The following is a 540,033-nucleotide window of genomic DNA, read 5'->3' as shown; positions in this document are numbered from 1 at the left end:
AGCTCGTTCCACTAGGTGGGGGCCAGGACCGAGAAGGCTCCAGCCCTTGTTGAGGTGCAATGTGCTTCTTTGGGGCAAGGGATCCGCAGCCAGTTGGAGGTGTTGGAGCATAAGGCTCTCTTGGGGATATAGGCAGGGAGGTGGTCTCTCAGATACACTGGGCCCAGTCTGAGTATGGCCTTGAAGGTGATTACCAAAATCTTAAACTTAATCCGGAATTCAACTGGGAGACAGCCAAGTTGTTGGAGTAACGGCTGCATATGGGATGTCTTAGGGAAAATCCTGGCCGCAGCATTCTGTACCAATTGTAGTTTCCGGATCAAGGATAAGGGTAGGCCTGCATAGAGCAAGTTGCAGAAGTCCAGTCTAGAGGTAACCGTCGCATGGATCACTGTGGCTAAGTATTCTGGGGCTGGGCAGGGCACTAGTAGCTTGGCTTGGCGGAGGTGGTAAAATGCCAGCCGCACTACCTTTGTGACCTGGGCTTCCATTGTAAGGAAAGCATCCTGGATCACGCCCAAATTCCTGGCGGAGTGAGCCGCTGAGAGCTGCACACTGTCCAGGATGGGCAGATGTGCTTCTTTCCATGGTCCCTTCCTACCCAACCACAGGACCTCCATCTTTGCAGGGTTGAGCTTCAGACGACTCTGCTTGATCTATTTCATCATTGCTTCCAGGCGTCTGTCTAAGGATTCTGGAGGAGAGTCAAGGCGGTCATCCATCAGGAGGAAGAGCTGGGTGTCATCCTCATATTGGTGGCAACCCAGTCCAAACCTCTACACCAGCTGAGCCAGAGAGGGTGTAAAGATGTTAAATAAGATAGGAGAAAGGACTGCTCCTTGTGGGACTCCACATGTGAGCCATTTAAGGGCTGTTCCCTGTATCCAGGCATCAGCTAGGGGGTGAGCTAGAAGCTCATGATTTGACTGCGTCAAATGCTGCTGAGAGATCTAATAGTACAAGCAGTGCTGACCTGCCTCGATCTAGCTGGCGTCGGAGGACCGTATGACCCACTTCAGTCAACACCAGGCTGCATTGTGTTGTGCCAACTGCATGTTCCAGGCAGTTTTCAAGGGCAACCCCACATAAGGTGCATTGCAGTAATCTAATCCAGATGTTACCAGGTCATGTACCACATTGGGAAGTCCTTTACTTCCCAGGAGGGGAAAAGCAGCTCCATCTAGAACAGGGAATTATCCATTTCCAGCGTTAATCCTCCCCCCACCCAACAGCAACATGGTTTTGTCATAATTGAGTAGTGTTATAGGCAATTAAGTATTATGGGTCATCTGAAGCATTTTAGTAGAAATTGCTTGTAATGACTTTGGATGTAATCATCCAGTGTTTTAGTTACTGCATATTTTCCTACAAACCCAGAGCTTCAAAACTATCCTTTATCTGCCCCTCTCCCTATGGTGTGGAGTTTTTGATCCGTATGCTGTAACTTGGTTCAGGAATATGTGTACCTACATGTGAGGGATGGACAAGGACTTGCAGGGGCATATTATTCTCCCCTCACTCACTATTTATTTTTTCCTTCCCCCAAAGCCCCCATAGTATCTCTCTCTTCCTGCTTCCTCTCTTCTTCCCACCCACTAGCCAACCAACCTTTATCAGTTCCCACCATCAACTTTCTTGCCTTCCCTCTCCCTGGGAACACTATTACCTCTTTCTATCCTCCTGGAAGCCCAGTATCCTAACATTTTCATTTCTGCTTCCTCTTAGCCCTCACCCTCACACCCACCCACCAACCTGCCTTTTATTTCCCGTTCTTCATCTTCAGCTAATTACTTTACTTACTTCATTTATATGTATCTTTCCTTTATCTAAAATGGGGAATCAATGCTGCTTTCATTAGTCTCTTTTCCATTTTATCCTCAAAATAATCTTGTGATCCAAAGTCATGCACTTCCACAGCACAGTACAAATTATATCCAATGTTAAGCGATCCTATTCTCACTCATTCTGCTTCTTTAGTAACTAGCTAACATTTACATGTAATATAAACATTTGTAATCTGTTTTGGGTAGCTTCCTATTTTTCCTCACCCTGGGGAAGGGCAGGGGTGGCAGCAACTTCTTTCTCCTCTTTCATGGTGGTCGTGCGGAGCCAGCGAGAGAGCGAGTCAGGTCACAGAATCCAAGAGCTGTCGGAGTTTTTGCATGGTCTCCTGTGGCAATTAGCTGGAGGTTCTGAAGAAGAATTCTATGGCAAGTTGCTGCTTGTAGATTTGCAGCTCCCTGCGACAAACTTCAATCCTGCCAGATGCTTCTCAGGGACTGTGCACCGGAATTAGACTGAATAGGTGACTGAATTAAATGGAATAGGTGATTTCTTTTTTAATGTTTCTAGACACCAATTTGAGTGGGTAAAAGACCCAGGGTATTCACCAGCCCTACATGACTTGTAGAGAGGGAAGCAGCTGAGCCTTGTTCTGGCCAGACAGATGCACCAGGGATTGGAGAAAGGCTCCTCACAGTGACACAGAACAGCCTGGCAAACCGGGGGATCGGTCCGCCTTTCTCATCATGCCCTGTCCCAGTGACATGGGGCCCCTGCTCTAGAAATCACACACGCGCGCACACACTCCTTTCCCTCCACTGCCAGGCGAGCGTTGGAATCCAACCGGGCTGAAATGACCGTCGGCCCTTGCCTGCATGCTGCGTGACGCGCGTAGCCAGGCAAAAAGTAAATACAATCTCAGCCGTCATTGCGGTCGCCCTCGCCCGCCCCGGTTCGGGGCCGTCGCGAGCGCGGGAAAGACCGTTGCAGGCGCTGCGCTGTAGGAGGCGAGAGCGAGTCCGCTCCGGGGACAACAGAGACAGGAGGAGATACTTTTACCTTTCTCCCTCCCCCCCCCCCCTTTACCCACCATGCTCCGAGACCGGACTCTTCGCCTCCGTCGCCCCTGGAGCGCCGGCGTTGGAGCCCGCTCCGCTCCGAGTGGCCGAGAGCCCGTGTTTCTTCGAGTCAGATGAGGAAGGCGGGCGGGAGGACGACGACGACGAGGAGGAGGAGGAGGCGGTGAGCGGCTCCCCTCGCTCACTCGCTGGCTCCGCGCGACCACCATGGAGGAGGGGAAAGAAGTTGCCGCCACCCTTCCCCAGGGGCCCAGCAAACTTGCCTGCCCGCCTCCTCCGGACGGCAGCCGGCGGAACGGTTACGTGAAGGGCTGCGCGACCCCTCTGCCTCGGAGCCCCCCGCGGGGTCTCGTCTGGCTTCTGCCGGCGGCTTTCCGGCGGGCGCTGCTCGCCCTGGGCGCCGCGGCTGCCGTCGCGCTGCTCTGGTGGCTCCGCTGGGGGAAGAGCCCGGGGCAGGCGGGGGAGGCGGCGGGGCTGCTGCTGGTGGTGGTGGCGGGGCTGTGGCGCAGCCTCAGCCCGCTCTTCAGCCTCGCCTGCGCCTTCTTCTTCCTCACCTGCTACCTGGCCCGGGACGAGCCCGACGGCCTCTGGTGGCTCCTGGCGCTGCCGCTGTGCTGCTACTCGGGGGACTGGGTGGCGCTGCAGTGGCTGCCGCTGCTGCCCCGCCGGGGGCGAGTGGAAGACGAGGGCGCCTCCCAGGCTCCGCTGCCGGCCGAACTTCAGATGGTGGCGGGGCGGCTGCTGGGCGCGCTGGGCGCCGTGGCGGCGCTCACTCTGTTGCAGCGCAGCCTTAAACTGCGCCGGAGCCTCCTGGTCTTGGTCTTCTCCAGCCTCGTGTGGCTGGTGTCGCTCACGAGCCTGGGTGCTCTGCCCCCGGCCCTTCGGCCGCTGCTCTCGGGTTTGGTCGGGCTGACAGGCTGCCTGCTGGCGTTGCTGGGCGCAGAGCGGGGCATCTTCTGCCCGTGTGACTCTTCGGGCCGGAGGCCGCTGCGACGTCCCCACCATTGTCACCGGAGACTGCCCGGCAACGCAGAGGAGAGAATACCTGTGATTCGACCCAGGAGGAGATCCAGCTGCGTGTCTTTGGGCGAGACTTACTCCAGCTCCTATGGCAGCTGCAAAATCTCCAGGAGACCATCTTTGCCTTGCATTTCCAAAGAGCAGGTAAGACTTCCTCCACCAGGGTCACAAAAACTCCCCAACAAGTGATGCTCTTGCATGTACCCCTCTAGAGCTTCAAGCAACTCTGAAAAACACTGCATGGGACTGCGCCTGGTGTGGTATTAGATGCATTCTACAATTTTGTGGGAGTTTGTATCTAGCCAGCAAATGCTCATATCTATATATGTTTTTTATTCATACAGTTATTGGGGATCTTCTCTGAATACAGCAGGTGTATACATTTGTGTTTTCTAAATGCAGGCTATATCTTTAACCACTCCCTGGTAAAAATAAAAGAGTAAGGGCTCCCTGGGAGGAGTCGGTCCGGGATGGGGAAGGGAGACGATTCGCCTCCTGCCCCCGAACTGACCAGTAGAACTGACCAATTCGCGCCAGCCAATTGGGCCCTCCGCTGGTCAGCCCGCCTCCTGAACCGCCCACCTCCCGACGTAGCCTGCCTTCGACTGCTGCCAGCCATTTCGAGCTGGCCAGCCGCTGAGGCAGGTAGCCAGCCGCCCGTCCTACCCTCCCATACGGCCCAGGGAGTGCCGCAGCTGCTGCATGCCTACAAAGCCACCCCTCGCCTCCCCCCAACTCCTTGCCACCCCTCCCTGACACACTCTCCCCCCGCCGCTGCCCTACCCCCCTCCGCCGCTGCTTTCCCGCCCCGCCTTCTCTCCTGCGCACCCTCCCCAGATGCTCCCCCATTCCCGCTGCCCTCCGCCGATCCTGCACCGGCACACCTTATCCACCCTCCGCGCTCTTCAAAGCTACCACCCATCTCCGCTTTCCTCCGCTGCTGCTTGCCCGCCATGCCTTCTCCGCCACCTGCCTGTCTCCCACGTCCTCCCCATCCCCGCTCACCTCCGCCACCACTTGCTCGCCACGCATGGTCGAACCCCCGCCCGCTCTTCCAATCCCCACCCATCCATACTCAGCTCCGCTGCCCTGTCCCGGCTTATCCCCCCCATCCCCCCCGCACCTCGCCTGCTTTCCTCGATCCGCTTCTATCGCTTTGCAGGCCGTCCCGTCCGACTGCGGCCAAGGCCGCACCGTGAGGAGAACGCGACCCCGAACCCCTAGGCCGCCACAAGCGCCTAGGTCGTCGCACCCACCATCATACCGCCGCCCACCCTGCCCTCGCCCCCTCCCCCTCCCCACCCCAGTGTCACTGGCTGCGCCCGGAAGCACGCCAGCCAAACTGGACGATGCGTGCAGCCCACAGCGGGGTAGGTACTCGCAGATGGGTCACCGGTGCGCCGAGCAGGTGGGGGTGGCTGACTCCTTCCCCCACCCACATTTTCCACCCCCCCGACACGCTGCCGCTTGCCCACCCACACCCACCCACCCATCGCTACTGCTCCCTCCTCCTCCTGAGCCTTCCCCCTCGCACCCCCTCCCTTCCTGCCTTCCTTTCTCCCGCTGTTCCCTTGGTCCTCCCTTCCTTCCTACCTCCTTTGTTCCTTCCTTACTCTTTTTCTCTCACTCTTCCTTCATCTCGTTCTCTCTTTCTCCCTTTCTTCCTTTCTATCTTTCTCTCTGGCTCTATTTCTCCCTTCCTTCTACCCCTCCACCCACCCACCTTCCTAGCGCCTGCTGTATTTTGACTACAGTGAGCTTAATATCTAGTTTATATAATAACAGCATCCTGGAACCACAGAGATGAATCTATCAGAAATATAAAATATCAATCAAATATTAACTTTGTAGTAATAACAGTACATTAATATTAGAGTTCCCATTTACATAACACAAATAATTTAAAAGTAGTGGAAGAATCCAATTTTAGTTTGTGCATGTGGACTTTGAGTTACATAGGGGCTGTTGGAAGTTTTAATCTTATCATTCAGTGTATTTCCAGAAGCTGAACTGATAATATCCACATAGAATGCACAGTAGATTGCCCCTTTTTTGAAGCATGCTGCATTCTGTTATATTAGTAATTCTAGTAGATGGGGGTGGGGGAAGAGAAGTTGTGTGAATATTGTAAGCAGCTGTTAGCTAATAACAGAAGGCTGGTTGTTCATGGATTCTTCTCAGAGCATTTTTATAGCTGAGTTGCTCAATAAAAACCAGCAGGAAAACCTGCACTATAATCATGATAAAGGAACAGTTAATCAGAATATTAACTAGTTTGTCAGGCAGCCATTCACATATTGTTCACAGCAAAGGGCTAATATCTTTAATTTTTAAGAAGGATTTTTTGTTTGTTTGTTTCATATCTTTTGGAATAGCAATATGCACAGTTTTGGAGTCAGTTTATTTTCTTCTACATGTTCCTTCAGTAATGAGGGTTTTCAGGGAAGAGTGATGATGATGTCAGTGGCACAAAACTATTGATGTATTGATATATCATTGGAGCATTGCAACAATATACATGTGAAATTCTCTGAATTCACAGCTTTCATTTATATGAAAAAGTCTAGATGTTTCCCTCATGGAAGTAGACTTTTTTCCCTTGTATCTCTGCAATGGAGAATTCAGAAAACTTGTTAGCCTATTGTTACAATGCTCCAGTGATAGTTTGAAGTTTAGTATCTTAAAGATCAAAAAAGGTAAGGAGTCCCTTATCTTGTAAAGTGGATGGGACAAACAAAAACTGACAGAAATATTATGCACAAGGAAAAAGCCAAAGGTTGACTCAAAACTGTCTCAGAAAAACATCTGGGTAAACGTGGTCTTAAATGAATTAGGGGCAGGTAACGGGGAACCAAAAACCTCAAAGTAAAAACTAAAGACACAAAGGTATATGTGGAAATCAGGGGATAAATCAAAGCAGTGTACGGCCAGAACTGCCCCCCCTAAAAAAAAAAAGGGGAAAAGCCACGAGTCAAGCTCTCTTTGTCAGCAGTACTTGGAAAGATTATTACTAAATTGATTGAAGTCAATGATTTATCTTGTCTTCATCTTGATCATTTAGAAAAATGTTATCAGCAAAATGATTGTTTTGGATTCAATGGAGTTACAACTAATTGAAACATATACTTGGAAAGCTTCTTGATAGTAACCGGGTGAATTTGGGAAAATGGATTCTTTAAAATAATTGGTCAAAATAATCTATCAAGATTTGACTCTCTTATTCAACCTTGAAAATTCCTTTTTACTTTATCCTGAACATGTGCAGTAATCCTAAGACAGTAATCCTATGTATACATACTTGGGATTCCATTGAATTGATTATGAATTATTTTTGAGTGAACTTGCACATGTTCAGGTTAGTCGCTTCTTGGATATCAATTGTTATATACTGAACCTTCTGACTTAAGTTGTAAAATAAATAAATTTGATGACATCTTTACCCTGGTTTTAAATAGATGAAAATAGTGTAATGTATCTGTAATTTTTTGGGATATATAAGGAAATTCTCTAGAACTTCCATTGCTCATAATTATACTAATATAGGAAACACTCCTTTTATTTAGAATGGATTAGAAATTCTGAGTATTACATTTGTTTCACAGCAGAGAAGTATTAATTTAAAAAGTTCAAATGCTGCAGCTCTGTAAAGATAGAACAAATTATATTGAAATTCAAGTGCATTTATTAGTAACAATTTCTGTAACTTATATTGTAGGTCTCTTAATAGTATGGAATGCACTGTAGACAATGTTATCAAGACCCTTCTTGTATCAGTTAATGTAAACTGTAAAATAAGAGTCCAGTGGCATCTTTTGGAGGGAGACACAGTGAAGTGTGGCAACAAAGGTTCTCATTACCAGTCTGTCATGGAAGCTTGTCTATTACTGGATAAGAGTTCATCTAACACCATCCAGTTTAATCCCCATTATGTTTGCTGCTCCTTACCCACAGTGCTCCCTGAGTTGTAGATAAATTAAGATCATTAGTGCTAGATCTGGAACAGCTGTTAGAAGGAAAAATAAAGTGAAAAGTTTGGTATTTTAATGATTACTGGACATCATACTGGACAAGTACAAAAGGAGTATGCTGTTTTACCTCCTTTTTATAAGAACTTGAAATTTGGGTCGGGTATGGCTACAGTGACATACTTTGCTAATATTCTAAATCTGAATCATAGATGGGCGTTCTCAAGGGCAAGATTTGACACCCTTCCTTCTCCGGTACTTCCCAGCAGATTTTCTCGAACCCTTATTCATCTGAGACACTGTCTCTGTTCTGACGATGCAGTAGAGACAATTTCTCATATTATACTGTGCTTTATATGAGGATGAGAGAAAATGATTAATTATGCCTCTCATTACGTGCTTTAATCCTCTAGAACAGTGGTCCCCAACTTTTTTATCACCGGGGACTGGTCGATGCTTGACAATTTTACTGAGGCCCGGGGGGGGGGGTTGTCTTTTGTCAAGAGATGTTGTCACCACCACCTGAGCCCCTGCTCTGCTTGCTTTCCCGCTGGCACCCCTGACTTCCTGCCGCCTACTAGGGGGTGCTGCCAGCAGCAGCTATGCGGTCCCACACCGCGGGGAAGCCCCAGCCATGGCGGCCGCTGGAGAACACCAAGGGTGAGCCAGTGGCAGAGTGGCAGGGCAGCCCCCAAGGCAGCAGCCGGGAAGGAGGATGAAGAGGAGCCGCGGCCCGGTACCGACTGATCCACGGACCGGTACCGGTCCACGGACCGGGGGTTGGGGACCACTGCTCTAGAAAGTTCCCTGAAGTATGCAGAGGATTTATTGTTGAAATACTTACTGGACAAAAGGTGTAATACAGACTAACATGTGGTGTCAAAGTATTGCTACATAGTGATAGTGACTTGCAACTGGAAATGCCTTTTAAACAAGCTGAGCAGTAGCCAATGATATATTTTACATAATTATGATCTAAATTTTATAGTTAAGTCGCACTGGGTATTTTGTATCTGTTGTTGGACATTTTTAATTCTCTGTGCATGACAATTTCTTTAGGCCAATTTTGTCTGAATTAATTTAACATTTGTCTGGAATTTATTTAGAAGTGGAATGGGGTCATTCTCAATTGTTAATCAAATTTTAACTTGTTCATCTTGATTATGATATGGTCCATGACTGTATCAATAAAAGTGTATTGTCTAACTCACCATACAGTTGTTGTAAGGATAAACTTTACAATTAATTCAAATTAATCACCTAAATTACCTCAAACCGAGACCTCCACCTAAGACAAATTGATTACCCTGAATTAACTCATACAAATAAATTACTGATCAAACTAATCACTCCAAAAATTATTTCCCCTAACTAAATTACACTGCTCTTGCCAATTAATTTATTTGACTCCATTCTGATTAATTCTTCCTGACTTGCCCACCCTAATCTTACCAAACTGATTGTTCCTACCTAGATCAAAGTGAGCCCACAAATGAAGCCAAAAATACCCCAAGCAACCCTAGAGACACCCTACACCCACACTCAATGTAGGTTCAAAATACAATCAAAACACAAAAACACACAACCAAACAACTGGACTGGGCACTCCCTGAGAGGCCAAGCTGGTGATCAGGGCCACTACTCCAGACACAAAACGTCACATAACAGGTGCATCCTACACCTAACAAATATCCAGACTGAGCAGCCTTGAGATGCTTACTAGCGATCGGGGCCACCCCTCCAAAAAACACTAAAACCATCAAAACAAACCAGAAACCAATCAACACCCAAGCAAGAACCAGGGCACAGAAGAGCCCTAAATAAACAAAAAATAGCACCTACTGAGACCCTTATGAAAACAGAGTAATAAAATCTCAAAACTACCAACAACCATCATACATGGACACCTTACATACATCAATCACAATGGATGGGGTGGTAACAATGGATGAGCCAAGGGGATCAGTGATCCCGATTCTGAGGGGAAGAGGCAGAGAAAGTGATGGGAGACGGTGGGACCTGAGATACAGACATACTTTGACCCCTTCAAACCTCCATCCCGTCCCTCAGGACACTAGGGTGAAAGCAAAGATGGTCAACCCACCTCTGACACTGATGCTGTGCAATGTTAGGTCATTGAAGAATAAGATCCACACTCTGCATGATTTCTTTGCAAATAACAACATAGACCTGGCTTTCATGACGGAGACCTGGGTCAGAAAGGGTGAGACTGTCGCCCTTAAATAAATAGCCCCTGCTGAGTTCTCTGTCCTCCACCAGTCTCGGGCTGCAAGGCAGGGAGGAGGGGTGGCAATCCTAATCCGAGAGGATTTCTCCTTCAGGGCTCTCCCTGCGCTATCAATTCCAGGAATTGAATGTGTAGGCCTCAGGTGGGACTCAACCGAGTGTGTGGCTGTCTGGCTGGTGTACCACATGTCCAATACAACTCTAGACTCCCTGCCAGCCCTGCTAAAGGAGGTAGCGGCCTAGATGTCATAGTTACCTAGACTTCTGATTCTGGGAAATCTGATTCTAGGAAATCAAACGTCTATGCCAAATTGCCACCCTCTAGAAATGGGCTGGATCTAGTGTCAGTCATGGCGAAGCTAGGGCTTTCGTAATTTGTTGTTTGTCTTACCTATCAAGCAGGCCACACCCTGGATCTCATTTTCGGCACAGGGTTGAACGTGGTCTCAGCTAAGATCTCAGCTAAGGCCGTACCATCGTCCGATCACTATGCCCTGAAGGCTTTGCTAGGGTGGCCACCTCCACCGCAGTTGGGTGTTGAGCAGATTTCAGACAATTGGATTCCTGAATGCTCTGTGGGACCCAATGCCTCCCAGCACGTCTCTAAATAATTTGGTCAGCAACTGGCATGACAGAATTATGGCTGCCATCAATGAAATAGCTTCCCATCATCTCTCTGCCCCTGTCTCAAGCAGGCCCCATAGTATACCATGGAGTTTCATGAGAAGAAACAGGTACTGAGAGCGAGTTTGGAGCGAGGCTTGTGATGAAGCCTCAGGAACATCATATAGAATGCCGTTAAGAGCCTATGAGATGGCAGTAAAGTCGGTAAAACACATATTTTACTCGAATGAAATTGTGTCTGCTAACTCACACCCAGTGCAATTATTTAGGATAGTTCGATCTTTTACTTTCCTGGATGAAGGGTGCTAAAATAATAACCAATTGGACATCAGCTGTGAGGCATTTGCAAGTCATTTTGCAGACAAAATCTTTACATTCCTCCACGACCTCCCCCCAACCTTAGACACAGAAAGCGAACTAGAGGCCCCTTGGCCTCTAGTTGGAGAGTACATTGAGTAACTTCAGACAACTCACGCTGACTGAAGTGGGCAAGATGCAAAAAGCAGCAAAGCCAACCACATGCCCTTTAGATCCATATACATCATAGCTACTAAAAACATCTGATACAAGGATAGTGGCCTCCCTCCAGGAAATAATAAACCTCTTCCTCTCAGCAGGAGAATTCCCGGAAAGACTAAAAGAGGCTGTAGTTTGCCCGCTCCTAAAATACATTTGGGCCTGCGACAGCCTATCAACTATTGTCCTATCTTGCACCTACCGTTTCTGGGGAAGATGCTTGAGAGGGCTGTCGTGGTCCAACTGTTTTTGGTAGAAGCTTCAGTCCTAGATGCATCTCAGTCAGGTTTCTGGCCTGGTCATGGGGTAGAGACAGCACTAATTGCCCTGACGGATGACCCCCATTGCCAGTTAGATTAGGGCAGATCAGTACTGCTCATACTGTTAGACCTCACAGCAGCGTTTGACACAGTCAACCATGAGCTTTTAGCTCACCGCCTTGACAATGCCGGGATCAGAGGGACCGCCCTTCAGTGGCTGATCTTTCTCTGGGATCGCGGACAGAGCTTAACAATAAGAGACAGCTCCTCAAGCTGTCACCAGCTTGCATGTGGAGACCCTCAGGGAGCAATTCTCTCTCCAATCCTATTCTATATCTTTCTGCCCTCTCACTCAACTGGTGTGGAGGTTCAGGCTGGGTTGTCAACAATATGCTGATGACGCTCATCTCTTCCTCCTGATGGACAGCCGCCCTGATTATCCCTAAGCGGCATCAGCCAGCTGCCTGGAAGTAGTAACAAGATGGCTCAAGCAGAGTCATTTGAAGCACAAGCCTTCAAAGATGGAGGTCCTGACGCTGAGCAGGAAGGGCCCAAGTGAGGAAATGTGCCTACCTAACCTGGATGGAGTATAGCTATCAGTGGCTCACTCTGCCAGGAACCTGGGTGTAGTTTTAGATGCCTCCCTGTCTATGGAGGCTCAGGTCACCCAAGTAGCATGGCTTGCATTCTACCACCTTCGCCAAGGCAAACTACTAGCTCCCTACTTGGTCCTAGAACACCTAACCACAGTGATCCATGTGATGGTCACCTATAAACTAGACTTCTGTAATCCACTGTATATCGGCTGGCGTTTATCTTTGATCCGGAAACTGCAACTGGTCCAAAACGCTGCAGCCAAGGTCCTCACAGCAACACCATGGAGGTCCCACATTCGGCCCATCCCTCAACAACTGCTCTGGCTTCCATTTGAATGCGGGATCAGGCTTAAGGTTCTGGTAATCACCTTTAAAGCCATCTGTAGTATAGGCCCAGTGTACCTAAGGGATCACCTATCTGCCTATACCCCTCAAAGAGCCTTACATTCTGATACTACCAGCTTCCTGGTGATCCCTGCCCCCAAGGAAGCTTGCTTGACCTCAACCAGGGCCAGAGCTTTTTCCATTCTGGACCCCACCTAGTGGAACAATCTCCCAGAGGAGATCAGAGCCCAAGCAGAGCTTAAACAGTTCCACAGGGCCTGAAAAAAGGAGCCGCCAGGTATTTGGTTGAGATTGACCTGAATTCAATCACCTTCCATTGGCCCCTGAGCCCCCTCCCATGAAAACCACCACTGATATGTCCATCTAACAGTGTGTCAGTATGTTACAGTTAAATGGATATTCTTACCATGTTTGTTCCATTATTAGATTGTTCTACTATTATGACTGTATTGTTATTGTTCAATTTATCATGTTATGTGTACTGTTTTTCTCCAGTTCCATTTAAACCATCCTGAACCTCAGGGGAGGGCAGTATATAAATATAAAAACTAAATAAAATAAGGCTCCTTAAAAGTTCATGATTTAATAGCTCACAGTATTTTACTCTTGCTGGTATTTTGTAGTGAGTGGTAATTGATTCATTTATATATGGCCATAGGCATCTACAAAATAACAACAATATAAATATTTTTATTATATATATATTCGATAAAATAAAAGGCTCCTTAAAATAGTTTACTATATAAAATAAAATCGTAAAACATTAAAAAGCATACAAACATTCTTGCTCACATTTAGGCACCTACATTGATCATTTTTGGTTTGCAAAACATGAACAAATGTTAACTTAAAACAGAGAGTAAACCTCAAGTTAAAAGTATTACTAATATTAATGAAAATTCTGCATTGCATATCAGTTTTTGAAATCATGTGCACAGTTGATGACAGACAGTATGCCTTTTATGTGAAGAAAGGCATATTGTATAGGCATTGCAATTCCTATTGGCTATGGTGCCACTTGCATTTTTGAAATCATTATGTTTGATGATGGAAATCACATCACATTCTACACCTCTCTTGTGTTCTGCATATTATGAATACTATGGTATTCTATAGAATTATTTAGATAGGGAATTATGATCAGTGTTTTTGACCATTTATTTTTCAGAAATATTTAAAATATTTTTTCTCTGTCTCAAAAAAAATCTTGTTCTCTCATATTGTTACATTATCATATGCTTTTCAAATAAATTGTATTCATTCTATTTAACCATAATAAGAAAATAATATGAATAACCAAGGCATTGATAAAGTATTTTAATAAGTATTTAAATAATTGCGAGTTTAAATTTTGTAATTACTTTTGAGTGAAACATGATTCAGGTAACTATACTGTCAGACTGTTAGTGGGAGTGCAATCAGATGAGGAAATGCTAGGGCAAGCAATTCAGAACTAGGGATGTTGCCTTGGAAACTGTTTTGCGTCATACTACCCAGCAATTAGCTTATTGAGCTTTTATTTTTGATAGTATAGTAAACTGAAGTTGACTGTAACAAAGAAAAGGCCAGCTTCAGTTGTTACAGTCTGATTCTGAAGACATTACTCTTGTGGGAAATATTCACAAAATGAACATTTTAAACATCTTAAAACGTCCCGCGGCGCAGGGCCCCGCGGACTAAATAATACAGTAAGGGCTCCTGGGGAGGAGATAGGACGGGACCAGTCTGGGATAAAACTCGGAGGGGACCAATCAGGAGCCGCGAAGTGGCTCCTGATTGGGCCCCTCTGAGTGCCACTCGGGGGCCAATTGGCTACTTCGCCGGCCCTGGACTGCTCGCCCAGATGCTTCGCTGCCGGGAAAGGAGCAGGGCCGCTGCGTTGAAGACGCGGCGGCCCTGCTCCTTTCCCACCAGTGAAGCATCGCCCTTCCCTTCAGAGCCCCCAACCGACAAACCAACGCCGACGCCGCAGACCCTCCCACTATGGCCGCCACCACCGACGATGGCCGCCTGCCGGCCACTGCCACGCCACCACTTCGCCCCACGCTGCCCCGCACCGCCACGACACTCCCGGTAACCTTCCCCACCCCAACCCCCCCAGCCCTCCCCCACCACCCCACTCCCTTGCGCTTACCCCCAGCCTTCCAACCGCATGCGTTGCCAATCCCCCCACCCACCCTTCCCTCGCCCTGCCCGGACACTCCCTAGGCCGATTGCAGCCGCTGCCCCATGCTGCCCCTGGTCCCTTCCGCCGTGCACTACCCCGCTACAAACACCCACCCCACCCGGCCGAACGCTCCAACAGCTCTGCTTACCCTTGCCGCTCTCCACCCCTTCGCGCCCCGGCCCGCCTCCTGCCTAACGCCGCCACGCGCAGCCACAGCGCGACCTGCCCAGCCACCACCAAAAACATTCACTAAACCAGGCATGCGCCGAGGCCCGCGCATGCCTGCTTCATGTCCGACGTAGCCGCCCCCCTTCCCCGCCCCACGGCTCTACCACCCCAGCGCCGATTCCACTGCATACCTGTCCCCATCCCCCTCGCCCTTTCAACCCCCCCACCCAACAACGCCCAGCCTTCCTTCACCCCTCCCGGGGACCACTGGCCAGCCTCGCCCCCATGGATGGATGGCCGCCGCCAGGGGGGAGCCACTGCCGCCGCCCGGCCCCACCGAGACAAGCCTCAAACGTCGTTGTCTTTCTACGCCGCCCCACGAACGTCCTCCGCTCCGCTTCAGGAGCCTGCCCTGCCGGTAAGCTCTCCCTTTACACCTGAGTGCCCCACCTAGCGCCCGCTGTATTTGCATAACAGCGGGCTTAATTTCTAGTACTCCAATAAAATCCTCATTAATAATGAAAGTTATTCTGAGGAGGTGCTTACTGCTGTATATTTAAATATTATCTTTGACAGTTTTCAAATCTATAAAAAGTTATTTTAAAATGCTTTATAACTGGTATATAAGTGGCACATACAATGCTGTGCATTTTGTTACTGAAGAGTTCTATATTTCTGTCAGTTTAGATATGGAATTTTTAAGGTTCATTCATGTTGTTTTTAAATACTTGCCCACTGGATGACTCTCATCATGTCTCTGAGTTTAAGTGCACCCTATGAAAATCTAACATACATTTCTAACTACAAACTTCCTTGGAGAACATGGTCATACCCTATCAGGGTCTCCTCATCCTTCACTCCATCCACCAGCTCTCCCCTGTTGGTCAGCATTAAGTCAATTTTGGCTGAGTCTCTATTAGGTTCTTCTACCATTTGATAAATAAAATTGTTGTCCAGGCAGGTCAGAAAGTTGGACAACTCTAGATGCTTAGCCAAGTTTGTTTCCCAGCACTGTTACGTATGGCAGGACCCTGCCCCACAGAATGACACACTGTCTTCCAAACCAGTACCACTGTTCATAGTTTAGGCTTATGCCAAATCCAGACACTGTTAAAAACCTGACAAGACAATGCTGGGCCTGACTCCATCTTGGAAACCCCCTTCTTCAGCTTGTCCTTCATTACAGGTTAGGAATGAAAGAAACCGCCTGAAACATGTATTGCTCTCCACCTTCTCCCCCACTCAATTGTATTGCTGATTCAGTAGCCTGGCAGAAAGCTGTTTGTCCAGGTTCTCCTGGGCAAACTCCTTTGTCTCACACCTATGACTCATGCTTGGCCCCTCTGCTAGAAGGAAATCTCTTCCCCAACCTTAGCAGCTAGACCTATTGAGACATGATGGTTCAATTTCTTAGACTCATAAACTTAAATTAAATAATAAAAATAACAACAACCACAACAACAACAATATTTGTCTAAGCCCATCAACACCCATCTCCGGACCTGGCCAGGGTGTATGAGGAAAGGTTGGGGGAGCTTGGTCTGTTTAGCCTGGAGAGGAGATAGCTGAAAGAGCATCTCATAGCCATCTTCAGGTACTTAAAAGGCTGCCATATACAGGTTGGAGCCGAATTGTTCTTTCTTGCCCCGGTGGGACAGACCAGATCCAATGGGATGAAATTAATTCAAAAGAAATTCCATCAACTTTCGGAAGAAGTTCCTGACAGAGGAGTTTCTCAGTGGAACAGGCTTCTTTGGGAAGTGGTGGGTTCTCCTCTTTGGAAATTTTTAAACAGAGGCTGGATAGCTATCTGACGGAAATGCTGATTCTGTGAAGATTCAGGGGAGTGGCAGGTTACTGTGGATGAGCAGGTTGTGCATAATGCAGAGGGTTGGACTAGATGAGCCAGGAGGTCCCTTCCAACTCTATGATTCTAGGACATTGCCCAACATCGTGCTCCATGGAAAATTCCATCATGTGCTCACCTGGGTGGCCCCCTCCCCCAAAACTTATATCAATTGTGGCTTCACAAAGCCACCTTGGGACTGCTGATTTAGTTCAATTCAGAAACCCTGCACGCTGGTTGTGTTGCTGCTTTATCTGCCTCTCTGCTCCTCAAGACTGGTAATTATATTGAAACTTCTTTTCTCACTCTATTATTCTCTATCTGCCTGATTGCTAGTGTGCTAGATATATTTTTGCCTATTTTGTTATTTTCCCCCAAATAAATATACTATAGTTACTATAGTTACTATAACTATTTGTGTCTGCCTTGAATTCTTAAGCGTATAATCATTTGTAATCATTTTGCTACGTTACTACCTCTTGCTAAGCAAATTCCCCTCTATCACAGGACACATGCATAAGTGTATTTTTGGCAACAGCACACATCAGGGAAATTGAAGTCACCCATAATTACAATGTCCTGATACCTGGATATTCTATCAAACTGCTCAAGGTAGGCAGCATCCATATCTTCACCCTGGTCAGGCAATCTGCAGCAGATGCCAACCACTATACTCTTTGTTTTTTTCCTCCCTTATCTCCATCCAGATACAAAGTGTCAGTCTTTTGTTGACAGGTAAGCCCTCTCCTTGCATATAGTGCTACTCTCCCTCCTCTTCAGAGCCTCTTGTGGCACAGAGTGGTAAGGCAGCAGACATGCTGTCTGAAGCTCTGCCCATGAAGCTGGTTCAATCCCAGCAGCCTTCCATCCTTCCGAGGTTGGTAAAATGAGTACCCAGCTCGCTGGGGGGGGGGGTAAACGGTAATGACTAGGGAAGGCACTGGCAAACCACTCTGTATTGAGTCTACCATGAAAAGGCTAGAGGGTGTCACCCCAAGAGTCAGACATGACCCAGTGCTTGCACAGAGGATACTTTTACCTTTACCATTTATCTCCTCTTCAGCATTTTCTGGGTTTTTTGAATAAATCATATCCATCCACTACTGCATTCCATTCATGGGAATCATTCCACCAAGTCTCTGTAATGCCTACTAAATCATATATCTCTGTCTGCATGATAAGCTTGAGCTCTTCCATTTTATTGCCCATGCTTCGGGTGTTGGCATATAGGCCTCTGAAGCCTCTTACCCTCCTATTTAACTCGTTCTCCATTGCTATTTGCTCTCCTACATTAGAATCCATTTGTTCAGTACATTCTTCTTCTTGTGGCTTCAGTTTAAAGCTCACCTGATGAATCTCCCCACGTTCTTCCCCAGCTTGGATAAGTGAAACCCATTCTGTGTTAGCAGGCCTTCTAGAAAGCCTATCCCGGGGTCTCAGAATCCAAATCCTACCAGCTCGTACCACCAACATAGCCAGCAATTTACTTCTATTACTTTCAGCTCCCAAGTCGCTCCTCTTCCCCTGACAGACAGGATTGAAAAGAAAACCACTTGTGCCAACGTTCACTTCAGCTGCCTCCCCAGATCTACAGAGTCAGCCTTATAATACACATAATTGTGTTCATGGCCATGTTGTTTGTTCCACGTGGGGGATCAGGTTCTCCAGATTAGAGGCTGAGGCCTTCCCCTGATGTTACCTGCTGGCTCTAGGATGTGTAGATGCCCCTCAGCCACCAAGGCTAGTGGCCTTGATAGACTTATCCTCCATGAAACTGTTTAATCGCCTTTTAAAGCTGGTTATTCCTGTGGCTGTCACTGCATCCTCTGACTGCAAATTCTAAATTTTAATCACTCTCTATAAAGTACTGTTTCCTTTTGTCCATCTTGAATGTACTACCCATCAGTTTCATTAGATGCCTTCTAGTATTTTGGAAAGAAAATGTTTGTTGTCAATTCTCTCCACCCCATACAGAAATTTATATACCTTTATCATGTTCTCCCTATGTTGTGTTTTTTTGAAACTGAAAAGTCCAAAACTATTTAGCCTTCCCTTATAGGAAAGGTGCTCTAACTCCTAATCATCGTTGTTGCCCTCCTCTGCCCTTTTTCCATCTCTGCAATATCCTTTCTGAGATACAATAGCCAGAACTGTACACAGTGTTCCAAGTGAAGCCCCATCATAGATCTATACAGGGTCATTACAATATCAACTATTTTATTCTGAATCTCTTTCCTAATAGTCCCTGACACAGAGTTTGCCTTTTTCACTGCTGCAGCACACTGGGTTGATACTTTCATTGAGTTATCCTCTACTACCCCAAAATCTTTTTCCTTCTCAGTCTCAGCAAGTTCAGACCAGATTTCTACCTGTCTGGAAAAAATGTATTTTAAAACCAGCAGGATCACAGAAAGCCTGGAATGGGATGCTTTTAAGCCTTCCACCATTCAATGCTTATTCATTGCTGTTCACATTCCAAGCTGCTTTCTCCACAACAAGGGACAGACATAAGTTTTCCATATTTAGTGGAATTGTTGTTCGATGTGCATGTGGAAAGGGAAATCATACAAGTCAGTGAGGGAGGGAGGGAACCCAGTATTATACATTTGTAACTCGGAACAATTAAAAAACTACAGATGCCAAACTTTTCGTTTGTAGAAAAGTACCAGCTTTCAGATTTGTGCTAATGAGAAAACAGTTCTTGTTGGACAAAAAAAGGTTCTCCCTCAAATCAATGATGTTACAAAAGAATATTTATTTCTGAATTATGTTGTTATGGTATTAGTATCTTTGTTTGGTCATTTCTGTGCTGGGTTGCCATAGAAATACTTATTTAGTGAGATAGTGCTTAACCAGTATCTAACATATGCTGTGAGGGAGTACAAATCATTTTTTTAAAATCAATAATATAAAGTATTGATAGTTTTTAAAGCTGGAAAATATTGAAGTAAAGTAACTTTAAATGTGTTTTGTATAAATGTATTTTGCATTATCTCTGAGATTATTACTAGGTTTCTACATGTTAATATTATTTCTTAAAGTTTTATTCTTTGTAATTGTTTTCTTTTGGAAAATCCATCTGATTCCAGGTAGCTGCATGACCATAACTAGGAAATTTGAGTATCTGATTTCAACCAATTAAAATATCCTTTAGCAAACAACACTATTTCTAGGCATAATTTGTAGACCAGTTTATAAAATGTCTTCCATGAATGAGTGTGATTTATACTAGGTAACAAAAGTTCATGCCATCTCTGAGTAGCTGTATATAGGACAACTTAAGCGAGCATCTAAGACCCGGATGTGGGATGGCAACTAAGTGCTGGTACACCACAGTATCTAGAGCTATGCCAACTTTGTGTTCATCTTCATGGCATCTGTGCAGCCCCACTTAGGACTCTGCTTTCACAGGCCAGCCATGGAGAGGAACTAGCAACATGTATAACAAATTTTCTAGGTTCGGTTGGAGAAAAGAGATTGAGAGCCCTATCGGTAAGCTCAGCACTGATCTCTTTAACGTCACAGACAACCAAAAAATTGGCCACCATTCACTTGACCTGAGAACTGCCGACAAAAAAATCAAAGAAAAAAACGAAACATACACCTCACTGGACTGATCAGTACTGCCTCAGGGTATTTGTCAACAGAAAGACAGTCTATAGACCAGTGGTTCTCAACCTGTGGGTTGGGACCCCATTTGGGGTCACCTGGCTCCTTCTGGGGCCAGGTTGGTTGCTGCCGCGGTGGGAGGTGGCGGCGGCCGCTAGCAAAATAGCCAGGGCGATGGCTGCCTCCGTGCCACCCAACTGTTGTGTGCCTGCACGTGCGCATTCACGCACACACTCGAACACGCACATGTACACTACCCGTGTGCATGCACATACTGACCCCGCTGCCGCAGTTGGGGTCACCAACTCAGAGCGGTTGAGATCCGCTGCTGAAGACCCATTAATAAGGTCCCTATACAGTGCTGGATCAGGACCAGTAATTTTGCCATTCTATCAATGAATAAAGAGTGTAGTGATGAATGGCTGGTCCAAACTAACTTCCAATGCTGCTTCAGCAAAGAAGCTTCAGAATTTATATAAAATGAAAGAGAAAGGTTGTATCTATGTATTTAAGCACCCAAGAGCCAATTCCATTTCATAATTTCTGAGATCCTACTATCTAGGGCAGTGGTCCGCAACTTTTTTTAGGCTGTGGACTGGTGGGGGGAGGGCGATCCGGGTGCCGCTGTGTGTTGTTTCGTGCTTGGTGACTTAAAACAGCTCTGGGGAGGGACTGCAGCCAGGGAAGCCTTGTTGAGTAAACGGAGGCTCGCCGGTGCGTTGATCTCTGCTTGCTCCAAGAAAAAAAAAAAAAGCAACTGCTTCGCCAGAAGATCAGAGGAGTGAGCTAGGGGGAGGGACTTTGCAGAAACCGCAACAATGGTAACGCACAGAACTTTCCCGCTAGTGTTGCAGATTGGTTGCAAGAGTGTAGCGCTTTCCAGAGGGTGAATCCACTTTTTGGGATTTCCCTGAAAACGCTACAACGAAGCGCTTTTTGCGAATTGGTTTCAGGAGTGTTGCAGATTGTCAACGACGTTGTGCATAACAGCAAAACAGTAGCGATTTCAATTTGTAACCATTGTGCTATTTTGAACGAGTGCGGAATGGCCCTTGGCTAAAGCCCTTATAGCGGAGAGTTAAAAGCTCAGAAAGTAACAATTCAATGCACTTTTTCATTATGCCGATTACTATAGTAGGTCAATGGCATTAGAAGCGATAGTGATGTGATATGCTTTATTTTAAATTAAAATTCAGTTGGTATGCAATTTTAGATACTGAATTTAGTATTTTGGGTTGTATCAAATAGAATATCGTGTCCAGATCATGGGAGGTGATGGTACCATTTTATTCTGCTCCGATTTGGCCTCACTTGGAGTACTGTGTTCAGTTTTGGGCACTACAGTTGAAGAGGGATGTAGACAAACTGGAGCGTGTCCAGAGGAGGGCAACAAAGATGGTGAGGGGTTTGGAGACCAAGACATATGAGGAAAGGTTGGGTAAGCTTTGTCTGTATAACCTGGAGAGGAGACAACTGAGAGGGGATCTGATAGACATCTTCAAGTATTTTAAAAGGTGCCATATAGAGCAATGATCCCCAACCCCGGGTCCAAAGACCAGTACCGGGTCACGGCTCTGTATAAGAAGTTAGGTGCTTCAGGTCACCAACGTCGACCCAACTTTGCAGAAGTCCAAGTCACAAAGCTGCTTTTCCCATTCCTGCTCTGACTAGGACTCCCTCATCTCATGTCCAGGAGCGCCTTATTCCCAGGGCAGCCCACACAACTCCACGGCAACGAGGTTTCTGCCTGCTGCCTTCAGCGACCACAGTGAAAAGAAACAGAGGCCATCTTGCTCCCCCGTCCTACTAGTCCATTTGCCCAATCAGAGGAGCCATGTCATATTGGCTGCCAGCTAAGCCCGCCCCTCTTGCGCCATCCAATGATGGGTCCTCTAGTATAACGATCCCCAACCTGTGGGCTGCGGACCACATGTGGTCCATTGACTGATTGGAGGTGGGCCGGGAAGGACGCCTTCCCCCCCCCCCGGCCCTTTACAACACACTTCGGGTGTTATTATCTTCCATCACTCCCAGATGGGACTATCTCGTTGCAGAGAAACAAGCTCAGGGTTCCCATTGATTTGTCATTGTCATGAGTTAAAATTTCCATGAAAATAAAATGTTCCTTATGTTCATTGTTGTGGCGTGTCTGTATCTTATTTTGAAGGGATGTTTAAACATTACCATAGCGATCAGAGAGCATTAGGGCAGTGGTTGAGAGTAGAGGAGTAAACTACTCCCTCCCACCGAGCCTCAGTAAAATTGTCAAGGGTTGAGTGGTCCCCGGTGATAAAAAGGTTGGGGACCACTGCTCTAGTACAGTGATCCCCAACCTTTTTATCATCGGGGACCGGTCAATGCTTGATAATTTTACTGAGGCCTGAGGGGGGGTAGTCTTTTGCCAAGGGACTTCGCTGCCGCCACCTGAGCCCCTGCTCCACTTGCTTTTCCGCCAGCGCCCCTGACTTCCGGCCACCCGTTGGGGGGTGCTGCCAGCAGCAGCTGCGTAGTGCCACGCCGAGGGGGAGCCCCAGCAATGGCAGCTGCTGAAGAGCACCAAAGGTGAGACAGTGGCAGAGTGGCAGGGCAGCCCCTGAGGCAGCAGCCGGGGAGGAGGAGGTGCCGCGGCCCGGTACCGACTGATCCACGGACCGGTACCGGTCCCCGGACCGGGGATTGGGGACCACTGCTCTAGTAGACCACTCCCCCCCCAGGCCTCAGTAAAATTGTCAAGCGTTGACCAGTCCCTGGTGATAAAAAGGTTGGGGACTACTGATATAGAGGATGGAGCAGAGTTGTTCTCTCTTGCCCCAGAGGGATGGACCATAACCAATGGGATGAAATTAATTCAAAAGTAATTCCGTCTAATAATGTGGAAAAAGTTTCTGATAGAGCGGTTTATCAGTGGAACAGGCTTCCTCGGGAGGTGGTGGGTTCTCCATCTTTGGGAATTTTTAAACAGAGGCTGGATAGCCATCTGACGGAGTGGTTGATTCTGTGAAGATTCAAGAAGGTGACAGGTAACAGTGGATGAGCAATAGGATTGTGAAAGTGCAGGGGGTTGTTGTTGTTGTTGTTGTTGTTGTTATTGTTATTGTTATTATTATTATTATTATTATTATTATTATTATTATTATTATTATTATTATTATTATTATTCGATTTATTGCCCGCCACTCCCTTGCGGCTCGTGGCGGGTGACAACATTATAAAACCCCCATAAAATCCATCAAAATCCATTAACAACAATTACAATCCAACAATTATTAGTTAGCAAGCTAACATGGCAAGATTGGCTAATCAACTTCTCCCTCCCCCTACTAGCAGGCGGAGAGGGGATACTGATGGTACCCATCCCCAATCCGAGGTCCCGGGGGGGGGGGCGTAGATGTTAGCCTTGGTCTCAACCATAAACCTGGCGGAAGAGCTCCGTCTTGCAGGCCCTGCGGAACGATGGAAGATCCCGCAGGGCCCGCAGCTCTCCCGGGAGCTCATTCCACCAGGCAGGGGCCAGGACTGAAAAGGCCCTGGCCCAGGTCGAGGCCAGGCGTGCCTCCCTAGGACCGGGAATGACCAACAGATTTTCTCCCGCAGAACTGCGGGGGGCATAGGGCGATAGGCAGTCCCTCAGGTATGTGGGTCCCAACTCGCCTTGAAGGTTAAAACCAAAACCTTGAACCGGATCCGGGCAGCAATTGGCAACCAGTGCAGCTGCCTCAGCACTGGCTGGATGTGGTTGGACTACATGTCCTATGAGGTCCCTTCCAACTCTATGATTCTATGATTCTACTGCAGTAGAAAATTTTCATCTTTATTGTAAGTGAAATTAGAAGAATAATATCGATCCAATGTATGTCTATTTAATAATACTTCAGAAAAAGTCCATATTCTGTTTGCAGAATCATTCAGTATTTGCTTATTGTCTTTATTTTGTTGTGTTACAGATGATTCTTTGGGACTGGGACTTAAAACAATGGTATAAACCTCATTATCAGGTCAGTATACCTCTTCCTATGGGGTCCCCCATTTTATTATGCTTGAGCTCCACTTTATACATGTGTATGTCTCAGTGTTGATTTAGAAATGATTGATAGAGTCTGTTTAAAATTAAATGGAAATGAATCATGTTCACGGCTACCTATTTGAATTTGTTAGGGGCATAAAGGAACACAGGGCTGCTCCTTCATAAATCATGCAAAAGCCCACCATAAGATTCAAATGAAAGTGAGGCTGTGCTCATTGTTCAGTTCTTGCTTAACCACTATTGCAGCAGCTACCAGTAAAAGGACATTCTCATTCTCAGTTTCTTCAAACTGTGTGTAAACGCTATGAAAAAAAAAATACATGGCAGCTGCATGTTTATGGCACATTTGCACAACTTTTAAGAATTTTTGCTTGCATGGGAAGAATTCCATCTACAAGCAGACATAGCCTTTTTTGTTGGAAGGAGGAGCTTAAATTTGGCTCATGCGAGAATTGCCTTAAGTTTACAAAACAAGCTAGGCACGGTCATGATAACCAAGTAAAGGTACTGGGGGGAGAAAAGAGCCTTAATGCAGATCTAATGGCTGCATCCATGTCTACAGTCAGCACTATGCCAGCAATGAGGGCTTCGGTGTCAAGCAATTCAGTCTTAAAACTCCCACTGATATCAGCAGAAACAGAGTTCTAGTGCATAGAAATCTGCTAAACGTCATGGTTTGGAGCAGTGGTCCCCAACCTTTTTATCACCGGGGACCAGTCAACACTTGACAATTTTACTGAGGCCCAGCGGGGGGGGGGGGTAGTCTTTTGCCGAGGGATGTCGCCGTCACCTGAACCCCTGCTCCACATGCTTTCCCACTGGTGCCCCTGACTTCTCACCGCCCGCTGGTGGGTGCTGCCAGCAGCAGCTGCACAGTGCCACGCCAAGGGTGAGCCCCAGCCATGGCGGCTGCTGAAGAGCACCAGAGGTGAGCCGACGGCAGAATAGCAGGGCAGCCCCCGAGGCAGCAGCCAGGGAGGAGGACGAGGAGGAGCTGCGGCCCGGTACTGACTGATTCATGGACTGGTACCGGTCCCCAGACCAGGCGTTGGGGACCACTGGTTTGGAGGAGTTAGTACATGACTACAAAACAAACAAACAAAAAAAACAAAGTAAAACATGGAGAGCCATCTGCACCCACCAACACTTCAGTGGCACCTCTAAAATAAATGTTTAATAGAAGTTATCACACCAGCCCTCAAGTCTTTCAAAAGGATTGGAAAGTGAACAGCCAGTTGTCAGAGAAGGTGGTAAGGTCACCGGAGGCATCACTTTCAGAGCAGATTGAGGATACATCAGTAGAAATGCCTGCAGATTGGAATGCAAAACATCAGTCTTGGGCAAGAGAAAGCTGACTACCGGCATCAGAAAAGTGATCAATATTGAGACATGCAGCAAGGCAGAAGTCATGCCTCTTCTCAGTACTGGGAATACTCTCTAGTGAGGTTGTTAATTCCACGGTCTGTCATCTGCAATCGTTGTGGCTTTGATGCACCAGTTCTTGCAAAGAGATATACAGCAGATAATCTAATCTAGAAGTTGTTCTCCTTTTTATTGTTGCCATGCTCAGTACCAGGAATATTATTCTTCACAGAGAAGTTACAAAGGCCACAGCCTAGCCTGTTCTCTTCAGTGCTTTTGAGATAAAGAGAAGAATTCTGCTGGAGCACAGTAGACCGAAACAATAACATCTACTGGGCCTTACCCATGTACTGAATACCAAACTGATCTACCTATGGAATCATAGTTAGCAAGTTAATGCTGTCATTGGAAATTGTTATATGGAAATGTTATAGAAACTGTTATCAACAATTGAAGCCACTGTTACTATTGTTTTTATTCAATGTCATGAATTATGCTGTACTTTCTCTATGTTCCATGTAAATTTAAGAGAGGATAAATGTCTACTTCACCAACAGAAAGATCTTCAAGTAAGAAATCATATACCTCATCTACAAAGAAGACCCATTTAAAGGCTTGAAGTTCACAGCTTACCAAGACCATGTGGTGGTGGACAGCGGCCGGCGGTGGGCAGCGGCGGTGGGCGGTGGCTCTTGGCGGAAGAGCCCTGACAATGGCTGCCTCCAAGCCGCCTGACTGTTGTGCACCTGCCCACCCGTCCCCTCTGTGCCACTGCTGCTGCCACAGCAGCAGCAGAGTCTCTCCACCGGGGGATGAGGGGGAGGGGAGGAAAGGGAGGGGGCTCCTGAGGGGGAGTTTATGGAGGCAGCCACTCATCGCGGTGGGGGGGTCGGGATCCATGCGCGTCTCTCTCCGGCTCTTTCTCCCTTGTCAAACCTCCCTCCGCTTTGCCTTCCCACCCACCCCTCCGCGCTCTCTGTTCTTTCATCTCTCTCTCTCTCTCTCTCTGCTTCCACCCCCCCCCCTGCCGAATTTCACTGCACTCAGGTGACGCAATGTGCAGGCCCATTAGGCACTCATGCATCATGGCCGTTTCCTTTTCCTCCCCCCTCCCTTTCATAGCCTATCGATAGTACGGGGAGCGGCACCATGGGGGAGCCGGGCCAGTGTGAAGTGGCAGGACAAGCTGGGAGTGCTGCTTCAGACTGACTCAGCTGCCCGCTTCATGTAGCTGATTCTTTTGGAGCAAACTTTGGCTGAGCTTTAAGGTGCCCCTGGACTCTGAATTGGGTCCTGCTGACTTTTGGACGCTGAAAGTTCAGTCAAGGGGGGTGGGAGAGCAGGGCAGTTTGTGGCCCCTTCGCAGTTGCAAAAAATAAATCAATAAAATAAATCTTCTTCTAACCCCTTTTGACCTCCCTTTTTTAATAGTTTATTTATTTTTAGATTTATATCCCGCCTCTCCCTATAATGTTGACTCCCTAAGTTGTGCTTTTATATTAATCACTTCACTTTGTTTCTCTCCTTGAGGCGGTTACAGAAAGCAACACGTCTTTTATTTTTAAATAGCTTTCCTTTTCCTTTTTTTTTTACCATTGTATATGTGTGTGTGTGTTTTAACTGCCTTACTACCATATTACCTGTATTTCTCACTGAGATGTCAGGCAGATTTTATTTGTTTTCTGTAACAAATAAAATATTAATTGACAGTATTTTCCTCCATTTTAGAATGCATGCAGTGGAACTGGAATTGATCTTTCTGTGCTAAATGAAGCCGGCAACATGGTGTCTGACCTCCTGGATGAGCCAAGCCTCCCTGCTCATGTGATTGCTTCCCTTCGGAGCATTAATAGCTTGATGAGCTCTTTCTCAGGATCATGCAGACAAAAAGTTAATCTGTTTACACCATTTCCAGGCTTTCATCCCTGTCCAGAAATGGAGGACTCATCTGACAAAGGAGATTGTAAGCCACACAAGGTAAAAATATTATAATTATAAATAGTGCAGCATATATTAAGACTAGAATTTAAGCCCGCTGTAAGAAAAATACAGCGGCCGCTAGCTACCTGACCGCGTCTATGATGCGGCGAGACTGTTCCTGGGGCCGGGAAAAGGCAGCTGGCCACCCACCCACCCAGCCATGACCTGGGGCCTTCTCCCGGCCCCAGGAGCAGGCTCGCCACATCACAGACGCAGCCAGGCTGTCCCCGGGGCCGGGAGAAGGCTACCGCCCACCCGGCTACCTGGACGTGACCTGGGGCCTTCTGGCCCCAGGAACAGCCTCGCCGAGTCTACGAGGTGGCGAGGCCGTTCCTGGGCCCGGGAGAAGGCCCCCACCTACCGCGGGTCCCCCCCTGCAGGGTAAAGGCACCCGGGGCGGGAAAGGAGCAGGGAGGCCGCGTCTTCTATGGCCCGTCCCTGCTCCTTTCCCGAGGGGAAGCTGGCTGGCGGACTTAGTCGGGTAAGGCTTCTTCCTCTGAGCGGTGACTCCCCGGTCGGCCCAGGCAAGGCCGGGCCAAGCTATTTCATGCTATTCAGTACCAGTGACTGTTACAAGGTGCTAACAATTAGGCAGAAGCATGAGAAAGTTGGCCCATCTACCACACTCTAACATCTTACAGACTGAAGGCAGTGGGATGAGGAGTTCCTAGACTGCCTCCAAGCTTCCTTCTCATGTGTACATACCTTAATGTCTTTTGTAGTTCCCTGAATGAGAGGATAGAATTAAAAACTGTATACATAAAAATCACCATTACTCACTAGTATGTTACAGAAATATGTTTTAAAAGATGGCTATCTCACTGTGTCAAGGAGTTCAGACCTTTATTATTATTATTATTATTATTATTATTATTATTATTATTATTATTATTATTATTATTATTATTATTATTATTATTATTATTATTATTATTATTTCGATTTATTTCTCGCCACTCCCAAATGGCTCGCGGCGGGTTACAATGTCTTAAAAAACCCATTAAAACTCCCATTAAAAGACTTTAAAATGTCACAACATGGCAGCACAATAATAAGATCCCCTTCCTACCCCCATTCCTAAAAAAGGGGGGGTGGAGGAGAAGGAGGTCAATGGTGTCAAGAAGCCCGGGGGAGAGCAGTCGATGTACCCCAGCAGCCCCAGCCTCAGCCATAGACCTGGCGGAAGAGCTCCGTCTTGCAGGCCCTGCGGAACGTTGAAGGGTCCCGCAGGGCCCGCAGCTCACCCGGGAGCTCATTCCACCAGGTGGGGGCCAGGACCGAAAAGGCCCTGGCCCTGGTTGAGGCTAGGCGTGCTTCCCTAGGGTCGGGAACGACCAGAAGATTCTCACTCGCAGAGCGCAGAGCGCTGCGGGGGGCATAGGGCACTAGGCGGTCCCTCAGGTATGTGGGTCCCAGCCCGCGTAAAGCCTTAAAGGTTAGAACCAGAACCTTGAACCGGATCCGGACAGCAATTGGTAACCAGTGCAGCTGCCTCAGCACAGGCTGGATGTGGGCCCTCCAAGGTGTGCCGGTGAGGACCCTAGCGGCTGCATTTTGTACTAGCTGGAGTTTCCGGATCAGAGACAGGGATAGACCCGCATAGAGCGAGTTACAGAAATCTAATCTGGAGGTGACCGTTGCATGGATCACAGTGGCCAGGTGTTCGGGGGACAGGTAGGGCGCTAGTAGCCGAGCTTGGCGAAGATGGAAAAATGCCTGGCCGGCTACTTTCCTGACCTGCGCCTCCATAGTCAGGGAGGCATCAATGGTCACACCCAAGTTTCTGGCCTGGGACGCGATGGTAAGATGCGCCCCTGACAGGGTGGGTAAATGCGCTTCCTGTTCCCGCCCCCTACTTCCCGGCCACAGGACCTCCGTCTTGGAGGGGTTGAGTTTCAGGCGACTCTGCTCAAACCATTCTGTCACCGCTTCCAAACATCTGGCGAATGGTTCCGGGGGGGAGTCTGGGTGGCCGTCCATGAGGAGATAGAGCTGGGTGTTGTCAGCGTACTGATGGCAGCCCAACCCAAAACTCCGTACCAGCTGGGCCAGAGGGCGCATGAAGATGTTAAATAGTGTGGGGGAGAGAACCACGCCCTGTGGGACCGCACAAGCAAAGCTGTACCCCGAATCCCCGTACCGGCGAGGCGGTGGCCCAATATCTCATAGTCCACGGTGTCGAAAGCAGCCGAGAGATCCAGAAGGACCAGCACGGCTGACCCGCCTCTATCCAGCTGGCGACGGAGATCATCCAGCAGGGCGACCAACACCGTCTCCACCCCGTGGCCAGGGCGGAAGCCAGACTGATATGGATCGAGTGCCGAAGTTTCATCCAAGAAAGCTAGGAGCTGGTCCGCCGCAGCCCTTTCCACCACCTTGCCCAGGAACGCTAGGTGCGACACCGGGCGGTAGTTGGCAGGGTCCTGCGGGTCCAGCGTTGTTTTTTTCAGGAGACGGCGAACCCCTTGGGTTCCCAGAGCAAGGGTGCATAAGCAACAGACTTTTGTAAAAATATATATGTATTAAAATAAATTTTAGGTAGACTTCTTTCTCTTGATTGGTCATTCAACTAGCCCTCTTTAGCAAATCGTAAACAGGCATCCCCTTCTCTCTGGAGAAGTGAAGAGATCTCTCTGCTCTGTGGTGTGATTTCAGTGGGCGGCATATGCATGTTAGAGATCTCCCTCTTCCCTCCTTGTTTTTTTAAAGTTCCCATTTCCATCTTCTCAGTGGCCGGAGGTGGGGGTGGGGGGGTCAGTTAGAGGCTCCAAAATTTCAATATAGTTTGAAGACCCTCTTTTGTAAAGACCCCCACCCCAAGTTTCAAGAACCCATCCAACCTTCATTGTCTCCAATGTAGTGAGACTAGATTAGGGAGTCTGAATTCCCACCATAGGATACTGTGGAGCCAGATAGGGGCCCCTATTTTGGGTGCCCCTTGAATTGTACCCCCTGGTCCAATCTTCTTGAAACTTGGGGGGTCACTAGAGAAGAGAGTCTTCAAGCTAAATTGAACCCCCCCCCCAGGTCCTTGGAGAAGACGAAAATGGGAAAAATTACATTGATTTTAATGGTTCCATTGACTTTAATGACCAAATAGCTTTGAAAACATCCGTATCATGATTCAGATTATTCAGATGGCTGTGATTCGGCCATACAAATCTATGGCATTTCCTGATTTGGGCTGTATATGGCTGATTTGTGTCTGAAGCAGCCTTGATTTGGATATTTTTGGGCCGAAACAGTCCAAAGTACATATGGCTAGATAGGTAGAAGAAGATAGCCAAGGTACATAATTTGATTTGGTGTTATTTTAGATATTAAATATCTAGGATAATCATTGCTTACATCCAATAAATGCATGTTTGCTTGCACACCTGTCTTTTTGGCACAAAATAGTACTGAATAGTGTGATAAGGGAGTCTAATTTTCATTTGGAATATAAAGACTGTGAGAAGGACACGGGGAAACAGAGCTACCAGGTAGAAGGAAAGAGGAAATAGTGTATGTGTGTGGGTGGATACAGGGGAAAGTGAAGTGTCTGCTGCTAGTGAATTCATGTTTCCAGCCTAACACCTGGGCCAGTCTCAGCTGCTATTGTTCAACTTGACTGGTAGGGGAGGTTGTCAGGGGGAGGGAAAGTTGGGAAAGGTGAAGAAAGAGGGGCAGTTAAATGTAAATTGACTGAGGGGGAAGGAGAGAAAGGCAGGAAAAGGGGAGAGCCTTTGGGGATTTCAAGGAAGAGAGAGAGGAAATAACGGAGGGGGAAATGAGATGCCCTCCACAAGTCCTTGTGGGTCCTCTGGTTGTCAAACCTAAACTTACTTTAGCAGTGTAAGATATGTAAATATCATGCAATATTTATAATTTGCTCTATCTCTCATAGTATTTAATTGAAAAAAATAACAATTCAGTAAATCAGAAGCATTCTACTCTGTATTTCTAATATTAGCTTCTGAATTTCTAGTTTCAGTTTTATAAACATCAAAATATGAAAAGTTTCACAAGCTGGAACAATCCTCATGTTATGTTAGTTATTGCTTAATTGTGTGCATGTTTTCAAAGCTTAAGACAGAATTTGAGAACAGAGGAACAAAAGGATACAGAAGTTTTGTTTGAGGAGCAGTATGCAGGAGATAATCGACCATAAATATCTGAAGACTAGTTTCAAAGCCCCTTTATAAAAAGGGGTTTTGAAAGGGGAGAAGGCGCGTGAGTCCAGCAGGGAGGGAACCCCCAGCAGCCGCGCTTCGCGCGACTGCTGGGGGTTCCCTCGGGCGGCTGTCTGACGCTGCGAGAGGCGCTTCGCGCCTCTCGCCGCATCAGTCCGGGAGCAACTGCGCCTGCCGATTGGTCCCTCTGATTGTCTGTCGTGAGGAAGGGTCCAACCCGGACCCTTCCTCATCACGGATAAAGCCCACCTCTAGGGGGCTTAACGAATTATTTAGTCCATGGCGCCACGGGCTGTTTAAAGATGTTCTGGCGCCACGGGCTGTTTAAAGATGTTCTGTATTTGGCCAGTATTTAAAAGTTGACCTTACAGAATACAGCACATTTTCTAACTATTTAATTCCTTGGTAAACTGAACAATCTGCCCACACAGTCACAGGCATAATACAATGTAGATTTGTTATTACCTTTATGCCATGCTCCTAAGCTGCTTTGTGCATCATTATAAAGAGTTGAGAGGTACAGATGTTTATTTGTATAGCTACTTAATGTTAACAAGGTTAGGCAGTTTTAATACAGGTCAGTGAATATAATGTGAACTAAATAATACAAATATCGAGGAAGACCGTGCCTTTAATAGAGATCTAGGAAAACCATATAACTGCTATTCATTTGTTCAACAGGGGCTAAATAGCCGAAATAGCTTACCAACTCCACAGTTCAGGCGGAATTCAGGCACCTCAGGCTTTCCTCCCATTGAACAGTCTTCCACTAGATGGGAACGCAATAATGGCAAGAGACCACATCATGAATATAATTCTTTAAGGTAAATATCTTAACAGAATAGAATTCCACCTAAATTAGTCACTGAATTATAGTCTGGGTTGAAGAAGTGAAATTATTTTAGCTGAAGTGTTTTGAGATCAGTTGGTAACTAATGTTTATATAGCTTTCTATATCTAAAATGTGTAACTTAGATATATGATGCATACTGATGGAAAATCTTAATTGTGTCTGACATTAATAATTAATCACAAATCTTAAAGGAAATTGTTATTAGGATTGTAAATTGTTCCCGATATAGCCAATACTTATGAGATGAGAAGTGGAGTGTGTTCCTCTGGCAGATTATACCATGTAATCCACAGAGTGTCAGTGAAAAAGGCAGGCTATTAATGAAACCAGTAAATAAATAAATAAAAATATTTATGTTTGGCTCATGATAAGACATTGGTCTTGCAAGAGTGGAAGCAGTGCTGATGGAGCACAGTGTGGAGCAGAGGACCACCCCACAATAGAATGTACAGTTCAAGCAGAAACAAAGCTTAAGATTCAAATGTTTATTTTTACTGACACATATAGAAAACCTTTAGATATATATACACTGTAATGCAAATTCTTCTGTACGCTATCAAAGTATGTTTTATTGATGAACAGGGCCAATGTAAGGAGGCTTTGAAGAATCTCAACAGATGTTCCAAAGCAATATGCCCTTAGCCCTGTAATTAGCCATGAGCCTCTTGTGGCGCAGAGTGGTAAGGCAGCAGACATGCAGTCTGAAAGCTCTGCCCATGAGGCTGGGAGTTCAACCCCAGCAGCTGGCTCAAGGTTGACTCAGCCTTCCATCCTTCCAAGGTCGGTAAAATGAGTACCCAGCTTGCTGGGGGGTAAATGGTAATGAATGGGGAAGGCACTGGCAAAGCACCCCTTATTGAGTCTGCCATGAAAATGCTAGAAAGCGTCACCGCAAGGGTCAGACATCATGACCCAGTGCTTGCACAGGGGATACCTTTACCTGAGAGCCAGTTTGGTGTAGTGGTTAGGAGTGCAGACTTCTAATCTGGCATGCCGGGTTCAATTCTGCACTCCCCCACATGCAGCCAGCTGGGTGACCTTGGGCTCACCACGGCACTGGTAAAACTGTTCTGACCGAGCAGTGATATCAGGGTTCTCTCAGCTTCACCCACCCCACAGGGTGTCTGTTGTGGGGAGAGGAATGGGAAGGCGACTGTAAGCCACTTTGAGCCTCCTTCGGGTAGGGAAAAGCGGCATATAAGAACCAACTCTTCTTCTTCTTCTAACTAAAAAGGGAAGGAAAGGCAGCCCAGTTTATCAAAACAACCAGTCCAATGCAGGAGAGCGGCAAACTAGTCAAAATGACAGACAAGTAGATAAGGTATGAAACATTCTTCCGGCTTCAAGAAACCCTGATGTCAGTTGGCCACATCTTCTTGCCATACCATTGGAAGTCACATGTCACCAGAAGTTACATGACTCAGATAATCCCACCAGGTGTGACATCACCAGGTAACTGCCATATTTTCAGATGATTTATGAACAGATATGCATTCTAGGCTGTCTACCAATTTGTTCTTCTTCACCAAAGGGAGCCTGCTAAAACAGGGCCGGGGCAGGCCTATTCTGCTCCCTTTCTCCCATGCCCATCCCAACACCTGAAACAGGGCCAGAGCAGGCCTAAGATACTCTGTTGTTCCCCCACCCCACCTTGTTACTTACTCTTGGGACTCCAGTTGCTACCACGTGCAACAAGCCTCAGGTAGCCTCAGCTAGCAAGGATTTGTATGGCTGCCCTACTTCCCACCCCCTCCAGGCTCATCATTGTCCATTCTGGGAGGGGTGGGTGGTTCAACATGGTCATATCACCTGATATTTTTTAAAAAAAAACATTAAAGGGTATATTAAAAATTAATTAAATTCTACCCAATCAGTAAATCACTTCTGGGGCCATCACAAAACTCAAGTTGAGAAAGCCTAACACACACATTCACACACCCACACACAAGACAGATTTCTACAACATACGACCAAAAGAAGCATGTGTGTTCATTTTTTTAATGCATTAATTCAAGCACACACAAATGGATTATGTTATTTCTTTTTCATTCCCTTGATGAAGGTCAAACTTCCTAGTGATTAATGATGTCATACATGATAAAAAAGATATTCCATCAGTTCAGTTACCAGGACCCCCATAAACCCTTTGAGCTCGCCTTCTCACATTTTTCGGTCTGTGGCCCCCTTCAAATATGCCAGAGCCCCCCAGGGGTCCACATGGTCCCTGTTGAGAATGGCTGCTCTAACAAAAGTGCAGCCCCCCAAAAAAGCTGAAAAGTGAACAGTCTGTAGATGGAAGTACAACACACAGAGAGAACATGAATTCTAAATCTTACAAAACAAAATGACCTTTTTTTGTAACCCAGATGATTTTTCTAAATGTATTTTTATTACGAATGTAGTTAATAGGTGCATGTTTTGTTGCTCTTGAAGGAGCAACATCACACAAGATCACATAAGATCACATAAGATCTTGAAGGAGCAACATCACATAAGATGTACACTGGACTTTTAAATCTTAGTGCATTTGCCCAGTAATTCAGTAGTAAAATACTGACTGAGTTAATAGGAGTAATGTACAACAAAATCAGAGTCCAGTGGCACCTTTAAGACCAACAAAGATTCATTCAAGGTGTGAGCTTTCAAGTGCAAACACTCTTCCTCAGATTCAGGAGTAATGCAGTAAACATATGTTTTGATGCTGACTGCAAATTCCAGGACAAATAATAATTTGCCTCTAGCCAAAAGAAATGCTAACAAAAGTAGTTTTCTGAAGCTGTGGTGTTTAATAAGAAAACCTCCCCATCTCCTATCAAGCTGCACATATAACAGTTATCTCATATATCACTTGATTAAGTGTAAAAGCTTATCAACTGTTTTGTTTACATTGTTTTTTAATCCCCGACTAAGACAATAAAAAAAAAGTATGAACTAATTTCATAAGGGTTACTTTTCTTACTTTTGCAGCTTGCCTGAATCTCTGGCTAGGGCCTGATGTAGCGGGGACAATGTTCAGCCCCAGTGTGATGCTGCTTTTGCAAAATGGATTCTTTTGTAGTACCTTTGAGGTGAACCAACTGTTCATGTTAGTATAGTTGTAAATTTATTGTATTACAGGTTGACACTTAAAGCAAAGGGATAACTAGTAGTGTTTTTAAAGAAGGCACAGGATATAAATTTAGACAATTTAAATAGTAGTTTGTCTATTATATATATTAACATTTATTTTCTTAATCCAGAAAATAAAGTACCTGATTTTTAAAAATCACCTGGGATGCTTTAACATGTATATTAAAATTTGAGCTGTGTATATATTTTAAAACTTATAACCAGCAGATGGCACAGTTTAGCAATATAGCTGCCTGTTTATTGTTACAAAAAATGAAAAGTAGAATTAGATTTAGGTACAAATTAGGTAAATTACAGTTTAGAGCTTCACAAGAAACTTTTTTTACAGTCTTTCCCTTTTAAATATGCAAATGAATATTTAATAGGTGGGGTTCCTCCTGCCTCTGGTCCACAGCTTGCCTTCTGTTGCAACTGCTGTTACAGCTAGAGGACCCACTAAGTGAAGAGAAGGGATAGGCTTTTAACATCAGGCTCTTCCTTTTCTCCACTAAACTGTGCTTGGGCTTTCCTTAAATATCCTTGGCTTTCTTTAAATAACCATTTGGATGTCATGCCCTCTTTGCCACTGCCACTCCAAGCTTGGAATGGATGAAAGCTATCAATAGCGTGGGAAGGTTCCACCTTACCTCCATAAATCAGGTCTTATGCTAGATGCCTTCACCACCACCTGCCTGCAAGGCTGCTGCTTACTTTAGAGGCCCAGCCCTGGTTCCCCAGAAAGTGCAAGGTTGCCTCTTAGGAACTATTCCTATAGCTTGTCTGCCGCTCATCCCCTTTGGGTCCACCCTACCTGTACTGTGGTGGTGGGGGGATGGGATGGTGCAAGTCCAGCCTTGCTCCTGATCAAGCAAACAATGCTAATGCAATACCATGCAGTCCTCTACAACAGGGGTAGTCAACCTGTGGTCCTCCAGATGTCCATGGACTACAATTCCCATGAGCCCCTGCCAGCAAATGCTGGTAGGGGCTCATGGGAATTGTAGTCCATGGACATTTGGAGGACCACAGGTTGACTACCCCTGCTCTACATTAATATAGTTTAGGGCTTCATTCTACGATAACATGACCTTCCTTCAAAGCGATATAGAACATGAAGCTATAAAAAGTGTCTCTTTTAACTGTAAACTGCACATTTCAATAAAGTACCAAGATATAGGATAAGGAGAGGTTAGCGGTGAATGACATTAGGTTCAGTCACACAGATGGAGTAAACTAAAGACTGCTAAAGTTTACTTTAATCTTGGGTCATACCTTAAGGCCGCATAATGCTACAAAGAACCAAGACTATATTGAACTGTACTTTTAGTGTTAAATATGTGTTCTTTAATTCTGTGGAGTGGGGGGGATGAGTAAGTATGAGGGATTACATTTGTACTTATATGTTTCATGGAATGAGAGAAGAGTTGTATACTTAGTTTAGTAAATAGGGCTGTCAACCGCTAGGTGAGGGCTGGAGATCACCTGGGATTACAGCTGATCTCCAAGTGACCAAGATCAGTTCCCCTGAAAATAATGGCTGCTTTGGAAAGTAGATGCTAGGGCATTATACCCCATTGAAAACCCTCGTCCCCGCAGATTCTACCCTCCTCAGGCTGCATTCCCAAAATCTCCAGGTATTTCCGAACCTGGAGCTGGCAATTCTTGTAGTGGAAGAAAAGGGAAATAAAATTAGTACACAGGAAATAGTGAAAGTGGAGGAACCCAGAAGAGCAGTCTTTTATGGCATGACTTGCAAGTAGAAATGTCCTGCAATAAATATATCTGTCGATCCACAGTCCCAAAAGAGGCAAGTTAAGGTTTTATTTTTATTATATTATTTATTTGATTTTTATACCTCCGTTCCCATAACTGGCTCGTGGTGGTTAACAAAATAGAAACATCCTTACAATTTAAAATTCCCATAAAACAATTAAAACACTTTACAACATGTGGCAAATGGCGGCGACCTAATATAAACATCCCCCCTATTTCGGGCATCAGTCAGTATAGATGAAAAAGTAACTGAAAGCATAACATCCTTATCCATGGTTCCTCTTAATATTTGTAAAACCAGCCTGGGGGTGGAGCGAGTCTGGGGTGTCCGAGTTGGAATAGGGTCAATCTGGGCGTGGCCAGCAAAGCTGGCCGTGCATTAATTAGCCCGCCCCTACAACTTATGCCCTCCCTCCCAGGCTGCTCGCACCTCGACTCACACGCTGCTATTTGGAAGTGTTTTAAGGTAACAGTGTATAACAGTTTCTCAGACCTGTGAAATCCAGATATAAAACCCCACTCTGCCGTAGAAGCTTGCTGCGTAACCTTGGGCTGGTCACACAGCCTAACCTACCTTACCAGTTGCTGTGAGGATAAAACAGAGGAAAGGAAAATGATGTAAGCCACCTTGGGTCCCTCCTGGGGAGAAAGGCAGAATATATATAAATGTCATTTAAGTGTAGTGATCAAAGAAGACTTGGTATCTATTTGAGCAGTGGCCATTATGTTTGATCTAAATAAAATTCTACAAATGTTTTGTGGAGTGGTGCCTGTCTTCCATTTAAATACTGCAATGAGTATTTACTGATACAGAATGAAGTTCAAAACATAGTGTTTAATATATCACCTCATACACGAAACAAGGGAAAATAAGTTTGGTCTGTGACCAGTAGGCATATTACAATGTTGATTTGAAAAGTGAAACTGTGTGGAAGCTACTTGAGGGGGGGCAATACGTAATGCTTTTTTTTTTGTGCTTTATTTTCGTACTGAAAATTGCAACCTTATTATCCCTAGCACATATGAACAGTCATCTCCTTCTGTGACTATGTCTTCCTTCACATTATAGTGCCAGCAGCTGTATTGTGAAAAAAATTGAAAGAGCTGATAAAAGAACTATAGAATTACGTGTCATTTTATGAATAATTTTTCTTTCTATTACTTATATAATTGTGCCAAGATACCTTTACGAATAGGACACACTTTTAACAGTTCTTTCATTTTGATTGTTTAACTGTTATTCATAAGAATAAAGTGATCTTATCTGTATCATATTCTGTTTAGTAGAATAACACAAGAGCAACCCTTTTTCTTTCCTTACATTTAGTCAAGGATCCTATGCAAATGGGCCTCTCAACACAAACCTGTTGACGATACCAAAACAAAGATCATCTTCCGTGACCTTGACTCATAATATAGGCCCCAGACGAGCTGGTAGGATATACATCGCTTTTTAATAACTTGGTTGTAGCAATATTTCTGCAGTGGTATTTCTATACAAGCATAGCATATAGGACATTACATTTTTTTGTAATTATTAAGATTTCCACATAAGACTCTGGTTTTTTCTTGTCTGAAGAAATACAAAGTTGTAGAATTCTTAGAAAACTGAAAAACTTTCTGCTGCAATGTGAAATCAAAAATGCAACAGGGCCAGACAAACTTCCCTGGGGCCAGGGAACACCAGCTTGTTGGTGTTTACAGAGCATAGTGCTCTCTGGGGGACATAGGCAGAGAGGAAGTACCTCAAGTATTCAGGGCCCAGATCATGTATAACCTTGAAGGTAATTACCAAAACCTTAAGCCTGATCCGGTATTCAACTGGTAACCAGTGCAGCTTTTGGAGTACGGGCCAGATGTGTGCCCTCCAAAGTGTTCCCATGAGAACTCTGGCTGCTGCATTCTTCACTAGTTGTAGTTTCCCAGATCAGGGATAAGGATAGGCCTGCGAAGAGGGAGTTGGAGAAATCCAGCCTGGGGTGACCGTCACCTGGATGAAAGCATGATCCTTGTAAGATTCCAATATTTTTCCTCTTTTATATTGCTGAAAATCAAGTCTTTTTACTATATATCCAACTCAAAGTTGTAGCATAAATTCTACTCATATAACGCCAGCCTTCAGCTCGCAGGTATGAGAGAGTTTACAAGGATTATTTTGACAATTATAGGAGGAAACAACCACTGATGAAAATTCAACATTTAAAACAGCATAAATCCACAGTCCGTTTTGGTTGCATCATTAATTATTAAAATAGAGATAAGACACATTTTAATGTTTCATTTAATATTATATTGATTATATTGATGTGTATTGTATAAATATCACATTGCATACGGATGTTGATAGCCTGGGATAGGTTCTTTTTTCTGTTGGTATATACATTCAGAACCGCCTGTATTTTGTGTTGTAAATGTTTTTCCTTTTAGGCATATCCTTGAGTTTATAATCTCTCATATGCACTTTATTTTATTTGTGAATGTACATGAGCAAGGGTGCTTTATATGATGAGCTTCTAAAGTTTTATTGCTTTGACTTTTTTCCTTTAGGAACTTCCTCAAATTTAAGTCATGTGAGTTCACTTACTAATGGATTCATATCCAGTGGGCTCCACCGGTCACCTGTAGAATTTCCTGATACTGCAGACTTCCTTACTAGGCCAAGTGTTACTTTACATAAACCTCTGGGATGCACATTTAGTTCTTCAGATGTTCAGCGACCGTTTAGAATATCTTCATATTATACATGTAGTAGGTAATGTTCTCTTTGTATAATCAATTATTAATGTGTTTAAATGTAACATTTCAATAATGTTTTGATATTTATTCTCCCAGAGGCTGGAAGTAGACAGATTCTTCCACTGTCCAGTTCTTCAATGCTCATCTTATTTTGAATCTTGCTTTGCATAGTGATTGATGGCTTTTGCTTTTGCTCCATCTTATGGATCCTGTGTTCTAGCAGTTGATTATACCATCAGAAAATATTTGTTTACTAGTGGGAAGGCCCATTTTGAAAAAATGGCCATTCGAAAACGGGCATCTGCGGAGGCGCGGGTTGGCGCAAGCGGGTAGCAAACGCCGTCTCCCGGCGGTGGGGCTCCTGGGGCGGTGTGGCTTCGGTGGCAAACGGGTGATGGCGTGGCTGGGAGGGCGAGGACTGCAGCCGGAGGGAGGGGGCTTCCCTTCCCTGCAGGAGCTGCGAGGGGCTGTCGCTGCCTCATAGAGGAGGCGCAAGCCCTTCGCGGGGCAACCTGGGCTGGGCAAGGAGTGCAGTGGGTGGCAGAGGGCTTTTCCCTCCCAGCCTCGGCTGCGAGGAGCTAAGTGCACTCCCCCAACAAAGCGAGAGCCCGTCACGGGGCCAGCAGAGAGAGAAAGCCCCCTCTCATCGACCGTGCTCCTCAGGCAGTGCAGCTTCGTGGGAGAAGGGCCAACAGCGGTGCTGGGAGTCCAAGGGTCACAGCTGGCAGGAGGGGGCTTTCTCTCCATGCCGGGGGCGCGAGGGGCTGACGGCACGTCGTGGAGGCAGTGTAAGCTCCTGGTGAGGCATCCCAAGGCAGGCGAGGAGGGCGGCTGGTGGGAGGGGGCTTCCCCTCCCTGTCTGGGCCGCGAGTGGCTGAGTCCGCATCCACAATGGGGCGAGAGCCCCTCACAGGCCAAACAGGGAGGGAAAGCCCCGTTGCAGCAGCCGTGTTCCTCAGGCGCGGCAAGTTCGGGTGCGAAGGGGTGTAGCCGCATCTGTGATGCAGGGAGAGGCCTCATCAGGGCGAGCGGCACCTAAAAGTCCCCCGCCGCCAGGCACTGACCTACGGAGGCGTCAGTTGGGTGGCGTTGGCAGTTGGCAGGCGTGCAAACCAGCGGGGAGTGGGGTGAGGCGGTGAAGCGCCCTCCTTGCTGGCCAGGAACATTCTGGCTGGGAGAGTGGGTGAGCAGCTTGTGCTCGGCTCCTGGAGGCGGGCGCTGCAGGGGCCAGCCCGATCCGGACACGTCCAGCTTTTCTCGATACGACCGGATTGGCCCAGTGGCGCAGAAGAGCTGGATATACCGAGTGTTCCGGTATCCAAGTCAGGGCCTGGACACCTCCTGGACAGGGCCGCCCTGATGGGCCTTTCAGAAATATATAGAGCAAATTATGGTAAAGATTATTGGAAATCCCTGCAAATAGTGTGTGACTCTTACCACGTAAAAATTGGATGTGGTACAGTGGAAACAGGAGTTAACAGAGTGGGTTTTTCTTGCGCTTTTCCAAGCAGTGTACTGTTTTTCATAAAAATTCTCACTGAGCGTTAGAGATGTTTCACATAATATAATGCACCAGTGTGTAATATGGTGCAGTTACAACACAGAAATTGCCTCATCCTCCCCTCTCTTCTGGTGGCTTGCATCAGCAGCAGAAGACGAAAGAAGTAATTTTACCTAATATGCCGTTAGTGCTGAAATTAGGGTTACCAAATATCCTTTTTAAGAGGGCATATCTTTTTTTCTGGGGGAGGGGGCTGTCCATCCTCTTTTGGGCTGTTTAAAAAAAACTGATGAGAATGTCCTCTTTTGGGGTTGAAAGGTTAGGAATATTCCTCGCTAGTAGCAATTATCATAGCTTACATAGCAGGGTTTATTTAAAATGAGATTTGTCATAGTGATCACTTGTTCAAAGTAGTGTCTTCCTTTTTGCTTTTCAAAATATGGTAATCCTAGCTGAAATACACTATCCTGTGGTGCATGTTGTTGGTAGAGTCTCCTTAGAGGGGATTTTGGAACAAACAGAAGATGTTTCAGGGAACATTTCTCCTAGGGTTGTCAGCTTTGAAACTCTTGCTGTCTCCTTAATATCCGTTAAATTTTCAGCAAGTACCAAATGACATTTTTAACCTCCATGTCATGAAGATTGTTAGCTGGTCATCTCCACACATTAAACCTCTATTAAAGGGAGAGGATTTTTTTTCCAGGCAAACTTGTTTGAACCAGCTCCATGGTATTAAGCCAATTTCTCTCCAACCTTGCTTGTAGACACTTCCTTGGGTGCAACTAAAATTGTATAATCATGGGAAAAGTAAGTAGGAGTTATATATTGATATTCCGATGTTATTAATGATGTAATCTTTAAGACATAGGAAGGATAATTTTGATCATTATTTTTAAATAATGTGAAATAAGATAAATGTCTATTGTATTTTGTTTCATTTTCAATAAGTTGTGGACGTCAGATGTTCAAGCCTGTTACAGCCTCATTATCTGAATCTGCTTCAGAATATCAAAGCAGAAAATCAGGTAGGATTTTGAACTCCATAAATACTTGAAATTCTTTTCTTTGGTGAGACCCACCAGATTCCCCCCCTCCCCAGCCCTCACCTAAACCAAACATCATCATAACAAAACATAATCAGAGAATGAAGCTAGGAGATGCAAAACTGGGAGACAGAAATAAATGAGAAAAGTGTGGAAAAGAAGGAGAGAAATTTAAAAAAAGAGAGGAACTAGTGCTTTGCAAGTTGTGGCTGAAATGATAGACACTGTTCATATTAGCAGGCTGTTAATGTAACAGCCGTCAGCTGTGCTGGCTTGTCTTAATCCAATGCTGGCTTGGTTGATGAGCTTGGCATGATCTGTTAGGCAAGTTTGCTTCAATATAATGGAACGGTGAATCTGGCCAATAGTGCCTTTTACTCTGCTCAGATTTCCCTGCACCGCTGTGGTTGCATCCAAAACAGTTTGAAAAGAAAATAATTGGAAAGGCATTCAACTGGATACAACATGGTGATGGCTTCAGGGGCCCTTCTGCTGAATTGGGCCTTCTAAATTTTGTCCTCCAGGCTCCCCTCTTTGCAGCTCTGACCAGATACTCTTTCCCAAATATAATGTAAGAAGGAAAAGCAGCTTAATGAAAATCAGTGAACCTTTCTCTTAACTTCAGTGAAACATACTGATCTATTTTCACAGAACTTTCACATGGAAAATGCCAAAATTTCCCCAGGTTTTATCATTCTTTCTTTTGATCTCTAACTATAATTGTAAAAAGTTATAGGAAAGTTGTATGTTGTAAACTGGACCTAGCTTACCCAAGTATTGGGAACTGAGACCACACAACTTTTTAAAGGAACCAAGCTTAATAATGTTTTAACCATGCCTTCCAATGGTCCCCAACCTTTTTAGTACCGGGGACCGGTCAACGCTTGACAATTTTACTGAGGCCCGGGGGGGGTGTGTGTGTACTCTTTTGCCAAGGGAAGTTGCCACCGCCGCCTGAGCCCCTGCTCCACTTGCTTTCCTGCCGGTGCCCCTGACTTCCCGCCGCCCACTGGGGGCGCTGCCAGCAGCAGCTGCTCAGCGTCACACCGAGGGGGAGCCCCAGCCATGGCAGCTGCTGGAGAACACCAAAGGTGAGCCAGCGGCAGAGTGGCAGGGCAGCCCCTGAGGCAGCAGCCAGGAAGGAGGAGAAGGAGGAGCTGTGGCCCGGTACCGACTGATTCATGGGCCGGTACTGGTCACCGGACCGGGGGTTGGGGAACACTGGTCTAGTATATCTCTCTTATGTTACTAGATCCCTCCTCTGAAAGTCTGAGAGCCTGATGGTTTAGTGGTTAAGAGTGGCGGACTCTAACCTAGGGAATTGGGTTTGTTTCCTGACTCCCCCCCACGAATCCTGCAGAGTAACCTGGGGCAGTCACAATGCTTTCAGAGCTCTCTCAGCCCCACTTAGCACATTAGATGACTGTTGTGGGGACAGGGAAGGAATGTGGCTGTAAATTGTTTTGAGAGTCCTTAGGGTAGAGAAAAGGAACTTATAAAAACATTGCTGCTACTATCAGTAAGTCAAATGATTTGAAGAAGAAAATGAACAACTAACTAGAGGTATGAGGTAGACTGTCTGAAATCAGTGTTCAGTAAGTAATGAGATTATTCTGCCTAGGCTTTTCAGACCACTACTATCTACAGGTCTATTCTCACAAGCTGTTTCCCGAGTATTGTTGATCTGCATGAAAGCAGCACTGCTATAGCTGCCAGGTTTAGATAGTACTAGATCTGTTGCAGGGTGAGGAAATTGGGGGCCATCACACAGTGAATTCATAACCTATCATGGGTCTTTGATATAGTTTCAGTTATGCTGGCTGTGGAAGAATCCATGGTATATCTTTTTCCACACTAGTCTTTCTGCATTCAGGAACTTAGTTTGAACTAGCAATGCTGTAGAAGCATCTAGGGCAGGGGTCCTCAACCCCCGGTCTGCGGCCCGGCACCGGGCCGCAAAGGCCATGGTGCAGGGCCGCAGCGAAGCGCCTGCCGATTGGTCCCTCCAATTGTCTGTCCAGAGGAAGGGTCCAATCCGGACCCTTCCTCATCCCGGGTTGATTTGCTATTTAGGGTTGATTTGCTCAAGGAAAGGCATAGCTGCAGCATCACAATCCCTTTCTGTATTGGAAGGTAGTGGACTCTCCTTTGTTGGAAGTTTTTTGGAGGAGATTGTATGTCAAGAGTGTGTGCTTTTTAAGTCCCCGAGAAGGTGGGGGGGCTGGACTGGATGACCCATTGTGGTCTCTTCCAGCTCTGTGTGTAATTCTTGATTCTGATTCTTTCAAGATGGGCTGTCACTGCAATAAGTCTTGCTATGAAGCTGTGGGCAAATCCTGCCATTGGACACTCCATTAGCACTCAAGATTTTTCAGCTGCATTCTGCTGTAGATTGCCACTTGTTGACATCTGTAAGGCTAGTCGACTGAGTATACATTTGTGAATAATTATATGTTGGACCTGCAAGCGAGAAAGGACTCAAAAGTTGCGAAAGTGGTCTTTCAGTCATTCTTTCAGTTAGAACATCTCTCTACCTTCTTGTGGTTAGTAGCTTGCTAAAACACTAATGTGGGGGTACACCAAAGGTGGAAGATGTAAACCAGATTGCATTTAACTGTAACTGTTGTTCATCAGTGTCTTCAGTGTACATGCATATTCCTTACTTCATGTCCTTCTATGAGCTATCCTATATTCTTCATATCAATATTATTTCCTCCTATAAGAATTCATGGCAGCAAGCAGGAACTGAGGGAAAGGGGCACCACACCACCACCATTTAGGCAGGAAAAACAGTTGTACTCACTCTGGAGGGGAGACAACCACCCCCACCCCCCACCCCCAATCTGCAAAAGCTAGAAACTCCTGTTCAGTGGCTAGCCTGCATGTACACAGTCCCAATGTGTGTGTGTACAGAAAACTTGTTGAACAACAGTTACATTTAGGTGCAACCTTGTTTTCATCAAATGGTTTTCTGTGCAGGCCATAGTATGAACTGCTGTAGTATGAACTCTCTGGAACCTTAGTTTCATAGATCTCTAGTGATGGCATTAAGAGAATTGAGGAAGTAGTGACAGTCTTCTCAGTAATGTCACAGATCATCAGGAAAGTGCCAAGGGGAGAGGTCATACTCCTAATTTTCTAGAAAACTCTGGGCATCTTTTTCACGGCTGGCCAGCGTATGCATAGTCCCAGTTTGTGCTTGACAGGCCACTTGATGAGCAACAATTATAGGTAAGTACAGTGCTGTTTAACAAGTAGGAAACCTGTATTTTCCAAATAATCATAGATTTTGTTTGTTCATTTACTGGCATGACTATAAATATCATAGTCAAGAGCTTTCGTGAACAGATGTTAGAAAATATGAACTCCCCAGAGGCATTTGTATGCTGCACAATAAGTATGCAGGGTCTCAGCAGAGAATATATAGATTGCCTAGCTGGTTATCTGATTGATGTTGTCCAGTTGCTCATTCTACTATTTTAACTGGAGACCATGCATATGGGTCAGAGTTTCTGAAATCCCTTGTTCATCCTGTCAATTTGTCCATATTTTCAGTTTGTCCATACATTCTGTTTTGCATAGGAATACATAAAATCATTCATATTTGTTTATATTCTCCATTTAATTTATTTTAACCATAACAAGCTTGGTACTGACTGTCCTACTTTGTCACTAATCCAGGTAATCATTAAAATGTTATTACACGTTCACAAGACTTAGAACATGATATTCTGGAATTTGGTGTTAAATTGTTCACGTATGGAAAAATCTGAACACTCAACATTAGGGTTGTGTGTGGTGGCTTCCAAATCGGCCGTTCCAGGCTGACGCAGCCAGCATCGCACCACGGTGGGGAGGAGGCACGGGCACCGGTGCATAACTTGGTGCGCACACACAGGTGCCCTGCGGTGCAGTGCTGGCTATATCGGCCTGGAACAGCCAATTCGGATGCTGCCGCTCACAACCCTACTCAACATTGATATTCTTAACCTATGAAAGGAGACAATGAAGTGTCTCCCAAAATAGTATTGATAGATCCTGCCCCCCAGCAAGCTGAAATTCAGTGTAAGATCAAGATTTTGCAAAATTTGAAAGGAAAATGTTTTGTTTTTATACCTAATCTTTTTTCTACCCTGGAGCTCAAGGCGACTTACACTGTAGTTCCAGATCTCCTGTACAGATCCATATCTTCTTAGCTTTCGCAAGGTTGTACTACTATGGCCTGGCTCAGGAGGAAGATGGGATAAACGTATTTAAAATAAAGAAACACATGAAGCTTGCTGTATATATCTTTCCTTGAAATGAGTGTAGAGGGCTGATGTGTACCACCAATTAGTCAAGGTACTTCAGCATTAAGTACAATTAGTTACATTGCTCAGACACTCTGTTTACTGGGAAAGCTTAAAAATAAGATATTTGTACATATTATCTTTGTCATCAAATCCAGCATTCTGATACAAAACCAGGAAAGCTGCGTACAGTATTCCATGTCTCTTTTTAAGCCTATTTGGAGGAGTACGATCTTGTAGGATATGGATATGGATGGTTATGGATATTTAGTTCATGCATATGTTCACTGTCTATAGACTTTATATAGCAAAAACAGTGCTGAACAGTGCTGAAGACAGGACCTCTCCAGACTTACACTAGAAATTAGTAAGCACCTATAATTAGCTGAATTGTGTAATGACGTTGAGAGCATGTGAATTTGAAGATTGTGTTAAATTTGAAAAAGTGGCTAGTTGAGAATCATTAACTATATATCTGTGTGAAAAACTGCCTGTTACTGTGTTGAGTATTATATAGCAGTGGTCCCCAACCTTTTTATCACCGGGGACCAGTCAACGCTTGACAATTTTACTGAGGCCCTTTAATTAAGAAGTGTGCCCTTCTTACAAAATTTGTTGTGACCCATTTTATAAATTTTTGCCTTGAGGGTGTATTTCTGTTTTGGCAAAATTTCAAACTATTAGTACTGAAAATATAATATTTGGGACCATGAAGTTATTTTCCCAGACAGCCCGTCCATTGTTGTATTGTTTTCTGAAATGCAGTTGTACACGCATGATGAGATACTGTTATTTTTAGATGTGGTTTGTGGGAACAGTCAAATATTTTTTGTCATGAGTAGACAATATACCTTCACAATATATTGAAGGGAAATTCGCAACTCCTGAGCTGATTTTAAGATTCTGTATTAAAATAATGATTAAATGTTTGGAAAATAGGTTTTGTTTTAAAATGTTAACTTTATTTGAACTTTTAAGGTAAAGATGGAAATAATGACATTCCAAAAGATCTTACTAATCATACCGAGAAACAACAGGGTGGAACAGGAGAATTAGAAACTCACAATCATCAAATAGATCAGACTGAAAATAAGCAACTTAATGTAAGCATATTGCAATAATTAGTATGATGTGATTCATATTTTGTTGTAAATAACTTGCATGCATGTTGAGTGAGTTGCATATGTTTCACTGACTTTTGCTAATATATTTTTGATACATCAACAAGAGTATCAAATATATGGAATTTTATATTTAATTTAGAATCATAAACTTGGAAGGGACCTCCAGGACCTTCTAGTCCAGGGTTAGTCAAACTGCGGCCCTCCAGATGTCCACGGACTACAATTCCCACGAGCCCCTGCCAGCGAATGCTGGTAGGGGCTTGTGGGAATTGTAGTCCGTGGACATCTGGAGGGCCGCAGTTTGACTACCCCTGTTCTAGTCCAACCCCGTACAGAATGCAAGAAACTCACAACTACCTGCCTACCCACAGTGACCCCAATTCCATGCCCAGATGATGCCTCTCCCCACAAACCAGAATCACTGGCCAGTCTGGCTTGGAAGAAATTTGCCTCCTGATTCCAAACTTGAAAAACAAGCACTAATTTAGTGATTGCTGGATTCACCTCTGGCCACACACAAGCTTTATAAGATATCTGAACAATCCTAAGCAAAGATGTTATGTGACTGGCAAATATGTTCATCCTCTTACCCCTCTACTTCTTTTCTACTCAACATTATTAACTGCCAAGTCATTCTCAATTTGTTACTATAATTCTGTGATATACTAAGAACCCAAGAACCATTCGGCAGCAAGAATGATTTCTTGAGTGCGAGAGGGAGTGCAGGGTTCTGAAATCCTTTAGGCTTCCTTCAGGGAAAGAAGGATATAGGGTGATCCAGTGGAAGGAAACTTACAGAGACTTGTATTTGAAGAAGAAGAAGAGTTGGTTCTTATAGGGGGCTTTTCTCTAACCGAAGGAGTCTCAAAGTGGCTTACATTTGCCATCTCTTTCCTCTCCCCACAACAGACACCCTGTGAGGTGGGTGAGGCTGAGAGAGCCCTGATTTTACTCCTCATCAGAACAGCTTTATCAGTACTGTGGGGAGCCCAAGGTCACCCAGCTGGTTGCATGGGGGGGGGGGAACAGAATCAAACCTGGCTCACCAGATTAGAAGTCCACACTCCTAATCACTACACCAAGCTGGCTCTGGTGAAAATATGGCCACAGCTTTTATTGAACACTGTCACAGTATAATTAGCACAGTTTGGGGGAGAGATCCAGCCCTGGGCAACCTGCCTGCTACCCAATAACTACACCCTCAGCCTAGCTGCTGAGTATACAACTGTGGAGTGGTGTGTCGAGAAAGGCTTTGAAAATGGGAAAACATAGGAACTTCTGCAAAATATGCAAAGTGATAGGCTTGCAGCAGTCAGGCTCCCTGAAGAGGGGACCTTCTCTAGCTTTTGGTGGTGTGTCGAGCAAGGAAAGAACTGCAGGATCATGGAACCCACAAACTTTACTGTATAAAGAACTGACCATCAAGTAATGTCCATGAACCTTGGAGTGAGCCCCCTTATCTTAAGATGGGCCAAGTACTGCAATAACTATGCCTTGGAGACAAGCCCTGGGTCTCCCACCCCCTAGAGCGCTGCAAAGGACAAGGGATGTGCTCATTGGCCTCACCCAAAGACTTGGTGGAAAAGTTCCATCTTACAGGCCCTGTGGAACTGTGAAAACTCTGAAAGGGCCCTCAGCTCTTCCAGGAACTCATTCCACCAGGTGGGGGCCAAGACCATAAAGGCCCTGGTGCGAGTCAAGGCCAGGCAAACTGCCTTGGGGCCAGGCACCTTTAGCAGTTTAGAACCTGCAGAGCAAAGAACTTTGAGGGAGGGGCATAAGGAGACAAGCGGTCCCTAAGATAGATAGCTGTGAATGGCCTTAAAGGTTAGGATCAAAACCTTGAACTTGATCTGTGCTAGAACTGGCAACCAATGCAGCTGCCTCAGCACAGGCTGGATATGGGCCCTCCATGGTGTCCCAGTTAGGATCCAGCAGCTGCATTCTGTAGCATCAGATCCTGCTGATGCAAGTGCCTCAAGCACTGTAGTCCCACAGATGAAAGGACAGATCATCCCCGAAACTGGAGTCTGAATGATAAGGCTTCATATCTAAACACCAATGGACTTTAGTGCAGGTAAGAGTGGCAAGCTCTGTTAGATTTAAAATGCTAGCCAGCTGACCACTGAACAGCTGGTGCACACAAGCACATGGCCTACCAGCTCTTTAAATTCCAGTTGGGGTCAAAGATAGCATGCCTGCAGCTATAAAGTTCCAAAAAAAGAAGATTACTTGCTGTTCTTTTCAGTGGATTGGAGCATGTGGTCACACTTTGTGTTCATTTGAGTGTGCGCCAATTCAAGCCGATGAGGATGAGTTGGCATCCCAACACTGCCCTGCTCCAGGCCATTTTGGCTGACAGTGCTCACCAGCCCTCAACTGGATATGGCCACAAAACCTGCATGCAGCATGAGGCTGTTTACCATGCTTTGTCTTCCTCACCCTCTCCCAATCCACAACTGATGGCAGTTGGTAAGGTGGTGCCATATTTGTCAGATCTGGATATATTGGGGCCAAAAATATTGGTATTCCCAGGTTCAGTGGTTCCAAATACTAATATGGTATTCAGATCTGTGTTTTGAGTTTCTGGTATTTTTCAATTCCATTATTCCTTATGGGGAAAGTTTTTGGGGAGGATTAGAGGTGTTTTTAAAGATAATATCACCAAAGTTGCAGAGGAGCTGCTCTTGCCTGTCCTTTGAAATAATCCTCAAATTTCAAATTAATTGGACCAAGGATTCCAATTTTATGGGCTCCTGAACAAGATGCATTTAGCCATCATTGTGCCCTATGGGAGGGGAAACCTGCAAAAATGTAAAACCTGGGACTCTTCCCCATTGGAACACTATTGAAGCGGTTGTTGTTATGCTAAGTCCAACCAATGTAACAGCAAGAATGTTATGTAACACCCAAGAGCAGCTTTTCTCAACCTTTGGTTATAGGGCACACTTGAAATTTTTTTCAAGCTTGGAGACGTATGGGAAGTAATTTTAGTTGGCCACATCCCCAGAAGTGACATGTCACTGAAAAGTTAAAGCAACCTCTTATTAAAAGCTCTCCCTTGTTTACAGTAGTTATGGCATCACTAATAAAATGAAATGGTGACGTTTGATGGCTTCAGACGGCTCTCTTTATCCGAAGTGGACAAGTTGCTAGGCTCAGTTAGGGCGACCACTTGCCCCCTTGACCCCTGTCCATCATGGCTCCTCAAAGGAGGCGGCCAGAAGATAGGAGGCCAGCTCAGGGACATTATCAACCTCTCCCTGGAGTCCGGGGAGTTCCCCGAGCAGCTGAAGGGGGCAGTGGTTCACCCTCTCCTGAAGAAATCTACGCTGGATCCGCGGGACCCTGCCAGCTATCGCCCAGTGTCGCACTTGGCGTTCCTGGGCAAGATGGTTGAAAGGGCCGCGGCAGACCAGCTCCTGGCATTCTTGGAAGAAACTTCGGCATTCGATCCATATCAGTCTGGCTTTCGACCTGGCCACGGGGTGGAGACGGTGCTGGTCGCCCTGTTGGATGACCTCCGTCGCCAGCTGGATAAGGGCGGGTCGGCAGTGCTGGTTCTTCTGGACCTGTCGGCCGCTTTTGACATCGTGGACCACGAGCTGTTGGTCCACCGCCTTGCCGGCACGGGGATACGGGGCACAGCGTTACGCTGGATACGCTCCTTTCTCCAGGACCGGACCCAGAGGGTTGCAGTGGGAGATGAGTTCTCGCATTCCTATAGACTCCCTTGTGGGGTCCCTCAGGGTGCGGTCCTCTCCCCCACATTATTCAACATCTTTATGCGCCCTCTGGCCCAGCTGGTACGGAGTTTTGGACTGGGTTGCCACCAGTACGCTGATGACACCCAGCTCTATCTCCTCATGGACGGCCGCCCGGACTCCCCCCCGGAACCATTCGCCAGATGTTTGGAAGCAGTGACAGAATGGTTCGAGCAGAGTCGCCTGAAACTCAACCCCTCCAAGACGGAGGTCCTGTGGCTGGGACGTAGGGGGCAGGACCAGGAAGCACGCTTACCCACCCTGGCAGGGACGCAACTCACCATCACGTCCCAGGCCAGGAACTTGGGTGTGGCCATTGATGCCTCCCTGACTTTGGAGGCGCAGGTCAAAAAAGTAGCGGGCCAGGCGTTTTTCCACCTTCGCCAGGCCCGACTATTAGCGCCCTATCTGTCCCCCGAACACTTAGCCACAGTGATCCATGCAACGGTCACCTCCAGAATAGATTTCTGTAACTCGCTCTACGCGGGCCTTCCCTTGTCCTTGATCCGGAAACTTCAGCTAGTGCAAAACGCAGCTGCTAGGGTCCTTACTGGCACATCTTGGAGGGCCCACATCCAGCCAGTGCTGAGGCAGCTGCACTGGTTGCCAATTGCTGCCCGGATCCGGTTCAAGGTTCTGGTTCTATCCCTTCAAGGCTTTACGCGAGTTGGGACCCACATACCTGAGGGACCGCCTATCGCCCTATGCCCCTTGCAGGGCCTTGCGCTCTGCGGGTGAAAACCTGTTGGTCGTTCCCGGCCCTAGGGAAGCACGCCTGGCCTCGACCAGGGCCAGGGCCTTTTCGGTCCTGGCCCCTACCTGGTGGAATGAGCTCCCGGGAGAGCTGCGGGCCCTGCGGGATCTTTCAACATTCCGCAGGGCCTGCAAGACGGAGCTCTTCCGCCAGGTTTATGGTTGAGGCCGGGGCTGATAATAGATCTATGCCTCCCCCGGGGACTCGGGTTCTGGACCCGAAGCAAAACATCACCAGGACCTCCTCTCCACCCGCTAGTAGTGGGAGGGAGGGGGGGGGAGTTGAGCTGCCATTCTTGCCATGCCGGCAATATTGGCAATGTTATTATTGTTTATGGGGTTTTAATGGGGAATTGCGATATTGTTACCCGCCACGAGCCGCAAGGGAGTGGCGGGCTATAAATCTAATAATAATAATAATAATAATAATAAATGCTTGTTAAATGAGAAGTTCGTTTCATTTCTGTGTGCACAGTAAGCTGAATAGCAAACCTTGCCTGAGCTGAACAAGGAAGCATTGCCCACAATGCAAAGTAGCAATTCTCCTCATGAAAGCTGATCTGATTTGGAGATCACTTGTAATTTTGGAAGGAAGAGTATTTTTATACTCTGCTTTTCACTACCAAATGGATTCTTAAAGCTCCTTACAATCTCCTTCCTTTCCTCTCCCCACAAAAGATACCCTGTGAGGTAGGTAGGGCTGAGAGAGCTCTGACAGTACTGCTCTGTGAGAACAGCACTAACAGGTCTGTAACTAATCCAAGGTTACCCAGGTGGCTGCATGTGGAGGAGTCAGGAATTGCCAGGTACCACCAGAAAGATATCAGGGTCAGAAGTGGCTGCCAGAGCAAGGTAGATAGTAATCCTTGTGCAGGCTAAGCACGGTCTTTGCCCTGAATCCAGGCTTTTATCTGTAGTAGCTCTCTAGGGATGCCAGCCTCTGGGTGGGACCTGGGAATCTCCAGACTCTACAGAGCTGCCCAGGGCCCTGTCTAGCCTCACACTTCTGCTGGCTGCATGGCTTGAAATCTATGCCCAGGCAGGGCTATCTCCCTTCTACCACCCACACCCTCCACTCACACTCAAGTTAAAACAAATAAAACAAACCCCAAAACAGCTTCCAACCCACCACCTCCAAGGAAGAACTCATCTTGCTTCACCAACGACATAGGTTGACAAAGTGTTAGGAGTCCATCATTGTCCATTTTGGAAGGGAGCAGGTTGACCTGCTCACATAAGGGGGTACACCAATGGCTCACTAGAGTCCTGTGGCACACTGGTTGAGAAACTCTGCCCAAGAGACTTGAGACTGTGTAAAATGTGCAAATCCCAACTTTTGTGAAAATCAAGAATCTCAAAATAAATCACAGATATCTAGACACAAATGTGACCAATTCCAGTAAAGAACAAACTTTTAAAAAATAACTAAACCTCTTAAAAGTGACAGAACCTTCCTTAAGGAGCCTGGCAAGTCAATACCATGCCCTACAAACATAGAAACATGGGAAGAAAAAGGGAATAGAGTGATGAAAAGCATTGTGGGAGCTTGAAATGCTGGCTCCCAATGCTCCTGGTTAATCCCAAATATTTCCAGGCCTTTTTAGGGCCTATAGTTTGATATCCCATCCCAAAAAAACATAATTATATACGAGCTGTAAGGTAAAGGTAAAGGTGTCTGACCCTTGGGGTGATGCCCTCTAGCGTTTTCATGGCAGACTCAGTACGGGGTGGTTTGCCAGTGCCTTCCCCAGTCATTACCATTTACCCCCCAGCAAGCTGGGTACTCATTTTACCGACCTCGGAAGGATGGAAGGCTGAGTCAACCCTGAGCCGGCTGCTGGGATTGAACTCCCAGCCTCATGGGCAGAGCTTCAGACAACATTTCTGCTGCCTTACCACTCTGTGCCACAAGAGGCTCAAGAGCTGTATATACCCCATATTATTTCTGGTACTTTTTGGGTATGTTTTTGGATCAGTTATACCGAAATGCACATCAGTAAAGCCTACCTTAAAAAAATGATTATACCAAAGATACAAAATATTGTATTTATTTTTACATATGCATTATACTTTCTCTCATACAGTTGGAGGAAGATCCTACATTAGACCTGATGGTAATTGAAGACTATGATTCATTAATGGAAAAAATGGAGAACTGGAATTTCCAAATATTTGATCTTGTTCAAAAAATGGGAGATAAATCTGGAAGAATCCTTAGTCAGGTTTGTTCCTCCAGTGCATATATTATGTTCGCTATATATATTCCTCACATATAAGCTTGTGCTGACCAGTTTAGAGATACAATACAGTAGTGGTTTGAAAAGTAACATAATTATGTCTCCGTTTATAAACAAAAAGGCAGTGGGCCATACTCTGAGCTGTATGAAAGAACACAGACACAAATTGTTTGGCGTGGAATAGGCCACAGCTTTTATTGCTATGCATATGAGTGTTGGCAAACCCTGGGTGGATCCTGCCCCCTTGCGGCCAGCTGACCACAAAGGAGCCCATCATACCAGCAGGCCATTCCACAGGGACCTTTTAAATGCTCATTGAGTAAACTTAGTTAGCATGAATCATGTTAGTACTGAAACAGATGTAAATTATCCTATAAAGACCAACAAGCAAAGGAAGTGGGAGACTTGCATTATTTAAGGGAGCAGCGAGTACATCTCTCCAAGCTCACTTCCATTTTGCTAATAGCTAGTGGCTGCTTTCTGTCAGCAGAGAGGGGATAATTTTCAGTTATTTCCCTGTCCTGCTGCAGAAGTCCACTTTGCCCCTCATGCTGCATTTCTATGGTTCTTCGAACCACTGAAGGAGCGCAGAGTTGTCAGAGGAGTGCAGTTGTGAAATGTAGGGATGTAATTTTATAGAAAGGTTTAATGTTTGCTTATTTAGGAATTCTGATTTTATTTAGATTATATATGAGAATCACTTAACATTCTACTTAGTTGACATTTAAAACTGCTTTTAAAAAGTTGGCATGGTAAATAAAACAAATGGCTTTCTATGGAATTCTTGAATAAATATTTAACTATATTGATGACATTTTTGAATAAATTGATAATCAGGTCTTTATGGTTAGAGAAAAATCACAAAACCTCATTAATAACATATTAATAGTAAATATACATTAGATTTGAATTGCTCAAGTATGTGTTTTGAAATATGAATTCTGAAGCAATTAGAATATAAATAATTATGTTTTAATATCCCTGAAGTTGAAAAAAATAAATTGTTTGTTTAGGTTGCATATGCATTGTTTCAAGACACTGGATTATTTGAAATATTCAAAATTCCAACTTGGCAATTCATGAAGTACTTTCAGGCCCTAGAAAATGGATACCGAGACATTCCCTGTGAGTAAGATTTTACAATATTAGGCCCCTTTTTTTTCTCCTGAGCTAGAATATGTTATTAGATTGTTAGTAATGTATCTACAACACACCATTATGACCAGTATTGTATGAGTAGAGATTGGATTTCTTTTAATAAATGCGTTTCTTATGCATTATGGAATAATAATAAAGTTAAAATGCTAATAGTAATCCTAGTAAATTTGGTTAAAATGAATAAATAAAATTTGTGCCAAGCACTGCCAAGCATTGAAAAATAGATTGTGAATAAATGTTAATGAGATCTGAAGAATTCATAGGAGGTTTTATGCTGATTTTAATTTGAATCTAATTCTAATTTTGACTTTTCTTTCTTTTACATACATGCATGCATGCATACATAGCCCTTCCCCGGAGACTCAGGGCATCTATATACATCACATGTTTAATGTGTTTTATAGTAATTCTTTTTTACCAGGTAGTTCTTCGAACTGTAGTTCTAAGACAGTGGTTCTCAAACTTTTCACGCTGCCACTCCCTTGGCTACTAGGCCACATCACTAGTGCCCTCTCCTCACACATACAAACACTCACCTTTAGGGTTGGGCACTTCCCTTCCCCCCACCCCGTGCCATGGCGCTGGCTGCTTCAGGTGTGAACGGCAGCTTTGGATGTCGAAGCGCCCAACCCTACTTTCCTGGTGTTAGGTCTATTGTAGGCGCCTGGAACCTGTGGCTGATTAGTTAAAGCAGAGTCGCCTGTAGCTGAACCCTTCAAAGACAGAGGTCCTGCAGGTGGGTAGGAAGGGACCAGTGGAGGAAGGTCACTTACCCAGCCTGGATGGTGTGCAGTTTACTGCTGCATCATCAGCCAGGAATCTGGGGGTGATATTTGATGTCTACCTATCTATGGAGGCTTAAATCACCAGAGTAGCTTGGCAGGCATTTTTTCACCTTTGCCAGGCGAGGCTTCTAGTGCCCTTCCTGGCCTCAGATCTCTTAGCCACAGTTACCCAGTCACCTCTAGATTAGATTTCTGTAACTCACTCTGTGAGGGTCTTCCCTTGTCCCTACTTCAGAAGCTACAGTTGGTCCAAAATGCAGCTTCCAGAGTCCTCACCAGAACTCCATGGAGGGCTTGCATATGCTCTGTGCTTAGGCAGGCGAATCCCGGAGTAGGTTCAAGGCCATTTGTGGGCCAGGCTCAGCATACAGGGACCACCTCTCTAAATTTAATCCCCGGAGAGCATTACACTCTGGTATTTCCAACAGACTGGTGATCCCAGTCCCAAGACAGATTCTCCTAGCCTCAACCAGGGCCAGGGCCTTTTAGGTTCTGGCCCCCACCTGGTGGAATATGCTCCCAGAGGAGACACGGGCTCTCTTGGAGTTCATTGAATTCCGCAGAGCCTGCAAAATGGAGCTCTTCCACCAGGCATTGGGAATTTACAGTTCCCTAATTCTCTACTGAAAAACTTCTTTTGAATTAGGGAAGCCAGTAACTTTCTGTACCTTACGATGGCCTCACCCCACTTTCTGAAAAGCTCAGCGGGTGCTAAGGAAGGTACCGGCAAGCATCATGACACCCACAGCCACCATGCTGGGGAGCCCTTCTCTAAGCCCTGTGTCCAAATCAACACATCCTATCACTTCATAGAAGCCAATTTTTTTGTAAACATGAGTGTGACCAGCCCTTCTGCCACAGTAGAAAGAATGTTCAGGGACATTCTGAGATACAAAAGCTTCTCAGCCAGTGACTTACATGGAACAACAGGCAAATAGGTAACAGATGCTAGCCAGTTTTATTTAAATTAATATATATATATACAATATTTAAATATAATAATTCTTATTTTTAGATCACAATCGAATACATGCAACTGATGTTCTTCATGCTGTGTGGTATCTTACAACACGACCAATTCCTGGATTTCAGCAAATGCATTCTGATCTTACAGCAGGAAGTGACATTGGTATGAGACTTTTCCCCCTATAAAAAAAGTTTACCAAGTGAAATGAAAGAGAAGTCTTCTGGAATTTATCTTCCTATTTGAAGGTGGGCTAACAAGCCAGTGACCTTATCAGAGTCCACTTTTTTCTCTAAAACTAAGATGAGATAATTGCCCTGTTTAGACAAAACCTGCTGTCACTAGTATGTCAGAGGTAGATATTACATTCCAGAAGGACTACCATAAATCTCCAAAAGTCTGATAGTGCTAGTATCCTGCCCATCTAACAGAACAACCTATGAAGAGCTTTTCTCATGCCTTTTGAGTGACACCTAAAGAGGTAAAGTGGACGAGCCTCATTTCTACTTTAAATTTAGCCAATGGGATGCCATTGTTCATACAAAATAATATATAATAGAAGACACCAAAGGTGTTGTCCTTTCTCATGTTTCCAAATGCTGCTGGAAGATTGATGTGCGGATCCATAAAATATCTTAAATGATTAGATACTGTAAACTGGTTTGTTGATGTATTTCACGCATTCTCTCTGTTTGCTTTTGTAGATTCTGCCTGATTTGAGGTTGATTTTCTAATGTGATCTGTGTATATTCCACTTCTTTCCCATTTGATAGGCTGTAAACTTTTTTTGTTTTATTTGGAATAAATGTGATATTTTTAGTTTAAACTCAGCAGTAGGTCACAGACTTCTCTGCCCAAATACCATAAAATGTAAATAAAGATTTAGCCCTCTTTTTAAAGAGAATTTCCCCCCTTTTCTCAGAGTTTTTGCAAACTACTGTCCAAGGTCTTGGAGGACTAGACTGATGGTTTAATTCAAAGCAATTTCCCAACTGGTGGCAAGAACATCCCCCCCACCTCAGTTTCTGAGAGTTTGCAGTTCTTTTTACCCCAGGTAATCATAGAAGGTTTCAGAGCTGAAAGATAAAATATATAGTTGATGTCATTTACAAGCAATGTGTATCTGGTTTTACCATAATTGATTGAATCATTGCTGACATGCTTAGCTTCCTAGCTCAGGAAACTTTCACTTAGATCTCTTCTCCTGAATGAGACTTGTATCTTCCTGCAGCCATCAGCATATTTCTAGCAACTAAAATACATTAGGCTAATATTTCTTTATTTAATTAGGAAATGAAGCATCTTAGACTAAAAATACCTATGGTTAAACTATTTAACTTAATTAGAAATTTTCTTAATTATTCCAGTGTAAAAGTTAGCCCTGAACATTCTAGGTCTTCTTAATTAATATATGCACATCTTAAAATGTTAAATAAAGCTCACTATAACTTGATTGAAATTACTTAGGTTTATACCGAAGGCAATCTTAAAAGGATTTGCAATGTCGTCCTAAACAGAGTAAAACCCTTGTAATTCCATTGAAATGCTTAGAAGAATGTAATGCTGCTTAGAGTGGCACAGTAAAGTCTGAGAAGATGTAAGGCTGAGTATTCCTTTATGATTGTTATCATTTATATTTTAAAAAGAATAAAATCATCAATCTGCCTTTGTGAGAAATCCCTATGCATTTGTTGTTGTTGTTATGTGCGAAGTCGTGTCCGACCCATCGCGACCCCATGGACAATGATCCTCCAGGCCTTCCTGTCCTCTACCATTCCCCGGAGTCCATTTAAGTTTGCACCTACTGCTTCAGTGACTCCATCCAGCCACCTCATTCTCTGTAGTCCCCTTCTTCTTTTGCCCTCGATCGCTCCCAGCATTAGGCTCTTCTCCAGGGAGTCCTTCCTTCTCATGAGGTGGCCAAAATATTTGAGTTTCATCTTCAGGATCTGGCCTTCTAAAGAGCAGTCAGGGCTGATCTCCTCTATGACTGACCGGTTTGTTCGCCTTGCAGTCCAAGGGACTCGCAAGAGTCTTCTCCAGCACCAGAGTTCAAAAGCCTCAATTCTTTGACGCTCGGCCTTCCTTATGGTCCAACTTTCGCAGCCATACATTGCAACTGGGAAGACCATAGCCTTGACTAAACGCACTTTTGTTGGCAGGGTGATGTCTCTGCTTTTTAGGATGCTGTCTAGATTTGCCATAGCTTTCCTCCCCAGGAGCAAGCGTCTTTTAATTTCTTTGCTGCAGTCCCCATCTGCAGTGATCTTGGAGCCCAGGAAAATAAAATCTGTCACTATCTCCATTTCTTCCCCTTCTATTTGCCAGGAATTGAGAGGGCCGGATGCCATGATCTTTGTTTTCTTGATGTTGAGTTTCAAGCCAACTTTTGCACTCTCCTCCTTCACCCGCATCAACAGGCTCTTTAGTTCCTCTTCACTTTCTGCCATTAGAGTGGTATCATCTGCATATCTGAGGTTGTTGATATTTCTCCCTGCAATCTTGATCCCAATTTGTGACTCCTCTAATCCCGCATTTCTCATGATGTGCTCCGCATACAAGTTAAATAGGCAAGGCGACAGTATACAGCCTTGCCGAACTCCTTTCTCAATTTTGAACCAGTCAGTGATTCCATGTTCAGTTCTCACTGTTGCTTCTTGACCTGCATATAAATTTCTCAAGAGACAAATAAGATGCTCTGGTATTCCCATCTCTTTAAGAACTTGCCACAATTTGTTGTGCTCCACACAATCAAAGGCTTTAGCATAGTCAATGAAGCAGAAGTAGACGTTCTTCTGGTACTCCCTAGCTTTCTCCATGATCCAGCGTATGTTGGCAATTTGATCTCTAGTTCCTCTGCCTCTTCGAAATCCTGCCTGTACTTCTGGAAGTTCTCGGTCCACATATTGCTGGAGCCTAGCTTGTAGGATTTTGAGCATAACTTTGCTAGCATGAGAAATTAGTGCAATGGTGCGGTAGTTTGAACATTCTTTGGCATTGCCCTTCTTTGGGATTGGAATGTAAACTGACCTTTTCCAATCCTGTGGCCATTGTTGAGTTTTCCAAATTTGCTGGCATATTGAGTGTAGCACTTTTACTGCATCGTCCTTTAAGATTTTGAATAGTTCAACTGGAATGCTGTCACTACCACTAGCTTTATTGTTGCTCAGACTTTCTAAGGCCCATTTGACTTCACATTCCAGGATGTCTGGCTCCAGGTCAGTAACTACCCCATTGTGGTCATCAGGGATGTTAAGCTCGCTCTTGTATAGTTCTTCTGTATAATTTTGCCACCTTTGTTTAATCTCTTCTGCTTCTGTGAGGTCCCTACCATTTTGGTCCCTTATCATACCCATCTTTGCATGAAACGTTCTCTTCATATCTCCAATTTTCTTGAAAAGATCTCTGGTCCTCCCCATTCTATTGTTTTCTTCTATTTGTTTGCACTGTTCATTTAAGAAGGCATTCTTATCTCTTCTAGCTTTTCTCTGGAATTCTGCATTCAATTGGGTGTATCTTTCTCTTTCTCCCTTGCCTTTCACTTCCCTTCTCTCCTTAGCTATTTGTAAAGCTTCCTCAGACAGCCATTTTGATTTCTTGCATTTCTTTTTCTTTGGGATGGTTTTAGTTGCTACCTCTTGTACAATGTTGCGAACCTCCATCCATAGTTCTTCAGGCACTCTGTCTATCAGATCTAATTCCTTAAATCTATTTGTCACCTCCACTGTGTATTCGTCGGGGATATGATTTAGTTCATACCTGAGTGGCCTAGTGCTTTTCCCTACTTTCTTCAATTTAAGCCTAAATTTTGCAACAAGAAGCTCATGATCTGAACCACAATCAGCTCCTGGTCTTGTTTTTATTGACTGGATAGAACTTTTCCATCTTTGGCTGCAGAGCACATAGTCAATCTGATTTCTGTGTTGACCGTCTGGTGATGTCCATGTGTAGAGTCGTCTCTTGGGTTGCTGGAAAAGAGTGTTTGCTATGACCATTGTATTCTCTTGACAAAATTCTACCAGCCTGTGCCCTGCTTCATTTTGTACTCCAAGGCCAAACTTGCCTGTTATCCCGGTTATCTTTTGGCTTCCTACTTTAGCATTCCAATCCCCCATGATGATAAGCACATCATTTTTGGGCGTTGCTTCTAGAAGGTGTTGTAGGGCTTCATAGAACTGATCAACTTCATCCTCTTCATCAGCAGTGGTTGGGGCGTAGACCTGGATCACTGTGATGTTGAATGGTTTGCCTTGGATTCGAACTGAGATCATTCTGTCATTTTGGGGATTGTATCCCAAGACTGCTTTTCCTACTCTCTTATTGATTATGAAGGCTACTCCATTTCTTCTGCGAGATTCTTGTCCACAGTAGTATACCTGATGGTCATCTGAATTAAATTCACCCATTCCTGTCCATTTTAGTTCACTGATTCCTAAAATGTCGATGTTCAGTCTTCTCATTTCTTGTTTAACCACGTCCAGCTTGCCTTGATTCATGGATCTGACGTTCCAGGTTCCTATGGAATAAAAATCTTTACAGCATCGGACTGTCTTTTCGCCAGTTACTTCCACAACTGAGCGTCCTTTCGGCTTTGGCCCAGCCGCTTCATTCATTCTGGCGCTACTCGTACTAGCCGTCTGCTCATCCCCAGTAGCATATTGGACACCTTCCGACCTGAGGGGCTCATCTTCCAGCGTCATATCGTTATGCCTATTGGAACTGTCCATAGAGTTTTCATGGCAAAGATACTGGAGTGGTTTGCCATTTCCTTCTCCAGTGGATCACCTTTTGTCAGAGCTCTCAGCTATGACCTGTCCGTCTTGGGTGGCCCTGCACGGCATAGCTCATAGCTTCACTGAACTACGCAAGCCCCCTTGCCACAACAAGGCAGCGATCCTTGAAGGGGGAATCCCTATGCATACTTGTTTCTAATACAACAAAACTGCACTAAATCTAACACAACAAAATTGCTGGTCTCCCTTCCAAGTACTGAATTGTTTGAGATATTGGAGGTAATGCCAATGCAAAAGCTTGCTTTAAATGTTCACATTTCCTACCTAGAATTTCTATAAATGTCGGCAAAACAGGATGGGAAATGAACAACTATCCTGTTTGTTACCTGGAAATGAAGAATATTTATCTATTGAATGTGAATAACCTTGCTGTTGAAAGATACATGTGAAGAGAGTTACAAGAGAGCAATTTAATAATTGTGTGTGTAAGTCACAGCTAACTTATGGTGATCCCACCAAGGAGCTTTCAAGGTAAGTGAGAAGCAGAGGTGGTTTGCCATTGCTTTCCTCTGCAGAGTGTTCCTTGCTGGTTTCCTTTCCAAGTACTGATCCTGATTAGCTTCTGAAATCTGATGAGACTGGACTATATTGTGCTGCCTTCCTTTCCAGGAATTCAATAGTTACAGTGCCAAAAATAAAATAATTCTATTAAAAGATAAACTTTCAGTTAAATTATAGCAATGGAGTAAAAATGATGGCTCAGTTCAGATGTAATATATGGTTTAAGTTCACTAATCTAGTTGTCTAAATGCCAACCATTAAACTTACTGTAACTAGTTAAATCATAATCTGCAGTTGGTTCATTAACCAACCAAGACAATAAAACAAGGCAATAAAAACAAATCTTACCTATAAAGACAAGGTAATATAACTGTTCAATCCAATAAACAAAACCATAAAACAACAGTCTAAAATGATATTGAAATACCGCATATTGGAGAGAGAATAAATTTTAAATAAGCAGATATGGGGAAGGGCCTGTGGTAATGTGATGCATAAATATAAGATTTGGGGGGGGGGGGGCTAGCTTGATAGCAGTACACGTGAAGGGAACTTAGGAGTTCTGGTGGACAATAAGTTGAATATGAATCAACAGTGCAATATGGCAGCTAAGAAGGCTAATGTGATAGCATATAATCTAGAATAAGGAAAGTTATAATACCACTCTATTCAACATTGGTTAGGCCTCATTTGGAATACTGTATTCAGTTCAAGAAGGATATTGAAAATGGCTTCAGATGGCTCTCTCAATCCGAAGTGGACGGTTGTTAGGGAGGATGAGGGTGACCACTTGCCCCCTCAACCTGCGTGACCCTGCAAGCTACCGCCCAGTAGCGCATTTAGCGTTCCTAGGTAAGGTGGTAGAAAGGGCTGCGGTGGACCAGATCCTAGCGTTCCTGGAAGATACTTCGGCGCTCGATCCATACCAGTCTGGCTTCCATCCTGGCCATGGGGTCGAGATGGTGTTGGTCTCCTTGTTGGATTACCTCCGTCGCCAGCTTGACAGAGGCGGCTCCGCTGTGCTAGTTCTTCTAGATCTGTCAGCCACGTTTGACGTGGTCGATCACGAGCTGCTAGTGAGCCGACTCGCCGGTATGGGGATAAGGGGTATGGCGTTACGCTGGATACACTCCTTCCTCCAAAACCGGATTCAGTGGGTAGCAGTGAGAGAGGAGTTATCGGGCCCTTACTAGCTCCCTTGTTGGGTCCCACAGGGCTCGGTGCTCTCTCCCACATTATTTAACATCTTTATGCACCCTCTGGCTCAACTGGGACGGAGTTACGGGCTGGGTTGTCATCAGTATGCTGATGACACCCAGCTCTTCCTCATCATGGATGGCCACCCGGACTCCCCCCCAGATCCATTTGCCAGATGTTTGGAAGACGTAGCTGGATGGCTCGAGCAGAGTCGCCTGAAACTCAACCCCTCCAAGATGGAGGTCCTGTGGTTGGGCCGTAAGGGAGCAGATCAGGAAGCGCACTTACCCTCTCTGTCCGGGACGCAACTTAATATCGCGTCTCAGGTCAGGAACTTGGGGGTAACCATTGATGCCTCACTAACACTTGAGGTTAAGCAGGTAGCTGGCCAGGCATTTTTCCACCTTCGCCAGGCCCGGCTACTAGCGTCCTATCTGTCCTCTGAACATCTAGCCACAGTGATCCATGCGACGGTCACCTCCAGATTAGATTTCTGTAAGCTCTACACTGGCTTGCCTCTGGGCTTGATCCGGAAACTGCAACTAGTCCAAAACGCGGCTGCTAGGATCCTCACAGCTACACCATGGAGGACCCATATCCAGCCAGTCCTGCGGCAGCTGCATTGGTTACCGGTTATATTCCGGATCGGCTTCAAGGTTTTGTTTTTTACCTTTAAGGCCATCCGTGGTCTGGGCCCAGCATATATGAGGGACTGCCTTTCGCCCTATATCCCCCGCAGGGCTTTACGCTCAGCGGGGGCCAATTTGTTGGTTATCCCCGGCCCCAAGGAAGCCCGCCTGGCCTCTACTTTGGCCAGGGCCTTTTCAGTCCTGGCCCCGACCTGGTGGAATGAGCTCCCGGAAGAGCTGAGGGCCATGTGGGAATTACCAGTATTCCGCAGGGTCTGTAAAACGGAGCTCTTACGCCAGGCCTACGGTGAGGCTGGGCGGTGAGATCAGGCCCCCCCTCATGAAATCTGGCGGTAGTGAGTGAGTGCTAGCTCCCTTCACCTCCCTGTAGCTGAGGCAGTGGAGACTCGATGATTAGTATTGCCATCTATTATTGTTATTGTTGATTAATTGGTTGTTATTTACTGTAATTTTATGTTATTGTTATGGATTTTAAGAGAGGGGTTTTTATGTGAGCCGCCTCGAGCCTTCGGGGGGAGGCGGGATATAAATAAAATAATAATAATGATGATGATGATAATAATGATAATGATAATAATAATAATAAAAAGTTGTACCGGGTTCAGAGAAGGATGATGGCTGATGGGTTGGAACCCGTGTCTTATGAGGAAAAGTTGAAAGAGCTGAGTATGTGTAGTTTGGATAAAAGGAGGGCAGGAAGATAGCTGTGACTAACCATGTAAATGGTAGACATGTTGAAGAGGGGGCCAGCTTCTTTACTGCAGCTGTAGAGACAAGGACTAGAAGCAGTGGGTTCAAATTATGATAAAGAAGGTTCCACTTAAATATTAGAAAGCATTTTCTGATGATGAGGGCTGTTCGTAGATGGAATATGCAGCCTTGGAGGGCAGTGGAGTCTCCTTTGTTGGAAGTTTTTAGGAGGACATTGGATGAGAGCTCTTTTCAGGAGTGTGTGATTTTTAACTCCCCCAAAATGTAGGGGGCTAGACTGGATGACCCTTTGGGGTCTTTTTCAGCATTGTATGTTTCTGACAAAACAGCTCTCAGGTTAAAAGCAAACAATAAAACCACTAAAAAGATGGAACCCCTTATATAAAAGCTTGGGGTAATGAGAAATATTTTGGCCTGGTATCTAAAGGAGATACTTTAGATACCTCAGCTGATCTCATCAGGTCTCAGAAACTGAGCAGGGTTGGCCCTGGTTAGTATTTGGATGGGAGACCACCCAGGAAATACAGGGTCTCAGTACAATGGCAGGAAATGGCAAACAGCTTCTGAATGCCTTTTGTCTTAAAAACCCTATGGGGTCACCATAAGTGGCTTGTGACACCACCAGGTGAACCTTAAAAGGCATACCAAAGGTAAGGCTACATTACCAAAACAAAGCCCTCTCTCTCCACCCCTGCAGTCAGTACAGATTGAGAAAAAAATCTTCACGGGTAGACTAGGCAATATAAAATGAGGCAGTCCTTCAAGAAATATTTATCTTCCTTTTTCAATGCAACCCTATATTTTGATTGCACCTGCACAGGTCAGCCACAGAACAGTTTTTTCTCGCATAGAAATTTTTAAAGGGGGTTCCTCCACCCCTTCCTAAGATGATGCACACGGATTTTCCAATCCAAAGTGTCCTGCGTTCCAGCAACAGGTATCCATTTCTCTCAGTTCTTTTTCTGCCCCTACCAGGATAGGAAGGTTTTCTAGCATGCTCCTCTTATCAGTTGGTTTTTGTTGGCATTGGCAAGATTTCTCATATCATGTTTTTGAGTGGCTTCAGCTGACCTTTCTTGCAGAGTGAGGGGATACCCCCAGGCTTACTCTGAATTGTTTCCCTTTGATGTGATCAATTGTGATGCCTAAGATATGGTGAAAAAAAGTGTTCTAAATGAGGAACCAGGATGATGCACAATGATAAGCATGAACTTTTTCTCTGTGTCTTGGGGAGTCCCAGGTGTGCCATTTGCCAGGATTTTACACCCAAGACTTGATCTGATAAAGGCATCCCTTATAGGACCTTTTATGTAGGGCCCAGTGTGCCTTAGGGACCACTTGGCTGACTATGCACCAATGCAAGTTCATCCAATTCAAACAAACTGGTGATACCTGGCTCAAAAGAAGTACATCTAGCCTCAACCAAATGCCTGTCAGAAGAGCTCCATCTTACATGCCCTGCAGAACTTACCCAGCTCTATCAGGGCCTCTTCTCAACTGGGTGGAATGAGCTCCCAGAAGAGCTAAGGGCCCATGAACAGCAGACAACTCCAATTAAGCATCATTTGTGCTCCCTCTATCCAAATATCTTCCCACAAAAAAAACAGTTGGTGTGATTGGCACGATTGTTTTTATTGCATGGTTTTAAAGTTTTAATATATTTAATTAGTATTTATTATGTATATTTTATAAATTAATGTTGGAAGTCATTACGAGCCAACATGCTGGGAAGGGTGGGAAATAAATACACAGGTATATAAATAAATGGTGTTATGTGGCTGACCTGTGCAGGAGCAGTCCCAGCGTGTGAGACACCAGTCAACAACAGTTACAGACAAGTGCAACCCTGTTTTACAGCTTATCTTTAAAACGTAATGAAAGAGGAAATACAATTTCTTGTTTTGGTTCTCAGTATAAGGTGTGGCTCTAGAAAAATCCAGAAATGGTAATATATTTTTTTGTTCAAAAACTAGTTCCTGTCTTAAATTCAGGCACAAAAATGTGGTTATTAGATATAATTTGAAAATACTGCCCCAGTATATATTATATGTTTACTTTTTCCTAGATGTGGAGAGGCAACCCAGTCAAGTTGCTTATGTTTCCTCTAAGAGCTGTATTATTGATGATGAAAATTATGGATGCTTAGCCTCAAATATTCCAGCTTTAGAATTAATGGCTCTGTATGTAGCAGCAACTATGCATGATTATGATCATCCTGGTCGTACAAATGCTTTTCTGGTAGCTACAAATGCTCCCCAGGTAGGATTTTTGTCCTCTGCAAAGTTTACAGTTTACAGTATGCCTAGCATAATTCATTATATGAGGGCCAGTTTGGTGTAGTGGTTAGGAGTGCGGACTTGTAATCTGGCATGCCAGGTTCGATTCTGCGCTCCCCCACATGCAACCAGCTGGGTGACCTTGGGCTCGCCACGGCACTGATAAAACTGTTCTGACCGGGCAGTGATATCAGGGCTCTCTCAGCCTCACCTACCCCACAGGGTGTCTGTTGTGGGGGGAGGAATGGGAAGGCGACTGTAAGCCGCTTTGAGCCTCCTTCGGGTAGGGAAAAGCGGCATATAAGAACCAACTCTTCTTCTTCTTCTTCTTCTTCATATGTATGTATGTATATATATATATATGTGTGTGTGTGTGTGTGTGTGTGTAGGTATAGGTAAAGGTAAAGGTAAAGGTATCCCCTGTGCAAGCACTAGGTCATGTCTGACCCTTGGGGTGACGCCCTCTAGCGTTTTCATGGCAGACTCAATACGGGGTGGTTTGCCAGTGCCTTCCCCAGTCATTACCGTTTACCATAATCTCTCATAGTCATAGACGAGGGAAGGGCTTTGCATCATAGCTACAATTGAGATTTCAAATATTTTAATCATCATCAATTGGATTCTGAAACATTAAGCCAAGCTTTCTCTACAGGGTTTCATGAAACCCTGGGGTTTCTTGATTGCCCTGGAAGGGTTTCCAAAATGAGTGGGAGTTAATTTTATATATATTTTAAAAATTCATTAACAATTTATCAGTGATAGGACCATATATGGCCATGTTGACTGCCCCCCCCACCAAATGGCCAATGATGGGCCTGGAGGGGATGAGAAGGGGAGGAGCCCCAGGTGGGCATGTACACAGCTGTGCTTCCCAACCATATTCTGCATGATTGCTCCACTTCTGGAGTTTCTCGAAGCCTGAAGAATGTTTCAGGGGTTTCTCAATGGTAAAAAAGTTGAGAAAGGCTGCATTGAGCTATAATTTTACAGTGGCTTAATTATTACTCATTTTTTTGGTCTCTGGTATATGGTGGAAACATAGGAATGGAAATTATTTGTGGTTTGTTTTGTATGTTTGCTGCTTGCTCAGAATGTGGGGAGGGGACGATGTGGCAGGGAGAGTGTAATGTGTGGAGGGGGGGAATCGTGTGATTAACTATCATACTATTGCAGGTGGGAGGCATCCCACCATTTTGGCCACTGTGCGGAAATCCCCTTTTATATTTGGCTCAAAGTAAAGCTTTTTTATTTAGTCGTATTTTTATATGATGTCTTAATACTTTCGCGTTTCATTGTCTTGTAGGCTGTGCTGTACAACGACAGATCTGTTCTAGAAAACCATCATGCTGCTTCTGCATGGAGTCTTTTCTTATCTCTTCCAGAATACAACTTTCTGCCTTGTCTGGATCATGTACAATTCAAACGATTTCGATTTTTAGTGATTGAAACAATCCTTGCCACAGATCTAAAAAAGCATTTTGACTTCCTTGCTGAATTTAATACTAAGGTTTGTTGCATAAATTTATCCCTGAACCCAAATCCATTAAATTGTAATATGAGCATTATCTGTTAATGATAACAAGTATCATTTTCTTTTCTAAGAATAATCTTAGCCCCTACACATATTAAAAGAGCACATTGATAAGGTTAGGATGGACTCCTTGATATTCTAAATATATTACCTTTCATCAGAAATTACTTAACATTTTATGGTTTCATGCCTGTTATATGCAGAAAGCAGCTTTTAAAACCGTGCTAAGAACATCACCAGCTCTCATTTAATTTAGTTTCCAGACGCATTGTAAAAAACCTGCTTTTTACTTTGTTTATAATTGTATTTATATACTGCCACTCCCAGGAATACTGGCTCATGGCAGTTTACATATAAGAATAAAAAACCCATACATATAAAACCAAGTAAAACCGCCCAGAGCTGCAAAGAATGGGTGGTATAAAAATCCAAATAAATAAATACGTAAATAAAATATGCTAATAATGTTTACAGTCCCAAATAGTTTGGATCCTAAGCAGCTTAAGATATTCACTATCCCATTTCAACCTTTATGTTCTTTGAAATCATCTCTAGTTAACAATTTGCCTGTGATTAGGGTGGCTAACACACAAGGTGACTGGCAGATGATATCTATAGTGAATTGTTACTGTGATATTGTTGCTTGCAGTTTTATAGTTCCTTGCTTTATTATTTTGGGTTCTGTAAACTACCTTGAGAGCTTTTAAAGGCACAAAGTTGCAAGAGGCTCTCGTGTTCCCTTGCTTCACTATTCCTTTTTTGATGTTCTTAAAAGTCCCCGTAGCCTCTCCCCTTTTCTTGTTTCCTTCTCTCTTGCCCATCTATTTCTCTCATTCATACCCACTGAAAAACCTATCTTTATCTGTCCTGTAAGGATATCAAATAATACAAAGTGCCAGCTAGTCAATGCGTCGTCTTCCCCATAACAACCTATGGATGTGAAAGCTGGATGCTGAAGAAGGAAGACAGAAGGAGAATAGATGCTTTCGGATTATGGTGTTAGAGACGAATGCTGTGAATACTATAGACAGCCAAAGTTACCAACAAGATAGTTTTAGAAATGAGCAAACCAAATATGTCATTAGAAGGGAAGATATTATGGCTAAAGCTCACTTACTTTGGACACATCATGTGATCAAACTCGCTAGAGAAATCATTAATGCTCAGCATGGTCAGCAGCAAAAGGAAACATCGCCAAAGGATCCGCTGGCTCAACACGATCAAAGCGGATACAGGGATGACCACGAACCAACTAAAAGAAGCAGTCAGAGATAGGGGTGCATGGCGAAAACTTTCCTATAGAATCACCGAGGGTCAGACACGACTGAACGGATAACATCATCATCATCATCATCATCATCATCATCATCTATCCTGTTGTCTTTAGCTTTCCATCTTCCTGGCAGACTCTCCCCAGAAAAAGTTTGTCCAGTTGCACAGTGCCAACCCAGTGGCTGGGCTGTGGTGGGCTGGGATGAGTAGCATGGTGGAGAGCCAGAACTTGTGGGGAGCACCTTTTTTTCTCCTGTATCCCTCTCTCCACACTATTTCTCTCTGCCTGTCAGTGCCTATCTCATCTACTTGCCATGTTTTCATTTCTCTTTTCCACCGAATAACCAAGCTTTTGATCTTCTCCGCCTTCAACTATAATTTAATTTGCTTCATTTATATCCCACTTTTTCAATAATAAGGACACAAACCAGCTTGCATCATTCTTTTCTGCTACATTCTAACTCAAATTCACATAGACCGTTGACCCACTGGAGGTTTTGTGCTGGGCTGCAGACTAGAGTTTTATTCATGGCAAGTTGCCCCACCTCTTCCTGCACCCACATGCAGGAGCATTTGGCCCAGTGCACCTCATCCGCCCCCGATTTGTGCTCCTGCATGGGAGCTGGGGCAGTGACTATAGTGAAGTTCCCAAATGACTATGGTGAGCTTCCATGGCACACTGAAGATTCAAATCTGGGTCTCCCAGATCATCATCTGGGTAACTGTGTAACCACTGCACAGATTAGCTTTCAAAGGATGATTGCTATTGAACAGCAGTAAGCAGCCAGCCCTGGCTAAGCCATGCAAATCACATGGTAGGAAGTTGCTTGGGGTTGATACCAGGCCTGGCCTGGACAAGTCTTCCCTCATAAGGCCAAAGTAGCCCTGAAAGTTATTTGCCCCCTCCCCCCACTTTCTACTGAGAGAAACTAAGGTTTGAAGGCTGGCAGTACTGTTGCTGTTGTCTAGCGAGTACTTCCAGGAGTATTAGTTTTGTAAGGCTCCAGGTGCTGATTTTTTTTTATTGGGGGAGATATCCCTAGGGCTTTTCTCAAGCTTGTAGAAAGATCTGTTTCTGGCCAAGGGTCAGCTGTTTGGATTTAAGTATCTATAGATGAGCCAAGTGGAGAATCAGGTATGTTGTGATGCTGGCATAGAACAAATTTTAAAACTAAGTAAAAATTGAATAACAAGACATTCTTTTCAACAGAATGTGCTTAGGTTTAAATGCTCTTGCAGAGAGGTGGGCTAACAATATGTATTTCTAGAATGTTTCATTGCTCCCAACAGAACAGAACCCCCAAGACCTTTATTATATGAAAAAGGAAACAAACATCTTTTAAATACATTTTCATTTTACTAAATAGGGATTAAAATGTTTTATAATCTGTTTATTAATGTTAAGAAGCAGGTAATGACAATAGGGTAAAGGTGTTAGTCTGTTAAAGCAAAGTAAAAGAAAAGTCCAGTGACACCTTATAAACTTAACATTTATTTAAATGTGAGCTTTTGTGTCACATCCCACTTCCCCACTTAAACATTTCTGCACATCAGTAAAAATAGCGTTATGCCAGCTAAATGGTGTAGCGCTAAATCATATTGCACCTCCCAGCCCCTCTTCATCTTTTTGCTGTCTCGCCTTTGTCTGCCTTCTTTTTGTGCGCCTTACCCTTCACATCTGTTGCTGGAAATGGCAGAAGAGAGCAACTCTTCTGCCTGTCTTCTGCCTACGCAACTCGCTTCTGCCTGTCAATCAATCCAATAAGATTACAACACAACAAAAGGAAGGTTCACAATAGAATATCAATGGAAAAACAAGGAACCTTTCCAAGGCAATATTCTTGTAATAATATATACGATTCCAATACAATTTTTTTTTTTACATGAAGAATCAAGCAATAATGGTTTCTAGATAATTTCCGTTTTCAATATCTTCCTCAGTAGTTTAATCCTCCAATATAAGATTGTTGTGACAATAGTGGAAAATCCTACAGCATTTCCTTATATTAGTGTTTTAATATCAATAGGCCATTGGCCTATTGGACAAGCAACTGGGCAAGCAGTCAAATAGAATCATACAATCATAGAATCATAGAGTTGGAAGGGGCCATACAGGCCATCTAGTCCAACCCCCTGCTCAACGCAGGATCAGCCCAAAGCATCCTAAAGCATCCAAGAAAAGTGTGTATCCAACCATTGCTTGAAGACTGATAGTGAGGGGGAGCTCACCACCTCCTTAGGCAGCCTATTCCACTGCTGAACTACTCTGACTGTGAATTTTTTTTCCTGATATCTAGCCTATATTGTTGTACTTGTAGTTTAAGCCCATTACTATGTGTCCTTTCCTCTGCAGCCAACGGAAACAGCATCCTGCCCTCCTCCAAGTGACAACCTTTCAAATACTTAAAGAGGGCTATCATGTCCCCTCTCAACCTCCTTTTCTCCAGGCTGAACATTCCCAAGTCCCTCAACCTATCCTCATAGGGCTTGGTCCCTTGGCCCCAAGATCATCTTCGTCGCCCTCCTCTGTACCGTTTCAATTTTATCTACGTCCTTCTTGAAGTGAGGCCTCCAGAACTGCACACAGTACTCCAGGTGTGGTCTGACCAGTGCCGTATACAATGGGACTATGACATCTTGGGATTTTGATGTGATGCCCCTATTGATACAGCTCAAAATGGCATTCGCCTTTTTTACCGCTGCATCACACTGCCTTCTCATGTTTAGTTTACAATCCACAAGTACCCCAAGGTCTCGTTCACACACAGAGTTACCTAGAAGCATATCCCCCATCCAGTAGGCATGCTTTTCATTTTTCTGACCCAGATGCAGAACTTTACACTTATCTTTATTAAATTGCATCTTGTTCTCATTTGCCCATTTTTCCATTGTGTTCATATCTCATTGAACTCTGTCTCTATCTTCCGGAGTATTTGCTAGTCCTCCCAATTTGGTGTCATCTGCAAACTTGATGAGTAGTCCCTCCACCCCCTCATCTAGATCATTAATAAATACGTTAAAAAGTACCGGGCCGAGCACCGAGCCCTGAGGTACCCCGCTACTCACCTCCCTCCAGTCTGATGAAACACCATTGACAACAACTCTTTGAGTGCGGTTCTCTAACCAATTCCCTATCCACCTAACTATCTGAAAATCAAGATTGCAGTCCTTCAATTTATCCATCAGAACATCATGGAGAACCTTATCAAAAACTTTACTAAAATACTAATATTTCCCAGTACTTTTGAGCCAATGCCCTATTTATATTAAAACACTAATATAAGGAAATGCCGTGGGATTTTTCCACTATTGTTATAACAATCTTATATTGGAGGACTCAGCCACTGAAGAAGATATTGAAAACGGAAATTATCTAGAAGCCATTATGGTTGATTCTTCATGTATATTTAAAAATTGTATTGGAATTGAATATATATATTATTACAAGAATATTGCCTTGGGAAGGTTCCTTGTTTTTAAGTTTATATGTCAATCAATCCAGGCAACCAATCCCCATTCTCCGTGTTTTAAAGGTCCCAGAATGCCCGCTAACTTTTTTTTAAATGCATACTTCTTAAAACACCAGTGCATAGTGCTTGTTGAATGCCACCCTTTATGGGATCATGAGTCCTTTGATACTTTTAAAAATTAATCTCATTCCTGATTTGGGGGGGAAGAAACAATTTTAGAGAGGCACAGTTTGTGTTACAAGTTTGAAAAAAAATTATTTTATTTCTGGTATTGCCTGCACACTTGTCCACCTATTTGTTACTCCAGTAAGTTAGCCATTTTTTTAAAAAAAATTCCGTCCCTGGGAACAAGGGAGAGGGAGGCAGGTGTGAGGGTGGGACGAGGCAGGGGACTAGTGTGTTTGAGCCTCCATATCTTCCCTCTGCTGGTTGCCTGCCGGTTGCTCTCTGATAGCTAGTGCTAAATAGGTTGGTGAATTCTTTTTTTGTGATTCCCGAACTCATGCTTTAAAATGGAGGATGTAGCCAGCTGATTACTGCCCAGATTCTGGATGTGGACTATGTAAAATGGAGGGGCCGGAATATAACAACCACACTAGATAAGCATTTCACTACATTAACACTTCTGGAAATGCCCTCATATTGAAATAAATGTTGTTAATCTTTAAGATAATAGGTAATACTTCCAAGGAATACTATTTGAAAAATAAATAATGCAATGAGCCCCAATTCTGCTATATGTAGAATGCACCAGAATATTCTAAACTGTTTTTCCCATCAATCAGGTCAATGATGTAAACAGTCATGGTATTGAGTGGAACAATGAAAGTGATCGCCTGTTAGTGTGTCAGATGTGCATCAAATTGGCAGATATCAATGGCCCAGCAAAAGCAAGAGATTTGCACTTGAAATGGACAGAAGGCATTGTTAATGAGTTTTATGAACAGGTAGGCTTGGGAAACCAGCTTTTAAAAGAGTCTGTATTTATCCTTATTTATAAAGAAACGAGTAATTTCTTGAGACAAGAAAAAGAAGAGCACTTTTTTTGTACCCTGCTTTTTATTACCTGAAGGAGTCTCTAAGTGATGTGAGGTAGGTGAGGCTGAGAGAGCTCTGAGAGAACTGTGACTAGACCAAGGTCACCCATCTGGCTGCATGTGGAGGAATAGGGAATCATGCCTGGTTTTCCAGATTAGAGGCTTCTGTTCTTAGCCACTACATCTCACACTGAGCTGAAAAACAAAAAGGAATAAAAAACAAACCTGAGAAAACAAGACAACCCTTTTTATGATCCAGTAAATTGTCCAGAATTTTCTTAATGTTAATGAATCAATGTATATTATTAAATTGGCTAAATGGACTCCCTCATTTTCGGTCTCACTGAGTGTCTTGCTGTGGCTTGATGCTTGACCTGATACAGTGATTTGTTAGAAGAATATGAAAAAATCATGATACTTCTAATCCACACAGAGCAAGAAGCAAACCTTCATTGGTATGTCATGGTTTTGGAATACTAATAGGTACTAGTCCTATCTGGAACATGCAGCACTATTGTAACCATAGCATTCAATCTGAAGTAGTACTAGGCCTGTCTTAAACTTTTCTCTTATTTATACTTGTTCTGTTTACTAAATTGTTAGCAGATATATCACACATAACCTGAGAAAGGATTATCTATAAAAGATACTTCGATGAGTTTGTCATAACCATTTAATGGGCAGTGACTCAATATATGCCTACTTCAGACCAAGATAAGCAGCCCATATCAAGAGAGATGACACATGATGAATGTAGCACAGATCAGTTTTTTGTACTTCATCTCCGTAAAGTACTGAGTCACAATGAAGATTTGAAACAAAATCTCTGACCTGTGCTGACATTAGGCCATATGGAACTAATGATAATTTTAGTTACGTTAAAGACTTTTCTATGTGTTCTACAGGGAGATGAAGAAGCAAGTTTAGGATTACCTGTTAGCCCTTTTATGGATCGCCATTCTCCTCAGCTGGCAAAATTGCAAGAATCTTTTATTACTCACATTGTTGGTCCCTTATGTAATTCTTATGATGCAGCTGGCTTGCTCCCAGGCCAGTGGATTGACAAAAAAGAAGATAATGTGGAAAACCCTGATGATTATGATGTAGAAGAAATAGATAGTGAATGTGATGAAATGGAAGATATTGGCACAAGTAAGACTAAATATTTTAACTTGATTTGGATTCAGCTTTTTGTATATTTACTTCATTTGTATCCCAACTTTCTCCCTAATAGGGACCTAAAACAGCTTGTGTGATTCTCCTCTCCTCCATTTTATTCTTATCCTTATAATAACCCTGTGAGCTAAGGTAGCATGAGAAAGTAGCATTGGTCCAAGATGACCTAGCAAGCTTCTATGGCACAAATGGGTTTCCCATATCTCCCAGATACTAACACTCTTAGAACAGCAATACATTGGCCTCTATCAGTATTATAAGTTTGGGGGTTGCTTATTGTACCAAATATTTATGTGGAAAATTTTTAATCCCCCTCCTCTACAATCATTGGTTGTTTCAATATCTGTTCATCATTGACCCACCAAGTGGGTCAGTCCAAGATTGCAAGCCTGCTGTGGAGAAGAGCTTCCAAGCTTATAAAGAAGTTTCCAGGCTCTAGGAGTGCTCCCCATCCCCTCTGTAGAGATACCTTCCCCACTCAAAGGGTCACATGACAGAGATAGGGCAAGCATTCTTCCTTCAACTCTCTTCTTGCTACTGTGAGGAGGCATCAAAAACAAGTTCCAGAGAGGTTTTCCACAAAGAAATTCAAATATTCTTATCTACAAAATTGGTAAAATGGTTATTTTCAAGAAGTATAAGGATTGTGGAATGAAAATCATAGAATCATAGAATCATAGAGTTGGAAGGGGCCATACAGGCCATCTAGTCCAACCCCCTGCTCAATGCAGGATCAGCCCTAAGCATCCAAGAAAAGTGTGTATCCAACCTTTGCTTGAAGACTGCCAGTGAGGGGGAGCTCACCACCTCCTAGAGGCAGCCTATTCCACTGCTGAACTACTCTGACTGTGAAAAATGTTTTCCTGATATCTAGCCTATATCGTTGTACTTGAAGTTTAAACTCATTACTGCATGTCCTCTCCTCTGCAGCCAACAGAAACAGCATCCTGCCCTCCTTTCAAATACTTAAAGAGGGCTATCATGTCCCCTCTCAACCTCCTTTTCTCCAGGCTGAACATTCCCCTCAACCTATCTTCATAGGACTTGGTCCCTTGGCCCCAGATCATCTTCGTCGCTCTCCTCTGTACCCTTTCAATTTTATCTACGTCCATCTTGAAGTGAGGCCTCCAGAACTGCACACAGTACTCCAGGTGTGGTCTGACCAGTGCCGTATACAATGGGACTATGACACCTTGGGATTTTGATGTGATGCCCCTGTTGATACAGCCCAAAATGGCATCTGCCTTTTTTACCACTGCATCACACTTCCTGCTCATGTTTAGTTTTACAATCTTCCGGTGTTCTTCCTGTCTGACATCACACTTGGAACAAACATTACACACTTTAGATGTGAGGAGGGCACTCTTTTTTATTTAAAAAGGACCCAGGAATTCAGGAAAGACAGGAACTTCGTTATATGTTTCAGAGGGTCAAATAACGGGAGAGCTTCATTAGTACAGTCTCTCTCTATGTGGGTGGTTTTGGCATTATGCTGAACCTAAGGTGTCTTGCCCCATTCCTCTGAAAGCTCATTCCATGAGGGCACAGGCCTCTTCAATAATGTTTTGAGCCAAACATGCTGTGGAGGACATTTACAAAGCAGTAACATGGCCTACTCCTTCAACATTTGTCAAGCACTATTTGACAGATTTGGATTAAAGAAACTAAGCTGCATGGGAAAGGCAATGTTACAGGTGATGTTTCATTAATCAGTCCTCACCTTCCTCTGGTAAGTTAGCTTGCTATTTTCTCATGTGGGAATGCACAGAAGCCATGATAATGAAAACAAGGTTGCAATTACCTGAAACCATTGATCATCAAGTGGCCTTCTGTGCAGGAACACATTCCTCCTTTCCTCACTGTAGGCTGCTGACTGAGCAGTTTTCTCCTCACAGTGGTGAAGGGAACTGAAGGAGAAGTGCCTGCCTTCTGCAAACAGTGGGGAGGGAAGCACTTGGAAACTTCTCTTGTGGCAGGCCTGTAATCTTGCAGCCCCCCATGTGGCACAGAAAGCCACTCAATGAACAACAATGACAAGTAATTTTTTTCTCACTCCAGCTTTACCAGAAGGCTCATTTTGCAGTTCAAACTCATTGGGTATTCCTCCCTTTTCTTAGCATAACCTTTTCCCCACTTAAACAACTAAAATAACAACTGAAAGCATATTTATAGTCTCATTTAGGTAGATTTAGTAGTAGTGCAATCATAGGTGTTTGAATAGAAATAAAAACTAATCATTTTATGGAGAACATTGTTTTACTACACTATTAAACAGAAAAATTGCATATTTGGGAATAGATTTTAAAAGTTGATATTCCACTCCCCTTTTTTCAGAACCACAAAGAAAAAATAGACAGCGGATATTTTGTCAGCTAATGTATCATTTGAATGAAAATCACAAAGTATGGAAGAATATGATGGAAGAAGAGCTAAGTAAATCTGAAGAGAGTAAACAGTCAGAGAACACATCATTATGCAATGCAGATGAAATTCAAGTTATTGAGGAAGCAGATGAAGAAGAGGAGCGACATCAAGAAGGGAAAACAGTCTGAGACCTTTTCAGGATGGTATATAGCAGTGGTCCCCAACCTTTTTCCGGCTGGGGACCGGCGGGGCAACTGCCCTGCCCGCGCAGCACGCACATGTGTGATGCGCAGCCGAAATCGTGCATGCATGGCACTTCGCGCATGCGCGCAAGTGCCACGCATGCGCGATTTCGGCCACGCATGTGCGCGTGTGCGGCCCTGATTCCCTCTCCCCCCTCCCACAGTAAGAAGCTTGCGGACCGGGGAAGTTTTTTACTGCGGGGAGAGGGAACCGTGGCCCGGCGCCCTGGCCTTCACGGCCCGGCACCGGGCCACGGACCGCAGGTTGGGGACCACTGGTATAAAGGCTCCAGTAAGAATATATTTTCATCATATTGACTGAAGACTGACACAGTTGATAAAACCAAGAAAGATCTGATTACTGTGAGCAGACATTTATTTCTCTGGCAGTATTCCATTCCTATGCACTTTCATCACGTGGAATTCAAAAACTTTACAGAAATTTACTTAACATTGTGTTCCACATTGCAGAAATTTTATATGCAACCTGGTGTTTAAAAACTGTTTAATTGCCTTGTTGAAAACAGCTGTTTATGACTGAAGTGGTATTAACAATTTTTTTTGGAGAAAAATCAACAATCTCAGTTCCCAAAGTTGCCAGAATGTTTTGCTTATAAGACCTGTGTGGCTAACCACCTTTAATGTTCTGGAATTTGTATTTTATTTTTAAAATGTGAATTTAAAAATCACTGTGCCTTTCTATTAGTATGAATGTTGCAGTTTACACTTGCTTGGTATGAAGAAGTTTTCTTAATATTGTCACCTTTGATTAAGTTAACCATTGATGACTGTAACCAGAATAACTGGGCTTTGTGGTTAAAACTGAACCCCATCTGTTAGATGCTTTTAACTTGGTGCATAACCTGCCATTTAATTTTTTTCTGAAAACATTCAGGGTTGCAGTGAGCATAAAAGCTAGTTGACTAAATATACACCTATTGCCTTTTTTCTGTTCTGTAATAGAACAGTAAAGCCGTTTCACTATTTTTGATAATGAAGAAATTCTGTTACTTGTCAATAATGCTATATGTACTGTTATGTTCTACTCAGGATTCATGTTTAGAAGCATGACAACAGATTTTGTATTTCCGGTACTGTGCTAATATTAGATGGTTCATTTTTTAAAAAAAGATAACCAACTTATTCTTTGTACATAAAATTTAGAAAAATTAAAAGATTATTTTCTGTAAATGACTATTCTTTCTAAAAATGAAGCACACATTTTCCCAATCATCTCAAAATATTCAATACATAAAAATTCTTATAGTGGTAACATCCCAGGCATTTGTTTACATGCCTTATTTATACCCTAATTTTCTCTTCTTATCTATATTATCCTCCTAATAACACTGCAGAGCAGGTTAGGCTGAAAGTATGTGACTGGCGCAAGGCCTGTCAGCAAGCTTCAGTCGCAGAGTGGAGATTCAGACCTGGGTTTCCCATGCCGTAGTCCAATGCTCTAACCCAAGCTTTCTCAACCAGGCTTTTGTGAAACACTGGGGGTTCTTGACAGTCCATGAAGGGTTTCCTGAATGGGTGGGAGTTAATTAATTGTTTTTTAATGTGTTAAACATTTATCAGGTGATATGACCATATAAAGCCTCTTGTGGCGCAAAGTGGTAAGGCAGCAGTCATGCTGTCTGAAGCTGTCTGCCCATGAGGCTGGGAGTTCAATCCCAGCAGCCGGCTCAAGGTTGACTCAGCCTTCCATCCTTCCGAGGTCGGTAAAATGAGTACCCAGCTTGTGGGGGGGGTAAAACGGTAATGACTGGGGAAGGCACTGGCAAACCACCCCATATTGAGTCTGCCATGAAAACGCTGGGGGGCGTCACCCCAAGGGTCAGACATGACCCAGTGCTTGCACAGGGGATACCTTTACCTTTACCTTTTTATGACCATATATAGTCATCATGTCAGTGCACCTTCCCAAAATGGGGTGGGAAGGGGAGGGGCCACAGATGGGCATGTGCCCAGCTCTGCTTCCCAACCATATTTTGCATGATCCCCACTTCTGGGGTTTCTCAAAGTCTGAAGAATGTTTCTGGGATTTCTCAACAGGAAAACAGTTGAGAAAGTCTGCTCTAATCACTACATCATGCTGGTTCTCACACTGCACTTGCCATTATTTTTGGACAGATGCAGACACATGTCCCACACTGTGTTTTGCCTATTCCAGTTTCATTTTATAGAAAATGTATATTGTAGTGATGAGTAGCAAGTGATAAGGTTTTCCTTGTCCCTTAAATGTGTCTCTGATTTCACTTACAGTTTGTCTCACCTGAGTTAATAGATATCATTAAATTATATGACACAAATTTAATGAGCTCTAGTCAGCAATATGGAGAAACAGTAGTAAAATCTCCCTACATCCAGACTAGATTATTATGGGACAAACTGTGTTAAGCACTGTTTTAATTGAGTCTATATGAAAGTACATATTTACTTTATCCCTCATAATTCAATGACTGCTTTTTATACTAAAAAAGCCATAAAGTGCTAAACTTTGGGGGGGCATAGTGGCAAGGCCAAAATTAGTTCTTGCCTTGAAACTTGGATAGTGGGATGTTGCTCATCCAATAAAACGGCAAATCTTCACGAACTGGATAGGAAATATCCAATATCATGAATCCGCTGTCCTGTCCCATTATTCCCTAGTTCAGGTATTAAGTAGGGTTGAAGACCTTAACTCTGTAGGCAAGTCTACAATCTATAGAAAATAATGGCTTTTTAAAGTGCCCTCCTCTCAAGCAGCAGGACAGGATCACCTATTATAATTTGAAGGAGCCAGTTAAGTGGTGTCCCACTGGGATTGTAGCTGAACCAGCTTCAGTGCTACCATCAGTCTGTAAAATTCAGAATGTAGAAAACGCAGCAGGATGGCTGTTCTTTTCGCTCACTTCTCATCCACTTTCATAGTGGTGGAAACCGTGCAAGGGAAACAAGAATATAGTTCATTCCACTCCAGGTGATGAAAGGAGAAAATTAGCTAACAGAGAAGGAAAGCATATTCTTCCTCAGCACTAACGTTATCAAACAACCAAGCTATTATGGGCAGGTACCAGTTATCTCTGTGGGAATATATACTAGATTTGATTTCAGAAGATAAGAAAAATAAGCAAGAGCCCTGTAATATAAGACCATTAACTTGTCAAAACAACAGATACAGGGAACACACTGCAGATTGTGCAGTAAGCAGGCTACAGCAGTTTCTCTGAAGAGTCATCTGGCTAAAGTCCACAGCTTCACCCAGTGACGTGAAAGCTAAGGATAAACATTTCTATCTTGAAGGCACTTTCTTCAGTTTTCTAACTGATCATGCACTATAGAAAACCTATATAAAAAAAAAAACCCAAACCCCCAAACAGTTTGATTATTAAACATCACAGCAGAGTGGGCCCTATCCATAGCTTCAATATGTTACATCCAGGAATTCCACGGTTCGCCTCCTGTTCTAATGGTTCAGTCCCCACAGCACCTCTGGACCCTAGATTTAAAAGATGTGTATTTCCATATTTCAGTAAAATGTGTTTGCAGTAAAAAGGTAAAGGTAAAGGTATCCCCTGTGCAAGCACCGGGTCATGTCTGACCCTTAGGGTGATGCCCTCTAGCGTTTTCATGGCAGACTCAATACAGGGTGGTTTGCCAGTCCCTTCCCCAGTCATGACCGTTTACCCCCCAGCCTCATGGGCAGACCTTCAGACAGCATATCTACTGCCTTACCACTCTGCGCCACAAGAGGCTCTCTGTCAATACCTCCAGTATATGGTTTCAGTTTGAATTATCTACAATCAATTATCATCCCTTACTAATGAGAAAAAGAGCTTTTACCTAAGGAATTCTCATAGCAGGTCTATTGTGTGCTCTGAAGACAGTCATAATCGTCAATTGCCAACTTGCATCCATGCAGTTTCCATGCATAACAACCATAAATGTTCAATTGTTCAGACGATTTGGACCTCCAAAGTATCTAACTAATCAATTTAAGCCAATGATGCCAGGTGGTCAGGGCCAGCTTAGTGGTCGCAGCCTCTTTTCCCCAAATTGCCCAATTATATTCAGTGTCACTGAATTTCTTGGCACAAGGGTACAGAGGCCCTTCCCCATGCTTCTAGAGTAGCACCACTCCATGGCCATGTTCCTCAAAATGACTCGAACAATAAACTCTGCAGGGTTGGCATGTTGCAAAAAGGGATTGGTAGTGAAACACCATTTCAGTTCTTTGAAAGCCTGCTGGCACTCAGTGCTCCTTTACAGCTTAGCGAAATATGTTTCTACTTGATACCATGGATTTAGCAGTTTAGTGTTACCATTCAGGTATCCCAGTGTCCTCTGGTTTGCTTATTGTTCTGTGTATTTCACTGGGTCCCACCCTTCTTTCCCTGTATTTGCTTAGGCTATTTATGTGAGCACTTGAAAATGGATTTGTTCAGAGATTACGACTAATGTGTGAGCCTCACTGGAGGATACTTTCTGCTCCTAGGGCTCTCCTAGTGGTCTGAGTTGGCACATTTATGGAAAGGGTTGCAGTCTGGTATGCAGTCTGCCCCTGACATGATGCTGTTCTCCAATGCTTCCCTATCTGGGTACGGGGCAAACAGTATGGGTTGAATTTTACCAGGTACAACCTTTTAGATATGAGAGCTAAAAAAGGCCCTAAATTCTATTTCAGATTTTCTACAAGGAAGAGAATCTGACTATACCTCAACAGTTTTCTATGAAAACAAACTGGGGCACAGGGTTCCTGAGGTTATGCAAGGATGCCACCAAAAATTGGGTGTTAGAAAACAAAGCTAATCTTATGGCCGTTCACATAGCTAGGATCCATGATACCCTAAGCAAAAGTCTCATACTATTGAATGGGAAATAAATAATCAGTACCTGGAACCTGTTTTCCACTTTTGGTTGTCCATATTAAAGACCTATTAATGACAAGGATCAACACTAAATGCAACCTCTTCTGCTCCAGGGTGGGAGCAGAAAGAAGTTTAGTAGGGGATACCAGCTCCGATGGACTGGTTGCCTGGTTTATGCATTCCCTCCACTGGGTCTTTTAAACCGACTCATTGCAAAGATCCAAGCAGAAAGCACGCAGTGCATCCTTCTAGCACCCAGTTCTAGGAAAGCGGACAAGGGGACAAGTGATTCCTCTGCCTTTGACCTCAGATCTCTTACAGGCAGGCAGACAACATCATCCCAACATACATTAGTTGCATCTCATGGCTTGGCTAATAGAGAAATCATAGGGTTTCAGAAATACTTATAGGGTCTAGAAAGCCCTTTTATATCTTTAAGAAGGAGTGATTTGTGGAGTGGGCTAGAGGTCAAAGTCAGGATCCTTTATCTTGTGAGGTCCAAGACATCATCTGTTACCTTTGAAGGATAAGCACCTACAGAACGAATCAATTAAAATTCAATGTGCTTGTTAATAGTTTGCCTGTTTTTATCTTGGATGAAGCTAAATGCTTCCTGAAGGCTCCAATGAACCTATGTCATTTGGTTCCACGATGGCACTTGCATTAAGTAGTGATGCTCTTCTTAACACATCAACCCTTTGAACCAATGGCTCTGTATAATTTTATCATTGTTTTATAAAACTGTGATAATGCCTTTAGGGTTGTGTGCAGCGGCATCTGAATCGACCATTCCAGGCTGGCGCAGCCAGCACCGCACTGTGGAGTGGGAGGAGAGGCGCTACCGCCAGTGCATAACTCGGCACACAAACGCGGCGTGGCACTGGCTGAGTCCGCCTGGAACGGCCAATTTGGATACTGCCACGCACAACCCTAAATGACTTCTGCCTGTAGGGTGGGGAGATCATTATTTCAATCCATTTTCCTCTAAGTAAGCCTACACCCTTCTCTATGGTGTGTGATCTTGCTATTCTCCCATGTAGGACTGCACAGAAGCCACAAAGATGAAAACAGGAATGCACTTACCTGTAAATGCTGCACATCCCTCCCTCCGCCCGTGCTGTGAGGCCATGTCAATTAATATTTCTGTATATGGATGGTACAGCAGCGGATGGAGATCTGAGGAAAGAGTACTAGACTCTCCCATATCACATGACTTTTGAGTGGTAAAGTCAGCCTCTGTGAGAGGAGAGGGTAGTACTCTTGGGGGCTATAAAACACTTTATAAAAGCTTGCTCACTCCACTCTGTGGCTGGCCTTTGAAAACACAGTCCCACATGGGCCTCCACAGAAAACCACTCAATGAACAGCAGTTACAGGTATGTATATCTCTGGGGTTTTTGGAACTGCTGGACATCTTTTAGTTAGAAAAACAAAACTGTTAATGCCATTTGCAGGAAAAAGTGTAAATTTTTAATGTCTGCAAATAGTCAAAGAAGTACTTCACATATATTGTGCTGATATAATTTTTAAAAAGAAAAAAAGGTGAACTAATCTGAATTTGTTTGGGTATTACAAGTAACCGAAACATTCCTATTTTGATTAAAGCTTTTGCTGACTTCCAAGCTCTTCCTCACTAGCACCCACAAATGGACAGTGTCTTTTTGAAGTACACATGGCAAGCCATTCATTCTGCTCGGCTGTATCCTCCAAACAAAAGCGACCACCATCCAAGCTACATTTTAACCACAGTATGAACTGATTGCAATGCCTATGTGTGGCCTGCAGGGACAGAGCTGAGTGGCTAGTTGGTTCATACAAGGTGCTGACTCAACCTCATCCCTTGATTGGAAGGAACTTTGTGCCAGAGATATCAAGAAACATTCCTTAGATAGCCAGCAAAACAGGGAACAGAAGGGGTTCAAAGTATCTGAAATTATTTGCAGAATTATAAGACCAGCATTGCACAAAGCCTGATCCTCTAGCATTCCATTGAAAACATCTTTGGCTATTATTGCCTTATTATTGACACATAATAGAAAATAGTTGAAACTTATACCATTTTTATGACCCTTATTATGCCTATCTCCTTAGAAAACCACACTCCCAATGAAACATCCCCAACAATAACAACAGTTCCAATGCAATGCCCTGCAAGAGAGGGCTAGTATTCCTCAATGGCTGCCCTATATCCTTGAACAGACGGCACTCACCATTTTGAATTTCCCAAAGGTAAAGAGCGCTGTAAAAGCACCTTGTGTAGAGAGAAAGAAAGCATTTTATACTGACTTTCAAGTGTTTGCACCTGCTTGCTGTTTCTGCTAAACATTCATTTCCACTTTGGTGTCTCAATTGATGCCTTTAAAGCCATCCATCCAATAGGAGTAGAGGCCAGAATGGATTCAATTTGCAGTGAAGTGCCAACCATCTGCTGACATTACATGTCCAACAGCGGCAGTGATCAGTGTGCATCTAGCTGTTCTGCTGTGGGGTCATCGCCTCTCTTGTTCTAGCCAAGCTCCTGCACCACAGCAAGCTGCTTACCAGACAATTGTTCATAGAACACTTTTTCTTCTTTCAAGGGCGTTTGAACAGAATCTGAGATTCTGCTGTTTGTTAGTGCAGCTTCAGGGCACAGGAGCAATCCCATTAAATATTCTTGATCAATCTATGTGAGAATTGCCAATAATATAACTGGATTAATTTGAATATCTTTCTTTTTGTGTAACAGTTCTGTTCAGATTTTAGTTGAGGTAGTGTCCTCAACACAATGCCATATAATTTCTGATTTAATTTTACAAATATGAATATAACTATGTGATGTTCTTTATTTTAAATGTTAAGGGCCTCAGTAATCAGATCCAAATTTGCAAGGTGAGCCAAATTCTGAAAAGAGAAAGATATATTTCAAGTAATTTGCCATTGGGGCAAATTACTAAATATATGAAGAAAGATCTGTAATGTCCTCAGTTTGTTTAAATTCAATTTCATCTAGAGACACTTCACAATTTGAAAATATTCATTTGATTCAAATTTTAAGACATCTACTAATTGATTAGCTAGCCACATATTTTTATTACATATAATAGAAACTGATATTGTGCAACAAGATTTGAGAACACGTATGTATGCCTTAGGTTCAATATTGTAAATAATTCAATCAATTGTTGCTAAGAGATGTAGACTTTCAGTCAGTAGTTGTTGTTAGATGCGAAGTCATGTCTGACCCATCGCGACCCCATGGACAATGATCCTACAAGCCTTCCTGTCCTCTACCATTCCTCGAAGTCCATTTAAGTTTGCACCAACTGCAGTCAGTACAGATACCAAATAGAAAGATTCTTTCTTTCTTTCCTCTTCAAATTAACTGACTGAGGTGAAACCACTCAGAGAAAACTAATATTGGAAAAGATTTCTATTAAATAAGGGCCTAGGAAATTAATGCCATGTGTAAGGTTTAAAGTGAAATGGGACACAGCCCCCATATAAAGGATTCATTGATAGTCCAGCAAATAAATTAGCAATGAACCTCAAAATATGCATCATTCTTATACTAAAAACCAAAGAAGGTACTTTCTGTATTAACTTCAGTTTTGGATATAGTTATCATGAACTCTAGAATTGTCAGCTGATTATACTTTAGAAAATGAAGGGGCATTTCTGCACATTGAAAAAAATAGTGTCACGCCAGCACAATGGCACAATACTATTAAGTAACGAGCCTCCCGCCATTCCTCACCTCCTGGGTCTCTGCCTTCCCTCTGCCAACTTCTTGTGCTTCTTAGCACTCCACACGCCCACTTGAAATGGCGGAAGAGAGGAACGCACTATACTTGTGACTCTCCTCTGTCAATCAAGCCAGACAGCCAATCACCTTTCTCCCTGTTTTAAAGGGCCTGCTATGCAAGCTATTTTTTTTTAAAGTAAAACATCTCCATTGAGAAGCATATGCATCTAATCATAGATGCATAGTGCTTATTTTAATGCCGCCCCTTTTGGAATCATTAGCCTTGGAGCTTTAAAAAATTAATATTGTTCCTGATTTTGGAGGGGGGTTATAGAGGCATGCTTTGTGTGTTTAACTGGTGGGGAGTTTTTTTTTTTTTTGCTTTGCCTTGGTGATTTAATGCATATTTGCTGCTCCGGGCAGTTAGCTTTAAAAAAAAGAGGGGGGGGGAAATGGAAGGAGGGAGAGACTTTAAAGCAGAGGCCATCAGAGACAGGAAGTAGAGGGGCAATATGCAGAAGTGATGAGAATGGGGTTCCATGCAGCTTTCCAAGGGCAAACTAGCCCTTGGAAAGCTGCATGGAGCCAGCATCACATGCAGAGAGAGGAGACTGCATAACAGCCTCCTCAGGAGCAGGGAGCTAGAACAGAGAGGGTGGGGTGCAGCCGCAGACAGGGACCAGGAAAGACATATCAATCTGAAAAGACATGTCAAACTGGAGAGCCAGTTTGGTGTAGTGGTTAGGAGTGTGGACTTCTAATCTGGCAAGCTGGGTTTGATTCCCTGCTCCCCCACATGCAGCCAGCTGGGCTCACCACGGCACTGATAAAGCTGTTTTGACTGAGCAGTGATATCAGGGCTCTCTCAGCCTCACCCACCTCACAGGGTGTCTATTGTGGGGAAAGGAAAGGGAAGGTGACTGTAAGCCGCTTTGAGACTCCTTTGGGTAAAGAAAAGCGGCATATAAGAACCAACTCTTCTTCTTCTTCTTCCCCAGGTGGTCAGGGAAGTGACAGTTAACTTTGGCAGGATGCTAATGAATCCGGCCAAGCTGTCTCCCTTGCCAGCAGCAAGCTTAGAATGCCCTGCCATCCCCTCCACGCAAACACAATCAGTCCTCCCACCATTCACCTGGAGCTAGGGCCAGCAAGCAGGGAGAATTAATCAGTGCCTGTGATTCAGCATGGCTGCAATCAGAGTCCCCTTCAAGCCGCAGCACCGCTTCCTCTCACTCCTTCCTAAAGCAACAGCAGTGGCTTAACATAGCAGCAGCAGTAGCATGCTCGCTCCCCGCAGCCACTCTTGCTCCAACCTCAGCAGCCCACTCCTTACCCTTGCTCACTCTCCTCCTCCTCCTCTCACTCCAAGCTTGCTACTCGGTCTCCTGGCAACAGCAGCTGTGGGCATAGGTACATTGCACTGCCCCAGCTGCTGTGTTTGCACCTGCATCCTTCTCCTGGCTGTCTAAAAAACATGCACCCCAATAGGGATTTAGCAAACAACCACAAGGCATGGGGAAGAGCTTCAAAAAAGAAAAAAGAAAATCTCCATCCCCAGGAGAAGGGAGAGGGCGGGCACTGGAGGCAGAGATAGTGCTACTTCAGCTTCGCACATTTCCTAGTGGTGTGGCTTGCTGGGTGCTATCCTCTCGCTCACGCTACATAGTTGAGGGGATTTTGGGGATTCTCCAACTTTCACTTTTAAATGGAAGATGTGGCTGGTGGTTTGCTGCTGGGATGCTGGATGTTGGCGACATCGTGCAAAACGCCAGAAATATGGCATCTGCAAAAGGTTAGCATTACACGTTATTTTCCGGGTGCAGAAAGACCCAAGATTTTGTTGCTTATCTTTTCACAATTGACTAAAAAAACATTTTCTAATACCCTTTCCCCTACTTCAGTTAGCTGCATTCTTTACTGGACAATAGTTCTAGCATACTGTGTCAATAGGTATCTGAGACCCATATCTAATTTCAGTATTTAGTGTATAACTTTGGCTAATCATGAAAATTTAGCAGGGAAAAAATTGCTTGCAGTTGCCTTTGGAAAAGTAGGGTTTAAAAAACAAACACACTCCAATGGCATAGCATATAATACTTGAGAAAGTCCCCCTACTTCTCACCTTGTGATTTCCCTGTGTTCCAAGGATTCTGCCAAGAGACACAGTGACTCAGACTTTTGACTCATCCCTTCTGATCAGTGTGTTAGATGAGATCAGGAAGTACAATTGCTCTGCTTTGTTGTCATCAGAAAGGCTCATGAAGCCCAAAATTATGACAGAATCAATGTGTGTTGTACAAGAATTTCACACTGGAATCACCAAATTCATTTTCCTTCTTAGGACTCGGAAAGGATGTGTTTAAACGGGAGAAATGTAGCCATCTCGTGATTAACTGAGGGGACCTATTCTTCCACTAAGGAGTTTCCACTGTTGAGCTTCCCAATATTTTATTAAATGTCATGCATAGTGTTTTTGGGTTACCTTAACTTTTAACAGCAATCAGTGGTTCACAACTAGAAAATATTTGCTGTCTGATGTAAATACCCAGTGGGGAAAAGAAATCTGGCTTTGATTTTATGAGGCTTTTTTCTTGTTGAAGTTTACTTATGATTTCTCTCTCTGGCCCTTTCTGCACCCACTGCTTACTGCTGATTATCTCTGAATTTAAGTCAACATTCCTTTAATGCAGAGCAAAAGGCGGAGCCATGGCACTTGGATAGCTCGAATACTTCGAGCTCCTGTTCCACTGAGGGTCAATCGCTGCTGTGATTGACAGAATCGGGTTTTGGGTACGATAACCCACCCTTAAATCTTCTCAGGAATTCCTTGTGAATCTCTGGGGCCTCTCTGTTCCGCAGGGAAATTAATCTCCCACTGGAACGTAAGCTCAGTGTGCACAGGGTCCAGCAAGCGCCGTCCGCCATCTTAAAATCTTTTTTCCTTTTCTTCCTTTTTCAACTCTGCAATCTACAAAGCTTATTTTAATCTACAAAGCTAATTGGATACCTCCCAGCAAGACCTTCGACTCACCACAACTCCGGAGTGAAAACATCTGGCAGACATCAGATCGAGCCTGCAAACAGTGAGTGGGGTTTCCCTCGGCACCTTCTTCCCTGGAATGAACTCTCGGCGTGGAGAGTTGCTCTCGCTAATCCAAACAAGCCAGACTGACAGGACTGTCTGATAATACTGAGGGGGTGAAGCTGCCAGATTACAAGATACTGAATCATTAATCAACGCAGAGATGCAAGTGCTTTTCCGCTTCTCCGTCTTTACTTTTCCCCCGTTTCTGGCTCTGCTTGATGCCACCTCATTTTGAGGCAGGCTAATTTTCTTTTCTAATCAGAAGAATGACTCAAATCAACTCAATCTAATAAGTAACAGCTCTTAATATATCTGTTTTATTATATCTGTTTTTCGTCTTTGAAGATAAGAGAGATTAGAGCCATGGAATCTCGCGAGAACTAAGCCTTAGAGACATTCCTTTAATTAAAAACAGACTGTTGCTTTCGTTAGGACTCTGTAGGACCTCTACTGGCTATTTGCAAAATTGCAAATATTAAGTCTAACAAAATTCCAAACCTGGAACATGTTTTCGTTTAAAAAATTTGCATATCTTCTAGACAAACAAACACAAGACTTGAAAGAATCTTTAAATGGTTCACTTAAAAATATGCTCATGGAGTTTAAAGGCATTAAGGAAGAAGTCTTTAACAGGAATGATGAACCAATAGTAGTGGCTGACGATAGCTCTAAACAAGATGGAAAATTACCAGCAGAAGAGGAATCTGAAATTATGGAGATAGAAAAGGGGATGTCAGAGTCTTGCAGCTCAGATAAGGACACCCTGCCTGAGAAGATATACAGCCACTCCAAAGCAACAATACTCAAGAAAGACATATGGATCTGCGGTGAAAGCAATCGATTGAAAGGAGCATCATGGAAAAACATCTGTACTGATATTGGAGTCCAGGAGGTACAACTGCTTCAAGATTTATCGATGTATACTCCGAGGGAAAGACTACAACTATACTTTCCCAGCCAAAGACCAATGGGACAGAACATCAGTCAACGGGAGTCACAAGACGTAATAAGCCTCGAAATGAGACCTCCCTAAGAAGCTTGGGGAATGGAAATGCAACACAGTGGTCGAAATTCCTTTCCTCCTTTACCTCCTTTATGTAGCAATATAGGCAATATAACTAGTTAAGAAGTTAATCTGGGGTCTAAGATCTTTTAAGTAAGCTGAATTTGTATTATTAAACCTAATTTCGCAGCGGCTACCAGCCCAAAATCAAAGCATAACTAAAAGGAGACACCTAATGGAATGGGCTTACATTATAGTGTGGGGTTTTAGATTTCCTATGATAGCTGAATTTGAATTATCTAGCATATCTATGTAGTGACTTTCAGCCTAAATTTAAAGCATAACTAAAAGAAGGTTTCTAGCTGAGGAGGTGTATATATAACTAACGAAAAATATTTTCTATTAATTAATGAAGACTCCATTTTATTATTTCTGGTATCAACAATGTATACTTATATATATTTGTTTCCCTTCTTTCCGTACAACTAAGTATTTTTTTTCTCTTTTTTCCCTTTTTCTAGTGAAAATGTGGAGGGCTCTAGGACTATGTTAAGTATAAACTGTTTATGATTGTTAAAACTATCAGAAACTATGCAAACAAATGTTGAAATGATGGTAACAAAGTAGACTTCTCTTTTTAAATGAGGTGCAAACGTGAAAAAGTCTATAAAAAGTCTATAAGCTTTGGGTAAAAGTCCATAATATTGTAGCCAGTCTATAATCTTAAATGGAGAGAAGAGGGTTTGTAAGATTGAAACAGGGAACCAAAATGTTTTTCCACAGCGCTTCCTAACCCACACACAGAGCTTCTTCTACTATGCGACGACGGCAACAAAACTAGAATTGGCCAAGAAATGGAAAACGTAAGAACTACCCTCGACAGAAGACTGGGTGAATAAACTAGCTGATCTTACCAAGATAGCCAAATTGACACTAAGAGGCCTTTCAAGAATAATGGGGCCCTTACCTGAACTATTTACAAAAGGGATTAAAAATGGGGAACCAAGTGTATCAAATGAAGAGTATAGCTCTCCTTTTTTGTATTAACAATGTAGATTGCATGTATCTCACTGTTTTCAACTCTGGAAAATAAAATAAAAACTTTCTATAAAAAAAAAAAAAAAAACATTCCTTTAATGCAAATCCTGTGCCTGCACTTTGCACCTGTTTTTTTTTTTAATTTATCACACAGTATATATTCTGTATCCAAATGAGGAAAATGGGATAGTGTTGCAACATTGATTTATTTTTTCTTTGTGCCCGATGGCTGGCCTCTTTTTATTGGTCATATTCATGCTGGCCCCCTTCAAGGATTGCTGCCTTGCCGTAGCAAGGGGGTTTGCGTAGCTCAGTGAAGCTATGAGCTATGCCGTGCAGGACCACCCAAGATGGACAGATCATAGCAGAGAGCTCTGACAAAAGGTGATCCACTGGAGAAAAAAATGGCAAACCACTCCAGTATCTTTGCCATGAAAATCCAATAGACAAGTTCAAAAGGCAAAATGATATAACGCTGGAAGATGAGCCCCTCAGGTCAGAAGGTGTCCAATATGTTACTGGGGATTAGCAGACGGCTAGTACGAGTAGCGCCAGAATGAATGAAGCGACTGGGCCAAAGCCGAAAGGACGCTCAGTTGTGGAAGTAACTGGTGGCGAGAAGACAGTCCGATGCTGTAAAGATTTTTATTCCATAGGAACCTGGAATGTCAGATCCATGAATCAAGGCAAGCTGGACGTGGTTAAACAAGAAATGACAAGACTGAACATCGACATCAGGTATACTACTGTGGACAAGAATCTCGCAGAAGAAATGGAGTAGCCTTCATAATCAATAAGAGAATAGGAAAAGCAGTCTTGGGATATAATCCCCAAAATGACAGAATCATCTCAGTTTGAATCCAAGGAAAACCATTCAACAACACAGTAATCCAGGTCTATGCCCCAACCACTGCTGCTGAAGAAGATGAAGTTGATCAGTTCTATGAAGCCCTACAACACCTTCTAGAAGCAATGCCAAAAATGATGTGCTTATCATCATGGGGGATTGGAATGCAAAAGTAGGAAGCCAAAAGATAACCGGGATAACAGGCAAGTTTGGCCTTCGAGTACAAAATGAAGCAGGGCATAGGCTGGTAGAATTTTGTCAAGAGAATATAATGATCATAGCAAACACTCTTTCCCAAAAACCCAAGAGATTACTCTATACATGGACATCATCAGACGGTTAACACAGAAATCAGATTGACTATGTGCTCTGCAGCCAAAGATGGAGAAGTTCTATACAGTCAATAAAAACTAGACCAGGAGCTGATTGTGGTCCAGATCATCAGCTTCTTGTTACAAAATTTAGGCTTAAATTGAAGAAAGTAGGGAAAAGCACTAGGCCACTCAGGTATGAACTAAATCATATCCCCGACGACTATACAGTAGAGATGACAAATAGATCTAAGGAATTAGATCTGATAGACAGAGTGCCTGAAGAACTATGGATGGAGGTTCGCGACATTGTACAAGAGGTAGCAACTAAAACCATCCCAAAGAAAAAGAAATGCAAGAAATCAAAATGGCTGTCTGAGGAAGCTTTACAAATAACTAAGGAGAAAAGGGAAGTGAAAGGCAAGGGAGAAAGAAAAAGATATACCCAATTGAATGTAGAATTCCAGAGAAAAGCTAGAAGAGATAAGAATGCCTTCTTAAATGAACAGTGCAAACAAATAGAAGAAAATAATAGAATGGAGAGGACCAGAGATCTTTTCAAGAAAATTGGAGATATGAAGAGAACGTTTCATGTGAAGGGTATAATAAGGGACCAAAATGGTAGGGATCTCACAGAAGCAGAAGATATTTTAAAAAGGTGGCAAAATTATACAGAAGAACTATACAAGAGCGAGCTTAACATCCCTGATAACCACAATGGGGTAGTTACTGACCTGGAGCCAGACATCCTGGAATGTGAAGTCAAATGGGCCTTAGGAAGTCTGAGCAACAACAAAGCTAGTGGTGGTGACAGCATTCCAGTTGAACTATTCAAAATCTTAAAAGACGATGCAGTAAAAGTGCTACACTCAATATGCCAGAAAATTTGGAAAACTTAACAATGGCCACAGGATTGGAAAAGGTCAGTTTACATTCCAATCCCAAAGAAGGGCAATGCCAATGATTGTTCTAACTACCACACCATTGCACTCATTTCTCATACTAGCCAAGTTATGCTCAAAATCCTACAAGCTAGGCTCCAGCAATATGTGGACTGAGAACTTCCAGAAGTACAGGCAGGATTTCAGAGAGGCAGAGGATCTAGAGATCAAATTGCCAACATGCGTTGGATCATGGAGAAAGCTAGGGAGTTCTAGAAGAACATCTACTTCTGCTTCATTGAAGCTAGGGAGTTCTAGAAGAACATCTACTTCTGCTTCATTAAAGCCTTTGATTGTGTGGAGAACAACAAATTGTGGCAAGTTCTTAAAGAGATGGGAATACCAGAGTATCTTATTTGTCTCTTGAGAAATTTATATGCAGGTCAAGAAGCAATAGTGAGAATTGAACATGGAATAACTGATTGGTTCAAAATTGAGAAAGGAGTTTGGCAAGGCTGTATACTGTCGCCTTGCCTATTTAACTTGTATGCGGAGCACATCATGAGAAAGGCAGGATTAGAGGAGTCACAAATTGGGATCAAGATTGTAGGGAGAAATATCAACAACCTCAGATATGCAGATGATACCATTCTAATGGCAGAAAGTGAAGAGGAACTAAAGAGCCTGTTGATGCGGGTGAAGGAGGAGAGTGCAAATGTTGGCTTGAAACTCAACATAAAGAAAACAAAGATCATGGCATCCGGCCCTCTCAATTCCTGGCAAATAGATGGGGAAGAAATGGAGATAGTAACAGATTTTATTTTCCTGGGTTCCAATATCACTGCAGATGGGGACTGCAGCAAAGAAATTAAAAGACGCTTGCTCCTGGGGTGGAAAGCTATGGCAAATCTAGACAGCATCCTAAAAAGCAGAGACATCACCCTGCCAACAAAAGTGCGTTTAGTCAAGGCTATGGTCTTCCCAGTTGCAATGTATGGCTGCGAAAGTTGGACCATAAGGAAGGCCGAGCGTCACAGAATTGAGGCTTTTGAACTCTGGTGCTGGAGAAGACTCTTGCCAGTCCCTTGGCCTGCAAGGCAAACAAACCGGTCAGTCCTAGAGGAGATCAGCCCTGCCTGCTACTTAGAAGGCCAGATCCTGAAGATGAAACTCAAATACTTTGGTCACCTCATGAGAAGGAAGGACTCCCTGGAGAAGAGCCTAATGCTGGGAGCGATCGAGGGCAAAAGAAGAAGGGGACGACAGAGAATGAGGTGGCTGGATGGAGTCACTGAAGCAGTAGGTGCAAACTTAAATGGACTCCAGGGAATGGTAGAGGACAGGAAGGCCTGGAGGATCATTGTCCATGGGGTCGTGGTGGGTCGGACACGACTTCGCGCCTAACAACAACAAATTCATGCTGGATGTGTTTTTTAAAATTGCAAGGAAAGATTCTTCCAGCTGCATTTACCGTTGGGTAGCAATCTTTGCTGAACATTTAGTAGCCCTCCACCCTTTCTGTACTGCTAGGCATCTAAACAAAATCATTCAAGTGTGTGTTAAATCTAGCAATCTATGACTTTCATTGTTAACGAACTTCCCCCCACTAAAAAAAAAAAGTACAGGAGAGAGCTAGACACAGCTGAACCTTCACAGAAGACATAGAATAATACAGTTGGAAGGGACTATCTGTGTCATCTAGTCCAACCCCGTGCACTATTCAGGACACCCACAACCCTATCGGTCCTTCATTGTTTCCTCATGCATTGTAATCAGCCCCTTGAACTTTCACAGAATCAGCGTCAGCATCAGATGGCTATCCAGCCTCTGTTTTAAAATTTCCAACGATGGAGAACCCACCACCTCCCGAGGAAGCCTGCTCCACTGAGAAACTAGACTTGTCACTCTTCTCCAACTATTCTTTTACCAAATTGTCAACATCTGCTGACATCTGTAGCTGGCAAAATTTTGGAACAAATCATCAAACAAATCATCCTTGAGCAGCTGGAACACTGTGATTTCTAAGACTCAGCACGGGTTTCTCAAGAACAAGTCATGTCAGACCAACCTTATCTCTCTTTTCGAGAAAGTGACTACCTTGCTGGATCAGGGGAATGCCGTGGACGTAGTTTATCTGGATTTCAGTAAGGCTTTTGATAAGGTTCCACATGATATTCTTGTTGACAAGTTGGTAAAATAAGGACAAATATAAAGTTCTCCATTTAGGTAGGAAAAACCATTTACACCAATATAAGATGGGGGAGACTTGTCTTGGCAGTAGCATGTGCTAAAAGGATCAAGGAGTCTTAGTAGACAGTACATTGACTGTGATTCAGCAGTGTGACTCAGTGACTAAAAAGGCAAATGGGATTTTGGTCTGTATCAAACGGAGTATCATGTCCAGATCACGGGAGTTGATGGTACCACTATACTCTGCTCTGGTTCAGCCTCATTTGGAGTACTGTGTTCAGTTTTGGGTACCATAGTTGTAGAGGGATATAGATTAATTGGTACATGTCCAGAGGAGGGCAACAAAGACAGTGAGGGATTTGGAGGCCAAGACGTAGGAGGAAAGGTTGGGGAGCTTGGATTTTTTAGCCTGGAGAGGAGACAACTGAGGGGGGGGGGGACCTGATAACTATCTTCAAGTATTTAAAAGGTTGCCATATCAAGGATGGAGCAGAGTTGTTCTCTCTTGACCCGGAGGGATGGACCAGAACCAATGGGATGAAATTAATGCAAAAGAAATTCTGTCTAAACATCTAGAAGAAGTTTGCTTCTTCATGAGGTGGTGGGTTCTCCATCTTTGGAAATTTTTAAACAGAGGCTGGATAGCCATCTGACAGAGAGGCTGATTCTGTGAAGGTTCAAGGGGGTGGCAGGTTACAGTGCATGAGTAATAGGGTTGTGGGTGTCCTGCACAGTGCAGGGGGTTGGACTAGATAACTCAGGAGGTCCCTTCCAACTGGCTTAGTTGGAGGTTTGGTGTATTGGTTAGGAGCGCGGACTTCTAATCTGGCATGCCAGGTTCTATTCTGCACTCCCCCACATGCAGCCAGCTGTGTGACCTTGGGCTCACCATGGAACTGATAGAACTGTTCTGACCAAGAAGTGATATCAGGGCTCTTCCTCTTCCTCCTCTTCTTCTTCCTCCTCCTCCTCCCCTTCCTCTTCCTCTTCATTTCCCCAAATATACTCAACTGAACTTTCAGGCTCAGGTACCTGTATTTCTTCAAAAGTATACAGATTCTTCACAAAACTTGCTACCCCACCCCCATCTTTACTTGTGTGTCCTGTTTGAATAGATTGCACCCCTCAATTATACTATTAAAATTGTATTATCCCACCAAATTTCTGTCATTCCTATTAGGTAATAGTCCCCTTCCTCTATTAGGACTGCTAGTTCCTCCTGCTTGTTTTCCATACTCTGTGCATTAGTGCAGACACATCATAATCCATCCTTTGTGTGCCCCATAGCTTTGGTTTTTGAACTTCCTTGTAAGTTCATGTGCCATTCCCTGTAAATTTGCAATCTTCTCATCTTCAGTTCTTGCCATCGCACCAGGTTCTGAATTTGAGTCTCGTCCCCCCTTTGGATATAGTTTATATCACCTGGTAAAGAGGGCTTTAATTAGTTTCTGCTGTGATGTTTTCTTGCATTGTGTTCTGGTTTAAGAACAGTGGGTTTAAAAATTGTCTTGAACTTTAATTCCTGGCTCTAGCTAATGACTTGTATTCACTAGATTTCTACACACACAAGGATTTCTGCCTGAGCAGCATGATTTACCCCTCCTTAACAAAGCAGTAGGCATGGGTGATTTAGTTTGGATAAGCAGAAAAAAATCTGAATCAATGCTGATTTAGGTACTTTTGGGGCATATCGGAACTGAATCACCCTTCATCACACTGAATCAGCCATCTGAATTATGATTCTGTGATTCAGATAATTATTTGGGGCCATTGTAACCTATGGTGCTATTGAAATCAAAGAAAATGTGTTGCCTTTTTGTCTATTTTGTATTCTCATTGGGTGGGAAGTCTGATGTAGAAGCACCAAATTTGTAGCATAGCTACAGGAGCCTCTCCTCAAAAGAACCCCCAAGTTTCAAAAATATTGGACAAGGGTTAAATTCTACTGGCACCTAAAGAGTGTGCCCCCATCCAACCTCCATTGTTTCCAATGGTGAGGGGGGAAAAAAGATAAGACCAGAGAATCTCTTTTCCCATCATAGGGAACAGTGGAGGTCAGATGAGGGCACTTTCTTTGGGTACCCATAGAATTGAACCCTCTGGTACAATCTTTTTGAAACTTGGGTTTTTTTTAGAGGAGAGGTCCCCACAGCTATGCTGCAATCTTGGTGCCTTTACCTCAACCTTCCCCCCTCATACCACTGAATAGACATAAAGTAACATTTCCCATAAACTATAATGGGGCTGAACTGATTTGGATGATTCTGATTTGGCCGCATCTGAACCAGTGAATGGTGATTTGAATGGTTCAGATTCAGCCTGAATCAACTTGGGTGAAATCCAAAAAGTATCTAATTTTTATTTGGTGCATATAGCTACCTACCAGCCCCAAGTGCAATGTCATTCTTGGGTGGCCCCTATCCCCGAGGAACAGATTTCAGTGGACATTTAGAACTACCACATGAGGAAGGAAGTAAGAAGTCACACTATCACATGGGTGGATGTTCTTGTACCTGCAGGAACTCTAGTTTGCATCCAAGTGAAAGCTTGGGCACAGTATTGCCATTTACTTGAGGCTGCTGGAAGTGACTTGAACTAGGGCTTGCTGCCATTTTGCTTCAGATTTGTACTGATACTAGGGTCCATTCTGCACGACTTTAATGTAGCAGAAAGCTAGCAAATTGTAAACGCTACTAATTTGCAGTTCCGCAAGACGTCGCAGACAATCTGCAACACTCCTAAAACTGTTCTGCGAAAAGGGAAATCGAGAAAAGTGGATTCACCCTCCGAAAAGTGCTACAGTCTTGTGAACAATTTGCAACGCTAGCGAAAAAGACCTGTGCATTCCCATTGTTGCGGTTCCAACAAAGTCCCTCCCCCTGGCTCTCTCCTCTGAACTTCCGGCAAAGCGATCGCCATTTTTTTTTATCGGAGCAAGCGGAAAGCAACGAAGCAGTGAGGCTTCATTCACCCAGCGAGGCTTCTCCGGCTACAGTCCCTCCACAGAAGTGCTTTAAAGCTCCCCTAAGTCCCCAAGCACAACACAGCCCTGTTTGCAAGTTCCCTTTATTTTCGGCCGAAAATCACGCCAGTGTTTGTGGGGGGTTTCACTCAGGGGAGCGGGGGTAACGATGAATCGCCAGCTAACACGCCAGCTAGATGGGTCTCTTCGTTGGAACGAATCAATGCAGATTCGTTGCAACGTGTGTTTTTCTTTTTTTTTAAATACTGTTCTTAAAGGGAAAGGAACTTTTCCGGAGCATGATAACAACCGCCCATTGGCTGTTCACTTGATTGACGGCCAGGGGCAGGACAAAGCACAGAAAAAATCGCTTCCTTTCTAGCGATTTTTGCGAGACCGGGAACCTGTGGGAAACGAATGAAACGCTACTGGATTCCACTACAAAGGCAGGTATGCGTAACGCCGAGATTGCACTTTTAAAAATAGCATTTCCACTTTGTGGGACCAATTGGCAACATTGGTCCTTGTGCGGAAACACCCAAGGATTTTGCAAGGTCTACATGACTAGCAGGTGAGAATCTTATGCTGGTCCTAAACTCTCCCACCAATCAACGGTACACACCTTATTTGGCAGCTGAGAGCACTATGTCATTTAGATTTCATGAAATGTACAAATGTGATGAACATATAGTGATTGTCATTTTCACTAAATAATGACATTAATACTGTAAGCATTTTTGTATCTATATTAACAGGTGAATCTACTATTGACCTCTTATACATGGTGATATTTTATTTCTGTTTGGTCATAAAGTTTCCAGCAACTCAGATTCTCTTGAAATTTTATTCTTGAATTAGTTCAGAACAGCAAGCTTATTTAGAACTATCTACATCACTCTAGCAATATAAAGTTTAGGAAATATTATTTAAGGATACCTTTTACAGGATTTTTTAAAAATTGTGTAACAGTTGTTTTGAACTTGGACATTCATAACCTGATATGCTAATTACGGCATGTAGCTATACTACATATCTACTCTCAGTATGTTCATAACTTAGTCTCATATATTAATAGATATGCATATGATTTAAAATTATTATATACCACCTCAGAGCTGTAAAAGTTTGACTTATATAACAATGCAAAGTTACTGAAATATCATTATCAGTTTAAAAAACTCAAACAGGCATCTGGAAAATGTACAAGACCTTGGCAATTGCAATTTTAAAACAGCAATAGAAAAATAAATTTCTTGAAACACATATGATAAAATGACAGGATTTATGAGCATAAAATTTAACTTAATTTTAGGCAAAACCAATCTCAAGTAAATGGGAAATAAACTGTTTAACCCTTAAAAGTAAGCACCAGGACTTTGAATTATTCTCAGTAGCAAACCAGAAATGGTATGGTTTGTTCAAGGTCAGGGAGATAAATTCTTATGCAGATATTTTAACAGGCAACCTTGATTTAATGGAATTATACAGCCTTCAAAAGCAACCCAGTATAAGGCATAGACTTATCTAAGGGGGCCATTGCTGCTGCGGGGGAGGAACGCCGACAGGGACCTGGCTGGTTGGAGAGATTGCCCAGCCCTGGCATTCTCTGGGCAGGGTGTGTGTTGGCATGGCAACAGGGGGTGTGGCTGAACTGGGCGTCAGTTAAACGGATGGCCTGATATTCTTTGGCCTCTTTCCCCCCTTCAGGGCACCCAAAGACGCAAAACCCACCCTCCCTCCCTGTTTATGAATTGTTTGACTTTTTGTTAGAAGTTGGGTTATATTATTGATTAATTGTCAGAGCCTGCGGAAGTGGAGCATGGGAAGGATCAATTTTGGGGAGGCCAAGCTTGCGCGCTGTCCTCCCCTAGATTTGGGCTGTGTGGATGCAGAGCCTGATTGAAGGCTAGCATTTCCGGGGGGCAGGAGAACCCAACAGAGGCTGGTGCCCAGAGGGGTCACTCCATGGTGCCTCCCCCCCTGTTTCAGCCTGCCATTATGTCCGGGTTTTGGGGCTGGATAGCCAAGGCAACCCGTTGAGGGGCAGGCTGTGGTGGGCTTCCTTGTGGTAGGGTAACCACAAGATGGCATGATTCTCTTCCCATGCTTGCCACGCTCAATGTTGAATAAAGGCTGTGGCCAAATATTTTATGCCAAAATTATGGTTGTCAGTGTCCTCATTAGGTGGTCAATATCCCCCTGCAAGGCAATGACCATGATCAATGCAAACTTAGTAATGCAGCTGGCAAACTGACTTAATGGGTCAATGGACATTACAAGCTGTAAGTCTGCTTAGGACTGCACTCTAAAGGAACTGCACTGCATGTTTAGTTGCAGCAATGGATCAAGGTGTGAACTTGACGGTTTGAGAAAGTACAGTCCCATCCAATGCAGCTTGGTTAGTACAAGCACATCTGAGTCTTGTCTGGACTGAGTTCAGCTTATTGGTGCCTATGCAGATAATATTTAGCACCTCCAGATCACTTTTATAAAATGTCCGTTCACCTGATTTTGCTGAAAAGCAGATGCAGAACTACATCCTAGAAGGCCTGGAATGCAAGGCATGATCACGGACACAATCCAGGACATTATTAAAGAGTAGTGTCATGGGAGAATATATAAGTATTCAGATATAGCAAAGGTCTAAGCTGCTTCAAATGCTGTTATCTGCAACCTCAACCCAATTTGAAAGTTGATTCATGTGGTCAGCCATGTTGGTCTGAAACAACAGAACAAAGTTTGGGTCCACTGGCACTTTTAAGACCAATGAAGTTTAATTCTGGATATAAGATTTTTGTGTGCTTGCACACTTCTGAAGATACTTGCATGCACACAAAAGCTTATATACCCAGAATTAAACCTAATGGGAAAGTGGTACATTCAGTCTTGGTTAATTGTTTAAACTGGAAGGGGAAAGCAGCAATCAGCCTGATCACTGCTGAGGCATTCAGTTTCTGTCCAGGAAAATGAAGTACAAATAAGTCAAAAGCTGAGTAATTTTTTTTCAAGCTGAGCAAATGTTGATCAGTAGTACAAAGCAGCTGGAATTTTCCAGAGGTTTTGAACTTTCTAAAGATGTTTAGATTAAAGTGACCAGAAATCTGTGGTCACAAGGCGGGATGCGCCGCTGTTGCTGCGGCGGTGGCAGTGGCAGGCGGGCCCCCGTCCCCCCTCCCTGACCCTTAGAAGGACAGTGGCAGCAGCAGACCTGGCCGGGAAGCCCTGCCCCAGAACCCGAAGCCCAGGCACCTGCACGGGGGCGTCCTGAGCCTGGACTGCCTACTCAGCTGCCTGCTGTACGGCAAAAAAATGTTTTAAATTGTTTTTAATTAAATAAAAAATATATATGAGACCGCCGCGGGACAGGCGGGAAATGCCATGGGACACGGGGCAAATGGCCCCAAAGTGGGACAGTCCTGCCAAAGGCAGGACAGATGGTCACCTTAGTTTAGATAGTTGTTTACTACAACACATCATAATCACCACAGCTGAGAATGGTATGGAGCATCTTTTGGCCCACTTAAATCCTTCACCTTTTGGGAAAATTTGAATATTTTCCTGAAAGAAATTTGAATGTTATGGACTTGGCTACATATAACACCTCAACACGCTCCTGAACAACTGAAGCTCGTCTGCAATTTTTCAGCATATATACGAGCTGCTCAGATGGTAGAGATTATCACAGTGTGAATAAACAAACAACACTTCTGTTTTGAACTTGTTTTGTAAATAGTTTGTATTACCTCATTCATTTCATAGTGCCTAACTTTCAATGTACTTTATAAAAAACATTAATAAATAATATTAACAGGCTGTTTGTATCTATGCATACACGTCCTGAAGTACAGGATATATTTTATGTTCAGCATCGTCTCTCTGCACAGATAAGATATGGATGAGGTTGTAAAGTCATGCCTAATTTTGGCTTAAGGTCTGGAATCAAAGCACTAGGAAAGTGCAAATGGAATCGCTGAAGTAATGAAGTAAAAAATAAAAACATTTCCATTCTGGCCAGCTGTTCTCCTAAACAGTGTCTTTTCCCTAAAGAATAAAGAGAAAGAAAAATGGAAAACAATATTTAACTATGTGTGCCTCATCAAAAATTCTTGCATGATAGGGATGTAACTGTGACACATTTTTAAAACTAAGTACATTTCTGATAAACCACCAGTTGCCTACGATTTCTCTCAAGTTTATATAACATTCTATAATGGAAAACACTGTAATGAGAACAAAAAGAACTGCTTTTTAATTTTTTACATTATAAATAGAATACCTGCAGATGTTACCATTCTTAGCTGAGGTTAAGGATATATTCATTTGGAGTAATTTAGGGAGGAATTTAAGAAAAACTTTCCATATACAATATTGAGACATTAAGTAACAAAATTATTGGGATGATTAGAGCTTCCTTCTAGGTACACACTATGCTAACCTACACTTGTAGGTTTATATGTTTATAAATAAATATTTTTAAATAGGCAGGGGAAACATTGGGCAAGCAGTGAGAAGGACTGAGATTTTGTGGTGAGGGGGGAAGTTAGCTATCTCATAAGAATAGCCTCCTTTCTAGGGGTTTCAAGTGCTAGCAATCAGTATGAAAATGCCATCAGATTGGCATTTATACCACAGTGGTACTTGCAGCATGAACCCAGAAGTGACCTCACTGTGTTGGGGCAACACTCTGTAAGTCAGAGAGTACTGCCCCAATACAAGTGGCATCATCACTCTAGGTTTGTGTCAGAAGTGCCACTGCAGCATCTGTACACCACTGATTTTCCCCATTTTGGTCCTACAGCTGTATAAAGCATCTGTGGGATTTCGAGGGGTGCTAAGCAAGCCTCCCACTAAAGCAGGAGACCTGCCACCCCCTTCTCTTTCTAAGTTCACCATGCCTCTCTAGAGAAAGATACATAATAATGAGAACATTAAAACTATCGTACTTAGGGGTAATTTGTTAAATAATTACTATTACAAAAAAATTAAATACAGTAATTGATGTAAACAGGATATTTAGAATATTTGGTGTTAGATATATCATGGTGACCAGATGTTATTTGTTTGTTCTAGCATAATGGATATGTACACACGCTTACCTAATGAAAAAGGAACAAATGCTTCCCTCTTGACAAACTGTCCCGAACTGTCCAGAAACCTCTCAGGGCAAAAAACTTCTGGGTTACTCCAGTACTTTTCATCAACATGTACAGAATAGAGATTAGTAATTACTGTAGTTCCTTCGGGGATAGAATAACCATGCACAACTGTGTCCTTAGAAGTTGCATGGAAAATACCAAGTGGAACTATATTACAGAATCTTAAAATTTCATGGATGACTGCCTCTGTGTATGGCATTTTGAACTTTTCTTCTAGGCAAGGAGTTTTGTTTGGCCCCACGACTAAATCAATTTCTTTATGCACTTGCCCTGTTAGACAAAAAAGCTTTCAGTTTATTGAAAAAACATTATACAAAAGTATTGTAATATAATTGATTCTAAACAATTTAGATCTGAAATCTCAGTATACAATATCACCAAAACTGTTCCTAACATCTTGTTTTAATTTGTCTTCTACTTAGATATGTCACAAACATGTTACTATTTCTTGTACATTAGTATACTTTTGGCTGTACTTTGTATAACAGTTTTTTTCTCTCAATACACACTAATGTGTATTTATAGCTAGCAAATTAGAAGGCTATTTCACACATCAGGTAAATTGAGTTTCACCCCACAAAGTTTAAGGATGTGCTATATATTTTCATTTTGGAGGCATTACTGAACTCATTCTAGTTTCTCCTGCAGGAGACACACAAATGTCTACTCCTTTGGGATTAATCTAATCAATCCACAAAGAGATCTTTTAATACCAAGCCATGTGGGAGGTCAGGCCACCTCAATGCCATCTTTTGCATTGTTGTCAGCCCAAACTTTAGGTGTATATGCTCTCACCCCTGCAGTTGGAGAGAGCTGGGCACGTTAAACAGCCAATAGTGAATACAGCATATAAAATGAAAAACTAACACTTAAAATGGCATTTATGGCATACACAGTTCTTAGATCCTTTCCCCACTGAAGAATCTCATTCAGAGGATTACTGCACAACTGTTTCTTTTCTTCTCAGAAAAGGCAAAATAATAATGCTGTGACATTTCTCTTTGTATTACTGAATCAATAAGCCTTGAGCTAGATCAGATTATCTAATATGGTAACGGTCATAATATAATTCCACAGCAAAGTTTTGTGGGTTCACTTATTTCACCTATTATTCTTGTTTCTGCAGCCTTTGATTTTTTCCTTAAAATTGCACATCACAACATTTCACTGTTGTTGTTGTTAGGTGCAAAGTCATGTCCGACACATCGCCACCCCATGGACAATGATCCTCCAGGCCTTCCTGTCCTCTACCATTCCTCAGAGTCCATTTAACATTTCACTGATATCCCTCAAATATCAGGCAGCATTGTCAAACTTACTGAATTTACTTTTTGGATCAGTTCCTCAACTATATACATACATGACTTGCCTCCCCAGCCTACCTGTTTATTTCCAACTGTGGACACTGTACATAGTCTTGGCTGACTGTCAATACCCCCTGCTCCCCCACCCTGTTTTTGGACAAACACAATAACAAAACCTCTCAGTTTAAAAGTTTAAAAGAAATCTTAATATCTGAAAGAAAAGTCTATGAACAAAGAACTTAAACTGTAAAATACATGTGGCATCTCAGCATTAAATTATATTCAGAATATTACCACCATATCTGATATGTTTTAGAAAACATTGCTTGACAACCACATCCTTCATCAAACAGACAAAAATGTCATGGAGAATATATAAAATCTTACCTTGAATGTTAGGATAAAGAGCCATGAATAACACTGCCCATCTTAGAACATTGGTTGTAGTTTCTGTTCCAGCTATCATAATTTCTCCAACAGAGAAAATTAAATTTTCTGTTGAAAATGTGGATTCTGGGTCATTTTTATTTCTACTCATCTCATCTAAATATGCATCTATAAAATGTCGAGGTGACTGAGGCTTCCTGTTCTGTGAAGCTCGTTGAATAAGATGAAGAAGAAATTTATAGACTTCAGCTGCATTTTTAAAAAGCTGTTGGTGTTTTCCAAAAGGGAAAATACCAATCCATGGAAAAGCATTATACAAAAAAGCTGCAGCACTAGCAGCCAATTCAATGTTTTCACTAAATATTTCAATCATATGTTGAAATTCAGTATCTTCATATGGAAATCGTTCTCCAAAAATAATCAAATTGGTTATATTTGAAACTGCACTTGTTATCAAGTGTTTCATATCAAAAGGTTTGCCTTTATAGGTATCAATCGCCTCAAGAAAAATAATTGATTCTTCCGATATTTTGCATTCAAAGGATTTTTGACCATATCCAAAGACCCTAAAGCTGGTAACAGCTAATTTGCGATGCTCTGTCCAACCTCTGCCATATCTTGAGTTTAATAAACCTGAAACAAACAAACATCAACATGCTTAATTAAGAATTTCATTTAGTTTTCCTTTATAATATTTCTATTTTTGCTGCTATATTTATTTGCAAAGACAAGTACCTGAATGTATCAGAAAAATCACAGTAAAATTAAATTAGATTTAGATATAATGCCTTTAGAATTATATATAAGGATAATAGTGATACTACACCTCAACATTTATTCAAACTGAATTAAGAAAACAATCATGTGACACTTCAAAAATACCATGTAGATAAATCTGTTATTTGTAGGACAGTCTTTCAGTGGCTCAGATCCTTATGAGAACAAAGTACTTATTCTTGTTTACTGTTGTCACAACCAGAGTCATAAACAGCAAACCCTCACCCAGATAAAAGGAGAGCCTAAAAATTACTACAAAAGTTATCATATAGCTTAACATCTGCCAGAAATTTACCACAGAGGTTTATCTCTGAATAGCCAAGATGATTTAGCTTCTGAAGAGATGAAGCCTTGATTAACTAATGGAGAGATCAATTCAGCTGTTACATCTGAAAATTTGGGGCAGGGAAGAACAATGCGATCCACAGAATTGTGTTGTTGCCACAATTGCAGAGTCTATCTGAAAATGGAGTTTCATTGAATCTTCCTACCATTACCAATGAAGATAGGGCATTCAGGTGCACCAGCAAGAATGCCCTTCTATATTTTGGAAGAGTTAGCTTAGATGAGATAGTCTGGCATTTTTTTGGAGGGAAAATGCCTACTGAGAAAAACACACTCTATGAGCTCTAATTAACATACTCTCATAATCAGTCCCTCAGATGTCTTCTAATGAATTAGATCAATTCTTATTTACTCAGTGATTTGGTCACATCATGAGCAATGCCTAAACTTGATAACAACCATTATTCTTACCTGTGTGATGTCCTTTTCCACAGAGGTATAAGAAGACAACTTTGAGTATTATCCATTCTTCACTTCAAAGAGGCAAGTACTATTTTCCCCTCCTGTGTCTTGTAGAGGATGTGACACAGAGCTCCAGTTCAAGGCTTCCAGTGCCAGGTTACTGTAAACACCCTCTAAAAATATACTGTAAAAGCCAAACTGCAAGATAACTTGAACTAAACCATAGAAAGGGTGTTAATAACACAAAAGGAAGGAGCGTGAAAAAACAAACTTATAGTAATAACACTATCAGGAACAAACGTATATAGAAAGATGAGCAACTTCTGGGGGGGGGGGGAACGAAGATATCTTTCTAAATCTCTAGGGAGAAGGGCTTCTCACAGGTAAGACTAATTGTAGATCTCCCCCAGAGACAGAAGACATCATTGGGATCTCCCTAAGCAGTATTTCCTGTGGGTGGGTAGTTGTTCGGATTTTAATAATGTTGCAGGACTGACCTGCCAAAGGCTGCATCCATGGAGCTGAAAACATCTATCTTGCAATGTCAATTAAAAGTTGACACTGACAATCACGTTGTTGCCTTAAAAATCTGCTCCACAGAAACCTGGTTGCACAGGGCAGCTGTTGTTGCCAAACTTCTAATTAAATGAGCTACAATCCCTTCAGGAACTTGTATTTCTGATGATTTATAAGTCTGAATGATGCATCCTTTGAGACATCTACTAATTGATGACCATGACAGCTTTGCACCCTTATTCAGAAGTGCAACAGAGATGAAGATGTGTTCTGTCCTCCTGAAGTCAGCAGTCCTGAGGAGAAAAACCTTCATGGCCCTGTGAACATCGAGAGTATGCCAAACCTTCTCTAGATGATGCTTAGGGTTCAAACATTAAGTAGGTAAATCTATTTCCTGACTCCTGTAAAAGGTGAAGATCTTTGGGATGAAGGTTGGATCCATTCTCAAAGTGACCTGATGAAAAATGAAGAATTTTGGATTAGCTGAAAGAACCCCCAACTCTGAGACTCTCCTAGCAGATGTCATTGCCACCAATAACAGTGTCTTGACCCTCAAGAATTTTAAGTTGACGTCTGTGATTAATTTGTCAATGAATCAAGGAGCCTCCATATCGGAAACTGATGCTGCACTGGGGGACATAGCAAAGAAGTGCCCTTTAAGAACTGGACAACATGCGGGTGTCTGGACACATGACATTTTTGTATCCTGGGAATGACTGTGAAAATTGCTGCCACTTGCCTCCTCAAGGTTGCAGCCTTGAGACGTTGGTCCAGTCCATCTTGTAGGAAGGCTAGTACCCCCCCCCTACTCCAGGCGAAGTAGGTGAAATGCTCTTGTGCCTGCACCACCTCCTGAATACTTTCCAATTATACTCATAAATGCTATTAGTTTATTTCCTCCCAGCTAACAGGAGGGTGTTGGTAGCCCTGAGGCTATATTCTCTCATTAAGCTGCCATGCTCAGTCTCCAAGCGGCTAGATGAAACCATGTTGGATCCAGATGCCAAATGGGTCTTGACATGACATGCCTGGTCTTATCAGAAGATGGAGTGGATCCTCTATGGCTAACTGGAGAAGCATGGGGAACCAAGGCCTCCTGGGCAGTGTAGTGCCACTAGAACCACTTCTGCCTTCAGGAGCCTTATCCTCCTCAGGAGCCTGGACAAAACAGGGATCAAGGAAAAGACATACAATAGGCCTTCTAATCATGGTGAGAGAAGTGCATATGTCACCTTTGCTTCCTCCTGAAGGTACTGGGAGAAGAACCATGGAACTTGGTGGTTCTGTTCGGATGTGAAGAGGTCCACAAATAGGGTGCCGAAGGTCTTGATAATCAGCTATAAGTCTTCCTAGTGTAGCACCCACTCTCCTTCTGATATCCTCTGTCTGCTGAGCCAATCCACATGGCGATTCTCTATGCCCTTGATATGGTCTGCATGCAATGAACAATGAAACTCTGCCCAATTAAGAACTTTCAGGGCTTCTCAGTGGAGAGCTAGAGAGTGAGATGGTGGTTTATATAAGCTCTGGCAGAAATATTGTCTGTCCTGACCAGTATTGCCTTCCCTTTCAGGTCCTTGTGTAACTGTGTCAGGACTAGAAAGATAGATCTCATCTCCAAAAGATTTATAGGAAGCTGGCTTTCTCTGTAGGACCACGTCCCCTATGCCAGTAAACCGTGAGTTGTGGCCCCCCATCCCAATAAGCTGACGTTGGTGAACAACTAATCTTCCAGTAGAAGAAGAAATTATTTTCCAGCCTTGAGGCTGGACATCCTTGTCCACCATAGGCTCATCTTGAACTTTGCAGAGACCTCCAGGGGCTTGTCCTCTCTGTTTATGATACGGCCAGAAGCATCAGCGAGAAGGTCTTTTGCTTGAGCACCTGAGGCGCCATTTCTCGTCTTCTGGGCCTTCTTGCCTGTGGTGAAGAGCATCCTGCTCCTAATGTTGATTAAGACCCCTAGGTGTTCAATCTATTAAGAGGGACTCAAGGTGCTCTTCTAGTAATTGATGAAGAAGCCAAAGGTTTGTAGGACTGTCACTGTTGGTGTCTGCTATGGCTTGCGAAAGGCTTGGTGACCTGATTAACAAGTAATCCAAAAAAGGGTGGACATTAATCTGTTGGTTTCTGAGAAAGACCACCAGGTTGACCAGAATTAAAAAAAACAAAGCTGTGGAGCTGAACAGATGCCAAATGGAAGGGCCCTGAACTGAAAGTGTTGATGTTCTCCACAGAACTGTCAGTATTTATGATGGATTTGTTGCATGGGGATGTGTAGATAGGCCTCCTGCAGATCCAAGAAAGAAAGGAACTCTCCCTCCTGAATAGTTTCTGTAATTGATTTTAGCATTTCCATGCAGAACTTCTTTGGCTGGATTGATTTGTTGAGACATTTGAGGTCCAAGACTGCATGCCATTTCCCATTCATTTTTGGCATGGTGAAGAATATAGAATAGACCCTTCCCATGTTCGCTGGCTGCCACCTCTTTTATTGCTTGGATCTGTAGGAAATTATCTATAGCTAGCATGGTTCTTTGCTTTTTGCCTGGTTGTTTGCTGAAAGGTGACCTTATGAACTTGTCTGGTGGAGGGTATTTGAACTCTAGGGTACCGACTTTTATTGCCCACTAGACTGAGATGTTGTCTGTCTCCTGAAACTGAAATAGTCTGCCCCCATTGGTGGAGTGTCGCAGTCAATCTTTTGACTGCTTGTTGTCCTGATCTTGTTTGACTGAGTGATTTTGCCTGGCGAATTTTCAGGAAAAACTTCCCCTCCAGTTGGACTGCCAGGACAGGGACCAGGTTGACCTATGGTCTGGTTGGTTCTGGGAGAATCCACCTGCTCAAAAGGAATAATTTGAAAAGGGTAGTTTCCTACTTTTTTGTCCTTTCAGTCCACTAAGACATCTAAGTGTCTAAGGCAGGGGTCCTCAAACTATGGCCTGGGGGCCACATATGGCCCGCCAAGGACATTTATCCAGGCCGGGTGTTTTTGCTGCCGCTGCCTGTCCTGCTTTGCAGTGGATGACTTTTGCAGCATGCACGGCATCAGGGTGAGCCAGACCCATCAGGGTGAGCCAGGAGCCTATATAAGGCACCATGTGTGCGGGTCCCAGACCTCTTGCCTAGGACGCCATGGAGAGCAACTTGCTCTCTGTGGTGGCAGAGGGCAGGTAGGAGGCCATTCCCCCCCCCCCCCCGGACCTGGCTGTTGGTAGGGATTGATGGCCCACGGGGGGGGGGGGGGGGGCTGGAGCCGGAGGCTCCTCAGAGCAGAGCAGCAGCCTCAGAGATGGTGGGGCTCACAGGGCTTGGGCCCCACTCCTCCCTCTTTCAGGCAGTGCCCGTGTGTTGCACCCAGCCACGTTAGCGCCGGCAGAATGCACGTGCGACGATGTTGCTAGCCCACAGTGCAGAGCTCTTTAAGAGATGTGGGCTCATGGCAGTGGGTAGTAGGTGAGTGTTGGTGCAGCCCAGCCAGGGCCAGCCACCAGGAGAGTGGCTGGCTTGGCTCCGCAGAGCTGAGACTCACGGTTTCTCCCCCCACCCCACCCGACAGGCTCAATTGACATAAAGGGTTAAGTGCAGAAGTGGGCCTGCTGCCCTCCCCTTTTCTTTCATCTGTGCAGAGACGGGGGAAGGGATTTAAGGCTGAGGTGGTCCTCTCAGGGGAAGAGCAGAGTATTGCCCTTTCAGCCAGTCAGCTTACGGGGTTTTTGTCACCCCACCCTAATTCATACAACAGGCTATCAAGCACAATGGGTGCTGGTTCAGGAGCACGGAAGAACTCAGGACAGGCAGGCTTGGCAGCCAGGAGAGGGTGAGTTGGGAAGTGGCTCTTCTTGGGCAGCAGTTGGGAGGGCAGCTGGCTTGGATCCATGAAAATTAGGCTCATGGAAATCTCCCCCCCCCCCCGCTTCTGGGGACATTGAGGGGCTGCTCCATAGGGGTGACTGTAGAGGTGGGCTGGATTCCCCCCCCCCCCACTTTGTAGCCGCAAGGGAAGGGGGATTGGAAGTTTGGCACAACTGCTAAGAGCAGGATCCAGCAGCCACTGGGCACCCCCTCCCTTTTTATTTTTATTTTTATTTCTGTTTTTCTTTCTTCTTTTTTTTGCTGGATCCTTTTGGGCAATTGTTGGATGCAGGGGAGCTGGACTCCCCCAACCCCCCAGGTTCTCAAGAGCCTGGACATTCAATATGGGGAGCAGGAAGAAACATTTTGGGAGGGCAGCTGCATGAGCTTTTGCAGGCATGCTTTCCAAGGGCTCCTCTTGAGCCAGGATTTTGGGGTGATCAGGTGGCCCGACAGCTACATGGTGAGCTGGGGATCCCTCCCTACTCTTCTACACCTGCAGCCGGCTGGGTCACCTTTGCTTTCCATAGCACTGCAAGCTGTTCCTCTGCAGCACCATCGGGGCTCTCTCAGCCTCACCTATCTGACAGGGTGGTTGCTGTGGGGAGAGGAAAGGGAAGGCAATTGGAAGTTGCTTTGAGACCCCTTCTGCAACAGCTTTTTGCATTCAGGGCAGTTTGCAAGTCCATGACAGGACTAATCATTGCAGGCAGATCTCCCAAATTTAGCTCACTGCCTGACAGCGTAGCAGCCAGTGCATTGGGGGGTGGAGGAGCTCACATTTTGTCAGAGTGGGCAAGTTGAGGAGGTCTTGTCATTAGCTGGCACTGGGATAGTAGACACATAGCTCCTCTGGAGCACAGAGTTGGAATTTGTTCATAGTTTCTTTTTAAACTATACTCCGGCCCTCCAATGGTCTGAGGGACAATGAACTGGCCCCCTGTTTTAAAAGTTTGAGGATCCCTGGTCTAAGGCATCACCAAAGAGTCTTTCTCCTTGAAATGGATAAGCTGTAACCAGTGCTTTCGTAATAATGTCTGCCTGCCAAGCGCAGAGCTACAGAACCCTGCAAGCTGCCAAAGCAAAAATTAGGGCATTAAAAATGGCCATGTCCAAAGTGGCATCTGCCACAAAAGTCACCACCTGTAGCATCCTATTTGCCTCTTCTGCCAATCTCTTATCCTTGTCCCCCAATAACTGAATAATTTTTCGGGCCCACACAATGTTAGTTCTAGAAATGATAGAAGCAGTAGAGGAGGCATGTACATAAGTCATGGGACTTATGTAAAGCATAGTCTGCCTGCCTCCAGAGTGTCTTTTCCCAAACCTTCCTCATCGTCAGATAGAAGTCCAAGAGCCTGTAGAGCTACCAAAGTAGTATCAACAATGGGAACCGGCAAAAACCTTTTGGCATAGTATGGTAAAGTGTAAAGTTTTTTGGCATAGGAGGGGAACTGTTTGTTTGTCATAGACTTTGCCTACTTCTTCCTAAATTGATGCTCAAAATAATCTGGAAGGGGAGGTATTTTTGAGGATGAGTCCTCTGGAGGAAAGAACTCTCAATTTCCCTTTGGGCATTTTGCTTTGCTGGTGTGCCTGCCGACCCTGGGAGTTGAATGTTGCCCTCAACAACTGGATCTGTCACATCCTCCTCTGATAGAAATTTATTGACTCTTCTTGTCATGTTTGAGGGCTCTCGTCTAGCTTTAATATTAACAAGGGAGTCCAAGTCACTGCACGTTACTGCTGACTCACTCACCCAGAAGATGAGTCTGAGATTAAAATTTCCCCCTAGAAGTACCAAACAGAAGGTAAAGGTAGGAGGAGGATGGATAGAGGATGGAGAATGTAAGTTTTAAGAAAAAAAATCATAAAGGTTTAAGGTGAAAAAATATAGTTAGAAAATCAGAAAAGTCTCCCTGGCAGAAGCAGGAAAGAACTAGAGCTCTGTGGCATGCCCTCTACAGGACACAGGAGAGAAAAAACAGTGTTTTCCCGCTCTGGGGAAGAATTTATGATTCCATAATCTGTCACAGTTAATAGTATACTGGTCTAACTTGACTAGTCCAAGGAGGTTTTATTTGGGATTGTACTTTAGGATCCTGAACTTCAGCCTGAAAGCTCTGCCCCAGGCCTTTGGTTCAAATGAAAATTCCCCAACTTTGGCTTTAAGAGCTATTCCAGACACACACTGAGGGACTCCCAAAATATTATATAGGATAATGATTTATCAATGTTGTCTGTTACTACTCTGATCCAAACTCCAGCGACATGTAACATCTGTTTGGGGACTTTATAATTAACTATTTTAACTGCTGCAATATTGGCCACCAGAGGAGTTATAAAGTCTTGAGATGGCCTTCCCAGTACTCATAGAAAATCTTACAACAGAGTTTTAGTGAATCTTCCAAGACAGGTTTGCAACAAAAATAAATCCTTGATATTTAACATTTTCTACTTAGTCCATGTATTGACCTGCTACTGACTACTTGTGCTTCTTTATCCCTTGGTTTTTACTGACAAGGTTCAACTTAGCAACATTAATAACTAAGCCCTCATTGGAACAATACTCCCAAAAGAACCTATATGCTTGCATAAGCCAATCGCATATTTTGATAGAGGAGTGGCATCATCTAAATATAAAAGACAGGGTAATTTATCATGAGCCAGGCAAGATGAGTGAAATTAACCTCTAGCAATAAGAGAACTTGAATAAATTAAATAACAATGCAGGAAAGATACATCCTTGCTTGACTCCTCTACTCAGTGGTATAGCCCTAGTCAGTTCACCAGATGGGCCACATCTCACCTGGGCAGTAGGCTGATCATATAACTGTTGGATCAGAAAAAGGAGACAATGATCAATAGATGATTTATTCAATTTGTCTCATAATCTTTGTCTATACACAGAGTCAAAAGCTGCTCTATAAAGGCAACAGCTAACATGCCGTTTTTGAGCTGGTAAAATTGTCTACAATAAATTGAAAAGTACGGAAATGGTCAACTGCACTAACTCCTCTATGGAATCCGGCTTCCTCTCACCCCCATATGGCTTCATCCTCAATTCAGCAAAGTAAGTTCTTATAGAGCAGAGAAGCATATTGTTTGTCCACTACTGATAACAAACTTATGGCCTGATAATTATTTGGGTCTGCTGGATCACCTTTTTAATGAATAGGGATTATTACTGCATATTGCTAAGAGATGGGAATAATTTCTGTTTCAATTATTCAAGTAAATATTAATGCCAAAATCTCCGGCCACTTGTCAGCATTGGCTTTAAGCAACTCTGGAGGTATCAGGTCAGCTCCTGGTGCCATGTAAGATTTCATTTGAAAGAATAAAAATTTAATATCAAATGCTATAATAGGGGACCATTTCTCAAGCTTTAGAGTAAGGAATACTTTTGTCCGGGCCCGCCTGATCTCCCGGATGGGAGCCCAGACGTGTTGTTCCCCGGGAGCACCCACCCAACCCCAGCAGCATAGAGGCCAGCTCCCATACTCTCCTCAACGGCCGAAGGACGAACAACAAAGCCTCGAACACCTGCAGCTCCTGCAGCCAGTATGAGAGAAGCCTGCCAGGCCAGTCTGGAGTGCATAGGAGGGACAGATGGCGTGCTCGGCAGTCGCAGGAGCCTATGGGACCGCCCTTGTGAGCGGAGCACCGGCTGCACTTCCGCAAAGTTCGGGAAGGGCTCATGAGAAGCCGTACGGGAGCCAATGGCAGAATGCACAGAGAGCAGCTGCCGTGGGGACGCTGAGAGGCGGGACAGATGGAAATGCTGGGGTGGAGGCTGGGGAGAGGGAAAGGATAAAAGGGGAAGGAAAAGATGCGGAAGGGGGAGAGAAAGATCAAAGGTGGAGGGAGAGACACTAATGGGAAGAGGGGGAAACGAGTGTGAAAGAATAAAAGGAGTTGCACTTTGGAGAAGAGTAAGTGTGCTTGTTTAGGAATGGTATAAGGTTTAGGAACGGTGAACGGACAGCTCGGGAAGGAGCCCTGAGACGCTATGGCGGAACCGGAGGCAGCAAGTGAGTCCAGCTCAGATAGCTCGAGCCCCGAGTGGGACGCACCATCCCCCCCCCTCACCAATTTGGCAGCCAATAACCAGTCCTTTAGGCGGCGGAGACACTGCGACCCAGAAGGGGGGTGGGCTACCCAGGATGCTCAAGCACCGACCCCCCCACAACTTTCAGCAGATGATATTGCAAATAAGGCCTTGAAATATGCCTCCACACAATTAGCAGAGAAATAACAAGGGAGCAAAGATCTAATATTTAGTTTATTTGCAATTATATCCCAAAATATTTTTAGGTTTTTTTTTGTTTGGCAGCCCAAATTAAACATTGCCACAAGGTAACTAAAGCAGCTTTTTGGTTTTTAAGAAACATTTTAAATTCATGTTTCAACAACAATATCCATTTCAGTATATCTTTGTCTTTGCTTAATTTGAATTACCAATTATGTATGTAGTGAATTGACTACAATCATTATAAAACCAATTATCCTGCCTGCTTAGGCCATGCAGATCGTTGACCAGAGGTAAATGGTGTACATCTTGAAGCAGCCCAGTGCTGGAGGAACAGGTAAGCTGCAAGTTGCTATGCAGTGCTGATGACAATTGTGAATGTGGCTTTTCAGAGCTGCACATTTGAGTACCATTGTTTTAGGAAGAGCAAAGGATTTGAGAAGCCCTTTGTCAAATGCCAAGTTGCAGGGACATCTGAACCCAGACACTTTGACAAACTGGATATTATTTCCCATTAACTAGGATTTTGAAATATGTTAAAGCCATTTTCCCAGCCATCTGCATTCAGACCTCATGGACAACTGGGGCTTGATTTCCAAACAACAAGGCTTACATTCAAACACTGCAAGTGAAGAGTGAGGGTGAATGTAAGCACAGCAACCAAGGACATTTGTGGCAGTCATGAACGCACAGGTTTACTGTGGCATGTGAACACAGCTAGTCTTCTCAACTCTCCTCATCAATATGGAGAAACAGCTTCATCTCTGATTTATTACCTCTGCATTCTGCAATAGTAGTTTGGAAGGTCAAGTTAGGAAGCACAGATAATGGGAGGGGGGAGTTATTTCAAAGTTAGTCCCTTAACAGAGAGATTTAGAGGCAGATATTTAACAGCAAAGGTCTAATGCAATAATAACCCAGTATAAAATCACATCTGTGAAAACTGCACTTACCTCCCATTTTTGTTAGCTTCTTGAACAAAGGGAGAGGTGGTCTGTCTGCAAAAATGTCACTTTGCTGAACAAGGCATTCTTTTACTGCATCATAGCCATTCAGGACAATAGCTGATATACCTCCAAGATCCAGACTAAAGATCTTTAAAAAGAATGAATTATAGTATGTCAGTTACAAGAATAAAGCTGAATACACACACACATACACACACATGCACACACTCTGAATTTTACTGTTTCTTCTTCAGCTCATGAGTATGCCCATTGTGACACAACACATTGCACAGTGTTTACAAGTTTCTTGGATTGAGAATTATAACCGACTCTAGAAGCCACCATTATTAACCACAACACCAAGCTGGTATATATAATATTGCTTTTTGTACTGCTGTACTGTATTTATCCTAAATAAAATGTAAACCACATGAAATCATGGATGTAAAAAGATTATTATCTGGTAATAACATTTGTATTCATTCACAAATATAATGCTATGTTAATACACAATCCTATATTCTCAGAGTGGGTCATGACAAAAGCAGCCATTTTGGGACTATGACAATGGAAGACAGTATTTAGTTTGCTTCGCTTCTCCCCCTCTTGATTGTCTAACTTTCTTCCTGTTTCTAAGCAGACTTTCTCCAGTGTCTTCAGCAATTGTCACCCCAACATCTGGGAACAACTATCCTTGTGGAAGAAAGTAAAGTCCTGCCACTTGACATTAGAAAGATAATGGCTCAAGCAGCCTAGGAATGTCTTCTTTCTTAACCTTCCTTGGACCCTTCTCACCTTTTGCAGCTATATTTTGAACTTGGATCTCTTCTGTAAGGGCAGCCTTGTCCCAGTTAGTAGTGATGATGCTTGCTGAAGACATCAGAGGCAGACCCTTCTAAAATTAGACCTGAATAAAGGAAGAGGAAAACCTGTGCCACCGCTGCCTGGGTTCTAAACAGACTACCGAGGTGCTGCAGCTTGTCTTGGATCTGGCAAGAGTGATAAGACAGGAGGCATGTCTCCCTCACCGCTGCTGCCACTGCATGGCTCCAAGAGGACCTTGGAGCCCATGCAAACCTAGAAAGAGACATATGCCTCCTAACTCCATGGAGAGGGGTGGGACAATCACTTGGTACAATGGAACAGGTTGAACTGGCCCTGTAGGGAGCTACATCTTATACTAAAGTGGTTGACTCTCATAAGAAAAGTCTCTAAATACTCAGAAGCTAACTAGGTGTGCTGAAGATGTGATTCTATAAATAAACCAAAATATAAGGTCCAGAAGACACTGAAAGCAGTTGCGAGTCATATCAAGGAACAGAGCAGAAGGTTGGTTTACTGACCCTAATATCTCACAGAATCCTAGGAGGATAATTGGGGAATGGGAGGGTTTCCAAATGGTTCCTACTTCCTGTAATTTTTTCACAAGCCCCCAGCTCTTCATACTATAGTCTCTTTCAGCTCTCTGTATTTTCTTACAATATACAATGTCCATATAGGAAATTGTGTAATCAGCAACATGCTTCTGCAACTTGAAGGAAATTATTCACGGAAGATGCAAGAAATCTAGTAATTCGAAATAAACTTCTTCTCTGTTGTGTGAAGATCTCCCTTTCTTTACTGGGCAGAAAATAAAAATTGCTATAAAGCAGACCGCAACCATGATCATCTACAACTTCATCAATCAAAGTAGAATACAATACAAAATACAGAGTACCTTTACTAGCATAATGAAAGATAAAACAGTAGAACAAGAATAATATGATAAAATAATATATACAATCCTTCAATAATGTATAAAGAAGTAGATGCTAAATTATGTGGTAGGAATATTGTGATGTGTGGTTTTCAATGTGGTACACAGAAATTTGTCATTTAGCTGATATAAATGATTTGCCCTCAGTATAGTGGATAATACCTTGGCCACTTTTTGGATGATCTCTGGATCCCTTTCATCTAAAATTCTATGTATTATTTGATTCTCATCTACACTAGTAAATTTCAGGGTTTTTTCCCCAGTATCTGGAATCTAATAGGGTTGTTCTGAGAATTAAAAGGAAGAGAAGATAATGACGTAAACAACTTTGGATCCCCTTGAGGGGAAGGGAGTGTACATAAAGAAAATTGTTTTTTTTAATTATTTCAGGGACCTCTTAAACATTTATTGTTTCAATGACTTACTACAATTATTACACAATCATATTTGCCATGCTGACAACTTTTAAGAATTTGACAGATGGAATGTGTCCCATAAGTATCCAGGACAGCTCTAACTAGCTGCAGCCCCCTAGTGTTCATTTTCCAATCTAGACTGCCTAGGCTGAGGAATACACACTCACTTGGTTCAGAGATCAAAAAAGGTCAGTGCTAACCCAACACCTTAGATAAAGCCTCCCCTCCCCTATTTCCCAGATTGCTGAGGTACTCCAGAAAGGGAGATCTTCACACTGTGAGAGGGAAGCTGGAATCTTACTGATTACAAGCTTGCATTGTATTGTATCGACTGTAGGTAGCTACTATGTATTTTAAGAATTATATACCCAAACAGCAAGGCTCATGCAGAAACAGCGAAAACAACCCACATTCATGCTCGAAATAGTAATCGGTTTCAATCCTAAAACGATTTAATGGGAAATCCTAGTCACTTCAGAGGAAGTACATTCTTAACTAGGGCTGCCTAGGGTGGCATCCTGACCGCTTGTTTGCTGAGAAACGTTGGGAAATACAACAAAAATACGATGCGGTTTATGTCCCAGTTTGCCCTGACATCAACACTACGAGCAGCTGAACCATTTCCGTTTTACAAACATTAGGCAGAGAGACAGAGAATCTTGCCAGAAACCACTAAGGAAGCCGTCGGACAGGGGAACTTGAACCGAGAGAAGTCAAACGGCCGGAAACATCCCGCTCCGAGGCTTGAGCGGTTCCCACCACCACTAGTCACGAAGCCCTGGCCGTTGTCAAGCCGCCCCAGGGCTCAGCGTCCCGAAGCAGCAAAGCTTGAGCGTGGATCCCGCAAGGACGGGGCCGCCTGCCTTTTTCGCTGCTGGGCGGCGCTAGCTGTTTCTCGCCCCCGGCGCTGAAATACCTGCCCGTGGACCTCGCTCTGTCTCTTCATGTAAACATGAGGCTGCTCCGACGCCAAGGAATGGATGTTCCCGATGAGCGGCAGCCTCGCTGGGCCAGGAGGGAAACCCGGCGGCCGCCTCTGCTTCAGCAGCTGCCTCACCACCAGCAACAGCAACAACAGCAATAGGAAAGCGACGGCGCCTGCCCCTAGGGCCGGCGCTGTTCCCGCTCCCGCCTGGCTTCGGAGCCACATTCCTGGCGCCCCTTGAGCGCCCGCTCCCGGCACCACCTCTGCCCTCGCCTTTGCTCCGCCACATCACCCAGCACCTCCTGATAGGGCACCGGCAGGCCTCGTCATTTGGCGACGGGGAGGATTGGTCAAGCGTGCTCGCGGTCCGCCACTTTCCCCCGCCTCCTCCTCTGGCGCCGCAGTTCCAATTTATTAATGGTGGTTCTGGGGAAACTCGCCTCGGGAACTTGTCTCGCGCGGGACAGTCCATCCTAGCGTCGTGAAATGCTTGCAGTTGGCCCCACCCCGAGTCAAACTTATCGACTTGCTCAATAAACAACATCGCGAGTCGTTGACACTTGCATAACATCTCAGTAGGGTGGAGGAGACTAACTTGGAAACAAATACAGATCCCAAAGTGAGATGGTCCTTTGAAAACCTGAGACCTTTCTTGAGTGTAGAAGTCTAGAAAATTCCCTATATATTTTAAAAAATAGTGCATTTCAAGTTTTCTGATGTCCCTAACAGTTTCAGCTGCACAATAAAGCTTATGCAAAAGTTTTAAATTAAACTTTTAAATGCAACAAAAATATTAATAAACTTCTAAAATGTGGACAGAGTTCCTGATTTTAGAATATTTCTTATTATGAACCTTGATATTCCTTCCTGTTGTGAACTTGTGAAATTGTAAACCGTGTCCAAGGTAATGTAATATGTCAGTGGAGTTAGTTAAGCAACTGATGCTGCAGCCGTGTGTGAATCACGTGTACGAACACTTATTTGAATCACCTCCTGAACTGGGACAGGTGGATCACATAGTTGCTTCCTCTAATGCAGAGTTTAGCCCATGCATAGGGGAACATCAATGTAGAGGACACAAGAAACAGCATTTTCGTCATAATGTATTTGGGTATCAGTTCTGGGCAATCATAGAGCCTCTTGTGGAGCAGAGTGGTAAGGCAGCAGAAATGTTGTCTGAAAGAGATATCACACAAAAAAAAAAAGAAAAAAGAAAAATATTAAACAGACTAAAATATACTAACTTTTAAGCTGTTCTTCAGCAGTTTCCTAAAGTTGTATCAAACTCTAGTTCAATTCCAGGAATGCCACTTTGGTAGAGAATGTCTTTCAAACATAGTTTTGTTCCTATAAGAGCAATGGTCAGAAGGCAGGAGATCAGACCCTTTCTGGATCATGTCTGCATCATCCTGCGGGAGAGGGGGCAACAGTGAATTTGTTTTAATACAAGGTACAAAGATCCCCATTTAAGCTCACTGTTAACAGTGCTGGTCTAAAAAATTAATGGAAGACTGCCCTCAGAGGGTACAGGAAGTTAGCAAAACAAGACGCCATGAGGAAAAGAATATATGCCTTAGAGAAAGATAATAAAACATGGTGGGAAGACATGAAGAGTGGTCCTTCATGTGCATAACCTGTGCTGGGCAATATAAGTAGCTGGCTGGAGTCTTTGTTTAGATGTGTTTGCTGTGTGGGCCAATTGTGTTAATGTCTTAGCTTGTGTAGTGGTTAAGAGGCTACTAATCTGGCTAGCCAGTTTTGATTCCGCACTCCCCCACATGCAGCCAGCTGGGTGACCTTGGGCTCACCACGGCACTGATAAAGCTGTTCTGACCGAGCAGTAACATCAGGGCTCTCTCAGCCTCACCTACCTCACAAAGTCGCTTTGAGACTCTTTCTGATACAGAAAAGTGGCAGATAAGAACCAACTCTTCTTCTTGTTTTATAAATGCATATATTTAAATGAACATCTTTTTCTGGAAAGACTAACCTGTCATCTTTGAAGTGAGCCAATGGTTATCATGTCAGAAAGGCAGAACAGACCGATGTAAGGCGTGTATTTGAAAACCGGATAAGCACAAGCAATTGAACTGTACAAAAGAAATGTTCATAGTGCCTATTGGGAAAAGTGCCCCCCTTTTATGCCCCACATGGAATGTTTACATGCAATAGCTCTAGCAACTTTTTCTGGGTGGCACTATGATTCCCTGAGATGACCAAGTACTGTTCATAGTTGAAGTACTGCTCTCAATTTGATGACAAAGCTCATCACTCCAAGGAACACTGTCACCAAGATATTGGGCATGGAGTTTACTTATCTTGGCCATCACAAAGTGAAAAGGCTCAAGAGTGGTAAGATTAACCTTTTGCAGCATCTTACTAAGTTCAGCCAGATGACCTACAGCCACAAGCGATGCAACACGATACTGTGGGGCTATCCATTTCCATTAGGGCATACATGTAGACTTAATCTTTGTATTTTTCCACAACAGAATCTTTGTGTTTTTCTTTGTAACAGAAGACAAAACCCTCAATGCTTCTAATCACTGCACACAAGACAAAGTGTCAAGAGGTCTTTGGCTTCATTCAAGGGCTTGAAAGCCACTGTTTTGCATGAAAGGGCTTCAGCACCTTCATGGATCTCTGCCTGCCTTACAGAAGACCTGCTGAATATGGTACACACAGTTCCGATAAATGTTTCTGAAACTCCTATTGAGAATATATGCTTGCAGGCATCCTCTTTCTCCAACTCTTCTCTGTGGGCCCACAGTGCAGCTCCAGAAGATGGGGAATGTCAGGATAAAGGTGTGCAGTCACAGATTGTGCTTTCCTAACATAACAGAAGTTCCATCAGATGTAAACATGGCTGTTTATTTCCATGTCTTGGCCATTATCACTGTAAAAGTTTTTAACAGCTTCTGTGATACAAGCACTGCCACATGTAGCCAAGGCCATAATCCCAGCAGATTTAGGTTTATAAACTTGACTGTGGGGAGGCTGATATTTACCATATATAATCAACATTTTTCTGATAGATCTCTGCTCTCTTTACAAGTATGTGATACATGTCACTGTTTTGCTATCATTTCAGGTACAGGATTGCAGAGTGTAATAATGCTGGCTGGAGGAGGGGCCCCAGTTGTCTCTGAAACCCAGCCTCAACCAAAGACCCGGCAGAAGAGCTCCTAGCAGCTTCATTTTGTACCAGCTGTTATTTCCAGGTCAAAGACAAGGGTAGGCACACGAAGAGCAAGTTGCAGAAATCTAATCTGGAGGTGACCGCTGCATGGATCACTGTGGCCAGACAGTCCGATGGCAGGTAGGGTGCTAGTAGAGTAGTAGAGGGTGCTACCAGAGCCCTCTTGCAAGTGTTTGGCCCCTGGATGGCTCCAATAGATGTCACCAAGCAGAAGGGCCTTTTAAATTGTGGTCCCTTATGCTGTGGAATGCCCTAAATTAATTTAATTTCTATAGGTCATGCAAGACCAAATTGTTTGGGACAGCATTTGGAAGGCAACCTCCAATATTTGGGCTAGTTTTATTAGTGATATAGCTACATAGTTTAATATTTTAGCGTTAATATTTTATATTTGTTTTTGTGTTGTTTTTACCTTATTTGTTTTATGGTTGTAAATTGCTGCATGACCCCTTGAGAGTGCGGTTAATAAAAAATCTAATAAAAAGCACAAATCTACAAATGAAAAAGAAACGGTCCTATCTAACTGGCAAAGCTGTTTTTAAAAGCAATATTACATTTTAAAAACATGCTAATTTTTCATTCAATGTAAGAGAAACTGTTTAATAATGTATCTTACCAAATGAGATTACAGCTAGATTTTATCTGGAAGATTAAATAACTCACATTGATACTATCAGAAATATTTATCTTAATTAAAAATTCTTGACAGTCATTGGCAGAACTCCTGAATAGTAGATGCCAAAACACTAGTGTCATATTTTCTTTCTTTTAATTGCCTTTCTACTTTTGGAATGTGTGGAAACAGAGTCTGGATGCAAGATTTATAAGCCTAAGGGTTTCTTTGCTGACAGCTTTTTCATGAGATCATTAGCTTTTAGCACGCAATTGCTTTGAATTGTTTTTAATATAAATGGAAGAAAACAATTTCCAGGGAGCATTCAAGTGGTTTTCAGTGTATGAATAGAGTAAGAATAGCATGGACTTACACATTTCACATAGCTAAATGCTGTTTTCCAAAGATCTTTAGCATAAACATGGAGAAGAAAAAGGCATAAAATGAGGGACTGGGTAAAAGAAAGGACAGGCGCGGGCTCCAACAAGTACATGTACTTGTTGCTTATTTTAGATTGCATAATACTAATACTTTTTAGGATGGTATTTTGTACTATGGCCCAAGTCTTGCCATGGTAGCAAACTGCCCTGAGGCTCAGGGAAGGGTGGTATATAAATACAATAATAAATAATCTAATGAACATGTCAAGCATTCTTGTTTAAGTTAACACTGCAATGTGGAGGGCAAAAGCACTCGGGAGCCATTCAGCCACTACACTATCATATCCCAGAACATAAATTGAGTATATGCTGGTGCAGCACCCCAGTGCCACTACATCAGGGCTGGCTGCCAGCATGGTAATACTGTGACCCCTTGCCAAAGCACCACTGGTACAACTCCCTGTGCCAGCAGAGGGAGGAGAAAACCCTAAGGTGTGGTTGGAGTTAGTTGGTTCCCCAAAGTGCTCCAGCCTGGGAATGACCCTTAGACCCAGTGGAAAGTTACACCAGCAAAACACATGGCTTAGCCTATAGGAACCCATAGAGTAAAAGAAAGTATTCCCCCAGGAGCCACCATATGCATACCCTCGGCTTATATGCAGGTCGGCTTATATCTGAGGATATAGGTAGTTTTCTGCTCTCCCAAGAAAGTCCCTTCCAGATTCCTAGGGTAGCCATAAATGCCTTGAACTACTTGAACTCTGAGTGGCACTGCTCTGGGGTTTACTTGAAACCTCATTGAGAGAGCCAGTAAGACATGTTTTGGTGTATTGAATGGTTTTCAAGATGGATACTAGCTATCAGGTCTTCTACATGGCCCATCTCCAAAATAATTTCTAATAAAAGTGCTACTTCTTTGTGTTGCCAAAAAAGTACTACTTCTCCTTCTTGCTGACTTTTTAAGTGCTATATTAGCCTAAAGCATGAGCCCAGAATCCTATGTGACCAGCCAACTGCTCTTGAATACTTACTTCAGTTTAGCCCACCTTGGCCCTTTACTAGATTATGATTCCAACCCCCCCCCCCCAAAAAAAAAACAACGTTCTTTCTATCTCCATCAAATGCCAAGTTGCTAGTTTAATTTTTCTATACAGATTATGGTTGCTATGAACAAATGCAAACTCATGTATTTCAATTTCCCATACATATCCCAAACCCTACCTGAAATGCCCTTTAGCTGTTTTCTCAAAAATTACAGGAACTACACAATTCCCAGAATATTTAACAATTACTTTGCTCATTTATTGAGTTCATAAATGTTACCTGAACTGTTCTTTTTCATCACTTGAAAATCAATGGCTGGCAAATGGGGGCTGGCTGGCACTCAGCCCCTCACTGGTATTATTAGAAAATCAAAGTCTAACACTGGTGGACAGTGAAAATTATTTTTTTTTCTTTTGTAATGGTGGTTATCTTTTCCTTGAAACCAGTAAAGCATGTTGAAATACACCCCAACAAGCCTTAAGCCTGCCAAAGTGACACTCCATGACATTGTAGGCCTTTCACAATGCATAACAACTTTCTGGTGACTTGTAGGCCTTTCACAATGCATAACAACTTTCTGGTGACTGTCCCTGGTTTCACAAAGACTTCATCAGCCACTGCCTTGTGGAGTATGCACTATCTGAAACTATCATTGCTGATAGTGACACACCTCCCTAATACACCTGTTGCTGATAGTGATATACCTGATAGGGTTGCCTGGAACAAAGACCTCTGTGTATATTGCAGTGCAGCTTGTAGAACTGTAGAGCACAAATGCATTATGGTTTCTCCCACTCTATCCCACCTCTGCATCAATTGGTCTCCTTGTGTCATCAATGGTTCCCTGTAGCCAGATGGAGCAAAGTCACTTGTGGTTTCCATACTGTTCTGTCCTTTCTACTAGTACTTATAAAAGGAGGCATGTGTTTTGCCAAAGGTTTTCTGGCAATGTTCTTTATTGGATCTGGACACAATAAGACACTCAATGGAAAAGGGAAAACCAAGTGAGCATAAATGAATACATATTCACCTCAGTTAGAAGTCAAATATCAATCATTGGCATATCATAGCTAGCAAAATTGCTATCTGCCCTTATTAGAAGTCCCATTATGATAGAAAAAAAGCAGACTAAGCCTGTTACGTCTCCTCTGGATAGCTTAACATGAGTTTTCTCCTTTCTCTTGGCAGGATTCCTAGGCTGATTCTGCACTTTATTCCATTGTGGATCCTGTTGAATTCAGATTGATTTGAACTTGGGTTTTCCTCTATCCCTCCCCCTCCCCATTGAAACAGAAAAGTGTTCTGCATGTGATTAGGGAAGCTCAGAAAGGGGGAGCCATGCACAGCAGGAGCCTCTTTCTTTTCTTGAAGGGGGGGGAGAGGATTGGAGACAGCAGGGGAGGGGGAAAAACAAGAGGCAAATCTCTGCTGAGAGAAGTTAGGGCTTCCCCTTTAAGAGAAACCGTGCAGCTTGGGAACAAGGAATCCTTTGAACTGATGCCCTGGCCAATCAGGGCTTTTCTACAGAATTGAAGGCTCGAGGCAACTAGTTAGTTCAGGACAAGAGGCAGCACCTTTAGTCATGCTGATTTTTCAAATACTAAGGGTTATATCCACTCCTGGATATTGCGGGGGAAAGGTAATGCCACTCTGGATCAATCCTGCTTATTGCAGAGGGAAAATTTAAATTGCCCAAATTCAAAATGGAAATCGCATTCAGTGTAGATGGCAAGAACTGAATCGACCTGAGATTGGAATAAAAGCTCAATGCAGATTCAACCCTAGATGTAGTGCCATCCCCAGTTAGCAGGCTCTCCGTCTTTCTCTGACTCCCCCAGTTCCCCTCAGGCAGCTGCTTATATACAGCTGTGCAGCCCTACCCTGAATTACATCATCTCTACAACTCTTCACATAGATCCTTATCAGGTTTGATTATCTCTGTCCTATCATATCCATCTAGATTAGATTTCAACAATTAGCATATTTTGCCCTTGCCTTCATGGGGGTTGGGTTTCAAAACTGGGCATGATTTTTTAGCATTTAAATGATGTTGAATGAACTGAGGCCACTGCCTGGCAGTTAATGCTGGCATTCTGCTATTATCTACCCTACATCTCTTTCCTGCACTAGTTCTACAGCTGTAGGAGGTTTGGCCATACCAGGGCCCTGACACAAACACCATAGGTGTCCCATATCCGTCCCACTCTCCAACAACTGTACTGAATACTAGTTAAATTCTGGATCAGACTTAAGGTTTTGGTAATCACCTTTAAGGTCATATGTGGTCTGGGCCTGGTATATTTGAGGGACTGCCTTGCTATCTATACCCTACAAAGAGCATTACAATCCACACTTCCAACTGGCTGGTGATTCCTGGCCCCAAGGAAGCATGTCTGACCTCAACCAGGGCCAGAGGTTTCTCTGTCCTGGCCTCTACCTAATGGAATGAGCTCCCAGGAGGGATCAGGGCCCTACTGAAGCTAGAACAGTTTCACAGGGCCTGCAAAAGGGATCTCTTCCACCAGGCATTTAGTAGAGGTTGACCGAACCAACACCATCTACTGGGCCCCCCAGAACCACTCCCCATGAACTGAATTCTGAACTGATCAACCATGGGATAGTTAACATGTTAATGTTGTTCAACCGGTTCCTGAAATGCTATCATAACCACTGTTATTATTGTTGATTTATTCGATGTTGCTACTGAGTTATACTGTACTTGCTCCTATTGCTCCTGTGTCCTCCCATGTTCTATGTAAACTGCTATAAGACACAAGGAGGGGGGGGCAGCAAACAAATAAACAAACAAACAGTCATGGACAACTGCCAACCTCCCTGCTCAGTGTAGTCACCTACAAATATCTTTACCCTGAAGCAAACTTAATTTCTCTAAGTAGGCAAAAAAGGCACTTTACAGACTCAATGGTCACTCCTTATTGCCATACAATCGTACTACAATGAATTTATTTCTCACTTAACATGATACATATCACTGTGATTCAACAAGATAGAATGGGAGGAAAGTTAGGCATGTCACTGACTTTTTAAAAATCACAATTTCTCTTCTGCATGTTTCCCCTACAGTATGTTCTGTCAATGGCACCAATTCAGGGAGAGAAGCCTATATGTCCAAAGCCATCTATTATCAGCCAGGAAAATAAGAATATTACATTGAGCATAATAAAAGAACCCCACCAGTGAAAGCAGTCTGCCACACAGTTATCCCATTGGAGTTCTCAGAATGCCATACTAAAAAAAACACAAAAAAACAGGAAGATGGAATATTTCTAGATTGATATATAAGCATAATTTGGTTTTGTGATACGTGGGGTTACCTTTCCAGTGTTATTGCCCAGGCATACATATAGCCTGAAAACAGGAATCTCTCACCAAAGCCAGGCACAAGTTCCATGTTGTGGACAAGTAGCCACTTGAAACACAAAATTTTAGGAAATGTGATCTTCAGGTAGTCAGTCAATACAGTAAAGATGAATCTTATAAATGGTTTATGTTTGTTTTGGGATGCTACCCACATTCCCAGTATTACACTATATATATTTTCTGCCACCCTGAATCTGCCTACAGTGGAGAGAGAGGCTTATAAATTTAAATAAACAAAAGGCTGAAGATATCAGTGACTGGAGAGTAGTTAATGGACTTAGAAGGGTTTAACACTAAGGATTTCACTTTAAGCTCACTTAGCACATAGAATGTATATATATGAATGAGCAGGGCCCATTAATATTGTCTTGTTATCAACCATTTGGAAAGAATGAAATTATCTCACCAGTCTTGAGCTGAATATCACAAAGCACATATTCTTTTCCTACCAGTATTTATAGGCTTGTTTATCATTCAGGGTCCATTAGTGCATAGCAATTTATTATGGGAAGGGAAGAACACTTATTATAACAATTTTCTGCCCTAGAAAATAGTTTTATACTATTAGAAAGCTTTCTATCATCAGCCCAGTTGTTCTAGCAAAAGAAAAATACCTTGTGTACTCATAACCAGCAAATAGGCACAGATTTGCATCATGATAATGGGTAAATGGCCACAAACAAGCTTGGGAGATGTTGGAAAAGTGAAAAAGATGCCGGAAGACATATTTCAAATTGACATATAGCCATTCATATGACTTAAAATATACAGGATATCTATCAGTTTTTTATTCAGCCCTTCTTCCAGAGGGCTCAAGGCAGTGTACATGGTTTCCTCTACTTGCCTTCTTCTTCCCAAGAGTTGGGTTAGGCTTACAAAAAGTGTTTGGGTCAGGATTATCCAGTGAGTTTTCAGAATTTGAACCTAGGGCGTAAACTGCATGGAGCTTTTATTCCAATCCCAGGTTGATTCAGTCCTGCCGTCTACACAGAATGTGATTTCTGTTTTGATTTTGGGTGATTTAAATTTTCCTTCTGCAACAAGAAGGATTGATCCAGAATGACCCTACCTTTATTGTGCGATATCTTAGAGTGCTTTTAAACCTTAATATTTTAAGATTCAGATTGAGAAAGTAGGCTGTTTTGAACCGTTGTATTTTTGACAAAGAAATAAACAAAGTAAGTGCAGACTCTGCCTAGGTCTCCCCACTTTGTGAAAGCACAAATCTGCTCAGAATTCTGTTCAAGTCTTTTCAAGGTGGCTTTGTTAGGTCCATATTTTTGATTCCCATATTACTAACCACGCATTAAAAATGAGCCCATGTTTGTCTTACATTTTCTTTGGTATCAATTTTCTAAACTAAGGAAATGCAGTGTTGTCAGTGGCTTGAACATATCTCAGTACTCATGAACCCCTAGGTAGTTAACCCCACTTCCATAATTCCATGTGTCGCCTAGAGTAGCGATCCCCAACCTGTGGGCCACGGACCACATGTGGTACTTCGACTAATTGGAGGTGGGCCCCGAAGGACGCCTCCCCCCCCCCGGCCCTTTACTTCATCCCCCCAGCCCTTTACAACACACTTCATTGTTGTGGCGTGTCTGTATCGTATTTTGAAGGGATGTTTAAACATTACCATAGTGATCAGAGAGTAAACTACCCCCCCCCACTGGGCCTCAGTAAAAGGCATTGAGTGGTCCCCGGTGAGTGGTCCCTGGCGTTGAGTGGTCCTCGGTGATAAAAAGGTTGGGGACCACTGGCCTAGAGAAAGGAAGGCAGTGGGCATTTAAACAGAAAGGGCATTTGACCATCCAAAAGGAACCAGATTCTGTGATATGAAAACAAAAATCTGAATTGCTTAGTTGTAGATGTCTGGGATATATAACGTTTCTCTGGCCTGCTCATATATTCCTTAATATTAAAAGCAGAACTTGTTAACACCTTTTTCTTTCTTTCCCCCCTCATTTTTTTTTGCTGCAGCTTAAATTTAATGCACTGCTTTGCAGAATTGGCATCATCTTTGTGCTATTGTGTTTTATACTGATCACAAATAAACAGTAAACACAGTGTTTTTATATCCTGAAAAAGGGTGGTTTTGAAAATGTTTTTCCCCCTTCCTTCTGTGGTGCTTCTACTCTGTGGCACATAAATGGGGCTGTGGATAGTTCAAGCCAGCTGTGGATTCCAGCAGTGGGCCTTGGCAAAAGCCACTAAAGAAAGAAGGCAAGTGGCCTCCAGGAATTCTAGCATTTATTTCCCCACCACCCCCAGGAAGGGCAAGCTTTCTTGCCTCCCCCCTCCCTTATTCAACAATGATAATATCCCCTGTGACTTGCTCAGACACTTTTAAATAGTGGTCCACTTTAAATCTGGTCTTCATTTAATATGGTTTTAACTAACCTTCCTTCTTTGTGCAGAAATATGATGAGCCTGATTGTGTTCTTCAACTTCCTCTTAAGTAACATTCTCATTTCTGAGAAATTCCCACTTATGGAATTAAATATGGACTGCGTTGGATTACCCAGACAGTTTTTTTCTAGGCTATTTTTCACTCACATCTATCTTTGACGGTGCTGAGGTCAGTGTTTGAGGTTTGGCAACAATTACAACTCTAATAATCTCCTGGGTCAATTAGCATTAAATCAAGGGAAGATTTTCCACTTCAGGGGAGATGCAATATGCATGTGGTTCAGCACACACAGATTACTTATGAGATGTATATCCCACTTTTCAACTGTCAGGTCCTCAAGCAGGTCAACAGTGCTATATTAACTGCTTCATTTCCTCACTGCATGCTTTTTGTATGACCCCCTGCTGCTCTGCACCAGATAGTTTAGTGGTTGCTTGAGAATGGCAGTTCCTGCAGTGTGGTATGTTCCAGCTTCTTCCTCCCAGAGCCAATATCCTGGGAGCCAAACAGATGCTGCTGTGCCTAGATTTTAAAGATGTATGGTTTGTTTCCCAACCCATCTATCCCTGAGACTGTTTTACACACTGGAGGTTTCATGCCGGGCTGCAGGCTGGAGTTTTAGTTTTAGTCATGGCAGGTTGCCCCACCTCTTCCTGCACCCACACAGGGGAGCATTTGGCCTGGTGTGCCTCGTCCACCTCTGATTTGTGCTCCTGCATGGAAGCGGGGCAGTGAAGTTCCCAGTGCGTAAACGGTCTGAGGTAGCTTACAACACAGTAAACACACACTCCTCCTAGTTTGCCTCTCAGTGGTGGTGTGGCTAAGAGAGATATGATATTAATGGCTCTTGCATCATGGCTGCTGTTGTGACTTTCTTACAGGGCCAATAGGGGGAAAACAGTTCCCACCTCCTTCCTGACAGTTGCCACCACTGCTAGAATATCAGGATTATTGAACACCATGCAAGTCAATTCCTAGAAAAATCTGAGGTAAATACAGGATTGTATCCCTTTCCTTCTATATTCTAGAAGATGAAGATGAGTTTTTACACCCTGCTTTTCACTATCCCAAGGAGTCTCAAAGCAGTTTACAATCACCTTTCCTTCCTCTTCCCACAAAAGGAACCTTGTGAGGTAGGTGAGGCTGAGGCCAATTCTGCACGGGTGGAAAAGGCTGAGAGGGTGCTCATATGGAAGTGGGGCTAGTCCCTGTTTCCACAGGATGCAGCTGCCGGCCCGGCCCCTTCCCAGACCTGCTGCAGATTGTGCCCTCATTTGTCCTGGGCTAAGGGAATGCAGGAGAATCCATGTTCCCATAGTCCACTGTGGGACCCAATGGGGCCTGCCCCATGGCCCCCCATCTCATGGTGGCCCAGAGGAGGCAAAAAATACCCCTGTCACTCACCTTCATGGTGCTTCACTGCACCGTGAGTTGGACTGGGGCATTAAAAAAAAATGCAGGAAGGTGGGATTGTGTACCATGCAATCCCACCTTCCTGCAGAATACCCCCACATACAGTGATAGAACCTATCTGCTACTGTTGTGTTTCCAGGGGGGGGGCACACATTTCAGCCCCAGAGCAGATCCAGCACTGAAATGTATCCCCAGTGGGGACACAGAAAGCTGCAGGGCATAAAACTCTGTAGCACTGCACTGCCATGTGGAACTGAGAGCTTCTGACAGAACTACTCAGTTAGAACAGTGCTATCAAGACTTTGACAAGATGACCCAGCTGGCTGTATGTGGAGGAGAGGGGATTTGCCAGATTAGAAGCTATCACGCTTAACCATGTCACCAATTGGCTCTGTAGTTATGTAATAGAGTTTGTTTTGTAACAGAGCTACCAAGGCATCAATGGGATAATGCGTGAGAGTTCCTGTGAAACATGAGGCAATCTCCTAATACAGGGTGGGAGTCATTCAGCACTTACCCTTCCTTCCACCTTTTCTCTCTTTCATAAATATAGTATGATACTTTCAACCAACTAGAGAAAAATATCCCCCTCTTTAGAAGAGGTTTAATTTGCAGAAATTGGAGATGAGGCTTTTCATGGTATGGAAGCAAATAACATCACAGTAAGCTTTTATTCAGAGAATGAGGTGGCTGGATGGAGTCACTGAAGCAGTAGGTGCAAACTTAAATGGACTCCGGGGAATGGCAGAGGACAGGAAGGCCTGGAGGATCATTGTCCATGTGGTCGCGATGGGTCAGACACGACTTCGCACCTAACAACAACAACACAAGCTTTTATTAAAGGGACATGACATTTCCCCCCTTTTAGGCTGGTTGGCAGCTCTAGTTGCCCACAGATAGATGCAGCTTCTTGCTTCCAGAGCTCCACAGACATGAGAATGCAGGCCTTTCCTTGAAAGTAAGGATGAGCACATTACAGTGCATTCTGGCAAGAGGGAAGTAAAGAAAATGACACCTTATCTCCTTCTGGGTGTTTGCCTGCACCCCAAAGGGGTGTGCGTGACTTTGGCACGTGTTTTCATTATAGAGGGTCAGTTTGTGTTGGGACAGGTCAGATTGTCCTATTCCTCATTTTTATTTTATTTTCCCCTTTTCTCTTGCACCATTCTAAGAAAAGTCACATCAGTATAATTTTTAAAATGTAATCATCATTAGAGTCCATATATCATCCTAAGGGGAAAAAATTGATCCACTGGGAAGAACCAAGTGTACTTATAGGCTCATTGACTCATTTTGCAATGCAAAGCAGCCAGTGGCAAGGTAATTGGGCTGCCTGGACTCAGATTCTGCTTTTAGGAGAGATGTAGCTGCTGAATGGACAATTCACTTCCCCCACAGGTATTAAACGAGACTGGTTCCATAGAGAAATTAATTTTCTTAGTGGCTGTGAATCATGGGGAGACTTCTGATTGTTTTTGCACTTTTCGTGAGACGTCATTTTGAACTAATTTTGAACATAATGCCACTTCCTTAACTTGAGTCAATTGTAAGAGGAGGAGGAGAACAGCTGGGTTTTTTTGTACCCTGCTTTTTACTACCCAAAGTCATCTCAAAGTGGCTTACAATCCTCTATCCACAACAGACACCCTGTGTGGTAGGTGGGGCTGAGGGAGCTCTGAAAGAACTGTGACTGGCCACAAGCTGGCTGCCTGTGGCAGAGTGGGGAATCAAACCCATTTATCCAGATTAGAGGCTGCCACTCTTAACCACTACACCAAGTCGGCTCTTTATTTCAAAGATAAAATAAATGTGGTTCTCCAGCTGAACATGAAGACTCGTGGTATGTCACATTATCATGAGCAGAACATTGTATGTTGCTCAATATTGAACAATGGATGGACACAATTTGTGGGGACTAGTTGGCCTAGGGATTTTCCAACATTGTAAACGTGAGCTTCCCCAAAGCAACCCCCCCCCAAACACTGCAGAAAGAAGCCCAAACCAACCCATCTGCCCCCAAAATCACAAATATAAAAACCCTAATTTTGTTTGCATCATTGCAACTCTGACGGAGTAAGAGCAAAGGAAAGTGATATCCTAGCATTCTTTACACATATTATGCACAAGAGTAACAAATAGTGGCCCTAATGCATAACTGAAGGCGTTAGTGAGAAGCATGTTAAAGAAGCAAAACATCTGTAAAAATGGTAGGTTACTCTTTGACTCTCTGATACAGACAAGAAGATCATAAGAAGAAAGACATATACCCATGACCTATGGCCAATGCCCAAAGTTACTGATGCTAGGCTGGTAACAATCTGTTATGTGGCCTGTGCATTGAAAGTTAAAAAGGTAAAGGTATCCCCTGTGCAAGCACCAAGTCATGTCTGACCCTTGGGGTGACGCCCTCCAGCGTTTTCATGGCAGACTCAATACGGGGTGGTTTGCCAGTGCCTTCCCCAGTCATTACCGTTTACCCCCCAGCAGCAAGCTGGGTACTCATTTTACCGACCTCGGAAGGATGGAAGGCTGAGTCAACCTTGAGCCGGCTGCTGGGATTGAACTCCCAGCCTCATGGGCAGAGCTTTCAGACGGCTGCCTTACCACTCTGCGCCACAAGAGGCTCTGCATTGAAAGTTAGTTCTGCCCTATTATGCAATGCAAGACCCAGCTCACAACCCCACTCATATGATAATTCAAGGGCTCATAGACCCAGTGGATTGGATTGTCTGATTGTATTAATATTCTGTCTTCTCATTATTGTACATGTTAGAAAATCAGAAAGAACCATCCACTCTTAAGGCTTTCTGAAGCAGGCCTAGATCACTTTCTAAGAAATGTTAGTCAGCCTGCTAGACTGACAGATCTAAGTCCAACTTCATAGGTAAATAAGCTATGAGGCTCATTTGTTTAGCCCCCAGCTTTGGCTAAATACCCATTGCCTGACAGACTCACCATTTTCATTTAGCACCACGTTATTGGAATATGCACATTTTTTTCTGTTTGTTTTTAATTTTTCTCAAATTCTACATCAGATAGGCAGGTAGCAGAATAATGAACAGATCACAGCATTTTCAAAGATTACCAACCACTGTTACTTTTGGGATTAATTAGAAGAAGTACTAGGGACCAAGCCCATTGCATTCAGGAATACAACTGTGCTAGATTGGGTGCGTGTGTGGAAGAATTCTGCAGATGGCCTCTCCCTCCCCCCAGGACCTGGAAAGGCTGCAGGCAGCTGCTAGGGAACTCACCAGCAGGGGCAGCTCTCATGCAGCAGGGATCTGCAGTTTCCGAGCCTTGGAGGGAAGTGGAAAGAGGAGGGGGTAGTCAGGGGTGGGGACAGTAGATGACTGGCTGGCTACTGGACAGACAGGCAAGCTGCTTGGAGGAGGAGACACTCAGGGGTGGGACAGCCGCCCTGAGTGGGTGTTAAGCATTGAGTGGTATGTAAGCCATGAGACCAGTTCCTCATCCAAGCCCTTACCAGAAATATATTATGTGGAACAGATATTAACTAATAAAGGTTTCAGGTTTTGATTGGTTGCCATCCTCATGCACATCCCTGCAAAGAGACAGAATAAAGATATTCTCAAATTTCATCCTTTGTTTCTTTTTTGTTCTGCTTCTGACCAACATGGCTACCCACCTGAGTCTATCTTCCAGCTCCAGTTACTTATGAGTACAAAAGATATTCTAATAAAATCTACTTATTTAAAGCATATCTGATTGTTCCACAATTTTTAAAAGGGAGCTTATAATATAGAGCAGTCTTTCTCAACTGTTTTACCATTGAGAAACCCCTGAAACATTCTCCAGGCTTCGGTAAACTCCGGAAGTGGCACAATCATGCAGAATATGGTTATGTAAACATCTACCCAAGGCCCCTCTCCTTCCCCCCTCCAGGCTCATCATTGGTTTTTTGGAAGCAGAGTAGGTCAACATGACCATGTATGGACATATTACCCAATACATGTTTAAAAGATATATAAAATTCATTAACTTTCCAGGGCCATCAAGAAACCCCAGGATTTCATAAAACCCTGGTTGAGAAAGCCTGATACAGAGGTTTCAAGAATGATGTGGATTCATGGCATTTGACAGGGGGGTGCTTTTAAAAAAGTTTATGAACTATATTTATCTTATTGTGGTTGGAGTGGAACAAAGAAAAATTATACAGAATGACTATTGTGAATGATTTGAACTTCCAGTCTTACCTGAGGTTCTTATTGTTGTATGGACTGGGGTACTCCACACATTAAGATTTTAAGTTTATATCTAAATACATAAAATACGGATATGCCAAAGGTGTGTTTGGAAACATATGTGTCATACAGGTGCACTCATCACATAGCCATGAATTGCTGAAGACTCCTGCTGAATGTTCGTGTACTGACAAAAACCCTTAGGCTCTCCGATCCGGATGAAACCAGTGGAAGAACTAGAAGAGACCAATATTTAACAGAACGTTCAGCCCTAGGGGAAGGTGTGTGCCCCTGCATGTCAAGTGCTATCCATCCAGTCACAGCCAGCAAGTGGTTCCTTCAACAGTGCTCCACTCTGAGGGCTGACAGAGCAGGTCAGTCAGGCTTTCCATCAAAGCCCTGCCCTGGCACAAGTGCATCTTGGTTCAACCAGTGTTCTGCAGATGCTTTCAAATCACTCTTTCAACAGCAGATAACCCGATCTCTTTTCCTCCCCCCCTTCCTTAAAGGTAAAGGTATCCCCTGTGCAAGCACCAGGTCATGTCTGACCCTTGGGGTGACACCCTCTAGCGTTTTCATGGCAGACTCAATAGGGGTGGTTTGCCAGTGCCTTCCCCAGTCATTACCCCCCAGCAAGCTGGGTACTCATTTTACCGACCTCGGAAGGATGGAAGGCTGAGTCAACCTTGAGCCGGCTGCTGGGATTGAACTCCCAGCCTCATGGGCAGAGCTTTCAGACTGCATGTCTGCTGCCTTACCACCCTGCACCACCAGAGGCTCTCCCTCCTTCCTTATGAAATGACGAATAAAACACAGCCAACTGTCCCCCAGAGATTGCTTAATCTTTCTGTAATGTACCCCCACCCCTGATTTCTCCAGAGCCTCATCATTGTTGCCTTGACCACAGTCCCAAGAGCTCAAGAGACTCCCTGATTTCTCTAAATGCTCACAGCTCCCCTTGAGATTAGTATACCGGATATACAAGAGCTCTCTCTCTCTCTCTCTCTCTCTGTTTGTGTGTGAGTGAAAATCAAACAGAAAATTCTGGAAGATAAAGGTTTCACTCCTTTGTCACTGGACTAGAATTTTGCCTGCTGGAATTCCTTTCTAGACCTGCTTCGCTGGTGTGCATGTGTCTGCTAAAGGTGTTGTCCAGTTTGCTGGCTGTGGCTTCCCCTCTGACAGGATTTCTTTTATATGCTTTGTAAGTCACCTTTAGAGCCTCTTGTGGCGCAGAGTGGTAAGGCAGCTGTCTGAAAGCTTTGCCCATGAGGCTGGGAGTTCAATCCCAGCAGCCGGCTCAAGGCTGACTCAGCCTTCCATCCTTCTGAAGTCGGTAAAATGAGTACCCAGCTTGCTGGGGGGTAATGACTGGGGAAGGCACTGGCAAACCACCCCTACTGAGTCTGCCATGAAAACGCTAGAGGGTAGGGTGCCTGTGCCTTTAAGAACAGCAGAGACTCGGCAGACAAAATGCTGTCCAAGCTTCACCCACTGACTATTTTTTCATAGCGCCTTTCAGTGTAGGTAAAGGGGTGGAGACGCAGGCTACGCTGGCCTGAGCTTTTAAAGTGCCGCCCCCTAGCTTTGCCTCCTGCAAATACAAAGCGGGGCATCAGCTGCGCCTTTAGAGTCAATGTGGATCACTGGCACCTATGCCGGATCGGTTGCCTTCAGGCGACTTCAGACTCTTGGCGCTCATCTGTTGCCACAGGGAAGAGTTTGTATGTTAATGTTTAAGAAGTTTAGGGAGCAGCCCTAATCTGGGGACAGTTTACTGGGAGGAAGTCCCAAAAAACAGTCCATTAAGCTATCAATGGAGGCCAGGAAGGACTACGGGCTCCTTGACCCAGAAGTCGCTCGAACGGAATCAATGGGACCTGCTATTCTGGCAGCCGGGCAAGAGGCGTTCAAAGGTGGTTTCGCCGTTGCCTACCTCCGCATCAGGACCCCTCGCCTTCCTTGGAGGTCTCCCATCCAAAGAGCAGAGGCTTCAAGCCTTAGGCGGCCGAAGTCCCTAATGCGGGAGCCGGCCACCTGCATCTGCGGCCCCTCGGCTTCGACTGGTCCCTCCTGCAGCTGCTGCCGTGTCTCGCCGCGCCTCGTGCAGCGCAGGCTGCCCCCCTCCCCCGCCCCCGCCCCGCGGGGTTTCCACCGGCCCGGGAAGGCCCGCCTGCTTTGGGACAGCTGCCCGCGCCCTGCCCTGCGCGCCCCGCCCGAGAAGCGCCAGTCGCTCGCGGCCGCCACTCCGCCGTTCCATTTGGCCTGGGAGCCTCCCGCCCCCCGCCCCCCCCCCCGGTCGGCCCGGCCCGGCCCGGCCCAGGCCAGCCCAGCCAAGGCACCGCGCTTTTCGGGGGGAGGGGGGCCCGGCTGGGAGCGAAGGCGGCTGCGGCGGTCTCGCTTGGCTTGGCTTGGCTTGGCTGCCGGCCGCGGGGGAAGGGACCCTGGTGCCGCGTGGCGCGCCGAGGCTCGGCTCTGCTGCCTGCAGAGGTTGCGGGCGGGCGGGCGGGCGGCCGCCCTGCTCACAAACGGAGGGGCTGCGGGAGAGCGGCGGCGGCGGCGGCGTCCCTGCTGGCGCACCCCAAGGTGCCTCTCCTCCCAGGCCCACCCCGACCCCCGCTCAGGCGGGCCGCGTCCTCTGGAGCCCCTCTCGCCCGTCCTCGGGGGCGGCGGCCAACGCCTCTGCCTCGTCCTCTTCGCCGGGCTCCGCTCCTGGCAACGCGTGGCGCGGGAGCTTGCGAACTGGGAGCGGCGCTCGAGCCGGGCGCTCCTTGTGCCCCCTCCCCGCCCACGCGTGGCCGGCTGGCGCTGGCCTCCCCCCCCCCCGGCGCGCACGAGCAAACACTCGAGGCCAGGCGGGCGCCAGTGGCACCGGATGGAGGGCGCCTCCCGGTCCCCGGCGGCGGCGGAGGCAGCACCTGTCGCGCGTCCGCCCCCGCAGCCCGCCCGCCCGCCCGCCTCGGCCTCGGCCGGCCGGCGCCCCCCGCCCCGCAGCCTGGCCAGCCCGGCAGGTGTCCCCGGGCCAGGCACGACTCGCCAGCTGCGCGCCCATGACTAAGAGCCCTCGGCCGGGTGATGGATCGGCCCTCGCCGCCCGGCCCGGCCCGGCCCGCCTCCGCTGCCGACGTCGCGCTTCTCGCTCCCGGCCGCTGGAGGAAGGAAGGCGGCGGGCGGGCGGAACGTGACCACTTCAGCCCAGAACAGCCGCGGGGGGAGGCGGGCCCAGACGCGGCCGGCGGGGAGAAGTCCTGCAGCAGAGGCTCCGCGCGGGGCACGGCGCCAACGCAATCCCCCATTAAGGCGATCGATCCCGCCGGGCGGGGGGAGGGAGAGGACAGAGCCGCGCTGGGAGCGGGGACGCCCCCGGCACCCTCGGCCACGGAGCCAGGCCCCGCCGAAGGCAGCCCCCCCCCCCCGCTCCGCTGCTCAGTTTTCCCCGCACGTCCCCAGCTGCACGAAGCCCAGGCAGACTGGGGCGGCGGCGGCGGCGCTCCAAGGACACAGGGCGGATTTGGAATCCCCTTCGGCCGGCGGGCCAGCGGCTGGCTTGCAATTCGTCGGGTTGGCCGGCTCCGTCCCTCAGGTGACCCCACGCGCCAGACCCTCCGGGCCACGCGAAGACCCTGCAAGCCATACCGTGCCGAAGACAGGCCGGGTGCCCTGTTTCGCAGCCCGGCCTCGGCCTCGGGCCTTTGGCTGCCCGCCAAGGGCATCGGAAGGCTGCGCCCCCCTCCCCCCTTTCCATCCTCGCAACAATCTGGCGAAGTCGCCCGCGGGAGGGCGTCCCGGTCCCTGGGTGGCCCCGCCCCTGCCCACTTCAGGGGGCTTCCAACCCCAGCGCCCACCGCCAGACCCGCGAAGCCCGAGCGAGCCTTTCCTTCCCTGGTCTCTCCGCCCACTTTCCAGATGTTCTCCAAGCAGGGAAGGGGCGCGCGGGACAGCCTGCACACATCGAACTATTTCGAAATCTGAACCAGTTTAGTTCCCATGTGATCCCATGAGAGGAGCATGGATCGGGCGGCACCTTCCTTACCATAAGCAGCCTAAGCCACTAAGCGAAATCGAATTAAATAATGATGATTTGGATGCCGAATGACTTCGCAAGACGTCTTTGGCATGATTCTTAGGCTTTGAATAGCAGAGAAGGACTTCGCTTTGATGTGTAATTCTGAGCGATCCTAAACAATAGGTGATCAGACTCCTACTCCGCTCTGTTCTCCGGAGAAAGTGTATTTAGGATGCTACTACAAAGGTTAGTTGCGCAGCTGCCTTAGACTACGAAGTCTCGGGGGTTAGTTGGCTTTTTAGCTCACACCCTCTTTAGCAAACTTCGCTCTTAGTCAATTGCGGTCCCTAAATCCATATTAAAATCTGCAGCCTTAGGAAGCATTCCATCCCTCGCAGGGAACTCAGATCTGGCGCACTTCGTATCGCTTACCCACACCATACTTCCTCGAGAGTAAGCCCTCGTTCAGTTCATTTGGGTTTCATTCCCAAGAAAGTGTGCATGGAATCTAGATTTTCAGTGATTATTTGTAACGTGAAAGATCTTTAGGGATTAAATGGCTTATAAATCCAGTGTGAAGTTTTCCCTAAACTCACACTCCATAGTTCCACTCAACGCACTGTGTAGAGTTGCAACGAACAGCTGGTTTATTCAGTAATATGGATATGGATTGTGATGTGTTTCCACGGCGAAACTCTAGGCTGGGTGGGTAGGAAGGTGGGGAGAGGGAATCCTGACCTCACTCTCTGAAGCGCATTTGTAAGAACATGCTAATAGCGGAATTCTCCACACATCCGCGAGCATCGCCCTGGTCCCTGTTGCATGCAACAAAGTTTTAAAAGGAGACCTGCCAAAGTCCTTTTCTGCAATGCAGCATTTTTTGCAGTAGATGTCGCCTCTAATAAGTAAATAACCTGCCCTCTGAGTTTGTTCATTTAAAAGATACGGTAGCCCTTGTGAGGATGAGGATGTGGGATGGCCTAGATGTTATTAATGACTCGAGACAATTTCCCTTACATTTCATTAATCGTCTGATGCGTCCCCCTCCCTTCTGGCCATGGGGGGGGGGTGTTCAATGACCTCAATGCAAATAAGCCTATCAGATGTGGCCAAATGACTGGCAATTTTTGTGAATGGAATACTCAGTGACTGGAGGATGACGTAATTCGGGAGCCTGAATTTCGTGGTCAGTCGTTGATTGGTCGTATAGTGACAACGGAGAACGCGATTGGCTGGCGAGTGTTCGTAGGACGCCTACACACTTTTACCCTGGCGGTAGATATAAAGGGGGTAGTTGGGCACTGAAGAACATCACGATTTAGAATCGCACAGCGAAGAACCTTCTTTATTCTTCCCGAAGACGCTTTGCATCCCAAGGTAAGCCTTTTCTTGATTCATACAAAGCAGCTGGTGCCGAGTCCTGCTCACCGGCGGCCAGCTTGCAAGATTACCTTTTAAGGATGCCATGTCGATGCTAGTTCTTGGGATGTGGATTTTGGGGCAGAGTGAACATTTCTGGACCCTTGGGGGAGAGTACAGTTTGACATTTCACTTGATAAGAAAAGGCAATAGGTTCCAAATAACGCAAAAGAAGCGTCTATGCTTCGTATATTACATTTTTAAAAAGTTGGTATGGGAAATGGCTCGCTCATTTTTACAAAGCATTTCTGTTTGGCATACTCCCGCTTTTCTTTATCGGATCTGGACAATGCAATGCTTTAAATCAACACTCACACAGTCACCACGCTGGAGCATGTTTCATGGGGCAGCCTGTGTAAATTGGTAGCGGCAGAGGCAACGAAGAGTCTGGTGGTGACCCCTCAAAGGCTACTGCAGCAGGGGGCTTCAGCCTTCTTCAGCAGGCTCGTGCGGGGAACGTAAAAGGTGTTTCACTCCCTCCTTCACCCATTACTGCACATAGATGTGTGTGTGTGTGTGCTTGCGCACGCGCTTGTAGGGAAGCACAGTTTTATAAAACGCGTTTAAGACAAAAGAACAGATCCTGATAGATAAAGGGGGTTCGATCACAGCGGCTTGAGACAATAAGCAAGCTCACAGTTCTATGATGGGGCGCCTATGAGATGCCCCAGGCCATTTTTCTTTTTAAACGTAGGTTTAATTACTTGGCCTGAGAAAACCTTTAACTCTCTTGCTGTGTGGGAGAACTCCGAAAAGTGACCATGTTTATATGTATGGTGCACTCCAGAAAGGTACAGCCCAGAAAGGTTATTATGGATATACATGGTGACTATGTAAAGCATCGATATTTTATCGAAATAAAAATTATTCCCACCTGGTGCCACAGGTTTGCTTGGTAAGCTCTAAAGTGTGCCCAATTGACGATCATTCCCTTGGAAATAATGCTCGGAAGGCATATGGTTCCCTCTCATGACGACCTTCTTTCCCATTGAAAACGAAATAGACACATTTTCTATGTATTCAGATTTTACGTTTAGAAGAGAAACATCTCCGGTCACCTTTCACCATTTTCCTTGAGATCTATTGTCCTCGACGTGCTCTCTCTTTCCCAGAGGGAATGGGATGGCTGATTCTCATCTGTTGATTCACTTCATTGAATATTTTCAGTCTCACCGTCATACATTAAACTCGGGGACACCTCCAAATCTAGAAGCTGGCGGTGGGACTCTTTCGGTAACAAGACCACTGGCCAACGAAAGGGAGAGTTTCCTGTACACATCTTGCGCCATTTTTTGCGCCTAGGGAAAGAGAACCCCCTTCCGCAGCCGGATGTTTACTCTAAAGTAAGCTTCACGGTGTCCCGGAGGGCTTCTTCCCTAGGGTTGGGCAGCCTTAGTTGCGGCTCATGTATTGCTGTGCGGGCTACAGCCTGGCAAAAATGGCCCCTCCTTAACGCGAGCCTTTTTTGCAGAGACAACACTATGGTCATGCTGAAGATTTCCTCTTTCCTCGCCGTCTATGCCTTAGTGGCTTGCCAGATGGAGAACTACCAGGCAGTCCCACTCAGGTAAGAGGTCGGAGGGTTGTAGGTGGAGGAGACTGTGGGATACGAATCGGCGGCAAAGTGGTTCCAAAAAACGAGCGAAGGGGGAGCCCGGCCCTTGGATCGGAACCTGGGTTGTGTTTTGGCTTAGAAGGGGCCCCGCTGAGTGCTTGTTCTCCCACAAGAGGGACCTGCACAAATGCCTAAGCAAGATAATATGCAATGGAGCATATGATACGGACTTGTTAACTCCATTTAGCTACTTGTGTCGAGCGCAGAGACGGGTAGTTAAGATGCGACTGGGGGGGGGGGCGGGGACTGGAGTTCCTCCCCTCCCCCGACTTTCCAGTGGAGGGCAAAAACCGGGGGATCTCGTGCGTTTTAATGGAATGAATGCAGAAGCCGGGCTCCTCTTTTCTCCGGATTAACTCACGCATGTGGGCGGGTGGGGGGCCCGGCAGAGCGAGGCGCCCCTCCCTCCCTCCACGCCCCCAGCGCTCCCGCCCTTTCAGCGGCGACGTTTCCTTCCTGCTGTTCCCCGCCTAGACCCGGCTTCGAGTCGGTGACGGACCGAGGGACGCTGGGCGATTACGAAGCCCGGCGGTTACTGAACGCGCTGGTGAAAGAGTACGTCCAGATGACGGCGGAAGAGCTGGAGCAGGCGAGCGAAGGGAACAGGTAAGGACGACCCGCGCCGCGCTGTGCCGCCCGGGGGACACAGGCAGGCAGGCTGGCAGGCTGGCAGGCTGGCAAGCAGGCAGGGCGGGCGCGGGCACGGATCGCCCGGCGGACGGGGGATTTCTCAGCGGAGCTGGCCGGAGGGGCGTGCGGGGGAACCCTCGCTCTCCTTGGCCGGCCTTCGGGTTCCTCGCCGTCCTTGATTCCCGTTAGTCACTTACTCGTGAGTTACTGTTCTTCTTAAAAACCAACAAGGCTGGGGAGGTGAGATTGAGAAGGGGGGGGGGAGAGAGATAGGAAGTTGGGGCAGCAAGAGGTACGTTCCCGCTTTCTCCCTTCCAGCGATGGCGAAGTCCAGCTAGCTGCATGCCGCTGGGAGGCGAGAGGGAGGCCCTCGGGCGACTCAGGGCCGGCCTCCCCCGCCCCCATGCACGCAGCGCCCCCTTCCCCGCCGAGGCCGAGGCCGGCCATTGCACCCGCGCCACGACTTCGCCTCCTCCGCAAAGCATGATGATGAATGAGGCTCAGCAGCATGCCAGAGGACATGAACCGCCCCTCCCCTTTCTCCCGCCGGGATTGCGAATGACCAGGCAGCATCCAACCACACATCCCCCCCCCCCCCAAAAAAAAACCTCTCCCAACTAACCCGCCTGCTTGAGCGACTGGAAGCAATTCATGTCTTTCTCCCCATTTCCCTTCTGGTCGACCCACTGCATGGTAACGCGCGGAACCGCAGAGAGATCGTTTGATTTTGTCTACTTATAAATTGTTGTCTCTGGTTGTGGTTTCATGAAACGCTGGAGGGCTGGGGTAAGGCATGACCATGCATGTTTTTCTGTTACTGGTTTGGCATGTTTTTCCCCTTTGCAGCTTGGATAGACCTATTTCCAAACGCTGTGCCAACCTGAGTACTTGTGTTTTGGGCAAACTGTCTCAAGAATTGCACAAATTGCAAACTTACCCTCGTACTGACGTCGGGGCTGGAACTCCTGGCAAGAAAAGGAATGTGCTGAATGACCTGGAGAGTGAACGCTATGCAAACTATGAGGAAACCCTCGGAAGCAACTAGATGTGCTGATGTCCTCTCCTCTTACTTTTGTTTCCCTTCTTTTAAAAACTTGATGCATGTGGATCTAACCTTGATTGCTAACTTTGCTATGTTCTTTTGAGTCTGTTTTGGAGAGAGAATGCTGGAGTGGAACCTCAAGTTAGGAAGTTAAGGAACAGGACACACATATACCATGTTGGGGCTGGGGGCGGGGTCAGGGGAGGGGGCTAGGGGAGAAATATATACCATTTTGCCTTGATATTTCAACTGATTTTCCTAGATGTTTATTTTACAACTAATAACCTGATTTCTGGCTACTCATTGTAAGAATAAATAAATATCTCTTTCATGCCTGCCCATACAGCTGTTTAATAAACCTATTTTTCTATAAGGATCAGGTCTAGTTTCTAATTTTGAATGATTTCTTAATCATTTGTCTCTTTATTATAGAAGTTCTAGGCATAGCTTTAACCTTTTCTCTGCACAGGAGAAAAGTAATGCAATGTGAAAGTTCGCTTAAACTGAGTGTTTTAAAACAATAAATATCTGCTCAGTGCAGCATGCCTATGAAGGCAACCACCTCTGCTCCAAGGAAGTCCACGAGAAAGGTCTCGATTTTAATGCCTTTTCACATCTATTCAGTCTCTGTACATATCATGACACACAATACCAAATTTGCCAGTAATAGAACTTATACCTAGTAACAAATGTGTTATTATTTTGGAGTGTATCCAGGTAAGAATTTCAATATTTTATTCCTATTTCGTTTGTCTTTAATTGCTTGAATCTGTGTAGTATACTGGATAAATTTAGAATGGGAACAATACATATTTTTAGGATTGCTCTGTGAGGCAGCACTTCAGGGAAATTCCAGTCTCTGGCCTCTCCAGTTGAAAGGACCAGGTAGTAGGTGATGTGAAGGACTCTGCCTGAGACCTTGGAATGGTACTGCCAGTCTGGGTAGACAAGTACTGACTCTGATGGATCCATGGTCTGATCCAGTATAAGGCAGCTTCATGTGTAAGAAGCAAGATTTCAATATTTATTTATTGCAGTTTAAACAAAACCTCAATGAAGTCTTTTTCTTCTCGATTGCATCATTAAACATAGAAATTAAATGGTTATCAATCAATGACAAGTCACAGGCTTTTAATTCTAGGTCGATCAAATCAATGCCTGATCTCAAGGACTGAGTTAGATTGAAGGTTGCAATCTGAAGTATCAGTGATTTACTTCTGAATAAATACAGGAATCAGACTGCAGTCAGAATTCCTTTTCCATTGCTAGATTACTGTTGATACTTATTTGGCTCACAAAATGTTCATTGTTGTAAAAATAGAAGAATGAGACTTCAACATATTTTGGAACAGAACTGCTTCTTTGAGTGGTTAATAGACACTTGCAAGAAAGCATAAAGCAAATGTCACCACAGTTAAAGCAATGGAAGTTGGCTATGCTTTTGAAACCAAGAGAAGGGAACTTAGAAATTTTATAGGCTTATCAGTGTTTAGAATAATATATAAGATAGATGCTTTTGAAAATAAAAATTAGTAATATGAATTTTCATTGTTTATTTGGAAAAGCAGTAAAACAGCACAGAAGAGAGCATGCAACACAGCAACCTGTGTGACCCATCGCTTGGCAGACTTCCTGAGCAGGTCAGGAGGAGTGGGCAAGAGCAACTTTGTACCCACCAACGTGGGGGCAAAAGCTTTCGGCAGGCGAAGAAGAAACGTTCAGATGTAATCTGCTGAATGACCCCTGGAAAATATGGTAAACACATCATAGGCCACAGCTGGCAGCATCAGTGCTACTGATTTCTATATATCTCAGTTCCTAGCAGGATGATCTTGTAGTGTGAAATCTGTATCATTTAAGTGGAGAACCAAGCCTCCAATGCAGTCGGGAGCTTCAGGATTTTACTTCCCTTTCAATCAGTAAACTACTTTTCTTTTCTTTTTTTTGTAAACTGGATGGCTAATTTCTGATGAAGTGGAAGACAGTGCAATTTTGGATATTTCAGCTTTAATATTTTCTGGCATTGAATGGCAGAATTCAATATCTTTATATCTTGATGTGCAGACTTAAAGGTCTACAAATTGAGAACTGAAATTTATAGATTTGGGGAATGCCTTGAATGTTATAGAGGGAAATTTTACTTGTTGATATACAGATTTGGGATTTGTACCTCTTCACAAGTAATGTGGGCAGTTTTATTTTCTAATGGTGGTATAGTGGTATTCCTTGTAATAAACATGGCTTGTTCACATATTTACTGCCATTTCATGACTAGCAAAGGGTGTGTGAAATTTCATGGGATGGTCAGGATGAGGTTTTTTTTGATGGCGTCTGTACATGAAGGCAGGACTGTCCCTTTGCATTGGAATCTAAGATTGGTTTGGAAGGAGGAAGATAAAGTACTTCCTTCACTTTTGCATAGTTCTCTACTCCCTCTGTCTCATATAGCACTGATGGCACAGATGTAAAGAAATGTTGGTTATTGTTGGGTGCTTCTGTTTTTTTAAAAAATTATTCTACCAGAGGGGAAACATTTTAGGAAAATGATAAAAACAGAGTCCAGTAGCACCTTTAAGTGAGCCCTGAATAAATCTTTGTTGGTCGTAAAGGTACTACTGGACTCTGTTTTTATTGTGCTACTTCAGACCAACACGGCTGCCCATTTGAAGCTATCGTTAGGAAAATGATGTAATCTTGAATACTCTCCTGTAGATGTTGGCTTTTGAAGATGTTGTACTTGGTGAGCCTGTAGCAGTGACTGAGAGCTGGTAGGAAGGAGCTCTACACCCCAACCGGATCATCCTAAGCCTCCCCCACACCACTCTTTCGAAGACATGTTGATTCACTTTTGTTCAGCTGGATCTTATCAGCAGGACAATATGCTCGAACACAAGAAAAGCAAATTATCTTGCTACATACATAATAAGCTGCCTGACTTTCTAATTTCCTGCTACTCCGGATTGCTAGGAGGAAAAATGCATTTGGAAATGATATTATTCATTTAAGTGCACAACAAAGAATCTAAATTAAACAGACATTGCAATTTCCCATTTACAGTGGTACTAATAAAGGCATTTAAAACAGATTTATGTATAAAAAATTAATGTTCATCATCTGAAGATTAACACTTGGAGTGTAATCCTGAACAGTGTAACATCCTTCTAAATCCAGTAGGTCTAGAAGGCTATAACTCAGTTTAGGGTTTATCTAGAGTCACATTTTAGCCCCTGTTGTATATTTATTTATTTGATTTCTATGCCACCCTTCCATATGGCTCAGGGCGGTTTATATACAACATCATAGGGGGATACATGGAACGAGTCAACATACAACATAGTCAATATACAACAAGAACAATCCAACGGTGGTTCTAAACAAAACAACTTCAGTGATCCCAACAATAACAACATAACAAGCTAAACCCCCTAGAGAGGTCAGGCTGATTCAGGGGATGTCTGAGGGGGGACCTATGGTCGGTCTTGGGCAAATGCCTGGTGGAGGAGCTCCCTTTTGCAGGCCCTGCGGAACTGTGGGATTATAATCTCTGTTATTCTCATTCCCACCAGTATGTTAATGGGCCACACGTAATGATCTTGCACTGTCTTTCAATATTTATATTTAATAACCAAGTAATAAAGAGTTTCCAGTGAGAAATACTGAAACCTCTGATTTGGTTTCTTTCAGGTTGCCATGAAACTGAGCAGTGAACTCCTTTTAATTTCTCTTGAAAGCAACTTTCTTCCATAAATCAAGTTGGCTGAATAGAAGATTCGTTTTTGCATCCTTCTAATATTGAAGAATTGTTTAATTTAAGTTTAAAACAAAACGTTTCTGTTAAATATAATATATATATTCCAAGATAATTATTCAAATTAAATTATTGTATATTCTTTTTATATGCAGTTCTATTTCAAATAAAATGTGACAGCATCTATTTATTTATTTATCTTCTAGCGTATCTGTGAAATATGACCCATGCTATTTATCTTGGCAATACTGCCAAATCTCGGGGATTACACTAAATTGCTGCCTATCAAGGCATATCTGTAAGATATGGTGTGCTGTGCCTTGATGTAAAACATTTAACTGACAATTGTATAGTATGTTTAAAAGATACTTAAATATTGTATCATTTGTGAATTTATGCAAGATTAAAAAAGTATTTTAGATACACATGGATTGAGAAACTGATCTTTCATTTAAACCTTTTTACTGTTATATGGTTTTGTGAAGCAGCTGGCAAGGAACCGCTGTTGGATCCATATACCTATGGCTTTCATCCATTCCAATCGGGCACTTCGGTGATCCATCTAATCACTGATGCAGTAGCATTTTTAAATTGTAGAACCAAGAAATTATTATTTTGAAGAAAATTATATATGGAATGACAGCTTTTTGTTTTGAGGGTGCTGGTAGATCAGTGCACTCACAATCATGACGAGGGCCACCATGTGATACAGTCATAAAAACTAATTTTCACAATAACATTAGCCTGCAGAAACCCATGATTTGATCCAGAGTAATGTTTTCATGGATGCAAGGACTTCCACTGATTTCCCCTCTTTCTGAGGCAACCTGAAATGCTCCTGAAAATCTTTTTGTGTGTGTGTGTGTGGGGGGGGGTCTTCTCTCAAAGGGCATAGCACTTCTTTGCAAGGATTGAGGTAGGAAAATCATGCTGCACAGGCTGAAGTGCTCATGGAAACGTTAGTGTGAATCCAAGCCCAAATTTCCAATTTGGCATTGATAGCAAGGGTGGCATATGAGGATGGAGAAAATGCATGCTTTCCAAGCATCACAGAGAAATTGCAACTTTACCAGTTTTGCATTAAGATTACAGTCCTAAACAAACTTAGAGTTAAATTATATTGAACTAAGCATAGTTATCAACAAACATACTTAGAAATATAGAGCAAATAAGAAATTAACCTGATGAAATAAAAGGACAATCAAGAACTGAGATGAAAGATACAACTTTCAGACTGTAGGATGCACTCTTTATGTGACGTTTGTCTCTTGGATATGAATTTAATCAGGGTCTCTTCCTAAGTATTTTTTAATAGGTTCTGGGCTTTCTTGTTTGAAAGCTGAGAACAAAGCTGGAAAAAGTCTAAAGAATTGCAATTGTTAAAGTGAATTGCAAAAATAGACCAAAACTTTGCCTTTTAAGAAGTGCATGTTAGATGTTCAGGTCAGTTGTCTACAGCTGATTCTATGTAATCCTGAGGTTAGCTCCATCTGCAGAATGTTGAATGCTCTGTCCTTGGTGAAAAGATAACTGCTTGAATTGGATCACTTAGCACTGGGTATTGCCCTTGGACTAAACTGATCCATCTCTCTAAGTGACTCTAGTAGTATACAGAATACTATTGTATGCTGTCTTGGGTTTATTAACACAAAAGAGCTGGTATACCAAGTTTTTTTTTCCTTGAAAGAAGCCAGATTTCTTCAGTCAGTGGATGGAGTTCATTGCCAATGTACTCAAGGCAGTTAGTAGCTTTTACAAAGTAAAAGACAATCAAGGAGGTAAACTGAGTGGGGGGGGGGGAGAGAAGAAAATAAACAAACTGAGGCATCAGTTCTTGCATAAGGATTAAATAGGTAATGTAGAATAATCTTTGTTCCTGCCTGAGCCAATATGTTCACTCCAGACATTAACACTTTTAACACATTATTTTTATGTTTACTGAACGTATGTCTTCTTCCCACTCTCCCCCACCCCATTTGCAATTTTTTCCCTTCAAATAGGGCTGTTTTGTTGGCACAACCTACCCGAATTGTTGATTACATCTAATCTTTATAAACCCAGATGGTTATCCTTTGTAATTATGGAAGATCGTTTAAGTATCAGACAGTATCTTCCTCTGTCCAAAACTAATCCCCAGACAAAGTTTACTAACTGGACAGAAGGAAGTCTACAAACAAGGTCTCAAGTCCAAAATTGTGTGGATTTATAGATGAGAGAATTTCCCCACGCAGGAAAAGCAATCTGTCTTGGCCATCAGAATATCTGGAAATTAAATTGGTAGAAGACAGCAAAGCTGTCATGAGGTTAGGGTCTTAACTATTTGCAGGTGTTCCAGATACTTCCAATAGCAAGTGTTTTGCTCCTTTAAGTTAATGAACACCTTGTTATCTGCTATCCCATAGCTGCTTTCAACATGCAGAAAAGAGTAATAGGGGAATGAAAGATCTTGGAACTTCTGCGTCAAGATAATAGTCACCGGAACCCTGTTCTGGAATAAGTCAAAGTTCATCAGATCAGCAATTCCTCCATCATAAGGGGATCTGCAACTAGGTTATTACCTTGGAATTCATAGAGAGTGAAATCATAGCCTTCATTGTTCTTCTGTAGTATGGTCTACCTCAGTATGCTAGGTTCTCATTCACTGGTGGGACTTCAGTGTGTAGCTGTATATAAAGCCCTGCATGTTCCTCCATTCTCTGAGAATGGCAATCACACAACCAGACATCAATCTGTATCCACTTAAGTCATCCAGGAACATTATATGATCCCATTCATCTTTTTGTTACACAGGCCAAGGCAGAATGGATACAGGAGTTCCAAGAGGTATCCAGAGCCAAATTTTGGGAGCATGTACTACATGTCAGATTACAGGCAAGCTCTGTCTACATGAGATTAACTTTTCTCCCTCTCTTACCTCTCCTGCTGTGTGTTGTATGCCAGCAGCTTTTCTGCTTCTCTTTTTCCCTCTCTTCCTGCCACAGGAAGAGAGAACCAGTTGAATGTTAATAGGGAGAAGTGTCAAGTATTACATTTGGATTCTGTTTGGACAATAAGATGAATATGAGCGAACAGTGCAATATGGCAGCTAAGAAGGCTGATGTGATGTTAGGCTCATGTGCTGGGAGCATAGAATCTAGAATAAGGGAAGCTATAATTCTACTCTTCCACATTGGTTAGACCTCAATTGGAATACTGTGTCCAGTTCTGGGTGCTGTAGTTCAAGAAAGAGTTGATAAGTTGAAACATGTTCAGGGAAGGATGACTAGTATGGTTGAGGAGGTGGAATCTATGCTTTATGATGAGAGATTAAGAGAACTGGGTATATCTAGCTTGGAGAAGGGAAGGGCAAGGGGTGATAATTGTGTTTATGCAAAAGGCAAACATGTTGAAGAGGGTGGCAACTTGTTTACTGCAGTTTTAGAGACAAGGACAAGGAGCAATGGATTCAAATTATGGGAAAGGAGGTTGCACTTCAGTAGTAGAAAGCATTTTCTGATGGTGAGGCTATAGATGGAATATGCTTCCTTGGAGGGTGGTAGAGTCTCCTTCACTGGAAGTTTTTAGGAGGAGATTGGATGAGAGCACTTTTCAGGAGTGTGTGATTTTTAAGATCAAGGTTAAGGGCAAGCCTGCACAGAGCAAGTTGCAGAAGTCCAGTTTAGAGCTGACTGTCACATGGGTCACTGTGGCTAGGTGTTCCAGGGCAAAGTAAGGCACTAGTAGTTTGGCTTGGTGAATCAAGTAGAATGCTAGCCATGCTACTCTCGTGACAGACCCATTGAGAGGGAAGTATCCAGGATCATGCCCAGGTTCCTGGTGGAGTGAGCCTCTGATAGCTGCACACCATCCAGGGTGGGTAGTCATGCTTCCTCACATGGTCTCTTCCTACCCAGCCACTGGACTTCCGCATTTGAAGGACTGAGCTTCAGAGGACTCTGCCTGAGCCACCTCATCACTGCTTCCATGCTGTAAAGAGTAAGCTCATCAAGTGGAACAATACTTTGGCTAGCTGTAAGGTGTTGCTAATGGCCCTGTAATAATGTTTAATAATGAAGGACTCTGGGTAGAGTACAATGGGAGACATTTAGGGGTAATAGATGTGCTAGGCAGAAATTGCACTGGACAAAAGAAGTTGCAGTTAGTACCTGGGGGCATATACCTTTCCTACTGATAGTCCAAAGGTTTTTGGATGGGAAGGGGTGATTTCCATAATGTGCTCAATCAGTTGAGCAAGCAGGAAGCAGAAGAAAAGGTTCTAGTCAGGTTCAGACCAGATGGAAATCAGGCCTGGCTTTTTTAGGCAAGAGGAAGAAATCTAGTAAAGCCAAAACATGATGGAGACCTGGCCTGGCTTTTCTAGGTTTGTTAAGGGGCTCTACTGACTCCATAGTCAGTCTCTGCCAGGCTGGTTTCTGCATGTACCAAACTACTCAGAGTCCAATCATGGGTGTCTCTATATGAGGCACCCTTTCATTATGTTCTACCTTTATGTTAAGAGTACTGGATGCAATATTTTCAGGTGGCACATTATGCAACTGTGATTTCAGGGAAGTGGTTTTCAAATGATAATTCCTAACCAGGAATTTCTTGATGATCGGCGATAGTGGACGTCTTGTCCTGAAAGACAATTACAACAGATTCCTCCATCTGCAGTTGCTAGACAGTACCGGTGTGTTCTCAGTACACTCTCAGTTGATATGGGATGATGGCAAAACTCCATTTGAGCTAATTGTTAGCTTTGAACATGCTCCAGAACAGTCTGTAATATTCAGAGGCTCAGAAGCAAAAATGTTCCTAATTAGTCAATGTAGGAATGATATTCTAACAGAAAAAATGGAAACTGCCTGGCACTGAGTGCTATGTTACACACTTTTGGGGAAAACTGCAGAACCTTTAGTGGCTGGTGTAAGGGGGCTGAGAAGACGTATTGCATCTCAGTCCTCCAAGTGCCTTCATGGAAGTTAATAGTGGAGAAAAAAAGTCTTGTCTTCACTGATGCCATATTTCTTCTTTCAGAATTTAAGCTGACATGGCAAAGGTGGCATATAAATTCTTCATAGAAATTAATATATACTATAGCTGATAAAATATGAGAAAAATTCTCTGCAAGTTGGTTGGTACTCTCCAGGGGGAATATCCTTCTTCATAACTAATTTAGCACTACAGTGCAGTTATCAGTGGTCGTGAACCTGGAATCTGACACTACTGAGTCAACCTTCCTCCCACACCTTTATCTAGTATGTACAATAATTCTGTTTTTGAAGAAATTCATTTTTGTGAAAGCTTCCTGAGCCTTTTGTGAAAGAAACAAGCAGGGCTAATGCTATCACTTCTGTCACTTGCCAGCTGCAGACCATAGTAAAATTTGGTCTTAGTTATCATATTCAACACTGACATGCTGATGCAGTATCTGCATGAAGTGGGTAATTTTGAAAATCAGATAATGTAAGGCGATGTATACTTGTTCTTTCCTAGACATGAATGAATAATTATGGTGGTCAAAAGGTGAAAATCTCAGCTCGCTGAAATCAATGTGAATGTGGCCATTTTCTTAATGGGGTCAGGATTTCACTCACAGCATGGTAATTTTGTGGAGGAGATATTAGTAGTTGGTGTTTCAGAAAAGCAGCTATCCCACGGTTCAGTTTGAACTATTAGTATTAGTGCTTTTGAAAACATTTCTTTTTCACTTGATGATTTTCAGAGACCCTAGTTTCCATTTCACCAACGGTGAAGCCCCTTTCCAATCTAAGGAGTCTCTCACAAAGGCGTGAACTTGCTACAGTGAAAGAGGCATAATTCACTGAATGGAAGTTCCTTTTGCTGGGAGGAGAATGCGCTGCTAGCAGAACAGAAACTTTAAATCCAATCTAATCTACATTAGCATCAATCACATGTTTGATATGTTTCAAAATGGTAGCATACAAAAAGTATGTGTCATGCCTATGCACATTGTGGCCTATGGTTATAAACTCCCAAGTTAGAAAATTAAACTCAGTGTTATACACAAGGAAAGGAGCAGGGATCTGGTCCCCCTCGTTGTGTGAACAGTGAATGCTTGCACAAAAATATATGTCTGTCTTATGTGTCCGTGTTCTCAAGACAAACCTGATGTATGGTGACTCCAGCAAGGGGCTTTCAAGCCAAGTTTTGCTTGATGGTCCCACTTTCAACTACCAGTCCAGCTTCGCTTCCAAGATCTGACATGATCGTGTTATACCACATCATCTCTTAGGGGCCATTCTGTACCCAATAAATATAGTGAAATGCCTACCTTATGAAGATGCCATAATTTTGGCATTTTGCATGATGTCGCCAGCCTCCCGTGTCCATCCAGCAAACCTCAAGCGATAGTTGGGAAATTGCATAAAGTGGATTCCCCAACCTATGTAGCACGAGCTTCAGGAGACCAACCAGCAAGCCACATGCTAAAGAAATGTATGGAGGGGAAGAAGCACTATCTCCACCTCCAATGTCCCACCATTGCACCCGCCTCCCTCTCCCTTCTGCCTAAAGCATTGAAAAGGCATTCAGTCATGCAGGCAAAGCTCAAAAGAATTATCCCTCAAAGTTGTCACACAAAGCATGCCTCTCTAAAGTCCCCCTCCCCAAATCAGGAACAAGATTAATATTTTAAACTCATCCTTCTATTATTCCAGACTCATTATTCCATAAAGGGTGGCATTATAAAAAGCACTATGCATCTATGATTAGATACATAGGCATTTCAATGTAGAAGTTTTACTTAAAAAAAATTATCGGGCATCGCGGGCCCTTTAAAACATTGTGAAAGGGGATAGGCTGCCTGGCTTGATTGACAGGCGGAAGAGGGTCGTCTGTAAAGTGCGTTGCTCTCTTCTGCCATTTCAAGCAGTATTTGTGGAGTGGAAGAAGTGCAAGAAGGCGGCAGATGAAAGCGAGAGAGCCAGAAGGTGAGGAATGACTGGAGGCACAAAGTTGTTTAGCAATATGCCATTTCACTAGCATAACACTATTTTTTTTAATGTGAGGAAATACCCTTAGTCTTATAAAGCAGTGGTCCCCAACCGGTGGGCTGCGGCCCAGTGCCGGGCTGCGAAGGCCTTGGCGCTGGGCCGCAGCTCCCTCTTCCCGCCCCCCCCAAAGCGAGAAGCTTGCCAGGCTGCGAGCAAATCAGTCGCCGAAGCGGCCGATTAGCTCGCGGCCTGGCAAGCTTCTTGTTTCGGGAGGGGGGGGAAGAGAAGCTTGCCGAGCCGCAAGATAATCGGCCGCTTTGGCAGCCGATTTGCTGGCGGCCCGGAGGGGCCGGGAGAGGGAGCCGCGGCCGCCGGCATGGCGGCGGCACAAACGTGCATGTGCGGACTGCCGCACATGCGCGTTTGTGCTGGGGCTGCCCCGGGCCGCCCTCTCCCGCCACTCCGGAGCAGCGGTCCGCGGCAACCTGAAGGTTGCAGACCACTGTTATAAAGGTCATATATTTTAGGCAAGTATTCTGCAAATGAAGAAATCTTCGCTTGAGTTTCAGTTTTTTAGTATATTGCCTGCCCTGCCGTTTTTCATCACCCTTAGGTAAGGGCTCCTTATACCTTAACTTGTACTCAGCCTCTGCTTTTTAGGTCTGTCTGAGTTTTAATAACAGTCAAATGAAAATTTTATGTGCTTACATACACACTGACTTTTCGTTCCTTGGACCCCTGGACCCTCCTAATGGATGTCCCGCCAACTCTCCCCAGGAAACATTTGCCAGTTGCTTGGAAGCAGTGGCTGGATAGTTCAGGCAGAGTCATCTGAAACTCAACCCCTCCAAGACAGAGGTCCTGTGGCTGGGTGGGAAGGGGCATGGAAGTGAAAGGCAAGGGAGAGAGAGAAAGATACACCCAACTGAATGCTGAATTCCAGAGAATAGCTAGAAGAGATAAGAATGCCTTCTTAAATGAACAGTACAAACAAATAGAAGAAAACAATAGAATAGGACCAGATATTACTTCAAAAAATTGGACATATGAAGAGAACATTTCATGCAAAGATGGGTATGATAAAGGACCAAAATGGTAGGGACCAAACAGAAGAAAAAAGGTGGCAAAATTATACAGAAAAACTATACAAGAGTAAGCTTAACATCCCTGATAACCACGAGGGGGTAGTCACTGACTTGGAGCCAGACATCCTGGAATGTGAAGTCAAATGGGCCTTAGAAAGTCTGAGCAACAATAAAGCTAGTGGAAGTGACAGCATTCCAGTTGAACTATTCAAAATCTTAAAAGACGATGCAGTAAAAGTGCTATACTCAATATGCCAGCAAATTTGGAAAACTCAGCAGTGGCCACAGGATTGGAAAAGGTCAGTTTACATTCCAATCCCAAAGAAGGGCAATGCCAAAGAATGTTCAAACTACCACACCATTGCACTCATTTCTCATGCTAGCAAAGTTATGCTCAAAATCCTACAAGCTAGGCTCCAGCAATATGTGGACTGAGAACTTCCAGAAGTACAGGCAGGATTTCGGAGAGGCAGAGGATCTAGAGATCAAATTGCCAACATACGCTGGATCATGGAGAAAGCTAGGGAGTTCCAGAAGTACATCTACTTCTGCTTCATTGACTGTGCTAAAGCCTTTGATTGTGTAGAGCACAACAGTTCTTAAAGAGATGGGAATACCAGAGCATCTTATTTGTCTCTTGAGAAATTTATATGCAGGTCAAGAAGCAACAGTGAGAACTGAACATAGCATTTTAAAAATGCTATGTGGAGCACATCATGAGAAAGGCAGGGTTAGATGAGTCACAAATTGGGATCAAGATTGCAGGGAGAAATATCAACAATCTCAGATATGCAGATGATACCACTCTAATGGCAGAAAGTGAAGAGGGACTAAAGAGCCTTTTGATATGGGTGAAGGAGGAGAGTGCAAAAGTTGGCTTGAAACTCAACATCAAGAAAACAAAGATCATGGCATCTGGCCCTCTCAATTCCTGGCAAATAGATGGGGAAGAAATGTAGGTAGTGACAGATTTTATTTTCCTGGGCTCCAAGATCACTGCAGATGGGGACTGCAGCAAAGAAATTAAAAGACGCTTGCTCCTGGGGAGGAAAGCTATGGCAAATCTAGACAGCATCCTAAAAAGCAGAGACATTTATTTATTTATTTATTTATTTATTTATTTATTTATTTATTTATTTATTTATTTATTTATTTATACTGCACTTCCCTACGGCTCTGGGCAGTTTACATAAAACATTTTTGAACATTCACATAGAACAATATCAAAATCAATATAACAGTATAACAATAATAACAACACATCAACTGGTACAATTAGAACGGCACTTCAACAATAACTTAACAATTCCTCAGTAGGTTTGGTCCCTCAGTCTGGGGGGGCACCTGTAGCTGTTATGGCTCAGTCGGCCCCACCAAATGCCTGGTGGAAGAGCTCCTTTTTGCAGGCCCTGCGGAATTGTGGAAGTTCCGGCAGGGCCCTGATCTCTTCAGGGAGCTCATTCCACCAGGTGGGGGCCAGGACTGAAAAGGCCCTGGCCCTTGTTGAGGCCCGATGTACCTCTTTAGGGCCAGGGATCCATAGCCTGTTGGAGGTGGTAGAGCATAGAGCTCTTCTGGGGGTATAGGCAGGGAGGCGGTCTTTCAGATACACTGGGCCCAGACCGCGTATGGCTTTAAAGGTGATTACCAAAACCTTAAGCTTAATCCGGAATTCAACTGGGAGCCAACCGAGTTCTTGGAGTACCAGCCAACGAAAGTGCATCTCATCAAGGCTATGGCCTTCCCAGTTGCAATGTATGGCTGTTATAGTTGGACCATAAGGAAGGCTGAGCGTCAAAGAATTGAAGCTTTTGAACTCTGGCGCTGGAAAAGACTCTTACGAGTCCCTTGGACTGCAAGGCGAACAAACTGGTCAGTCCTAGAGGAGATCAGCCCTGACTGCTCCTTAGAAGGCTAGATCCTGAAAATGAAAATCAAATACTTTGGCCATCTTATGAGAAGGAAGGACTCCCTGGAGAAGAGCCTAATGCAGGGAGCGATTGAGGGCAAAACAAGAAGGGGATGACAGAGAATGAGGTGGCTGGATGGAGTCACTGAAGCAGTTAGTGCAAACTTAAATGGACTTTGAGGAATGGTAGAGGACAGGAAGGCCTGGAGGATCATTGTCCATGGGGTCGTGATGGGTCGGGTATAAATTAAAGCATAAATAAATTATATATATATATATATATATATATATATATATATATATATATATATATATATATATATATATATATATATATATATATATATAATATTTTTTTATTTTATGTACATATTTCCTGCTGCCACATCTGCTCACCCAGTTGGTATTAGAATTAATGGAAATGCTCTATTGAACAATATACACTAAATATCTATGCTTTTCTACATGTTTTGTTATGTATTCCTGTAAACAATTGTTCAATAAATTGGTTTTTTCCCCCAGTGCCTTCCCAGTCATTGCATCTGTTGATTATATTTTTAACCATTAAGTACTTGCCATTTTGCACCAAGGATACTTCTAATAATGCTACCTATGGTTACTTTGTTGGAGGCATGTTCAGCCAGCATACAACAGTTGCCTGTATTTTAATCAAACTGATAGAATGGACAAATTCTGCTGCTTATCTTTTTACAGATTGATTTAATGAACATTTAATTGTTGTTTTTTTAAAATGTCAAAGTGGTGTTGATCTTTTATCTATCTTCAAATAGTTTGGAGTCTTTGGAACTCTTAGAGGCATTTAACAGAATGGTCTAATGTTGCTATCTTCCAAAAATTATGAAATACAGATCCTTTATAAAATATATACAAATATTTTAATTTAAAACATGGAAATGCAGTAGAGTTCTTATAGTATGCTTCTTTTCGATACTGCAAACTGAATTAAAAACCCAATACAAGTTCAAAGAGAATTTAGTAATGGACTGAATAGGGGGGGGAAGTATAGAAATAATGTAGAATGAATAATTTTAGACCCAGTTAGTGCTATTACATAACAGCATAGCATACGTATTTAGCATAGCATACGTATATCAAATATACTAGATGCTCATGGAAATAACCACAAGACAACTAAGATCATTAGGATGTTACAGATCTGATTCATACACTTAGTTGTCATAGATCTCTCAAAATAATAGCTTGTGTATAGATTGCACGAGTTCTTCTCAGAAGTAACAATTCATCTTCACTCTGTGACAAGCTGATCCATTCAGCCATTGTGGAATTACACTTTAATAATGAATCACTGATATATGACCCACCCTGGATACTGAGAGCCAGTTTGGTGTAGTGGTTAGGAGTGCGGACTTCTAATCTGGCATGCCAGGTTCGATTCTGTGCTTCCCCACATGTAACCATCTGGGTGACCTTGGGCTCGCCACGGCACTGATAAAACTGTTCTGACCGGGCAGTGATATCAGGGCTCTCTCAGCCTCACCCACCCCACAGGGCGTCTTTTGTGGGGAGAGGAATGGGAAGGCGACTGTAAGCCGCTTTGAGCCTCCTTCGGGTAGGGAAAAGTGGCATATAAGAACCAACTCTTCTTCTTCTTCTATTTGTGAAAGCATAGCAAAATGAAAGAAAATGTATTTAAATCAATATCTAATCTATTTTGCTGTTGTAACCCTCACCAATATCTTAAATAAGTTTTCTTATGACATAGGTAATATCTGTTTAATCTATTTTTGTAAATACATATAATCATAGAGTTGGAAGGGACCTCATGGGTCATCTTGTCGAACCCCCTGCACTGTGCAGGACATGATCCAACATTTTCTGTAATACAGGTGGTGATTCCTGGGCTACAGCAGACATAATGCTGGAAGTGCTATGAATGAATTCTCAATCTTTTTTTCTTTAAAAAAGAAAAAAAGTAGAGCCTTGTTTGGATTGGGATTGCAGTGGGGTGTGTGTATGTGTCCATGTGTCAAGCATTTCCCCTGCACCATTTTCCCAATGAGAAATGACCCTAGGGAGTTATATTTTACTCAACTGAGAAAAAACAGAAGTCCCTATACAGTTTCCCAATAGTCCACTAAGCAACACTATGGGTTCTTTTCAGGTTAAGTGAGCGTCACTCCTTTCCCTACATAATAGTCTCAATAGAAATCGGCCCCAGTGACTAGCCTTTGCACTCATAAAACTTCCAGTGTCATGTAGTATGGTCTCTACATTGCAGTAAGCATACCTGGTATACAGTAAGCATACCTATTTATGCCTTAATAGAATGTCACTTGCATTGATTTCATTATTTGTGTATGATTTTACATACTTAGATTACTAAAGCTTTATTCTTCCCCTTTTCAATGAATTATTGAGCTTTATTTTTATCTGCATTTTTCATGTATGCAGTATCATTTTCAGCTTTGTTTAGCATAAAAACTGAAATCAAGCTTTTCTAGGGTTGAAAATGATAAAAATATTATCCATGACAAGATTCATTATTAAACTTCAGTAATTCCTTCCACATACATGGAGAGTTTACATATAGACAAAAGATTCAGACTGGTATCTAAGCTTTCTACAGGGATGGAGAGGTTTACTAATGCATATTAAAATGTGTCTCTTATACAGGGGAGCAGTGTAGGCATATTATGCAACATCTAATCATCTAATTAGAAAGTAATAACTGAGAACTGAAAAATATTTAGCAAAGTGAATTGTTTCGGCTAAGGAATAAGAAATGCAGCTTCTAGAAGCTAGAGGGCATAGGAGATAGAATGTTGGAGTACAACAGCGTTTAGTTCAAATGATGGGAAAGTCATGTTCTGATCTTACACAATTTGTCATTCATGCAGTAACACAATAGTATCATGGTCATACTTGTTACTTACCTTTCTTAAACAGCAGGTACAAGAATATAGCCAGAAATTGTAATTAAGTTTTCGTATGCAATAGATAATTTTAAAAATGCTTTGTTGCACTTGGATCCAAAATGATAAGTGAATACATGCCCTTGATAATGTGTGTATGTTGAGGAGTGAGGTTGAGTGTGCCATGCCTGCTTCTCTCATACACACCCAACGGACTTGAGCCCATCCCTACCAGGCATGCTTTATTTCATTGGGATTAACTCACCTTGTGATCCAGTGGCTGCCTATGCTGCCAACTGTATTATTATTTATTTAGAAAATGCATACATACTATATCTAGTGATCTGTTTGAGGTGGCTGATAAGGTAACACAATACAACAATAAAAACAATAAAGCATAAAGTTTATCAGTATTAAAACTACTCCTGAAAAAAATCCTGTTTCTGTTTACCACCCATCTCACCTCTGTGGGAGAGAGGACAAGCAATAGAGACTGAGAGGATCTTAACCAGCAGGCTAGAGAGTATGAAAAGAGGTTGTCCTTCAGGTAATCTGGCCGCACTGAATACTCTAGCAAGAACTATCCTGGAAACAAACAGGCAACCAGCATAGACTTTTCAGGACAGGGACAATGTCATACCTGCATTCAGTCCTGCTAAATAACCACATTTGGTAATAAAATTTCTGGGCAGTTGTCAAATCAGCCTCATGCAAACTGCTTGCAATACTCTAATACGGAATGATCAGAGAGTATGGGTCTCTATGGCCATATCCTGGATCTCACAGAAAAAATAGGTTGAAGTTGTGCCATGGAAGAGTCTTTACTTCAGCTTCCAACCACAGGGCAGATCCAGCAACACTTCTAAACTAAAACTGTTCTTCATTAGTCAGAGTATACCTCCTGGCTTCTCAGTCATTAAGCAGCTTTATCATTTACCTCAGTCTTCTTTGGACTAGGCTCTGGTTTACTACTCTGGTTTACATGCACTAGCCATGAAAATTCTCCAGAATGATCAAAAGGAGCTTTCCAGCATGTCCAAAGCAGTAGCCCACCATGATGCTCCTTTTCTCTCACACAGAGTGACCACAACCCTCCACAACCTCTCTCCCATAGGTTCAGAGTTGCAGGTAGGTCAGGCCATCACATGTTACTACCCATCTTGCTTCTTTTACCATATGGAGGGAACCATGACTGACTCAGTTCTCAGGACCACTCTCTCACAGAGACATCAGCAGATAGAGTAGCCCAGCCCTCTTTAATAAATTCTCCTCATTCAAACACTTTACGGAATTATTGGAAACACTCTTCCATTCACATGGTCCCAACATTTAGTTAAATACAAATCTTTATCTTCAACCATTATAAAGATCAAGTTGTGTGCAGAACAACTCACTCCCTACATGATTGGCCCTCCCTGGGGGTGTGCCACCAATAGGGAGAAAACACTCTCCCAATGGCCAGTTGGCAGTGAAATCACTCCCTACCTGATTGGCCCTCCCCAGGGGTGTGCCACCAATAGGGAGAGAGCACTCTCCCAATGAGGGCCAACTGTGGGGCTTAAATCTTCTCCTCCTGCTGCTTGCCAGGTAGAAGAGGAGGCATCTACTCTGAAAGGTTCTGCTGCTGGTAAATTGCCCCATCCTCAGCCTCTTCCCACTCTTAATTTCCTCCTGGCAAGGGAGGAAAGCCAGCTAATTTGTTTACCTCCTGTGTTAGTCTCAGGTTTCAGCTCAAGGACCGAAGAGCTGACAGGAAGGCAGAGAGAATCAGTATTTAAAAAAAACAATAAGGTAAAGAGATAATGCAATGAATGTCTTGACTCAGTCCCGTGAGTCAAGGGTTCATTCAGGCAGTCCAAGGACATCAGCAGAAGGAGCGGATCATAGATTATGTCCACAACTTGGCCTCCCAACCCCAAGTTAATATAGGCTGCCTCTCAGTCTTCACTCAATGATGACTCACATGTTTCTTTAGTCAGGCTTCTTGCTAACGTGATGTAGTGCCTTTTAGACTGGAGCTCTCTTCTAGCACATAGCTGGCATTACTTAACTGGCTCAGGTGAGGCAGGTAGGCTGACAAGGCAAGGAGCTGTAGCTGGAGGCTGAGCAGAGCAGTGAAGAGCTCCTGCAACAACTTTGGAATCTATGTCATAGTTTGTCTGCAGCTCCGTTCCCTTTTCTTTCTTTCATCCTTTCATCCTACCTCCCTTCTTTATCCTTTCTTCCTCCATTCCTCCTTTTTTCCTTCCTTTCTTCTTTCTCCCTTTTTCCTTTCTTTCCTCCTTCCTCCCTCCCTTCCGTCCAGATTTATTTATTTAAACATACACTGATTTGCCTCTAGTGAGTGTGTGTGTGCATGTATATATTCCCCAGATCCCAGAATCTTAGCTTGTGTATGTTTTTCTTTCCCTGAAGCAACCAGTACACAGGGTTAAACAAACAAGGACTTTACTTTTATATATGGTTTGAACATAATATTGAAGAAAAACAGGTAGAGATTACACACTTCTTTTCCGTTGACTTTTTGAACTATTCTGTATTCCAGTATTTGTTACACATTGCCTCTTTCAGTCAGCTTTAAGCTGCTCTTTGCTACAGCTTTATTCAACCAGACTAAGGCCCCTTTCAGACAGCCTTTGTAATCCATTTTGGTAGTCCCTTACTAACAGATTTTTTAGTGCCATTTCAGACACAACCATTTTACCAACTGGCTACTAACAGATCTTTTTTACCTTTTCATACAAAACTGTTTACACTTACTTAGCAAAGGATGTGTGAGCCATTCTTGGGGTAAATGACTTTCTTCCATTTTCATCTCTTCTTTGTACTTCTGAATCGTTGTAGTGTGCTGTATAAGATGTCTGCATTGTCTTTCATATTACTAGTGGTTGCTCAAGGCCAACACTGGTATCATCAACGGATACTCTAGATTTGCAATGCAATCCTAAACAGAGTTACATCATTCTAAGCACTCTGATTCAGTGGACTTAGTGGGGTGCTTAGGACTGCACTATGTAGACGTTTAAGAGCAATCTGGCATAACTGTTAACTGAGGCTGCGGACTCAGTAATGAAGTTTCTGGGAAACAAATCTCATAAACAAGAAGTCTGCTTTACACAGAATAATGATAAAATACTGACATACTCCGATTGAAATGCATATTCAACATCTGATTAGATTATGTTTTTCTTTCCTGAAACAAACCATGGGTTTTTGTACCTAAAGGGTATTTTCACTGAGAAGGTCTTGTTTGGCATTGCTATTTTGCATCGGGCCTTCGTGTTTTTCAAAGTTGCAGGACAGGGGAAAGTGCAACAGGTTAATTTATTCTTAACTTGAGGATATAATGACTGGGAATCTCCCGGTGTTAAACTTCTGTGTATCGCACATTGTTCAATATAAGCACAGGAACTCTACAAGATAAATGAAAATTGGAACTTGATCTTGATGCCACTGTCCATACAGCCATCTCAGGTATTATGCTGGGATTTCCCCAACCATGCTCCCAGGCATTTTTATCATATAAAAAGCTGCAACATAGGGAACCAGTTTGGATTGGGACTATTGTACAAGGGTTATATTCCCATCTTATGTCCTTTAAAAATGTTGGTATGTTGCCAGCTTTTATTGATTTTTATATAGAATAGGTGAAAAGGAAAGAAAAAAAGATGATACACATCAAGTTACTCGTATGGAATTATTGTCTTCCTGTTCAACTAATACATCTATATAATACGTCTATATAATACATCTATAAAGGTAAAGGTAAAGGTATCCCCTGTGCAAGCACCGAGTCATGTCTGACCCTTGGGGTGACGCCCTCTAGCGTTTTCATGGCAGACTCAATACGGGGTGGTTTGCCAGTGCCTTCCCCAGTCATGACCGTTTACCCCCCAGCAAGCTGGGTACTCATTTTACCGACCTCGGAAGGATGGAAGGCTGAGTCAACCTTGAGCCGGCTGCTGGGATTGAACTCCCAGCCTCATGGGCAAAGCTTTCAGACGGCTGCCTTACCACTCTGCGCCACAAGAGGCTCTTTATACATCTATATAATACATCTATAGAAATGCCATAGTTCTTTGAACTTCTCTATAGGTCTATAGCCTCTTGTGGCGCAGAGTGGTAAGTTGCAGAAATGCTGTCTGAAGCTGTCTGCTCATGAGGTTGGGAGTTCGATCCCAGCAGCTGGCTCAAGGTTGACTCAGCCTTCCATCCTTCCGAGGTCGGTAAAATGAGTACCCAGCTTGCTTGCTGGGAGGTAAAATGGTGATGACTGGGGAAGGCACTGGCAAGGCCACCCCGTATTGAGTCTGCCATGAAAATGCTGGAGGGCGTCACCCCAAGGGTCAGACATGACTCAGTGCTTGCACAGGGGTCAATTTAGCCATTTTGGCTAACTCCCCATGTTTGTCCAGCCAGTCTGTTACTTTTGGTATTTCCTGTTGTTTCCAGGGTTTTGCTGCAAGTATTCTTGCCACTGTTGTTGGGTGAAAGAAGAAATCTCCAGCATTTTGAGGAATGTTATGTGGCATTACACTTAACATATAATCAGGATACAGATACAGAAATTTAATATTCAACATTGCTTCTAAAATATTATGAATTTTTATACAGAATTTCTGGATTTTTTTACAGGTCTACCACATAGGTCTGTAAGCTCCTTGCGGGACCTTACAGTATTCCGCAGGGCCTGTAAAACGGAGCTCTTCTGTCAGGTCGCTGCATGAGGCTGGGCCGCAAGGAAGATCTGGCCCCCCTTATAGCAGCATGGCAGCAGTAGCAAAATGTAATCAGCACCCTCTGTTTTCCATCACCCATCACCCCTCTAGAATGGGTTATCTGGGTAACTTATATAGATATTATTGGAGTTTTTGCCGCATCTGTTTTATTATTTCATTTTGTGTATTACTATGTATTGGGATTTTATGGATTTTATTGTATGGTTTTATTTGGGGTTTTATGCTGTAACTCACCTCGAGCCTCCGAGGAGAGGTGAGTAACAAGTCTAATAAATAATAATAACAACAACAACAGTAATAGTAATAGTAATAGTAATAATAATATGATAACATGATAAAAAGAAGCCAACCATATCATTACATTTCCAACAATTAACATAATATTCTTTGGACATTTTATTTTTTAAAAAGCTTATATATTTTTCCATATGGATGAAACTTTGCTTAAAGTAATATATTTTCAAATTCAGTTAAAACCAGTCTGGAATCAATCTGGCCTTGAAACTCAGTCAAACCTAGTTGGGACTGGCTCCTATCTTATGTCATGACATGTGGCTGGGAAGGGCAGATAGCTGCACCATTAGAGTAAATGTACAGGTACGTATGCTGGTCCTGATCAAGACTAATATGTTTGCATATTTCCTCTGCAGGATTGTTTCCAGTTGAGAAAACTGTGTGGGTACCCTCCCCCCATGTAGCCATCACAGTTCCACTTGGGGTTTTACAAGCTGCCTTTTAAAAGTAAGAAAAAACATCCAGGAGCTCCTTCACAAAGTTCCCAGTGTCCCATACATTTTAGCCCTAGTTACAGCAATGAGAAGATTTCTAAGTATTTGTTTATGCGTGAAAAAGTGCTGGAGACTTGAACCATCAGCTGAGTTTAATGGTTTGATGTTGACAGTAAATAACATTGTACTAAGCAGTGTATCATTTTAGTGAATAATTCATTTGCTTCTAAATTATGCAGTAATAGGCTATGAAGGACATTCTGGTGAATACACTTGATGGCAAAAGCAACACAACACACAATATTCTTTATATGCATTTAGATAATCTGTAGTTTTCCTTCTAGCACACTTCAATGTAGCAATTGTAAACTCGAGGATGGCTGCTTTTAGTTTTGTTGATTGTTCTGTGCTTTATTTTGAATGTACTTTAGCAACAATATATGGGGGTAAGTCAAAAAGTATTGTTACAAGATGATAAACAAAAATATTAAAATGTGAAGCTATTGTCTCTCAATATATCCATGGTCAATACACTTCTGAAGTCAGTTTCCATCTTCCTAACTCTTCTCTGAAGAATTCTGTGCTCTTCGATTTACACCATGCCAAACAGCCATTTTGGCATCATCGAGAGACTCAAATCATGACAAAAACTGACTCCAATAGCACTCTAAAGACCAACAAAGATTATTCAAGGTGTGAGCTTTCGAGTGCATGCACACTTCCCCAGACAATGGATCATAAGAGTACAGATATAAGGCAAAAGTTAATTAGTGGCAAATTAGTAAACTGTGTCATAACTTACCAAATTACGCAGTATGATAATTATTTGCTTAAAAAGGTAATAGTTCAGTTGTAGTTCACAAAAACATTGGAGAAAATAAAATGTCAAGGTTAGTAATTCATGACAGATGCTTTCCCGGTTGTGAAAAGAAATAATTAAAAAGACTAGTTGCTTGCTGCATCAGTCTCCTCCCAAGCATGGAAGAATCCCCACAAGTGAAAAGCTTTGCTGGCAAGTTATCTAGTCCTGAGACCAGAGAGTTAGATTTTAAATTATATTACATATTACTTACATTACATATCACATTAGGGTCACATTGTCCCAAATAAAATAAAAAGAAGAGGGGATTGTAAGGAATGTGGATGTAAGATTTGACTGAGGTTAGCATATGACATGAGATAAGAAACCTATGTCGTTGAATCCTGGGTATTCCAGCACTTGCATTTCTGCAATCTCCCTTTCTAGTCTGTTCTTGAAGTTGCTTTGCACTAAAATAGCTACTCTGAGGTCCCTTATTGAATGTCCTGGAAGGCTGAAGTGTTCTCTTACAGGTTTTTCAGTCCTGTGATTTTTTAAATATCAGACTTGTGTCCATTAATTCTTTGGTGGAGGGTTTTGACTTGTTTGCCCTATGTAGGGAGCAGAGGGGCAGTGTTGGCATTTAATGGCATATACAATGGTAGAAGATGAGCATGTGAATTAAACCTTTAATGGTGTAGGTGATGTGGTTAGGTCAAGTGATTGTGTTATTGGAATGTATATGGCAGCAAAGTTGGCATCTGGGTTTGTTGCAAGCTCTAGTACCAGTGTCCATGTTCAAATTAGATGTTGCGTTATTGTGGGTGAGAAGATGTTTAAGATTGGGGGTTGTTTGTGTGCAAAAAAATGTTTGCCCTAGGGAAAGAGAACTGTCATTCTCCAGCAGAGGTTGAAAGTCACTGATGATGCGCTGAACTGTTTTCAGTTGAGAGCTATATATTACCACTAGTTCTGTTATTGTTTCTTTTGGGCCCGTCTTCCAACAGGTTTTCTCTTGATATCTTTCTGGCTTTGTTAATCTGTTTCTTGATCTCATTGGGTGGGTCCTTTAGTTCCAAGAAGGTTTGTTGTAGATCCTTCTGGTGAAAATCTTTGTCTGTGGTTGTAACGCAAAGCCTAGCGGTATACAATGGATTGTTTGGTATGTTTAGGATGATAGCTAGAACATGCAGGTATGTTTTTTGGTCAGTAGGTTTTTGGTATAAGGTGGTTTCTAGGCATCCATTGTTGATTTTTACAGTAGTTTCCATAAAATATACTTCTTGCGTAGATTGGCTCATTGTCAGGTTGATGGTGGGGTGAAAGTCATTGTATCCCTGGTGAAAAGTATCCAGGGCTTCTTTACTATGTGTCCAAATGATAAAAAATGTCATCAATGAATCGAAGGTATAAGAGAGGTATGAGCTGGTGGGTATTTAGGAAACATTGCTCCAAGTCTGCCATGAAGATGTTGACATATCGAAGGGCCATGCAGGTGCCCATGGCTATGCCATTGATCTGAAGGAACAAGTTGAGGTCAAGAAACAGGTTGCCAAAGCCAGAATAAATAAATTGAATAAATCTTTGTTGGTCTTAAAGGTCCTATTGGACTCAATTTTTGTTGTGCTACTTCAGACCAACACAGCTACCCACGTGGACTCAAATCATATTCCTTTTAAATATCCTTTGAGTTTTGGGAACAGAAAGAATTCTAAAGGTGCAGAGTCAGGGCTGTACAGTGAATAGGGGGTAAGGTTTCCCAATGAAATTCTCATTGTACAGCCCTTTCTACCCTTGAAGAATGAGCAAGTGTAGTAAAGGTAAAGGTAAAGGTATCCCCTGTGCAAGCACCGAGTCATGTCTGACCCTTGGGGTGACGCCCTCCAGCGTTTTCATGGCAGACTCAATACGGGGTGGTTTGCCAGTGCCTTCCCCAGTCATTACCGTTTACCCCCCAGCAAGCTGGGTACTCATTTTACCGACCTCGGAAGGATGGAAGGCTGAGTCGACCTTGAGCCGGCTGCTGGGATTGAACTCCCAACCTCATGGGCAGACAGATTCAGACAGCATGTCACTGCCTTACCACTCTGCGCCACAAGAGGCTCTTCAACGCAAGTGTAGTATTGTGGTTGAAAAAAACTTTCCTGGCCTTTTTCTCACCAATGAAGTTTTCAAGTTTTTTTTAAGGTACTATAACACGACTAAGACAAATGTATTACTGAAAGAATTGGTCCACAGCCATCCATGGATCACAGAGACATGTTTAAACATGTTTTGTTAGGAATAAACGTGTGTATGTATGAATTGGAACACTAAAAGCAATACTTTTTGACTTTGGTCAGCTAGAGACACATATATGTGTCAATTGGGTTATGTATGGCTTTTTGTTGCTTTGTGGGTCAATTATCTCTAACAACACACACTTGGGTAGCAGACTATGTTTTTTGATTTTCCTAAAATTAGGGATTCAGAAGTAGTGATGAACACAAGGCTGGCTGCATGTCTCTGGGCTGGGTCCACCCTCCCTCTGTGGATGAGGCTTGCATAGACAATTAGGTTCCACTTCCTGCCTTGCTTTTCTTTACAGGCAGCAGCAACTGACCATCTTTGAGAAAACAGGTATAACTGTAAGGGGGGCTCTGGCTCAAACCTGCTGCTAACAGTATCCTGTTTTGGGGAAGGATTGACAGTGCATGCATCACTTGACTGAATAAGATTATCTCACTGGCAAAATATTTGTGGATCCAAGTTGACTGTGGGAGGATAATGGTGATGCAAGGCCAGTCACCTTGATGTGCGCCAATACTGCCCAGAAAATTGAAGCCATGAATGGTTCTGGAATGTAGCCTGACCTCCAAACACCCAAGCAGGATTTGGTCATGTCCAGTAATCACCTAGCCAGCAGGCAGATTGAAAAGCCATAGTGGTTCCAGATAGGAGCCCCCTGCTATGTTGATGATGACCACTGACCAGAAACATACATTGATGTGCTGCTGTGAAGATGTAGTGCATGTGAAGACTAGGAGGCCACAGCATTCCATACCTGAGGGTGCTGCGGTTGCCCACATGCACTGCATGTTTTTTACAGCGGCCTGATAGTCTAGGCCTGGTAAATGACCTGTCTATGACCAATGGAGGTGGCTGGGAGTCTCTTGTTATACAAGGGGATGTGGCTGAGATTCAGGCCCCAAAGGGAGCAAAAAGAGGGGAAGAAAATGAAATGGAAAGACCATCCGGACATGTGGACAAGGCAACCACCATAATGAGGGGAGGCAGTGATCACAGTCAGACCCTGTGCCTTAGTGTACTACCTATGCTCAGTGTGAGAGAGGAATGGGTAATGGACCATGCAACCAGTCACCATGCAAGTGGTGTGAGTGAAAGGAGATAGACATGAGAGGACTGTATGGCCTGGGTAGGGAAAGCAGATATGGGAAGAACTGGGAATTAGGACTTGATTGGTTTGCCTTGGGGAGTTGGCCTTGGCCTCATACTGGACTCTCCTTGCTGACGGTGCTAGTAGAAGGGGGTGGCTGGTGGGTAATGAGTGTTGAGGGAACAGTCCCACTCCCTTCCCAAGCACAAGTTTTCTCTGGCAACAAGCCCTGATCTGGCCAGAATTCAGCACAATTTTTGGCTTGTCAGTCAGTTTGTGACTTATTCAAAAGGACTCCAAAAGAGATCCTGATTTCAACCAGCTCAAAGAGTCCCCTCCCCTCGTCAGCTTAAACTTTTCCTAGAAGCAAAGGAGGACAGGGTTCCTGTATTTTTAATTGTTGCATAAAAGACAATCAGGAGGTTCAGATTTTCTTACCCTGAACTCAAATTGAAATTCCTTCTTGTCCTTTTAATAGATTAGTAGAAGTGCTATGCTGTCTTGGCATCTGGCCACTTGGCTGTGAAACAGAATTACTATGCCTTGATCTCTCTTGCAGAATAAGCCATGAGATACTACATTTAAATTAGGCCAAGTCTGTGTTTTCATACTGAAAAAAATACAATGAATGTATTTGGATCTAAAGGTGCCTTTTCACATAAAGATGTGTTGTTTTATATCTCAGGCTACTAGATAGTTGTGTGGGAAAAGTTAAGATAAATCCAACCATATGCTTCTTGTGCAACTGGCTAGATGAAAGCTGCGCTGAGTCTTCACCCACATGTTTTTTGGGGGCTCAGTCCTGCTAATTTCTGCTTGAATCAGACTTGAATGTTGTCAGAGATCTACAACAATCATTTCCCCCAGCTGGAAAGAGCATTAAGCCACTTAATATCAGAAGTAAAGGCGAGCTGTTTATTCCTTGACTAGAAATTAAGCCCTTTGTAAAAAAAATACAGCGGGCGCTAGCGGACAGTGGGTGGGTGTGGGAGGGCCCCCCTGGGAAGGAGGGAGGGAGGAGGGAAGGTAGGCAGCCAGGCAGATGTAGAGAAAGGGAGAGGGAGAGAAAGCGAGAGAGAAGGGGAGCAAGGAGAGCAGCAAGGGGAGAAAGAATGGGAGAAAGAAAGGCAGAAGAGAAATGGATGGGAGGGAGGGAGAAAGAAAGCCAGAAAGACCAAAAGAGAGCAAGCGAGAGGGAGAGCAAGAGGCAGAGAACGGCAGAAAGGAGAGAGAGTAATGGAGGGAGGAAGGAAGGAAGGGAGGGAGGGAGGGAGGGAGGGAGGGAGGTGGGTGTCATGAAAGGGGATGGGGCAGGGGGGGAAGGAGGGGGGAAGGGACCACAGTGCAGGTGTGAGGTGGGGGGAGCTGGGATAGCTCCCCCCCGGGTTGCAGCCATTCCCAGCCGCCCGGGCAGTGCGGTCGCCGGCTCTTTCCTTGTACACTAACCTGCTTCATAATATAGAAATGTAATAAATAAATAAACAACTTTTTAAAAGCAGGAGAGAGTTATAAGTGGTGACAATAGTCTCCCCATAAATTGAAAAACTTTTCCTGCTGATTTTTATGATGAAGCTGTTGTTTCATTAGAGCAATCCTGGCTGCAATATTCCAGTCAGATGGCAACTGTAGAAAAAAGTAATTTTGGAACAGATTGCTCCCAGGGTCTATAAACAATATGAAAGTGTTCCTTAGAACTTGTTCTTTAAATGATCCTATTCACAAACTAAGGAGGTAATTAAATGTTTCCTTACTGCGATACATGCTGGATGCTCTCAGAGTTATCCCCAGTATAAGAGTTCATTATTCCTTCAAGAATAATCCTTGGAACGTTAATAATCTGTACAGTGTTACTGAGAGCCATGTCTAGACTTATGAATAGGCTTTGGGCCATCATGATAGTCTCTGAGCACGATCACCAGCAACAATGACTTCTTTTTACAAACCATTCTTTTCTAGCAAAGAGGCAGGAAGAAAGCTCAGTTATGTTATAGCTACTTCCAGTTCCTCTCAAATTATTGCAGTATAATTCCTCAAACTAGAATAGATATAAGAGCAGCTGGACAAAGTAATTGGGTAGCTGAATCCGTGTTCGAGTTCTTCAAGGCTGTTATTGGTTCCCAGCAATCAATTGGTGTGTTTTCTGGCTAGTGCTTTGAGGTGATATGGAAATGGAAGCTAGGTTGTTGCAGGTAGTGACAATCCTATGAACCCCTGACCCTCAAAGGGGGAAAAACCTGGCTTTGTCTGCTTCCCCTAAGGTAAAGGTACCCTGCACCCATTCCTAGAAAGCTGAGAGGGTTCCATTTCTGCAGTAGCTAACTATGTGTAAGGGGCCTGGAGTTCTTCCAAAACTGCAAATAATGACAACTGCCACATTAGCTGGCTGTTATTACCATGCACCAGTTGCTCAGTGAGTGAGTATCTGTGGAGCCCTGGAATTGGAGGATCTCCCTCATTATATCCTGTTTTGTGACCTTTATTCAGTTCCCAGTTCCTCTTGGCCATTTTAGCCAGGCTAGCCTCGCATCCAGTGGCAGATGGAATCATCCACCTCTTATCTGATGATGATCACTGTGTCACCTATGTGACGTCACTGTATGCATTGGCTGCCAAGAAGATTCATGCAAAACTTGCTCCCTGATGTTCAGCATGCTGTATTCCACATTATGTCCTAGTCTTGACAATTTAACATTGTTTTTAACCTTGTGTTTTTATTGTGGCATTTATTACTGCTTGGGCTATTGTTATATTATTATGGGCTTTGTCCTCATGCAATAAAATTCTACCTAACTGCCTACATATCATTGTTATGACAACATTCAACTGCAATTCGAAAACAACAACCAAAAAGCTCCCTGATAATGGGGTGGGAGAGAAATGGCCTCTGGAGTCAGGAATAATGTCTTAAGTGAGCAGGACTGGGAAAAACTAGCCTTTTTCAAACACACAACAGATATTCAGACTTTGTTACATTCTTTTCAAAAACTATGTAGCAAAATTTCAGAATAATCAGAGAAAAGCTAGGGAAAACCATGGAGGTGTACAAGTATAACATGATGTTATGGGGAGGCAAAAAAAAAAAAGCTATACTGAACAAAAGCATGGATTTTGGGACAAATACTGGTACAGAAAAGGCCTGACTTGGCAATACATTCCATGAAACACTGGGATGCTTCAGAGCAACCAGGCAGAAGTTCAGAATGTACAGATTCAAAAGTTTTTATTACTACTCAATATTGCTGTACATATTTCATTTTATCCATGCCCTATGTAGCATTTCACTGGTCCCCAATCCCCGGTCCGGGGACCAGCATCGGTCTGTGGATCAGTCGGTACCGGGCCGCGGCTCCTCCTCCTCCCTGGCTGCAGCCTTGGGGGCTGCCCTGCCACTCTGCCGCCAGCTCATCTTTGGTGCTCTCCAGAGGCCACCATGGCTGGGTCTCTCCCTCGGCGGGAAGTCAGGGGCGCCGGCAGAAAAGCAAGTGGAGCAAGGGCTCGGGCAGCAGCGGCAACATCCCTCAACAAAAGACTATGCCCCCCCCCGGGCCTCAGTAAAATTGTCAAGCGTTGACTGGTACCCAGTGATAAAAAGGTTGGGGACCACTGTAGTATTTGACTTATATCAATCTTGTTTTCGCTCTACATGGGCCTACCCTTGTCTTTGACCTGGAAATTGCAACTGGTACAAAATGCAGCTGCATGGGTCCTCACGTCCAGCCGCTGCTGAGACAGCTCCACTGCTGGTTTGCTTCTGGATCAAGTTCAATGTATTGTTTTTGACCTTTAAGGTTATACGTAGCTTGGGTCCTACCTAATTGTGGGACTTCTTACCTGCTTATGCCGCCTGCTAGCATCAGGAAAAGTTGACTACTAAATATTATTCACAGCACACACTAAGAATAATGTAAATCTATGTACCTGTTCTTTCTTTCTCTTCATGTCTTTACTGTTAACCATTGTATAGTTATTTATATCTATTTGTTTTCATGCTATGTGTCACTCATTCTACAACATTTATTCTGCACACAACTTTTTTTCTGAAACACAGACTGGGATTCAGTTGTGCAGATCCTTTCATGGTTATCTGTGCTGAGGGCAGAGCTAGTATCAAATTAACCTGTAATGGACAGAAATAATTACACATATTCACTGTATACTAGCCAGAAGCGATTCTTTCAGTTCCTCGTGTATTCTTATGATAGGCATGTTATAAACATTTCCAGAAAATCTTATTAGCTTTTCCAGAATGGCATACTTTTTTATTATTTGCCATAAATTCTATTTCCAGATGTCAGGAAAGGATTCCTTGAAATCAGTTTAATTCATGTAAAAACTGTTTTCTTCCATTTACACCTTCATTTTCTTTGTCAAAACAGTTCCTTTCCAATTAGAATAATTCCTATATAATTCCCTAAAGGCCACCCCACATATTAATGGTGGAATAAGCTCCTGTAGGAGCTAAGGGCCCTGCCGGATTTGTCAACTTTGCACAGGGCCTGCAAGACAGAGCTCTTCCACCAGGCATACGGTTGAGGCCAGATCTAGGATCCCCCCATGTCCATTTGACTGATCTGATACCTCACTCCCACCAGCAGAATAGTAGGAAGATTGGCCCCTGGCTGGACGAGGGGAGGAGATAGCGAGTGGATTTTTCTTCTGCCGCCATAGTTGTAATAATATTAAGGGAAATGATGGGGTTTTGTTGTGTTTTTATTCTTTATTGTTTGTAAACCATTGTGAGCCCAATTGGGAATGGTGGTATATAAATCCAAATATAAAACAAATAAATAAATAAGAACTACCCAGCCGATGGCCTACACTGGTTTCCAGAAGGAGAAGGGACATGCTTCCTGTCCCAAAGCAGATAACTGCTGTTTCAAGGAACATTTCCACTGATTCACCATTGTGTTATGGAAATAAGCACCAAAATGTCATTTTGTTGTTGTGTTATCTATGTGAAACTAGTAAATTATAATGTTCCAGCAAAAATTTAGTTTTTAAATACAAATTGTTAAAAACTTCTCCTGCCAATCACAGAACTGCAAAACAAAAGCAAGGAAAATAGACTAAGAAAATGCTTTTTGTTTAGCATTCATACATAAGGTTGCTATCTCTGGCCAGGGAATTTCCAAGATAATTTTTTTTGGGGGGGGGCTGTGGAGGGAAGGTATTTGGAGAGGGATTCTATTGGAGCATCTGTGGTATACAATAGCGCAGGAGTTCCCCATGGATACAATGACACCTGCCAGCACTGGTCCTGGATGACTTTAACATCCACGGCAAAACTAAACTGTGACACAGGATTTCAGGAACTCCATAAATATCCATGGGCCTGTCCCCACTGGCTCCACATGGCTGCTGGATTTGGCCTATTATGCTACTGAAGAGGGTGATTTGGAGGTGGGGGAATTAAAGCTGATCCCCTTGTCATGGACAGATGTTCTACCACATCACAATCCTCACAAATAATTCATTTGGCTCCTAAAGGTTTGTAACAGTTCGTAGCTTTCAAATTGAAACAAATTGCATTTTCCTGCTTTGTAACCATCCCTAATCAATACACACCAAGAATAATGGTTGCTATAAAATGCCTTCTGTAGTAGCCATTTTGTGCTTGCAGCCACTAATCTGTGTCAGAAGGTTTAAAAATGTTGGGGACCCTTTCATATAGAAAGCCATATAGTCAGCCATCCAAAGCTGCCATGCTCTCCTGGGGAACTGGTTTCTATAATCTGGAGACCATCTGTAGTTCTGGGAGAACTTTAGGCCACCTGGGTTGGCAACCCTAAGCATAAAATTCAGAGCTAATGCTTTTCTATGCCTAGCCTCAATTTATGGCTGTTTTGACCGTTAAAAAACGTATGAATTTTGCCTAGTAGCAGCTTTAGATTGAGTATAGCATTTTAGTAAGGAAATAAGATGGTTATTTGAGCAGAAAGAAAAGATGGAGAAGTAGAGCAGAAAAGTTAAGAAGATAAGGGAAAAATGAGATATTGGAAATACAGCTTCCAATTATTTTAAATGTATTTATTTAAATATTTATGTTCCCCTTTTCCTTATGGCTCAAGGCAGCCTACAAATCATAATGAAAAATCATAATGAAAAATATCACAATTTTAAACTGAAAATTCAAACAAGATTATTAGAATGGCATTGTAGCACCTTCTAAGCATTTCTAAAGATGGTTTCATTCATTCCTCTAGCAACCGTTTTCACAAAATGGGAGCTGAAAAATGGAATGGGACTTGGTTGATGCCAGGTGGGCTACATTAAGTGAGTGGCAGCCTTAATATTAGGCTGATCAGGCTTCCTGCTACAGCAGGAAGTCTCCTGCCAGGAATCCTTGCTGCCTGCAGCTGTGCTGAGTGGTTTTACCATAGTTTCTGGTGATTCTTAAAGCAACATGATGTAACTTCCTGTTTTCCCCAGAAGTGACATCATGGCACATGTGATATTGGTTCCCTTCCATGTACCTGTCCTTGAGCTCTCATGGATTGATAGGAACAGTTTGGTAACCCAACGAAGAATTATAGCTGGCACGTGGAAACCGAGGGGAAGATATAGGCCTTTATGTAGGTTGATTCTGAAGGATTTCACAGGCACTTTGAATTGGACTTGGAAACAAAATGGCAGCCTGTTTAGGTATTTTAAGATGAATGAGATATGTTTTCATTGGCTAGACCTGTCAGTAATTGGGCTGCTGTATTCTGAAGCTGCTGTACTTTCCCAGCTGTCTTTGTAATTAATTTGTATATTTCCTTTGTCTTCTTTTTTTGTCTTAAAAGGTAAAGGTAAAGGTATCCCCTGTGCAAGCACTGAGTCATGTCTGACCCTTGGGGTGACACCCTCTAGCGTTTTCATGGCAGATTCAATATGGGGTAGTTTGCCAGTGCCTTCCCCAGTCATTACCATTTTACCCCCCAGCAAGCTGGGTACTCATTTTACCAGCCTCAGAAGGAATGAAGGAAGGCTGAGTCAACCTTGAGCCGGCTGCTGGGACTGAACTCCCAGCCTCATGGGCAGACAGCTTCAGACAGCATTACTGCCGCTTACCACTCTGCACCACAAGAGGCTCTTTTTGTCTTACTATTCCTTTAAATAAATTAATGGTAAACACTTTTCCCCCAGAGTTTCTCTGAAAGCCAGATAAAGTGGCTGCAAAAGGAATTGAGGTGGTGTCTTTCTCAAACAAGTTATTTGGAGAAAATTCACCTGGGTGGTTTGCTTTTCAAGAATATAAAGAAGTGAAGGACTGAAAATACATAGAGTTTAAGACAGGAAAGGAAGCATTAAACAACAAGGTTCAGTTGTTCAATAGCCTCAGTTGCTGCTAGAATCTTGCTCTGAATTTTTGTGTTTCTGAGAAATAAAGAGATTTTAGTCAAGACCTGTAATTTGCTAGACTAACATCCTGGAGAGAGAGAGAGAGAGAGAGTTTGGTTTTAAGGAAGGGTTACTAAGCTAAGAAAAGAAAATGCTGTTTGATGCATTTCTCTTGGCTTTTCTAATTATATGTAGCATTCATTTTTTTGTGACTAGCCTTCTTCTAAAAAAATAGCATTGGGTGTGTCCCTGTCTGTGTTTAAAGTTGGAAGCATAGCATTGCCACATGTGTTACCATTTACTTTGTTTAAAAAGAAACAAGAACCAATACATTTTTGAATGCGTTTGAAATCCTCTTCCAGATAAAGACAGAAATATATCTTTGCCGATCTCTCTATCTATATACAGTGTAATCAGAAATAACTTGTGATATTTTCTACATGGATTCTCCCTTGCAATTTTCTTGACTGTCAGGCAGTATAAGAGGAAATCTGGAGCAAGATTTGATTGAGAAAAATGTTAGCTGGTGTTCCTGTAAGTGTCCACTATAGGATATTTTATTTACAGAAAACCTGCCTACCAAATTCCATTTCTCCCAGAACACTGGCTTCAATTGATATTGGCTGGGGGTGGGGTATGGAAGTAGCGAGGTTCATACAGTGCAAGTGAGGATAGTAGTCCAGCCAAGTTCTGTCAGTGTACTGCATAGAAGAAGAGTGAGCAACTGAGCTCCATTTATTTATATATTTGTGGGATTTATTCCATCAGTAAGCCACAGAAGTAGTTGTGTTGCAGGTTGTTTGTTTAATTAAAATATTTATCTTTCCCTTTGTGACTTAAGGTAGCTTTGTCCAGTTAAACTTTGAGTAGTTATTAAAAAAACACTCTATTCTGAACCCCATGCCTGGAGCTCAGATCCTATTAGGAGATCTAGTAAACAGCACAGCTTTGTATCACTTCCAAAAAGTTTCATGGAGGCTCTAGTTGGTGTCAGATGAACAATCTTTAGTGGAGTTGCATTTGGAAGGCAATGATCTGCAGAGTGTGATTGTTGTATGCTCATGGGAACCAATGGAAAGAGAGAGTCCTTCAAATATGAGAGTCCCTGGTCAGAAAGGTTAAAGGTTATACATCATCTGCATCCCAAGGCTGCCCAAGGGCTGGCTTGAGTTTTGGCCAGATTTGCCTTGAGATAAGGGAAAATTGCCAAAACTGGACATGGCTGATGGATTCTTGTTTTCAGGAAAAGATGAGCAATGGAAAACATTTTAGGTTGGGTCCTGGTATAATTAAAATGGCTGAAAATGAAAATCCATTAAATTTATTTTCAGTCCCTGTACCTGAAGGGATATAGGAATATTTTACTTTTCACTGTGTTCCATTTTTAGTAAATAAACCCTTTGATTAATTTAAGTTTTTCAAATGTCCATATGAGTGCAAACTATGGCTCAGAGAATGCCAAACTGGCAAGCATTCCCTGCTACCCTTTTGCAGTTTATTCAAAAGCAAGCTCAACCCACCCAGTATTCAGTAGGGTTTTCTCCCAAGCAAGAGTGCATGGGGTGAAGACTTAATTAGATCTAATGTACAGTCATAGACCTTTATAACCACATTGCTTTATTTCACAGATGCCCTTTTAATTCATGTTCAAAATTATTCCCAAATTGTTTCCAATGCTGCCCTACCTCTGAATTTTACCAGACCCTGGATTATAACCATTAAGCATTTTGCTTAACAGATTGTAAATAAATGTAAGAGGAAATTTCTGTCTCCATAAATTTGTTGATAGATACTAATTTTCTGAAGACAGGTTTAAAAAGACATGATGAGTTATCATTAAGCAAACTTTTGCAGAAAACCTCTTTTGGTGGTAGAATACATTTGTACTTCTGCACATGTCCTCTCTCTCACCTTATGCCCTTGGAAAGTTATTTGGATCATGCAGAGGGGCATTTTTACTGGGAGACAGGATTAAGTCAATTTCAAGTGATGTAGCAAAATACTGCTTTTTAATTTCTAGGAGAAGGAAAGTTTTAGCTAATCAAATTTGCCAGTTTTAATAGCATGTTGTACTAATTTATGTCATCACCATTTGTTTTGTATGTGGGGATCAATTGTGTGTGTGTGTGTACATACATACATACATACATACATACATACATACATACATATGTACATACATACATACATGCATACATACATACAATACAATCAGTGTCCAGTAGCACCTTTAAGACCAACAAAGATTTATTCAAGGCATGAGCTTTTGAGTGCCTTGAATAAATCTTTGTTGGTCTTAAAGGTGCTACTGGACTCTGATTTTATTGTGCTACTTCAGACCAACACGGCTGCCCATTTGAATACATACATACATACATACATACATACATACATACATACATACATACATACATACATACATACATACATACATACATTTTTGCTGGCCATTGGCTGTATTAAGAAACTACTACTACTTCTGCATGTGTCTTAATAACATACAGCAAAATGCTATCAGTAAAAATAATTGAAGCCCACAATATATTTCCCTGAGTAACTTAACAGAAATGTTGAAGGGCTGTTATGAAATTGCATTTACAGATTTCTTCTAATATATCTATCATATCTGGCATTTTTGCTGGGGTGTTTGTTCATTTTATTATTTTGGCCTATCAAAATCATTGCATCATTCTTTGTCATCAAAAATGCACTCAGTTCCTTTTTCTGTTTTGGATAGTTTAACCTTAACTGAGCCTTTAATTACACTTCTCTTCTAACTGACCACCGTACAAATACAAGACCTTGCCACAAATCTATAAAAATGTTTCCACTGCAATGGGAGACAAAAATAGAATAATTCCATGTCTTTTTGGATGAATGCCTAGCTGAAACTATGTAGTGTTTGACTGACAGGAGGATGTACTTTCTGTGCTGAAAGTGACTTTTTGTGTTGTGCATTTACTGTTCAAGAATATTCAAGCCAGGGCATGAAGACGGGTTTTACAGTAGCTAGCTGCTGGTTTTGACCGGTTGCTTTCGCCTGAAGTCTTCTGTGATTTATCATTTAGTTGTCATCTTCTCAGCTTCCCCATAGTCCCAGAGCATACCATAATTTAATTGGGTGAGTATTGACTTGTTTGGTTTTGAGTGGAGGGGTTCCTTCAGCTTAAAGCCTTCCTAAAAAAACATATACGATGATTCTCTGCAGTAAAATAGTAATTCCAAGGGATTATAGTTCTCCTTACGCTGGCTTTCTTGATTGTTCTTTCACTATTTCTGCAAAATGTTTTTATATAGCTAAGCAGCAGAAATCTTCTGTAGACATAATTATAAAAGTTTGAAGTGTTTGTGCTCCAGAGCCACCTACTGTACAGCTTCTTTCTGAATCTTCAGCGCAGGATGTATGCATTTGTAGCATAACAAAATGAATGGGCTAACTAAGTGAAATCGACAGTAACAAAACCTCTGCCTTTGCTGATGAGTTGCAGCCAAATAATGCAATGATCTGTAGAGTATCGATGTCATGTATTTGTACCCTGCCTGTGATAACAACAGTAGTTTTTGCAAGGATTTGAATAGGAATAATCAGGGTGAACTGATTTTACTTTACCAATGTTTAAAAATGCTGTGCAGGATTTTATCTCAGCTTTTCTGTAAGAATAGATCCAAATATGTATTCTTAACCACAAGGGCTGTTATAAGACTTCTTCATGCTATAAAAGGTTAATTTCCCCAAATGCATTAGGTTATCTGTTCTGTCAGATACTTAAGAACTGTATTGTGTCTATAAAATGTGTTGAAAGAGAAAGCCCCAAGAGTCATTTTTTCCTTAATAGTTTATAAGGCATATTTTATGAGTGGATAAAAAACGTTTTCTTTTGCTAATATAGGAAAATGAGAATATGAACTCATTGTTGTTGAATAAGAAAAAAATAGTGATGGTGCTAATTTTTAATGCTAAAAATTAGCATTATGAATTTTATATTTTCCTCATATTTTGTATTGTCCTAATCCATTCAAATCTGAACATGGTAAAATCCCATTCAATTAAACTGAGGAGTTGAAGCACATTCTTAACTTTCTTTCATTGGGATCAATGGGATCGGTTTTGCTTTAATTGTGTCCTATATTTTAATGTGACACGTTATAACATCAAAAGGTGCCAAAATGCATTTTATTTTAAATGTGAAGCAATTAAATTGATTTTAAGGCTGTTACAATATGAGCAACTTGTCATACTCTTGTATTTTTTCTTTCGTTATGTCATGTATGGGCATAATGTCATGCAAGTTTTCTCTAGAAATTGGGAAATAAATGGAAACTTGTGTAAAAGTTCTTGTGACAGGGATGTGTTGCAAGTCATAGTCTTAGCTCAATGGAAGACACTGCATATGTGTTCAAGCCCAACTATGGTTGCCATCTTCCTGGGGGCAGTAGGTGAGTTCCCATCCCCAGGCTTCAGACATCACTGGGGCTGTTCACTCTGATGGTAGCAAGGGGAGGGAGCAGGGAACAGTCTTACACTATGATGTGCAACAGCATTTCTGGTTTGTACCCAGAAATGACTTGATGCTCAAGAATTCACACATCTCTATGGTAAAACCACACATAAAGAGAAGAGTAAATTCAGGGCACAAACTGGAAATTACATGAAATTGGATGATATTCTTCCCTACTCACCAAAGGTTCTTGGTTGCCAGCACTCATCTAAACTTTGCAGATGCATTATGGAAGGCTGGAGACTTCAGAGGAAAAGGCTGGAATCAACAAATAGGAAAGAGAGAGGTCTATTGCATCTGGACAACGCTTCTAGTACAAAATATGAATATTAATGACTTAATGTCTTAGGCAGAGAGTAGATGGATACAAAAATGAAAATGTTATGCTATATATAAGTAAGCAAGCAATATAGTTCTGATCTATCACTTTAATTTGAGCACTCCAGCCTTTCATATTAGGAGGGTAGCTACCTGAGATCCTCTTAATGCACACAGTCGACTTATTGAACAAGACAATATGCATGTTTTCCCATCTTTGGTACACCCAAGTGCATTTTCTTAGATCTGGGTTTTTGATAATAAGTACTATAGCTGGAAAACATAAATGTTGCTTTGTTCATACAAAATAGTGACCATATATATCAAGTGTACTGTGATCTCCACTTAGGCCCAGTTGGTTGGCTGATCTGACCATTTGGTCACTTTATGTTACTTACAGATATATCATCATCATCATCATCATCAACATACCATATATATCAGAGGTCCCCAGCCTTTTTATCACTGGGGACCGGTCAACATTTGACAATTTTACTGAGGCTCGGGAGGGGTAGTCTTTTGCCGAGGGATGCCGCCACTGCTGCCACCTGAGCCCCTGCTTCACTTGCTTTCCCGCCGGCACCTCTGACTTCCCACCGCCTGCTGGGGGGTGCTGCCAGCAGCAGCTGTGCAGTGCCACGCTGAAGGGGAGCCCCAGCCATGAAGGGCTGATGAGGTTAAAACAAAGCAAAAAAGCCTTTAAAATTAAAAGAAAGATTGTTAACAAGACAGAACCTTGAATAGGTGGGTTGAGGGAAGTAAAGTAAAAACTTTAAAAGAACTTAAGCAACTGATAGGCTTACAACAGTTCTACAGGCAAGCTTTCTCACAATTTACATGGTTCCTGAGGGATAAAAACCCAAAACAGTTGATGAAGCTGCCATTGTATTAGATGAGATTGAAGGGGACTTGGGTGGATCTCTTTTCTCACCTCCCACCCCAAAAAAAAGTTTGTGGCACCTCTGAGAGAATCAAGTCTTCAAAAACCAACTCTGCTAGGCTGGACACCCTTATACAAAATAGACGAGGGATAGTGTGTTATCATTGACAGCAAGAGGGACAAATGGAAGCTTATTGTCCAAAATTAGAGAAGGGAAAAACCCAATCATCACCCAAAATCGTCAAAAAAGTAAAAAGGGCAGATACAGCTATTGACATGTCACTGACAAATTCTCAGCCTTCAGAAGCACACATAGACTGACCAGGGCTGATTCTGTACTCCCCCCCCCCGCTGTCAATCCTGCTGATTTCAGATTGATTTGAACCTGAGACTTTCTGCTTTGTCCTCCCCCCCAAATTGAAACAGAAACACTTCTGCCCTTGAGCACGAGGCTGCTCATCTCTTTCCTAAAAGAGTGGGTGGGCAGGCAAGCAAGTGGGAGGGTGGAGAGCCAAGCCAAGCCAAGCCAGCAGCAGCCTCTCACAGAATGAGGCAAATCTCTGCTGAGAGAAGTGTGGGATTCTGGAGCACAGTCACTTTAAAATCTTGCAACCGGGAACTAGGAGGCCTTTGAACTGGCATCTAGCCAATCAGGGACAGACTGCTTCTCTACCTTAGTGGGGAGGACATTAATCTGGAGGAATGCAGATCTACACTTTAATACTGGGAGCCCTCAAAGCGGCTTGATCAATTATATTGAGTTATCTCTGCTCCGAATGTTCAAACTACCGCACCATTGCACTAATTTCTCATGCTAGCAAAGTTATGCTCAAAATCCTACAAGCTAGGCTCCAGCAATATGTGGACCGAGAACTTCCAGAAGTACAGGCAGGATTTCGAAGAGGCAGAGCAACTAGAGATCAAATTGCCAACATACGCTGGATCATGGAGAAAGCTAGGGAGTACCAGAAGAACGTCTACTTCTGCTTCATCGACTATGCTAAAGCCTTTGATTGTGTGGAGCACAACAAATTGTGGCAAGTTCTTAAAGAGATGGGAATACCAGAGCATCTTATCTGTCTCTTGAGAAATTTATATGCAGATCAAGAAGCAACAGTGAGAACTGAACATGGAATCACTAACTGGTTCAAAATTGAGGAAGGAGTATACTGTCACCTTGCCTATTTAACTTGTATGCAGAGCACATCATGAGAAATGCGGGATTAGAGGAGTCACAAATTGGGTCAAGATTGCAGGGAGAAATATCAACAACCTCAGATATGCAGATGATACCACTCTAATGGCAGAAAGTGAAGAGGCTTTTGAACTCTGGTGCTGGAGAAGACTCTTGCGAGTCCCTTGAACTGCAAGGCGAACAAACCGGTCAGTCCTAGATGAGATCAGCCCTGACTGCTCTTTAGAAGGCCAGATCCTGAAGATGAAACTCAAATACTTTGGCCACCTCATGAGAAGGAAGGACTCCCTGGAGAAGAGCCTAATGCTGGGAGCGATCGAGGGCAAAAGAAGAAGGGGGCAACAGAGAATGAGGTGGCTGGATGGAGTCACTGAAGCAGTAGGTGCAAACTTAAATGGACTCCGGGGAATGGTAGAGGACAGGAAGGCCTGGAGGATCATTGTCCATGGGGTCGCGATGGGTCGGACACGACTTCGCACGTAACAACAACAATCTCTGCTCCTGGATATCACAGGGGAAAGGTAGGGTCACTGTGGCTCAATCAGATTGGTTGCATAAGGAAAATTTAAAGTGCCCAAAATCTAAATGGAGATTGAATTCAATGCAGACAGAAGTGATTTGGACTGAGGTGGATAAAAAGCCCCGTGCAGATTCCACCCAGGAATGGTTCTGCAAGCCTGGAGAGTATAGGAGGATCTAAATAAGAAATATTTATAGCCTATACATGTAAATGGTGAATAAGCTGACAAAAAACCATCAATAGGGCCCTCCTCTGTAATTCTCTCCCACCCTAGACTAAGAAGGGAGCTGCTCAATGGGTAATCTGGTAACTATAGTCAGCTGAAACTTTTTGTGGTTTTAATGTTATTAAATGGTACTATTAATTATTGTTATTATATTTTTGTTGTAAATTGGCTTGGAGAGACACAGGGGCTGAGTTACTTTGTTAAAACCTGGCCTGATAAATAAAAATCAATATTTTCCTGGAGGGTCCTATGAAATCAAAGTCATACGTGGCCCAGAATTTCAAGTGGAGAATACCTGAACTCCCAATCAAATACAAAGGCTTTATAGGGAAGTGGACAATGGTAGTTTTGGGGAACTAGATTTTCCATTTTTAAAAAGGTAAAGGTATCCCCTGTGCAAGCACTGGGTCATGTCTGACCCTTGGGGTGACGCCCTCTAGCGTTTTCATGGCAATACAGGGTGGTTTGCCAGTGACTTCCCCAGTCATTACCGTTTACCCCCCAGCAAGCTTGGAAGGATGGAAGGCTGAGTCAACCTTGAGCCGGCTGCTGGGATTGAACTCCCAGCCTCTTGGGCAGAGCTTCAGACTGCTTGTCTGTTGCCTTACCACTCTGTGCCACAAGAGGCTAATTTTGGAGAGCCAGTTTGGTGTATGGTTAGGACTGCATACTTCTAATCTGGCATGCCAGGTTCGATTCTGCGCTCCCCCACATGCAACCAGCTGGGTGACCTTGGGCTCGCCACGGTACTGATAAAACTGTTCTGATCGAGCAGGAATATCAGGGCTCTCTCAGCCTCACCCACCCCACAGGGTGTCTGTTGTGGGAAGAGGAATGGGAAGGCGACTGTAAGCCGCTTTGAGCCTCCTTCGGGTAGGGAAAAGCGGCATATAAGAACCAACTCTTATTATTATTAGGCAACAATTTGGCCTTGCAGACAAGAACAGTAACTGTAGTTGCCATCAGTTGGCCTCAGGCTTCAGAAGGATAGACACCACCAGCCAAGCAACAGAAGGTGCTAGCTGAGCCCAGTGAAAATGAGGCAGAGTGTTTGCTACAAAAAGGGCCTGCTGCAGAATGCCTAGCTGATCAGAGGCCAAAAGATTCTTTGGAGAAGCTTTCTCTGCAACTTTGGAGTGTGTGTCTGTTTAGGAATGGATCTTCAAAAGGGTTCAATACTCCAGAGTCCACTTTCCAAAGTAGCCTTTTCTCCAAGGGAACTGATCTCTGTTGCCTGGAGATGAGCAGTAATTATGGGTGATCCCCAGATCTCACCTGGAGGCTGACATCCCTAAACCTCAGTGCGTGCAATACCACAGAGTTCCCCCTCCGAAGCGGCCATTTTTTCTCAGGGAGCTGATCTTTATAGTATAAAGATGATTGGTAATTCTAGGAGCTGTAATTCCTGGAGGTTGGCTACCCTTGGGTTGGAAATATCCCTTGACATTTAGAGGTAGGACCTCACAAGGGTACAATGCCTCAGAGTCTACCCTCCAAAGCAGCGTTTCTCTCTGGGCTGTTGATTTTTATAATCTGGAGATGATGGCAGAAATGAAGGGTGGCCTGCCGGCTGAAGTGGGGCGGAGTGACATGGGTGTGTCCCACCTGGATAATGGGCTCCGGACAACCCCTACCAACAACTGTTTTTTATAGCCTGTTGTATTTTTTTTTTGCACAATTTATGGCTAGTTTGTAATAAACCAGTGAACTTAAATTTTATCTTTTTTGGATAGGTGGGGTGATGGTTACTGAGGGTATGATTTGCAGCTAAAATTAATGCATTTTCTTTATATTTTAACTTACCAATATTTAAAAACAATCATGTTAAAAGACTGTGTGGTATTAAATTATGACATTTTTATTCAGGTTTTTTTCCAATTAAAAATAGGTGGCATACTTGGGTAACTGGAAACCTGGTAATACAAAACACTGAGATTCTTAGGGTAGTGGTTGATTAAATAATGGGGGAGGACAACATTGAACAGTAGTATTAATTTTTGTGTCTATGGAACCTTTAAGACTAATAAAGTTTTATTCAAGTTGTAAGCTTTCTTCAGAATAGCACACTTCATCAGTACCTCTACATGCCACTAAGAACTGTACCTTAAGGCAGTGGTCCCCAACTCCCAGTCTGTGGCACGGTGCTGGGCCACAAGAGCCTCAGCAGCAGGCCACAGCTCCCTCTCCCCACCCCCCTTGCAGCGAAATCGCCAGGCCACGAGCAAATCAGCGGCCGAAGTGGCCAATTAGCTTGCGGCCCTGTAAGCTTTTTGCTGTGGGAGGGGGGGATAGGGAAATGTGGCTGCCGGCATGCCGCCGGTGCAAACGTGCATGCGCTGACCTGCTGCACATATGCATTTGTGCCTGATGGTGGCACAAATGCGCACATGTGGCAGTTTTGCACATGCGCGCATGCACAGAACTGCCACGCATGTATGTTTGCACCCCTGAGACCACAAATGTGCATGCGCAGCAAGTCCATGCATGTGCAAAACTGCCATGCATGCGCATTTGCGGCTCTACCAGATGCAAACGCACATGCGCGGCAAGTCAGCGCATGTGCGTTTGCGCAGGCCCCGGGTTGCCCTCTCCCCCCACTCTTTGGCAGCAGTCTGCAACCGAAAAAAGGTTGCGGACCGCTGCCTTAAGTTACCTGTGAATGTGTACTGTCATGGTTGAGCTGGGGCCATAGGGGGGTGCATATGAGGTCAGCGGCGTTGCTATAGTATACCAGTAGTAAAACCTGTAAATGACAAAAGCTGGCTCTAGGAATTGCTGAAATCTTTATGGTAAAATTATAGAGTTTCTGGCATTTCCTAGAGCAACAGATATAACCACTGTTTTTATTTTCTCTCACTGATGCTTGTAGAAGTGGTGGACAATGAGGTTTGCCAGCAGGAGATTTCCGACCATAGTGAGATCACTGGCAAGCCTACTCGTGTGGCTTTCATATATTATTCACTTCACAAGAATAAAAATTGCTTCTACCCTGTCCCTAAGACCCAGAGGTCAGCATCCAGTATAAACCAATATAAAAACAACACTGTATATATTTTTAAAAAATCCATGTCTAAACCAACAAATCAATCAAGGAAACAAATATGTTTTCACATTGTTTCAGAAATACAAAAGGCACAGATCAGTGGCTAGGGGACGGTATTCCACATCTGTGGTGCCACAACTAAGAAGATACTGCTTCTTATAGAGGTCTAAGCAGTAGGAGATCAAGGCCCTTTCAAGAACTCAACAAGTATTCAATAACATTTCAACCACCTATTCCAAGAATCAGCTCTGAACCCTGAATTTTATGGTCTAAGCCTGTAAACTGATACCTCTATACCCAATTAAGTATGTCTGTTGGATCCTGAAATGTTCCTGCATCTCATTTATAAGGCATCATAGGTCTTGTCTGTAACTACTGTTAGCAAATGTAATTTGGTGCTAAATGATCACATTTTAAAGAGAAACAATTACTGTATTGTTTCAGGGTGTCTAGAAAGCAGACTGTTAAATTACAGGAATTAATTACATTATAAAAATCCAAGCATGGCACTCATTTAAAAAAAAAGAATTTGGCATTGAATTATGGATAGAGGTTTTGTTTTTTAAAACAAAAGCAGAATTGAGATTTGAGCATGTTTGAGATTCTGTTTGAAAACATTCCATTGTGTGTTGCTATGGTGACATTTGGTAACCTGTACAATGGTGGGTTATGTTCATGGATACAGTGTACCCTCTGTTCAGAGTCTTTTTCTTTCACACATACACATAATTACAGAGAGAAATAAAGGGCCTCAACATGATCATGTGATCATAGCTCATCTATCTGTGTGCTAGTTGCAGGGGCACACTGCTCCTCTGCCATGTAAAAGTCCTGCTAACATAGGAATGAAAGCATCTGTTGGTTGGTGCTCATTTCTCCAGAAATGTGGCCATGTGGTTTTAAAAAAAATTAATGGCATGTTGTGTTATAGCATCTTCACATAACAACACACACAACAAATATTTAATAGCATTTTCTGCAGATCACAAATAGCATTTCCTAATCCTCATTCCTGCCCCCCCACAAGATGAAACATAGTACAAGTAAGGGAAGATAAGGGTTTTTTTCTTTTTTGTTAGTTATTTCTTAATTCATTTATTTATCTTTCTTAGGGCATTTAGAGAATGAAAACAGATCACAGAAATTTCCCAAAAAATTCTAACAAAATAATTTAAATGAAATACAGCCCCCCCCCTCCCCAAATAGCTTTATATTCACTGAGCTGGCTATCATAGGCCACAGTCTATTGATTAAGAATGAAGGTGTCACAGACTAGCTAGGTTCCACTTCTCTTTAAGTGCAACCAAGAACAGTTGACAGAATGTTGAGAAATGGGGAGTTAAGAAAACAATTTACAAGTTGGGAATTAGTAGTAGAGAAGTTGGCAGCTTGAGATCTAAGGTGAAGTGGGTGTGTTGGGGGGAAGGATTTCTATTGAGTGGAAATGTGCAAAAGATCCGTTTAGAACTGTCTGAAATAGGAGGCTAAGGCAACTAACTGGCAGCGGGGCATGCTCTGAGGCTGCCTCCTCTTCCACCCAGCAAACTGCTGAAACCAGCAAGAAGTTGGAAGTTGAGAGCTGACCTTTCTTATTAGCCCTTCCTGGCTGAGGGCTCCCTCCTGATTGGGGCTAAACTACTAGGGCAGGCTATTCCTTACTGGAGGCTATATCCTACTGGGGGAATCAGGTGGGAGTAATTTGTCTGCATGCAATATGAGCTGATTGGCCCTCATTGGCAGAGTGCTCTCTCTCTCTATTAATGTCATTCCCCCAGGGAGGTCCAATCAGGTAGGGAGTGATCTGTCTGCATGCAAATTGAACTGATAGGCCCTCATTGGCAGAGTGTTCTCTCTATATTGGCAGCACACCCCCAGGGAGGGCCAATCAGGTAGTGAGTGAGCTGTCAATTTGGTCTTTATTATGTTTACTGATGATTTTTCTCAGCATTATGTTCATACCAAAAATAAAAATTAACTTCTTGGATTTTTAAAAAACTCTGTGGGCTATGTGCCTAAGGGAAAGAAGCATTGAAATGCACACAGACATATTTTAATATTTTGGTATATACATATAGGATATGAATTAATGACAGCAGCTGTGATAGACAGCACCTGGAAAAGAAGGTTCAGAGTGCTGTAACAACAGTTATGGGCAGTGAGAGGTTGACAAAGCTTCACTAGGCAGATAAAAGCCAGTGCTATAAACAGGCTCTGGGCCCAGTGATTGGGTAGCCACAGCTGAGTGGGAGTTGTTATAAGAAAAGTCTGTGAACAACTGAAAAGCCTGTAATCAAGACTCCGATGGTGTGAAACTACTGATTTGTAAAAAGTTATTCAGTCATTCATTCCAATAACCCTTTCCCTTGCACAAACAAAACCTTTAATACATTTGTTTGGAAAAACACCTCATTGCCATTCTGACTCCTTCCCAGACACTCCCAGAACTGAACAAAACCAAAGAGATTGAACCATGACAGCATGGGAAAAATTATGTCATTGTGGGGAAGGGTATACTGAGGTATCCATCATAGCAGCATGTGAAGGGAACAGTGTTTAAGTTCTAACCTCAATATCGCTATATGAGTGAGGCTTTGTTATTAAAGGGGGCTGGGCTAACCTGTCTGTAGATGACTCTAGGAGGACCATTCCGCATGGTGGCAGCTGCACAAGGCTGCCAACAGAAAAGTGCTGCAGTTTATTGTGTCCCTATGGGGGACATATTTCGGCAGGATACCTAGTATACCTGCATTTTTTAAAAGCATTCACAGAAGGGTGGGATTGCATGCCACACAATCCCACCTTCCTACAAAATAAAAATGAATGCCTTGGTTCATCCTGTGGTGTGGCAAAGTGCTGCACAGTTGACCAGGGCCACTGTAGTGCAGGGAGGAGCCGGGCCTGGAAGGCCCGGCTATTCCCTGTCCATATGAGCCTGCTGCAGGAGAGGCCCTGTTGGATCCCACAGTGACTAAGGGAATGTGGATTCTCCCTAAGGGAATGCGGATTCTCCCGCAGTCCCTTAGCCCAGGACAACTGAGGGCCTGATCCACGGCCTTCCCAGTGGCTGCATCATGTGGAAGTGGGGATTTGACCTGCTTCCATATGACCACCCTCTTGGCCTTTTTTGCCTGTGTGGAATTGAACTAGGCTCTTTGCGTGAGCAGAAAGGGGTGTCACACAAGGGTTACCAGTTCTCAGGCTTTGACCATGAACTCAGACTACTACTTATAGCAGAGGAGAAATAAACTCAGTCCACTCCAGATTAAGATTGTGCAGCCGATTAAGGAAGCAGCCATTCCAGCCTGAAGCGGCTAGCGCTGTGGCATGTGGGGGGGGGGGGGGAGGAAGGGTATTTACAAGGGTTCTTTGGCATTCTTTGGCATTCATACCTCTTGAATGAGAAGGATTACCATTTTTTCTCATGGTTTCTAGCCTTTTTTCCATGGGCCCCCCATTTCTAGCCCTTATTCCATGGGTCCCATGGGTAGGAAGTGGTTCATCTATCCAGAATCTGAAAAGTAAGAGAGTACATTTCTTTACCTCCCCAAAAGGTCTAGACCAGTGAATCAGATCTAACTAGGAGTGGAGTGCACAAAACAAAGGGACGGGGATTGCAAAAACCTATTGGGTCATGTGCATCAGAGCTGAGGGGAGATGACAGTGAAAAGGACAGTCCAAAGAATACATATTTCCATTGTCTTGCCCAGGACAGAGAGATACTTATTTTGACATCTTCTAGGCTTGCAGCTTGAATAACCTGCCCATTTCGTGAAATAATGTTTAAGTCATCTAGAATGTGTACAGTATTAAAACGTCTTTCCATTAACAGCATTGTATTCATTACATTTTTTTATCAGCAAACCGACAACTCTTTAAATATATATCTTCTGTGGAACTAGAATAGGGATAAGAGGGAATAACAGGGACAATAGGAATAAGATGGGTTCTGGTACGGAGGGATGGACCAGAACCAATGGGATGAAATTTAGTTCAAAAGAAATTCCATCTGGAAGAAGTTCCTGACAGTTAGAGTGGTTTCTCAGTGGAACAGGCTTCTTTGGGAGGTGGTGGGTTCTCCATCTTTGGAAATTTTTAAACAGAGGCTGGATAGCCATCTGACAGAGAGGCTGATTCTGTGAAGGCTCAAGGGGGTGGCAGGTTACAGTGGATGAGCTATAGGGTTGTGAGTGTCTTGCATACTGCAGGGGGTTGGACAAGATGACCCATGAGGTCCCTTCCAACTCTATGATTCTATGATTCTGTGATTCTATAATACAAATCCTGCTAGAAATTTAGAATTAATATGTAGAGGAAGATAAAGCTGGTTAAAGAACGGTCTCAAGTTCCTTTTTAGAAGAAAAATGGGATAGAGCTGAATAAGAGGTTCAGTGTGGACATTGCCTAGCCTTTTGATAATTATATAATGTTTTGGTGGTAAAACAAGAAGTAGGCCCACTACTTCTGTGGACTAGGGTTTACCTAGTTGATCTACTAAGTCACCTGTGAATAAATATTTTCTTGTGGCTTACATTATGGTTATTGTTGATGATACCTCATTGTTGGTGATACAGTAACTAATCTTATATTATTCAGTTACACAATTCAGATTCTCTGTAAACTTCTCTGAGCTTCAAGGGAGGGTGGTATATAAATGCAAATAAATGAATCATTTACTTGAGTCCTTTTCCATTTGTTGCAGAGGAGATCTTCCACTCTGTGCATTTCATTTTTCTGAACTAGGCTGAGGCTGATGAAAATGACACAGTCCCCCTGAGATGTCAAGACAAATTTCTGTTTCTTCATGAAGGCAGGAACACAGCTTGCTTGACCTCTCGCCTTGTCCTCCCAGCATTCTCCTCAGACATGAAATGCAATCAAAAGCTTTCCGGTAAATTTAGATGCCACAATGTCTGAAAAACTGGTACAGCTTTCCCACCCAACAACTTGGATCTGGACAAAACTCTAGTTTGTTCAGGCTCCTGCACTTGGATGTAACAGAAAATTAATATTTGACGGAATGCTCCCTATACCAGGAATTTTTCCATTGTAATCCATATGAGAAGGTGGGGTGAGACGAGCAAGGATCATGGTAAACTAGTTTGTGTCCACCCTAACATCTCACTATTGTGTCATTTAGGAAAAACTATCCTCAAATAAGCTTTGCAGGGATTTCATATTAAGCATTTGCAAGTCACATGACTTCTACATGCCACCTACAATAATACAAATATGTGCAACCGGAAAAGCATGTCTTCTTCTATTGAAGCCGTTTTCTGTTTGACTACTATAGCGTTGAGAAAGAGGAAAGCAGGGTAGATCTTTTCACCTGGCCAGCTTTTCCTTTAGTGACTTTCCCTTCCAACCTTTTAGCTCTCATTTGATCAAGAAAATGATAACATATATTAAACATTAACATATCCCCTATTGTGTCCCTATATCACTTGCACAAATAAGGAAATAACAAACCCACAGAGTACGTACTTATAGAAACTCTGCTGTCAGAAGAGCACATAGTGAGCCTGAATATGTTTTAAACAGCTGCTAAAGCACTAGGAAAGGAATCAATAAGAAACAGATATATTTTCCCCGTGTTTTTTTTAAAAAATGCCTATTTTATCTCTTCTTCCTGCCTGTCTTCATTTAGTTCCTTAGTTCTTTTGACCTGTACCTCTGTGACACGCTCACTGGAATCCTCTAGGGAGGATCAGTATCAGGTCTAATAAGCTGGCTGTTACTTTACACCAAGCAGAAAGTAAATGTTTCATCTGTTAAACTGGCAAATAGAAAATGTTTCTTCCATTGTCCTCATTATTCTTCCAAGAGGAAAATGTTTTTGCTTTGGTGTGACTGATAGCAGATGAAATGGAATCAAAAACACAGACGTAAGTATTTTGTAAGGACACTGTCTTATGTAAGACTTTTCTTGTTCTTTATTTAGTTATTTATGCTGAAATATGATCAGTTGATGCATGGTCTGATTACAATGCGGGTTGTAGGCTGTGAATCTCGTAACATGGTAAAATGGAGTATGTTATGATCAATGAAAGAATACTGTGTTTGAGATGGTTTGCTTAGGATTAATTTCCACTTTCCTTTGTTGACAGTAGTAGTAGCAGTGGTGGGTCTGTAGTTCTGTAGTTTCTGGTTAAGTTAGTTTGTACATGCTCTTAACTTCGTACAATGGAATGTGTATCAATGATTTTCATTTGCTAGTGAATTTACATACAGGGAGAAAGAATCTCCCTACCCATTAATCACTAGTACTACTGGAGTTGAAATGATGGAGAGGCAAAGGGTTTTCAGTGGGGGCAACATTAAATTTCCAAAAATGTAGTGTGTGTGAACTTTCATTGTGGTCTACAGTTGTATACCTTTACTAGGGGCCAAAGCCATTGTGCCCAGGAATACAAGGGCTGCTAGGATGCATGCCTGCACGGTCCCTTTCCTGCGTGCTGACCGTCCCCCCACTTCCTCACTTGACCTTGAGACGCAGCTGTGTGGTGAAGTGACTAAAGAGTAGCAGACTCTAAACTCAATAGCTGGGTTTGATCCCCCCTCCCCCTCCATATGCTGCCAGCTGGGTTGCCAACCTCCAGGTGCGGACCTGGAGACCTTCAGGAATAACAAATGATCTCCACACACCAGTTCCTCTGAGAAAACAACTGGGAGGGAGGAAAGGGGAGAAGAGCAGAGGCTGTGCTGGGTCCCATGGGGCTGGTGGGCAGCCTTTATTCCTTCTCCCACCCTCCCTTGAACATTTGAGGACCCATCTCCAAACCTCCAGGAACATTCCTAACCCAGGGGTTTCCAATCTCCACGTGTGGCCTGGAGATCTCCTGGAATAGGAGATCAATTGCAAACTTTAGAGATCAGCTCCTCAGGGGAAAATGGCTGTTTTGGAAGGGGGAATTTTGCTATAGCAGTCCATATCCAGGCCAAAGAGATCAGCCCCCTTGTATGAAAGGACTGCTCAGGAGGGGGGATTCTGTGGCATTGTGCCCCATGGAGGTTCAGGGATGCCAGCCTCCAGGCGGGGCTTGGGGAATCCGTTCAAATGACAGCTCCTCTCCAGACCACAGAGCTCAGTTCCCTGAAAGAAAGAAAAAACAGCCACTTTGGAGGGCTACTGACCCTCATACCCAACCCCCCTCCACTATCTGCATAGGTCACCACTGGTCTATCTCCCTCCCTCCCCCCACCTCCACCATTAAGCCTCCTCTTCCCTCCACCTATCCTACACACCACTTCCCCCTTCCTGGTAGAAAGTTAGCAGCATCTTTAGGGGTGCCCATCTTCCCTCGCTCTGCATTCCCACCCCCAAATGCCATGCCTACTGTATTTTTACATCTGTAAGGAAAGGTTCTAGCCTGTCCTAATGACATCCTCTCTATTGCTTTCTGACCACCCCTCAGACATAAAAAAGTGAAATCCTCAGAAGGTCACTGTGGGAGGGTTACTGAATCCCCAGCACAAAGGGGGAAAAGACTTTTCCCCTTTGTGGCAGAGGGGAGGGGAGGAGGAGAGGAAAAGGGAGAACTTCAAGTCTTACGCTCTGCGGGGACAAATTTACTGGTCATTCCCGGCCCCAGGGAAGTGCGCTTGGCCTTGACTAGGGCCCCTGGTCCTGGCCCCTACCTGATGGAATGAGCTCCCGGAAGAGCTAAGGGTCCTGCAGGATCTTTTGGGGTTCCGCAGGGCCTGCAAGACGGAGCTCTTCCTCCAGGTTTACAGTTGAGGCCAATGCACCAGGAAGATCTGGATCCTCCTCCTGGACTATTCTACGGGCAGTTGAGATCGTTTTTCATGCCACAGATCCTGTGATGTCTGCTAGAGGAAGGCACTTCCACCAGTGGAATGGGGCTTCCTTGCCTCCCCATATCTGCTGCAGCCCAAATATCCCTTGAAATATTGGTCCTGTAGGCCAGGATATCAGGGCCAGTTTTAGTGATTATGGGGTCCTGGGTAAAAGTCTAGGATGGGGATGCAGAATCATTGCAACACCCATCTCCCTTTTGCCTGGGCCAACTAAGCAGAGGCCCTCATCTTGTGTGAAATGAATGAGAGTTGTCATCTGAATTTGGCTGCTAATGAGCTGGCAGCCCAAGCTCTGGATGAGTCTGTCATTGTGAGCAGGTGGACTGAGCTCTGGAAGGGTTGGGTGCAAGTGGCTGTGATGGGAGCAAGCTCTTTTTTGTCTCTTCCCTCCATTTTGGGCCACAGGGCACTCTAGGTACTTCCAAAAAGGGACTAGGTTAGCTGTCCCTGCTGCCAAAGGGAGCAAGAGGAGTAGCAAGGAGTAGCAAGAAGAATCATTCTAATAGGTTTTGAAACATCAAAAGAAGAGGAAAACTGCCTTATACTTTCAAAATTGTTTCTCTGGGTTTAATAGAAGATTTTAAATATACTTTAGGAATATGAATCCAGAATTTACTGTGAATCAAATTAGAAGGTATAAAATTTTGAATTCTCTAAATATTAAATGGTAGGAAGTAATGGCACTATAGGAGTTGAATACTGTGTGGGCATTCTTCTCTTAACACCTTCAGTAAATGACAATTTCGGAGCCTTATTCTTCAGGTTTTCAAGGAAGCTGGATTCCTTAGTCAAAATATTTGTATGTGTTGTTACTTAAGTTCCATAACAACTCAAAACTGAACAAACAAATTAGTGTTGACTTTGCAGTTTCTCCTGTGATCAGAAGTACAACAGCTTTAAAGGACCACTTAATAGGTAATAGAACATATTATATTTATCAGTGGGCAAAACAATGTTTTCTATAGGAACACTAGCAGCCATTAACTACTTCTTTGCATGTCACCTCCTTAAAAAGTGTATGTTTTTAAAAATGTTTCCAATTATAGCAAAAGATTGTAGCAAAAGATTGTAGCGTGTTATTCCAGACAATATCTTTAAAAAAAAACTTCCCATCTTGTCCTATTCAAGGATCATCCAGCCAAACCTCTGAAAGGAAATTCTCTTTATGGCCCAAATCCCATTCCCCCCAATCTTTGTCTCCCAATTTACCTGGAAGTAAGTTCTACTAATTTCAATGTAAGATATTTATATAATATTGGCTATTAGACAAATAGGTTTCATTATCTCCATTATAATAGAAAGGGAACTTCCTTAGTAGAAAAGGAACTTCTTGGGATGCATGTGAGTTTCATATAGGTTTTTTGCTCCATTTTGAGCTACCAACTGCAGTGAATTATTACTAAGCAACCACACAACATCATTGCATTTCCATTGTCTTTTGATGGCTTCCCCGTACTTTTGCTACACTTTCTCAAACTACCTTTGATGCAATATTTCCTGCCACTGTACAGCTGTATTTGTCTTCCATGACCGATTATGCACGGGGCTGAAAGGCCAGGCTGGTGGTGGCAGGGCAGCGGGGCTAATCCCCGTGTACACACAATATTGCTGCCATCTCAGCCCACTCCTGGCGATGGCCTCACTCAGTGCCTCAGATTGCCTGTGGCAAGGGAACGCGTTTCCTTTGTTGCCATGGCCACAATAGGAGGATAGACCGGGACAGGCCCGTACACATAGGCCCCGTGCTATGGTGGCCTGGGGGTGGATGAGATCAGCCCTACTATGCTCTGCAGTGTTGCATGGTGCCATGGAGTCAACTGGGGCAGTGTGTGCTAGTGTGCAGGAAGATGGGACTGCGACCTCCTGCTTTCCTGTACACTGGATACCTTCCTGCAGCAAAACCATAGCCAAAATGTGTCCCCTGTAGGAACATGGAAAGTGGTGTGCCAGCTCGTGCCACTTTACAGCATCCCTCATGCATCTGCCATCAATGGCAGAGCATGCTGCTCTGCCGCAATGATCCGGCAGTAGCCTAGCACGGCTGCTGCCATGCATAATCAGTCCATGTGGAAGGTATGATGAGCTACAAATGATGCTACCTACTTTAAGATGTTCTCTATGGCATCCTCCCATGGTATGTAGTGGTTTGAGTGTCAGACTAGGATCTAGGAGGCCCAAGTGTGAATCCTCACACTGCCTTGGAAGCTTCCTGGGGATCTTGTGCCAGTCTTGGCCAAACATACCTCACAGGGTTGTTGCGAGGATAAAAAGGAAGAGGGAGGAGACTCATGTAAACTGCTTTGGTTTCCAATTTGGCTTGAGAAGGATGTGGATCCTGTCAGCTTAATCTGTGGGACTGTATGCTGTTATGGCTTGGCAGCAGAGCAATGCCTCCCATCTGTGCTGCATCCACTGCACCTTTCCTAGCCTGCTCTCTGGCGAGGCTTCCACTAGGGAATTGCTCTGGCAGTTGATAGGACTTGTGTCCTCTAGCTGGGACTTTTCACTGGCTCAGGTATTATTATTATTATTATTATTATTATTATTATTATTATTATTATTATTATTATTATTATTATTGCATTTATATCCTGCCTCCCCCCCGAAGGCTCGAGGCGGCTTACATAACCCCATCCCCTAAAAACCATAAGATAACAATAAGTTTCAATAAATTTACAATAGTTGGTAACCAATTGGTCACAGTGGCAACAATGATGGCTTAGTCTTACTCATTTAGTCTCCGCATCCTCAACTACGGGAGGGGAGTTGACACTCTCTACCACCAGTTTGTGAGGGGGGGCTGATCTTCTTTACCGCCCGGCCTCAACTATAAGCCTGGTGGAAGAGCTCCATCTTACAGAATGCTAGTAATTCCTGCAGGGCCCTCAGCTCTTCCGGGAGCTCATTCCACCAGGTTGGGGCCAGGACCGAGAAGGCCCTGGCCCTGGTCGAGGCCAGGTGGGCTTCCTTGGGGCCGGGAACAACCAATAGGTTACCCCCTGCAGAGCGTAAAAGGTAAATTTGAAGGTGGGGCTCTTGCCCCTGGGCAGTGACAAGAGATCACAATAACTTTGTAATGCCATTGTCATCCATCTAGTGCTGGTTTTTGCATAAGAAAAGTGTCCTTGTGGTGTGTGGGAGGGGAAATTGCAGTTCTGGAGAAGCAGGGGAGAGAAAGTGTAGGTTAACCCACCTTTGTAAATCATTTTGCCTTTGCTCTGAATTGGCAACCACAGCAGTAACAGGAGGTCACTGCTATATAGAAGTTCCCAATAACTTTAGTCTAAATGATTATGTACTGGTACATCAACACAAATGCTGAGAACTTCCTCTGTTATGAAGTTAATTGATTATGGCATTTTCAAAAGCCTGTATGTCAACAATAGTATTTGTTATTAATTCTATATGATAATATAAGATGACATTGTAGGTTAAATTTAGCATTAACTAGAACCATTTAATCTTGGCTATTTAAGAACTCAGCACATTCGTGGGATACTTTAGTAAATTTGATTCGATTATAGTCTATTGGTTTGACAGTTAACTGTATCTAGATCCAAGGATGCTTACCAATGACTGACTTCAGATCAAATGAGTCGGCATCACTCCAGTCCTGATGGACTCTGGGGTATCTGCCAGTGAAGAAAGTGGATCATTTTATAACCTGCATTTATGCCTCTGCAAGATAATTTATTAAAGACTCTTCATATTGTTCCAATAAATATTTGCTTTTCAGTCTAAGTATAAATAGCAACTCTTTTTAAATATGTTAGGCAATAGATTTCCTTTGCATTTATCACCATAGTGTCAGGGTGTTTAAGTGTTTTTATATAAAAATCATTATAAATATATCTTGAAAGATCAAATTCAGCCCAAATAGCTGTGATTGAGCTTTCTAGATACTAGAGACTAAAGGATGGAAAAGAAAGATCAATATCAATAGATGGATTTAAAGAACCTACAGTATGGAGGTCTAAACCCTTCCTAATGAGTTACCCGCTTTAGCGACCTGGCCAGGCGATTCTAGTCTCCTTTTGCTGCTATGCAGCTGACCTCAAGCTACAGCTGTTGAACTGAGATACCTACAACTACGTCAATCAAACTATGACTTCACTGTATAGAAACAGTCCCATATTTTAGCAGCTCCAGTTATCTCAGTCCTTGTGGAGCTTCATTTGTTGTCTAAGGCATAATTGGAATCTTTCTTTCTTTCTTTCTTTCTTTCTTTCTTTCTTTCTTTCTTTCTTTCTTTCTTTCTTTCTTTCTTTCTTTCTTTCTTTCTTTCTTTCTTTCTTTCTTTCTTCTTCAGCAGTTCTTATTGCAGGTTTTGCCACGAAGGCAGAGGAAACTTCTATCAATGTTGTTGTCACTGCTTTAAATGAGAAACAGCACTGTCAGCTAGGTTTGGTAATGTAAGTAAAGAACCAGATGTTTATGGCGTGCAAGGAAAGGCTTGGTTTGAAAAAGTGAAGAGTTATTTAATACAGGGAGCCTCTATAACAACACGTTGGTGGGTGATGCTGCTTCCTGATCAGAGTATCCATGCTTGACATGATAAGACTCTGCCAACTGATAACTGGAGATTGTCTTGCCTGTCTGTTTTTGTTGTGTCAGGAACTAGTATGGATTGTTTACTCAAGCAGATAGTTATATAGTAAGTCAAATATGACTAGATGAAATAAATGAGTGAAAAAGATTAATATTTTTATGACTACAATTTCTAAAGTACCTCAATATATATATTGTGCACTTCCTATAAACTTAGTGAAGAACTGGTGTGGCCTGGTGATTAACTCAATTTAGATGTTGCAGTAGTACAGTGTGCACAGTGATATATTACGTCTAGAAGTAGAGAAATACATGACTATGGCCCATTGAGATATATTTTTGAAATTCTTTCATGGTTAGTTGTTACCAGTATTACTGCATAATATAGCACTGGTGATTAAACAGTACAAGAAATCTCATGGTTGTCCCCTAGGTTTGCTACACATGAAAGCATTATAATGCTAAGCAGTATGGAAAACTAACTTAAATTGTATTTCACAAACTGTCTGATAATATTTCCTTGGGTTAAGTGCCGGCAAGTGGCTTCTGACTCATGGTGACCCTGTGAATTAATGTCCTCCAAAACATTCTATCATTAACTGTCTTGCAAACTGAGGGCTGGGGCTTCCTTGATTAAGTCAATCTATCATGCTAGATCTTTCTTTTTTCCTGCTGCCATCAAGGCTATGGTTTCCCAGTTGCAATGTATGGTTGCAAAAGTTGGACCATAAGGAAGGCCGAGTGTCAAAGAATTGAGGCTTTTGAACTCTGGTGCTGGAGAAGACTCTTGCGAATCTCTTGGACTGCAAAGCGAACAAACCGGGCAGTCCTAGAGGAGATCAGCCCTGACTGCTCCTTAGAAGGCCAGATCCTGAAGATGAAACTCAAATACTTTGGCCACCTCATTAGAAGGAAGGACTCCCTAGAGAAGAGCCTAATGCTGGGAGCGATCGAGGGCAAAAGAATAAAGGGACGACAGAGAATGAGGTGGCTGGATGGAGTCACTGAAGCAGTAGGTGGAAACTTAAATGGACTCCGGGGAATGGTAGAGGACAGGAAGGCCTGGAGGATCATTGTCCATGGGGTCGCGATGGGTCAGACATGACTTCGCACCTAACAACAACATATGGTCCTATTGGGATGCAAGCCCCCCAGGTGGCACCTGGGGACCACCCAGAATTACAGGCCTTCTCCAGACTACCAGTTACCCTGGAGAAAATGGATGATTTGGCAGGCAGACTGTATGACATTGTACCTCAGTGAGACCCTTGTCCTCCTCAGTCTTATTACCAAATCCCCAGGAGTTTCCCATCCTGGATCTGGCAACCCTACACCCCAATTCCTAACCGGTGGCCAGGGGGAGGGGATATGAAAACTCTATGTATATGGGATGCTCATCCTTATAACTTTCTTCATATGAAAGTATAGTGAAAATCATGAAGACGCATCTGTCCAAATGCTGAACAGTTTCTAATAGAGTTATGTGTGACCCCTCTTTCTGACATTTTATGGCTGACTTTCTCTCTTGACTAATCCATTCTATGGTGAGCTACAACTCCAGTAACAACCATTTCATAATTGTGCCCATCACCTTGTGTCAGAAATTCAAAGGTGCTCACAGGCTCTAAAATGTTGTTTTATATAATATACAGAGCAATCCTAAAAATACTTTGTTGGGACTAAGTACTATTAATAGACTTGAGCAGGAGTCTAACTAAACATGCTTAGAATTGCTTAGGAGAATCAATTGGCTGCCTTTTTTTGGGTAGAATTCGTGACCACCTACCATGCACAATGACATTGCGTCCATTTGCGTGCTTTGGGTACTTTTTCTCTGGAGTTCTTGTCTTTAATCTTATTATTTTTTATTGGAAACACCCATTATAATTTTGTTGTTCCCTTGAGTATGATTTTGAAGGGGCATCTAAAAGCCATAAATTGAATAGCAACATAACTTGGTATAGAGTAAAACAATGTAAAATTAGCCCATCAATTCAAATTAGCCCATCAATGGAAAATAAATGAAACAAAGATTGCTGCATTAATAAAATAGCTTCCTTTGAACATTTGGCATGATAGTAGATTCAACCAGCTATTTATATAAGCATATAGTGAAAAAGGTTGTAAGCACTTGGAGTCTAGTTTTAGAATGCCACAAAACTACAGACTTATCAGTTCTCCCCTGGTAGTTGTATAGCACTAAAGGGAGCATTGCTGTAAGTGAGAATAAGAAATAGGGATCCCTTATTAAAAACTAATGTGAATTTAGAAAAGCATATAGAAAGAACATTTCATTCAGCTCTTTCAAATTGATCCATTCTTAACAGTGTAAAATAGGAATAGTGAAATTCAATATCTAGAAAAGCTTATTAAAAAGCAAGTGCTTAAGGTGGATTAATCCCACCCCTTCCTTGTTAGACATGTGCCTGAGCTAGTTTTGGGAGGGCAGTATAGAAATTTAATAATTAATAATAACACTTAATTCAACATGTGTTTTGTGCTTTATCCCTATAAACAGGGATGTTCAGTGGGACTCAGGTTCTCATTAACAGAGAGCTTAAACAGAAGTATTAGGAACAATCCAGAACAGTATTATTTAGGAAGCACAGTACATAATTGCATACCCTTATTAGTTAGGACCATCTCAGATTATGGGTGGATGGATGGGGGCAGGAATCACCTTGAGTTGGCCCTGCTGGAGAATCATATTGGAACTCATACTCGGTCTCCTCATCCTCATCATACAGTATAACTTAATAGAATTTGCTAGAAATAAAATTTCAGCTGCTGCAAACTGAAAGCAAAGCCAGAATAATCCCTGTCTTTCTGAAAGTCACGAATTTGCTCTTTAATTTCTTAGAGCGTACAAAATCCTCATCCAGTGCTTAGAATTCCAAGCAAGGTATTCTGTTATCCTCTGAGTTGCATATGCTGTTTTCTTACTAATTTTGTTACATAAGGAAACCTAGGACATTTACAGATGGCTTTGGATGTGGGAGAGTTTGAACAAAATATTTATATCATGTAAAATGTGCAAGGCATTGCAGATCCCTGTGCCTTTTGGCAGCAGATTTTGGCCATAACCTTTCTAGTGATATAATGAATACATATTTAAAAAAAAAACATTAATGTCAAATAGTTCCTTGTTTCTGAATCGGCATCTCTTTCTCACTTGTGGATATTAAGTGTGCTGAAACCCTTTTCAATCATTGCAGTTTTGGAGTATGCATTTATTTATTTAAAACATTTATTAGTCACCTTTCTACCTTACATGAACTCATGATGGTATACAATATAAAGAGACATAAAACACAATAAAATACATAAAATATATGAAACCACTAATTTAAAACCAATACTTTCAACCTGATGGTAGGTAGCAGAACTAAAATTAGTCATATGCTGTCATGGATCAAACCACCTTCATCTGTCTCATACAAGTCGAAAGTGATGGGGCCAGGTGCACCTCCCTGGGGAGGCTATTCAATAGTCATGGAGCTGCCACTGAAAAATGTGGTCTCTCATGTACCCACAATGTGTCGTCCCCCCCTGCCATAGTCACTGATCAGAGGTAGACTGCAACTGTGCGTAATTACTTGTGTGCTATAGTTCTACAGAGAAGCTACCATTCTGTAGTCTCAGGAGCATCTGCAGAAGGCAGTAGCAGGAAATGTCGTACATACGAGAAGGAATCCTCATTTACATGGCAATACAGTTGGCTCGGTTGCCAGGGAGGCCCAGAAGCAAAATGCATGTTCACGTGATCGCTGAAACTGTGGAGACAGAGAATCAGTAGCAGGCGCCTCAACCTCCCAGTGGTAGATGAGGAACTGTGAGCAGAAAAGGGATTGTCACAGGGGCTCAGGGAAGGAGACCAGGTATCAGGCACTCCTGGAATTGCCCCCAAGGCACTGGACCATCATAGGGTCTGTTATATTGGGGGGGTAGGGTGCTGCCTGAGGCGTGGATTTTTATAGGGATTTTATAATTGTTTTAGGAGGATTTTAATGAATATTTATTATTGTAACCAACCATAAGCCATGTTATTGGAGTGGTGGGATATAAAGAAAATAATAAATAAATAAAGACACATTAAAGTTTATGCATGAAAAATGGGCATCCTAGATACCATCGTAAAAGAAAAGTTGCTGCAAAGCTAGTTTTAGATACTGCACTGAAAAAGTACAGTAAAAGCTATGGGAGGCCATGCAGAATAAAAGAAATACTATGGTGGGTTTTGCACAGGGAAAATGGTGCCATGTACAGAAATAAAATCAATGTCTTTTGGGGCAGACTTTTTGCGAGGTTTCCTGCCATGCATAATACACCCTGACTATATTGCAAGTTTATGCAGGATAAGTTGACAGTTTTATTTTTAACAGTATCTAAGGTCATCTGTACTTGTAATTTAACCTAATGTTCAATCCTTCCATATCTTCGCTCTAATTGCTCCTATATGTCTTCTAAGAAAAAAGAATCATTTGAATTTGTCCATCAGTGTCCATGCTTTGGTTTTTGACAGGATCTTGTTCTGGGATGCAACTGGGTGTTTTCTGATACAATGGTGTTTTGCATTTTTACAGCAGACAATTTTAAATGATGTACATGTCAATTCATAACTATTTTTAGAGTTGCTCTAATTTTTACAGTTCTTTATGTGCATCTCCTAATTAACCTTATGTTAATGTGGTATAGTAAGTCATGTAGATTCTATTTATGCTTGCACATTTTTGCAGACTTGACCATTTTATAATAAGAGGCCATACTCTCCACTGGTGCATGCATGCTGCCTTATCCAATCTATAATACAAGCCAGGTTATCTCACTCATCCAAAATCAAATCTAGATACCAATTATTTTTCTAGTTGATGTGCATCTTTAAACTAGCCATGGACTGCATCAAAACTGGCATCTTTAAGCAACTACCACAGATTACAGAAGCATATAAATTCTTTTCCTTTATTCTGATCTATTCTCTTCTCATCGTTCTTTCTGTCCCATGGCATCCTCCTTTTTTATTTTGGGTTTCTTTCTGGTTTGTAACAGAGGGATGGAGAAAATTTGCTTCATCTTCAGAACAGGACTAAAACACACGGACAAGATGATGAGCTGAGTTGCTTTAGGGAATTTCAACCTCTTTTTTGTGTAGTAAAGATTTCATGACAAGCATGTGAGTGTCTCAAGTACACCAGGTTCTCTACATGTGGTTCAAGTTATATCCCCATCATTCCCATTGTACATCTGGAGAACACTGAAGCTAAGAGATTAGACACACAGTTCACTTTGTAATTTCATAGAATTTTAGCTCTTGCTTTTCCAGTACAAAAAGTTATTCAGCTGTACAAAATTTAAAACCAAGAATCTATGTAATAATTTCATTAAGACCAACCAAACTGACAAAAAATATTGTTTAAATTTTTGAGGTCATCAGGATGGATGTTACTAATTTTACTAAAATAGAAGCATAACAGCAGATTACTCTTGATATTAAAGTCTGGTAATCTATGCTGAAGTTGGATATTTGCTTAATTTTACTGCTGGCATAGATTGTCCATTTTCTTTTGTGGCTGGCTTCATGTGAGCATTTACTGAATACCAGCAACACACACATTCACGTACCCATATATTGTTTTTATTGCTGTAAGCACCTTATAGCCCTTATGGATAAAATAAATAAAAATGTCAGTTTTTTGTTTAAGTGGGCGATGGAAAACAGATGACAAAAAAATGACAGCAGACTCTGTATAACCTTTAACATTTTCAATATGCATGAAAAGGAATGAAGAGAAGAGCCAGGGCAAGCAAACATAAGATCTTGTACCTGTCTATCCACTATCTTCAGGACTTCTGTTTATTATTGGAACTGATGAGCAACCATCTAGAAATCTCTTTGTGTTTATCTGTGATGCTTTAGCAAGTACATGGAACTACTACCGTCCTGATCAGAATCAAGAATCTTTGCTTACCAATAGCTATAAAAATGGGTACACAAAAATTATCGCTTGATCCAAGATATTTTTCAGTTCTTAATTGAAAAAGGTGTCCTCAGCAGCTTGAAAAGAACCCACTACTAAGCCCATTGTTTAATTATTCCTTTTCTTTTCTTTTCTTCTTCTTCTTTTTGGCTTTTATTACATCTTAATGCTACCAAAGTCTGATAATGAAAGACCTAATTACTTCTGCCCTTCTCAAAAAAAAAATAATAAAACTAATTGCAGAGTGCCATTTGAAAGGCTTCCTGCCTTTTTGTTTTGAGGGAGGATACAGCAGAATATAGCAAACATTTCATTTTAAGAAAAAGAGCAGAAGAGCCTCCGAAAATGTCTTGCAATGCCTGACTTATTTCAGTGGTCCATGTAATGGTAGGAGCTTGTTTTCCCCAGTTCCTCCAAATTCCATCAAGAATTAATGTGAAGCTACCTATTTCGTGATATAACATGCAGGTTCTTTTGTGACTATCACAGATCGAAAAAGAACAACATTTTAGTCTAGTGGCACCTTTAAGACCAACAAAGTTTTATTCAAGGGTTAAAGATGAGTTTTTTGCCAGAAACAGGAAGTTCAGTGCAAAGTTCCACCAATTGTTCATTACATCAATTGATATGCCCAGTTTTCTGGTGGTATACCAAAAGATTAATTCAGGTTTGGTCCAATCCATGGCAGCACATCATAAAATAAGCTAAGACTATTAATCATATACTGATGATGATAAGATTATCCTAACATTCTGAAATACTATGTTGTCCCTGGACAACCTTGTTGCAGTAATCTACCATACCCTCTTGTGCTCCAGACCTAGAATAATTTTATTTTAGGAATGACATTTTAATTGGGAAAATGGCCAGAGTAAAAAAAAAAAATGTGTGTATGCATGCACAGTGAAATGCTGTTCGGTCTCTTTCAAGGCTGTCAGACTCTCAACTTCCTTTGAACTACCTCCTAAATATAGTCCCTGTCTCTGATGTTGGGTTTACCATTATACTCCCTAAGAATTTGACTCCCTAAGAACTTGAATTCTTAATTTATAGATAGGAAATTTTGAAGCTGCTATAACAATTTACTCTAGGAATCTATCACATGATCATGACAAAATGTCCCCTGTTGTATTGCTCCCCTCCAAATATTTCTACAATAGATATTAAGCCCGCTATGGCCAAAATACAGCGGGCCCTAGCATGATGGGTGGGTGGAGGGATGGGGTGAAGGAAGGAGGAAAAGGAGAGAGACAGAAAGACAGAAAGAAAGGGAGGAAGATAGAGACAGAAGAAGAGGGAGAGAAACAGGTAGCCAGAAAGAGGCAGATGGAAGAGAGGGAGGAAGGGAGAAAGGGAAAAACAAAGGGAATGCTGGGAGGAAGGGAAGGAGAAAGTGAATGCTTGGAGGAAGGGAGGAACAGAGTAAGGTAGGTGGCCTTGGGACCTTCTGCTGGGCCCAGGGGCAGGCTCGGCTGCCCCAGGGCCTGGCAGAAGGCTCCGGATGGGGGCGGTAGGCTCTGCGGCCTACTGCCGGGCCCAGGAGCAGTCTCAGCTGTCCCAGGGCCCAGCAGAAGGCTCCGGACAGGGGTGGTGGGCTCTGCGGCCTACTGCTGGGCCCAGGAGCAGTCTGGGCTGCCCTCTGAGCGGCGACTCTCTTCCTCTGAGCGGTGACTCTCTGGCCAGGCCAGGCGAGGCTGGGCCAACCAGCCAACGTGGAGCCGTGCTTTGCGCGGCTCCCCATTGGCTGCTTGGCCCCCGAGTGACACTTGGAGGGCCCAATCAGGAGCCGCTTCACGGCTCCTGATTGGGCCCTCCGAGATTTTATCACAGACAGGGCCCACCCTAACTCCTCCCCACTTGCCCTTACTTCTTTATTCCTCCCGCTCCTCTGGAGCGGGGGGAGGTTTAAAGATAATGGGCAAACTGTGAGCTTTCTATGCAGATATGCTCTAGCATCTGAACATACAATTAATATATTCCTTTATCTTTCTTTACTGCATCTTCTTAGTGCTCAAGGAGGTGAATAACAATTTAAGGTGGGGGAGATTTATTGATCAATTAATTGAATTCATTTGTACCTCACCTTTCTCCCCAGTGGGACCCAAAGTGGCTTACACCATTCTCCTTTCCTCCATTTTATCCACACAAACAGCCTTGTGAAGTAGGTGAGGCTGAGAATAATATGATTAACTGATGGTTACCTAGCAAGCTTCCATGGCACCAGCGGGAATTCAAATCCTGGTCTCCCAGACACTGACACACTTAACCGCTATACCATCATTCATATATCCCTTTGTCTTTTTATCCTGCATCTTCTCAGTGCTCAAGGAGGTGAATAATAGTTTAAGAAAAAAGACAAGGTATGCGCAGTAAAGATAATTAAACTCTTTTTCTATACACAGGAATATTTCAAAAAATGTGTAATGCTCCATACTATATACTGAGCGTAATGTACAAGTAGGCATTGATCAGTTACAGTGTCAGTTTTCGTATAGGTATGACTTTTAAAAACATATATTTAGCCCATTCCCTACAGGTAAGCCCATTGCAGAAGCTCTTTGCTGCTGTCATCTGTTTTTCATTAACAAAAAGCCATAAGAATCTGTGGTTGTCTTATGCACCATGATAAAACATTAGAAAAACAAAGTAAATCTGCTTCAATTTGTCATTCCAGGATTATGTTTTGTTTTCTCTACTATGTTGTTTGATTTTGTTGAGATACTGAACATTCCTTGCAAAATGTCAGGTATCGTCAAATCCTAATTAGTTGACTGCCGCAGGCATTATGTATCTCCTTCCTCTTGTTTTGTCAGTTTCCTTGGCCATGATGCTCCACATTCTATTTCTTTCTTTTTAAACTTTTTAAAAAACACATCATTTTATATCACCCTATATGTTACCACAGCTATGGAGAAATTCAGGATTGGGGTACCAGCTGTCTTAAGCACAGATATCTGGCTCAAGTGGTCTGAGGATTGAGCCAAGAAAATTTCAATAAAATGAATGTGTTTTTTTCCAGCATTTATGACTAGTGTTGAAAGTGTTGAAGATCATGGGATACTTAAGATTATGGACAATTAGAAAGAAAAAAGAGTCAAGCTACTAACCTTTCTGTAAAACTCATTCTTCACACTCTAGGAAATGGAGAAAAGGGCAATTAATGTGGCTGGGTGTGTGTGTGTTTTTAATCCTCTTTCTTTGGAACAATAGTCTTGTGACAAACCACAGACCTTAATAAATGATGCATAAATCATGCCTTGAAAAGTCTGTGGATGTGCTTTATCATGACAATTATAATTACCTAATCAGTTTTCCTATACTTTATGGGTACTGTAATTTACTTTCTCTCTGCATGTATTATTGAAGAAGGTAGAGTGCCAGATACCTTATGAAATGAATATTTCAGAAGGCTTTTGTTAGCCTAAACTGTATGAAGAAAAGTGTTAATTGCCTATGAATAACTCTGTAACATAGAATACCATATGTTTGCCTTTGCACTGCTGAGAAAGAAAAGTCACCAACATAAATTAACAGAGCAGGAGGTCTGTTTGTGTTGTCTGCTGTTTTCATTGTGGTTTCTGAATTCTTCCCTTTTTCTTATAACCCGTTTATGCACTGGGAACTTCACTGCCTCAGCTCCCATGCAGGAGCACAAATCGGGGGTGGATGAGAAGCACCGGGCCAAATGCTCCCCCGTGTGGGTGCAGGAAGAGTGGGGGCAACCTGCCATGACTAAAATTGCAGCCTGCAGCCTGGCATGAAACCTCCAGTCTGTAAACAGTCATAATGAAGAGTTGGTTATTATATGCTGCTTTTCTCTACCCAAAGGAGTTTCAAAGCGTCTTACATTTGCCTTCCCTTTCCTCTCCCCACAACAGACACCCTGTGAAGTAGATGAGGCTGAGAGAGCCCTGATATTACTGCTCATCAGAAAAGCTTTATCAGTGCTGTGGCGAGCCCAAGGTCACCCAGCTGGCTGCATGTGGGGGAGCGTGGAATTAAACCTGGCTCGCCAGGTTAGAAGTCTGCACTCCTAACCACCACACCAAGTTGAACAGAAAGTTTTGGAGGCAAGAAGATAAAAAGAATGGCTTCAGATTATACTTTTTCTATGCATCCAATATTTCTGTATAAGGAAAAAATTGCAGATCCCTTGTTTGTTGCTATGCATAAAACACATATAGTATCTTCGGTATTTACATGATGCAGCAAAGATAGATTTGTATGTGTCTTTTAGCTGATCCATAATAAATCCCTAAATACAGAAAGGATAGCAGTATGTCTTTTAGAATTAACTATACTGCTCAGGGCCAGGTGTATATCCATCCTGTTTTACCTCATGCTACAAATTAAATCATGAGCCTCTTGTGGCGCAGAGTTGTAAGGCAGCCATCTGAAAGCTTTGCCCATGAGGCTGGGAGTTCGATCCCAGCAGCCGGCTCAAGGTTGACTCAGCCTTCCATCCTTCCTTCCGAGGTCGGTAAAATGAGTACCCAGCTTGCTTGCTGGGGGGTAAACGGTAATGACTGGGGAAGGCACTGGCAAACCACCCCGTATTGAGTCTGCCATGAAAACGCTAGAGGGCGTCACCCCAAGGGTCAGACATGACCCAGTGCTTGATCAGGGAACAAATTAAATCAGTGAGTCTGATGAGACTTGTCTTAATCAGAAATATCTTAATCAGAAATATCTTTTAAGGGAAGGAGTGGGGAGGGAGAGATATTGTGTTTGTAATTTTATTTTGGTTTTAACTTGAAATGTTTTAAAACTATTATTGTAAGCCACATTGAACCACAAGGAAAGATAAATATTTTTATAAATAAAAATGTACCAGAATTTAAAGGTCCTTCTTAAAAGGATATTTTTGGTGTTCTTCCCTAAAGATATGTGTGGCTTTTAGCTAAGAATTTTAGGACTGTGGACAATGGAGATGTCATTTATTACAAGCAATTAATCATTTCTACCTTGGTACAATTTGTGATTTAGTTAGGATTTCAAAAGATAAGGTATCAGATTGCTGTGTCAGATGAGAATGAAATTGCTGGATCTTCAGTACAGAACAGAAATCTTGTTCTTTAGATCCCAAAGAGGGCTTCTTAATAGTGACATTTTTTTGTGCTTTGGCTTTAAAACATCTTTTAACAATGCTTGAATTCTTAATCTGATAAAAAATTTAAAGTTACTTCATATGATAAAGGGAAATATAACCTAATTTAAACACATGCTGGGACAGATTGTCAAGAGTTAATGCCTAGCAGAATCAGAAAACCTTTGAATGGCTGATTCTGCACCAGTGGCACCACTCTGGACTGTTGCTGGGGTGTTGCTGCGAAGCTGTATGCTCCGCAGTGTGCTGTGTCCCCATGGGGACACATTCTAGTGCTGGATTGTCTCCGGCACTGAAATTTGTTCCCCAGGGAAACAGAGTGGTGGCAGGATGGTTCCACTGTATGTGTGTAGGGGCAACAGTTTTTTTTTTAAATTTTGTTATCCTACCATCCTGAAAAATAAAAAAGGCCTAATCTTCACCATAGTGCCATGAAGTACTGCAAAGCTGTCCAGTGAATTTTTTGCCCCCTACAGGGCCCCTTAGGACAGGGAGGAACCAGGGCTAGAATGCCTGTCTGCCCTAGGCAGAGTCTGCACTTACTTTCTTTATTCCATTGTCAATCCTGTTGAATTCAGATTGCTTTGAACTCGATTCTTCCCCCCCCCCCCATTGAAACAGGAAAGTCTTCTGCACGTGGTTAGGGAGGCTCAGAAGGTGGGGGGGGGCTCTTTCTTTCTTTTCTTGAAGCCTCTTTCTTTCTTTTCTTGAAGGGGGGGGGAGGAGCCAGGCAGGGAGCCTCTTTCTTTTCTTGGAAGGGAGGGAGAGAGGATCGAAAAAGGCAGAGGAGGGAGGAAAAATCCAGGACCGACAGAAGTTGAGAGAAGTTAGGGGCTTCTTCTTTAAGGCAAGCGTGTCACATGACCAGGTGTAGCCTATCAGAGGTTCTCTACCACGGAGCTTTCTTTATTCAGGATTTTCAGCACTCCAAGATATTTCTCAATAAAGGTAGGGTCACTCCGGATCAATCCTTCTTACTGCAGAAGGAAAATTAAAATCACCCAAAATCCAAATGGAAATTGCATTCTGTGTAGAGGGCAGGGACTGAACCGATCTGGGGTTGGAATAAAAGCTCCGTGCAGTTTACATCCTGGTGTCCTGTCGTGAGACAGGTCCTGTTGGCCCCTGCTGTGCTGAAAGGGAACACGGATTCTGGGACATGATCCATTCCAGGACCGGGAAGGTGGTGGCCTGGCAGTGATGTCGTATGGACCCAGGGATTAGCCCTGGGTCCATACCATCACTGCAGTGGCCTTTTCTGCCCATGTGGACTCAGACAATGACAGGCTTAAATGGAATTCTGTGGAGAGCATTGGTGAAGAAATAACATTGGGCATTGACAGTTGAACAAGAAAAAGTGTAAGCCCTAACTGAGGACTGGGAAGGTGACAAGGAGGAGCTGGAAGACCTGCAAACTTATCTTGCAGAGCACAGAGTGGACCTGATGTGCATGACAGAAACCTGGACTGTGTGTGTGTATGTGAAACAGTTGCCCTTAAAGAACTAGCCTGTGCCATGTTCTCTGTCCTCCAGCAATCTTGGACTGTGGGGGGGGGGGGGTGGAGAGGTAATCCTAATCCAAGAGGATTTCTCCTTCAGGGCCCTTCCATGGCCTGGCCATCAATCCCAGGTATTGAATGTGTTGGCCTTGGATGGGATCAATTGAGAGCATGGCCATCTGGTTGGTATACCGCACACTCAATGCAACTCCAGATGCCCTGCGAGCCCTGTTGGAAGTGGTGGCAGCCTAGATGCTACAGTTTCCCAGTCTGTTAGTTCTGGGGGATTTTAGCATCCATACTGAGCTCCCATCCTTTAGAAATGAAAGAAAGACAACTTGTCAGCCAAAGATACCTAGAATGAAAGAAGTAGTTTCAAGCCAGCAAAGGTAAACAAAACTTTATTCAAACAATATAAGCAAAACGAGTTCCTAGGTACAGTCTCATTTTCATATTACTTCATCAGTAATACTTTATCAATATCATGCTCTTCAGTGGCTGATCTCCTTCCTATGGGGTCATGGACAGAGGATAGCAATAGGAGAGAGATCAAGCCGCTGACAACTTACTTATGGAGTTCCACAAGGAGTACTCCTCTCTCAAATTTTATTCAACATCATCATGCGCTCTTTTGCCCAACTGCTACGGAAGTTCAGGATGGGTTGTGATCATTATGCAGATGATACCCAGCTCTTCCTCCTGATGGATGGCTGTTCTGACTCTGCCCAGAAGCATTAGCCAGCTGCCTGGAAGCAGAGATGAGGTGACTCAAGCATTGTTGTCTAAAGCTCAGTCCTTCAAAGTCCTATGGCTGGGTAGGAAGGGACCATGTGAGGAAGCATGTCTGCCCACCCTGGATGGTGTGCAGCTTTCAGTGGCTCACTCCACCAGGAACCTGGATGTGATCCTGGATGCCTCCCTCTCAATGGAAACTCAGGTCATGTGGGAAGTGCAGCTGGCATTTTACCACCCTTGTCAAACCAAGCTACTCGCACCCTACTTGGCCCTGGAACACCTAGCCACAGTGATCCATGTGACCGACACCTTTAGACTGGACTTCTGTAACTCGCTCTATGCAGGCCTGTCCTTAACCTTGATCCAGAAACTACAGCTGGTCCAAAATGAAGCGGATAGGGTCCTCAAAGCAACACCATGGAGGTCCCACATCCTTCCTCAACTGCAGTGGCTACCAGTTGAATTCCAGATCAGGCTAAAGGTTCTGGTAAACATCTTCAAGACCATAAGTGGTCAGGGCCCAGTATACCTGAGGGACTGCCTTTCTGCCTATGCCTCTCAAAGAGTTTTGCACTGTGCCACTGCCAACTGCCAACTAGCTAGTGATCCTATCAACCACAGGGTCTTGACTAGGCCCAGTGCTCCCTGAATTGACCATTGGAATTCCTGACATGTGACAAATCAGAACAGACGCTGGAGTTCAGGTTAGAAACTGCTGTATAGGGAAGCCTTCCAAAGGGTGGGCAGGTCTCTAGATGTTGTTCTGCTGGGAGCTCCTCAATCTAATATCTGGACTGTAATTTGGCTGAAAAAAGGAAGTATATCAGATTGACTATGTGCTCTGCAGCCAAAGATGGAAAAGTTCTATCCAGTCAATAAAAACAAGACCAGGAGCTGATTGTGGTTCAGATCATGAGCTTCTTGTTGCAAAATTTAGGCTTAAATTGAAGAAAGTAGGGAAAAGCACTAGGCCACTCAGGTATGAACTAAATCATATCCCCGATGAATACACAGTAGAGGTGACAAATAGATTTAAGGAATTAGATCTGATAGACAGAGTGCCTGAAGAACTATGGACGGAGGTTCGCAACATTGTACAAGAGGTAGCAACTAAAACCATCCCAAAGAAAAAGAAATGCAAGAAATCAAAATGGCTGTCTGAGGAAGCTTTACAAATAGCTAAGGAGAGAAGGGAAGTGAAAGTCAAGGGAGAAAGAGAAAGATACACCCAATTGAAAGCAGAATTCCAGAGAAAAGCTAGAAGAGATAAGAATGCCTTCTTAAATGAACAGTGCAAACAAATAGAAGAAAACAATAGAATGGGGAGGACCAGAGATCTTTTCAAGAAAATTGGAGATATGAAGAGAACGTTTCATGCAAAGTTGGGTATGATAAGGGACCAAAATGGTAGGGACCTCACAGAAGCAGAAGAGATTAAACAAAGGTGGCAAAATTATACAGAACAACTATACAAGAGCGAGCTTAACATCCCTGATGACCACAGTGGGGTAGTTACTGACCTGGAGCCAGACATCCTGGAATGTGAAGTCAAATGGGCCTTAGGAAGTGTGAGCAACAATAAAGCTAGTGGTGGTGACAGCATTCCAGTTGAACTATTCAAAATCTTAAAGGACGATGCAGTAAAAGTGCTACACTCAATATGCCAGCAAATTTGGAAAACTCAACAATGGCCACAGGATTGGAAAAGGTCAATTTACATTCCAATCCCAAAGAAGGGCAATGCCAAAGAATGTTCAAACTACCGCACCATTGCACTAATTTCTCATGCTAGCAAAGTTATGCTCAAAATCCTACAAGCTAGGCTCCAGCAATATGTGGACCAAGAACTTCCAGAAGTACAGGCAGGATTTCGAAGAGACAGAGGAACTAGAGATCAAATTGCCAACATACGCTGGATCATGGAGAAAGCTAGGGAGTATCAGAAGAACGTCTACTTCTGCTTCATTGACTATGCTAAAGCCTTTAATTGTGTGGAACACAACAAATTGTGGCAAGTTCTTAAAGAGATGGGAATACCAGAGCATCTTATTTGTCTCTTGAGAAATTTATATGCAGGTCAAGAAGCAACAGTGAGAACTGAACATGGAATCACTGACTGGTTCAAAATTGAGAAAGGAGTTTGGCAAGGCTGTATACTGTCGCCTTGCCTATTTAACTTGTATGCAGAGCACATCATGAGAAATGCGGGATTAGAGGAGTCACAAATTGGGATCAAGATTGCAGGGAGAAATATCAACAACCTCAGATATGCAGATTGATACCACTCTAATGGCAGAAAGTGAAGAGGAACTAAAGAGCCTGTTGATGCGGGTGAAGGAGGAGAGTGCAAAAGTTGGCTTGAAACTCAACATCAAGAAAACAAAGATCATGGCATCCGGCCCTCTCAATTCCTGGCAAATAGATGGGGAAGAAATGGAGATAGTGACAGATTTTATTTTCCTGGGCTCCAAGATCACTGCAGATGGGGACTGCAGCAAAGAAATTAAAAGACGCTTGCTCCTGGGGAGGAAAGCTATGGCAAATCTAGACAGCATCCTAAAAAGCAGAGACATCACCCTGCCAACAAAAGTGCGTTTAGTCAAGGCTATGGTTTCCCAGTTGCAATGTATGGTTGCAAAAGTTGGACCATAAGGAAGGCCGAGTGTCAAAGAATTGAGGCTTTTGAACTCTGGTGCTGGAGAAGACTCTTGCGAATCTCTTGGACTGCAAAGCGAACAAACCGGGCAGTCCTAGAGGAGATCAGCCCTGACTGCTCCTTAGAAGGCCAGATCCTGAAGATGAAACTCAAATACTTTGGCCACCTCATTAGAAGGAAGGACTCCCTAGAGAAGAGCCTAATGCTGGGAGCGATCGAGGGCAAAAGAATAAAGTGCTTCTTATGGTAACTATACTAATGATCAGACAGCTGTTCTCTCTTTAATAATATAGTATAGTTCCAGTGTCCTAATTTCAAGATGCATCTTGCAAATTGAAAATGAGAGGTGGTTATTTGGCACCCTTGTCCTTTAATAAGGATACTACATTACATTTGTCATTTCTTTTTCTGAATCCGGGGCAACTTGCTAAAGAAAGGGACAAGATCCCCCCCCCCACTGGGAATAAGTTCTTTCATTTTTTTCTAAGAAAGCTATTCAGGCACACAGTATCAAAACAAAACATTTGAAGCCACAGCAAAGTTGAGCTGGAATATGTCTCTGCAATCTAGTCCTTACTGAACACATTATCTGCTCTTTGCTGCCCAGTGACCTTGCCTTGCCCCACTCATTTTAACTATGTACCTGGTGTCAGTGTGAACTGCCCATCTATTTAACTTTGTGTACAAAATCTATCATTTACCCTAAGTTGTAACTTGTGATACTTGCACTAAGCATGTGCATGTCATACATACATGCACACTCTATCTATGGGATAAAGGTGAGTGATTCCTAAAGAGGCACTTTGGAGTTCCCATAGAAATGATATCATGCTACTCATGATGGGTAACCCTTACATGTCCCTGCTCCACTCTGCCTCACACAGGGACAAGCATCTATAAAGTCTGGAGTCTACTGTACAAGAGCAAGATGAGGATATACATCTGCTTTCATGCATACAGTGCCAGGAAGTACTTCATGTAGCTATTTAGCATTGCAAGTTGACTATGAGAGAGTATAACAACTTAGGATCCTAATAATAGACATCCATCCTAGATACGTAAAGATTTCTTAAACTGCTAAATGAGCTGTAGATCTCTGCCACCCCTCTCAGTCCATCCATCTTTTGCGTGCAGGATAACACTGGATTCTGATCAATCGCTTTTTAAATCTCTTAAGATGCATATATTACAGGCTTAGATATGTATTCAGTCAGAAGAATGGTTTCAGCAGGATACTGTATAGACTGTGCGCTATCTGGCAGAGTCAGTTTATGGTGGTTTACATAAAATATAAAATCCCATAAAATAGTAAAAATACCCATACAATACCCCAGTTGGCAGTAAAACCACAGCAACAGGAAAGACCATTACATGCCCATCCCACCCCCATATCCAACAGTCTCCAATCCTCCAGCGGGCAGCTTCAAGGTATGACCTGACAGACTTTTACAGGCCTGCACAGGGAGGGAGTGGTTCTTCCTAACCCAGGCCTCTACCAAACACTTGGTGGAAGAGCTCTGTCTTGCAGGCCCTGCAGGACATTGAAAGCTCCGTCCTACCACAAATTTTGTGAACCACAAACCGGCCAAAATTCATCATGAACTTTAGGTTGTGGTAACAACTGCAAGGATTCTATATCAAGATTGAAAGAAGAAACCCACACCAGATTTTATGAACTGGTCAAACAAAAAGGCCAAATGTTTGGCAATGGCAAAATTTAAATATGTGATGTACAACATTAGTCTGTTGTACTGTATTGGACTCCATTTTCTTCTAAAGTCTGATATTAATCAGACTTTAGAAGAAAATGGAGTCCAATTATAGAGCTATTCATCAGTCAAATGAGATGGAAAGAAATAACTGAGTTATAAACTCTAAACTGTAATTTTATATATTGGAAAACATGTAGAATGCAGTATATGGTATAAGATGGAATAATATGAGGATGTAAAATTATGGGTATTTTCCTTCCTTTTCTTTTTTCTTATAAGTTGTCTTCTAGATTTTTTCTTTTTTGTATTAGTAGCTCAATGCTTTTAAAAATAGTAGTTCTGTAATTCATAGTATAATATATTTTAATATAAAAGCTATTTTTTAAATAATTTTTAGTTTGTGAACTAGTTTGTGAATATTCCTAGTCTATAGGGTACATTTCTTCTTCAGGTGCACACCTGCAGATGATAGCATTGTTGGTACATTATCTAGGTTCCACAAATGTTCAACCTCAGATTCTCCTGTGATTAGGATGTCATTAAGAAATACACAAGCATGCCAAATCCCTTGAGATAGGTTGTGCATTGCTCTTTGAAAATCTCAGGAGTCACTGAAACCCCCAAAGAGAGCTAATGGTAATGGTATGGTTATTTTGAAGTATTTGTCACAGTTTTGAACTATCCACAAGGGACATTAGGAGGAATGTACACCCCCTCTTAAGCCACACCCCTCTTAAGCCACACCCCCACATCATGTTTGACTTTAGACATAGTCTCAGCATATTTGACTTTTAATACTGGTACTATTGGAGCATCCTATGCTGTTTCTACACTAGCAATATCGTTTGGATTTGCATTTTTAAAGGGCTTGGCATTTCTGTATTAAAATTCATCTGTCCAGGTGCAGTCCCAAATTGCCATCTGACTTACTGTGTGTTTAGTGAATTTCCAGTTACAGTGATTTCATCAGGCAAGGCAGAGTCTAATTCAGGGCGGTCCAATGTGGAAATGCATGCAATTGAGTTTTCCCCCAAATGCATGCAATTGGGTTTTCCTACACCTGCCATTTGGGCACACCCCTTTCCTTATCGCCATCTTCCCTCCCCCTCCCCCTTCCCTCCATTCTGAAAAATTTGCTTTTTTTAAAAAAAGGAGTGATCACATTACAATGCTGTTTCTAGGTTAAAAACAAGCCGTCTTGTACAGCAGGATTATAACGTTATAACCCAGTTTTTTGTGTTTTTTTTAAAATTACATTCAGGACACTTTGGGGGGAAAGAGGGGGAGGCAATCAAGGGTGCAGGATGGTGGGATTAAAGGGTGCAATGAAAGCAAAGGTGCAAGCAGGCAATGTTTTGTAAAAAACACATTTTTTGAAAAAAGAAAGGGAGCAAAACTTGATGGGAGGCTGCCTCTGTTGGACTTAGTGTAGGAAGCATTTCATGAATTTCAACCTGGGAAATGAGGGAAGGAAAGCCGAAATGTGGAAAGGCTAGCATTGACTCGCAGCATCCAAAGGAAATCCAAAGCGAGGCTAAAACAAGATATATATCCTGATGCAGAAATGGTCCCAGTCAGAGAATAGGACAAGTTTGATAATTCCTTGAACCTGTAATTGATCAAGTTCTCTATCTGCTTAAAAAGGAGCTTGGCATTTGCTGTCTTAACTAATCCTGTCAGCTATCCCATGTAAGGTGCCAAGTCCCACAGGATGTTTTTCAAACAACTACTTCTGCCTCAAGTGATCTGAAGTAATTAAAAGTTATCCAGTACAGGTTTAGCATTCTCATCCTTTACCACTACTAAAGGCAAGAATAATTTCTGGTTTCCATTTATCACCTCTGCATTGAGAGCACCTCTCACTGGGACTTGTTGCCCTGTGCTTGTTCACAAACCATTTTCACTGCTCCAGATTTTGTCTGTGTACTCTTTGACCATACGCAGTTATAAGTGGCTTCAGTGATTAGAGACAAGGAAGCTTCTGTATCCACTTTCATGGTTATGCTTTGTCCCTTAAGGTTAAATTTCACTTGTCTTGGCTGTTCATTGTTGCTTTTAACAATGTTATAGTGTACATTTCGTACCATGACCATCAGAATCATCCTTTGACTGGCATTGTTATATACTATTCTATCCGTTTTTAAATATATTTATTTATTTAGATTTATATACCGCCCTCCCCGAAGGTGATCATTAGCTGATCATAGCTGATCATTAGGGTTGCCAGGCCACCGGCAAAGGGTGGGAAGGTAGAGTTGCCTTATCCAGGTTGGGAAACTCTTGGTGACTTGGAATGGGGGGATTGTCCCTTCAAAACATCATAAAACCTGGAGCAAATAACCTGTGTAGAAATTGCATTCTGCATTGATGCTGTTTTGCCTTACATTTTTTCTGGCACTGAAGTACAACAATAACCAGTCATTTAGCAAATTAGAGCAATGACCTCAGAGGAGACCGTCACTATGATGTGCTCAGAGACTTCTCACTATGCAGAAATAGGAGCCTTGCCATTTTTAAAATAACTGCCAAGGAACAATCTGTTAACATTTATAAAAGCAAAACTTCAAACAGAGCTACTGCAGAGATGTGCAAAGTGGTCAATATAGGGCTCCCCTCCACTTGTGTTATCTTTTCAAACAGAAATTTACTTTAATTTTTTAAAACAGATTTTACTCTCTAACAACCACGCATGAACAAGACACTATCAATTATATGGATGACAAGGAAAATAGTCAGGCTTAGTGAACATGAATGAGCTTTTTATCGGTTCATATAACCAGATTCTTTATTGTTTTTATAAACAATTTTTCCCTAACTTTTAATTTGGCTTAGTGGAATAGACTGTATTTGGTGTGCAGGAAGTTCCAGGTTCAAACCCCCAACATGTCTAGTTAAGGATGAGGTAGTAGGTAATGTGAAAGACCTCTACTTGAGATTCTGGAGAGGTGCTGTCAGTCAGGGGCATTTCCCACGGCTTAAAAATAGCACAATGGTTGCTGATTGAAAACGCTACTAATTTGCCATAACGCACGACGTCGTTAACGATCTGCAACAATCCTGAAACCGACCCGCCAAAAGCGCTTCGTTGTAGCGCTTTTAGGGGAATCCAGAAAACTGGATTCACCCTCCGGATAGCGATACACTCCTGCAACCAATCTGCAACAGTAGCGCTAAAGACCTGTGCGTTACCATTGTTGCGGGTTCTTCAAAGTCCCTCCTCCCGAGCCTGTCCTCCAAACTTCCGGCGAACTGTTCGCCATTTTTTTTTTCTCCGAGCGAGCGGGGATCTACGAGGCAACGGGACAGCGACTGGCTTTCAAGCACGATTACTTTCGGAAATTCTGCCCGGACACCACAAGAGTTTTTCACAAGCACAGTGGCACACACCGTCACGTTCCCAAAATTTGCCCAAAGCTTAAAACCCCGTCTACCATCGGCCAGTCCTAGCGGAGTCAACGTACAGGGAGCATTTTAAAAAATTTTCCTCTGAGCGTGCCAACGAACATTCGCCGCTCGCAGTCTCCTGCTTAGCTTAGAGGGGTTCAATAGACATGATTCGTGGTGATATCATGAGGGGCGGCTTATGTGTAGTGGGTCTTTGTGTGGTTCCCGGTGCGTGCTTGTGCTTGGGTGCGGACAACCCCTTCCATTGGCGGCTAGACCTCCGGCAAGCGGAGTTGCCGTCCCCCGTTCATTTTAAAAAATTTTCCTCTGAGCGTGCCAACGAACGGTCGCCGCTCGCAGTCTCCTGCTTAGCTTACAGGGGTTCAATAGACATGATTCGAGGTGATATCATGAGGGGCGGCTTATGTGTAGTGGGTCTTTGTGTGGTTCCCGGTGCGTGCTTGTGCTTGGGTGCGGACAACCCCTTCCATTGGCAGCTATACCTCCGGCAAGCGGAGTCGCCGTCCCCCGTTCATTTTAAAAAACATTCCTCTGAGCGTGCCAACGAACGTACGCCAGTAACATGTCATGTTTGGTTGATTTATGCTGTGGCTGGTGAATATTATTGGGGAACTGCCGAGTACTGCCGCACTTGCTCTCGGTTGAACACCGGCATGCGTTTGTGTAATGGCGGACATTTTCCTAAAATGGCTCCCGCTGCATGTTCAAACTGCTCTTCTCTCGTGTAAACGAATCAGCGCATGCGTTAAGTCAAACAACAAGGGCGCCAATCTGGCCATTAGGAGCAGATCCTGTTCCCGCGCGAGGAGTTTTGAACGTGACATGTGACCTAATGTGGCCAATGCGCGTGTCCCCTACTGCCCTCTACCAATCAGGAGCCGGCTAGTCCCTTTGTCTTTGTGTGCGGGAAGGTATATGATCCGTTGCACCCTGCACCTTCCACCACCATTTTGCTCAGCTACTAGCGAAAGCAACATGGAATCGTCTTCTCAAGCCTCGTCCGTCCCTGCAACCGGCCGTGGCCCAACTTGGAGGGACGCGGAGATCAGGGACCTGATCGGGATTTTCTCGGAGGAGAAAATCCAGGACGCGTTCCAGTCCTCCCACAGGAATAGGGAGGTATTCGAACAAGTGGCCATTAAGATGCGCGCCCTGGGCCACAACAGGACCGGCCTTGAATGCCGGTCGAAGACCAAGACAATGAGGGCAGAGTATATGCGTGCCGTGAACCATAATAAGGGTTCCGGCAACGAGAAGGTTACCTGCCCCTACTTCGAGGAGCAGCGCCAGCTGTACGGAGACGGGGAAGGATCCGGCAGGCCGAAGCGCGTCGGCCGGAGCCTTAAGGTGGTTCGGAAGCCGGCTGCCCCGGTCGAGGAACCACCCGCTGAGGAGGATCCCGGCGAGGGCACCTCGTCCAGCTTTCGCCCTCCACCCCCCGTCCAGCAACGAGCCGCGGAATCGGTAACGCTGGACCTCATCGCCATCGTTCCTGGGGAGCCAGAGGAGGCTCCTGAGCAAACGCCCCTTGCCTCCGGTAAGTGATTTTCTTTTTATTTTATATTTCCTTTTGAGCAAATGTGTGTTCTGACGTTTGGGCATCGTTTTCTCGTCAGTTCGTTGCAACGCATAAGATGGTAGGCTGCTTGCTGTGTTTACTATTTGAAACGGTTTTAATTTTATAATTTAATTTTAATTTTTAAAAGATTTTAAAAGATGGTAGGCTGTGGAGTGCTTGCTGTGTTTACTATTTGAAACGGTTTTAATTTTATAATTTAATTTTAATTTTTAAAAGATTTTAAAAGATGGTAGGCTGTGGAGTGCTTGCTGTGTTTACTATTTGAAACGGTTTTGATTTCATCATTTAATTTTAATTTTTAAAAGATTTTAAAAGATGGTTGGCTGTGGAGTGCTTGATGTGGTTAGTATTTGAAACGGTCATGTTTAACCAACAGCCCCAAAATATTTGCTGCATGCCTCGCCCATAGGCCTTCTGCAGTACTTTGGCTCACTACTTTGGGAGCTTGCTTTGTGGTTCATGGTGTATGCTTGCTCATTTTTCACTATTTTCTGCTCTTGTCCACAGAGACACAGTTGCCAGGGACGGGGCCCCTCGAGTCTCCAGCAGCACCTGACGTGGATAGTGATTCGGGGGCATCAACTAACATTGGTAAGTATTAGTTAAAATAGGGGGGGGGGCTGTTTTAACTGCTTTGTGCTTTTCTGTTTGTGCAGGGCAGCAGCACTGCTAAGAGAAAGAAGAGAGTCCCTCTGCGTTGCTGGTGTAGGCTTTGAAGCTGGCTTTGCCACCCTTTGGTCCTAGATCTGTTTTTTTTCCTTTTTTTGCAGATTTCATACCCGGAACACAGGAGGAGGAACAGCCTGGGGTGCTTGGACCTCCTGCCCGGCGCAGGCGGATACAGATTCAAGATGGTGAGCGTGCATGACCTGTTCCTTTCGAGCCATAGCTGCAGGACAATGTCGCTAGGCACTAACCATGTGCTCCCTTTTAATTGTTGAGAGTCCTGCTGTGAAAGTAGGCAAAAGTAAAAGCACACCATGGGCAAACAAACAATAGCCATGTGCTCGCCGGGGATTGTTTAAATTCTTGGCAGGAAAACACGGGGACAAAAAAGAACACCATGTCCACCATGGTGTGTTTTGACTTTATTGATGTTACTAACAGTTTTGTTTCTCATTTTTTGCCAACAGAGGTTCTTTCAGATGAGGAGGAGGAACCACCCCTGGCTCCAGGCAGCCCACCACCTAGAGGTGCGCTCCCAGCAGAGGAGAGGCTTACGAGGGAACGCGGCAGGCTGAGGCGCGTCTCCGTCTTGACAAGCGTGGGAGAGAGGCTCCTTGAGCACTGCTATGAGGAGTCACGGCGTGCCGCTGCCGCTGACCAAGCCATGCTCACACTCATTGCCCAGGAGGGGAGAAAATTGAGGGCAGTCCTTAGAGAGACAAACCAAATCCTACGCGAAGGCGTGGAGGAGGTGCGACTGATAAGGAGACTCATGGAGAGGGCTGTAGTGGTCATGGAAAGGGCCTACCCTCCACAAATCGCCCCCGCCCCCCCACCACCACCCCCACCACCACCCACACCACCACCCACACCAACACCACCACTTCCAGCACCCACCCCACCGACTCCCTCTCAGAATGCCTCCACCCAAACACGAAGGAGGACTATTCTCGGAAAGAGAAAAATAAAACCAGCAGACAAGTACTCCCCCTCCTAGTTTTGCCCACTTTTTTTATTTCATGTTATCTGTGTTTTGTTGTTTGTTGAATAAAGTTTATATTTTTGACTCTGTCTCTGTGTACCCTACTGTAGAATCTGCAAGGCCGAAAGCGGCCTCTCTAGTGATTGTCTATATTGTGGTACTGCTGTGTGGGTTGGAGGTTGGAGGGGTGTTAGTTCAAGGAGTTTTAGGAGTGTGGTGTGGGGTTAAATATGTGCGAGTTTAAGAAGTCACACTGGAGTCTTGTTATAAAATTTGCAATAACATTTTATTTTAAAAAACATTTTAACAGGGGAAAAACATTAGGGAATGAAACTTGGAGCCCCACCAGCACCACCACCCCCCACCCCCCTGGAAAACCTATTTTTTTTAACAAAAGTATACATTTAACAGGGGAAAAACATTAGGGAATGAAACTTGGAGCCCCCCCCCCCAACCCCTACCCCAAAACACAAACAGGAAACAAAACTCAGGTCCCACTGCTCCCCTGCCCAGCCCCTTCCATCTCCCTCACTCTCCTGCTCAACCTTCCCACGGACCCCCGGACTTTGCGGCGGAAGAGGTCCTCATCCTCCTTCTTCTTAACTGTGTGGGGAGGGAGAAAAAGTACACATTAGTGCCACACATATTTTCAAATTTCTTTAGTTTACATGCATACACTTTTAAGTGGCCTTAGCCACAGTGTGAGAAGAGTTGGGCAGTGGGGAACATAACCTACGTTCTTCCGCCTCCCTCTGTTGCCTTTGCTGCTCAATCTCCCCTTTCAGCTCTGCCACTTGAGCCTCCAGGGAAGTAACTCTGGCCTCCATCGCACGCAGCCTTGCCTCCACAGTTTCAGCTATAGGAATCAAACAAAGAATTTGATCACACTCCAAAAGGAAGCATCACATCAGGTTCCCATATGGCTCCATGGGGGTACACACACATGGGTCTCCCTCACAGACATAAAACTCTCACCTGCAGCCTGTCCCGAGGTGGAAGGTCCCTCTTCCTCCCCCTCCTCACGCTCAGGTGCTGTTGCCAGCTTGGATGGTGATTGTGTGGCTGGGCAAAGAAAAAGACAAATCATAATTAAAAGCACACAAAACAGAGATGAAACACAGCTGGTGGACACACCACAGTTAGAGTCTAAGCGCATAACCAAAGTGGTTCTACAGTACTGGCTGGCTAAGTCTGAGGGGGTTGACAGCATCTAAATACTTTCTCGAATTTCATTGGGGACAGTAGGGGAAAGAGGCAGCTAGTCATTCCATGCATGTTTAAGGGTAAAACACCAAAGTGGTTCTACAGTACTGGAGGGCTAAGTCAGAGGGGGTTGACAGCATCTAAATACTTTCTCGAATTTCATTGGGGACAGTAGGGGAAAGAGGCAGCTAGTCATTCCATGCATGTTTAAGGGCAAAACACAACGAGGGCAGCACTCACCCATATGCCTCCTCATGTCCAGGGGGGGCTTCCCAGCCTTCTCCCATATTTTTACCATCTGGTCGTGGAAGACCGTCCTCCCAATTGGCTGCGGGATCCCCCCCCACTGTTCCAGACTGTTTAGGAAGTCCAGCTTAAGGCGCTTGAATTTTGTCCGGACCTGCTCCCAGGTCCGGACGTAGCCCCTCTCCCTCAGCTTTGAAGCCAACACCAGGTAAGCACCCTTGGTGTGGCAGTGGGTGCTGGCCATAAGGCGGCCAACACTTTTCGATTGGAGCACAAGCTCCAGAAGTGCCTCAGCCTCGGCGCGCTGCCAGAAGGAGCCCTTCCGTGGCTTCGGCATCTTCGGAATGACGGTTAGGGAACGAACGTGCGTTGCTCCGATAGACCACCCCGTTTTTTAAATGTATCAAAGCTGCCCACCAATAAAATTATTCATTGGAACATAAGTGGATTGATCCTCCGGTTTGACAGGGGTCGCCAATACTTCCTGGCTACCCGCCTCCCCGAACTTTCCCCATTCAGCGCTTCCGTATTGTGTTTGTCAATTTCAGTTGGGAGTTAGCATTTAGGGCTGTCAAAGTGCTTTTGGACCAGAGAATCCCCGTTTTTTTGCTGGCAAAGTACACAAACCGCACAAGACAAGGTTAAACAAATAACACAAAACTTTATTCACCAACAAGAGAGTGGGAAAAACAATTAAACACGCCTCCTGTTTCTGTAGATGTGGGTGGCTATGGCGTCCCGAACCTTGCACCCCTCTGCATAGATTCTTCTTCTCCTTGCTTCAGGGATGTCTTGTGTGTCCTCAAGGACAACAGGATCAGGTTCATCCACAGGGAAGGGGATGTTATGTCCCTTGTCCTCGCATATGTTGTGCAAAATGACACACGCGATGATCAGCGGAGTCACATTGTCTATATGCACGTGTAGTCGGGACATCAGGCAACGGAACCGGGACTTCAAACGTCCAAAGGCACGCTCCACTACATTCCTTGCCCGGGAGTGAGTGAGGTTGTAGTGGCTATGCACGTCTGTCCTTGGCCGCTTGTAGGGAGTCATGAGCCAGCGTCGTATTGGGTAGGCTCCGTCCCCGAGCACCAACGGCGGCACACGCACGCCCTCAATGGTGGCGGTGGGGTTTCCTGGAACAAAGACCCCTTCGTCCATGGCTTTCCTGAGGTTGGATTCCCTGAAAACAAGGGCATCATGCCTCCTGCCACTCCACCCCACCTCGGCATCGATAAACCGGCCGGAGAAGTCCACTGTTCCTTGCAGGAGAACAGAGCAAAAGTCCTTCCTGTTCCCGTACTCTTTTATGCTTCCCCCGGGGGCACGGATAGGGATGTGGCTTCCATCGACGGCCGCAAAACAATGCGGGAATCCAAGCCTGGCAAACCCGTCCATACTCTGGAATAAGGGAAAGAAAAGAATATAAGCCATTGCATGTCAGCGTGGGGTGTATCGCGTCTTCGTTGCTGACCTGTCAAACAAGAAAAAAAATTTAAAGGGCAAAGGGGATAGAATGACACTCACCGCTCCAAGCCGGTCTCCGAGGCACACGACTTTGCTGAACAATTCCGCCTCCATGGCGAGGCAGAACTCCTTAAGGATATCGCCAACCGTAGTGACTCCGAGTCCGAATTGCTGGGCTACTGTCCGGAAGTACTGAGGGGTGGCCAAGTACCACAATGCGGCAGCCACCCTTTTTTCAACTGGAACGGGGCGCCGCATGCCAGTGACTTGCCTCTCCATGCGTCCACGTAGAGCCTCCACGAGTTCAAAAAATGTCCCCCTAGACATCCTGAAGTTGGCAATCCAGTGGTCATCATCCCAGCGAGTCCACACAAAATTCTCCCACCAGTCAGAGGATCGTTCGTCCACCCAGAACTGTCTGGGGAACCGGACCTCTGCCAGAGCTTGCCAGCGTTTCTTGGCCGCCATGGTTACCCTTACAGAACGTCTTCTGCTGCTGGTCAGCGTTCTGGGCACCCGTTCTCGGTACTCCGCGATAGCAGACGTCCGACGCGACAAGGCGGTATTCATGCGCTGGAGCACCGCGAGCATGTGAGCCAGCAATTGAAAAATAAGCCTCTCCATTGCAACGTTGACCTGTGCTGCGGGCAGTAGGCTACGCAAACAAAAGAGTGAGGCCGACCGCGTGTCTGCCCAGGTGCATATAAGCAGGTAACCTGTGGGCGTGTACTGTGGGCGGGGATTAACCAATCAAACATGTCAATGCATCTGGTTCCTAGAAAACAATAGAAAACACGTTCCAAGGGCGCCAATGATCGGACGATAACGCGTTGCTACGGGGTTTCCTGGGTTTTTTTAAAAAAAAGGGAACCCCGACAAGTTCGGCTTTAGGGTCGAGGTCAAAGGTGTGCCTGCAGTTTGATTGACGGGCACGGGAGGCCAGAAGCGCTAAAAAGGGACCTCCTTTGTAGCGATAAGACGGAGAACCGGAAGCCTGTGGGTTACGAAAGTGGCGAGAAGTGAAAGTGCCAAATTCCGCAAAAACCGCAGCTGTGCGTTACGGGCACGGCTAGTTACATTTCGCTACTTGAAGTAGCGCTTTCACAAACGGCAACCAAATAGCAACTTTGAGCTCTGTGCGAAATGGCCCTCAGTGTAAACCAGCCTTTCTCAACTTTTTAACTCTTGAGACCCCCCCCCCCCCGAAACATTCCTCAGGCTTTGAGAAACCCCAGAAGTGGCACAACTGTGCAGAATATGGTTGGGAAACATTGCTATGTACATGCCCACCTGGGGCCATTCCCCTTTCCCCTCCCTCCAGGCCCATCACTGGCCATTTTGGGAAGGGCTCAGCATGATCATATGTGGTCCTATAACTCAATAAATATTTAACAAATTAAAAATACATTACAATTATTTTACTCCAACCCATTTGGGAAACTCTTCCAGGGCCATCAAGAAACCCCAGGGTTTCACAAAACCCAGGTTGAGAAAGCCTTTTATAGATAATTGTGACCTTAATGGACCAGAGATTTCAGGTAAATTTATTTTTTATACCCAAGCTATTTTTCAGAAAAGTCCTCTTGGAAGTGTACTGTTTCAGAATGTAGGCAACAGAAACACACTGTGGAAAAGTTCCCTTATATCAAACAAACATGATACAGTAGAAGCACATGTAGCTTTAAGAAACAGAAGTCCTCTGCCACTGTTTCTAGGCAATCACAGGCTTCCAGGCTGGATATCTGTGAGTAAAAATGCAGGGGAGAGAAGGCAGTTTCCTTTCCAAAGCCAATCGCATGTTTTCAGCTTAACCTGCTTCACAAGGATGTTGTGTGGATAAAAAAAGAGAGTAGAATAATGTCAGCTGCTTTGGTCCCCACTGTGGAGAAAGGTGGGCTCAAATGAAGTAAATAAATAATAAACATGGCTGAAGAAGGGAGGGAGATAAAAGGTAAATTAATGAATGGTTGAGAAAGAGGGCAGATGATATGGAGGTTACCATGAGAGAGTGACATGCTTCCCAAGCCCCCAAAGGCTCCCTCCCTTGCAAGTAGGCTTGGTCCAGTGGCTGGTACCACATGACTGGCATGTAGTTTTCCTGGGTAGAAGCTGCTGGAGATTAGAGGGAAAGCTGAAGACAGAGGACAGATAAAGGTATGTTGTCTGTTGGATTGGAAGGAGAGAAAGAAGCAGGAAAGGGGGCTTTCAGAGGAAATAGTGGGGAAGGGGGAAATGGCATGCCTTCCTTCCTTGCTGTTGGAGCAAATGGTTGTTTCTTTTTGGAAGCATATCTCTAACACTTCTGCACATTTTATGATCCTTTTTCCTGGGCAAGAGTTATGTTCCTGGAACAACTGGAACACCCTTGGTATGCTTCAAAGAAAGCCCCCAATTCAGCATTTCTATTGAGCAAGACCTCAGGCCACAAATCTCTGTCTGGGATTATGGAAAACTGCTGCCAAAACAGAGCAGCATTAGATGGACCAATGGTCTGACTCTGCATAAAAGAACTACATATATATTCATATAATGCAACAGTCCTATATATTTATTTGGTGATTTGTTGACTCATGAATTGTAGGCTGAGTGTTTTATTAAGCTAATGACACATTGCTCATTACCTTAATATTCACCGTTTGAGAAATGGACTTGTAAGATAGAAAAGTCAATTGAATTGAGGCAAAGCCAATGAGAGATGTGACCATCAGATAAAGACTGACTGCAACAGCACACGTTTGCCATCATGAGTTAGACAGTATTCTCGCTCTCCTCCCTCTTTTCTTTCTGTATAAGGTTTTTGAATCTGCAGCATCTCTTAAGCCAAAGAGGTCTGCAGTGCCCTTTAGGGTATTTCACCTGAAACCCAGCAGAGCCCATGATCTGAAGCTTCCATTGTTTATCCTGAGAAAGAAACAAACAGCTCAAGAATTTTTTCTGCCTCCTAAATGAAAATAGCAGCCGGGTTATTGCATAAATATTGTAAGATGATTCTTGCATGATACTTAGACAAATGGAAATAAGCAAATGATGTGCACAAGGGTCACAACAGGTTGCAGAGGAGGACAAAAGGCTGTGAGCAGAATGAATTAACTTTTGCTCAATTTGGAATGTTTGTTTGTTTATTTTTTTAAAACAACAGCATGTCTGCCCAATCAAGGCATTGTAAAATATGTACAACGTGTTCCCTGACAAAAATATCAGTTAGGAATATGTAGAACAGGGGTAGTCAAACTGCGGCCCTCCAGATGTCCATGGACTACAATTCCCATGAGCAAACAATGGCAGGGGCTCGTGGGAATCGTAGTCCATGGACATCTGGAGGGCCGCAGTTTGACTACCCCTGATGTAGAATATTGAAATGGGCAAGGTGACTTTGTGGTGCAGGAAGTGATATTGTAGTTTCCAGAAACCACTCACCCACTCCACTATACACCCAGTACTTTCCCCTATGAAATCCTGTAACTCTTGTGGATCAAAAAGTGAGGGTTCTGTGCTTATTAGAGACATAAAATTGCCCCAAAGTACCCTAGCTAATGAAGCATTCGGTGCGAACTTAAATGGACTCCGGGGAATGGTAGAGGACAGGAAGGCCTGGAGGGTCGTGATGGATCGGACACGACTTCGCACCTAACAACAACAACAACCTTAGCTATACCTTGGCAAATGTAGAAGCTGTAGTTTATGCAAAACTTTTTCTTTTCATTTGGAGCACTGATTTCTTCTTTATCTTGAATGTTCTCTCAGAAGTTCAGGAATCTCCCTGTGTTATGTTTCTCTCTCTTTTTACTTTTGACTCTCCCCTTCCATGCATTCAAGTTGTTGATAGCACTTAATACATTGTGTGGTATTAAAATCTATTAATTATGGCTTTAGCATGACCCCCCCCACCTGTATCTGTCAACTTTATGGGATGCTCTGAGTTCTAATAATCTGGGGAAAAGAAATCTCCTCTGCACTATAAAATTCTCTTTCATTCATCTTTTTTTCAAAATAGAAAAGTCTCAAAATAGAGACGAAGAGGAGCTGTTTTTTCATACCCCACCTTTAATCACTTGATGGAGTCCTAAAGCAGTTTACAAACACCTTTTCCTTCTTCTCCCCAGAAAAAAACACCCTGTAGGTAGGTGGGGCTGAGAGAGCTCCAAGAAAATGGCTATGTAAGAACAGACCTAAGAGAACTGTGCCTGTTTCACTACAGCATGCAATGGGCTTTACTGCTAGTCTTATATAAATGCCAACACAAGTGCCCATTATTTCCCCATTTGTCTGAAGCCCCATGAGGCAGCTTCAGTTCAGTTGTGTGGTCATTTACTTCAGATGGAGTTTCATTGAACTTGGTAGAATTTGATTCTGAGTAAGTTTACATTGGATCATGGAGAGAGAACAATAAAGTATTTGTTTAATTGTATCTTGTTCATCCTTTGCGATGCTGAGTGGCTTACAGGAAACTTCCATGCATTGGCCATCTATAACAGTGACCTCGGACCAGGATTGGGAACACAGATATAACCCTCCCCCCCATCTGGTTTACTAAATTATGAATTATTAAAGTATCGGTTAAGAATGGATTCAAATCAGTGAGGTTTAAAAGACTGCTTTATTGATAAATCAGATTATGGACATAGTATAATGATAAAACATCATTATAATATAATTTAAATCAGGCCTGTACTACACATGGCCTGCAGACTGTATATAGATGCCAGAAATGTAATCAGGCCCATCAGGTGCTTGGTGAACCATCTGCTTAAAGGGGTAAAGAAGTGTGTTTAAAAATCAGAGAAAGAGGATTCAAGTATTGGATAGGTCAAAAATGGATGGCTGATATGTTATCTATGGCCAAGATACTGCATAATGTACACTGCGGAGTGTGGTGAGTATAGAAGTGTAGCAACAGCTGCTTATTTAAAATGCACTGCAGGAGTATGGTCATGAAAATCTAGTCTGTGGTGCTCATATGTAGCCCATATGTTGGAGGATAGTACACCTTTAAGAAGAGCAGGAGGGAGAGTACACTGTGCCCCACAGAATACTATTTTTGAAGGCAGACCAGAAACTATATGAATAGATAATGTTGCTCACAAGCAGTCAAGATAACTGATGGCATTCCACAAACCAGACTCTGAAAAGGTAGGGAAAATATATGTTTTTCAATGTCATGAATGATTGTGAGAGAAGGGTATTACTCTATATGTGTGTGTCCATTGTTGCATTGTATTGCTTGATTTTTGTAACAGTTAATACCTCCTACTTTACACAGAAGAACATAGGGATATTTTTGTCTATGAGGGGGTGGCGCTAAGTGCACTAGGTGGCAATCCAGTGGTGTTGCCTAGTGGATAGTGGTGTGGTCCAGATGCAAATGTACAGCGGGAAAATTTTATGGAATTTGATGAAATTGTCTGATGACAAAAGCAGAAGGCCATACAGAGTTGTAAACAAAGTTTACACTTACAAGTTCACTGAAGTCAAATTGAATCCATTGAATATGCATGCTGCTTTCCCCTAGTTAGTGAGTAACTACAACTTTCTGCTTGATACACATTTGGAATTGCAGATTGAAGCATGTCTCCTACAAAGATTAACCCCTACATGTTGCTATTCGGAAATTAAGAACATATCCTCTGTGTTGCCCCAAAAATCTAGCAAGTAAACACACATATCATCTCCCTTCCATAGAACAATGCATACCTGGTAATCTTCTCTTTTTCCTTCTGTCATTTAATCATGAAAACAAGTGTTTTCTTCTAATTTCCCTCCCTTTCTTCTTTACAATTCTCTGCTTCCCTTCACTGAGCTTATTTTGACATCTGAGTTTAACCTAGGAGTTTGTTATCAGTACTAGAAAAATATCTAAATAAGGACAGAGTGGTTTTCTTCACCACCATACAGGTGGAGACTTCAGGTCAAGAAGGTATCTAGCCAGACATTTTTTCATCTTCACCAGGCTCAGCTCCTAGTGTCCTACCTTTCACCTGAACACCTAGCCATGGTGATCCATGCAAAGGTCACTTCCAGAATTGATTTCTGTAACTCGCTCTACGTGGGCTTGCCCTTGATCCTGACCCAGAAATTACAGCTGGTGCAGAATGTGGCTGCTTGGGTCCTCACTGGAACATCTTGGAGGGCCCATATTCAGCCAGTGCTGAGGCAGCTGCATTGGCTACCAGTTGTGGCCCAGATCAGGTTCAAGGTCTTGGTGTTGACCTTTAAGGCCCTTCATGGTGTGGGACCCACATATTTGAGAGACCGCCTTGTGTCCTATGTCCCTGGCAGGGCTTTGCGCTCAGCAGCTTACAATCTATTAACATTCCTGGCCCTACGGGGGCTTACGTGGCCTCGACCAGAACCAGGGCCTTTCTGGTGGAATGAGCTCCCAGAAGAGCTGCGGCCCCTCGGAGAGCTTTCTGCATTCAGGAAGACCTGCAAAATGGAGCTCTTCCACCAGGTTTACGGTTGGGGCCAGTGCTAGATTCCCTCTCCGGTTGGAGCAATTACATCTTGGCTCTAAGCATCTGGCCTCCCATGCTGCCTCTGAAAGTTTCAGGTTAAGAATAAGGTTTTCACCATCTGGAACTATTGTAACATTATGGGGTTTTTATTGTATTATTTAATTTTTTGTAACCAGAGAGCGGCGGGCCAGAAATTGGTTGGATGGATGGATGGATGGATAGATTGATAAATAAATAAATAAATATGTGCCTATGCTCTTCCAATTTGGGAGTAGGCTGCTCCTGAGTACATGCCCAGACCTGAATCTTCAGTCCATCACCAAATACTCACTACTAGCTTCCGCCCATTTAGCAGGCCTATTCACAAAATAAAGATGTCCATCTTGTTTTTTAAATTATCATGATTTTCTGTTATTAAAAAAATGTTCATCATTTCCTGATTCAGCTAGCCACAAAATTAAAGTGTATATTAAGTAAGGGCTAATTAAGCATTTCCCTTGCCCAAGTTCCTTCTGCTCTCTATTCAATGCAGATTTCAGTCAAAATTTCACTTCACTTTTTCATAATCTCATTGTATTGGTGGAAGCAAGGAAAACTACCCAGTAGTTGAATTTGCTTGAATTTGCATTTAGCTTGAAGCTTTTTGAAAGGAAGGGAACATGTATGCCTAGCAAGAGGAGGTAAGCAGCTGCACTTTAAAGGATACATTACCTTGCAGTTTCTTTGCTTCTCTTAAAATGTAAGATATTTGATCCTGAGTTATAATTGTTATCACTGCCAGGGGAAGTTACACTTTTGTGTATTTTAATTTGAAGTCTGAAAGGCAGTCTTTTCCTGATGCTTATTGCCTATAGTAACTGCAGCCAAAGCCCAGTGATGCCAGAGAGAGAATGAGAACAGAAGCAGCTGGAAGAATTGATGGGTAGGTTTTCCCACAACTTGGGCCTTTGAAAATTGTAGCTAACTTGGCTAAACTGGTATGATTGTAGAATGAGCAATTCAAATAACATCTCTAAAAGCTAACCAAAATTGCCTGGGGAGATATGCTTCTTTTGATTTCCCTTCTCCCTCATTTCTTTCCCCTTCCTTATCCTGTCCCAGCTCCTTATGGCAGACCTCTGGCTGTTGCACCTCTGAACTTCTCCCTAGGTTCAGTGTAGGAGAATAGAAAGGCTGTTGTAGTCTGTAATCTAGAGAAGTGGCCAAACAACAGAGAAGTCCATAGAAAGTAGTAATATACCTCCTGTATGTGCTCAGTGTACTAGACCTTATTGGTGCATATTTTAAATTAGATTTGAGCTGAAATTAGTCCACGGATTTTCTCTTATTCTCTTGCATAGGCAAGAAGAGATCTACTGTTTTGGCAATCCCCTCCACTCCTGTGTATGTTAATTTGTACAGCTGGTTTAGAGAGAAGACAATATAGTGATCCAGTTAGTCAGGGATTATCCAAGAAATGGATACCCAGGAACTGTTGTCCTTGCCCATAGTCAGTTTTATTTGCTCTTGATGATCTCACATACCTAAATCTAATTGTCTGCATAGTATTGCAATGTCAATACATTCGCCATGATTTTTGATAGACAGAAATTGCTTGAGAAAGGATGAGGGGGGTAGGGCTTGGGCAAACAGTGGGATACAATGACTGTGAACAGTTATGAAAAACAAGGATTTTTATTTTATTAAAAATAAGATATTCTAGCAGTTTCCCTATTCCAAGTTAGATGCAAAACATTGTAACAATATAGCAGAATAGGCAAGGAGGAGACAAAAGGGTGCTGGATTTTCAGTTCCTGTGTGTGTATATTTGGCTTCATTTGAACTGTATAATGAAACTTCTAAACATTTTGAGTTCTGTGTCATAAAACATTTTGAGGTTTCCATTGTTAATCATCAATACATCTACTTCTTAACACAGCCAGAGGTGGGATTTTCAATCCAAAGACTGGAGTAATGAAAAGATGAAACAGATCTAAAATCATCTTAGGTTTACAGAAAAAATTCATTCAATCAATAATGGGTTGTTAAACCCGCCCCCCACCCCCCATAGTAGAAGCAGCAACTGCAGCTTTAATAAATTAATGTTCTCAGTGGATATTGCTGGGCAACCACAACAATATTGCCGGCCTCCAGGCTTTGGTTTCTGTCAGTAAAAGGTAATTTATGAAATAAATACATAAATATTATAGCTGAGGGTAGGGGGCAGATAAGACGTTGGCTGGTTTGTAAGTGGAAAGATGAGACAGAGAAAGGAGATGATATAGAAGTTGACAGAAGGAGCGAAAGATGAAATGGTGTGGGAAAGGGGACGCAGGGGGAAATTAGGTGCTCCCTACCATACAGCTGGCCCTGGTCTTGGAGGCTCCCATCAGGCAATTGTCAGGGAAGAAGAAAGAAGCAAAAACACAGGAGAGCAGGTAAAGATAGGTTGATTGGTAGGTGGGAAAGAGTGATGGAAGCAGGAGAAAGGGAGAAGTTATGGAGGCTCTCAGAGATGGGAAAGAAGAAATAATAAGGGAGGAAAAATGAAATGCCCCTTTCAAATTCTTGTGGATCTTTATAAACACTAAACCATACAAGATCACACAAAAATGGCAATCATACAGATACTGTAGATGTGACATTTTAAGGTTTATTTACACTCATTAAACAGCAAAACTAAATCAAAATAAAAAAAACAACCCTCCTAAGCAGACTTACACATTCACAAATACACGGGAAAGTTTTCAAAGAAGCCTGCAATAATAAAACCGGTACATGCTCCAGGGACCGAAACACTGTCTCCCCATATGACCATTAGGTGTTTGCATGTGGCACATTTAAAACTGCCCTTCTTTTTTTTTTTGGTACAAGCAAAGGTTGTAAAATAAGTTAACTTTCATCTCATAGGGCCATTCCGCACATCGACCAATGTTGCCAATTGCTTTCACAAAGCGGAAACGCTATTTTAAATAGTGGAATCTCGGTGTTCCGCATACCTTCATTTATAGTGGAATCCAGTAGCATTTCATTTGTTCCCCACAGGTTTACGGTCTCGCAGAAATCGCTAGAAAGGAAGCGATTTTTTTCTGTGATTGTTCCCGTCCCTGGCTGTCAATCAAATGGAACAGCCAATGGGCAGTTGTTATCATGCTCCCGAAAAGCCCCTTTCCCTTTAAGCACAGTTTAAAACACACACACACACACGTTGCAACGAATATGCATTGATTTGTTGCAACGGAGAGACACATCTAGCTGGTGTGTGAGCTGGCGATTCATCATTACCACGCTCCCCTGAATGGAAAAAAAAATCCCCCCCCGACGGGCACAATTTTTGGCCAAAATTAAAGGGAACTGATGAACAGTGGGCTGTGTTGTGCTTGGCGACTTAGGGGAGCTTTAAAGCACTTCTGTGGAGGGACTGTAGCCGGAGAAGCCTTGCTGGGTGAATGAAGTCTCGCTGGTTCGTTGCTTTCCCCGCTCCGAGGGAAAAAAAATGGCGATCGCTTCGCCAGAAGTTCGGAGGAGAGAGCCAGGGGGAGGAACTTTATTGCAACCACTACATTGAGAATGCACAGGTCTTTTTCACAAGTGTTGCAGGTTGTTGGCAAGAGTGTAGCAATTTTCTGAGGGTGAATCCACTTTTCCCGATTCCCCGGAAATTGCTACAACAAAGGGATTTTGGCACTAATGTTGCAGGAGTGTTGTAGATTGCTCACGACGTCATGCGGAATGCAGTTTTAGTGGCGAAAACAAAATGTACGACTAGTGCTATATTAAAGTCGTGCGGAATGGCCCATAGTTATGCCCTTCCTTGCTTCACTAACAGAAGCTAAATAGTCACAAATTGTTTAGAACTTTAAAGTAATGAAATACAAGAGACTGCGTGGGTCTGAATTTAATTTTGCCATCCTTTTCAGTTAGCTTTTCCTATACAGCACTCCAAAGACACTCATTGATGGGAAAATGCTACTAGATGAAGAGTGGTTTTCTAATTTGGCCCAAAGCCAACACCATTTTCTGGCAGGTACCTGGATGTAAAATGTAAGCTGAGGGGAGTTTTAGAAGATCATCAAATATCACAACGCTAACAGTGAGCTGCTTCCTGGTGAGCTAAAGAAAGGTCAGCAGATATTGGATATGTTTAGTCTGATTAGGGCGAGGAGAACAAGGAATATATTGTATGAAGAGTGAGGCCTAGAGGAAAAGGTATTTTGTGGTAGCTTAAGGAAAACAGTCCATTTTGCAAAGGGTCTAAAAAGTAGCTCTTCACACAGAAAGTTTGCTTTTTAAATAAGAGCACCTAGCCTTGTGGGACAAAAGGAGTGGAACATGGGTACTGTCCTAAACTGGGGTTCAGGATGGCAGGATCAGATAGGAGGAAAGTTAAGAAAGGCCAGTTCCTGAGGGAGAAAAGACTTACTGGAGGGCAAAGGTCTCTTCCAGAGAAATCTGCTCAGAAATAGGCACAGGGCAGCAGGAACTGGGCTGGACCAGGAGGAGGAGAAGAAGAATAAATGTTAAAGGCTCAGCTAATAGAGGTAGGGGGAAAGTTCCTGGCTGGGACCAGGGAGTAAGTGTGCCAACTTCTAGGTGGCAGGTGGAGATCTCCCGCTCTTACAGTTGATCAGGCAACCAATATTTGCGATTTTAAATAGTTGCTTTTATGTTTTAATATATTTTATTTTATATATTTTATTTTTGTTGTAAACCATCTTGAGCTCCATAAGGAAAACAGGTAGCTAATAAATGGAGACATCAACCCCACCACCAATGTAAGGCACAGTGTATATGTGTTAAGTGTCATTAATTCACTTATGGGGACCTTATGAATTTCCTCCTAATATTGTTAACAGCCTTGTTCAGGTCTTACAGACTTAGAGCCATGGCTTCCTTGGTTGAGTCAATCCATCTCATATCCAGCTCCCTTCAATTTTTCCTAACATTATTTGATGCCTCCCTGTCATTGGTGGCTCAGATCATGAAAGTAGCCTGGACAGCACTTTTTCACCTACGCCAAGTGCAGCTACTAGCATCCTACCTGTCCTCAGAACACTTGGCCGCAGTGATCCATGCAATGGTCAATTCCAGATTAGATTTCTGTAACTTGCTTTATGTAGGCCGACCCTTGTCCCTGACCCAGAAGCTGCAGCTAGTACAAAATGCAGCTGCAAGGGTCTTCACCAGATCATCTTGGAGGGCTTGTATCCAGCTGGTGCTGTGGGAGCTGCATTGGTTGCTAGTTTGCTTCCGGATCATGTTCAAGGTTTTGGTTTTGACATTTAAGTCTATATGCAGACTGAGGGACCAGTTATCTGCGTATACCCCCTGCAGGACTCTCCACTCTGAGAATATGAATCTGCTGGTTGTCCCGGGCCCCCGGGAAATTTGCCTGGCTTTGACCAGGGCCTTTTCAGTCCTGGCCCCAACCTGGTGGAATGAGATCCTGGAAGAGCTAAGGGCCCTGACAATGCTTTTTGGGTTCTGCAGGGCCTGTATGATGGAGCTCTTTCACCAGGTGATTGGTTGAGGCCAGGGTGGAGACTGGAGTTACCAATCTGAGGATTCCGCCTTACCTCCTTACGATCAGGGCCTCCTAGGTTAACATCACCCAGGGTCATCTATGTGAGAAACAAGACTGAGAACACCGTGGTGGTGGATCCAGGAGATAACAAGAATTTGGTTATGCCGCCATCATTTGTAATTGTAATGAGGGTTTTTATGTGTTTTATTCTGTAATTTTTATTGTAAACCACCATGAGATGGCTCATGCTGGGAGTCGTGATCTGAAAATCAAATAAACTAAATTATATTATTTTTTCCCAGTGACTCTCATAATATGATCAGAGTACAATAGCCTTAGCTTAATCATTTTAATTTCTAGGTGAGGTTCAGGCTTCATTTGCTCAAGAACACACTTATTAGTCTTTTAGGTGATCAATGGATCTGCAAAACTCTCCTCCACATTTTGAAAGAACCAACTTTGTCTCGTCATTAACATTGCCAACCTCTAGGTGCTGCCTGGAGATCTCCTGCTATTACAACCGAAGTCCCCGGAAAAAAATGGCTACTTTGGTGGGTAGACTTGATGACATTATATAACAATGAGGTCCATCTGCCCCTGAAGCCTCACTTTCCTCAAGCTTCACTTACCAATCTCCAGGTATTTTCCAACCCAGAGTTGGCAACTTTACCAGATGGCTTTCTTTAGTATCAGTTTTCACACCCCTATGTAGAAAGTTGTAAGAGTTGAGCTGAGGCTCCTTTGCAGTTCTATCTTATTATTAATGCTGTTATCATGTTGGGGTTATTATTGCTGTATTGTTATTGCTGTTGTCACATGTGTTTCCTTATGTTATCTGTACCTGTTTCCTGTTCCCTGTAAACCGCCCAGAGCCTTCAGGGGAGGGCGGTATATAAATATAAATATAAATATAAATATAAATATAAATATAAATATAAATATAAATATAAATATAAATATAAATATAAATATAAATATAAATATAAATATAAATATAAATATAAATATAAATATAAATATAAATATAAATATAAATATAAATATAAATATAAATTAGTTATTAGTTTTGGCTTCTTGATGTTCAGCCATAATCCTAACTCTACTTTCATAATTATCTTGTATCTGCTTTATGAATTGATTGAGGGCTATTCAGGAAAAGTTGATTTACGACTGCATTTCAGACTTCCTGTACTTTACTGTTTAAATGGGATTTCAGTTAGACTTATAACTGACATTTAAACTAGTTCTGCTCAAATTCCTTCTCAGAGCGCACTGAGAATTATAGTTCTATGAGTAAGGAGAGGAGCTAACAGTAAGACAATGTTCCATCTCCTTCCTGTATTTCATTTCTGAGATACTTGGAGGTAACATGTACATTTAAATGATGGAAGCTTGTAGTGTAGATAAGCCATAAGTACAGGGGTGTGCATTGGAGAATTTACACATCCAGAGCTAATCTGTTCCCATATCTAAATGTAGCAAATGCCTCAACTCTAAATACAATTTGAAGTGGTCATATACCTTCCAGTTTTACCATTTTCCATTGTTCAGACACCAGAGATGGAAAGGGTAATCAGGTGTAAGAGTGACTTTGCACATGTGCCTGAGAAGGCCACTGCTCAATAAGAAACATTGCCAGACCTACCCACTGTGTCAGACAGGAGATTGTCCTGCCTTTGAAGGGAAAAACAGCCACTCAGAAGTGCCAATGGAAGTACAGCTTCAGTACCTAATCACCTTTCAAAAGGGGGATAGGGTGGTGGACGGAAGCTAAGCAGAGTTCAGATCTGCCTCTAGCAAAGTGCAGTGATAGTTTTGGGCCTGCCTCAGCAAATGATCAGACAATTCAAAGCGGCCTGGTTGTCTGGCAGTGATTTAACTCAGGCTGGTGGTCTGAGTGGTATCTTGAGTGTGTGAAAGTCTCCAAAATAACAGCTAGTCAGTGAAAGCTTATCTGAGAGCCAGCTTGGTGTAGCTGGGTTTGATTCCTTGCTCCTCTTCCACATGTAGCTGGCTGGGTGGCCATAGCATTGATAAAGCTTTTCTGACTGAGCAGTAATATCAGGGCATTCTCAGCCTCACCCACACCACAGGGTGTCTTTTGTGGGGAGAGAAAAGGGAAGGCGACTGTAAGCCACTTTGAGACTCCTAGTAGAGAAAAGCAACATATAAGAACCAACTCTTCCTCTTCTTGTATCTGTAAGCATTAAACAGATCAAATCACATTCTGCAGCCATACTTATGTAGATCAACCAGGTTTTTCTTTCAACTACCTGGAGATCTGTGCTGCTGCTGTTCTTTAAAACCAACCAGCAAATAAATAAAACCATAGTTATTTACATGCAACTCCTGCATCAGTGATCTCAAAGTTTTTCTTGCCACAAAATTTATCTCATGGCAGTGAACATTTGCTAGCCTAATAAGATCTTGCAGGCAAAAGTTTACAGTTTATAACAAACCTGTTTCTCAAGGCTGTGTGGGTCCCTTTAGTTGTTAGAAAAGGCCTATCGCACCCACCAGACATCTATTCTGTTCTGTGGATCTGTGCCTGCTAAGCAAGGGGGGGGGGAACCGAACTTTATATATCTCCTGTTGCTGGCTCACAGAAGATTGATAAGGGGGGACACAAAGGCAGTGGTTATAGTTTGGCTCCACTCTGTGATGGACAGTCTCCCTATCTGCCATATAGTTGATGCAGTCAAAACCTTTGCTTGAACACAAGGTGAGGAATAGAGGTCCTGGATTTGTTGTCCTGTGGGCATCAGCTTACATGTCCTACATACTGTTGGAATATGCAAAATATGCAGTATGTATAACTGAGCAGGATATAAAGGGTGTCCTGTTGGGCGGTGGTCCCCAACCACCGGGCCGTGAAGGCCCCGGCACGGGGCCGAGGTTCCCTCTCCACGCCCCCTCGCAGTAAGAAACTTCCCAGGCTTGTGGCCCGGCAAGCTTCGTTTTGTGGGATGGTGGGAGAGGGAAGCAGGTCCGCGCACGCACGTCTGCGCCATGCATGGCCACAAACACGCATGCATGCATGCACAGAAGTGCCGTGCATGCCCCGTTTGCGGCCGGGCATGCGCGGTCACGTGATCGCCCTCCCCACCACCACCAGTCCGCAGCCTTAGAAAGGTTGTGGACCACTGCTGTTGGGGGCATAGGTAGATATATATATTTAGTATAGATAGGAGAATGACTTCCTGATGATTTTCAAATTATGTCCTCCAGTTTCCTGATTGGGTCAATAGAAGACATCCTTCTTTTTGAGCACACTTCCTTCTTGCTTGTCTCCAAAACAGACAGAATGACTACAGACAACAGCCAGAACTGTTAGTTAGGTCTCTCTTTCTGTGTCTCTTTCTCTACATAGTTGTTTCTCTTCTGAATGAAAACTATTTTATTCTTTAAACAGCTTCGCGCTTCGCTCTCTGTGCATATTGAAACTCTGCCAACACAGACTCAGTAGAGAAAAATAATTTAGAAGCTGAAAATTCACCCCCTAAAATTAAGGTGACCAGATTGTCCCACTTTTGGAGGGACATCTGGGGGCACCTGGCAAATTGTACATATGCTGAAAAAATATATATTACAATACTATTTTTGCGTTCTATGCATTTTACGAAAAATGTTGTTGCTCCATATAGACCAAATTTTTAATCAAGAACCCCCCCCCCCCCGCAGGTCAATGGTGTCCCGCTTTACCAATGTTAAAATCTGGTCACCTTACCTAAAATGCAAACATTGTTATTGTATGGGAACCCAATGTGCATAAGCTAAGGGATCCCCAAACTGAGGTGTGCAGGCCACATGCGGCTCCTGACCTCTTTCTGTGTGGCACTCCAACCTGCTTGTCTGCTGCTATCACCCTCAGGGCTTTTCCCCTCAGACCCATAATGTTCTTCCTGTCTCAAGAGGCACCATCTACTGCTGTTCATCCTGTCCCTTTCCTGCAAAAAAGACAATAGCAACATTGTTTGTTTTGGTCTCCATGGTTCCTTCAGTCAACCCCTTCTTGTTCTCTTCCATAATACCATTTTGGCCATTCTAGGTGTTTTGCTAGCCAGCAAAGCTCAGGCACCCATACCACTCAGCTTTTTAACTCCCCCTCTCCATGAATTACCATGTTGAAGCTATGTATGTGTATAAGGAAGGTAAAGTCACTGTGTCAGGAGAAGTCAGGTCTACTTTTGCAAAAAAAAGGTGGGTAAAAGACAGTTAAAGTAGAGCAGGCTATTTGCCTTGCCCCCCCCTCAAACAAAAGACAACAATATTGGGTTTAACTAGTTTATTCAATTATGTATGTAGATCTGCATCATATCATTAAATATGCTAACATATTTAAATAGGAGAGCTGTGCTAGGCAGTCTGACAATGGTGGCCTTTGTTGGGCAGACTCACCCAAACTCTAAACTCAGCCTTCATATTTCACTATTCCCATTTATCATTGCATGCATACAATATGCCAAGAGGGACCCAGTGCCATCCCCTTTTCCCAATGAACCTTGTGACCACTACCATTTTCAGCTCTGATGGTACTCCTTCCTGTCACATCCCACCGCACAGACAGTGATGTACTGATCGGGACCCACACTCTATCATTGCTGATGCTTCAGTATGCTTGACGATCATCCCTACCTATTGTGATTAGCCCATCCTATCCCTGCCAAACTAGTTACAGCCTAAATAACCCACAGACCAGACCTATTTAAACCCCATCACTGCAGCATCAAGAAGCAGGTGAAAAAGGCCTCCTTAATAGTCAACAGAGGACACTCCAACATTTCCTGCTTGACCCCAAAGACAACTGGCTAATTCCATGATGCTAGAAGAAAGATAAGTGAGTCAGCAGAAAAGATTATTTGGTGGAGGTTTGGTCAGAAATTACTCCTCCTGATTAGCTGCTTCTGCAATCCAGTATGATCTTGTACATTCAAGTCTCTAGGACAGGGGTAGTCAAACTGCGGCCCTCCAGATGTCTATGGACTACAATTCCCAGAAGCCCCTGCCAGCATTTGCTGGCAGGGGCTCCTGGGAATTGTAGTTCATGGACATCTGGAAGGCTGCAGTTTGACTACCCGTGCTCTAGGAGGTCAAGACAAACCAATCCCTGGCTTTTGAACAACAATTGAGTGTGGATTGGGAAAGTACTCCTTGCTTATATTGATACAATCTGCCATTTTGAAGAATATTTTATTTGGAATAGGTTCAGATATTGAGACATCAACTGTGTTGGGAGGATAGTTCCAAATGAAATAGCAAAACGTGAATTTGGGCACAAAAGTAGCGAGGTTTTATTTTTCTTCATTTAAAAGCACTGACTTACAAGAAAGTAAAGCTCTTTTATGTGCCATTCACCACTCCTTCTGCCCCTTTATGGGGACAGGAGAGTGTCACTAAAGTAAGTTTTGAAAGAAACATAACAACCATTTTTTTTTTGTGCATCCATAGGACTGAACATTTATTTAAACAAGCAGAACTACAGATTTCTCCTGACACATTAGCTTTTCAAGAATGATCTCTAATTTATAAGCAGAAGATTTATAAGCAGAAGTGTTAAGTTTCTGCAGCAACTAGACTTTTCGTTTGAGATGTGTGTTTATCATTTTTCAATGTATTTGTAATTTGCCACTTTGGTTGTGTGCTCAAAGACCCTTGGGTTTAGTTTTGCATGTGGAGCTGTGCAGTTGGAATGGAATTACAAAAGAAGCGGAAACCGTAACACTTCAGCATCTTACACAGCATTTGCTATGTCAATTAGTTGCTGACGACGACATGTGGGAATATACTTATTTACTCTCCAGCTGTAGATGAAACAGTTGGTTCGGTAAGATTAAAATGCCCCACCTGCATACTTGCACACTTCTATTTTTGCCGTGTCAAACAATATAAAATGAACACAGCACTTCTCTCTCTATCTAATTGAATAATTTACTGTAAATAGCTGTCATTTACTCTCAGAGGAGTAGGGTATCATTAGCCAAATGGATGTGAGTAAGTCATGGCTTTAATGCGTTCGAGGGTCTAAAATGGAATCATCTTAATGGTACCATCAATACAGCAAGCTGCATAAAGCCCATGAGCACTTAAGGCTTCAAGTCCCCTTTCTTGTAAATTACATATTCAGTCTGCAGGGGGAAAAAGAATCAAGAATTCACATAAAATATGGCATATTTTGCCAAGGCTTTGTTTTCGCTGCATATAATAATAGAATTTATAGGTGTAGCTGCATTTTGGATCCTCCTCATTTAATTATCTGCCCTGCCCCTGAGTGCTTGCAAGCAATGCTTTTGCTGACTAATATTGGCTAAATTCTCCTGGGGGAAATGTAGAGATGAGCAGGTAATAAAATGGCTTGGACATCTGGCCTTGCTAATTAACCAATTTCAGCCTACATTTGTATATGACAGAGATGCTGCCTTGTATTAGCTAGGCACTAGCCTATTTACTTACTTTTCAAAATTGTAATGAAAATTCAGCTTGAAAGTTCTGCTTAAGCTTTAAAAAAAATCCCCATTTGCTTCTTCTAAAGGTGGATAGGTCCATTAAAGGAAAATACAATGTTGAATGGTCTTTCAAAATGCAATTCCTGCTAAAATCAATTGAAGGTCTTCCCATAGGTTCCTTGTAGTGCTGCTTCATGCGGAGGTGATGTTCTAAAGGAAGTCCTAAGAAGAATCCTTTTGTACCTGCTTGAATTCAGTACCCTACCCTGTCAACCATAGATAGAAATAATCATGTCTACAGCTGTCTCTTATGAGAAAAGTTCACAGTCCTGTCTTCCACATGCATAAAGAAAGCCCTGTATGTACAATGCTTAAATTTAAAGAGGGAGATGAGAGTACTGAGCAGTTTCCTGCCCATTCTCCTTGCAGTTCACAGACTGATTACAGATGTTAACCCGAGCATCTGAAGGTTCAATTGTAAAATCATAGAATCATAGAATCATAGAGTTGGAAGGGGTCCTACAGGTCATCTAGTCCAACCCCCTGCTCAACGTAGGATCAGCCCAAATATAGTCCCAAATGTAGGGACTATATATGCAGCCAAATGAGGGGACACTTCCCACCTGGGGTCTGAACTGATAGAACTCATTCTGCTGCATATATATATGCAGGTAGGGTAGCCAACTCCAGGCTAAGACATTCCTAGAGATTTTGGAGGTGGAGTCTAGAGGATGGTGGGGTTTGAGGAGATAGCTCAGTAAGGTAGAATGCCATAGAATCTACTCTTCACAGCAGCTGTTTTTTCTAGCTGAATTGATATCTGTCATCTGGACATCAAGTGATAATTCTGGGAAGTTAGTAATCCTAAAACTAGCCCTTGCTTGCCCCTTAAACTTGCCCCTTAAAGTAATCATCAATAAGTGTCCTGATGCATTTTACACTAGTCATTTGTGCACATCTCAACTGTCTTGGGGGGGGACACCTCTCATTTAAAAAATGCCTACATTTATGATTGCATAGATTGAATTTTTGTGTTTCATTGGTTCCCAGAGAGGTAGCTTTCTGGAAGCAACATGTAGTAAAGTCTCCTCTAAATATCTGAGCAAGAGCCTCTGAGAAATTGTAGCTAAACTATTTCTTCCATATTTTAGAGAGGAGTTAATAAATGGATCTTATTCAAATAATTTGACATAAATCTTTTTAAAACTTTTTTCCAGCCATGAAGTTAGCTGACAGGTGGATAGAAAATATGCCTCTGTTGCTTTTAGAATGTTTAGGTGGATTCCCGTTTTCAAGAGCCCAATTCATTTCAATAGGCTTTGCACAGGATAAATTGCTGGTTGATTTTGTGCATCCAGACAGGAAGTGGGGCAGGTAACCAAAGACTGGTTGGAACGGGAAATGAAATGTGCAATTGATCCATCTTGAGTACTAGAGAAGATCATGAGGAAACAAGCCCATGGGTAAAGCCTGCACCATACAGTATTCATACATTCTAATATTTCCAGCAGCATTGCAGAGGATTCTGGAGTTAACCTGTTGTGATCCCAGACTTTTCTCACTCTAGCCTCTATATCATTGCAAGAAACTCTGGGACCCAGCTCTTGGATCTTTCACTACTTAACTGGCTCCTACAAAAACTACTGTTACTGTTCTCTGATGATAATGTTAGACAGAATGGGGGATTGTGCCTTCATTCAGGAGATTAGCCTACTGCCCTTTCTAATATTGCATGTGACACTATAACCCAGTTTTTCTTTATTTATACACTGACCAAATGTTCATGCTATTTCTGTAGCATAATATGCACCTGAAAGAGACTTCCCCTGACGTCAGGCTCCCAAGTAATATCAGTGCATCAGTCATCTGTATGGGCTATTTGGATAATGATCCTGTTTCCTATACCAGCAGTGTGCCTGGATTGGAGCTGCTGATACTGGCATGGGCTAGAAGTATATCCTCCCAAAGAACTATATCCTTGTAACTATTTGCTGTTATAAATGCCATGTGGGAACTCAATCAATGGGATTTGGGGTTAGTTAACAGAAGTAACACGTAAATTGAGCCTTTGATTGTCCTTCAAAAACATCCAGGCTTCCGTTGTTGAGGGATGGCGTATGGGGAGAAGGAAAGGAGTACTAAGCATCTGCTTTCCAGCTTTCTATGTAGGTGTTTCATATTGTCAAAAGTAATGATAGTAATAGCATCATTTAACAGCAGGACTTGAACAATAAAGCACCACTATCTTCCCTAAAGGTTAGGTGTAGGTTTCCTTTCCTACGGTGTTGCGTACTTGGATCACATCAAGAAAGGCAATGTGCATGTGGAGAAGGCCACTTTTGCAAGAATGGAAATACAGAAGTTGCTAGGGACCGAGGACTACAATAAGAGAAAGAAAAAACCTATCCCAAGGCTACTATAAATGTTACTAAAATTATTACAGAATAAATGAAGTAAAGGGTTCTTCGTTCTTGTTTGTTTATTCTCGTATAGGATCCAACTAGAACAGTTTCTATATATGTACCGTTTTCAGATGGAAATTTTCCTCTATGGTTGTCCTTTGAACGTAAATGTCATGAATATCCAAACTGTGAAATTCAACCTCTATTGAATAATATAGCATATAAATCGGCCTTTGGCTCTTCGACATGGGGGTGCTAGTAATACCAACTGCTGAGGACTGAGGACTGTTAAATACTGGTGTTAAGTACGTGGTAGCTTATGACTGTCACCTGTTGCTTCATTCATTTTTAAAAGCCCAGTTCCACCAATGAATTTAATTTGTCCTTTAAATTCCGCTTATGAACTACTCCTGCATTCATGGGATGAGTCATGAAACAAAACCTTCTATTCTGAAGTTTTACCATGAGTGATGCTTACTATTTACCCACATTCTTTGGGCATTTTAATTAAAGGAAGAATCTTTTTCTTTTCTGCCACCTAATTGGACAGTTAGGTGGCTAAACATTTCAGCTGATTCATATTTATCATTGCAGAAAAGACTCAGTATGCTTTCCTATCTGATTTCATTGAATAAAAGTACCAATGATTGACCTCATCCCAATATTAAAACATAGAAATGCATTCCTAGGGCCATTTCGCACGGGGATCTTTGTTGCAAATTGGTCACTGAATGAAAAATCGCCATTTAAAATAGTGGAATTCGTCGTTTTGCACACCTGGCTTTGTAGTGGAATCAGTTGCGTTTTTTAGCGTTTCCCACAAGCTTCCGGTCTCGGCAGAAATCGCTAGAAAGGAAGCGCTATTGCCAAGCTCGTCCCGCCCCTGGCCGTCAAGCAGCCAATGGGCAGCCGTTAGCATGCTCCCAAACAGCCCCTTTCCCTTTAAGAAAGGTTTTTTTTTTAAAAAAACACACCCATTGTAACGAATCTGAGTAGATTCGTTGCAATTGAGAGACCCATCCAGCTGCCTGGGGTGTTTGAGCTGTCGTTTGTTTGATCGTTAACACGCTGGCTCCGTTTGATTGTTTGATCGTTAACACGCTGGCTCCGAGTGAAAAAAAAAAATCCCCCCCCTCTCACGGCCCGATTTTCGGCTGAATGGAATGTGTGAAACTGAAGGTCACTTAGTGACTGAAGGGGAGGGACTGAAGCCGGGGAAGCCTCTGTTTGAGCTGTCATTTGATCGTGGCCATGCTGCCTCCGAGTGGAAAAAAAAAATCCCCCCTCCCCCCCCCCACGGGCGCCATTTTCAACCGAAACAGTGTGAAAAATAAAGGGAAAATACATCAGCAAACGGGCTTCTGCGGGCTTCTTGTGCTTAGTGACTAAACTGCTCTGAGGAGGGACTGCAGCCTGGGAAGCCTCACTGGCTAAACGGAGGCTCGCCGGTGAGTTGATCTCCACTCGCTCAGGGGAAAAAAAATGGCGATCGCTTCGCCGGAAGTTTGGAGGACAGGCTCAGGAGGAGGGACTTTGAAGAACCCACAACAATGGTAACGCACAGGTCTTTATCGCTATTGTTGCAGATTGGTTGCAGGAGTGTATCGCTATCCGGAGGGTGAATCCACTTTTCTGGATTCCCCTGAAAGCGCCACAACGAAGCGCTTTTTGCTGATTGGTTTCAGGATTGTTGCAGATTGTCTACGACATCGTGGGTTATGGCAAATTAGTAGCGTTTCCAATTAGCAACCATTGTGCTATTTTGAAGCCGTGCGAAATGGCCCCTAGATTTAGCCATCTGCAGCGGTTTGTTCCTGAAGAGCAGCTCTATAGTTTGGTTGTACTGCTGGCTGACAGTTGGAGGCTCAGGACTGCCTCACGGCATTTAGCTCCTTTTGTCAGTTTCAGCTGATGGGCCAGCTAGAGTCATTCCTTGAAAAGTGTGATGTGGTCACAGTGATCTATGTTCTGATCATATCCAGGTTAGATTACTGCAATGTGATCAACATAGAGCTGCCTTTGAAAAACTGTCCAGAAACTTGAGTTGGTCCAAAATACAGCCAGGCTATTGTTGGTCGCTAGACAACAAGGATTATGTTACTGGGTGGAAAATCTGCACTGGCTGCCATCTGTTTCCAAGACAAACTAAGTTCCTAAATGGTTTGGAGCTGGGATGCCTGAATAACTGCCTTTTCCTGCATTGTCCAATCACAAAGACCCTTTTCTTGAATCCAGTGGATGGCACCCACAGATGGGGCTCTTCCAGACTGTTTCCACACTAATGATGTCATTTGGATTTGCATTTTTAAAGGGCCAACTTTTCTGTCCATTTCTGCATCAAAATCCACCTTTCTGGGTGCCATCTGACTTACTGACTTACTGACTTACAAATTGCCATCTGACTTACTGTATGTTTTGGAAATCCCAGTTACAGCAAATTTATCAGTTGAAACAGAATTTGTAGTTATTTAAATTATATTTTATGTATGAGGTGTGTCTAAAAAGTTTGGTGAATGGTATCAAAAACAATCAAAACAGAATTTTTGAACAAAACAATTTACCTTTATTGACACAAACCGGAAACAGATCTTCACAGATCATGGTGCATACTGTGCCCTTGCTAGTCCCCAGTTCCTCCTCCACAAAGAATCAGTCACTGATCTTGTGCCTGCATCTGTTGCGCTCACTCAGTCTTGTCTGGAGTTCTGTTTGTCAACGTCCAATCCTCCGTCATTTCTTTCCCACTGCAAAAGCGTTTGACTCTGTTGTAAACACATTTTTTCCTCATGGCTTCAACCCTTACACTTGTGCCAACATTTCATGTACCTCCATCACTGTTTTCCCCAATTTGTAGCAGAACTTGATGTTCATTCATTGCTCCATTGCACTGTGACCTTACCTCTCACACTGACTATGTTCAACTATCTGCAACAGGTTTACCCTGATGGTCACATGTACTCTATGCTAGGGGGTGCTTCTCAATATGTCTCTGGATAGCAATGGGCATGAGCGTGCATCTGGCCCATGTTGCCATCGAGATATCGGACCAATCAACAAATTTTGTATATGTAATATTTTCCCTCTTTGTAGCCCTTTCCCTCCTCTAACAGATCTAAAGTAGCAGAAAACAACATAAAAACAAGCAAATAAGCTCTACAACGTTGTTGTAGTTCAGTCCTAGATTCCCCGACTGGCTTATCTCAAGGCCTATAACTGCAGGTTCCAGGTGAAGAATCAAAGGCATTATAACTGCCACAGGAAGGGACCAGACAGACACTCAGCAACGATGGTCCTCATAGTCTTTCCCTCTCTCTGTTTTTAACTGTGAACTCTTATATTATTATGTATTTTAGGCTACTCGTTGTATTACTTTTATATCCTGGTTGGTTTTTACATCTTGTTTTTCATATTGTATAGTTTTATCCTAAGCCTTGCCTGAAGCAGGTCTCTAGACAGGTCAAATTTGTTTTCTCAACAAATAAAAGGATTACAAGTCTGAAGTACCAAGATAGTTACATATAGATAAAATTATTTTTATGAATTTAAGAAGATAGAAGCATGCTTACCTGGAAGCAAATTACCTGGAAGCAAATTTTAGTGAAGTCAAAGCTCAGTCCTTATAAATATGTTTATTGAGAATTTGAATTTACTCTAAATAATTCAGTTCAGTTGGGAGAGACCTATTTTGGGGGGACTGTAGGTGTCCTTGTAGTTGTTCAACATCCAGTTGAGGCCAGACAAGATTGTGGATTCTTGTGGATTCTTTGGTTATTTTCCTTCTAACAGCTTTCTATTTGGATTTCTTGAGTACACCCTCCCTGTGAGTGAGCTTGCTGGTTTACAATACTTAACACCAGCAGTCAATACAATATAATAAAACACAGTAAAATGTCACAAATTTTTATATCTAAAATGCTCTGACTTTTCACTATTCTGAGGTGACCATTTCATGGATCCCCGTAGCTAGGTCTTCTGAGGCCAGGTAGGGTGCTAGTAACTTTGCATGGCGGAGATGATAGAAAACATGGCAAGCTACATTTGTGTTCTGTGCCTCCATTATAAGGGAGGCATTAAAGATCATGCCCAAATTTCTGATGGAACACTAAGTTGTTAACTGTACTCCATTCAGATAGGATAGACATGCTTCCTTATCTGGCACTGTCTTACTCAGCCACAGTTTTAGCTTCAGGCGAGTCTGTTGGAGCCATCCCATAACAGTCTACATACATCTGGCCAGTGACTCTGGTGATTAACTTAGCTAGCTGCTCAGTAATGGGTAGAGCTGGGTGTCATAGGCATACTGATGGCACTCAAGCCTGTAATGATAACGATAACATTTATTGTATGTAGCCAAAGGCCATTACAAAACATAACTAAAACAGTAGAATACAAAGATAAATAAAACAATATTTCTCCATTATTACGTACATAAAACTGTAAACATGGGCTACTGAGTCACAGTAAAATAAAAAATTGATATGTCAATGTGGAGACTTGTGTACAAATACTTTGGCTTGAATCTTCCTGGCAGCCTAAGCAAAAAGTGCCACCCTGTATGAAACATAGGGGTCAACATCTGATAACACGTAGGTGAGCTTATCAGAATTGGAAATAGGGTGTGAGTTGAGTAATAACTTGGCAAGGAATTTGCCCCTGGGTCTGGAGTACAGGGGGCAAGCCAAAACATAATGGGGCAATTCAAGCCTGTATACCTAGACCAGCTGTGCAAGACTGCTCAGGAAGGTGTTGAGAGTTTTGTTCTCTCTTTTTTTGTGATCCACAAAATCAAGTTGGTTCTCTGAGCCTCAGGGATGTCTTTTATATATTTGGGGGGGCTGCAGCAGAAATGGAGAGACAGGAAAGTGCTGTTTGCAGTTTATAGGCACATTTTACAGCATATTTTATGTTGAGCATATTAAAAAAATCAAAAGGTTTTTGAACTTGGCATTAAATCTTGTGTTTTCTCGCTGAAGCTCCTTCATTCACAGCCCTATACCTATAATGGCATCTCCATCTATGAACAAGGTAGAGTCTTAATTGATTGGAGTCAGTTTTAATTGGAAAACTATGAGCTAAGGGCACATTTGTTTGTAATTTGAGATGATTTGTTACTGAAGTGTTATTGTCATAGGGAATGAAAAAGAAAATATGAAGGATGATCTGGTTTCCCAGCAACAGCTTTGGTTGAATTATAGAAACTGTGTAAATAACTATACCTCAGAATGCATTCATATTTAAGTTTAAAGTCACTTAAATTGGATAAGTAGATTAAAAGATAGACAGTTAATCAGCTTGTCAGCCTCCTTCAAAGTGTAAGAAGCACCATTTTTACTTCTTAGGAAATAGAATAGTTAACTGAAATTGTGATGTTCTTAGTACTTTCACCCAGGCTCCTGATTCCCTGGATGAAGTTCTTCTATATTCAACATATTTAACATCTGTGACTTTTTTTTTCTTACTAATGTGCAGCTACAGTCTTTGGGCTTATCTTTTATTACCTCCTTCTTCCCTCCTTTACGCTGAGGGTAGAGAGAAAATAAAAACAAAAGATTTTTTAAGATCTTTGTTGGATACAAACATCCTGTTTACTTGTTTGTGAGAGATAATTGCTCTAAGCACTGGTTCTTTTTTTTTTTTTTTTTGCATCAATGGATGTCTTTATATCAGCCCAAAACTATCTTTGAGATTTTCGGGTTAATGTCAAAAGCACTAATCTGGTTTAATAAACTCTGAAATGAGAAATAGTAGTGTCAGCTTGCAAATAATGTGAAATGCCATCATTGTTTACCAAGCAATGCTTTGAGATACTACCAGTATATGCAAGCTGTCAGAAAAAATCCATGAACAATCCATGAACAAACTAAACTAACAATTAGTTTTATAAAGTGTAAATACTTCATAAAGATTCTAGTAGCAGCATGCTATAGATTTTTAAAATAGCTCATTTGCTTATGAGATGAACAAAAGAACATAAGAAGAGCCCTGCTAGATCAGACCAGTGGTCCAGCACCCTATCTCACACAGTGGCTAACCAGTTCCTCTGGAAGTCCTACAACAGGACATAGAGGCCAAAGCCATCCCCTAATGCTAATTTTTGGTACAGGGATTTAGAGCAGTGGTCCCCAACCTTTTTATCACTGGGGACCGGTCAATGCTTGACAATTTTACTGAGGCCCGGGGGGGGGGTAGTCTTTTGCCGAGGGATGTCGCCGCTGCTGTTTGAGCCCCTGCTCCGCTTGCTTTTCCGCTGGCGCCCCTGACTTCCCACTGCCTGCTGGGGGGCGCTGCCAGCAGCAGCTGCACACTGTCATGCCAAGGGGGAGCCCCAGCCATGGCGGCCACTGGAGAGCACCAAAGGTGAGCCGGCGGCAGAGTGGCAGGGCAGCCCCCAAGTCAGCAGCCAGGGAGGAGGACAAGGAGGAGCTGCGGCCCCGTACCGACTGATCCACGGACTGATACTGGTCCCCAGACCGGGGATTGGGGACCAGTGATTTAGAGGCTTTAGTCACCAGATTCATGTTAGCCGCCATGACTAGTATCTGTTGATAGACCATGAATCTGCCGAATCCGGTTTCAAAGTGGTCTGTGCCTGTGGCCATCACTACATCCTCTGGCAACAAACTCTGCATATGAATCTCTCACTGTATAAAGAAGTATTTCCTTTTGACCAGCTTGAATCTTGTGCCTATCATCATCACTGGATGCCCATGGATGGCTTAAATGCACAAAATACAAGAAACAATTGGTACAGTAGGAGGATTCATTTTAGTCCACTCAGAGGCCCCTACACAGATTGTGCAACTGTGTTTTTTAAGCTTAAAAAATCCTGGTGACTCAGTATATGTAGAATGAACAAGGCCAACTGCCTCAGATTCCGGTATAGCGTGCCGCTACTAGAATCTTTATTAAGTATTTCTACAATCTTGTTTGATAAAGTGAAAAAAAAATTAGGATTTGACCATTGTGTTAGTCAATGAATCAGATGATTGCATCACAGCCTGTCTGATAATTATGTGCTCTCTAGGGTTGCCTTTTGTGGCGCAGAGTGGTAAGGCAGCCGTCTGAAAGCTTTGCCCATGAGGCTGGGAGTTCAATCCCAGCAGCCGGCTCAAGGTTGACTCAGCCTTCCATCCTTCCGAGGTCGGTAAAATGAGTACCCAGCTTGCTGGGGGGTAAACGGTAATGACTGGGGAAGGCACTGGCAAACCACCCCGTATTGAGTCTGCCATGAAAACGCTGGAGGGCGTCACCCCAAGGGTCAGACATGACTCGGTGCTTGCACAGGGGATATCTTTACCTTTACCTTTAGGGTTGCCAGGTTCCTCATGGTCACTGACAGGGGATGGGGGTGGGGGGGACACTTGTCAAACTGTTGGGAGACTCCTGGAGATTTGGCAGTGGAGCTTGGGGAGGACAAGGTACAATGCCATAGTCCTCCTTCCAAAGCATCCATTTTCTCCAAAGGAAACCAATCTCTGTAGTCTAGAGATGTGGTGTAATTCCAAGGGGTCCCCAGGTCCCACCTGGAGGCTGGCATCCCTAATGCTGCTGACCAAGAAAGTCCTTGGATTAAAAAAAGAAATTTAGGGAGGGCTTACACTAATCGACCTAAACAATAAGGGCAGCTGACCCTTTAAAACTGGGAAATCCAGCCATGTTACAGTATAATCCTGAACAGAGTTGTTCCAGTTTATTTAGAAATTACTGCTGTTGTTATATTTATAACTCAATTAAAATACTAGTTTGTATATCGCTGGAGCAGAATTGAAGTTTTTTTTTTTTACCAAAGTCAGTGCCAAAGTTGTTTTTGGAGAAAAGAACAATAGGAATTGGCTGAATAATGTGGGGCCTTCAGAGGTGAAATGAAAAACAACACTATCCCCTCTGTTTTATGGGGGAAATGTAATTAAATTTAAGAGATTTACAAATATTGTATAAACTGTCCTAAATTTATTTAGGGTCTGTTGAAGATCAAAAATGTCAGAGTTAGTAAGATTTTTTCAATATTTTTAATTTAATATTTAAACAGTTATACATCTGGGTTATGAGCCTCTTGTGGCGCAGAGTGGTAAGGCAGCTGTCTGAAAGCTTTGCCCATGAGGCTGGGGGTTCAATCCCAGCAGCCGGCTCAAGGTTGACTCAGGCTTCCATCCTTCCGAGGTCGGTAAAATGAGTACCCAGCTTGTGTGTGTGGGGGGGGGTAAAACGGTAATGACTGGGGAAGGCACTGGCAAACCACCCCGTATTGAGTCTGCCATGAAAACGCTGGAGGGCGTCACCCCAAGGGTCAGACATGACTCGGTGCTTGCACAGGGGATACCTTTACCTTTACATCTGGGTTAAATGTATGACACATACTTAAAATCAGTCTGAATTTTTAATGTCATCTATGTGATCTAGCCACCTCATGAGTAGGAAGGACTTCCTGGAGAAGAGCCTAATGCTGGGAGCGATTGAGGGCAAAAGAAGAAGGGGACGACAGAGAATGAGGTGGCTGGATGGAGTCACTGAAGCAGTCGGTGCAAACTTAAATGGACTCAGGGAAATGGTAGAGGACAGGAAGGCCTGGAGGATCATTGTCCATGGGGGCGCGATGGGTCGGACACGACTTCACACCTAACAACAACATGTGATCTAGCACTAAATATTTCTTAATTTCTGACCACCTGTGTTGAAGCTGATGAAAGCACTATTAAAGTATTAATATAACAGAATGTTTGCAGTAAAAAAGATAAATGTGTACTCAGTGCAGAACAGAAGCCTATTTTTAAAATAGTTTATTATTTCGGAAAAGCTGCTCTTAGTCCAAGGCATCATGTTATTGAGATACAGTGTGTGAATCTCTTAGAAGAAAAGTCATTAAAAGGCAAGCTGAGGAATCAATATCTAGGCAGAAAAGTATCGTACTGCAGCATTTCCTTATAACAGACTGTGTTAGCTCTTGATAGTAATTATTGAATATCCAATAAAACGCTAAAATGCACCAAGATATTTTCTTTTTTGGTTTCTGGCCCTTAAAAGCAAGGTGTTGCTACTCATTCAATCTGCCACTTCAGGTTAATAACTGATACTAATAACTGATACTAATACTTAAATGCCTGTTAGCAATTTAAAAACATTCTCTAGTGGTAAGCAAATCTAGTGTCAGAGGTTTGCATGACTGGGCATCTGCCAATGGCCACCCCATGCTCACCGCCCTGATTCCAGCTGGCAGCTGTCTCTTAAAGGGTCAGGGAGGGTGGCTCTCTCCCTCAGACTTTTCCTAGGCAGTCATGATTGAGCCTCTACCACCTGAGGGGTGGGAGGGGAGGCATTTAATGATCCCAACAAACAGCTGATCATCAGGATCACCTGTTTAGTGGGGTCCTTGTCAATGCTGAATCAGCCGAATCAAGCCTGAATCGATTCAAGCATCTGTGATGTGGCTGCTTTAAACTGATGGGGTTTTTGATTTGTCTCGGATATGCCCAAAAAGTACCGAAATCTCTATTGGGTCAAGGTACCTTTTGGCTTATGCAAAACATCAACTTCCCAGTTTCTAGGAATTAGATGGTGGCAGCCATCACTTTACTTTCATAGGCCAAAAGTATGTCTAGATGATGGTTTGAACTTTGGGGTGCAATCAGCACTGAAGACTAGTGGGTTCTGTGTGCTGTACTAACTTCCACAGTTAGAAGGCGCACTAATATCTTTGCTTATGAATAGCCGACATGCCTCTCTCCTGGTATTCCTGAAATGACTATGTTTTCAGGACAGGACAGTACCCCTCGACGAACACTAGAGATTGTCATCACCACAGTTCTATGCCAAGTCGCTACAGGTGCAGTATTACAACAATGCCCTTGTGAGTGTGGGAAGCAGCTCTTCTAGATGTAAAATTTTAAAAAAGAAACTTAAATTCTGAATGTAGATATTTATTGGGTGGGGTAAGCATGACATTTTTGTGTGTTTTTGTCTTCAGTGTTGGCCATTTTCTTTTTGCATTGGGGACAGTGCAAGGTGGTCATGGCTGTTCCTAAAGAACATGCCTGCCTTCTGGATAACAAATCAGGGAACTACTGACTACCAAGTTCACATGGCCTCATGATGATGAAACATAAATGGCCAACGCAACTGGAAAAAAAAGTCCTCAAGTGATATGGAGATGCAATTACTCAGTGGATCACAATGGGAATCCTGGAAAAAAATTATAAGGCAGCCAGCATTCCCTGATAAGGATGTGTTCCCCAGGTCTTCTGATGAACTAAAAGCTATATCCACTTGATATATGTGTGAATATGTATTGCAGTCTTGAAGTACATGGAGTTCTTTCCTCCAATCACCTGCCATGCTAGGCCAAAATTTCCCTTGTGGTTTGTGCTTCCCTGAGTGCCAGCTGTTCTTGAAACCTTATCCTTCATGAAGCAAATCTTCCTCAAGGTCTTCCTGCTGCTGTACGCCTGCCCAGATGCCATGCTGTCCTTGTGCCACCAAATGTTCTTACCTTGTCAGCATGCTTGATCCTTGTACTACTACTCATCAAGTTAAGTGACTCAGGTCCACATTTCCTCACACCACTATGTGACTGCATGATTGGAATCCCTCCTATCCATTTCCCTTTAAGCTTTCATGTTAAATGATGGTGCCCATCATTGTTTCAGAAAGGCAATCGATCTATTTGTCTGAAATTCAGGAGACTGGATGTCCTTGGGGAGTACTGCATCCATCTAAGTTTTGTCCAATTTGGATGAAAAAACCATGAAGGCATAAACCTGGGGTAGAAAAGGAAGTTTGATTAAAATAAATGTTAAATAATTATGATGTAGAATCATGAAAATGAAACAACAATGGTGAAGGAACCAATAACAAAATAAAACTATATAAAACAGTAATAATACAGAGCCTTCTGAAAGTAATAACAATGAAATAAATCAAACACACATGCACAAGTCCAGAAGGCAAATCTTTGAAAGTATGAAAAAATAAACACTCTACATCTCAGCATAACGATGTGGTTGTAGTTATTGCTGCTTTTTAAAAAAAACAGAGCCACATACTTACTCCTTGGTTTGGATTGGAAGCTCTAATTCCAGTCTAACTGGAAATGCAAAGCGTATACATTACTGCACACCTATACCCTTTTGGGTAAGAATGGCATTTATGCTTTCTGCCAAGAAGTATGAAGCAGAAGCAATTAACAGTAATCTTAAACAGTTACATCCTTATAAACCCATTGACTCTGTTTAGGATTGCACTGTAAATCTAATCCATGTGCTCCTATAATAATTTGAGTAGAGTGCTTTTTTTTTTTTTACTGGGACTTATATTTATGTAGTATCAGTGTGTATGATCCAGACTAATTTGGCAATGATTTTCCCTTCCTGCTGCAGACTGTCCTTATGCCATTCCTATTCCCCAGAAACAGCACACTTTCAAGAGTTTTCTGAGCTTCAGTGGGTGGGGGGAGGCAGGAAATTTTCATTCTGACACTGGAAATTCAAATTGGGTTCCTGGATCAGGGCAAGAGCTGCACACGTAGCACTCATTTTCAGAGAAGGTTCCTCATCCAGGAGCACATGGGGGTCATAAATCTTGGGATTATGAAATGAAATTGTGTAGCTAGAATTTGGATTAGTGGAATGTGATAAGCGAGAATCCAGTCAGAAGACCATAAAGTTAACCAGTGAACCAATAACAAATGAGTCTGGTTCCAAACTGGGTTGAGTTGAAGAGGGGTGAGGGCACAATAGGGTCAGGAATCCCAGTAATCAGACAATATGGCAGATATGGCAGTGGGAGGAAATGTGATAACTGAAGAGAAAGGAGATGCAATTTGCTGAATGGCACCTGCCCCCTTTTTTTGGGGGGGGGGGCAGGCTCTATATGGCTGTACTCATACCCCTTCTAATATCTGATCCATCCCTAGTGATGCAGGGGTGAAGGCTAAGGTGATTAACCAATGTCCAACACTGATGCTGTGCTATCTCAGGTTGATTAACAACTAGTCCTAGACTCTTCAAGCATATTTTGTGGCGTATGAGGCAGACTTGGCATGCATGACCAGAATCTGGGTGAGGGAGGGCGAAACGGTCACCTTAAAAAATTAGCCCCCCCCCCCCGGTTTTCAGTCCTCCATCAGTCTTGGACTTTGGATCAGGGAGGGTGGCAATATTGGTCTGGGTGGCTTTCAAACTTGGCTCTGGATCTCCCACAATCTTTCTGAAGCTGGTGCCAATTTTGAGTCTCTTAGCTTTATTTTCTGCTGAGGTTTGCCTGTCATAAATGGACAGATGGATGGAAAGGCTGATTCTTTTATAAGTATAAATTCATAGAATCATAGAGAAGGGATCTCCAGGGCCATTTAGTCCAACTCCCTGCACATTGCAGGACACTCACACAGTTATAGAATTGATTCATTGTAACAGCAAGCAAAAGTGATATATTTTATTATATTTGGTTTTGATCTGGGTCATATGGGGGCCCCCAGGTGGAATCTTTGTCTCAGGGCCTATAGTGCCCCTTGGCAACACTGATCTTAGATTACAGGCAGAAACAAAAAGCAGCCACAAGAGTCATTTCTGAGAATGACACTGGGGGCATGTTTGGAGCCATATTCTAACTTCATCTAAATATGAACAGAAACTCTAATGAAATTTGAGGCATGTTATTGTCTACAGCAGTGGTCCCCAACCTTTTTCGGGCTGGTGACCGGGGGGGGGAGAGGGAGGCCCGGGGACCAAGAGGGGAGAGGGAGGCATGGGCACCAATATGCCAGTGCCCGCAAGCCAGCAGGCATGCCTCCCTCTCCCCCACGGTTCAGTGCAAGCTGGCGACCCCAGGGAAGGTGCCGGGCAACCCCAAATGGGGTCCCGACCCCAAGGTTGAGAGCCACTGTTCTAAGTATATTGCCTTCAGTGAATGTCACTGCAAGTCTCTTACAGCAGCGGTCCCCAACCTTTTTATGGTTGAGGACCAGCTCCGGGGGTGGGGAAGAGCCGGCGGCCCAGGTGCCACACATGCACATTTTCACCACAAGGGGGCGCTAACGTGCATGCGCGGTAGCTCCGCACATGGCTTTTGTGTCCGCTGGCATGCCGGTGGCCATGCCTGCCTCTTCCCCCTCCTCAGAGCAAGAAGCTAGTCAGGCCGCGAGCGAAGCGGCCGCTTTGGTGACCGCTTCTTTCGCGGCCTGGTGAGCTTCTTGCTGCGGGGGGGGGGGGGGAGAGGCAGGCGTGGCCGCCGCCGGCCTATTACCGAGGCCTTTGTGGCCTGGTACCGGGCCACAGACCGGGGGTTGATGACCCCTGTCTTACAGAGTCCCATGGAAGTGCAAGACAAAGAAGAGTTGGTTCTTACATGCTGCTTTTCTCTTCCTGAAGGAGTCTCAAAGCGGCTTACATACGTCTTCCCTTTCTTCTCTCTACAACAGACACCCTGTGAGGTAGGTGAGGCTGGGAGAGCCCTGATTTCACTGCTCGGTCAGAACAGCTTTACCAGTGCTGTGGCGAGCACAAAGTCACCCAGCTGGTTGCATTTGGGGGAGCAGGGAATCAAACCCGGCTCATCAGATTAGAAGTCAGTGTTCCTAACCATTACACCAAGCTGGATCACCTAGCAAGAACGTTAAAAGGGACTATGCAGTTATATGTTTAAATCCACTATGTTAAATTCACTGTGGCTCATATCTGTATCTTCAGCTGTGAGAAAAAAGTGTTCTGTTGTATAATATATTATCTCATTTATTCCCCTTCCATTTTAGATATTGGTCTCTGGGGGCATACGCTAACAAGCTGACATAGGCATGGCTTTTCTAGCTTTCCCAATTCAACGGTAAGTCATTAAGTTAAAAAAAAAAACAATAATTGGCACTGACTGTTACTTGTTAGTATGGTTCCTGGGATTCACCTCAAAATGGTTATTTAGAGAAGCAAGAACTTCACTATCCATGGAACTAATCTGTGAATATATTTTTCTACACATAGTTTAGAGTTCTGTTGACATGAGTGGAGTCTCCTGCACATGTAGGAGTTCACTTGTTTGTTTGTTTGTTTATTTATTCATTCATTCATTCATATTTATATACCGCCCTCCCCGAAGGCTCAGAGCGGTTTACATATAACTGTGCATTGTGCATTGAAGTGTATTCATTGTTCATGAAAGTCTATAAAGTGAAGGATTTATTTGCAGAAGTAATATGATAACACCAATTGTAATGGAACAATGTTTTCACAATAATTAAATGCATCATAGAAGTTATCAGTCAGTTTTTTAAAAGTCATAGAATTGATTTGATATCCCATCTAACACTAGTAAAAAGACCATATTTCTCCTTTTAAAAGCATCTTTGGAAATTCCAAAGTGGAATTGTAAACTGATAAGCAGAGCAATTACTGCTCTAGTACAGTCCAGGTAATGTCTATGGAATCTTTGGGAACCAGTACTTCAGATTAAAAAAATCTAAGGAAAATAGTAATGTTGCACAGAGAACTGCTGTTACATGGATGCATAAATAATTTGCATTTTGGATGTAGGTACACATTGAAATGAGTGTGTGCAGTTGTGGTAAAGCCATTTTGGAGAAATAATAGTCTGCTATCATCATAATGACTGACTCTGCTAAACCAACATGTATAAAATTCATGGTTAAACATCAAATAAGTTTTTAGTAAAGCTTTTGATAAGGTTCTGCATGATGTTCTGATGGATAAATTGAAGGACTACAATCTGGATTTTCAGATAGTTAGGTGGATAGGGAATTGGTTAGAGCAGTGGTCCCCAACCTTTCCGAGGCTGGGGACCGGCAGGGCATCGGGCCGCGCCCCCGCGGACCGCGCCCGCGGATCGGGCCGCGCCCGCGGACCGCGCCCACGCCGCGCCCGCGGATCGGGCCGCACCCGAGCCGCGCCCGCGGATCGGGCCGCACCCGAGCCGCGCCCGCGAGCCGCGCCCGGGCCGCGCCCGCGAATCGGGCCGCGCCCACGGGCCGCGCCCGCGGATCGGGCCGAGCGGGCGTGGCCCGCACCGGCGCGGCCCGGCTCTGATTCCCTCTCCCCGCCTCCCGCAGTAAGTAGCTTCCCGGGCCGCAAGCTTGCGGCCTGGGAAGTTTTTTACTGCGGGGGCGGGGCGGGGAGAGGGAGCCGCGGCCCGGCGCCATGGCCTTTGCGGCCCGGCGCCGGGCCGCGGCCCGCAGGTTGGGGACCACAGGGTTAGAGAACCGCACTCAAAGAGTTGTTGTCAATGGTGTTTCATCAGACTGGAGAGAGGTGAGTAGCGGGGTACCTCAGGGCTCAGGGCTCGGTCTGGTACTTTTTAACATATTTATTAATGATCTAGATGAGGGGGTGGAAGAACTACTCATCAAGTTTGCAGATGACGCCAAATTGGGAGGACTGGCAAATACTCCGGAAGGTAGAGACAGAGTTCAACGAGATCTGAACACAATGGAAAAATGGGCAAATGAGAACAAGATGCAATTTAATAAAGATAAGTGTAAAGTTCTGCATCTGGGTCAGAAAAATGAAAAGCATGCCTACTGGATGGGGGATACACTTCTAGGTAACACTGTGTGTGAACGAGACCTTGGGGTACTTGTGGATTGTAAACTAAACATGAGCAGGCAGTGTGATGCAGCGGTAAAAAAGGCGAACGCCATTTTGGGCTGTATCAACAGGGGCATCACATCAAAATCACAAGATGTCATAGTCCCATTGTATACGGCACTGGTCAGACCACACCTGGAGTACTGTGTGCAGTTCTGGAGGCCTCACTTCAAGAAGGACGTAGATAAAATTGAAAGGGTACAGGGGAGAGCAATGAGGATGATCTGGGGCCAAGGGACCAAGTCCTATGAAGATAGGTTGAGGGGCTTGGGAATGTTCAGCCTGGAGAAAAGGAGGTTGAGAGGGGACATGATAGCCCTCTTTAAGTATTTGAAAGGTTGTCATTTGGAGGAGGGCAGGATGCTGTTTCTGTTGGCTGCAGAGGAGAGGACACGCAGTAATGGGTTTAAACTACAAGTACAACAATATAGGCTAGATATCAGGAAAAACTTTTTCACAGTCAGAGTAGTTCAACAGTGGAATAGGCTGCCTAAGGAGGTGGTGAGCTCCCCCTCACTGGCAGTCTTCAAGCAAAGGTTGGATACTCACTTTTCTTGGATGCTTTAGGATGCTTTATGCTGATCCTGCATTGAGCAGGGGGTTGGACTAGATGCCTTGTATGGTCCCTTCCAACTCTATGATTCTATGATTCTAAGTCTACATTTAGTGCTTGGGTGGTTGGCAGGAAACTGCAATTGTATTTTATGTAATAATTCATCCTACAGATCCTTGAGGAGATGCAGCAATTGAGTGCTAGACATAATTAATTCTACTGAGTTGGATTCTTGAGAGCTGGCACAACTTATTCAGTGTATAGATGTTTGTTGATGATGGTAACAAGAGCAAGTTTTCCACATTGGCTTTAGGATAGCTGATGACTCAGGTATTAACAAAGTGATCCTCTTCTCTGTCCTACCAATTTAGGCTTTGGAACTTTTGAGGTAGTAAAGTTGTCATTAGGGACTTGCTCTGAAATTGGTGGCCTTTCACAATTCTATCTCTGGTGCTGTAAACTAAAGGCGCAGTGAAAAATAAGTCATGATTATTTTACTATGCTTAATTGTTTTCTTCTGTAGGCGGGAATAGAGAAGGAAAAGTTGTTTTGAAGACTTACAGAAAAATCTAGAAAAATACTTCTTTTGAAGTATTGTTGATATTTTTTCATGTTTGAGTGTTTTTAAGCTAGTGAAGGGCACAGTGTTTGGTCTAATGACTGACCTCATGATCCAGCCTCTCCTTGCCCTGCCAGTTTAATTGAGTCATGCATTAGGCCCATTATGCACGGCCGCCGAAACGGCGATTTCGGGTCACATGGAAAACGCGGAGGGGGAAGACGCGACGCATACCGGTTATGTACGGGGTGGGGCGCGACGGCGGCAAAACCCAGAGTAACCGATTATGCACGCGGCGATCCGGGCGCCGCTTCTGGTTGCGCCCCGCTCACCCGGAAGCTGCGCTTTCTTCCGCGTTTCACTGACGCGGCTTTTTCGGCGGCATGCACCGAAGCTGCGGCCGGTTGCAGCCGGCTCCGTGCGTTATCGGTGATTTTAGTCGCCGCCATTCCACCCCGAATGTGCGCTAAAACCCCCGTGCATAATGTGTCTTACTGGCACAAGAACAACCATGATGCATTTTCCATTATTCTTTTTTGCCCAGATATTGTGCTATTACAACACCATCCCAAGGGTTCTGAGGAGAATGTGGACAGCCACTGGTGAAACAGTGGTACCGTTGGTCCATTTTTAAATAGAAAGCTAGTCTGGGGATTAGGTAAAAGACCCTGCAACTGGGCTGTATGGACCATGACATTCCCAGCAACACCCAGCAACCATGCCATCATGCCCATGAGATGTCATAGGGATACAGCAGTGTGGCCATGATGGGTAGGGAGAAAACAAATGACCACATGATATTAGCCAAAGTGCCTAACCTTAAAAATATGGGAGAAGAGGGTCAGAGCCATGCACTGCCTGAATATACTCCAAAATATTTTTATTTAGTTACATTTATATCCCTCCACTCTCAGCCAACGATTTTGAGGCAGTTAAACACCCTTACATACACCTCCACTAAATAGAACAGTGGGAGCAGGAAAAAAAAGGGGTGGGGGTGGGGAGTGAGTCTCACCAACTGAGAAACCAGGAACAATCTGATATGGGTCCACCCAGAAGTAAGCAGTGGGGTTGATCCCCAGGAAAAGTGGTACAAGAAGAACATGGAGCCAGACTGTGGATTCACTGTGGATCCACAGTTCCGCACATGACTATACTGGCTGCAACATTAGCCCCCCCCCCCCCCCCGACAATGCCTGGCCAGGCAATTTTCCACCTTCACCAGGTATGGCTACTAGTGCCCTACCTGTCCTCAGAACACCTGGCCATGGTGATCCATGTGACAGTTACCTCCAGAATAGATTTCTGTAACTCACTCTACATGGGCCTGCCCTTGTCCCTAATCTGGAAATTGCAGCTGGTACAAAATGCGGCTTCTAGGGTCCTCACAGGAACATCTTGGAGGGCCCATATCCAGCCTGTGCTGAGGCAGCTGCATTGGTTGCCAGTTGTAGTTTATGTACTTATAATAAAATACAAAGGTATCCCCTGTAAAGGTATCCCCTGTGCAAACACCGAGCCATGTCTGACCCTCTAGCGTTTTCATGGCAGACTCAATACAGGGTGGTTTGCCAGTGCCTTCCCCAGTCATTACCGTTTACCCCCCAGCAAGCTGGGTACTCATTTTACCAACCTCGGAAGGATGGAAGGCTGAGTCAACCTTGAGCCGGCTGCTGGGATTGAACTCCGAGCCTCATGGTCAGAGCTTCAGATAGCATTTCACTGCCTTACCACTCTGCGCCACAAGAGGCTCATTTGCAATCTGTACCAGAAATAAATGCAGGTATGAATATCATTTACATTGGACTATGCAGAGGAATGAAATTAATGCTGAAAATTAGAAATTCTTGTTTGAGTAATAGAAAATCCATAATGTATGCTGCTCACTTATGCCGATGTAATTTCATCATGTTTCCAGGGTCTTGCAGTACAACCTGCTTGTAAGGAACAAAGAGATCCCAAAGCTCTCTTGTAAAATCTGATTTATTTTTTGGTGTATCTTTTAAGGGAATGAGGAAAAATGGCTAGATGCCATCTCCAGTCTGATTATCTTGGTATTATAGTGAAATTATTTTGATATAACATTTTACAAATGAATGATTTAATTAACAATTGGAGACGAGGAGAATGTAAGCTGCTCGGGGTTCCCACGGGGTGGGAAGTAGGCTATAATATCTAAATAAATAAAACTTTGGGAAAATAGTTCCTTATTGTGGGAATGCTGCTGTTTGAAGTCCTTGCAACCTCTTAACTGCTAGTCATTCCATGTTTCTAGAAAACATTGCCAATTCTCAGTTATTAAAAGGTATATGGTATATTGTATAGCCAATATTACAGGCAAGTAGTTTTTGGCATACCTTGGTTCAGGTTGCAATTGTGTGTATCACTTAGCAGCTTGAGAAAATAAATCTTGGCATGGTCACCAATGGTTCTTTGTGTAATTTGTTTCTGAGATTAATGGCAAATTAATGATTCATTGACAAATTCTGAAGGAAACACTGTGTGAATACTTATTATTATGAAAAACATCTCAAATACTTTCTTTGCATTCTTCTGCCTCTTCTGTTTCTGCAGTCTCTTACTAAGTCTCTTACTTAGTAACATTAATATAGACATTACTGCAACTGAGATGTGTCTGAAAATGGTTACAATCTGCAAAACTGAAATGGATATAGAATTTCTGAAGCTTCTTCGCCTGGCTAAGCACAGCAGAGTCAGATTCCTCATTGCCCCTTCAACTGGCACCTGGGGGAGCCAGTTTGGTATTGTGGTTAGGAGTGCAGACTTCTAATCTGGTGAGCCGGGTTTGAATCTGCGCTCCCCCACATGCAACCAGCTGGGTGACCCTGGGCTTGCCACAGCACTGATAAAGCTGTTCTGACCAAGCAGTAATATCAGGGCTCTCTCAGTCTCACCCACCTCACAGGGTGTCTGTTTTGGGGAGAGGAAAGGAAGGCGACTGTAAGCCGCTTTGAGCCTCCTTCAGGTAGAGAAAGCGGTATATAAGAACCAATTCTTCTTCTTCTTCTTCTTCTTCTTCTTCTTCTTCTTCTTCTTCTTCTTCTTCTTCTTCTTCTTCTTCTTCTTCTTCTTCTTCTTCTTCTTCTTCTATTGTGCCTTATTCAGCTAAAAACAATTCATCAATTTATGTAAAATATTATTATGTCATACTTCTGCATTATAAGTTTGTATAATCAGAAATTCAGACTTGGATCCTGTGGAAGTGTTCAGTGTGCACGAGGTGGGAATTCCCCCCCCCCCCCCCGATTCCCCTCTTTCCCAGTAGCCCTCTGGCTTCTACCTCAAGCTGCTCCTGGCGTCTCCCGTCCCCCATTTGGGGCTGAAGCAAGAGTAGGAAAGGTGGCACTTCTCTGCACAGATGTTTTTGATTGGGTCAAAACCTCAATTTTCACAATCATAGGGCAGCACCAATACATGTGGGTGTGAAACCTCTAGACTGAATGTATATGATTTCTTCACAATTCCTTGGAGATTTGTTTTCTATCACTAATTTAATGGATGCAAATGTGTACCCCTGTACACTGTCTAAAGACCATGTTCATGGTTTTCTGCCTCCTTACACAGCAATGCCTTTTAGCTTGTGATATTTCTGGATTGCTGCCAGTTGGTCTATTCAAGGGCACAACTGTGTGAGTTGCAGCTCATTTTTTGTGTGGGCTGACACCTGGAAGAATGAAGATGTGGCAGGTCATTCTTAAGCTCCAACATTGTGGTCAAAGGAGCCCATCTCTGCTTTCTCTCTAGTGATGCAAAAGTTTTGCTCAATTGAGACACAAGCCTGTGTAGATCAAATCTGGGCCTCATAAGCCTGGCAGAGTCAGATATCTAATCTCCATTCTACTTTTGGCAAAGAAATTTGTTAAATGAAAGCTTGAACTGTGAACCACAAAGATCAATTAGAAGAGTGTTTATTTGGAAGTAAAACCTGTTTCAAACAAGGACACCCCCACAGGGACCTCTATATTTACACCCCCCCAAAGACCCTCTGGCAGCTAGGCCTGGATAAAATAATCCACTTTGATATCAAGGTAGGAGCTCCCGAACTAAAAGTAATTTCCCTAGATCCTCTTATATAGGAGTAGCCCAGCTTATATAGGAGTAGCCCATCTGGAATGTTCCAGAGAACACATTGATTAAACGCTTTCTCCCTGTAAAGCTTCCATGGCCAGAAGTAATTGGCTCAAGTCTGCTGGACAACTTGAAACTATAGAATACTCCTCAATATACAGCCCATGCTAGAAATTCAATCTCCAAACTAGAATTCATCATCAAGCTGCTGTTTGGCTTTATACAGCCAGAGCCATTTCACCTTTCTGGTAAGTCTTGTCACACCAAATGAGGTTCCCTGGTATACCCTGTTTTCTGCCATTTTTTGGTTTCTACTTCCCCCTAGGTGTGCATCTTCTTTCCCCTCATTCTTCTAAACCTATAAATAGAAAATGTTAAGACTTTCAGCTTTGTAATTAGTCCTATAGTTGCATTCCTGAGCCTCCTTCCCCAGCTTCTGTTTCCCTTAGACTTCTTTGGTGAATCACTGTGGAATCAGCTGCTAGGTTTAAATGGTCAGCAGCCATATCAGGGATCCATTCCACTTCCCCTCCTTCCCAACAGCGGGATGTGAGAAGGACTGCTGAAATGGCTTGCAGCCTAACAGTAGGGTCATCACCTCACATCAGGAATGTTTGTTATATGTCTCATAAAGGGAAAGTTTAAAAATAATGTTCTTCCAAGAATGCAGCTCTACATTCAGGATGTTACATTTTAAAAAAATCTTATTCTCTTTCTATTTCATTACCATATACTTGTTTATAAAATTTTAGATTGCTGCTTATTAAAAATTTGTCTTCTGCTTGCATAGTACATGTAGGACACACTCCATCTCTCCTCGAATTTTCTAATTGGCCTGTTTCTTAAATAAGTTATTAATTTTGCTATTAATACATATTCAGCAAGGTTATTTTCCCCTTCCTCTAAACATAGACAGATGTCTAGTTTTGATTTTGTCGTGTAAGTATTCTAGCTGTTTACCACTTGTATCTGAATATCTGTTATAAAAAATTTGGTTCTTTGTTTGACAGTACCCCTAGAAGCATGTTCTTAGCTTCCACGGAGCATTTAAACTTTAATACTTTCTACATTTTCCCATGCATTTCCTTTCAATAATTGTTGCTTTTTTACAAGACCATTTCATATGAACAAAGTTCTATTCATGTCTTGACATTTACAGTATATTCCATTGTAGTTTTTATTTGCTTTCTCAATATCCTTTGGAGTTATATGCCATCTAAAAACATTTTGCACCAATTTTCTCTTAATGTTTGTCTGACTGTAAATGTTATATCTTTTCCCTATTAGCTTTCCCACAGTTGCATAAATACCTTTAAAAATTAGATCCATTTAATCATACGTTTTAAAACTTGTTCTTCTGTTTCTAGCTGGAGTAGAATCATATATATCCATCATAATAAATCTGGGGTTTTTTTGGTTTTATAATCCATCATACACTAGGTTGATTGGTCCCAAATGGTTGCCTGGTGATAAGGTTTGTAATACATATAGAGAATACTTCGCATGATATCGGCATGTTATACATGTATCAATATGGTTTAGTTGGATGTATATTTTAGGAAGCATGTTCAGGTATGCGGACTATGAAAAGCACATCCCTCAACATAGATTGTTGGTATTCAGTGTAATGTGTCCCTTAAAAAAAAAATCCTAGGACTTGGATTAATAGGCAACTTTTTCAAAATCAGCTCTTATTTAAATGACTGAGTTTGGTTACCTGTTGTTTTTTTTTAAAGACTGGTCTGTGAGATCCATCCATGATCTCACGAGTTGAAAATCTGTGTGGCTTTACAAAAAACAGTCCATGAATAAAGACAAGTTTCTTTCTCCCTTGAGCAATGTATTAACCCAGGCTTTCACAACCTGGGGTTTGTTGATGGCCCTGAAGGGATTTCCTGAATGGGTGAGAGTAAATTACACACACACACATGCACACATTTTTTTATTTTAATTATTTTACTTTATTTATTTATATATCACCCTCCCTGAAGGTTCAGGGTGGTTCACATGAAACAGAAACGATACAGATAACTCAAGTAATATGACCATACTAGAAATAAAGCCCGCTGTGAGGGGAAATACAGCGGGCGCTAGTGCGTGGGGAGGAAGAATGTCGCGAAGGAAGGTAGAAGAGGGGAGGAGACGTGGGAGGGAGAAAGGAGGGGAAGAGGATTTTGCAGGGATGGATAGAAGGGAGAAGAACAGGAAGGGATCAAGGAAGTAAGAGAGGAAGTAAGTGAGAGGGAGAGACAGAGAGAGAAGAAGGAGATGGAGAAAGAGAGGAAGGAAAGAAGGAAGGAAGGGAAGAAGGCAGGCAGGGAGGTAGATAGAATGGGATGGGAGAGGGGTATGTGTGAAGGGGAGGGTGGGTGCAGAGGCAAGTGGGAGGGAGATGCCAGTGTGTGTGTGTGTGTGCGCGCATTTGTGTGGGTAGAAGGTGTGTGTGTGTGTGTGTGCATGTGTTTGTGTGGGTCCGGAGGGGAGGGTTAAGGGAGAGGCGAGGTGGGGTGGGCAGGGGGAAGAGCAGTGTGTTTGTGTGTGTGTGTGTTGGGTAGATTTCTGCCGGGCCCAGGGGCATCTGGGGCCCAGCAGAAGCATAAGAAGAAGCATAAGAAAGACGGCGGTGAAAGAAGCATAAGAAAGACGGCGGTGGACAGCGGAGGCTTGTTCCGGGGCCAGGCGCTCCCTCGCGGCCGCGAGGGAATGCCTGAGCCCAGCAGAAGCCTGAAAACGACGGCAGTGGGTAGCGGAGGATTCTGCCAGAGCCAGGTGCTCCTTTGCGGTGGCGAGGGAGCGCCTGGCCTGGCAGAAGCCCGGAAACGACAGAGGCGGGCAGTGGAGGCTTCTGCGGGGCCCAGGCACTCCTTCGCACTCCTTCGCAGTGGCGAGGGAGCACCTGGGCCCAGCAGAAGCCAGGAACCGGTGGCGGTGGGCGGGCGAAGCTTCTGCGGGGCCCAGGCTCTCCTTCACGGCCGCGAGGGAGCGCCTGGGCCTGGCAGAAACCAGCAAGCGGCGGCGGGGGCGGGCAAGGCTTCTGCTGTGTCCAGGCGCTCCCTTTCGGCTGCGAGGGAGCGCCTGGGCCTGGCAGAAGCTGGCAAGTGGGGGGCCGAGGCTTCTGCTGGGCCAAGGTGCTCCCTTGCGGCTGTGAGGGAGCAGCTGGGCCCGGGAGAACGCTTGTGAGGAAGGGACCTGGGGGGGAGGAATGGGAGGAGAAGGCGTCTGGAGGACTCGCCGGGCAGGTAGCATCCTCTGTCTGTGTGGCGACTCCCCAGCAAGGCCAAGCGAGGCTTGGGCAAGTGGCCAATGGGGATGGACACTCGGGGGGGGGGGGGCTAGGACCAAAAAGGCCCAGGTTGAGGCCAAGCATATCTCTCATGGGCCAGGGATAATCAATAAGTTTCCACCTACAGAGCAAAGAGCTCCTGATTGGGCCCCCTGAGTTTTTATCCCGGATAGAGCCCACTCTATCTCCTCCCACATTGCCCTTACTCTTTTATTTCTTCCGCTCCGCCGGAGCGGTCAAATATATGGTCATGTTAGGTGTGAAGAGGAGGGCCCTGAGTGGTGTATACACAGCTATGCTTTCCGACAACATTCTGCATGATCACACCGCTTCTGGGGTTTCTCAAAGCCTGAAGAAAGTTTGGGGGGTTTCTCAATGGTAAAAAAGTTCTCTTTCTTTCCCATTGTTTTCTAGCATAAAAATTTGGACAGGCTATAAGGAGGAATGTTTCAGATAAGGTCACCATATGTATATTTATAGCTTAGTGCAGCTTTCCAGAATACTGCTTGAAATAGAGTAATAATTTATCTATCCAAAGAACCTCTTTAAATCGATCTTATAAATTAAAAGTGCTTGACCTGTGATGCTAAGAAAATCCTACTTAAGAGAACTTCCATCCCACTAATTTAATATCAAAAGTGTATGTAATGATTGAAATTATGGGATTTATTATTTTAAGCTAGGAAAAAAGGGAAAAGAAAAAAAATGTATGGCAATTCCTGTGTCTTCCAAGAACTTCTCATGTTTTCTCAGTGATCTCTGCAATAGTCCTGTTATAGGGAATGGGTTTGTTGTTCCTGTATTGCCAGTGGAGATAAGGCCGTCAGAAAGTGGCTTGCCTAAGGACGCCTAGTAAATTTATGATTTAGATCAGATTCAATACCCTAGATAAGAGTTTACATTCTTAGTGCTATTATCTGCTTACATTTTAGTGGGACTTCCTGATAAGATAAATAGGGAAGTTTTCATCCTTTGATTTTTCCTAGAAAGTAGGAAAGCCAACATGTTTCTATTGATTAAAGATCATTTATGAGCTTCATGCTTGTAGGACAAATGTACTACCTAGGGAAAAAAAGAATTTGCAGCGATGCTTCACTACAGTGAAATAGTTGACTGGTATGCATGCTGCATTTTAAATCAATGGTTTTGTCAGACGAAATTTGTAAAAGTCCAGTTTATTTTGTCATTTTTGTATAGAAATGAACATGTTCATGTGGTGTTTGTATATGGAACCCATATTTCAGGGTTTCTTTTTTCCAGAGTTCAAATTGTACATATGTCCCTTTACATATATCATGGTGATTATGCTGAGTTGGAAGCCTGAGCCACTCTAAAATCTGCTGAAGTGTGATACTCGTTTACAGCACATCTCATTTGTGGCAATAGACAACTGCTTAAAAGAAGAAAGAGGGTTATTAATCCTCATAAATCAAGAGATATCTAATTCTCAACATGGTTCAATCTGTGGAAACTTAAATTTGGTTACTGGGGCCATAGACAGACAAGACAGACATTTCTATAGCCCTAATGAAACCCCCAGGTTTGCAGAAAAATCTGAAATTTGGAAGGGGGAAATGGGGAAGGAAGGAAGAAAGATATGGGGACTGCCTAGAGGAGGAAAAGAGGAAGTAGTGTGGGGAGAGGAAATGAGTTACCCCTTACAAGTTTTTTTTTCAGGTTTCCCATTACATAATGGGTCTAGCCCAGAAGCTGGTGCCATGCAACTGAGTCCAACCAAGCAGACAGGTGGAACTGTTCAGTTTTCCCAGGGAGCGGCTGTCAGGGGGAGGGAAGGAGGAAAAGCGGAACTTGGCAGGGGAGGAGTTTGGCATGTTGGCTGGTGGATGGGAAGGAGAGAAGAAAGCAGGAAAAGGGGAAAGTTTATGAGGACTTTCGGGGAAAGAGTAGACAGGGGGAAAAGAGATTCCCTGTGTAAGTCCTTGTGGGTCTCCACTTGCGCATGTATATATTTCAAATTATAAAAATGATTATCAAAACAGTCCCAGCCACCAGTACAAAATATTACTAACCAAAGCCACACAGGCAATTTTTTAAAAAATTAAAAATCCTCAAAATCTTGCAGCATTTCTAATTGTCGTTTGAAACTATTGTTATACTTCACTTTCATTTTGTTGTAAATTATTTATGTGTTTGAAATTTCTTTCAAGTTTGTTCTTGCTCAGGAATATCTTACCGGAAGTTTTTTGATCAAGTATCTAAATATGAGCCAATGGTGCTGTTTCCCCCCCAATCTGTATGCTATTTTAAGAACATTGTTTTGATATAAGGTTATTAACCTATGCACATGGGGTTGTGCCATGAGTGGGATTTTTCATTATTGCTTTTGTGTCTAATATTGAAGATGACGCATTATCTGACACAGATACTTCTGGCTTTGTTGTCTATTAAATAATTTTGGGGACTCTCATAGTTATGAAATATATGAAGGTTTTCTTTGCAGCTTCCCCCAAATTATACGGTTTAAAATTCTATGTGAAAATACTGCAGCATTGTTCATTGCAGCTTATAACTTTGGATAATTCAGAGACCTAAGCATTGTTGGATCTTGTTCACATTTTAATTGTTCTTGATAAAATTAGAAAAATCACATTAAAATTCAACGAATTAATGCATAGGAGCTACTCTTCATGGTTGATGTGATCATTCCTGGTTGTACACGAGCAGCTGAGCCCTAATAATATAGCCATATTAATACAAAATATGTTTGAAAGATGAACCCTTTGCTTGCAAGCATTTGGCAGTCTGTGGAATATTATAGAATCATAGAATCACAGAGTTGAAAGGGGCCATACAGGCCATCTAGTCGAACCCCCTGCTCAACGCAGGATCAGCCCTAAGCATCCTAAAGCATCCGAGAAAAGTATGTATCCAACATTTGCTTGAAGACTGTGGAAGATGCTTTTCTGATGAAGTTGAGTTTTTTTTTATACCCCATTTTTCACTACCCGGAATCTCAAAGCAGTTTACAACCACCTTCCCTTCCTCTCCCCACAACCTACACCCTGTGAAGTAGGTGGGGCTGAAAGAGTTATGAAAGTCCTGCTCTAACAGGACTGTGATTGGCCCAAGCTCACCCAGCTGGCTGCTTGTGGAGGACTAGGAATCAAACCTGGCTCACCAGATTAGAAGCTACTGGTCTTAACTACTACACCAAGTTGGTTTTCAAATAGGGTAGGAGACTATTCTGTACACATTAGATGATGCACTTTCAGTGTACTTTAGAAATAGATTTTCCTGTTCCAGGAAAATTCAGATGCAAAAGTGTATTGAAAGTGCATTATCCAGTGTGTGCAGAATGGGCCTAGGAAATGCTAGTGATTTTGATCCTGTTTACACCACTGGTTAGCCTAGGCAAGCCATTTTACCGCTTGGAGCATTCACTATGTGATATATCAAATCAGCTTCTAGGTGTGATGCAACGCTATACTGAAATGTTGCCAATACTCTTGAAATAATGAATCCAACCAGAACCTGAGATAAATGTGTGAAAAATCTAGTGTGTAATTATTTTTTGTCCATGATCTGAGCCTTCTTATTGGCCGTACCTGTCTCCTTTACTACATAACAAGCTTTCTGAGCTTAACACCCCCCTCCACTGAACCTGACAAATTAGTTGAATAGCTGTTCACACTCTAATTTTTATATGTCTACTCTTGGTTTGTAAAAAATAATTTCCTCTTTTCAAGTTAGAAATGAAAGCCACTTGTTATGAATTGAAAGTTACTTGTCATCGTGCCTACACACACATAAATGGTCTCCAGATTTGGCAATACTTTCTTGATTTAATTACCTTAATTTGGATTTCTGCAGATGAGTAATTGCAGAAGTCTTAAATTGGTTCAGTCACATTTAACAAGCAAAACCAAAAGAGAACAGACAGAACACTTCACAGCCTCGTCAATGGTTTTACTTTTAGCTTCAACCAAATAGGCTGGTGCTCTTATATGTTTGACCTCATCTCTTCATTCATTAACTTATTGGTATCTGTGAAATGTTGCAGTTCCTCAGTTCAAATCAATTTGTGAGGAACTGGATTCAGCTCGATATCTCCTAGAACTTTTAACATTACAAAGAAATATATGGGTAAAAGCATGTTCTTCCCACTGTTTCTCAATGCATATTCTCATAGACATGGAACATAACACATCTACAAAATGGACGAAAAGTACAGATGTACTTTTATTTACAAAGCTTCAATAAATAGTCTGTTCTCTTGAAGTGGAACCCTGTTACTGGCAACCTTGAATGTCTATGAACTTTGTGGCATGCTGACAGTCTACCTGTATCCTTAACTGCCAGGCTTGTGATTCACTGTATTCATGCGAAATCCATATGTACATGTCAAGGTAGTATATCAGTAGCTGATATGATTTTATAATTTCACAGGAGCTCTTTTGACTTGCCATGACCAATAAAACAGCAGTAGACTGAGTGCAAACTTCACATGGCAATGTCTGGTAAATGTGCCTGGCAAACACAGCCTACAAATGGTCCTTGGGCTTGTTTGGAGGTTCCAGCAGGGGAGTGCAGCTAGTGCATACCCATGACTGAAGAAAAGTACATTGCTTCTATCTGGGATGGTCAGTCTTCTACCGAGTGCACAGTTTTGGGAAGGATGCACATAGAGTGATGAGGGAGATAGGGGATGGTTGCCTAGTCAGCCAGATCAGCCAAATCAATCAACAGGGTGAAGGTATCACCTCACTAATCACCAGGTTTTATTTATTTATTTATTTGGATTTTTATACTGCCCATTCTTTATAGCTCTGGGCAGTTCACATGGTGGAACATTATAACTCTTTGGCTGACGAGGCAGGTGTCCCCTACCTTCATGCTCATATCTTCTGAAGCTGCACACTTAGTGAAAGGGGATGACCATCCCAGATGGAGTATACTGTTCTTCATCTGAAAGCCTGCCTGTGGTCATGCATATTCCATAGGGCCTAACTTAGGACTGTTTTCATGGGTTCAGTCTAGCTGGAAGAACTGGAGATAATTATACAGATTTCCTTGAGAAAGCTTTGTGAACTATACTCACTAGGCAACTTTTACTTTACACTGGATTTTGTACAGATGTTTGATTGTTCTTTGTTTTGGAAAGTACTTTCCCTTAGCACATACAATTGTAATACTACTATATTATACTACTATAATGCAAAACAATATGTTGAGTCTGAAAATGAATGGTCGTAAGTCAGAGGCAAACTAGATATTATATGCAATTTTAATTCGTAAACCTATTATGTGGCCTCAGGATATAAAGTTTTAAGAAGAGTGGGGAGAAGAAACTTTTTCTTTATCAACTGGGTCTTTCTTTCTTTCTTTCTTTCTTTCTTTCTTTCTTTCTTTCTTTCTTTCTTTCTTTCTTTCTTTCTTTCTTTCTTTCTTTCTTTCTTTCTTTCTTTCTTTCTTTCTTTCTTTCTTTCTTTCATAGCCCACCACTCCCAGCCAAGCTGGCTCCTGGCAGGTTACACATATAAAACCACATAATAAAACTGCAGTAAAATAATCTATCCCATCCTGGCAATGAAAATAATCTTCCTCCCCCACTCTGCAACTTCCCAACCCCCTGTCTCAGGAATAGATGGTAATCAGAAAGTTGCAGCTGTTCTAGCCAATCTGGGGGGGGTTAGGTCTAATTGGCCTGACCTCACCCAAAGACCTGGAGGAAGAGCTCTGTCTTGCAGGCCCTGCAGAACTGAGAAAGCTCTGACAGAGCTCTCAGCTCTCCAGGGAGCTCATTCCACCAGGTGGGGGCTAGGACCAAAAAGGCCCGGGTTGAGGCCAAGCAAATCTCTCATTGGCCAGGGATAATCAATAAGTTTCCACCTACAGAGCAAAGAGCCCTGCAGGGGGCATAGGATTAGGTGGTCCCGCAGATATGTGAGGCCCAGACTACAGATGGCCTTAAAGGTCAATATCAAAACCTTGAACCTGATCTGGGCTGCAACTGGCAACCAATGCAGCTGCCTCAGCACTGGCTGGATATGAACCCTCCATGTACCTGTAATGACAGTTGCAATTTCCAGGTCAAGGCTAAGGGAAGGGCAGCACAGAACAAGTTACAGAAGTCAGTCTGGAGGTGACAGTTGCATGGATCATTGCTTTTCCCCTGTGGAGATGCAAATATATGTTTTTCGGGGCTTTCTATTTATAATTGTAGCATTTCAGCTACTTTGTTGCACAAATTTGCGCATAGTACTTAAAAGCAAGGCTTAAAAAATAGTCAAGTAGCTTAGAAATCAACAGGACTTTTTCAGATTAAATTGTTTTGAGCTTTGAAAATACTGTGGTTTCCATCAAGAATTCTGAAATGTTATTCTGAGTGTTTGGTGGGAAAGGGATAGACAAGAAAAGAAGGGGGGAGGTGTATCAATATATGTTAAGAATCTTTATACTTGTGAAGAAATACCGGTACCTGAGCATGAAAGTTCAGTTGAGTGTATTTGGATAAATATAAAAGGAATAGGAAATGAGAGTGGTATTATTGTGGGGGTCTGCTATAGACCACCAAGCCAGTCAGAGGACTTGAATGAAATACTGCTAGACCAAATTATAAAATTTTCAAAAAGGGGGGAACCAGTGGTCATGGGTGACTTCAATTACCCAGATATCTGTTGGAGGACCAACTCTGCTAAATATACAAACTCCATTAAATTCTTAACTTGTCTTGCTGACAGCTTCATTTCCCAGAAAGTAGAGAGGGGAACCAGTGGCTCTGTTATTTTAGACTTGATTCTCATCAACAGAGAAGAACTGGTAGACGAGGTAGAAGTAGTGGTCACACTTGGTAGCAGTGACCACAATTTTCAATTGTGGGAAAAAGAAAAAGATTCAGCACAGATTTTGCAAGAACAAGTAATGTCAGACCAACCTTATCTCTTTTTTCGAGAAAGTGACTACCTTGATGGATCAGGGGAATGCCATGGACATAGTTTATCTGGATTTCAGTAAAGCTTTTGATAAGGTTCCACATAATAATCTTGTTGACAAGTCAGTAAAATGCGGTATGGATCCTAATTCTGTCAGGTGGATCAATAACTGGTTGACAGACTGTACCCAGAGGATATTTGTTAATAGTTCAGCATTTTCTTGGAAAAGAGTGATAAGTGGAGTACCCCAAAGATCTGTCCTGGGGCCTGTGTTGTTCAACATATTTATAAATGATTTGGATGAGGAATTAGAGGGGATACTTATTAAATTTGTAGACAATACTAAACTGGGAGGGTTAGCAAACACAACAGAAGATAGAATCAGAATACAGGATGATCTTGATAGGCTCGAGAAGTGGGCTAAACTGAATAAAATGAAGTTAAATAGGGGCAAATGTAAAGTCCTGCATTTAGGTAGGAAAAACCTAATACACCAATATGAGATGGGGGAGACTTGTCTTGGCAGTACCATGTGCAAAAGGGATCTACGAGTCTTAGTAGACCAAACATTGAACATGAGTCAACAGGCAAATGGTATTTTGGGCTGTATCAAACGGAGTATCATGTCCAGATCACGGGAGGCGATGGTACCGCTGTACTCTGCTCTGGTTCGGCCTCACTTGGAGTAAACTAAACATGAGCAGGCAGTGTGATGCAGCGGTAAAAAAGTCGAATGCCATTTTGGGCTGTATCAACAGGGGCATGACATCAAAATCACAAGATGTCATAGTCCCATTGTATACGGCACTGGTCAGACCACACCTGGAGTACTGTGTGCAGTTCTGGAGGCCTCACTTCAAGAAGGACGTAGATAAAATTGAAAGGGTACAGAGAAGGGCAACGAGGATGATCTGGGGCCAAGGGACCAAGCCCTATGAAGATAGGTTGAGGGACTTGGGAATGTTCAGCCTGAAGAAAAGGAGGTTGAGAGGGGACATGATAGCCCTCTTTAAGTATTTGAAAGGTTGTCACTTGGAGGAGGGCAGGATGCTGTTTCCGTTGGCTGCAGAGGAGAGGACGCGCAGTAATGGGTTTAAACTACTAGTACAACGATATAGGCTAGATATCAGGAAAAACTTTTTCACAGTCAGAGTAGTTCAGCAGTGGAATAGGCTGCCTAAGGAGGTGGTGAAGCTCCCCCCCCCGGCAGTCTTCAAGCAAAGGTTGGATACACACTTTTCTTGGATGCTTTAGGATGCTTAGGGCTGATCCTGCGTTGAGCAGGGGGTTGGACTAGATGGCCTGTATGGCCCCTTCCAACTCTATGATTCTATGATTCTATGAAATGACACCTGGCCAAAGTCTCGGGTGGTGTATTTGGCTGGCTGCTCATTAACAGATAGAATTGAGTATCATCCATATAGTGGTGGCACACAAGCCCATATCACTGGACCAAGTGTGCTAGGGGGTGCATGAAGGCATTTCCAGTTCACTTATTATATTAACCACTGGGGGAAGGTCATGGTGGAGCATTAAGGTTTTCCTTCTTGGGAACTACATTTTTTGTCTGTGCTGTTAAGGATTTGGAATGTATTAAATGCATGCAGAGTTCTTCTTCTGGATATTATGAGGATTCTGCTTTTTGTATTTTTTGCATTTTGTATCTTTTAAGATAAAATATGCTGTGACAAAGCTGAGGTGAAACAAGTTATTCAATGCCAGAACCTTGTCCCATATTAATATAGAAAAACACATGCAACTTGGAATAGAAAAGACAACTTTTATATGAACGTTTGAATTTTTTGGCTGTTGTATGGTTGTGTTTGTTAGCTATGCCATGTTGTTTTTTTCTTATATTGATATTGTAACCAGTACCTATGACTGCCTATACTTATTTGCTTCTACATAGAATATACATCACTGTGAAGTAGGCTTCGGAATATTCAATTTCCAAAGTTTTTTCTTTTGCCAGCAATTTGCTGTGAATTTGAGGTTGTCAAAGAATGACAGTTTTTAGTTCTTTTGGAGTCTAGGCATTGTTGTCTTCAAAAGCTGTTCACATTTCGACAGCAACCTCCTATTCTTATTAAAAATACCCTTGCATGCCAGAAGGCTGTCAGGGGCATGAAATCCAGGCAAGAGTGTTCTGATATTTTATGTATTATATCCTGACATCTGGAAGTGGTCACTGAATGAGTGTATACTTCTAGTTTTTGAGATTTAACATTTGAACACACCATCAGTTCTTACCCTGGTATAAGACAAATTGGAAACAAGTTTTATGTAACATGTCACTCTGTCAGGGAATACTGGTTCACTTAAGGGACAGAAAATAGAACAATTGTTGAGGAATATTTCACCAGGAAGCTGACTGGACTAGCTTACTTTTCATCTTTGATTTTAAATTGTTATATGTATAAACCAACTCTCCCAAGTTCTATAAATGGCTAGAACTCTCATTAATTTGTTTTATTACTTTTAGATCCTGCTTCTCAATATGGTTTACATGGAAAACTGAGACCTACTAAACACATGAGTCTTGTGAAGCTCTTTATACTCTCCTGATTAAGCTTCTACGGTTTTAGCCAGAACTCGGAGTTTGCCTTTTTCTGGGAGATTTGCCATGGAACAAGGTTGACAGATAGGCATTTTATTTATAGATATCAACACAAGAAATTGTGTTCCTATGCAGCACAAAAGAAGGCTACTCTCCTGTTTACCATCCTGTGATCCTTGAAAAAACCAAAACCAAGGACTGGGGAAATCCCATCTTTGGAAATGTATGTGTCATGACAAACATACATTTCAAAATGCAGAGGCTACTTCAGGGCCTCTTCAGTTTGTGAAAATGGTTCAGAGAAGAAAGCCAAAGGCATGTGATTTTTATACAGTCCCCATTAGGATTGTGCACTTCGGCGCTGGTGGTGGTGCACAACACAGTGCCGGCACCACTTTATGGCAGCCATGAGAAGTTTCCATATTTTTCATACGGCTTTTAGGACTCCTTCCACAATAAGTAGTGTCTTCTTTTAATCATAAGGAAGCAGTTTGGAACCTTTTAAAATATGCAAATTTTCTTTATGCTCGATTTTCAGACATAATCAGCCACCCCCCCCCCGCAATTAACCACACTATTTAGGCAATCATATCTGTATTTAAATAGCTTCTTGTGTTGCAGTGTGGTAAGGCAGCGGACATGCTGTCTGAAGCTCTGATCATGAGGCTGGGAGTTCGATCCCAGCAGCCGGCTCAAAGTTGACTCAGCCTTCCATCCTTCCGAGGTCGGTAAAGCTTGCTGGGGAGTAAAATGGTAATGATTGGGGAAGGGAATGTCAAACCACCCTGTATTGAGTCTGCCAAGAAAACGCTAGAGGGTGTCACCCCAAGGGTCAGACATGACTCGGTGCTTGCACAGGGGATACCTTTACCTTTTATCTGTATTTAAATTAATGCTGTCAAACTTTCCTGATTACTTATTTTCTAGTAGCTTTGTATTAGATGGTTAAAGAATACACAAATGTGTGGTTGATTGGAATACTTGTCTAACCTAGTTTTCTCTCTCCAAAGCTGGTATATAATGAATACACTAGAGCAGTGGTCCCCAACCTTTTTATCACCGGGGACCACTCAACGCTTGACAATTTTACTGAGGCCTGGTGTGTGTGTGGGGGTAGTTTACTCCTCTACTTTCAACCCTGCCCTAACGCTCTCTGGTCGCTATGGTGATGTTTAAACATCCCTTCAAAATAAGATACAGATACACCACAACAATGAACTTAAGGAACATTTTATTTTCATGGAAATTTTAACTCATGACAATGACAATTACCTAGATTCCTAAGGATATTTTACAATGATGCAATGTCATTTCCACTTTTTCAGTGTGAACAACCTCCTACCTGGTTTCTCCCAGTGCAGCATTACAGCACTTGCATGGGGTGAGGGGGAAAGAGTGGGAGGCTGTTTGTCAATGTGAATAAACTGGCAGCCCTAGTTGTGGGGATTCAGTGGCTAGATGTTGGAATTTGCTGAAATAATAAATGATAGGTAGTAATATTCTTGCAAACTTAAATGGACTCCGGGGAATGGTAGAGGACAGGAAGGCCTGGAGGATTATTGTCCATGGGGTCGCGATGGGTCGGACACGACTTCGCACTTAACAACAACAAGTAATATTCTTAGGCCTCTTATATGCACAAAATGGTATAAAAGCCTTTTCCCATGGAACCATCCCACACTACTGAAATCATATAAGAATTACCTTAATGCCCTTGGTGCATGTTGTACATCAGTCCCTGACTCAAGGGGATCATCTGGAGATTTGGGCTAGGCTGTCACCAATATATGGATTCCTCAAGCAGAAATGCTGGAACCGGTGCCTAGAGCCAGTATTGGGTGGGTGTTGGCTAATAAACTTTAATCCTTACAAGACAGAAATGCTACTGGTAGGTGGAATTTCAGACCCAGGATTTTAAGCTGTTACATGTTTTGGATGGGGTTGCACTTTCCTTGAAGGAACAGGTCTGTAGTCTAGGGATGCTCTTAGACCTTCTGCTGGATAACCTTTGTACTCTGGGGTGCAACTTACCATCTCACCCTGTGCCAGGAATTTGGGAGTGATCCTTGATGTTTCCCCTACCATGAAGGGGCAGGTCACAAGAGTGCAGCTGGCATTTTTCCATTTCCACCAGGACGCCTGGCCATGGTGATCCACGTGATGGTCACCTCCAGAATTGACTTCTGTAACTTGCTCTTTGTTGGTCTATCCTTGTCCTTGATCCAGAAATTGCAGCTGGTACAAAATGTAGCTGCTAGGGTGCTCACAGGAATACCTGGGAGAACCCATGTCCAGCTAGTGCTGGGTCAGCTGCATTGGCTGCTGGTTGCAGCCTGGATCAGGTTCAAGGTTTTGGTATTAACCTTTAAGGCCCTTTGCAGTCTGGGACCTACATATCTGAAGGTCTGCCTATCACCTTATCCCCCCCCCCCCAGGGCTTTGCACTCTTTGGATACAAATTTGATAGTGTTTCCTGGCCCATGGGAAGTTTGCCTGCTTCCCAATTTTTGGTTTTCGGTCCTGTCCCTGACCTGGTGGAATTAGTTCGCAAAAGAGCAGAGGACCTGCAGGAGTTTTTGCAGTTCTGCAGGGCCTGCAAGACAGAGCTCTTCTGTCAGGTCTTTAGTTGAGGCCAGGATACAGAAGATCTTGGGGCCCCTCTACATCTGAGAATATACTTAGGAACAATTATCTTGTAATAATCAACATCCTGGGAGTCTGACCCTGAGGAGAGGAGGGATGAGGTTGGGATTTTTTATATATTAACTTATTATCACCATCAGATTATATTGTGGTTTTAATCTATTATCTTGTGGGGATCTAGTTTATGCTGTCCAACTCTCCTGCGGCACGGCACTTGAATCACTAAAGCCTAGGGGAGAGGGAGGCCCAGGGACCAGGGGGGAAGAGGGAGAGTTCCGCACCTGTGTGTTTGCGCCTGCCAGTGAGTGCGACGCTGCAGGGGGCAGGCACGGGTGCAAACCGCAGGCGCGGTAGCTCCACACCTGCGCGTTTATGCCCACCAGCGAGCACCGTATAGCGAGCGCTGCTCTCCCTCTTCCCACCGGTCCTTGGGCCTCCCTCTCCCCCCGGTCCCGGTCCCTGGTCTGAAAAAGGTTGGGGATCACTGGTGCACAGGCTGCCACTGCCTCTAGCAGGGCTGACAGTACATTGGGTGGATGGTACATCACTCAAATGGCCAAGCTCTTGGCTACATTCTACCTGAGACCAATGAATTCAAGGTGTGGAATCGATGACTCAGTGAGTGCTCTGAAGGACTAAGCCTCCTGGATCAATATTGTCACCCCTCACCCCAACCTAAAGTCCATGCCTGATAAAAGATGGAGAATCTGGGTGGGACCAATTATTTTAGAGTGACTGTTTCACCTTCTCATACCCACGTCTCCATCATGCACACCAGGTCTATCCCATGCTCTGCAAAATATGCATGTAGGGTAGAAGCTTTGTTATTAATCAACTTGGTGTTACAAAGCATTGGTGCTGGAGTTGGATTCATATCCCTGGCCTTGTCCCCTGTGTCATGGGGTATGGTATGGAGATTAGAAAGGGTTCAAGCAGAACTGTGCTGGTCTCAGGTTTCAGTTCTCTGGTGGAAGGAAGCACAGATGAGCTGACAGGGAGGCAGGAAGAATTAGTATTCAAAAACAGAATTCATAGAGACAGACAGAATGCAAAGTCAGACAGTCCAGTGAGTCAAGGGTTCATTCAGGCAGTATATGGGCATCAGTAGAAGGAGTAGGTCACAGATAGCTAAAGTTGCATCCACAACCCTGACCTCCTAGCCTCAGGTTAATATAGGTTGTCAGGAGCCTCTCCATCCTCACTCTGCAGTCAGCAACTGTCTTGCTAAAATGGTGTGGCACCTTTTAGACTGGAGCTCTCTTGAGCATAAGCCAATATTGCTTAATTGGCTCCAATGAGCTAGGTGGACTGACAAGAAAGGGAGCTGCAGTTGGAAACTGGACAGAGGAATAAGGAGCTTCTGTGGGACAACTTTGGAGTCTAAGTACTGGTTTGTCTGCAGCTCCATTCCCTTTTGCTGGTCAAAGCTCTTCACCTGTTGAACATCTGGCTGGGCTAAGCTCTCATCTTGCTGAGACTTAGATGAAATTAGGAAGCTCCTTGCAAGGCTTTTCCTTTGAGAAGTCCTTATTAGAAGGACCTTGGCTCACAACAATAACCATATCTCATGCCTCTTCTCTTGTCCAGTCTCCTCCCACCGCCATATCTGTTCCTTCCTCTGATTATTGGGATCCCTGGCCCCCTTAGGCTCTCCCTTTGCATACTGCCCAATTCTTGTGAGACAACCTGATCTATACTTACTGTTACTGTCTTACCTTCAATTCATTAAACTTATCCTATTTCATGTGCACTTTTCTTCAAAGTACATGTAGAGGAATATTGGCTAGATATCAGGAAAGGTTTTTCACAATCAGAGCAGTCCAGCAGTGAAATTGACTGCCTAAAGAGGTGGTGAACTTCCCCTCACTGACAGTCTTCAAGCAGTGGCTGGACAGATACTTATCCTGGATTCTTTAGGCTGATCCTGCTTAGAGCATGGGGTTGGACTAGATGGCCCGTATGGCCTCTTCCAGTTCTATGATTCTATAAACCCTTCATTTATCTCTTTCCTATATCCTTTCATTCTCTAATCTTATATTCCTTCTTTATCCTCCTACTCCTACTCCTACACCGTTCCCCACTTCTCTTCCTATTGTTATTAACCTGCCCTTTCCCCTCCACTCCTTTAGTACATACAAGCAACATTCTCTTGACATACAATTACGTACCTATCTCTTCCCACCTTAATTTTCACACTCATACTCCTGCCCCTCTGTTGTTAATAGCTTGTCCACCTGTAATATACAATTACTATCAAATAAAGTCCCCTGCTCTCACCTTTATGCCACATATATCTTTTTAATTTTAATATCTTCCATACCCTTTTCTTCCATTGCTCTTAGATGGTAGCTTATGGCAAGGTGAAACTACAAGATGGACTCAGCAATTTAGAAAGGTTGCATTTGAATTCTTTCTACATTCTTGGGTGAATGCCATCTAGACCTGGTGATTAATTGCTCTTTAATCTATCAGCTACTTTGAAAAATTTCTTCAGTGAAAATTTTAATATGTGACAGTCTTTCAGATATATTGCCACAAAAGAATAATGCAGGTGTGGACATTTCAGCATCCTTTGTAAAAAAAAAAGATGAGAGATGGATGCAGAAGTTATTACCCTTTCCACAGTATTTCTATAATTTGAGAGTTTGCCACTAACCTATGCCCCAGTTACCTTTCTTAAACCCTGCTTGGCTTCTTTGTTCTGATGTAGCTTAACCTATATAAATATTTTACAAAGGAAATTTGGGGCTAGCACATTCACCCGCATGAGAGAAAACTTCAGAAGACACTGAAAACATTTGTATTTCCAGAGACATGCTTTAGGGAGTTTATAAAATATAATAAGTAATCAATATAAAAATAAAACAAGCCAGACCCATAGTAGCTTAACTGTATTCATAAAAAGACTAAAAGATAGCTAGAAAGGTAAAATCCCATATTGAAAAGCCTGGTTAAAATGAAATATTTAGGCCAAGCACTTAAAAGACATTATGGTAGACATCAGGGTACTGTCTGCACTCATGTCCCCCGCTGTTGATCCTGCCAAATTCTGATTGATGTGAACCTGGATCTTGCAACAGATCTGCAACATTCATTTTCCCTATGGGAAACAGCTTTTACTAAGATGCTGAATTCTACACTTGAATTGTTCCATTTGTCAGTCTCCTCTATCCTTCCTGCTTGATCAGGAGGTGGGCTGGCCACACTTTCATCTCCCATCCCAGACAGCTAGAGTTCAGGGGCAGGGGGAGCTCCAGCCAGTATTGAAGGAGCACAAGGTTGGAGAAGGCTTTATTGCCAATCTTTTGTCCCCTGACTCTATAGCAAACTGGAGGAGGGAAAGTCTCCTACAGTCTTTGAATTGACACCCTGACCAATCAGCGACAGACTACCATGCTACATAAGTGGTAAAGGCACAGAGAAGAGGGTCAAAGATAAACAAAAAAGATGTATATATCTATACTTGCAATACTGGGCTTTTAGAGCACATTTAGCAGATTTAGTGGATAATATCTGCTCTCAGATAGCCCAGGGAAAATGTGCTGTCACTGCAGATTCAATCACAGACATTGCAGATGGAAAATTTAAAGGAATCAAAATGGAAATTGGAAAAGGTGCAGAATGCTTTTTCAAATCCGGGCTGATAAGAGGATAAAAATCTCAGTTCAGATAAGACCCAGGTGATCCTTGAGGCTCCAAAGATGAGGTGTCACAACTGAAAACACCCTCATTTGAGGTGCAAGGTGCAACCTGCTTCACTACAAAAGGTGAGGACACAGAGCGGGGCTCAAGAGGCAGAACTTGACTGCCAGTGTTGTACAGAAGGAGACAACCCTTCAGGTACCCTTCTGCCAAACCATTTGGGGCTTTAAATGTTGGAACCAGCACTTTAAATTGTGCTTAGAGACAGAAGGATAGCTGTGATAGGTCCTTTCTTCAAACCAAGAGGACACAGACAGCTTCTTATCATTTGTAGGAACCAGGTTTGTTTTAAACTTTCATCTCAGTTACAAGATATTATAAGTACAGCCAATGTAAAACCTTTGGGTTCCCTGCCATGATTAGTGAGAAGAACATGAAAATCACTGAGGAAGGAGTTATATATAAATAGTAGAAGACTGATTTACTTAGGGGCTGGTTTTATAGAACTGATCAGCAGCACATGCCTCCAAATAATCAAAGGAGAAACCTGACTGAGGCACATCAATTTAAGTTGTGGCTTCAGAGGGTGGTTTGAATTCTCTTGGATGCTTATGGCTCCAAAACAGATTTCACTGACTAGCCACTATGCTGGATACTTTCACACATGCAGGATTCTGCCTATGCCAGACTAAATAGAACAAGGTCTAGTAGCACCTTTAAGACCAACAAAGAATTATTTTATTCATTTATTTTATGAATCTTTGTTGGTCTTAAAGGTGCTACTGGACTTTCATTTTGTTGTGCTACTTCAGACCAACACGGCTGCCCACTTGAATCTAGTAAAAGGTCTGTTCATCACCAGAGATCCAAGCCTAACAACTGGATATTCCCTCCCAGAGATAGAGTTAAAACCACTGTGCCATGCTACCAGGCAGAGCTACCCTTAAAACCTCAATTGCAGATTTATTTATTATTTGATTTATATTCTGCCCCTCACTTGCATTCTGGGCAACTAGCAACATTTAAAAATCACATTATAATAATCACTGTAATTAATAAAACAGTCCATTAAAATTATAGGCAGTGAACAATAAACATCCAGCAGCTGATAGAAGCTCTCCACCCTCCTTGGTCCTGAGTGTAAGAACACCTGTTTTCTTGGGAGCAGTTTATGATGTTGCCATGAAGTGTGTGCGTACAGGAGATCCAAACTATGCCTTTTCTCTACCTGAGGTAGATTGAGCTAATTCTTGCTGTGGTTCCCTCCAGTACTCCATCCCCCCTTCTGAAAGGTTATTGGATACTGGAGATGTACTCCTGTATTGGGTGGTAATTATTCTAGAATCAACAGATAGTTCCCTTGGAGAAGATGGTTGCTTTGGAAGGCATCATACTACTGTAGCATTATATCATACTGAGGTCCTGCCCCGCCCTCCCCAGACCCTTTCCTCCTGAGGCTCCACTTTCAAAATCTCCAGATATTTTCCAAAAAAAGGTCTGATTTAGCAGGACTGCTCCATGATCTCTAAAATCTCTAAAATGTATTATATGATTTCTAAAATCCAACTTCACAAACTGATTCTAGGAAATGCAAAAATATTTGGCATGAATCTGTCTTACCTCTCTTGCCTTTATGGGAGTATGAACTCTTATTTCCCATTAGAACTGTCAGATGAATGCTCCATATTCTGAAAATTCTATTTCCCTACTTAAGTAAACAGCTTTGTTCTTTTTAAAGAAGACCCTGTTCTTTTAGTTCTGACTCAAAAATGAAGAATGACATAGCTCTTACCGTACTACAATGAAAAGGATGTAATGTGTCTAATTGTGAGAATTTAAAAAAAAATCCATTGATTTCCCTCAAACTAGTCATAGTTTATTATTTCTAATATTCACACTTGTAAAAAGGAAAGCAGATATGCATGGTGACCAATCCAACCAATATTTTCCTGCACAGTGTAATAGGAATACTGTGTGTTAGGCAAATATATCTATCTGGATCTAGAATCAATACAGAGAAAACATAGGTTTCCAAATCCCTTGGTTTCCCCTATAACCCAGATATACAAGCTGGAGGGCATTTGCAGAAAACAATCAGCAGGTAAGGTACATAGTCCTTCCCTAACCAGCGGTTCTCCACTGTGAAGCCAGATGTGGGCCTGTTTATAAAAAACGGTGGGCATGTCAAAAGCATTTGTTTTGTGGCATCAGCAGGCACTCTGTGTCTTCCAGTTGCTGATTCCCTTTGGCAAGTCTGTCCTCATACCTGCATTTTCTTTACCACATTAAATGTAGGGCAATATATCATGTGGCTAGACTAAGGTGACCAGATTTTAACATTGGTAAAGCGGGACACCATTGACCGGGGGGGGGGGGGGGGGTTCTTGATTAAAAAATTGGTCTATATGGAGCAGCAACAAAGTTTCATAGAAAGCATAGAATGCAAAAATAGTATTGTAATATATATATATTAATTTCAACATAAGTACAATTTGCCAGGTACCCCCAGATGTCCCTCCAAAAATGGGACAGTCTGGTCACCTTAGGCTAGACTGGTACTATGGCCCATTCCGCACAAGAACAAATGTTGCCAATTGGTTCCTGAAAGCGGAAACACTATTTTTAAAAGTGCTATTTGGCGTTATGCATACCTGCCTTTGTAGTGGAATCCAGTAGCGTTTCAATAGTTTCCCACAGGTTTCTGGTCTCACCAAAAATCGCTAGAAAGGAAACGATTTTTTCTGTGCTTTGTCCCGCCCCTGGCCATCAATCAAACGAACAGCCAATGGGTGGCCATTATCATGCTCCTAAAAAGCCCCTTTCCCTTTAAGCACATTTTTTTAAAAAAGAGAAAAACACACGTTGCAACGAATATGCCTTGATTCCTTGATTCCTCCTAACGTAGAGACCCATCTAGCTGGCAGCTGGGGTGTAAGCTGCTGATTCATCGTTACCACACTCCCCTGAGTGAAAAAAAAATCCCCCCCCCCCGTGCATGGGTGTGATTTTTGGCCGAAAATAAAGGGAACTTGCAAACGGGGCTGTGTTGTGCTTGGTGACTTGCGGGGAGCTTTAAAGCCGCTCTGTGGAGGGGCTGTAGCCGGAGAAGCCTCACTGGGTAAATGAAGGCTCGCCGATTCGTTGCTTTCTGTTCGCTCCGAGAAAAAAAAAATGGCGATCGCTTCGCCGGAAGTTCGGAGGAGAGAGCCAGGGGGAGGGACTTGGCTGGAACCACAACAATGGGAACGCACAGGTCTTTTTCGCTACTGTTGCAGATTGTTTGCAAGAGTGTAGTGCTTTTCGGAGGGTAAATCCACTTTTCTGGATTCCCCTTTAAGTGCTACAACGAATCGCTTTTTGCAGATCGGTTTCAGGAGTGTGGCAGATTGTGTGTGACGTCGTGCATAACTGCAAATTAGTAGCGTTTACAATTTGGAAGCCTTTTGCAACATTGAAGTCGTGCGGAATGGACCTATGTCTTCTAATTTTTCTCTTATGTGTAAATTTAAAAGAATGCAGTTATTGTAGTTATTTGTGCATTACATTTTCATTCATGTTATTAGAATTGTAGTTATTACTATGTTATCATATATTTAATTCTGGGCTTTAAAATGTGTATAAAGCCCCCCCCCCCCTATAAACTGGAAACAGGCATAGCTGTGGAAGATGTTTCCAGAAACCTGAAGGAACCCCCAGGTTTACATTAAAAACTGAACTCTAAACTAGAAAACTAAATACAATGGAGGCTTACTAGTAGCTAAATTATTAGAAAAATTATTTGTACCTTTAAGAAAAGAATGCCCACCAAGACTACTCTCTGAGTTATCAGTGCCATCTTGGGGATTGCTAGGGAACTACAACAATATTGCCCAGGCTTCTAGGTTGGGTGGCCAAGTCTTCTGTTACAGTCAGAGATTTCTCAACCTGTAGCCTCGGGGCTAAGAAGAGTAGCTGAGAGGAAATGGGAGGGAAAATAAGAGTTCCAGTGATACTGCACCACTGCAATGACATTACTTCTGGGTTTACACCAGAAAAAGAACATTATAGAATTGCCACAATGCCTCTGTGCTTGTTTCTATCACCTGAACCTCCGACCAGTTGCTAGTGCTCAGCTGAAATCCCCACTTTTAAGCCTTGAAAACTTGGAAGCCAAAACAACACTGGAAGAGTTCTTCCCCCCACCTCCCATGCCATGTTCATTGATGAAATAGGACTTACTGGGAACAGGTCCAGGGGCAACCACCCATGTAACTTGGTCAGGTCCAGCCTGATGCCAGCAGGTGCTGCATAACTTAGCCAGAATTTTACTGGGGAGAAGCTACCAGGGAAGGGGAAAGAGGGAGAGCTAAACATGGGAGGGCAGGTAAAGTTGGGTGGATGATGGTTGGGAAGGAGAGAAGGAAGCAGAAAAAGCAAGAGGAGGAAATCAGGAAATAGTGGGGGAGGGGCATTCAAAGAAAATGAGACTCCCTCACTAGCCATTATACAACTCATGTTATAACTCATTATACAACTACATGTACATAACCAACCTAACTAGCTACTCAGTCCTCTTAATTCAGTTCAGTTTCTCAAACATAACATCATCCTTTCCTTTTACTAAGGTCACAAGCATGTGACCATTTCTTCTCTTGAAGGATTTCTCACAATGAAAAACAAAATCTTTAAAACATTTCTGTGCTGCCTTTCTACCTAATTAGAGTTTGTAAGGTAGCAAACATCAAACCATCAACATAAAGGTAAAGGTATCCCCTGTGCAAGCACCGAGTCATGTCTGACCCTTGGGGTGACGCCCTCCAGCGTTTTCATGGCAGACTCAATACGGGGTGGTTTGCCAGTGCCTTCCCCAGTCATTACTGTTTACCCCCCAGCAAGCTGGGTACTCATTTTACCGACCTCGGAAGGATGGAAGGCTGAGTCAACCTTGAGCCGGCTGCTGGGATTGAACTCCCAACCTCATGGGCAGACAGCTTCAGACAGCATATCGCTGCCTTACCACTCTGCGCCACAAGAGGCTCATAACCATCAACATATTTCAGTGTTTAATATTTAAACATAAATTGAAATATTTAATTTAAAGCACATTTAAACAATTAAATGAAACATGGATATACATATAACAATACAGTTAGTGGGGAACAACAATCCGAATTTTTAAAAAGTCTTCACCCACCATCAGCAGACAAAGAGGGAGAGAGACAAATCTTCCTGGGAAGGGAGTTCTGGAGTTCCAGTGCCATGCCTGAGAAGGCCTTTTCTTGTGTTGCCACCCATCTAACCTCAGGTGGTGGGGCCACCCAAAACAGTACCCTTGAAGATTCTTGTAGTAGATGGGCAGGTCCTTAAGATATGCTGGCCCCAAGGTTTTTAGGGATTTAAATGTCAACACCAGCAACTAGAATTGGGTTCAGAAGCAAATTTGTCGTCAATTTAGATTGAACAAGACCAGAATTTTATTTATTTTTAGACTTATTTTATGTATTTATTTAGATTTTTATTTCCTGCTACTCTCGGAACCAGCTCGTGGCAGGTGACAAATAATCCATAAACTAAAACCCCCAATAAAAGCCCATTAAAATATCAATATAAGGACATAAAAATTACAGCATCAAGTAAAAACATGGTGGTGTAACTCAACTACCCTTCCCCCCAACAACAACATCCAACAGAGGAAGGGACAGAGGGAGCCATAACCCAACATCATAAGATGATACATGGAGTAACTGCTTCTTAGCACAGGGAGGGCCCAAACTGATCTTTCTCTCTCCGTCCCAGCCTCAATCATAAACCTGGCGGAAGAGTTGTGTCTTGCAGGCCCTATGTTCTGTACCACCTGTAGTTTCTGAACAGTATTCAAAGGCTGTATAGAGCACTACAGTAATCCAAAGGCAACTAGGGCATGCACCACAGTGGCAAGATTTTTCCTACCCAGAAAGGATGACAGCTGGCTTACACACCAAAGTGGTAAAAGGTACAACAACTGCCATGTGCTTATTCAATAGGAGGCCAGGGTCTAGCACTTTCCCCAAGCTATGAACCTGCTCCTTTAGACAGAGTTCAACCACATCTGGAACAGAAAATATCCCAGTTCCTAGGTCATACCTTCCCACCACACATAGCACTAATATCCATCCATCCCAAACCAGCTTCCAGGCACCTGATCACAATCTCCACAGCCTCACTGGGATCTGCTGGAAGCATGAGAGAGTTGAGTATTGTCAGGATATTTAATGCAGTTCAGTCCAGATTCCCAGATTATCTTTCCCAAAGACTTATGTAGATAGTAAAAATCGTGGGGGACAAGATGGAACATCGTAGGATTCCATAGGATAGAGACCAAGGAGCAGAGGTAGCAGCAAACTTTGAAACCTATCTGTTTCAGTCACATAAATAGGTCTGAAATGTAATTGAAATGGATCCAAACAATCCATTCAGGAAATCATGAAGTTGGCCAGCCATTACTTGTTCAGGCAACTTGTTTGAGATGATACATTTGAGACTGGATGGTGGTTATTCACCTCTTTGTTGTCTGGAGTCAGTTCTTTTAGGGGTGGAAACATTACTGCCCAATTATAGGCAGTGTCATCTTGCAAGGAGGCATCAATATCGGGAATCTCTCAGCCTCACCTGCCTCACAGGGTGTCTGTTGTGGGGAGATGAAAGGGAAGGCCGCTTTCAGACTCCTTCGGGGAGAGAAAAGCGGCATATAAGAACCAACTCTTCTTCTTCATTTACTGTTTCCCTGACCCAGTCTCCTAGCCTGGCAAATTTAAGCTGCTGGGGGGGGGATAAAACTTCTAAGCATTTTGTCACCATCCTTAAACTAAACAAGCTGAAAGGTATCCCTTTAAGTCAGCACCCTGGGACCATCTGATCCTGTCACTGCTAATGTGGAGCCCTAGCCAGAATGGATGCAAGAAATTTTATCCACAAAGTATTTAACAAAATAATTGTAGCAGGCTGCAGCATGATGTACCTCTTACTGTGGGCCAGAACTCAATGACCCCTAACCATATAGAAAAGTTCTGTTTGTCTACATGAAGAAAATGGTGGCAGGGAAATATTTTGTGCAGCCCTCATCACCCCAGATTAGACTTTAAAAAGACTGGACTGTAACTTCTACCTTGTTGGATTAATTACCAGTTTTTCTCCACTGTTGCTCTTCTCTTTTAATCTTCTGCAGCCCCTCGGTAAACCATGGGGCTGCCTAGGAGAGCCAGTTTGGTGTAGTGGTTAGGAATGCGGACTTCTAATCTGGCATGCCAGTTTCGATTCTGCGCTCCCCCACATGCATCCAGCTGGGTGACCTTGGGCTTGCCACGGCACTGATAAAACTGTTCTGACCGAGCAGTGATATCAGGGCTCTCTCAGCCTCACCCACCTCACAGGGTGTCTGTTGTGGGGAGAGGAACGGGAAGGCGACTGTAAGCCGCTTTGAGCCTCCTTCGGGTAGGGAAAAGCGGCATATAAGAACCAACTCTTCTTCTTCTTCTTCTTCTTCTTCTTCTTCTTCTTCTTCTTCTTCTTCTTCTTCTTCTTCTTCTTCTTCTTCTTCTTCTTCTTCTAGGCTCTTAGGGCTAATATAGGGCACCTAGGAGCTATCATGACTAGTGATGGGCACATTGGTTCAGATAAGTTGACAAGTACCCAAATCAATACTGATTCAGGTGCTTTTTGGCTGTGCCCAATCAAAAAACTCACCAGTTTTAATCAGCCACATCACAAATGCTTGAATCGATTTAGTATTGATTAGACTGATCTAGCATTAAAAAGGGCTCTGTGAATCAGCTAATGATCAGCTGTTGGTCAGGGTCTTTAAATAGCTCTTGGGCAAGGCAAAGTCGTCAAACAGCTGATCATGACAGATCAGTTGTCTGGGGGCTCTTTAAGTGCTTCCCTCTTCTACCCAGAGGATTCCCAGGCATGGGAGGCTCAGTCTCCGCTGCCTGGGAAAGCTCTGTGCAAGGGGAGAGAGCTGCTCTCCTTGATCCCTTAAGAGCTGGCTACCAGTTGGTATCAGGGAGGGTGACTGTGGGGTGGACGTCCACCCCACACCCGCCCTCACCAAGCCTTCTGGAGCCAGCTTCTGGCTTGCATTAGGAAAAGGAGGTGCAGGGAACCTTGTGTCTGCTCTCCCTGATGTTTAAAGTGTGGCTGCTGCCTTACACTGTGGAAAGGAGGCACATAGAATCCTGAGCCTGCCCTCCTTGATCCTTAAGGATCTCCCCCCCCCCCCAGCTGCCTCATACAGCAAAAACAGGTGGCTCTTTTTGCTGCATTGGAAGGCTGCTGGGTGGGGCCTAGAGCTGCCAAACAGGCATGTGTGCAGAACAAAAATTGGAGCATTTCAGATTCAGTCTGAATAATTCAGGCTGAATATGAATCACTAAAGGGTGCTTCATGACTTGTTGCCTGGGTCATTTCTTCCTTTCAGCCTGGACACTGACAGACACACTGACCAAAATAGTTGACCCCCCCCCCCCCAAGATGCCATTTGAAAACCAGTTGCACACATCAGGATGTAGGATAGATCATCTTAAATATTACATTTTTGATTGGACAAGGACATAACCAATCTCCACTTGCTAATCCTACTTGTAACCATACCCCCAGTACTTTCAAAAGCAGTCAACTAATCCCTGAACTCATCAGATACAAATGAGTACTCATTCAGCCATATCTTCCTAAAGATAGTAAGTCCAAACTTTTACACAGGTCCAAATGTGAGAAAGTCTTTCCTATTTTATCTGAATCTTGTGCTCAAACACAGAAATCTGATTTGAGTTTCCAGCCCTAGCTCTGTGAGCCAGTTTGGTGTAGTGGTTAGGAGTGCTGACTTCTAATCTGGCAAGCTGGGTTCGATTCTGCACTCCCTCACATGCAACCAGCCGGGTGACCTTGGGATCGCCACAGCACTGATAAAACTGTTCTGACTGAGAAGTGATATCAGGGCTCTCTCAGCCTCACCTACCTCACAGGGTGTCTGTTGTGGGGAGAGGAAAGGGAAGGTGAATGTAAGCCGCTTTGAGCCTCCTTCGGGTAGAGAAAAACGGCATATAAGAACCAACTCTTCTCCTCCTCCTCTTCTTTTGTAAAGGTTGTGGTGGTGGTGCATGCAGAAGCAGATGAGAATACCAATACATTCTTCACTGAATGCAAAGACCCAATTGACAAATATAAATCTGGTTTGGAAAAAATAAGCCCGTAGAATGGGCTGTTTGCAGATCACAGATATCTGGTAGGGCAGAATACTTGTGGCACAGGATATTCCTCAGCTAAAATTGGGCATCACTGGATATGTTAATGGATTTTACTTTTTAAAAATTATCTCCCTCATCTATGCTTCTTCTATAACTTTCACTGTAGTTGGTTACTATTAAGAAATTGCTTTACTTACAAATAATTCTTTGTGTGCTCATAGCTAAAGTATGTAAATCAAAACTATAATTTGTTGTGGAGTAAATCACTATTGAGTTGGGGTTGTATATAATTCATCCCAGATCTGTGGGACTTTTCCATTGGCTTCTGTCTGTTGTGCTCTGTAAGCATAGTTTTAGACCTTTACGAAAACATATAATTTTGGTGAGGGCATATGGCCAATGTTCTTAAACCTTGTTAGGTGCTTGGATATCCTTGTTAAAAGAAAAAAACAGAAATATTTAAAGAAGAAAGTCAAAACATTTTTTTTTGTTTTGAATCATATGTGTTTCCCTTCCTTTTTGACCACAAAAGTCTTAGAAATAGTGAAAGCAATACTTACATAATGTTTTTTTCTTTTCTGTGAATTAGACAGCCGTACAACCGTTTACTTCAGGCTACGTTTATGTGCCTTGAGAAAGTATGCTGTCCTATAGCCTGGATTCCCCTTTAATGGCACAGAATATGTTGTCAGGTATGGTACAAACCTATGAAAAAGTGAGGAATCTTCTTAGATTTCCTGAGTTCCCAGTTAAAGGAGCCACAGGGTTGCCACCAAGGACAGAACATCAAGCTAACATTGCATTATGTAACACAGTCTAAGTGACTTATGGCATATGTTCCATTCCAATTAAACTGGAGTTATTACCCACAAGCTGGTCTAGCACTATCTTTAATGGAAGTGACCTGGCTTAATTGTAAATATGATAGCTAATGAATTATGTCCCAGGTCTGCTGCAATTGTGTATCTAATTACACATGCTGTGCTCACTTTAATACAAATATGCTCTCAACTGGGTTCATGACTTAAGTCCAAGACTGTAATCTTCAAACCATTCACTTGGATTAGTACAACTGACTTCACTATATTTATTTCAGAGTGAGTTCAGTCTTAATTTTTCTCAAGAAATGGCAATGATTAGGAGCTCATCACACTGAAAAGTAATACTGCTTTGATTCTCCTTAAAATATGACTGCCCTTCTTTAACTGTATATTGTTTTTTAATTCTTGTTTGTTGTGAACTGGAATACTGAATTTTGAGGTCATTCTGTCCCATGACACATATAGTGCTGGGTAACATACTTCCACATCTTGTACTATGGGTTATGCACATTGTTTCTGATGATAAATTGAGGGGGAAAAACATTCACCATACTGACAGATAGCTTAGCAATATCAGCTTTTATAGCACTGATGATCTGTTAAGGATGAATGGGGTGTTTGTATTCCAATCTTACTGATCAGGAGATTGGAGTTGATGAAGCTGCAATGGCCAACTATGAATTATGTTGTTATTTATTTATTTATGGTATTTATATACTGCCCTCCCCAGAGGCGCAGGTGTGCTCAAGATCAGATACTTCTACACCATTTTTCTGTGAACTTCTGGATTGCGGCAAAACTACTAATAAGAATCTTTACAATCTTTGCTTTAAATATTCATTGCCCAAGCAACCCCCCGTCAACAAGGACACAAGACAACAGTATAGTTTCAGGTAGCTTATTTCAATGCCTTATCTACAGCATAATATATTAAAATACTTGTAGTAAGGCCCATTGCGTTCTGTAATGCCATGGTCACTAGCTCATGGTTTGGTGTGGGTTTAGTGCCTCACTTGGACAAGGTCTCTCTGTATACAGCAGTCATGATGCTAGTCAGGTTTATGCACACCTAGGTAGAGTAGAATTGCAGAACATGAACCTACTCCAATCTGGCAACCTTACCTTCTCTCTGAAATGTTTTCTTGACCTGAAACTGGTCAAGGGGTGCTATGTGGCCGATTAGGTGGGTGCAGACATATTATACATTTTTGCGGCCCCACTTCTAAACCTCAAGCAATATTTCCATACCAGGGACAGTCAACCTCTAGGTGGGGCCTGGAGATCTCCTGGAATTACTGCTAATCTCCAGACTATAAAGATAAGCTCCCCAGGCAAAAATGGCTGCTTTGAAGGGGTGACTCTGTAGCATTGTACCCTATTTAGGTTTAGGCATGCCAGCCTCCAAGTGGGGTCTAAGGATCCCCTGGAAGTACAGCTCATCTTCAGGCAGGTTGAAGGGAAAGCTCTCCCCACTCACATGTGCCCCTTCAAAAGAAATGCACATGGCCACAGATACCCCTCGTCTAGCAGTCTGTTGCTTGGCTGGTGATGCCTGTCCTTCTGACGCCTGAGGCCTAGTGCTAGCAACTACAGTTTCTGTTGTTGTCTGCAAGGCCAGGTTGTTGCCTAATGAAAGTGGATCACCTAGTTCTCCCCAAAGTCTCACTGTCTACTTTCCTGTAAAGCTAACTCCACTTGAAATTCTGGGCCATATGCCCTTGATTTCATAGGATCTTCCTGGCAAATGTGTTTTTTTAATTTATCAGGCTAAGCTTGAGAAAAGTCACTTCAGTTCCTATGTCTCTCCAACCATTTACCTGTTTACCATCTGTTTCAGCCTGTAAATAATATTTATTTAGATCTTCCATCACTTTACAGGCTCACAGGACCCATGCTGGTCTGTATGTCTGTTTGCTCCCCAAAATACAAACAGTTGCTAGTAAGGGCTGGCCAAAGCCCATAGCCCAGGTGGGACACATCTGAGCCACTCCATTCCAACCTCAGCCTGCAAGCCTCTAACTTCATATCTACTATTGCTGCTCATCTCTAGATTGTAATGATAAGCTAGCATTGCATTATGTAGTCAAAAATGACTACTTTGGAGGGTACACTGAGGCATTGTACCATTTTAAGGCCCTCCTCAAAATGTCCAGAAATATTTCCAACTCAGGGGGATCCAAACTCCAGGTGGGGCCTGGAGAGCTCCTGGAATTAAAGCTCATCTCTAGATTATAAATATCAGCTTCCCAGGTGAAAATGACTGCATTGCTCTTGGAAACACATCCCTCGCCTCAGTCAGGGGTTGTTAGAGGCTCCCTTCACAGCAGGCCTGAAAGGAGGAGGGGGATGCAGAATCCTGAGCAAGAACAGCAATTGGCCCTGGGGGAGGGGAGATTCTACCAATATGAGTCTTTGGAACCTTCAGTATGTTGTCAAAAGTATGAATCACATTTTATGTATAAGACTAGGAGCAAAGCCCGTTGTATCCAGGAATACAACGGGCGCTAGAGCTTGGCGGTGAGAAGAGGAAGGGGAGGAACTGTCCATCTGTAAGGGCATGGGGTTGAATGTGTGTGTTGTGTGGGAGGTTGTGGTGTCATGGTGACAAATAAGGGCATGGGTGCGGAGATATGGGTGTCACAAACCTGTGGTTTGGAATATTCATTGAGTATAGGAGAGGACTGACCATTGGGAACTGTGGCATAGTGGTTACAGATGAGCTTTCCAGAGCCATGTCTTCAGACATCTGAAGGGAAAATCAGACAGGAGACTCTTCTTAGGGGGAGATTACATGGCAACCAATTCCTCCCAGGTCTGCATCATTTCCCTTCTTGTGTGAATTAGGACACAGACACCGAAATGTCCCCCTGCCCTAATACACATGGGGTAGACACAGTATACAGGTGTCCACCCTGCTCCTTCTGTGTCCGTTTTTTGACTGTTGATAAAATGTTATGTGTCCACATGCTTCTTTCATGATTGCTCCTTAGAAGGAGAACTGGATTTTTGTACCCTGTTGTTTACTACCCAAAGGAGTCTCAAAGCGGTTTACAAACACCTTTTCCCTTCGTCTCCCCACAATAGACAGCCTGTGATGGATGTGGGGCTGTGAGGTGTTTGAGAGAACTGGGAATGGTCCACAGTGACCCAGCAGGCCTCAGGTGTCTCAAAGCAGTTTCCAATCATCACTTCCTCTCCCCGTAGCAGACTCCGCATGAGGGAGGTGGGTTAGAGAGTCTCACATGGAAGCTGGCAACCCTAAGAGGAAGTCTCTCTGTGCACAGCAGTCTTGACCTTAATAAGATTTTTATACTGTTTTTCTTTGTCCGGCCAAGGTTGGAAAAAGTCACTTTAGTTCCCATGTCTCTCCAGCCATTTACTTGTTCACTATTTACAGTTTCAGTCTGTAAATATTTATTTAGATCTTCCTGCACTTTCCAGACTCACAGGGCTGATGCTGGTCTGTCTGTCTGGGCTCCAAAATACAAACAGTTGCTGGTAAGGGCTGGCCATAGCCCATAGTCCAGGAGTTACACCCCTGCAACACTCCTTCCCAACTGCAGGCAAAAATGGCTCCTTTGAAGGCTGGACTCTGAGGCATTGTACAATTTTGAAGTCCCACCTCCAAACCTCCAGGAATATTTCCAACCCAGGGATAGCCAACCTCCAGATGGGGCCTGGAAAGCTCCTGGAATTACAGCTCACTTGCAGAGTATAAAGATCAGCTCCCCAGGCAGAAAGGGCTACTTTGGACAGGCTTGTGGTGGAGAAATAACATTCCCACAAAGGTTGTTGTTGAATTGAAAGACTTGAGGCCTACTGCACAGGGTTGTTGTGCAGATTAAACAGGAGACAAAAGAACCCCCGCAACAGCAACCAGTTTCGTTTGCAGAATAACACTATGCAGTAAGCCTCAAATCTGCAGAGAGTTGTGAAGAAGAAATACACATGGCTTGGCTGTGTCTAACCCCCAGCCAGAGCAGTATTTTAAGTGAGAAGGAGCTTTTCAGCCTCCCTGTCAGTCAAATGTTTGGCAGAAGTAGAAATTCCCCCCCCCTCAAAAGTAATGCCCTCAGACTCCCCTGCATTGCTTTCGGAAATGCCTCCCTTCCCTCAGTTAGTGGCTGTCAGAGGCTCCTTCACAGCAGGCCTGAAGGGAGGGGGATGGAGAGCACTCACTAGCCTCCTGCCAGCTCTGTCAGGGTTCTGAGGCAAAGAGAGGGAAGTTACAGTTGGACATGACAGGGGCAAAAAGGGCTGGCGCAGCCTGTCAAAGCCGCTGTTCTCATCCCCTTTGGTAACCCTACTGACCTCCTCTCCCTGTGGTGGTCAGGAGTAGACTGGCAGTGATCTCTCCAGATTGCCCTGGGTGGGCGGGCCCTGTCAGAACTTTGGTTCAATGATTGGGCCTCCCGACTGGCTTTGTGCTCTCTGACTGGCTAGAACTTTTGTCTGTCCTGGTGAGGGCCTAATCGGAAGGCGCAAAGCACCTTCCGATTGGCCCTCAACCGGCCCGGCCCCACCCACTCTCTGCTCACTTGGCCCTTAACCAGATATGATACTGTTCACCGAGCGGTTACAGATGGTATCCTAGGCTGCCTTTTTTGGGGAGATCCACCCTGGCTCTAAACCTGGCCTGAGATTTGGCCAACCTCATTTATCTTTGCATGTATAAGCAATGAGCTAAGGTGCCAAGCCTTATCTCCCTCCCCTAATGCATTGTAAGACCTTTGTTAGGTTTGGAACTGTTCTGTTTAGCACCAAGGACTCTACATCCAACCCATAAGGCATACAATGGGCTGTTCAGGACATGACACTTCATCATGCCTAATGCCTCAGGGTGTACCTACTGTGGGCAACCTGCCTATTCCTGCCAAACAAGGGATTATCCTTACTAAACACCTCTTGCCACTTCTGATGATTGTAATGTCTTAGAGTCCCTGATGCAAATCAGCCAGACAGCCTTCCAGAGAGAGGTAGAATCTATACTCTCTATACAGGTGAGTCATATTGAAGTAAATTGCTGGGGGATGGGAATGATATAAAAGCTTATTTTCCAAAATTACCCTCCTTAATAATGTATTATTTTTTTGCCTGGCTTGTTCTTTGTCAATGGGCCAGACACTCCTTGGGAAAAGTTTGGTCCACATTAGGACCATCCGTGGGTACATATTTCTGATTTTCAGGTCCCTAAGACCTTGGATGTAAGGGTAATACTTTTAGTGTCAATGAGAGAATTTTTACCCAAATTACATACCAGGTCTTTGGAATGATTGCCTTCCCTCATCACCTGGTGAAAAAAAACAACAGAGCTGGTTGTAGAGTATCCTGTGCTTGCTACACCACTAGACACATAGAAGTAAAACTCCATCTGGGTCCCACCATCACTGGAACTGGGCCAAACATTTCAAATGAAATATGGTGCTTTGGCCCAGGATGAAGACACTGACTGAATTTTGAGGTATGCCTCAATTTTCAAGAAATACAAACCTTGTTGAATCACCTAATGTAACTTTTAAAGCTGTTAGTTGCTGTGAAAGTTCTTGGGAATGCTTGCATGGGGAGGCCTGTTTTCACTACAGTGGAAAATGCAAAATGAATGAGTAACATGCTCACTCACTGACAACGATGCATCTAACAGGATCTGACAAGTCACTGCCTCTAACTGGAATTAGTCAGTACCACACTGATTTAATTTTTATTTGTTCTGATCCAGCACAGTTAGGCTCTTTGTTAAAATACGAATGATATAATTTTATCTGATCTGTTGGAATTTGCTGGTCAATGGACTGTAAATAAACTGAACTGACTAGGCTGGTCTGCACTGACCCATTGTTGTGATGGAGCCAACACCCTGATGAAGCAGAAATGGGGATCCTTGGAAGACTTTAAGGCCATGTGATGCCTCTTGCCTTGCTGATCTGTTTTTGATCAGCAATTTATCAATATCACTTTCACCTGTGAAAATGCCAGATCAGCGACTGCAGTACCTCCCAAACACATCCCAGTGTTTTGAGCTAATACCTCACTGAGTCAACATAAAAAGCCACCATGACTGCTGTTTAGAGCCCTCAGTGGGGTCAGAACATTAAGACCCATATCTTTGCCTTACCGATCCTCAAAATTGCTTTTTTTAATAACCTTAGTTGGTTATTGACTAAATGGTGGCCTTCAAATTCTGCTCAATCCATACCACAAACATCATTTTATTCATGATTTTAAGGACCCTAAAAGTGAGGGTCCTCCAATTATGTGGAAAAACTGTTCTTACCCAAGTCCTGAATAAAAAATGCAGGATGAATAACTTCCTTTAAATCAGATGAAAGAGACATACCATATTGGTAGATGCTGGTGAAAGGGTGAAGGCCCAAATGGGTGTTCCCATCACTAGAACTGACCCTCTGATTCACTGACAAAATGATGGAATGTCTCAAGGCTAAACCTCTGAAGAGAGCTAGGGATTGGTCTGCACCTATGGGGAAAACATAATAAACTCAATTAACTTTAAAAATGCTAGCCCTAACCTGCCACATACTGTCAGAATTGTCTAGCTAGGCAATCCTAAACTTGCACATTAGAAGAATGTGCCACCAGGTCCCATCAGACAAATGATGACTCATCCAAATGGCATTTCTGGTGAAGCACACCATTTCATCCCATCCTTCCTTTCTTCCTCATTTGAGGCTGCTTGGGACAATGATGTGGGGAGGCCCAGATGGATGAATGACTGGGCAGGCTCAACTTGGCCTGGCTGGGAGATGCACCTGTGGCACTTGCCCTTCTTTTTTTCACCAAGAACACAGAGTATTCCCATTGCCCCCCTCCCTCTCTGCCAGGACTTACAGGTCTGGTCCTGTGGGACTCAACCACCCCAGGAAGCAAGGGATGGTCTTCAAATGGATGGTGAGAGGGAGCTCCAACAGGGAAAGGAGGCCCCTGCAGCAAGTGATGGTCCTGGGAGGAGTTCCTCACTACCCAGAGACATGTATAGGGCTAGGAGCTCTATTGTTATATTGTTATATTGTTTTTATTTGTTTTACAATGTATAGTTTAAAAGATCATATGTAAATCACCATGAGCCAGCATCACTGGGAATGGCGGTATATAAATATCTTTAATCCGCTCCTGTGGAGCGGATTAAATAAAAGAGTAAGGGCTCCTGGGGAGGAGTTAGGGGGGGACCTGTCCAGGATAAAAACTCGGATAGGCCCAATCAGGAGCTGCGAAGCGGCTCCTGATTGGGCCCCTCCGAGTGCCACTTGAGGGCCAAGCAGCCAATTGGGAGGTGCGCATAGTGCGCCTCCCTATCGGCCACTTGGCCCACCCTAGACTGGCCGCCCAGATGGTTTGCTGCCTGGAAAGGAGCAGGGCCGCCGCCTCAAAGACGCGGCAGCCCTGCTCTTTTCCCATTGCCGGAACATTGCTCTACCCTACAGAGACCCTGCTCACCCAGGGACCGCAGCCGCTGCCTCGCTAACGGACCCAGCAGGCACACGCAGACCCTTGCCAGCGACGCCCGGGGGTCCTTCCCGAGCCCACCACCAACCGCCTCCTTCACAGGCCGTGCTTCCCGAACGTGCCGCCACCAACGCTGCCAGCTGCCTCCCGGGACCTGCCAGGACGTGCCATCGCAGGGCTGCTGCCCTCAAGCCGCTGACACAGTCAGCCGCTGCGACCGTGCCCACGCCGAAACACAACGCCATCCAAACCGCCACCGTGAACACACTAGCGCCTGCTGTATTCACAGCACAGCGGGCTTAATTTCTAAATGAATAAATAAATATAGGCTGCCAAGTCTGCTGTTCAGAAAATGGAACTCTCACCTGAGCTAGCACAACTGGGAGCTGAACTTTGCACATGCAGGCTCCAGATCTATTATAAGGGGTGCCTAGCATACTTTACTGCTGGGACCTGCTCTGACAGAGAGATCTCCATTTACTCTAAAATCAGATGATAAACTGTCTTCTTTGGCTCTAAAAGAGCAAAGCAACCACAAAGATGAGATTTGTTTGTCATAGATTGCAAACAATGATCTAGCCATTTTGCTGTGTAAAGTCTTCTTTGAAATACTTAGGATAACTACTAAACCTTAATGCTGGCATAACAGCAACATACACTGATGTATCTGGGTGTATATGCTGGTGCCCACATGTGCTAGCACTTCTATAAACATGTGATATTTAGGGTTGCCAGCTTCCCACTGGTAGCTGGATTCTTTCCTCCCTACTCTTATTCCCTGGCACTCCTCATCTGGGCAGCAGGAGGAGGCATTCCCCAGGAGAAAAAATGGACAGGGTGAATATTAAAAAACAGTAAGTATAGAATCATAGAATAATAGAGTTAATCCATCCAACCCCCTGCTTAATACAGGATCAGCCTAAAGCATCCTTGACAAGTATCTGTCCAGCCACTGCCTAAAGTACCTGCCTCCCCCATCTCCTTGCTGGTGTTGAGTGTATGTTAGTGGATAAGTAAGGTTTGGTTGGTTTTCCAAACCTCTCTAGCCTCCTCCCTGGCATCAGTGTAACATACTTTTGAAAATCCAGGAATATCTTGAAACATTTCCATAAAAATCATGGGGGGAGGGGATGATTTTCCATTCAGAGTAGATGAGCCTCAATCACTCTGGATCTTTTCAGTCATATGTTAGCTTCCCCAGATCACTTACTTTTACCAACTCTTGCCAAGGGAGTAATTGTTCCTTAAACTTTTATTCAGGATTTTTATTAAACTTTTATTCAGGATTGCTCAAGAAATGTATTGATTAGAGAAGAAATGTCTGAATAAAAGCTTTTGAATCAAAATGGGAAGGTGCCTGTAATAGATAGGTGTTTATTACATTTTTCATGTACCCAAATAAAGGTGCTCTACCTCATGACAGCTTATACTGGAATAGATTGTTAGCCTTCTGGCCTCCTGTTTTATTTTGGACCCAACACAGTTACCCATCTGGAATATTTCAATTTTGTAATTGACATTTTTTCATGGTTATTGTTGGTACCTGTTGGCAGATTTTATATATAATTCTTGATTATGTAAATTGATGCAAGTTATCATTGTAAATAATGCACTTGAGTGCTTGGACCTACACTGAGCAGTGTAGGATTTCATTTACAAACAGTGTATAAAAGGAAGTGTTGATTGCTAGAGAGAAGGTAGTTTGCACAACCAGCCAAAGAAGAGAACAAAAGATTTTGTGGAATGCTTCAAGCATGGGTTACAAGTACTTGATCTCAGGACACACAGAATCACAGAATCACATAATCATAGAGTTGGAAGGGGCCATACAAGCCATCTAGTCCAACCCCCTGCTCAACGGAGGATCAGCCCAAAGCATCCAAGAAAAGTGTGTATCCAACCTTTGCTTGAAAACTGCCAGTGAGGGGAAGCTCACCACCTCCTCAGGCAGCCTATTCCACTGCTGAACTACTCTGACTGTGAAATTTCCCCCCCTAATATCAAGCCTATATCATTGTACTTGTAGTTTAAACCCATTACTGCGCATCCTTTCCTCTGCAGCCAATGGAAACAACATCCTGCCCTCCTCTAAGTGACAACCTTTCAAATACTTAAAGAGGGCTATCATGTCCCCTCTCAACCTCCTTTTCTCCAGGCTGAACATTCCCAAGTCCCTCAACCTATCTTCATAGGGCTTGGTCCCTTGGCTCCAGATCATCCCCGTCATTTTCCTCTGTATCCTTTCAATTTTATCTACGTCCTTCTTGAAGTGAGGCCTCCAGAACTGCACACGGTACTTCAGGTGTGGTCTGACCAGTGCCGTATACAATGGGACTATGACATCTTGTGATTTTGATGTGATGCCCCTGTTGATACAGCCCAAAATGGCATTTGCCTTTTTTACCACTGCATCACACTGCCTGCTCATGTTTAGCTTACAATCCACAAGTACCCCAAGGTCTCATTCACATGCAGTGTTACCTAGAAGCGTATCCCCCATCCAGTAGGCATGCTTTTCATTTTTCTGACCCAGATGCAGAACTTTAAACTTATCTTTATTAAATTGCATCTTGTTCTCATTTGCCCATTTTTCCATTGTGTTCAGATCTCGTTGAACTCTGTCTCTATCTTCTGTAGTATTTGCCAGTCCTCCCAATTTGGTGTCATCTGCAAACTTGATGAGTAGTCCCTCCACCCCTTCATCTAGATCATTAATAAATATGTTAAAAAGTACCGGACCTAGCCCCGAGGCCTGAGGTACCCCACTACTCACCTCCCTCCAGTCTGATGAAACACCATTGACAACAACTCTTTGATAACAAACAAATAACAAATTGGAGCTTCTACTCCTTCATTTGAGGATGCACATGCAATACACCCCATACAGAAAGTAAAATGTCAAACAGTATAATTCCAAAGTATAAATATATGATTTACCCATGTGTGAAATGTTTTTTATGATTCTGATTTCATCATCTTAAAAGGCATATTAAAATGGAGGGAGGTGCAAAAAAGGCTCATTCAAAGGATCTTTATGGATTTATATGATTCATTGCAAACAAAAAGGGGACAGTGCCAAGATATCTTTGAAAAATAATTGTATTACCGGAATATGTGTATGATGATGATACTGAGCAGGAATAGACACAAATGGGTTCACAACTCTAAATGTCATAAATTTGGCTGGCTTGTGGCCTCCTCAAACCCAGATACAAAGGGGGCACCTCACCCAAACATTTTGTGGACATATGTCTGATTGGGCTTGGGGTTCATACCATTTAAACCCTCTGTTTCACTTACCCCCTCTAAATGGAGGGAAGACAAATTGAGGTTTTAAATGGTTGCCAGTCATTTCAACCTCACAGTGGAGGTTGAGCTGGCCAGTTTGTTTCATGGCTTCTGGTTGGGTTGGGTTCAGTTTGGAAAGAATTTTCCAGTTTGTGCCCATTCCTACTACTGATTGCCAGGGTAATAAAGAGTTTATTGGGCTAGATCCAGCAGAATGGGTTAGATCCAACAACGGGGACACAAAATGTCTTCCAGCATTGCTTCTCCTCCATTTTGTCTTCACAGAAACCCAGTGCATTAGATTAGACTGACAGTTTGTGATTGGCCCAAGGTCACTTGGAAAGCTTCCATGGCAGAGAGATTTAACCTGGATCTCCCAGATCCAGCATTGCAACCACTATGAAATAATAGATATTTTAAATGCCCAGATTCAAAGCTCCAGATCTGAAGCTTTCTCCTCAGTTCATTTTTGAAGTTAGCTAGGTGTACTTTTTCATTGTTGTGTTTGCAGTTGCCCTAACAATAGAGATAATTATGTATTATTTATTTAATTGCTAGATTTATAGACCACCACTCTCGGCCCAGCAGGATCATGGAGGCTTACATACAAATATAAAATCAACATAAAACACAATACACTAATGGCGGCAACAGTCAGCAACTTAGTCTCCCCTGTGGACTCTCGCCTCTCCTGCTAGCAGTTGTTGTACCCTGGTAGATGATCCCAGGTGATGTTAGCCTGAGGGGGAATACAGATTGCAGAAAGGAAGGGAGGGACCCAGTCTTACTACTTCAATCTCCACCCCAGCCTCAACCAAATACCTGGCGGAAGAGCTCCATTTACAGGCCTTGAATAACCCAGAGAGTTCTGTCCGGGCCCTCAGCTCTTCCAGGAGCTCATTCCACCATGTAAGGACCAGGGCTGAAAAGGCCCTGGCCCTGGTCAAGGCCAGGTGCACTTCCCAGGGGCCTGGGGCAACCAGCAGATTCGGTCCCACAGAGTGAAGAATGATGAAAACTTCTACTTAAGACACTGTATTGGCAACGGACCTTCTTCTAGGTGCACTGGAGAATCTGGATGTGTAATAATGAGGTAATACAATGCACATTGGAGCAGCACTACAAAACACTCCTGAGATCCTAACAAATGCAGGAGATAAATTCTTTATTCCAGTTTGTGTCTCCCAATGCATTTAGAGCAGCCTTTCTTAACTTTTCACCATTGAGAAACCCCTGAAACATTCTTCAGGCTTTGAGAAACCCCATAAGTAGTATAATCATGCAGAATATGGTTGGGAAGCATAGCTGTGTACATGCCTACCTGGGATCCTCCCCTTTCCACTTTCCACAGGGCTATTATTGGCCATTTTGGAAGGGGTGAGTGGGTCAACATGACCATATATCATCATGAGGTAAAGGTGTCCCCTGTGCAAGCACCTAGTCAGGTCTGACCCTTGGGGTGACACCCTCTAGCGTTTTCTTGGCAGACTCAATACAGGGAGGTTTGTCGTCCCCTTCCCCAGTCATTACTGTTTTACCCCCCAGCAAGCTGGGTACTCATTTTACCGACCTCAGAAGGATGGAAGGCTGAGTCAACCTTGAGCCGGCTGCTGTGATCGATCTCCCAGCCTCATGGTCAAAGCTTCAGAAGGCATGTTGGCTGCCTTACCACCCTGCGCCACAAGAGGCTCTTATATCATAGTATCATCGTATCACCCGATAAATGTTTAACACATTGGATGATCTCTGATGCCAACTGGACTGCGGCAGATTGGCCATTCTCATCTTATTAGATCTATTAGCTGCATTTGATGTGGTTGATCACGAGTTATTGGCACGCTGCCTTGGGGACACAGGGATCGGGGGAATGGCTTTGAAGTGGCTGAATGTCTTTCTTATGAACCAGTTACAGAGGGTTGCGATGGGGGAAGAGTTACCCCTTTGTGCTCACGTGTTGAGTACCACAGGGGGTGATACTCTTCCCTACACTTTTCATCATCTATATGTGCTCTCTAGCTCAGTTGGTCTGCAGTTATGGGCTGGAGTGTCACCAGTATGTTGATGACACCCAATCTATTTTCTGGTGGACAGCCGGCTGGATGTCCCCACCAGAGACACTTGTCAGTTGTTTGGAAGCAGTGGCTGGGTGGATCAGGCAGAACTGTCTGAAACACAGCCCCTCCAAGAGGGAGGTCCTGTGGCTGGAGAAAAGAGGACAGGAGCACGAAGCGCATCTCCCATGCCTGGATGGGGTGCAACTTACATCTGCACCAATGGCCAGGAATTTAGGCATGATCTTTGATGCGGTCTGGGTTCTACCTATCTGCGGGACCACTTATCTCTTTGTGCCCCCTGCAGGGCACTTCGCTCTGAGGGTATCAATTTGTTGAACGTCCTGAGCTCCCAGGAAATCCGACTGGCCTCAACAAGGGCCAGGGCCTTTTTGGTTCTGGCCCCTACCTGGTGGAATGAGCTCCCAGAAGAGCTGAGGGCCCTGCCAGAACTCTCTGGGTTCCATAGGGCCTGCAAGATGGAGCTCTTCCACTAGACTTTTGGTTGAGGCCAAGCTGTAAACCAGGTGTAGACTGGGTGATAAGTACGGGTTCTTCCCCCAGGGGGGCCTACCATCACCCCTGATTTACATCAGGCGGGCAGAGCTGGATATAAATAGAAGAATGGAAGAAAATGGGCCTATTGTGGGCTATTGTGCCAGCCATCTATCTTTTAAAAATCTGGTTTATAAATAATGTATATATACTGGATTTTATAGGGGTTTATATTTTATTATATTGTGAGCCACCATGAACCAGCGGGATATTAAATTATTAAATTAAATTATTAAATAAAATAAATTATTAAATATAATAAAATAAATTTAAAAAGTAGATATGGAACTCCCATTTGGAAAACCTATACAGGGCTGGCAAGAAAACCCAGGGTTTCACAAAACCTGATTTAGAAGAATTATCTGTTCATCTGGAAAATCCAAAATATTTTTAACTGGATTCCCAAAGAGCTAGTACTAGCTACAGCCTAAAATTTACAGCTATTTTCTAGGGGATTTAGTTAATCAAGTTACCTTGCATTCTCTTAATGAAGAGCTAATCCTGTATTTGATGAAGAGCTCATCCCTCAAAATGCACTGAGATATATGCATTGGAACAAACTTATTTTGTGCACCAATAGTTTATTTTCACAATAAGAAATAAAAATCTAACACATTTCTCTAACATGTTCCCCTTTATTTTCCTCTCTTATTTTTAGCATGCACTTAATTCAAGTAGACTCTGTCCAGCGTTGGATGGAAGACTTGAAGCTTATGACCGATTGTGAATGCATGTGTGTTCTTCAGTCTAAACCAATCAGCACAGAAGATGCTGAGAGTGAATCTTCCCTATCGTCACAACATACTGCATGCGATAACTTGCAATTGTTGCTGAAAAGAGCTTGGATTATAAGTACTGAGCTGACCAGGATAGTTCAAAAACTGGAAAAGAACAGATGGCAGAGAGTCCATAGTATGACAGTAAGAATCAACTGCCATGTCCGTTCAATGATAAGTGAATACAATACATTCACAAGGAATCCTGGGGATGAAATGCAGCAGGTATTTACATTTATTTAAAACATTTATTAGCTGCCTTCTGCTTTGTAGAACTCAAGGTGACTTGTTTATGTGTTAAATGCCATTGTCACCTCTGATTCCTATCATTAAATGACTTGCTCAGGTTTTGCAACGGAGGGCCATGGCTGCCTACACTGAATCAATCCATGTCATGTTGGATCTTCCTCTTTCCCTGCTACCTTCAATTTTCCTTACATTATTGCCTTTTCCAGTAAGTCTTGCCTTCTGCTAATGTGACCAAAGTATGATATTCTCAATTTGATCATTTTAGCATCGAGAGCGAGCTTAAATGGACTCTGGAGTCCATTTAAGTAGCCGGTGTGAGCTTAAATGGACTCTGGGGAATGGTAGAGGACAGGAAGGCCTGGAGGATCATTGTCCATGGCGTCGCGATGGGCTGGACACAACTTTGCAACTAACAACAACAAGCATAGAGAGAGTTCAGGCTAGATTTGATCTAGAACCCACTTATTTGTGTTTTTGGTAGTATGTAGTATCCATTAACTTTTCTCCAAAACCATTGGGAATATAGATAGAACTACTACGGTAAAAACGCATAAAACATCACAGTTTAAAATCTGCAGTTAGAATTTTCCAATAAATCAAAACTAAATTAGTCAAAATGCAGTCCTAAATAAAACTGTCTACCTTTTGAGTGGGCCAGGTACATCTCCTTGGAAAAGTTGTTATATAATTATGGGACTGCAGCTGAAAAGACCCTCTTTCACATGCCCACGTTCTTTTGTTCTTTTGAAGGTTAGAAGGTTTCTCCTTATGATCTTAATTCCCCATCAAGTATGTACGAGAGAAGACAGGTACCCCAGTACCAAGCCATACAAGACTTGTTGACTTGCAGGCAGGCATATGGGGCAAGGAATAAGTCTCACACATGATTAACTTTGGCAAATAGGCCACAACTTTATTGACAAACCAGTGTGTTGGCTGGCAAGGGTAAATAGAGACCCCCCCCCCACATACTATGCTTGCGTCATCTGTCCCAACTCTCTCGCCCCAGTGGTGCCCTGGGAATCCTGTCCTGGTCCCCAGCCAGGCCTATAGGTCCCCTTGCCACAGGGCATCTTCTCAATAGAGAGAACCCAGGGAATGCATTGGGAAGCATATATCTCCTTCAGCCTATTCCCTTTCATCTGAGTCTACCAGAGCATTCCTGGGGCCTTCACATCTGGGTCAGCCCCACCCCATTCTGTAGCCTTTTAACAAGGCCCCTTATCTGGGGAGTATTTCTACCCCCCCTCCATATTTTCCCTTTCCATGGCTCATTCCCCTTGCCGCCCCTCCTCCCCCAGTTGTGACAATTTTATGAACAGGATCAAACCTGCAATAACAAACAATGCACCCCATTCACAAACTACGATGTACCAGTCCCCAGAGCATAACCAACAGGGTGAGTGGGAGGGAAGCTCCTTGCTCTGCCACTGTGGGAGAGGCTGCCCCTTTGCACAACGCACCTTTTAAGGGTACTACATGCCCCTACACCTCTTCTCCCTGCATCAGGGTGCACATGCCTCATTTTCCCACCCCGATGCTCCACGGAGGAGAGCCTTCCTCCTTGCATGCCTGCCACCGCTTCAATAGTTTGTTTTTTTTTAAATCTAGACTCTCTTAGAGCTTCATATCCTGCAACTTGTACTAGATGTGGTAAAGCTTTATGATTAATTCCTTGGGTGGTTTGGAAAAGCACGTTCTCATTTGTTGTGTATGATGTCATAATGCTATTACTCTGAAGAGTATTGACTCAGAAATTATCAATGGAAAAAAACTATGAACTGGACAGAAAACTAGAAATGAGAGAGTAAATGTATGTTTATTGTGAGTTTTCTCATGGGTGGTGAAAATGTTACCCTTTGTCTTCTGCCAAAGCCCTGATATGAATGACAGATCTCTTTATAACTAGCTTTTAAAGGAATTGTAAGAGATCTTATTCATCAATTTTCTTAGGTCTTGCCTAATTTGGTCCTGGTTCCATGAAAGCATTTATAACAAAACACAGTACTTTATTTTAAAGAAGAGCAACTCTACCAAGAATAGGGAAAGAGGTGGAAAAGGTGATTGATCTTTCCATGTCAATTGGTTCTCTGCTCTGACATACAGATCCAAAAATGTTAACATTTTTGGATCTGTAGGTCAATATGATTACACAAAAGGCCCTGCCCTTTCCCTCTGCCTGACAGAAAGCAAAGCTTGAAGGATGTCAATACTGTTTTAGGGTTGTGTGCTTCAGCCGCCGAAGCAGCCGTTCCAGCCCAAAGCAGCCAGTCCTGTGGTGCGGGGAGGGTGGCACCGGTGGCAGTGCGTTACCCAGCACCTGCACGCAGGCACAGAGCTCTGCATCTGTATGTATGCACCGACTGGTGCTCTGCGCTGCCCCTGCACTGCCCCTGAGAGCCAGTTTGGTGTAGTGGTTAGGAGTGTGGACTTCTAATCTGGCATGCCGGGTTCGATTCTGCACTCCCCCACATGCAGCCAGCTGGGTGACCTTGGGCTTGCCACGGCATTGATAAAACTGTTATGACCGAGCAGTGATATCAGAGTTCTCTCAGCCTCACCCACCCCACAGGGTGTCTGTTGTGGGGAGAGGAATGGGAAGGCGACTGTAAGCCGCTTTGAGCCTCCTTCGGGTAGGGAAAAGCGGCATATAAGAACCAGCTCTTCTTCTTCTTCTTCCCCCCCTTGCCATTGCGCTGGCTGCTTCTGGAACAGCCTCTTCGGCAGCCAAAGCACACAACCCTAGTTTTGATTGAGCAATGAACACTGAGGGTATTCATTTTGTAAGGCTATAGATGCTGTCTTTATCAGTTTGGGGTGTATGTGTGTGTGTGCGGGTAAGAATATCCCTTTTTTATTCCAGAATTTTCTGTAACTCTAGGGCTTTTCTGATGTTTGTAGAAAGCTCTGTGTTGTCTGCCCATGGCACAGTCTTAATTTAACTATCCATAGATATGATTGAGAATTAGATATATTGTCATATAATATTTTCATTTTTTCCCTATAGTATGAAAAAGTGTTAGTGGATAAATGTTCAGAACTCACTACAGTTACTGAAAGGTAATGTTAAATGTTACTGGTTATCATATTTTTACTTTTCCTTGTTTAGAAAAAAATTGTGCCAGCCTGTCCATAGAAGCTGCTCAGACCTACCCTCTAAGCTGAAATATGGTAGATACTACCTCATTTTTCAGGCATTTAATTTAGGTCCTAGATCTGGCTGAAGTCAACAGCTGCAGTAACGAGGGAGGAAAGACCCTAGGGAAGAAAACAAACATTCCTGGCCTGGATTCTGAAAAAGCCATCCTCATATCTACCTGACACTACAAATGTGTACGGAGCTGCTTTGCACATACAGCTTGCCACGGAGAGCTGCCTCCTTACATTTCCAGTAGGGATAGGCATGAACCAGCTGATGAACTAAAGTTTATCATGAATTTTGGCTGGTTCATGGTTTGGCTGGTTCATAGTTTGAACCATCATGTGCTTCAACAAATTTTGATGCAATTCACAGTGGTTCATGAAGAGCACAAACCAGGGGTTTAAACCAAACTGCTGTTTGAAAACTGCTTTCTGCTCCCTGTGAAAAGACATTGAGAGTAGCAAGCAGAGGTTTAAACTTTAAATGAATCACAAACCAAAACAAACCCTGCAGTTTATATGGGCTTGTTGTTTGGTCGGTGGTTCAGTAATGAACCATGAACCAAACTGCAAAAATGTTCCCTAAAATAATCCCAAATTTCAGAAACATCCCAACTGCTTCAGTGTATGTTCTCCTGCCTAGTTAAGTTATGTAACTGTTGTTTTGCCTTCTGGGATCATCATCCAACCACAATTGTTTATTCTTCTATTTCATTTGGCAAGTTTAATGCCTATAAAGGTAAAGGTATCCCTGGTGAAAGCACCGAGTCATGTCTGACCCTTGGGGTGACGCCCTCTAGCGTTTTCTTGGCAGACTCAATACAGGGTGGTTTGCCAGTGCCTTCCCCAGTCATTACCGTTTTACTCCCTAGCAAGCTGGGTACTCATTTTACCGACCTCGGAAGGATGGAAGGCTGTGATCATGGTCAGAGCTTCAGACAGCATGTCAGCTGCCTTACCACTCTGCGTCACAAGAGGCTCATTTTTAATGCCTATATTACTGAATTATTTAGACATTATCTTCTGTATGATTTCAGATATTCATGGAAAGCCTATTTGAACTTCCTTTATAAATATTACTTTAGCAACAAGGTCTTTCCCCCCTGAATTTGGGTGTATGGATTATCTAACCTGGATCGCAGCATTTTGTAATTAAGCTCAGTATTTTTAAAATTTATTTAAGGAATTTATATCCCATCTCTCCAGGGTCCTGTTTAAGGCAGATATTTATTTCTTAAATTGTATACCACTTTTAACCAGAGTTCAGACTGATTTCCAGCACATACAGTAAAGCTGATTGACTGAATAGGAGGCATCAGAACCTGCAGAGCATTCTGGAATCCTGTTAAATCTCCTTGGGCAATCATAAATTTGCTCACTGCCTAAGCAGGGCAGGAGTTGGGTCTTGATATGAGCCTTCAGGGCACAGTGGTCTGTCCATGGTACATGTATCCCCTGTACCAGACCCATTTGTATTTACATCCCAAAGATTAAATCCAGAGTGTGGCCTGCTTGATGTGTGGGACTGGTAACAAACGGAGAGAGTCCTAGTGTCACCATGGATGACACCAGAGCTAAGCCTTGCAAGGAGAAAGATTTCTCTGTATGAGCATGGGAGTCCCCTAGAATTATTAGTCTTGGAAACTTCAACACCCAGGCAGCCAGGAAACTTGGCTCCAGTGTGTTAAGCAGATAGTACACCATGTAGAGAGCCAGACTCTCTACTGTGACTCACACTAGGCCTCCACATTCAATTCCTGGTATCGTATATAATTTGTTTTATAGTATGTATATATATGTATCATACAATAAAAGAGTATTTCTAAATAATTCAGAACTGCTCCAAATTTTGCCTTTTTCAGGATAGATATTTGTTTGGGAAAATATACATTTGAATTTTAAAACCTTACACACACATGTGGGAGCAGTCTTGATGATCATAGGGCCCATGGCAGTCAAGAATAGGGCATCTACATCCATCCAACCCATTTTGAACAAGAATAAAGGGCCCAGTTTTCACAAAGCATTTCCTTTCTAGAATGCACGGTAGTTTGTATTATGACTCTATTTTTCATCATAATTTTCTGCTAGTTCTCAGGGCAAAACCCCAGCATGGGGCCTAACAATAGCCTGGGCTGAGCCATAGGACATACCACTGTAGTTCATATAGCATGTGAAAGTCAGCGTATAACATTCCAGTAAATGTTAAGCACATTTGCTTGGAAATCTTCACTGTGTTCAATGGAAATCAGACCTATAATAAAAGACCTCAGACTACAGCCTTGGATAAAGAAGTTGATGTTTTAATGTGTTATTAACTGAACTGTCACATTTTCTTCAAGGTGTGTACAAATTGAAGATGAACAGATATTAAAGAGTATGAAAATTTGCATTAATGATGCACTAACTACAGTTGCACATTATTTTGGCCAACTGATAGAACTAGCTTTAACACATGAAATAAAGGTTAGTCAATATCTAGTACTCTTTGCACAGCTGCCTTTATCAATCCTTTATGAATATGTATTTTCAAATGTTGTTTTTGGCTGTCAAGTCACAGCTGACTTATGGTGACCCTTTGGGGTTTTCAAGGCAAGAGACATTCAAAGGTGGTTTGCCAGTGCCTGTCTCCATGTCATAACCCTGGTATTCCTTGGTAGTTCCCTATCCAAATCCTGACCAAGTTTAATCCTGGACTAACTGCTGTTTCCGTTGGCTGCAGAGGAGAGAACATGCAGTAATGGGTTTAAACTACAAGTACAACAATATAGGCTAGATATCAGGGGGAAAATTTCACAGTCAGAGTAGTTCAGCAGTGGAATAGGCTGCCTAAGGAGGTGGTGAGCTCCCCCTCACTGGCAGTCTTCAAGCAAAGGTTGGATACACACTTTTCTTGGATGCTTTAGGATGCTTTGGGCTGATCCTGCGTTGAGCAGGGGGTTGGACTAGATGGTCTGTATGGCCCCTTCCAACTCTATGATTCTATGATTCTATGATTCTAACAGGCCAGGGCCAGGTTTGTATCGCTTTATCCTAAAAAGCCTTAGCTCATTCTCAGATTTCAGGGTATGTGAAATAGAGTTTCTACATGGTAACTGTTTGGTATGCTGTAGCCCAAGTTTAAACAGTTACTATTATGCCACACAATACTTGGAATGAAACCAAACTATTTTATGAGGTTGTTCTAAAAGTCTCTTAATAACCACCACTGAGCACCATTGTTAGAAATGAGAAAGAGTATGACTGTGTGTTTCAGATACAATACAAATTTCATTTTTAAATTACAGTGTGCCAAACTTTGTAGTGCATTTTGTTTATTGCTTTAAGAGCAATATAATTTTTCCCATTTATTGTTGTATTCATAGGAGAAGATCAGTGGCTTGGGAAACAAATATTGGCATTAGCAAAGTGGAAGACAGAGTATTTCTCCCAAACATTAATTCTCCTGTTTAGTTATAATGCAGCACTCAAAGTGATATAAGCAAAGCCCTTGTTGAATGGCAGCAAAGTCTTTTTGAATGGCAGTAAATGAAATGTATTGTGGTATATGTCAAACAGAACCTCATAAGGGAAATAGATTCATCGGATAATCTGTATTCTGCTGAATCCTCTACAAACAACTTGTTCAGTCTTACCCAGGAAGGCGCTCATTTGTGTCACATCATCGCTAAGGTAAGCCAAAGTTGGACTTTCACTCATTCTCCAAATCACTGGAATTTTTGTATATGTGCGTGCATTTTATGGGTGACTGGTTACAAAGAAATTCCATGGAGTCTTGCATCATGGGAAACCTGGAAAGCTATTCTGAATCTGAAAAAATAAGGGCCCTAGAAAGCCTGAATAAATGCATATGGTACTTCCCTGTAAAATACAAGAATAGATTAAACACAGCTAGTAATCAAGAATAGAAAAATGGTAGCAGCAGTGCCTCCCCCCAACTTTCCAGAATGACCTTAATGAACTTGAACTTTGAAGTGAAGAACTCAGTGAGCCATGATGAAGTCTACACTTCTGATCCATCAGTTTGACTGTTTATGCACTGGGAACCTCACTGCCCCAGCTCTCGTGCAGGAGCACAAATCGGGGGTGGATGAGGCGTACCGGACCAAATGCTCCCCGGTGTGGGTGCAGGAAGAGGTGGGGCAACCTGCCACGGCTAAAGCTCTAGCCTGTGCCTTGGCATGAAACCTCCAGTACATAAACAGTCTTTGTCCTGTAAAATTAGCATGGACAGAGATTCACCCAAAAGCATTCTCTTCTATCTAAAATTAGTGAAACACATGGTAATGTTTACAGTCCAATCCTAAACCATTCAAAGTCAATTTCTCCATTATCATAAATTGATACACTAAAAAACATTCTGCGCCTGAATTGCATTTCTGGCTGGTGTCTTATGCAAAAAAGGGAACAGACCAGGGCAAAAGAAGAACAAAGCAAAAGAAAGCAGCACTTTAGGATGCTTATATTTGTGCCTTGTCACTAGGAGTGCGCATTTGGATTTGTTCAAGCTGAAATCAAACCCCAAAAATAGCTGTTTTGGATCAGCCTGGGTATCTCTGAAATGACCTTAAGCAACCCTAAAATTCTGGGGAGTGACAAAAAATTTTCTTCCACAATATCAGGAATGTTTCAGTTTGGTAGTACAGGAGAGAGGGAAGAAGAGAGAGGAACCTCATGCCAACCATTAGCTGTTAGCTTCTTAATTCCTTTAAATTTTAAAGGACTGCTGTTTTCTAAAGGAAGATTTGGCTCCTGGCTTTCAAAAGCCTTCTAAATTTGAAAGTATTGCAGACCCCTATTAACAACTGATTAACCTTATTCTGGGGGAGGGGGAAATGGGTGTAAATTCTTTTAATTTGGGACATTTTAAGGCATAATTTTCAGATTCCACAATTCCTGAAGCTGAAACCGGTACCTTCCCAATCACAAAATGATAACAGAGACTTTGCAGTTTGTTCTAACTGTCCTGACTGTCCATTGGATTGTGTGCATGCAGAGGGAGGGGGTAGATTCCAGAAATTCCTTCCTTTTAAACAGATGATGCTGTTTTAAATTGCTGACCTTCTGTTATACGGAATTAATCTGGCACATAATACTTGGTGTTAGCGAAAAGTAGCTTACATGTGAAAAGTGTGTATTTCCTTAACAAATATGCAGGACCTAGTGAAATATTATATTTAATATATCTGTTAAGGAAAATGTAGTGTAGGAAATACATCAGCTTCATGTCTACTAGTTAGAAGAAACTAAAGAACTACAGAGTTACTAGAATTATTTGGTAGGAATCCAACTTCCTTTGGATGACCAAAAAGGCTCATGGACTGAAGTCATGTGCAATGAGGACTTCATGATTAGAAAGAGATCCAACCCACTGACTGTATAATTCCCTGCTTACACAGAGTTGTATTTCAGAGACACAAACACAGGTAAGTAAATAAGTATATTGTTGCAGCTTTATGTCATAATAATCATAATGGCAAAAGTAAAACAATTAAAACAAGTATGTTAACAGACAATAATTAAAATAAATTCAGACTAAAAATATTCAAACTTAATGTAAAAAAAATATTTTTAAAAGATTGTAAGCCGTGACTTTACAAACACTAGAGTGAGAGCAGCATTCCATTTAGACCAGTGTTCTGTCCTCTGCTGGGGTCAGTCTTTAGAAGCTCAGAACCTGGAGACAGTTTTGTACTCAGAGATATATTACAGTATGACCATGGAAGGACATGGCTAATGGCCATTCACTGACCTATCTTCCATAATTTTCTAATCTATTTCAAAGCGATCTAAGCACAATTAACACAGTTCCTGTGTTACTGCCATCATCATCCCAAGCTATATAGATCCCTTTTCATGTAGTTGGCTGCTTCTCTGAATACAAGCCACATGGTTTAGGCTAAATAACTAAACTAGGAACATCCTATGGGTTTGGGTTAGTAGAAAAAAACATCCCAAACCATGTTGACTCATGTTCACTGCTAAGCCTAGGCACTTGGCCCTTTTCAGTGATTCAGTGACTCTAAGTGGGCAGGAGTTAGTCGGATCATGCCAGCAAACCCCAGTCTATTAATTGGAAAATATGGCTTGGATCCAGTAATTTACAAGTGGAACAATAGATTTAGAGCATCTCCACCTGTGCAACACCTAGCAGTTGCCTCCCTATAAGTTATAGTACCCTGAAATTGGTCCCATTAGATCTTGTGCAAGCAAAAAATGCAAGTGGGGATACAATCTAGATCAGAGGTAGTCAACGTGTGGTCCTCCAGATGTTCATGGACTACAATTCCCATGAGTCCCAGCCAGCAAATGGGAATTGTAGTCCATGGGCATCTGGAGGACCACAGGTTGACTACCCCTGATTTAGATGACTTAGCACAAGAGACTATTGCAACCTTTTCCTGATGTTTCTATTTGCCCAAGAGCGCTAATGCAAGCAGATGTTTTGTCCTATGTATCTACACAACATAAATGCACTGCTCTCTCAGGTTCGATTCTGCGCTCCCCCACATGCAACCAGCTGGGTGACCTTGGGCTCGCCACGGCACTGATAAAACTGTTCTGACCGGGCAGTGATATCAGGGCTCTCTCAGCCTCACCCACCCCACAGGGTGTCTGTTGTGGGGGGAAGAATGGGAAGGCGACTGTAAGCCGCTTTGAGCCTCCTTCGGGTAGGGAAAAGCGGCATATAAGAACCAACTCTTCTTCTTCTTCTTCTTCTTCTTCTCAGTGCAGTTAGAAATCTGTGAATTCCTATATTATGATGATGATGATGATGATGATGATGATTAAATTTATAGACTGCCATTCCCCAATTAGGTCTCATGGCGGTTTACAACATGAAAACATTTAAAACACAATAAAATCCCCAATAAAACTTGCCCAACTAACATCAAACATCCTATCACACCAGCGGCAGTGATCACAATTCCAGTAACCCCCCTCCCCATGTTCAGCATGATGGAAAGATAACATTCAGAGAGCGGGAGCCAGTCCAATAGATCTTAATATTAACGATCTCAGTGTTAGAGATCACAATGTTGGAGGGGATCCTTAGATGGACTAAGGCAGTGGTCCCCAACCTTTTTATCACTGGGGACCACTCAACGCCGGGGATCACTCACTGGGGACCACTCAACACCTTTTACTGAGGCCCAGTGGGGGCCTCAGTTTTACTCCTCTACTCTCAACCAGTGCCCTAACGCTCTCTGATCACTATGGTTATGTTTAAACATCCCTTCAAAATAATATACAGACACGCCACAACAATTAACATAAGGAACATTTTATTTTCATGGAAATTTTAACTCATGACAATGACAAATCAATGGGAACCCTGAGCTTGTTTCTCTGGAACGAGATAGTCCCATCTGGGATCGATGGGAGACAATGACACCCGAAGTGTGTTGTAAAGGGCCGGGGGGGATGAAGTAAAGGGCCAGGGGGGGGGGAGAGAAGGTGTCGTTCGGGGCCCACCTCCAATTAGTCGAAGGACCACATGTGGTCCGCGGCCCACAGGTTGGGGATTGCTAGACTAAGGGACAGGAAAACTGCTCTGGCCTCAACCATACGCCTGGCAGAAGAGCTCCGTCTTGCAGGCACTGAGGAAAGCTGATAACTCCCGCAGGGCCCTTAGCTCTTCCGGGAGCTCGTTCCACCAGGTTGGGGCCCAGACTGAAAAGGCCCTGGCCCGGGTCGAGGCCAGGCAAACGTCCCATGGGCCCGGGACAACCAGCAAATTCATATCCGCAGAGCGAAGTACTCTGTGGGGGGCATAAGCAACCAAGTGGTCCCGCAGGTAAGTGGGACCCAGGCCGCACATGGTCTTGAAGGTCAAAACTAAAACCTTGAACTTGACTCGGAAACAGACTGGTAACCAGTGCAGGTGTCGAAGCACTGGCTGAATCTGGGCCCTCAGAGGTGTTCTAGTGAGGACCCTAGCAGCCGTATTTTGGACCAGCTGTAATTTCCGAATCAAAGACCAGGATAGGCCCGCGTAGAGTGAGTTATGCATATGCGTAACTATTGATGCTATGTACATCTTCAGTTTGGTGTAGTGGTTATGAGCAGTGGCCTCTAATCTGGCTAGCCAGGTTTGATTCCCCACTCTTCCCCATGCAGCTAGTTGGGTGATCTTTGGCTAATCACAGTCCTATTAGAGCTGTTCTCACAGAGTAGTTCTGTCAGATCTCTCGACTCTACCTTCCTCACAAGGTTTCTAGTGCGAGGGAAGGGAAGGTGATTGTAAGCTGCTTTGAGACTCCTTTGGGTAGTGAAAAGTGGGGTCTAAAATAAGTCTTCTTCTATCCCCTGACAATGTCTGAAAAGGCCTAAAGTATGTGTTGTATAAAGAATTGGTATGTGTGTGTGTTGGAGCAGTGTGAGGAAATTCTATTCTGCAGATGGAAAATAACTTTCCTTCATAAAAAGTACTTGTGAAACCAAGGCAGTGTTTCTAAAGTACTTGAGGTTTTCTCCCAGTTAAAATACCTAACTACAATAAATAGCAGCTAATGTGGACACATTTTGATAATAAACAGCCTTCTATAAAAGGAGCCACTGAGATGATCAGAGAGATTTATAGCCTGCTATACAAACTTCATAAGTTAGAATTAAGCCTTGTCTTTAAATTAATGAGTCACTATAGGCTTCTTAGAAAGTCACCATAACTTTATACATGGCTAGTAGCCCACAGAAAAAGGATTCTTAAAGCAATTAACACACACAGAAAATGAGAGGGAACGAGGGAAAAAAGGAACATAGATCTCTCCTTTTATTGTGTAGGCATTCTGTGAAAATCAATGGAGTTTTAATAAAGGAAGGGGAATGGATTATCATCTCAACCCTATTCAACCTTGCAGTATTTCTGAGTCTGTGGCATTTAGAAGTTCTTAATATCATTCCAGTTTTTCATACCAGAGAGCTTTGACACACTAGCCTGTTTAAACATTAAACACAAGAATGCTTAAACATTTTAAGTGAGATCTTGTTTATGTGAGTGTATATGTATAGAGCTGTTAAATTCTAGCCAACTTGTGGACCAATTCCACAAATGAAATGTGCCCCTGGACAGCCTCTTGTTGCTTGTGGGTTTTAGTGCTGCCTCCCCCTGATGTTGGCCGCAACCCAAAGCTCTCAATTGGCTGGTGTGAGTTTTCCCCAGATTTGCTCTGTGATGAGGGAAATCACAAAATCACAATTTGCCACTTCTGGCCATGTTGCAAACAGGGGCAAGCCTGTGTGGAGGGAGAAACATGCAACTATTTTGGTAGCATTTTGCCACCATCTCCCCTCTCCTTTTCCGGCCCGAGATTTAAAAGAAAAATGCCATGGTCCACATTGCGGCAGAATTGAAAAGCTATGAGCCATATGTGTACACAATATGTTCTCCTCATTGTGTATTGTAATTTTGGGATCGGGCAGCCAAAACATTTGTGTTTGTGTTTTCTGGCAGTGGGGTATGAATGGGGAAAGGTGTGTGTGTGTGTGTGAGATGAAGCAGCCCTTTCCCTGTCAGCTTAGTGTCTGTGTTCTTTGTTTTAAATTTTACTGTGAACAAACAATCACTCATCGGGGTCCAGTTACCATGGCCAGCCTATCACAAATCTACCAGAACATAAAGAGAGACCATTATAACAAGATTCCCAAAAAGAGATCTAAGGAGGGAATGTTTTATTGTTGTGATGTGATCCCATGGCAATACAGAAGTGTATGTTTTTTTTTTTTTAAATTGTTCTGGTGTTGTGGCATTTCTCCAAGGCAGCACAAAAGTGCACTTAAAAAAAAAATCAGGGCTTGGTGGGGATGGAAGTTTGAGTTCCTGAAATAACCACTGTGCAGGGATTGGTGGCTTGCAGTGATATGTTCAGGTTGTTCTCACTCGCCATATCGTCAGGAGGCAAAAAGCCATGAAAAGGTGGCAGGAAACATGGGAAGGGTCTCCTGTCAGGAGTCTTGCAAATGTGTGGCTTCTAACAGTGCGTTTGCAAGCAGGAGGCGGTGCGAGTTCCTCCATGTGGAATCAGTCACGGCGACCCCACAGGGTTTTCAAAGCAAGATACTTACAGAGGTGGCTTGCCATTGCCTTCCTCTGCATGGCAACTCTGAAGTTCCCTAGTGGTCTCCCATCCCAATATCAAACCGGGGTGGCCATGCTTCGCTTCCATGGTCTCATAAGATGGGGCTCACCTGGACCATCCTGGACAAGGCTGCTCGCAATATAGTCTTCCCTGTAATCTAAAGAATTCCTAAATTTCTCCCATGCCTCTCAGTGCACTTCTCTCCATTGTCTCCTATGAGGGGAAAGTGGTCAGGCAAGAGGGTGTTTAAGAATAAAAATCATGACTACCTCTGTGTTTTTTAACACATTTTTTTGTAACTGTCATACTTTTTAACTTTTCTGCTGAATACTCTGCATTTGCTATCTTAAATTCTTGTTGTTGTTCATTGTCTCCTTACACAAAACAAGGAAGGCACCCTTTGCACAAAACTGTCTCCTTCCATTACTGCAGTCTTTGATTTTTTTTAATTTTCAAGGGCAAAAGTGTGTGTGATTCCTTGTGTTGCTATGAGACACATGTTGGATGTCCACTAAAGGGTACCTCAGTTATGACCACTGTTTAAGGAGATCATCTGAAAACTCACCCTTGCAAAGATCAATTTGGAAAGAACAGTGTCTGCCTGGGGAATCAAGCGAATCAAATAAAACTAAGACACCTGTTGTTCCTGACAACATTCAGCAACAACAGCTGATATTTTTTTTTGAGGAGGGTATTTTTTATAGTGCCAAAACATTCTGTATTTACTGTTCTAGAAATCATGGCAACAATTTGCAGCAGTGATTTTCAAGTATATATTTTTTGATTAAGCTGTGAGCTTAATCATTCTTTAGTAGCCTATCAGGGTGATTACAGGGATAAGTGGGGGCATGAGCTTTTATGGCTGGAACACAAATTTTATTTTATCATAATATATGTCTTTTTTGGGTGGGTCTCTAACTGTGTCCAGACCTATCACTTTCTCTGCAAGCATGAAATACAGGGACTACTTGGTCCTGAACACTAGATTCTCCACTCCTATTAGATTTTCTGAACTGCAAATAGCTCTTCGCAGTTCATACTTTGTGCTTCCTGCTGACAGGATGCTGATGGCTTACTTTCCACCAGTGGAAGATGAGAAATGGGTGCTTTTTTTGTCTCGTAAGCTGGCCTGATTTGGGAGTGGCGGTTAAGAAATCGACAGACAGACAGACAGACAATATTGGGGAATATAGTATTGAAAGTGCCATGAATCTCTGGTAATGGGCCTAGCTCTCTCGATTCCTGCCCTATTCAAGAACATTCTGAAAACATTATCTTGGAAACTGTTTTGCCTCCTAAATGATGTTCACCTAACTTATTTGCATTAATTCTGGAACATTTTCAGAAGTTTCCATTGAGTTGGATCTATGAGACTGTAAGAAGCAGTGCTTAAAGAATAGCTCTTTCCCATCTCTCTTTCTCTGCTGTATCCCCTTAGTGTTCCCTGAAGAGTATCTCTTGGAGAGTGAGAAAGTGCTTCCCGAAAATGATTCCTGGGAGAATGGGAAATCCTTAAGAAAGGGATAGGACATGATTGGAGATTATTCAGCATGAAGGGGGGGGGGATAATCTTCTCTCTTCCATGAGAAGAAACCCTTTCTACTCATGGAAGAAGATCCATGACATGTTGTGTAAGGACTAATCAGATTTTGTCCTGGGACATTATATACAGTTTATATTAACTGCCATAGTAAATAAAATTTCTACGTCAGGGTAAAATGTCTCTTTTATATAAAAGTTTACTTTACAGTATATTCTACATACAAATTGTAACTATTTTTTTAAAATCTTGTTGCTAAGCTTAAATGGTTTCCTGTTCTTTAGCTATAAAATCAAATTAATTTTGATAGCAGTCAGTCTGGATAAACCTGGGGGGTCTTCATTAGGTTGCGCAACAATGAGTAGCTTGAGGACGTTAGCCCTTTTACTCTAGAAATCAGTAGAACTTCTGCTTTGCTCTTCCTATCCCAATAAGACTATTTGAATCACTGTATTGCTGTGTAATGAAAACAAAATAGGAAAAAAATAATTTCATTAAACTGCACAATCACTATGCACAATCATGGGCAAGTATCACCATAGTGAATGTGCATGAATTTCAGAGCTGTAGCCATTGCCATGTGTTACTGCAAAACAAACAAACATACATCACTTTATGGCACCTGTTAGTCCTTGAGGCAGGGGTCCCTAGCATATGGGTGCCTGGGTACTTGCCAACACCTTTCTTGGACATCTAACTGGTTGTGCAGGTTTTTCAAAACATTCATTTGGCAGCAGGTGCACAAGAATCTTCATTGTGACTGGAGGTAAGATGTGTGCAAGCAAGAAAATGTTTCTAAGCAAGATTTTTATTTTAAAAGGCATTTATCTGACAAAGTGGCCTATAGTCCACTAAAGTTTGTTGCCCAATAAAGCTGTTTACCTTTAATGTTCCACAAAACACATAATTGTGGATGTTTTACTCACTAGTAAGTACCACTTTCTGAATCCACAGATCATATTTTAAAAGTGTCCATTTTAATTTAAAAAATCACCATAAGTAAATTGAAAGTGATGTGGGAAAAGACTTTTTTTCATAGCGGAGAAATAACATTAAAATGTGTGTAGTTAAGAAACTGTGCAAAATTTGGTCTCATCTCTAGCACTCACTTAAAAAAATGAATAAACTTGATCTGCTCTTAATGTGTCTTTGTCTTGATTAAGGCGAAAGGTGCTTAGTGGAGTTTACTTGAAAGAAAAGTGATCAGAAATAGCTTAAACCAGCAATTAATGCATAACACCATACTGCGGGATAATATAATTTATGTTGTGTTATTCTCTTCCATGGAATTTTTTCTACAGGAAGGTGGCATTATTGCTCTCTTTAAGCTCTGCCGCCAGGATTGCTTAAGGTCCCTTTACCCTCAGGTGCTAAGGACACTGGCATCTATATGCTGTGTGGAAGAAGGAATCCAACAACTGGAAAAGGTATTGTTTCAGAACTCTGCTTCTGCAGAACAAAGCCTTATTAGTTTGCTACTATATACATAATCTGATTTAGGACACAGGATCCAGTAGAAAGCTCTTTAAAAACAGGCATGTACTGGGTTTGCCAACTGTGAATTGGGAAATTCCTGGAGATGTGATTGAGGAGCCTGGGGAGCAGAGGGATCACAGTATGCTACAATGCCAAAACGTTTACCCTCAAAAACAACCATTTTCTCCAGAGGAACTAATATTTGTATCTGGAGATAAATTATAATTCCAGGAGATTTGTAGCCCCCACCTGGAGGTTGGCAACCCTAACATGTACCCCAAATAGTATTTTCTCAAAATATTTTACCAACTGAATGTTCTATATTAATTGAATGTTCAGTATGCCTTTCTTTTTTGTCTGGTGCGTGTGTGTGTGAAGTATAGGTTGGAAACCATGTGGAATAAGTAGAAAAATTCCCAATTATTTTAATAGATCTGAGCTCTATTTTTTATGAACAGCTAGTTTGGTCCTATAGGTCCTGTGTTCATAAGCTGTCCTGTTTGAAAGGGTCTCTGCCTGGTATCTTTTGCCCGGGGGGGGGGGGGTTCTTTGTTTTTTGGTGGTCCCTAATACTCACTAAGTCACCTTAGATGGGCATCTCTCTTTTTAGTCTGGCCGATCTGTAATACATGTATACCAATAATGGCACATTTTTCAATTGGTAGATCATGTTACCTACACCTGAGAGCAAGTAGAAGTTCCTTCAGTTCATGTATACCCTGGTGAGAGTGCCTTTCCTCCCTCCAGATACTCTTAGTTCGCTTATGACCATAAATTATAACTCAACAGGAATAGAGCTTTTCATGATGATGACAATGAATTCTATTTTCACACACCAAACACTTCTTTGTTATTTACATCATTCCATCAGAATAATAATAACTTGTTCAGCTGTCTGTAATAATGATCCTGAAGTAGTTACTATTTACATGCGCAAGGTAAATATGGAATGACATGAGCAGAAGTATATGAAGTGATTATTTCTGAATTTTTTATATAACCTATTTTGAAATTTGTATACTCGGAAAAAAAATGCACTGAAAAGTGAGAGATCTAAACAGACTTAGTCTGATGTCCCTGCAGAATATCACAGTGTGAGGTAATAAGGTGACATATAAGGGGATGGAGTGCAATTCAACAGCAGAAAGAGGTTTTTGTCAATATACGTGCAAGCTAATTTTAACTCTCAGAGGTATATCTGACAAATTCTTTGAGTAAGCATGACAATTCTAATGTTTTTTGACTCTTCATATGGCCCTTTTCTTTTCTCAGAAGTACATTTTCTGTTACTCTGGAAAATGAACACTTTTACCAGTCACTGCATCATGACCTCATCCTTAGTATTTCATGAAACACATCTTGTAAGTTAGAATAATGTGCCTCTTCAACTTAATGATAAATGATTTCATTTCTGCTTCACAATGACATGCCTTGTAATTTAGTGCCCAGAACAGAAGCAGAGAATGATAGAACATCTGCAGCAAAAATGGAAACTATAAGCCAATTGTCAAACAAGATTTTCCATAGTTTAGTTGGGTTAGGGGTTGGTATGTAGTTCTTCAATTTGTTTTCTATGTTTCTCCAAAGAGATTTGAAATGAAGAATTTATATCTTCTTTATCAAAAGAGTGGCAGTGAGAAAAACACAGGCAGCAGTTGACTCCGTGAAGGGCCCAGCCACAAACAGGAAGAGGCATGGCCAGCATGGGCCCTTTAGCATGTGTGCTCAGCTGGGTGCGCACAGCAGTGACACAAGAGGCAGAGTCAGCCTCTTTGTCTCACTCGTCGCCAGCACAGCTTCCCTCCCACCCTATGTTATTCTTTTTTGTTGGTGACTGTGTTTTAGCTTTGTTTACTGTCACAGCGGTGGTTTAGGGGGCATGGAAATGAGTTGAGGTAGGATCCAGTTGGCACACTGGATCCTTGCTGGAGAGAGGTCTCTTAAGAGACTGGCAGAAGTGAGCGTGGCTGTCCTGGCTGGGGAAGACCAGGGGCTCTGTGCCAGGCAGCGAGTGAGGCCAAATTAGGTGGGCACCCATTGGTCATGTCTCAATGTCTCCTCATGGTGAGGTTCCAGAAGGTAGGGACTGACCTTCCTGGCTGGGAAGGGATGGATCCCAATGGCTACTGCAGCCCGAATTGAGAGCAGCCGGATGGCTGCAAAATGGGCACTCATTTTCTGTGCCATGCCAATCCTCGTTGGTGCGAGGGACATTTCAATAAAAACTGTGGCCTTATTATTGCCAAAAAATAAAATAAGAGTCATGTCTTCCTTTGCCGGATGCCCTTCTGCCAGTCAACAGGGCAAGTCTTGTCAATACTTTAGTTTCCATAGGAACTTCTGTGATCTGGTTAAAGTTCATTGTGGTTTGATGAGTATGTAAGGTTTCTTTGGAGCTGTTGTGATTCGTTTTTGTCACTTGTGTGCTCCTTCTTGGAGTTATTGATGTTTGCGATGAATCACTGAGAACCAAGCTTTTAAAGTTAGAGACTTTACAGATTATCATGCTTTTAACTTTTTTTGCCTTCTGGCCATGGGGGGGGGAATGGTATTCTTTGTATCCACGTGACATCAGTAGTTGCCACATAGCACATTTTTGCAAGAATTATAAGGTTAGAGAGCTGGAATTATATCATGGTAGCCAAACTACCGCACCATTGCACTCATTTCTCATTTCTGATGCTAGCAGAATTATGCTCAAAATCCTACAAGCTAAGCTCCAGCAATATGTAGACTGCGAACTTCCAGAAGTACAGGCAGGATTTCGAAGAGGCAGAGGAACTAGAGATCAAATTGCCAACATACGCTGGATCATGGAGAAAGCTAGGGAGTTCCAAAAGAACATCTACTTCTGATTCATTGACTATACTAAAGACTTTGATTGTGTGGAGCACAACAAATTGTGGCAAATTCTTAAAGATATGGGAACACCAGAGCTTCTTATCTCTCTCTTGAGCTTCTTATCTGTCTCTATATGCAGGTCAAGAAGCAACAGTGAGTACCGGGCATGGAATCACTGATTGGTTCAAAATTGAGCAAGGAGTTCGGCAAGGCTGTATACTTTCACCTTGCCTATTTAACTTCTATGTGGAGCACATCATGAGAAAGGCGGGGTTAGATGAGTCACAAGATTGCAGGGAGAAATATCAACAACCTCAGATATGCAGATGATACCACTCTAATGGCAGAAAGCGAAGAGGAACTAAAGAGCCTGTTGATGCGGGTGAAGGAGGAGAGTGCAAAAGTTGGCTTGAAACTCAACATCAAGAAAACTAAGATCAAGGCATCCGGCCCTCTCTCAAGAAATGGAGGTAGTGACAGATTTTATTTTCCTGGACTCCAAGATCATTGCAGATGGGGACTGCAGCAAAGAAATTAAAAGACGCTTGCTCCTGGGGAGGAAAGCTATGGCAAATCTAGACAGCATCCTAAAAAGCAGAAACATCACCCTGCCAACAAAAGTGCGTCTAGTCAAGGCTATGGTCTTCCCAGTTGCAATGTACGGCTGTGAAAGTTGCACCATAAGGAAGGCCGAGCGTCAAAGATTTGAGGCTTTTGAACTCTGGTGCTGGAGAAGACTTGCGAGTCCCATGGGCTGCAAGGTGAACAAAGCTGTCAGTCCTAGAGGAGATCAGCCTGACTGCTCCATAGAAGGCCAGATCCTGAAGATGAAACTCAAATACTTTGGCCACCTCATGAGAAGGAAGGACTCCCTGGAGAACAGCCTAATGCTGGGAGCGATTGAGGGCAAAAGAAGAAGGTGGCTGGATGGAGTCACTGAAGCAGTAGGTGCAAACTTAAATGGACTCCGGGGAATGGTAGAGGACAGGAAGGCCTGGAGGATCATTGTCCATGGGGTCACGATGGGTCGAACACGACTTCGCACCTAACAACAACAACAAAGCCAAATATATTTTGCTGTGATTATCTTTTAATAATAGCCACAATGTATGTTCAATAAAATGGCCATAGTTTTTTGTTTTGCAATATGTGGATGAACCAGTATAGGAGTGAGTGGATTTCCTATTACTCTGGACTTCAGTGTATCTTACTCCTCCTTTATTCCTGTTTATCTGGAAACATTTCGGAAATAAAGCATGCATAATTTGCTTCAGTTTGCATTTGATCATTACCTTGTTTGCCCTCTGGATGATCAATACATACATATACAACAATAATGCATTGGAAAAAATAATCATGATGTTATTCTGGCATTAGTATTCTTTTTGCATGATAATTCTAATACATCTTAATACATATTTGTCAGGTTCCATGTTCAGGCTACTTTCTACCTGTCCAGTGTTATGTACAGCAGGACACTTGACAAATGTTTATTATTTTTTTCCCTGTGGAAAAGGGAGAGGGTTCCAGATTCACCTCTACCCTCCTCTTTTCTCTCAGCTGGCTCTTCTGCTGCTTGTGACCCAGATCAGTTTGCCCACGTAGGCCTCTTCCTGACTTTAAAGGCCAGTCTAAAAAGGAGGCACGTCTTTTTTCAGCTTTCTGGCTCTCACAGAAGGGTGAGCTGTCCCCCAAGAGATGGAGTACAGGGCCCATTCTGCATGCAATAGATAATGCACTTCCAGTGCACTCTAGAAGGCGATTTACCTGTTCTGCACAGGAAAATCCAGCTATAAAAGCATAATGAAAGTGCATTATGCAATGTGTGCAGAATGGGCCCTGGATGGTAGCTCCAGCAGCATATTTCCTAATTTCAAGCCCTTACTTCATTGATCTAACCCTGTAATTATGCTCCTGATTCCTTCTGCTAGACCATGTTTTTGTTGTTGGCACCTGATCAAATAGTAAATGGGGTTCCCCCATACTACTTTGTAGGAAGATCAGTCTCTGCTTCCACCCCTACAATAGCTCAGCTCAGTTCTAGGTGGAAGGCAAGGGTACCCTCAACAATATGACTATATGGTCTGAAAATAACTGATATGCCAACCTTACTAAACCTAAGCAAGTATCAATAATAATGCACTTTCAGTGTGCTTTTGCGGAAAAATCTACCTCTAAAGAACATTGGAAGTCCATTATCCAATGTGTGTATCTATTTTTATGATTTATTTATATATGCCAAGTTGCTTTGAGTGGTCCTTTTCAGATGGATAGCTATAATAAGTCTGTAGCAGCAAAATGAACCAAAGTTCATTAGCACTTGAAGAATTAACAGAACCTACGTTAGTATAAGTTTTTGTGAATCAGGCATCTAATAAAGTGAGCTCTAACGTACAAAAGTTTATGTCAGAATACATGTTGTCTGCTTTATTTTGAAGACTAAGATCTAAAAATAAAACAGTGCTAAAGGGTAACAACATTTATTATAGCTTGGGCTTCTGTAAGTCCTTCAATTACTATGGAAATGAATTGTTTTTTCATACCTTGATATGTAAAGTGCATTTTGTAAATTTTTCAGTTAAGAGTCCCTTTAAGAGGGATCATAGCAAATATAATTCTAACACAATGCTTGACTATAGAATATGGGTTGTTTTATATGCTTCAGGTGGTAATTGGAAGTATGCAAGTATGTTTAAATAAAAGTTGCTAGTCTTTAAGTTAACGGTAGACATTTGTTTTGCTACAATAGACTAATACAGTCACTGTTCTGGAATTAAAACCGACTCCAAAGTTCTTGTTTCATTTCAAGGCAACTAGTTTCATTATAGAGGTTATAGAATATCTGAGTATTTTAACAAATATAAATTGGACAGGATCTGCTTTTGGGAATTCATTTATATCTTCCTTTCTGCTTTAAAAAAAATGTCATCTTAAGAAACCAGTTCTGATGATAGTGTAAATTTTTCCTATGGTACATCTGCGGTCTGTCACATAATACCTAATACTGCATTAGACATCACATCATCACTTTAAGTGGCAACAAATTTATAAAACTGGAAATTGTTTGAGGATAAAGCAATAAAATCTAGAGAACTCCATTCAAAATTACTTTTTGGCCAATTAGTTTTCTAAAAGTGCAGTCTTAAGGAGAGTTACACCCTTCTAAGTCCATTAAAGTCAATTAACTTAGAAGGATGCAACTCTGTTTAGGATTGCAGTATAAGAAGCTAATACTTATCCAAGATTATTTGATATGGTAAAAGAGGCTGTGTCAGCTAATGGAACATTTAATACTGTATTGTGGTAACTGGGAGTGGTACCCTCATCAAAGTGGTTTTATTGAGTTACAACAAACTGTATAAACCTTCTACTGAAAGTACTGACATTCTTGAACTGTAGCTCAGTGCTATTCCTTTGCTTGAATGCTTTTACAGTTATAATGAGCTTTTCTGTTCATTTTTCGGACTTGAATTTATTTTATACTATTATCCTGTATGGTGTGCTTCTTATTACCTTTGATTTCTAATATGATTGTGATTGTATTCTGCCTTGATAAAGAAAGGCAGAATTCATTTTTTTATTTTTTTACTGTGAAATCATATTAGTTTTAATACATAAGTATATTGTGGTAACTCTTCCTATAACTGAAGATATTGAAAAGATAGTAGGCATGTGGGAAATTTTCTAAAGAAATGCTCTTATCAAAATTAGTTTGATTTCTTTTGAAATTCTGGAAGCATATCACTGGTGAAATCTTATGACTTGCACTTTTTGAAAGTCTTATGCTTAATTTGAAGAGTGTTTCCTGTTTTATTTATTTTACTTTATTTTTACCCTGCCTTTTCTTCTCAATGGGAATCCAGAATAGCTTAAATAGTTTCCCACTTCATTGTATCTTCACAACAACCCTATGTGATAGCCCCAGTTCAACCTGCAAGCTTTTGTAGTGGGAACCTGAAGTATCCCAGATTATACTCCGAACAATGGTGGGAGGAAAAAAAACATCCTTGTTTGTTTATTGAAAATTTATACAGGAAGCAGCAAAGGGTAGCTCTAGGAATCACTGGACACTCTATGGTTTAGAGTTCTATGATTTTTTTCCCTACTATACTGTCCTCCCCCAAACCCTCCCACTGATTGCCAGTTACTGCATAGCAATCCTACCAAGCAGTCAATAGCCCATGACATCCATGTGTATGGATATGGATAAGTGATCACCAGTAAGATGATCTATGTTCTTTTCAGATTCTGAGAGAGCAGTTATCTTCTAGGCCAAGGAAACAGGAATTAAAGATGTAGTCTTATAAATACAACAGTCACCAACAGCTGAGGTCCAGATAAACAATAATTCTATTATTAGCATCAAGGCATTTTTCTAAACCCTTACATACCCAGTGAAGAGCCTGCATTTTCCTGCAGGAATTAACTGACAATTTCTAATTAGAGTAAGAGGAAGATAATGCCATGCCAGTGATGATAAGTACCAGTTACTGCAATATAAATTAGCACCTGTGCTTCAGGGGACATTAGCTAATCCATTAACTAATCCTACATTTCTTTTTGAATCAAGGAACTTGGTTCATATTATCACTGCAAACAATAATTCAAATAGGTGCCTAAATATTATATAACTGAACAATGTGTATTTGTTTAAAATGTCCTGTGGAGCCCAACAGTGGGAATTTACCTATTTAAATGAATATAAGAGAGAGAGATCTGTGTATGCTTGCTGTAGAGAATCTGATAAGGGCGAATGGGACTTACCCCGGGCGCGTTTGCCGCTGCGGGGAAGCCCTCGCCGAAGGAACGCAGGGTAGGGGACTACAAGTCCCAGCGATCCCTGCGGCGGCATTCGGGAGCGCGGCAAAAGGACGGCTGGGGAAGGAGGGGGCCAGGTCGGCTCTTCCCAGCCTCCTTTGCCCGCTCCATATAGGGAAGCGTCGGAGAGGCTTCTGCCTCTTTCCCGCTTCTCTGCCAGCGAGGTTGGAGCTGCTATTAGGAGCTCCAGTCTCGGGCCTAGTTGGGAGCGCTGAGGGAGAGTGTTTGCCTCAGCATTTTCAAAACGCCAAAGCCTTGAGGCTTGGGGTGCGGCGCGGCCGATTTTTACACACACACACAAAAAAAAAACGTTTTTATTTTAATTTATTGTTTTGTTAGTTTCGATTGTTTGTTTGTTTGTTATTTTTCATTTATTTTGGGGGGCAGGAGAAGCGGGAAGAGCATGGGTGGGCGTCGCGCAGCGGCCCGGTCTGAATGGGCGCGGCCTGCGGGCCGTTGGGAGTCGGGCCGCTCGCCATCTAGCCGGCCACGGGGAAAACAGGGAACGGCACAGGGAACCCGGGCGAAAACAGCTGCCCGCGGGCGTTCTGTCCCCAGTCAGTTGCCGGTGGGACTCCGGGGATCGGAGGGCTTAACAGAAGTGGGGCCTGGATCATTGCCTTATGGCACTAGAGGTGCCTCCCGCAGGGCACAAGAGCAGTCCCGGGCCAATCCCCCTTCACTGCTGAGTACAGCGGCGGTAGGGGAGGTAGAGGCGACGGCCAGTGGGCCGATTGAGGCCGCAATGGGTGGAGACCAAACCTCTGTGGGAGCAGCCTCATTATCAGGGGCGGGCCTGAGTGGCCAGGCCCAAGTTTTTGCTTTCCAACCGGGCAGCACGGGTCAACCCGCCCCCTCAGCAGCGCCTCCTAGCATGGGTTGGTGGCAGGGATGGGAAAACTCAGCCCCTGTCCAGTGGTACCCTCCCACGGCCCAGGGCATGGCTCAGGCGGGCGGTGGCCAGCCTGGGTGGCCTATGGGGAGTCATACAACATGGCCATACATGGGCATGCAAAGTTCATGGCCCACAGTGGGGATGCAGTCAACTTGGCCTCAACTGTACCCACAAGGGCACTTTGCGGGTCAGCGGCCTGAGAGTCCTGTGGTGCGCTTCCCGGCAGCCCCGAATATGGGGGGGGTTATGACTGCTGCCCCGTTGGGGTTGGTAGGCAGCTGGCAGGAACCAGGGGAGTCTATATTGGCTCGGCGGGACGCCAGTGTGGCTAGGCAGCAACACGTTCATGTTAATAGTCAACAGTTAACTTTAAATGAACAGGCCGGTGTTGATGGCCGGGTGACTCCAGCCCCTATGGTGTCATCTGTAACGGAGGCATCAGGGACTGTGGCAGAAGACAGGCAAGCTGTGCCAGCCGCTTCGGCTCCTGCTCCTGGAGCTTCAGCTCCTGGGCAAGCACTGTCAGGGACAGGAGACAGCGTCCTGGCTGAGTCAAAAGGCAGGAAGCGCAGAAGGCACGGGCATAGCAGGCGCTCCGGGGCAAGCTCTTCTAGTGAGTCCTCATCTTCGGAAGATGAGATGGTGGTGGGCCAAAAGGACGTTGCATACTGGCTCCAAGGGGCCATGGTTCCGGGCATCCTGGCTTGGCTAGCAGGCTTTCGAGAAGCCACTAGGGTCTACTATAAGGAGGGAGCAGGGATGGGAAAGCCAACTCAACCCCCAATTGGCTTCCCGGCGGGGGATGATCCACCTGGGACCCATCTATCCAGGAAGCAACGCACGCGGGCCTTGTTAGGTTATTATGTTGATGTTTTTGAATTTGTGAGACCCGATGATGATGCCCCCAAAACTGGTATTAAGAAAAGGCGGCCTCGCAGGGATCGGGTAGCGATTGAGAGAACCTTTACGAACTGGATCAGGGGGTATGGGGAATATATGTGCCTAGTGGCCGGGGCCTTCCCTGAACGGGGATGGCATTTGATACGGCACTTCAATAATGTCATGGAGGCCATGGTACTCTCAGGAGATGCGGCTGCGATAATGTACGACACAAAAGCCAGGGAGAAAGCGTCCAACAATGCGCAAGCTAGATGGGATTTAAGGGAAAGGGATTCTTGGATGGTAAAAGTGGGCCCCTATGTCCAGAGAAACGAGCCTGAGAGGCGCTGGTCAAGCGGCAAGAGGGAGGTGAAAGGCCTATGTTGGGATTTCCAGAAAGGGTCCTGCCAACGTCGCCGCTGTAGATTTGAACACAGCTGTGAAGCTTGTGGAGGAGGGCATGGAAAACACGACTGCAATCGCCAGGGTTCGAATCGCCCCTTTCGATCCGGCCGATCCACCGCCAAGAGGGGGAGTGGATCGGCGAACTCAAGCGCAGCGGGGACCCAAAAAGCAGAATGAAGTCCCTTTGGAACTTACCACCTTGGCTATCTCCCCCATTAAGGTTGCCGCCTTGTTGGCACTGTTAAAGGACTATCCAAATCGGGAGTCAGCCGAATACCTGGCTTCTGGATTTGCGGTGGGTTTTCGCATTCCATACGAGGGAAAACGGGAGGCTACTACTAGCCCAAATCTGAAGTCTGCTATGCAAATGCCGGAAGTGGTGGCTGACAAGATCCAGAAAGAGTGCCAGGCTGGCCGTATGGCTGGCCCATATCCCGAGCCACCCCTATCTAACTTGAGAGTGTCACCATTAGGGGTAGTCCCCAAGAAGGCCCCGGGACAATTTAGACTAATACACCATTTGTCCTATCCGAAAGGGACGTCAGTGAATGACGGGATTGCTCCAGAGCTTAGCTCGGTCACCTATGCATCCTTAGACCAGGCAATATCATTGGTTAAGGATTGCGGCCCTGGGGCGCTACTCGCCAAGTGCGATATTCAATCAGCCTTCAGGCTGTTGCCGGTACACCCGGAGGATTTTTGTTTGCTGGGGTGCAACTTTCAGAATTCTTGGTATGTGGACAAGGCCATGCCGATGGGGTGCTCCATCGCATGCTTTGCCTTTGAATCCTTCAGTACCTTTTTAGAATGGGTAATGAAGTATCGCTCTGGGAGCCCGCATATCACGCACTACTTAGATGACTTTTTGCTCATTGGCCCGGCAGGAACCTCTGCATGCCATGACAAGTTATTAATGTTTCAAAGGTTGGCTGAGGAATTGGGGGTGCCACTGGCAACAGAGAAGACTGAAGGCCCGTCTTCCTGTTTGACCTATCTGGGTATTACGTTGGATTCGGTGGCCGGTTTATCCAAATTGCCAGAAGAAAAGGTGTTGGCGCTGAGGGCTTTGCTAGGGCAGCTTTTGTCAAAGAGGAAGTGTACCTTAAAAGAAATGCAAAGTATTTTGGGACACTTGAACTTTGCCTGTAAGGCTGTCTCACCTGGCAGGGCATTTTGTGCACGCCTGGCCAGAGCTACGGCGGGCATTAAGGCTCCACACCATCATATACGTTTATCGCGGTCACTGAAAGAAGATTTACGTGTGTGGCATGACTTCCTAGCAAGTTTCAATGGGGTATCGATCTGGCAGACGCCAGTCTCCCCGGAAACATCTTTTCAAGTGCATTCCGATGCATCGGGTAGTCTGGGGTTTGGAGTTTTCTTTCGTAACCGTTGGTTCGCCGAGAGGTGGCCACAGGAATGGTCGGGGTCCCCTATCCTTAGGGACCTTACCTTCCTGGAACTATTTCCAATGGTGGCAGCAGTTATTGTGTGGAAAGATTTATTTCAGGACAGCAAAGTTTTATTTTGGTGCGACAATCAAGCAGTTGTGCGCATTATAAATCGGCAATCGAGTAAATCCCCCCGGGTAATGGGTTTAGTGAGGAAACTAGTTAGGGTTTGCTTGGGGAGCAACATCTCCTTTGCGGCCCGTCATGTCCCGGGCGCCACTAATGAAATTGCTGACGCTCTGTCTCGGTTCCAGGAGCAGAGGTTTCGCCAGTTGGCGCCAGAGGCGAACATGTGTCCAGACCGTTTCCCGGAGGAGTTGTGGAGGATTGGCATGGAATGATCCTCGAGGCCGTGGAACATTCCCTCGCTCCGGCAACACGTCGGGCATATACAGCAGCGGTTCGGGGTTACATGGAGTACATGGAGCAGGAACAGGGCCTTAGGGCCTTACCTCCAACAGAGGACTTAGTGCTGCGCTACCTCGTCTATTTACGTTCCCGCAAAATGTCCCCGGGGTCCATGAACATACAAGTGGCGGGGCTATCCTTTTTCTGCAAAACCAGGGGTTGGTGGGATCCCTCATCATCCTTTCTGATCCGAAAAGCCATCGCAGGATGGAAGAGGATCAGCCCAGTTACAGCTGACCCCAGGCGGCCTATTTCGTTAGACATTTTGAGGAACATGGTGATTCAATTGCCTGCTGTATGCTCTGACGGTTACGAGGTTGCCCTTTTTGCGGCAGCATTTACTCTGGCATTTTTTGGAGCTTTCCGGTGCTCGGAGCTTGTATCGGGGTCCCGTTCAGGCACGGGCGATCAAGCAGTTGCGAGGGGAGATGTGCAACTCACTGACGAAGAGCTGCACATCACTCTTCGCCGTTCAAAAACTGATCAGCTGGGCAGAGGATCCTACATAGTGTTGAGGAGGGGTTGGGGTGACGCTCCCTGCCCGGTCTCCATCGTGGGGGGCCTTTTTAGCGGTGAGGCCAAAGATTGACGGCCCTTTGTTGATTCACGAAAATGGCACTTGCTTGTCAAGGTATCAGTTTGGGGCTGTTTTGAGGAGTACGCTCCACCAGCTGGGCCTTCCGTCAAAACAATTCGGCACCCACTCATTTCGAATTGGGGCGGCAACCGAAGCAGCTGCTTCTGGAGTGCCTCCGGATGAGCTCAGGGCAGTGGGCCGGTGGCGTTCAGTGGCATATAAGAAATATGTGCGTCCAGATTTGTTGCTGTAACGTTTCTATACCGTATTCATGTTGCAGGTTTGGTCCAGGTTGCCCCGAAAGTGCTGGTTATCGGGCACAGTATCGTCCATTGGGCTGCACGTTACGCAGTAAGATCCGGTTGGAACAATGACCTGGGCCTGGTTGGTCGTTATCGTATATCCTGGGCAGGTCGCCGAGGCTTGCGCTGGGCATCCCTGGAAAGGGATCTGGATTCGGCTATTCATCGTACCGGGGTTCCTGACTTTCTGGTGGTACATCTTGGAGAGAACGACCTCACCAGTGTGACAGCAGTGGGCTTAGCTGATGCCATCAGACGTGACTTCAAGCAACTTTCTTGTCGTTTTCCTGGGCTTCGTATCTGGTGGTCTGCCTTGTTGGAGCGGCGTATTTGGAGAGGGGCTGTTTCCCCAAAAAAGGTGGACGTGGCCCGAAAAAAGGTCAACAAAATGGTTGCCAAGTTCCTTATTCCAGAAGGTGGTGTGTGCATCCCACACCCTGACATTTGTCATCGTTCATGGGCCCTGTATAGGGCGGATGGAGTCCATCTCTCCGAATGGGGGATGGACTTCTGGTTGGATGATTTGAGGCACGCCTTGTTGGGCGTTTCTGGTTCATAAGAGCGTTGGCGGGAGCGCGGGGATGGAGGAACTCATCCCCTTGCTCTGTGGCGGGTTTTGGGCATGGGGGAGGAACCATTGGCAAGCAAGCCCAGCCTGCGTGCTGGCATGCTTTTGTGGGGGACCTCCGTAAGAGGTTGTGGGTAAGCGGTGCCGAAAGGCCATCACTCATGGAGGATGAGCTCGGGCGGCAGATCCGCATTTCCGGGTGGCCCGGAACCCGGCAGGGGTTCACGCCTCAACGGGTTCCCAAGAGGTGGTCACCTCCCCTTTTCATCTATCAGGGCATTGGGGGCACGGGGAGCCCAAGGGGGTGTTGGAGGGCCCCGTGCATACCTGATGATGTTGCGTGTGGCTGCCTTGTGGTCAGGGGACCACAAGAGGGCTGGTTCGATTCTCCCCCATGCTGGTCAACGCTCTATCGTTAATAAAAGTTGTGGCCTATTTACTGCCATTAAGTGTCTGTTGGTTCATTTGGCGAAAAGTATTCCCCTGCACGGCAAGGGCGAATGGGACTTACCCCGGGCGCGTTTGCCGCTGCGGGGAAGCCCTCGCCGAAGGAACGCAGGGTAGGGGACTACAAGTCCCAGCGATCCCTGCGGCGGCATTCGGGAGCGCGGCAAAAGGACGGCTGGGGAAGGAGGGGGCCAGGTCGGCTCTTCCCAGCCTCCTTTGCCCGCTCCATATAGGGAAGCGTCGGAGAGGCTTCTGCCTCTTTCCCGCTTCTCTGCCAGCGAGGTTGCCCACCCTCCCTCCCTATTTACAGTGGATTGTATTAATTCCATATTTCAGCTTTGTAAAATTTAAGATGAATAGAAATTGTTAAGAATGTATATGTTACTATATTCTCATGTTATGTTTGCTATATTGCTAACATCTTTTTGTCACAACTGGCGGGTTTTGGGCATGGGGGAGGAACCATTGGCAAGCAAGCCCAGCCTGCGTGCTGGCATGCTTTTGTGGGGGACCTCCGTAAGAGGTTGTGGGTAAGCGGTGCCGAAAGGCCATCACTCATGGAGGATGAGCTCGGGCGGCAGATCCGCATTTCCGGGTGGCCCGGAACCCGGCAGGGGTTCACGCCTCAACGGGTTCCCAAGAGGTGGTCACCTCCCCTTTTCATCTATCAGGGCATTGGGGGCACGGGGAGCCCAAGGGGGTGTTGGATGGCCCCGTGCATACCTGATGATGTTGCATGTGGCTGCCTTGTGGTCAGGGGACCACAAGAGGGCTGGTTCGATTCTCCCCCATGCTGGTCAACGCTCTATCGTTAATAAAAGTTGTGGCCTATTTACTGCCATTAAGTGTCTGTTGGTTCATTTGGCGAAAAGTATTCCCCTGCACGGCAATGGCATCTGGCTGTTCCTGTATTCAGTGGCATATAGTTACATTAAAAAAGGGTGTGACAAGAGAAGAGGAATAGCAAATCTTTTAAGGCTGCAGATCACGTTAAATTATTCAGTAATTTTTGAATGGGTGTAGTATTCCAAGGTTTTTAGATTGTTGGATACAATATATACCCAGCCCCAATGGAAGGGGGATGGTAATGAACTCATTATATTTAAGTGGGTTAAAAGCAAGAATTGTGCCAGAAGAGATTACACACATTGTGTTGGGGAAAAACCTTTTAGTTGGGAAGGATGCAGTGAGCTAGAAATTCAGGAAATGTTCCCAATCTTCATGGGATTGAATGCATTGTAAAGAAGAAATCTGCCTTGGGACAAGAGGCTTCATATACATTCAGGCTTGAGGAATTTTTCTAACTTGCTTCGGTTATTTAAGATGGGACAATATACACATTGTACCCAAGTAAGAACATGTAACACAAGTAGACAGGTTAGGTAGTTTATGGCTGAACCACATCAATTTACATATACCTGAATTAGTGTGAGTTTCTGCCAACAAGCGGTCTACTGTGGCTGCCAGATACACTGGCTCCAAACCTGGGTAGTATGCCCACTGGCTTTGTCTGTCCTCATCTGCATGTAAAACAGTGCCCCAAGAGTTTGGCTGATGCTGTTCAACCATCCAGCTGCTGATGCTGTTCAACCATCCACCCAACCAATCAGGCTTTTTGAAGCAGTAATAGGCTAACCTAGGAACAGAACTTAGAGGCATAAGAGTACTTGTGAATTATTACTACCTATACTGTAGCAATTTGTATGATTTCTGTCAAAGCAAGTTGTGATCAAATCAGTCAAAAGATGAGTTTTAACCAGGGAATGCTACCATTTTTCCATGACACTATGAAGTAAATAACAACAATGACAATGTCCTTTTACAGGCCAGCTTGAAAGCTCCTTTCTCCAGTTGCTGTGGGGTCCCTCTAAAGGCAGCCAGCAATTCCCATGCTATCCACAGATAGGAAAGGTGGGTCAACTTGCTCAAAATCTTGGATATAGCCCCTTGCCCACACAGCACCCTTCTGAATGGCAACACATGACTCTCCAAGCACCAACAGTGCTCTCTTGCACTGAGGGAATTAGGTTTGTGCATGGAGGGGAGGTGTGGGCGCTGGTGCATAACTCAGTGCATGTGTGTGTGTCGAGTTATGCACCGGCGCCCGCTCCTCCCCTCCCCTTGCAGTGTAGCACTAGCTGCATCAGCCTGGAACGGCTGATTCTGACACCGCCATGCACAACCCTAGAAGGAATCTGTTGCTTAAAGCTAAAGGTGCTCCTATAATCATTTGGTTTAAAAAAAACAACCTTGAATTTTTTTGCTTAGATTTCACATTTTCCTGCAAACTTGTAGAATAACCTGTCTTATCCATTCACAGCTCCGGCCAATGGATTTAAGGACTCTCATATTGGGTTGACTTTGCTATATCAATGATAAGGTTTCAAACTCATGCCTATCACTTACTGGATTCTGCCATTCTGAAGATTCCTTTTATTAATTTGAAGTGTAGAATATGCTGTGTTTGACAAGTCATTTTTGTGATTTTGTTGTAATGTCAGCACAGTTGCATTATATATATAATATATAATCCAAAATGGTAATATTACTTGGAACCCTGATGTGCTTACAGAATGTAAGCATTTGGTGCATAAGGATGCTGAAAAAAGCTGTGCCATACTAAACACAGCTGTTAAAGTCAATGGGCTTAGAAAGGTTTACTCTGCATAGGATGGCATGGTAAAGTTTCTATAATGAACATTTAGGACAGTTTGGTTTTTTGAAAGGAAATGTATATGCTACCTCTACTTAGAAGCTATTTTGGTTTAAAATATTTTGAGTTTTTTTGGGTGTCTGATATTTGGAATATTTTTTGTTGTTGAAGAATTTTGCTTAAAGCTCTGCATTAGCATTCTTTCTGGTGGTACAATGTTCCCACCCACAAGCGTGTGTTTTTTGGGGGGGGAGGGAGGGATAACAAATCTTATGGGATTATATATTAATTCTCCATTATTTTCCAACAAGCTTATATCAGTCTTGAGATCAATGTTTTATTGTGCAGGATTTCAGTTTACCACTAGATTTATGTTGGAAAAGCTCATCACTAGTGGAGGATGTTAACAGACTACTGTGAATGAGAAACAGCCTCCAGTCAAAGAATAGTCCTTTTGATTTTATTTAGGGACTTATAATAATGGATAAAGTGGAGGCAATAATCTGATCTGATAAATGTTTCCCAATCAGTACGGAAGAAGTCAGATCCAATGTGATTAATGATAACTTTGTTTTATTATAGCTCAGGGAAACCCACCTGGCAAGCAAGCTGACTTTTCTCTGGAGAAAGGAAATGCTGGCTCAGCTTTTATACTCTGGGCAGTGCTTAATGAAAATCAATGAAGAGATTTACAGCAGTAAAGTATTAAATGTTTCCTTCCCCCTTCATAAGATAGTGGCAGGAACTAAGACAGTCCCATGAGAAAACAAGACTGGGTTTAGGTAATGTTTCTGTTAGCTGCTTATTCAGGTGAAAGCCCCCCCCCCCCCCCAGCTTGGTTGACATAGTACGAACACAAAATCCTTGGTATAATTGACATGCATTATTCAAGATAAAAGCCTCATACCTTTGGGTTAGATTCTACTGCTGGTGCAAAATCAAGCAGACATAGGGGTCAGATTTCAAAGGAACCCCTCCTTGTTCTGCCAGGGGAAAAAACTGGTAGGATTCAGTCCTATGGGAAAAGGGAGCTAATCATTACATTAAAAAAATGAAGAAAACCTATCAACCTTGGGAAGTCACATCCAAAGCTACACTCTAAATTTAAAGATGGTATACAAATGTACACCTGCTGAGTCACAATAGGTAGATAAGCAGGATATGCAGAACATAAGAAGAACCCTACTGGATCAGACAAGTGATCTAGTCCAACATCCTGTCTTCCACAGTGGTCAACCAATATCTCTAGAGGCCCAACAACAGAGCAAGGAGAGGGAGGCCATCCCCTGACATTGCCCCTTGGCACTGGGATTCAGATGTTGATTATCTCTAAACATGGAATTTCCCTTTAGTTACCATGGCTTGTAGCTACTGACAGATCCTTCATGTCTAATTCCCTTCTAAAGCAGTTTATACCTGTGGCTCTTTGTCAAGTGTTCACCCTATGTATAATTTTATAAACTTTGATCATGTACCCCCTTAGTCATTATTTTTTTTAAACTGAAAAGTCCGAGACTCTTCAGCTTTTCCTCATAGGGAAAGTGCTCCAACCCCTAATCATCTTGGTTGCCCTCTTCTGTACTCTCTCTCTCTCTCTTTTAATATAGTGAATAAAACAGTATACAGTATTCCAAATGAGGCCACTCCAAAGATCTATACAGGGATGTTATAATATTGGCTGTTTTATGTTCAGTCCTTTCCTAATCCCAACAAAAATATTTGCCTTTTCCATTTCTGTAGCATGCTAGGTTAACATTTTCATGAAGCTATCTGCTATAACCCTCTCACTGTCAACACATTTTCCTTCTTGTTTACAACAAATCAGGCCCCATTAGCCTAAACTTGAATTTGCTGAAACTGAGAGGGGAAAAGATCTTGGTGTTACCAAAAACAGACTCATCTTCTGAATATTGGAGAGAGAAATTTGCTGATTCTAGGAGACCTGAGCAAGAGGGGTAAAAAGGCAAGATTTCCACCTATGTATACCAGGGTGCTCCTGCCAGAAGAACTCATTCAGAGACCAAATTTGAAATAAATAAAAGGGATAAACTGAAAAATAAATTTAAAGCCCTAACACATGATTTAAACTAACACAAACACACAAGAGGAAAATAAATCCGGAAGAAGTTCCTGACAGCTAGAGCGGTTTTTCAGTGGAACAGGATTCCTTGGTTTTATTCTGTGGAAGTGGCTGAGGTGGGGATGAATTAATTAAGAGAAAGAATTATTACAGGTGTGAGAAAAAGTTTCAGACTAAAGAAGAAGAAGAAGAAGAAGAAGAAGAAGAAGAAGTTCCCCTGTGCCATTATCCCATCAATAAGCCTTATTAACATAGGGTAAGAGAAAGGTCAGTGGAAGAGGCACCTCATGGAAACAGTAATGGTGCTGTACATACTCCATAGTTTTCCTGGAGAGATGTGCCATCCAGCTAGAGAATATACATTATGTTTGCTGCATGAGTACAAACAGTTTCTTGTGTGAAACTGACATGACTTGGTACATTTCTGGCCAAACAATGCTTTGTTAATGAGATGCTTTGTTAACGAGATGCAGGCAACGTCATCCCAAGGTTAGTTTGTTAGTAAACTCCCCCTTTGTCCATGAGGGGTCCAGGCCCTAACACTGGGGTCATAGTATAAAGCTCATTGAAACTGTCAAACTGGTGTGCATTCAGGTCTTGGACTTAGGAAGCATTAACAAATAGTAGTCTGTATGCATAGTGACTGATTAAAATCGTTCATAAAGGGAAAAGAATAGGATCTATTAGCACAGATTTTCTTTGCCAAAGGATATTTTGTACTAGAGCCAAACACACTACTATAATGAAGTAGACATGCTGACAAGCTGGCTTTATATCTCACTACAAACCATAGTGCTGACTTTGATTTTTCACTGAAATCTTGAACAGTTAAGCCTATTCACTAACTCAAATATATAAACTTTTTTGGTTTGAGTAATGTTTGAAACTCCATATTTATGCTGCACATCTAAGATCATTCTGCATATCTTTAGTGTGAATGTGCATAGTTGTTGGTGTTTGAGAAAGTTCTTCATTCCTATAACCAACTAAGACCTTGCATGGTCTATTATAAGCTATCCACAATAAAAGAGGAAGGAAATGATCCAAATGCCCAAGGAGTGGCAACATCTATGTACCTCCCTCCCTCATTATAAACACCCTACTTGATGTACAGTACACAGATTGTCAGAATCTATTCATTACATGCATAGAACTACACCTGAGCTATGAAAATAAAATGCATTGCACAGAAAAAAAATGCATAATGTAGTAAAGAACACCAGACCAGTTTCCCCATACACTAGTATCATTCATATAATAATGACCTATCCTACCATTCCTCAAGCCATTCTCCCATTGATTAATACATTCCATGCATATTTCCATCAAGGAAAGTAAGAGAATATGAGACAAAGTTGACAGTACAACAACAAATACTTAATTTTATTTTCTGTATGCTACTTTTAATGTTTTATGGTTTTCTAAAGAAACTATTTTAAGGTGCCTTTTATATATATATATATATATATATATATATATAATATCATTGATCATTCAGAAAGAAAGAAATAACATCAGACCCTTCAGATGCCAAAGATGCATGGATAGTAAGAGAGTAATATTTATTTATTTGTATATGGCCATGGGCCTTAACAAAATAACATTATTGTTTATAATGTTATTTTGTTAAGGCCCATGGCCATATACAAATAAATAAATATTACTCTCTTACTATCCATGCATCTTTGGCATCTGAAGGGTCTGATGTTATTTCTTTCTTTCTGTAAAAGAATAGGCAAGAAAAACTGAATGATCAATGATATTAGAAGAGAGAGGATTCTGGAATAATCTAAAGCCAGAAGACCAACAGAACAGTCTGGGAAATTCAGATTACAATTAAATCAAACTTAGAACAGTTCTTTTCAGCTCTAAAGACAATGTAATGTAGTGATTAAAGCAGGGATTCCCAACCAGGGTCGTCTGGAGCTCCATAAAAGCTCTCCAGGAACTCCCCAGCCTTTCTTCTATATCCTGCCTTTATGAACATGGCCACAAGCTATTTCCGGCATTGTCGTGAAAGCTTGGAACTGGCCATTTCCACTGAACTGGGGAAGGTGTTCTCATGTGATTACTATGCAAAGGGTGGGGGAGGGTGCTGGATGCTTACTCTTGCCTCAAACTGCCTGTTTTCTCTCCTCCAGTGCTCTTTGGGTGTGGCAGGGAGGGTAGGCCAACTGACATTGCTTACAGCCTGTCCCAGGGCTTCTTGAAGCTTGGAAATTATTTCAGGGGTTTCTCCATGGTCAAGGGTTAGAGGGTCAGACTGGGATCTGGGAGGCACAGATTTGAATTCCCCCTCTGTCATGGAAGCTTGCTGAGTTTCCTAAGGCCAGTCAGACACACTCATCTTAGCAGACCTCACAGGCTTATTGTGGGGATGAAATGGGTTCCCTTGAGGAGAAAAATAGGGTATAATTGAAGTACGTAAATAGATGAGTAACAACAAATGAATAACAAAGAGGCTTGTATGATCATTAAATATAATGGCTGAAGCATGCTACTATTCATTTGATTTTTACCAGCCCTACTATGGCATGGTATTTTTAATGTAGTGTGATGGCAGATAATTACTTTGTAGCACTCATCTCAATCAGGAACTCAATCCTGATGCATGAAAATGGTAATGTGAATCTGTCCTTAGAATCATAGAGTCATACAATTGGCCTAAATTCACAAAGTCAGCTTTTTTGTCAGATTGCTATCTAGCCTCTGCTTCAAAACTTCCAAAGAAGGAGAGCCCACCACCTCCTGAGGAAGCCTGTTAGACTGAGGAACTGCTCTAACTATCAGGAACTTCTTCTGGATGTTAAGCTGAAAATTCTTTAAATTAATTTCATTCCATTGGTTCTGGTCCAATCCTATGGGGCAACAGAAAACATTTTTGCTCCATCCTCTGTATGGCAGCCCTTCAAATGCTTGAAGATGCCTATCATATCACCTCTTAGTTGTCTTCTCTCCAGGCTAGACATACCAAGCTTCCTCAACCTTTCTTCATACATCTTGGTTTCCAAACCGCTCACCATTTTTTCAGTCCTCCTCCAGACATGCTCTAGAACTAGGTTGTCTACATCCTTCTTCAAATGTGGTGCCAAAAACCTAGGTCAATTCAGTCCTGCCATCTACATAGAATGCGATTTCCGTTTTGATTTTGGGAAATTAAAAATTTCCGTTCTGCAGCAAGAATGATTAATCCGGAGTGACTCTACCTTTATTGTGCGATATCTTAGAGTGCTTTTAAACCGCAATATTTTAAGATTCGGATTTAGAAAGCAGGCTATTTTGAATCTCGGCTCTCCTCCATGGTAGAGATGCTCTGATTGGCCAAACGTGCCCATGTGACAAGCTTGCCTTAAAGGAGAAGCCCCTAATTTCTCTCAACTTCTGTTGGTCTTGGATTTTTTTTCTCCCACCTCTGCCTTCTCCGATCCTCTCCCCCCTCCAAGAAAAGAAAGAGGCTCCCTGCTTGGCTCCTCTCCCCCTCCCCCTTCAAGAAAAGAAAGAACACTTTCCTGTTGCAATGGGAAGGGGGGAGGAAGACCCGAGTTCAAATCAATCTGAATTCAACAGGATTGACAATGGAACAAAGTAAGTGCAAACTCTGCCCAGGATTTGGATGATAGTTGACACAAAGAGTGGTCAAACTCCCTAATCAATTATTTGGAATCCCCTAAACAGAGTAAACGAGCCTCTTGTGGCTCAGGGTGGTAAGACAGCCGGCACGCTGTCTGAAGCTCTGACCATGAGGCTGGGAGTTCGATCCCAGCAGCTGGCTCAAGGTTGACTCAGCCTTCCATCCCTCCGAGATTGGTAAAATGAGTACCCAGCTTGCTGCTGGGGGGTAAAACGGTAATGATTGGGAAAGGGAATGGCAAACCACCCTGTATTGAGTCTGCCAAGAAAACGCTAGAGGGCGTCACCCCAAGGGTCAGACATGATTCGGTGCTTGCACAGGGGTTACCTTTAACCAGAGTAAATGTGGTCAAATTAAACAGAAAGTCTGAAAATGATGGATAAAATCATGGTAATTTTCAGAGTAATGTTTCAGTTTTCAGAAGGAAGGATGACTTTTAAGTCATACTAAAAGTTCACCATAAACTCTCCAAACAGTGATTGAAATGCCAGTGGAAGCAACAGCTGCTGAAAACTCAGTCAGTTCTTTCTTGTACTTTCCATTGAACGTAAGATTGTGTAACAGTGACATCCAGTGGACATGTGAACCACATGAGCAGAGGCTGATATGATTTGAATCATTCCAGTGTGCTAATCACAATAAAAAGAGGTTTAGTGAAAATAAACCATGTTGGTTTCAGGTCAGGGCCATCCCAGTTAGAATAAACACCCTTCCATTGACTGAGAATTCTTAAATGTTGTGTAGGGTGGCCCAAGTCCAGTTTTTCTTAGTAGTGAGTTTGCAACAGTCTGCACTATGTCACAGTTTTCTGCAGAGAGTGAAATCAGAATGCAGTGGGCAGGGGATCTGTCAACTGAAATGAACTTAATAGAAATGTTTGGGTGTATCGTATGAAGAAAACATGGTTGTATGATAATAGAATAACTCAGGTGGGTGCATTTATAAAAGAACTCTAGGCCTACTTATTATTATGTTGATTTCACTGCACTTTTGTTACTTTGCATTGTTCATGGCATTTGTTGTTGTTAGGTGCGAAGTCGTGTCTGACCCATCGTGACCTCATGGACAATGATCCTCCAGGCCTTCCTGTCCTCTAACATTCCCTGGAGTCCATTTAAGTTTGCACCTTCTGCTTCAGTGACTCCATCCAGCCACCTCATTCTCTGTCGTCCCCTTCTTCTTTTGCCCTCGATCGCTCCCAGCATTAGGCTCTTCTCCAGGGAGTCCTTCCTTCTCATGAGGTGGCCAAAGTATTTGAGTTTCATATTCAGGATCTGACCTTCTAAGGAGCAGTCAGGGCTGATCTCCTCTAGGACTGACCGGTTTGTTTGCCTTGCAGTCCAAGGGACTCGCAAGAGTCTTCTCCAGCACCCGAGTTCAAAAGCCTCAAATCTTTGACGCTCAGCCTTCCTTATGGTCCAACTTTCGCAGCCATACATTGCAACTGGGAGTACCATAGCCTTGACTAAACACACTTTTGTTGGCAGGATGATGTCTCTGCTTTTTAGGATGCTGTCTAGATTTGCCATAGCTTTCCTCCCCAGGAGTAAGCGTCTTTTAATTTCTTTGCTGCGGTCCCCATCTGCAGTGATCGTGGAGCCCAGGAAAATAAAATCTGTCACTATCTCCATTTCTTCCCCATCTATTTGCCAGGAATTGAGAGGGCCAGATGCCATGATCTTTGTTTTCTTGATGTTGAGTTTCAAGCGAACTTTTGCACTCTCCTTCTTCACCCGCATCAACAGGCTCTTTAGTTCCTCTTCACTTTCTGCCATTAGAGTGGTATCATCTGCATATCTGAGGTTGTTGATATTTCTCCCTGCAATCTTGATCCCAATTTGTGATTCCTCTAATCCCACCTTTCTCATGATGTGCTCCGCATACAAGTTAAATAGGAAGGCGACAGTATACAGCCTTGCCGAACTCCTTTCTCAGTTTTGAACCAATCAGTGATTCCACGTTCAGTTCTCACTGTTGCTTCTTGATCTGCATATAAGTTTCTCAAGAGACAAATAAGATGCTCTGGTATTCCCCTCTCTTTAACATCTTGCCACAATTTGTTGTGCTCCACACAATCAAAGGCTTTAGCATAGTCGATGAAGCAGAAGTAGATGTTCTTCTACTAGCTTTCTCCATGATCCAGCGTATGTTGGCAATTTGATCTCTAGTTCCTCTGCCTCTTCGAAATCCTGCCTGTACTCCTGGAAGTTCTCGGTCCACATATTGCTGGAGCCTAGCTTGTAGGATTTTGAGCATAACTTTGCTAACATGAGAAATGAGTGCAAGGATTTTCAAAATTTGATGGCATATTGAGTGTAGCACTTTTACTGCATCATCTTTTAAGATTTTGAATAGTTCAACTGGATCCCCCTTTAAGGATCGCTGCCTTGCCGTGGCAAGGGGGCTTGCGTAGCTCAGTGAAGCTATGAGCTATGCCATGCAGGGCAACCCAAGACGGACAGATCATAGCAGAGAGCTCTGACAAAAGGTGATCCACTGGAGAAGGAAATGGCAAACTACTCCAGTATCTTTGCCATGAAAACCAAATGGACAAGTTCATGGCATACCATATCTTATATTGTTGTTTTTTGTTTACTTTCTTTTCTAATTTTGTACTCTTAGTCCTATTGCATTGCTGACTGTTTTATTTTGTAAACGTGTGTGTGTGTGTGGGGGGGGTCCCAATATTTCTATGAAACTGTACACAAGTTATAGGAACACAAGTTATAGGAAATATACTAATACAGAATAGTATACCAACCTACCTACTAATATATTGTTATTTCAGTAGCCAACAGCATTGTGCGATGGTACAGCTGATAATACTTGATTTCAAATACAAAGTTAGAAAATTATTCACATTCTTGGGTTTTTATTTTAAATTCTTTGAGAAGAATGAAGTTTGAGACTGGATGCCCCCAATAGCCGGCCATCGCTATGGGCAAGGGGTCAGCACTCAGGCTCCCCCTGTGACCAGTTTTAAGCTTTTAGTTAGCATCCTGGGACTTATTTGTCGCTGCCATAGGGGCTTTTAATGGGTGTTTTAATGGGTTAATACTGTATTTTATTGGGGTTTTTGGTGTGATCTGTTGCAAGCCAGTTTATTGAGAGTAGCAGGATATAAATCACAACACAAACAAACAAACACACACACACTACGCTCTACAGGATGAAAAGTTAGGTTAATACTGCAGCAGTCTTGGGTCCAAGCAGCAAAGACACAGGTTGAGAACATCAGGGCTGGAAAGGATGCCGGGTGTGGAGGGGTCAATACAACACACACACATTTGGGGTGTGTGTGCATGAGTTGATATAGAATTTGAAATTCCCCAGCCAGGACAGGGACTGCCCACTAGGAGGTACATGATTGATTATTGTTTGTGAGTTATGGATGAATCTGATAGGGTGGTTGGCATATGAGGTCACTAGAGTGGGAGGTATGCAGTAAGTCATCAAGTGGAACAATAGGTGTTATATGTCGCTAATGGCCCTGATTTGTTTAATCAGGAAGGACTCTGGGGAGAGTACAATGGGAGACATTTAGGGGTAAGATATGCTGCTAGGCAGAAATTGCACTGGACAAAAAAGACAAAAAAGTTGCAGTTAGTACCTGAAGGGAATTACCTTTCTTCTTGTGAGTCTAATGGTCTTTGGCTGAAAGAGGATGGTTTTCCATAATGTACACATTTAGCTCAGTCAGTTGGGCAGCAGGAAGTAGAAAATAAGGTTCAAGATCAATTCAGACAAGATGGAAATTTGGCCTGGCTGTTCTAGGCAACAGAGAAAGCTAGTGAAGCCAAAGCAAGATGGAGACCTGGCCTGGCTTCCTCAGTTTGTTGAGGGGCCCTACTGATTCCATAGTCAGTCTCTGCCAGGCTGGCTTCTGTGTATACCAATCTGCTCAGAGTCCAATCATGGGCCTTTGTGCATGAAGATGTTGCTGTGTGAGTTATCCTTCCATTATGGAATACCTTTATGGTAGCACATCTTGTTAGCAAGTCTCACTTTTATTAGATTCATATGATCTAGCTATGCTGATACATGTTTTTATAAACTTATGATTGGACTAAGTAATGGGTTTAAACTACAAGTACAACAATATATGCTAGATATCAGGAAAAAATGTTCACAGTCAGAGTAGTTCAGCAGTGGAATAGGCTGCCTAAGGAGGTGGTGAACTCCCCCTCACTGGCAGTCTTCAAGCAAAGGTTGGATACACACTTTTCTTGGATGCTTTAGGATGCTTTAGGCTGATCCTGCGTTGAGCAGGGGGTTGGACTAGATGGCCTGTATGGCCCCTTCCAACTCTATGATTCTGTGACTACTGTAATGCACTCTACATTAAGCTGCCCTTGAAGACAACCCAGAAACTTCAGCTGTGTCAGAACACGGCACCCTCATTATTGACAGGGACTTGCAGATGGGAATATATCTAATCTATTTTAAAACAGCTACCTTGACTGCCACTGAGCCTCTTGTGGCGCAGAGTGGTAAGGCAGCCGCCTGACAGCTTTGCCCATAAGGCTGGGAGTTCAATCCCAGCAGCCGGCTCAAGGTTGACTCAGCCTTCCATCCTTCCGAGGTTGGTAAAATGAGTACCCAGCTTGCTGGGGGGTAAACGGTAATGACTGGGGAAGGCACTGGCAAACCACCCCGTATTGAGTCTGCCAAGAAAACGCTAGAGGGCGTCACCCCAAGGGTCAGACATGACTCGGTGCTTGCACAGGGGATACCTTTACCTTTACCTTGACTGACAGTTTGTTCTATTCAAGTTTCTGATTATACCTTTTAAAACTCTTCTTGGCCCACATATATCTTTATATCCACATTAGAGGCAAAGCCTAAGGAAACAATGAGTGCTAGGATGCACACTTCCACTGTGGCCTTCCTGGGGGCTAGCTACAAAGAAGAAGAAGAAGAAGAAGAAGAAGAAGAAGAAGAAGAAGAAGAAGAAGAAGAAGAAGAAGAAGAAGAAGAAGAAGAAGAAGAAGAAGAAGAAGAGTTGGTTCTTATATGCCGCATTTCTCTACAGAAAAGAGTCTCAAAGCGGCTTACATTCACCTTCCCTTTCCTCTCCCCCACAACAGACACCCTATGGGGTGGGTGAGGCTGAGAGGCCCCTGATATTACTGATCGGTCAGAATACCTTTATCAGTGCTGTGGCAAGCCCAAGGTCACCTAGCTGGTTGCATGTGGGGGAGCGCGGAATCAAATCTGGCTCACCAGATTAGAAGTCCACACTCCTAACCACTACACCAAGCTCCTACCTACCCCTGGATTCCTGAGGCTCCATCTCCAAACCTCAAGGAACATTCCTGACCCAAGTGTCACCAACCTCCAGCTACAGCCTAGAAATCTCCTGGAATAGAAGAATATCTGCAGACTATAGAGATCAGCTCCCCAGGGGGAAACAGTTGTTTTGGAGGGGGGTCTCTGAATGAAAACTCATCTTCAGGCTCCTATAAATGAAATGACTTGTTTGGGAATGGACCTCATAAAACTTGCTAGTAAAGATCATGTGTTACCTAGCCTCTTGCTATATTCATGATTCCCCACAATTCCCTTTGAGGGATCCTATTGGGTAACAGATGCTGCTGGTAGAAGATACTCTTGGCTACTCCACAAATCTACTTTTTTAAAAGCAATTTTGGATCCCTGAGTTCGTAAAGCTCTTAACCTGCTCTGCAAATTACAGCTCCATTTCATTCACAAGTGGTTCCAGTACCTCTAAAACATCAACCTTTCCAACCAATGTCACCACTGACTTAACTGAATTCAACTTTAGCTTCTTAAACTGTGTCAAAGGCACTGATAGATGTAACAATAGATAATATTAACTAGATTAGAAATTTCAACTGGCATGAATGTCCTCAAGGTTGAATGGTCTCAAGGAATGTTAAGCAAGGATCATCTATCTGTGTAACTGAAGCCAGCCTGGACCTGATTCCTCCGTCAGGCATAGGTGCCATATTGAAATAGTTCAGAGGCAGATGTGTTACCAAAGAGTATGTGGGGCTGATTCATCACCACATGCTACACCACTCTCAAAGAGATTACATTGGAGCAGTCTGAATTAAATAAAATGGGACTTACTTCTGAGTAGATTAGTTTAAGATTTTTCCCTTGGTCTTCCACATGTGAATGGAATGGAATAGACACAGTAGGCAAGCAAAACTAATAGTGGGACAATTACTTTGTTATTATCTCTGTTTTAGCCCCACCTGCTGGCCGATTAAAGGAAAGAAGCACTCATAAAGCAGAAATTGGTTTTAAGTGCTATATGGAAGCTTAATAACAGAACAACGCAATGCAAAAAATGCTTGCTGTTTCTAGGTATTTTTTAAAAAAGAACTAAGAAAATCACTGCTAACAAAAATGTTTAATATATTTACCCTTATCTCTGTCACTTCTGACATGTAACATATTTCTGTCACTTCTGACAGGTATGTTACATGTCAGAGATATGTTATCCCTATATCTCTGTCATTCCTGATATGTAACATATATTTTGGGTGATCATATGACCTTTTGTTTTTTTCATTCCTCTGGAAACACAAAAGAAAGCTATGGATAACTGAGCATAAATATGACCAGTTATAGGGTTTTTTTAAAAATGGAATTTCACTGTGCTAATTCTTTCTTGCACTTCATAGCATAAAAGAGGGTGCATTTATGCTAGCAAAGACTATTTTTCACTCAAGAGGAGAGCTGTGCCATGTGGCAAGCTACTTAATTTTAATTTATTTCAGAGTTTGATTTTAGTAGCACCTTAAGGCTTGTTGTTAGGTGCGAAGTCATGTCCGACCCATCGCAACCCCATGGACAATGATTCTCCAGGCCTTCCTGTCCTCTACCATTCCCCGGAGTCCATTTAAGTTTGCACCTACTGCTTCAGTGACTCCATCCAGCCGCCTCATTCTCTGTCGTCCCCTTCTTTTTTTGCCCTCGATCGCTCCCAGCATTAGGCTCTTCTCCAGGGAGTCCTTCCTTCTCATGAGGTTACCAACAAGGTTTTATTCAAGGTGTAAGCTTTTGTGTGCAAGCACATTTCCTCAGACACAATGAGATGGGAATTTACCAGTCTACAATATAGGAAGAGGGGGAGCAATACATTGGTACACAGAATGTGTGCTTGCACATGAAAGCACACCTTGACTAAAACTTTGCTGATCTGAAAAGTGCCACTGAACTCAAACTTTATTCTGCTGCTTTAGACCAACATGGATACCTACATGAATCTCTCCTTATATTAGTAAGTCTAGACATGTTGAAAACTTCATCTGCCACTAAATAAAATCTAGTTGTCATCTTAAAACTCTTCTGAGCTTGACTATTTCTCAGCTATGAGGCTTTTCCTTTAGCCAAATTATATTTATGCTTTCTCAGAAGGCTGGATAAGATTTTTCCTAAAAGTCCAAGTAGATAAAACCAGGGTAGACTGTTGTTATTTCAGAAGATTACGTCTCTAAATAATGATTGAATTAGCACAGGAATCAGATGTTTTATCTATGTGCTAAAGCATTTAAAGAACCAGCATTTTGATTCCTCAAAATAGCTAATCATATCCTGTTTTTTAAGTTGTCCATTATTGCAACTCACCATGGGTACTCTTTAATGTTTATATTGTGAGCCATTCTGCACCCAATAAAAAAAAGTGAAATACTCACCTTATGCAGATGCCATATTTTTAGTATTTTGCATGACATTGCTAACATCCAGTGTTCAAGCAGCAAACCAGTAACTACATCCTCCATTTTAAAGTGATAGCTGGCGAATCCCAAAAAGTGGATTCCCCCAGCCATGTTGCTTGGGTGGGAGGAGAGCAACCAGCAAGCCACATGCCAAAGTGGGCAAAGTAGCGTGATCTCCGTCTCCAGTGCCCACCCTCGAGCCCACCTCCCTCTCCCTTCTACCCTTTTTTTTTTATCAAACTGCCTGGAGCAATGAATGCTCGTTGCTTAACCTAGGCAGATAAAAAAAAAATCCCCCACCAGTTGATGCACAAAGCATGCCTCCTAGACCCCCTCCCCTCCAAAAAATCAGCACCCAATGTCCCAATGGAGAAGTTTCACTTAAAAAAAAACATGCTTGCATCACTGTCCCTTTAAAACAGGGAGAAATGTTATTGGCTGCCTGCCATGAGTGACAGGCAGGGGGAGAGCTGCGTGTATAGCACTTCCCTCTCCTCTGCCACTTTAGGCAGCTGTGCAGAGTGCCAGGAAGCAGCAAAAAGTGCCATAGCAGGTAATCAGGGGCCATTTGCAGTTTGGCAGTGTCTCCGTGTGTCTCTCTCAGGCGTCTGAGAGCAAAGTGGCTAGCCTCCAGGGAAGGAGGGCAGGCACTGGAGAGGGAGGGCCAATCAGGGTGCAGCCAGCAAAGCTGGCCGCACCCTGATTGGCCCTATTCCTTCTCGGACAGCCAAAACACTCTTCACCCCCAGGGCTGTTTCACAAATATTAAGAGGAACAATGGATAAGGATATGTAATTAGTATTTTGATATTGTAGTTAATATATTGTTAAAATGTTGTTGCATCAGTCTGTGTCATGTTCCATGGCAGTTCCCCCCAAAAGACAAACACAGAGCCCTGGATAGAAACTCAGTAGTTTAGTAGAGAACTAAAAACCCACCCCCACCCACTCAATGACCACCCACCCAGTGCCTCAGGGGTTTGGGAGTCCTGCTGTTCCAGATAAAAATGAGGAGGGGCCCCTGATCTTCATTGTTCTGGCCTCAACCAAAGACCTGGCGGAAGAGCTCCATCTTGCAGGGCCTGCAGAACCAAGAAAGTTCCTGTAAGGCCCTCAGCTCTCCTGGGAGCTCATTTCACCAGGTTGGGGCTAGGTCTGAAAAGCCCTGGCCCTGGTTTAGGTCAGGCATACCTCCCATGAGCCAGGAACTACTAGCACATTTGTACCCACAGATTGCAAGGCCCTGTGGGGGGCATAAGTGGTTTCTCGGATATGTGGGTCCTAGACTGCGAAGGGCCTTAGAGGTTAAAACAAAACCTTTAACTTGATCCAGGCTGCAACTGGCAACCAATGCAGCTGCCTTAGCGCTGGCTGGATATGGGCCATCTAAGGTATACCAATGAGGAGCCTAGCTATTGCAATTTATACCAGAAACAATTTCTGGGTCAAGGACAAGGGAAGGCCCTCATAGAGTGAGTTATAGAAATCAATCCTGGAAGTGACCATTGCATGGATTACCATGGTCAGGTGCTCCCTACATTCCATTTTCTGCCCTGCATTCCACCATTCCCTTGTCCTTCACACTGTGGGAGACAATTGTGTGGGACAAACAAATATTCAACAGCCTTATCCTTGGCTCATGAGGGCATTCCAGTAGACTGCTTACAGTCTTCAATCTCATTCTGACTTTAGAGGGTGAGGAGGATGTACTATCATCTGGACCAGAAGGGACTGGTCCTAAATTCTTACATCAGCCCTGCCTCTGAATGAGCTGATGGAGCCCTAATATGCATAGCCCAGACTCAGTTTGTTAGACACTTACTGATCTACCTTCTGGTCAGGCCAATAGGCTATGTAGGCTTCATCAGGAGGAATTTATAAAAATACTATTTTATATTTACTACACATAATAGAAAGACCTCATAGTAAAATTATTCCAAAATTATTCAAACCAATATTAAAAAGATCATATTTGATTATGAAATAGATACATATTTGTAAGATAAATAAACTATGCACTGGGCATGAAACAATAAAAGTATAGAAAATTTATGAAGAAAAATACTGACCAGAACATGCACCTAGAGCTGGAACTATCCACAGCCAATGAATTATTTTACAGTATGGAATGACTGCATTTTTCCTACATTCAGCAAGGTCAGACATCTTAGATCAGAGTTTAACCCATGAGGCCAAAGACTGTAATCTTAAGATCCATTCCACTTCTTTTCTTAATAAAGGTAAAGGGATCCCCTGTGCAAGCACCGGGTCATGTCTGACCCTTGGGGTGACGCTCTCCAGCGTTTTCATGGCAGACTCAATACAGTAGGACTTAATAATTGTTAATTTATTTACCCCCCCCCCAATAAAATCAGTGGGTCCATAAAAAGCTATACCAAAGGCACCCCAAGTATTCTGCAAAATATGTTGCTCCTGTGTTCTGTTATTCATATTTTTAATTTGCTAGAGGTCTTTCCAACATATATTTTATTGCAAGAACATCTTATGGCATATGCAACCATTTCTGAATTGCATGTTGTAAAGTTGTTCAGAACACATTATCTTTTGTCAAAGGGATTGATGAATTATTTCATATTTTGAGTTAGGTCACAACATATATAGTGTCTACATTTTAAATGATCTTCAGGCAAGCCTGCTCTTGGGATGGTTGTTTATATGTTCATAGGAACAAAGTTGTTACTGTGGACCAATTTGGCTTTTAAACTGGATGTTCTTTTAAAAGTGGTACTTGGGGCAATTCCGCACCTGTTAAATGTAGTGAAATGCTTACCTTAGGTAGTTGTTATAATCCAGCCACTCCGCATGACATCACCAACATCCAGAGTCCAGGCAGCAAACTGCTCACTACATCCTTCATTTTAAAGCGCTAGTTGGGGGATTGTATAAAATGGATTCCCTAACGTACAAAAGTGCAAGCTACAGGACAGCAACCAGCAGGCCACCAGCCAAAGAAATGTGTGGAGGTGAAGAAGCGCTACCTCCACCTCCAATGTCCCGCTCTCACACCTGCCTCCCTCTCCCTTCTTCCGGGGGACAGGAAGTGCTTTTTAAAAATTAAGAACAGCCTGGAGCAATGAATAGGCAGACAAGCATGCAGGCGATGCCAGAAATAATTCTTTCCCAAAGTTGTAACACAAAGCTAAAGTCCACCCCCACCCAAAAAAAAATCAGGAATGAGTATTTTTTTTTAAGTATCAGACTCATGATTCCATAAGGGGTGGCATTCAAAAAGCACTATGCATCTATTATTAGAGGCATAGGTGTTTCAACTGAGAAGTATTTAATTAAAGTATTTAATTTAAAAAGATTAGCAGTCATCGCAGGCCCTTTAAAACATGGAGAAAGGGGGTTGGTTGCCAGGATTGACTGACAGGTGGAAAAGAGTTGTGTATAAAGCACATTGCTCTCTTCCACCATTTCCAGCATCAATTGTGGGGTATAAAAAGCGCTAAAAGGTGGCAGACAAGAATGAGACAGCAAGAAGGTGCAGAGTGGCTGGGAGGCACAATATTGTTTAGTGCTTTGCCATTCAGCTGGCATAATGCTATTTTGAACAATGTTGGGTTTTTTAAAATCACAAAGCAGAACATCATATAGCATATTCCAATTTTCATATATGCTATTTTTAAATGGTTTACTGATGTGGTTATAAGTCAAGCTAATAATTAATTCTGTGATTTGTTTTTGTTGTTATGCTATGGATCTCCTCTTCTTGCTGTTTTAAAAATATGATTCTATGATTCTATGCATATATTTCCACATTTGACAGGCTCAAATTAGATCCTGTTAGTTCTCACTTAAAAAATGAAAACCAGTTTTCTGGGAATACCTTTGATACAGGGCAAGTGAGGGGGGGGGGAATTCAGGTCTGCACCTGAAGAGGCTAATTTCAATGTAGAAATGGATGAAAAACTTGACCCTTTAAAAACACAAATCTGAATTATAGCCCTAATGCAGAAACAGTCTCAGCTAAACATTATTATTACCTGATCTGCAATTTTTCTGTTTGGCTTTCAAAAAGGATTGACAAGATGAATATCAGAGTGTGGTTCAAGCACTCTATAAGCCCATCAGCCAGTGGGTAATAAGAACTACTGTGAATTTATTTATTTCAAGTAAATTATACCTCATTTATTATGAGGGCCAGATCTGGCATAAATGTGACTTTGTAGGGCCAAGCCATATGTGCCATAAAATGTAATGTGCTCAGTATCCCATAATAAAATACATAATCAATTCATTATTAATTTAAAAGTAAAAATTAAAAATTCTTGCCTGCAGTTGGACTATTAGTTTGAACTCACTTCAGTCACCGGCAGCCAAGCTGGAGGAGTTAGGGAAAGGGGGGATGAGTGGAGGGGGGCTGGCTTAATGTTGTTCTGGTTGGCCTCAACAATAGGTCCACTGGAAGAAGTCCACCATGTAGACCCTGTGGAACTTAGGATGTTTTGGGGGAGCTCATTCCACCCGACAGGAGCCAGGGTCAGGAAAGGCCTGGCTCTGGTTGAGGCCAAACACCTCCTTAGGACGAGGGATCAACAGTTACTTAGTATTCCTTGATCATAGTGTTCCCTGGGAAACATATTGAGAAAGACAGTCTCTCGGATACACAGGGCCTGGACTGTACATGGCCTTAAAGGTGAGTACCAAAACCTTGAATCAGATCTGGAAGTCAATGCAACTGCCACAAAACTGGTTTTATATAGGCTCTCCATGGTGTACGTGTGAGAACCCTGGCAGTCACATTTTGTACCAGTTGCAGTTTTTGGAGCAGGGTCAAAGGTAGGCCCATGTAAAGTGAGTTACAGTAATCAGGTCTGGAGGTGACAATTGTGTGGATCACAGGAGCCAGGTGTTCCGGGGCCATATAGGGTGCCTCACTCAGCATAGATGGAAAAATATCTGCTGAGCTACTTTTGTGACCTGAGTCATCATCATTAAGGAGGCATCAAAGATCACCCCCAGGTTCCTGGCTGATTGTGAACTGTAAGTTGCATCCTGTCTAGCCTAGGGAGACATGCTTCCTTGTCTGGTCCCTTCTTCTCCAGCCACTCCATCTTTGAAGAGTTCAGTTTAAGGTGGCTTGCTTTGAGTTATTTTGTTACCAAACAATGCCCAGGTGAGGGTCAGGGTCGGGGTTCCACAAAGAAGTTCTGTAATCAGTGACCTACTAGCAATTCTACTACTTACACTAGGGAAGCATGGCACTTAAAAAAAAAAAAGCAGATTGGCACTTTTAATTTAATCTCTTACTTCATTTTTACCCCACTTTTCTCCCCAATGGGTGTGCAGAATGACTTACATAATTCTCTCCTCCATTTTATCCTCACCCCCTAATGTAGATCAGGCTGAGAAAGAGTGAGTGACCCAAGGTCACACAGCAGGCTTTCATGGCAGAGTAGGGATTTGAATTTAGGTTTCCCAAATCCTTGTTCAAGTCCTAACCACTACACCACACCAACAGTTTACCAAATGGTCAAAATAGTGTAACAGTATAATAATACCATTAAAAAAAAATAGAAGATGACTGTAGCAAGCCATTTGGGCAATAGCAGCATGAAAACAGTGTAATTACACAAAATCAACCTATCTAATCCCCACATGTATGCTTTTGGGACAGAGGGGTTTGCATGAATCATGTGTGGTATACCATGGTACATGCTTCCGCCTGTCATATCAGTTATGTTTACCAAGGGAAGGCCTTTCTGTGGAAGCTCTATGCTTTTCTAATCTTCAGTTTTACTGAACATTATAATTGAGCTGCTCTTGCATAACATTCCTCAAATGCAGTCTTTATAGCATCTTGTTGCATTCATAGAATTCTTTTGTTTGCATTATCCAGCTGACCCATTCTCTTGTATTGCCAAGGCACTGACACATTTGACATTTTAGCTGATTACTTCCCCAGAATTAAACAGAAAGCAGGGCAGCAGTCCAAAGTTCCTTTCAGTGTGAAAGCTAATTATATAAATGCTTTAAACAGCAATTTCTTTTTGGATGTTAAAGTGCTTTTATTAGATTGTTCTCTTGTCCTTTTAAAATTTATTACTGGACACTTATAAATGGTGTAGCCTGGTAGAGTTTTATTTTTTTCCTACTTCTGAATCAGGCCAAAATAGTATCAAGTACACCTTAGTGTATATTACATCATTGCAAAAGAGGGAAAAGAAGGTGTCCTAATTCTGTTTTGGAACTGTAATATAATTTTCTTGCTTGTTCACCAACAGGGAGTCATTCTTCCTATTAGCTCTAATCCCTGTTTCCAAATGCAGCATGTCAGCAAATCTGTCATCTGAAAGGAGACAACCCTGAATGGCTAAAGCACGCCCCATTTAATTATTTTGGTATTTATCTGATCACTAAACAGCAACTGCTGACCAAGAGATCTACTTTATAAGCCAGATTGCAAAGAAAAAAAGCACATAAATAGTACCCGTAGATGGATTCTAAGGATTTGAAATTGTAATATGACTTCTTTGCCATGTTACAGGCCATTCCTTCTAAGTCTGTTGGTTGTAAGCCACACCTTTTTAAGATCAGGCATATAAACTGCAGCAAACAAATGTGTGGGATTAAATTTGGAAGCACTTAAACAAGGGTAGTCAAACTGCAGCCCTCCAGATGTCCATGGTCTACAATTCCCATGAGCCCCTGCCAGCGTTTGTGGTGGCTTTGACTGAAGTATCTTGGTTCTTCCTAAGGCTCTCCCAAATGCGGATCCTATCCTTTCTTTTCCATCTTGATTTTGACATTGCAAGCAATCCCAGGCTTTCCTTGGTTCAATCCATTCCAACTGGTCCCACCATGAATAGAGCTACTAGGCCATCAAATAAAGCTCCTTCCATAACCCCTGCTTCAGAGTTTAGATGGCACTGATCTTCACCTCTAGTGTGTTAACAGTCAGAACCTCTAGTCAAAAACCTTGGATTCTGCTTCTAAGCAGACCAAGCAACACTCATTCCCTAGAAAATCTGCAGATGATCAGGTGCCCCCCTCATAGTTCACTGTACTTGGATTCTCCCAGTGATTCCCTTCCAGACTTAGATGGGAACCATATTAGCATCCCAGTGAATTAGTTTGTACAGTTGAAATCAGCAGTGTCTCAGCAATAGGCTTGCCTGCCACAGAGGCATTTCTACTATGTGTCACCTACGTATCTTAAAAGATGAACTGGATACCAATCTTAGCCATTTGAATGGGTCACAAACTGAGTGATCATAGATACATCAAAGTCCGTTTCAGCTTTGCTCCATTCTGTTCCCCTTATCATGAACCTAATTAGATTTTGATTGCTTCTTGTTACAGTCCCAGGAGTGCATCTGATCTATCACCTGATGACATCATAGGGAATTGGACCCCTGTTTCTCCTAGTGAGAATCTATGCCTTTATGGGGAACAGATGTTGAGAATGGCCAAGGCACTAAACATTGATGTCATTATCTCTGAGATGAACTACCAGCTGTTTTGGTGGTGCTGGCAGTTGACATTTGGATTCTGAGACCACAAGTAGATTTTCTAGAAGGTCTACTAGTCCATGATGGATTTATCCAAGCTGGGGAAGAATGTGCTTGGCAAGAACCTGGGGAGATTCATCAGCTTTAAACTGAAGCCACAAGGGTAAGGTAACTATCAACATAGGGATTCTAAGAGGCCTGCCTGGGAAGGCTGGGTAAAATGGAACCGAGGGTAAGAGGTTTCAGGTGCCTATATTCCAATGCCCAAAGCCTGGGCAATAAAAAGGAAGAGCTTGAGGTTCTCATGAAGACAAGGTTTAGTAGGTATTACAGAGACTTGAACATCGACATTTTAGGAATCAGTGAACTAAAATGGACAGGAATGGGTGAATTTAATTCAGATGACCATCAGGTATACTACTGTGGACAAGAATCTCGCAGAAGAAATGGAGTAGCCTTCATAATCAATAAGAGAGTAGGAAAAGCAGTCTTGGGATACAATCCCCAAAATGACAGAATGATCTCAGTTCGAATCCAAGGCAAACCTTTCAACATCACAGTGATCCAGGTCTATGCCCCAACCACTGCTGCTGAAGAGGATGAAGTTGATCAGTTCTATGAAGCCCGACAACACCTTCTAGAAGCAACGCCAAAAAATGATGTGCTTATCATCATGGGGGATTGGAATGCTAACGTAGGAAGCCAAAAAGATAACCGGGATAACAGGCAAGTTTGGCCTTGGAGTACAAAATGAAGCAGGGCACAGGCTGGTAGAATTTTGTCAAGAGAATACAATGGTCATAGCAAACACTCTTTTCCAACAACCCAAGAGACGACTCTACACATGGACATCACCAGACGGTCAACACAGAAATCAGATTGACTATGTGCTCTGCAGCCAAAGATGGAAAAGTTCTATCCAGTCAATAAAAACAAGACCAGGAGCTGATTGTGGTTCAGATCATGAGCTTCTTGTTGCAAAATTTAGGCTTAAATTGAAGAAAGTAGGGAAAAGCACTAGGCCACTCAGGTATGAACTAAATCATATCCCCGATGAATACACAGTAGAGGTGACAAATAGATTTAAGGAATTAGATCTGATAGACAGAGTGCCTGAAGAACTATGGACGGAGGTTCGCAACATTGTACAAGAGGTAGCAACTAAAACCATCCCAAAGAAAAAGAAATGCAAGAAATCAAAATGGCTGTCTGAGGAAGCTTTACAAATAGCTAAGGAGAGAAGGGAAGTGAAAGGCAAGGGAGAAAGAGAAAGATACACCCAATTGAATGCAGAATTCAAGAGAAAAGCTAGAAGAGATAAGAATGCCTTCTTAAATGAACAGTGCAAACAAATAGAAGAAAACAATAGAATGGGGAGGACCAGAGATCTTTTCAAGAAAATTGGAGATATGAAGAGAACGTTTCATGCAAAGTTGGGTATGATAAGGGACCAAAATGGTAGGGACCTCACAGAAGCAGAAGAGATTAAACAAAGGTGGCAAAATTATACAGAACAACTATACAAGAGTGAGCTTAACATCCCTGATGACCACAGTGGGGTAGTTACTGACCTGGAGCCAGACATCCTGGAATGTGAAGTCAAATGGGCCTTAGGAAGTCTGAGCAACAATAAAGCTAGTGGTGGTGACAGCATTCCAGTTGAACTATTCAAAATCTTAAAGGACGATGCAGTAAAAGTGCTACACTCAATATGCCAGCAAATTTGGAAAACTCAACAATGGCCACAGGATTGGAAAAGGTCAGTTTACATTCCAATCCCAAAGAAGGGCAATGCCAAAGAATGTTCAAACTACCGCACCATTGCACTAATTTCTCATGCTAGCAAAGTTATGCTCAAAATCCTACAAGCTAGGCTCCAGCAATATGTGGACCGAGAACTTCCAGAAGTACAGGCAGGATTTCGAAGAGGCAGAGGAACTAGAGATCAAATTGCCAACATACGCTGGATCATGGAGAAAGCTAGGGAGTACCAGAAGAACGTCTACTTCTGCTTCATTGACTATGCTAAAGCCTTTGATTGTGTGGAGCACAACAAATTGTGGCAAGTTCTTAAAGAGATGGGAATACCAGAGCATCTTATTTGTCTCTTGAGAAATTTATATGCAGGTCAAGAAGCAACAGTGAGAACTGAACATGGAATCACTGACTGGTTCAAAATTGAGAAAGGAGTTCGGCAAGGCTGTATACTGTCACCTTGCCTATTTAACTTGTATGCAGAGCACATCATGAGAAATGCGGGATTAGAGGAGTCACAAATTGGGATCAAGATTGCAGGGAGAAATATCAACAACCTCAGATATGCAGATGATACCACTCTAATGGCAGAAAGTGAAGAGGAACTTAAGAGCCTGTTGATGCGGGTGAAGGAGGAGAGTGCAAAAGTTGGCTTAAAACTCAACATCAAGAAAACAAAGATCATGGCATCTGGCCCTCTCAATTCCTGGCAAATAGATGGGGAAGAAATGGAGATAGTGACAGATTTTATTTTCCTGGGCTCCAAGATCACTGCAGATGGGGACTGCAGCAAAGAAATTAAAAGACGCTTGCTCCTGGGGAGGAAAGCTATGGCAAATCTAGACAGCATCCTAAAAAGCAGAGACATCACCCTGCCAACAAAAGTGCGTTTAGTCAAGGCTATGGTCTTCCCAGTTGCAATGTATGGCTGCGAAAGTTGGACTATAAGGAAGGCCGAGCGTCAAAGAATTGAGGCTTTTGAACTCTGGTGCTGGAGAAGACTCTTGCGAGTCCCTTGGACTGCAAGGCGAACAAACTGGTCAGTCCTAGAGGAGATCAACCCTGACTGCTCTTTAGAAGGCCAGATCCTGAAGATGAAACTCAAATACTTTGGCCACCTCATGAGAAGGAAGGACTCCCTGGAGAAGAGCCTAATGCTGGGAACGATCGAGGGCAAAAGAAGAAGGGGACGACAGAGAATGAGGTGGCTGGATGGAGTCACTGAAGCAGTAGGTGCAAACTTAAATGGACTCCGGGGAATGGTAGAGGACAGGAAGGCCTGGAGGATCATTGTCCATGGGTTCGCGATGGGTCGGACACGACTTCGCACATAACAACAACAACACAGAGACTTGATGGGATGATTCTCATGACTGGAATGCAGTAGTGAATGGATATGAGTTCTTCAAAAAACCCAGAAAAAGTCAAAGAGGAGGTGGAGTGGAGCTGTATGTGAGGAGATTAGAGAAACTACAGGCCAGTGATTCTGACCTCAGTTTCCAGGAAGATAATAGAAATAGTACAGATGCACTGGGACAACAATATGGCAATAATAAATCCAAATAGAGTCATCTCTCTTCAGTTTCAGATGTTTTTAAATTCTTACTTCATATAAGTCCCAAAGCGTTTTGCCTGCTGGCTTTGTCAAGGAACAAATTATTAGTGTTTCAAACACACTTCTTATAAGCAAATACTTGTCTCTTGGACAGAGGGTCATATTAACCGCAGCTACTCTTAGCTAATGGCGTTCCAGAAGCGAAGATAATAGAGCAGATTTTAAAAGGGGTGATCTGCAAACATAGAGTTAATGCTGACTGTGATGGCAGAGATCAAAGACATGTTTCTCACCTTGCTCATGTGGTCAAGAATTTAGCAGTTATACTGGATCCAACAGAGTTGCTGGAAAAGCAAGTTGACACACCTCCAAAAAACTTTTTTACAGATTAGTTTAGCCTGGAAGGTGGCCCCCTACCTTGACAGCTCACATGATCACCTGGATCCATGCCGTGGTAACTCTGAGAATAGACTATAGTAACACATTCTGAATAAGTCTCCCCTCAAAGTCAGCTCAGAAACTCCAGTTGGAAAGACTCCAGTTGAAAATGGGGAAGATTAGCAACTGCCTGTACACATACATTCTCTGTTGCACTGCTCCCCCACCTAACAGAATGGCCTGATGTATGAGGTCCGAAATGATCACACTCTTCTGGCACTTACCAAACTATGTAAAACTAAATTTTTGAAGAGGGCATTTTGCAAAGGCAATAGGGCTTTATTATAACTGAATTGATTCAGGAAAAATGTCTATCTATCTATCTATCTATCTATCTATCTATCTATCTATCTATCTATCTATCTATCTATCTATCTATCTATCTATCTATCTATCTATCTATCTATCTATCTAATCTATCTATCTAATCTATCTATCTAATCTATCTATCTAATCTATCTAATCTATCTATCTAATCTATCGCCCTCCATGAAGGCTCAGGGCAGTTTACATGAAACAACAAAATGGTACAGGTAACATCATTCTGGTAACAATAAGGTATAACAACAATAACATTAACATATTAACAATAACAACAATAACATTAAAGAAAGGTGGGACTGCAAACAGCCTTAGCTCAACTCATTACGAAGACTCAGGGGTTGGGTGGATTGGTTACAGTCATGGTAGGGGGGGCTTGAGGGGGCCCAATAGGGAGCAATGGATTAGGTCGACCTCAACCAAATGCCTGGTGGAGGAGCTCCCTTTTGCAGGCCCTGTGGAACTGCTTTAGTTCTGTCAGGGCCCTGATCTCCTCTGGGAGCTTGTTCCACCAGGTGAGGGCCAGAATGGAAAAAGCTCTGGCCCTGGTTGTGGTCAAGCGGGCTTCCTTGGGGCCAGGGACCACCAGAAGGTTGGAGGTGGTAGACCACAAAGCTCTTTGAGGGGTGTAGGCGGAGAGGCGATCCCTCAGGTATACTGGGTCCACAGACTGCGTATGGCCTTAAAAGTGATGACCAAAACCTTAAGCCTGATCCGGAATTCAATTGAGAGCTAGCGCAGCTGCTGGAGGATGGGCTGGATGTGGGACCTCCAAGGTGATACTGTGAGGACCCTGGCAGCTGCATTCTGGACTAATTGCAATTTCTGGATCAAGGATAAGGGCAGGCCAGCGTATGTATAATCTATTATGTAATTTCTGCATTGCTTAATATGTCATGTTAATACTAATGCTTTGTTGCAGCTTTGTTCCAGGTCTTCTACTCAGATATAATTTGAAACTCCCAATCTTATTAAACTGCATTCTGTTGACTTCATTGACTTACACTATGACATACACAGTGTTTCACAAAAGGCAGACTACAAATAATGTAAATTAACAAAAATCTTTTAGTTGCTATCTGAATTGTGCTGGGCACCTGACTCAGATTCAGTGTCTGACTCACTGGACAGTGCCATGACAAGATTTGGTTGACGATAACTGTTTCAACCTGTCCTGTGAGAATAAAGAATTAAGCATTTAATAAGCTATATAATTTCAGCAGAAGCTATTTACAAACTGCTCTGTCACCTCAATAACTGTGAGAGTATAAATAACCAGTATTAGCATTTATTGCCATGAATCTGTTAGTGAAATATTCAGTTCTGCATATTTCAACAGGGTATTAAATTATTACTAAAAGGAACTTCTGAAAGTCAGCTTTTAATTCAAGTTTTTAAGTGAGTGAACCAGTATTGTTTGATCAAAAATAATTTTCATTTCATTTCTACTGCATTAACCCAAATAACAAAACTTTTCATGATTCAGGTCCTGAATTTTAATTGATTATTATTTTATATCAGTTCAATAATAATAATAATAATAATAATAATAATAATAATAATAATAATAATAATAATAATAATAATAATAATAATAATACTTTTAGGCCTTCACTCCCAGCCTGCTGGCTCACGGTAGCTATTATCTTTAAGGGCACAGAACAAAAGTCTATTGCTCTTAAATTATGATATCCCCTTAAAGGTAAAGGTAAAGGTATCCCCTGTGCAAGCACCAAGTCATGTCTGACCCTTGGGGGTGACGCCCTCTAGCGTTTTCATGGCAGACTCAATACAGGGTGGTTTGCCATTCCCTTCCCCAGTCATTACCGTTTACCCCCCAGCAAGCTGGGTACTCATTTTACCGACCTCGGAAGGATGGAAGGCTGAGTCAACCTTGAGCCAGCTGCTGGGATTGAACTCCCAGCCTCACCGGCAAAGCTATCAGACTGCATATCTGCTGCCTTACCACTCTGCGCCACAAGAGGCTCTTTGATTTCCCCTTAGTACCTCTATATCCAGTTTCTGAAACCGTGCCAGTGGCTTTTTAGCAGCCTTCATACTCACCTGTTCATCCATGATCCAAGACAGCCACAGGTATGTCTGCCTTTAAGCACTTCCTCATATTTCCCATTCTTCTCATTGGCCCTCTGTTCCTCTTGGTTCACAACTAGCCTTTTATGAATATAGAATACAATGGGGAGGGCCCTTTCTTTTATTATAGCAGGCAGCTATGTCTTGGTGGGCAAGATCAAAAAGGATTGCATATCCAGCTGCAGTAATTAAAAGTCAGCCATTGGTAGAAACATACCTGTAAAGATTTCTCTCTAGTAAATTCTTTGCTCAGTAAATTGATTTAGCCTATGATTCATGTACAGGAGTCCACAAGTACTTGACCGAACGCCTGTTTTGCCTTCTGCCCAGGAGGCTGCCGAGCACCTGATATGCCACTATCAGTGAATGGTGGACTGAGTTTCCTTGTGATGGGTGAAGGAGCTGAGTAGGTTTGCTGTTGCTCTCATGCTCAATTTCATTTCACTCCATGTTCTATAATCTTTGTACTTTTTATCTTCATCATTTCTCTTTTGGATCTATCATCTTAAAAAATGATTAAAAAAAAATTGTACTGTATCTCAGGTCAAGATTAAAAAAAAAAACTTATGAACCCTATCACTCCAGAGATTCATCATGGCTTTTGGCTCCATGCAAATATACTTCAGGTTTGTTTATTATTTATTTCTTTAAAATATTTTAAAGCCATTGTTCCATTCAATGCAGGGTCTCCAATATGACAAACTCTTCAGGTATTAAAAAAGTGGTTAAAATACAAATAGATGTAAATTATTTTTTTAATTTATTTTAAAATTTATTAAAATACAAATGGAAGAAAGCTAAAAAGAGTTAATTGAGTGAACAGCAACTTTAAAAGTTTTTGCCTACTTGGTAAAGACAATGATAGAGGGAGACAGAGGGGGGGAGTTCTGGAGTTTTGGTGCCATGACTTAAAGGTCCTTTTTTGAGTTGCTGCCCATCTGGTCTCTTATGGTGGAGACACATAAAGCGGAATCTCTGAATATGACTGTTGTGGCTTTCTAGCTTCATATACAAAGAAGGGATCCTTAAGGCATGCTGGCCTTTAGTTGTATGGGACTTTAAAAAGTCAATAATGGCATCTTAAATTGGACCTTGGAGCAAATTGCAAGCCAGAGTAAGTAGAACAAGATTGGAATCATATGATCTCTATGACCGACTCTAGTTAACATTCTGGCTCTAGCCTCCTGTACAAGCTGTAGTCTCCAAACTATTTTCCAGGTCATCCCTATTTACAACATACTGCAGCAATCTAATCTGGCAAGGCCTTTGTTTCCCAAAGTCTTTGTAAATTGGACTTGAGCTGTGAGGCATTAGCGAGCTTTTTTGCAGATAAAATCTCAATGCAGCACTGTGACCTTCCAGTTATTATTGATACAGAGAATGAACTGGAAGCCTCTTGCAATCTGGGCCCTACACACCTGAGGAACCACTTATCCCCCATGCCCTCCCCTCTAGGGTGCTGTATTCTGTGGGTACTAAATCACTGGTGATTCCCTGCTCCCATGAAGTATATCTGGTTTTGGACTAGGACCAGAGCCTTTTCAGTCCTGGACGCTGTCTGGGGGAATGAATTCCCTGATGAGCTGAGGGTCCTATCAGAGCTAACACAGTTCCTGAGGGCCTGCAAGACAGAGTTCTTCCACCAGGCATTTCGTCAGTGCTCGGACTCAAAATATTGCTGGATCCTCCCTCTTGAACTTCAGTTCAGTTAGTTTTATTACGGTCATAGACCAGCATAAGATGATACAGAAACATCCATTAAAACCAAGAATTAAAACATCTTAAAAGATAACAATAGAAAATAGAAAAGGTAGATAAACACAGCTGTCCAGATTCATTTAAAACAGACCATTCTATTACGAATTTTGATTGCTGCTGCGCAGAACTTGGCAACTCTATAAGTTGTATTATTTTCTATATCTGCAAGCAGCAGAGAAATGTAAAATTCTCCTGAGCGCCCTGGGAATCTGCCTAGCAACGGAAGAATTAGACTAGTTCGAACCTCTTGAATGATTCCATCACTCCTTGCATCTTTTCACTTGCAACACAGAGCCCCACATTTGTCAGAGAAACATCTTCTTGGCAGTCGCTGTTGTCTTGTTAAATTTTACTGTTGTATATTGCAGAATTTATAAAACTAAGGTTATTATTGTTTTAGATTATTGTATTTTACCATGACTGTAAGCCACTCAGAGCTGGCCTAGCTGAGAGTGGCAGCCAATAAATCTTAACATAAATAAAATAAATAAAAAATAAATAAAAAATACAAAATAAAATAAATTGAAATGAAATGAAATAAAAAACCGATTGTCTTCTGAATACTAGTGGCAGTTCAGCCCACATCCCTGGATGATCACTCCCAGTGGCTTCATGCAAATGTTAAAAAAAAACATGGAGGACAAAATGGAGTCTTGCAGGACCATAGGCCAGAGATCAAGGGCTCAAGCATCAGTACTCCAGCATCCTACTCTGGAACCTACCTTCATGGTAGGACCGACACCATTGCAATGGTGCTCCAATTTCCAGCCCTGAAAGGCAGTCCAGAAGAGTACTATGGTCAGTGGCATCTAAAGCCACAGAGATACAGGAGAGTTAACAGGGCTCTAATCCCCCTGTCCATCCCCCAGGTCATACACCAGGATAGCCAAGGTCATTTCAGTCCCAGAACCAAGCTTGAAATACCATTGGAATGGATCAAAATTATCTGTTTTGTTCAGAAATCTCTGAAGTTGCCCAGCCCCCACTCATTCAATTACCTTGTTCAAGAATTTGAGACTGGATGGTATTTATTTTACTCTCCTGGATCCAGAGTCAGTTCCTTTTGGAATGGATACATTATGGCCTGCAGAGGTGACCACCACTCTCACAAAGAGGCATTTAGTGTGCTCAAACCCAGCCTGCCAACTTCCAGCCCCTGGTGGCAGTCTAAAGGTTGCTGTAATCTCTGTTGCAATCTGTTGTATTTCATTTACTGTTCAGCATCTGTTTTAAAATTCAAATACATTGTAATTCTGCAAAGCTCCAAGGTGATAAAACCTGACCCTTTTATTATTGTAATATCCAGTGCATGTATTAGGCAACAATTAATCACTCATATGGATGTTATATGTATAACATGAGACTTTTTAAAAATATATCTCAGAGAAAAATGACTTATGCAAATGGCTGGCTTTGACCTTTAGTGTCACCACAACTAGAAAAAAACCCCCTTTTGCTAAGTAGATGGATGAATGTTTGTTGATGACAAAATGAATGGTGGAGACGTATCTTTTTTAAAGTTCCTGAACATTATTTGTATTCTGTACAATATGTAGTCCAATGATAAATTTATCCTTGTTGTTCTAATCATGACGATCTGAAAGATAATAGCATTACTTCATTGAGCCCTTCTCATAGGATGTTTTAAGTGACAAGTCAATCTAAACACCTTAATATATGCTCACCGGAGGATGTTTAATTAAGACAACTTGGCACTGAACATTAATAAATATCTGAAATGGGAGCAACAAAAGCTTTAAACAAACAATTTAAGAAATGAATGGAAGAACATTAAAATTTGAGAAAGACACTTGTAATGTAAAAGGCTGCATGGTCTATGACGAAAAACATTGAGCTGCTGCTGTCAGAGGAGGATGGTGAGGTGTTGATGGGTACGAAGGCACCCCTAGAGCATTCTCTCACACGTTCCTCTCTGTAGTTCCTTTCTAGGCTGGTATTTTCTGAAGAATTAATTTGAGTCAGAGTTAATTCTTGCAATGTTTTCAGTACCAGAAATTAACCCTAGAATATGGCTTGGAGTCTGGGGAAATCGCTGTCGATGGATAGGATTTCCATTTGTGGAATGGCAGTTCTTTATCTCCCCCCACAATGCAGAATGTTCCAAAATGCTGTTCCTGGGGGAAACTCCTCCCCCAAAAGGCACCCTATGATAAGGGAGGTCTGCCGCAGAAGGAAAAGTTGGTAAAAATTCCTTCTTCTGTCACCAAAAGTTATCTAATAAATCCAATCCATGAAATATGGAAGAAATGTCCTTCACAATTTCACATTTTCTACATATCAGGGATATGCAAAAGGTCACACATGTTCTTTAATAGAATTATTATTACTAATCCCAATGCAGTACTTTCTGAAGGAAAGTAATAATAGGGAGATAGTCAGATCAGACTTTTCTCCCTGGCATTTTTTTTTCTCGACAGTGGAAGTGGTAACCAGGAGAGAGTGCATCAGCAGAAATATGTCTGAAAGGGACATCATCCAACTGGAACAATTTTTAGATGTTTAAATTGAAAAAAGTGCTCCTCTTTATGCCATATTATTACAATTGCTTTCTGATTTTATATAAACATGGTCCTCTTTGTGTGACCTATATCATTCTGTAGGTCTGTACTTGCAAAGCAGTGGCAGAGGCTCATTTGTAAGAAGACTAAGTTTTGGGACAGAGATAGAGGACCAGATGCTGCATTCCTAGGGACAGGAAACCATCGCAAGAGGCTGATTCTTCATTTTGTCTGCTGTAATCTGCTCTTTGTAGGGCTAATTAGTACCAGTGAGATAATCAGGGCCATGCTTACCTGAAGGCACCAAGTTGCCATTTATTTGTCTGTTTGTTTGTTAAATTTCTTACCTACCACTCCCACAAGGCTCACGGCAGGTTACAGTGCGTGCTAAAATCCCATGGCAGTGGCACAAGCCCACAGGGCAAAAGATGCGTCACTCCAGTGCATCACTGCAAGCTTCTGAATTGAGGCTTGCTGAGGTGTGCAATGCTGGTGGCGGGCAGGGGAGCAGGGAGCATCACCAACTCCTTTAAAAGAGGCCGGACACATGCACTTGGCCTCTTTTCTGTCCAACACCACTGTAGGAAGTTTCCTACTCACCCACCTACCCTGTATTGTAATGTCTAATTGCTTAACAATTATTCTCTTTCTGATAGTTGTCTATGTTTTGTTGCAGCTGGTGGTTGTTGGCAAGGGAGAATCCTTTTGGGGTAGTCCAGTCTGTGAATTGGTCTCCCTTGTTCTTGGGGCCTTATTAAGAGGTGGTGCATATGCGAGCTGGGTGCCAACCCGGCTGGGAAGGTGGCTCAAGGGAACCAGGCAGAGGGTTGCACCCATTGACTCCCTGTTAAGCCATCTTTCCAGGGCATTTCCAGATGGCAAGGAGATCCACACTTCAGGCTGATGCCTAGGCAGGAGCCCCAGGGTGCCATCTGGGACCAGGGTTCCTTACAGCCTGCTGACCATATTAGCTGGATCCCTCCTTGTGCCACGCCAGCATCTGTTTTGGAGTAATAAAGCTGTGGCCTAAATTTATTCCAAAGATACATTTTGTGTTGTGTCTTTGCTTTGCTAGCTGCAATATGTCCTCCTGCTAGGCAGACACCAAGATTCAGTCCCCTTCTTGTTCCTACAGCAAAGATCAGGGGTAGGTTGTAGGAGATTTGGTCACACCATAGGCTTTATTCCAGCAGAAAATGGGGCTTATTCCCTATCACTACCGTGAGGATTCAAAACCAAATAAAGGTACAGTGGAACAATTCACAAGTTATTAGATTTTGGGTCATCTCAGTTGTTGCCTCCAAGATGTGAAATCTGTCTCTTTGCTGACCTTGCCTGTGGGTTAGGAGCACCATGGTGTTTTGTTGAAATGATGTGTCTGGTATCTTAGTTACAAAGGCTTTAGGTTTTTAGAGTAACCTATAAGTGCTTTAAATTAATAAAAAGATATGTTTTTAAAGAAATTAAGCACTAGTTTCTTCTCTTACTTAGCTAATTGTGGTAGCAGGGCACAAAGACCGTGCACTAAAATACATGCCATGTGGTGATGTTAAAATTCAGAATAGCTGATACTGACCAAACTAAGAGGTACTGCCTTTAATTCAGACACTGTCTTTTTAAATATTTAAACCTTCACCATTTTCCAATTACATTATAGTCCTTATGAATTCTTCTTGATATAAGACACCTCCCCCCCCCCTCAAGCTAGTTTGAGCCATACAATATGCCTTTGGTTTTTACTGTATTATTTTTCACCTAGGTTGATGGAATATTATGTTTAGCTGACATCCTTACAGACAGCACCCACTCCCAAGCTACTCATGCAGAAGCAGCAGCCGTAATAGCACAGATTACATCTCCTCATCTCTCCATTACTGAGCATCTCAGTAGCTTTCTTGAAAATATGGAGGAAATAGTCACAGCACTTCTCAGTATGTATATTTGACTTGCTTCATTCTTTTCCTATACAAACTGAGCATTTAATTTAAAAAGGGAAGTGGCGTCTTATCTTGCAAGCATTTTTATTTTTTGTATTTATTAAAATATTTGTATTCTACCTTCAAAATGACATGCTTTCATATTTTATTATTCAATTGACATGTTATGGAAATTTGAATCATTACTAGACAATTGGAGGTTAAAAAACAAAACTAGCTATCCCCTCACCATATGAGGCTAATCTTACGCCTGGCATCCAGCTCTTTTTCAATAATGGTATTGGTATTTTTCAAGTATTAATTCAGCTGTATATATTTTTTGCTATTTTTCAGCTTTCCAAAAATATTCACAATTTTTCAGGACCACCAGAAAGCTGCAGTTGTAGACTCTTGGTCTCTTTGAATGACTTTGAGGTTATCTCTCAGCTTAGAGAGGCATTTAAAGGGCCTCAGTTATTTAAATGCATTCAGAGTTCATTTGTATCACTGTGGTTTGCAAAAGGCACTGAAATTTTAAAGGAACCGCATTCACTTTAAATTTTAAATATGTTTTCCACCACTTCATTGGAAACAATGGAGGATAAGGCACCCTCTTTGGAGGCTCATAGAATTGGACTCCTAGTCCAAACTTTTTAAAACTTGGAAGATTTTTTTTTAATAAAGGCATTAAGAGTCATGCTAAAAATTTTGTGCCTCTCCCTCAAAAAATAGCCCCCTGAGCCCCATATACCCCCATATCATACTGGCATTGAAATTCAATAATATCGAGAAATACTGATATTTTTCAGGTTCAATATACCCAAATCAAAAAATTCTGATTGTTTTTTTTTGCTCACCACTAATGATTACAGATGACTCTTTTGAGGTTTGGGTCTGGTCAACACTTGACAATTTTACTGAGGCCCGGGGTGTAGTCTTTTGCCGAGGGACATCGCCGCTGCCTGAGCCCCTGCTCCACTTGCTTTCCTGCTGGTGCCCCAACTTCCTGCCGCCCGCTGGGGGGTGCTGCCAGTAGTAGATGTGCAGTGCCAAGCTGAGGTGGAGCCCAGCCATGGTGGCTGCTGGAGAGCAACAAAGGTGAGCCGGCAGCAAAGTGGCAGGGCAGCCCCCAAAGCAGCAGCCAGAGAGGAGGATGAGGAGGAGCCACGGCCTGGTACAGACTGATCTATGGACCAGTACCAATCTTGGAACCGGTACCGGTCTTTGAACCAGGGGTTGGGAACCACTGCTATATGCTTATCCTATCTAACTCTACTGCTATCTTTTTTTAAGAATGGAGAATACTGCAACTTTATTCAGCTCTTGCAAGTTTTAAAGAAAACCCCCTCCCCTAGCTACTACCACTGGTTGCCAAAGGAATAGACAAAATGACTGCCTATGGGCCACAAAACTGGAATTTTCTCACTTACATAGTAACCATCCAGAGCCAATGTGGTGTACTGGTTAAGAGCAGTGGACTCTAATTTGGATAACTGGGTTTGATTCCCCACATGCTGCCAGCTGGGTAACCTTGGGCCAATCATAGTTCCCCTAGAGCAGGGGTAGTCAACCTGTGGTCCTCCAGATGTTCATGGACTACAATTCCCATGAGCTGCTGCCAGCAAATGCAAACTTGCTGGCAGGGGCTCATGGAAATTGTAGCCCATGAACATCTGGAGGACCACAGGTTGACTACCCCTGCCCTAGAGTAGTTGTCTTAGAGCTCTCCAAGCCCCACCTACCTCACAGGTTATCTGATTGTAAGCTGCTTTGAGATGCCTTTGGGCAGTGAAAAGTGGGGTATAACATAAATTCTTCTTCTTGATACTAGGAAACACAATTATTTTGCCATTACGAACAAAGGCTTGTTCTATCTTAAGGCTTGGGGTAGACATACTCCTGAAATATAAGATGTATATTTTCTTGAAGCATTTACAAAATCATAAGAAATTAAAATATATAATGTATATAATCTCAAGATCAAATAGTGCTTCTACTTGCTTTATACCTCTCCCCCCCCCCCCAATGTTAGTAATATGTACCTAACTGCTGAGGTTGATGCAGTTTACTTCTCATCAGCCAATGTGTTTTGTAAAATGGGAACTACAACTGAGAAGCCATGTGGAGGTTCACATTTGGAATAAAGGAAAGCACCAACAAAAGTAGTTGGTGTGACAATCTGAACTTGAGTTTAGATCTATACATAAAAAGGTGGTTCTTCAATTATCTGGGTCCCTGGTCATATAGGGCTTTAAAACTAATAAGTTGAGTCTATAGGTAGCAATGTTGGTGTCTTAAAATTATACATTCAGTGTCCAGCACAAACTACAAGGATGCTGCCATACAATAACACTGGTGGTTACAGATATATGGGTCAGTGTACCTTGGTCAGCCAAGACAACAATAATATCTGGATCAGATTCAGATGATAGAAGGCACTGCTAATAATAACCCAAGCTACTTTTCTAAGAGCAGCTGGGTCCAGGAAAAACCTCAAATTTGTAACCAAATCTGGCTGATAATTTCATCTCATCTAAAGTATCAACTGCCCTCACCCAAACACCAGGTTTCCCTGCCTATTTCACCTGTATTTTTTATGGGTACGGTTTCCGTCTACTCTTTATGCCAATAGAGAAATTTAAGCAACAGATTTCCTCACTGGTTGTTGCTAGGCAGTTATTCCAGCCTGGATTTCAGTAAATAAAGGCAGAGAGGGTGCAGGGTCCTTTCCAGGCCTATTTTGAGCCTTTGAGGGATGATTTATTGGGGCTACTAGCTCCAGGTTGGGAAATTCTTGGAGATTTTATGCTCGAATCTGAGAAGGTCAAGGTTTGAGGAGGGGAGAAGCCTCAGCTGGGTCTTCTAAAGCAGATATTTACTTTATGTCATCTGGACTTCAGTTTTAATTCTGGAAGGTCTTCAGATGCCAACAAGATATGTTTAGCTAGGTGTGTTGTGTATGTTGCCTGTCATGGTTTATGGGCTTTCTCTCTTGTTCTAGGCTGCCCTCATCTTTCCTTGCTTGCTTGTTGGAGGTGTCATCCACACAGACTGATAAGATTCAAGGAGAGTTTATGGGGTAGTACAGTCAGTGATTTTCAAGAAATAGGTTCAGTGTTTGCATAGCTTGGAGAAAAATTAGACTTTTCCTCCATTGTTGCAGCCAAAGCACCACCTAGTTTGGACAAGGCTAGGCATGTCTAACTACATTTAGAAAGAGAAACTGCAACTTGGGAGGGGGAAAATCTTTCCACTAATCAATCACCAATTTCTCTCTAATATTTATAGCTGAGTAATTGAATTACTTTTCTCTATATGTTTAATCTTTAAACCACATTGAAACCAAATTGCTGAGTGAGTCAGCCCTTAGTTAAAATAAATGTGTACAGAAATTAAAAGGCACTTAGAAGGTTATGATAATAATAGCTGTGTCTGCAGCATTTTTAAGAGATCTGCAACAAAAATTTATAGAGTATTCTTAGATTCTAAAGACAAACTTGTAGTGAAAGCAAGATAAATTGTAGAATTATACCCTTGTAGATCCATTAGTTTTACACATCCCATACAATCACATTTTATTTAGTTTATATAACATCATCTTGAGTAACATCCAATGTTAACTTCTAACATAACAATGTGTACAAGCCTAGACCACTAATTAAGTCAATAATTACAAAGAATTCTCTTCTTCCTGTTGGCACTACAAATGGAAATGCCTGTTACATTTAATGAATATTAATAAGTAGTGCTGAAAATGAAAATACAATATGTTGTCTAAATGTTAACATATTTCAAGGGAGGTCACTGCAATTTTTAGTTAAGTGAAATAAGGAAATATGCAGTGAATATCAGAATCTCACTAGTCTACCCTGCTTTTTAGAGAACCCTGAAAATTAGGAAGTATTGTGAATATATTTGGAAATCTATCTTTCTGATTTGAAATTATTTGCAACTATTCCCATATATGTCATTATTCAATGCTTCCAAATATTTCCAAATCTGAATTGCATATCTCAGTTCTTATATATGCTCTGATGATGCTAGTGCAGGCATCCCTATTCACTCTTCCCTATTTATTATTTATTTATTTATAATTCAGCTTCTTTCCCACCACTCCCATTGACCAGCTTGCGGCAGCTAACAAATTATAAAAACTCCACATCAAAACCCACCATAAAACCATAATCCCTTACATATAAAACATGACCAATCCAAGTCAGAGGTAGCTAAACCCTCCCCCCCACCCCAGCTCATACTGACAAATAACACCTCATGAAGGGGTTAAAGAGGAGCTGTGTTGATCTTATTAGCTCAAGTGGGGGAGCCCAGATCTCAACCATCCTGGCCTCAACCAAAGATCTGGTGGAAGAGCTCCATCTTGCAGGCTCTGCAGACCTTTGAAAGCTCATTCAAGACCCTCACTTTACCCAGAAGCTCACCTTTCACCTCCAGCCACAGAACCTCCATCTTGGAGGGGTTGAGCCTCAAGTGGCTCTGCTCCAACCATCCAGCCACTGCTTCCAAGCATCTGGCAAATGTATCTGGGGGGAGGGGGAGAAATCTGGGTGGCCATCTATGAGGAGATAGAGCTGGGTGTTATCCACATATTAGTGACAACCCAGCCCATAACTCCATACTAGCTATTCCTGAGAGCACATATAGATGTTAAACAGAGTAGGGGAGACGACTGCCCCCTGTGGAATCCCGCAGGGGAGATGGAAGGAGAGTGATAACTGCTCCCCCTCTGCAACCTCCTCTTCCTGGTTCCAGAGAAAGGAGCATAATCACTGAAGGGATTTTCCCTGTATCCCAGCCCCAGCTCATGGTCAACCATGTCAAATGTGGCTTACATCATGAGCATGGCTGAACTCCCCTGATCCAGCTGGCAATAGAGATCATCCACCAGGGCAACCAACACTGTCTCCACCCCATGGCCAGGATGCAAGCCTGACTGGTATAAGTTGCACCCAAGTAAGCACCCAAGCTTCCTCCAAGTATGCCAGGAGCTGGTCCACAACAGCTCTTTCAGCTACCTATTTGTTTCAACAAAGAGTCTTACCTTGCAATCTTAAACAATGTTACATTCTTCCCCAAGTACATTGCAGTCAGTGGCTTAGAAAGATATAATTTTGCTTGGATTGTACTATTAATATGTTCATATTGATATAGGATTAGATTCTCCACTGCAAGGAACGCTTACTGTGAATAATTTATTATTAAAAAATTATTACAAACATTGCAAGTTAATATTTTAATGACATGATTTAAAGACATTGAATGTTTTCTGCATATCTAGAACTGTGCCAAGAGGCTACTTCTGGAGAAGTTTTCCTTCTGGCTTCAGCTGCACTTGCCAACATTACGTTTTTTGATACAATGGCCTGTGAAATGTTGCTTCAGCTAAATGCAGTGAACATTCTTCTAACAGCCTGTGGTGACAAGCAGAAAGTGGATACTCCTTATTCCCGAGATCAGGTGAGTGAACAGATGTGTATTTACATATTTTAAGGTAGTAGTGGTAATGGCTGTCATAGCTGAAAGACTTGGGCATGGTTCTCAAATATAAATTTATTCATGGTAAGTTGTATGCATGAATAAGTTAAATGAAAATAATAAATGTCCACTGAAATAGGAGAAGGAAAAACAATCATGCTTTTACCCTGTTGAAGTACTATAACTACATACACAAAAGAATATCTATATAACAATTATGAGCTCTTTCATATAAATACACAAAGACCTTTTAAGGGATGTTATTGTAACAGATATTTGTGAGAATGACATATCGGTGGAGGCAGGGGGTTAAAAGTGTTTATTTTAAAGTAGAGCAATCTCTAATGATTGTATTGATATTACCTAAAGGCTGAAGTCTTGATTTTACCCCAATAAGTACTGAAATTGGACTTATGAAATGGTTTTGCTTTGTCACATGGATGTGTATTTGCCGTAAATATATATATAATTTTAGTTTCTGGCAGTCATTTGAAACATAATAGTTTTTATGTGAAAACCCCCAGGAAACACATCCACAGGACACTATTCCACTTGGCAGGTATGATATTCAAAAACCGTTCACCACCTACTTTGACGCAACCAGACATCCTGGTTCTTTTTAATGCAGAAACAATCCTTGAGATGTCCCAGCATGAAAATTGATGGGGCAATATTTTTTGCTGAATATATTGTATTAAAATGGAAATAATAAATAGTGGGAATTCAGAAGAATTTGAAATAATTTTATCATTTGTTTACTGCCTTTTCATATTTTATAGAATCTGCAGCCACCTGCATATCAGGGCATCTAACTTAGCCCTATATAGGATACTCTGGGATGATTTCAGCTGCTATGTGAAAACAACTTCTGTGCTGTAACAAAACTTCAGTGTCACAAAAATATCATATATACAGGGACTTCTATTCCAACTTTTGCATTTAAGTTGTATAATATTCTGTTTTTAGTTTAATGGAGGTATTTTTGATATAAACTATTATAGGGACTTATCAGGGTATACGCATATGGAATTTATATAGTATAAGGTCTAAAGTAGGCATCTGCGAGTTCCAGGAAAGCCCTACAAGTATGAACAAAATCTAATTCAAACCCCCTCTGAAGCCAAATGGACAACTTTCATTTACGTCAATGGGCTCTGGATCAAGTATCCAGTCATTTACAGTGTCTGCTGGCAACTCTGAATTTATTTTCTTCCTTAAAGGCTCATTTTTATTAATGAAACACTGAAACACACAAAAAATGTTAATACATCATAGTGGCTGTATTCTTAGTTATTAATTTTTTCAAAGCTTATAGATTCTTTTAAAACTCTGGGTCTACAGTGGAGTTTTGCAAAGTGCTGTAAGACTGTAAAGATATACTAACCAGTAAAACAAACCATCCCCTGGAGCACAATAAAATCAGAGTCCAGTAGCACCTTTAAGACCAACAAAGATTTATTCAAGGCATCATCTAGTTTGGTGTAGTGGTTAGGAGTGCTGACTTCTAATCTAGCATGCCGGGTTTGATTCTGCACTCCCCCACATGCAGCCAGCTGGGTGACCTTGAGCTCGCCACGACACTGAGAAAACTGCTCTGACCAAGCAGTGATAACAGGGCTCTCTCAGCCTCACCCACCTCACAGGGTGTCTGTTTTGGGGAGAGGAAAGGGAAGGCAACTGTAAGCCGCTTTGAGCCTCCTTTGGGTAAAGAAAAGCGGCATATAAGAACCAACTCTTCTTCTTCTTCTTCTTCTTCTTCTTCTTCTTCTTCTTCTTCTTCTTCTTCTTCTTCTTCATTTTATTGTGCTACTTCAGATCAATACGGCTACTCATTTGAATCCATCCTCTGGAGATTATACTTTGGGATCCAAATACTAAGAGACCATGGTTAGCTTCACATCTTTGTCAATATAGACAATCATTTACCAAGTGAATTCCAAAGGACTGGCCATGTTAGTTGTTTTTACTAAAACAGGTTAAGAGTTGTTCGGCACACTAAAAACTAGCAAATCTATTGTGCTACAAATATCCATCAAATAAATGAAATACCATCTTCAGCTGATCCGTCACATTTCTATGAACAGCATAAGAAAAGTCATACTAAATCAGGCCAATGGACCATCCAGTCCAATACATAGTCCCACATGGTGGCCAAAGCCCAGGTAACATCAGATGGTCCACAAGTGGGACAAGAACTCCCAAGGCCTTCCCACTGTGGGCCCCCAAGAATTAAGAATACAGAGCACCACTGCCCCAGACATAGTGTTCCATCTATACCTTATAGCTAATAGTCATTGATGGACCTCTGCTTCTTATGCTTATCCAATCCCCCTCTTGAAGCTGTCTATGCTTGTAGCTACCACCAGTGGTCCACCACTTCCTATGACAGTGAATTCTATGTGCTAATTACTCTGTCAGATGGCTATCTAGCCTCTGCTTACAAACTTCCAAACAAGGAGAACCCACCTCCTGAGCAAGCCTGTTCCACTGAGGAACCACTCTGTCAGGAACTTTTGTCTTTTTACTGCAGTCAATTGACATTTTCTGTGAGTTATCTACCATGAATTATCTCCTGGTCCGTGACCCCAGTTTGGACTCCATCAACCTGTATTTATAGTTAGGATTTTGGGCCCTTTTGTGCATTATTTTGCATGTTGAATCACATTTGCCATTTTGATGTCCACTTGTCCAGCCTTGACAGATCCCATTGGAGTGCCTCACAGTCTTCTTTGGTTTACACCACCCTGAACAACTTAGTGTCAACTGCAAACCTAGTCATTTCTCTGCTTACTCCCAACTCCAAATCACTAATGAACAAATTAAAAAGCACTGCACTTAGTACATACCTGTGGTAACCCACCACCTTTCACTGTGAAAACTGTCCATGTATACTGTTTCCTGTTAATTAACCAGTTTATAATCCACAGGAAGACTTGTCCTCTTATTCCATGACTTCTGAGTTTATTTAGGAGCCTTTGATGATTCCTGGAGAGCTAGGTAAACAACATCTATTGGGTTACTGTTGTCCACATGCTTGTTCATTCCATCAAAGAACTCAAAAAGTTAGTGAGATAAGATCTTCCCTTACAGAATCCATGCTGATTCTTCTGCAATAGCTTTTGTTTATCAGTGTGCCAACTAATTCTACCTTTAATAATGATTCCACCCACTTACCTGGTATTGGTGTTAGATTGGCCAGCCTGTAATTTCCAAGATCTCCTCTGGAACCTTTTTAAGGTTACAAGAGGTGGGCATTTGGCTCTGCATATCCTTTAAATAGAGCTTCTTGTGGCACAGAGTGGTAAGGCAGCAGACATGCAGTCTGAAAGCTCTGCCCATGAGGCTGGGAGTTAAATCCCAGCAGCCGGCTCAAGGTTGACTCAGCCTTCCATCCTTCCGAGGTTGGTAAAATGAATACCCAGCTTGCTGGGGGGTAAACACCTACAGGTGCCCCCCAGACTGAGGGATCGAACCTACTGAGGGATTGTCATGTTATTGTTGAAGTGCCGTTCTAATTGTTCCAGTTGATATGTTGTGGTTATTGTTATACTGTTATATTGATTTTGATAGTGTTCTATGTGAATGTTCAAAAATGTTTTATGTAAACCGCCCAGAGCCGTAGGGAAGGGCGGTATAAAAATATAAATAAATAAACAAACAAATAAACAAATAAATAAACAAATGGTAATGACTGGGGAAGGCACTGGCAAACCACCCTGTATTGAGTCTGCCATGAAAACGCTAGAGGGCGTCACCCCAAGGGTCAGACATGACTTGGTGCTTGCACAGGGGATACCTTTACCTTTACCTTATCCTTTAAATGCCATCTTTGTGCTCAAGTTCTCTTCAAATGGCTTGGAGTTAATAAGGCTAATCTTTTTAAAACAGGAGAGGCACCCGCAGCGATTCTGCAAATTTTGTGCCTCTACCTCAAAAAACAGTCCCAACACCGCGCCAGATTGATTATCCATTATACTCTATGGGGATGGGGACAATTTACTATAAAGGCTAAAAGGGAGCTGAAAAAATTCAGGTTATCCAAATAGTTACTGAGTCCAAATGCCATAACAATATTGGAATTCAAAAGTATGGGGAAATACCAATATTTTTCAGATTCAATATATCCAAACTTGAAAAATACTTTTGTTTGGTGTTTTGGGAATGGAGGCAGATTTTAGTGACAGATTGCACATTGTCAGGAGATCCACAGGTTCACATTTGAGCTCTTTCAGAACTTTTAGATGTATACCTACTAGGCCTGGTGATTTGTCAGCTTTTTAATTTGTTCATCAGCCATGGTGTCATGCCAGAACCCTCTGATCAGTCACCAGGGGGTGCTCTGGAGGCAGAGGATCCCCTGGGTGCCTTGGGGAAACTGGCTGTTGCTGGCCAGAAGCTGCCTGATCATCTGGGACTGAACAACCTGGGACCAGCCAGGCTGGAACCCAGCCTTACTACATTAAACCCCTGGACAAGGCAGCAACCAGCCCAGAAGCCTCACTGGGGGAGCAGCACCGAAGACCAAGACCCCTGCAAGTGCTGGGCATTCGCCAGAGCAGCAATGAAGGTAAAGGTGATGTACCTTGACAGCTGTCAGAAGATCAGCACGGCAGCTCACTATCAAGATGGATGAGGTCCAACTACAGCTCTTTCCTCTGATGAGGATTAGCTCCAGGTGCAGGCCCTTTGGCTGAGGGCTGCTCCACCTGGTTCTGGCTATTGCAGCGAGCCTTGAGGCAAGGCTCTTTTTGGGGTCAATGCGTGCATTGCCATGCCTGTCTCCTGAGACTCCTGTCCTGGTTCTCCAGCCCTTCTGAAATTGGTGGTTCTGGAGTGGGCAAGTACAACAGCAGCAAAAATTCATTCAGATTCTTTGCCATTTCCTTATCATCCTTTATTAATCTTTTTACTCCTAGGTTGCACAAAGGTCCCTCTACCTCCCTGGCTGGCTTCCTACTACTAATGTAAATTTTTGCAGTATGTTCCTCATAGTCCTTTGTTGCCTTTTTTAAATTTACAAAGCCTGTGCTCCCTTTTATTTACCTCACTCATACCTTTTCTGCATGGTGATGCCCCTGCTGGGCTGTCTCTGGGTGTTTGAGCTGCTGGGGCCAATTGCCTCAGCTCTTCCTGGGTGCAGATTGGGTCCATCCCGGATTAGTGCTTCCACGTGAGGAAGCCAGACTGGAAAGTTTCCACTTAGGGGGGGGGGGTGTTTTTCTCTGTTTAGGAATGCGTTAGCAATACCACATTCCTAAACAAACAAAAATACCCCAGACATTTTGTGTCCCTTCCAGGATTCCATGATTATCCCAGAGTGGGGGGAGGAGCTGGGCCTGGGTGGCCCAACATTTCCCTGCCAGATGGGCTTGGCCTGACATAGGGTCCAATGGCACCTGTGGTGCAGATGGGAATATGGAAGAATCTGCATTCCCTTGCCACAGGGAAATGGAGGGCCTGTATTGGGCCAGCCCCAGGTTGGACCTGGGCTAGTACCAACATCAGCTGGAAATTGGGATTAGTCCCACAGCCAGACAAGCGCTAGACAAGGCAGAACCCAATGTGGAAAAGGTATCAGACTAGCTTTCTACAGCTTGAAGGAACCTTTTACCGCTTCCATTGATTTGTTAACCATACAGGGCTTTTAAATTTTAATCTAAGTATTTTATCTAAACTTCTGGAATTGTTCTTTTAAATAGCCTCCATGCTTCCTTGATATGACCCTCCTTAACATTCCTTTCAGTTTCTTTTTCACAAGACCCCTTCTGAAGTTAAATGTGGTTGTGTTGGTCTTTTGGGGAAACTCTGTATTTATATAAATATTAAACTTAATAGGATTATGGTCACTGTTCCTGACTGGTGCTATCACATTTATATCTTTTACCAGATCTTGGGCATTATTTAAGACTAAGTTCAGGACTGTCTCTCACCTGATAGTTCAGTGACCATCTGCTCAATGGCACAGTCATTGAGAATGTATAAAAACCCAATGTCTTCTTCTGACTTGCACACATATTGACCAAATCAATACATGGGTAAATAAAACCTCTTATTAAGACACAATTATTTAGTCCAGATGCTTTCCTTATTTTTCTTCTTCTTCAAAACATCCTCTAACCTTTGATACGGCCAGGAAAAACCATATAGACCAATATAGGATGGCAGAGACTTGTCTTGGCAGTAGTATGGGCGAAAATGATCTAGGAGTCTTAGTAGACCATACTCTGAACATGAGTCAGCAGTGTGACTCGGTGGCTAAAAAGGCAAATGGGATTTTGGGCTGTATCTAAGGGAGTATCGTGTCCAGATCACGGGAGGTGATAGTGCCACTTTACTTTGCTCTGGGTCGGCCTCACTTGGAGTACTGTGTCCAGTTTTGGGCACCCCAGTTGAAGAAGGATGTAGACAAACTGGAGCATAGTAGAGGAGGGCAATAAAGATGGTGAAGGGTTTGGAGACCAAGACGTATGAAGAAAGGTTGGGGGAGCTTGGTATTTTTAGCCTGGAGAGGAGATGACTGGGGGGATCTGGTAACCATCTTCAAGTATTTAAAAGGCTGCCATACAGAGGATGGAGCAGAGTTGTTCTCTCTTGCCCCAGAAGGATGGATCAGAACCAATGGGATGATATTAATTCAAAAGAAATTCTGTCTAAATATCCAGAAGAAGTTTCTGACAGAGTGGTTTCTCAGTAGAACAGGCTTCTTCAGGAGGAGGTGGGTTCTCCAACTTTGGAAATTTTTAAACAGAGGCTGAATAGCCATCTGAAGGAGAGTCTGATTCTGTGAAGGTTCAAGGGGGTGGCATGCTACAGTGGATGAGCGATTGGGATGTGAGTGTCCTGCATAGTGCAGGGAATTGGACTAGATGACCCAGGAGCTCCCTTCCAATTCTATGATTCTATGTTTTCAGACATGTTATCTGTCCTGGGCCCTGTGTTCTTCAACATATTCACAAATTATCTCCAGGCTAAATAGACCAAGCTCCCTCAACCTTTGTTCATATGTCTTGGTCTCTAAGCCCCTCAACATTTTCATTGCCCTCCTCCGAATGCACTCCAGTTTGTCTACATCCTTCTTCAATTATGGTGCCCCAAACTGAACACAGTACTCCAAGTGAGGCTGAACCAGAGCAGAGTAAAGCAGTACCATCACCTCGCATGACCTGGACACTATACTTCTTTTGGTACAGGCCAAAATCCCACTTACCTTTTTAGCCACCAAGTCAATGTATGGTCTACTAAGATCATTTTTGCACATAGTACTGCCAAGACAGTCTCCCCCATCCTATAATGATGCATTTGATTTTTCCTACCTAAATGCAGAACTTTACATTTTTCACTATTGAAATTCATTTAATTAATTTTAGCCCAGTTTCCCAGCCTGTCAAGATCATCCTGTATCCAAATTCTGTCTTGTAACAGGCATACCAAGTAGCTACATTTGAATTGTGTTGTATTACCATCTATAGGTATATTACACTTACTTGACATGAATATAATTTTATTGCTACTAAGCATTTTTTTAAAATGGAGAAGTGTTCTTTTTTAAAGACCAAATAACTTCATTCAGTAAAATGGATGGGATTATTCATGCCAGGCTCCAAATATATTGTAAATTAGAAATGATTAAAAGAGCAAGTGGATAGGAATGACGTTTTTATCCAATGAGTCATTTTGCCAAAAATGGAAGAGAGATAATTTAATTGAGATCAAATGTTATTCAGCATTTCCTCAAACACAGCAATGATGGCTTGTACAAAGATGATAAATTTAAATAAAGCAATTTTCTTAATAGAAAATGAACCACAATTTGTGTTTGTTTCTGTTTGTGGCATCACTGCTACTCTGGTAAAATAATTTCCCTAAATCATGTTGCTTGTTTCAGATAGCATTCAGGTGGTAGATAAGTAGGAGTCCCAAGTAGGACTCCTCGTGTTCTGCTGCCTGATCCACAAACAGGTAGCTTGGATTGAATTTGATTTGCTATTACAGTTTTTTTTATTGATGAACAAACAAGCCCTGCCCTCCAATTTTTCATTATTGCCCTTACCATCCTCCTGTATCCTCTAAATTAGCGATCCCCAACCTGTGGACTGCGGACCACATGTGGTCCGTCGACTAATTGAGGTGGGCCGCGAAGGACGCCTTCTCCCCCTCCCCCTGGCCCTTTACAACACACTTCAGGTGTCATTGTCTCCCATCACTCCCAGATGGGATTATCTCGTTGCAGAGAAACAAGCTCAGGGTTCCCATTGATTTGTCATTGTCATGAGTTAAAATTTCCATGAAAATAAAATGTTCTTTATGTTCATTGTTGTGGTGTGTCTGTATCTTATTTTGAAGGGATGTTTAAACATTACCATAGTGATCAGAGAGCGTTAGGGCAGTGGTTGAGAGTAGAGGAGTAAACTACCCCCCCCCACCGGGCCTCGGTAAAATTGTCAAGTGTTGAGTGGTCCCTGGTGATAAAAAGGTTGGGGGCCACTGCTCTAGGATCTCTTCCTTTGGATAGTGGCATTCTTATGAAGAATATTAAAATCCTTCCCTCCAAAAAGCATGTTTCCAAGGTTTTCAGTAATTGGTAGGATATGAAGAAAGATTCCATATGAAAGGAAAAGCCACTTAGGATGCTTCTCTGTATTTATATTTAGCTTTATTACACATTTAGGGCAGTTTGCATAAGGTTCCCAATAGGATGATGAAATTAAATGGGTACCCAGTCAGTGCCTGGGAATGTACCCATTAATTTAATGAGTGCACAAGCATTGAGTCATGCTAGATCATTCACTAATTCTGTGCCTTTTTAAAGTAGACCTGGATCTTTGATGGTAGCAACACCAAGGTGATTTCAGTTATTTGTGGAGACTGTTTTTTCTCCTGTCCCAATTCCTTTCAGTCAGTTAACACACTGTGTCCCCAGAGAGGTTATGTGCCTAGTGCTGGGTTGTATTTATGAGAAGGGGCCTAGTGCATATTGGTCACCATGATTTCTAAGATAATAATGCAGGCAGTCGGGGGGGCATTATTATTATTATTATTATTATTATTATTATTATTATTAAATTTATATCCCGCCTCCCCCTGGAGGCTCGAGGCGGGTCACATAAAATCAATCCCCTAAAATCAGTAATAAGAACAATAAAACATAGTACATTAATTACAGCAAGGCAAGACAAGAATGGCAGCCAGGTTCATGCAATTAACCCAATTTCCATAACCATAACCCCACTAAAAGGAAGAAAAAAAGGGGGGGGCTGATGGCACACACAACTGCCACATTTGTGATGGGAGGGCGGATCTCCCTTGCTGCCCGGCCTCAACCAAAAGCTCCATCTTGCAGGCCCTGTGGAATGTTGAAAGTTCCTGCAGGGCCCGCAGCTCTTCTGGGAGCTCATTCCACCAGGTCAGGGCCAGGACCGAAAAGGCCCTGGCCCTGGTTGAGGCCAGGTGAGCTTCCTTGGGGACGGGAATGATTCGGCAGAAGAGCTTTGCATGCAAAATAACTCAGGTTCAATCCCTGACATCTCCAGATTTTTTTAAAGTATCAAGTAGTAGGTAATGTAAAAGATTTCTGCCTGTGACCCTGGAGTGTTGCTGCCCATTAGAATAGACCAAGGGTCTGATTCAGTATGAGGTAGCTTCACATGTCCATCTTCAATTAGAATTTCATATTAATTTCCATACTTACTTGGGATGATATTTGTTTATTTAGAAGATTTATCTTACAGCTTTGCCTGAAGGATCCCAAAATTGGTGTCTGCCTCACCCCTTCTGGGCAATAACAATGGGTCAGGAATCAAAAAGGCCTGAATTTGGGCTGTCTTGAGAGTGAATGAACTAGTAGGAGACCCTTAACCCATTTGATTAAGTGAAATTAGAAGCCATTTGAGCAAAATCAGTACTTTCTTTGTAAATATCACAGCATGTCCTTTGGCCAAAATTCTCTTTGTTTCTTCACAGTATTTTGCCTAATGCATCCTGGCATGTGTGACACAGTCATTTTTGAAGTGACTGGGCTCACATTTAGAAAACGACATCAAAAGCATTGCTACATAGTAAGGACTGAGGTAATTGTTTTGTCTCTGTTAACAAAGCTGAAGATGATGGATTACATAATTAAATTTCACAAAATACTTAGGAGATTAAACAAGCGGCACAATTGCCAGTAATGGATATAAAAATAAGAACAGGGCTGAGTTGTGGAGCCTATTTTTATGAACTCTAGCAATACAGATGTAACATTGCCTTCCTAATATGTTTTCTATATTAATTCAAAATCTCTTAGCATTTTATAGAGAGCATGGATCAGTACAATTTTTACACCCGGTTTGTTTGCACTGGTTTACAGAAGATGGGAATTGTATCAAGTTTTTTTTAAAAAAATAGCTACGCCTTGCATGAACACTTTATGTGTTTGGGAAGATCCCATACTCAGGTTTGAGTCTAAGTACAGGAGATGTGGTACTTAATTATAGTTCATGGACATGGAGACTTTAGAATAAGAAATTTCCATGGGGAAACAGGCTTTTGAATGCCAAAATTAACACCTTTCCCCCTCTGAGGTATACTGTTCCTTGTAGAGAGTGGGCAGGATGGACCACAGCAGACCATAGGTCCCCATGCAAACTGAAAGCCCCAACCATATCATCCCCTGCCCGGTGAAGGTCTTTTTAAATCACTGGTAAGCCCAAAACAGGAGCCTCCACCCATAACCTGAAACAGCTCTGCTTCCTCATACTCCCTCAAGACAGAACTGGCATTTCAGAGAGCCGCTGAGCCAATGCAAGTGGAGAAGAAAATGTAGTTTTCAAGCTGGCGATGGCAAAAACTTTATTCAAACAATATAAACTGTTATAAACAGAACGAGTTTCTAGGTACAACAGCCTCATTTTCATTTTTACTTCATCAGTGAACTTATCAATAAAGTGTAGTATTTCTTAATTGTTTTTTTCAAGGATACTAACAAAGTTAGTCTTCAACACACTACCTTAAATTTAAAGACATATATCTTGGGTCTACTATTATCAAAGATCCACCAAGGTAACCATCCTATAGGGAATCTTATAAGTGACCCTTTTCAGGAAATGCAATGCATACCAGAGAAGTGATCCTCCTCACACAGGGCTATTAATTGGCTTGGCTGCCAGGGAGACTGAACCAAATTGCAAGTTTGAGTGAAGACAATCAGCAGTTGGCACCTTGAGCTCCCATTAGTGGATGAGTAACTGTAAGCAGGGGCAAAGACCGAAAACACGCTAATATTTATGCATGAAAAAGAGCATCCTCAGTACCATCACAAAATAAAAGTCATTGCAAAGCTAGTTTTAAATACTAGACTGAAAAAATGAAGTCAACACTATGAGGAAGGGGTGCCATGCAGGATCAGAAATACAACGCTGGAGGTAGGATACCCCTGCCCCCATACCCCACCCCCATGATTAATCAGTTGGACAGTTCACCATCTCAGGCATATTGCCAGCGACACAGTGATGTCACTTCCAGTGCACATTGGATGTCATGTGGCTGAGTTGCTGGCAACATGTCTGAAATATCAGGCTAGGTTTTCCCCCTGCTAATAAGTCTGCCTGCCTCTTGCCAAACAGTATATGGGAAGGCTAGCATTAGGTTATATAACATTTTGATTTCTGAAAGTAATACTTTCTGACCTGGAAAATATGAAATGTATATTTGATAGGCTCACCACCACTTATATTAATGCTTTTACCACTTCAAATGATTGCCAACCTCCAGGTAGGGCCTAGAGATCTCCTGCTGTGACAACTGATCTCCAGGTAATAAGAGATCAATTCCTCTGAAGAAAATGGCTTATTTAGAGGTGGACTCTATGGTGTTGTACCCTGTTGAGGTCCTTCCCTTCCCAGGCTTCATCCCTGAAACCTCCAGATATTTCCAAACCCAGAGCTGGTTAGCTGCCATCCCCCATGTGGGGCTGAAGTTGTCCTTGGAATACAACTGAACTTTAGTTTAAAGATATTAGTTCTCTTCTGGAAAAATGGAAGCTTTGGAAGGCAGACTATATGGCATCATATCTCTTCTGAGCTCCCTTCCTTTCGCAGACTGAACATTTCCCAGGTATTGTCCCAAAATCTCTAGGATTTCTCCAAACCATAATAGCAACGGAATTCTCCAAACTAAAATGCTAATGTAAAACCATTTTCCCCTTTGATTTACATGCAAAAAATTAAGCTTAAGTTCTTAGTGCCTTTCTATACCTCATATCTCTATAAGTGTGGAAACTCAGGTTCTCTTTAACATTTATTCTCTTTAACATTCACTGAAGTGAAATAATGTAGGCAAAAATAATTCTGCTTAGTGATATATCTCGATAAACTAGTATTAAAACTTTCTTGTTTACTTTGGTACATTATGAAATGACAGACTAACTTGTATATAATCAGGGTACCTGCAAGGAATCGCAAGGGCATCTTGTTTTCTCCTCCCCCACTATTTTTTTAATCCCTTTCCTTAAAGCTGTCATAGCTTATCCTCTTTTCATGCTTCCTTCTCACCTTTCCACCCAACAGCCAATCTACTTTATCTGCCTCCTGTCTTCAGCTCTCCCTTCCCTCTGGCAGCCTTTACCTGGGAAATGGTTACCAACATTTTTTGGTGCTTGCTAATAAGCTACACTTGATTGCATAGTAGTAATCCACAAAACTTGTAAGGGGAACCCCTTTCCCCTGTATCACCCTTTTTATCTTTTCCTTACAACATCCTTATACTCTCCCCTTTCCGTTCCTCCTCATCCATCCACCAACCTACCTTTAATTTGCTCTCTATATTCACCTATATTTATTATTTATTGACTTCATTTATACCCCGCCTTTCTCCACAGTGGTTAGGCCAAGATTGTGTGACTGGTCCAAGATCCCCAGTGAATATCCATGATAGAGTAGTTGTTCAAATTTGAGTCTCTTAGAATCTAGGTCAAAGCTTTAACCATTATACTACGCTGGCTTTTGTGGGGTGGCTGCTGTTTAGCAGCAGTAAGCAGTCAGGCTTGGATGAGTTGTACAAGTCTGATGGTATCTGAGGTTGTTGCCAGGCCTGGCACTGATGAGTCCTCTCTCAAAGGTGAAAACATCCTAGAAAGGGCACCTCTTGTTGCCTTTTGTTGATAGAAAGACTAACACTGGTAGTACTGTTGTGGATCCTAGCAACAGTCTCTGAGGACATCTGTTTCCTCAAAGTTAGAGGCATTCCTTTTAGCATGGGGGAGTTTTAATACCGGAAAAATACATGATCTCTTCATTAAGGCTGCTGCTGTTGCACCCCTTGCAAAGGTGTTTCAGGTTCAGGAAGCCTCTGATGCTCAACAGCAGGAGGAGGAGCTGCCTGTGCTGGCTTTTGGGGTGAGCTTTGGGGGGGAGGGCTTTGAAGCTCATCCCAGGGACCCAGAGGCTTATGGAGGAGCTGGAGAAGAGCTGGATGCCCCTGCTCTGGTTCTTCTGAAGCTCAGCATGCCTTTTGAGTATGAACAGGAGGGGGGCTAGAGGCACAAGAGGAAGAGATGGAAGTACACCCCAAGGTGCTGCCATCTCAACCTCTTCCCCCTCAGGCATCTCTTCCTGTCATCCAAAGACAAGGTGTGTCTGCCCTGAACTCCTCACAGGAGGTGGCTCCAGGTGCCCCTGCAGCTGCTGGTCACCTCTGAAGTCTGGAAGTACTTCCAGCTGACAAAAGATCCCTGATTTGCACAGTGCCAGCTGTGTAGGGCCCAGATCCGTTGAGGAAGAGACCTCAATAATTTTTTGACTACTGGATTGTGGATGGAGATGGAGGGGGTAGAGGACGATTGTGAGAAACAAACGGAAACTGCAGGATCACCATAAATAATGAAATCCATTTGCTATGGAACATTCTCCTTTGCAGAAGTGGGAGATGGGAAAGGGAGAGCCTGTGATGAAAGGCAACTGCAGCACGGAGGCTAAGTCTCCTCCACTGAGGCAGTGATGGTTGGTGTGTACTGCTCCTGCTGAAAGGGGACTATCAGGGTGGACACAGACCTGAGGCTTTCCCTGGGGAAATGGTGTATACGGTTTCTCTAGGTTAGCTCTTGTCAAGAAAGCAAAACATTACTGAGCTGCTGTGTATTGAGCTGGCTGTGGTTCAGGTGAGCTTGCAAAAGTGCCTGCCCACCAAGCACTTTTAAGTGTTCTGTTGGACTTCTACTGTCCTTGCTTCTGCCAAAACTTTTTAAAAAAACCTGCTGGGATTCTCTGGTGTGTCATCGGGTCTTGCTCCTGGACACTATTGCACTGTTTCGGCAGGCCTTGCAACCCCCTTCCCCTCACTTGGACTGTGATTCGGTGCTTGACAGTAGTCATGTTGAACTAGCATTTGCCACATTGGCACTGGTTCTGCTGGGCAGATTGCCTTGGTTCTAATGTTGGCCTTGCAAAATCCCCCCCGCCCAACACACACACTTCACTTTCTATGGCAGTCATTCTCTGGGACAGTGGTCCCCAACCTTTTTATCACCGGGGACCACTCAATGCTTGACAATTTTACTGAGGCCCAGTGGGGGGGTACTTTACTCTCAACCACTGCCCTAACGCTCTCTGATCGCTATGGTAATGTTTAAACACCCCTTCAAAATAAGATACAGACACGCCACAACAATGAACATAAGGAACATTTTATTTTCATGGAAATTTTAACTCATGACAATGACAAATCAATGGGAACCCTGAGCTTGTTTCTCTGCAACGAGATAGTCCCATCTGGGAGTGATGGGAGACAATGACACCCAAAGTGTGTTGTAAAGGGCCGGGGGGGGGGGGGGAGGGCGTCCTTCACGGCCCACCTCCAATTAGTCGATGGACCGCATGTGGTCCGCAGACCACAGGTTGGGGATCGCTACTCTGGGACATTCTGCTGGGCTTGTATTGCTTTGCTATTCCCAACCCCCTATTGGAAAATGGACAGGGGCACCTTCTTTGGGGGCCCATAGAATTGGATTCCCAGACTAATTTTTTTGAAACTTAGAGGCTCTTTTAAAAAGAGACTGCAGCAACTACACTGTAAGTTTGGTATCATTACCTCATCACACAAACATACACTCCACTGAATATAGATTTGCCATTGCTTTTAATGGTTCCCATAAGGGATAATAGACATGGAAAAAATTCTGATTCCTGAATATTGCTGGATCTGAATACCATACTGGTATTGGGATTCAGGAATATTAGGGAATACCAATATCTTTCAGGTCCATTATACCATAATTTTAAAAATGAATATTTCTTCTTGTGTGCCCCTAGCTGTGACTGTGGTATTTTTAACTACCTTTGGTAGATTCATTGGGTGTACCTCTAAGATCATCATAGTGCTTGTCATACCTTCTTTCTCCTCTTCTTGCTTCCTTGATCTTCCCCCATCATTTCTGTTTTACCTCTCTTCCTCTTTAAATCCATATTCCTCTCCCAACATTTCCACTTCCAGTCCTCCCTCCAGCTTTCTTTCTGTTCTTTTATTTTTAGATTTTAGCAGCTATGGACAATTGTTAGCTAGTTCTTTTATTCTTCACCAACACCATTCATAAGCATACAACAAAAACAAAAAAAGTCTTGTATGTGTGCTTGGCCCTCTATAGGCAGAGCTCATCCCTGCAGACTAGCCATTGAACTGTGTGGAGTCGTAAGTGAGGCCCGAGATTGTATTTTCTGTTCTTGGTCACTAGACCAAAATGGCTCCCTGATGACCAGATTACTGGAATTTTGTTCTGTTTCCCTTGTGTGCAAAAATTATTGTACTGTATAGTTATCAATCATTAGCTTCTCAATGGAACCAACCTCAAATTTCAAAGGGATTTTTCATAGTGCATAATGAAGATACATGAAAGTACTTACATATTTGGTTTTCTGCCAGTTGATGTTGGCTTTGGTCTTATCCAAATGGCTTTGTCTATCACTATTTCTCATTATGCTCTGTGACTGCTGTTGCTGACAAAAACGTGAATGGTTGCTAGGCAAATTAAATAGTGTATAAATCCTACATAACCTCAGGGTAGATAAGTAATTCTAATGAACTAACAGAGTAGAAAACTGGATCCTCAGTGGAAGCTAGCAATTGCTAGGCATTTGATTGTTGGGCAAGTCTAGGATTGCCCAAGTCTAGTAACTCATTACGGTAATGTTTAGCAGCAGGATCCTGGATTGTGTAGTTGATTGGCCTCATTTAGTAAGACATGATATTGTTTCTTTGATACATTATGAATTGAAAAAGTAAAAACTTACCCAATATTGGTGACTAAAAGAGATTGAAATATAACATGGAATCAAATTATTTACTTACTTCCTTAATTAATTTTTGCATTTTTAACTTGCCCTTTCCTGAAGGCTTGGGGGGGGTACCAGATATAAGACACACAACATTAACATTTTACAATTTAAATTAAAATCTCAGCTTAAATGATTAAACTGTACTTTCCTAAAAACATAAAATAGATCAAAGCAAAATAGATAAAGGCTGATTGTCAGATGTACTTTCTTCTCAAGGAGAAGAGGATGGAAACAATATAAATATTGTTCATCAGATGACATTTATTGATGGATTAAGGCAGCGATGCCAGGTAGAATATTGATGTTCTTCTAGACCTCAACAGCTCTGTTTTACAGCCTTTGTGGAACTGCTTAAGGTCCAATAGTGCTATGATTTTATTTGGTATGAGGACCTAAATGAGCTTACATTGTTCTGCTCTCCTCCATTCTATTCTCACAACAACTTTGCAAGGTAAGTTAGGCTGAGAGTGCGTGACTGGCACAAGGTCACCCATGGCTTCCATGGCAGAGTAGGGATTCAAACCTGGATCTTGCAGATCCTTCCATAATCTTCCTGTGGACAGTCTCACACATACATAGATTTCTGGATAATTACAGGCAAGGGACATGGGCTGACTGAACTAATATAAACCCATCACTCAAATAATTAGCAATATGGAAAGATGTACCTAAAACAAATTCCAAGATCACAGTCCATTCCGCACAGGTTTAATGTAGCAGGAGTGTGGGAAATTGTAATCGCTACTAATATGCAGTTATGTACAACGTAGCAGGAGTGTGGGAAATTGTAATCGCTACTAATATGCAGTTATGTACAACGTCATACACAATCTGCCACACTCCTGAAACAGTCCCGCTAGAAGTGCTTTGTTGTAGCGCTTCCAGGGAAATCCCAAAAAGTGGATTCACCCTCTGGAAAGCGCTACACCCTTGCAACCAATCTGCAACACTAGCGAAATGTTCTGTGCGTTACCATTGTTGCGGTTTCAGCAAAGTCCCTCCCCCTGGCTCTCTCCTCTGAACTTCGGGTGAAGCGATCACCAATTTTTTTTCTCAGAGCAACGAACCGGCAAGCCTTCATTCACCCAGCGAGGCTTCTCCGGCTGCAGTCCCTCCACAGAGCTGCTTTAAAGCTCCCCTAAGTCACCAAGCACAACACAGCCCCGCTTGCAAGTTCCCGTTATTTTCGGCCGAAAATCGCGCCAGTGCATGGGGGGGGGGGTTCACTAGGGGGAGCATGGCAATGATGAATCGGCAGCTCACAGGCCAGCTGCCAGCTAGATGGGTCTCTACGTTAGGAGGAAGCAAGGAATCAAGGAATCAAGGCATATTCGTTGCAACGTGTATTTTTATTTTTAAAAAAACATGTTCTTAAAGGCAAAGGGGCTTTTCCAGAGCATGGTAACAACTGCCCATTGGCTGCTCGTTTGATTGACGGCCAGGGGCGGGACAAAGCACGGCAAAAATTGCTTCCTTTCTAGCGATTTTTGTCGAGACTGGAAACCTGTGGGAAACAAAACGCAACTGGATTCCACTACAAAGGCAGGTATGCATTACACCGAATTCCACTATTTTAAATTCCGTTTTTTCTTTCCATAATCAATTTGCCACATTGATCCTGGTGCGGAATGGGCCCACTTATTAGATATAATAACTTGAAAGACTGGAATAATTGGAAGGTATTATAATACATTCTTTTTTTTTTTTTTTTATAAAGTTTTTATTTTTATTTTCCAATATTAAAGACAGTAAGATATATGCAATCTATGTTGTCAATACAGAAAAAAGAGGACTATGCTCTTCATTTAATACATTTGGTTCCCTGTTTCAATCCCCTTTGTGTTATTTTTTTAGATAGTTCAGGTAAGGGCCCCATTGTTCTTGAAAGGCCTCTTCTGTTTTTCCATTAATTATCAGTGTCAGTTTAGCCATCTTGGCAAAGTCAGCTAGTTTATTCAGCCAGTCTTCTGTCGAGGGTAGTTCTTGCGTTTTCCATTTCTTGGCCAATTCTAGTCTTGCTGCCGTCGTCGCGTAGAAGAAGAAGCTCTGTGTGTGGGTTGGGAGGCACTGAGGAGGAACACTTAATAACATAGCTTCAGCTTTCATAGGGAATCTAAGACCCCACATTTTCTGCATAATAGTATGTATTTTTGCCCAAAACTTATAAACTTTTTCACATCTCCACCACATATGAAAAAAAGAACCTACTTTATCATCACATTTCCAACATTTGTTGTTACAATTTTTGGCAATTTTAGCGATCACTTTTGGAGTTACATACCACCTATAAAACATTTTGTACCAATTTTCTTTAAGTATTTGACTGTTGGTATACTTTGGTATTCTAGACCATACTAACTCCCATTGTTCCATTGTCACATTAGTCTCAATATTTTGCATCCATTTGATCATACATGGCTTTACCCGTTCCATTTCTGTCTCGTACCTTAGTAACAGTTTATATATTTGGCCCTGTAAATGTGGTTTATCTTGGATTACTAAGTTTTCAAACTCTGGTATTGGGGCCTCTAGATTTAACGGTTGCTGGAACTCTGCTTTAAATCTGGATACTAGTTGGTTGTACTCTAACCATTGAATTTCTACTCCTTCATCCTTTATTGTTTGTATATCCTTAAGCTTACCAGTCTTTGATATTAAGTCTTTGTACTGAATACAGGTCAACCTTTTTTGTTGAGCTTTACCAAAATGTGCCTCAATTGGCGATTTCAATATTGATGGTGTGGGGGAAAGTCTCTTATTATATCTTGACCATACATTCATAAGCCCACTAGTCCAGGTATTTGCTACTACTTTTTGTTTTTGTTTTCCTGCTGGCCATAGTCTTTCATGAAAACTGTTACCCATGGTTTTTCTTTCAAATACCAATTCTCTTGAGTGCGGTTCCCGTATCCAGTCCACTATGTATGTAAGTGTTGCTGCGTCTTTGTATAGTTTTAAATTAGGTACAGAAGGTATTATAATACATTCTTAATTGAATTCTTCATCTTTTGGTTAGAAAGCCACGTGGCTCTGCATGGAGTAAGTAATTTTCATTAACAGGATATAATTTAGAATGAAGAAATATATACACTTTGCTAGAAACTCTGTTAATAATTAAATACAGAGATGTGTCTCGAGTTCTCATTTTTGTACCTGTCACTACTTCGTGTTTCATCAAGTCATCTGCATTCTAAGCAGATCTGTTTATTCAGAGAGATGACACTATTGCACTGCTGACAGAAGGAGAAGACCTTTGTGTGCTGTATCACCCAAAGCAAATTTCCTTTGTTACTATAATGGCCTGGTGAGAGCCAAATTGATAGCAACTTGGCTTACTTATTTCTATCTGTAGGGGTTTGTTTGAATACATCAGACAGAGCTAGAAGCTATGTTATCCAAATGTTTGTTTCTCTTGTATATTTTTCCCTACACTGCATAGCACACACTGAGTTCCAACAAATATTTTGAGCTTATAACTTTTATACTTGCTAATTTGCAGGATGTGGAGACTAGAAGGTTATGGAGGAGTTTTACCTTGCCTAAACTTCATACCTATCTCTCTGTTTTTTTAAAAGGCCCCAAACCTATAAAATCTTAAGTCAAATTCCCCTTTTATGCCTCTTCAGGATGTCATACTGCTTTATTATTATAAATGAAACAAAATTCTGATATTATCTGGAATTCAAACCTAGCAAATAGGAGTCATAGCTAGATTGGGGAGGAATATGGCTTGTTCTAAAATTAGTTGAGCTAGGAACTTAAAAGGTTGAGCAGCAGCAGAATATATTAAATACAAATATTTATTTTAATTCCTGTGTATGTATACAATTTTAAAATATCAACATTAGTCACTTAGTATTGCAGAAATCCAAAGCATACTGACACATGGGTGAATGAAAAAAACTAAATGCATTTCAACCTCTCTTGGGGTCTTTTTCAATGGTCTAATATTTAAATACACTCATGTGATGTAACAATGGGAACTATAAGGTGGTAAAAATATAAATGAAGAGACTTCCACACTAAATAAAATGTGTCCAAATATACCTCTCTTGGAGTCCCCCAATTAAAATATTTATTCTTCAAAGTTCCACCCTTATTGAAGCCCTCTCTTAGCCTGAGTGTAATCTCATGTTTCTCATATCACTGTCACTAAACATAATAAAGCTCAAATTGACAGCTCACTCCCTACCTGATTGGCCCTCTCTGGGGGCATGCCACCAATAGAGAGAGAGAACATTCTGCCAATGAGGGCCAATCAGTTCAAATTGCATGCAGACAACTGACTCTCTAACTGATTGGCTGCAATTGGAAATATTCCACCAATAGAAAATGGCCCTCAGTGAGAAATGGCCTGCCCTGGTAGCTTAGCCTCAATCAGAAGGGAGCTCCTAGCCAGGAAAGGCTAATAATAGGGCAGCTGACCATCTATAACTTTCTGCCAGTTTCAGAAGTTTGCTGGGTGGAAGAGAAGGCAGCCCCAGGGCATGCCCTGCTGCCAGTAAGCTGCCCTAGCCTCCTGGCCTCTTTGAACTTGAAGGACATGGGGCGGGGGAGTAGCTGAGGAAGACTGGGAGATAGAGAGAAGTGGAGAGAAAAAGAGAGAGTGAAGAAGAGTGAGGGAGAAGCAAGAAAGGAAGAAAGTGAGAGGAAGAAATGTAGACATGTAGAAGTAGAGCAAGAAAGGGAGGAAGAAAGAAAGAGGGAGGTGCTTCAGCAGCAGGGCTTTTGGTGGGGGGAGGATCTCTGCTCCTGGCCCCCATCCCCAGGGCCAGAAAAGTGTGGTGAGGAGCATTTAAGGCGATTCAGCACTTGTTAGGGCAGGGGAAAACAGAGGTATGCTCGTGGCTCCCACCCCCAGGCAGCTGTCTCATCTGCAGGCAACCCCACTTCGAAAGGGGCTGGCGTGGCTCAGGAATGCATGGTGGGGGGAGGGGTGAGGGGTGAGGATCTTTGACATTCCATTGACAGGGATTTTCGGGGTGGGGGACCATAGGAACTGGCCACCTCCCTGGGCAGCTGGTGCTCCCCCCATGCTGGAGAAGGTCCCCGCCGGTGGTGGGCCGGGTGCAAAAAGTCACAATGAGACGGTGAGTTAGTGGGCCGGGCACTGGTTAGGCCCTCACGATGCCTCTGCAGGTGCCCGGCCTGCTGGGCAGGCAGGAAGGGTGAGCGTTGGCTAGGCCAGGGTGCAATGGTCCACGAGGCTTTCTGAGCGCATCCCAGCTGTCTTGTGTGGGTGGATGCTCTTGGGGCTGGCCAGGTGCACCCAGCAATTGGCCCACAGAGCATGTCTGAATGTAAGTGGAGTCCGGACAGCTGGATACGGGGTCTGGACATGCTCTTCCCACAGTGGCTTATCCGAAATTTTAGCGCCAACAATGGTTACAGATGGCAACACTGGCTGGTGAATCAAGAAGAGGACCTTCAGAAAATGGAAGAAAATTACTCCTTAATTAGTGGTTAATATAACTTGTAATGTAAATCATTCTGAAAAGAAAATTTTCAAAAGTATTTCTCTCTTTCTTAATATAGATTGTGACAATATTAGCAAACATGTCTGTCCTGGACCAATGTGCTTCAGACATAATTGAAGGAAATGGTATGTATTTAAAATGTTATAAATATGTAACAGGCTACATTTGAAGAATAAGTGTATACATTAGATCTGTTGTGCAGGATCTTCACCATCAATTGGCACCCAGACAAGTATGCCTAGTCCTGCATGGTGCATGGGTTTGGCTGATATGTTACCAATGGGACCCCAGGTGCATGTCCAACCATAGCAGGTATGCTCACATCTAGCAGCAATCTAATGGGAGGGAATTAGAAGAGTTGTTCCCAAACTTTTTCATGCTGCCACCCCCTTGACTCCTAGGTCAAATCCCTAGTGCCTCCCCTGCACACATATGAACACACGCCTGTTTTCTATTGTTAGGTCTACTACAAATTCAAAACACAGCATGTTGCCTATACTTAATTTTGGTTGTTCTACAGTGGCCATATTTATGTCTGAGAGACAGAGACTGACAGAAAGATTTGGGGTGGAGCCTGGGAAGTACAGAATCTGAGGAGGGGAAGCTCAGCAGGAATATGATCCCATACAACCCACCTCGTGAAGCTGTCACTTTCTTTAGGAGCTAAGCAGGTTTACTTCTGGTCAGCACTGGGATGGGAGATCACCAAGGAAGTCCATGGTCAGTACCACACAGAGGCAGGCAATGACAATGCAGCTTGGAAAACTAGGAAAACAGAGCCACAGCAGGAGGAATCAAACTGCTGTCCCTCTACCGCCCCCAAATTCCTCACTCCTCCCCCAGATCCTTCTATTACTCCTCCCCCAGATCCTTCTATCACCCCAAATATACTTGGGAACTTATATTTTAGAAAGTGGTGTTGGGGCACTGCTGCTCAGCCTCTTTGTTTTTGATCTATGGGTTCCTGAAAAGTTCCATCTTGTCCCCTATGCTCTTTAATATCTGCATGAAACTGCTGGGTGAGGTCATTAGCTACAGGTGATACTCACCTCTAGCTCACCTTTCCAGCTGATCGAACGATGACTTTAAAAACCCTGAAACAGGCTGTTTCCAAGTGGAAGTGGGCTGATAAACTGAAGTTTAATGCTGGCAAGACAGAAGTGCTTCTAGTGGGCTGAAAGTCTAACCTGGTATTTAAATTGCGACCCATTGTGAATGGCATTGTGTTAGTCAACATCCCCGAAGCACACTTATGAACCTGCACAAACTCTGCTTCTTGTGTCCCTGACTTCTGAGTTTAGTCAGTCAGCCAGTGGCCTTCTTGGTCATGATACCAATGCTTTGGAACTCTCTCCCCAAGGAAATTAATCTGTCCCCTTCTAGTGATATCTTCTGCCAGCAGGTGCAGATGTCTTTATTTCTTTTGATATTCCCTCAATGATCTCTCCTTCCTAACAAATGTTTTAATTGCTGTGTTTTGTTTGTGCTATAACACTTTTAATTATTTGCTATGTGTTGAGGAGGGTTGATTTTAATTGTTTTAAAAATGTGATTTCATGTAAATTTAAATGATTAGCCATCCTGGTGGCCCTTGTAAGGGCAGACAGGTGATATACAAATTTTGTAAATAAATAATAATAAATAATACGGCTAGATAACATTTGTTATTTTCTGAGATCCTTTCTGCCTAAGTCATGTATTTAGTCAGAGTCATTTGTCTAAAATTATGTTTAGATCTATTACCAGCACCACTTTAACAAGCTGAAGAAAACTTTCCAAATTTGAAATAAATATTTTCAGCTCAGGCTCACAAAAATGATTTAAATAAGATACATGTTGGGTTACTATAATACTCTAAAAATAATCTTGCAACTGCTTTTCTGAACGTGCATGTGAGCTTGGTGCAACTGTTAGGTATTCATTTATTAAAATATTTATTTCCAAAATTTAACTAAATAAAATTGTAATTATTCACAATATAATAGTGCAATTTTGAGGATATTTGGAGTTGTGATACTGCTGTTGATATTTGTTTTTTACTATATAACTTGCCTAATTATTTATTGCTGCTTTGGGGCTAAAGGTTTTAATTGTCGTCTGGAATGGTTACAAGTAATCTCTCACTTCTTTGTAGGTGTTCAGGTTTTAATGGAAATGCTGTTTGAGAAATCATCATCTGGGAATTCACCAGAAGTGGCTGCTTGTGAACGAGTTCAGCAAAAAGCTGCAGTTACACTTGCCCGGCTGAGCCGTGATCATGAAGTAGCACATGCTGCCATAAAGCTTAGCTGTAAGAATTTTAAAGCTTAACCTGTGGTGTAAAATATGCTAAAATTCACATCCTTCTGAGATCCAGGAATCAACAGCTTTTATTGTTCTCATCATGAGGTCTCTTCAGTCATGTCATTTTCTGCAGGGTACCACATAAGTTGTATTTCATTAATTTACTAATGTTTAGGTTCCTTTTTTTCAATGTATGCACTCTTTCATTTCCTTTCATGTACTGACTGTGTACATCGTGAATGAGGTTTAGGAATCAAATGAGCCAAGCACAGATAACTAGTTTGTGCAATATCATTAGTTGTGCAAATCTTCTTCTGTTATGCTTGACATTCAAGCTGGTTGGTTACATTATGATAGTCAATTTACATGTATGCATTTAATCTTTGCAGGAGAAAAAATCCCTAGATGCACATATTGAAATATGTCCCACATATGGCTTTGTGGAAGCCATTTCAGATAACTATTGTAGGATTAAGGGCTTTGGGATGCTCAGAATTTCATTATGAATGCTTTCGATGGAAAGATTTAGTGTGTTCAAAAGTCAGATGTGAACCGATCCTTTGGTCTGTTCGGAATGTGCGGAGCAGCCATGAACTCCTGCTGGACAGGTTTTCATTAAGTTTTCCCAAAGCTGCACAGACACAAGGGTGCAAATGATTATAGTGATTGGCTGTCATTAGTGTCACTAAGGACTCCTTAGCTGAATGTGGAAGGGTAGGATTTTATTGAAACACAGCATTTATTGTTGACTAATTTGTCTATTTAAATGATTGCCTTCTGAGAGGAACAGTTATGCAGCAAGTATAGAGAGGTACTAAATTTCAGTCAGGCTCTGTGTGAGAACATATGTGCCAGTTGAGCTGTACTGCATGGTTAGTAAAAAAACCAAAAAATACAATGAAACAGCCTGTACAAAGCCATGAACAGATCTATAAACTATCAAATTGATCATCAAAACAATCAGATCTCTACAAGCCAAATTGATGGGTTGAATCCGTGGCTGAATCAATATAAGAGGCCATGTTGCCCATGCCATTGACTGATTATGCACCAGCCTGAACACCCGAAATGGCAGCAGCAGGGCTTTGGGAAAAATCCCCGATAATGCCCAACGTCGCCGCCATTCAAGCCAAGCCTGACCCAGGCCATTGGAAGACCTGTGTTAAAGAAATGCAGATTATTCTGTGGGCTTAGGAGCACCACGAGTGCAGGCAAGGGCTGGGTTGAGCCAGCCATGTGCATAATCAGAGGAGCCAGGCTTTCGTGCCTGGCTCCTCCCCAAACTTCGTGCCTGGCTCCTGCCAGCTCCATGGCTCTGTGGAGCTGACAGGGGCATCCCCCCACCCCTACCATAGTGGGAGAGCAGCATGCTGCTCCCCACCATCGTTCAGCGGGGGGCCTATGCCCCCATTCCTCCCTGCTGCTGCTGCTGCCGCTTTGGAACACTCCTGGCACTTCTAGCCCCGCATTGTGTGCATGGGACCATTGTGCCTGGGCAGCCAGCATGTGCTGGGGAAGCACCACCTACGTGTATAATCAGGGGACAGCGGGGCTTTTTGCCCCGTTGCAACAGAATGGCGGCAGTTCGGTGTGGCTGTCGCCGTGCATAATGGGTCATTGTTGCTCCATTTGTACTTGCAAGATCCTATACAGCATGGGGCTTTCCATTTTTAGCCCTTGTTTGCCTTTCGCACCAGATGTGGATTGCCTCCCCCCTGCCTCCCTGTAGTCATGCCGTCTTGATTTTATTCTTTGGTGCATCTTTTATGCTTGAATCATTGGGTACGTTGGGTCCTGGATGTCACATTGCATTTAATCTACATAGCAAAGAATAGCTGGCTTCCTAATTATTGAGAAGGAACTTTTAAAGCATTAACTGAGAAAACAGAGACCAAACACTTGTCACTTGTATGTCGTAATGCTAGGATGTTGCCCTAACTTAAAATATGTTTTAAAATCTTCACTTTTGTTGGTGTTAGAAATGACATCAAGAGAGTTCATTGTGAAAATGCAGAGGTAGGAAGCAAAGGGAAAGTTTTCTTTCAATCAAACTGAGATATATCTTCCCTTCTGAACACATAAGAAAGGATTCCCCAACACTAAGCCAGAAAGGTTTGGGTTTTCTTTTTCCGGTTTCTAAAAAGTGACGCATTTAGCAGGAAAAGATGTTGTTCATGATTTGTGCAGGATCAAGATGATACCATGTAAAAATATGAAAAGGCACATAACTAGAATTACTGAACAGTGAAACCTTTGTGTAGAGTTAGACCATGCCTGATTCTACGACATAATTCATTGTAAGATGTACATGCTGTTCTTTAACGTACTTGACTTTGCCAGCCAATTGTAAAAACAGCATTAGCCCACTATTTCTGTAAGTATAAAAAGAAAAATTAAAGTTCTGTTCTTGCATTGTAATCCATGTTATACTTGAGGTCTTCTAGATGTACAAAGAAAAGAAGTGTGATTCTGTTAAATTCACTGCCACTGGACATTGTAATGGGTACAAGACATATGGAACTAGGCAGATTCTTGAAGGGCAGGACTGTTAATGGCTACTAGTCATGGTAACTAAATGGAACCTCAATGTTAAGAGGAAACAAACCTCAGAATAGAAGGTAATATTAAGGCAAGGCCTTGGCTTCCTTGCTAGGATACACAAAAATACACAGTAATACTAACAGATTCTAGATTTTTGCTAGGGTATCAAATTCCAGGTTGGGAAATTCCTAGAGATTTGGGGTGGTGTCTGCATCATACAGAGTTTGCAGGGGTGGGGGAGGGAAGAGATGTCACCTGGAATGTGATACAATAGCCCTCAGATGCTTTCAAATGAACTAATCTCTGTAATTCAAAGATCTGTTGTAATTTTGAGAGAACTCAAGGCAACCCTACTCTGTGCTGTTTGTTGGCTCTCTACAGTAACTGGTTAGCCACTGTGTAAAACAGGATGTTAAACTAGATGGATAATTTGGTCTGATCCAGCAGGGCTATTATGTTCTATAAATATAAGCTCAGAGAACTATGTAAGATGGCCAAGCTAACAAATTTAGTAAATAGGAGACCTCCAGATGAATTTCAAAGTCACTGGCATTTTTATTTGCATTACATTAATAAGTGGACTTGTAAATTGTATTAAACTACAGGAACAACTGAAGGAGAGTATTCACTTTTAATATCCTAATGTATCCACTATTTCTGTTATATAAATAAAAAAAGAAAATACTCTCTACATATTATCTCTCTAGGTATTCCACGTCTCATAGAGCTCTGCAGGTCTCCTACGGAAAGAAATAATAGTGATTCTGTTCTAGTTGCATGTCTAGTAAGTACATTCTGTTGTTAGTTCTTTTCATTATCATTTCTGTTGGCCTCAGGTATGAAGGAATTATATTTAGTTTCACAGTTTCTACCGCATCTAAATATAATATTTGCTCTTTTTGTTACCGTTCTCCCCTTTCTCCCCAAATTAGAATCACAGTGGCTCTTTCTGCACACAAAGTTTACTTCTGATTATCACAGTGTCAGTTGGAATGCCTTTAATTTGAATCATTTGCCTGCACTCTGAACCTTTTTCTCTTGGGAATCAGGGAGAATGTGTTATGCATACCAATAAGGAAAAGCGGATATTGTTGCGGCATCGAAGTTGGGTTTTTTTGGGCCACATGGTTGGTCTTTCCATATTACTCAGTTTCGTGCTGGGCATGTTTTTTGGAAACTTTAAGCCAAGATAAGCTGCATTTAGCATCTGGTAGATAAGGAGGGAGAAGGGAGGTTGGGGGAGGGTAGAGTCTGTATGAGAGGGAGGGGGGAAGGACACACAGATGCATTCTCTAATTATTTGCTGAAATGAATGGAAAGTCTTTGTGTGTGTGTGTGTGAGCTCAGTCTTTCCATTGCAGTCCATTCCACCTAAATGTCTTGTGCATGAAAGGGATGGTTGCCAACTCTCCCCTCCAGTGGTAGTTTTTGGACTCCCCCTAGCTATTCTTGGTGGAAATCTCCTGTCCCCTAGGATCAACATTTCAAGGTACAATTGGGGCTACAGCAGGAGGTGATGTGTAGAAATGTGTGCACACTTGATGGTGCATTTTTAGGGGCATTACCATGGAACAGTTTTCTACAACTATTGCAGGAATGCAAGTCTTCAAGTTTTGTTTAAAACTATGGAAAGTTTATGATTAAAGAGAATAAGGCTACTTTAATAAGTGCTGCATTTGCTTTCAGAGCAGCACTGATGCAATGCAGTCTAAACTTACCTGCTTGGATTATTGTTATATGAATCTTATATTAAAACAGCTGTTATGCCAATAAAGGTTTCTGATGTCTGATATTAAAAGAGTTCACATTCAGTCACACTGCACAGACTAGGGATTTATAGATCTAGGAGTGTAGCTATGGCTGAAGCAGCTGGCTGTATTCTCACTGGCTGCTATTAAGTTATCTGGGATGAATCTGACAGGGAGCACAACTTGACCCTCACTGCAGACTACGTGATTGGAAAGCAGGCCCAGCGCCCACTGTAATGGCATTCCCTAGCTTGCCTCCTTATTTTCTCCTATATGAATACTGGGAACCCAAGGCTCTACCTCCACATGTGCCGGCTTATTACAGTGTTGGACCTTCTTTCTGCTGTATTTATCAAGAGCACACATGGTATCCTGCTTTGCATGTCCATGAGTTTTATGATCTGATTCCCGTAAGTTCCCAGTATCCTCGTATTATGGACAAATATGCTCCCCTGATCTTACTAGAGTAGGATTTTTAAAGTTAGAAAGTACTGGCTTGCTGGTCTAGAATAATTTTATTTTCTTTTAAAAGACAGTTAGCTGTTTTTCAGTTTAACTTTATTATCACATTGCTGCAAGCAATATCCGGTATTTCGTAACTGCACTCATATGACAGAGAAAATAATTTCTGTAATAGCTACATTATTTTTAATGAAGATAAGTGGACAATATTTCTTGGTACAATGGAGATTTGTACTCAAATTTTTTTGTCCCCAAATGCTTGGAAATCATGTGATTTATTATTTGTAATACAGTAATGCTTATAGACACCAATCAAAATGGAACCAGCAGTATGCTAAGTACTGTGCAAAGATAATTTCTGTGTCAATTTTAAGTCTTATGGTTTTAAGTAGATAGATGAAGTGGCTTGCCTGAGGTCATGCTATAAATCTTTACAGGACATAAGAGTCCAACAAAAAATTGACCATCAAAGTGCTTCACTGGCATGAACCCCATAGAAATGAAAGTAGCATGCCAGTTGAAGGATTTCAGGGTCTAAGGCAGGGTTACTTTCACATAGTAGGGTTTAAAGCGGTCTTCTCTATAAAGGGGGCCTGTTTTTTTCTTTTATTTGTCTTTTTTTTGATGAATTTAGTTTGGAAATGAGAGTAGTTCTCAGCTCCAAAATTAAGACAAGGAATTTGAAACATATGGTTGTTGTTTTACCCTGTGATAGGTATGAGTCAAAGGGTGTTTGTGATGGGAGGGAAGAGACAGAGCTCTTTCTTTCTATGTACTCTTAATCCTCTTGACCCTCTCCTCACATGGACCACAATGCACACTTCTAAATATCTTGACACACCGACCTATACTGCCGAATGTGAAACCATTAAAAGCTCAGCACAAACATAAATACAACATGAATTGGGGAAGTGCAATGATACTATTAAAAGCTTACTTCAACAGGAAAAAAATTGGGGAAGTCCTACAAGATCCCTTTCACCCCCTGGTCTTCTGGGTGATGTTCAAATATTCTTCTTATGCCATCAGTTGACTGACAGAATGGCATATAGGCCAAACAAAACACAACTCATATTGGCAGTAACTAGGCCACAGCTTTATTCTGTTGCAAAAAACACCTCCATACGGAAGGTTGGCCGGAGGGTTGGCCTGGCACAAGAAATGAGCTCAGCAATTCCAGCTGTCTGGCTGCTTTGGGGGCACCTTTGGGGGCACTCCTTCCTAGCCAGGAGGGCAGTTTTCTTGCACCCAGAGTCCCACCCCCAGGGAGGTAACTGGTTGATGGCTGACGAACGCCCACCTCATTCAGCCACCGCAGTTGCCTGGCTCTGAGCCCCTAACCAACCCAGTCGGGTAGGCTACGCTTGTACTTGAGCCGGTCTCTTATTGAGACCCTTAGCCTCAGGGCTCCAGTACGCAAACTGGCATCCTGAACAAAGGCTCTTTCTTGTGCCCCCTTTAAACTGCAGCTGTGATGATAACCAAGCAACTGATACACAACAAATTAAACCATAGAACATTGGGAGGGTGGGTGGGAAGCTGTTCGGGAAGTAATCGGCAGCAGAGAGGCTGGGCCTACCCCACTCAGGCTTGCACACCGCAGCTGGACCTTTTATGCCATCATGTTTTTCCCAGCCCACACTCCGCTGTGTCAACTGGCGGCCTCCATTAATCGTGGCTGCAATTTGACTGGCGGGATGGCATATGGGCCAAACAAGATGTGACTCGTATTGGCAGTAACAAGGCCACTAGCTTTATTCTGTTGCCAAAAACACCTCCAGCTGAAGGTATGGACCAGCACAAGAAATAAGCTCAACAATCCCAGCTATCTGGCTGCTCTGTACATGGGCTCTGGGGGTGCCCTGATACCTGACTCCTTCCCACCCGGGAGGGCAGGTTCCTTGCCCCCAGAGTCCCATCACCAGGGAAGTGACTGGTTGGTGGCCAATGGGTCCCCACCTCATTCACCCACTGCAGTCACCAGCTCTGAGCTGCTGGACACCTAGCTGGGTAGGCCACACTTGTGCTTTTTTATTATAATTAATAAATAACAGACAATCAACAGAAACACCCCACCAAAACCAAAATTCACTGCAGCACAACTCTGTAGCTTCATAAACCATTTGAATCCTGTAGACAATATCCATTTCATGTATTACATTTCAACTGTTCATCATAATTCCAAGTCACACATTACAACACTAGTTCACATACCTTATAGTCTGAAAATTTCCTTAAGTAATTTGCCAAATCAAGCCAAATTATATTGAAATCCTCAATCTTTTTCTCCCCTTGAATTACTTTAATGTTATTTGTTAACTTTTCCAACATCATAAACTGCCTAATTTTCTTTCGCCAATTATCTAATGAGATATTATCTGCATTTTTCCAGTTAGTAGCAATTAACATCCTGGCAGCTACAATCAGAAAGTTCACCAATATTTTCTGCTTACATTGAGCATTTTCATTGAGAAATAAATTGAGGAGAACCAACTGGATTGAAGGTTCCAATTTCATTTTTATAATTTTACTAATTTCCAAAAAAATTATCTCTCAGAATTTCATTATGGCTGGACAATCCCACCACATATGAATAAAAGTTCCCTCCTTTCCACAGCCTCTCCAACGTTTTTTATCCCCAGATTTCTTCATTTGATATACCCTAATTGGGGTATAATACCATTTTTGTATTACCTTTATTGCATGTTCTTGGACTTTCCTTGATATTGACTTAAATGGAACTTGTACTTGAACTGGTCTCCTATTGAGACCCCCAACCTCAGGGCTCCAGTACACAAATTGGCACCCTGAACAAAGGCTCTTTCTCAGGTCACCTTTAAACTGCCAATGGATGAAGGCTCACCAGCCCCAGCCCCGCCAACCCTTGCTTGATGTACAACTATCCCCAAAGAGCTGCCCAGACCCTCTGTAACCACATGTCACAACTCCATTCAGAGAGATGCATTCCATCTTTCCAAAAAAGGAGTGCTGAATGATGGGTAATGTCAAGGTGACCAATCAAATTTGTATTTGATTGGTTTCTGTGCCCCAGACCCCACATTGGGATAAGCCATAAAGGTTTTCTATTGTAACGTCTTGTTGTTCAGGTTTTTGCTCTGTTCAGGTTTTGTCCTGTTCAGATTTTGATCTGTTCCAATTCTGTTCAGATTTTGGGGGAAACCTTTGTCTGTAACCTTGTGAACCTGCAACTTGTATTATAGAATTTGAAACTCTTTCTCACCCCCTTGCCATTCTTGTGAGTATCCTATGTTAGCCAGAAATATTATACAATGTTCTTATTTTTTCACTGCTAGTATACAACTTACTTCTGTGTACCTTAATAAATACCAAATAGTTTTTAAAACCTTGTGTTTGATTTTGAAACAAGCTAAGTCGAAGCCTAGTCTGCGTTACTCATGCTATACTACCAGAAAAAACTTTTTGTGTGGGTTTTGTCTCTGGACATAGCCAAGTTCCCTGGTAACCCCCTGATAGGCCTCAAGACTTACTCTGAGTCTTGAATGGCTAGGGGCCCATTCAGAGGTGGTGGTAATACTACCAAACAAGGAGGTTGGGTTATCTACCTCCTTGGGGCTTGTAATTGTTCTGACCCTGCTCATGGGCCACCCTCTTCTCAGAGGTCTGTAGACTTGGCCTCAGGGAACTGGGGTGTTACCACAGCCTCCCTCCCCCCTCTCCAGCTTGGTTTAGTGGTTAGGAGTGTGGACTTCTAATTGGGCACGTTTGATTCCCCACTCCCCCACATGCAACAGCTGGGTGACCTTGACTCACCACAGCACTGATAAAGCTGTTCTGACTGAGCAGTAATATCAGGGATCTCTCAGCCTCACCTACCTCACAGGATGTCTAATGTGCGGAGAGGAAAGGGAGGGTGAATGTAAGCTGATTTGAGATCCTTTGGATAGAGAAATGCGGCATATAACAACCAACACTACTTCTTCTTCCCCACCCCCACTGGTCCACAGTCCCAGGGCCGCTGATGTCCCTCCCAGCTCCAGCTTACTGGGCTGATACTTCTTCCAAATGGAAGAATTTGGAGGGGGACACAACTGGAGGTGGGACGTCCTTCCTGATTGGCCCCTCATTGGATGAACAGCCAATCAGGAATAGAAGAGCCAATCTGATTGGTGGGTAGAGATGCCAAACTTCTCCCACTCTTCTCCCACCACCCCTTACTGGCTTTATTTATGGTACAGAAGATCTATTTTCTGCCCTTGGTCCAAGGACTCAAGGTGGATTACAACAGAGATAAATTATGCATATAACATTTCAAATACAAAAAATAGAAATATAAGTTAAATTATATTTTAAAATACTAAAAACTGAAAGTCTGAATACTGAATTGCCCAACTCACTCTATTATATAGAAAAAGACTAGGGAGGGGTCAAACAAAGTAACCCCTTGTCTAGAATCTAGTTTGGAAAATTCTGATTGGGAGACCAGCAGATTTATACATTATTTCAGGCCTCAACCATAGTCCTGGTGGAACAGCTCTGTCTTGCAAGCCCTGAGGAATTGTTTGAGGTCACACAGGGCTCTGGTCTCACTTGATAGAGCATTCCACCAGGCTGGGGCCAGAGCCAGTCTATTTTCGTTGGAGTGCTGGATCCTGAGCATTTTCTTTTGTCAGTGGCACACCCATTGTTGCCCGCCCTGAGCCCCATAAATCTAAATAAACAAATTCAGTGTTTAGTTTTATACAGCATACAAGGCTAAACATATATCAACAGTCTGTTTCATAGAACAGTCAACAGCTTCACAGATTCTGTATAAATACCTGTGACCTTGATTGAGTTCAGTAAAAGTGATGCAGTGGACTGCTTCTGACTCTTGGCATATCGATCAGTCAGAACAAGCAGTTCTTATCAGCTGGTAGATGACATCTAGCACTGCAGAAAGCAAGCTTTGTATTCTAAAACCACACTATTTTATGGGATTTGATGTGCTTTTATGTAATCTGCCTTGAGTCCCCCAAGGAGGCAGGTGGACTATAAATGTAAATAATGATAATGATGATGATGATGATGATAATAATAATAATAATATTTCATATTCTTACAGGCGGCATTACGACGACTAGCTGTGATTAGTCCTGATGGCCTTCAAGAATCAGATTTCCAGCAGTTGGTCAAGCCAAGGCTTGTGGATTCATTTCTGCTTTGTACCAATATGGAAGAAAGTTTTGTATAAATAGACCAATGTACCAAACTGAGCAATGTACCAAACAAAGCAATTGATGCTATACAGGACTGTATTGCTAACAATAGTATTTATGATTTAATTTATTATATTATTTTAAGACAATATATTGTAAAACCATAATGTTGGGCATAGGGGAGAAAAAGAGCTCAGTTCCTTCCTGATTCCCAGTTGATGCAGCTGTGTGCAGGCAGAGGAGACCACCTCCCATTTTCCAGCCAATGGTGGGTTCATACAAGTCTGCGTTGACAGTTGCATAGAACGGAAGGGCCATATGTATCTTATATTTACTCATCCAGCTGCTATTCCCTCCTCTGAAGTAAGAAGTTTAGTAAGAAGTAAGAAGTTTGTGAATGATCTGAATCTAGAAATGCTGGGAAAGTATTTGGAAGATGCCATATATCTTTTTTATACTGCTATATTCCCATAAGGGGGAAACAGCACACTATACACCTCTAAGGAAATGCTGACAGACATTTTCCCCCCTAAAATAAAAAGATGCTTCAAGAGATTTTGATTTGCAGTAGAGAAAGTAGTCAAAGTGGAAGAGCTGATAACCTTTCCAATAATTCTTTCTCTTTTTGTTTCTAAAAATGGTTCCACCAGGCTGTGTTTTTTATGTTCAGATTAGAGCAAATTCTTTCCAGATTTATGTATCTGAGACTTCTTGTTATGTTTGTTATAGTTTTAACTTTAAGAAATAGCAGTGTTACCTGATTTATCAACCTACACTAATTTTAACAAATTAGCTAGGAACAATATAGAATGTTAACACAATTCTGTGTTTATTGGTGAGCAGCAAATTCTCAGTTTCAAAGAAGGTGTATTGAAGCCCATGTGGATGAAATTCTAAGGAGCTGTCATACATATTACACTTGCCAGGCAGGTGTGCCAAGAAGTGATCTACCAGTGAAGCAAGTAGTCTTACCATGGCCATAATCTTTACAACTGTCCACAGCAATGACCACCAGCATTGTATCAGCATTTTCTACACCCAAGAATGGCTACCAGAAATATCTACAGGGAGAGTGAAAGTGTGATTATTCTAAATATTATAACTGGCATGGTGATACATTAATAGCTAGTATAACATCATCCTAAATTAGTGGCATAAGAAACTAAGAAGTATCATAACCTAGTAAACTGCATATACAAACGTGTATCATCCTCTGGGAGCTTGACACATGTAAGCCATTGCTCATAATTTGTTGAAAAACACAAGTTCTATTGTATTTCATTAAGTACAAATTCTCATTCAAAAAGTACAAATTGGGAGCTTTTATGCATCTTTCTCCAAGCAAATGGAACTAAGTAATACATAAATGAGAGCAGGCTAGCAACCTAAGCATTTTGCAAGATTCGGTGGTACCAATTGGTGGTGCCATTGATTTGGTAGTTCCAGGCTCCAATTTAAGGTTTTGTTTTTGGAGTTTCCAGGCACATTCATATAACAGTGATATCATGTTAAATTACAGGAAATGTTTTAAATATATAATCAGACATTGTACAAACCTAGCATAAGCAGCAAGCATGTTGGAAAATCTGCTTTTGTATGACATATAATACTGGAGACATACTCTAGACATGAAATTTAAAACCACATTTAGAAGGAACTGTTTACATTTTTTGTCCTAACATTTCTTTGCATCATAAATATTTTGTTTCCAACAGTATTAAAAATAATTTGCATTGAAAACCCCTGGTCTGAAAGTAATCTGAAATACTTTAATTTACAAAAAGTAAATAATATTTTTGTTTGTGAATATGTGGTCCAACAATAATCTGACAAACAAGATTCTCAGCAAATAATGATGTGGGTTGATGCCTGAGCTTGCTTCCAATGAAAGGTGAGACCCCATTGGCTGCAGAGAAAACAGACCAGTCAGTCAGATTATGCCTAACTATAAACTATTTTTTGGGGTGTAAGTAGGGTTATTTATTTTAAAAAATTAAAAAAAATTCTGGTAGAGAAAAAAATTATGATAATCTGATAGGCACAGATTATGGAGAAATACATAATCTATGACAATGTGATTCTTGCCAGGGGCCACCCCTGCCTTTATGCCACCTCCTTAATGTTGGCCTGAAGGCTGGAGAAGGAAAGCAGGGCGCTCAGCCTCAGTGGCTGGCATGGGAAGAGGTGGATTGGGGATGGCGGTGGCTGGTAAGACCTGGTGCTGAATCCCCTTGCTCTGCTTCTGCCACCCATCTTCTGTGCCGCCTGTCTTTGGTGCTGGACTCTGGTTCATGGCTGCAGTGAGTTGTACTCATTCCTCCATGGCCCACTTCAGTACTCAGCCTCAGCCCACAGCCATGCCTTGGCCCGCACACTCCACCACCACTGCTCCTCTTCTTCAGTGCTTGGCCTGACCTGCGACCATGCCAAAGCTTACACACTCCACCACTGTTGCTCTCCTTCTTCGGTGCCCAGCCTCGTCTCTGCGGCCTCCCTGCCTCTTATGCCACCAGATAAGAGTAAGTCAACACTTCTGTTACGGGGGCTGAGGTGGGATGGATGTCACATCCATATTAATTTCTATTATACTCCAGCCCTGAACGCACCAGAAGATGTGTTTCCACATCAAAAAGTGGGGTGTAAAAACTTTCTTCTTCTAGATATAGTAGTGGAAATTGCTTTAGGGTTTTCAAGGCAAAAGACATTTAGAGGTGGTTTGTCCTAATCTGTCTCTGCACTACATCACTGATATTCCTTGGAGATCTCTCATCCATATACTTGCCAGGACCAACCCTGCTTAGCTTCTGAGAACTGAAAAGATTAAGCTAGCCTGGGCTACCCAGGTCAGGGCAATATACAGATACAGGCATCATTAATAAACAGTTTTACTCCTTTCAGTACACATAATGTGAGTGGCATACATTGCATCTTGTTTGGTTAGTGGTTAGAGAATTTGATTAATCTGTGGTCCAGGGGTTACATAGTCTTATTCTGATCTCTGTTCTAGTGCTTAGAATGTCTTGATCTTTGGTCTTCTGGTTGGAGTGTCTGTTATCTACAAATACTCCTGGTGGGGGGATATTACCTAGTTGTTGCTTTTTGATCACAGAACTGTTTCCTAGCTTGTTTTGCCAGTTTCATGAAATCTCCACAGACAAGGTGCGGCTTGGAAAAACTGTGAAGAGTGCCTATCTGAAGAAAACAAGGAAAGGAACTCAAAGCTGTTGGCAAGGATTGAAGAGTTGGAAGCTTGAACTTGCAAGCACCTGGTGTGGCATCTTTCCCCAAGAAGGTGCCTAAGCAGGCAGCTAACCATCTTCCATTTCTTTAGAAGCCAGGCTAGCATTGCAAGCAAGCTTATCAGGCAGAGTGTCTGGAACCCTGGAGATTGTCAGATCTTCCAGGGTGAGCTAAAGATAAGAGCTGAATGAATATATAGATGTTATCATTACTTTTTGGGATCCTAAATGGTGGAAGAGAGTAAGGATATGGTTAGAGAGAGAGAGCATATTAAGAAGAATCTAATTGAAAAGACCTGGGACAACTGGTTGAGTGGCTAAAATATTTACATGGAAATCATCCAAGTTCAGACTTGAAAAAGTCCAGGCACTGACTAAGTACTTATTATCCATAGGATGTTTGTCAGCTATGTGAGCTAGCAATTTGTCAGCTAGCAATTTTAGGATTTGGGCTGCACAAGTCAGATCTACAGCTGACTTGGAACAATGGGAACCAGCACCTCTGGTCACAATGTGCGGGCCTGGCACACGCCACATCTGGTAAATAATCTGACAGTAGGGATCTGATCTTTAAAGTGCCAGATGATATGTCACAGGCAGGGGGTAGCAGTCAGTCAGTTCAGCCTCAACTGCAGTCCTGGGACTTTAATGGCCCAGCATGATGGCCCAGGGCTTTGTCTGGGCCTTTAGGGTTGCTTGCCTGGTATGCAATGCCCAAATAGAATGATCAATAGGCTGGAAAACCGTTTTTGATTTTTATTCAACTGCAGAAGAATAGAAATACACATTTGACACAAGTGGGATAGATTCCCAAAAAGTATCTGTGCACCGAACAATACAATTATATGAGATTAAATATCTTTTCATTGGAGGCAGGGACAGGTAATGCCCTTATGGGTCAAGGCAATAAACTGGGATTTCCACCCTCCTTGGTCATCCCACGGGACAACCCTGCAGCCACCGAGCCAGCCCCCAGGGGTTGTTGCCAGGTTCTGGAAAGCAACTGATATGCCCCTCCCTAGCCTCCAATGGCTTACATGAATAATAGCAACTTCTTCCCTCAGTCTTGAGATTAGGTCAATTTGACATGATCATAATACCAACTTTGGCTATAGGGATCATCCTTCCACAAGCTTATCTAAAACAGCATTCCAAAAGACAGACTAGTATATACTCTCCTGCAAGCTAGGCCTTCTGGTTAAAAAAAACAAACAAAACAGTTCTGGAAGCTGAAGTCTTATCCAGTTTCTACTATCTGAGCAAAAGTTAGAGAAATTTGTCACCCCTCACTCCAACAAGCATGCAACTAAAAAGGCATGCAACTTTTTACCAGACATGTTTTGTGTGTGTGTGTGTTTCCTGCTAATGGCATGGAGTAGGCTGTGGTTCAAGTAACAAGGGAAGAGCCCAAGGTGGAGGTTCTGGGAGAGGCCCTATTAAATGCTCCCAGTCCAGTTAAGTTGCTGTCCAATATTTATTTATTATCTTTTTCACAGGGACTCAAGCCAGAATACGCAGACTGTGTGTGTAGAATCAACAGGATGGGACACTGAATAAACTATGAAATGCAATTGTTTGGATTGTAAAACCAAACAAGAGATCCAGAAACAGAACTGAAGCAAGGCATGTGTTGACATGATGCATTAAATTATGCAGAATCATACAATAGGATCCAGCCCACAATAAAGTAAAAACAGTAGTTCAAACCACATTCTCCAGTAATTTATCCAAGCAACTTCACAATGTCTTATATACAGCATTACCTTATTCCTTGTGTAGAGAAGCCCTCTTGAACAGCTCAGTTTTGCATAGTGTGCAGAAAGTCTGGAAAGTGAGAACCTTCTTAATTTCCTCAGGTAGGCCACTGATTAGCAGGGTGGCATTTCTGCCAAGGAAGACTCAACTTGCTTTATTGGCGTAAAAATTGCTGCAACCATTTTATTATGCCACCCTCCAAAGGGTTGGCCTGGCACGGCAAGAAGCAAGCCTGACTCCCTCAGCCGTAAGGCTGCTTAACCCGATAGTCCTTGGACGCTGTGGGACCCGCTCCATCCCAGCCAGGAGAGCAGGTCCTCCACACCCAGGAATCCCTCTCCGGGAAGCAACCTTATCGAGGCCCACCAAGCGTCCACCTCACTTTGGTGCCTCGTGGGTTGCTCAGCTATGAGCCCCCAGCCATCCAGCCAGGTAGACTGCACTCGATCTCAGTCGGTCTCTGGGATCCCTGACAACAGGCTCTTACCATGTCTGATACAACTGTGATAGAAGAAACACAAGAACCACAACAACTGAACATGGGAGGGAGGGTGGGAAACTGTTTGGCTGCCTAGGTGCAGAAGAGAGATGGCAGAGCACGTGGTGCCTAATAAAGGCACATGCACACCCTCTGCCTCACAAGCACACCGCCATCAGTGTGCCCACATCCAGGTTGCTGCACTTCCAGCCACCACCTACCGCATCAATGGCGGCCATGGTAAGTTCTCGGCCACAAATTGATTAGCAGGGTGGCATTTCTGCCAAGGAAGACGTGACTTGCTTTTTTGGTGTAAAAATGGCTGCAGCCATTTTATTATGCCACCCTCCAAAGGGTTGGCCTGACACGGTAAGAAGCTCGACCCCCTCAGCCATAAGGCTGCTTAACCTGGATGCTGTGGGACCTGCTTCATCCCAGCCAGGAGAGCAGGTCCTACACAGCCAGGAATCCCTCCTCACCGGGAAGCGACTCTATCGAGGCCCACCAGGTGTCCACCACACTTTGGCCCTCTTTCATGCCCTGCCCTGAACTCCTTCAGGTTGACTGTGGGCCTGGGATCCTCCGGATGAGGCTTGACCCTTCCCCACCCCCCTTGCTGCCTTTGTCGGCTGCTGCCATTTTGCTGGCATCTTGAGCCTCTGCTCCGCTGAATGTGGCCCTGTTCAGCTTTTTTTTTTAAATGGGGGGGGGGTGAACGGGTGCTGCAGCAGGCTCATGCAGCCATGGCCATCAGCCAACACCCACTCAATTGAGTCCACTACAGCGCCACCCCCGGTCCTTGCAGCAAGCATTGTGAGGGGGAAGGCGAGCCATACTCCGATCTAGGAAGGGCACATTAGACAGGGTGATAACTTGCTACACCATTTCTCCATAGGATGCCCTGAGTTAGTGATTAATATATAATACATACTAATGATTCATTGATGTGTTTTCATGATTGTGAAAACCAGGATGGGCAAGGATCCAGGGGAAAAGTAGTGGTCTTTACTGCTCCTAGGCCCACTTGTATGGCAGGAATAGAGTGAGTTGCTTTGGATAGGTAGGTAAATTAGCAAACACCATGAGATATTTGCATGATGGAGGACATGTCTGGAACAGGCCATCACATGTCTTGTTCCTGGGTGCACTATGAAGGAGTGCCTCTGGTGATGAACCAAATACAAAAACCTGCTATGTGTGCAAGGGCAATTTTTTTCAAGAATGAAAAAAAAATTATATCACAACAAATTATATCAAAAAGTCAAAAATTCATATTTAACAAACAAATTCAATACGGTGATTAAAGTGATTGATGCAAAACAGCCTTTTATTTTCTGGCGCAATGTCTCACAACATGGCACCATGCCCAGCTTACAGGCCACAACAATTGTTGCATGGTAGACTTTGAAAAACTTGACAATATTCTTAAACTTGCAGATATCTTGCAGAACATGACAGGATTTCCAGATATTTCCTGTTTCTCAATGGCTTCCTCATATGTCCAAAAGATTGCCCTGTCATCACAATAGCTTAGTAAACATTAATAATCCTGTGGCCAGCAAGCCTTTCATCTCTGCTGTATGTTCCACAGCAGCCCTGCTCTTCGCATACAGCTATGTGGGTGACCATGGACTAGTCACAGAGCTGTTCTCATAGAGCAGTTCTGTCACAGCTCTCTTAGCCCCACCTTGTTTATATTCAGCATCTTGATGTAGAAGCTTCTCCAGTATACCCAAGACAAGCTTGATGCTCTGGTTGAAACTAGGCACTTCTTCCATTATTCAGTTTTCCAGGGAGTCTATCAGGTCTTTCCCCAGATTTTCAAAGAATATGTCTTTTCTGACTGGGGGGCTTCACCTGCAAAAAGTCAGCGACAATGACAATAACATATAACATATGAAAGAATAACATCACCGGTCATCTGATGATTTTCTGCTGGTTAAAATGACGGTTGTGGCTGCATTTCAGGGGGAAATGTATGGCTTGTTTCACATAATGGTGCCAACACAGATCAGGTTTTCAGTTACCATATAGGGATGTGCATTCAAGAATTCCCAAGCTGAAAATATACAAAAATCACTGTTTTGAGTCATTCACATAATTTTATGGAATGGTTACACCAGACTTTCTCAACATATTTACTGTTGAGAAACCCCTGAAACATTCAGACTTTGAGAAACCACAGAAGTGATGCGATCATGCAGGATATTGTTGGGAAGCATAGCCGTGTACATGTCCATCCAGGGCCCCTCCCCTTCAGACCCATAGCCATTTCAGAAGGGGGAGCAAGTTGACTTGACTATATAGGGTCATATCACCCAATAAATGTTTAACCATTTTTTAAAAATTATCTTAAACATTTTTTTAATCTCCCATCCATTTGGCAAACTCTTCCAGTGCCATGAAGAAATCCCAGGGTTTTTGTTCCATTCTCCAGGGACAGTGGCTCCTAGGCATCATTAGCCAGGCACAAGGCCCCGCAAAGCTACAGTTCTGGCTTTCTCCTTTGCAGGAGCAGAGCTCTTTTCCACTCTGAATGTAGGATGGCTGGGGGCACCTTGTTCAGAGACCTATAGAATTGGCCCCTTTGGTAAAATTTGCTTGATACTTAGGGGGTCTGTAAACAGCCATTCCACCCTTCGCCTTAGGGGATAATAGCAGCACTGTGGCTCTCTCTACCCCCCCCCCCACCTTCAAATTTATTGGTCATACCTGGCCCCCAAGAAGTGCGTCTGTACCATGCAAGAATTATCACTGCCCCCAGAGTACTGCTGATTGGACACAGAAACCATAGCTTGGCCTTGGTTTTTTTCTTCAGCCTGCATGGTTATGCAAAATTATTTTTCCTGGAACAGTAATAACATATTACTTCAGAAACTGGATATTGTGTTCAGCTGATAGCTGTAGAAATTTTGCTAATTTACCTTCTCTGAGCAGGGAGCAAGGGTGGTTTTCCACATGTACTATAGTCGCATCTGAATCAGATGTCACGTGCAGGGGAACTGAGGGGAACCCGTAAGTCATGTGTGCCTGATATCCCATGATACCCTGGACTCAAACTGTATAGTTCTTATAAATTTAGTTTCTAACTGAGCATCAACTCTCACATACACCCAATGGTGGCCGAGAAGTTTGTTATTATCCACTCAACACCAAACTCCATATTTATTGGTATTTATTATTCAATGCAAGGTAAGCATTCTTGATCTCTCCTACTACTCAAATGTTTTAAAATAAAATCCCTTTTGCATTTTTTTTTCTCCTTTGAAACTTCCCTGAAAACTCCAGCAGCGCAATCCTATTTTAATGGGTTTAAATTGGAGTTAACAGCACAGGACTGCACTGTAAAGCACTATCTGTTTTAAAACCATATCAAATTTTCCTCGTGTCACTATGCTTCCTACCTTTCTTCCTTGAAGCATAATTTGGAATATGAATGATTGAAGTTCCAAAAGTCTTAGGAGTAATCCATTATCTAAAAAGATTCAGTCCGGTCTTGAAAACTGCAGTTAATCAGCCCTTCCTCAGATGTCCCATTCTTATTCAGATTATTTAGATTGGTTTAAATTTACAAGATAAAACTCACCGTTTCAATAAGGCCATGTAAGTCCATGCTCTTTAGGAGTAGTCTTGCTTTTTTACATAGCAAAATCTGTTTTCAGCAGTTTCCAGGTACCAAAAATGTTGAGTTGCAAAAATGAATTTCAGCTGAACCCAGGAATCACTCAGTGAATACTGCATTCATTGGAAATAAGAGTTTTGATAGTTCTTGAATATGCATTTGGTTGAAGAGTGCCTCTGTTTAGGTGTCCTGTAGACATTTGAACTCTTTCCAGAAATTTCCGAAGAGCTACTTTTTCTCGATCCAGCTCATTGCAGCTGAGAGCTGTAGCTTTCTGAAGAATTTTAATCTTGTCAGCATTTCTCTTCTCCTCTGCACGATTTACTACTCTTGCCCATTTCAAAGCAGTTGTGTCTTCAACCTTTGTAAGAGTCATCTTTTTAACTTTCTGTCTATTCATAGTGAAAGCTTTTCTTCAAATAACAGCACTGTAGCTAGCCTAGACACATAATTGTCTCTTCCAAGTAGATGAGTTATTAGTTTTCTTATTAAAAAAGCATACATGTTTCTTTGAGCTTCAAAGTTAATTATTAACCAATTTTCTCAGGGCTGGCTGCTCTCATTGTTTTCTTACTGTGCCATCCTTTTAATAAACAACCTGGAGGATGGGGGTGGGTGGGGGTCATTTTATTACCTGTGTTTGAAAAGAGTTTTTCATTTAAAGGCATCAAGACAGAAGCTGAAAGTTGATTTCTTTTAACTCACAGACATCCACATGCTATGGATTTGTGCTTGTTATTCCCTGTGTATGACTAAAAAAATAATTGCCATTGACTCACAGCAAACTTATTGGTGACCCCGTAGGGTTTTCAAGACAAGAGAGTACCAGATCTGGTTTGCCTGCCTTTACATAGAGACCCTGGTATTCCTTGGTGGCTTCCCATTCATATATTAACCATGGCTCACCCTGCTTAGCTTCTAAGGTCTGACAAAATCAGGCTAACAAGGGCTAGCCAGTTTAAGATCTCTTATATTTTGCCAATTTTGTTTTCATTTTCATTCTCATGGTTACTGGGTTACAAATTTTAGAAATGTATATAATTATCTGCATTTCCCTAAAAGTCCTGTACTTTTATGGAAAGAATCTTTTACATGGCAAACCTGGCCTCTTGGGTCAACAAACAGGGCTAGCAAGTGAGAGTATGCATTCACCCTGCCCCAAACACCAGCAAAAACACTCTTCAGCACTGCATACCTCGTTTGAATGGTATGACTAAGGGCACCTTGTTCCAAACCCTTCCCTCTAATATCTGCACTGTCAACAATGATACTACAGTGCCCTTTTCTAAACAGTGCACACACTAAAAGTATTTGCTGCAAATTTACTTCTGTTTTAAGAGCCTGGCAGAAACAGCAAGAGTATTTCCTTTGCCTATTTCAAAAGGGTTGTTCTGTTGCAGTGATCTGAGGGTGAAAAGAGACCACACCAGAAAGCCCTGATTTGCAGCCTTCTAGTGAGTTTGCTTTGAAGATTAGGGAAGGATGGCTGAGAGAGGGGGGGAGTGTGAATTATTTCCTCCTTTGTCTTTTCCACAATGTAAATTGCTTTCCAGAAAACTACAATACAGTCCAGGGCTGGTAAGGGAAGGAAGGAAGGAAGGGTTAAAGCAGCTGAGAAAAAGGGAGATCTTTGCTAGGGTCACCATTTTATTGACCTCCTGAATTCAGAATGGGGCAGAGGCATAAACACCACTGGAATTGCTATTTGCTCTATGAGAGGGAAGATACATGTTTCTCTAAATAGAGCAACTAGCAGATTTTAGGGTACCTTTGAGATGTGACTTCAGTTTTCAAATGTTTAACTTTTAAAAAGCACTTAAAATTATATTTTTTCAAGCAGAGCAAACAAAATTCTCTCCTAGCTTTAAAAATGTATTTAGAGTTCCTCGTCTGCTTACTGAGTGAGATGTGCTGACATCTACTGGAAATGTAAAACATTCCACAGTGCATTTTTCTTTTCTTTCTTTGCTAAATATTTTTATTTAAAAAACAGAAATATAAAAGGGATACAAAAGAGAAAAGGGGTTATATATATCAATTAATGTCCAAAATTACTATACAATTCAGGTTATATAAGACAGACAGGCAAAAAATTCCTTATAGAGCCAGAGAGCCTTGAATGAAACTGCTCCAAGAAATTTGATTGGTTAGCATCAGTTGAACAGAAAGAGACTTCAGAACTGAATTCTGAGGAGAATTCAGTCTGATTCTAGCTCTGATGGAGAAGGAGTTGGGTATTGATGGAAACTGAATTGAACCCCAATTGAGAAGAATTTAGGACTGATGATCCTGAGTCTATCCTTGACACAGAAGGGTTTAGTCCTGACAGGATTTGTGTTTAGCTCTGACTGAGAACAGTTTAACTCAGAGAACTGGGAAGTTTGGCAGGATGAGTGGGTAGTTGGTTGAAGACTCCCATTCAGGCCAGAAAAGGGGATAGATCTAGGGAGAGAAGAAGTTTCCTACCCAGTTAAAACAGGGAAATTGCTCTGAAGAATGTCGTGATCCTTGGTGAGAAGTGATGAGAAGCTGCCTTTTACATCCCGAAGGAGTCAGTTAAGATTTGTTGTTATTTAAATAAAAGAGTTAATGTAATAACAATTAGCAGAGCTATTGTATAAATGATGAGACCAGACAAGGCAGGTATCCTTACCATAGTTCACTTATATAAAGTTGAAACAGCCATCTGGGCAGCACTATCCAGGTGGTGTCTGGGTGGTGTCCAGGTGGTGTTTGGGACACCAGAATCTCGTGCCCAGGCAGCTCTTCCATTCCAGTGGGCCAATCCGGAGTCCAGATAGGGCTGGCCCCTGGAACAGCCACCTCCACCAGCCAGCCCACCTTGGCGGCGCAACGCTGGTGGCTCACAGTTCCAGCTTTGTCCCGGCAGTGGCGGCTTGCCTGCCACCAAGGACTTGACAGACACCGCAGAGCCCAACACCAGCCACCCCTCTTCCCGGGGACTGCATGTACCACCCTGCAGCATGCCCGGCCAGACAGCGCCACAAGACTCTTTGCTGCTGCCGAAAAGCACCACCCCACCCGAAGCCCAGGCAGGCCCACTAGCCGTTCTGCCAAAGGCCACCCCTTTGGCCCTGACTCATGCCCAGTCGATGGCCACCAGCAGCAGCAGCCCGGTAAATCCTGCCCATCCCCTGTTGCTTCCTCCTCTGCCGCCGGTGGACACCTCTCCGTGTTGTGTGTACGCTGGGGTGTTCCTCTTTCCCCTTTGCCTGTTGAACCTGCGCCAACACGGTCCCCAGCCAGGGGATGCTGCAGAGCCCAGCACCACCTGCCCCTCTTCCCAGGGACTGTGTGCGGCTCCCCACAGTGCATCCGAGCAGATGCCGCCACCAGACCCTTTGCTGCTTCCAAAAAACACCGTCCCGCATGGGGCCCAGTCCAACCCGGCAGCATGCTCTACCAAGAGTCACCCCCTCTGCCCCAACTCACCTCCAGCTGATGGCCACCAGTAGCAGCCACCTGAGAAGCCCTGCCCATTCCCCATCGCCTCCTAGTCCGCCGGCGGCAGCCACCGCTCCATGTCGCGCACCCACTGGGGGGATGGGCCCTTTCCCCTTTGCCTGCTCACACCACAGTGATACGGTCGCCAGCTGGGGGGGCCTTCCCCCTTCCACTCCTTTCTAAGCCCATTTTTAAAAAATGGGCTTTGATACTAGTTCAGTTTTACTAGCTCAACAGGATAGGGGAAAGTGGAAGACAAAACAAGAAAATGCATAGCTTCTTATAGCTCATTTCAGGAGCTCTACACCTTAGCTTTTACATGGTGAAGATTCAAGATGGATCTGACTCTCTGCCTAAAGCAGAGCTCTTCTCAAACAAAGGGAGGAAGTAAAAAGCTTCTCTTCCTGCTAAACTTGTGGATGTGACAAACCTGAGTCAGGTAATGGCTCCAGCAAGACAAATCTGCAAATCTAAACAGCCCACTTGACCCACTCTGCCTGTCCCCACAAACAACAACTGTAAACAAACAGTAACTATTTGACTGACAGTCTGTGGCTGACTCTTGCTAAGAGTAAAGTGACCAGGCATCCTGAATCTGTCGGGACGGTCAGGCCTTTAATCCAAATGTCCTGCGTCCCACCCCGGTCTTCAGAAGTCCCACTTGCCCAACGGCACCCAGCTTCAATATGACATTTCGGCGCGGCTCTGCAGCTGGAGCTGGAACTTTGTGCTGAGTTGGAGGTGGGACGGAGGTGCGTGCACCCCCTGGCAGCTGGGAGGGAGGAAGATGCTGGCCAGCTGGCAGGTCTTGGAGTCCTCGGATGGTGAGCCCAGTCAGAGGGAGGAAGGGCTGCCGCTACCGCCCCCAGCCCCAGTTGGAGGAAGGCTGCCACCACCCTAGTTGGAGCGAGGGAGGGCCGCCCCTGGTGTCCTGCTTTATCTCCGGCAAAATCTAGTCACCTTAGCTAAGAGACAAAGTCTAACAAGATTCAATAAGAGTACTGGCTTGTTTAGCCAAGAAATTGGGTACTGGGCAGAGTGTTCCTGCCTTCTGGAAACCAAAATCACCAAATATGCTCAAGAAAATATTTTATTTTTGAACTTTAAAAAGCTTCTTCAGAGTATTTCAGTAGTTTAAGATAAAGAAGTGAATTCATCCCCTCCCTCAGATTCCTGGACTGAGTCACCAGCAAAATATTATACTTTGATGATAGGGTAGGACATAGATAAAAAGAGCCACCCACTCAGAAAGGGATACAAAATCAGAGGGAAAATCTTGTCTGTGAGGGAGGGAAGAGGGCAAGTTCCTAATAATGTCCTTACAGGTTTTTAAAAGGGCCATTTCTTTGTCAACAATTTTTTCTCTAAGGAATGGTGTGGACCCCTGCATATTGTGTATGTTAATTACTCAGAAGATGAAGGGGCACTGAAGAATTGTTGTATCTTTACTGGGACTAAACCATTGTTAAAATTTTTATTTTTACGAGAACAGGTTTTATTAATGTTGTGTTATGATTATAGATATTAATGCTTCACTATATAAATAAATTCAGATTGGGGTTTGGTTTAAATTCCACCATCATCACCACACAATTTTCTCATTACACATAGACAAAAAATACTTCAAGGAAAAATGTTGTATCCTAAACTCTGCCCTAACATGCCATTAAGAATTAATAGTCAGTACGATTGATCTGGTGGTATAACTATGAACAATTTGGCGGTAATGGCTGTGAAGACGGACAGGGCTGCATTCTTGCCAGGTGGTTAGTGGCTGAGCCTTTAACCCATTCTGGGGACTGAGATCTACATACCTGAAAGACTGTCTCATCTTGTATTATCATTCCCAGTAAACTAAGATGAGGTCATTTGGCAGTTGCATCTTTATGCCAGAACAGAAATAGCCATTTGCAGAATTGCTCCCATGCTTTGCAACTCATTTACCTTGATCAAATCCAAAATCCCACATTACTTCAGAATTTCTGACCAATCTGTTTCAGGGTTATTGTTTCATTACTTTCATTCTTTGACTTGTATCCTTTTATTGTTTTATTGTTTGTTTCTGTTGAAAGGCTTTGAGTGATGGAAAGCCGGTGCTGAATTTATTTGCCAAATGAATAGCACCCCTTTTCCATTTGATTACAGGCTATGGTTGAACTGGCATCAAATGAAAAGTACTGTTTTTCTTTAATTGGAACATCCATACAGAAGGGGCTAACATTGTATGTCTCCCCAAACCATAATTAAGGATAAGCATACCAAAAGTCCAGACAGAATACAGGCTAAAAGGCAGCTAAACAAAAGGGAGGGTTCATGTGAAGCCTATTCCGCTGACTTCCGCAAAAGGGGAGCTCTGTCATTTGGTTTAGGTGTTTGATAGTTTTTATTTGAAAGATCTTCCCTCCCTTTGCATGTTTCTCTCGCCTTTCTCTTCTTGAGTAATCATGTAGAAGTATATGTATATCTGAAAGAAGTGTACAAAATAGAGGAATGTACAATAAAAATGCTTTGTTCACTGTAAATCAATCTATGTATCCATTGCTCAAATTATAATCACTTGATACATAGAGCTGAATAAATTGAACCACAGAACATACTGATTTCCGAATCATGTTCAGTTCTATTTTATCCATAAAATCTTTTTTTAAAAAGCCTCACAGACTGAAGTTACTGTAATGATTCTTGATTCATTTTCAGATAATAGCTGTGTAAAATAGAATTCCAGGAGCAGCATCAGAGATATACATTCTTGTGCATCTGACAAAGTAAACTCTGATCAATTATGCATGGGTGGAAAAGGCCAGGCTGGTACCTGCATGACTGTGGGGCAACCCCCCGGTTAATGCATGAGGTCACTGCTGGCCCGGCCCCCTCCTGGCCCTGGCCCACTTTAGAGTCTCTGTTGGCCTGCTACGAGGGAACGCTAAATATTTCTGCTGCCATTGGCCAGGCCCATGCACACAGGAAAGAGCCAGGACATGCAGGCCTGCCCATCCCCAACTACAGTGTCCCAGCAGGGACAGAAAATGCCCTGCTTGGCTTCACAGTGCTGTGGAGCCAAACAGGGCATTTTTACCTTTCATGAGGGTGGGATTGTTTGCTTCATGGAAGTAACCCTCCCCTCCCCTCACTGCGACGGCAAAGCACAGCCAAACCTCTCCACCCCAGAGTTGTGCATGCACTTGCACAACTCTGGGATGGACCATGTATGCCTGGGGAAATCTTCTCCTATTAGCACACAGGAAGCAGCAGGACATGCTGCCCCACCACAAGAAATCAGCGGTGGCCCGGCGTGGCTGCCACTGTGCATAACTCACAAAAGCTTATGCTAAAATAAATTTTGATAGCATTTAAGATGCAGCTGAACTGAGTTTAATTTGAATTATTGTTTCTGAGACAGGTGCCCTACAGACCTACATCTGACCTATACTTAGATTTTCCCCTGTTGATGAAAGTTCTTCCCAATCTAGAAAAGGAGTGTAAGTTACTGTGCTGATACTTACTGGCCATAAACAATTCTCATGTTACTTGACAGGTGTATCAGACAGGCATGGGCACTGTGCCTCACACTTTAGCTAGAAAGTAGAAATGGTAAGAGTCTCATGAACTGTTATTCTTTAATTTCCTGTCAGAAAATAGAAAGTCACATTTGATCTTCTTGGCCTTTGGGGGTAAAAGGCCAAGTCCCGCTCTATCCTAGGCATTCCCTTATGGAACGTGGAAGCTAAAAGCCCAGTTTACATCATTGGGACTATGGCCCTGCTCTTGGTTGGGATTAGCTAAATTGGATTGGGGAAATATTGTTGAACCTATATTGCCATCTTTATTATTGTTGTTATTGGGGATATTGTTCTTTTAATTTTTAATGGGATTTTAGGAATTTACTCTGTTTTTATGGTTTTATTCTATAAACTGCCTCAAGGCGACATTTGTCGAGGTGGGGTATAAATTTGAAAATAAATAAATAAAATCTTTGTACTGTTGGTAGGACGGGGGTGGGTTCGACAAAGAACAGGCAGAACTTCATCTTCAGAATTTCATTTAAGCTACCTCTTTACTACCTTTGCCACCTGTAGCCTCTTCCTTTTGTTCTTACATGTTTGTAATACTGTAGCATACCCCCCTCCAAAAAAAAAAAAAACTGCTGTCAAATTCCTATGATGAGACTTAAATTTCTATCAGAGCTTTCCTAAGCATAGCTATACCCTTCTATATGGAAGTTAATGGGCTTAGACAGTTAACTTTGCTTAGGATGGCACAGTATAGTCTACTATATATCAGTCACACCATTCCTTCAAGCAATGAGGGCATGATTCTCCCCCTTACCACTTGATCCTTATAGGAGCCCTGTGAGATCATGATTGGCCCCAAATCATTCAGTAAACTTCATGGCTTAACGGGGATTGAACATGGATCACACAAGCTGTAGTCCAGTATGCCAGCTACTCTGGATTTGTATGCAGTGACATGCATTTAATATCTTATTCTAGACTTATTTTCTTCCTCTAGTGCTTTGCCTTGTAATAGCATAATTATGACCAGTGTCATTTATTTTGAATAGAGAATTCTGGGTGCTATGATGTGAGATGAAACAGATTGCAAGCACATTGAGTTGTGTGATATTCAGAATGGAAGAGTTTGGCATTAGAATCAGAAGGTCTGACATGACAGTTTTCCAAGTTGCATGAATATGTTTTAATTTTGCAAAGTAATTTTGTTCCTCTGGCCAGACATTCCAGCATTGAATTTCTGATTCACAAGACTGTTTTCTATCCAGTCATCAATATCACCTGTTCAGTTTGGTGTAGTGGTTAGGAGTGTAGACTTCTAATCTGGCGAGCGGGGTTTGATTCTGCGCTCCCCCACAAGCAGCCAACTGGGTGACCTTGGGCTCACCACAACACTGATAAAGCTGTTCTGACTGAGCAGTGATATCAGGGCTCTCTCAGCCTCACCCACCTCACAGGGTCTGTTGTGGGGAGAGGAAAGAAAAAGTAATTGTAAGCCTCTTTGCTGTTGCCTAAATGCTTTCTTCCTTTAGGCCTATTATGCACGGAGTGGAAGGTCCGCATTTGGGGTGGAATGGCAGTGGCTAAAATCACCAATTATGCATGCTGCAGGCGGCAACCGGGCGCAGAGTCAACGTATGCTGATGAAAAAGCTGTGTTAGCGAAATGCGGAAGAAAGTGGAGCCTCCCGGGCTACCAGGGCGCAACCAGAAGTGGGTCCGGATTGGCCGTGAGCATAATCGGCTGCTCTGGGTTTTGCCGCCATTGCATTCTGTCCCGTGCGTAAGCGGTTTGCTTCGCTTCTTCCTCGTCTGCGTTCTCCATGCCGCCGTTTCAGCGGCCGTGCATAATAGGCCTTAGTCTCCTTCTTTCATATACACTTCTTGCAGACCATTTTCCTTTAGCGATATTTCCATCTCCCTTTTAACATTTCAGGGTATCTTGTCTTTTTCCTGACTGAACAACATGGGGCATGGAATACCTATGATCAGATTTCCCAGTGTCTTCTTTAACACTTAAAATCAGCCATGTTAAGGAGCAAGCAAGTAGGTAAAATCAAAGGGTGAGACAGCTATTTCCTATTAGAAATTGCCTATTAGAAATTTACAACCTCCAGCATTATGGCCTAATCCAATTCCCTCCTTAACTCACATAGCCCAAAATCTCTCATGTACCTCATGATTTGGCTCATAAAATACATGAAAACCTGTTGATTGCTGAGTTCGTGCATGAGTGTTATAGTGCTATATCCACTTGCCTACTTTTCAAAACACTCAGGGTTGTTTTATTGACTCCAGTATTACAAAGGTAACTCTCATTCTGATACATTATCCAATATCTCTGGGTAATGAAATTTGGGAGCAAAAGTTTAAAGGAATTCAAGACACATCAAAAGATGGAAGTGTACAGTCAATGGGCACTAAAATAGATTGTAGCTGGATGTGCAGATAAAGTGCAGACAAACTTAGTTTGTAATAGTAGGCTTTGCTGCACCTTCTTCTGGTGTTTCTGGGTGTGGTACATACACTTCATTAGCACAAGTCCACTACTAGCATTTTCTCTTTGTTAGATAAACATTACAGAGAAATGCATTTTTCTTTGGAGGTTTGTATTTCCTGAGTTTTTAAAAAGATCCCCCCCCTCTTGGCAGGGTACAGGAGGGGAGGGGAGTCAATCACTCACCAACCTTACCTATCAAGGCAGAAAGGCAGATTGCAGGGCTGGCTGGATGCAATGAGATAGTCAAGTCACACACACCCCTCCAGCTAGAAAAGAGACATCTGGCAGGGACCACAGTTAGAGAAATCTTGTCCTGGGTGTAAACTGCACGGAGCTTTTATTCCAACCCCAGATCGATTCAGTCCCTGCCCTCTACACAGAGTTCGATTTCCATTTAGATTTGGGGCGATTTAAATTTTCCTTCTGCAGCAAGAAGGATTGATTCGGAGTGACCCTACCTTTATTGTGTGATATCTCAGAGTGCTTTTAATCCTGAATATCCATTTGGGAAAGAAAGCTCCGTGGTAGAGAACCTCCGATAGGCTACACCTGGTCATGTGACACACGTGCCTTAAAGGAAAAGCCCCTAATTTCTCTCAACTTCTGTCGGTCCTGGATTTTTCCTCCCACCTGTGCCTTTTTCGATCCTCTCCCCCACCCCTCCAAGAAAAGAAAGAGGCTCCCTGCCTGGCTCCTCTCCCCCCGCTTCAAGAAAAGAAAGAAAGAGGCTTGGCTCCCCCCCCTTCTGAGCCTCCCTAACCACGTGCAGAAGACTTTACTGTTTCAATGGGGAGGAGCGGGGAAGAGGAAGACCCGAATTCAAAGCGATCTGAATTCAACAGGATTGACAATGGAATAAACAAAGTAAGTGCAGACTCTGCCCTGGAGACTTCAGAAAAAGCATCTTTGACTTGACTTGTCCCGACAGGAGGAGTGGGGACACAAATGTTAAAATTGCTTTGCACAAGGAGGACGGTCTCTTTTGTGTGGATGCCATCAAGGCATCAAGCCATCAAGGCAGACAGAGCTCTCACCTTGTGGTTCCACAAAGACTTCCTCTACAGATAAGATGGCCAACAGCTGAGTTATAGATTCTCATATGGAGTTGACAGTCCTGAACTTTGACATCCTTTTGCTAACATATCACAAGACTAATCCAGCCAACCATTTTGTGGTAGATAAGTCTTCATGGCGACTGTCTCCCTCAGTAGCCATCCAGCCAACCATTTTGTGGTAGATGACTCTTCATGGAGACTGTCTCCCTCAGTAGCTAACTGTTAAAATATGCTAACTGTTAAGATATAGGAAGCTTCGATATTATTTATTTACTAGCTTCAAAGTCCGTTCCTAAGAATGGGCCCTGAAAGGGTCCCCTCCCCTTGCCCCTGGCCTGGCAGTTTAAGGTGGCCTTGGGCGGCAGCTCGCAGCCAGATCAAGTGGGGTGGGTGGGGGCTGGGCAGCTTGTTAGCAGGGCCAGACAAATCAGTCAGCTAGTCAGCTCCTTAGTAGTCCTTAACGAGCAGTCAGCAGGCCGGGAGGTCCTCGTCTGCAGGCCCAGCCTAGCAGGCCAAGAGGCCCTCATTAGGAGGCCCTTCACCACGATCCTTTGCCCAGGGCCTCTCCCCTTAACTGCTGCTGGCTCCAGGCGCTGAGGCATCTGAGAGCAAAGAGGCTAGAGTCCAGGGACGGAGAGTGGGAGCTGCAGGGGCAGGGCCAATCAGGGCAAAGTTGGCTGCACCCTGATTGGCCCTATTCTAACTTGGACAGCCAGACACGTCCCACCCCCTAGGCTTTCATAAATATATAGAGGAACAACAGTGGATAAGGTTTTATGTATGTATGTATGTATTTATGTATGTATTTATTTTTTTAGTTAGTTAGTTATTCAGTTAATCAGTTATTCAGTTATTCATTCATTTAGATTTCTATACCACCCTTCCATACTGCTCTGGGCCTTGATGGCATCAGCACAAAAGAGACATGAATATATCATAAATGTGTTAGTACAGAATATCAGTACATAAGAACACAAGAAAGGCTGCAAAAAATACAATAGTTTCTCACCAAAGGCTCAGTGTTGTTTCATCAAAGTAAGGGCTTCTTACATAAAGATCCAAGAAGCATATATACATGGCATAATTTATTTACAGCCTCCCATTTTCACTGAGACACAAAGAAGATTACAAAATATAGAAAACAGTTTATAATCAGGAAGATCATCATCTACGTAGATAAGGCATTTCAGATGCTTATGCAACAGTATAGTTGGGACTGATGAAACTGAACATCCTATGCATTCAGTCCTGTTGAATTCAGTCAACTTTATGTTGAAGTAGGTATCCATAGGATTATACTGTAAGACTGTTTCACATTATTATGTGGCAGACAAATCAGTCTTGCAACTCAGTCTGCAGTCAGGCTGCTCTTAACTCCCATGCAGGTGAACTTGTATGGTACATTTTTGCACACATATGTTGGTCACATTCAAGTTACATTCTTAGGTTTACACTTTAAACATCTTTGGTCCAGACCTAAAATGAGAAGTGGTCTGAATTTGGTTTTTCTTGTACCATAATATGCGCATAACATTTTAGTAGTGATTTAAATAACAAAATATTAAGCATTTTTTCTTATTTTTACTTCAGTTAAGGTCCCATTGTCTTGTTCCTTCATGCTGTCTATAACTAGGAGAAACAAGAATGTTTTTCTCTCCAACTTGGCACCAGAACATGGACTAGCAGTCTCAAAACCAGGCCTGGAGACTGGCTGCTGGGAGTGGTGAAGAGAGGCTTGCAGGCCATAGACAATGAGCTCATTTGTGCAGGTGGAATGTTCAGCTGCATTGATCTGACAGCCCCCCAGTCTGTTATGGCCCTTGTAGAAACACTGGCAGTAATCTGAAAGGAAATTGTTCTGCTTTTCTAATAATTTAACTTGCAAACTTTAATAACATTAACAAAATGAAATGTTAAATAAGGAGGCAACAAACTCTATTAGGTACATGGTAATTTCCTAGAAATGGCAGATACAATAAGCAAAATACTGAACTCTTTTATTATGTAATTGTATTTTCAGGGAGTCAGCCAGTCTCGCTGGCTAAGCTGATGTCAGTTCCAAAATATGTGTATAATGGGCTTTATGCATCTGTTAAATATAAATTTCATGGGCAATGATGGTGCCAAAGTCAACTCTTTGGCTAACACTTTTTGCATCTGTATTGACATTGCATAGATGAGAATGAGGTCAATGTGATTACTTCAAAATAAGTAGTTGGTGGACTATGGTTACTTCAGACTAAGTTGTCTGAGGACTGGAAAACTTCATGATGACTTGCAACTTAATATATGGGGCTTTACTCAGGTATAATAGCATACCCTTTTATAGACATGCAAGAAGCATTCATGTCAGTAGTTTAAGAACAGGGATTATAATTAGCCACCTATAGACAAATATCTCTAAGTAGCATCCTGGCTATTCTGTTCTTCTAGGTTTTAAAAATTCGAATCTCCCAAACTGCCCTTTACTGGTTCAAGTACAGCTGAATTGAAGCCATCTGAATCCCCCCCCCCCCGTGCACATGCCTCTCTCCTCCCCCCTTTCCAGGCAGCAGAGATTGTTTCTACTGTGAAAGTGGGAGGAGGCATTTAAAGGGTGCACCAAGCAACTGAGCTGTCATGATTACCAGCCTAATGGGCTCTTAAAGGACCCATATTCGACCTGTCCTCCACCACCTGCACTGGCTGCCAATTGAGTTCTGGGTCAAGCTCAAACTGCTGGTTCTAACCTTTAAGGCCTTTTGAGATCTATCACCCAAAGAACATTGTGTTCTGCTCATTCCAATCTGTTGGTGATCCTCAGCCCCAAAGAAGGGGCTTTTCTGCCCTGGCTCCAGCCTGAGCTTCCAGTGTTATTCGGGCCCTTTCGGAACTACTAAAGTTTCAAAGGGCCTGTAAAACAGCATTCTTCCATTAGGCATATAGTTGAGGACAAAATGAGCGAGCAGAACATCAAATTGGGAACTCCTCACCAGGAGAAATATTAGATTTTTAAAAATTGAGCAACTTCACTAAGTTATCTATGGAAGTGCTACTCTTATTAGTCAAATTGCTGGTTTTTGAATTTGTAAACTGTGTTTTATGTTTTTAAGTGTGCATTAAACCTTTGATGTAAGACACCCTGAGTTTGCTGTGCAGGAGGGGCAGCCTAAAAATCAAAGTACATGGACTAAAAATCAAAAATAAATAAATAAGAATACTTTTAATAAGTAAATTGTCTGGGAGGGGGAGAGGAAGAGGGTGTTAATTGCTCTTTATTTGGCACCATGACCCTGAAGCAAATCAGTTTCCTCACCCAGTGACTACTTTTTAAGGCTAAGCCACATATCAGGGGATCAAATCTCAGACCGCCAACATAAGGTATACTGTGACCATTGCCCTATGTACAGCTGCATCCCTTTTTGAAGAAACAGAGTTGCCTGCTTATAAATGTATCTTGGCGAACATTTTCTGAAGACATCACCACAAAAGGGTGTTATCGGGCACCCTGTGAAGTCACAGCTTAAAGAACTACTGTCTGTAGTCAGTTAACGCAGAACTGCTGACAAAACAAAGCATTTCCCACTGGAGATGTCTGCCTTGGAACAAATCAATTATTTACTTTACACCATGCCAGTGGATAAATACCCAGGTTGGTAACAAGCTTATGAGTCTTGGCAGATGTCTTTTGTAATTACGTGATTTTATAAAATACCTGCTACTAGATGCAGACATCGAACAGTAGATATGGAGTACCCCATTGTCGCTGGGTTTTTCCTATTTATAACAAGCACATATCTACTGTATGTAAATTGGATTTTCAGGCTTTTTTGGAGGGGGGAGTAAATTGTTTATCACAGAAAGAAGGGCAGATCAAGTCCCATCACTCTACAGATGCTAGTTTATTAAACTCTAATGTCAAAAAACTGTCGGGACAGAATGAAATGTTCACTTTTATGAGGTTATCTTATGTCATACAGTTAAAGAAAAATGCACAATGGTGTAAATATTCATTGTATAGCTTAATTGGCTTGATATACTGTAGCAGCATGCATGTCGTCAGATGCTTGTTATGTAGGTCTTCGTGTTGTTTCAAAGTCTTTATTATAATGACAGCAAAGTCTTGTTCATTAAAGTTTCACAATCCATTTTCATTAGGATGAAACTGATGCTGTAAATGAACAGTTGCTCAGAAAAATCAAACCCTTGCAGCTATCACAGGGGAGGTACAAAGTCTGTATTAATTATCAGGAATATGGTGTCGATCGAAGATGTTAATTGCCCTGATGGTTAGTTATTTTGGGAATTGCCATGCATTTCATGCAGGGATAATAAAAATGAATTTTTAAACAAAGAGATCTTAAAATAATATCTAATCTGTAGAGAATACTGACATCAAAGCCTTATCTCAAAGCTTTGAATTTTATCTTTGTGGTCCAAAGTGTTAAAGATGAACCGAACGGTATTTCAGTTGGTTCAAGTTTTTTGAGACAAAAACAAAACAAGAGTTAATTAACTGTTATTACAAACCTTTTCAACTTTAATTTGACTTTCAAATATTAGCATTTATCTCTGAACTATGCTTCTGGGTTTGACAAATTAACTTTCACAGAACAAGTCTAATTAGGCTTCATTGTGCTTTTATGTCACTTTGCACAGCTCCAGACAATGAATGGATTAACTTATTAAAAGTCAGATGATTAAAAGGTTTTGTTGAATACTAAAAAGGTTGATAATGTCAAAAAGAAGGCTTCTTACTAGCCAGATGTGGGAAAGATGCATCTTGTTTAGCATCTCTGTGTGCATATTTGGCAGAAAACAGCTGGCATACAAGCCCCCATTTTGTTATTGTCTGATTCCCAAGGGCTGTTCCACTCTCCTGACACCATAGAAAGTGTGGGATGTATGTTTACTACCGAAGCCTAATATATTGATAATGAGAAGGGAATGCAATAGCTACAGGTTTGCACCACCTGGGTAGGTGATAGATATTTGAAAAGGTAGAATCAGTCTATAATAACATTATGATTTTGCTGTGAATTTAAACCACAGTTGTATTTTTAAGGCATCTTGTTACTATTAGGAGTCATGAATGCATTATTTCTTTAATGAATAAAGTCATAGAAATGGAACATTATATGAGATGACACTGATGAAAAGTTACAGGCAACATTCCAAGTTAAACTATTGGACCTAATATAATGCTTAGCTGTGGTTTGTTTTCTTTTACAGTTATGTCTCATACCTGAACCAAGATGAATGATTGGATATAAATCATGACTTGAAATGGGTTTGCAAACAATGGTTTGTGTTAATTGACATTAAATGTTACATTGCTACCCAGCATACCATGTTTAAGAAATTTTGCTGCCTGTTCATGGTTAAATCATGGTTTCCTTGTACATTTGAATTAAAGCAATAAACTGCACCAGCCAATGCTTTGTATAAGAAATACATTTTTTTAAACGTGAACATTGATCAGTATTTGTTTTCATTGGTTAAACAGCAGAGAAGGATTATTTTATTCACACCACTTCAGTAATCTAGTGGGTTGTCTGTTTGGAGTGGGTGGAACTTAATGTTGCCCACCTCCCATGGTATTACTCTTATACTGAAATGTTATAATTTTATGGGTCTTCAAATCAATCTAATATGGGTGTATACTAAGTCCATGTATTAAAATAGCACGTGACTTTGAAAGCTAAACATCTAGCAAATGGGTAAGCCATAGCCGTTTCATAGTTCATAGTTTGCATTGCATTCCATAATGTGCTGCATCTTTTTTGTACGGTCATTAAATCACTGCAGGGCACCAAGTCAAAGGGGCTAAGTAAAGGAGGCTTAATTCATGATAATGTAAAATGCATTAGAAATGAATTGCATGATATTGACCTCTCAAATTATACTAAAAATGGCGATGGCTGTGTGTTTGTGAATGCAAATTATACACCAGGAATAAACTATTCCTGTAGTGGTAATACTTGTTGCTCAAAATGTTAACATATCAGGGTTTAGTTTAACATACAACTATGATAAGTGCTACCCTCATGGCATTGATGTGTGGTTTATGTCCTTCTAATTCCCTTGTTAACATCAATGTTTTTACATTCTAATGTAAATTACTTTAATGACTCCAATGTTGAGCAGATCATTTAAGCATTTGTTCTTTTATCTTCAGCAGATTTCTATTGATGCTTCCCAAATCACAAAGTATTATTATACTGCACAGACTATTTCATGGTACATATAATTAGTGAAGCCCTTTCTATGTTCTCAATGTCTTTAAATAAAATTCTCATAAAATTCTGACATTATAGCATATTATTTATATGTGTATAAACTGAAGACGGAAAGCTGATTGCTGGGAACATCTGCATGTTAACCATCCATGCACTGAAGTGCTATTGCCATACCTGATTCACCTGCTCCATTTTGCATGGCAAAATATATGCTTCTGAGTGAGTTACAAATGGTGAATCTTTTCGTAGGACAGAGAACTAGATTGTATATGATGGTGAGAAATATATAAGTGCAGAGCTAGTGGCTGCATACCCTGAAGGGGGGCAGCTACCAGGGTCCAGGGCTACTAGCAGTAACCACTGGCACTGACCACACACACTTCCTGCTTCCTACACACCCTTTCTCCATCCACTTGCTTGCAAGCCTTCTGCTATCCATTCTTCCAGAAATACACACTGCCCAGCATTGTCCCAGGATTGAGCATGTGAGCAGTGCAGGCATCTCTCAGTGCAGGTAGTGAAAGGGTTTCTGGTGTGTGTGTGAGCAGGTGCACAGGCATGTGGGTCAGTGGCTGGGAAGGGAGGCAAGAGAAAGAGACCTGCTGATAGGCAGAGGAGAGGTGGAAAGCCCTGGGCACTTTCCACCCAGCCCCCCCTCCCCAATTTGGAAATAGCCTTCTGTGACTGGAATTTAAACTTTAATTTGTAGCTGTGCATGTCTGGACCTAATTTAGAGTGGAGTCATGGCACTGGGAGAAAGAGAATCCCATGACATTTTTTGGCCCAAATAATTAATTCATTTACTTTAATTATGTATGCTATTTATCCCCCACTTTTCTCCCAACTGGGAACACAAACTGACAATATCATTCTTCCACTTTATCCTCATGATAAAAGCCCTGTAAGTTAGTTTACGCCACGGAGGGTGGGCTGGCCCAGGGTCACCCACTAAACTTCCATGGCCAAGTAGGAATTTTAAATTGCATCTCCCAGATTTTAGCTAAGCAGTATTATCCTTATGCCGTGCTGGCTCTAATCACACCCAGAGCTGTTATTGACCTGCAGATAAAAGTACAGAGGTACCATAGTTGATACCTGCATATTCCCTTCCTCACCCTTCATGAGGTATTCAAACTGAGAATACTTTACCACCTCTGCCCTGGACCACAAGTATGTCTTAGTCCAATTTAAGGTTAAAATAGTGAGGGATGCATTTACAGATTTCCCATCATCATGGGTATTTTGGTCCTGAAATGGCACCGAGAAGGTCCCCAAGAGTGGATGCTTTGGGATAATGTTGTAAATCTGCCCAGTTCTATTCATCAACATACAGAGACGTCCTAACTTATTATGGTGATTTAGATGCCAGTGTTGATGTTGGGCTAATGATGGCAATTTGCTGTAATACAGAGGAAGCTGTAATGTCTGAATTCCTTTCCCATGGGAAACCCTTGCAGGGCAAATTTTTCCCTCAGATTCACTACTGAAACCAAAGTCTAAATGCTAGCATCCCTGCTAAAAGGGATCCGTACTGTGTATTGTTGGTTTAAACTGCCAGCAGTGTCAGGAAAGAATCCAGAGATTAACTGGGCATAAATATTGAACTATCCTTTGATTCCCACTGAAGGTTCCCTAGAGGCAAAGCTGATATATATTAGTAGGGCAGTTTAAGGATGTATATAGTACGGCTGCTTCTCTAGCATTTCTATTTACTTTAATATAGCATATTTCCATTTTACATACCCAAAATGGTGTTCTATAAGTGATCAACATTTTGGATTCAGAACAATAATAGGAAGCTTTTCATAGGGCCTGCAAATCAGAACTCTTCCACCAGGTTTATGGTTGGGGGCTAGTGTTACAGCAGATTTTTGTGTATTGTAATTGGGTTTGAATGGGGTTTTATTGAATTTCATTGTATGGATTTTCTCTTATGTAAACTGCTGCAAGCCAATTTTTTAGAATGGCGGGCTATAAATCCAACAAACAAATTCACCCCAAAACACACAATCATATGACTTCCCTAGCCATATTGTATAGCAACTTAAAGTTACACAGAGTAATAACAAAATGAGGCAAATTCTGGAGGCACAGAATTCCAAAGCTTTGACGCAGCATCTGAACAATGTTTGGTGCTCACAGAATAGACCTCTTATGGGAGGACTTCCCTCAACAAAACCTCCTGCAATGATGTTAACATCTGGAGTGGTAGACTCCAGATGTTAACATATTGGACCATACTGACAAGTATGGACCATACTGACAAGTGGGCAGGGCAGGGCTTTCCCATCTAAAAATGTGTCCTCCTGCCTGTCCTGGTGCCAGCCCCCCTTTGGTGGTATCCTCGCCTCCACAGGCAAGGGAGATAAGTTGATGGTGCAGAAGCAAATGACATATTTAGGATTCGGAAGCAACAAACAAAAATAGGGTTTGCTGGCGAGGGGGAGGGGGAGGAGGGCTTATTAACAACTCAGCATATCGATAACAACTGGAGGAAAACCCCAGTGCTTATCCAGAGGAAACAGGCTCAGCCTGGCCAGGGAATTATGCCTCCTCTCTGGCCTCCCTCTTAGGCCAAGCTCCTCTGGCCTCTCTCTCTCTCTCTCTCTCACCTGGATTCTTAATTAGCTCTTGTTAACTTGTGGAGGCATAACATATCCCAGGTCTTCCCAATGTTAGCTGATTAGCATCTGATTAGCTTCTGTCTCCTGTGCCTCTTAGAGCTCTATTGCTCATGGCATTTGAGTGAAGAAAGGCACAGAGGAGAATTATGGCACACCATCTAATTCCTTGAAACAGTCTTCTGTGTTTCCACTACACTAAGTATCAAATATATGCTTTAAAATAATTAGGTGACAAGCCAAACATTCAGTAACTATTGGTTATTAAGTAAAGACATGATAATAAGTGCTAAGGGAAAAAATATATTGCTTTATAACTAGATGAAAGAGAAGGGGGAAGAATGATTCATATTCAGGCACATTGTAATGCATAGTATTTTGAACCAAAGAACCCTAGGGTAGCGATCCCCAACCTGTGGGCCCCACATGTGGTCCTTCGACTAATTGGAGGTGGGCCCTGAAGGACACCTTCTCCCCCCCCCCCGGCCCTTTACTTCATCCCCTCCCCCCAGCCCTTTACAACACACTTCATTGTTGTGGCATGTCTGTATCATATTTTGAAGGGATGTTTAAACATTACCATAGTGATCAGAGAGCATTAGGGCAGTGGTTGAGAGTAGAGGAGTAAACTACCCCCCCCCCCCACCGGGCCTCAGTAAAACGCGTTGAGTGGTCCCTGGTGAGTGGTCCCCGGCGTTGAATGGTCCCCGGTGATAAAAAGGTTGGGGACCACTGCCCTAGGGTACTTTGACTTGAACTACAATTGCATTAAAAAGAACTCTCCACCTCAGCCCCATTTATCCCTTCCATTTACTGGCAGAGTTTAAAGGAGCAGAGCATGGACTGCTTAAAGAATAAACAACTTTATTGAGACTAGAACCAACTTTATAAAGAGAGAGTCGTCCTAACAGTCTAACTGACTAACTGTTCAGTTAGGGAAAGAAGGCAGGAATTGTACTTAAATGAGCAGGAAGTTTCCAAAGACCCAGTCAGGACATAGGAGATTATTTAAAAATACCAGAAAGTTATGCTAATTTTACATCTCCTCAAATGCTCCCTATAGGATAGTCTACATATGCTGCTGTATGATTATACACACTACAGACCTTGCATAGTCCAACATCCTTTTACATGCCTGGTTGGTGCTGCATCTCCAACAACAGTACTGGAAGCATAAGAGAGAGAGATCAAGAGACAATCTGTCCTACTCTTGACAGGAAAAATCCTATGGACTCAGACGCCATGGGACAATTACAATTCCCATTGTCCCTGGCATTAGGGGTATTAATGTTCTAAGCACCAAGGAGGATAGAACAGTTTTCAGATGATCTGCTGTTACTCTTGTCATTATTGCAGACACCAGCCTATAGCAGTAGAATCCTAGACTCATAGAATAATAGAGTTGGAAGGTCATCTAGTCCAACCCCCTGCACTATGCAGGACACTCACAACTGTATCGCTCATCCACTGTAACCTGCCACCCCCTTAAGCCTTCACAGAATTAGCTTTTCCGTTAGATGGCTATCCAGCCTCTGTTTAAAAATTTCCAAAGATGGAGAACCCACCACCTCCCAAGGAAGCCTGTTCCACTGAGAAACCGCTCTGTCAGAAACTTCTTCCGGATGTTTAGTCGGAATTTCTTTTGAAATAATTTCATCCCATTGGTTCTGCTCCGCCCCTCTGGGGCAAGAGAGAACAACTCTGCTCCATCCTCTACATGGCAGCCTTTTAAATACTTGAAGATGGTTATCAAATCCCCTCTCAGTCGTCTCCTCTTCAGGCTAAACAGACCAACCTCCCCCAACCTTTCCTCATACCTCTTGGTCTCCAAACCCCTCACCATGTTTGTTGCCCTCTTCTGGACACGCTCCAGCTCTGGACACGATACTCCATTTGATACAGCCCCAAATCCCATTTGCCTTTTTAGCCACCAAGTCATACTATAAACTCATGTTCAATGTATGGTCTACTAAGACTCCTAGATCCTTTTCACACATGCTACTGCCAAGACAAGTCTCCCCCATCCTATATTGGTGTATTTGATTTTTCCTACCTAAATGCAGAACTTTACATTTGTCCCTATTGAACTTCATTTTATTCGGTTTATCCCACTTATCGAGCCTATCAAGATCATCCTGTATTCTGATTCTGTCTTCAGTGGTGTTTGCTAAGCCCCCCAGTTTAGTATCGTCTGCAAATTTAATAAGTATCCCCTCTAATCCCTCATCCAAATCATTTATAAATACGTTGAACAACACAGGCCCCAGGACAGATCCCTGGGGCACTCCACTTGTCACTCTTCTCCAAGAGGATGCTGAACCATTAACAAGTACTCTTTGGGTATGATCTGTCAACCAGTTATCGATCCACCTGACAGAATTAGGATCCATACCGCATAAGAATATTATGTGGAACCTTATCAAACGTTTTACAGAAATCCAGAAATGTCCACAACATTCCCCTTATCCAGCAAGGTAGTCACTTTCTTGAAAGAAGAGATGAGGTTGGTTTGACAGTACATAATTGGGTGACAGTAAGCCTCTGGAACCACAGTCTTAGTCTTAAAGGAGATGAACAGGAATGCACTGGTGTTTCTGAGGCTTGGAATTGGGTTCAGGAAAATGTAAGCCCAGTGCTGGGAGCGATTGAGGGCAAAAGAAGAAGGGGACAACAGAGAATGAGGTGGCTGGATGGAGTCACTGAAGCAGTCGGTGTGAATTTAAATGGACTCCGGGGAATGGTAGAGGACAGGAAGGCCTGGAGGATCATTGTCCATGGGGTCACGATGGGTCGGACACGACTTTGCACCTAACAACAACAACAAGCCCATTTCAGCCCAGAGGTACTCTTTCATCACTAATACTTTTTTCTTTTTCTTTCTTACAGTAGAAATAATTACCCCTTTAATAATGTTTATCTGTATAATTCATCTTTTAGGAAACCTGAGTCTAATAGACAAATATAACAACAAAGTGTCTTCCTGCAGCATGATATTCCAAATTGGTACTGTGTTCTGTGGAAACTAGAAAAGAACAGTATGTTCTAAGATCTTCTGATGAAGTGAAATTGAGAGGCAATTACATTCTGTGGTATCTAAATATAAAAGTAGCATTCAGCAACAATACCAGTAGAGCTGCAGTAGAACTCATTCCCTTTGATTTATTGCATAGCAGTGCTAAATGCTTTCCATAAAGAAAAGCCAGAATGACTGAAAAAATCTAGCTAAGAGGCAGCAGGGGAAAAGAAAACTGAAAAATGATAGTTAAGGCATTAACCACAAAGAAATAAAGTGAAAATTTGACAGAATTGGCCAGGCAAATAAAGACTTGCAAATACAATATTCAGAAAGAAAGGCCATGAAGTAGCTATGGATGTTTTCTTTGAAATGCTGAAGCATTTGACAATCCCTGATGATCAGGGATATATCCCTCAAAGCATAGAATACTTGTCAAACCTTTAAAAAGGATCTTCAGTAACTTACCAGAAATGTTAGGGAATTAGACAGTTTCAGGAAGCAAACAGCTAGCAAAACCCTCTGTGTGCATCTGACAGAATGTGTTCAGATACGTGTTATAGAAAAATTAATGTTATGGAAAAATGAATGCTACTGAGAAGGGTTGATTAGAAGAATGGGCATGCTTGGAGAAGTGTACTTTGGGGAGATATTTGGAAGAATAAATCAAAATGGAAAAAGAGAAACCAAATATGATGAAAATGGAAAATGATTAACATATATGATAAAGGGGTATTGAAAGAGAATCAGGGATTCACAAGAAATAAGATGTATAGATAACAAGTGCGGCTGCTGCCTAAGAGGCCGTTCGCCTGTTGCAGCAGTCAGGGGATCTGGGCTGGGAAGGAGGCACAGAGCGCAGTTGGCTCTGCCAGGCCTGGCAAGAGCTCCCGGGCCACACAAGGCTGCAGCTGTTTCCTGCTGTGTGAGGCTGCAGGTGGGATGAGGGAGGAGCAGGAGTGGACCCTAGTGCCCTATATAAGGGCAAGCATGGTGCTGGGTGGCCTCTGTGCTCCTTTGCAACGTCAGCTGCTTTTGGCTCCAGGCTTCTTCCTTGCTGTTCTGTAAATTGTTTTATTACACTCTAGCTTTGTTCGGTAAAATAAGCTGGCCTGGATTCTTTAGATCAAGTTGTGGCCCTTGTTCATACTTTTGGACAGGGTGCCTTGATAGTGAAATGTGATATTCAATCTGTGTTTTGCCTCTTGCCAGTGCATTTGGATGACTTTTGCTTTTTGGGGTTCAGCTTGACATACATGGGTTTCTGTTCATTCATGAGGATGGCATACGTTTGTCTCTACCAACTCATGGCCATTTTGCATTTATGCTTGAAGGGCCTGGGCTTTCAGCCAGTGCACTCTAGCTTGTATTCCTTCTAGATTAGGACAGCAACACATGCAGCATCATGTGACACGGTCCCAGATCAGATCGTGTCCATGGGACAGTCACGCTCCAAGTGCCTGCCATTCATATGCTTGCCTTGAACAGCTTCCTTAATGTTTTTTTTCCCCTTTATGCTTCTAGTCTAATCGATTTCTTTAAAAAGATGGTGCACATAGTTGATCACAGCATTATCTACTGGGCAGACAATTGTGCATCTAGAACTGGCTGGGGTAATGACTTGGGCTTTGCAAAGTTCCTAGACATTTGTTGGCATGGATGGCATAGTATGCATTGGTCAGCATCGCTGAGTTCATTGATAGTCATTTTTCAGAAAGAGGACTTGCAGTGGATTGGCTAATGAGCCTTAGCAGGATCGGAGGCAGAGGTTCATCCCTTGCCCCACTCAGTGATGGTTAAGTTTGGTGGGTGGATGGGTTTTTTTGTGGGGGCATCCATGCCTGTGTGCCAGGCTTGGCAAAATGGGGGGACCTCCTTGAGAGGCTGAATGAGTGCGAGAATGGTGCTTCCTGGCTGGAGAATGGCTGCTTCCCATTGGCTGACACCCACAGGGCATCCTCCTAATGCCATCTTTCCATTACCCAGCAGGCCTGGTGTTAGGGGAAGCTTACCAGCATATTGCTGAGTCCCTGCAGGACAGCCTGCTCGTGGTTGGCTGACCACTAGGGGGCAGGATTTACCCTGGGATTTTCCAGTGCTCATTTGTATAACGATAAAGTGGTTGCCTAATTCAGTGCCATGATGTTCTTCTCTGTGGCTTCTGTATGGTTCAGAATATGCAATTAAGAAGGATTAGGATTGCTATCAGGTCATTACGATTATCTGACTAACCATGTACTGATCAGAATTGAATGCACTCTACATACCAGATAAAATAAGAAGAAAATGCAAAGTTGCTCCTTAGTAATGCTGTTAAAGGGACAGGCAGGAAAGTTCCCTATATCTGTAACAAACATTTGATGAGTGGAAATAACCAGTTGATGCCTTTATGGAATGAAATTAACTTAACATCTCCTGGTAATTACATGCAGATCAAAATGATATTAAAGGAATAGCTAGAGGGAACCCCTTTAAAAGTTGGCAGCAGTGTTTCTCCTCATCAAACTATTACTATATCTTTATCTAACTAGTCCACAGAGAAGCACTTTAGAATAAGCATATTGAGTTGGATCCTGCAAACACCTTCCTACAAACATTTTTCTTGATATCCCACTTCCATGCCATGAGACATGGAAGTAGGAATGCCAACAGCTTGGAGGAAGAAACTCTCCTAGTAGAGGTGTGAAGGGATTTTATTTACCAGATGATATTTCGTACCTCCGTGCCATGATAAACATCATATGCCTAGCCTAACCATTGGTGGCTCTAATATTTCAGAAATGCCACTCTGGGCAGAGCACTGTCCAGGACACCTCTGGGTGTCTGGCCTGCGCTTCCGCCTGCACGGGCTAATCCAGGTACGCCTAGCAAAGCCTCCAGAGGCGCTCAGCCAGCCTCATGGCCAGATGCTCCCTGGCCAACGAGGAGGGCACTTCCAGGGCGCTGTGCCTTCGCCGCTGGCTGACTCACTCACCAGCAACCATGGTGGACCAACTGGCATCACGGCTGTCACCCCACCCACCAGCTGGGCTCCCACCTTGGCTACCGTGTGCCAGCCCGACTAGCTGTGGGGCCGTAGCGTGACACCCTGCTCAAGCACCATGCACCCTCTACCCGTCCGCTGAACCGTCGGCCCTACCGGAACTGCTAAGGTAGGTTGGGAGCCGGTGGGCCCCTCTGGGGGTGTGCACCGCTAGTGCCCATTGCATTCCTGGATGCAATGGGCTTGCAGGCTAGTTTCTCCATATTAAGCCTGTATTCAAGGGAGATATTCTCTCTCCCCCTTCCTGGTTATTGGCAACTACTGGCAGTGAAAAGTGAAAACTCAAGGAAATTTCTATGGCTTATTCCTTCCACTAAGGAAAGAAACTCAGCAAAACAAGCATGTTTTTTTTAAACTGATGCAAGAAAAGGAAGGGCAATTTGACTTAGTTTTTCTATTCCCACTGCATCAGCTTCCCATCGTATCTTGCAGTGTTTTACCCATGCGGCTGACCCAACTCCAAATATTGACTTTTGGGCAGCCTGCTGGGGAGAGGGGAAGGTTGAAAAATATCTGCCATTTTGCAGTCCTTGCACTTGGGATGTGTAGGATCCAATCCATATTGTAAAATAAACAAATAAACATCTAGCAACTTTGCTGGGGGAAGAGATGACTTACTTCAAACAATTTTGAACCTATTTTTGAAAAGGTTTTGTCACATGCTCTCCGAGAGCTGGAGAAATATCTTAAAGCAACTGCATAATTTAAAATATTAACAGTGTATATTTTCTAAAGCCTCTAGCCATACACAAAGCTTAATTTTCTAATTTACAGAAAGTACTACATTATGCAGCTTAATTAAAAAGTTCTACTTTATTTCACTTTATTTTTAAAGTAGTACATAACATTTATTGGCATATCCTTGATTCCATCCTCCACCATCTTTAAAACTATCAGACGATAAGATATCAGTATAGTTGCATTCCGTAACATCATTTCTTGATCCCAGCCAGTATTTCTGACTGTTCTAGGCTGACCACATGTTATTCTATGCCAGGTTTTGGGTTGTACAGTGCCGAACATTGCTGCAGCAGTGGTGGCTTACTGCCAGCATAACTGCAGTTCTGCTGGTTGGCTCCTAGGCATTTGCCCACAATGAGTTAGAATATTATTATTATTATTATTATTGAATTTATTACCCGCCACTCCCTTGCGGCTCATGGCGGGTTACAACAGTATAAAACCCCATAAAATACATTAAAAAACCAATTAACATATCAATAGTTAATAACTACCTGGCAAGAGCGGCTAATCAACTACCCATTCCCCTCCTAGCAAGTGGAGAGGAGATACTGGTGGTACCCGTCTCTAATCCCAATCCTCAGGTCCTGGGGGGGCATAGATGTTAAGCCTGGTCTCAACCGTAAACCTGGCGGAAGAGCTCCGTCTTGCAGGCCCTGCGGAACTATGGAAGGTCCCGCAGGGCCCGCAGCTCTCCCGGGAGCTCATTCCACCAGGCAGGGGCCAGGACCGAGAAGGCCCTGGCCCTGGTCGAGGCCAGGCGTGCTTCCCTAGGGCCGGGGACGACCAATAGATTTTCTCCCGCAGAACGTAAAGCTCTACAGGGGGCATAGGGCGATATTCTCTCCTAAAATGAAATACTGTTCTCCCACTAACTGACCTGCCCAAATAATGTGGTTTCTTTATTGTGTATAATAAAGCTGGCTGTTCCAACCTGTCACTGATAGATATTTTGGCTTTTAAGTGAGCCCTCAAACAGTAAGGCTAGCAGAGGATACCAACCACAGTAATGGGTTTAAACTGTGTAAAATGGTACTGCTTTCACCAGCAGTATTGGATCGGCTGTCTAAAGAGGTGTGAGCTACCCATTACTGCCAGTCTTTAAGCAGGAGCTGGACAGATAATTATCCTGGATGCTTTAGGCTGATTCTGCATTGAGGATGAGGTTGGACTATATGGCCTGAATGGCCCCCTCCAACTCCATGATTCTATGTAGGAGCCCTCTTTCTGACAGCACTTGAGATGGTGATAAAATCTAATCAAAGAAAAAAATATTAAACACACAGAAAAGTTATATAGAATATGGAGTTGTTCTTTGTTGTAAAAATTCAGTAGTTGTATCATTTTCAAATTTCTCAAGCTTTTGAGAGTTACATAAGCTTTATTGTTAGTTTTTTCAGTCTTACAAGTGAGATACATGTTTCCTAAACAATTATTTTTATTTTAAATTCTTTTGAACTCCCCTGGTCTTCTTGAAGGCTGGTGCTCACTTCAAAGAATATGAAACCTCTAGATTCTTCCATACTTTAGAGATCAGGCAGGGAGCAAATGGGCAATTGACTATCTATTTGCCCATTATTCTCTTTAGGCAGATATTTGCATTTTTTATTGTGGCCAATTGTTTCCCATGCAATTCAATCTCAGGTGAATGCAAGCAAGTCCTAATTGCTGTCTTTCCCTATGTATCTCTTGAACCTGGGTGATTTCATTTTGCTGTATGTTAATTTGCCCTCTCATGCCATCTGTAGGCTTGTCCGGATTATTTTCATTCAATGATCTGAGGAAGTGTGTGTGCACATGAAAGCTCATATCTTGAATAAAACTTTGTTGGTCTTAAAGGTGCCACTGGACTCTAAATTTGTTCTTCAGACCAACACAGCTACCCACTTCAGTCTACTAGTATTTGCTGTTAGTTTCATTTACACATAATGCAGCATAACGTACTGCTATATAATGTTAAGTTCTGGCAAAAGATCAACCACAAACATATGTTCCCGGGTAAAGAGGATGCACATCTAAAAATGGAACTTCAGATCTTGGTTCCCAAATTCATCCCAGTATTCATGCAAATAAAACGAACTCTCCACCATCTGACTATCAGTTCACCCAAAAGCAATTCACTTCCTTAATTGTGGATTTTATGATATCATATTATCCATATTTTATTTGGGTCTGATTCCCTAGACACTGCTTCACTTTGGCAGGAGTTTCATCCTGTTACTGGGTACTCCATATCCACAGAAATGCTTTGTACAATGCAGACTATATATTTTAATACTTATTTTCCCTTTCATTCATTGCTGCATTCTTCATAGTTATCTTTATTTTTCTATTAATTTCAGTGGGGAACACATTTTCTGGGACAATAATAGTGCAATCCTAATCACCCTCGTCAAAGGGCTTAGGTGGGTGACTAAGCCCTACACCAGTCAGACACATAGCAGCATATTCCTACATTGCTATAGAATTTGGTAGTCTCAGGGGCATGTCCTAAGCATGTCCTTAATCAACTTCTGTAGCTTGGGTGTATCCCTCACACCAGCGCAGTGTTATACCACTGAAAATCCTGATGTATCCCTTAAACCTTTAATAGATGCTCATGCAAATGAAAAATACAAGTTCTGTCTCTATTCCACTCCTAAGTACTTTCAGATAAGCCTTCCAAAGCGCAATATAAACCATAGCTATTACTAACCAGATCATGAGGCATCAGGTAATGACATGGGGTTACAAAGCTTGGGCCTCCTGCTATACATGCTTAGGATACACATGGGGGAGCCCCACAGGAAGGATAGTTGGCACAACAAGGAAGCACAGAACACACACTTACCAGATGTGGCTCTGTTAGTGTATGTTAGTTAGCTACTTCCGTTGGTCTGCTCTAGGGACATCAGCAGCATGTCACTTCCTGAGTGGTGGTTTGCAACATGGTTGTTATGGAGTCCCATGTAATTGCTATGCTCTCAGAGTGGTGTAGGATGCTGACTAGTGGTGCCTTTGCACAGACATGAGTGATGTTGTGATATCATGGTTTTAGAATTATGCTGTAATACATTTAGGTGAAACTGTTTGTTTCATCCACTTTTGATGAAAAATTTAAGACCTATAGAAGAAATCTGTCTTGTCAGATTCTGGAAAAAGAAGAGAAATTATGATAGTTTAGAGCCACATAAAACTTTCACTTGAAAATTTGGCAGACACAAAATTTGAAAACCACAAAGAGGTAGGCATTATCAAAAGGAAGGCATTCGGCACCACAAGAAAGTGAAGTAGTATGGGAGAATGGACCCAGGAAAGTCTTGCCCTAAGAACAGCAGGCAGAAGCATTCAGCAGCCCAAGAAGGCACAGCCCACCTTCAAAGTGAAGAGCATAGCTTTAGAAGAGTGTCAGGAACCAAGCCATTGAACCCCCAGCAAACTCACTCCAAAGACATCACTCTCGGGTTCCAGTAGGAAGCTTTAAGTAGAAAGTCTTTATTTGGTAGAAGTCAGCAAAGAAAAGGTCCATACGTTGCATATCCTTGCAGACTGCAAACTTAGGGGATGGCAAGGCCTATATACTTGGGCTGTGGGAAAAGAGGGCAAGGCCTAGGTGGGAATCAGGTATTCACACAGGAAAGTAGGATCACAGCACCCTTTGATATGGAGCTGTGTTAAGGCAATCCCCCCCCCCATCTGTTTTTACGGGCTCCAGGGAAACAACCTTGAAGACGACACCAGGGAAATGAGAAGCCTTTGAAATGCAAACTGAGTGTAGGGGCAGAGTGGTGCTCCCCAGTCTCATAGGGATGCCAGAATCTTATGGGAGACTCGGGATATTGGAAACAGATTCTAAAAATCAGGGCAGGAACCAGGGGTTCATGACAAAGAGATTCAGAAAAAGATGAATGAGAGCCTTAAACCACTATTAATATTCCAATAATACCTGTACCTACTGCCAGGAACTTAGGGATTATCTTTGATGCCTCCCTTTCCATGGAGGCTCAGGTCACAAGAGGAGCCCAAGTGGTGTTTCATCATCTGTGCCAAGTGAGGCTACTAGAGCCCTACCTATTCCCAGACCACTTGGCCACTGTGATCTATGCAATGATCACTTCCAGATTAGACTTCTGTAACTTACTCTACGTGGACTTGCCCTTATCTCTGACCCATAAATTGCAGCTGGTCCAAAATGCAGCTGCTAGGGTCCTCACAAGGCCCATATCTAGTCTCTGCTGAGGCAGCTGCACTGGTTACTGGTTAGCTTCCGGATCAGGTTTAAGGTTTTGGTTCTTACCTTTAAGGCCATTCATGGCCTGGGCCCGGCTTATCTGAGGGACTGCTTGTCTCCTTATGCTCTCTGTAAAGCTATCCACTCTGTGGGTCTGAATCTGTTGGTTGTTCCCGGTTCCTGGGAGGTATGCTTGGCCTCGACCAGGGCTAGGGAGTTTTCAGTTCTGGCCCAAACCTGGTGAGATGAACTTCCAGAAGAGCTGAGGGTCCTGACGGAGCTGTCACAGTTCCGCTGGGCCTGCAAGACAGAGCTCTTCTGCCAGGCATTCAGTTGAGGCCGGCCCAGGAAGATTGGGTCCCTCCCTGCACAGTCCTTTTGTGCTGGACATCTGGGCATGAGTACCTCTTTGGCGTAGTGGCTGGGGCAGTGGTAGTGGCTGTTGCCAGGTATGGATGGGGGGGGGGAGGAAGGATCTCACTGCTGGTATTATATTCTATTTTTACTCTATTCTGTTGGGTTTTTATAACTGAATGTAAACCACCACGAACCAGTAGAACCGGGAGTGGCAAATTAAAATAAATAAATACATTCATAAATAAATACATTCATAAATAAATACGTTCATAAATGGCAGCCCCAGTTAAGGCCCCCCAGTTAAGGACTATCCTTATCCATTGTGTCCCTATATATTTCTGAAATGCTCAGGTGGGTGTAACGTGTCCGGGTGGTCCAGACTTGAATCCAGGCCAATCAGGTTGCGGCCCCTGCAAACACTGCCCTCAGTAGCTGGCTGCTCACCTCTCTGGCAGCCTGGCTGCTGTGGCTTGTGTGGCAGTGGCCTGGACAAGGTAGTGTGGCTGCCCAAGATGAAGCGGTCGCAAGGCACCCAGGAGAGGCAATGGCTGTGGCCTGCACAGGGTGCTGGATGCACCCAGGATGAGCTGGTCACAGTGGCACCCATGCGCAGGTGGCCTCCAGAAGACAGCGGACAAGCCTGGGTTGAGGCGGTGACAGCAGTGCATGGGAGGTGGCACCGCTGGATGTTAGATGCAGCGGGCGGCAGCAGCAGCTGTCCAGGAGGAGCAGAAGGCCACCACCAGGAAGGGCCGTGGACGCCAAGGACATGTCATGCACAAGGAGTCAGAGGCTGTGCCGACAAGCCAGCATCAAAGGCCCCACCACCTACACCATCAGCCTTCCAGGTAGCCTCCACCACCGTAGCCAGGAACGTTGCACCGCAGGATGTTCCACCATCAAGGTCACTGCGCACCCTTTCCACTCCTCGCCCTTACTCCCATCCCACCCCCAAATGCCATCCCACCAGTGCCCACTGCTTTTCTGTTTGCAGTGGGGTTTCTCCTAGTTAGAATATAAGAGTAGGGCAGTAAACTGAACCTTAATCCATACAAAACAAAGCTGTTATTGTTCAGTAACACAATCTATCAGGAATTAAAGAGTCAATGTTTTTTGCAGTGGTAGCATGGTTCTTAAATTAGCACATTCATAGCTTGGAGATGTTGTTATTCTTCTTTCTACCTATAGTAGTCTCTTCTGTGGGATATAGCCCTCTACTAATTTCAGTTAACATACCAGATGTGGACTTTCCTCTGGTCAGATTACTGTAATGTGCTTTTGAAGATGATTGGGAATGTGATTGTACAACTGCCGATCAGCACAAATTATAACAAGTACATCTCATCAGTTTAAAAATGATGTCCATGAACAAAAATGTCCAAAACCTACCAGAAGGGGCAAGTTTGCTTCATGAGCTGTAGGATGCCCTTTGATCAATGGCAGGGGAGGCTGGACCCTCAGGGCACCATGCTGGCCAGTCCTCATGTCATCTGGGGACCTGACTAGTCAAGCACAGGAAGTTTTGGCAGACACTACACGTGATGTAGCGGCAGCCCCAATCTATTTAAACTGCACTGTTTATGTTCTGGCAGTGTGTTTTTTTCCTTTGATCTCCACCCACCCTCTCTGTTTTGCTGAGTATTTGCATATATAAGTTTACCTGTCACAGTTAGATGGTTTTGTGAATTTGGGTGGATCCTTTGGCGGAGATGAACCTGCGTGTTCGCCTCTCTTCTTTTTAGGGATGTCCTTATGGGGCCTGGAGGTTTGAGCCACCTGACAGCATGTCTAGCTTGGAGGCTTTGCCCAGATTCAACCCAGGTGTCAAATGGTGCTACTCAGCAGCCAGCTCCCTTGTGATACCACTAATATTTGTCTCTCCCAGGTTTCCTCTAGCTGTGGGATGTTTACTGAGATTTCCTGGATCCACATCCTTGCTTCACCATGCTCTTTGGTCATCAATAAACGTTGTGGTCTAGTTTTATTCCAAAATGCTGTGGGACATTTACTGAGATTTCTTGGATCCATATCCTTGCTTCACCATGCTGTTTGGTCATCAATAAATGTTGTGGTCTGGTTTTATTTCAGAATGTTGTGTTGTATGGTTTATGTTTCTCTACAAGAGCTCTTCTTACAGAAATCTGGAGCTGCAAGTGCTAATTTATTTGCAGACCCAACTCCATGCTGATGTTTATCTGTGGCTTTTGAGTTAGATTTCCCCCTCCTTAAAAGCAATTGCTGCTAGTACTTATTATTTCCAGGGCTCAGATTGCATTGTTGATTTTAAGTACTGCTGGTAATTTAGTAGAGTTGACCCTCCTTTGGTTTCAGGAAATAAAGGTTGTTTCATTCTCTTCTATGTTGTTGTTGTTGTTGTTGTTGTTAGGTGCAAAGTTGTGTCCGACCCATCGTGACCCCATGGACAATGATCCTCCAGGCCTTCCTGTCCTCTACCATTCCCCGAAGTCCATTTACGTTTGCACCTACTGCTTCAGTGACTCCATCCAGCCACCTCATTCTCTGTCGCCCCCTTCTTCTTTTGCCCTCGATCGCTTCCAGCATTAGGCTCTTCTCCAGGGAGTCCTTCCTTCTCATGAGGTGGCCAAAGTATTTGAGTTTCATCTTCAGGATCTGGCCTTCTTCTATAGGGTAACTTTAATTATATTGCACATATTTTTTGAATCACGCTTCCATTTTAAAATTGTTTCACTGTTGTATTCTGGGACCACCCCCCTTGTACTTATTTTTGTGAAACAGATAAGATGTTTAGCCAATATATGGTAAATATTTTAAATAAATAAAGACAAATCTCATAGTATTTGATATTTGCATTATATGGGGATGAATTATTTTAGTAGTAGTTACAAGGCAGTAAGTATTTAATGGTATTTCATAGCATTTTGTATGCTTTTAATTGTGTTTTTGAAGATGCTAGAATCCATCCACAGAGCATAGCATCTAATAATGAAAGAAACACACTAATGTAATGTGTTGCCCTTTAGTGGAAATTAGCTCATACCAGTGAAGACTCCACAGACATAATCTCTACACGGAAGAACCTTGGCAAGACCTATCCAAATAAACTGATTCACAGAGGAGCCATTTGATGACAAGGTTGTTGTGCACAATAAATTGGACTTGCTCATGTAAAATGAAACATAATGCACCTCGAAACCTGATTCTCTTTGGCATTCTGCACCTTAATATCATCTCCCACAATCAGCTAGACTTTCCCCCATAATTTTAGAAGCCTGCAGGCTAAGTGGAGTTGAATGCCATGGGCATTATGTTCCTGATTATATAGTGTATCCATTTTCATATCCAGAGTACCTGACTGTAGCCTCTGGGCATCAGCATTCTAAGAGAGAAATAACTTGTACATTTGTTACTGCTGTATGTAGCCATATTTTATAAGTCTTGGGACACTTCTGCTGTTAAAAATGCAAGATGACAGTTAAAAAGCATTATCATTGACTCAAATATAAATTTTTCCAAGAATAATAAGGTAATCTGAATTCAGGTCTGGCTGCTTAGTATTTTCCCTAACATCCTCCACTCTCTGGAGTTAAACCTTCCCTTTCTTAAGAAATTAGTTTTCTGTTAGTCCATTGTGAAACACACCATTTCTGAAAAAGTGCAACATTTGTATGTGAACAAAAATATACTTATGTGAACTGAAATGTACTTCTACTCCTCCAAAGGGTGAGGGATTTCCACTATGCCTTTGTTCTGTGATTTCTCTTTCTTGATTATAGCGCAGAGCTTTTGTAGTACCAAAAATGCATGGTAAAAGTATGACGAACTCTTCTTAAGCAATGTAAAGGCATTGCTGGGAGTCTCAATAGGCTGCCATGCCTTGAGGGTTCCTTCTTTTCTTTCTATGGTCTTTTCTGTACATGTGGCTTCCATTGGCTCAGGTCCCATATTGCATCAAGGTTTTGGGGTTTTCCACAAGTGTTCGGATGCCTCTAGCATATCTCTTGGGTGGTGTTTTCACTGAAATAGTGACGTAGCAGCAGGAAGAAAGGAAACTGAAAGAACACTGAGGACTATGCATTTAAACTGGCTGTCCCTTTGATGTGCTGTCCCTTTACCACCGACAGTCATTATTTCTTGCTACATTCCCTATTCTGGGAATTTTATTATTTATTTCTTCATTAGTGAAATCTACAACACATCTAGGAAACAAAGCCTCACAGTATTGTTATTATGAAAAGTGCCACAACTATACGTTTCAAAAATGGGGCACCATGCTGGGGGACTAGCCATCCTAATGATTTCCATAGGTGGGTGGGCAGTTTGCTTCTATGACTGCCAGTCACTGTTTTCATCAATTCCCCCCCCCCCCGAACAGAGAGAGAGAGAGAGAGAGAGAGAGAGAGAGAGAGAGAGAGAGAGAAATTGGTAGATTTTGTTCCTATTTCGGGGGGAAACTGGAAAAAAATGAAGTTTGAGCCTGGAAGTAAGGACACTAACAATCCACATTCCCACAAGCTGAGACACTGAAATGTTATTTTTCTTAATGGTAGTGAAAGGAAGAAACATCTTTGTTTTGTGAAATATAGTTCTATTATTGAAACACATAAACAAAAGGCCAGATTTTTGCTAAGTTAGCACCAGTATTCTCAACCTTCTACATTCATACATGTTGATCCACCATCATGAAATTGGAAATAATATCCTGCACCAACTCCCACTCTGCAAGATGGCACCGGTTGCTTCTCTCATAGTCATCACCCCCTCCTGGCACCAGTATCAGTCTTGGATTGCAATAGTCCGCCAGAATATCAAGTCTCTTTTCTTCACAGATATTACGAAGAATCTCTCTCACAAAGTGACGACTATGGTAACAATTTCCTGAAATATCATGAAGCTTGCATCAAGACTTCAGCCTGCTTAAGGCACACTCCACCGCATTAGGAGCCCTACAGAATGCATAATCAGAATTTCTTTCAGGAATGTTCCTACCTTGTGTCGTATTGTTTAATCAACCACTGCCTCATTGGGCAGGCACCATGTGCAATGGCAAAAGGAATTTTATTTTATTTATTTATTATACTTGTATACCACCCTCCCCTGAGGCTCAGGGTGGTTTATATGGAACTGGAGAAAAACAGTATAAATAACATGATAAATTGAACAACAGCAATAAAGTTATAACAGGAGAACAATAACATAATGGAACAAACATGGTGAGAACATACATTTAACTGTAACATACTGACAGCCCCATGGGATGGACATATCAGTGGTGGTTTTCATGGGAGGGGGGCTCAGGGGCTAATGGAAAGTGATTGAATTTGGGTCAACTTATCTGGTGGAAGAGCTCCCTTTTGCAGGTCCTGTGGAACTGTTCAATCTCTGCTAGGGCTCTGATCTCCTCTGGAAGCTCATTCCACCAGGTGGGGGCCAGGATGGGAAAAGCTCTGGCCCTGGTTGAGGTCAAATGAGCTTCTTTGGGGCCTAGGCAGTTTGTAAGGCTCATTGGGGGGTGTAGGCGGAGAGGTGATCTCTTAGGTACACTGGGCCCAGACTGCAGATGACCTTAAAGGTGATTACCAGAACCTTAAGCCTGATCCGGAATTGTTCAAGTTCTCTGGAAAGTTCTTTGAGCACTGTCGGGTGTATTTCATCCGGCCCAGGGGATTTGAACTCATCCAGTGCAGCTGCAACTCAACTGGAAGCCAGTGCAGTTGTTGCAGGATGGGCTGAATGTGGGACCTCCATGGTGTTGCTGTGAGGACCCTGCTGCAGCATTCTGGACCAGTTGCAGTTTCCAGATCAGTGTTAAGGGCAGGCCTGCATAGAGCAAGTTACAGAAGTCTAGTCTAGAGGTGACTGTCATGAGGATCACTGTGGCTAGTTGTTCTGGGGCCTAGTAAGGAACTAGTAGTTTGGCTTGTCAAAGGTGGTAGAATGTCAACCATGCTCCTTTGGTGACCTGAGCCTCCTTAGATAGGGAGGCATCTAAAACCACACTCAGAGTGATAGTAGGGTTTCTAAGAACAAAAATCCCCACATCCCTTGCTGAGCATGCTCTACAGCCACATAACAATGGCATTATGATTGCCACTATTCCATCCCACTTCTGTGTCAATGAATCATCAAATGTGGTCAACAGCCCCCTGGAGCAGGATTAAGGAATTTTTTTTAGGGGTTACCATACTCATAAATTTTTTCTGGTGGACAAATGGGAAGGTGTGTTGTCGATTGCACCTATGCAGAACAGGCACCTTAGACATGTGAAGTTGTCCATTATCTTCCAAAGAAAACCAGCTTGGTATAGTGGTTAAGAGTGGTGGCTTCTAATCTGGCAAGCTGGGTTTGATTTCCCGCTCCTCCACATGCAGCCAGCTAGGTGACCATAGGCTCATCACAGTTCTGATAGAGCTGTTCTGACCGGGCAGTAATATCAGGTCTCTCTCAGCCTTACCTATCTCACAGGGTGTCAGTTGTGGGCAGAAGGAAGGGAAGGTAGAAGAAGAAGAAGAAGAAGAGTTGGTTCTTATATGCTGCTTTTCTCTACCCGAAGGAGCCTCAAAGCGGCTTACAGTCACCTTCCCATTCCTCTCCCCACAACAGACACCCTGTGAGGTGGGTGAGGCTGAGAGAGCCCTGATATCACTGCCCGGTCAGAACAGTTTTATCAGTGCCGTGGCGAGCCCAAGGTCACCCAGCTGGTTACATGTGGGGGACCGCGGAATCGAACCTGGAATGCCAGATTACCAAACTGGTAATTGTAAGACACTTTGAAACTCCTGTTAGAAAAAAAGCAGCATATAAAACCCATCTGTTCTTTTTGTATTCTCTTCCATTAATTCACATTATACATAATACGTTCAGTTCATTTTGTGAAAAAGGACTAGGGTAATCCATTGTTAGACCACTATTAGATTCTCACTGTATTAATATAAGAAGGTTATTTTTTTAATGGGGTGGCTTAACTTTGTGATCTCATTGCCAAGCAGAGAGTCCTCTTTAGCAGCTTGATCTCCATGGCAAAGCATACCTCCAGGATGATTTTGCCCACTATGGAGATTCCTATACAAACTGTTTGGTTCACAGACTTCACAGTCAGAATTTGAATTTACTGGGTATCAAATGGCCACTGCTACTCTCTTCTCAATGGAATCAGGCCATCATGGTGATCTGCCAGAGTAGACTTCCTCTCAGGCCAAATCATTTTTCCATAAAAGTGGATCGCATGGATTTTCATTTTCTTATGGAGCTTGTACATTCACTGCTTATCATTCCATATATCCAGCATGAAATGTTCCCACGAGTCTGTGCTCCTCAGGTAGACCCAGTCCTGATGGGGAACACAGTGGCATGGCTAGATACTCATTTTGCCACTCCAGCAGAATACAAAGCACAGTGATACTTTTCCTTTTTTGAAGCCTAAGTAAACAGAGCAAGTATTCTGTGTGGATTTCAGGCATAATAATATGACATGCACTACTGAGCAACACACTATGCATCTAGTCCATGACACTTTCTTTAGCAGGAAGAAAGATGAAAATGAAGGCAATGATTCTCCAATCTCAAAATGGATCAACATGACAGGGGAAACCCACCAATCAGAAGAAGTAAAATTTACTCATCCCCCAAAAACCCGCCAACCACATTCAAATTCAGTGGTGGATAACCCATTGTCCAAAGAACTCAAGACCCATAAGCAAAGAGGCCATATTGTTACATCATAGCAATATATCACAAAAGCACATGGTTGGTGGTGGCGTGATCCCACCAATGATGACAAACTCATACAGAATTGTTTTTTGGGCATGCAGAAGAAATAATCCAGGATTGATGACTGAAAAAAAATCAAGCAAGATCTAATTATAGCAGTGATACCTAATTCAATATATGGCATCATTTTAGGAGCTATTTAGATTCTGTTTTGTAAAAATTCCATGCCTAGAGGTGGTTGATTAATTTTAAGGTGCTATCTAATGCATGTAAACTATAAGTTAAGTTTAAAATCACCAGATTCTGTAATTTTAAAGCTGCACCCATGGTAGAAAGACTGAAAAATATGCTGCATAGAAAGAGGGAAATGGCTTGAGATTCCCAACTTCATTTTAACTTTATCAGTGAACTTTATAAAAACCTGATTCAGCATGCTATCAGATGGGCTGCATTTCTCTACACTAAATATTCTCACAATCCTGTACAGAGACATTACAAAGTAAGCTCTATCAGTCACAGAGCAATTATTGGCAATCTTCATATATGTTAAAATTAAAGGGATTAATATTGGTTCCTGCAAAAAAAACCTGACATCTCTTTGCCAAACTCTCCCACCGCCAATGGCTACATAGAACTGCTTTTTATTATTATTATTATTATTATTATTATTATTATTATTATTATTATTATTATTCGATTTATTTCCTGCCACTCCCTACAGGCTCGTGGTGGGTAACAATAGTCTTAAAATCACCCATTAAAACCCCCGTTAAAAGACTATAAAAATACCCAACACGGTGGAAAATACCACTCTCCCCTACCTGAACAAGGGCACTGGGAGATGGAGGGTGATGATGACTACTTCAAACCCCCCAGGGGGGCAATTTTCTTCCTCGCCAATCCCAGCCTCAACCATAGACTGTGGAAGAGCTCCGTTTTACAGGCCCTGCAGAATACTGACAGCTCCCGCAGGGCCCGCAGCTCACCCGGGAGCTCATTCCACCAGGTAGGAGCCAGGACAGAGAAAGCTCTGGCCCTGGTTGACGATAGGCGCGCTTCTCTGGGGCCGGGAACGATCAGTAGGTTTTCTCCCATAGAGCGTAGAGCCCTGCGGGGCACATAGGGCGACAGACGGTCCCTCAGGTATGTGGGTCCCAACCCACGTAAAGCCTTAAAGGTTAGAACCAAAGCCTTGAACTGGATCCGGACAGCAATTGGCAACCAGTGCAGCTGCCTCAGCACCGTCTGGATGTGGGCCCTCCAAGGTGTGCCAGTGAGGACCCTAGCAGCTGCATTTTGCACTAGCTGAAGTTTCCGGATCAAGGGCAAGGGCATTGCACACAGGTCTCTTTGGATCTGACCATAAATACAGACCAATAGTACAGTATCCCAACAATTCTTTTGCTGTATTCACCATAAAAATAGGCTCGATTAGATATTGTTTGGGCTTTGTTTCTATGCAGCTGCCGTTTGAATTATGACAATTTTTGAATGCTATGGTAATTCTAACAAAATACATGGAATTTATTAACATGTTGTTGCAAAAGTTGTTATACAAGAAAAATAATATAGTGGAAGCTTCTGATATCTTTTGTTCTTTTATGTTAGTGACACATTTGAAATTACATCCCAACTAAAGTGCTATAATCTAAATTTAATCATACTTACAGGGGCATACACAATATTGTGTTTTTTCTTTCTTTCTCTCTGTTATTCCAAGGAGAGGAATGCAATTCTTTAAAAGTAAAACTCATTTGCACAAAAATATGAATTCATATTTTATATATATTTTAACAAAGAAAGGCTTTTTATAAGTAGTATTCCCGCAAGAAAGGGGCACCATTGTAGAAATATCTTGGTTCTGCTTTTTGACACTATAATTAGCTACATTCCTGCACATTTGCATACAGTATATGCATCACATTCTCATTGCTTACTTTAATGTATGCACTTTGTATTTGTTTGTACTCTCTCTAGTGCAAGAGGGACTGTGTTCATGTTCAACAATCTTAGGATTATAATAATTAATACTAACTGATGTTTCATGCAAATCATTAGTATTAATTTTTATACTCCTAGAATGTATAAGATAATTGATATTATCTGAGAGCAATCTATTTAGAATTAGTTAGTCAAAGGATTTTCCACTTCATTTTTGGATTTAGATCACAAGGGATCCCAATTGGCTGTGAATGGGTTAAAATTACATGATTGCTGTATATTACAGTTCATGAATTACGCTGCCATATGATTGCAAATGTATTATATTTGGACTTAAATAAGATACTTTAAATGAGATGTCTTAAATAAGATAGATGACATTACAAATGTAGATTCAAATGAGTAGCCGTGTTGGTCTGAAGTAGCACAATAAAATCAGAGTCCAGTAGCACCTTTAAGACCAACAAAGATGTATTCAAGGCGTGAGCTTTCGAGTGCAAGCACTTTTCGTCAGACTAAGAACTGACCATCAGTTCTGGACTCTGATTACAAAATGTAATGAGGATTTAGTGGATAGTAAAACAAGTTGTGGGCAGGGATGCTCAAATTCCTGCCAGTTAAAATCACCAGTGGTGATCAGGCAGCTAATAATGGTTTGGGCTGTGTATTTGGCCTGCTCATGTGTATTTGAAATAACAGGACATTTGCAGTCATCAGAAGCCAGCTCCTAGCTTCTGATCTTTATTGGAGAAATTATACTCTGTAGACAGTAATCGTTTGGGTGGGGTGTTTTTTTGAGGGGGGGGGGACTCTAGTACCATCTCCCAGATGATCAACTAGAAGTTGGGTTCTTATGATCTCCCATCTTGGAAACTTTGATGCTTCCCAGACTGGCTGAGATGCAGCAAATTTAGTAAGAGGGAATCAGAAGTTTAGCTGATTTCCCTTGTTATATTCCCTCCCCAAACTGTCATCTTTGGCTTAAGATACAAGGAGTGTAGACATTGAAAGTTTTGTCCCTGCACAGTTTGGAGGAGAAGGTGAAATAAATGCTCTCTTCTGATTTCCCTTCAGTACAGACATGAATAAGTATTGTTTCTACTCAGTTTGAAAGTGAGGAAAGATAACAGAACTTTTTTCAGTGCAGAGATCAAAAGCATTGTTTCTGTCCTTGGCCACCTTGGAGGAAAGAGAAGAGCTCCCTTTTACAACTTCACTGGGCAAATATTTTACTCAGGGTGAGTAAGAGCACTTCTCCCAGGAGATCCCTCTAATCAGTTGTGAGTTATCCTTTGACCAACAGCCAGCTGTGAACTTCATGTTCCTTGGCTGTTTGAATTGCTCAATGCAATCAGAATACCTCCTTGATCAGCTCACAGTCACATTGTGAGTGTCAAACAAGGTAAGCTCATTGGTTATATCAGTTCACTGAGAAATTCATGGCACACCTAGTTGGAGTACTAATCTAAAGTTCTTTGGCTTGCGAGAGCTTTTCTTAAAGGGCAGCCAAATATAGATGTGATTTATTGAGTGTGAAGGGCAGACACAGGACTTGGTATTTTATTATTTTGATGGAATGGTATAGTGTGGGAAATCTCCTTCCTTTCCCTGGTAAAATTTAGAAATACATATAGTGTGACATGAGGTCATTATGTTCTTCTTTCCATCCCCTCCATTTCACTGGCAGCTGTTGCTTCTTGTTAGAGAGGTGAGTGTGGTGATTTTATACCATTCAATTTGTAATCACTAGATATGAGAGAGAAAAAAGAAGAATGATGCAGCTATGCATATTGCATAGGATCTACACCTGGCTTTGGCTGAATGTGTGAACTGTTTAAGTTCAAATGTGTTACTCTCATCCCAGCATTGGATAAATTTGCAAGTTACAAACATGCAAGTGTGAATCAGTGCCCTGGGCTGATTGGTAGTTTCTTCTAGAATCCCAGGTAATGGCTGTGCCTTAAGCATACAACTCTGACTTGTGATTACAAGCTTTAGTTTGGAAGTAGGATATTTTCTATTCTATCCTCAATTTGACTACATATTCCATTTTTCATTCCAAATGTATCCTGCTCTGCATTATGAAATAATAGGTGGAAACAGAAATGAGAGCCATAAAAGCCCATTTTAAATAATGGATGCATCGTAATACAATGTTACTTGATGGCATAATGTAGTGTAGAGCAGCAGACTCTAACCTGGAGAATCCGGTTTGATTCCATCCTCCTCCATGTGCAGCCTGCTGGGAGAACTCTCAGCCCCACCTAACTTACAAGGTGTTTGTTGTGTGAAGAAGAAAGGAAGGAGGTTGTAAGCAACTTTAAGGCTCCTTAAAAGGCAGACAAAGTGGGGTATAAAAGACCTACTCTTCTTTTTAATACCTCTAAATTAAAATTTCTGGCTAAAAGAGGCAAAACATCCCCTTCAAAAATTGAGATGAAAAAATGAATATTGAAATGTATTATCTTGGGACTTTCAGCACAGTTTAAATAACTAATTAAGAGGAAAATTTGCAGGGATGAAAATGTTAAAATGTGCAGTAATTTATTTTTAATAGGTATAAAAGATTATTTTAATTAACATTTTAAAAACATGGATGGTAAATAAAAGCTTTTAAATAGTCATTTGGAGACGTGTAATGTTGAAAGGTTTTTCAGCAGTTGGATACATAGTGCTAAAATAGAGAAATTATTTGTACAAATGTTACCTATCTCATAAACAATTTTCCTTTCATGTATAAATGTTTTCCAAATCTTGTATGGGTGTGTGGTTTACTATTTATGATCCATTACAATTTTATCCCTTTCCTCCAAGAAGTTTGCGGTGAAGATGACAGTTTACATGGTACTTCCCTTTCTTATCACAAAAACTTTGTTTGAGGGCTGAGTGAGAGTATGAGTTTGTTGGTACTACCTCAAGCAGAGTTATATTATTCAAAGTGAACAGAAGTCGCTCTAAGCTGGTCTGTCATTCTAAGTAGATCAATAGGAAGCTGAACATAAATGCGAACAATTTACAATTACAACATGAGCAGAATTGCGCTTTAATAAAGTATTTATAGAATCATAGAGTTGGAAGTTACCAACAAGATAGTTGCCAACAAAGTCACCAACAAGGCAGTTTTAGAGAGGAGCAAACCAACTATGTCATTGAAGGGAAGATATTACGGCTAAAGCTCACTTACTTTGGACACATCATGCGATCAGACTCGCTAGAAAAATTCTCGTCATGGTCAGCGGCAAAAGGAAACATGGTTGCCAAAGGATCCGCTGGTTCGACACAATCAAAGCTGACACAGGGATGACCTTGACCAACTAAAAGAAGCAGTCATTGACAGAGATGCGTGTTGGAAACTTTCCTATAGAATCGCTGAGGGGCAGACACGACTGAATGGATGACATCATTAAAGTTGGAAGGGGCCATACAGGCTATCTCATCCAACCCACTGCACAGTGCAGGATCAGCCTAAAGCATTCATGGTAAGTATTTACCAGCAGTTGCTTGAAGACTGCCAGGGAGGGGAAGCTCATCACCTCCTTACGCAGCCAATTCCACTGATGAACTACTCTGACTGTGAAATCCCCCCCCCCCCCGATGTCTAGCCAGTACCATTCTACATGCAGTTTAAATCCATTACTATTATTATTATTTATTAGACTTGTTTCCCGCCACTCCTGGGAAACATTAGCATTATAGAATAGCATTATAGCCTTATACAGGTTTTTTTTGCCTAATTGACTAGTTCCTATGACTCACCAGCTTTCTTTCTTCTTTTGTTAAAGTAAATCTATAACAATGAAAACTGGGAATTTTGGAAGAACCAGTTGGGTCCTATCCGCTGCTGCCAACAGCAGCCTGTCAGATCCATGTGTCAAGGACACACAGACACTGAAATTGTTATAGCTCTTCATTAGTGAAGACACATGAGACAATTGGCACCAAGATTTCACTGAAAAATCCCCCCAAAACCCACATTATATACAGTTATGGAACAAAGGATTGACCCATGACTGTAGGTGATTGGACGTGTGATTGCTTTAACTGACTAGATCCATAGAGGATCCTGCCACAAGCCAACCAGACATGCTGCAGCTACTCAGTATAAATCCATTAGCTCCCATGGGTGAGCCAGGTAGCCACAAGCCAATCAGAGTTTCAAAATATTGATCCTGCCACAGACATCAATCTCGGTCCTCGGCAGGACTGCATACACAATAGAACCTTTCTCTGCCCTCTTCTGCTCAGGGAAAGGTTAAGCAACCTTTCAAATGCTTAAAGACAGCGATCATCTCCCCTCTCAATCTGCTCTTCTCCAGACTGAACATTCCCAAATCCCTCAGCCTTTCCTCATAGGGCTTGGTCTCCAGGCCTGGATCATCTTTTTCACTCTCCTCTGCACCCTCTCAATTTTGTCCATGTCCTTTTTGAAGTGAGGCCGCCACAACTGCACACATTACTCCAGGTTTGGTATGACCAATAGGGTATACAGTGGGACTACTTGAAGTAACTCTGCTTATGATTGTACCACAAGGGAGTGGTAGGCCAATTCCCCATTTCATCATGGTCTAATCATGCTTCAGTAATCCTTTCCCTTTTCTCAATACACTATGTTTGGGGAAAGTATACTTTCAGTGTATTAAGAGGCTATACAGATAGGGTGAGGAAATGGCAGATGGGAAAGGGGTTTGGCTATGAATGGGCCAGGGAATCTGCTGTATGGGTGTTCTATTTTAAGTGTCCCAACAGGTGCACTGCTCAGAATACCTAAAGCATCAGCCTATATGGTCATACCATTTTAAACAAAAATAAATATGAATACAAAAATTGAATAATTACAAACTTAGTTTATTCTGCTGGATAAAGGACATTTTCATCTTTCGCCTCCAGTAGGTGTCCGAAATGCTCCTGAAATCCTGTTCCTGGGGAATATGGAACCCTCATTTAAGGCATTTTGGCTGCTGTGGCAAAATTGGTGGATCTGAGTCAGTGGGTTTTTAAAATAAAATCTTTAACCCCCCCCCCCGCTCCAGAGGAGCGGGAGGAATAAAGGAGTAAGGGCAAGTGGGGAGGAGTTAGGGCGGGCCCTGTCCGGGATAAAAACTCGGAGGGCCCAATCAGGAGCCACAAAGCGGCTCCTGATTGGGCCCTCTGAGTGTCACTTGAGGGCCAAGCAGCCAATGGGGAGCCGCGCAAAGTGCGACTCCCCATTGGCTGGTTGGCCCAGCCTTGCCTGGGCCGGCCGGGGAGTCGCTGCTCAGAGGAAGAAGCCTTCCCCAGCGGTAAGTCCTCCAGTCGGCTTCCCCTCACCCAGGGAGCCTTCTGCCGCCCGGCAGTAGGCCGCAAATCCTGCCGCCGCCTTCCCGAGCCTTCTGCCAGGCCCTGGGGCAGCCGAGCCTGTCCCTGGGTCCGGCAGTAGGCCGCAAAGCCTGCTGCTGCCGTCCCAAGCCTCCTGCCGGGCCCTGGGGCAGCCGAGCCTTCCCCTGGGCCCGGCAGAAGGTCCCAAGGCCACCTACCTTACTCTGTTCCTCCCTTCCTCCCAGCATTCCCTTTATCCTTCCCTCCCTCCCAACATTCCCTTTGTTTTTCCCTTTCTCCCTTCCTCCCTTTCTTCCATCTGCCTCTTTCTGGCTACCTGTTTCTCTCCCTCTTCTTCTGTCTCTATCTTCCTCCCTTTCTGTCTTTCTGTCTCTCTTTCTCCTTTTTCTCCTTCCTTCGCCCTATCCCTCCACCCACCCACCATGCTAGGGCCCGCTGTATTTTGGCCACAGCAGGCCAAAATATCTAGTTATACATATAAATCATAAACAAAAATATTAAAATACTTCTAACTAAATTATAAAAAATATAACACATTGTATAATAACTGTTTAAGAGCCTCTTGTGGCGCAGAGTGGTAAGGCAGCAGTCTGAAAGCTTTGCCCTTGAGGCTGGGAGTTCAATCTCAGCAGCCTGCTCAAGGTTGACTCAGCCTTCCATCCTTCCGAGGTCGGTAAAATGAGTACCCAGCTTGCTGGGGGGTAAATGTTAATGACTGGGGAAGGCATGCCATGAAAACGCTAGAGGGCGTCACCCCAAGGGTCAGACATGACTTGGTGCTTGCACAGGGGATACCTTTACCTTTATAATAACTGTTTAAAGTTAAAGCAAGTTTTAAATGTTTGACAGTTCCACTACCAACCCAATACTATCTGATGCAAAAGAATTGATCTTCAAAGTACTTCTAGAATAGTTAGAACAGAATCCCCTGCCTCTGTTTGTGTACCAAAATTTCCATGCTAGTTGCATTAAATTAAGCAACTGCTTTAGTGCTTTTGAATTTCTTTCTAGAAATACTAATGTTGCATACAGATGTCTTTTAAAAATATATTCCTAAAAGATATTGGAATTTGCTTGTAGTTCATTTAACTAAGTTAATGATAGTTTGATCCAAATGCTCTCACTTTATAGAGTTAATGACTCTCATATTGACAGGGCAGATTAAAAGAAATTATGTTTTTGTATAGACCACTGTTGAGTTGCAGCTTCTTCAGCAGGAATTGTAGTGTACAGATAAGGTGTTCCAAGGAACACTTCATTTAAAATCACATACTGGAAGCCCCCTTTGAGTCTTGTTCATTTTTATTCATTTTACTTGGTTTCAGTAACAATTTTAGGTGCCATATATTTTATACAGGTTGTTTGTACTCTTAGAAACTATCCTTGAAAAAATGATACAAGTGTTTGGTGGAAGGTCTGTTTAATATTTTCCCCTTAAAGTTAAAGCAACTTTCTTCCATTCTCCATATGCTGCTTATGTATATTTGGCTAGATTTACTTTCTTGCCTTAGAGCAGCTTCCATCTGCATTTCTGATGGTTACCATTGGGTGGTGCCAGGCAATCAGTGTATTCAGCATAAGACAACAGCTTCATTTTATGTATTGGGAATGAAATAAGATTTAAAATGTGTTCTGAAATTTGCAGTGCAAATAGACTTAGCAACCAGTTCAAACAGTTTCAATTTCTAAAAATAAAGGATTCTGTCTTATTTCAGATTTGTTTGTAACTAGTCTGACCCAAATTGTTTTTTTGCCCCAAGGATATGCCTATTTTTTCCCCTTGAATTGTGCTTCAGTAGCTTAATTAATTGGTCCAATTAACAGCTAAGTTACTTTTTCTTCTATAAGTTTTTAATATACACATCTTAAAATGCCAACACATACTGAACAGATATAAAATAATGTTTAACTGAGGTACTTTAAGAAAACAAATACATTTGGCTTTTTGTTTAAGCATCTATTGAAAGGCAGAAAAATAACACAGTGGTTTGATATAAATGCAGAGCTCTTGAGAGTCTTTTCTGTGCTATCTTATGTCAATTAAAAAACAAGGAGCTGAAGTAGCTTGAGGAAAATTACACTTAACTTTTGCAAATTAGCCAGGTTACTCTCCAGCTGCCAAAACTAGTGTTATGCTCCCTGACAAAGTGGGATTTGGGCTCAGGAATCTTTATGCCACAAAAATATATTAGGTACTACAAAATTCCATTTTTACACAAAACGTTAGATGTTTTGTGATCTCTTTATATTGGGGGAAATTTCAAATGTTTTATAATAGTGCTGATAGCCTTGTTGATACATTGAAACAATATCAAATACATTGATCTTAAGTAAAGAAAACCACCAATATGTAGAATCGTCTTTGGGAAAATGCTGTTATACAAAAAAATAAATCAAATTGTTGAAAACAGAGGGAAAAAACACCTTTTTCAGAAGGTGCGTAATTCCTACCACAGTTTATTCTGAAATTCAATGATTTAGCATATATGTAAGGGAAATATTTGCTGTGCTAAGCTGACCATATTGTGCTGAGGTATATTTCCTCCTATCTGTGTATGGTCATTTAATTGTTGAATACTCTCTGGCTTTGTAGTCTGTCTCCCTCTTCAAATTTTCTGAAGTTTGAAAAACCAACTACCTTAAAAATACATCTAGTGGACATATTACCTAGATGAGAATCTGCTGTGAGTGGTCTAAATATATAAACAGAAAATACACTTCATAATTTCCACAGAATTAGAGCAAGACTTTGACAAGTTTTAAAACACTCAAAATATTTGCAGTAATATCCCCCAACCGTGATCTTGAATATATTTCTCCCCATATTTATCTTAGATCTATCATTTATAAATGCATTTCCAAAAACATGCTGAATTCTTTCTTTCTTTCTTTCTTTCTTTCTTTCTTTCTTTCTTTCTTTCTTTCTTTCTTTCTGCATTGCTGTCTCTTTGCATTTTGACATCTGTTGGACTGTTGGGGGGGATTTCGTTTAAAGCATATAATTATAATCTGAAGGTATGATGATGTTGCCTTGCTGGCAGTAATGATGTTCTAACATTGTTAATAATCATGGGCCATTATGTGTGGTACATAAAAACATAATGTGCTAATACATACAGTGAAAGTAAGAGGATTATTGACATGTGAAACAGTTGCTTAAAATAAACAATTGCAGACTTGAAGACATTTGAAAAGATTGATCCAATGCTTCTTTCTTGCCATCTCTGTCTCTTACTCTCTCATTCTTCCCCATCCCCTTTCAAGAAATTATATCAAAGAACTATGAGAGTTGCATGAATAAGCCCTTTCCTCCAATAGGAAAGACACTGCAAAGAATTCTTTTTCAGCTCATCATCCTGAGTTGGGTACCTGGAAATATTGATTTTGCACATGTTCATCCAAGCATGCAATAGATTTGACACTGGATACTAAAATCTGATGTTATTCATTTGCAAGGAAATATACTGAATTTATTATTGACCTTACTATGTAGAAATGAAATTCTGTTTCTATGAAATCTGTTTGTTCCATGTTTACCCCAGTTTTCTCCATCTAAGGATCCCAAGCAGAAAGTAGGGTTAATGATGCCAAAAGTATGACTCTGTCAGTATAAGTCCATTGAAGTCTGTGGTTAACTGCTTGGCACTACTAAGTGTAACTAAGAAGATGGGGCTATTCTGAATTACCATTTATCCCCCACTTCAGGTAGGGGATTCTAAAATTTTAATTCTGCCTGACCAGAGGCATGCATTATTTTCATATATGTAATGTTGAAATATTATTTCATAAAGGGATCGCACTTTTACCTATGAAGTTCAAAGCTGTAATTGGATGTGAACCTACAAAAACCTACCTCTAGTCCTTTTTCACTTTCTCATAATCAAATGTAAGACTTATTTGTGAAAAAAATTACCTCTGAAATTAACAGGAACCCTTCCCTGCAGTGTAGAAATATTTCTCACTCCTTGCCATAGTAGGTCCCAAGTAGGTTACACAAGTTGTCATTCTAGGTGTAAATATTGTTTCAGCATGTTTGCTACTTTAAGAATAATGTACTGTTTTCCAATCCTTATCTTTTTATTGCTGAACATTTTGCCTCTTAAAAAAAAACAACCCAGCATATAGCATATAGCACTACTGCTTACATTAAGCAGTGAGAAGACCCATCAAAGAGTGGCTGTTTGTTCCTTATTACAATAATTTTACTCATGACCCCTTTTAGCTGCCTAGTGCCACTTTAGTCCATTCCGTGTGGGCTTTCTTTAAATACATACTGCACTATCCCTCCTCTTTCTCCCAGAGCTCCAGACGCCTTTGTAATGAAGTCTGGTGAAGCAGTGAACAAAACCTTGTGGGATAAGTCTGACACTGGAAGTTAATGATTATCAGTTGAAACAAAACACTTGTTTACATGTTGTAGTCATTAGAGGTTCTAGTCAGTCATACCTCGACTGGGATTCCTGCCAAATGTTTTGAGGGTCTTTCACAAGCTGTGCAGTTTTGTAAATACAAAAGCACTCTTATTAAGCCTTTCTAGTATTAGACTGTGCAATTAAGATGATGGGTAATTAAATTCCTTTATTTGGAATAGGATTTGTCCAAGATGCACACATACAACTTTCTTAGTTCAAGAACACCAGCAGATTCCTCTTTGGGTGTTCTATTGCCGAGCAGTAAGTTAAAAGGAATGCTTTCACAGAATTACTTTTTAGAAATAAAATAAAATAAAATGAAATTACATTCCCTCAACTGGCCTGGTTGGGCTTTTTTCTCACCTTCTCACCTTTTCCCCCCTTTTTCATAGCTATAAAACTTTCTTTTCCGATTAATGCGTCTCAGTTTTCTGGAAATGCTTTTGCTTGCTTAAAAAAAGACTGCAGGTTTTCATTTTAGCTGTATTACAACTGGAATTAAAGCAGTGATTTGAGTTTGAAGGAATTTAGGAACATTTCCAATTAACTAAGGATGCTTTTAAAGTAATGTGGCATAACAGAATGCCAAAGTATCATTGCTGGTGTGTTACACTTCTTGTAACACTTGTGCATTACTTTGTACCTGTACAAATAAGCTAGATCCTACAAATTTTGAAGTGACATGAACAAGACAGAAATAGCTCAGATGTGACCATACTTATAAAGGCAGGCCTTTAACCAGGCATGGATGTATTTTAATATAAATAAATGCATGTTCATCCATTGCATACTCTTCTGCTATGACAGAATCCTATTTGTTGCAATGGTAAATTATTTAAGATTTGGGAGGCCATATTTTGTAACCATGATATTGTGAGACTACTGAATTGTCCATACATATTTTATCTCTGTGTTTTTTTTAATTTGCCAAAGAAGATATCAGTTTTAGCAGCTCCTATGGAGGACTGCTCGCTTTGACATTTCCCGGTTGTCTGTAGTGCTAGGCAATAATTAAATATCAGGTGCATAAGCTGCTCTTTAATTTGACATGTGTGCTCCAGGCAATAAACACATGGAGTGCAATGTGGGAGTGTAATTGCTAAGGAATAAAATCTTGTACCAAGTGAGATCATTGTATCAGGTACGGTGTGACAGCTCATTTGATCATTATGCCCAGGCTAAAGAGGTTGCCTAATTAGTTTCCATTAAAACTCACCCTTTAATCAGGAATTATTCTTGCATAAAGAATGTCACTTGGTCCAGATGAATGAACAATTGTTCCCCTTTGAGATTCAACTATCTGTTACACTTGGGATGCCATATGTCTTTTCAAACAATTCAGCTAGAACACTACTTTGCAAGTCTGGATCTTGCTTCATGAAACAGTGCACATATTTTCTTCAACCTAGCCAATATTCCAGGGAGAACTCTGAAAGCAGGTACTGCATGAAGCCATCGCTAACAGTTTTCAGTTAGTGATTTGTGTTGGCAGACTGTGGAAAGGGGACTGGATCTCTTCTTTGACATCAGAGCATATCAGGCAGCATAGAGCACAAACTGTATAGGGGTGACTAAAACACATTAAAAATAGTATGTTTTCATAGAAGGACATTGGTAGAATGTGTGATATTTAAAAGTTTTCGCAGTAGTGGATGCATTTATTTATATTTAGATAGTTATATTTCATTCCCTCCCCCCAATTGTGATCCAAAGCTGCTTAGATGTATCTCTTCTTCTCCAATTTAGCAGCAAAACAGGTGGAGGGGGAGGATCAAAATCAACCATCAAGCTTCCATGGCAGTCTAGGGATGTGAGTCTGATGTGACTCTGACACACCCCTATACCATGTTTAATTTTTGATAGAAGCACAAACCTATTTCTCTTAAACTCAATCCGTAGTCTGGGCCCAGCGTATATGAGGGACCGCCTATTGCCCTATGCCCACCGCAGGCTTTACACACTGCAGGGGCTAACCTACTAGTCATCCCCGGCCCCAAGGAAGCTCACCTGGCCTCGACCAGGGCCAGGGCCTTTTTGGTCCTGGCCCCAACCTGGTGGAATGAGCTCCCATTCCTCAGGGCCTGCAAGATGGAGCTCTTCCGCCAGGTTTATGGTTGAGGCTGGGCAGCAAGAAAGACCAGCCCCCCCCCCTCACAAAATGGCAGTAGTGTACGTCATCAGCTCCCCTCCACCTCCCTTTTAGATGGGGATGTGGATACTGGGTGAGACTAGCATGAGTTTTGCCGCCATTATTGATCAATAGGTTTTATTGCATCTGTTTTTATCGGTTTATTGGTTTTAAGGGATTGTGGGGATTGTATATGACTCACCTTGAGCCTTCGGGGGGAGGTGGGATATAAATAAAATAACAACAACAACAACAATAACATGTCCATACAACATGGATTTTTAGAGATACAGGATTTTAACTGGCATTGAGGTACCACTGGCCTCTTAGATAGCCGCTCTTACACACATGAAGGTCTCTGTACACACGAAGCTGCCTTATACTGAATCAGAGTACTGGTCCATCAAGGTCAATACTTCCTACTCAGACTGGCAATAACTCTCCAGGGTTTCAGCAGCTGCCTGATTCTTTTAAACTGGAGATGCTAGAAACTGAAGGTTGAATCTGGGACCTTTCTTTCTTTCTTTCTTTCTTTCTTTCTTTCTTTCTTTCTTTCTTTCTTTCTTTCTTTCTTTCTTTCTTTCGTCTTGCATACAATCAGTCAATTACAAATAGGAATAAAAGGGAGACAGGAAGAATTCAAACCAGAGATGACAGTCTATACCACGGGTAGCCCAACTGTGGCTCTCCATGTGCCCAAGAACTAAAATTCCCAGTCCACTGACATCTGGAGAGCCACAGCTGGGCCACCTCTGAGCTAAAAGAAATGACTCCTGCACATAAGGGGCTTGATCTATCTAGGACAAATAATATATATGCCAAAATAGGAGTCAGTTCTATTTGCATGAAGGGACAATTACTATGAAAATTATTTGCCATTACATTTTATAAAGTCAGCATTAAGAACTCAAACTCTTACATTTATAAGATGATGAAAGTCTCAAGATTTGCACAGGACTCACTTCCCTATGATATTCCCAGCACCCTAATATAATGTTGCATGTCTTTTTCATGTGGAAATTCTTGTATTTGTATAATTTCTGCAGGATGTTCCCCAAAGCATCTGTCAGTTTCCAGGTAGGGACCCTGGAATTTGAACCCTGAACGGGATACTTCCTCTTATATGGCTGAACATTTGGAAGGAAGTTCCCATTAGTGAGGGCCCATCCCTGAAAATGTTATGCCACTTGGTGATGTTAGTGAAGAATTTACTTCTCAGGAGCCCCTAAAAGATCGCCCCGCTTTTTTGTGGAAATTATCATTTCAGAATGAGAGCAAAAGTTCCAGCCTATATTTATTTCATGATAATAATAGCTTGCTAATGTTCAGTGTATTTTCTCTTGCATACAAAAATTAATACAAAATTCATACAAAAAGTTCTCAATTTGTTATTTTATTAAAATGTGTGCAATCAATTGGCTAAAATTTCTTAACTGAATGACAGCCATCATGTTCTGTTAATTTTCTAGGATACATTTTTATTTAAGCATTAATTCTTTTCAAGATGATACTCTTTTCCCATGGTAATTTACTGTTGTATAATCCTGTCTTGTCACTAGGTGAAGCTGCAGTGCTACCAGGCAAGTTGTTATATTCATATACATAACATATAACCTGTCCTTCACTTACTATCCATGGCTCAAATCCAGAGCCTGGACATTCTCCAACTTTGCAAGTACAGCCAGAAAAGTTACTAGTCCAAATTTGTTATCATCTGTCTTCCTATGTATTCTATTCTTGTCACTTGAGGCACATAAGTAGCCTAAAATTAAGAGAGTGGGAAAATAATCAACTTCTTGTTTTTTTCCTGATAAAATACTTCTTTACACAAACCATCATTAATTTGTAAAGATCACTGCTATATGATAGGAGTGCTGCTCATTAGCTAAGATGCCTTTACAAATGATCAAATAAACCCATGGAAGTCACTATATGCTATGCTATAAGTCACTATATGCTATGCTGGGTAAATGTTACCTCTATGGAAGAATACTGATGAATACTGGTTGTAAGGAGGCAACATCAACAGGAGGCATTAGCCTCCCAGGCATATGGTTGGTCACTATGGAAAACAGGATGTTGGTCTACGTACACCATTTGCCTGATCCAGTAGGGTGCAGCTTCTGTGCAATTTTTTATTGTATGGTTTCATTAAAAGTAATTATTATTACCTACCATAGTTTACCACCATAGGTTACAAATCTGTTGCATGATATAATAAAGAAAAAAATGTCTTTTAGAAAGATAATTTATTCAAAGTTTAATACCAAGTACCATTCTGCACCTGATAAATGCAGTGAAATACTCACCTTATGCCATATTCTTGGCATTATGCATGATGTCGCCAGCATCCAGCATCCAAGCAGCAAACCAGTAGATACATCCTCCATTTTAAAGCGCTAGCTGGGAAATCACAAAGTGGATTCCCCAAACTAAAAAGCGCAAGCTAGAGGCTTTTAAGCAAAACAAAACAAACTGCCTGAAGCAATGGATAGGCATTAAATTGTGCAGGCAAAGCAAAAAAAAAAATCCCGCCCAGTTAAAACACAAAGCATGCCTCCCCCCCCCCAAAAAAAAACGGGAATGAGATTAATTTTTAAAAGATTCAAGGCTCGTGATTCCATAAGGGATGGTATTATAAAAAGTACTATGCATCTATGATTAGATGCATAGGCATTTCAATTGAGAAGTTTTACTTCGAACATTAGCTGCCATTATGGGACCTTTAAAACATGAAGAAAGCTGATTGGTTGCCTGACTTGACTGACAGGCAGAGGAGAGTGGTGTGTAAAGTGTGTTGCTCTCTTCTGCCATTTTAAGCAGGCATGTGAAGTGCTAAGAAGTGCAAGAAGGCAGCAGACAAAAGTGAGAAAGCAAGAACATAAGGAATGGCCAGAGGCATGTTATTTTTTAGCATCATGCCATTTTGCTGGTGTAACACTATTTTTTTCAATATGCAGAACTGCCCCAACCATTTTCAAACCCATGTTTAAAGAATGCATAAGTATACCAACAATGGCAAGATCTAATTTCAGTTGCATGTTAATAGACCAACAATATTGGGGAGGAGAGTGGTATAAACTTTCCAGGGTCAAATCTACCTTCATCAGAAACAAGTAGGAATGGAGATTCCTGAGCCATTATATCCCAGTCAGAAGGTAGGAAAGAGTTAGCATGCAAAGGTACAAAGCAAAATGCAATCAGCTTGATTAGAGCACAGGAGAAATACTTAGGGGCAGAAAATTAGAATCTGTAGTGAGATAATAATTCTATGTCTTTATTTATCCCTGGGGGGGGGGGTGTCCCTTCAACCATTCCAGAGCTGTGGTTGAGGTCAGGAAACTACCATTGAGAAAACTGCTGATCTCCCTCCCCAAAAAACCCTGCTAACAAAACATGAATTTACCCATTAAACAAACCCCCTTTCTTAAATGGTTTTTAGGAGACAACTTTTAATGATTTAATCTTAATTTAAAATTTATATATTACTTACTTTAATTATGCAAACTGTATTTGTATATTTTATATTGTTGTCACCCATACTGAGCCTACAAAGATGGGCAGGCTACAAAAATTAATATTATTCTCATGAAAGCTTCAGATATCTGAAGAAGTGAGCAGTGACCCATGAGAGGTCATATCCTCCTATATATTTTGTTAATCTAAGGTGCTTCTAGACTCTTACTCTTTACTACTGCTACAGACAATCACAGCTACCCATCTTGATCTATGAGATATGGACAAACCTTTTTTTTTGGAGGGGGGAGGGATGTTGTCTTCATGTCACCATTAAATATTCTTGATGAAAACTTGTAGTGGTACACATAGTAAAAATGGTCTGCATTATCTGTACCCAAATCTGTTACTTGCTGCTGCTACATTGGTTAATATTAAAGCCAATTGTCCCATACTGGCTATATCATGAGAAGAAGCCACTGGGAAACAAAGGGTTTAGTAAACTTATCTTAAAACAGGTGTAGGGGTTTCCTGAAAGCCCCCTCCCCCCAAGACCAAGGTAAAGTACATAAAAAGGAATGGAAATGGGCAGGGGACAGATAGAGAAGACACATATAAGCATAACATACTTTAAGATCACTATTCAGGAAAAGAGAAACACAAAAATATCAGGAGCCCAATAAAGCCCATGCAGCTGGTTGTTAGGTACTGTGGAGTTCTCTCTCAACATGCTTTGGTCATGGAGAAATTGCACATCCCCTTAATTGAAATTTCTTATGTTATACTTGTGTTATTTTACCATGCTTCACAGAATCCCTCTTATTATGCAGGTCAGGGATTGTGTTTATTAATTGATTGTCAATTTATTTACTTTTGTATCTCCTCCTCTATGCAATGAAGACTTAAACCATACATTTTATTTATATATTTATTTAGATTTATATACCCCCCCCCCCCATTGTGGCTCTGAGCGGTTACAGAGAACATGAATTGTGTAACAAAGTACAATATAAACTGTGTCATCAAAAACAATAATTCTACCAGGAGGGGGCCAGGACAGAGAATGACTTAGTTTACTTTAGCTAACGTAAGTACATTTGGTTTTTACTAAGAGTTAAAATCTGTGAAGGGTAGACTAGTGTTAATAATTATTGAAAGAGTTTGCTTTTTATTGCATCTGCAGCTCCCATGAGTCATTGGCAGCACAATACAAGAAATCATGAGAATGTGCCATATCTTTAAGGTGATGTGATAGTTGTAATAGGATGTGTTGTGTAGCTATAGGGGTAATTATAGATTTTGACATGGCTTGAAGGCCATCTTCTGAGAAACGAAGACTTAGGCATTGTGCTTTATGTCTTTGTGAAATATTAAACATTCCTGAATTCTTTTGCCTCTCAGTAGTCTTCCATGAGAAGCAGCAATTTTTCAAATTATCCAGTTCAACTGGTATATGCTGAAATGATGAAATTTCCACAATAATAGATTAGTTGATTTTTTTAAATGGGTGTAAAACTTGTAATTCTAGTGGGTTGTGACCAAAAGGTCTTGTGAATTTCAATTATGAGAGATATCCTTAGCATATAAACATGACGATTTCAAGTAATCTAATAGAAGTATTTGAAACATTGTGGAAACATTTTTTTCATACAAAATCTAGTTAATCCCTGGTTAGGATCCTTTTTCCTTCTAGTCCTTTAAAAAAAGCAACGTTTATTATTCAATTTATATACCACCCCTCTCTGTGGCCAGGCTCAGGTGGTTTACAACATGTTAAAATCAGTTTAAAATACAATAAATACACTGATTGCTCCAATATTCTCACTGCTTTGTTTGTGTTTTTGTAGGATGTTTTTATGTTTTAGGGGTTTTATGGGTTTTTATATGTTGTTACCTGCCACGAGCCTTAGGGGAGTGGCAGGCTATAAATTGTAGTAGTAGTAGTAGTAGTAGTAGTAGTAGTAGTAGTAGTAGAAGTAATAATAATAATAATACTTTTTCATGTATTCATTATTCAATTGTGGGCTTTTATTCTGGAGAGGGAAGGAGGGAGATGCATATGATTTTTATTTGCATATTCTTTAGCAGTCCTCTGACTTTTGAAAAGTCAGTCCTCATGGGGGCGTCATGGACAAAAAAACAAGTAGCAAGTGGAGGGGTACAGTGAGGAGACATAAGAGGAAATCTCATTTCCCACTTCTGTTAGCAGGCAAAGTTTAGTGGAGCAAGAGGAAGGAGGCAATTTTGTTCAATTTCTCCTCCTCCCTGCAACCGCACATGTCACATGGTAGTTTTGCCCTTAAGGATCCCTGACCTTGTCCTATGACCACCAGTTTTTCAGAGGTCTCAGTGGTCTTCTACAGGAAGGAAATGGAGATCTGACTTCTGCAAATTTCTTGTGCCGTCAGTTCATAGTTTACAATATATTCCTTTATTCCTATAGCTGTAGAGCTGTACAGTTTAAAATGTATTCTCAACTTTGTACTGTAAACCAATTCATTATTTAGAAAGTTGTAATTAATATGCTCCAATCTTTAGATTGTTCATCTGAAGTTTAAAACATGACATGCACTTACAGCTGACTTCATTTTGAAAGCTTTTTCTGTTCACTTTTCATAGAATGTTGAACGCATAATATTCACAGGACCTCATGGTAACAGGCTCCCTGGGACAGAGAAAGCAACTGTATTTTCTTGCTCATTCCATTTGACTTGATACATTTAGTTTGAACTCTTGGTGGGGGAGGGAAATATTCTGCCGGTTACCTACAAGCCTTGGAATAAGCCCCATTCTTTGTACTATATCAGAAGTTATTATGACAAGATTTTTACATGCCTCAACTGGGCTTTTTATTAATAACCTAAACTGAAATTAGAAGCAACTATCAACTAATAAGAACGATTTCCAATATTTTATATTAAAATATAGATTTATTGAAAAGCCATACTACAGCAAACAAACAAACAAAACCAAGAAACTTGCATAGATTATGACCACCAGAATGTCCAATACAAAGGAAATAAAACCTATACAGTCAAACAACTTACCCAGTATAAATAACAGAGAATCATTCCTGTGACCAGCTCCTCTCGTTTCTTGGCTGAGTCAAGAAATCTTGCCATTGTCCTTGCCAATCCTTGCCATTGTCAGGATCACAGCCAGGAGCTGCTTGTGCACAGGCACTGAAACATTTGAGAGAACACTTCCGAGATAGCTGTACACTCAGTCACTGCAATTTTTGTGACTTGTGTGTCAAAAAGAAAGCTATTTCTATTTCTAATTCACTATTTTTACTCCTGTGACTATTTCTCAAATTTGTGGAACTTAAGGATCAGAACTGAAGGATTATTATCATTCCCATTCCCCCCAATTTTCATATATATATATTAGAGATTTCATTATCTTCTTTATTTATGTGATCTAAAGGAGACACTCATATTTTGTAGTTGTCTATGATCCAATAATGAATCCCCTTCATAATTAGGATATTGTGCACTGAATTGTGTTGGCTAATTTTAAAGGGAACTCATTTTTCGGTTTCTTTTTCTTTTGCTTGTGTAACATCATATTCTCAGCTTATTTTTGTCTCATTCTTATTTGGTGTTTTCTTTTGTTTTTATGTGAGATCATTTTTATGTGTCTTCTGGCTAGGATCTCGAAAGCTTGAAGTGGCCCAGGCCTCTCTGTTTCTCCTAAAGGGTCTGGCAGTCACAGGCTTGGAGAGAGGTCATCAGGTAAAAAATTACAGATATTTCCATGAACCGGTGATTCTGGATTAATTTTAGACAAGGAAGTATTCACTTGGCATTCCAGACTAGTTTTCAGGTGAATATCTGTGTCTGCTGATGCTATCCAAGTGGCTCTCAGGCATGATGGGGTCCCAGAAGCTGTAGGGGAGTTTAACACTTCACTTTAGAAAGATAAACATGCTGCTCATTTCAGAAGCATGTGGTATGGAATAATAGTAATTTAACACACTTGAACCAAAGTAATTACCTTTTTCAGTATTTCCACAGTATGAAATTATAGTCCTGAGTAATTGAGAAATATTAATTCCCTCAGGCAATTGACTTGATAGTTGGGTTTTGAATTCCACACTGCTAAGCCAGAACTGAAGAAGAGAAAGGAAGTTTTATGTCTCCTGTTGAATAATGTGGCTTGCCACTGAAATATTAGAATTATTATTTGAAGAGGTGCTTAAATGCTTACATATTGATGTTAAATCTCTTACTGTTTGAAGGTGCGACCTGACCATGGATTGATTGGTTGTTCCCGTGATGTCTTTATATGTACAAAAACCTGGCCTGCTCCCAAGGCAATTTTTCCAGTATCATTCTGTTCCATCCCCCTCTTTTTCCTCTCTGCATCATCACATTGAAAAAGATCAGTTTTGCATGGAGAACACCATTAATAATGAAATGCAGTCTCTGTGCTTTTAAAAAGTCTATTTCTTGCTTATAAATAAATGGTAATTTGTTTTAAAGCGTCATTGCACATAGTGTTCAGCTAGATCTCATGCTTTCGATTATTTTAAATAAATGTACCATAAATGGAACAAGTTCTTTCTAATTTGCAAATGATATGCAACATTTTTCAAAGGGAGGGGTGAGAATAAGAAAAAAAGAAAAACTGTAAAATTCCTTCTTAACTACTTCTCATTAATGGGAAACTGTTCAATGACCTGTAAAGATTAAAGAATTAGTGAATTGGTAAAATTATCAGAATGAAAAATCTGTATAATTTTGATTTCATTTAAAAATCTGCTAAACAGTCTACAGGCTTTAGAAAAGGATATTACTTTTTAATTTCATACTCACAAATGTCCTGGTATCAGTGCTATAAATGTGCTAAAATAAAGGCAACAAATAGTATGTTTAAATGTATGGCATTAGAAGAGTCTGTTTAAATTCAGCCCCCCCCTTCATTAAAACAACTGAAGACATTTAATTAAGTGACCACTCTGCTAAGTGGAGCAAAAATTAATATACGTAAATGAATTTATGTATGGGTGATGATGCATAATTAAAAATATGCTTCACATGAGAAACTGAGAAGAAAAAGAAAACATTTTAACAAGATTCCGCGTAAAGACTACTATATCCCGAATTTTAACTATCTCTGAGATCTACAGAGATATACTAATTGGTAGCAATTTCTCAAGATAAAACTACACTACTGTTGCTGGAGACCACAACATTGCATCAACATGCACTGAGGGAAGACAAACCAAAGAATGGCTTACCCATGAGTACTTTGTGATTGACTAGTTCTACACCTATACCAACATGCTACTTAATTTGCTGAATATGATATGCTAGGCAGAGTTTAACTTTACCTGTAATTTTATTGATATGCACATGTGGTGATAAGTAGACACTGTGGGAAGTGTGTGTATGTGTGTGTGTAATACACACAGTACTACAGGAGTTCATATTTCTTTATGGAAAACAAATACAATCTAAAGGAATATACCTTTGACACCTGTAAACTATTTTATGCACAAGTAATCTTGTTTGCCAGGTATATCCAACTGGGGCACATAAATTCAACCAGCATTGAACAAATGAAGGAAGAAGGCAAATAATAGAGAATGCGGCCAAAGCAAATGTAAAGGTATTGTACTCAGGAGCCTTTGGAATATCTTGAAATCTATGCAGCTGCCCCTTTCTGTGCATCACTTTCAATATGCATCCTTTATTGATATTTTTGTAAGGTTTTTATTCTATCCATCACTTTTAATCCTCTGGATAGCAAGACATTTTTGTAATTCTTATTACAGACAGAGACTCTCTTGGATGTACTGGGTTGTTTTCCATTTGTTTGCTTTAACAGAAGTACATAAATAACTGTACAAAGCAGAGAATACTTTCTCATTGTATCTTTTCCCTAATGCTTATAAGGAGGGGAGATGCATAAGTACAAGACAAGAAAACAACCCTCCATCCAATATAAGCGGGCAATCTCTAAAGAACAGTATTGGAAATGTCTGTGGAATTCCTCAGAAATGGAAGTGAATTTTGTTATTATTAAGGCAGTAACTATAAGAGTTACTGTTCAAGCTCAGTTGTTTCTGTAATGATAAGAGTTACTGTTCAAGCTGTTGTTTCTGTTCATACACTATTTTCAATGTTTCCAGTAGAAAAGTAGAAATTAAATATAATTAAAAATAGCAACAACAATAATAATTTATACTTTTGTATGTTATTTGTGTAGAGCTTTTATCATAGGATTTTTGTCACTCTTAACAAGACTATAACACTACTCTGTACAAAACTTTTCCAGTTTCCATATTCTCAGTTAGAAGACAAGAGCTCTTAAATATTTTTGATTCCTTCTATAGATTTTTTGGAGTGAAGAACTGATGAATGTACAATGGCTTAGAGTTTCTTATACAAAAAAGAAGTCATTTACCCCAGTACCCCAAATGATAACTTGAAATGACAGTGTGGGTTTAACTAGAAAATTAAATATTAGCATAATTAATTCACAGCATAGATTAACATATTTTAATAAATTTAAATAGAGGGTAGACTGCACTTAGCAGCCTGTTTATGGCTGCTTTTGTTCTGGCAAAATCCATCCTGACTCCATACTCAGCCAGTGGCTACCACTGGCTTCATTTATCCTCATCAGCACATAGAGTGCTGAAAGGTGCCCAGCCACAGTCCCTTATGCCCATGCACCATTCACTACCAGCTTCAGTAAAATATCGCTCAGCACCAGAGGCACTCCTCTGAGCACATCATGCTCAATGGCTCTGGGTGCCCACCACGCATCTCTACCTTAATGAGTAACTATTCAATTGTTTATTGTATTTTATACTATCCCTTGTGGCTCAGGGCAGTTTACAGCATAGATTCATGAATACTCTGGAACAATACTCTGGAGGTTAAAGAAGAAGTGATTTAAAGCAACTTTATAACATTCAAACTGTTAACCACATAACCATAATGTAACTATTGCCATGACTGATGATGCCTTATGCTGTATGTAGTAGGTATGTCTGATGAGGAGGGTTCTAGAGGGTATAGTGGATGTTGTCAGTTCATTGGCCTCAACTGAAGGCTTGGCAGAAGAGCTCTGTTTTTTAGAGCTGTGCTAGCTTGGGAAGGGCCCTGATTTCCTCTGGCAACCCGTACCTCCATGTGAGGTCTAGACAGAGAATGTCCTGATCCTGGTTGAGGCCTGACATGCTTATTTGGGGGAAGGGACCATCAGTTTATTGTAATTAGTTGAACGTAAATCTCTCCTGGGGGTGTAGGCAGAGAGGCAATCCCTCAGGTACATTGGGCCCAGACAGCATATGGCCTTGAAGGTGATTATCAAGACCTTAAGGTCCAGGATTCAATCGGTAACCAGTGGAGTTGTAGTAAAGGCCATATATGGGCCCTCCAGGGTGTTGCTGTGAAGACCCTGGTTGCTGCATTCTGTACCAGTTGAAGTACCCAGGGATAAGGGTAGGCCCACATTGAGTGACTTACAAAAGTCCAATCTAGAGATGACCATCACATAGATCACCATGGCTAGATGTTCTGGGGCCACGTAGGCCACTACTATCTTAGCTTGGCGCAAGTGGAATAATGCCAGCCTCACTGCTCTTGTGACTTGAGCCTCCCTTGATAGGGAGGCATTGAGGGTCGCACCCAGATTCCTGTTGGAGTGTGTCAGTTCTAGCTGCACCCCATCCAGGTGAGATGTTATACAGTTCCTTGCTGGAACCATTTCTACCTAGCCACAGGACCACCATCTTGGGTTGAGTTTCAGATGGCCCTGCTTAAGCCAATCCATCACTGCTTCCAGACATCTGGCTAAGGACTCTGGGGTGAGTCAGGATGGCCATCTATTAGGAGGAAGAGCTGGGTGCTATCAGCATAATGATAACACCCAAGTCTGAATGAACCTCCAAACCAACTGGCAAGAGTGTGCCTAAAGATGTTGAATAGTATTGGTGAGAGAACCACTACATGTGGCACCCCACATGGGAGTTGGCAATGGTGTGGTTGGCTCTCTCCCACTGCTACCCTCTGCCCCTGATCCTGGAGAAAGGAGATCAGCCATTGAAGCTTCATCCAGGAATGTTGAGATTTGATCTGCAGCTGATCAAGGATTTATTTATTGAATTACATAATTATTATTGCCACCAGCCTGGACATGACAATGCACATAAAAAGGTCCGTGCCCATGCAATCTGGGTCACCTCCCCACCCCCACAATTCCTGCTTGGCCACAAACAGTGACCAACTAATCCTGTTATATCAAAGGCAGGTGGGTGGGTCAGCAGCAAGTGGCAAAAGATGTAGCATGAAATCAGGGAAGAACAATTAGCTTCCAGATTCCATTGTTCCAAAAAGATGAACATTGTACTGGCTGTGACTAAGCTATTTAATGCAAAAGTCGTAACCTAAATGTTATACAGTACCTTTTTTAGGTTCTTCAGTCTCCTGTTTTGCACCCCGAGAAAGCTTGCAGGTAAATTTCTCAAAGCAGATTCACCTGGAGATGGGCATACATAGATTTGAATCGAAAATTGCCCTGGTAAATTGGACAACCAATGGATTAATGCCACTTATCCTTTGTGGTAAATACAAGCTCTGATGGAATACCTCTCCCTTCTGGAATGACTTCCATGCTGGTGAGTGCCTCAACATTACCCTCAACCCTTGTAGAAAATACCTAGAGCCTATAGATTCTGCTTTATTTTATGAGGCTGCTAAAGTAGGCCTCGTCCTTCCTGTTTTCCACAAGATAGGTTATCCCCAAAATAGAAAAATATGTACCTCCTATGGCAGGGAAATGAGCTGATGATTAAGCAGGTGGCTAAATTTGTGTCTTGGTTTACAGATTACAACAAAGGGAATTAAATAGTTAGACACAAAATATCAATCTATAAGGCTGTTCAATGTATGGCTGCAAAAGTTGGACCATAAGGAAGGCCGAGTGTTGAAGAATTGAGGCTTTTGAACTCTGGTGCTGGAGAAGACTCTTGTGAGTCCCTTGAACTGCAAGGCGAACCAACCGGTCAGTCCTAGAGGAGATCAGCCCTGCCTGCTCTTTAGAAGGCCAGATCCTGAAGATGAAACTCAAATACTTTGGCCACCTCATGAGAAAGAAGGACTCCCTGGAGAAGAGCCTAATGCTGGGAGCGATCGAGGGCAAAAGAAGAAGGGGACGACAGAGAATGAGGTGGCTGGATGGAGCCACTGAAGCAGACGGTGCAAACTTAAATGGACTCTGGGGAATAGTAGAGGACAGGAAGGCCTGGAGGATCATTGTCCATGGGGTCACGATGGGTTGGACACAACTTCGCACCTAACAACAACAACAATAAAGCTGTTCAAGTATATAATATTGCTTTAAATGGTTTTTGAATATGTTAACAAAACCTTTTGGATTGGTTTAAGCAATAATGTAATTTTATTGTATATTATATTGGTTACCTCCCTCACATTTGTAATTTTTATTGCACTTTATTTGACTATAAGTCCCTTTTTGGATAGTGGCTGCTTTAGCCATCCTGTCCTGCCTTGAACTTCATTTGCAGCTGGACTGGGACAAATAATTCCACATCTCTAACGGCCATGGATGCCTCTTCTGCAGATTTCCTCTTGCTGCTGAATCGATCCTTTCATCTTTCAAGTGGAGCCCTGGGGTGGAGCGAGTCCAGCTGTCTAAGATGGAATAAGGCCAATCAGGATGCGGCCAAATGAAGCCGACGATGGGCCCAGGATGCAACAAGAAGGTGTGTGTGGGGGGGCTTCCCCCTTCTTCTTCCCTTCCCCTTCTCTCTCTATATATATAGGAAAAATGGAGGATATGACCATAATCCTTGAAGACACGCAGACTACTAATCTGTCTCCCTTTTGATTAATGAAATATGCTACTGCAAAGTTGATCCAAGGAATTGTACAAATTATTAAAATCTCATTAATGGAAAGTTTGATGCCCCTGGCTTTAAATAAATGTTTAAATAACCATTAGTAATAAATAAACAGTACAGAAATTAAATGATTATTGATTAAAGTTAGAAGAGAAATTTCCTGCTGAACATCAACAGAACATAAGGGATGACTATTGGGGAATTATATAATTTTAAGGCTGACAATAAAGTAATTGAAATTGTTTTAAAAATTTCCTTGGCTCAGACATGAACCAAGATGGAGATTGCAACCAAGAAATTAGAATGAGATTGTGATTTGGAAAGCAGCCATGAGGAAATTAGAACAGATTCTTAAGTTTAAGGAAGTGTAGCTGAAGATAATGCACTTTCAATGCGCTTTTGCAGCTGGATTTTCCCGCGCAGAACAGGAATATCTACTTCTAGGTGCATCGAAAGCATATTAATCATTGTGATCAGGTGTCAGGGTCTACCTCCTGGGTGGGTGTGCTCTCCAGCATCCCCTTTCTTTTAGCATCCCTTGCAGGAACATCACAAATGGGAGGAGAGGGTTTCATGATACCCTGAGCTCTGTCTCCCCAGCCTCTGGCCCACCCACTAGTTACTCAGCTGTGGCCTCAGGTAATCCTTAGTCTCTTGAAGACTAAGACTCATCAAAGTCTCTTGAAGACTAAGACTCATCAAAGAAAATGTCAGAATGCCCAATAGACCCCATTCTTGAGACTCTACTTTCCCACCTAATATAACCTGTTTTTACCCATCCTTACCATTGGAAGGGGAAAAAATTAAAATAAAGATCATTATTATTATTATAACCCAATGCCTGTGCTGTTGAATGATGACTTAACAAACAGTGTTTGTTGTTTAATTGGCTTGGCTCAGAGGATTCTCAGGTTTGACAATGGTTTGGACTCTTTGATTTGACATTTGTTACACTAGGCCTGCCACATTGTTCATGCTTTTACTCACTCTCCCTGTTTATGACTAGTTGTTTGGGCTTATTGACTCTGTTTGCATTGGGAGGATTTTGGCCAGTAGCTGTTTTGCTTCGAGTATTTGGTTACCTCTTACCCTTGAGAAAGCTTGGCATTTTCTCCCATAGGAAACAATGGAGGACAGCTAGGTGCACCTTGTTCAAGGAACCATAGAATTTAAGCTCTTGCTCCAAATCACTTGAAACTTGGGGATTACATAGTGGACGGGGATCAGCAACTCCTATACAAATTTTGTGCTATTGGGTTACAAAACTCCTCCTCCAAACATTCTGGAGAATTTCCTAAAGGGGACAATGGAACTGAACAATATTGGACTCAAGAGGGAGGGAGGTGGGCGGGAGAGAGAGAGAGAGAGAGAGAGAGAGAGAGAGAGAGAGAGAGAGAGAGAGAGTGAGAGAGAGACCAAGGCATATGAAGAAAGGTTGGGGGAGCTTGGTCTGTTTAGCATAGAGATGAAATGACAGAGAGGGGATTTGATAACCATCTTCAAGTATTTAAAAGGGTGCCATATAGAGGATGAACCAGAGTTGTTCTCTCTTGCCCTGGAGGGACAGACCAGAACAAATGGGTTGAAATTAATTCAAAAGAAATTCTGTCTAAACATCCGGAAGAAGTTTCTGACAGACAGAGCGGTTTCTCAGTGGAACAGGCTTCCTCGGGAGGTGGTGGGTTCTCCATCTTTGGAAATATTTAAACAGAAGCTGGATAGCCATCTGACAGAGAGGCTGATTCAATGAAGGCTTAAGGGGGTGGCAGGTTATAGTGGATGAGCGATTGGGATGTGAGTGTCCTGCATAGTGCAGGGGGTTGGACTAGATAACCCATGAGGTCCCTTCCAACTCGATTATTCTATGATTCTGTGATTCTATGATAGAAAGAGAGAGCACTCTGCGTACTAAGCTTGTTTTTGAAACTGGGAATACCAAATTTTTGCTTCCTATATTGAGAGCCAGCATGGTGCACTGGTTAAGAGTGGTGGCTTCTAATCTGGCCAGCCAAAATTGATTCCCTGCTCCCCCACATACAGCTATCTGGGTGACCTTGGGCTCACCACGGCACTGATAAAGCTGTTCTGACTGAGCTGTAATATCAGGGCTCTCAAAGCTTCACCCACCTCACAGGGTGTTTGTTGTGGGGAGAGGAAAGGGAAAGTGATTGTAAGCCACTTTGAGACTCCTTCTGGTAGAGAAAAGTGGCATATGAGAACCAACTGTTCTCTCTTCTCCTTGTAAAGGTGCACATCCCTAGGAGACACCATTGGGAAAATGGGTCTTAAGGTTTTTAAGGATTGGTTTGCATGTGATGCTGTGTAGCTGACTGAGTGCAATCATGGCCCCTAGTTGAAAGGAGTGGGTAGGCCTTCCTTGCTTCTTATCCTGAGATACATTACATGGACTCTGGGCCAGAGTGCTGTTTGGACTGCATGCATTTGAACAACTATGGCTCCTCAACTTTGGCATGCCTCTAAGAAGGAACCAGGGTGCATCCTTGCAATTGCAAAGAGGCACCCTCTTCTGTGAGGGGATGGGAATCAGGTCTGCAGGGCTCTTTTAACCCTCAGTGGATGTTCCCCTCATCTTTCCTGTTGATAAATTGTGATATTGTATTGTGTTTCCCTTACGTGAGTGTGAGTAAGCCACTAACATAGTGCCAAAAATGTCCACAGCTATGGGGCTGACAGATATAGCCCCAAGGTGTGTAACTTCGCATCAGGTCTGCCCATGCATGGACCAGTTCTTATAATACCCTCTACGAGCTGCCACTGGCCATGTTCAAGCAGGGACCAGTGGATACCTCTGATTGGTGGGGCACTTGGGTGTAGGGTAGGTGGAGGGGCTGCCTTCCAAAGCCACCTCAGGCATCTATGGACTATGCCATTGTTTAGGCTAGCATAAGTTTCCACCAGTCCTGGGGAGCTTATGGAGTCCATGTCCCTGGACCTTCTCCCTCTGCCACCAGGGCAGGGGGTTAAGGTGATACTCATACAGGTGGTTGTATAGTGTTGGTGCCCAGTGGCAGAGTAGTATACTGCCATATCTCTTGATTATGCAGGCCCATTTCAGAGGTTCAGCAGAACAGCAGTCAACTGGGTTCGCTCCCTTCAGGATTGTATTGTAAATTTATTTTTTCCAGGTTTACCACATCAATTCATGAAATAAATGATCTGAAACTTCACCAGCACTCTATCCAAATATAATTTTTCCAGAAGTAACAAACAGCGGGAAAGGCACAAAATGGACACTCACAGCTTCTGCCCTAGGAAATGCTTCAATTGTATCATGTTAATCTCCTTCTCAAATGCAGAATCATATCTGATGTTCTCCATGGAGGTTTTCTATTGGGGGGGGATTCAATGTTGTTAAATCACTGGCCCTAACCAAACCACCCATCCCCATTCAGGACTTCAAATGAGCATGGCAGGGTGAATCAAGTCTACTGAGTTAACTGTGACAGCATCGAGAGCCTGTATAGATTCAAGTGTTGGGCAATGGATGCTTGGCTTTAAATCCAATCTCTGCTATAAGGTTCACTAGTAACTTTAAAGTGAGGATAGAATGGAGAGGGGAAATTTCATGGACGTTCCAAGTTTCTACTTGGAAGAAGGATAAGGTAAACAAATATGACAGTGTGACCTCTTTTGTTCACCATGGAATCAGCTATATCATTGCATAGCTATTGTAGCCATAGATCATTAAAAAGTTAGGGGTTATAGAATAACATCTGAACAAAGAAAGTACAGAGGACTAGTGTGAATGAAATATGCATTTTGAAGAGGATTTGACACATGACTCAAGTTCTAGGAGAGAATTCCAGATAGAGTTGCAAAGAAGTACAAGCAAAGCTGAGGACATGATAAAGAAATTTGCAGGCAATTAAATTTGGCACACTACTAAGAGGAATGATGTCAAAAGGAATGTGCTGCTCATTGTATGTAAAGTACTGAGTAATTCTGATAAGAGGAGAGTCTCTTTCAATTATTAGTTGCACTAAAAACCCTATTTGCAATAATTATTGTATTTTATCTTTTTTTCCCTACATAGTACATCAATGTCAAAGGAAGCAATTACTCACATTTCAATCTGATGAAAACTGTTATAATCTGGGGCTAGTCAAATAGAGGCATGAACTGAATGAAATAAATGATCTGTTGTCTTACTTATGGAGAGCCTTTGTATAGGCATGGGAAAAAAAGACTTGATCCATTAGTTGCACAATTAAACATGTGGTCTGATAAAGAAAACCTGTCTTATTGTTATGCGACAATTCATAATTTATATTTTATGCTGGTGAGACATTTGGTTTTGTTTATTAATGTGTGATTGAGTTAGATTTTTATGACAATAGTTATTGTGTTTTATAACTAAAGAAGATACTTCAGGAATGATCTGAAGTTTTCTCCAAATGAATATTTCTTTTAAAAAGAAAACTGAGTTTTTGCGTGAGCAAAAAACCCTCTGCCTTTACTCTTTATCTTCTTTAAAGTGGCACTGGCCTCTCTGATAGTACACATTTTTAATCCATTGGCCCCCAAATGAAGGTCAACATAGAGTTCCCTTAATGCAAAAATAGTATTACAGAAGTAGAATACAATGCAGAAAGGATAATAAATAGAATAAAAAGATAATACCTCATCTAGCTGTATACAGCCCTGTTCCTTTATAACAGCACCTTCTTAAACCATTAAACATCAGCACTGTTTCTCTTACAAATCACCTTCCTAGACAATTCTGTCCTACATAGCTTGCAGAGTGACAGAAATGTAGGTACTTTCCTGACCTCCTCAAGTAGCTCAGCCAGCACATGTAGAGGCTTCAACAAGGACTGCCATGTATGGACAGCTATTGATACTACATGGTGGCACCTTCAGAATAGGGTTGCCAGATCTGGGTTGAGAAACACCTGGAGACTTTGGGGGGTGGAGCCAGGAGTGGGTGGGATTTGGGATAGGGAGGAACCACAGTGGAGCATAATGTTATGGAGTCCACCCTCCGAAGCAGCTGTTTTCTCCAGGGGAAGTGATCTCTGTCACTTGGAAATGAAATATAATTTCATTGGCATCCTTACTTCAGAATGCTTTGCTCATAAGACTGAAGCTGGTGTGTGGAACCTAGCTAATCTTGCATATATGAGGGCATAAGGTCATGCAGAGTTTTGAAGTGATAACCAGCACATTTAATTAACCCTGGTAACTGAGAGGTAGTCAGTGAAGCGACTGTTGATTGGGGCTAGCAGCTTTGTTGGATAAGGGATATTTTTAGAACCTTAGGCAGGTTCCTTTCTGGTTTGTGCATGGTCAAACTATAACTGTCAACAGGAAGAATGGAAAGTGAAAATAGATCAAAGAAACTCCTTTGTCCCTAAGAGATTGTCTCAGAATTCTCGTACACCAGTGTTGTTTTTTTTTATTGTTGTTATTAAAGTTGTCAGCGCTCATTTATTGGCTGAATGGTGTGGGCCAGTATGCAAAGATTACTACATGGTGGCACCTTCAGAATAGGGTACTCAATATCAGTGAGTATCATCACAAAAAATGCCCCACTGTAGACATCAGCAGGGAGACATCCCCAATAATTCGTCGCAGCTACTCCTCATGGTTTCACTAACACTTTTATACATTTGTATGTAGAAATTGGGTTGGAGTTTTGCAGTGCTGCCTGTTGCTTCCATTTTCTCATTCTTCTGAACTGCCTTCTTCTCCTTCCTAATAGTACTATTAACATTGGGATTAAATGCAACTAAACCTACCTTTTCATTTGCAAGCATTTTCCTACAAGACATGATAGTTTCGTTTCTTTGACAACACCCCTGCTGAGGGAAATAAGTCCACATAACCTAGCAATCCTCCTTTCCCAGCACCTGCTGATGAGGAGTATTTTGCCATTCTCACATCTCTCTACCTCAGCCTCCTTTCACCCTTCTTCCACTTTGCACTGCCCCCTGCTAACAATCACTCATCTAAATTTCCCAGATGAATTCCATGTGCAAAGAACAACAGACTTAACCTGAAAATGAAATGTACATAAAAGCAGAAGAGATTTAGAATGGAAGAATTCTGGGTGGGTGGATGTGAGGGAGAGAGGAGACAGAGAGAGACCTATAAACAGATACACAGCTTTGCCCATAGCATGAGTAATCTGCAAAGCCTTTGAAACATTTCAGTTTCATGTCTGTGATAATTAAAGAGCAATGACCTTCTCATTAGTACTAAGAGGCCTGATGATTATTGTTACCCATTTTTCTTAATGGATGCAAGCTACATGCGTGAACTTGGAATATCAAAGCAATTCTCCAAGATATTTATTAGAGTCAAAATTACAAAAACACATAGCAAACCTTTAGTTTGAATTACAAGTGTTAATATATGCAGAACCAAATGAATAGCTCATCTTTCTTCCTCTCTTGTATCTTAAATTTTTCATTACAAATTTCCAGGGCTTCAAAGTAGGATCTCACAGTCGGCCCCCTTTTTTCTTTCTTGCATGACAAAGAGCTGTCAAAAACTGTTCCTGTGTTTGTTAGTATTTTTTCTCTTTTCTCTCTCATCTAAATGTCAAACAACTTAGCTTAAATAAAGCACAGCATTCTTCGGCTGGTGCTTCTCAAAAGAAAAACAACACCACAGAAGGCGTCTAAAAAGCCCCTAATTAATGTTTCTCATTGATTTTTGTTTTAGTGTGATGTATTTTATGAAAAAAATATGAATCTATAAGGCACTCTCATTAAAATCATTAGCAGCTCAATGTTAGCTGAAAACAGCTCATTCTTTGCACTGCAGTGTTTAAAAGCACATTCACACTCAGTTCTTTATTAACATCACAAGCTTGTGCTAGCTGAAAACTAACATTACGTTTGTCAGGTACCATTGAGCAGTGATGAGCAGAATGTTAAAAAAAAGCCCTATCAAGGTGAATAATAAGAACCTAGGGTAGCTGTATCATGTCTGTCTTTTCAGGACCCCTTTCATGCATACAAGCATGAAAATGTAACATCTTGGAAGATGATTTCTGTATTCTGCATTTGAATTATAGTAATGACTAAAAAAGGGGAAAACATCATTTCTGCCTGGTGGGGCTGCTTCATCTTGCCAACGGGACCAATAATATTTGAGAAGTACAACTGAAGTGCATTAAAACAGTTTTCTGCTTCAGTAAAATGTCTGACCTCTGGCTTAGATCAATGAGAGATTGGGTTGCCAGACATGTCCTGGCAACCACTGGGAGATGGGGAGGGGGGAGGCAGGAACTTACCGAAAGGGTAGGAGATCATCAGGTCCATGTGATAATGCAAGTTCTGGAGTTCAAGTGATGGCATGATGTCAGGGTAACTTTTTGGCTGAGTGCTACAGCATTGCCTCCAGAGTGATGCCATTGCTTCTGAGTTGTACCAGAAGTTCCATCATTGTGTATGGATGATGATCATGTACCTGATTTGGTCAGCCAGTTTCCATCCACCAACAAGCTAAGCATCTGCACCCGCAGATTGGTTCTCCATGGAAAATTACATCATTCCCTCCCCAATCCTAGGTTAGGATTCTTATGGGCTATATTAATGTTCATTCTTTTATATTAGGTTTTAAACTGTATTTTAAGATTTTATGTAATTTAAATATGTTGTAATCTGCCCTGAGCTGGTTGAGACATGGTGGACTAGATGTCTAAATAACAACAACAGCAACAACCTGGAGGTCCCTGACCATAAGTGGGTAAATAAGAACCTTACTGAAAGAGCCCCCAAATGCAGAGCAGCTACTGAGATGCTTCTGCTTTTGGTCTTGCCATACAGAATCCCCACAAAGTTTGGTTTTGTCTATATGCGTAGTATTACCAGGGTAAAAGTTGGTTTGATTGTATTTGTGATATACCCTGAAAAAGAAGTGTAAAGCCAAACTAGATATGAGTCAGAAAATCTGTTACCTACGATCTCAGGCAGTTTTTACAAAAAGTCAAGAAGTTTGTATGTGTATTCAGATTGGAATTTTGAATTTGCTGATGAGAAACTTTTCACGGATGCAATTCCAGAGGCAATATGTGCCCAATAGGGTAAAACATTCAGGTACTCAGGTTCTGGTATTGACCTTCAAGGCCCTTCACAGTCTGGGACCCACATATCTGAGGAACTGCCTATCACTTTATGTTCTCCGTAAGGCTTTGCGCTCTGTAGGTACTAATCTGCTGGTAATTCCTGGCCCCCAAGAAGTTTGCCTGGCCTCAACTGGGGACTTTTTGGTCCTGGCCCAGGAGCTTTCATGATTCTGCAGGGCCTGCAAAATGGAGCTCTTCTGACAGGTCTTTGGCAGAGGCTGAGGTGCAGAAAATTGAGGGACCCTTCCTCATATTAGAGCTGTGAGTCTAACAGATCATATCCATCTGTACTGGAAATAGTTGGCACCCCTGGAAATCTATGCCCTGAGGCGCTGAGAGAGGCAAAGAGGGTTGGGGTGACCGGGAGGGTGGATACAGGATAGGATCTTAAGTTTTTCACTGTCAGAGCTTGTTATTTAATGTTTTAATTGGTGTGGAGTTTTATTTTCTGTAACCCACCATGTGAAACTCAAATACTCTGGCCACCTCATGAGAAGGAAGGACTCCCTGGAGAAGAGCCTAATGCTGGGAGCGATTGAAGGCAAAAGAAGAAGGGGATGACAGAGAATGAGGTGGCTGGATGGAGTCACTGAAGCAGTCAGTGCGGGAATGGTAGAGGACAGAAAGGCCTGGAAGATCATTGTCCATGGGGTCGTGATGGGTCAGACACGACTTCGCATTTAACAACAACAACCCACCATGAAACATTTTACGAGAGCGGCAGGTAAGAAATCAAATAAATAAATTTGGGATAAATTGCTCAAGAAGGGGCAGTTAGTTAAAGAAAATAGTACATGGGCAAAAAGACTTGTCCATCTAGAACCAAACTGTGGTTGAGCATTATATTCAAATAAAGCTATTATAGAAACAAATTTACTCTTTTGTTGTTTAAGAAATAATGTTATTTATTAAAATATATCAGTTGCAAAAGCTTGGTGTAATTAGTGAAATGATGCAGACTAAAACTAAACTATATCTTTGGAACTTGTTTGCCATTTTAGCAAAGTAGGAAATAAAACCAATCCTCTTTCAAAACCCCTCTCCATTAAATATTTTTTATAGTTGTCCTAAAGTAAAAAGCTATTATAGACTGACGTATGCAGCCTACATTTAAGATATCCATTTAATAATCACATGTAGCTTTCAGATTACAGCAAATGTTTGTGTAGTGCTTTTGCACAATGGTGTGCCTCACTTTATTTCCTAGTTCCTGGAAACAGTAGATTCATGGCAAGTTTTCCAGTTGCAAAACCAGTAGTAGATGGATTTATTCTTGCTAACGGTGTGGCCAGCTGCAAAATCCACACTGTTGGCATTACATTTCATTGACTTTTTTTTGATCTGATGTCCATTAATGGTGCTGTCAACCAAATTATCATACAAAAATAATTACACTGCAAGTAAAAAATTTAGATTCAGATATGAACAGTAAATCTCCATTAATTTAAGGCTCAAAATATGTTAATGCTTTGTAATATTTTTTCTTTATAGGGAACACAATAGTGAGGTCATCTGTAATAAACATGTTAATATTGAACCTTGGTAGTTTCACCTCTCAGATCTGTAAGACATTTATGGCTGAAATATGGGAAAGAGATCCTTAAAATCTTGTTTTATGGCAACCTCTATGCAGGACTATAAAACACTCCTGTGAATGAAACATAAACTAAAGAAGATCTATGTTTTACTAAAGGGGTCTGTGCTCATACTTATTGCTGGTTTGACTTCACCAACATTTAACTTGCCTTTGCTTCATGAGGACAGATTTAAACTTCTCATTACCTGCTTCAACTGATGGATTCACACATGAATTAAGTAATACAATGTAAGAACTGTTAAACTGTACTGTCATTTGAAAATTAGTAGAACTACTTTATTTTAATATGTTGGTTATGCTTATCTTCATTTTTTTTGATGTACTTGGAAATGGAGAAGCTTCCAGTTGAATGCTGGGGAGAGTTACAACATTCTGAGTCCATTAAAGTCAATTAACTTAGAAGGTTGGATTCAAACTTCTTTTTTGGGATTATCTACTAAAGGGCCTTTCCATTCAGATTTTTAGGTTTCCCCTTAAGCAGAGCATTACATAGAGATTCACAAGAGCACAGATTTTTCGGTACTCTGTAATGTTCATTTAAATTATTGTTATATACTTCTGTCGCAAAGTGCAAGACAACATACAAAAAATTAAAACCACAAAGATTTGCAGCCTTTAACCACAACCACAACCATATTAGAAAAAAATTAATCCAGAAATATCAAGATTTCAAGATAACATTATTAACTACCCTCAAAGTTTTCTAAAATCCAGATGGTTCAGTGTATCCCTAATACACTCAGGGAAGCCATTCCATGAGACTAGAATGCCCAGAGAAAAGGTCAAGACTATGCTGTGGCAGAATTTAGTTGCATAGGTAAAGAGCCAGACAAAAGAATCATATAACAGATTCATAGAATTACAGAGCTGGAACCATCCATAGAGGCCATCTAGTCCAATCCTCTGCTCGGTGCAGGATCAGCCTAAAGCATCCAGGATAAGTATCTGTCCAGCTGTCAGCGAAGGGGAGATTATCACCTCCATGGGCAGCCAATTCCAATGCTAAACTACTCTGACTATGAATTTTTTCCTGATATCTAGCTGATAGAATTCTTTATGTAGTTTAATCTCATTACTGCAGGTCCTGTCTTCTGCTGCCAATGTTTAAATTGTTTTAAATGTATGTGGTTTTATTTACTGGGTGAATTTTTAACTGCTCTGGGCCTCCCTGGGACCACTGCTAGAGAGGGATGGCCTACAAATAAAAATATACTACTACTGCTGCTGCTAATACTACTTGTAGTAGTAGAATATTATAATACTAATTATTTTAATATAATCATTACTAAACATTATAAAGTTGAACTTGTGTGCAAGTAATTCACTCCCTACCTGATTGGTTCTACCTTGGGGTATATCACCAATAGGGAGAGAGCATTCTGCCAATGAGGGCCAATCAGGTCAAATTGCATTCTGTCAGTGAGGGCCAAAAAGGTCAAATTGCATGCAGCCAGCCAGGAAAAGCCTCTACTCTTGGAATGTTTACTCCTGAGTCAATCATTGTCCTCACAAGGATAGTTCAACCCCAATCAGGAGAAAGTTCTCAGCCAGGAAAGGCTAAAAAGGAGTCAGCTCTCCTACTCCAACTTCCTGCCAGTTTCAGAAGTTTGCTGGGTGGAAGAGGAGCTGGCCTCAGAGCATGAACTGCTGCCAGTTATTTGTCCTGGCCTTGTGGCCTCTTTTAATTTGGAGGACATGGGGGGGACCACCTCCTGGTGCGGGCTCTGTATGCCTTCCGGAGAGGGGCTATGGAAGTCCAAGAAACAGCCCCCTGCCAGCCCTCTGGGATACAGGGCAAACAGGAAAAACCTCTGCCCTGGGAAAGTTTATTAATGAGTGAGGACCAATTAGTTCAAATCACAATCCGCTAATCAGGTCAAATTGCATGAAGACAGCCAGGTAAACCTAATAAGGGATCTGTTCTCTGCCTCCAACTTCCTGCCAGTGTCAGAAGTTTGCTGGGTGGAAGAGGAGCTGCCCTGCTTCCCGTAAGTTGCCCATGTCTCTTTCAACTTGAGGGACATTGGGGGGGGGGGGAATGAGCCCCCTCCTGATGCAGCCTTTGTGTACCTTCTGGATGGGGGTCTGTGGGAGGCCCAGAAATGTCTCCCTGCCAGACCTTTGGGACCCAGGACAGTCAGGAAAACCTCTGCCCTGGGATTGTTTACTAATGAGTAAGTCATGTGAGGTTTGCAAATTGCAATCTGAAAAGGGAGGAATGCTTTGAGGGTACTCATCATAGGCAATTACAGCAGGGAAAATAACACTGAGGTGGGTGGGACTAGGGAGATGTAGACTTTTCCTTTCCCTATGGATTCTACCTTGGTATTGCTGCAGTCTTTCCAAGACCATCACAACAAAGCAAATTTGAGACCAATGGCATGGAAGATAGCAAAGTGTAGACAGGGCACAGAAGTACCATGAGGCCATGGGGAGATGTGGAGGGCTACCGTCCCAGGAGAAGAGTTGGTTTTCATACCCTGATTTTTTACTCCCCAAAGAAGTGGCTTATAATATTCTTCCCTTCCTCTCTCCACAACAGAGGCTCAGAGAGCTGTAAGAACACTTTGTAACAGGACTGTAACTAGCTCAAGGTCACCCAGCACGTGGAGGGGCAGGGAATCAAATCCAGGTCACACATTAGAAGCTGCTGCTCTTAACCACTACAACAAGCTGTATAAATTGCCATCGACTTAAAGAGATGGAGCTAGAGCAAAGGCAGAAGAAGCTGTTACAGGAGGATGGTGTAAGTCCATTTTTAGTTGTTCATTGGCTGTTATTCTTCTCCCTTAAATTTAGACTTTTTGGCCTACGGCTTCTCAGAGCAATCCAAGAAGGGGGGAAACTCAGGTATTTTCTACATGGAGAGGTCATTGTGTGGTTAATAAGGTTTGCAATTGGAGAAGGAAGGAATGCTTTTGTCTTCTGTATTCTCTCTCTGTCTCTCTCTGTCTTTCTCTCTCTGTGTGTAGAAGGGAGTGCTACACAGTCCTCCGTTCCCATCCCAAATGATCTCTACCACCTCAAGAGGAGCTTTCATCCTGTGGGTTCCCCAGGTCCCTCTGGAGGTTGGCACCCCTGGAGATCCCATTTATGGGCATTCTCATAGCCTGAAGAATCATAGAATCATAGAGTTGGAAGGGGCCATACAGGCCATCTAGTCCAACCCCCTGCTCAATGCAGGATCAGCCCTAAGCATCCTAAAGCATGCAAGAAAAGTGTGTATCCAACCTTTGCTTGAAGACTGCCAGTGAGGGGGAGCTCACCACCTCCTTAGGCAGCTTATTCCACTGCTGAACTACACTGCTGAACTACTGAACTACTGAAGAATATTTCAGGGATTTCCTCAATGGTAAAAAGTTGAGTAAAGCTGTTGTAAAACTAGTTTTAAATATCGTTCTGAAAAGATGCACTATGGGGGGGCATGCAGAATAAAAAATAATATGGTGGATTATGAACAGTGAAAATAGTACTACATGCATAATTGTTTTTAAAATGTCATTTGGGGCAGAGTTTTTGTGAGGTTTCTTGCCATGCATAATACACCCTGGTGATCCTCTGGGTTTATAGCTCATCTCAAGGTGACAGAGATCAGTCCCCCTGAAGAAAAGCACTGATTGGGAGGTTGGACTCCATAACACCATACTTCACTGAGTTCCTCCCCACCCCAAATTGTGCCTACTTCTGGCTCCATTCACAAAGCCTCCAGGTATTTCCCAACTCACAGTTGGCAACCTTAATGGTAGATGATGGGAAGGAGATCCAGCTCCCCTTTTTCATATAAATATGCACATTTATACCAATTTGGCAGTACAAAGTCTGCTGTATTTCCACCCTAATTAATAACAGTGCTGAACCTTGGCTCTAATAATCTAGACTTCTAAAAAAGGTGTTTCTGTGGCAAGAATAAAAAGCAAGTTTATTAATCTTCATCCCTCTGAGGAATTGTTTATATATTCCTTTTCAATACTCCAGTTGGGATCTTTTAAAAAGAGGAATAAATGCCCCCCAAATAATATCCATTCCTTTGCAGATAAAAAGATCAGCTCTGTATCGTACAACTGAAAAAAACTGGGCAGCACATGAGAGGAGCCCACTTAGACAGAAGCTTCACATTCATGTTTTTAATTAAGATGGGGCAGGATTTAGCAAGTCATGACTTTTATCTAAACACTTCTGACATAACTCCATTTTGCAGCAGCAAAATTAAGACTTAAAGCCACATTAGCAAAAACAGATGGCTTTCAACATCTACCTCTTTTTAAGTGTTAGCATTGCTTTTGATAGTGCAGAGTTTGAGAATTTGAGCAAATAATTGCCAGATGCAGGTCTTATGATTTCAGTTTTCTATGTTAGTGCACATGATCCATAAAAATGCATTATTGTTTTATTTCATATGATGATGATAAAGTGATAGGTTGGACACATCAAAGGCTATGTTTTGAACAGCAAGCAATGTAACTAGTCAAGCTGTATTTATTACTCTTTTATTCTATATCAAAATACAAAAGGTATTTAACTTCATTTTAGATCATTTTAAATATGAAGAAGAAACATATGGCTAGTAATATGCTAACATTTAAAAAATGAACTAATTCTGGGGAAATTAAGCAGTTTTGAAGTTTAACTGGAGATTTAGGCACTTTCCCCATAAATGGGACTTAAAGATTCTTCACTGAATTCTTACAAATATCAACTGGGATTGAAAATCTAATGTATTAATGGCCACAATGCTGAGCACTGGCTGTTTGTGGTGGACTGGATGTTTTTTGCACTGACTGTTTTTTGTAAAAATGATACAGAAAATATGCTATGGAAACCACGATGCATCTTGGCTAAATTCTGTTGTCATGCAACATTACACAGATGCTTCAGATGATTGGTTGCAGTTCCTGCAGAATGGTCAGAGACCTGGGAGTAAATGCTGCCACTATCTTCTATTCTGTTGACATGAGTGGCTCATCCCAAGGGGCTCCATTATGCTAGCCATGAAATTTTGAACCTGTCTTTTGGTGATTACTTCTTAAAAGCCATTTTCTGAACGGAGCTGATATATGGGTCAATAAAATTGATGACTCTGGACACAAATGAGAACTTTTCATTGTAACTAATGTCTGGGTGACATGGATCCAAATAAACCAAAAGCGGAGGGCTGCACATGGAATGTGGCTTTTCCTGTTGTTCCTTCCTATTGTGTTTTCATCCCACATGGAGAACTGATCTTGAGAATCAGGGACCTTTATTAATGGTATGGGATGCAATTGGTGGATGGAGTGTGGCAGAAAGGACGAAATAATAGAAATTATCTCCCTGTGTATAAATTACTGCCATGTCTCCCTACTTTGGTGGGAGACTACCTGCTGATAATCCCTTATTGTCCACCACTGGTCTACGTGGCGGCGGGGGAAAAAAATAAAAATAGCAGAGAGAGCATTATGACATCACATTCTTATAAGAGTCACTGGAATTCTGGCAGTTCCTAAGAGTTGTGGGTTTCCTTGGAAGTGAAGTAATGGCACGTGTGTTGCCAACTCTCCCTCATATACCGACCCTGCAAGCTCCCGGGTATTGCAGCTCTAGTGCATGTGAAAGTGCCCTTCCATTCAAAGGAAGGCAAGTTTGAACCCAAGCTTTTACTATGTGATTACAACACACAGGATGCACCCCTGAATTGATCTTTCCCTCACTACTATCTGTAGAAAACAGCAATTGACAGTGTGACACCAAGCTGGTGTTAAGTTTGCTTTGAATCCAGTCTCTCGCCACCCAAATGGATCTAATATGGAACACTGATGAGAATATCTCAGCTTTTAAAAATTCTTTCACCCTGTAAACATATATTGAATAGAAACACAGAAACGTCCTCTACAAAGCAATTTGGTGAAGAGCAAAAAATGTGCAACATTCTAATGTGAAGATGGAGTTTGTAATTCTGCAGCACAAAATAAAACAGATTAACACTTATTGATTAAAGGGATGCACACAGTGAAGCAATTTATAAATTCAGGGTACAAAAGAAAATGTTTGTTTTTACTCTTTTTAATTATTTAACATGCAGTGACATTACTGTTTTGCCAACAGCAGCACAATAGGTCCCTAATGAACTGCACTGAGTTAGTAATAATTAAACCATCAGGCAGAAGTAAAGGGTGCAAGTGTGTTATTAAATTAACATTCTTAAATAATCATTCCTTTGTTTTCTCACAGAAATTCTTCCTGTGATCCTTTTAGCTCACCATAAGAAAATGTTGGTTCTACTCATTTAATAGAGAACACCAAGGATGAGAGATTAGACTGTGGAAATACAACTAAGAGAACAGTTAATTTTTGTGATGCTATTCGTTAGTACAGGCTAAATTAATTACTACCTGCCACTCCGATTAGAGGTTTTTATTATTAATTAATTAATTGGACTTATTGCCTGTCACTCTTATAACTGGCTCATGGCAGGTTACAGTTTGTCCATATTAAAACCCCATTAAAACCATCAGACATATCTCCAAATACAATAGACTCCTAAAAACATTCAAAAGACCATGGCGGACTGCGCCCCATTATCCCCTCAAAAAGAAAACTAATACAAGAGCAGGAGAAGGGAGCACAGATCGATTAGTAAGTGCTATGCTCTTAACACAGGGTGGGGGGGGGGGCATCAGATCTTCCTTGTCATGCTGGCCTCAACCTTTGACCTGGCGGAAGAGTTCTATTTTGCAGGCTCTGCGGAACGCTGAAAGCTTTTGTCTTAAGGGCTTATTTTCATACCTATCTGGATGGGATCAGGAACATCAAATGAAGGAATAATAGTCAATATAAGAAAACCTGAAAATTGATGTTAAGGGTTACAAAAAGATATTGTGCCACTATTATCATAGGACAGATTGGCCTAGCAGGTTGATGGCCTAGGGGTTGACCCTTGTGCTGGGACTCCCTTCAGCATACTGAGACTGGCTTTCCTTGACCAGGGCTGTCCTGAACCAGATGAGACTCTCCTCTCCTCATTCAGAACCTCCTTGCATCAAGAAAGAATATTCTTGTCTTGCCCAGAAAGTCTCCATTCAAAATCAAAACCTCTTAACTTCCTTGCTTTGCTCAGGATAGCATAGACAAAGGGGCAAACTTCTCGAATTATTTGGAACTGCCCTGCAGAAGACAAAATTCACCTCATCTGTGGGGAACCTCCACAAGAAAAGACATACTTTTCTCATCTAGGACTACCCTAGTCTTGCTTTGTCCAAAGTGGCCTTACATAAAATAAGATTTTTCCAGCCTCATCTGGAGTAGGACCAAGTGACATGAGATTCTCCACATCTCACTAAGGGTAGAGCTGCACAACACTCTCCTTTTCTAGTACTGTCCTATGCAAGGCAAGACTTCTCATCTTACCCGGGACTGCCAAAAGTTAAATAATATTCCCCTCACATCACCCTGGGTGAGACCACTCTGGGTGGCCATATACAATACAAGTTTCAGAGTGTAGCTGTTTCAGTCCATGGTAGAGCAGTTAGATTTGAATCCAGTAGTACCAACAAGGGGTTATATGCTGTCCTATGTAGAACGAAACAATTATGATAGTGTTTGTCCAACAGCTAGTGGTGAAAACCACTGGTAAAATCTATTAAAACAGTAAAAAAAAAGGTTGTTTTTATTTGTTTCCAGTATGCCAATAGAAACTAGCCCCCATATCCATCTATTCATCTATCTATCCCTCCATCCATCTCCTTGCCCTCTAGGTTTACAAGTTAACAAACTGGGTATACATGGAAAGGCGCGTGGGACAAAAATGTGGAGAAGGGATAACAGACTGAGTATTCTAAAATGAAGGAAAATATTGTGCTTTAAGAAAGCATGGATTTCAGGGGAAGAAAGCTGGCTGAAAGCTGGCCAAACCTTTTCTTGCTCATATTCTTGAGTGGCAGAACGGCTGAGAGCCTCCACAGGCCTCTGGACAAAGTTTCCAACTGAATCCTCCCCACCATGTGGGATGCTTGAACACTCATCAGTTTGGCTCATGTCCTATTTGCTGATTATAAACAGGGAGTTGATTTTTCAATGATATGTCTGAATATTTGTCAACCCATTTGTGGCTATTTGGCAGGTTACTTCCCTATATTCCTTACTGACAGCATAGTTCAGTGAAACTGACTATTCCTGCAGATGTGGCTCCCATTTTCCTTCTGTGCCAAATCCTAGGGGATTTTGTAAAATGCTGTTGTGAATATACATGTGACAAAAAGGAGGCTGCCTTGTTCCCGTAAGGAAAAAAGGATCTACTCAACTGTGCCTGTGGGAGTATTGCTCCAGCATCGAGTTGCCTTTCAGGAGTGAACTTAGGCAGCTTGTGAGTGGGTGGGAAGGGATGTGCCAATGTTTATATCTTATAAGTACAATGCTATAGGCTAGATATCAGGAAAAAGTTTTTCACAGAGTAATTCAGCAGTGGAATAGGCTGCCTAAGGAGGTGGTGAGCTCCCCCTCACTGGCAGTCTTCAAGCAAAGGTTGGATACACACTTTTCTTGGATGCTTTAGGATGCTGAGGGCTGATCCTGCGTTGAGCAGGGGGTTGGACTAGATGGCCTGTATGGCCCCTTCCAACTCTATGATTCCATGACTGCTGATCACCACTGTGGGATGGTAGGTGAATTTCCTCCAGGCCAGGTTGGATTCTGGAAATTTTGCATGGGAGAGTGATCACTTGGTTATGAAATTGTGGTCACTGTGGATGGGCACGTAGTTGTGAGTTCCTGCATTGTACAGAGAGTTGGATTAAAAAGTGGTGAAGACTCAGCAGTCGCTGCCATTGATGAGGTGGAGGAGTGGGCAGCGGGAAGATGCGCTGGGGGCGGGGAGGTTATTATTATTATTCTATAGCAGCTGGAAGGGCGAGCGCAGTGTGAGAGCATTGCGCTTGCCTGGTTGGTGCCTGGGCATGGGCTCAGGGCCACTTAAAAGGTGCCACATGGAGGAGCCCTTCCTCTTGTGCCAGGCTCGCTGCCCGAGCAGCTTCCCTCCCACCCACCCTGATTTGTTGCCTGTTAAGCTTCTATCTGTATGGTATATTGCATTTTGTCACATCTGGCAGTTTTGGCATGGGATGGAGCCTGTTTGGGGGCAGTTCGGTCTGTGTATTGGACACCCCAGGTTGGGGACCTCCCTATGAGGTGGCAGGTCTGCGAGCAGGGCCCACCTGGCTGGGGAGGCTTGGGGGATGCAGGGCCAGGTAGCCTGAGTTGGGGCCAAGAAGGAGGTGGGCACCTCTCCTTCGCACCCCAGGGCTTACAATGCTGGGTGGCCTGGGGTGGTGCCAAGGGAAGTGTGCACTTCCTCTTGGCGTCCCAGGTGGACACTTCCCTATGTTGGGAATTCAGTGGCAAGGGGACCCGTGTTTCTGGTGGGGGAACCGGGTGGGCCCCAGGGTGCCGCTGGCTCTTCCCGTGGATAGGATCCCAGCAGCAAGGAGACTTGTGTCCCCAGTGGGGGATCTGGAAGGGCTCCAGGGTGCTGCTGGGGGATGGGTTCTTATGGTCTTCTGACTGCAAGTCAGGCTCCCTTTCCCATGCTGTGCCAACACTCCTATGGAATATTAATAAAGCTGTGGCCTTGTTTAAGCCAATAGAAATGTGTACATGTTTTCCTTGCACCCAAAATGCCCTCCTGCAAGTCAAAAGATCCTGGAGGTCCTGTCCAACTCTATTCTTACATGATTGGGGATGGAATGTTGGAGGGAAAGACAGCAAAAGACCATGGGAAAGACCATGTTCAGTGCAGATCTGCCTCAGGGAGAGTGCAGAGACAGAGAGCTGAGTTCTACCTCAGAGGGAGAAAGCAGTGATAACTTTGCACTGGCTCAGAAAAAGAGCAGAGAGAGTGACTGGCAGCTCTGCCTGGTAGTATAGCAAAGTAGCATTGTTCTAACTCTGGGAGTTAATAGAATACCAGTTGTTAAGCCTGTCTCTGGTAATGAGCAGACTCTGTATCTTTTAGTGTGACTCTGGGGAAAGGGCAGGCTGGTGTGGGTAGAATCCATTGTTGGTGAGACAGAGGAACCCACCTAGTGGCTAGTCAGTAAAAACCTGTTTGTGCCTGAAAGCACTAGGGAAAATTCAAACCTCTAACTGAAGCCATAATGAGTTTAAAGTGTTGCCCCTCCATCTGGATTATTCTTTGTCTACCTGGAGATCTCTGTTGCTGATCTGTTCCTTGAAACAATCTGTAAATCAATAATTCCTCTGTATTGTTTATATACACCTGCCTCAGTGATCTCTGTATACCTCTTGTGCACCACAAAAGTTATCTCATAGCAGCTAATCTGAACCTTATACCTTTCTCAACCTGGTTCCTTGATGGTCCTTGAAGGGTTTCCTGAATGAGTGGGAGTTAGTTAATTTTTATTTATTTATTTTTAAATTGATAAACACTGGGTAATATGACCACATATGGTCATGTTGACCCATTCCCCCTCCCAAAATAGCCAATAATGGTCCTGGAAGAGATGGGTAGGGGAGAGGCCCAGGGTGGGCATGTACACAGTGATGCTTCCCAACAATATGCTACATGATTGTGCCACTTCTGGGGTTTCTCGAAGAATGTTTCAGGGATTTCTCAACAGTAAAAAAGCTGAGAAAGGCTGACCTATACACTTGCTACCTTTAGAACATTTGGTAACTGAGGGGAAGGCTTGTAGTTTAAAACAAACCAAGTCTGCCCAAAATTATAAGAGGTTGTGTGGGTCCTCTCAGTTGATAGAAAAGGCCTGTCATATTAACGTTTTAATTATATAATTTCATGATGTCTAAATTCCCAGCTTTCAGAAAAATACCTGTATATGTAGGCTGGGGTGGCAGATATCAATGGAAGTCTTTACTAATCAAAATCCCACCTCTTATGCGGTGCATGTACTGGTCATTCATTAACATGTTGTGCTCACAGGTTATCAACAACAATAATAACTTACAGAGGGAATCTTATCCAGGGAAACTCACATGAGCAAAGACATCCAAAGCAACACATATATTGATAGAACTTGACTACCTTTGCTATATGTTCAGTGAACTGACTGCCACCAAGAAAGAATGGCAGTGATTATGGCCAGACTTTGCTAGATCAGAAGGATCATCAGTCTTGGATAATGCTTAAAGCTTCTGGCCAGGCCTAGCTAGGCCTGGTTATCATCACAGTTGCTCTTCCACATTCCCTGAGGAGCTTGCACTAAGTGTGATGGTTAGTCTCACAAGTCCTCAGTGCTAATAGGAGTTGGTGTTATTATTATGTTGGCAAAATGTCAAGGGACAAAGCTTTGTGGGAAACAATTCACTCAAATCTGATAGTAGCATATAGTTGGGTTATAGTTTCATAACCGTTTCTGAATTCGGTTCTGAAAATTCAAATCTGCAGTGTTTTCAGGATTCAAGAAAAGTTTCAGTATGTGCAGCATTTTTATACTTTATGGCAGGATTCCTAAGCAGTAAACCAAGATCATCATTTCTCCAGTGTCTGTATTGTCACTATGCTTAAAGACTTTCAGATTTTTTCTTAATTTTAACACAGCATCAACAAGATACATATTCGAGGAATTTCAGTTTAGTCCAAATTTCTGTATTCTTGCTTCCAAGTCTTATGTTGCAGTGCTATTTTGAAAAACATATTTAATAGGTGACAAAAACATTATTTTGTTCCTTATCATTAGTACCCTTTCATCCTACTATATATCTCAGACTGATGTGTACAGCTCCCAATCACATATACATCACCACAATTCTGTATTTTTATGTATTCCAGTATTCATAGATAAAATGTACACTTGAAATCATGAAACAGATAAATGAATAGATTTTGTGGAGGAAGAGATATGAAAGCAGCCTTGCATATTTCCCCTTTCATCGATTCTGGGTTCTAGTAGTAGCATACTCTGCCTCAGTTTGAGAGTGTCTTGCAAGAATGATTTCCATTAAATTGAAAGCCATCTGAAAATATTCTAAAGAGTGGCAGTTTTGAAAAATGAAGACTCATAGACTTAGATTTGACATAGAAATTCTGCCTCTCATAATGCAATGCTTTAGGTAAAGTCTCTCAAATGACACTAGAGTTTTCACATTCTAAGCAAAGCACTGGCTGTCTCATGTTCAAGTTTTTGCTTCACTTGATGGGGAAGTGAGGCCTTCACTACTTTTCTCCGCTGAAACAAAATGAGGGTGGCATATTTTCGGCTCATCAGACCACAGGACTTTCTCCCCTTGGTTCTTTCCCTCTCTCTCTTTTTAAAAAAGGCCACATTCCCTGCCTTTATGTCAGAATAAGTTCACATCATTTTTTTTACCTTCAGTCACTGTGATTAGCCCAAAAAAACTATGCTTTCAGATTCCACAAACATAATATTTATTTGCCAACATCAGAATAACGCTCTAGAGTTCTAGGGAAAGCATCTCCCCCTCCCTTTGTCTACTAATGTAATGGGTGCTTATTTTCTGCATCTCCATGTTGCTTGGGAAAGCTTCAGGGTTTCATTGTAAATCCATTATGTCTTCCTAGGTCAGAAATTATAAATGACAACTAGTCCCCAGGTAAAGAAAAGAAAGTATTATTTTGTAGAGTAAAAAGGGGTTAAATCACTTTTTATCATGACTGTCCTCCTGGTTATGACACATTCAATGTATTATTTAGCTTAAGTGCATGATTAAGAAAGAACTGGGGTACTTCTAGGAAGCATTTTCACAGACACTATACTTATGGTATCTCAATCTGTAGTACAGAAGAAAGAAAAATGACATGTCCTTTTGTGAACCTTTCCTTTTAAAATTAGGCTATAGATTATATAGTGGTGAGGGCCCCTAAAAGAAATTCTGGGTCAGAGGCACTTTGTAGTCTGTGTCTTTATTTTAAAGAACAACATCCATGTATCATTATTAAAAATGTATTTGCTGTCAATAATTAAATGCTTATTATTTGATATTTAATGGGGTCAGGATTCCCATAGTCCCATATGAATGTGATCATGCAGAAGTAAAAAAAAAGAAAAGCTTTTCATTTGGAAAAAGTACTTATTATTCTTTCTTTGTTCTGAGAGTTTATCTTCAATTAAAAATTTAAAAAGGAATCTTCTTTAATCTTCGAATCAAATTAGTGCTAATTAGTTCTATTTTCTGTACAATGTTCAAATGCTGAAATCTTAGTCATTTCTTCAGAGTATTAATGGTGCCCTTTGGCTGCAATCAAGATTATCTTCAATTAGAAGTAATACAGTTAACTCTGTTATATTAAGATTTATTGTTCTCAAACTATAGAGACATTCATTGGAGGTGTTGTTAGAAGGAAGAGGGTTGCAAAAATATAAGATAACCACAAGAAAACTCCTTCAAAACTTCATAAAACACCTAACACTGTATACAGTAACAAATGCCTGATATGTGTACAAAGTATTTACGCATCCAATAAATATTTGAAAAGAATGATATATGTGGTTGTGTGTGTGTGTATTTAGTATATTTCATACGGATGGCATCTAAAACCTTTTTTATATCATAAATCCAAGATTGTTAATAATGAAAATAGACAATAAAACAATCTAAGTTATGTGGCATGATAGAATTGCAGCTTAATTCACATTTGAGAGTGAAGGGTTAAGGGACATTTGCTATCCTACCTTAAATCATTTTGTTTCACTAATGCATTTTCTCTCAGTATAAAAAATAAGCTTACAAAAAGGTAGCACATGTATGCCATAATACTTACATTTCAAAATTGCCACAGAAGAGCCAGTTTCCTTGCATGTACTCTTAGTTTTAAACAAACTTTAATACTTCATAAAAGACTTCCATCAGCTACAGAATTTTGTTCTGTATAAAATTCTTCTCCAGTGCTAAGCTGAAACTAGTGGAGGGGGGATTTTCCACATGAGGGAAAATGGGCATGAAAATGTTGGTCCTATCCCCAACCTACATGTGCTCTCTGGTTTACCAGCCTGAAGTCTACATGCATAGAAAGTGTATATGTATAGGCTCTACACCTTTGATTGAGAAAACACATTTTTAATGTTCCCATTTTTCATCACATGCTGTGTAGGTGGGGTTGGGACCAGGACAATTGTGCTCTAGGCATTGATTTCAAAGCATCTAACATTGTATATAGAGGTCTAGTCTCTCTTGCTGCCAGGATTTCTTGGGGGGGGGCTATTATCTGTGGGTCTTTCCAAAAGTGACCCCATTTTTGTGGGGGGACTTACCAGGAGTGAGGGGGCTATTAGGGTGTTTCCATACTGGAACAGTTCTTTACAATGAATTCACTGCTGTTCCAGCATTAGCTGCATGTAGAATTACAATGGGAGATACACACTGCTGGATGTCACACTTCTGAAATATTTTCCGTTATGACCAGCCACTCCTCTCTTTGACATCAGTGAAGGTATGCCTTCATTGTGATGTCCCATTTGTTTGCAAATCAGGAACAGGGTACTCTCTTAGGATCACAAAGCAGAGATGGGTGTGCTCAGCAACATTTATTGATATGAAAACATCGTTACTGGTGCCCTTGATTCTGGATGCATGCAAGTGACATGGCGCAGTGGGGAACTGAGGTTGAGGGCACTGCGGGGAGAGGAGGAAGGAAGGAATCCCAACTATAGGGATGCAAGGCTCCCAGTGGGAGACTGGTTCAGACTAGGAGGAATGTATGTGGGGGTCTGACCGATGTCCCCATTCCTCCTGTCACCTTGACTACAGCCCTGGAGGGAAGGGGCCTGGTGGTGACATTTTGCAGCCCTCTATGGTTGCCCCATACCATGCCGCCCTGAGCCCCTGGGGAGGGTGGTAGAGACTGTTTTGGTTACCCTGATGGATGACCTCTTACACAAGCCAGATCAAGGAAGATTGACACTGCTTGTGATGCTAGAACATCACAACGGGGAGGATCATAAGCTTCTTACTCGCCACCTTACCAACACTGCAATACATGGACCAGCCCTTCAGGAATGATCTCCTTTCTCAAGGATTGCAGAAAGAGGGTTGCTGTGAGAGACAAACAATTTAACATCTTCATGCACCCTCCTGCCCAGCTGGCCCCTACTTGGTGGAATGAGCTCCCAGAATAGCTGAGGGCCCTGATGGAACTCGCTGGGTTCCGCAGGGCCTGCAAAATGGAACTCTTTTGCTAGGTGTTTGGTTGAGAAAAGGATGATGACTGGAGTTGTTATTCAGTGGATCCCGCCCTACTTTATTTTGTAATCAGTTCAGCCCTCTGGATTAATAAGGTCATCTATCTGGAACAGTTACTGATTTAAGAGGTTTTATGGGCTTTTATATTGTATTTTTACTGGTTTTATACTGTAAACTGTAGTAGCAATATAAAAGTGAGTGGCAATATAAAAATCTAAATATAAATAAAAATAAATAAAGTAGATCAGCCAGGCTAAGCTACAGGCACCCTACCTGGTCCTGGAGCACCTGGACACAGTGATTCATGTGATGGTCAACTCCAGGCTGGATTACTGCAGCTCACTATGTGGGCCTGCCCTTGATCTGGAAACTACAACTAGTTCAAAATGTGGCAGTACAGATCCTCACCAGGATACCTTGGAGAGCCCATATCTAGCCTGTTCTCAGGTAACTGTACTGGCTCCCAGATGAATTCTGGATCAGGCCTCAAATAGATTTATTTGGTCTTCACAGAATGGAGTAAGGCCCATAGTGTCCTAAGAATATAATTGTATATACACTGTGTAGGGTGGTCAGATGACAGACAGACAGAGATGTGTGAGTCAGGTAATTAAATAATGTGAAGTGGGAACTATGCCTCCCATAAAGGTGCGGAAAAATATGCACCTGCCAAATAATATTGATAACATGAACTTAAACAAATTTCATGCAATGACAACCGATCTGTGTAGAAGGCTGGTAGGGAGAAAATAGGCCTCCTATTAGATTGTGGACATATGCATATGTGAAACACTCTTAGTTATGCTGTCATGTATGATTTACATACACAACAAATAACCTAGCAAACAGGCTTGAACTGTTCACGAACAGCCCTAACTGTTTGTGACTGGAAACAGACCATAAGCCAAACTAGTCGTTGTTCAAGCATCCCTATTTATATAAGCCTTGCAAGTTAACTTACTGTTGTTGTCAGAGGCATTAACACAGCAACAGTGCACAACCTAATTAAAGAGTAGATCAATCAATCAATGAATTAAATAAATAAATAAAATAATAAATAAAATGTCCCATTTGTCCCTGTGGCGACCTGAAGCATGGAAAGCCCGGGAGGGGGCCAGCCTAGTATTGGCATCATGGGGAAGCAAAGGTTAGCCCTGCTGCCATATGAGTGCCCACCTGGCATTTTCTGCCTGTGAGGGATCAGACTGAGTGTAGCACTTCTGAGAAGGGGGAAATTGCTCTAAAAGTAGAAATCTGGAGACAGACAAGGAATGACACTAAACAGGACAGAAGTTGCTGACCTCACTATTGTATCTAGTTGTCTTCTTGCTCCACCCTGCAGCATTTTCTTCTGTTTCTTTTTGTACACCAGACATTGCCTTTTTCAGCAAATATAGCTTAACATTAATTTACTACAATAGCTTATAGTGTTGACATATTACATTCACAATAATTTAAGCTGAGATATTTTAGTTTTTATTTGCTGAACTCAGAAATACCACGTACATTATGAAGGTCAATCCACTCCCACAAGTGGGTAAAACTTTGTTCACCAATTTAAATGGCAGCCTGGGAGATGAAGTAGCAAATCCCATTTTATAAGTTTTTAATGTTTTGGTATTTTAGAATAGTTTCCAACTGAGAGTGAAACAATAATTTCCCTACTATAGTTAGTGATGTGCAAGAAATTGTCACAAAAGCTTCTGGAAATTTGATTGATGTAATGAAAGATGCTTTTGCCATCAATTTACCAAGATTATTTTTTAATGAATACTACTTTAAAAGCATATGCAAAATTAAGATCAGTCACAAAAATGCATTTGGATATGGCATTTAAAGAATGATATACATAATGTATCGGTAGTAACATTTATAACCCACAGATGTAAAATAATTCTTGTTCCAGTGCCTCTCAATTTATAAAAGCTTGGGTATTGAAAATGTTAATTACAAGCAAGGGAACCAGAATTATAATTTATTTTGAGATATTAATATTGATTGGGCTTCCAAGGATGACCTCTTATTATTATGGCTGGGGCTCTGGGCTCAAAGGGCCCTAACCTGACTGTCTAATCATGCATCACATTATCTTATAGGGCCATAATTGAATAGTTTTCCTTTAGAGGGACATCGCCTTATGCCAGTGAGCCCTGGCTGCACAGCACTTGCCCACACTATCATATCTCTGCCATTGGCCTTACTACAAAACCAGCAGTTGGATCTAGATTCCCTACCCCCAATTAACCTTTTTCTTTAAAAACCATGTAAAACATGTCAGTCTACAGAATGCAGTTATCTTTCCCTTTGAGACATTAAATACAGACATCCATGTATGAGTTCAAATGAAAAAATTGTGGAAAAACATTAGCAGATATTGTAACATTTTCTTCAAGGAATTAGCATTTGGTTTATTAAGGGAGTGGTGACACTGAGGTCCACTCCACACGACTTCAATGCTGCAAAAGGCTTGCAAATTGTAAACGCTACTAATTTGCAGTTATGCACACAATCTGCCACACTTCTGAAACAGTCCTGCAAAAAGCGATTCATTGTAGCGCTTAAAGGGAAATCCAGAAAAGTGGATTCACCCTCCGAAAAGTGCTACACTCTTGCAAACAATCTGCAACAGTAGCAAAAAAGACCTGTGCGTTCCCATTGTTGCGGTTCCAGCCAAGTCCCCCCCCCCCCCCCCGGCTCTCTCTTCCGAACTTCCGGCGAAGCGATCGGCATTTTTTTTTCTCGGAGCGAGCAGAAAGCAACGAACCAGCGAGCCTTCATTCACCCAGCGAGGCTTCTCTGGCTACAGTCCCTCCACAGAACTGCTTTAAAGCTCCCCTAAGTCACCAAGCACAACACAGCGCCGTTTGCAAGTTCACTTTATTTTCGGCCGAAAATCACACCCATGCACGGGGGGAGGGTTCACTCAGGAGAGCGTGGTAACGATGACTTGATAGCTCACACACCAGCTAGATGGGTCTCTACGTTAGGAGGAATCAAGGCATATTCGTTGCAACATGTGTTTTTCTTTTTTAAAAAACCCTGTTCTTAAAGGGAAGGGGGCTTTTCGGGAGCATGATAACAGCCGCCCATTGGCTGTTTGTTTGATTGATGGCCAGGGGCAGGACAAAGCACAGAAAAAATCGCTTCCTGGATAGCGATTTTTGCGAGACTGCAAACCTGTGGGAAACGATTGAAACGCTACTGGATTCCACTACAAAGGCAGGTATGCGTAACGGCGAGATTGCACTATTAAAAATAGCATTTCCGTTTTCAGGGACCAATTGGCAACATTGGTCCTTGTGCAGAATGGGCCTGACATTTCCTATAGCTGTATCCTGTGTTGCTATACAATCAACTGTAAAGAGGAAACATGGAACTGAGCTGTACCTTTTTATTGGTACAGCTATGGTAGTCTTGTATCTACTCATGGAGAAGTATCAGAATCTACTCATGGAGAAGTACCATTACTTTCAATGGTAGCCAAGTAGTATGCAGGTAATGAAATCTTAAGCAGGGTCATACCCTTCTAAATCCATTGACTTAGAAGTCTAGTGAATTTTGCTTCCCCTCCCTTCCTTAGTATCTATGACACTTCTAGGTGGTTCCAGTCTGATTCATGGCCAGGATTCTGGAAAAGGGATGGGGTTAACTCTTTGAGCTGCAAAGATATCAAACAAATGAATAAATCTTCCTGTGATGGGTACAGTTAGGATTCTTTCTCCAAGCTTGGCTAATGCTGCCACCACTGTAGGAAGGCTGGTCAAGACCAGCTGTGGCCACTGCCAGCATCACCAAAGTAAATAAGCGGAGGAAGTAAGAGCAAAGAAGAGGAGGCGGGAGGGCCAACAAATGAGCACTGCACTGGTTACCAGTTGAATTCCGGATCAAGGTATTGGTTTTAACCTTTAAGGCCATTTGCAGTCCAGGTCCAATATGTCTGAGTGACTGTCTGTCTGCCTATGCCCCCTAGAGAGCAATAGTTGGCTGTCTCCAGGCCGTGGGAAGTTCGCCTGGCCTCAACTAGGCCCAGGGCCTTCTTGGTCCTGGTGAAATGAGCTGTCAAAAGAGTTTAGGGATGTGATGGAGATGGCTCAGTTTTGCAGGACCTGTAAGATGGAGCTCCTCCACCAAGCATTTGGTTGAGGTCAGGATAAGGACTTCAACATTCTCCAGGCCTTCCTTTGAGCAAAGTCACCCCTCTACTGGCTTGGAGAAAAATCATGGAACTGGCAGCAGGGTATTGTTGTTATGATCTATAAATGTTGCTGCTATTGGATTGTATTGGGCTGTTTTAAAATTTTTATGATGGTTTTAATACTGTGCATTATTTTACGCTTGTTGTAAACCACCACAAGTAGCCTCTGCTGGGAGTGGCAGGGTAAAAATCTAAAGAATATATAAAATAAATAAATGTCAGTTCCTCATTTTAATTTTCTCTTTCATTTTATTGTAATATTGAATAAAAATAACAGTTTGGAGGTTATTTTCACTTCTTTGATTATTGATGTACATACACAGAATCAGTACTCTGAATCAGCAACTACAAGATTGCACACATAGGTTAAAAAAAAAAATCTTCTTCTCATCATTGTATTTCAATCAATATACTGTACCATTAAAAAGAATGCATAGAAAAATATTTCTAACAAAACCGAATACTTCAGAGCTCAAGAGGTTCTGCCTTTTAATAAACACCATTTCAGCCAACCACTTCCTCAGAAGTGTGAAGCATATAAAGACATTTCTGCTCAACACAGCATAGTCAGCTACAGATTAGCTATGAAGTGGTCATTCTGATGTTTTTGACTCCCCTATTTCTTTAACCCAGGCCAGTTTTTCAACAGCCTCCAGGACTTTGTATGGGCAGGAACAGAAAGAAAGGAAGTTGTCTTGTCACTGCAGGTCCATATTGAGAAGAATCTCAGTCATGTTCCTGTTCAAAACTATGCTGCCTCCTTATTCTAGTACCTAGCATTATAGCAGATGACATAACTCTCATCTGATAGGGAAACAAGAAAAAGGATGTAACAAAAAACAGTTTTTTCAAACCTAAGAAAGCCATTGGTTCAACTGCTGGAGTTGCAGAAATCACCCTTATTAAAACTATATAGGTTGCCTAGTTATTTTCCTGTGAATGCATAGCACCAGATCTGGAAGAATCTCTGTGGTCAGAAGGAGAGATTGTCTTAAATGGACTGTAGCAAGGAGATACATGTAAATGGATTTGTCTGTCCCTCTGGTAAAGATGTTATTGATCGTTCACAGTTATACCTTTGTTTTCAGCTGACACAGAAAGCAGGACATTATGGATTATTTATAGAATGACGATGCTTTGAAAAAAGTGCTTGGACTTGCTAGGGCTCTTAGGCCATTTCAGCACCTAATAGATCTGGTATTGAAATGATTAGCTCTTTCATGTATGGCTTATAATACAGACAACAAAGTAAATGATTATATTCATGTTTTCTAATTCCCAGGTGTTATCCCGATGTTCATTCTTGACACTTAACTTTAACGTTGTAGAAAATCCTTTCAGGTGTGAACAAAGAAGTTCTCATCTATTTTGGAGATATGGCTTATTATATGTTTGGTGATGGTATGTAGCCCCATTACTTGGTCACTTTTTCTCTATTGCCTATTCTAAATGCAGTTTCTCTGCTATGTAGTAACTTCTGTTACTTTCAACAGTCCTCCCTTGGATGTTAAGGCAAAATTAGGTCAATTCAGAAAGAAATTTGTCAGCTTGATCCTATTTTCACTTGAAACTGTAGCGAGAATCAGAGGAAATAAAGGAAAGGCTTTTTGAAAAATTAAAACGAGTAACATATGCAACTAGTGCTGCTTTTCAACCATCCTGCCCCACAAAAAACCGAAACCTCTTTCTACCTAGATTCAATTTTATTTCATTTTACCTTCTATAGCATACATACAACATCTAACAGTTACAATTAAAGGAGTACCAATCCCCTTTTCTGCATAACCCTGCTGTTTTCTGACCTTTCAGTTTACCACAGAATTTCCCATTGAATAACATGTTTCTTAAAAAAAATAGTTATAATTGAATTTGTTTGGAAAAAAACTAAAAACTACAATACTGGGGGGGGGGGAGAAAGAAGGGAGAAAGGCCTCCTATTTTATCTACAAAAAGTTTAAAGTTACAAATTTATCACTTACTTTATTTTGTTCTCTAAATCTATTCTTTTTTTAAATCATCAAAACCATAAATCATCAGTTCATTTTCCCCCTTTTCATGCAAATAAACATTAAGGGGGATTCCAGTTAGTAATAAATGTAGACATTACCTTTTCTTTAATCAGAGAAGCAATTTTACCCATCTCTGCACATTCTAATATCTTCAACAACCAATCTTCTATTGTAGGTAATACCAAACTTTTAAAATGTTGAGCATATAATAGTTTTGCTGCTCATGGCAGGTTACAATGTCAGTCCCCTATATAATAAAACCCTATTAAAATAACAGTAATACAAAAGCACAAATATACAACAATACGACATGGCAGTATACAACAACAACCCTCTTCACCGAACGCTACTGCCAGCAGGGGTGGTGAGAGAGTACCATAGCTGATCGCCACCAAGATATTAAAAAATGTGGTCATGTCTACTTTTTAGGGGGGGGGGCAAACTTTCTTAAGATACTTAAACTTATCTCCCTACTTCAGAGTTTGATCTTATTTATTGTATCTATTTAGAATATTGTCCATGAATTGTTTTTATTAACCATATGTTCTCTTGTTGCCTAGAAAGTACATGTATCAATTTTATATAATAAATATAAATATAAACTAGAGATTAATCAATTTAACAGCTATTGGCAAATCACTCATCTCCCATCCTCCAAATATATTCTGGGTAGACTGTCTATAATGCTTTTATTTTACTAAGGTAGTTTTCTATGTTGAAAAGTTCATTCTACACTTCTTTTTGAATACTATATATCCAGGTCTTATAATCCATCATAAAGCATTAATAGTTGCCACAACTGTGCATGAGTACCCCTTTTCATAACACTTCAGATTGTACTGACATACTAGTTTGTGAAAAAGAGGACCTGAAGAAACTGAAATTTACTCGCCACTGAAAACTAGTATCAGACAAGTAGCTTTAATATCACTGAATAAAATAACTTAGTCGTCATGAATAGCTGCCACTTCAGATCTGTGATTTTATAGTTGAAGCTGTTACATTCTAACTTTGGAACTTTGCCTTGCTAGCTGGTGCTGGAATGACAGTCCTTCAGATGGATCTTCTAATGAACTTCACTTAGGGCTAGTACGACATTAGAGAACTTTCTTGGTGTTAAGGCACACCATGCTGAAACTATAATTATATTATTTAAGGCCTGTTCATTCAAACTCTTATTCATGCAAATATAAAGCTTCCCTTGGGTTCAGTGTGTTTGGCTTGTAATATAGCCTCTATATTTAAAGTCTGTTGTGTATCAAAAGATATAGCCCCCTCTCCTTTTATTGAACCTGAGAGACCTACTTTCAATTGACTTCAGTTGTTTCTGTTGTGCATTGAATAGTGTTGACAAAAGTATTCAGTCCAGCATTTCTAAGATTCATTTAAGCTTCCATTTTCTTTTGAAACTGTGCCACAAAATACTTTTATAATTTGCTTTTTAAACTATGTTTACTTTTTTACAAAATACCCCTGATCATCATTACCCTCTGCCTTGTAATCAAATTCAATATTTTTGTTTGGAATTCTTCCAGAAACATATACTGTTGCTGATCTATGTAGTACCATTCAGACTCAGGCTACTGGTCATATTTCTCCTAAGAAAACTCTTTTGATTAACTCTTCTCATTAGTCAACTTGGTAAACAAATTACTGCAGGAAGCTTTCAAGCTTTGGTTGAAAGCTTGAGCAGTAGCGAATGAGATTTTGTTTGCAGGTTCATCTTTCCCCCTTGAAAATAGCATCTATTCCTCTATGAGGCTGTCATTTCATCTTGCTAAAAGTTTGTATTGCTCATGGTTAATTGCCTGAGCACAATAACTTGGATTTCTCCTGAAAAGTGTTGATAGCATACTCTATCTAAAATCTTATCAGAGTTTATCCTTCAAGCAAAGTACAACAATTTTTAAACATTTCTTTTAGAAGTAGGATTAATAGAAACCAGGGTCATGTTTTTCCTGGTTTGGCTTTTTGACTCCCTTCAGGGTATAATTTTTCTGTCACTAGATAGAGCTGTCCTGCTTTGACATATCACTTAAAATAGTACATACATTAAAACTGACCTTTCAAATGAAACTGTTAATTTCAGTCTTGGGGATACTGTTGTAATCCTTGGTATGTGTCAGCACAGTATGTGTCAGCACAGCACCCTGCATGTAGTCTTGATTGAACAGAATTGTCAGAGTAGTGTGTATTGTTTCTATGTCTCTTTCTTTCTGCTTTTATAGTTATCTGCTTTTTCTATTTCTTGAGAGACGTTTAACCCTTAATGCGTCAGTTTATTTTTGCGACGGGTGTTCCCTGCACGCCCGCATGCTGGCGCAGGCCTCGCCCTCTCCGACAGTCGGGAGGTCTGCGGGCAGCAGAAGGGGCCAAGAGAGACCATGCAGCCCACGTGAGCCACTGCCAAGTCCTTGCCACTCCCCTCTGGGGAAACCCCCTATCGCGGGTGGAGGCAGCAGCCAGCAGCTGCTCCAATTGTTATGCTCCTGTGTGCGTGTGTGTACCTGTGCGCACGCCCTGCTACCACTGCCACCAACTAAGTTGGGGTCATGGTCCCAAAAAGGTTGAGAACCACTATGCTATAGGAAAGGCTGATAATGGGAAGTTAGCTGCTCTGAAGCTTCAAGTACATGGCATCACTGGAGGAAACAGAATTTAGTGGACAGGGCCAAGTAGATTTATCTCGTTTCTTCTTCCTTCCTTCCTTCTGATGACAAATAAATATACTCTTATCACTCCATTTGTCTCTTCCTGGTACAGTGCTGGCTAGTTAGAGTCAAGATGCATAAAATCTATGAAAGACACAGATTTTATTAACTGCCTTAATCTAATCTCAGCTATAATTGCCCTGTTACTTATGCATATTGACTCTAACTAGCCCTTCCTGGCAACTAAACGCTCCCCACAGGATTTGAGAAAATCCTGTTTCACTGTACCTGAAGACACAAAAACCTATACCTTGAATAAAACTTTGTTGGTCTTAAAGGTGTTGCTGGACTCAAACTCCCTACCTGAATCTATATTCATGTAATAATATTTGGGGGTCAATAATATTTGGGGAGCACCAAACTAAAAGTAAATGTTATAGTTCATTGCAAAACAAACACTCTATTCTCCTAGCATTCCTGAATGCTCTCTGAGTTCTACTGACTTCCCTCCTAGCCCCTGTAAACTCCCATTTTCAATACCTCTATAAGAATGTGTCCCTAAATTATAACAATCACTATACAGATCAGTTTAACGGGCTGAGTGATGAAATCAAGGAGGAGGAAGTTGATGTTCATCCACTTCTAAATCAACCCATAACTCAAGACATACCTACACAGTTAATCTGCCAAGAAATTTCAGGAATGCCCTTAGTAGTTAAACCAATTTTCAGATACAAAAAATTGTGGACTGTGATTTGTTTTAGGGAGTTCTTAGATTCTCCCCAGATGAAATAGTTGCCAGAGTCTACTTTCAAGCTATGAAAGATGTTTCAGCATCTTCTAAACAGATATTGATAGTACAATGTACAGGCAGCAACTTGTTTTAGTTGTAAAGATGAAAAGTATAATGGTTTATAGCTCGAGTGCTTTGGTTAAATAAGAGCCCCATGTCACCCAATGTTCGATAGGTGCCTCTGCCAATCTAAAGAGATGATCCTACCATTTAAATAATGATTTACTCCTGCTTTTATTAGAACAATTATTGGTTATTTCAGAATTGAAATGGGCACATTAAGCTCTGTGAACCTCACAGCTGAAACCTCACAACACTGGCAATTTTCAGTGATTAAAGTAATTTACTTTATAAAGTGTAAAGATATACTGTACAGCAAGTACAAGGAGGTGCAGTTTTCCTGGAGATAATCAGACCTCTGGGGATAAAGGCTCCTGGTTGCACCTCATGCATTGCAAAACCCAAAGGGCTTTATTATCTGATGATTACCACACCCCCGTTTCCATGTCTTTTTGCTTAATTAATCACAGTAACATTATTGCCCAACTTCAGACAACAAAAATAATGAGAGAGGCTTTAAAAGATTCAAAGACTAGAGGAAAAACAAGTGATCCCAAAGGAAAGGACCCATGGTGTAACGGAGGTTTACAAATCGAGAAATGATGCTTACATTTTGTAAAGTGCCCCCTTTAATATAAATATATTTATATTTTTAATATTGTAAGTATCTATATATATATGTGTGTGTGTGTGTGTGTGTGTGTGTGTGTATATATTCCTTTTTTTGTTGGGAGAAATGAGGGTATGTTTTTAGGATGACATATTCCACTATATCTATGTTTTTACGAATGTACCACTCAAAAAGACATGCATTTTGTAGTATGCAGTTACACTTAGGTTAATATTTTTGCTAGAAAAAAATCTAATTCATAGACTACACATATTGATTGCTTTCTGCCTTTGTACCAACAAAAAAAAACAATAATCATGCAATCTATACTGAGAAATAAAGAGGGAGGAAAGAATATCAAGCACAACTAATTCTTTACATGCTTATTTATTTGATAATTTATATATTATATTTTTATATTGTCTTTCCTTGCAACTCTGGGCCATGAATACAGAGCCACTGAAATCAATAGCACGAACACTGGTGTAAGAACAACAAATAAGTTGACCCCTGATTTCAGTGGGGTCATGTGCTGGATTGAGGCCTATCTCTGTGAGTTTCATCCCTAAAATACATTATTTGAAATAATGGTAAATGGCTTTAAAGGCACATACTCCTTAGCTGTCTATGGACTACCACACCTGGAAGTGTGATGGCTGAATGAAGGTAACTACATACCGTGGATACCCTTGTTGTTGTTGTTAGGTGCGAAGTCGTGTCCGACCCATTATGACCCCATGGACAATGATCCTCCAGGCCTTCCTGTCCTCCACCATTCCCCGGAGTCCATTTAAGTTTGCACCTACTGCTTCAGTGACTCCATCCAGCCACCTCATCCTCCGTCGTCCCCTTCTTCTTTTGCCCTCAATCGCTCCCAGCATTCAGCTCTTCTCCAGGGAGTCCTTCCTTCTCATGAGGTGGCCAAAGTATTTGAGTTTCATCTTCAGGATCTGGCCTTCTAAGGAGCAGTCAGGGCTGATCTCCTCTAGGACTGACCCGTTTGTTTGCCTTGCAGTCCAAGGGACTCGCAAGAGTCTTCTCCAGCACCAGAGTTCAAAAGCCTCAATTCTTTGACGCTCGGCCTTCCTTATGGTCCAACTTTCACAGCCATACATTGCAACTGGGAAGACCATAGCTTTGACTAGATGCACTTTCTTTGGCAGGGTGATGTCTCTGCTTTTTAGGATGTGGTCTAGATTTGCCATAGCTTTCCTCCCCAGGAGCAAACATCTTTTAATTTCTTTGCTGCAGTCCCCATTGGCAGTGATCTGTCACTATCTCCATTTCTTTCCCATCTATTTGCCAGGAACTGAGAGGGCCGGATGCCATGATCTTCGTTTTCTTGATGTTGAGTTTCAAGCCAACTTTTGCACTCTCCTCCTTCACCCGCATCTACAGGCTCTTTAGTTCCTCTTCACTTTCTGCCATTAGAGTGGTATCATCTGCATATCTCAGGTTGTTGATATTTCTTCCTGCAATCTTGATCCCAATGACGCCTCTAACCCCGCCTTTCTCATGATGTGCTCCGCATACAAGTTAAATAGGCAAGGCGACAGTATACAGCCTTGCCGAACTCCTTTATCAATTTTGAACCAATCAGTGATTCCATGCTTGGTTCTCACTGTTGCTTCTTGACCTCCATATAGGTTTCTCAAGAGACTCTGGTATTCCCATCTTTTTAAGAACTTACCACAATGTGTTGTGCTCCACACAATCAAAGGCTTTAGCATAGTCAATGAAGCATAAGTAGATGTTCTTCTGGAACTCCCTAGCTTTCCCCATGATCCAGCGTATGTTGGCAATTTGATCTCTAGTTCCTCTGCCTCTTCAAAATCCTGCCTGTACTTCTGGAAGTTCTCGGTCCACATATTGCTGGAGCCTAGCTTGTAGGATTTTGAACTTTCCTAGCATGAGAAATGAGTGCGGTAGTTTGAACATTCTTTGGCATTGCCCTTCTTTGGGATTGGAATGTAAACTGACCTTTTCCAATCCTGTGGCCATTGTTGAGTTTTCCAAATTTGCTGGCATATTGAATGTAGCACTTTTACTGCATCGTCTTTTAAGATTTTGAATAGTTCAACTGGAATGCAGTCACCACCACCAACTTTATTGTTGCTCATACTTCCTAAGGCCCATTTGACTTCACATTCCAGGATGTCATTCCACATACTCCTTAGCTATCTATTGACTACCACACCTGTGAGTTTGATGGCTGAATTAAGGTTACTACATACCGTGGATACCCTAGGGCCACTAAAACCTTAAACAGTCTGGTACCAGCATACCTGTGGGACCACCTCTTCCCTTATAATCCTTCAAGAATGTTACAGTCTTCAGATCAGGATCTGCTCAGGGTCACCAGCCCAAGAGAGGTGAAATTGTCCTTGAACAAGGCCAGGAGCTTTTTGACCCTGGCCCAGCCTGGTGAAACAAGCTCCCATGAGAGATCAGGGCCCTGTGGGACCTTAATACGTTCTGCAGGGCCTGTAAGTCAGAGCTGTTCCATCAGGCTTGTGGTCAGGGCCCACAATATCATCCACCAAAATAGCTGACCTCATCGCCAGGAGGAGGTGAAGCTAGAAGATCATCAGCTCCCTAATAGAGGACTTTATTGATTTTATTGGTTACCTGCCCTGAACATTAGGAAGGGTGATGAAAACCTTGTGAAAAGTATGTTACTGCCCCTCTAGCAGGGTAATTACATAACAGAGGGAGAAAAGAGGACAGCCTAACTGGGGTTGGCACTAAGGAAGTAAAACTAAGCATGACTACATTATGAGGACTTGTTCCCAGACCTGCCCTCCTTTTTAGTGGCATGCCAGGCTCCACGAAATGACTGCTGGCTGCCCCCAGACCTAACACAAGCAGCCTTGGTGTGACTTTCTTCACATGACTCGCAACAATGATCATACAAGCATCTGTGCTGTTTGTACCCAAATTCCCAACACACACCATGACCCATTATGCACAGGCCAAAATGCCTGAGCTGGCATAAGGGAAAATCCCTGATTATGCATGCCCCCGCCGACAGCGCAGGCATGGCCCAGCCCAGGGCCACGGAAGGCCCGCAGGTGCCAGCAGGAACACTGCACGTCCCTGTGAGCTCTGCGGAGCCAGCTGGGGCACCCCCCTGCCCCTGCCATAGCATGTGGGGGGGCAGCCCCCCCCACTCCCCCTGGCCACTGCTACTTACAGTGTTTCTTGGCCCCGGCGCACAGTGTGTGTGCACGTGCTATGCCAGGGCAGCCCTGTACACCGGAGTAGCTGCCGCCATGCATAATGGGTCCATGGGAGTCCTTCTGAAAGCCAGCCTACTCTTATCCTGTTCTGATTTTTTATGTACATAAGGGCCAACCATCACTATCGAAGAATCCCTATTCTTAACATATTTGACTTAACGTTATTAGATATTTGCATTCTGAAAGACTGGCCATAGGTGATGGCTACTGATCTGGCACCCAAAACATAGAGAGGAAAAAAGCAGCCAAAACCAGGCCATTTATTTGGCATAACCCTTCAACCATGCAGTAAACAAGGAATCTCCAGTGGCTATGGCCTTACTCTTCTTGTCAAAGCTAGGAACCATCATAACTACATCCTCCTCCACTCTAGCAAAGGAAAAAAAATGACAAAATAACCATCCAATCTGCACTCTCAAAGCAGGCATGGCAGATGTGTGCTGGGAGGGTCACCATTATTATTATAAGGTGGCTCCATTGGATCCCCAGCCCCCTCCCCATCCGTATCATAAGCTTTCATCTCAGTCATGTACCTATACAACCAGGTCAGAAGGCTTGAAACAAGTGCACCCTTAAGCCAGTAAGTTCCATCTCTTAGACCTATATACATCTTTTCCTCAGAAAAGGATGGCTCACCAGAGATCCACTCAGAATCCTATTCAGGCTCTTGCGTACTGCCATGCTTCCTCCCTTGACCTGCGGGCTTTGGGACACCACGCAGTTCTTGAGCCACGACTGCCAATTCCAGAACCCTGAGAGCCTGTTGCTGTGTGTTCTGGAGATTCCCTTAGTCACTTCTGGCCTACTGCCCCTTCCTGCATTTATGCTGGTAGATGGACGAACACCCTGGCTGAGCCTCACTTGGTCAATGTCCTGTGCAAAGGTGGTGCAGGCTGCCCCCATGCCCAAACTGATACACTTGGGCTGGCACATTTGAGCCTACAACCTCTGGTATGAAAGGATCACTCTTGGAAGTACCAGAAGGAGCAAAATAAGGTGTGGTAACAAGAGAGCTTGCCCCAGATGACCCAGATCAAAGCTCACTCTCTGCCCCAACATGGAACCCCAGGTCCTGTAGCCTGAGGGTCCGATAGAGATCAAATTTTGGCCCTAATGCAGTACCCTCACATGCATTACTCATTGGTGGGGTTGTAAAAACAACCCCCCAGGAAAAACCAAGGGTTGTTGCCAATCAGTCCCAAGAACCCAAAAACTGTAGCACACTATTTAAAAAATCAGTACTAATATTTATTAAAGTTAAAAACCCAAGGTTTATGCATAGCCTCAATAAAATTAGTGCATACATGCCTTCACTGTCCAGATGTGTTTTGGCGTTACCACCTTTATCAATGGTCAGGCATGACATAAAAACAGCATACTTCAAATACAAGAATTACATAGATTGTTATATACAGAGTTAGCTCCTAATCATAAAATGATATTATATACTCAGGACACTATGGACCTTAGCCAATTTTGTGGACCAGAAGGCCATCCAAAGTATGCTGCATGAAGGTTGGCTCCTACATGACACTTATTGGACACTGCAAGTGCCTACCTCGACCAGGGCTTGTTTTTGAAACATGAAATGCCTTAATTTGTTTTATCTGGCCTTCTGGTCCACAGAATTGACTAAGATTTTGCAGTGACCTGGGCCCATTCCACACGCACTAGGTAATGCACTTCCAGTGCACCTGAGAAGTAGATTTTACTGTTTCACACAAAATCTAGCTGCAAAAACATTTTAAAAGTGCATTGTCCAACATGTACAGAAGAAGACCTAGACACTCCGGTATCTTCACCAACTGTTCAGGAGGAAAGCTGAGAAAATACTGAATATTAATATTTTTAGGGTTGCAAGATTTGGTGCTGAGGCCTGGCCAGAACAGAAGACAGCCAGTTAGAGGGAAGTACAAGGATGCCAGTGTAATGGCTGGACTTGCTTTGGCCAACCTTGCCATCAAAACATGGCTTTGATCTGGGGGAAGGAAGCATATGAGTGATGGAGACATCATGGGCTTGCAGGAGGTGCCACCAAATGTCTGGCTTACCAGCTTGGCACTACTTTCTGTAAACTGAAACTGTGAAGCTGCAGCTGCAGTACTTTGTCACAGGCCTTGCAGAGTCCTTCTGGGTTGTGGCAATCTCATAGCAGCCACACCTATTTCACACTATTTGGATAAGGAAGCAAAATGGTAACAAGCAACACTGGACTTACAACATGTTTACTGGCATTTACAGCGGTTAGACCTGACAATGGAAATATGGAAGCAGGAATGTGGAAAGAAACCACATTCTGTGGTTGTGAGGAGGCAGGAATTGAGGGTGGAAGGAGCTAATAATCCTGAATCTAAAGCATTAGATTGAAATGATCCAAACTAGTAATCAAAAAAACTTTAAAATATAAATTCAACAGCACCATGCAACAGTAAAACCAAACTAATAATAATGAGGCAGTAGAATAGTGGTGAAAATTTTATAATAAAGCCAGCAAATTTATCAGAAGAAGACTATCACTAATAAATAAAACATTTTTATGCCAATAAAGGTACTCTGAATCTAAATAAAACATCCAATCAAAAGTCAGGTCCCTATTAAAAGCTTTTCTGAGTTTTTTAATTAAAAAGAAAACCTTTGGAAAGCTTCTAGTGAGGAAAGGTAGCACGATGATTCTCCCTTGTTGAGGAAAACGTGCGGAAACTGTCCTGTCCCCTGTCTGATAAGAAGGGGTTTTACAGCTTGGAAGAAGTTGAGTAGGTACATTTTTTCTGGAGAACTTTCCAATGCAAAGTTCCCATTACAGAGAAGGTCCTAGGACTACGACTCTTGTTAACTTTAATCATTGTGAGTACAAGAATAATTTAAACTACAAGACAACAGCCAGTGACTTTGACGCTTTGGGAAAATTTCTGCCCATAGTGCCCCGGATTGAGCTAGTTGTCATCAAGTCAACTGTGGGATGCTGAACATCATGGGATGCTGTTTACCTGCTGATCTTATTTACCACCGTGTCATTAATATCTTCAATTACTCATTTCCACTCATAAGCTTCTATTAAAGGAACAGGGCATATATCTCCTTTATCATGTGTTTGTGTGTGCATGTGTATAGGTAGACAAATTCTTATCAAGTGTGTCTAGTATTTTTTTTAAATTGTTTGGCAGCCATAGGTAGCTCCCATTTTTGGATTTGATATTTAAAAGCTCACCAGAACAGGAAAAAGTTGGAGAGTCTAACGCTGTTCACACTAATGCTATTGCTTCCTCCGTTTACAAAAGCAGTCATGAAAGGCATGCAAATTTTCTATAATTATACTTTTAGATTGTTACTTAAATACCTGTCTCTTTGGCACTACAGGCATAAAGTTGGTAACTAGAGGGATGTATACCTCAGATATGCTAATAAAAATAAACGTCTATGGTTTCTGGCAAAATTATATATATAAAAGCCCTCAGTACTTTGCTGTATGAGAAATATACATTTCTACTGAGACAAGCCTGGATAAAGCTTGCTACAGTTAAAAGATTAAGGCTACACTGTATTCTTTGATTTTCATTTTAATGTTCCCTGCATTTAAATTACTATATTACTAATTTTATCTCCTATTGCTATTTATGCATGAACTATTTACACACAAGATGTAAAAGCTGAAGTAAAATACTGAACAAGCTATTTTTAATTTTTTAGAAGGCTAAAAAAAATACAACAGGCCTACTGCAGTGAGAATTTAGTTTGCAAAATATTAATCCTGAAGAAATGGGCAGTCAAGCTGTCCTACGTTGTCTTGTTTAGTAAGTAAATATGGATACTTTATCCTAGCCTAATGACAATTCTAATTCAGAGTCTAATTCTCTCTCTTCTGTTGTATCAATTAATGCCTGCCTAAAGGCCAAAAAAAGAGAGTCCTGATTTGTGTTAGGACTGTGGTGCTGTAGGTCTATGCAGGGATCGTAGCTTTGTTTTCAGTCATCTTTCCAGGTCATAGCCTCAGAATAGTGATGGCACATGCATTCTGCCAATACTGTAAGGGCCGTCCAACCACAGGATATTTAAGCCCCTTAAATATTTCTTCTTTTACATTATGTTGGCAGATTGATATCCTCTATTAAAAGAAGGGTAGTGAGAAAGAATGTAGGGAGGACATCCTTACTAGGTGAGGGCACATTAATTACCCAACATTCAGAGGGGAGCAGCTGTTTGTGGCCCAGCAAATGGTTACCTGAGTAAAGAAATCACAGCACCTGAGTGTATGATAAAGTGAGTTCAAGAAATATAAAGCAGAGACCTTGATACCTAGTGGAGGAAGGTAGATCTTACCAGAACAAGAGCTGTACTCTCCCAGTAGGGGAGACTGTGAACTTAGTTAGCCTTTTTTACTGAGATTCAAAGACTCAAAATGTTCCATTGCTCACAGTATAGCACTTTGAGTCTTAGATCCTTAGTGACAAAGGATTGACTAGAAGTAAATACTTTTAAAATTAGAGCACAATAAATTTTTCTACAAAAATACATCAGCACGAGCTTTTAGAAATATTTAATATGCCATAACTGGAAACAAAATTCCGGACTATGTGGACCATAGTCTAATCCAACAAGTCAAGGTTATATAATCAGAGGTATAAAACACAACAGAGGTATGTGTTAATTATGCTTCTACAGAGTTAGGCATGTCTTTCCATTCTTACTGGAGAAAAATATTACTATTGAGTTTAATGGGCAGTACATGTTCCATGTATTGTTCTTATGTTATTATGTAAACCGCCGTGAGCCCCCGGGGAGGGTGGTATATAAATATAATAAATAAATAAATAAATAAATAAATAAAGACTACATCTTTAGAGAATTAAAGTACCAATATTTGTCTTTCATAAGAAGAATATCGTGGGATATGGCACAATAGACCCCATAAGCACTTTGATCTAACATGGGGGATGTAGAATTTACACAGCTGGCCCAGTCTTCAGTATACTTCTAATGAGGAGTTCACCTCTCCAGATTTTTCTCATTGAAGTTAAATAGAAAGAAGATTCCTTTCAACCACTGCCTTCATCAGAACTAGCTTGAGTTGCCATTTTTGTCTTCTGGAAAGTAAATTCTATATTTTTGTCTTTCACAAGAGCTTCAGATTAAGTATCCTAAACTTCTGTTGACATACTTTGTTCTCAATATAAGGGGGAAACCATATGGAGTTTTTGACCAATTCCACACAGAGGCATAAAACATGCGTTGCCTCCTGCTTGCAAATGCATGGTTGTAAGTTGCATGTTTGCAGGCTTCCTGACAGGAGACCCCTCCTGCATTTTCCCACCGCCTCATCGTGGCTTTTTGCCTTCCAACAAGGCGACAAGGGAAAACAACCCAAACTTCTTCCCACGTTCCTTTTCAATCACCGCAAGCCACCAATCCTATCATAGTGGTTGTTTCAGGGACTCCAACTTCCTTTTCCCCCAAGCCCTGATTTTTTTTTTAACGTGTACTCTCATGTTGCTATAGAGAAATACCACAACATTCCCTCCCCTTTTGGGGATTCTTGGTATAATGGTTTCTATTTATGTTTGAGTAGATTTGTGATAGGCAGGCCATGGTAACTGGACCCCAATGAGTGATTGTTTGTTCTCAGTAAGGTTTTAAAACAAAGTGCATGGATGCCTAGCTGATCAGGAGAGGGATGCTTCATCACAGGCCCCCCTCCCTTTCCTGTTCATATGCCACTGTCAGAAAAAACAAACAAGAATGTGTTTGGGCTTCCCAATCCCATAATTACTGTGTACATTGAGAACATTTTATTTTAACATAGGGCACGTAGCTTTGCGGTTCCACAGCAATGTGGAAGTAGCACTAAAACCCAAAAGCAACGAGAGGCTGTCCTGGGGGCAAATTCATTGTGTGGAATCAGTCTTCATCTTAGAGTGATTCAGAGTAAGGCAGAAATTTATCCCACTTTTTTCTGCCCTTCAGTCTGGTCATGTTGAGATTTTTTTGTCAGTGCAGAAGAACCACCACAAAACCTTATTCAAAAGGCAGAAATTTAACTTTGCTCATAATGTCAGTCATGGATAATAAAATTGAAATGCTTTCAGTTGAATAAATTCATCACAACTACAAATGAGTGATAAGATTAACAATGACTGCACTACACATTTAGATCTGAAACTGACCTCTTGTAGAAAATTATGTTTGGAGAATAATTGGAGGCAGAATATTCAACTTCAAGTTGAAACTTTTTTGGTATGTTCTTTCTGGCCTTTATCAGTGCAGTTAGATCATATCGTGGTCCTGCTCTGCCTTTCTTGGCATTTTTCTGTCATCTTTTTCTTCTTCTACCTAAGTCTTTGACATACTAAAAAAAAATCCTTTTCATGTTCTCCCTGTTTTCATGTTTTCCCCTGTTCTTGCTTTTAGCATTATCAGATTCACCCATCCAGTCACATGACAAAAAATTTATTTATTTTATTTTTTATCCGTTTCTCTCCAGTGGCCACCAAGAACAGCTTACATTGTTCTCCTCTCTCCTAGGTATCTTCATAACAACCCTGTGACATTGGTTATGCTGAGTATATGTGACTATTTTAGTCCGTAACTCTGGGAGTTTTCTCAGGTCCCATTGCATAAGAGTCCTAAGGCTACAGA

At 42.6% G+C, this 540,033-nt stretch overlaps 5 protein-coding genes and 5 long non-coding RNA genes across 25 annotated transcripts; 5 read left to right on the top strand and 5 right to left on the bottom strand.

Annotated features, from left to right (window-relative positions):
• The first annotated feature begins 2,625 nt into the window (after nucleotides 1-2,625).
• Nucleotides 2,626-79,016, top strand: PDE3B (phosphodiesterase 3B). 2 transcript variants are annotated; one of them, XM_077321695.1, is made up of 16 exons: nucleotides 2,629-4,025; nucleotides 24,169-24,219; nucleotides 27,339-27,587; nucleotides 32,444-32,586; nucleotides 38,824-38,930; nucleotides 40,044-40,248; nucleotides 42,682-42,758; nucleotides 48,044-48,168; nucleotides 54,791-54,928; nucleotides 55,957-56,068; nucleotides 57,902-58,015; nucleotides 67,768-67,961; nucleotides 69,282-69,485; nucleotides 75,037-75,198; nucleotides 76,194-76,440; nucleotides 78,799-79,016. In XM_077321695.1, exons 1-16 carry the CDS (start codon nucleotides 3,069-3,071, stop codon nucleotides 79,014-79,016), a joined length of 3,303 nt encoding a protein of 1,100 aa, XP_077177810.1. In that variant the 5' UTR covers nucleotides 2,629-3,068. The 2 variants fall into 2 exon arrangements, with proteins under 2 accessions (XP_077177811.1, XP_077177810.1); XM_077321696.1 differs by lacking the exons at nucleotides 55,957-56,068; nucleotides 67,768-67,961 and having other exon boundaries at nucleotides 2,626-4,025.
• LOC143829984 (uncharacterized) lies at nucleotides 58,011-76,196 on the bottom strand. Its single transcript, XR_013228313.1, has 3 exons — nucleotides 75,318-76,196; nucleotides 70,627-70,761; nucleotides 58,011-58,926 (listed from the first exon to the last, which is right to left on the bottom strand). It is a non-coding gene; the product is annotated as an uncharacterized LOC143829984 (long non-coding RNA).
• Nucleotides 79,017-100,789: 21,773 nt separating the features above from the next.
• On the bottom strand, nucleotides 100,790-121,381 carry CYP2R1 (cytochrome P450 family 2 subfamily R member 1). Of its 6 annotated transcripts, none has more exons than XM_077321694.1 (6): nucleotides 120,853-120,982; nucleotides 117,915-118,056; nucleotides 115,519-115,542; nucleotides 106,812-107,444; nucleotides 105,061-105,390; nucleotides 100,790-104,005 (listed from the first exon to the last, which is right to left on the bottom strand). In XM_077321694.1, the coding sequence occupies exons 4-6, from the start codon at nucleotides 107,275-107,277 to the stop codon at nucleotides 103,827-103,829; spliced, it is 975 nt and encodes a 324-aa protein (XP_077177809.1). In that variant the 5' UTR covers nucleotides 107,278-107,444; nucleotides 115,519-115,542; nucleotides 117,915-118,056; nucleotides 120,853-120,982; the 3' UTR covers nucleotides 100,790-103,826. The 6 variants fall into 6 exon arrangements, with proteins under 6 accessions (XP_077177809.1, XP_077177807.1, XP_077177808.1 ...); XM_077321692.1 differs by lacking the exon at nucleotides 115,519-115,542 and adding an exon at nucleotides 108,345-110,283; XM_077321693.1 differs by lacking the exon at nucleotides 115,519-115,542 and adding an exon at nucleotides 108,345-108,519.
• A 12,779-nt stretch (nucleotides 121,382-134,160) lies between these two features.
• LOC143828750 (uncharacterized) lies at nucleotides 134,161-139,724 on the bottom strand. Its single transcript, XR_013227849.1, has 3 exons — nucleotides 139,587-139,724; nucleotides 136,933-137,010; nucleotides 134,161-134,257 (listed from the first exon to the last, which is right to left on the bottom strand). It is a non-coding gene; the product is annotated as an uncharacterized LOC143828750 (long non-coding RNA).
• A 3,082-nt stretch (nucleotides 139,725-142,806) lies between these two features.
• Nucleotides 142,807-150,507, top strand: LOC143829981 (calcitonin gene-related peptide 1). 3 transcript variants are annotated; one of them, XM_077321686.1, is made up of 5 exons: nucleotides 142,807-143,033; nucleotides 144,547-144,642; nucleotides 145,165-145,296; nucleotides 147,928-148,117; nucleotides 150,047-150,507. In XM_077321686.1, the coding sequence occupies exons 2-4, from the start codon at nucleotides 144,557-144,559 to the stop codon at nucleotides 148,088-148,090; spliced, it is 381 nt and encodes a 126-aa protein (XP_077177801.1). In that variant the 5' UTR covers nucleotides 142,807-143,033; nucleotides 144,547-144,556; the 3' UTR covers nucleotides 148,091-148,117; nucleotides 150,047-150,507. The 3 variants fall into 3 exon arrangements, with proteins under 3 accessions (XP_077177801.1, XP_077177802.1, XP_077177800.1); XM_077321687.1 differs by having other exon boundaries at nucleotides 142,809-143,033; nucleotides 147,931-148,117; XM_077321685.1 differs by lacking the exons at nucleotides 147,928-148,117; nucleotides 150,047-150,507 and adding an exon at nucleotides 146,167-147,921 and having other exon boundaries at nucleotides 142,886-143,033.
• A 32,376-nt stretch (nucleotides 150,508-182,883) lies between these two features.
• INSC (INSC spindle orientation adaptor protein) lies at nucleotides 182,884-422,728 on the top strand. 6 transcript variants are annotated; one of them, XM_077321679.1, is made up of 13 exons: nucleotides 182,884-183,019; nucleotides 264,716-264,786; nucleotides 314,806-315,148; nucleotides 318,180-318,232; nucleotides 320,656-320,779; nucleotides 321,872-321,985; nucleotides 331,234-331,359; nucleotides 380,725-380,896; nucleotides 386,178-386,356; nucleotides 408,214-408,280; nucleotides 410,290-410,445; nucleotides 413,687-413,763; nucleotides 420,273-422,728. In XM_077321679.1, the coding sequence occupies exons 2-13, from the start codon at nucleotides 264,758-264,760 to the stop codon at nucleotides 420,399-420,401; spliced, it is 1,569 nt and encodes a 522-aa protein (XP_077177794.1). In that variant the 5' UTR covers nucleotides 182,884-183,019; nucleotides 264,716-264,757; the 3' UTR covers nucleotides 420,402-422,728. The 6 variants fall into 6 exon arrangements, with proteins under 6 accessions (XP_077177794.1, XP_077177797.1, XP_077177798.1 ...); XM_077321680.1 differs by lacking the exon at nucleotides 182,884-183,019 and adding an exon at nucleotides 196,325-196,461; XM_077321681.1 differs by lacking the exon at nucleotides 182,884-183,019 and adding an exon at nucleotides 202,704-202,806.
• On the top strand, nucleotides 223,648-227,276 carry LOC143829976 (uncharacterized). The gene is made up of 4 exons (XM_077321678.1): nucleotides 223,648-225,568; nucleotides 226,118-226,201; nucleotides 226,381-226,464; nucleotides 226,744-227,276. The coding sequence occupies exons 1-4, from the start codon at nucleotides 224,947-224,949 to the stop codon at nucleotides 227,271-227,273; spliced, it is 1,320 nt and encodes a 439-aa protein (XP_077177793.1). The 5' UTR covers nucleotides 223,648-224,946; the 3' UTR covers nucleotides 227,274-227,276.
• On the bottom strand, nucleotides 227,800-228,770 carry LOC143828749 (uncharacterized). The gene is made up of 3 exons (XR_013227848.1): nucleotides 228,234-228,770; nucleotides 227,995-228,114; nucleotides 227,800-227,861 (listed from the first exon to the last, which is right to left on the bottom strand). It is a non-coding gene; the product is annotated as an uncharacterized LOC143828749 (long non-coding RNA).
• Nucleotides 422,729-424,346: 1,618 nt separating the features above from the next.
• On the bottom strand, nucleotides 424,347-429,568 carry LOC143829978 (uncharacterized). The gene is made up of 3 exons (XR_013228309.1): nucleotides 429,425-429,568; nucleotides 428,551-428,684; nucleotides 424,347-427,897 (listed from the first exon to the last, which is right to left on the bottom strand). It is a non-coding gene; the product is annotated as an uncharacterized LOC143829978 (long non-coding RNA).
• On the top strand, nucleotides 428,935-499,246 carry LOC143829979 (uncharacterized). Of its 3 annotated transcripts, none has more exons than XR_013228311.1 (5): nucleotides 428,935-429,030; nucleotides 490,654-490,746; nucleotides 493,550-493,765; nucleotides 494,731-494,872; nucleotides 498,157-499,246. It is a non-coding gene; the product is annotated as an uncharacterized LOC143829979 (long non-coding RNA). The 3 variants fall into 3 exon arrangements; XR_013228310.1 differs by lacking the exon at nucleotides 428,935-429,030 and adding an exon at nucleotides 488,785-488,867; XR_013228312.1 differs by lacking the exons at nucleotides 428,935-429,030; nucleotides 493,550-493,765 and adding an exon at nucleotides 488,785-488,867.
• The last annotated feature ends 40,787 nt before the right edge of the window (nucleotides 499,247-540,033 follow it).

Source organism: Paroedura picta, chromosome 2, assembly GCF_049243985.1.
Source record: "Paroedura picta isolate Pp20150507F chromosome 2, Ppicta_v3.0, whole genome shotgun sequence".
Classification (NCBI taxonomy): Eukaryota; Metazoa; Chordata; class Lepidosauria; order Squamata; family Gekkonidae; genus Paroedura; species Paroedura picta.
This window is presented reverse-complemented; position numbering and strand designations above follow the sequence as displayed.

Coding starts and splice junctions, on each gene's coding strand:
- LOC143829976 (XM_077321678.1), top strand. CDS start 224,947: ATGATCCGTTGCACCCTGCACCTTCCACCACCATTTTGCTCAGCTACT. Junction 225,569..226,117: donor GCAAACGCCCCTTGCCTCCG/GTAAGTGATTTT, acceptor TCTTGTCCACAG/AGACACAGTTGCCAGGGACG. Junction 226,202..226,380: donor GGGGGCATCAACTAACATTG/GTAAGTATTAGT, acceptor CTTTTTTTGCAG/ATTTCATACCCGGAACACAG.
- PDE3B (XM_077321695.1), top strand. CDS start 3,069: ATGGAGGAGGGGAAAGAAGTTGCCGCCACCCTTCCCCAGGGGCCCAGC. Junction 32,587..38,823: donor CATGAATATAATTCTTTAAG/GTAAATATCTTA, acceptor CCTTACATTTAG/TCAAGGATCCTATGCAAATG. Junction 40,249..42,681: donor TCATATTATACATGTAGTAG/GTAATGTTCTCT, acceptor ATTTTCAATAAG/TTGTGGACGTCAGATGTTCA.
- INSC (XM_077321679.1), top strand. CDS start 264,758: ATGGCTTTTCTAGCTTTCCCAATTCAACG. Junction 318,233..320,655: donor CTCACTACAGTTACTGAAAG/GTAATGTTAAAT, acceptor ATTTTCTTCAAG/GTGTGTACAAATTGAAGATG. Junction 321,986..331,233: donor TGTGTCACATCATCGCTAAG/GTAAGCCAAAGT, acceptor TTTTTTCTACAG/GAAGGTGGCATTATTGCTCT.
- CYP2R1 (XM_077321689.1), bottom strand. CDS start 121,230: ATGTGGCTCCGAAGCCAGGCGGGAGCGGGAACAGCGCCGGCCCTAGGG. Junction 105,391..106,811: donor TCTTTATCCTAACATTCAAG/GTAAGATTTTAT, acceptor TTTGTCTAACAG/GGCAAGTGCATAAAGAAATT. Junction 104,006..105,060: donor ATTTGTTCCTTTTTCATTAG/GTAAGCGTGTGT, acceptor TTTATTCTTTAG/GGAAAAGACACTGTTTAGGA.
- LOC143829981 (XM_077321685.1), top strand. CDS start 144,557: ATGGTCATGCTGAAGATTTCCTCTTTCCTCGCCGTCTATGCCTTAGTG. Junction 144,643..145,164: donor TACCAGGCAGTCCCACTCAG/GTAAGAGGTCGG, acceptor TTCCCCGCCTAG/ACCCGGCTTCGAGTCGGTGA. Junction 145,297..146,166: donor CAGGCGAGCGAAGGGAACAG/GTAAGGACGACC, acceptor TCCCCTTTGCAG/CTTGGATAGACCTATTTCCA.